At 42.2% G+C, this 576716-nt stretch overlaps 6 protein-coding genes across 15 annotated transcripts; 5 read left to right on the top strand and 1 right to left on the bottom strand.

The window, feature by feature from the left end:
• The first annotated feature begins 113434 nt into the window (after positions 1-113434).
• Positions 113435-116370, top strand: lratd1 (LRAT domain containing 1). The gene is made up of 2 exons (XM_049590377.1): positions 113435-113604; positions 114031-116370. The coding sequence occupies exon 2, from the start codon at positions 114068-114070 to the stop codon at positions 114854-114856; it is 789 nt and encodes a 262-aa protein (XP_049446334.1). The 5' UTR covers positions 113435-113604; positions 114031-114067; the 3' UTR covers positions 114857-116370.
• Positions 116371-205484: 89114 nt separating this feature from the next.
• Positions 205485-487836, bottom strand: nbas (NBAS subunit of NRZ tethering complex). The gene is made up of 53 exons (XM_049590355.1): positions 487727-487836; positions 487217-487268; positions 485131-485167; positions 481913-481990; positions 481190-481237; positions 477671-477714; positions 470207-470340; positions 468712-468845; positions 462975-463073; positions 459315-459453; positions 459154-459219; positions 457455-457583; positions 456906-456969; positions 456180-456373; positions 451236-451511; positions 442469-442594; positions 441967-442118; positions 441654-441791; positions 431076-431154; positions 424679-424783; positions 422951-423087; positions 418708-418794; positions 415697-415850; positions 410772-410957; positions 406055-406228; positions 405589-405722; positions 398944-399006; positions 396623-396745; positions 395903-396005; positions 395580-395657; positions 395292-395446; positions 387621-387733; positions 382837-382950; positions 377076-377189; positions 370508-370665; positions 369945-370028; positions 366357-366533; positions 363305-363418; positions 362010-362133; positions 353512-353588; positions 349791-349928; positions 333933-334156; positions 333422-333532; positions 318180-318430; positions 307905-308245; positions 303503-303727; positions 295306-295496; positions 288242-288331; positions 285696-285879; positions 241766-241905; positions 230351-230498; positions 227609-227743; positions 205485-206573 (listed from the first exon to the last, which is right to left on the bottom strand). Exons 1-53 carry the CDS (start codon positions 487817-487819, stop codon positions 206298-206300), a joined length of 7110 nt encoding a protein of 2369 aa, XP_049446312.1. The 5' UTR covers positions 487820-487836; the 3' UTR covers positions 205485-206297.
• Positions 487837-488078: 242 nt separating this feature from the next.
• On the top strand, positions 488079-496431 carry ddx1 (DEAD (Asp-Glu-Ala-Asp) box helicase 1). The gene is made up of 26 exons (XM_049590321.1): positions 488079-488169; positions 488291-488342; positions 488478-488541; positions 488624-488653; positions 488768-488864; positions 489158-489205; positions 489300-489383; positions 489537-489620; positions 489730-489806; positions 489898-489970; positions 490076-490152; positions 490241-490355; positions 490594-490732; positions 491011-491071; positions 491227-491325; positions 491969-492058; positions 492365-492553; positions 492675-492726; positions 492891-493037; positions 493175-493266; positions 493346-493418; positions 493567-493639; positions 494912-494954; positions 495040-495135; positions 495476-495596; positions 495769-496431. Exons 1-26 carry the CDS (start codon positions 488154-488156, stop codon positions 495897-495899), a joined length of 2223 nt encoding a protein of 740 aa, XP_049446278.1. The 5' UTR covers positions 488079-488153; the 3' UTR covers positions 495900-496431.
• Positions 496432-498178: 1747 nt separating this feature from the next.
• On the top strand, positions 498179-510387 carry LOC125897235 (uncharacterized). Of its 2 annotated transcripts, none has more exons than XM_049590409.1 (4): positions 498179-498300; positions 499722-499812; positions 500273-500394; positions 502948-510387. In XM_049590409.1, the coding sequence occupies exon 4, from the start codon at positions 502986-502988 to the stop codon at positions 509499-509501; it is 6516 nt and encodes a 2171-aa protein (XP_049446366.1). In that variant the 5' UTR covers positions 498179-498300; positions 499722-499812; positions 500273-500394; positions 502948-502985; the 3' UTR covers positions 509502-510387. The 2 variants fall into 2 exon arrangements, with proteins under 2 accessions (XP_049446366.1, XP_049446365.1); XM_049590408.1 differs by having other exon boundaries at positions 502944-510387.
• A 4853-nt stretch (positions 510388-515240) lies between these two features.
• Positions 515241-550202, top strand: LOC125897236 (uncharacterized). Of its 2 annotated transcripts, XR_007450397.1 has the most exons (3): positions 515241-515363; positions 516419-519521; positions 549906-550202. XR_007450397.1 is itself a non-coding variant. In XM_049590411.1 (2 exons), exon 2 carries the CDS (start codon positions 517069-517071, stop codon positions 519391-519393), a length of 2325 nt encoding a protein of 774 aa, XP_049446368.1. In that variant the 5' UTR covers positions 515241-515363; positions 516419-517068; the 3' UTR covers positions 519394-522288. The 2 variants fall into 2 exon arrangements, 1 of the variants encoding a protein (XP_049446368.1); XM_049590411.1 differs by lacking the exon at positions 549906-550202 and having other exon boundaries at positions 516419-522288.
• Positions 534435-570985, top strand: LOC125897234 (uncharacterized). Of its 8 annotated transcripts, none has more exons than XM_049590405.1 (4): positions 552097-552254; positions 554974-555089; positions 560797-562944; positions 567142-570985. In XM_049590405.1, the coding sequence occupies exons 3-4, from the start codon at positions 560842-560844 to the stop codon at positions 570130-570132; spliced, it is 5094 nt and encodes a 1697-aa protein (XP_049446362.1). In that variant the 5' UTR covers positions 552097-552254; positions 554974-555089; positions 560797-560841; the 3' UTR covers positions 570133-570985. The 8 variants fall into 8 exon arrangements, with proteins under 8 accessions (XP_049446364.1, XP_049446358.1, XP_049446363.1 ...); XM_049590402.1 differs by having other exon boundaries at positions 560797-563502; positions 565636-570985; XM_049590403.1 differs by having other exon boundaries at positions 560797-563945; positions 566085-570985.
• The last annotated feature ends 5731 nt before the right edge of the window (positions 570986-576716 follow it).

The raw sequence follows: 576716 nt of genomic DNA, 5'->3' as shown, positions 1-576716 counted from the left end.
TTGTGTTATAATAAAATTAAATGAAGTTCTGTAATAATAAAGTTAAATAAAGTGTTGTAATAAAGTAAATAAATAAAGTGTTAATTGTTATAATAAAATAAATCAAACCGGAACCACTGGTGCTTTTATTCTGAAGTGCCCCGCTCATCTCAGGCCAACAGTGTTGGTGTTTTTGATGTAAATTTGAGGCTCAACTGTTAACAGTTACCAGAAGGTTTAACTGTCACAGCGGTGCTGGTTAATGTGAGAACGTCTTTACTGCAAGTGGAAACGAACTAACAGCTCTCCAGGTCATATATTAAAGGGCCAGTGTGTAATATTTGGCATGGTTTATTGTCAATCTGAATCTGAATCTTCTACCCATTAATATGTTTATAGAAGTGTATAATCGCTATAAAATAAAATTCGTTTGGTTTTCGTAGCCTTATAATTATGCTTTTGTATATATATATATATATATAGGTAGATATAGATATAGCAAGGGCCTTGCTTTAGAGAGATCGCCATCTTGCGCCGCCATGTATATTACAACAGACCGAGCGGACAATCCAGCCAGCCAGAGAACACGTTTCGCGTGTATAAATAAACCAACGAAGACAGTGGAAGGAAGGAAGAAGGAGGAGGAAACAGCAGAGTGTGTTAGTAGTTCATTGATAGAGAGTAGTGAAAAGTTTTTTTAGTTATAAAGTCTGCGAATAGACCACACTTACCACGCAACAGGAGAGAATGAACCCGAACCGTCATCTGCGAGGAAAAGAAGACGCAGCCTCTCTTCTCGCCCGCTCAGCATCAAACACATGGAGTTCCTCATCTGTATGCTCCGACTCAAACAGGTATGGCTCTGGGTCTGTGTCCGCTACAAGAAACTCTTCAAAATCGTGTTCAAAGTCGTCCATTGCAGCTACTATAGTCCGGAGATATTGCTAGGCCAAATAAACAGTTGAGCTCTGTTTACAGGCTACGCTGTCAGTCAGTGTGTGGGCTGGAGATTGGTGGAGCAGAGAGGGGAGGGGGGTCCCCACTCAGTATGGTAAACGAGTATGTGTGTATGAAGTGTGTCTGTTACGCTAGAAGAGTCAGAGTTTGGGACGGAGTCTTTTACCCCCTGGAGTGTTACTGGAGTTTTTGGAGTGCTCAAATAAACTGGCCTTTTTCCCGAACGCTCCTCTGGTCTCCTGCTCGTGAGGGATTCATTACAATATTGTAACATGGTTTAGATTTCTAAATAAATATTCACCTCCTCACTAGATAGACCTACTCCTGAAAAACTTGTGCGCAAGGCTTTTTGTCCCTACGAGGCCGTCATTTACCCGACGGGAGGGGTGAGCGAGTGAGCCCTGCAATCTAGAATTTGACCACTGATGTCACTGTTTTCAACCCATTTTACACACTGGCCCTTTAATAATAATTGAAAGTCACACTGGTGCTCCATGGTCACAAAACGTGAACAAATGGTTGCAGTCTGGAGCCCTGCAGATACAAAAACACGTACCTGATGTCCAGATGTCCAGGAGAGACTGGTCCTGATAGGTGGAGGACTGCGTGTGACATACAGTATCATATTGCTGCATCATTTTTTTCTTTTCATGTCTGTGAAAGGGAGAAATGTCAAAGTGAGTCTCATGCCTGTGGCTTGAAAAAATGATCTGACACTTTATACTTCATATACATGATATAGTAATTTTACACAGCCCACATGGAACAAGCTGTGATACATCGAGTATGATCAATATCCTGCCTCCAGCATTGCTAGGGGACACTGCTATGTCATGGCAGGGGTATTGCTCAGTACCCAAGGTAGTGCAATGCCGAGAGCGAATTTGTTTGGATGAGCGGTTCTCGAGAAAGCTGCATGCAGCAATACTGGAGGCCAAACAATCTGCCCACTCCAAAGGGGCACTTTCTGAACAGGCGCTGCACTGGTGACTTCAAAGTTCCTAATTAAATCTGGAAATCTGGCTGAATAGAGTGACACTAAATCAAAGTGATCATCAGGTCAACAGATCAATACTGTGCAAATCCTCCTTGCAAACGCTCTGTCACTCACATTCTCCCCGTCTATCTCACACACACACACACACACACAAGGACTTCTTAATCTCTTTTTCACAAACTTCTGTCTCCCTCACGTTCACTCTATCTTTACCCCTCTCTTAGCGGATCAATCCAGTCAGCTTCACTGGTTCGAAAATAAACATTTGCTTAATGGAACACAAATAAAAGGGAAAGGCATGCTTTCTAATGAGTAATTGATCCTCCATTTGTCCCTTCTGTCTTTGACCTTCTTGTTTTGCTCTTGTACTCACATGGCATCCAAAGCTGTGTGCTGCATTGTTGCTCCCACTGAACCTCTGACACCTCACGCTCAGAGTGACTGAGGCCTCCCGGTGTCAGAGAGAGTTCATGGTGAAATTATTCTCATCTCAACTCTCTCTGCCTTTTCTTTTTATAACTTTTCTTTTTTCATGACTCAACATGATCGTTATCAGTTGTGTGGGTGTTATTGGGGGGAGTGTATGTGTGTTTTTCTGTGTTATTTTCCCAGAAATGGCCTCCTCGTTCCTGGAAATGAGCGCGACCAACCAAAGCAGGCACTCGAGTGCTAATCAGCTCCTGTGTGATTGGCTTTGGGTAATCGTTACAGAAAATTGCTGCGCTTTTTTTGATGAGTCAAAAACTGACATGCCCTTGAATGAGTCGCTTTAGATATGAGCGCGAGTGGTTTGTGTTTGTGTGTGCTGCAAAAAATACCCATTTTAACACAGTTTTTTAGACTTCTTTGCAGTCCTTAAATTATACTTCTGGAACGAGTGGATAATCTCCCAATGAGATGAGTTGTTGCTACTCATCTCAACACGCTTACTTTGAGAGTTTTCTCATGACTTTAAAGTGGGAATATATTGCAATCAAGATGATGCTTATACATATTTAAAGTTGATATCACTTCAGAATATCTTTTAAAAAGGTTTTTGAACTTCTTAATATAATTTTCGAGTTTAAGTAACTTTTCAATAACGACTTTTTCCCAGTGTGTATGTTTATAAGTGTGAAAGACTACTATCTCACACCCAGTGCAAAGCAGCATATAGTTCAGTCAACTGTCATTGCTACTTTAAGAACAGCGCAATTGCAGTACCCACATTGTGTACGTAGCAAATGTACTTCAGTCAGGAATACTTCAGTCAAAGAAAACTTTATTTCCATTTGCAGTATTATATTTGGTGGCATGGCTCTGTTCTGGGGCCTCTCTGCCTTTCCTCGGGCCTACGCAGAAAGCTAAAGTTCAATGTCAAAGAGAGGCCGGAAAACAGGTTAGTAAGCAGTAGACAGCAGTAGGGAGGCCAGTGAAAATGTTACAATGGTTACTTCTTTTTACTTATCTCTTACTTATTCAGTCTCTCTTTTAAACTGGGTGCAGACTAAATTGAGGCGATGTTCAAGTGCTGCTTGAGCGAAGATGGATGGTATTTGTGCTGGCGTGTCATTGTATCTGGTTTGTATAGGGGCTAAAATTAACGCATTCAGGTGTTGTATTTCAATCACTGCTGATTGCAGGCAAAGCTGGAGCCAGAACCGATAAATATCCATGACTGCTACAGAGTCATTTGATTTGGGTGTAAATGCTGATTGTAACCTTTCCTGCTACGTTAAAAAGCTAGATAATGGCGGATGTTAATTTTTTTTTCTGCAGTGGGAAAGGGGCTTTACATCCCACCGAGATTATGCACCATTTAACTAGCAAAATTGGAGTTAGACACGCCCTAAATGCACTTTAGACCATGCAATAAGAGTCCACAGCCGTGCTAGCAGCTCTTTAAGGCTGTTGTTAGTCAGAGAGGTACATCGGGCTAAATGTTAACCTGCTCAAAATGACAATGCTAACATGCTAATCAAATCATTAGCTGTGTCTTAGTTCAAGGGCTGCAGCCTTTGAAGGACGCGGCCTTCATGGTCAACATCGGCCACGTCCTTTGAAGACTGCATCAGCTAAACCGAACGGTCTGCAAAGCATTTCCTGGTTGCATCATCAGTTGTTCTCACCCCAACCCGTTAGCGTTACTGTTACACAGCAACTAGCTGCGTCTGACAAAAGAGGGAGTTAGCTAGTAAGTTAGTTAGTCCTAAATCATGGACCCAGAGATTGTTAGAATATATGTATATTTTTTATTTAATACTTGAGGAGATGATTCACTGCCGGAGACACCGCCATTTGATATATTTCAGGCTGATGGACCGTTTTCAGGTAAACTTATTAAATTATGATTAAATTATGACTGTGTGCTTATAGCTAATAGCAATGTTACAACAGTTAACCGTTAGCTAGTAAACAACTGTTAGTTAACTTAACTTAATAAATAATTATCACCAGCGCACAATGCATCTTGGGATAGGCTGAGCCACGAAGGATTCATCCGTTGCATCCTCCAAATTCTGGGAAAGAAGGCTACATTTCTCTGCCGCATTTGAATGAGCTTTCAAAATGAGACAGCCTTGGTAGCACCGATGTGACGCAATCGGTCTTCAAATGCGGCCTAGGAAGGCTGCAGCCCCTGAATTGAGACACAGCTAATATCATCCTCTTAGTTTAGCATATTGCATGCTAACATTTGCTAATTCGCACTGAACACAGAGTACACCTGAGGCTGTACTTCCATTAGTTTTTGGTACATAGTTCTAAAGTTTAGACAAACTGAGCCATTTTGAGCTGATGATGGCACTGGATGAAAAGTCAAGGGATCACCGCAGATATTATAATTCACCCTGAGGGGGACATAATTGACTGTACCAAATCTGTGCCAATACATCTAATGGAGATGAAGAAAAAGAAAAAGTTAGACTAATATTTCTAGTCTAGCTCTTTATTAAGCCCTGTATCTCACTGGAGTCAACAAAACCAGTTTACGGCTGCTTCATATGACTGGACAGCCGGTGCACAGGAACTGGTGGGTTTAAGAAACCTCTACAATCCCTACAAAAAGTCCCCACTCTGTGAGAAGTTAAGTTGAATCTCTAAAAGTATATACCTTATATATTGGTGAGCCTGCTGTGCTGCCGTTAACAAGTGCTGCCTTTCAGAGTCTTTTCCTGTCATGGCATGATGCACCATGTAATCTTCCCCTCGGACTGTTCGAGTTATTGTGATATTTGAGTGTCATGGCTGACAGAGAAGGTTGGCCTCCTCGGGGCCATGACAACTGATGTAAGATAAATCAGCTGCAAGTCAGCTGTACGCATGGGAGAGTCTGGTACATGCAGGATGCAGCTCCCTCAGCAGCAATGCTACCAGTCACTCATCATGCAAGGTTTGTTTAATGATTTCTGCTCTTTACTTCAAAGTTTTTTCATAGGAGAGAACATAAAGCTCTCTGGAAGCCTGACAAAAATGAAATAGATACTTGGATTAAGTTTGCGGATTATCTAAAATGTTTATGTCGCTCTCTGTATCTGTATGTCAGCACTTCACAGGACCTGTCTGAGCTGTGACAGCTGTCAGTTAACGGATTTTAGGTGCAATGAAGAGCGACAAGATCTGAGCAGGTGTAGGATTAATGCAGAGCAAAGCTGCAGACTTGAGACTTCAGCATGAGTCTGAAGTCACAAAATTGAGTCTAGGCCTCAACTTTAGACCTGACTCTCTAATGACTTGACTTCAAGTCATTCAACTCTTGGGTTTGATCTGATGAAGAACAGTAAAAGATAAATACAACAGCTACAAGCAGGCCTTGTGCAGCTGCACACTTTTTAGTTTCATCAATGTAAAAAAACTAAAACACAATGTAAAAAAAACTAAACATTTTAAAAGTTTAAGACACTTTCAGAACGTTCAGAAATTTAAAGACTTGTTACCTGACTTTGATTTTCCCGAAAGAACCTGGGCCTCACCCAAAAGACTTGAGCCTTGACCATGAAGATTTGAGACTAGGATTTTCACTTAAGGACTTGAGACAACCCCTGAATGTGAATGTGAGACTTGAGACTTCACTCAGACTTGCCCTATAGAACTTGAGACCTGAATGGAAGGATCTGATGTAAGACTTGGACTTGACCTAAAGGACTTAAAGGTTGAGTGTGTAGGATTTGGTGACATCTAGCAGTGTGGCTGCAGAATACAATCAAACTTCTCCAATGTGCCATTCATGTAGAATAACTACTGTGACAGATGCAAAAATGTGAATGGCCCTCTCCAGAGCCAGTGTTTGGTTTGTCTGTTCTGGTCTACTGGCATGGCAGACTTAGTGTAAGAGGACCCGCTATGTATGTAAATATAAATGACTCATTCTAAAACTAAACCTGAAAAACTTTAGATTTGACTTAGACTTGAATTAAAGGACATTAAAATTGACTTGCAAGGAATGAGAATTGACTTGGACTTTTCTCATACAACTGGAGACTTGACCTCAAAAACTTGAGACATGACTTAAAAGATTTGAGACTTGACTTTCAAGAAACAAGACTTGATTTGGACCTTCTCAAACAATTTGAGACTAGACCTGAAAGACTTGGGACTTGACTTGGACCTTGCCAAACAACTTGAGACTTGACCTGAAAGACTTGGGACTTGACTTGGACTTGAATTAAAGGACATTAAACTTAACTTGCATGACTTGAGACTTGATTTGGACCTTCTAAAACAATTTGAGACTAGACCTGAAAGACTTGGGACTTGACTTGGACCTCCTCAAACAACTTGAGACTTGACCTGAAAGACTTGGGGCTTGACTAGGACTTGAATTAAAGGACATTAAACTTAACTTGCGCGACTTGAGACTTGATTTGGACTTGTCTCAAACAACTTGAGACTTGACCTGAAAGACTTGAGACTTATCTTGCAAGACTTAAATGGAAGGACATTAAACTTGAGTTGCAAGGCTTGAGAGTTGATTTGGATTCGTCTTGAGACTTGACTTGCAAGACTTGAGACTTGACTGGACTTTGCGTTACAGGACTTGAGACGTTACCAGAAACACCTGAGACTTGACTTGGACTTGGATCAAAGGACATTAAATGTGACTTGAAACTGGACTTTCAATACATGAGCCTTGATTTGGACGTCTCAAATAACTTGAGATTTGACTTCGAAAACTTGAGACTTGACTTAAAAGGTTTGAGACTTGACTTTCAATACATGACACTTGATTTGGACCTTCTCAAACAACTTGAGACTTGACTTGAAAAACTTGGGACTTGACTCTGTCTTGTATAAAGTACATTAAACTTGACTTGAGAGACTTAAGACTTGATTTAGACTTGTCTCATACAACTTGAGACTTGACCTGGAAGACTTAAAACTTGACTTGGCTCAAATTAAAGGCCATTAAACTTAACTTGCATGACTTGAGATTTGATTTGGGCGTCTCAAACTATTTGAGACTTGACTTGAGAGAAAGAGAAAGACTTGAGACTTATCTTGCAAGACTTAAAGGGCATTAAACTTTAGTTGCAAGGCTTGAGATTTTATTTGGAAGCCTCGAGACTTGACTTGCAAGGACTTGAGACTTGACTGGACTTCGCATTAAAGGACTTCAGACTTTACCATAAACACTTGGGACTTGACTTGAACTTGAATTAAAGGACAGTAAACTTGACTTGAGACTGGACTTTCTAGACATGAGCCTTGATTTGGACGTCTCAAATAACTTGAGACTTGACCTGGAAGACTTCAGACTTATGTTGCAAGACTTAAATGACATTAAACTTGACCTGGGAGGCTTGAGATTTGACTTACACCTGTTTGGAATCAAACTTTATGTTAAAGCCACAGATAAAGTATGATAACACAGACATAAATATTCATATCTGTCTGTTTCACTGTTGAAGCTCCGATACAGACACCTTGTTGGTATTAACTACTAACTACCAGTGGAACTAATGGTAACAATTTCACAACTGTCACCTGGAAAGTGAGAATAAAGCCGCAGTCAGTCAGGGAGTGAAAAAAGATTTTATTCCAGGCTGAGTGAGGGCTAACAGAAAATTGTTTCTGAGCCGCTCTAATAGAATGAAGAATAGAGAAATATTGATCATACCGGTTGCTGAAAAATCTCCACTCTGCCATCCTCACGCTCTCATCTCACGCCTTTCTCTCCCATCTCTCCCCTCATCTTCATCCCTCTGTGTGTGTGTGTGTGTGGAGGGGGGGGGGGGGATTTTTCCATCTCCGACTGATAACAGTAACCATGTAGGGCGGGTATTGCTGGGAGAAGACGATTTCATTTCATTCTGGATCAGCCGCGGCAGCAGCGTGGTAAAAAAAAAAAAAAAAAAAAACATTCTTAAGGCCTGTGGTCGATGCCGCACTATTTTGTGAGGGAAATTGATTTATACATTTTTAACCAGACAGTGATGAAAAAACATTATGTATCAGATTTTGGAGGGCGAGGACGCCCGCTGATGCACCCCCTCATTACCCCGTCCCAGTGTGGCGTGCGTGCATGCGTGTGTGTGCGGTGGGTAATGGAGAGTAATAGCTTGCCCTGTGGAGAACTGCCCTAGCTGTCGCGGGATGATGACAGATGAAGCCTTGTGTCCCCTGATGATGATGATGACACTAATGCATTCACAGTCCGTTTCCCTCGCACTGATCTCTGCATGACGGAACCAAGGAGAGGGGAGGACGGGTACGGGAGGTGTGTGTGTGCGTGCTGCGACTGGAAACAGAGAGGGGAGGAAGAGCAAGGAGAGCGGGAGAGGTCAATAACAGCCAAACATTAGAATATTAATGGCCGCCTCTAGTCACGCTTTCTCCTCTTCTCTCCCTCCGTCTCTAACTTATCCATCTTCCTTTACATTTCACGGCTTAGCTTTCTCAGCCTAACTTCCTCTCTCTCGCACTTTTTCCTCAGTAGGGAGGGATTAGTGGTCATTAGCTGGGGACTCTCATATAATGAGGCTCATCTTCTCCCACATGAAGGACAGTTTAATAGAGAGTGAGAGCTGCGACGCCGGCCCAGGGGTGAGCACATTAACCCCGACTTGCATCCAACCTCATGGACACCCCAGAGGTGCGTGGACACTTGTACACATATGTGCACAAGCTCTTATGTTGCAGGGTAAATAATACACATGCCACCTCTGGAGGGCACGCTGATGGGAGTGCGTTCTTAAATGAAATTAGGGATGTACGACATTTTTAAAATTATGCGTTATTACGATAATTAAAATTATAGCCCATAAATGGCACCAATAATACGAAGCCAGACTGCTTTCATTGACATAACAAGGGCAGCATCTACACACCCACTGTGTCTGGTTTAGACCTAGCTTGAGAGCCGCCAATAGACCCTTAAAGGGCCGACATCACAATGATGCCATTTCGTTAGCTGGAGACAAAACAGGACTCTCCACCACAGGGCTGTAGGCTACACAGTAGTCTTAAAATGTGGTCTCGTTGTGTTATTGGGAGCCAGAATAGAAGGAGTCATGGCTCAAAACTTACATTTTCTCACATATCAGCCGCCACTGCCCATCAACAAAAACAAAGGCCTACAAACGCTAACTTTTAAGCACATTAGCTAACGTTAGCTTCGATAGCAAAACAAGCTGGAGAAGACCGTTCAGGTGTCGTCTTCCTTCCTTCCTTCCTCCGCTGGAATATTTGTTTTTACTCGTGACATTAGTAAATCAGACAAGTATGCCAGAAAGCAAGCTACATCGGTTGTGCTAACTGGGGCTAATGCTAGTGCTAACTTTGTTGATAGAAACGTACAGCCGATAGTTGGAATCAATTTTCAAAACTTACCAGGCAGACCGATTTCCTCACTCACTTTCCTTCACGCCAGGTCTTTCTTGGTCGAAGCTCATAATTTGGGGACGTAACGTCATAAAGCTCAGGGTGGCCACAAACAGCTATTATTAGCTTGTCCTCCATTTTCAGAACAACGCGGGGCAGTTGTTGACCATTGAGGTCCATCCAGATGTAGCAGAGAAGTGTGTGAAGGCTACCTGCGTTCTCCATAACCCAGACACCTGCAGTGAGGGCGAGCATCCCAGTCGCCATTGGTGAAGTGGAACCTGCATTGAATATTAGCACCAAAATAAATATCCATCTGTCTCCGGTGAGTTTTTTGCGTGTGAAAATCAATAAATATTCACTGTATCCGGCAAGTCAAATGTCGCCTGAATGAATGTTGTTTACTACAGCAAGACAGTGGCAGTTTGTTGCGTGTGAAAATCAATAAATGTTCACTGTATCCAGCAAGTCACATGTTGCCTGAATGAATGTTGTTTATTACAACGGCAGCAGCACGTCAGTGATGTCGGTGACAACAGGAAAATCTCAATGCTGATAAGCCGCCCCGACACAGCATCAAGCGAATATTTCGCTCGAGTTCAATATTTTGAATTTGCGTCATTTGCGTCGCGCCATTTGCGTTGCACCATTTGCGTCATTCGCGCTGCCGGCACAAATTCGCGTCTTTACATTGACTTTGTATGTAATCTTATCGCACGAAAAATTCGCTTTGCGCCCGGTGTGAACACACTGTGAGAGTGTGATGCTCTGGATAACCGAATGGTGCATTCAGACAGAGTTATGAATTTACGAATGGTCCAGTTTCTATCAGCGTATTTCTGAACACACCACTCACATCATCTTTATCCACTGTCTAAAACAAGCCAACAGAACTTGCTAGCTAGCGCTGGCTAATGTCTGTGGAGAATTGAACAGGAGGGTCCGATCTCCGACAGCCAAACAGGTTAGACACTACCATCTACCGGCTGCCATCCAACGGCTCGACTTTTTTGTTAAAGTTATTAATAATATCCCCAACATTGACAAGATTTTCTATAATTTATGACAGAACGCTTCACTGCCATTAACAAGGCATTCCTGAAATCCGTGTTTTCCCTGTTGTAAGTTAGGGGACGCTGTTACACATCTTGTGAAATCGAACAACACTGCTGTCATATTTTGCCTCCAGCTAATAAAGTGACATCATTGCGGCGTCAGCCCTAAAAGGGTCTTTAGTAATGTCAGTTTGATTTGGTTCAGTCAGAGCTATGGAATATTAAATCATCCATATCTTCCCACTACATCTCAGCCTTTCTTACCTTCAGGTGTACATGAAGTGCAGGTTATGCACTTCTTTTCAAAACACAGAGACGTGAATTTATCAGTTATCAGTATCGGTTGAAAAAATCCATATTGGTGCATCCCTAAATGAAATGCATAAAATTGAGACACTATGTATCTGAGCATGATCCCATGTGTAAACACACATTAATACACATTTGCACTGATTCATTTACAGACTGACAATTTGCATCAGATTCATATATTACAGAGGTTTTCACACACTCACACACACACACACACACACACGCACGCACACACACACACACACACCGACACACAAACACCCCTCAGTTGCGCGCCCTCCCACCTCCGACTGTGAAATTTGTTTCTCGATATTTCCACCGCGTCTCTCCCCCCCCGGTTCGTTCTTTTGCTGTCTGAGCCAGAGCTGTAGGTGTGTGTCAGAAGTCTTTTCAGCAGCGCCCATGCTTCCGGCTGAGAGCTCTATCTGCTGTGAGAGCTACCTCTCTGAACACGACAGATAAGGCCTCCTCAATGCCACAGCCTCTACCATAAGCCAGCGAACACACGCATAGACACACACAGGCCTGCACAACACCCACGTGCATATTCCGAACGCACGGGTAAGAGCCGGTGACACGCACAGCTGGATATAAACTGTAGACTCTACTAACAGGTGCTCAAACACGTACGCATAGCCACGGGGTTGTGACTTGCACAAACACATCCTTAATTTAAAGGAATACATGCAGTAACATTCACTCCTACTGCTGAAATCCAACATGCATCAACACAAGCATTTATAGCTGAAAACACCATGTAGGCTTCGCTCACACGGTCTGGGAACCAACGGGTGGGAGTGAGAGGAACCAGGAATACCAGATGGCAACTATGTGTGTTTGTGTGTGTGTTTGTGCAAATGTGTCTGACTTTGAAATGTAAATGGTGTGAGTGGATGCGCTGCCAGGTACATTGACAGAGAGCATGGCGGGGGAAGTGTGCCCGATGTTACTGTGTGCAATGAGCCACTTAAGTGGGTCTCTGTACATGCAGACGAATGTTTGCAGCTGGTAAAGACACAGGCGGCTTTAGATTAAAGGAGCATTATAAACAGCCACAGGCAAAGCAGCATGTCCCCCCACCCCCCCCATCCCCTCCACCCCACCCCCGAAGTGTCGAGAGCTGAATCCTGTGTGGGGTCACTGCTCGCCTGGAATCCAGGCTGGAGATCAAATTTGGCATCTGACTTTCACAAGCTGCTGGGTGTATTTTTGGTGGATGCGCCTCACAGGGCCGTGGCTTCAGCTCTGCGTGAGCCGATGGGATTGATACATCCAGCTCTGCATTACTGGAGGGTTTGAACCGTCCAACATATATATCAGTGCAGGGACTGAAACATCTAATCTAAGTGGTGTTAGGGTGGAGGCGTGCTGCCACACAAACCTGCTGCAAAAGACAATTCTCTTACCTTCAAACGGCTTATAAAAATTAGATCTAAAATTACATACACGTATATCCACTGATGAATTTAAGGCCATCATACAGAATGTGGTGACAGAGACATGTACTTGTTTTTCTTGAGGGGCCTCTATGTTTGAACAATTGTTGTTTTATTGTGGATTTTTGTATTACATGTTGTATTTTAATGTGTTCTGATTGGCTGCTACCTCAGTCAGTTCTCTCCTGTAAAGAGATTTTCAATCTCAAAGGGACTTCCTGGTTAAATAAAGGTAAAGAACATACAGAACTAATTTGCAAATTAATTGCTGCATGTATTATTTGGAAAATGAATTAGGTACTTTGAAGGAATACTTCACAACCCAAGTGACCATTTGTATATCAGTTTCTCTCCGTGTTACATTGAATTTGTGAAGAAATTTTTTCTTGTATGCCTCCGTTGAACGAAGAATCCAAAACCTGAGAAAATTCTTGTGTTAATAACCGTAAAACAACATCAAAACATCCATTTACAAATGCTCACACAACTGCTGCAGAATTATCCAAGTCTCATTTATCTAATTGTAGAGCTGCCTCCTGATAGTCGACCAAATGTTAGTCGACCAGAGAGGCCGTTAGTCAGCAAGATTTCATTGGTTGCTTAGTCACAGAAAAAAAAAACAGCCTTAGGGAGCGATCACACCGAGATGAAACGCCGGGAACACGACGGCAGTAAAACCATTGTTTTCCTATGATACGGCGTGTCTGACCGGCATTTAAGCGTCTTTTTAGACGGGCGTTTTTCTGGCGTCTTTTTAGATGCGCGTTTTTGTAGACGCTTCTTTTTAGACGCGTCTTTAGACACGCGTAGACACTGAAAAGTTAAAATATTTTCAACTTTTTTTGTGCATCAGATGGCAGTAGCTAGTGCGCATTGAATAAGCGCTTCCAGCGTTTCAAGCGTCTTTGAAGCGTCCGCGTCTCTAGCGTCTCATTTCTGTGTGATCACCCCCTTAGAGATAAGGTAAGGAGCTCGGACATCCTGAGGGAGCTCGGAGTAGAGTCGCTGCTGCACCAAAAGGGGTCAGTAGAGGTGGTTCAGGCATCTGATCAAGATGCCTCCTGGGCGCCTCCCGTTGGAGGTGTTCTGGGGACATCCCACTGGTAGGAGGCCCCGGGGCAGACCCAGAACACACTGGAGGGTAATACATATTTCACCTCCTATTTCACCACCTTTGATGGATGGATGGATGGATGGATGGATGGGTGAGATCAGGACTTTTGTCTAATAACTAACAATCTTGTTTATGTTGAGTTTTTCAATATTCATAATATTGAAAAACCACAACGACCAGGACCACAACGATGTCCTAACCTTAAAAATTAACTTAATATCAGTCTGCCTTCTCTGGCTTCTTTGCTTCTTTAACACTGTCCCCGCCACTGACGAGGTATTCCGGCAATCCATGTTTTCACTGTTCTAAGATGGGGGGACGCTGTCACACATCAATCTGCTAAAAACGAATGTAGCCACTTGAAAACCGCACGAAAATGCTGCCGCTGATGGAAAAGGTTATGGTTTAGCAAGCCGTGGACATGTTGATGGGCTCAGACTATGATAATTCGTGTTTTGATCAATATTCTGAATCTGATTTGGACAAAGAAATAAACAAGCTTGGTGGGACAAAACGGGATCTCAATGACGGTGACAGTGACACACGGACGAGACGACCACAGAGGAGAGGGAGACAACAGAACACTGAACGTGGCAACATTTCCCACTATACCTCACAGAGAATATTATTTTCTTCATCATCATTATTATTTTCATTTATACAATTCAAACTGACATAAAAAAAAACAAAAATGTAAATGTGAAATTGATTTTGTTCTTGAAAATGACATTCTTTGACAAAATGCATTTTTCTCAGCTTTTTGTCTGAAATGTTTTTTTTAATGAAAATGCACAAATTCAAGTGTTGACAAAAAAGGAACTGAATAAGAAAGAATAAAATGTTTTTTTGTGTTTCAAAAAGAAAAGCAAAAAAACCAGAAGGCCACTTCTGTAGTTTTATGTAGCCTGTATATCGAATCTGCTTTTACATCTCGAACCTTGAGACGCTTGAGGACTAAGCTCAGAAATCTGATCCCCTTTGATTTGGCCTTTGCTGACGTCGACCCCTGGTTGCCTGATTCGAACCCTGGACCTTCCGCATGGAGGACGAGTGCTCTAATCACTACACTAGGGAGGCCCCTGTTTACATATTCATAGAACAAATTATTCTTTGGGTCTTAAAAGACTAGTGAATATGATCAAAAATACTGGCGGTGGCTGGCAACTTAAAAAAAAGTACCCTAGTGGGTAAAGTGTTAACCACACACACCCTGGAGTTCAACTCTACGTCACTGATGCCTAAACATAAGTATTAAAATGACAGTCATGCTTTAATTCCCAGGAGTGTATGTGGTAGGGAAATAAATAAATGCAGATGCATTCAGTCTGAACAAGTGCTCTCGTGTTGGGCAGCTTATAGTTCTGTGAGACTGAGGATGCTGCTTTAAAGTCGCATGCATGGGTCACTGGGGGAAAAAATATTTCATCACGTTCCCATATGCAAATATGTTTCTATGTGACCCAACATTACACCGTGTCTCCTTTAACAGCCGTGCACGCCAGAGGAAACACATAAGTGAATACGAAGAATCAAAACACCCTTTACAGTACCTACAGGCGGTGAGAAAAGAGCTTAAAACTATGAATATGCATTATGGCTCATTTCAAATCCTTCATTTAAGGGGGTATACAAGGCAGAGAGGGATACAAGTGTTCATGTTTCATGTCGCAGTCAAGCAGAATTTGTTCATTTACATATAGCATGCTCTTAGATGAATAATGGAATGTAGCAGATGCCCTGAAGGAAATGAATGTTTAATGTTTACTGTATCTTATTAATTTTCCCTTTTGCTGAACACACTTGACTTGCCTGGGCCATGCTGAGTGAATCAATTTTCAAGAGGCAAAAAAGAATAAGAGAAAAACATCTTTATCTTTTACCACTATCTCATAACTAATGTAAAAACGCAGATTCCACAATGGAGGGTTACAGCACATGTCTACATGAAGTCTCTTACATGTCCTCTGTGCATCAGGCCTCACCAGTGTTGGGAAACTGTTGAGTGAAGTGAAAAGAAAAGAGATTATTCTCTTTCTTTTTGCTTTCTTTAGAGTTGACCTTGTACTATTATGTTGCTTGTTAGCCTGCTGTGTGTTCTGATAGCTCCCTTAGATGTGCATGTTGCTTGGATCAATACTGTTGAATGCGGTGGTTGCTCCCTGCCACAGAGAATCGAAGGTTACAATAATGTAACTCTAATTCTATTAGCACAGAAGGGCCCTTTACTGGACTCTATGGTGAATACTCCCCTCCATTCATGAGCATGCATTTACCCACTGAACTTTACATTAATGTAGCCAGGCGATCAAGACGTGCCTGTCTGGATACGTGTGGAGCCAATAGTATGTATGACATCAACTACCCTACACATAAAGTAGAATAATAATAATAATACATTTTATTTATAAGCACCTTTCACAATACTCAAGGTCACCTTACAGGCAGAGATAAAGAAAATAACAGCAGATTGAAAAGTCAACGAGATAAGGAATAAAGTAACATAAAAATATAAATAATAACATAACAGTGAATACAATTCTGTGTGAATAGTGGATGTGTGTGGCAAGACGGACGAGAGTCATACTAAGTAGGCTGTTAGAAAGAGGTGAGTTTTGAGGCGGGACTTGTAAGTGGAAAGTTGATGTTACGAATGTCCGCGGGGAGTTCCAGCGGCGGAGGGTGGGACAGCTGAAGGCTCTAGACCTCATGGTGGTCAGGTGGGCTGGTGTGACAGTGAGGTGGATGGAAGAGGATGACCGGAGAGTGTGGGTAGTAGGGCTGTGCCATATCATTTCGTTCACGATAACACCAACATAATTTTTTTAATATCATATGAAAAATTCATATCATGATATTTACGGTATTTCAACTTGTTGACACGTGATGTCATACTGTTACCCATGGCAACAATAAGCATGGCTGAAAGCAAAATGTGGAATGTGGAATAAACTGTAGCGTCCTGAATGTTTCACAAACTTCTCAGACTCTTTTAGTGACTTAGGGGGCGATCACACCTGCAAGGAGCGCTAGAAACGAGACGCCAGTAAAACAACTGATTCCCTATGATACGGTGTGTCGGACTGGTTTTCAAGCATTTTTTATGACGAGCGTCTTGCTGGCGTCTTTTTAGACGCGCGTTTGTAGATGCTGAAAGTTGAAATAATCTCAACTTTTGGGCGTCAGGCACCAGTAGTACCATTTTGTCATCGTCGTACTTGGCCCAGGCAGCCAATCAAATCCATGGAATCAAGCAAGAGGCGGGCTTTGCTATCACGTCAACTTCATTCATGTTTTGTTGTTGAGAGTAGCTGGTAAATTGTGTAAACAAAATGGCAATGCAGTGCGACGGCGAACGGTTCATCCTGACTGTTTATAATTACGAGGAGCTATACAATCCCTCAATACCTCAGTATAGCAATAAGCACCGGAGAGCACACGCTTGGAGCTGTGTGAGCAGCCAAGTGATTCTGTCTGGTGAGTACAATCTCTTTAAACATTATTACGACAATAAACATGCTAACGTTAGCTAGCTAGGTTAGCTTATCCACGGTTGCGCACGCACCCCCACTCTACAGCCGCTCCTCGTAAGGAGTGCTCACTGAAAGGGCGTTCCAGGCATTTCAAGCGTCTTTGAAGCGTCCACGTTTCTAGCGCCACCTGTAGGTGTGATCAGCTCCTTACTGCTCAGAGGGAACTCATTCAGCGGCTCCTCTGGCAGCAGCACAGTGTCTCTCCCTCTCCTCTCTCGCCATGCGCACACGGGAGTCGGTGTCATCAAGTGATTTTGTCATAAACCTTTGGTAATGAAAACCTACGTGACGCTCTTGGCTCAACAAAAAACTCCATATATGTGAATGTGCAATAGTTGTGGTATCATAACAGCCTGTCACAGGTTACAGTGTGATGATTACAGGAGAAATGGCAGAGCATAAAGGTCCAGGTGGGAAAAAAATGACTCGGGCAGCTACTTGACAGAGACAACTAATGAGATTGATGACATGGCCAAACGGGCAGCACGGTGGTGTGGTGGTTAGCACTCTCGACTCACAGCAAGAGGGTTGCTGGTTCGACTAGGTTAATTGATAACTCCGTAGGTGTGAATGTGAGTGTGAATGGTTGTCTGTCTCTATGTGTCAGCCCTGCGATAGTCTGGCGACCTGTCCAGGGTGTACCTTGCCTCTCGCCCGATGTCAGTTGGGATAGGCTCCAGCCCCCCCGTGACCCTCAAGAGGATGAAGCGGTTAGAAGAAGATGAAGAAGACGTGGCCAAAGGCATGTATGATGCTGAATATAATATATGAATAAACCACCACAGTGGAGAAGTAGGAGGCCCCAGCCAATCCAGGTAGTATGCAACAACACAGTTTCACTCAGAATTCGGCAGATATTGGCACTTGGGCAGTGACTTCTGGCATCAGACACTGACGAAAAAAGACGTCCTTTCATGTTGGCATGATACATGGCCAGTCGCCATTATTGTTTAACAGCGCCCGACGATGTCAGGGGATGTGCCGCTGGACAACGACGGTTGATCTTTTTTCTTAAACCCAACCATGTGCTTTTGTTGTTGAGGGAAAAAAAATGTTAATATGCGGTGTTGTACCCATGTAGTGCATTTACTTCGCAAGAGACTGTACGCAAATTGTACACTTCCTGTAAAATATGAAGTGTATTTTGAAAGAAGACAATGAATGCAACGGGCAGAATTTGACATGGCATTCCAGGACGTCAACAACCAATGCACCCAGGGTATCTTGCACATCATATGTCGATGTAGAAAGTCCATGACCTGACATCGATATATGGCAAGGTCAGAGTGAGAATGTGTTGTATGCAACTGAACTGGGCGGAGCCATGTCCTAACCTTGCTGGAGTCAAAAGACAGTTGGCAGTCACCATTACTGAAGAGTCAAAGGATAGAGGATACCGGAATAATGTTTCTATATATATTGTAGGCATTGCATGTATTTGGGTACATCCTGATTGGCAGGCTACGTTTATGCAAATGTCAGTGGGCGATGGGTGCTCATGATTGGAGGAGAGAATTACCCATAGAGTCTAGTAGAGGGCAGAGCTTGTTTGAGGCAGAACATCAGTAATCTATCTGTGCAATCCCATGCAGACAAACACCTGCCACATCTTCCTGATTAGCTGCATTATATCCTGTATAAATTAATACTTCCTGTGCCATTTCACTTTAGCTGGCTGACCACCACTGATGTTCAAATAACTACAAAAGTAGCTCGCACCATGTGGCGCCATACTGTAAATACACTCAAAGGCGGTCTGTGCTTTTGATGAAAGCTGCATTTTGATGGCGTTTCAGAGAAAATGCTATGCCTCTGCTGTCAAATGTGCTGTCTGCCAACTGCACCATCTGGAAGACCGAGAAAACGACTGGGTAGTATGGGGATAAAATAAAAAATACACTGTTATAGTAACAACATATGCAGACTGTGTCCAGAGATGATGCACAGGATAAAATTCCTCTCAAGGATTCCTGCTGTCCTGAGACACAATCCAACATCTTATCTCTTCTGCTGCAGTCTGGAATTAGTTTCACAGCATAATAAAACTCAGTTTTACTGCAACGGTTACAGAGCTTTACAAGTCATTAACTCTCATATTCAACCTTAAAATCTTCTCTTTTTTCGATTTTTTTTTTTACTGGATTGAGCTAGTTCATGTTTTTACTGTAGCTGCTGAACTTTGAGCAAATAACTTAAATCGAGGCAGAGAAAAGGCAATTCACTTTACTGGCATCATCATGAAAAATGACACCTGAAGAAACAACTTGAAAGAAGTTAATTTGCACCATGCTCCACTGGAATTAAATCAACCTATTGGCAGTTTTTTTCTCCTGTTAAAAAAAACGTATAAATTTAATGAGTAATTTTTAGAATAAATGACTTGCTGAAATAGATATTTTATAGCATATAGAACAGATTATATTCTGTTTAAAACAAGTAGTAACACACAGATTTAGACCCTAATTGCTAGAGATGTGAATCACATACAGGTGCTCTCATTCACACTGTCTGGACTTGTCTGAGACTATCTCCTTACAAGACCTCTGTCTTAGAGACATTTACAGATGTGTAACATTTTAACCGTCCCCTCTAACAGCTATTTTGATGTTGTCCAATAGAACTTCTTTTTACCCAAACAACAGGCTAATTCGGTGGTACTAAATTATACAATATCACACTCGAGGTCGTGCTGTTCAGCAAGGCTGTGATTCGGTCATAGGCATGATGCCGCAGGCTGATATTCAGTGCAACAGCACAACCTCGAGTGTCACATTTCTTTTATATAACAGTTTTACAAGCAGCATTTATTTGTTAACAGTAATAAGTGGCAACAGATGACTATTTGTTTGATGATTTAATCATCAGGCTCGTTCGAGATGAGTCAGGCCCGCACAGATTTTAACATCAGTGATCTACGCAATGCATGCTGGTTAGATAAGTGTCTGACTTCATCCCGACTTCATACTTCATACTTCCTGATGTCATACAAAAGTGGACAACAATGATCTCACGTGATTGCGGTGGCTGCAGTTTGTAGAGCCAGGCGCTGCAGTTGCTTTCCACTGACTGCAAGACCCAGGGCATGATGGGAAATGCCTGGGTCTCACCTGATCTGACAGCTGACTGGTTTAGATGTTGACTCAACAATATGATGTTTAATTAAAACTTTTGTTTTTGTTGAATTTCAGAGATTTTTTTTTTGTCTGATTTGAAGGTTTATTCTGTTAACAGAAAACATGTTGTGTGACTGATGGTGAAGTTTAGTAGTTTAGGCACCTTATTTAAACTGCTCTGGCCTAACTACTGTTGCTGCTTCCTCTGCAAGCTGCTTTGCAACCCACCTCCACCCCAGCTCCTCCTTTTCATGTTATGTCTCACTTATCAATGTCATTTCTATTTGTCATTGATGCTGCTCTGTTCTACTCCTGGGGGGTCTTTGCTGCTGCTCTCCCTGCCTTAGGCTTCCCATGTAGGCGCATGGAAGGGCAGAGAGGTTTGCTCTCTCTAACTCAGGCTCTCCTCGTTTGCGCATGGAAGGGCAGAGAGGTTTGCTCTCTCTAACTCAGGCTCTCCTCGTTTGCACGTGGAAGGGCAGAGAGGCCCCAGAACAGAGCCATACCGCCAAATATAATACTGCAAATGGAAATAAAGTCCCTCAAAAGGTACATCTTTCTTTTTCTTTCAGTCTGTTGTCTGAAATAGCACTGCTGATGCAATGTTTGTGCACTATATCGTGTTATATTTAAAACCTAAAGATAAAGTTATGAAACAACAAGCAGTAACAGAAGCAGTAAGATTTCCTTAACCAAAGGTGCGGCATTATAAAACTCCTGCGACCTCTGACATTAAATTAGTTTTACAGGAGTGGTAAGAAGGCAGTGAAAATTCAGTCCTTCTGTGTTCACTCTCTGCTGTAAAGAAAAATGCTTGCGCAGAGTCGATTTGATGTAAAGTGAGACAAAACTGCTGGGGAAAGGTCCCTTGGATGTACTCTCATCTTTCTGTTTGGGGTCACTGAATATGATCCATGTAGTGATATTGATTTTGTGATAAATCTGAAAACATCCATACAGCCTACTCTCTGGAACTGCAGCCAAGGAGGGGAAAAAAGGACTGAATTGCCTCAGTTGTTTCTTTACTCTGCTGGTTTTTTTCTGTTGTTTCAAACATATACACTAAATGGTTTTGACCTAATAAACGGAAGCAGAATTGATATTCAACCCCACCATCTTCCTTTCTCTCTCTGCCCCTAAATAGGTTACCTCTCAGGCATTCAGACACAGGGGAACACTGACTTCCCCATGAGTGTTTCCTCCTCACAACTTCCCTGCATCTGTAAAGAGAGACCAGCGTCTGTGAGAGAGGAAGTAAAAGAGGGGGTGGAGGGCCGACTGGAAGGGGTATTGTCTAGAAGTAGGTCAAAATGGCCGTTGTTGCGACTGTTTTGGCCAGAGACAAGGAGAGGGGGACGGACCAAGGGATGGAGCGAATTCGGGGGTTTTGTACTTGATGGCGAGGGCGAGGGCGGGAGAGGGAGATGACTAAGGAGAGAAATGGGACTCTAGATATAAAAAATAAAAAAAATATGTTAACAGTTATGGTACACCTGTGGCCACTGGTGAGGTAAGAGGGAGATCTATAAAGAGAAATAAAGTAAGTGAGTCAGTCATCCCCATGAGAGAGACAGAAAAGAGATGACCAGTCAAAGGATTAGATGTATTTCAATACTTTCCCGCTTTTCATTTTCAATTCAGCAAAATCTTTAGCTGATATAAGCCCTTTCCGTCTGTTTTGTGTTTTTCTGTCTCTTCGGAGAAACTGTTGACGGCGACAGAGGTCCCTCAAACTAAGTCCATACTCTAAAGCCATCCCGCTGCTGTGGCTGGAGATAAGAGCCAAGACAGAACCTTTTGAATAATAATACCGCGGGACAGTCACTCACTTCTTTGTGTGTGTGAATCTGTGGGTTGCATTGAGTGTATACAGCATGCATGCAGCTCTGTGTGCAGTAGAGAAAAGGGCATTTACTCAAATATTGTACTTAAGTACAATTTTAAGGTACTTGTTCTTTACTTGATAATTTACATTATATGCTTATGTATATTTCTTCTCCGATACATTTCAAGGGGAAAATGCTGTATTAATTACTCAACGATATGTATTTGAAAGCTGTAGTTACTACTTGCTGTTTAGATAATGATTTTACATAATCCCAGTCTTTTTGTCCCGCAATCACCTACAGCCAAGACACACCAAACCCATGGATGGGCCTACAAGGCTCAGGCCCAAATGCCCACAAAAATGACCAAAAAGTGATGCAAAGGAACTGTGATGAGAAACAAAATAACTACAAAAACAGGTAAAACAACCACAAAGAGACAAAATTACTATAAAACAAAACAAAAAACAAAACAACCCAAAAAAGATAGAATTACACAAAAATAGGCATGGGTACCGAAACCCAGTACTAAATGAGCCCTAGGGATAAATGATCAAAGACCGTATCATTGATCAGCTCCAACATTATTGGTACTTTTGAACGTTTTGGTTTAATTCGTTATCATCCTGCAGCCTCTCACCTGTGCTTTGCGCCGGGTCTGACCTCCTCCACATACACACACATCCACACAACATGGAGTTGGTGAACAGCCAAGTGGCCGTGATTAAAACGAACTGATGATTACCTCGAAAAGTACTGAAATTGACGGCAACTACGCTCGTTACAGTCAGTACAATTAAACCTTTAGTTAAAAGGCAAATACTTAAATAGAGTAAAAGACAAATACTTTATCAACGGAGTGATATTCAATATGCTCCGTCCACAGTCTCTCATCCACCGTCCCTAACGTTATGCCTTACACAAGGACAGCATGCTACTTCGGCTTATATTCGAATTGTTACTAATAAGCTAAAATGACCGCTGTCTGTATGTAGACTAAGGCCCAATCCCATTTCTACCTTGACATTTAACTTGATATTGAGTGCCCTCGTTGGCCCTGGCCCTTGCCAGATAACCCTTGATGAGGGAGGTGAGAAATATTAGGGTAGAGATCTTTCCCTAAGAAATGAGACACCACTTCATGCAAATCGCCGTGGCTGACGTGCAGGCATACGTCACGTGTAGTAGCAATGCAAGATACCGGTAGTCATTCAGGTTTGAAAATGCCGGCTCCAGCGCTTGTGTTGTGGCATGTGCTATGTTTATTCTTCTCTGTCTGATGAATCAACAGAGAAGAAATGCTGAAAACTAGGGATGTCCCGATCACATTTTTTTGCCCCCGAGTCCGAGTCCGAGTCATTTGATTTTGAGTATCTGCCGATACCGAGTCCCGATCCGACACTTTGGCAATGCAGTAAAATTTTTTACTGTAGATTAACTGTATCATCCCACTATTTTTCTGTTCTTTGTGCTCTACTAGGGATGTAACAATATCACAGTCTCACAATATTACAATACTGTACCCCAATAACAAGCCCATGACATTTATTGCAGTATTGTAAGACATGTCATGATATCAAAACCACACTGTATGATAATAGTACAGTAGCTCCACGGTATAATATTAATTCCATTATCCATTAGTCAACAACAAGAACATTTGGTCAAAAATAAAATAGCTTATCATGCCTTTCTCAATCACAAACCTCTTTCCCTTTATCCCTCCCTCACCTGCCTGTCTGCCCCGACCTCTGTAACCTGTAACTTCCGATTCCGATCGAGTCTGAAACCACGTGATCGGCTCCGATTTCCGATCACGTGATCGGATCGGGACATGCCTACTGAAAACAGGAGGCGCCTACGGCGTCTTCTAGTTCTGATGGATTTTGTTTGGGTAAGTCGATTTGTTTAAATTTTTTGATGCTGTATTCAACCAAGTTGCTGATGAGTTTACGCTAGTCCAACCATCTGTTGTTTGTATAACCTACATTCTGATTGTACAGTAATAAATTGTTTTCCAAAACTTGCCGAAGTTGCTGACTTCGCAAGGTGCTCTGGGAAATTTCATCTTCCACTTCGTTGTAAGTGTGGGTCGGGGCTCCCTTGGAATCGGGTTTTAAGTGTTGAAAACCCCTTCTACTACCTCAATTCTGTTTTGGGACACCACTAGCCTACATGTGAACATGCACAACCAAGTGCAAGTGGGTATTTCTAGGGGAAGTGTGGGTATTGGGACAGGCCCTAGCTTAGTTTGACACTTATTGTAAAATTGGACAGATACTTTGAAACTTAGCTGCTGGCTGAGACAAACAGCCCCTCCTCTCTCTACCAGTGCTAATGTTACCTGCACACAGTGAATGACATCAGCAGACAGGGAGCAGGACACAGGACAGGAGGACCGAGGACAGAAGCAAAGACTCACAGTAACTGATAAATACTTAACTTCACTCAGTATTGTGACGTCTGGAATATTATTTATAAAATGATTCTGCCGTTATAAAAATTACTGTTGCTGCTCTAGAAACAACAATTTGTTTTATTTAAAATATTCAATAATCCTCTTCTGAATGTATTCTTTTTAAATTAATATATTTTCTAAAAATCAGTTATTTGAAATGAAAAAGAACCGATAAGAGCATCGATAAAGTACCGACTTGATAAGGATTACTGATAAGATTAGTATTATCGATAAAATCTTTGCAATACCGATCCCTACATAAAACAATGCATAGTGACCACAAAGAGACAAATCAAAAAGAAGATGAAAGGCCACCACAAAGTCTGTGTGTCTTGCTCCTGTAGCAGAGAGGTGGTGGGCCTCGCTCTGTGCCCAGGGGCCCACCGTCTCATAATCGGCCCATGGCCTAACTGACATCAAAGGACTAGTGGCGATGAAGGCCGACTATTGCTTCGCCTCACACCACCTGTGTCTCTGTCCAAAAGTTACACTTGAACACACCGCAAAGACTACTGCGAATGGCCAACTAGCACATAGGTTCTGCACCTGAAATAACTCTTCATACCAGCAGGTGGCGTTAGTCTGTGTTCATCAAAAAGAAAAAAGAAACACCAGGGGATCAACAGGATGAATTCAAGATGCTAGTTAGCCAGTTAGCACATTAACAACACAACCTGGTGTTGAAAGAACAAATTACATTTACTGCATTCTAGCAAAAAATGACCTAAATAATTATGAACCCTTTCTGTTAAAGAGCTCAATGGCTAAAAAAAAAAAAAAAATCTTACCGACAGTTGACCATCACTGTGGTGTGTCAGGGTCCTTGCAGAAAGTTTCAGACGTCTATGAGTTATCAACGGTTCAACCAAAGAGACTTTTCCACTCCAGACTAATCAGATGCTTCATTTGAATAATTGAAGCCCAAAGAAGTGAAACTCTACAATATTTCACTGACACAAAACAAGGTTTGGAGAACAGTTCAAAAAATGAAAACAAATTTCTGTAGCAGAACTTGTTTTTCCCTCTTTCCTGCACCATTAATCATCTCACAACCCCTCAGATTTATCTTTTGGATAAAACTAGCTGCACCTGGACCAGCTACAACAGAAAATGCTACTTACACACTGTTGCATCAGTATTAAAGGGATAGTTTCTTATTTTCAACCAGCTGTGTATCATAACAATGTGACGAAAGAACTGTGGTAAAGTTCCCTCCATCTTACCAGTGCCCAGGTCACCCTGCTCACCTCCTCATTTTTGAATGCCCGAACACAAAGATTATAGAGATGGATCAAGAGAGAGATCCTCCCCCCTTTCTCTCAAACTCAGGACCAAATGGTAAGGTGGTGCTGATCTAATCTAAACCAAACCAAGATTCTGTTACTGTATTTCCCATTTCTCGCATAAAATGTCTTCAGAAAATTTAATGGACTGTTGAGCTGTGATATAAGGTTTTGTGAACAGGAAGTGGGCATTCTAGTTTTTGTGGGTTTCCTACCTCTTGAGCAAAAGCGAATGCTACAGTCCCTTTTCTCTGTTTTCTCTGGTCATATAGCACAATTTTAAAAGTATTTGGGTCTTTCTACTGCATAGACAGCCTAGTTTTAAGAAAAGACCATCTTCCCAGTATAGTGTAGATGACCTGACATGACATGACCAAATTTGGTTATGTGGGGAGAAGCAATTGTTCTCGCAGCTGGTAGTCTCAATAACAGGCAAACAGCAGCTTAAGTGACAGGAAACCCCTTTTAATGTGAACTCGAAGGCTTCTAGGTGTGTCAACTGATAGTGCTTGTTTGTCAGACACTATAAATTGTCCCTTTCTCGTGAGTAAACCCTCAAATGTCCTATCCTGTGTTTTGAGTTTCTTTACTTCACAACACCTGCAGTTACATATTTATAAATCTCCGTCAAGCCACCAAGTGGTCACCCGGGCTGATCGCAGCCACTCCATCAGCCTAGAGTTGGTTCGTGTTCTCATGGCAGTATTTACAAGCGGACCAGATCAAATGCCTTGCACGACAAAGCTGCTCTTGATTGGTCAGAAATTCCATGTGGGAAAAATCCAGGAAGTAAACCAAACGTTGAAGAAGAGTACACTTGCAAGATAAATGTGACACTTTCTAATGTCACAATGGAGGGACAACTACGCAGGTTGATTTTAGCGCTGCTCATCGTGGACTATATTGCTGTCATTGTTCATTTTAGTCAAAGCATACAGTTTGAAAACAAGGCGCGGCTCCAACTAGAAAACAATGTTTTGATGCATTGGATGTGCTGAATGTGCATATTAAGGCAGTACAGGAGGAGGTGCACATTAATAATCCTCCAGGACTGTAACATGCTCATGTTTAACCCAAACAATGTGTCATGTGACTGCAGTTGGTTCAGATCCAGGTCGGAACACCTTCTCACCACAAACGAACTGAGTTCCTTTGTAGGCGGACAGAGTTCACCTCTTCAAGAAGGTCTTGGTCCGGTTGTTTTGGTGCACACCTGAGTGCAGTTGCTGTGGTGACACCTGCCCTGAAGCAAAGAAATTGAGTTTGATTGAACTGAACCAAACAGGACAGGTGTGAAAACACCCCAAAACTTAGCAAGAAATCTTTGATCCATGTCATTCATAACTGAACTTCAACGGTATTACTGTATTTATCAATGGCAAAATATTAGGCTGATTGGTCCAGTAGTTTGCAAGATTAGTTGCAGACAAAGACACACACAGGCACGTACACACACAACCCAACGCATGATTCCCTCCAAGCTTAAATCTGGCGGCGATAATAACGTCACTCACGGGGAATTATTTTTCTACTTTTGTCCTTTACTTAAAGCAACTATAATCGTTACTGTTATAAGAATGGGTGTAATGGAGTGCTTTTAAATTGTTCTATTGGTATTGGTAGTCGTCTGCTAAAGTGAAGCATCTGAATACTTCTTTCCACCACTGTGAGAGGTCGCTGACTCTCCACAGACAGACAGAATTGCAGAATGCAGAGATTGAGAGCTGCAGTCTTACATATTAAACAACGCAGAAAAGGGGGAAAAAACTCTTTCAAGTTGAGAACAAGCTGCACCACTTCAAGATATAAAACCCAAAGAAATTCAGCTTTGATGCAGTAAATCTAATCTGCCTTCAATATCAACCTTCCTCCAAGAAACTCACAAATCTCTGTTACCTGAGGAAAAGTTAGCGTTCATGCCAACTCCAAAGTCTGCCGAACGGCCTCCTCGACTGTGATTCAAATTGCCTCAAGGAGACGCCATTACTGGCTGAGGGGGCCATTTGTGTGGGCTGAAATAGCTGTGCTCCTTCACTCCCTGGGTCTGTGCAGGCAGACACACACTTTACTCAAATCCTGATTAGTGGAGTGTTCTCCAGGCACAATAGCATGGTGGGATGAAACACGCTGTCCACAAGACTCATTCGAAATTAGAATTATTTAAAATTAGACCAAAAGCCTTTTTGCGCAACACGAGATTGCAGGCTGCCCTCTTTGACTGGTAATTTTCCCTTATTCTTCCAGCGGGCGTACAGTGGCTCCGCTATGAGGAGTGATTGTTTTTCAGCAGATGCAATCACTTTGTGCACGCGTCTGTGTGTGTGTGTCCACAATCATCCCAATCAAGTCATCGCAAAGTGGCCTGGGACTTAGTTTACGCTGACAGTTACCCTGATTACCCTGAGTGTGTTTCAGTGGGATATAAAGGGTTATTCAACACGTGACACATGACTCATATGTATAGGCAAGCTCTCTGTCTCTCCCACACACATTCACACCCACATGCAGCCGCTCTCGCCCCTGTTTTTCATTCCAACTCGGATATTGCACTGCTTTACAGCTTTACTCCCTCTATCACCACAATACGGTGGCATTACCTCCACTAATCTGCAGCTGCTTAACCAAATGCACACACAATCTCATACTCTAATATGGCATCGTCTGTGTTGGAGGTGTGTGAAAAGGTGCAATCTCAGCAAATCCTGCTGTAAGAACAAGAGCTCAGAGAGAATATCTTGCTTTCTGTCTATCGATCTCGCCGCCTGTCTGTCTTTTTTCTTCTTTCTTCCTGATGTCCGCAGGCTGCAAACCCATCGCAGAGTGTTGACTAGTGATGGGCGGGTCGATTCTTTTCACAGTTTCGGTTCCTCTCAGTTGATAAGTACAAATGTATCGAACCTTTTGAACCTTTGATATTTGATGCTTCTTGCACAATATGGTGTCAGTTTCTCCATGACACTCGACAGCAAGTGCTGCCCGCCCAACAAAACTTCTCTTCAATCTACCAGTCATGTTTAAGTTAACAAAGATTCATTCATTCATCTTCTAACCGCTTCATCCTCTTGGGGGTCGCGGGGGGGCTGGAGCCTATCCCAGCTACATCGGGCGAGAGGCAGGGTACACCCTGGACAGGTCGCCAGACTATCGCAGGGCTGACACATAGAGACAAACAACCATTCACACTCACATTCACACCTACGGACAATTTAGAGTTATCAATTAACCTAGTCCCCAATCTGCATGTCTTTGGACTGTGGGAGGAAGCCGGAGCGCCCAGAGAGAACCCACGCTGACACAGGGAGAACATGCAAACTCCACACGGAAGGGCTCCCACGCCCGGGATCGAACCGGCAACCCTCTTGCTGTGAGGCGAGCCACACCACCATGCCGCCAAAGTTAACAAATATCTATTTTAACACACTGATTCAGAATCCCAGTTATACGTAGGTAAGCTATGTGAGCTTAATAGGATGATAAATAATTGTCACTGACCAAAGATCTGTTGTTCCTTGGTAGCAGACGTCCCAGTCACCTCCACAGCCTTGCGCTGCATTCAAGGGTTGTCAGAATGATCTGAAAAATGACAGTAAAACTTCAATTAAAAGCCTAGTCTGAATAAAACGCCTAGCCTGGTGGAGCTACACATTTTGCCTCAATTAGACTCCTAATTTTTATGGAAGTAATATTCATATTCATATTCATTCATTGCATTTCCCAATCTCTGTTGAGCAACAGTTTTGTGTGATAAGAATTAAAAGCCTGTCCCAAACACAGGCCTGCTGATTTCAGCAATTAAACAAATAATAGCCTAGGCTATTAACTGAAGTTATACGGTAGTTTCAGATAACATATCTCACCTGATCCATTACTTTTGCTCTCTGTTACCATCGATGTGTTGTTTAAAGTGTTTGAGCAATAAAATACAACACATCTTCTTTGAGGTTTCCACGGCAGTCAAACGACAATCGGAGGGGCACCTGAATGCACCATTGGCCTTGGTTGGCAGAATTCTCATCTCAAACTCCAATTTAATCATTACTCCTTTGTTCATTTGCTGCCAGTGCTGCACTATCTTACTGCATAACAAAATGAGCAGCAGGAAATGGAGTGCAATTTTCGTAGCAGACCATTCTAGTTTAAGAGGTAAGCTGACCACTCTGATGCTACTCAAGGAGTAAAGACGAAAGTATTAAAGGAAACAGGGGTGAATATTGCTATAAAATACTGCTACAGAAAAAGGTGTAGTTTTCACTAACCTGTGTGTATCATTCATACTCCATTTGCTGGTAACAAGCCCATGCTTGTATGTAGGCAAGCCATGTAACCCCAACAGATGTTAGAGAAATGTGATGTAATTGCATCTATTTTGTTGTTATTCCTGGGCAAGCAACAGATGTCCTACTTCAAAAGAGCGGTTCATTTGGTCTCGTTCAATGAGCGTAATTGCCCAGCTGTCTGACCTCGAGCCGTATTCAGTCGCTTCTCGTTCACAAATGAGAACAGGCAAGATGAGTAGTACCATATGATACCAGCAGGCGGGTGAGTGAGAAAAGTTGGGGATTCATGAGCACTTGGACATTCGACAGGCTGACCCAGTACATACTGGACACTTAAAAGAGTCGTTCAAAAAGATTTGTTTATTCATTTTCAACGAGCGGCAACCTCCAGAGTTCACAAAAATTAAGTCAACACAGATGTGATAAAAACTGCAGTTCGTAAAACGGCCACTTGAGTCTGGTTCCAGAAGCAAGTCAATCCCACCTTAAGATGCTCAACTTTACAGCATAAATAAACATGTTTACAGCCTGGTACAAAGAACTGTTTTGGTCTCCATAGCAAATTGACCCTTCACTAAGCCTCGCCCCTTTGTGACGGTCCAACAAGCTGTCAGAGTAAGCATGGAGCCCACACTGTAACTAACTGCACTCCCTGAAGAAATCATATATTTGGAGAAATGAAAGAGTGATTCCAGAGAGAAGCAGACAGAGGGGTCTACAGTCTGTGTTTGAAGGATATATCCAGGATGTCAAACTGACTCAGCAGCAACAACAGGTTAAAAAGGCAAAGATAGTTAGAAGCTAAAGCCGAACTATAGGCTACAGATCACAGTGTAAAAGTGAACCACCACATCACTGCTGATCGTCACACAAGACAATGAATATAAAGGGAAACTTTGCTGATACTGAACCAGCTGTGTGTCATCACAGTGTGTGCAGATGAACGGTGTTTGGCTTCGCACCCAAACATGTTCATCTGCTCACACTGTGATGACACACAGCTGGCTGAATATGAGCAAAGTTTCCCTGCTTCCCTTCACTGGTTCCTGTACAGCAGGGTCGGTCTTTGTTTCACTGTTATAATCATTAAAAAGCAAAAGCAGCATGTGTATACATTCAGTAGGCTATATCTTCAGTAGCTAGCTAGCTAACCCTACACTTTTCAGGGTTTGATTTTGGTTTTGGAACAGGGAAGAAACGTATATCTTTTTCCAACCTCTCCAGGTAACGAGTATCATTAATACATGACGTGCCCCAGGCACAACATTTAGCTCTAAACCCACAAAACCAGCCTGAAAATGAAGGAAATCTGAAATGACTGCATTAGAGTCAATGGAGCACAGCTGTCTAGTTTTCGGACCCTGGTCTGAGCCGGCCTGATGCTACGTTATGATTGGCCGGTCTGCGTCTGGGGGAGGGACTTAGTGAAGGATCAATTTCAACTTATGACAACTGTACAGGGGGTGAATTCAGGGGGGCGATGGCTTCAATGCTGAACTCGAGGCTTCCAAACATAGGTCCATAAACCAATGGGTGATATCATGGTAGCTACGTCTATCATTTTAACAGTCTATGATCTTCACCCATCACTACTCTTCACTCAAGACACATTGGATGTTTTGAGCATGTGTTTGAAGTTTACATATTCTTTCCTGCTGTTCTTAGCCGTCCCTCTTTGTCCGTTACGTGTACAGGTTAAAGAGAGGACATGTGAATATCAGATTAAGCTGCACACAGCAACACACAAATATACACTCACTCATGCAGACACTCCGCAGACAAACACAGACATACAGATATAGCTCAGACTGTGCTGGCCCAAGGCAGGGACGTGTCATTTCTTATATATGTGAGTGACTAGAGGGTGCGAGGAGGACAAAAACAAGTTGCAAGCCGGAGTGGAGGAGAGAGAAGAGAAGAAGAGTGACAGGCAGTAGTTGTCTTCTGGCTGTAAGCAACAGAGAGGAGGAGGAGGGGGAGTAGAGCGGAGGGAGAGACGGCAGAGGGAGGCTCCAAGTTGTAGCTAATTAAGGCTCTCTAATAAAAAAAAAAAAAAAAAAACTCTGGACATAGCGCTGAGGAAGATGTTATTAAATCATAGCCAGTGGTGAGGGAGAGCATAAAAACATTAGTGCGCACATTCAAAGCACCGCCCAGGGCCTATTGGCTAGGGTTAGATTTAAAAAGTAACTAATATGAAAAATTAATTAGGGCTCTTGCACCGTTGGGGGGAGGGAGGGAAGGTGGTGGTATCTCTCTGTGTCTTCTTGAAAAAGGAATCCAGGAGCGAACCTCCAGGTGACCCAGCTGACAAGTAGAGAGTGCCCACATATAATGGGCCGGCTTTATTGCTAAATTTAATACCTGTGACCTGTCTTAACGGGTGCTATCCTTAGGCGGTATTATTTCAGGAAGTGCGAGTTAAAAAAATATGTGGATTCTGCCTGAATTTTAACAGCAACATTATTAAAGCGTGTATCGCAGGAAGGAACAGAGACGTATGAGAACAATGGATGAGTATAGAAATCAGAAGCCACAGTAGAGCACTAATTGTCTTATATGTTCATACAATTACAACGAAAAATGATTTTTTTTGTCAGTTACAAGTTTGGTTTAGTACACTACCAACATCGTAATAGAATTAGGAAATACAACACATCATAATTTGCCAGGAAGAAGAATATATATTTTTATTCAGACTATTTCCACCCTCGTCTCTCAAGTTTTCATCAGGATGGAGACAGGCCTCAAATATCAGACATTAAAGGGACAGTTCACCCCAAAAGCCAAAATGCATATGTTTCCTCTTATCTGTGGTGCTATTTATCAGTCTAGATGGTTTTGGTGTGAGTTGCAGAGTGTTGGAGATATCAGCCGTAGAGATGTCTGCCTTCTCTCCACTATAATGGAACTAGATGGCACTCAGCTTGTGGTGCTCAAAGTGCCAAACAACACATTTGAAAAACTCAACAGCATTGTTTCTTTCCAGAAATCATGACCTGGATACTCAAGATAATCCACAGACCTTGTTGTGAGCAGTTTCATGTAGGAACTATTTTTTCTCTACTGAACCAGCCAAGTGCCATCTAGTTCCATTATATTGGAAAGAAGGCAGACATCTCTACAACCTAAATCTCCAACACTCGGCAACTCACAATAAAAAAATCTAGATTGATAACTAGCACTACAGGTAAGAGGAAACATATGTATTTTTATATATATTATAGAAAAGAACCTAAAAAATTGGAAATTTGAATAATATGGACAATCAAAAATATCCAGCAGCACTGAGACGAGCACAAAGTAAGACCTGAGCCATTTCAAATGATCTGCCACATCTACAATCGAGTTGTTTGAAATTCTAATCTTTGATAATGTCATTAAATCAGACTGATTTTTTATACTATGGCTGGTTTGCATTGCTTTGAGCAGCAGCCATTCAATATACTGTACCTGTCAAATAACTGTTTCCAAAAATGGTTTCTGTCATTTTAGGTAGTTCTTATGACGCTGATGTGAGTTCAGGTGTTTGCTTTTCTGATAAGTTTGGTTTTAAATAGTTATTTAAAGCTAAATTCACAATAAATTGTGAAGACAATAAAGCCTCCACAAAAATAACATTTTAAGCCTTGTGTGTGATTTATCCTGGCTTCATTTGAGCAGAGGAAATCTCCGCTTGTCGCTAGGCTAATTTATACAATGTAAAATGCCATAGGCTTGTGCTAATAACGTTAGCATCTTTTATTTGTTTGGAAAACGGGTTTAGTAAAAGACAGTTGTTTTGTCAGTGAACTTTGGGAGTTGTAATGGAGCTGAATATTGTAACTTTACCTGCTAAGCTAATTTATACAATTTAAAATGCCATAGGCTTGTGCTAAAAACATTAGCATGTTGTATTTGTGGGGAAAATGTGTCCAATGTGCTTTGTCTGTGAATGCTGTAAGTTATAGTGAAGCTGATTTGTGTGCTTGTGTTTGAAGTTGTCTCCATTAAGCCATGTTTAATGTGTGTTTAATGTGTGTTTTGAATCAACTAAACTTTACAGCACTTCACAGAAACCTCTGCCGCTGACTAGTGTTTTAGAGGTGCAACTGCAGAGTGACACAGACAAACCACCGCACAAGTATAAATGCTCACAACAGTGTAGGCCATGGGCGGAGCTACACAAGTATAAATCCCGCCTTAGTAGCGGAGTCCACCATTCCTGCTCTGGGTTCAAACTGCCTTCACACATAGAAAAACCATTGGAAATGAGGCATTAATGTAATGCAGCGTTACTATCTGTCATTTTATGTCACTGTTATCAGCCTCAGTGTTTAATGTCAGGTCACTCCCTCGCAGCAATCAGGTGTCCTGTTGAAATGCTCACGAACATTAATCTCATTCCCTACCTGCTAGCTTAACAGTTGCTCAGGATGAAAGCATTAGTTAAACCACTAAAAATTAGATATCAAAACAGAATCAGAACTTTCACTCTTTTATATCTATATTTTGTATCTTTTTAAATTAAAGTTTTATTGTTTTACCCTCAGATTGTGTTGTTATTTACTTTGATCTAACCGTTCTTTTTTACTGTGATGTTTTAACGTCTCTGTACGGCACCTTGAATGTACCTCTGTGTATGAAATGTGCTTTTGCCTTACTACACATTGGCCTTCAATCCTTTTGTTTTCAGCAATGGATTGTAATGAATCGAAGAAATACTTTATTCCCCCTGACAACCACAAGTTTTCTTTCACCTCCATTCAAGAGTAAAATAAATTTGTTAAGGTGTTGAGACTGACGTACGAACAAAAAAAAGAAGTATGTGTTGAGGTGACCGTGGAAAAACAGAAGTGATTGGGTGAAAGTCAAATCGGACCGAGTATATTTAATTATTTAACACATGAGCAGGTCATAATTTATGGATTGTTTTATGAGGGAAGAGCTGAAATGAAAGGAAAATCATAGCTTTGAAAAACCAAATGACCTACATTTGTATTTACTGCCTGTCTGAGTATCAACTCGTTAAATACCTTTTCACCTACTTTTAAACTTTAGAAATACTCTGCTCACAGCATGCAAATTTAAAATTGATTCCCGTAGCTTTCACAGATAGTTTGAAGTTATCTTTAAGCAAAACCATTATTTGGGAATCATAATGCCGGCAAATAGAATATTTATTTCTGTCTCCTTGTTAAAGACCTAAACACAAAGCCATGTGAGTCAAAAGGTGTCAAAGTCGCCTCTCAGAGTCAAAAGCGCAGACGTGGGGATCCAGGAGTGCTCGCCATTAGGGGAACAAAAGAACAAAGCACAGGAGGGAATAATAGCTCTCTATTGTGCTGGAAAGAGGGGAAAAAGAAAAAGAAGTCTTTCCGCTGCTTCTCTCATCTGCGGGACTTAGCGCCACCGAGGCTGATGATCCAAAGAGCGGCTCCAGTGTGGTGGGATAAGCCGTGCCACTCGGATCCGACACCATAACACCGGAGAGGACGGGTGGAGGGAGCGGCGGTGGGGGAAGGCTGAAGGAGTGAGAGTGGCAGAAAGAGGCCGGAGGGGAGACGGAGGAAAAAAAAAGGCCTAACACTCGACAGAAATTACATTGTTCCTGACCACCGCACCCGCACACACCATCGTGCACCCTGATTATTACTTGTTGATGGTTTACTCCCAGGAAGTGCTCAGGGTGTTATTCTGGATGATGTGAAAATAGAAAACCTCTCACATGTGCATTAGTGTTTTCCATTTTCCCCCTATTCATACATTCAAAGGGAGTTTCTTTTTTTTTCTTCTTATATATATATATATATATATATATCTTGCCACAGGCGCGCTAACTGAATTATCCAAGCTTAGCTGCGAGGCATGCTTTGGTGTTTTAAAGTATGGTATAAAAACAGCACTGCCTGGTGTCATGTAATATTAAACTAAAATATAAAATGTTAGAGTCACGTTGACGGGTCTTATACAGTTAAGACTGTGATCCAGAGATCCACAATTTATTTTCTGCATAGACAACGTCAGGTGACTGGCAGTTGGCGCACATCCAAGGGTTGGATAACCATGTAACTCTCTTGGTTGAGTGATCAGTACGGAGGTTGAGTGGCTGGGCTCAAAAATATACGGCTCAGAGTCAAAAGGTACAAGCAGGAAGTCAGGGTTTTAAAATTATGGAGGTCTTAAGCTCAAAGTCCCCCAGTGCACTCCCCTTCTCACCTCAGAAAACTCTGGCAAGCCACCTTAAAGGTAGGAATTATTGGTCATCTTATTAAACAGTATTGCTAGCAAAAGTAAAAGTCAACCCTAGATTTACTCTGCTTGGTGTTTGGCCTCGCTATATTTGCATTTTTTTTTTAATGTTGTGTCTGCCTATCCGTCCATTCTCAAGCGCTTATCTGGGCCAGGTCGCAGGGGCAGCAGGCCAAGCAAAGCCCCCCAGACATCCCTCTCCCCACCAACCCTTTCCAGCTCCTCCTGGGGGACCCCAAGGCATTCCCAGGCCAGATGAGGTATGTAATCCCTCCAGCATGTTCTGGGTCTGCCCCGGGGCCTCCTACCAGTCCGACATGCCCGTAATACCTCCTTATGGGAGGCGCTCAGGAGGCATCCTGATCAGATGCCTGAACCACCTCAGCTGACCGGATAGGAGCAGCAGCTCTACTCAGAGCTCCCTCCGAATGTCCAAGCTCCTTATCCTATCTCTTTTGGTCAGTACCCAGAGCTATGACCTTAGGTGAGTGTTGGGACGTAGATGGACCAGTAAATCGAAAGCTTCACTTTGAGGCAAGGAAAATCTTGAACATATTAAAATGAGAAGGAAACTAGAAACCTACACTCTGTAGATGCAGATCTCGGCCGGGTAGCTGCATTTTGGCTGGTCCAGCTGACTGCGCCGCTCTAGACTATTCTTGTAATTCCAGCCGACATTTAAGAAGATATGATGTAAATATGAGTATGAATGTATGTTTAACAACTGAAACACAGCCACAATCTTTGATCCATGTTCTTTATGACTTAACAGTTTTCACTTTGGGCCCTATCACACATAAAGTGTTTTAGCAGCTGGAGGCACCATTTACTAATTGTTTTAAATGAGAATGAAGCTTTTCGCTCGCAGTTATTGCGTTGAAACATTCCTCATGTTTCTGTAATCTAGGCACCTGGTATTTTTGCTGGAGCGCTCTGAACTCCTCGAGTTGAAAAAACTTTAATTCAGAGCAGAAAAGCGCCCCACGTCATCTACGCTTTTTTCTTATTGTCCAATTGGATGATTTGAGAGTTGGGCCTTCTGTGGTGGTCACAACAGCAAGTTTACAATTGGTAAACAATGGAGGAGAAACTGGTGGTAGTGGTTGCTGGATACTCAGAGCTATACAACTCGACGATAGACAGCAGGTTGTCATCTTGTTCCCGAGTCATCCTAAAATATGCCTGGAAACGTCCATCATGGAGGAGAAGCTCCTGGACCAACTGGTGGTATTCCCTGTGATCCACCCTCTTTTTTAGGGTACCCACACAGATCTCTGTTTATCTGCGGCCAACAAACTATTTACTGACAGCCTCTCACCCTCAACCAGAGCTACAGCAAGTACCCTCTGCCTCAACATTTTAGGAACTAGATACTAATTACTGTTAAAAAAAAAAAAAAAAAAAAGGGTAGATTGAATACAGAGTTAGTGTAAGGAGGTGATGGGGTGGTTGCCCAGCAACAATAAAAAGGTGCAGCAAGTGGTTTTCTTTTCACTAGTGGCATTCAATTTAAAAAAAGGCAGTGCAGTGCGCCTTGAGTTTTGCAGCCTGCAAAACACTTTCTGTGTGATCGGGGCCTTAGTCTGTAAGCTACAGGACAACAAAGTAGGAAATAACAATAAACAATTATTATTATTAGACAACCATATAAACAATTTAACTACATTATCTTCTTGCTTACTTATGGCAGAAGCACAAATATCAAGTAAAAATGACCAGACCATCAAAATCCAGTCTACAATTTTGGTTAGACAAAACACTTTGCGCTCTCACCATAGCATGACACCGTATGGAAGACGAAACAAATCTCATAACATGCCTAACTTCAGTGGACCATGTCATATCCAGTATGGAATCAATCTGCAGATGCTCCAGTTCAAAATGAGACCAAACTTTTCTATGGATGTCATTTTTTACCAATGACAGAGGCCAGAGTGTGGCCTGCAAAAGATTGATAGGCTTGTTGTTTTTTAGCTAAGCCAACTTGTGGAAAACTCAAGGCTCCTACCAGTTGTTTGAGAGGAGTGAGAAGTAAACAGTCAATAACGGTATAAAGAAGTCAATAAAACAAGTTTTTCAACAATTGTGAATCACTGCAAACCTTGAGAGGTCATCTGGCTTACAGTTAAGAATGTGCACACAAAACATGAGGCTGATTGGTAGCTTGTAGGAGTAGCTGCGGACAGACAGATACACACACTAACACATACACAAACTGCATGTTCCCTCCAGGCTTTTACACCTGGTGGAGAAAATAAGAAAATACAGGCAGAGTTCTGTGAAGAAAACTACACGGCTACACAGTTGTTGCCCAATTAAAAAAGTAATCTTGAATCTTTTGTGAATTCATATTGTATTGAATAATAAAACGTAGCATCACAGAGGTTTAACTGCAGTTTCAAACATTGCTAGGACTAAAATTCTGGTGGCTAAAGGGTGAATCCTAAACCTATTTACTGATTATCATATTAAAATCAGCCAATTACTTACAGTCACCGAGCTTAAAATTCTGTATCATGTGCGCCAAAGGCCAGCTGAAGCAAAACTGATATGTAGAAATTGGATCGGCAGTTTGATTGAACTCTGTCTCACTCCCAGCTGGTCAAATACCAACGCTTGGTCAGTGGCCCTCGGCATCAGACACCGAGGCACCCTTAAGTGGCGGTGTGAGACATAATTTTTGATGCTTATAGCAACTGCCATAGCAACAGAGAAACAGAAAAGGTCTGCACAGAGCAAACGGGAAAGGAGGTGGATGGGTCAAACAGACCCTGGACTTTCACCTGGGAGACCATCGTTTGTTTCCTGTGAGAAACCAAAGTCAATCAAGTTATTTTAATGACAACGTATGCTGCTAGCATGTGTAGCATTCTACACTAGTGACTAATGCCACATGACTTATGACATTACATTTCATTTATAACAAATGTACCTATTGTAAACTCAACCATGATGTTTTATTGTTACGCTAACTACATGCTTCTGTTGCCCAAATCTGACCACATACCTCTGTTACCTAAAGCTAACCATGTGCTTTTGTTGCGCAAATCTAACCACATGCTTTAGGTGCCTTAACCATAGTCTGTATATAAAGATAAACATCATAACAGCTCCCTGAAAGTGAAGCCGAAACATTTGGACCGCCCCCTGGTGGCTGGCTGCAGTACAGGTCATAAAGCCACCTTCTCCATGTTAGTGGATGGAACATGAGCCAAATTAAAAACTCAAAGTACATATCAAATACATTTTTCCCAAAGATGGTTTCTGTCATTTAAGGTAGTTTTATTCATGCAGCTATTTGTTCAAGTGTTTGTCTTTCGAATAAGTTTAGTTTTAATTAGTTATTTAATGCTATAAAACAGGGATTTTACAACATAACTGGCAACTGTGTGAGCTAATTGGTGGGCCCGTATTTGGTGGCACTGCTCGCGATTGGTCGGATGTGTATGGGCGGGAAACTTTATACCATGGAGATCTCTACTGTGAAGACTCTGGCTCTGAATGACGTCACCAGAGCAAGATGGCAGCAGCAGCAGTTGTATCAGAGATATTTTAGCTTCACTTCTGTACAGTGGGGCTAAGTGAAGACATGTCGTCCATACAGTACATGGCCTAAACCTTATCATGTGCTTTTGTTGCCTAAATCTAAGAACATAAAGCACTTGTTTTTTTACCCACATTTTAAGTTTATTTTGAAATGTATGAAATTAATGAGCAGAGGCTGCGCATTTCCTGTGAAAATCGAAATCTATTTTGAAAAGACGCAATGCACGTAACGAGCATACATTAAGAGTGTTTTCACACCTGCCCTGTTTGGCTCGGTTCAATCAAACTCAAGTTTGTTTGCCCCCTAAGTGCGGTTAGTTTGGGCAGGTGTGAACACAGCAATCACACTCATGTGTGCACCAAAACAACCGGGCCGAGAACTTCTTGAAGAGGTGGTCTTGGTCCGGTTACAAACGAACTCTAGTGCGGTTCGTTTGTGGTAAGAACATTTTCTGACCTGGATCTGAACCAACTGCAGTCACATGACACATTGTTTGGGTTAAACATGAGCATGTCACAGTCCTGGAGGATTATTAATGTGCACCTCCTCCTGTACTGCCTTAATATGCACATTCAGCACATCCAATGCATCAAAATATTGTTTTCTAGTTGGAGCCGCGCCTCGTTTTCAAACTGTATGCTTTGACTAAAATGAACAATGACAGTCCACGATGAGCAGCGCTAAAATCAACCTGCGTAGTTGCCCCTCCATTGTGACATTAGAAAGTGTCACATTTATCTTGCAAGTGTACTCTTCTTCAACGTTTGCTTTACTTCCTGGATTTTTCCCACATGGAAATTCTGACCAATCAAGAGCAGCTTTCTCACACAAGGCATTTTTATCTGGTCCGCTTGTAAACGCTGCCGTGGAAACACGAACCAAGTCTAGGAAATTATGTACCTTGGTAACAAAATTAGTCCCTGATTCAGACCAAAGCAAGACAACTCTAGGTCTGAAAGCACCCCGACACTTCATCCCTGAGTGTCAAAAATTGACACTGGAGGGCTGCCAAGAGCGTCACAGTTTGACATGTAGGGCCACTGACCAGGCATCAGTGAGTGAGAATGTTTTGTTTAAATTGATTCGCTTCTCACTGGAGGTCATTAGGACATGGATTCAGCAGTGTGCTGCAGTGTTTTTGTTCCCAAACACAAAAACAAAGCCTTCTGAATTTTCTGTACCGTGACTGGTGCCCCTGACTGGCTTCGTCTCCACAGAAATGTCAGCTGTGGCTCATGGGTATTATAGTATTTACAGCCACTGGCCAAACTGAAACGAAAAAGCACAACTTCTCTCAAATTAAGTTGACAAAATAAAAACTGAAGGCCATGACAGACGTGTATAATATTGCTGAATGAACTGAGGAGACCTATGTCGAAGTGAAAACCAGCACTTCTTCTCGTTCCTGTAATCTATAACACGCACTCATCATTCCACCCTCCCATACATGACCAAATGAAATATCATACAGAGAAAGCTTTGGGAAAACTCTTCCCAAAAGGAGGCCGATAGACTGTATCTCTCTTTCATTTATCCTCTCATCTCTCCGGTGACTCTTCTCATTAAGCAATCGCACCACGTCTGGGTATAACAACGCTAATGGGAGCTGATGATCAATCCTAATTGGTCTCTTCAGAGCGCCTGTCCGCTGTTTGAGAATGTGACCGTTAGCTGGTGCCTCGGCACCCTAATGAACTATTCATCTAGTATCGGCGTGCCCGAAAGGTCAGCCCCCTCGTATATCACCACGGCTCCCTACGAATACACACACGGACACACCAAAAGCCAACAGATACACATTCGCGCACATTAAGACATCAGCATGAGGCCATCTGCATGAAGCACACGTTTCCTGCAGGAATATGTGCATTTTTCGCGCGCACATGCAAATCGAAACGCTTCACATTTCCCCACATCTGCACACGAGCCCCCTTAATGGTGCTGAAGTCAAATATTATATGGAGGAGAGCGTTATCTGTATTATTGATGACAGTGAGAGACATTCTGGGCACACTGTGTGCTGATAAAAGAAGGCGAGAGGTAGAGGAGAGAGGAAGGAAGCAGGGCTGCACCCACATTGTCTGGCTGACCGCGCAAACAAACATTTCTATGTGTTGGAGTGAATTGAAGCATCTGTTGAACGTTCACACTGACCAACTGTTTCGCCGAATGTGAACGTTAAGCGGCTAACGTGGGCGGGAAATGCTAATCGCAGTGGCAAAATGCTAATCTTGCCTTCCTCAAGTTGTTTTTGCCATATGCACAGAGCACACAACGGTGGCAATGAGACGTACACACTGTACAGTCACCCGTGTCCACGCAGACACACACACACACACATAGAAAAAACACAGCATGAAAGGGAAAACTGAGCAGGGCACAGTGAGCATTTAGTGTGGCCAACCACGAGAAAAATAACATCAAAGATGGAACCTGCTGATTTAGAAAAAGGGAACACAGTCACGTGTATGTGTCTAGACTCTGTGCATGTGTGTGTCAGCTGCTTCCCACAGGCTGAGGGCGAAGCTGCTTGTACTCGCTGACTGTAAGTCTGTAGTTCCGTTTACGCTCGGATGGTTAGAATAAGGATTTGGTTTAAGGGAAAGCTGTTCCCAGATCTGTGTCCATGAAGGGAGAAATCCTCCGTCTGACTTAAACCCCCTCACAGCTCTCTTTCGCTTTCTCTCTCTCTCTCTCTCTCACACACACACACGCACACACATATACACACAGAGTTCTCAGTTAATGTAATGCTTCAGTAGGATGAGCATCGGGAGCTGAGGGCATGACCAGCAAACAGGCTGCAGGTTTTCTTTTACTGCAGAGGAGGGAGGGGAAGAGAGAGAAAGAAATATTACTTGACACGGAGAGAAGGAAGGTGAGGGCATTCTTGTGACACCGTTCCTCCTCCTCCTCTCTGTCTCTCTGCCCTCGCTGTCTTTCTAATCCTCATTTTAATTTTCATCATCCTGGATGTAGCAGCCACCTCTGTAACCTCTTTCTCGCTCCTCTTCCTTCTGTCTTCCTGCCCACCCTCCTTCCCCTCCTTCTCTTCTCTCCCCCCTATCCAATCTCTACTCATCTCCGCATTTTCTTCATCATCTCCTCCTCCTCGCCAGCCTCTATCCCCGCATCAACAGCTCCTCCAACCCCCATTATCTTTCTGTCTCTCTGGCCCTCTGTGTTTGAGGTTGCAAAGAGAGTAGCGAGAAGGACTTTCCACTGAGCAGGTTCAGGTTCAGTGAGGGGCTGCTTGTGAATATGTGATCATCTGTCCTGCCTCTGCAATGGAAATACTACAGCTGTGGGTGTGCTTATACCTGCTACTTTCTGAGGACTGAAATATGAGTTTAACCAATTATGTGAGGACATTTGGGGCCGTCCTCACTTCTTCTAAGGCCTGTTTGAGGGTTTAGACTTGAGGTACTTCTCATAGTGAAAGATGCTTCCTTGGTGGGACAAGTCCTTCCAAGTTGGGTCCTACAGATGCTAGGCAAGACTCCCTTCAAGCATTTAATGAACACACATTGGAATAGGTTAGCAAGTGCCCAGGTGTGCATTATTGAACAGGTCCAGCCTTCACTGTTGGGCAGTAGCTACCTTACTAACTTCACTACAATTCTAACTAAGGTGGTGGTAGACTCACAAGTCAATCTTTAGACGCGTTTAAAAAAAACTCCCTTCGTTGCAGAACCAATAGTAAATCCGCAGGGCGGTCCTTCGGTGGCTCGCTGAACTCTTGTGCTCGTAAACATAGTCCGACTGTGTTAAAAGTTTTAAACAAAGTCGCTGTAAGTACTTCATTTCCACAATCTTCTCGGCATCCATTTTCAAGCTCTCTGTGTGTTTGTTTCCTTGCGGACAAGAAAAGGGGGAGCGCTAAGGTTGGGTCGGTATGAGAAAAAAAAAACAACAAAAAAAAAACCGGTCCGGTTTTTGTGAAAAACCGCATCAGGTCGGCAATACCGAGCAGTCTTTTGTGTGACACTGGTGCACGGAGCTGAGTCCGCGCGGTCGTAAAATCTGAGCTTTGTGCGCACAGGGCTTGCGGACATCCGTTTTTAGTCCGGGCGGACTTTCGCGGAGTCCGCTCTGCGTACGTTCTGCCATAAAATGACGTATGCGGTCCGGTCGGTCTCAAAGAAAAAAACCCAGTCCAAGACACAGTACCGAACCGAACTGGTATTACCGAGAACCGACCCAACCCTGGGGAGCGCACATTTCCGGGAGGGCATGTCCTTTTAAGAAATGCAAGAGGCATTGCTTTGTTGCCGGCCATTTTCTCCAGTGTATTAAACACACTTTAGAAAGGAGTGTCCCCAGACTATCAGAAGGTGGAGATCTCTGATTGTCTGGTGGAGAGACTAAGGCGGTGGTAACATCGCTACTTTCTGAGTCAAATAGCTTTTCAGTAGCAAAGTTAATTGATCGAGTGGCACGGTAGCATCCACGAAGGTTACAAGCTATTTCTGCTGCCCATGGAGAGGCACACTACGCAGTTTGGAGGTGAAGTGCCTTGCTCAAGGACACTTCGGCAATGCCCAGGGAGGCAAACTGGCACCTCACCAGTAACAAGTCCATGCTCCATACTTGGTCTTAATGGTGACTTGAAGCCACGACCATCTAGTTCCAAGGCCAAGTCCTTGCGGACTGAGTGACTGCCGCCCCTAAGGCCTATGACCTTGCCGCAGTGGCTGCAAGTTAAATTCCAGCCCATAGCCCTTTCTCCCTCATCACTTTAAAGCTGACCCTATTAAATAAAGGCAAAAAGCCATAAAAAAACTGCAGACAGACACAACTTCCAACAAACTTCTTTAATCTAGTGCTGCCCCAGACTAAGAATTTTCCTAGTCGACCAACAGTCATCATTTAGGGCCATTAGTCGACGAGTCGCCCGCATGTTTATGATATTAATGTAATTATTAAATGATATATTTTGGGCGGGGCAACACAATGGTTTGAGTTGAAGGTGTGAGAAAGAATAGTATCAGTAACATTGTTAACACTGTGCTACATTACAGAGAAATACAAAACCGTACTAATGAAGCTTCATTAATATAGGCCTATATTTTATCTACAAGTGCACGTCACACACTGAGCGAGCCGCCTGTTAATGACGCTGTGGACTAATGGGCATGTAGCTACTTCCATGTTTCAGATGATACGTCATGTTTGTAGTCGACCAATGAAGATGAGTTTACATATCACCTTGGGTTCGTCCTTCACCTTCTCAAAATGATCCCACACTTTGGATTTCCTGCCTGACATGTTATTAACTAGCCTGTGGAATAACCGCAGGTACCAGCCCTGGAAATTAGAGGCCGTACACATGCCGAGTCTTTAACCACCAGGAAAACATGAGGTTGGGCTTTGGGTGCTACTCTTGTGCCTTTTTTGTGCCAGCTTTCAAGAGGCAGGTTGCACCTATTTACCTGAAATGAGTGCAGAGCTGATCTTCTTCCAGGAGCTGTTTATAAGTGTGTAGGCCTATCGTCCGTGGGACAGATGTAAAGCTCTGGGTAGCCCTGCACTAACATGATCAACTTTCTGACTGAATATTTACAGAAGAAGAGAAAGATATCTGTCGGCTGTAATTGGTTTGTAACGTGACTCCTGTCTGACTGCTGAGCGTGGACACTTTCTGTGTCTGTCCTTTCAAATTAAATTCCAACATGGTCCAGTCATATAGGGTTTGATTTATTTTGACAAGGTGCAGCTAGACAGATAGAATAGAGTTTCACGACTAAGCAACAAATGACATCTTGCCGACTAATGACCTTTCTGGTCGACTACTAGGGGGGCAGCCCAACCTAAAAAATAAAAACAATAAAACACATTGCGGTACATAAAAATTTAAAAAGCATTCATGACCTTTGTAAATTTATCATATTATCACTCTAATGTTAAAATGGCCTTATATTTGGTGAAGAGTGCATTATGACTTGGAATCTCAAAGTTAAGGTCTTGGAACTTGTAAGTCTAAAGACTTGATCTACTTGTGACTTGCTAAACAATAACTTGGTCTGATTTCTGGGATTACTGGCTCATGAAAAGAACTGTTACATGTGAATTGTGGTGCATTATTTTTCATAGGTATACATACGAACAGCACAACAGAGCAGCCTGTCAGGGTATTTGTGATAGTTAAGGCTAGGGTAAGGGGCTAGAGAATGCATTATGTCAATGAGGGCCCTTACAAAGATGGAACTACATGATTGTGTGTGTGTGTGTGTGTGTGTGTGTGTGTGTGTGCGCGCACGCACAAAAGGGACAAGAAGAAGTGGAAAAAGAATTAGCCATTGTAAGCATCCTCCTGCAGGTACTTCACTACCTGCCTCAGTAATCAATACAGGGAGCGGTCAGAGTAAACACACACATGAATGACAAGTAAGGTAAAAGAAAAGCTGGCTTTACCGATATTATTTTGTCAGCGCACTCAAGGACATGCACATACATGAGGACACACAAAAAACACCTCATTCACACGTCCTCATGCGTGACCTTTTGTTTCCTTTATTCTGTCCTCTGTTTATCGATACCCACAGCACGCGCACCGTCGTGGAGCCAGCATCCCCCTCATCCCACTTTCTCTCCACTTATTAATAGTATACATGGTGTAGTGTTCGGTGCTTTGTTCTCAGTGACGGGCCTCTCAGGAGAGTGTAAATCAAATACAAATAGAGTAGATGCAATTCATAAAAGACACTTTTTCCCCCACTTTATGTGCAAGGCTTCACGTTGGTGTCTGTGTGTGTGTGTGCACTTGAATAAAATGAAGACTTTCTGAAGCCCTCAATCTTTCCGGGAGATTGAATGAGAATTACTGGAGAGAGTGAATTACTTTACAGCGCACGCTATCTGCTGCACACACACACACTCATGAGCAACAGAAAGAGACAACAGATATACAAATATTAAATCAGAAAAACACAATAACAAATGAACGCTTTGTCGTAATAAAAGTGTCTTTTCAGATGGCAGACAGCGAGACAAAAGCCAGCGGTAATGTGGTTACATACACTGCTGTCCTCTTTTTTGATAAACCTCTCTGATGACTGTGATTCACCTGTTACATACCTTCTGTCCATTTATTTTACTGCACAATACCTCTGTCTAACTGTACATATTTCAAGTTCCAAGTCTAACCTTTTCTAGTTTTAAGTCATTCAACTTGAAAATGCATTTTGCGCAACACCAAAGAACAGAAAGGCCTTAAGTGAAAAATGTCTGAAAAGAAAAGATGCTGGTCTCACTAGGACTCCAGCTTGTTGCTTGGCGATTCATACAAAAAAATGTTGTGGTTTTATGTCATGGTTATACTTTGCAACAGCTATCGACTTGTCTTGGCTTTGTTGGCCCATGCTGTGTGATGTAACTGAAAGTTGCTCTCCGAGTTTCCATGTTGGTAGAGTTATTTGTGACTATGCCACCCAGTGTCAGCTAATGCTTCTGTATATTAGCTCTTCTTTTGTTTGAATTGAAGATAATTAAAATGCCTTTACTGGCTATTATTGTGAGAATATCTGGACAAACCACTTAAAAATGTTGAAGCTTGAATAAAGTCCACAAGTCAATAATGTTTCTTTCAATTGCAAAATATGCTTTGTGAGAACTGCTTCTTGGAGGAAGTATGTTCTTATATTGTGGAGACTATCTTTATACTGCAAATACAAAATTCGTCAGGGCTTTAACGCTCCCGTGGGCAGTTTTATTTTGGCATCACTGGGCAGAGATCATATAATACATTTTGAAGATATTGTACATCAAGTGGACTAAGAGATAACTAGATTTTTTTCATCTCCTCGTGCCTTATTCAATGGCAGAGAATTCTGCAAAGAAAAGTTGCTATTCCAGTATTGGCAAAAACTGTCTACACCGCAAAGCAACCCAAAAGATGGAAGATGGACTTTTCAAAAAGACTGCCCAAAAGTGAGCATGACAATAAACTAAACAGAACATGGGTCAACATTGGCAAAGTGTTCCAGAGATGGAGAGAAACTGTTGCTAATTGTTTAGCTAGCTGAGCTAAAGGCTCACGGCTGTGGCTTCAAGTTAATGTTAATTCTACTAACATTAGCAAGAGTGTGTCCACCGCCTCACTACCAGCTGCTACAGAACACCTCGCCAGGAGGAAAGCGACAGACATACCCCAAGTATGGCTGCGGCAACCCGAATCCAGCCAGAGCAAACCCCAGCTCCTGGGGACCGAACAGCCTCAACTCTGCCGGGTCAGCAAACTTTCTGTTGCTGCCATTACACAGGTTAGAAGAAGAAGAAAGAGATATATATTCAATTTTTTTACTCTGTTGTTATACACACAGGTCCAAAATACACACACATGCACAAACAGGACCTATACATTAAATGGAGAGATGTCAGAGTGAGGGGGCTGCCACTGGACAGGCACCCCAAGCAATTGGGGTTCGGTACCTTGCTCATGGGCACCTTGGCAGTACCCAGGAGGCAAACTGCAACTCTTTAGCTACCAGTCCACACTCCATATTTGGTCCTGACTTGAATTGGAGACCCTCCAGTTCCCAACGCAAGTCTCTATGGACAGAGCTACTACTGGTGCTAGGGGGTTAGCGCTGGCCAGATTTAAGCCGCTACACCTGATGACTGAAGGCCTGTCTCTTGAGCTGCTTCCCGCTCTCCATTTGAGGAGGCAGTCCACAGTGGCAGTGAATGAGCTGTGGGCAACTCCATCCATTTTCAACCACTTATCCGAAGCCGGGTTGCAGGGGCAGCAGGCCAAGCAACATGCTCCAGACATCTCCTCTCTCCTCTCCCCAGCAACACTGTCCCACTCCTCCTGGGGCCAGATGAGATATTTATCCCTCCAGCAGGTTCTGGGTCTGCCCCGGGGCCTCCTACCAGCTGGACTCGCCCAGAACACCTCTAACAGGACGCGCCCAGGAAGCATCCTGATCAGATGCCTTAACCACCTCAACTGACCCCTTTTGACGCAAAGGAGCAGCGGCTCTCCTCCAGATGTCCGAGCTTTGGACAACTCTACGCTGAATAGGATTACATAAATCAATGTATGGGAAACACTGGGTTAATGTTTGAAGGGCGTGCATATGCTCGTGGTGGTCTAGTGGGAGGGGTTACAGCTTATGTGTATGGTGTTGCATGATTTTGGCTTTGCTTATGTAGAATAAAATAAAGCTTAATTACATCATCGCAGGGTCGTATTTAAATACTGAAAACAGCACTTTCTAAAGAGACTTTGTTGTCAGTGCTAACACAGACAAAAGAAAATGCTGTTCATTTTATAACCTTTCTGCCACTGTAGCTGTTACAATACAATTAAGAATGGATGATGTATACTTCAGATTGAATGAAATTTGATATCAGTATAATAAACACACTGCAGATTGTCCTCCTCACACTGACCTTGTAGATCAGTAAATAAAAACATGAAATGAAAAGAAGGTACTTGCAGCTATAAGGACACTTAAGCATGGATTATGGTATGGAGGAAATGGAGCATGGCGGAATCTGTTCATGCATTTAAATGGTACAAAATCATCCTTGCTCTTGCGTCATTATTCAAATTTCAAAATTTGCATTAGATTAATTAGCTTGAGGTTATTTCCTACACGTCACTATCCATTGCGTCTTTGAAATCTTGAGACCCTTCCTTTAAAAGTTGCGTTCGATCCCCCTCCCCTTACTCATTGATACAGACATAAAATTACTTTAATGTTGTCTGGTACAATTATTTGCCTTTTTATGTTCATAATTTTAATTTAAGTTCAGATTCCTGGTATTTAAATGCCCTCCAAAGTGACTTGACATTGATTCCACAAAGGTCAATTTCTGAGACAGCCTCTATACTTGCCAACGGATGATGGGGAAATACAATGCATCCACATCAATCAGTATCAGTAAATACACACTCTACTCATAAACGTCTTTGGGTGCATCAGCCGTGCTTCCAGTCAGCCATAAGAAGAGGTATCTGTCAGTAGTGGCGCTCAATTCCTTCTCATTTCAACACAGAAAACTACAAGTATTGCCACAGAGGGTCAATGTTTCTGCCTCTGCAATCATTTCAAGGTGATAATAAAAGAGGTTTGTCAATGTCATTGAAAATAAGCACATCTCAAACCAATGGGTGAACAACATGGCCTCAGAAGAAAAACAGCAATTTCATCCTCAAATCTTCTCCTGGTCTTTCCTCCTTAATGTCGACATCACTGCAGAAGAATCAGTTTGCTCTGCATGTTTAAAATTTGGTTAATTATGCTTAGGATAGCCCAAAATCCATTAACCGGTTAATTTTAAGTAAAAAAAAAACGACTTCTTTTAGTGCAGTGCTGCTCTGACTCAACTTCTGCACCTTGTTTCAGTTTCAGCTGTTCTCACTCCCAGCAAACACTGCTGCTTTGTCAGTGACATCAGCGTCAGACACTGACACACGGAGGCACCTTTCGCCCCGATATGACACGCAACCAACACAGCAGCTTTAGAGGCAGCGGGCAACAACCTCAGACATCAAATACTGCCACGCTGATGGCAGACAGATACAGTGAGGCACCCTTCATGGCATCATGACACGCACTGGTCGGCAGCAGTTTGTAACACTGCTGGCAATAACTGTGATATACTGAGCGAGAAAATCGGTAAAGAGACGGTGGAAGGGTTGGTGGATGAGACAAAAACAATCTCAAACCATGATGTTTTCTTCTAAACCTAACAACATGCTTTCATTGCCTGAACCTAAACAGTGTGTGTGTGCCTGTGAAAACAGAACTGTAATTTGAAAAGACACAATGCTGTCTATGAACATCCAGAACAGGCACAGGAGTGTACCTAACAAATCATATTTAGACATATAGGTCCACTGGCAATTGCTGGGGTATTTGACAAGTTGGGTAAAGAATGAGCTGTCTGTTTAGTGGTGGTAAAATTCAAATGGTTTTTGTTGTAAATGTCTTGCCCCTGCCCTGCGCGCCACCTGGGTCTGCGGGAGGCTAGCTAGCAGCATCGCTGACTTGGCAATTACTGCTGGTAGCCACCCTCCGTTCTACCCCCATATAGCCCTGGGGTCCGTTTCACAAAACAGGTTCAACAAACTCTGAGTCTAATCCTGAACTCTGAGTTGATCTACTCTGAGATAGGAAACTCTGAGTTTCCGGTTCCAGAACAGCTGATTTGAACCAGTTTAATCAACTCAGAGTAGTTTCACCTGGAGTTAAGCGCGTGCACCACAACTATAAAAAGCCAGCATCAATGGAGCCCCGATTCGACGAGTCACCATGGCAACGGGGAAGAGGAGCGCTGCGTTTTTCACTCCACTAGAATTAGAAATCTTAATGCGCTCATACGGAGAGTTTGCACACGTTTTCAAAAAGAAGTGCAACACCGCTGCAGCTGCAAAAGAGAGGGAGACGGTGTGGGAGAATGCATAAGTTTAAATGTCGTCCTTTGCAATCACAATAATATTACAGGGGAAAACTGCTTGAATGGTAGCCTATTAATTTATTTCATTTAGGTGCAATCCCGCGGGGGAGAAGCGCACTTGGCAGCAGCTTAGGATGAAATATAAAAACACTGTTCAAACAGGTAAGACCTCGGCATAATCTCATGGGGGTACCTGATTTTGATCATGTTTTACATTGTAAAGTAAATACTGAGTGGCTGTTTGACTGTGCAGTTGTTTTATCCCCAACATAATGCTGTTTTCACACACGTCTTCTCTCATCTATATCATGTTCTGTTAAATAATTAAGCCTATTTAAACTAACACAGACTTCTATTCAGCCAACAGAAAGAAGGCAGATGCCCGTAAAACGAGCACACTTTTCTGACTGCCCTGCATACAGTTGCTTTACTCAAGTGCTCAGCATCTCCGACATTGTACAAAAAACTTCCATTTGCAAAGAAACGCAGCGCATTTTTATACAGTCTATGAGCGCAACACACAATATCTGCTGGGATGTGAGAGCATGACTACGATTGGTAATGTTGCAAATGTAAGGACGGATTAGGTTGTGTATGTAGATGATGGACTGTGACGTGAAACGGTGCAGCTCAAAAAGATAATTGTGTGGAAATGCTCGAACATCTATGCGCGGTCTGATAACCATCTCCCGACGAACATTTAATTCTCTGCGCAGTAATACTGCACCTTCATCCACGGGATCGTTATCAAAAGGACATGTCATGTTAGTGAAAAAAGTCGCCACCTACTGTGCCTAATGGACTTCTAATATACTGACTCTGATTTTCTTAATGATTTTTTTAATGACAGATGGCAGAATTAGGCTACGCCAAAACTCACCTGCTGACTGAATGAATGAGGAAATCAAATGGAGTGTGTGGCTCTGAAAGAGGGTGGAGACAGAGAGAAACTCGAGGTTCATTGAGAAAAACCTGGTCCCGACCAGGTTAGGTTCATAGAGTCTGTTACTACGGTAACTAACCGAGAGCTTAAGTTACCTCTCTCTCTGAAACAGGCTAGAGTTACCCCTCTTTCTATGGTTTGAGTTACCTCCCTTTTTGAAACGGAAAACTCAGAGTTTCCCTCATTTCAGGGTTAACAGACTCTGAGTTTTCACTAAACCTGCTTTGTGAAACGGACCCCTGGTGAGTAAGTGGCTTCATTTTCAGCCACGAAACCCCTTTAGCTGCTAACGATCAACTCCAGCCAAGCTGACGCCGGTAACATTGCTAACAGTGCTAACATAGTTAACTGGCTCAAAGTTTAGCTGCTTACTCACCTGGGCAAGCCAGGGGGAGACCGGAGGGTGGGCATATCATTTCCACAACAATGCCATTGGGTCAGCAAGGTGTTATTAGCAATAATCACCAAATGAGCAGCACTGCTAGCTATGTTCCACCAGACTCGGTTGGTGTGCAGTGCAGTAAAATGAAGAATGGCAAAATTAACCAATAGACCTTCATGCATAACCAGTCAAAAATATTCTCTAACCATTCGATCCATCCATTCATTTTCATGCACTTATCAGTGGCCGGGTCGCGGGGGCAGCAGGCCAAGCAAAGCACCCCAGACTATCCTCCCCCCAGCAACACTTTCCAGCTCCTCCTGGGGGACACCAAGGTGTTCCCAGGCCAGATGAGATATGTAATCCCTCCAGCACATTCTGGGTCTGCTCTGAGGCCTCCTACCTCTGGGACGTGCCCAAAACACCTCTAACTGGAGGCACCAAGGAGGCATCCTGATCAGATATCCGAACCACCTCAACCAACCCCTTTCGACTCCGAGAATCGCCACCTTAACGTGGTGGAGGGGTTTGCATGTCCCTGTGAACCTGGGAGCTGTGCTGTCTGGGACTAATAGCCCCTGGTAGGGTCTCTCAAGGCAAAGTGTCTCAGGGGAGGTGCCAGACTAAGAGCGATTCAAGAGGATCTTGATGAAACAGCATATTCGGACTTTGAGAACCTCGTCTCTGGAGCCAGACCTGGGGGAAGGGCTCGCCTAGTTGGGTCCAGCCTGAAAAGATAACGGAGCCATCGCCCGGTGGGTCCACTACCTGCAGGGACAGGACTTAGGGTTTGGTGCATTGTGCTGGGCGGCAGACAGGAGTGGGGCCCCGGGCGTGCTGATCCCTGCCGTCGCCAACTGGCTCTCTAATTTCTTTCTTATTTCAAACATACAACTCAGGTAGACTGATGAATCTCAGCACAACACAATCAGAAAGCATTTTAAGGCAGGATTTAGACACTTATCAACTTTATAAATGGATCAAATTAAGATTATTTTGTCATAATGTGCTGAAAGAAATTTTCTTTGACATAGTCTTATGTGTAACTCTGTTGTTATGTTTCCTGAATATACAACACCATATATACATGTATTTTTTTCCACATACACACCCTGTACACCACTCATTACCACACAGCCCTCCCTAAGGATTTACAGTATTTCTCTGCATTGTGGCTACTTCAATTACTGTTTATTTCTCCGGTCATTTCATGGATCTTGTTATTTTCCATCATGTTGTTTTGTGCTGTCAATTAGATTCTGGTACCCGGTGCAGCTATGCCTTTGCTTGTCATCTTGAATTTGTTTTTAGATGAGATGTTTTCATGGGCCTCCCGAGGGTTTTCCCACCCCACATTTTTTTGTGTCACACGTGCAGTTTATTGATCTCTTGTTTTTGTTTTTATCATATTTTATCACAGGGGGGATTTTCTATGCCACACAGTGAAAATAAATGGAAAAGCTTTTCTCTGAGCCTGGCTGTGATGTCAACTCTTATAGCATTACCAGCTGTAATACCTCCCATTTTCTATCACTTTCCCCGTTGTCACACTTTCCGTTACGCCCTCATGATCCCCACCTATCGTTGTTCTCTTCCTCCCGGGACTTATCTGAACTGTCAATAATTTTTTGTCAGATGGGGGAAAGACAAATGCAAGCGTGCTTCAGCTGTTGCAAAATATTTCTCAAGCAATGCAGCTTGTGTGTCAACAGAGCCGCCGCTTCGTTCTCATCCCATTCTCCCTCCCTCTGTGCTCTGCTGTTTGTGTGCCGTGGTGTGTGAGTAACAAATGACGGAGGCCTTTTCGTCACTCACTCATAATTACCGCTAATAGCTGCTGCATCCACAAAACACTGTGTGTGTGAGCGCTCGTGTGAGAGACAGAGGTCCTGTTTGTGGCTGGCTGTCAGATGTAAATACAAGCTTCACCCACAGAGCCCAAATTAAAGGTCCAGTGTGTAGGATTAAGGGGACTGACTGGCAAAATGGAGGATAATAAGTATGTTTTCTGTAGTCTTTAATCACCTAAAAATAAAAACCATTTTCTTTTTGTTACCTTAGAATAAGTCCTTTATATCTACACATGGAGTGGGTCCTTATCCACAGAGTCCACTACGTTGCACTGCCGTGTTTCTACAGTACCCCAGAACGGACAAACCAAACACCGACTCTAGATGGGGACTTTCGTGTTTTCGCTTCAGCCACTGTAGTAAGCAGCCCCTCCATGTCGAGCAGTGTCAGAAAAACACTGATTTGTAACGCTAAACTGCTTAATTCAGTGTTTTCACCAGTTTATATCACCTGGTCTGTTTGACTTGGAGAGGAAGAGACCTCTATGGATAATTCGACTCCTGTAAAAACATCCTGACTGTCTGGATCAGAAAAAATGGTGAGCACACATGCAGATGCAGGGCTAGCAGCCTGTCTGCAAGGAGCCAAACAGCATTGGAGAAACACTGATTTGTGACGTGAAACCGCTTAATTCAGTGTTTTTACTGGTTAATATCACCTGGTCTGTTTGTTTTAGAACTAAAGAGACCTCTGAGGATAATTCGGCTAACGGTAAAAACCTCCTCGATGCCCAAGTTATCAGAGAAAACAGGTGCGCCCACATTAGCGGGGCTAGCAACCTGACCGGCAAGCCTAACAGCGTCAGAGAAACTCTAAAAAGAAGGTGCTTCATTCAGCGTTTTTACTGGTTTTAAGCCTCCTACAGTGGTCTTTTAAGTGTAGTGCAGCAACACTGTGCGACATGGATCTAATAAACTTGGGTATGACATCAATTAGGATGTACACAGACTATACGATGACATATAGCCCAGTATACACTGTGCGATTTTGCAGAGCCGAATGGAGCCGAATTTTGTAACGTTGCCTCTGTTAAATGTTGCTGTTGTCCCTGGCTTCAAATGAGTGGAGAATTCTGCTAGCTGCGAAGCTAATTTATACAATGTAAAATGCCATATGCTTGTGCTAAAAATGTTAGCACGTTGTATTTGTGGGGAAAATGTGTCCAGATAAAGACAAGTGTTTGTCTGTGAATGCTGTGAGTTATAGTGAAGCTGATTTGTGCACTTGTGTTTGAAATCGTCACTATTAAGCCATGATTAATGTGTGTTTAATGTGTGTTTTGAATCAACTAAACTTCACAGCACTTCACACACAGAAACCCTGCTGCCGACTAGTGTTTTGAAGGTGTAACTGTTGTGCAGCTGCATATGTTCAAACAGGAAAACAAAATCCCCGTCTGAGTGGTTTATTCTGATCATAGTCTGTTTTTATAAAACTGCTTGTGACATCTCAAATGTGGCTTTGACTCGCAACTGAAAACACGTCGCCCACTTCATATAAAATACCGTGATATATATCATGTATTGCCAGTTAGCCTGTACGTACCGAGATATGAATTTGCCATATCCTTAAACACACTCACACAAATACTGCAGTATATAGTGCCTACAAAACTATGTAATCATGTGACCTCTATGTTGTGCTCCACAGCTGGAGAGCTAATAACCCTGCAGCATCCTTGCACACTCAGTATGGGAAGCTATTGCGTCATATGTCATGGGCTGCGATTCAGTAGTGTGCTGTCATCGTACAGTCTGCACACATCAATCTTGATGTTGTTCCCTAGTTTATCAGATCTGTGTCACACAGTGTAGCTGCACTACACTTACAAGACTGCTAAAATCACAGCCTTTAGGAGGCTTTAATCACCTGGTCTGTTTGTTTTGGAGAGGAAGACACCTCTGGTCGCCACTCATGGTAAAAACCCTGCTGAACAATGAACACTGAAGGAAATCTAACCTGAAGAAGTTTCAGCTGGTGACAATCTGCAATCCTCACCACTAGATGCCACTTAATCTCCCTAAATCTTACACACTGCTCCTTCAATAGATTTCCCATGCACTGATTATGAGTAGGTGTGTGTCTCTACCTGTATGCACATGTCTGTAAGTGTATGTATGCGTGCAAAATCTGAGTGATATCAGCCTCTGATCCCAAAGCTTACCGAAAGCCTTGAAAACCTGAAACCCAGTTTCTATTTACATGAGGAAATGGGAAGATCAGCTATCTCTGCTGCTTTTCTGTTTGTGAGCGCACACATTCACAAACACACACTGTAACACTCACAACACACAACCACAGAGAACGCCGCCAAATGAAGTGACAATCCCTAGGTGAGGGGGCGATGTACAGACAGCTCAACAGATTCTAGTCAATTATTTGATATAATGAAAAATATTTATACAGCTGATGATACTCTGTACAGTTGAGGGGCAAAGAATCCAATAACTACTGTATAGGCCAGAGGATTTTCAATCTGTGTGTGTGTGTGTGTGTGTGTGTGTGCGTGTGTGCGTGTGTGCGCCTGTGAATGTGACGATAATTGGGTTTTGATTGAAACCCCTCTAACCCAAACAAAATGGTTTGCAGTTTAAAAAAAGATCAAGTGTGTGGTGTGGAAAGCACCGAGAGCACACAATCATGAGCCAGAAGCAGAGACGCAAGATGTAGAAATAACTATTTAGAAAGTTAAAGGTGAAAATAAAATAAAAAAAAAAAAACACTTTCAGTTAAAGTCTTAGTCATCCCTAAAAGAAGAGGATTTCCAGCAGCTTAAAATGGGAACTTAATGTAAAAGCATTGTCACAAGCGACTGAGTCATTAGCTGATGGAGGGGTAATGACAACAAAGCGTCGGAAAGCAAGAATGAAATGAGCTGAGACATTAGCTGCGTCAAGGCTAATGAAAACCACTATTAATACAAGGCCAAAATTGCCTGTATCATTAGCTGATGTATGACTAATGTGAAAACAGTGTTAATTCAAGACCACAATTATCCAAACTGACGCAGGGTCAGTGACGGAACTGTATTTAATACAGGGGCGTGAAGGTACCGCAAATAACAATGTCACCTGACATCTGAAATTGACTCGTGGATCCCAGTTGACAAGTCAAATGAAACACAATTAGCTGAACACTGACTAGTTAATTATGCAGTAATAAAATATCTTTGAGAATTAATGATGTAACACACCATACTGCTAAGACAAAGGCTTTTTTGGGTAACACTAGTGTCAATAGGATCAGCCCCCCAAAAATACACTCAAGATTTTGTTTTTTCTGTTGCCTCTGTAAGCACTTACTTAAAGGGATAGTGCACCCAAAAATGAAAATTCAGCCATTATCTACTCACCCATATGCCAATGGAGGCCCTGGTGAAGTTTTAGAGTCCTCACATCTCTTGCAGAGATCGGCAGGGGGAGCAGCTAGCACACCTAATGGCTGACGGCGCCCCAGACTAACGTCCATACTGCTCATCCGTAGTGATCCAAGTGTCCTGAAGCCCCGACATAAAAAGTTGTTTCAAAAAACATCATATGAATTCTGTTTTTAGCCTCACTGTAGCCTGTAGCTCTGACTGCTTCTCTGTGCTCCGTGCTCACGTGCGCGTGCTTGCGTGAGACCAGCGAAAGCATGAGCTAAACCCGTGTTTACATCACATGACACGTGCACCGCAGGGGGAGACAGCAGTAACCACAGTAGCTAAAAGATTATTTGCACTAAGGTCTTTTAGCAAAGGACAGCCCAACATGTCTGAAGACTGTGAAACTGAAGAGGAACAGCATTTCTTTGTTGAGCCGTTTTTGTTTCAGCCCGAGTATACGCATGGAACTCAGGCTACTGGACGAAGCAGCCGCCGCAGCTCATGAGCCTAACCCTCAGCCAGCCGCAGAATACCGGAGTCGAGCACTGGAAACCTGGTGGTGTGGTTGTTTCAAATGCAAAGCAATGCCAACGGATGAGGAAAGTCTTTGCTGCTCAGACTGGGAATTGGCGATGCCTGCACTTGAGAATCTGGACATCAGTATTGAGGAGACTGCTGCTCTTCAGAGATCACCGATCACCCTGAGCGCGCACACGTGAGCACGGAGCACAGAGAAGCAGTCAGAGCTACAGGCTACAGTGAGACTAAAAACAGAGTTCACATGACGTTTTTCGAAACAACTTTTTATGTCGGGGCTGCAGCACACTTGGATCACTACGGATGAGCAGTATGGAGATACTTTGTGGATTCAATTTTGTGTTCTTGGACAGTAGTCTGGGGCGCCGTCTGCCATGAGGTGTGCTAGCCGCTCCCCCCGCAGATCTCTGCAAGGGATGTGAGGACTCTAAAACTTCACCAGGGCCTCCATCGGCATATGGGTGAGTAGATAATGGCTGAATTTTCATTTTTGGGTGCACTATCCCTTTAAGCTTAATACTAATGTTAGCATGCTAACATGCTCACAATGTTGATGTGTAACGATAGCGATACACGCCTAGTATCAATTTGTCATTATATAAATTATTCATTTTCGCAAATGCACATTTCAATACAACCTTTGGTACTAAAATAATAAAATCAATTGCTTTTTTGGTCCACTAGATGGTGCTGATGGTTTTTTCCCTGGTGAAATCAGCAGAGGTCTCAGTCAGCAGCATTTGGCAGAAAGTTCATCAAATCAAAGATGGAGGCACCGGAGAAAGAAATCAGAAATGTGCTATTGGCATTTAAATCTAACGTCTGGACTTACTTTAGATTTTTTAAAATGGAAGGAAAGCAGGACGTAGATATGGCACATGGCACATACAATACTCTGGGAATACTACGAACATGAAGGTTCACCATCCAGAGATAGCCAATGACGGCCGAGCTAGCATTAAACCCGCTCCGCTGAAAAATCAACCAACACTGGACACACTCAGCTTGACACAGTCTGAGTGGGCGGAAGTTCGCTACATAGATTAGCCTCTCATTGGGCGGAACGAGCCACCCGCTGAAGTCCCGCCCTACCACCTCCGGTTGTGTAGCAGTTTTCAACCGTTTTCAACACGTCCTTTACTAACTTTTGCGGTGTTTGATCTTGCGGGGATGTAGCCATTTTTCTGCCATGGTTCGTGTCCTGTAGGTGATATTTTTGTGGGCGTGTTACACCAAAACCTGTTTCCCCCCGGCAATATTTCTGCAAGCACACCGTTGCTGTGGCACTGCCCAGAACGATTGTGATTGGTTGAAAGAAATACAAGCAGCCGGGGCGTTTTTTTCTCCAATCTTAAAGTGGCCCAGCCAGACCTTTCTTTTCTTGAAAAAGGTCTGGTGAGCGAGACTAAGCTTGACAAAACTACCATCCAACTCTGAGAGAGCGAAGAATATAACACAGTCTATCACCTACTTCATGTGCAAAGATCTGCGTCCATACAACACTGCTAAAAACTAAAGGCTTTTGCTACATGCTAAAAAAAACATGTGAACCCAGGTATGTGAATCCATCCTGACATTTTTTCACTGACAGACGTACCCAAGCTCAACAGAGAAGTGAGGAATCTTTGAGCACAGCAGGAAGGGTGGCAATTAACTTGTGACGCCTGGACTTCAAGGTCAGTGGATTCATATGGGACTAACGGCACATTATCTCTCAGGGGACTGGAGACTGCTGTCTCACGTTCTTCTAACTAGGAGTACACAAAAGTCACACCGGAGCAACAGACCTCCTGCAAAATGCAGCACATGAAGACGACGGTTCTAACATGGGTATTGCCATTCACTTATATTCACTCATATCCATTCACTTGCAGGTTACCCACAGGTACCTGGGTAGGACCCGGTAATTGTAGTTCCACTGTTTGGCCACTACAATAATTGGCTTCAAAGTTCGGCACAGTTAATGGGGGCCTGATATTAACCATTTAAGTTAGCATGCCAACAATTTACCCTTTGTTAAGTCCCACCCCTCAAACACACTGGCCAATCAGGATCAGGATCAGGATAAACTTTATTGTCCCTTGCGGGAAATTTGTTGTAGACAGTCGTGCTACAATTATAACATAGCATCGGCCAGCTGCGAAAGTGGTCCAACAGCTTTAAGGCTGTTTTTCATAGAATTTCAAGCAGTCGTTCCAGACTTTCTTCATTTTCAGGCTGCTTTTTGGATTTAGAAGTAATCATGGTTACAACGGTGTGCCTGGTCAGTAAGGGCTCCATGCTAGCTCCGACAGCTTGATGGAGTAGCCGCAGCATAACAAAGGGGCACCACTTAGCGAGGGGTCAATCAATTAGCAGTAAACACAACGTAGCCAAAAGGACATCTGATGGTATTGTCATTAGTTTGGTAGGTATTCAGTTTTAAGCCAAAGTACTGAACTTCTTTTTTCTGTCTTACAAGGGGATGTTGTTGCCACATGGACATCAGGATTCTGATTCATTCTATGAATACGATTTCTTTGCCAGTTCTTCAACTATATATGTTGAGTATTTCAGTGAAAACTTAAAAACTTTGTAAACTCCTGCTGGCACTAAATGTAAAGTCAGAGATCACCGAGTCATTAGAATTCATCCTCTGGGGAATATTAATGTCTGTACCAAATGTCATCCATTTCAGTCTGGACCACAGTTTCTGACTGATCGACACTACCGTCTCTACAGCCGGTGTATCTAAGAGACAGTGGTTAAAAATGGAAACCTAACAACACTAATCAGAAGAATCGTAGCTGCACACAAAGACTGATAGGTGTTTACATTCATGTTGTTTTATTTTAAATACTCTCAGATATCTATTCTGCATGTTTACCTCTGTCTCCCACAGCATCAGTAGCAGTCAGTTAGTTATGTGCTGACTGCTGCAGAGAAAGGTTCATTTGTTTTCATCGCCAACAAGCATGAGTGGGCGATGTGTTAATGTTAATGTCTGCACTGTGCTTTCATAAAGATACTGATATACAGCAGAGGAATAAAAAGTAATTCCAAATTTCCAAGACTTAAAGTCCATCGGAGGATTATACTGATATATATGAACTATACATAAACTATGATTTCAGTGGAGGTTTTTTTTTCAGGTTTTTAGATGAAGGTTCTTTGTGTGTATATTCCCTCCACTCAGTAGTGGAGTCTACATGATGCACAGGTATATGCTGTATACCCACTAAGAAAGCTACAGGATTTCCATACACACACTTAAAATTAAGCAATGATATGTGACAGCTATGGGTGTAAATCACCAGTTTCATCATGGAATTGATATGACGTTAATCAAGAAAGCCATAGACAGAATTGCAACCCACTAACTTATATCTGTAACCTATCGTTCTCAAATGGTACATTTCCACAAAAAAGAAAATTGCTGAAGTTATTCCATTACATAAAGCCAGAGAAAAACAACAATTCACCAACTACAGGCCAATATCATTACTATGCCAGTTCTCTAAGGTATTAAAAACCTGTTGGATCGTAGGCTGGATCATTTCATTGAAAAGTATCATTGACTCTCAGACAGTCAATACAGGTATATCTATGCTTGTCAGTCAGCAGCCCATTCAACAACAAAGAAGACGTAATGGCGGAGAGACAGAAGTGGTCAAAGCCGTAGCTTCACTTCATGCTGTTGTTAGCCTCCCTGGAGCTGCTAGCCCACTGTGGAGCTTCGGTGCATCCTCGCTCCAGGTGGATGGCGGGCGCGGCGCTGTTGTTGTTAGCCTCCCTGGAGCTGCTAGCCGACAACCCCCGTCTGTCGCGCGACAACTCTCTATTTTACGCGGCCCTTCTATTTTTGTCGCGCTACGCTCCCCTACGCGACTCTCCAGCAGATAAAAACTACATGAAATAGTGTGCTAAACGAGCACAATGTGTTTTTAAATGAATAAACCATTATCAGAGGTGATATGTGATGATTTTTTTTCCATGCATTTACCCATGTTTATCCGTGACATTGTGTAAATGTCCATGACAGATATTTGAAAGCGAGTAGATGACAAACAGAACAGTAAACTTGTAGATAACTCAAATATATGTAATAACTTAGGTGGAAAATGCTTTAACATTTCATGCAGCCTACATGCAGCCTCTCGGCTCGGCAAACAGTAAACAACCCCGCTGGCGTCTCTACGTGTCGCTTCCGTACGCAGTCAGTGGAGCCCAAATGAATACGCCCGACGCTACGCTGACGTGACGTAGGTTTGCAGCCGGTGGAGCCCGGCCATGTGGTTCTGCTCGTTAGTAATTAACTCTGACGTTGGATGTTCACTTCTTCACACAGATGAGTATTGAAAAATATTTTTAATACCCCCCCCCCACCAGGACCACACCACCACGAATAGATTCCTGTCCTGTGGGAAACACTGTTTAATAATATGTCTTATGTTTAAATGTTACCTGACCAGGGGGCCAACAGGTTGGGGGGACTGGCACAGCCAGGACCGGGACTTGAACCTCAGCCTCCCACAGCCAAGCTGTTAATTTTGACATAGAGCCACCACAACTCTTCCATAACCCAACATCACCATCCAATATCATCCCCACCATAACCACCGATTTGACAGGGACTCCAGCCCCTAAGTCACCTCATCAAACAGCCACCACTAGGGATGGGCATCAATTTTTGATTATCGATGACTGATTAAGGATTTTGATCGATCACAAATAATTTTGCTTGAAAGTCGCAGTGCTTTCCCTAATTACAATGCTACAGGCCCGGCGGGCTGCCGTGCCTAAGAGACCCCCCACCAGACCTATGCCAAAAAATCATAAACAGACAGAGGCTCTCATCGCTCTCCAAAGTCTCGGCGGCTTCCCTTGAGGCCTCTGAAAACACTACACCATTGAAAGACTGAGGTTTCGCTGAAAACTGAAGCCTGTAACCCCTGGCTGGCAACGGTTGTTAACACCCAGGGGTGAACTGTGCATGCGCGCCATTCTTCCTCTTTGGCCTGGGGGGTTGAAGCTCAAAACTGGGGCAGCTGCGCTCTCTTGTGGCGACAGTCTGCACTGCACTCTTGTTTTCTCTCTTTCTACTCGCCTATCAATTAATCAATAATTGATCGTTAATTTTTTTGATGATCGAATAATGAATTTTGATCGCTGATGGCCCAACTCGAGGGGCAGCACCAAGCATGCATTTGTAAATATCACTGCACGCAATTGGATAACACTACGACCACTCAGAACAATACATGGGGTGACGTATCCAGAGTGCTACCAGCGGAGCTAACTGGTAGATTAGACTCTTGCCGTATCCGGTCGGCAAAACAGCAAAAACATCCTTCTTGCAAAGTAAAGATTTGAGCACCGTCTTCTGTTCCTCTTAGAGAAAAAGCCAAGTCTAACTCGTTCATTGTAGCGGCCAAAGCCGTTTCAAACAACTGGTGTTCATCCGTAGCCATCTTGCAATGTTTACTGACTGATTCCGGAGATTCCGGTTGTCATCTGTTTAGCTCGCCTCTGGCCCGCCTATATCAGATACACCGATGTGATTGGTGCAGCTCGGCTCCAACGGCATGGGTAATGAGCATCATTACTGATTGCCAGAGTGACTCGCTGAGCAAATTCAAATTGTGCTCTCGCGAGAACTCTGGATTTCCAGGGTATCCTAAGCCACCACCCACTCAAAAATAAAGTTGGGCAAGCCTCTTCTCTAGCCCTCAGATCCGTTGGTCTACCCTTTGCAGGGGGACTGAACCCTCTGAGCGGGGGAACAACACTTTTCCACATCGCCATTCCTCTCCTTCCATATCACACATGAGATCAGCAGGCCCTAGTTGAAACCAAAAACCCAACCTGCCTTCACAATGCATTCAAGTGCACCTCGTTAGCTCAGTAATCTATACTCGACTGGCCATGAAGGTTGTTTAACATGGGAAAGTTTCATCTTTTGTTTGTTTTCTTATGGAAAAATACATTCGTCATTACTTTATTGTTGTTTCACAACAGCATTTTCAATAATTAGATGCTAAAACCATAAATATATTTCATTTATCTCTACATTGGCAGGTTTTAAAAATTCTATTCAAAAATCAAATCAAGTTGCAAACCCCATAACATTCTTGTTCAACAGGTCCCCTGGTACCCCTGTGATCACTCTGAAGTTGTTGTACTGCAACATTTTTTAATGATTGGATACTAAAGTCACACCCATGTACTGCTCCTACTCGCGACTGTTATTTCGACTGGTAGAAAATATGCTTGGCCGGTGGATTTTTCCCATCTACCAGTCCCCTTGGCAGATGAGTCAAAAAGTTTATTTCAGACGCTGCTGTAAAAGTTTCAGTTTGTCCATGAATAAATGCTACATTTCCTCAAGACCCAAGTAAATTTCCCACGTCTTGCTTCTCATCTTCCAGGTAAAGTGAAGCTGCTTAGCATCAACCGTGGCCCTGGAGGCAAAACAAAGTCTCCTAGTATCCTAGCTGCCTTATGAAGACCACTACGTGGCAGCTTCTCATACAAGAGGGGTTTTGAGTTTGACCATGACTTGGTCTTGACCCACTAATGAACAATTTGAAGCAATTATTGCATACCTTTTTTTTTTTTTTTTTTTTAAATCAGAACAATACTGTAGGAATAATTAAATTTGTTGGCTTTTGCATACCTTTATATTTCACTGACAACAAGAAAAAGATATGCAGTGTGCGATACATGACAATGTGAACATGAGAGAACAGTATGAAGTGGTAAAGGTGTGAAAACAGTCCAAATCTTAGTTAATCTGCTGAGCTGTAATTGTCCTTGGATCTTGTGTTGCTTAAGATAATTTGTCTCATGCTGGTAACACATACCCAGTCTTTTAAACGCCCTTGGGGAACCCTGGGTCGAACATTTTAAGAGAAGAAAAAGCAGCATCAGGATCTGAATCTAATGATTCACCCCTGGGCATATAAACTCACAGTCACTGAACAACTCAAGGTCCTCCTCAGATCAAACCACGGGGCTGATGGCTGAATTAAACCAACCCTGTTCAGTTTGCCGATGTGCTCTCCAGCATGTATTTGTGTAAGAAAAAAGCGAGGCATGATGTTCTGTTCACCAGGCTAGTCTGTAATTTCCCTGTTTTCCATGACAGGCTCTTAAACGCGTCCTCATCTGCACGCATGGGTGACCTGAGAATTAAAAGAGAAGCGAAACAGATACTTGTAATTGGGCGTAATTACTGCCAACCCATCTGACGAAGCCGGGCATTGCTTCTAGGGAGGTCAAACATATTTAAATGCAAATGGACGCCGTTTGCCAACAAAGTATAACTTTCAAGTTTAATTTCGCCTCTTGCCTTGGCTGTCTGACAAGTGACGACCTGTTTGTGTACGGAGAGATTAGGACTGTCCCTCACCGAGTGCCGTTTTTGTTCGTGTGCCTGTTCCCTTTCAGCCTCTCAGTGCCACTCTGTCATGCTCTGCTCAAAAGGCCGCACAAAATTCATAAGCCATGCTTCCCTGAGCACGTATGATGTCAGAAATTTAATGCATGCTCTCTCTCATTTCATAAGATCAACCAACATTAGAAGTTTCATCCCAGGCAGCAAATTGACAGCATTTCAAGTTACAGATGAGAGTCGCAGTCGACGGATGTCTCTCATGTAGAGACGCTGTTGGTGTGTTACAAACTGGGACAGACTTGGAGGACTATACCACATGACATCAAACTGTTTCTATAATGTTCTGCATTTGCTTTCATTCATCATTCAGATAAGACAAGACTGAACGTCTACAGCCTGTGCTTGGGCACAACAGTTATTTGAGCTTAACGGTAATGCTAGGATGGGTACACAGTCGAAACAACAATGCTAACATGCTGGTGCTTTGCAGGTGTAGTGTTTACTATGTCTTTGTTTACTGCGTTAGCATGCTAACATTTGCTAATTAACACTCTGTGTGGAGTTTGTATGTTCTCCCTGTGTCAGCATGGGTTTTCTCCAGGTACTCCAGCTTCCTCCCAAAGTCCAAAGACATGCAGGTTAACTGGTGACTCTAAATTGTCCGTAGGTGTGAATGTGAGTGTGAATGGTTGTCTGTCTCTATGTGTCAGCCCTGTGATAGTCTGGTGACCTGTCCAGGGTGAACTCTGCCTCTCGCCCAGTGTCAGCTGGGGTAGGCTCCAGCCTCCACGCAACCCCTAACAGGATAAGCGGTTGCAGAAAATGAATGAATATACCTTTTTAAACAGTAAACACACGTTTTATATTGTGATATTTTCTAGAAATTACAAACAATGTAGCCAACAGCTCGTAGAAGTTGTTAGCGATGACCATTTACCAGAAACTTTCAGTTCCCTTGAGATCTTTCTCCAGTCAGCTGCTACCTTGATTAGGTTTTGTAGTTAGGATGAGGGGGTATCGTTAAGATTTGATGTTGTCAATGTTTTTCAAACCAAGGACTCCCTAGACAGAGAAGAGAAGAGATATGGAGAACAGACCCCTTAAATATATTGTAGAAATTTGCAGTGCATATCAAACTGGAGGTTGTCAGGCAGGTGGCATATGAGCCTCAGGCTGCAGACTTGACCTGTGCTGGCTTTTTAGGTAGTTGAGAGAGGAAACTCAACTTTTACAAAGATGCGTTGTAGCAAAAAGCAAAATATGTTGGATTCATATTAATGTGTATTTTCAGACATATTCTAATTTTTTTTTTTTTTTTAAAAGTAAAAGAAAAAAGATGGCGGCTCCCCTGCAGCAACTTTGAGGAATTCCTATGGGTCCCGGACCCTCTGTTAAAGACCCACGGTATAGATAACTTGTCATTTCAATTTCACAAATCGCTCGTTCTTTGTCCATTGTGGAGCTTTCAAAGTGAGCAACAGGAATAAATACAAACAGCACATTAGACAAAAGTTAGGCTCAAAATGGCAGCACTGCGTCACACTGTGCTGTGTCACAACCATTAGAACATTCCAGAAAACAATGCAATCAAACTGACGCTCACTCATGTTGCATTCGTTTAGGACACGGTGTTAGGGCAAATGAAACAAACACAAATGACGTAATCCCTTCAAGTAATCTCCTTTAAAGACAGTAACTGTAGTCAGGATACCACCAATTCATACTGTAACAGAATACAGTCACTCATATTTTGTATTTTAAACAGGTAATGCCATTACTTGTATTCTTTTACTTACCAACCCTGAATTCAACAGCTTGGTCATTGAAACTATGCTTCAAGCAATGACCCTCTGGGTGCCCCTCTAGCATTAATTTTCAATGCTCAGGTACAGTGTGTCAAAATAAACTTACATGATCAAAGGAACCTGCACAGGAAGTTGTCATTACCAAAACTGCTTGGTTAGATTTTAAAAATTATACCACTATTATCGTGAACAAGATGATATGGCACACCCCTGGTATCCAACAACCGCTACCACCAGTTTCTCCTCTACTGTTTACCAACTGCGAACTTCTTGTTGTGACCACCACTGATGACCCGCCCCAAATTACCCGATTTTTTCAACTCAAGGAGTTCACAGCGCTTTGGCAAAAACACCAGGTGCCTAGCAACGCAAAAAGTGAGCAAAAAGCTTAATTCTCATTAAAGACACTTACAAACCTCTAGCTGCTGAAACGCTTTCTGTGTGATCAAGGCCTGAGAAGTTTTAGATGTCATTGCAAAACGCGCAGAGGCCTCTTTTCCTAAATGTTTTGGGGTGCTTTGCCTCTCCTTCCAGAGTGTGCCCCTGACAAAGAGACAACCATTGCTATCTTTAGTCATACCACTAGCACTAAAAATTCAGTAGATTTTCCCTTTGTGATTTAATACAGTACAATCCATTGCAAGATTCCCGCAATACATAGTTTTTTTGCAAAGACTATGATGATGTGTTTTGGTTGATACTGTCAGAGAGGTCTGGCCACAGACTGTAGATGAAGAAAATCTTTATACGATCTACGAGACATGCATGTATTCCTCACAGCAGCGTAACCATGACAAAAAACTGCACACATACAAACACAGAAACGTGCAAAAAGCCATCTGCTCGGAGAAGACTCTCTACTGTTGCACACCCAAACACACACACACACACACAGACTCAAACATTCTGCACCACAACCACCACACAAGACAATATCTCCTGGGATATTTGAAAGAAGCAGAGATCCATACAGAGCTGAACTTTCTGTCAGTGGGGAGCATCAGTAATGAAATTGCATATGCATACAGTAGCATAGGCCACAGACTGGCTGCTGAACTGACAGCACAACAGCTAAAATGCATGACAGGCACCACATGGCAAGGAAAATATCACAGAGAGAAGAAAATAGGATGCTGAAAGAGAGTGGGGGGAGGAGGGAGGGAGGGATGGAGGGGCAATAAAAAGACACATGATGTGGTGAAGGCGAGAGAAAGTCACTGGGACACAAAAGCGTCCCTGCACAGAAATTCAAACAGATGTGTCTAATCTCACACAGGTAAAGCAGAAACTAAACAAACAGCCACAAAGCGGGGTATTAAACATGCCAGATGTAGCCAGGCTCATAATCCCTTACATGCACACACTCACCTGTAAACATATTCATGAGGTAAACGTGGAATAACACTGTCAAGAATCCATCTAGGACTTATATTGAAAAAATCTGTCGACAAGCCAGACACGCTGGAATGTGAGTAGAAAACAATGCTGCGGCATTCATCACTTGCTTTCATTGCACATGACAGCCGGCGTGTGAAGTGGAGCCTACTGGCAAAGACCACAGTGTGACTGAGTGTTAATGGGGCCTATTGACAAGAGAAAACACGTCTGAATTTTTTCTGTAGGCTGTCATGACTTTGTTTGCTCCGAGATTAGTGCACCATTCAGCCAGGTCTTCACAGACAGGACAACACAAAAGAAAATAAAAATCCAATATTGGAGAGGCTCCCCAAAAAATGTGAAAAATCTGTCTGGCAACAAATTAAAGTTGGAGAATGCATTGATTTAACGTCTTGACTCAACAAAAGCAGCTGATCACATATAAAATCTGAACATGACACCAAAAATGTGAGAATGTGCTGCGGTGGCTTGTAAGTGTGTAACTGCTAACAGTGGCTAATAATGTTTATATGGATGAGCTCAATCAAACAAAGACATAACAAAGTAACTGTTAGTGCCATGGTGGTGCAGTGGTTAGCACTGTCACCTCACAGCAAGTGGGTTCCTGGTACAAATCTCGGGGTAGAAAGCCCTTCTCTGCAGAGTTTGCATGTTCTCCCAATGTCAGCATGGGTTTTCTCTGGGTACTCCGGCTTCCTCCCACAGTCCAAAGACATGCAGGTTAATGGGTGACGCTAAATTGGTCATAGGTGTGAATGTGAGCGTGAATGGTTGTTTGTCTCTGCTGTGGGATTTATACTTCTGCATCGTAGTCTGACGTGCACCTCCCAGAAATATAACTACATGTCACAGCGACACAGACCTCCTGTCTATTTATGTAAGCTGAAACCATTTCCCTCAGTGGAAACAAAGGTTTTATTAAACTTTAATTTCACAGATAAGAACCAATATATAAGTTCAGTTTTAAGTCTTGTGTGTGATTTATCCTGGCTTCATATGAATAGAGGAAATCTCTGCTAGTCGCTAGGCTAATTTAAACAATGTAAAATGCCATAGGCTTGTGCTAATAATGTTAGCATGTTAAATTTGTTTGGAAAACGTGTTTAGTATAAGACAGTTGTTTTGTCAGTGAACCTTGTGAGTTGCAATGGAGCCGAATTTTGTGACGTAACCTTTGTTAAATGTTGCTGTTGTCCCTGGCTTTATGAGTAAAGGAAAAGTCCACTAGCCACTAGGCTAATTTATACAATGCAAAATGCCATAGGCTTGTGCTAAAAACATTAGCATGTTGTATTTGTGGGGATAGTGTGTCCAGATAAAGACAAGTGCTTTGTCTGTGAATGCTGCGAGTTATAGTGAAGCTGATTTGTGTACTTGTGTTTGACGTTGTCTCCATTAAGCCGGCATAGGCTTAATGGAGACATTAAGACAGCATAGGCCACATGCGTAGACTATGGTGTAGAGTCTGCCACACAAATATAAAGTCCCCTTATGTGTTGGGCGATCCATCCAGGGTGTATCCCGCCTTTCGCCCAATGTCAACTGGGACAAGCCCCCGTGAACCCTAACAGGATAAATGGTTACCTAAACGGATGAATGTTTCCTCTGCCCAGTGGTGGGGTTAGTAAGAACACAACTCCTACACAACACTTGGACAAATATCCAGCAGTAACACACTAAAACATTTTTTCTTTTTGACAACAGATGTTGGCGAACACTCCATGGGCTGGATCGGCTGGGAGCTTTTAGCCAGGAGGTGTCATGATGTAAGGGTTAGATTTTAGAATGTAGAGTACCATAAGTTCTTTGTATAATATATGAAAGACATTTTATTACTAAATATAGATAACACTCAGGACTGATGTGATGTCATGAATAATGATGGCAAACTGTTCCATTCAAATAGAACATTAGCCATAATTGATATAATTGCAGGTCAAGCAAATTCACTCGTAGTACTGCACTCATAAAATAGTTATTTTTCCAAGTGTGCTCTCAAGCTCAAGTTTCTCTAATTGACACTCCACTCCACTGAAGGTTGTTTGCTGTTACTCAAACCTGCAGGAACATTGTCACTATTCTTATTTTATTTATCTAACCTTTATCAAACCAGAAAAAAACCTTGAGATTAAAAATCTCATTTTCAAGAGTGTGCTGGCCAAGACAGGCAGCAACATACACTCATCGGCCACTTTTATATGTACACCTTGCTAGTACGGGATCAGATCCCCTTTTGCAGTCAGAACTGCCTTAATTCTTCATTGCATAGATTCAACAAGGTGCTGGAAACATTCCTCAAAGATTTTGGTCCATATTGACATGATGACATCACACAGTTGCTGCAGATTTGTCGGCGGCACATCCATGATGTGAATCTCCCGTTCCACCACATCCCAAAGGTGCTCTATTGGACTGAGATCTGGTGACTGTGGAGGCCATTAGAGTTCAGTGAACTCATTGTCATGTTCAAGAAACCAGTTTGAGATGATTTGAGCTTTGTGACATGGTGCGTTATCCTGCTGGAAGTAGCCATCAGAAGATGGGTACACTGTGGTCATAAAGGGATGGACACGCTCAGCAACAATACTCAGGTAGGCTGTGGTGTTTAAACCATGCTCAGTTGGTACTAAGGGGCCCAAAGTGTGCCAAGAAAATCTCCCCCACACCATTACACCACCACCACCAGCCTGAACCGTTGATACAAGGCAGGATGGATCCATGACACCAAATTCTGACCCTACCATCTGAATGTGGCAGCAGAAATCCAGACTCATCAGACCAGGCAACGTTTTTCCAATCTTCTATTGTCCAGTTTTGGTGAGCCTGTGTGAACTGTAGCCTCAGTTTCCTGTTGTTAGCTGACAGGAGTGGCACCTGGTGTGGTCTTCTGCTGCTGTAGCCCATCTGCTTCAAGGTTGGACGTGTTGTTGGTTCAGAGATGGTCTTCTACACACCTTGGTTGTAGGGTTGTCAAAAGTATCGATACTCTGAAAAGTATCGATAATCAAACACTGTATCTGGAAACAATACTAATTTACAAAAGTATTGATACTAACAGTGCACACCACCACAACGCCTGTCGGGTGCGCGCAACGGGTCCGACGGACACGTGCTGTGCAGGCAGTGTCTGGCAGGCACAGAGCCCTCACTACAACCCGGCTTGTTGTCGTTGCTGTGCATGCATGCACACATTTCTGTTGCTGTAATATGGCCAGCGCGGCTGCAGGAGGATCAGAGCAGCCAGTTTTGGTCAAAAATGATAAAGGAAAAAGCGCTCTTTGGAAATATTTAGTGAAGTGAACACAGCACGCTGCAGGCGGCAGGTACAGTCCCTCCCGTCACTAGCAGCTGAGCAGCTGGTGTCGCCAGCATCAAACTAAAATATAACTTCTAACGTTAATGTGGGAGCTAAGCAGAAAACTTTATCAGTCATGCCCGTCTGTAACATTAATAGACAATGTTATTTTAACAGGACAACACAATTATGTGTGTCTGAAAAGTTATGTTGACTGTAAAGTCGCAGATTGAAGCTGAAAAAACGTTTGGTTTCTCCCGTAACCCCTGGTTCTCTGATCACATAGTGAGGTAGAAACAGGAGCATCCTGAGCCTAAACTACCAACTCTATTTGATCAGCAACGAAAATATGGTGCCAATTCACCAGAAGCACAGAAAATAAACAGGGCTGTAGATAAATACATTTGTATGGACAGATCTTGTTTCTGGTTGTTATTTATTTTGTTGGGATTTTTTGTTGTTATCATTGATGTTACTGTTCTGATCTTTATTTAAAAATGACATGCCTCTTAATTTTTTGCTGCTGTATCGAAAATGGTATCGAGTATTGAATATTTTCCTGGGTATCGATATCGAGTTTGAAATTTTAGTATCGTGACAACCCTACTTTAATTTTTAAGGCAGCCACCATTGTCCACAATTATTTGATAAGGCAGAACGAAACAACCTAAGCCATTTAAAAACCCTACAAATATGGTGTGGGTGCTGAGGATGCTACAGCACCCCCTTTTGACGAGTGGTGAAACAACAAAGTTTGTTAACACTTCTCAATTTTACCATGACTAGTTGAGTATCTGAACATTTGTTTTCAATTTTGAACATCATATGAGAAGGTCGTATTATCAGCGCCATTTGTCAGCTATAATTTCAATTATTGGAATAGTGTATAGTCATAAAAATGTTCCATTATCGTTTGATAATTTATTCATATATATGGTGCATCCCAACTAAGTACAGGTGAAGAGTGACAGGAAAGGAAAAGCCCTGGGTCCCAGGTTGAAATCAAACCCAGGCCACTGTGGTAAGGATACAGCCTTGGTACACAAGGCGCACTCTTTACCAGTTGAGGTTCTTTGCGCCCCGCCACTTTACTGTCAGTCTGACATCATCAAGAACCTTTTTTGGCTTTCCATGTCCCAGTTCTCCTCCTTTCTTTCCTGTCTAATAAAAGCAAAAGCCCCAAAATACTGAAATTGTTTGTTTGTGTGTGTGTGTGTGTGTGTGTGTGTGGGGGGGGGGGGGTTAACCTTATTTTATTATCTATTGTTGTTAATATTATTTCTCACTATTCCCTAAACTGTTCTTTTCTCTGCAACCAAACATCCCAGCTTCTGACAACAAGCCGTGGCCGTCAGAGCGGATTCAAAAAAGACAACAATAACTTGTACTGTATTTTAATATTTTGTTTACCACAGCAAATATTCTTCCCAACAGTCACTGCGTTAACCTTTTGCCTGAGCAGACACTGTTCAGAACTCACATGAAAAGGTTAATTGCAAAACGCCTGCTGTTTGTGTACCAGGACGCCTAATGTTTCCACAATGACTGTGCATAACACCATCAGCGCAACTATAGAGATATTTTGAAAAAGATGCTGCTGTCTTTCAGAACGCTCATGGCTTTATTGTCTGGGTAAGCCGGCATTCACCTTTTGTGCTTATTTGGTGGCATTCACTGATTGAATTCTTATTCTGCCAAGTTCTCCCTCTGCTCCTTTCACACGTTTAACAAAGGCTCCTTCACACAGAGAGAGGAAGAGAGGGGCGGAGGGATTGGATGGGGCAGAAAGGAGGAATGGAAGAAAAAGAAAAGTATAGAGAAATTGAAGGATACTGCATGACATTGCCAGAGAATTTTTTAAAAAGTATATTCAGGGAGAGTAGAAATGGGCGGAGTAGGGAAACGGACATGGGAAGCTGGCGGAGAAAGAAGGATGCTGCGAGAGGCAGGCTGAAGCAGTCAAAGCTGCAGCAAACGGCAGGCCTTTTTAGATTCAAAGCACACCGTATATCCTGAGATTATTGACTAGAAATGTCAGTGAGGGGAGAGAGCGCATTCACAAGCAAGAAGTGGGCTGAAAGAAAAAGAAAAGACGAGAGGAGAGGGAAGGAGATGCGTAAGATAGTGTATGTTAAAAGTGGAGATGCAAAGAGAGAAAGGGTGAGGGGATAGAGGGAGGGGAAAAACAAAGAGTGTAAGTGAGGAGAGGTCGGGAGAGGTAGAGTGGGGTGTACTCAGAGGTGGGAGGAGGGCAGGAAAGGAGAACCAGAGAGAAGGAGGGGTAAAAGAGGAGAGGGTGGCCAAGGGCACGAGGTGGAGGGGAGGAATTCACACGAGATTCCATCTGGAGGAAAAATATTACAGTCACATATGCTCGCATGCACAGATACCTGCAAAGCTACAGGGCGACTTGGGAAATCAGATGAGGCTCTGAGCGATGTGTGCGTGTGAATGTGTTCCTGAGAGTGTGTTCATGTGTGTCTGCATTTAGCCTTCAGCATTTCAACAGGCAAAGTAAAGCCCAAGAGGGAGCGGGAAGCGGGACTCTCCTGCTGTACCTGTGTCTGGAATAAAAATCTATTCAGGCAGTCAACTCCTGACCTCCAACTGACTGAGCAACCATTTTTACCCCCAGCTCTCAGGGAGAGGGTCGCTTCTCTGCCCTACATTTTACAACCTTCTTTGTTCGCTGTGAGGTGCAGCCACAGTTATTTTGAATAATTCCTGGCATGTTGTAAATTGAAGGCTGTATGATGGACAGTTAACATTTCGCTCTAAGGGTGCTTTCAGACCTAGAGTTGTCTTGCTTTGGTCTGAATCAGGGACTCATTTTGTTCCAAAGTTGTATAATTGCCTAGAGTTGGTTTGTGCATTTACAAGTGGACCAGATAAAATTCCTTGCACGAGAAAGCTGCTCTTGATTGGTCAGAATTTTAATGTGGGAAAAATCCAGGAAGTAAACCAAACGTTGAAGAAGAGTACACTTGCAAGATAAATGTGACACTTTCTAATGTCACAATGGAGGGACAACTACGCAGGTTGATTTTAGCGCTGCTCATCGTGGACTATATTGCTGTCATTGTTCATTTTAGTCAAACCATACAGTTTGAAAACGAGGCGCGGCTCCAACTAGAAAACAATGTTTTGATGCATTGGATGTGTTGAATGTGCATATTAAGGCAGTACAGGAGGAGGTGCACATTAACACTCTCCCCACCACTGCCGAGATGTTCCAGATTTATGACAGACCACTTCCCCACCATTGAGGAGATATTCCCGCAATTCGTGTTTTCACTGTTATAGGATAGGGGGCCCTGTTACACATTTTGTGGAATACAACAGCACTGCCATGTCCAAAAACAAAAACCAAAGAAGATTCACTGGAAACCAGAAGAAGATGTTGTTTAAAGTAGTGTAGCTGCTTGTAAACTGCACGAAAATACCAGCGGCAATGGAAACATTTAGAGTTGCATGAGCCGTGGAGATGTTGACTCTGACAATTCCTGTTCTAATCAACATTCTGAATCTGATTTGGACAAAGAAGCAGACGAGTTTGGTGGGACCAGAGTTCGTTTGTAACCAGACCGAGACCACCTGTTCAAGAAGGTCTCAGTCCGGTTTTAAGGTGCTTTCACACCTGCCCAAATGAACCGCACTCAGGGGGCAAACAAACTTGAACCGAACCAAACTGGGCAGGTGTGAAAGCACCTTAAAACGCTTGTTGATTTCACTGCCAGTCTGGTCACTGTTGCCACAAACATCTCAAGCTATTCTCTGTGTTCTTATCCTCTATTTTCTTTCTTGTGTTCTTGTACAAAAACAAACCTCTTCCCAGCTGTCTGAACATATTTGCTTGAGAAGATAAATTGTTCCTGAATTTTTGTGAGTGCAGTTTTCCTGCTAATTAGTTAAAGCACCTTTGTCCACTGTCTTAATCTCTTTCATCTGAAACATGAAAGATTCTTTATCAGTATTTAGAGCTGCTGAAATCAGTATTTTTAAATAACAATGGCTAAAGTAATACTGTTTATATCTGGTATCAGTGTGTGTCTTAGGAGACCTGATCACAAAAAGACAGCACTATATACAAGTCTACAATAACCATGACGCCACAATGTGATACGATCACTCAAACCACTTGGCGAGGTCATCTTGGACTCATTTGACCAAATATCTTTTTTAGTATAAACATTAATGCATCTTGATGTAGCCCACAAGAAGGACTACATCATCAATGCAAGACATGGTAGTTGTTTTGGTGACAGCGTGCTAACACTTTATAGCAGTGGTTCCCTACTGGTTCAGCCATGGGGTCCAGAGTTCCTCTCAAGTTCAAGTTTCACATGGTTTAATATTAAGAGTCATACTTGCATTTGGCCATGTCGTGGAGCTACCTTACTGTCTCTGTCAAGAATCTGTCAATTTATTTACAATCTTTACACATTTGCGAGTCACTTGTGGTCCATTCAGAATGAACCTGCGACCCAATTTGGAACGGGACCCACCAGCTGGGAACCACTGCTCTATAGTTTGCCTATTCTACTACAAGTTGGACAGTGTTGTACGACGGTCCACTGTTTTGCCCTATGGAAGGAGACGCGTTTAAATCTACTGACAGCGATATCACAAACTGTTCCAACACAACTGCTAGCATGACTAATGAGAATCCTAACTAATATGCTAGCAAGAGTGTGGATGTATAACTGTACATTTGACATTCTAGCGTCAGTGACATAGGCGGCATTGAAATCTGACCACAAGTAGTCAGCTGTAGAAGCATGATAGACACTGATGTGACCGGTGATGTGTATCAGCTGTCCACTTGTGTTCAGATCATTGAAATGCAAGTCTCTCTAGATGGGGTGCATTCGAAAAATATTCATTCTGAGTGTCAGAGCGCACTCTCGTACAAACTGGCCGTTTGTAAATTCGAAAGGCTGTCAGAAGGTACCGTACGGTGATTCAGAGCACAGCACTCTCAGATGGCCGGCTTTGTGGTTGGTTACTATGTCAATCTTACAAATTTCTGATGAGGTGGACATGATAACCCTTAATACACATAATGCTATTCATCCCTACAACAGGAAATACTTTTTCCCTAACCTGATATGAAGTGTGCGCTGCACATGGGAGCATTTTTGATGATCGTCTCCGTCCAGTCCTTCTGTCTTATCACATTTAACCATAGTTGTCTTCATTTTTGTTGACGGATGGTATGTGTTCAAATTAAGTTTTGAGCCATGACTCCTTCTATTCTGGCTCCCAATAATACAACAAGACAACATTTTAAGACTCCTATGTTGCCTCCAGCTCACAAACTCAGGGCTCGACAGTAAGGATTGCCCGATTGCCCGGGGCAAGTAAAACTCACAGTCGGGCATGTAAACTAACAACTCATTTGCCCGATCGGGCATGTTGCTAAAAATAGTAAAAGTTAATAACTAATTGATAAAATAAATGTATTTTAAAACGTGCTCTTCTGCTCTGATGCAGCAGTCTCTCTGCCTGAAGTCACAGGCACACGCTGTGTAACAATGTCCTGTCCACAGCCCCCACTGATATTATTTTGCGTGAGGGACACTTCATATAATAACATAACAATATACTATTTATCATGTTATGCCATCGTGTCATTTCCGTCTCTACATGGTCATGCGTTAACAATTCTCCTCTGCTCTCTGCATCGTGCACGGCGGAGTTCCGCCACACACACAGGTGAGCATGCTGTAGCGGCTCGGGCCGCATTTTCCTGACCAAACCTGATCCCGAGCCCAGTGCAGTTTGTCAGCTGACAAAGTTATTGTTATAGACACTGTGTAAATAACCAACAGACTGCTGTTACGCACAGACGAGCAGCGTAGCACGGCACTCATGCTGAGCTTGTGTTGCGTTCAGGCGTCACGTAAATACCAACTTCCAACACTTAATTAGGTCATGGCACAAAACAGCAACATGTCAAGTGACTTTTTACTTTTATTATATTCAATAAAATTGTATGTTCCTAAATCTTGAGACACCTCATATGTAAGCTAGACAGACATTTCACCTGCTCATTACTGTGCACACATGTGCTGTATGTACTTAGTCCTAAAGAGCCCTTCTGGTGCCAGTAGATACATAGCAACATCCCATTAGGCTGTGCTTTGCAAACATACAAAAAAGTTTCACGCATGTGAAAATTATTTTTCATGCGTGTGCTTCACCTCCACTGCTACAACTCCATCCTAGGGGAAACACTGCTGTGTGCGTTTTGTGCAACAGGTGGATGTGGTAGTCTACTGGTAGAGTAGAGAGAGAGCTAAGTAGTGCTGAAGTAGAGTAGAGCAGGGCAGAGAGATGGAAGCAAAATATATTAAACCCGGTGTTAATACAGCAGAACTGGAGAGAGGGGTGAAAAATAACTAGAGGTGGGCATGGCTCAAGTAGGGCGCAAAATTATAGACGCAGAACAATTGACAAATTTTTCGCTTTAAGCCCTGACACTGTCATTTTTGTGTAGGAATTAAGCTACAATACATGACATATGTTGTTTTAATTAATAAATACAGTGTAAATAAAGATTACATAACATAAAAATAACTGCAGTCTTTGTTGTTATTTGATAGCTGCTTAAATTAAACAATTTTTATAGGGCAAGTAAAAACTGACTTCGGGCAAGTAGATCTCTGACCAACTTGCCTGACCGGGCAAGTGAAAAAAAACCTTAGCGTTGAACCCTGAAACTTTTGTCTTTGTGACGTCGACCTGAAAAGGGTCTATAAGGCAAAAATATATGTCAATGTGGTTACATCTTGTTTCTGCTGCCCCCAATTGGTCAGTAGGTTATTTTTAAAGCAAGTGTGAAAATTCTCAGTCTTTTGAAAGCATTTTGGTTCTTTCAACACATTTCATTAAGATACAGAATATAATTTCCATTAAAATACACAGAACACATTGTAGGATATGTTGTTTGTGACCCAAAGAAAGTTGTTCAGTTGAAAAAACACTGATCATTAAAAGGCATGTTATCTCTCTGTGGCTGTACAGAGTTGGTCCTTTTAGGAGACTTTCTGTCCACTTCCTTCTTTGACTTTCTAATTAGCAAAACACTGTGAGACACAAAAAAGCAGCCGCACTAATTGCAGCGGCAGATCCTTGTACCTCATTATGCAACACAAACAGTAAGTCATTTAAAATCTTTTTTTGCAGGTTTTTTTTTTGTGTGTTCTTTTATTTCATTATTTTGCTCCAACCTCTGTGCATGTCACCTAATTTGTTTAACAGTATCTTTGTTATTTTGGTGCTTATTTTCTTTGCCATGTGGAGAATATGCACCAAAGACAAAAGCTGAAGAACCAGCAGTAACTAACGTCATTATTACCTGCACAAATAAAACTATGCAAATCCAACCAAAGTTTTTGTCATGTGTTGAAAGAAGGATATTTGGTATCTATGAATGCTAGATTATTTATGAATAAACATGGGAGTTCGTGCTGTTGTGTTTGAGGGTTTACAAGAGAGGGTTGATGAGGTACAGCATAGGGAGGTTAGCTGAGGAGAGAGCTCCCGTCTGGGTTAGTTGTGGTCTGCGTTGTTGTTTGCTTGCTCTGTGATTCAGCGGGTGAGAGGGAGAAGAAAGGACCAAAGACAAAGCAAAGAGGATGCAAGCGGAGTCATTATCTGAGGATGAGCTTAAGTGTTCTGAGTTTGTGCCTGAGCCAAACCAGAACTAACAAAACCCTCCCACGGAGACCAACAGCAATCCAAACCCACTGAGCAGCATTAAAGGGTGCTGAGGCACTGCCACATGGGGCATGTTTTCTTAATAAACCATGAAAACTTGTCCTGTTAGCGACCAAGCTAATGCCTTTGCTAACTGAGGACAGACATAACAACAACATTCTAAGAGGGTATAACAGATAAACTTCAGTGTGACAGTGTTGTTGGGACCCAAATGGGGAGAAGACACAAGAAATTACTGCATATTAGCAGTTTTTTTTTAAAACATGTGGAAACCTGTTACAAATAGGCAATAGACTCCTTTCCCATAGCTTGTAGAAACGAGTATGTCTCTCTACCAGTAACATCCAATGTACCAAACACACTGGAAAACAGGGCTAGTAAACAGTACAAAGCAGCATGGAAGCCAGTGAAAATATTGCTGTGGTTACTTCTTTTTAATACACTGCTCAAAAAAATAAAAGGAACGCATAATCATCACAGTGTAACTCAAAGTCAATCAAACTCCTGGGATATCAACCTGTCTAGCTAGGAAGCAATACTGATTGTGAATCAATTTTACCTGCTGTTGTGCAAATTGGACAGACAACAGGTGGAAAGGAGAGGCAATTACCAAGACAACCCCTATTTAAGAATGGTTTTGCAGGTGGTGGCCACAGACCATTTCCCTCTCTGTGTCCTTTCCAGTTGATTTTTGGCTAGTTTTGCATTTTTCCAGTGCCCTCACCATTAGTGGTATCATGAGGCGGTATCTGCAGCCCACAGAAGTTGCTCAGGTAGTGCAGCTACTCCAGGATGGCACATCCACGCGTGTAGTGATCAGAAGGTTTGCTGTGTCTCCCAGTCAAGAGCATGGAGGAGATACCAGGAGACAGGCCAGTACACCAGGAGAGGTAGAGGGCAGCAGGACCCAGCAGCAGGACCGCCATCTGCTCCTTTGTGCAAGGAGGAACAGGAGGAGCACTGCCAGAGCCTTCCAAAATGACCTGCAGCAGGCCACTCGTGTGCATGTTTCTGACCATGCTGTCAGAAACGGACTCCATGAGTGTGGCATGAGGGCCCAATGTCCACAAGTGGGGCCTATGCTCACACCTGTTATGCACAGAAACCTTGCTCACTGATTCCAATGCCTTTTATTGTTGCATTCGTTCTGAAAATTCATAATATGTGACAACATGAAAAGACCGTCTTTGCCTCTCTCCACTGGAGTTACCTATCTGGCTGTCATCACTCCCTCCCTGTCTTTCATTTGGCACTGCAGCTGCATGAAGGGGCGGAGCTATCCCCCACATGCTGTGTGCGGTTAATGTGCCACAAGGTGAAGCAATCAACGGCATAGAAGTTCACAGATGGATGAACCCGTAAACTCACTTCAAAGAGCTGGATGATGGTTCCTCCAGATAGTAACGGGAAACAGATGAACAAGAACCAGGAAGGCAGAAGCAGAGCTCTTAGTCCAGGACAGAAGTTACCGGGGAGCAAAAGATACAGGAAAATCAGGGGCAGGCCAGGTTTGTGACAAGGAAGCAGTCCGGGAACAAACGCCGGAAAGTCTTGTATTGAAAAGGCGAAGAACAATGTGGCAAGGAAAGTCTGTGACGCGGGAGTCTTTATAGTGCCAGGAGGTAATGATCCACAGGTGAGAGGCGTTAGGTTGATGAGATGGTGGTGGTGACCGGCAGGAGTGGGAAATGTGTGGGGAGGTGATAGAATGGGGGTCGGTGTGGAAACAAGGCGGGGTCAATGAAAAACTACTGACTGAGCTAAAAGGATGGCATGTATGACAGGTAAAAAGTGCCCACTGTGACAGTTTTTCCATCATGCCTCAATGGTGAAAAAAAGCATCCAAAAATGGCGAAAACTCTTCATGAATTTAAGGGGGACCGCAATTAACAATAGCTAAACTATATCCAAACATCTGTTTACAAACTCTCACATAACTCGTGCAGTGTACTCCAAGTCTCATTTATTCAGTCTTATGTCCAGTACGCATAAGCACATACAGCGAGTAGCATCAGTGACCCACTGACCAACTACGGCATGGCGTGAGGATGGAAACAGAGGGCTCGGTGGCTGCCGCAGCAAGCGAACCCGCAGCTGGTGGTCATTTTGACTTGACCAGCAGTACTTTACGTTCTAAAACCAGCTGCCAGCGATTCAACCAGCAGAGTTGCAGGCGACACCATCAGCCGGCTTGAGTGGCTCTCAGGCTGACCAGTTCACACCGCTGCAACTTTTCTCTGCAACGTTCTCAAATGGTTCCGGTTTCATCATGAATCTTTGGTCTGAACAGGGCATTAGAGGGAGCCGGTTTTAGCAAAAATTGCGTGTTTGGTAGCATAGAGCATGTGACTGGATAAATGTGACTTGGATCATACTGCATGAGTTGTGTGAGAGTTTGCAAACAATGTTTTGACATAGTTTTGCTAATGCGGCCCCCATTTACTTCAATTCATCAAGAATGCTCGCCTTTTTTTTGGATTCTTCGTTCACCGTGGAGGCATGTGAGAAAAACAAAGTTTACTACACAAATTCAATGTGTCATGGAGTTAGTATTTAATACACAAATGGACATTTTGTGGATGAAGCATTCCTTCAAAGGTCATGCTACTGTATATGACTGGACATTAAAACCCACCACTGAAGGTGAAGCATGCATGAAGCTGCTGATGCCAATCAGCTAATGTAACGCTACTTAACTGCTAACACAACACAATGCTCCCCTTTTCCTTTTGTAAGTTGGATCCAAGTTTTCAAGTAAGCAGTTTTGTTTTTTGCAATCATACATAATAAATGTTGTGAAATAAAACCTGTATTCTATCTTGGCTGATCCCGAGAGCAGCTAATGCTTCATGTTCACTGTGCCAAAACTGAAATGTGAAGCTCATGCCAAACAGTGAAAATTTAAATCTCCAGTGGACCTGTGCTCTGATGCTGGAAATTGCGTATATGAACACAAGTGAAAACAACACTGCATGATGAAGACTGAAGGCACCACGAGCCAACACAAATCTGGCTCTTGGATTTACTGCCTGTGTAGCTGTGAAAGAGGGCTTTTATTAGTGTGTGCCTCCTGACACATTACTGAGCCACTAGGGGGCTCTAGGGGAGAGATTGCACCGTAACTATCGTAACTTTACCACAGTGAAATATAGGTAATTCCCCAACACGACTGCGCCTTTCATTTATCTTTGTGTGCTTGTGTGTACAAGCATGCGTGGGTATGAACATGTTGTGCACATACAGTATGTCTGTGTGTGTGCGGTCTATGGGCCCTGCAATCCATAACAAGAATGTTCCACCTTGCCCCTGATTTGAACCCCCTACATCAAGCCTTATTGTCTCGCACTTCTCCCCTCACACACACACACACACACACACACACACACACACTAATCAGGGCTAGGCAGTCATTGTATGAGGCAAAGGTCTGCGAGGCTGTTTGATAGCAGATTAGGCTGCTGTGTCAGACAGGGGAACAGGCCACACAGCAGGCAGTCACATGCTGAATCTACACACACATACACGGACAAACACACACCCATACAGTCACAAAAGGAGAAAAACAAGTGCGAATAAATGGGCGCACAATGAGAGAAACTCAAAAAGAACATTTCTGAAGTCAGACCTCCAAGGTCAAACCCATTGTTGTTGCAAGATGGTAACACACACGGCTGAGTAAGTTAGTGGTGATTAATAAAAAACAAAGTAAGGAGTTCAGAAGGTTTTCAGGGACCAGGGTCTGGATCCGACAACACTTGACCCCAAAGTCTAGTTTGTTTAATTAATGTGAACGCTAACACACCCAGGCACAGTTACTCAATCCATGCCCAGGTCCTGTAAACGTGGGAATAGTTCGCAACAAGTGTGACAACCAACTGTGCCAAAACACAGAAGTGGGCTGTTATTTCATGCAAGTAGCCATCAGCATATAGAGCTGCAAAGGCATTTCTCAAAGCCTCTAGCATCCTCCAAAATCTGCATATGCACACAGCACATGCTGACCTCATCCTTTTGGACTGTAAGGTCATGGGTGATTAAGTCAGCCCGTTCTCATTCCCAGGTCTTCAAATAGAGACATTCTGTAACGCCCCTCTGCTTCTTATAGCAATGCACAGGTCACACTTCAGTCAAGCAGCAACCTCCGGGGCTAAAAATGAAACCAACATGGCAGTGCCAGAAACTGGTCACTTGAAGTTGGCTCAAGAAGCAACTTAAATCCCACAGACCCTGTTAAAATACCCAAATTTACAGCAGAAATAACCATGTTCACAGCCTGGTACAAACAGTTTGGGTTTCAATAGCTAATTTCGACATTCATGTCAACTGTAGAAGGGGAACATTTTTATATAACTCTTTACATTTTATTAAGGCTGAAAGCCTTTGCACACTGAGTTCGTTTTTTCGTCCGAAATTGTCGCACATCTAAAAATAAATTTGACCTCACATTATGGCAATCATGTTTGCACTCTGAGTCCGAAACTTTTGCCTGTCACTTTGAGACAGGTTAGATTTAATGCGTTTTTCACATCCGTTAGAGCCTTTAGAGACGTTTGACCAAAAATCAGTGAAGAACATGTGAAGCTCAACACCATAGTGTCAACATAAACAAATGTCAAATAGATGTTGATGCAAGTGTGATCAGGTACAGAACAATATTACATATGTGGAAGCTGTGCCGACCTCTAGCCCACCTACTAGAGTCCTTTGCAGCAGCCCAGGTTTGACTCCAACCTGCACACCTTTGCTGTGTGTCATCTCCCCCAATCTCTCCCACATGTCCTGTCTCTCTATAACTGTCCTATAAATAAAGGCAACAAAATGCCCCAAAAAATAATCTAAAAACAGCAAATGTGAAAGCTGAGTGGTGTTGGAGTGGAGGGGGGGGGGCAACCATTTTAGCGAAGAGTGCGAATCAATCGTACCTAGTATGAAAATGCCCCAATAAAAACTCACTTTTTCAGAATCAAACTGTGGCAACTGTCTTGGTACTTTCAGTCCAGAGGCATACGACTTTCACACAGCTTGCAAGGGGGTGGGAATTTGGGGAAATATGTTATCAGTAGACTTGGTAGCGGCTGGCATCAGTCATGACCAATCTTATCATCATCGCCTTTACTCCTCTGCAAAAGCTGTGCACTCTGCATTTCCTGATGAGAACAGTCTTCAGCGCAGCTGCCACAAAAGCTTCTCCCAAGGGGGATTCGATGTCCTTGTGCAAGGAGGTGCAGAATCGGCACAAGTAAATACACGCCACCTTAAATTAAATTAACTTGGCGGGAGATAACACTTTTGCTTACCCTGATGCGGTGGTCCAAGGAGAACTGTGGCACTGCAGCGAACATTTGAGTGAAAAGCAACACAGAGGCAGTGGTATCTAGCTGATGGTGAGATTGGGAGCCTTTCATGGTGCCCATACAGGATGACTGACGTGTCATCCATAAGACGGTTTTGTAAGCTTTTTAATAAAGTCTGCTCGTCTGCACTCTTCTTGATAAATCCATGATAACAGCATAAACCACAGGCTTACTCCATAAACCGTCGGCCATGTGCTGAGCACCTCGGGCATGTTCTAAGCAGGTGGGAAGTGCAAAGTACACAAATGCTTGACATCAAAATTGCACTGTGGTGCCCGTTAATAACCGACACACCCCCGCCGCGCCTGTCCTGACAGTCAAGTCAATAAAAAAACAACCACATGGAGGTAAGAACACAGCTTGTTTGTGCATCCAATCAAAACACTTCACTTCACTAAAACGCTGGCTGTATGCCAACTCGAAATGAGGGCCCCTGGTATCATCCATCTTTTGACAATAAAAGCCCAATTTTGTGATTTAAATTCATGTATGTTAATTCCTCTGTTACTCTCGGAAAGACTTGCTGACTCAAACCTCTGCCCCACTGGAGTCATTTACATATTAACGCTCATTTGAATCCATGATGGAGTTTCTTTTATGAATTTAGTTGATTGTATAAATTGATCAGAACTCATATGAAACAAAACATACTGAGGGATTGGTTAAATTTAAACACTTTCAGTTTCTTTGTATTTCATGCTATAAATTTGGCCCCATCCTGCGTTTGTTTTTGCTGCTGTGCAATTTTCATACTTGTAGCCATTGTTGAAAGAACGCAGCAAACACTGAGAGGGTAAATGAGGCTGTTGGAGAGTTCAGAGAAATATCAAACAAATGCAAACAGAACATTACAGTGAAATGTACATGTGTTAAAAATGAAATATGGGGACAACTCAAGCCCACCCGGTAGAGAGAGCCCTATAGGGTGGGGCCTTAGCAGTGGCCCAGGTTCAGCCCTTTGCTGCATGTCATCCCCCCTCTCTCCCACCTTTTGGTCTATCTATGTATTATTATAATAATTTTCAGGACATATCGCTCAGCCCTAACAGTTCCAGCACAGAGTATAAGACTCTTATTTATCTGATCGTTTTCAGTTTGTTCACATTCATGATGAATCATCCTTATGTACTAAAGTTTGTTTTGGAGTTCCGCAAGGTTCTGTGCTCAGACCAATCCTATTTACTCTATGCTTCCCTTAGGTAACATCATTAGAAATCACTCTGTAAATTTCCATTGTTATGCGGATGATACACAGCTGTATTTATTGATGAAGCCAGAAGGGTCCTAAGGACAGAGGGATGTCGTATGCTGTAAAGCCTTGTGAGGCAAATTGTGATTTGTGATATTGGGCTTTATAAATAAAATTGAATTGAATTAAGTGTTGCACAGAAAATTTATAGATTTTGCTAATTTTAAACTCTTTACCTAACGACTGGGTTGACCTCACCTGCATATTACAGACATTAGCTCATACTTTCTTGTTATCATGAGGCTAAACTATAAACATACAGTATGAAGCTGGCTCTGTGTTATTCTTCACATTACCCACATCAAATATCCATGATCACCTTGACCCGCGTGCGTAAAAGCGCACACAATTTCGTGTCCTCTCACTGCGGAAGCTGTGATTTGATGGCCCGGTACTCATTGTAACCCACTCTTATAAGACCCAATAATAATAATAATAATAAGTTACTGTGGACTATATGCCATGCCTTTTAATAAAATTACCAGAAGAGTTCGCTGAAAAACAGGTAAACAGGTCAGCCTGAATTACTCACGTGTGTCCCTGGTGAAAATTGCTGACATGCATGGGGAATACAGCTTCTACAGGCTCGCCATAGCTTACTGTCAAGACTCAGGGACCAGAATTCGGGAAAGCAGACCATCGGAATGGCAATATTTTGGTGTGGCGGCCTGTAATTGTTGGTTAAATGGCCCGTTCGGTTGGTATTCGGATAACTGGGGCTTTACTGGTATAATGCAATAGCACCACCCAGCGGTGAAACCCATGTACACGTGTACACAAAAAAAATGACCCACTCTAAATGTTTAGAGATTTTTGTACACGAACTCACCCCTATTATTTGGAAAAATATGGTAAATATAATTTTATAACAAAAACTCATTTCAATAGGCCATCTGATCCCAAAAAAGTCAGGGTACAGAGAGGACAAGACCATGAAAGCAGCAGAGAGGGGATGGACAAATGTCTGGCCAAAAATCATGAAGCAGCAGTAGGTCTGACAGGTGAAGCTGAAGGTGAGGGCTGAGGCAGAGTCATTTTTACCAAATAAAACCTGCTGTATTGGGCTCAGCTTTAAAACTACAGTGACGACACTGGTATCATATTAAACTAGAGGACCTAAGGCATCTATCCATGTCATGCTATCTTGACAGAAAGGTGGCCAAATAAAACTTGAAATTTACCCTAAATTTAAATGTTGGCAAGGGAAAAAGGAACATTGCCATCTTTAAAAACGGCGTATTTAAATATTTCTGCACACTGTGGTCCTTGAACAGTCTTTGAATTTTATAAATTGGGTTTGACTGGAAAACTGTGAGTTGACAGCCATATATTCTTTACAAAATGTCATTTCTGCATGCTGTTCTCTCCTGATTTGATCTCATAATTTAATACCTTGCAGTAGTTTCCTCAATCAATGTTTGATTTTACTTTTCTCTAATCATTCATTGGAGGGCCCAGGACACACATCTGCTTTTCAAAATAGAAAGCAAAGTCTTAACAGTACATACAAGTAAAATACATGTGTGGAAATATGATTAAGTGGATTATATTCACAGGAGGTATAGAAATGTGTTTCCTAAGGGTTGGCCTGCAGCAGCAAACTGAATTATATTCAGTCAATTTGGCAAATATAAAATCACTGACCAGACCAAAACCAATTTTCTACTCTGATTATTCCACCATATAAAAAGGTAACTTGTTCTAGATTATTTCACTCTTACCTTTGTTCCAGTGTGATCTCTTTCACTCCTGTCCACAGATCCTCACATGACCCCTGGGCTGTCAGTGGTAATATGAAGGTGGGACGTGAACAACACATTGAGCATCATGCCATGATCCTGTCCATCATCCGCCATCTTGTATAGTCCTCTCAGTCAACACCTTTCACTTATCCCGGGATACTCTGCCGTCATTCACCAGCTTTGTCTCATAACAGTGTGGGCAGTATGTGTAAATAAACTGTGGCAAGCCTCCCTCCATCTTGTCAAGGCTGTCAACCTGTTCAGCGGATTTAATCAAGCTCCTTAGCTGTGCACTGTACTTCCGCATGCCGCCACCATGGAGACAAAGAGTATAGCGGCGATTCAAGAGAAACACCCGCCCCTCTCTGTCTCTGTTAAACTCACAATAAACTGAAAACAAGGCAGTGTTAATCAAATATAAAGACATATTCTGATTCTGTCTTGCTAATTTGCCCCATTAATTGTCTCCACAAATATATTTTAGTGCACGTTTGGGCTCTAGTGCAACAATTTTTTTTATTTTTTATTTGAAGAAGCGGCCGCCATTTTGTTTCCTGTAAACAAAGGTTGACAATGCTGAGATAAAAGGTAAAACTAAACAGTATTGACAAAATATGATGTTTTCAGTATTGTATTACAGCTTATCATTTAACTCTTTCCCCACCAGGATATTATTTTTAAGTTGCCAGCCGCCACCAGCATTTTTGATCATATTCACTAAGACCCACAGAATAATTTGTTCTATGAATATGTAAACAGTTTATGAAACTGAAGAAGATACCTCCTGTTTTATACACACACAAAAAATAATTCTTTCTTATTCCATCCCTTTTTTTTTATCAACACTTGAATTTGTACATTTTTACAAAAAACATAAAAACATTTGGAACAAAAATGTGGGTTTTAGGACTCATTCCTGGGGCACCCCATTAAGTAAGTATACCACAAAACCAACATGTCACTCAGCGATTGGACCCCTTCGCTGCTTGGCTGAGTTAGCAGTTAGCTGTTTATGTCTTAGGTTAAAAGATGCTATTGCTATTATGCTGTTGCTAATTTAACACTGTAGTGCTATAGAAAGAACCAGACGAATCTCTTTCAAAACATCAGCTGTATTATTCAACTTCACAGCACGAGCATATAACGTTAGCATACATTACATGTGCTGACGTTAGCAAGCTAGCAGCGTGACATTTAATCATTATGGACAGGCTACGTGACCATCACATCATATTGAAGGCGATCAATATTGATCGCCTTCAATATGATGTGATGGTCGTCTAAAAGGCGGTGTAAAATTTGCCTGACCCATCCGGAGCTCAGGTAATTTTGGCCCCCAATCAGAGACCTGTAATTGTCGTTTTTCTGGTCATCGGAGGTCAGGCGATCAATACCTAAAACAAAACTCAAACACGTGTTGTTGTTGTTTTTAGTCACGTTGCCTGTAATGATTAAATGTCACGCTGCTAGGTTGCTAACGTCAGCACACGTAACGTATGCTAACGTTATATTACACAGTGTAACATCAGTACAACAGTAACATCATCAATCCAGCTATTCATGATGCTGTCACTGTAGAGAGTCAGTTCACAATGACAGCATAATGAACTGATGACTGACACGTCATGTGCTCTTTTTCTATTTTCTCTGGTCATGTAACGTCAAAGGTATTGTGTCTCTCTGGTGCATAGACAGTCTAGTTTAATCTAAACCAATCTCTCCAGCAGTGAAATCCTCCTTTTACAGTTTAAATCAAACAACTTTATTAACAGAGGTAACAGAAAATGTGGGGAAAACATAGTTAATGCACTCAGAAAACAGGATGATGAATGTACTTTGGTTAAAAGAGCGGAGGAGGATAATCACAGTTAAGGCTACTGATCTCTGGGCGTTAATTATTTTAACCTTTATTTATCTGGGTGAGGTTTGCTTACACACATCGACATGTGGGAGCTGCCAGCTGGAAGCAGCGAGCCGGTCTACTGAGGCATCTGATGGTTTAGTGCTGTGCTCATCGGCACTTTGCCTCTAAATATTCAGTGTTCCGCTTCCAGATTTCTGTCACTGAAAAGGGGATTATATGACTCAGGATGGCTTTTTTTTCTTTATAAGATTTTGTTATGTGACTCACTTTTATTTCACAACACACACACACACACACACATTTGTACTGTAGTGTTTATTCACCCCCTTGCCTCTTCAATGATAAACAAACAAAAATAACAAATGCATCTAGTTATATTTTCCTGACAGTCATCCTGGAATAAATTTCACATCAGTTGCATCAGGACCTTGCCAAAACAAGCTAGCGTGTCCAAGCTTGTACAAGTCTAAAATTTATGTGCGTGCATATGACTCTCGAAACAACAATTCTTCCTCCCAATCAATTTAATGTGGTCAAGACTGAGACCCCGGAACAATAGGAAAGCTAACGGCTGCGTTTTGATGGCTGTGATCATATCGCACAGCCTGCACGGTGCAGGAGAGAAAAGGCAGTCCAGACAATGACCTCTGTCTGACCTCTTTGATACTGCTCCCCTTCTCTCTCACACACGCACACACATATCCACGCTGACACACATGGTCTGGTGGTGTTGCTGATGTTGGCACATTTGTGCTCTGGGACAAGAGCTGCTTCATTGGCACTGATTACCGCTTTATCCTTCGCCTGCAAACACTAGCCAACATCACCCTGCATACCAATGGAGTACACCAACCACAGAGAGATAAAGGGGGAGAGGGAGAGAGACGGAAAAAGAAGGAGAACGAATGTGAGAATTAGAGAAGTAAAAAAATGAAACTGTGAAGTAAGCAGGCCTGGGGAAAATGGCAAAAAAAAGTATTTAACACCTTTTACTGTGTTTATTTCAATGTTTTTTTGGGTCATTTCATTGCCTTTATTGAAAGTACACTGCAAAGTACTGAGTGTCTATAAGGTGTAGGTCCCCTACAGTGTCTTTCCTTTAAAGGTTGATGTGACCGTTGAACAGTCACTTTCTTTGTCTACTGTAGTGATTCTTAACTTACTAGTCCATACCCATTGGTAGCTTTGTCACCTTCTACCTATGCCAATCCTTAATGCCTATGTGCAGTTTCACATAGATTGACCACGTCAGTAAGTAGAAAAATGTGGGACAGACAGAATGACTGACTGACAGAATGACACACTGACAGTTTCCGTGATTATGTACAGCATACCATACCATGACTGAAAAAAACCAACAACATTGGTCCACAGGGGGAGCCACAGCGATCGGTCGCATTTTAGCCATTTTTAAGCATTTTTCTGTTGTTATAGCGCCACCCAGTTGCCAATTAGAGTTAAATTTCTCCAGTCACCTTGAGGCGTCCTGTTCTACATATCTACCAAGTTTAGTAAAAATCGATATGGCGGTTAGGCCTAGATAAGAAATTAGCTCTCTAGCGCCCCCATTTTGTTTGATGGGGTCAATAATGGAGGGGTCCCCTCAGATTATGTGTGGTCATATGCCTACAAAGTTGTGTGGTGATGGGTGAAACCCTTGAGATGTTATACACCTTTATGTGATGAGCCACGCCCTCCGCAATATTCATTGCCTTATAGAAGCTCAGTTTTAGTAAGTTTTCCAACTTTTGCCAAGAGGGAACTTTAGATATTGGTCCCTAGATTATGTTCACCCAGTTTCATGCAGATCGGTCAAACTTCCTAGGAAGAGATTGATTTGAAGTGTTTTTCAAAAAATTCAAAAATCTATATAACCGGAAGTTATGGGTTCTTGAGGCAAATTTGTTCCTCATGAGGAGAGGCATCTCTGTGCAAAGTTTCATGTCTCTACGACATACGGGGCACGAGATATGCCCATTCAAAGTTTGCAATTTCAATCGGTTGCTATTGTGCCCCCCTTTGGCCAATTGGTGTAATATTGCTTCATTCGCATCCTCCCGTGACCCTCTACCACTGTGCCAAATTTCACATGGATTGACCAAATCAGTGAGGAGAAAAACGTGGAACAGACACACAGACAGAATTTTGTCAAGGTAGCCCATGGGCTAAATGTGCCCAAACTTGCCCGAACTTTACTTCCTGGATTCTTCCTGCATGGAAATCTGACCAATCAAGAGCAGTTTTCTCATACAAGGCATTTGATCTGGTCCACTTGTAAATGCCACCATAAGAACACGAACCAACTCTAGGCAATTATGCAGCTTTATAACAAAATTAGTCCCTGATAACTCTAGGTCTGAGAGCATCCCTAATTCACAGTTAAAATAGGTTGATTCTTATTACAGAGCTTCTTTATCAAAAAAATCCCAGCGGAGGATTTCCCAGACCCTCCAACAGAGGTCTGGACTAAGCCCCGATTGCCCTCAAATCCTAAAAATGCCTTTCCGTACATGTGCAAGGCTGCTGCGAGTGTCTCCTGGCCTCCTGTCATTTTGCAACAGTGGCCCAAGGGCAATGGTGGCTAAAGTAGCTAACTTTATATCTCCATTTGCTATAATGTACATAATGGTGTTAGTTCACTGACTTGATGGCTTTTCTCTTACTGTGCTGCTGCTACATTATGTTTAAGTGAGAGTGAGTGTCTCCCTAAAAGAACAAGCCAGTTCCCCCAAAACAACATCTGTTTACATCCAAGTGACAAATCCCTCCAGCAGCCAAGGCCATAGTAGGACTTTAAAATGGCAGGCTGCTGTTTGTTTGTCTTTTCAAACCAACATCGAAGGTAATTTATTTTTGTTAAAGCATGACCTCCACTGTTTCCTGACCTTAACCAAGTGTTTATTATTTTTACCATGCCGACAAAGGTCGTCTTACCTTACTGGAGTGGTTATTTTAATGTGCCTTAACCCAACTGAACCTTAAAGGGACAGTATAATCCAAATCAAAAGCACATTTTTCCTTTCTTCTCTCGAGTATAATGGAGCTAGATGGCATTCAGCTTGTGAAGCTCAATATGCAACAGCAATGTCTTTTTCCAGATATTATGACTGAGTCCCTTGTGATAAATCACAGACAGACTCCACAGACCTTATCAAAAGGCTATTGGATTTTTTCCATTGGATTTTATGCTCCTTCTCAACAATCATGGGCCAAATTCTGACGTCTCTGCATCACACAGCAGGGCAGGTAAAAGAGGTTTACCTATTGGAGGTGAGCTGTATGCAGAGATGCAGTAAGAGCCTAAAATAAAACAGATATGTAGAATAAAGGGCGGCACGGTGGTGTGGTGGTTAGCACTCTCGCCTCACAGCAAAAGGGTTGCCGGTTCGATCCCGGGTGTGGGAGCCCTTCTGTGCGGAGTTTGCATGTTCTCCCCGTGTCAGCGTGGGTTCTCTCCGGGCACTCCGGCTTCCTCCCACAGTCCAAAGACATGCAGATTGGGGACTAGGTTAACTGATAACTCTAAATTGTCCGTAGGTGTGAATGTGAGTGTGAATGGTTGTTTGTCTCTATGTGTCAGCCCTGTGATAGTCTGGCGACCTGTCCAGGGTGTACCCTGCCTCTCGCCCAGTGTCAGTTGGGATAGGCTCCAGCCTTTTCATGGTGTGTCTAAGTCATCGGTGTCATTTCTGTTTATTGATGTTGCTCTGTTCTGTTCCCGGGGGGTCTTTGCTGCTGCTCTCCCTGCCTTAGGCTTTCCATGTAGGTGCATGGAAGGGCAGGGAGGTGTGCTCTCTCTGCTTCAGGCTTTCCTTGCATGCATGTGGAGGGGCAGAGAGGTCTCAAAACAGAGCCTTGCTGCCAAATATCAAATATCAAATAAGGCCAGTTTCCACTGAAGAAGTTCCCGGTACTATCTGGGGGGCAGGAACTACTACAGGAACGTCCTCTCGCCCAGCTCTCTCAACCGCCATGTCTCCACTGAGAGGGCTGAGTAGGAGGAAGGTTCCTGTAAAGTTACCAGGCTCTGGATGTGACGTAATCGTTGCGCGACCATTTTGACCGGGGTGATGTAGGGGCATAGGGACGTAGCTGTTAGCAGTGTCTGTAATAACTCAATAACTCAATAAACGGTCCGTTTTCCAGCGGATGTCTTAGTTACAACATGATTGAGCTAACTGGAGTAGTTTCATGTTGTATCCGACAACGGGAGGCTTTTAACAGATGAAGTCCTGATGTTAGCTTTGCTGCTGCTGTTAGCTGTCCCTGTCAGCTGCAGCAACTGATGCTTTCTAGACATTGTGATTTCCCAAAACTGAATAAATACCACACATGGCAACACAAAACTGCTTTGCTAGCTAAATCATGTTGCAACTAAGATATCCGCAGGAAAAATATTTTTTTCACGGACCGTTTATTGAGTTATTGAGTTATTACAGACACTGCTAACGGCTAACAGCTAACGGTTAGCCCAGCTAATCTACAATAACCATGTTAGTAATTACAAAATGTCACATCCCGCCTTGAGTATATCCAGTTAGCACCAAGTAATCCCCAAGCCCCAGCCAAGAGTCTCTCGGGGCCGTTCTGAGTACCGACTCCAAGGCAGGGACTTGTTTAGCCCCTGTAAAAGTTCCGGAACTCTGTCCTTCAGGGGTGGATCCTGCAGTAGAGACACGCACCAACGGGCCCGGCCCCGTAAAATTACCCCTTAGTTCCTGTGGTGGAAATGGGCCTATAGCAATGGAAATAAAGTTTTCTTTGACCAACGTGGTCCTGACTGAAACAGGCTCTCAGGGCGAGAAGGGGGTTGGCTGCCATCTGCAAGATTTCACTGCTACCTGCTTGGAGTTGGGCAGCTAGCTTTTGGACCAACTCCAGAGAAGGTCCATCTCTGGTGTGGATTGGCGTGGCATGGTGCTTCTTAATTGATAATAGAAACACAAATCAGTGCAGCACAGTTTGACTCAGCCAAAAGTGACAATGGAAAAGACTGGTTAGATTATTGTAGAAAAAAAGCTGTGTGCTAAACAAACGTTTATAATACTTACGTGTATTGTTCAGCATGATATTCTCCACAAATAAAAATTGCTTTTATGATTTTTGAAGGTCAAATGCAATCACCAGAAGTGAAAACCTAACGTTAGGCTATAAACAAACTACACCACGGTTGCGAGACTTAGCACTCCTACTGTAACAAGGCTGTGAGGCCGTGCTCAGTTTGATGACGTTCTGTAGTCTCATTTAGCCACTTGTTGGCAACCACCTTTTTTAAGACACATAGAAGCTTCAAAATCCATGAATGAGGTATTTACTGATATATTTTATGTCATAGAACAAAACATCAGTCTCTAAAGCTTGTATTAACCATGGGCCTCATTTCTGGCATCTAACCAAAAACCCATTCAAATAAACCCACTGACTTCGGGACGAGGGAACCAGGAGTCCTAATTTTCTGGGTTTTATGGTGCGTTCGTTTTATACTCGGATGTCAGAAGTGGGAATGACGTCACCTCCGAGTTGACAACAGTTTTTGCATTCTAGTTGACTATGGTGGACAAGTCGGAAAAAACATGGATGCCCGCAAGAACGTTACTGTTCTACCGCTGGGCTAGCCGTAGCCACTGTTGACAACATCAGTTAATAACAACGCTCTATGTGGTATTTTGGACATACAGACAGTGTAGCAACAAATAAGATAAAATTGCTATCAACAGTATTTTAGCAGAGTGCTTACTCACTATGTATGTGACCGGCAGCCATCTTGAATTCCTAAGTCGGGGTTGATGCGGTTTCCGAGTTGGAAATCCGATCTCAGGGTGCATTCGAGTTTAAACTTCTGACTGGGATCTGGGAACTTCCAACCTCCGAGTACAAAACGAATGCACCATTAGGACTCATTCCTGGAGCGCTCTGTTTCTCAGTAGTAACATTTTAACATTTTAAATGCTGTCCTGCTGATAGGGGCAGGGCTGCCCCTGACCAAATTGGGGCCCTAAGCGAAATTTTATTTGGAGGCCCCCATCCCAAATGTATCATAGGTACAAAATGACCGTACAACAACTTGCCATTTAACTTGACAACCTTTATTGGCAATAACAAATGTACTGTAGATACAGTATGACAGTTTGACTGTATGAGTCAAATAAAATAAAAAATTCAACCTGAAATAAATAAATAAATATTAAATAAAAATAACTTCAAACTGAAATAAATAAATAAACAAATCTGAGTCACAAATAGCCATCAATTACTCATCAAAAGAAAGTAACTTCCACCACCTCAATCCCCCACTCTTGATTAAACACTGAAAATAAAATAAAAGAGGGAGACAGGTTTTTCCTATTTATTCTTATTTTGTTATATTTCTCCCTCTCCCCTCTCTGGGAGCATCCGACCTCCTGGCCCCGCACATACCCCCAAGGCTCGGGTCTCCCCCTCCGTGGAGCCCGCCCTCCCGTCCCCGCACATACTCCTGAGGCTCTTTTGGACGACATGTCGACAACTCTTCACCTGCTGCAGCTCTGCAAGTGCCTGCCAGCGCACCCCTCTGATTGTTCAGATGTCGAGTGCTGTCAATCATTGCAGTGACGCATGGGCGGTCAGGTCTCTCCTCTCCTTCCTTGAGCTGATTCTACGCGCGCCTCATGGTAGCGCATGTGCGCATCCATTGCGTATATGTGCAAATGCGTTCCCTCGCGCAAAATGTGGCCCCCCATGGAAGATGAGGCCCTACGCACAGCGCGTGTTCTGCGTTTAGGGAGGGGCGGCCCTGGATAGGGGCATCAGATTTGAAAATGTATCATTATGGAGGACGTGGACAAACAACATGTTTTCGTTTAATTTGGAGGACTTGCTGGTTTTAGCATTGATTTATTGTCATGTCAGTTATTACCATGATGGCCATTGTTCAGCAAAAGTTATACACCTAATCTCACTTTAAAGAGCTGGCTGGAGTTTAATTTCTGGGATTGGATATTTTGTGCACCATAAAGCAATGTTCTCTATCAGCACTACCTTTTTCATTCTGTGAAATTGTTTTGAGATACATATAGTTTCTATCGTGCAGCAGAATGAGGTATATTAAAGACATTTAAGAGGTGAAAAGAGGGAGCAAAACACATTAAAGATTAAAGGTTACACTTACAGTGGTTAATAAACCAAGTCTAGTGAGCAGAATCTCACCTGATTCGTGCCACCGCACCGTTCATTGAGTTACAACCTGCTGTCAACTCAGTATATAGGACGCTATGATTTTGTTAACTATGTAGGATCACACTGAGCTTTAACGCCGTTCTGTCAGACCAGTACAGAAAGATAGAATTCAGCATGTTGGCCTTTCCCTGCACACGCACACACGCACACACGCACACACACACACACACACACACACACACACAGGTCTGTGAAAGGTACAGGTCTTTTCAGAGCAGAGCGACTGTAATAAGTTAAAGATGGAGACGAGTTGAATCTGCAGAAGTTAACATTCACGGCCACATCGATGGGCTTCAGATGTGTCAGATGAGGGCCTCCTGAATGAGTCACAGTCCGCAGTCTGAGAAGAGCTGATAAGACCCGACGGAAGACCTGCTTTTCAGTGAGAGACAGATGGAGTTGGAACAAAACACACAACACACGACACACACACACACACACACACACACACACACAAAACCTGCCCATACATACTCAAGATAGAAGTAAACTGTCAGACAAAAGACGACTCGGCTGAAGTTTTCTAACAATATCACTGTGAAAACATGTCTGTCACTGTTGGTAAACAGATCTGAAATTATGCAAATACTTTATTTACTGAATCACTGACTGCTTCAGAAGAGAAAAAGGAGAATCGCTCAGCTTTAAATAATATTATAGATAAAGCACTGTAAAACCAAATATCATATTCACACCAAATGTAGGTATTGGAAGCCAATGCAACACACAAACAGCACTGACAGCTGTATAGGGGTGATTTCTTTTTTTTTATAAGTCACCTGTTAACATTTTATCAAGGCTTAAAGTTACTGATAATTGACCTTTCGCTAAGCCCCGCCCCTTCGTGATAATCTGACCAGCTGTCAGAGTAAGCATGGAGCCCACACTGTCACTAACTGCACTCCCTGAAGAAATATTATCATATATTTGGAGAAATTAAACAGTGATTCCAGAGAGAAGCAGACAGAGGGGTCTACAGTCTGTGTTTGAAGGATATATCCAGTAACACGTTTCAGAAGAAACGACTCAGATGCAAAGGAAAAGTCAAAGTTCTTTACTCAAAAATTCAAGCAGAATCCAAAGGAAGGCAATTCCAAGAGTAACATACCAAAAGTCTTCAAAGTCCAAAAAAACAGGCAAACAAAACTAGATCCACAGGGCTGGAAGGCATGAACACACTGGGAGACAATGGTAATCTGGCAGAGGGCTGGTGAAAACACATGGTATATATACACAGGTGAAGGTGATTACAAATCAGTCACAGGTGAGTGATCAAAAGGCGGGAAAAGAACAAAGACAGGAAGTAAAACTAGACATCAACCAAAAAACAACAATCCAGGATGTCAAACTGACTCAGCAGCAACAACAGGCTAAAAAGACAAAGATAGTTAGAAGCTAAAGCCGAACTATAGGCTACAGATCACAGTGTAAAAGTGAACCACCACATCACTGCTGATCGCCACACAAGACAATGAATATAAAGGGAAACTTTGCTGATATTGAACCAGCTCTGTGTCATCACAGTGTGTGCAGATGAACGGTGTTTGGCTTCGCCCCCATGCCGCTGCCAGCAACTGGACGTGAGCCGCTGGACGGGAGGTCAAACAACCTTCATCTGCACACACTGTGATGACACACAGCTGGTTGAATATGAGCAAAGCTTCCCTGCTTCCCTTCACTGGTTCCTGTACAGCAGGGTCGGTCTTTTTTTGTTATCACTGTTATAATCATTAAAAAGCAAAAGCAGCATGTGTATACATTCAGTAGGCTATATCTTCTGTAGCTAGCTAGCTAACCCTACACTTTTCAGGGTTTGATTTTGGTTTTGGAACAGGGAAGAAACATTTATCTTTTTCCAACCTCTCCAGGTAACGAGTATCATTAATACACGACGTGCCCCAGGCACAATATTTAGCTCCAAATCCACAAAACCAGCCTGAAAAATGAAGGAAATCTGAAACGACTGCATTAGAGTCAATGGAGCACAGCTGTGTTGGTGTCGGACCCTGGTCTGAGCCGGCCCAATGCTACGTTTTGATTGGTCAGTGTGCGTACAGGGGGCAGGACTTAGCAAAGGGTCTATTAAGGGCAGGCCACTTTGACTGGTTGTCTACTGATAGTGTCCTTGGCTGCTCAGTCATATCCAGCCCTCACTTCTCCACAGCGCCAGTCTCTCACTAAAATATGGTCACTTCTGGCTCCAACTACTAGGTGTTAAAGCTAATGCCAAGATGGCATTAGCTTTAACACCTAGTTCAAGGTTTTGAAACAGGAGTGGCTGACGTCCACTGTTTTTACAGTTTCTGGCTTTGATAAATTTTGTCATTTTGGCGGTTTATAAAGAAAACATGCCTTTAAACCCCACCAGCTGGATTCTAGGTTCCAAGGGTATTTAAATTAAATACAAAATACACCAATTTAAAGCTGTCTGTCCCTCCCCTAAGCCAAAATAAAAAAAACACAAATCACTCCCCAGTGCCTAGAAAATTATTTGACATGCCTCCTCCATTTTGCACCTCCCCCTCCCCGCTCATCAGTAACAAACAGTCCCTTATTGACAATAAATAACCAGACTTTCACTCTCTTACTTTAGATGGGCATTGGACAGACAAGCACAGTGCAACAGCTGAAGTCACTGCGTATCACAATGGGAGGACCGGCTGTATTTGGAGAAGCATGGAGGGAGACTTTTGGAACTGGTGTTACACAGAAAGACTTTTGCCAATCCAATCCTTCATACTGGCAAAAGGAGTGTTTCGTGAGCGAACTATGCCAACTGCCTCCCCTGTTGAATTGCACGATGTCTTGGGACAGCTTGATGCCATATGTGACTGCCTGGATATGAACCAGGGTCTTTAAGCCGGTAAAAGACTCTACTGTTTAGACATTACTGAACATCTCTATTAAAGCTGTGCCTTTCCAGAACAGCACATTTAAGCCAGAGTGCTCCCTTCCTTGATGCTCCTTTCCCAAACAAGAACCAAACCCTTGCTGCTATCACTTGAAGAAACATCCACCATCGCAAAATGTCTTTCTGCTCTAGTTTGGAAAAACAGATGAGGCTCTGACATCATTTATGGCACTTTTAACATGGTGGGAGTTTAATTGATTTCCACTAGGATTTTTGCCATTTATCTGCTATGTATGCTGCAATTTGGGCCCATGTTCAATATAGATACAGTTGGTGTCGACTCATAGTTAGGGGGCGAGTGAGGGGGTAGACAGTCTTTTCCCTGAGACTGTAACTGCTGGGAAAGTGTGTTTTTTAAACTCACATACAGTAAGAGACATTATTACATTTACTGTAGATATGATTAAATAAACTTACTATCAGTACCTTACAGTCATTAACACCATGATGTTATAGACTAGCACACTTAAGAGAATTCCATGCACATTTCAATACATTATAGCAGCATTAATGTTCCTGAACACCAATAGCACCAATACATTTTGACAATGTGTTAAAACATTGGGTTAACTCTGGGTTTTCAGTACTATGAAGCTGGCTCTGTTTTTACCTGGATAAATCACTGTGGTAACTTATGCTGAACAGCTAACCTGATCCGGAACAGGTTAACTTCAGAGAATCTGATCACAGCTTGTCAACTCCCCGAACTCTGACCAATCAGATCACTGAGGAAAGGAGTATCAATGGACAAAAGTCCGCAGTCTTGCCAGGTAACCATGGACTCACCTCCTTATTCAACCTTCCCGTAGCTCTGGTTGAGGGTGAGAGGCTGTCAGTAAATAGTTTGTTGGGCACAGGGAAACAGAGATCTGTGTGGGTACATGAGACCCTATAAAAGAGGGTGGATCATGGGGAGTAACACCAGTTGGTCCAGGGGCTTCGCCTCCATGATGGCTGTTTCCAGGCATATTTTGGGATGACTCAGGGGCAGTTTGACAACCTGCTATCTATCGTTGGGCTGTATAGCTCTGGGTATCCAGCGACCGCTACCACCAGTTTCTCCTCCATTGTTTGCCAACTGTAAACTTGTTGTCGTGACCACCACAGAAGCCTCGCCTCTCAAATCATCCGATTGGACGATGGGAAAAAAGAGATGACGTCAGGTGCTTTTCTACTTTAAGTTGGGGGTTTTCCAACTCAGGGAGCTCAGAGCGATCCGGCAAAAACGCGAGGCACGTCGCAACCCAAAATCTGCGAGCAAAAAGCTTCTTTCTTATTAAAAACAATAACAACAAGTTGCCTTCAGCTGCCAAAACACTTTCTGTGAGGTCGGGGCCAAACACTGTTAAATCCATTCCTTACATTTGCACTTTAAAGCCTTAAAACAAAAGACACTGCAAACTCTCTAAATGCAGCATATAGCTCTTATTAGAGCCCCATGCATTCATAAGGTGAAGCCAACAGTCCATTGTCTCCAGTCAGCTCAGGATTAAGTCCCCATGGTGATGAAGCATCCATCCCGCTGAGGTGTCCTTCAACAAGACACTTAACCAGGTATGAATGGAGCAAGGTGTCCCTGAAAACCAAGGAAAAAAATTTGTCAGCACTGTGGCTAAATAAACATTAAAAACTATAATTGTCATTCATCTGAATCGTGCCAGAGCAGATTTGTATACTATAATTGCTTATTATATGGTTTAACCAAGCAAACACACCGAGCTTCATTGCTCCCCGTTCCCACCACGATAAAGACTACACTCAGTTCAACAAATAACACCCCAAAGCAAAGTCTTCATTGTGATTATAGATATGATGATGATGTTGATGGCCACCATCTGCAGCACCTAAGCACCTACAGTCACAGTCACAAACAAAAGACATGCTGGAGGGTTTAATTGCTTTTACACATTGTTTCCCAACACAAGTGGCATCTGAATTTTTTTTCATTGTACATCCCAACACAGCACCAATTAAAACAATTTTTGCAGATGTGTTCATTTAAAGATAAACGAACATTCCCTCTTTTATTAAAACATTTCTTCTCCCCCCCACTCCGTTATGAATGAAACCCTTGGCAACCAAAACCTGGGGTTCTGTCGCTGACATGATATGTTGGCAGGTTTCACTCTGATACTGTGGAGAAATAAATTACTTTTGTTCCGACTGTATACACATGTGGCACTGGTGTGGATAATTGTCATCCAGCATTTACATAAATGTCATTATACACCATGACACACACACACACACAGAGGAGGTAATTGTAGAGTAATTGTTGATGCCGCTGCAACCTTTATAGACACAGGTCCTGGCTGCTCTGCTTCCTGTTCTCTTCGCCTCTTCACTTAAAGGGTAAGTTCAGTCACCTGGACCCTGTTTTTATATGTTTTAATGTCTACGTGATTAATGGGAGCAGCCATTTTTGAAATGGTTCAGCGCAGCAGCACAACAGGCTGTAATGTATGCACCCAGGGCATGTTCGCGCCGTCAATTTATGTCCAATAAAAATGCTTGTTTTTGCTTTGTTAGTGTTTGACCTTTTTGTTAAAGAGTAAGATCCTTTTTGTTTAACCAGGAACAGCCCCAAAATCCAAAATCGCCATCAGCAAACCCTCCAGACTCTATTTACATAAACATTAGTTTTAGCATGTGTAAAGCCAGACAGCCCGTTCTCACTCCATCTCATCAAATGCTGCCACTGTGTCAGTGATCTCTGCGTCACATACCAACACATGGAGGCATATTTTGTGGCGGTATGGTGGCGGCAACAGCCTAAAATCGCAAATACTACCACTGTGTCAGAGTCCTGGACAGGTCCCTTTTTGAAAACCTGCATCCGCCCATACATGTAAAGCTCAGTACCAGAACCAACCAGTTACCTGTGGTTATGTTATGTTTGTAGTTATGTTTTATTCAATGTATAAATTATGTGTATGAGTTATTGTTTGTGTACTCAAACTCTACAAGTTGTAAATGACTGAAATAAATTCACTAATTCAAATGTCTAAGTTTTGCAGTTTAAGCTTTGCGGGTTACCTGTACCCATACATGGAGCACCCTTCGCAACAGTATGAAACACACCGGCCAGGAGCAGCTCGTAATGCCACCGGCAACTACTGTGGGCTAAATAGCCTAAAGTCCGTAAGGGGAAGGGTGGAGGGGTGGTGGATGGGTCAAACAAACTCTGGACTTTCACCTCGCAGCCATATGAAACCAAAAATCAGTGGAGTCATTTTTTAACAAATCAGTGTGCTGGGATGTGTACCATGCTACAGTAGTGATGTATGTCATCTGACATTACATGACGTTAGTAACAATAATTTAGTTAACAGTTATTTTAAGTTAAACCATGATGTTTTTGTTGCTTGAACTTAATGAAATAAACCTAAAAACAAAGTATTTTACGTTAGTGGTAAATTTATTTTGAAAAAGACTGCATGCATATAATGAGCAGAAACTGTAACATCCTGTGAAAATAAAGTGTATTTTGAAAAGACACCATGCATTTAACAAGCATCAACTAACACATCGCCGTGAATGTCCAAAACTGACATAAGAGAGTACAGAACGCATCATAATTTGACGTGTATGTCCACTGACAAAACGTCATATTTGACAAGTTGGGATGAGAATGTGTGGCAGACAGAATATTTCAGAATCAGAATCAGATATACTTTATTGATCCCCGAGGGAAAATTATGATTCGTTACAGTCGCTCCGATGTAAAGAACAGAGAATTATAAGGAGTAAAAGTAAGAGTTTGAAATAAAGTGTGTCAATATAAAGCAATAAAATAAAATAAAGTAGAAATTAAATGTGCATTAAAATAAAAATAAAATGTGAATTATGCTACTGTTTGACACAAGAACTGAAGATATTAAAAATAAATAAATAAATATTAAATAGATATTATTATATCAGTAGAATAAAACGAATTAATGTAGAATTAATACATACATTCATGAGGTGAAAAATATTGCACATCAATAATAGAATATTTTCACATTTTACTGAATGAATCAAGGGTTTATTTCAACCAAACAGGGTTGATGATTGTCGGAACAGCGGGAAGATGAACTGAGATGGTTTTTGTGAGTTTAATTTAGTTTCTGTTGAGTTTGAATGAAGTGTGTTTTACGATCATAAAATGATTGTTTATTTAAATGGAGCCTGGTGTGTTTGGTGATAACAAGTTTTGGGCTGTTTCTGGTTTAACAAAAGGGATCTTGCTCTTTAATAAAAAGTTCTCTCGGTAGGGATCATTTCCATAAGAAGTCAGACACTTATAATAACAATCTGAGCCCGTCAGTGGTAAAAATTTTAGTGGATGTAAACTGACACTGCGAACGTGCCCTGAATGGTTTCATTGCTGCCAACTGCAGCACTCTTGCGTAACACTGGACAAAGTTCAAAAACAGTTGTTCCTATTCGTCACTTAGACACTAAACATGGGAAACAGGGTCCAGGTTATAAAATACTGAACATTTAATACATCACAAAAATCGTTCTTACAGCGGGCAACAACTCTCCTGCAACCATTAAAACATGGCACCTGAGCACACTAATTTAATTTAACGTGCCGTAAATCTATTCCCACTAAATAATATTCAGTTTTCTCCAGAGAGAAGACTTTATGGTGGATCGTCTCTGAGCTTTTCACTGGCTGGTGAAATTGTCAGAGCAGGAACATGGAGTGCTTCTGAAGAGAAAGAACACACTGCAGGAGATTTGATTGGTGATGACTGAAGGAGCACCGACTCACCGCTCCGCCACCACATGAACCGAACCTTTGGACTCAGACTCACCAAATATCAGTCCTACAACAGGAAATTGACTAAGGTCTGTGCTGATAATAATGCTCTCTCTATATTTTTTTTTACCTGACACTGCTCTGTAGCCAACCCTGCTCCCTGACCTCCCTGGAAAGGCACAAGCAAAAAGATTATTTTCCCCGCGGGGATCAATAAAGTCTCACAAAAAAAGCTTACATTGTATTTCCTGCTACCTTTGGTCTTTACACACACACGGAAAAAAACAGTCTTTTAATGATTTTGTGATTTAGAGAACAGAATGCAGAAACACCGCCAGCACATGTAGTGATATACAGATGGTGCTTAAAATGTTGCCATGACATGTCCTTTTCTGGGTGCTGACATCAGCGCTAACACAAAAAACACACCCATATTCTGCCTCAAAGGTTTATGACTACATGTAGAGCCATTTCTTTCCAAAAGACATTCTTTATAATACACATATATAACCAAAGCTTTCTCAGTGTACTGTAACTGTCCAGCAAAGCACGGTCAGCAGCTGAGTTTGACACGTGCAGGGGTACAGAATTAAAGGTTCCTTTGATGCCAGGTCAGGTGGTGCATTAAAGTGACTCAAACAATAGTAGGAAACTAGGATTTGCTAGAAATGGCTTTAACACACAGTCTCATACATGCACACACTGGGCTGCCCCTGACTAAAAATTTTCCTAGTCGACCAGCAGTCGTCATTTAGGGCCATTAGTTGACTAGTCGCCCGCATGTTTACGAATTTACTAGTCCACACCCATTGAGTGCACAGTTGCCCACGTACAGTTTCACATGGTGTGTGTTTGGGATACAGGTCATAGGAAATTGCAGATTAAATAGTCAACTGAACCCATGAAGAAGAGCAATGTGTTCAGAGTTTTTGAAAAACATGGGACAGACAGAATGACTCAATGACAGTTTCCGTGATTATGTACAGCATACCATACCATGACTTAGTCATACCAAAAATTAGAAAAAAAACCCCAACATTGGTCCACAGGAGGAGCCACAGCGATCGGTCGCATTTTAGCCATTGTTAAAGCTATAGTGCGTAACTTCTACAGGTCTGTAAATGTCCGTTTCACCCAAGCCACTACTAGAGGAGATGACACAATGCTGATTAAGCCAATCGGCTCCTCTAACATCTCGCTGTATTTTTCAATATATATCATTTTTAGTATGCATGTTGACCGGCGACAATCCCGCGCTGGCGCACAGGAAATGCTTCCTCATAACAAGAAGGGAGGGGGAGGAAGAGCGGAGAGTGTCATAGCAAGAGGTAGAACGCAGGTAGAAAGAGAAAGCAACAAAGAAGCGGCCGAGACACGGTTCAGAAGTGGATCCTACCACAAAGAAAAAGCCTGGATGTTCGGCTGAAGGTTTATTAGCAAAGAAGGAAAGTGACCGACGGAGAAGGTAAACAAGGATTTGCATTGGCGTCGCTTTTCCTCGGTGGAGAGACCTGAAGGAAGAAATTGGGCTGAGGACAGACACGGATGTTGCCTTGCTGCTGTTGGATAAGTAAGTGACTTGGTTTATAATTATATTATGAGTAGTATGTGTTGCTGTTACATATAGTGGACCTAGTACTTTATTATTTTCTTTAGAAATGGTGCTATGAACGTTATGTAATGTTAGCAGCCTGGTGTTCGCCACGTTGTGTAGCATTGTGTACACGGTGTGTAGCGAGTGTTACTCTGTTTACACGGTGTGTGGCGACTGACGAGTGTTACTCTGTGTACATGGAAGTGCCGTCAGCTTATTAGTTGTAATAACGCATTATCCGCTGGGAGGCGACAGAAGTTACGCGCTATAGCTTTAAGCATTTTTCTGTTGTTATAGCGCCACCCAGTTGCCAATTAGAGTTAAATTTGTGCTGTTCAACATATCTATCAAGTTTAGTAAAAATCCATATGGCAGTTAGGCCTAGATAAGAAATTAGCTCTCTAGCGCCCCCATTTTGTTTGATGGGGTCAATAATGGAGGGGTCCCCTCAGATTATGTGTGGTCATATGCCTACAAAGTTGTGTGGTGATCGGTGAAACCCTTGAGATGTTATACACCTTTATGTGATGAGCCACGCCCTCCACAATATTCATTGCCTTATAGAAGCTCAGTTTTAGTAAGTTTTCCAACTTTTGCCAAGAGGGAACTTTAGATATTGGTCCCTAGATTATGTTCACCCAGTTTCATGCAGATCGGTCAAACTTCCTAGGAAGAGATCGATTTTAAGTGTTTTTCAAAAAATTCAAAATGGCGGAAAATCTGTATAACTGAAAGTTATGGGTTCTTGAGGCAAATTTGTTCCTCATGAGGAGAGGCATCTCTGTGCAAAGTTTCATGTCTCTACGACATACGGGGCACGAGATATGCCCATTCAAAGTTTGCAATTTCAATCGGTTGCTATAGCGCCCCCTTTGGCCAATTGATGTAATATTGCTTCATTCGCATCCTCCCATGACCCTCTACCACTGTGCCAAATTTCACATGGATTGACCAAGTCAGTGAGGAGAAAAACATGGAACAGACACACACACAGAGTGTTCATCATTATATAGTTAAGATGCAAAACCATAATAATGAACCTTCATTAATATAGGCCTATATTTTATCTACAAGTGCACGTCACACACTGAGCGAGCCGCCTGTTAATGACGCTGTGGGCTAATGGGCATGTAGCTACTTCCATGTTTCAGATGATACGTCATGTTTGTAGTCGACCAATGAAGATGAGTTTACATATCACCTTGGGTTCGTCCTTCACCTTCTCAAAATGATCCCACACTTTGGATTTCCTGCCCGACATGTTATTAACTAGCCTGTGGAATAACCGCAGATACCAGCCCTGGAAATAAACCCGACTCCTGTCTGACTGCTGAGTGTGGACACTTCCTGTGTCTGTCCTTTCAAATTAAATTCCCACATGGTCCGGTCATAGAGATTTTGATTTATTTTGACAAGGCGCAGCTCCTTATAGAGTTTCATGTTTGTTTGGGTTTTTTTCTGTGACTAAACAACCAATGAAATCTTGCCGACTAATGACCTTTCTGCTCGACAAATGTTTGGTCAAATATTAGCAGGCAGCTCTAGCACGTGCAGGATCAAATGCATGATCCCCTGAAGACACTAAAATTTGAATAACTGCCTGTTTGCATTACCCATATAGCTGTTTATGGCAGGATGCAGAGACTACAATTTTAGTGCATTTTGGGGGTCATAGGTCAAATCATTGATCATTTTTAGGCATAAAAATGACCCCATGAATGCCTATTTAATAACTGCATTACCAGTTCTCTACCTATAACACATTTGGCTGGACAGTCAAAACTTGCTGAAGCCATTTCTCACAGTGTCAGTGTAGTTACTGTGGTCAGCCTTTGTGAGGGCAGTGATGGTGTCGTATAAAACGTCAGCCTGCACAGGAGACAGAGAGATCACCAGCGTCTACATACATGGATGGCTTGTTTGCATGCGAGTCAGTGAGTAAGTGAGACAGACGGACACACTGATGTTTGAACACACTTGCATAAATTTGCGGACAGCTGAACGTGTGTGTGTGTGTGTGTATGTGTGTGTCAGTCTGTTTCATCTGCATGGTATGGTGCTGCAGTGTATATGATTTAGTTAGTAATTAGGGAATAGAGACGTATCCAATTATTGGGGTTGTGAAATATCACCCTGTCTCAGTAGTTATTCCAGTACCGTCTGCACCCTGCCTTATTATTACACCAGCTGCATATATGATTAGGTGTGTGTGTGTGTGTGTGTGTGTGTGTGTGTGTGTGTATAAAAAAAAGAGAGGGAAAGAGGCGGAGGAAGAAAGAGAGAGCGAGAGAAAATACAGTACATGTGTGTGTCCAGGAAAGGCGGCGCCTACAAAGGAAACTCATTTCTGCTTATTGTAGATCATAGGTGGCAGGACCACATGCCCGCAGGAGCTGCAGCCAAAGCCATTCCTGACAGTCTCATGACACCATGTGTGTGTGTGCGTGTGTGTGTGTGTGTGTCACGGTACTACTGGTACTACTTTTCTTTTCCTGTCTGACTGCAAGTACATGGACACACACACAAACACACACACAAACGTAAGTACTACACTATACACTCTTGCACATGGATGGATTACTGAACGAGCCTACTGGGCACAGGCCCTGGGGTCCCAACATGTCAGGGACTCCTCTGGCCCTAACCTTCAAAATGTCACTCAAATTAAGATATACAGACAAGGAGGAGACACAAAACAACCACAAAGGGATGCAAAGACACACAGAATAACTACAGATGGGGCAAAGCAACCACGAAAAGCCAAACAATGGCCCTAAAGAGACATAAAACAACTACAAAAAGGAGAAAAACAACCAAAAAGTAACAGAAAATGACTCCAAGGAGACACACAACCACAAAAAGACACAACATTACCAAAATACACTTCACTTCAAGTGACCTCAAAGATATAAAAACTATTACAAAGAGACACAAAATAACTACAACATGCAAAAAACAATTAAGATAGACACAAAATTACCTCAAAGAGACACAAAACAACAATAAAATACACAAAATAACAAAAAAAAATCACAAAATCACTACAAAGAGACACAAAACCACAAAAAGGACACAAAATTAACAAAATAAACCCCAAAAAGTTACCTTGAAGAGAAACAAACAACTACAAAGAGATCAAATTAACCACAATTAGGGTAAAACAACCACAAAAAGCAACAAAATTACTTCAGAGACACACAAGATGACAAAAAAGGCAACAAATCTCCTAAATAAACCCCACAAAATTACCTCAGATACACTAAATAATTACAAAAAGGGGAAACACAAACAACAAAGAAACACAATTTTACTGCATAGAGAAACAAAACAACTACAAATGAGGTAAAATCACCACAAAAAGTGACAAAATAATATCAAAGACACAACAAAACTACAAAGAGGGAAAAGAACCAAAAAAAGACACTAAATATGGGTACCAAAAAGAGAAACAAAATGACCACAGAGACACATAATTACAAAAATAAACCCCACAAAATTACCTCAAAGAGACAAAATAATTACAAGATAATTACAAAAATGGGCAAAACAACCACAAAAAGCAAAACAAATTATTTCAAAGAGACAAAAATAAAATTTTAAACAACAGACACAACATTTACACAAAAAGAGAAAAACAACAGAAAGGAGACAAAATGGCCTCAAAGTGACACAAAACAACTACAGACACAAAATAACTATAAATGAGGCAAAATAGTCACAGAAAGCAATGAATGAATTTGAAGAGACACAACATAACTACAAAAGCGGGAAACAACCAAATACATTCACAAAATGACTCCAAAGAGACACAACAAACAACAAAAAGACACACAATTACAAAAAAAGACCTTAAAGAGACACAAAACAACCACAAAGAGACACAAAACTACAAAGAGACTCAAAATAACTACAAACACAAAACAACTACAAAGGCACACAAAACAACTACAAAGAGACACAAAACAACCACAAAGAGACACAGAATAACTACAGAGACACAAAACAACCACAAAGAGACACAAAACAACTACAAAGAGACACAGAATAACTACAAAGAGACACAAAACAACCACAAAGAGACACAGAATAACTACAAAGAGACACAAAACAACCACAAAGAGACACAGAATAACTACAAAGAGACACAAAACAACCACAAAGAGACACAAAACAACCACAAAGAGACACAGAATAACTACAAAGAGACACAAAACAACCACAAAGAGACACAAAACAACCACAAAGAGACACAAAACAACTACAAAGAGACACAAAACAACCACAAAGAGACACAGAATAACTACAGAGACACAAAACAACCACAAAGAGACACAAAACAACTACAAAGAGACACAGAATAACTACAAAGAGACACAAAACAACCACAAAGAGACACAGAATAACTACAAAGAGACACAAAACAACCACAAAGAGACACAGAATAACTACAAAGAGACACAAAACAACCACAAAGAGACACAAAACAACCACAAAGAGACACAAAACTACCACAAAGGCACACAGAATAACTACAAAGAGACACAAAACAACCACAAAGAGACACAAAACAACTACAAAGAGACACAGAATAACCACAAAGAGACACAAAACAACCACAAAGAGACACAAAACAACCACAAAGAGACACAGAATAACTACAAAGAGACACAAAACAACCACAAAGAGACACAAAACAACTACAAAGAGACAGAGAATAACTACAAAGAGACACAAAACAACTACAAAGAGACCAAGAATAACTACAAAGAGACACAAAACAACTACAAAGAGACACAGAATATCTACAACGAGACACAAAACAACTACAAAGAGACACAATACAACTACAAAGAGACACACAACAATGACAAAGAGACACAAAACAACTACAAAGAGACATAAAGCAACTACAAAGAGACACACAACAATGACAAAGAAACACAAAACAACTACAAAGAGATACAAAACAACTACAGAGACATACAACAATGACAAAGAGACACAAAACAACTACAAAGAGACATACAACAACGCCAAAGAAATACAAAACAACTACAAAGAGACATACAACAACGCCAAAGACACAACATAGTTACAGAGACACAAAAATAGCTACAAAGAGACACAAAACAACGACAAAGAAACACAAAACAACTACAAAGACACAACATAGTTACAGAAACACAAAAATAGCTACAAAGAACCCCACAGAGACTTAAAATAACAGACACAAAATAACTAAATAAATAAATAATTACAGAAAAGAAAAACAATATTACCCCGAAGATAGATGAAATAACTACAAAAACAGGGAAAACAACCAAATAGAGAAATAAAATGACAAGAGAGACAACAAAAAAGACACCTCACAAACCTCAAAAGACCCCAAAAAGACACAAAACAACTACAGAGAGATACAAAGTAACTACAACAAAGAAGTCTGTGCCCGGGGATCACTGTCTCATGATCCGGCCCTGCACCTGCAGCACATAAACTAAAAGGTGATCAATCAGACACACACTCTTGCTCTTACCAGGAGGTATCAATACATGAGGGACACACACACGACTACATGGACGACTGTTTGTGTTTGTACTTTGTGTGTGTGTGTGTAGGAGAGTGTGTAAATCCACACAATCGTATCTCACCCACTGTAAAAGCCACCATCCGCTCTGCCTGTCACCAGTGGAAACAAAGAACAGGGAGCGTTCTATGTCAGCAACTGGAGTGCTGCTATCTCCAACCATCTGGGAGAGGAAAAAGAGAGATTCTCTGAGGAGCTCTCCGGAAGCTGCCAGAAATAAAAAAAAGAAAAGAGAGAAGAAGAACAGATTTCCGATGAGGAGGTCGACAAGATAGAACACTCACTCCATGGAGAGGGGTTTGACATAAAACGTGAGATGGCTATCTGCTGTGGGCAGTGATGAAAGGAGAGAGGACACATCGGTGTGCTCAGCTTGATCATATGCAACTATATTATGTATAAACTGAATATGCATTTCAGTCACATGTTCCAGTGCAAAGTAAAATATTATGAGTGTGTATTAATCTCCCTGTAGACTCCTTTGTCTTGTTCCCACCTTGCACACAAACACACACCTGCCTCCAGCCCCTCCCTCTGTAGCCTCCACCACACACACACACACACACACACACACACACACACACTCACTGACAGATATGAGGGAGCGAGTGATGCAGTAGTGAAGCTGGTGAAGCATGTGGAAATAATTTACAAGTCACACATGGGGGACTGGAGGACAGAGTCTGCTCTGGTATTCAGGGAAGGTGGGAACACATTTGTCATGTCCTACAGCAACAGTGCGCATGCGATAAGGGCGCACTTTTGGAGCATTTTGGAGATAGCGGGAAATGTTTATAGCACATCAGAGCGCAATAAAAAAAAACTGGAGCCTCCTCTCATATGCCCGTCTTGAGATATGCAGGCTGTTATCACTGCTGGCTGTTGCCTTGAAAACTTGCCTGCGCGGACTCCGCTGATCATGTAGAGAATTCCACAGCTCTCTGACAACAAAAACCATGCCACGGTAACAGCCGCCTATCGCCGCCAGCCGCCCTGCGCGCACCGGATTGGCTCCCCCAGGTGACTGGCGTGCTCTTTCCCTTTTCCCATTGGCTTCCACATAATGGACCCGTGACTGCGCTCCAGTGAGACGCGCTGGAGGCGGAGCGCGCCGGCCGAGGCGGAGCTCTCCTTGGTACTTAAACGGAGCTGGTGCTGAAAGAAGTGAAGTACTAGCACGCACGCACGGATAGCCGGAGCGCCCGGTGCGCGGTGCGAAGAGTGTGAGACAAGTGTAAGAAGAAAGAGGGGAAGCAGAAGAAGAGAGGGAAGGAGAGCAGGGGACCGTGCCGCCCTCTGTACTCATGGACCATAAGGATATTTAACCATTTGCCCGGGGAGCGCACAGGTAGCGTCTTTTTCCTCCTCATGTTGCGCCGTGCGTAAAAGCACAGGATTTGCCTTTATTCACCATTTCCTCACTCTTTAGCAGCTGCAAGCTTCACACTATTCTTCCCTCCTTTTTTCCTTCTGCATGGGAACTGCAGGCTCTTTTACATTCCTCTGGAATTAATGATTGACTAATGGGTGTGAAGGGAGCAAGGGGCAGTGGATCATTGATTGTCTTAGTGTACTCTGTCGGCTCGATAACACGAGAGAGCCCTTGCCCCCCTGCACAGGTGACTGCTGAGAAGTGTGTTTTCTTAGCCTTTACTCATCTATTGAGCAAATGCAGGCAGGAGTTTGTGCATAATGCGCCTTGTTCTGTGATATTCTTACGCTATTGACACCCCTCTGTGTGTATCACTGTCTCCATCTCCCTCTCCCCTCTCAGACACCGCAGTCCATGCCTCTGCCTTGCCAGGTCATTGATGGGAAATCAACTGGATCGGATCACCCACCTCAACTACAGCGAGCTGCCCACGGGGGATCCGTCCGGGCTGGAGAAGGACGAGCTTCGGGTCGGCGTCGCCTACTTCTTCTCTGACGAAGAGGAGGAGGTGGACGACCGCACTCCGTCCGACTGCGGCTTCACCAAGGACCACAGCCCGGCCGAGGAGGGACCCTTCTCGGTCAGCGAGGTGGAGTACTCCGCCTTCTGCTCCCAGGAATGCATCTTCTCCAAGCTGCGGGAGAACGAGGACTTGAATGTGTACTCGGCCAAAACTTTGCTGACTATGTGCAAACCGGGGGACCTGCTGGAGCTGGTGGCCACGGCGCAAGCCCCCCACTGGGCCATCTACGAGCAGGACGACCAGGTGATTCATCTGCACAAGGGCGAGATCCGCAAGGACAGCCTGCTTGAGATCAGCAGCGGCCGCCACGGGAGGATAGTGAACAATCGGTACCGGTACCGACCGCTTCCTCCTGACCTAGTGATGCAGAACGCAGCGGGACACCTGGGCCTGAGCAGCGAGGAGATATGCTGGACCAACTCGGAAAGTTTCGCAGCTTGGTGCCGCTTTGGGAAACGGGAGTTCAAAGCTGGGGGAGAGGCGCACTCGGCGGAGCAGCAGTATTTCCTCAAAGTGCATCTGTCCGGCAGCGGGGTGCACACTCTGGTCTTTCGCAGCCTGGAGGACATGATCCGGGAGAGGAGGCGAGTGGACGCCAGTGGAATTCTCAAAGAGCTGTCTTTGGTTAACGGGGGCAAGGAGTGATCAGGGATTCCGTTTGATATCCTCTCCTCTACCCCCCTCTCCTCCTCTCCTCCTCTCTCTCTCTCCCCCTCTCCCCCGCTGCGCACGGACGCACAGTTTTGCGCACAGGCAAACGTACTCGCACACACAAGCACACACACATGCAAAAGGACCTGTTGGTTTTGGACTGTTTGTTACGGATGGACCCCCGAGCTGCTGCTGCTGCTGCTGCTGCTGCTGCGTCTGGACCACAGGCGCTCTGTGGAAATGCCATCAAAATTGCAAGAGTGTTGAAAACTGAGAGAGCGCGGCCATACAAACAGACAACGCCCCTTCAGATTCAGAATTCGTGCTGAGTGGGACACACGATTTCTGCCCCCCTCCCAAACCCCCCATTCCCCCCTCCTCCCCTTTGAACAGTGAAATCACCTTTACAGACCGCACATAGCGCACACGGCTCGGTTTGGTTTTCTCTTTAATTTCTCGGGATAATGGAAGTGGCCCCCTCTCGGCGTATAGGGCGCCTGCTGCGGCAGACCAGACGGTGAGAGATGGGGGGGTGAAAAAAGATGAAAGATAGGATCTGGGATGGCTCTCGAAAAGTCTCCCTTCTATTTTTTTACTGTTAGCTTTAAGAACCGGGACTGACCATAACACAGATCCACTAATTCATAGACCTCTGACAGTCCCCAGATGGCTACGCAGTTGCCTAAACAAAGCATTTGGCTTGTTCAAGCTCCCCCTCCTCTTTTCTTTTTGCCATAACAAGAGTATTGCCATTTCCACAATGCTGTCATCCTGCTCCACAGCACTGGATGTATGTGTAAATTGTATTCATATATATTGATTTGAACTTGAGTCCCTTATTTTTGTATTTAAGTTTAGTGGATTTAACCCTGATCTCTCTCTCTTTTGTTGTTTTTTTTTTTGGTTTAAAAATAAATGGAGGTTGAAATATGAAAAGAAGCTCTCGGGTCTGGCAGGTGTTGTTTTGGTCACACATAATTACGTACACACAAACAGCATGATCTCTCACTTTCACTCACACACACTCACACACACATGCACAAAGAGGGTTATATGAATTATTTATGTGCCAGTGCCTCCTGACCTGCCTGGAGCCAAATGGGCTTCATATATCTGCGCAGTATTTGGAGGCAGTAAAATGGTCATCTGCATCAAACCCATAAAGGCTTTATGAAAAAATCCATATGGGATGTGGGAGCTACAGTACAGAGGTGATGGGGACATGCAGTGTTTGGCCACAGGCTGTTTTTTTCGTCCATGTGTGGGTTTTAACGTCCATGAGCATGTTGATCTCCAGATTACTCCTTGTGTTTAATTACCACACATGCGGGCTTCTTACATCACATTCCACCGTGGACAAGATGTCCTCTGTATTATCACGAGGAAACACGCTGTGTTTGTTGTGGCACCTGTGTCCGTCTGCAGTGGCGTTATCTCTGGATTGATGTTTTGACTGCTTTGCTCTGAAAGTCAGACGGTGCCTTCCCGTCTCTCTCGGGGGATCTGCTGTGGTGTCGGCGAAGGTGGGATTAACCACCTCAGTTGAACTTCTCTTGTCTCCTCACGTTTGGTTAATTAAGAGTGGATTTATGGGAAGCTTCTGCCGTGATGTGTCTTTGTTCTGCCTGTGATTGTACAGTAAACGAGCTGAGGATGTTTCCAAGCCTTTCTGCTTGGATCTACACCTCTGGGTGCTTGTGGTTTTACGCTGTCGTAAATAACTGAGCTGCAGCTGGAGTGGCAGACAAAGAGTTAGCATGTGTTTGTGCAGGATACAAGCATGCGGGGTTGCACCGTGTGTGTGTTTGTCTCTGGTGGGACTTGATGTTTGTTGCGCTGACAAGCTCAATCAGACCAAGGTTGTCTCCCTGTTCTGTTTGTGGGTGTCTGAGCGTGCAGATGTTGCAGTCTCGCCCCTCAGATGCGTTTCATGTCAAAATACAGACTAATAAGCCTTCCATCTTGTAAATGTGCGTTGAGAAGATTTTCCCCAGCTATTGACCCAAATACTTTGTTCTATCGGCTTTGCTGTGAATGTATTGACACAATTCTTCTCTTGTTAACTCCCTTTTCCTCTAATTCTCTCTGGCTCCAGTTGGCTGGTGTTTTCTCCCGTCTTTGCTCCCCCCTCACCTTTTGTTTCTCATTTTCCATTTCTTTTTACTGCCGCCACAGCAAAACCACCCCAACATCAAATCCTGTTTCACTTTTATTCTGACAGTTGGCAAGAAAAATAATTGAAATCGTGTTTGGAGATGTATTAAAATGGATGTTTCAGATTTGAAATGAGAATTAAATTTGGATTTATTTATTCCAGCTATCCAAACGGGTCATTTTTGCAAACAAATGTCTATTCTGGATAAATTTAGGCAAACATCCATTTTAATCTCCTCGCTTTTTCCTGTGTTTCACCCGCTGCCGACTATTCCTGTCTGCTCAGTGCGTTTCTAACAGGCTCCATGTTAAATTGAGGTTGCCCCAGGTGGGTGATTGTGTGTGTGTGAGTGCGTCAGACATCCCCCCTGTGAGTTTGAGAAATCAGGGTACTGGGGCAGCCGGTGTTAGAGTTTGTATGTGTGTTTGTGGTCTGTGACTAATAGGCCTCGGAAAAAGATTTACGCGTGTGTGTGTGTGTGTGTGTGTGTGTGCGCTCCAGGCAGACAATGCACACCACACTGTTAGCTTGAGGAGAGGCTTCTGCCATCTGACATGACATTGTCTGTATATGTGTGTGTGTGTGTGTGTGTGTGTGTGTGTGTGTGCATCACTTTCAGCTCTATATAGTGCACTATATGTGTGTGTGTATGTGAGTGAGTGGGTGAAAGTGTGACACCTAACTACCAAAGCAGGTTGTGCCAGTCTGTTCTTACTCCTAACTCGTCAGGTGCCGCCGCTTTGTCAGTGATTTTGGCATTGGATACCGGTGCACAGAGGCACCTTTCGCGGCAGTGTGATACACTCGGGGCAATGGCTATTTCTGAGACCGCCTGCAACAACTGATGAAGAGTGTCTGGCAGGTTTGTCAGTGGATGTCACCATCAGATGCTGACCATCGAGACACTCTTCACGACAGTATGATTAGCATCGGGCAGCAGCTATTTTTGACACCACTGGCTACTACTATAATGTAAAGAGTGAGAAAGTCCATATAGGGTGGGTGGAGGTGGATGTGGATGGGTCAAACACTCTCCAGACTTTCTCCCAGGAGCCCGCTGTTAAGTTATCGGAGTTATTTCGGCCTGTGCTCATTCTGAAGTCGTTGAATACTGCTGCTTTGTTAGTGATTTCAGCATCAGATACCGGTGCATAGAGGCACCTTTTGTGGCTGTATGATACGCACCAGGCGATGGCAACAACCCAACATGTCAAATACTGTTGCTTTGTCAGTGGTTGTCGGCGTTAGACACCGATGCACTGAGACACTCTTCACAACGGTATGATACGCATCTGGCAGCGGCTATTTCTGATGCTGCCGGCTACGACTAAAGTATAAAGAGCAAGTGAGTCCGTATAGGGTTGGTGGTAGCGGATGTGGACCAGTCAAACAAACTCCGGCACCTTTTGCAGTGGTAGATAGGCTGGTGGATGGCGGCAAGTTGAAACACTGCCAATAAGGATGTAGTCAAGGGAGCTAGAAAGTCCCTGTAGGGAGGGTGTGAGGGGTGGATGCGTCCAATAAACCCTGGGCATTCACCTGGGAGCTCGGTGTTTGCTTCCTGTATGAATGTAGAGCCAAATTATGATGTTTTTTTTCTAAACCTAACCACCTGCTTTTGTTGCCTTAACTTAACCACGTGCTTTTGTTGACGTCCCGGCATTGGTAGCAGGGTCCTTGGACGTCAACAGCAGATGCAGAAGGAGACCTAGTGTGTAATATGTAGACGTGAAAGGTCACTGAGAAATTGGCGTTGGGATGAGAACCTGTTGGTTATTTTGATAAAATAGTCAGGCCCGCCATCGGGGGAGGTCAAAGAGTACAGGTGACCCCGGCCCAAGGCCATGGGGGGCCATGAAAAGGTCTTTGTTTGACCTTTAAATTGGATCAAGTACAGCAATTTCCTTACTGAGTTAAATCCCTGACAATATAGTTTATATGTATTTACATGATTTGAATTTATTTTTAATAACTTAGGGTGCTTTCAGACCTAGAGTTGTCTTGCTTTGGTCTGAATCAGGGACTGATTTTGTTCCAAAGTCATATAATTGCCTAGAGTTGGTTCGTGTTCTCACGGCAGCATTTACAAGCAGACCAGATCAAATGCCTTGTGTGAGAAAGCTGCTCTTGATTGGTCAGAATTTCCATATGGCAAAAATCCAGGAAGTAAAGCAAACGTTGAAGAAGAGTACACTTGCAAGATAAATGTGACACTTTCTAATGTCACAATGGAGGGACAACTACGCAGGTTGATTTTAGTGCTGCTCAGCGTGGACTATATTGCTGTCATTGTTCATTTTAGTCAAACCATACAGTTTGAAAACGAGGCGCGGCTCCAACTAGAAAACAATGTTTTGATGCACTGGATGTGCTGAATGTGCATATTAAGGCAGTACAGGAGGAGGCGCACATTAATAATCCTCCAGGACTGTAACATGCTCATGTTTAACCCAAACAATGTGTCATGTGACTGCAGTTGGTTCAGATCCAGGTCGGAACACATTATCACCACAAACGAACCGCACCAGAGTTCATTTGTAACCAGACCGAGATCTTCTTGAAGAGGTGGTCTCGGTCCAGCCTTTTTGGTGCGCACCTGAGTGCGATTGCTGTGTTCACACCTGCCCAAACTAACCGCAATTTGGGGGCAAACAAACTTGAGTTTGATTAAACTGAACCAAACAAGGCGGGCGTGAAAGCATCCTAAAACACATTTCAATGTGCCATCGAATGCTCCCACCCCCTGCAGGTATTGTGAAATGGTGTGGTCCATCTGACAGCAGGTGTCAGAGGCGCGATGTGGAGAACTCATACGCACCACTAATGTAAAGATGATAAGTGGACTGCTGCCTGATTAGCTAAGTCAAAGTGCCCACTTTGGGAAACGTTGTCCCTCTGCCCATGTTTCCTAACAGCTGGTCTGAGAGTAGTGTGCTTGATTGTGTAGCATGCTACACTGGTGACGTATGGTTCCTGGTTCAAACCATAGGGGCTTGAACCCAGGGTGGGGGAGCCCTTCTGTGTAGACTTTACATGTTCTCCCCGTGTCAACATGGGTTTCCTCCAGGTACTCCAGCTTCCTCCCACAGTCCGAAGACATGCAGGTTAATTGGTGACTCTAAATTGTCCGTAGGTGTGAATGTGAGTGTGAATGGTTGTCTGTCTCTATGTGTCAGCCCTGTGATAGTCTGGTGACCTGTCCAGGGTGTACACCGCCTCTCGCCCAGTGTCAGCTGGGATAGGCTCCAGCACCCCGCGACCCCTCACAGGATACGGAAAATGAACATTGTATATAATAAGCGCCATCTGAGACGCCATCCAGGAATGTCCAAAACCACCCCAGGAGGTTACTATGTTGATGTTTAGGACACACCGACAAAGCAGCAGTATGTGACGAGTTGAGATGAGAACAAATTGGCTGTTACCTTTCTATCTCTATCTATCTCCCTACATATATATACATGTACATATAGGCCACATGGTGTGTGCATGTGTATTCATGAAGGTCTGCATCTTTGTATCCCATCAGCGACACTGTGAGCGTAAATGCTGTTACTAGGGCAACTCCAGCCACTGCCATACTGTATATCCACTGAGGTCTTGTGTCTGCATGCTTGTGTGTGTGCCCATGCAAACCCTCCACGGCTTGAAGCTAGTTGTTAGCCTTAATAGCGACTCGTGTAAGACAAACATATGACAACCAAATCTCTCTCTCTCTGACTCTTTCTCTCCCTCTCCCTCTCACACCGGCTCACTGGGGAGCAGCTATTGTTCGTTTGTGCAGTGCTATGGATGTATTCAGTGCACACTGGGGTTTGTCAGAGCGTGTGTGTGTGTGTGTGCGCGCGCGTCTGTGTGTGTGTGCATCTGGACAAAGCGGATCCCAGCTAGCCTGCTGCCAGCTAAATCAGTGGTCTCAGAGGAGATGTTCTGGGGAGGAGGCAACAAGACAGAGTATCCTGTCTGCGTGATGCTTTTAAGAGGATCTCCCTCTAATCTAGACACTGGCCTGGACTCCCAGTAGACTTAAGTGTCTTGTCTTCCTCTTCCGCCGTTTTTTAAAATGGGCGCTTTATTGAACAACAACAATGACTGCACAGCTGGAAATGGAAATTAGACGGTGGTAAATGGGTTACATGCTGTTAAAGCGCTGTTAACGGTGGCTGCCTCGAAACATCTGTTGTGAAAACATGTGCATACATCACATGCAGTGTTCCTATGTTTGAGCCAGCGTCTACATACTGACATTTAAAACTGATTATAGGCTGCAACACATTTGTAATCTCAGTTACTTGGACAGCTGGCTTATCAGTGCTCTCACAGCATTGTCTGTCTTGTGCAGTGATTAAAGCTGTAATAGGTTACTGTTAATATGAAGAGTCACTCGGACAGGTGCTTGGACTGTGAATCTTTAAGCTGGGCCACAAAACTTGAATGTGGCATCCTAGTGTGTCATCACTGTTTATCAGTAAAATAACTTCTACAAAGCTCTTACACAGCATAAAGGATAGGTCTGGTAATGGTGATGGTCTGGTGGAGTATTGCCTATTGAATCAAAGCCTTAATAGCCATACGCCTTCATATATTCCTTCAACATTAAAAACACATAATCGAGCCACATCATTGCACTGCCTTACCTTTATTATAATGAACATATGCACTGTAGTTTATTGTGACTCAGTATCACATACACTGTTGTGCGTGGGGTGGTAGTTTCCCCCCTTGTTACAGGGTAACTGCACGGTTTGCAAGCTGTAATCTAAAGCATTTCCCAACTGGTGGGTCACGGTCCAAAAGTGGGTCATGGGTCCATTATGAATGGCATACATGTCAAGTTTGTAAAAAACACACTTTTTAACACAATTTTCGGTACAAAGTTTTTACTCTGAAGTCTTGTTTCCTGCCGTAGAGTGAGTGACTAACGGACAGCTACTTGACAGAGACAGCAAACTAGCATGACGACATGGCCAAACACAAGTATTATACTGAATGTATTAAACTGTGTGGACCATGAACAGTAGCTATGTTTCCATCCAAAAGTGATTCGAATCATTGGGAAATGCGCATTAAAAGAAATACGAATCCTGTGTGTTTCCATTAAATGTACGGACTTTGGTGAAAACTACAAACTCACGCGAGTTTTCCGCAGAACCGGAAACAAAACAAGTCTCGCATTTTCTTCTTCTACGTTTTCTTTACATTATCGCCTTCCCGACCCGGAGTGTGGATATCACCATGGAGAGAGGTGTGCTACGTCAGACTTAATTTGAACGTAACTGTTTCCATCCCCTGTTTTGCGAAACAACATTTTTTCGAATCAACCAAAACCTGGCTAAAGCGAGCGTAGTTTAGTTTGTGCGAATCAGGGGATTTTAATTCGAATTTTGGCGTTTCCATCATAATTTTCCAATGTGATACTTCTAGATGCGCATCTAAACAGGCTGATGGAAACATGGCTACTGACTTAGGGTGTTTACAGACCTAGAGTTGTCTTGCTTTGGTCTGAATCAGGGACTAATTTTGTTACGAAGTTGTATAATTGCCTAGAGTTGGTTCGTGTTCTCACTGCAGCATTTACAGCTGCAGTGATTGGTCGGAATTTCCATGTGGGAAAAATCCAGACCCAGGACATGGTATAGGGACTACATATGTCATCTGGCATGGGAACACCTCGGGGAGGAGCTGGAAAGCATTGCTGGGGAGAGGGACGTCTGGGATGCTTTGCTCGACCTGCTGCCCCCACACCGGATTCGGAAAAGTGGATAAAAATGAATGGATGGATGGATGGTGGAGACAAAAATGGTAAATTAAAGCTATGCTGATGCATGTGCCGCAGCAGCGCTCATACTTCATGCTAACCCTGCATAAGTCAGTGTCTCCCCAGGAAAAAAAAAGTCTGGACACGCCACTGGTCAATGGATGTTCATGATGAATGTGAGGTTCTTAGCTCAGCTGGGTTTCAGTCTACTGTACCTTGAGAGGGTCTACCATGCTCAAAAGTTGGCACTAACCTAACATTTTTAGGACAGGTGACTCTTTAACTTCACTTTTGAGTTATGACTATATCAGATGTTGTCCAGGCAAAGGAGCAAACCTGCTTGTGTGCGTGTTTTGGTCAATGAGCTTTGTGGGATCTCAAGTTTTCTCACACTTAAACTGGACCAGTTGTGCTCAACTCCAGGTTCCTGCTTGTATTTGTGGTTTCGACATGGTAACAAGATTTTATGGTCAAAAAACACACTGTCTGTGCTGGAACACCTGTATTCACCCTCTGTCTGAAACGCTCCAGTCTTCTCTGATTGGTCAAAGTTTCCGGGTCTACTGCATCTTGTTTTATTTGGAGCTGGGGAATGACCGTAACGGAGAATATCTGCACTTTCTACCATGGGAAATCACCATTTAAAGCTTCTAAACACAACCGGATATGTTCCAGCAGGAACATGATCCGAAATCAGTGAAAATTTAACAACACCAGCAACCAAGACTACACGTTTCTCTGATGTTATCATGCAGAATTCATCCAGGAGTGTAGGCCCTGGAGCAGACGACTCTATAAAGAAATTGTCACAAGCTGACATCAGCTTGTCTCAAAAGTAGAAAGAAACTGTTGGACACAGTATACAGAATGGTCTGAAGCCTGAGGCATTTGCTCACTGTATCACTTTTACATACATTTACCTCATTGTTGAAACCCTGGCATGTTTAATACGAATGTATATGACAGAAGGAAAAGCTTTATAGGTCCCCTTTAACAAGGGAAGACTGCAAAGGAAAATGAGGGGAATCCCAGCTCTATAGGGACATATGGTATAGTTAAATGTTTGAGTTGGAGTGGAGCACACAAACGTCCCCACACTGCAAACAGTAACTGTGCCCCGCCTAGCTTTAGGTACAACAGGTGGACTAACTGACATGCAAATAAACACCTCTGTTCAAACAAGATCATTTGTCTGCACCTGGCCACTGTAAATGAAGTGCTGTCTGAATTCAAATTTAGTACTCTGTCACAGCTTGGTACAAACCAGACAAAATGTTTTGGTATGAAGGTAATTTTGAGTTTCTGTGCGTTTTGCACTGCGGCTTTGTTTTGTGTTTTTTTGCACCTACAGCAAAGTGATAATTTTGTCATCAAGGGTGGATTCGCGTTTGTTTGTTTTTTTGCAAGGATTTGGGTTTTTTTGTGTGTGGCAGTGGTGGAAGAGGTATTGCAATCTTTACCTCAAATAAAAGTGGAAATACCACATTTGAAAATACATCTGTTACAATTTAAAGTCCCAAAGTACAGAGGTGTTAGCAATAACATGTTTATAAAGTATCAAAGGTAAAAGCACCCATTTACTGTCAGATGTAATGTAATGTTGAAGCTAAGGAGACATGTAACGCTGCAGAGACATACAAACCTCACCCACTACTAATACAAGACAAACCCACCAACATGACAGCTATCTGAACCCTGCTACTATGCTACATTGTAATGAATATATGAGACCAAATGTAGCATTAATCCACTTTATAATTCATAATACACGAAGATGTGATTCACTTTATAAATAACAAGTTGTAACCCTTCTAATTACCCTTATCCTAACCTTAACATCCCCCTAACATTAGCTAATCACTAACATTAGCATAATGAGATGTTGCTTTCCCATTACCCTTAACCTAACCTTAATGTTAATCCTTCATAGCTAAATAATTGTTTACTCTGGAGTAGTTTACACCTAGTTATTTAACATTAGCATAAATGTAGCCCTCCCATTAACTTTAACCAAACTTTAACCACTTCTCTTTTTCACATTAATACTTTATAGCTAGCTAATTACTAACTTAGCATTAGCATAATGAGATGTAGCCTTGCCATAAACCTTAGGCCTACCCCAACCTTACCCTCCTCTTTTAACATTAATACTTCATAGCTAGCTAACTGCTAACTTAGCATTAGTATAAGAAACAAGATACAGCCTTCCCATTACCCTTACCCTAACCTTACCACCTCTTTTAACATTAATACTTCATAGCTAGCTGATTGCTAACTAAGCATTAGCATAAGTAATAAGATGTAGCCTTCCCTTACCCTTTCCCCAACCTTAACCCCCTCTCTTTTAACATTAATTTTTCATAGCTGGCTAATCACTAATTTAGCAATTTGTTAGGGCTTCCGGGCCAAGGTGCGAAGGGGGCTTATCATGGACTGACGTGTATGTGTCTACTACTACTATAATCTGTAACAGCATACCATGTTTAAAGGTATACTATGCCAGAATGTTTTTTAATTTTTTATGATTTTTGGTGCCGTGTCCCTGATTTTTGTATCTTCCTCTTGTATGTATACTCCTTACAATCTGACACCTGGTCGCTATGTTTTTATAAAGTCCTGACCATATCTGCATGCTGTGCCAGGACCTTTAAGAAAATAGCAAAATAAGAGGAAAATAAGAAAATATGGATAAAGGCCAGGGTCTCTGTGGATAAATACATCGCCACATACTTCCAGGGCGTCTAGGGAAATGTTGCTTAGTATTCCTTCAATTAGTTGATCATTGTGCTTCTTGAGAATAACAATGGCTGTTGCATAAATGTTGTGGAGTGAAACGTGGGCTACAATATTTTCCTCTGACATGCAGTACAGTAAAGGCTCATTTATACTACCTTAACGTACGAAAATAGATCGTTTCAAATGCTGTAACTGTCACTGCTCTCATACCTCCACGTGTCCTTTATGTTGGCATTGATATATCCAATAGATGGCATTCGAGGGCAGAGTCAGGGTATGGGGTAGTTGCAGGAGGTTGTAGATGGCGATGGTCTGTTAGATAATTAAATACACCGCGACGTGGATGGAATTATTAAGTAAGTAAGTTATAAGTATTCTCACTATATTAGCAATTTGTTCTGTTCCACCATTTTTGCAATGTCTTTGTTGTGTCCTAAGGTCGTAGCTCGCTTGAACTACGCTACACTGCCCCCACAATCTCCAGTGGTACTGTCCACTTTAAACATATCTGTATGCCTTTAGAAAACATGCACAAAAAAGATGAATTTACTGCAGAGGACAGAGAGAAGGCTCTGTCTGTGCCTATATCTAACATTTTAAATGAGCATAAAGAAGCCATTAAAGTATCAAGTTGCATAAATTGAAAGTAAAGTAGCACCTAAAAAACAGTAAATATACTTAGATGCGTTCCACCACTGTGGTTGGGTGACTCCACTGAATAATCTTTAGGGAACTTATAAAACAACTGCTCTTAAAAAGCTTTATGAAGTCGATGTTATTACCAGAGCGAGCGTTATGTGTTTGGTCAGTGGCAAAAAAAACACTTTAAGGTGATAAAACCCAACAGTAGGCAACCATTATTCTCCAGCCCATAAATTTTGTGTTGTGAGGGCAGGTGCTCCAACATTTGACTGTGCTTCACTGAGTTTAGGGACTGAATGGCCTCAGGATATGTGCTCTGCCACAGCTGCACCGCTCCGTCCTCAGAGCCTCTCCACCTCCGTCAGGAGACAGTGACTGCTAAATGTCAGCAGCATATTGTCAACAGCCTCTTAAAAATATTGTAGGAGTACATTTCATTTATTTGGCTGTATGGCTTTACAAACATTTCCTCAGTGTTTACTCTGGGCACCAAAGATGAAGATATTTGATTGCTTTTGGAAGGGAAGGAAAGAATCAGCCATCATGGGAGTCAGATATGTCGAGGATGACATTTGTGAGGTGAAATCTAATTTGGACGAGACTGAAATGAAAAATTTTGACCGCAGAAGTCATTTCCCATTCCTTTGACAGCAGCAGGTGCCATTCATGGACATTTTGTAAATGTCTCATCACATTTGCTTTTAAGTCTTCCATAATCAGTGTGTTACAAAGCAGCCACCTTTCTACTGAATCACCTCCATTTATAACAGCCATAACTAATGTGCATTTAGTTTCCAGAACACATTTGTACATAATAATCAGCAATTTTGCTACAACATTAACATTAATACAAACTGAAATTTTCATGAGAACATTTTTAAAGCTTCCCTTTACTTCAAAATCAGTTTCTCTGATCTGTATCTTTGCAAAATGTGTCACTAGAGAGGTGTTTTCATATTCTTCAATTGAAAGGGACGATGTCTCTGCACTTTCCTACAATCTGAGATTCAAACGCATGTCAGGCAAGCTAGATTAAGTACTAAAGGTGTATTTATACTTGTGCATCAGATATAAAGCCAATGTCATAGCCTACGCAAGTGGCCTACTCATTTATACTTGTGTGGTTGTATGTCTGTGTCACTCTGCAGTTACACCTCCAAAAACACTAGTTGGCAGTGGGGTTTCAGTGAAGTGCTGTAAAGTTTAGTTGATTCAAAACACACATTAAACACACATTAAACATGGCTTAATAGAGACAATTTCAAACACAAGTACACAAATCAGCTTCACTATAACTGTCAGCATTCACAGACAAAGCACTTTTCCCCACAAATACAACATGCTAATGTTATTAGCACAGGGATATGGCATTTTACATTGTATAAATTAGCCTAGCAGCTAGTGAACTTTTCCCCTACTCACATGAAGCCAGGGGCAACAGCAACATTTAACAAGGGTAACTTTACAAAATTCGGCTCCACTGTAACTCACAATGTTCACTGACAAAGCAACTATCAACACGTTTTCCAAACAAATACAACATGCTAATGTTATTAGCACAAGCCTATGGCATTTTACATTAGCCTAGCGACTAGCAGAGTTTTCCTCTGCTCACATGAAGCCAGGGACAACAGCAACATTTAACAAAGCAACGTTACAAAGTTCAACTCCATTACAACTCACAAGGTTCACTGACAAAACACTTATCTTATATAGTAAACAGGTTTTCCAAACAAATATATCATGCTAATGTTATTAGGTCAAGCTTATGGCATTTTACATTGTTTAAATTAGCCTAGCGACTAGCTTAAATTTCCACTACCCATATGAAGCCAGGATGAATCATACACTAGACTTAAAATACTATTTTGTGGAGGCTTTATTGTCTTCAATTTATTGTTTCTTATCTGTGAAATTTAAGTAAATAAAACCTTTCCACTGAGGGAAATGGTTTCCGCTTACAAAAATAGACAGGAGGACTGCGTTGCCGACATGCAGTTAAATTTCTGCGGAGGTGCATGTCAGGCTACGGCGTAGGCTACAGCATTGAGCACAGTTTACTACGGAAAACACATAGGAGAAAAGACTTTGACACAATACCTGAAACCTCTGGCTCAGAGCTGTCAGAGAGCAGAGTTAGCATTAGCATAGGTCAAGTTCTGACCACAAACATGATTGAGTGAGCAATTTTTTCATTGTAAACTGTACCCTGGAGCCACCATCAACTATCTTCAAAAAACCCATCATACCAGGTATTACTGTATACACATCTTTTAAAGCTGTGTCAGCAACTGCCAGTTAGCCTGCAAGCTAACAAGCAACAGAAAAGACGCTAACTACACTTAACATTCTGATACATTTGCTAATCCTGGTTTTGCTGCACAGCAGACTGACTGTGATATGTATGGCTGAATCTCTCCGCTGTTTTCTTTAATGCAGTGTTCATTCTATGAGCGAAAGAGCAGCAGGCTACATGCCATTTTCAGTGGAAGCTAGTGACATGCAGCTACAAACTGACGCCTGACACTTGTCACAGCAGATGGGTGTGATGCACAAAAAACCAAAGTTAAGTTAGCGTCAAGTTTTCTAGCACTCCAGTTACACGGTCAGTTGATGAAATGGTTCATTACTAGCTGTGGCACTGTGTTATTTAGCTTGATTAGCTGATGCTAGCTTCTAGTGCATTGCGGAGCACATAGGGATGCAATGGGGCGGCAAAATGTGATGTCAAAATAGGTCTCAGACTGATGAAACGCAGATATATTTTTGACCAAATACAAATTTTGGGTCAGGTTCAGTCAGGGTGCAGACACACAGAAGCCTGAGAGAGTAGATCTGCTTCTGGCTCCTTTTTATGGTGAGAAACTATGTTAAAAAAGAATATTAATGCTAACAGAGTATTTTTACATACTTTAAAGCCCATCCGTGGGGACACTTTTACAAGAGAATGTGATTTGAGTTCATTATATTAACGACTATGAGTTGCTTTAGCCCCCTGCAGAGGTCAGAAGTAGTGGGGATTCATTGTCTGGTTCAAACACACTCCTGCAGGTCTATCACAGGGGTTAACCCCGGGTTTACTGGTTAGCAGACATACTGTACCCATCAGTCCACCCTGACTGTTTTACTATGTGTGGCCTCTGTCCGTTTCTTCACCCTGTAATGAGTGAGAGAAGTTGCCCTCAGGCTGCGTCCCAGTGCAATCACAGTTTGATTAATGGGAAGGACCTAACATGGTCCCATCTTTCCGTCTCTATGGTTTTAACCCTTTTTAAAAAGTCACAGGAAAAGGTTACTGTAAATGTCATTATGAGCATTTCACAACCTTCCTGGCTGCCCTGCTCGGAATAACCCGCCGCTAAATGTCACTCCCTTAACATTTTGTCATGTTATACTCCGGAGTGTTTTCCCCAGTAAAGGTTTATATCCTACCATTTCATAATGTTACTCTTTGCACCCGGAAATTTCTCTTGCATCTTTTTACAATTGCACGCTGTTGAATAATGCCCTCAGTGAATTAATTTTTCACAGGGAACTGAGATCCTTGATTTTTTTCCCCTCTCCCTCAGTCTAACGCTGCAGAAGTTCATGTGAGGATGTTGGTAATCTCTTGCTCTCTGGATAAGGACTTAAGAGTGCAGCTGGAAAACAAGCATGTGGTCATTTGACAGACAGTGTGTGGCCTGCTGAGGCTATTTAAGAGGTGAGAGGTTGGTGAATAAGCATGAAGCTCATCCAGGCCCGCAGCGCATGTGCATATTTATGACCGTGGCTTATTCCCCTGCTCAATACGGCAACAATTGTGTGACAGGGCCAGGCAATAAAAAATAATATCTCAATATGTCTGACGACATGCTGCACAGCTCAATATTTATTCACTTCCTCTGTAATGGATTTACAAAATGATTTTTGTGAAAGAACAATAATTTAGACTAACCAGCCTTTCACATTGTTAATGCTATACAGCGCAGCCTATAAATTAGTTTTTCAAAATTATTATTTTATTTATTCAACCTTTATCTGACCAGGAAGTCCCACTGAGATTGAAAATCTCTTTTACAACAGCGATCTAGCCGAGGTTGAAGCCAGTCAAAACACATTTAAAATGCAACAAATACAACATATAATACAAAAATCCACAGTAAAACTATTCAAACAAAGTGGCCTCTCAACAAAAATAAGCACATGTCTCTGTCACCACATTCTTGATGATGCCCTTAAATTCTTGCATAAATATAAGTGTTTCTAATTTTAGAACTTTTTGAAGATTAGTCCATGTCCAAGGTGCACAGTAGGAAAATGCAGTTTTCCCCAGATCTGTTAAAACCCGAGGTACATTAAAAGCAACCACTTTGCACTCCAAGAGAACTCAGACCCCTCTGAAGCGAACTGTACTGTATCTTGGGAGGTGGTCTGAGTTTGGTTCGCTTCCATTCTGTGGTGCGGTTCACTTAACTTGTGCCTTGTTAACACAAAGCGCTGCAGGTTCACTTTGCTCTTTGCCGCTGTATTTAGCCCTCTAGATCACATTGCTTTTTACGGCACCCGGCTTGTTAACACAACATCAACACGGCTACTGCTAATGGCACTTCAGACAATGTAGTGCTGCTGAGGTCAGTTCATATGGATATTTTAAGGACTTATATGAACAAGTCAGTACAGATTCTGTCAGAAAAATTCTCACATTTTTATGCTAATTGTGGCCCACACGTCTGAAAAAACAAGTCAGAATGTCAAACACATCGGCAAGAAATTTCAAACAACACACTGAGTTGAAGCAGCCGACCAGTCTTGGGAATGATGATCACAAGAGCAGACTTTGTTTAAAAAGAAACCAGAATTACTGCCCTGAGGTTCTATGTTTCTGTGCAGCAGTCAATTTTGTTTAACAGTTTACATCCATGTCTGTGAAAACATGGATGCGTCACACACAGAACACAGGGGAGCTATACAATCAGCACAGTTTCAAGGTAGACACGCAATGTCCCCCCTTCTGTTCCTGAGATATGACGGTGAGTAATGACCAAAAAAGTGTTTTTATGCAGAACATTATGACGTCACAGTGAAGGTGACCTTTGACCTTTTGGATACAAAATGTCATCACATCATTATCATATCCTACTAGATGTTTGTTGAAAGTCTTGTCATAATTAGCGCAATAATTCTTGGATTATGGCCACAAAAACATGTTCTGTGAGGTCACACTGACCTTGTACTTTGATGTGGACGTTTGTGCCAAATTTGAAAAAAATTCCCTGTAAGTGTTCCTGTGATATCTCGATTACGAGAATGAGACAGACAAGATCACATTGACCTTGACCTCTGACCACCAAAATCTAACCAGTTCATCATTGCGTACAAGTAGACGTTTGTGCCAAATTCAAAAAAATTATGAGGCCGAGACCACCTCTTCAAGAAGGTCTCAGTCTGGTTGTTTTGGTGTGCATCCAGGTTCAATTGCTGTGTTGACATCTGCCCAAACGAGCCACACTTAAGGTGATATGTAAACTCATCTTCATTGGTCAACTACAAACATGACGTATCATCTGAAACATGGAAGTAGCTACATGCCCATTAGCCCACAGCGTCATTAACAGGCGGCTCGCTCAGTGTGTGACGTGCACTTGTAGATAAAATATAGGCCTATATTAATGAAGGTTCATTAGTACGGTTTTGTATTTCTCTGTAATGTAGCACAGTGTTAACAATGTTACTGATACTATTCTTTCTCACACCTTCAACTCAAACCATTGTGTTGCCCCGCCCAAAATATATCATTTAATAATTCAATTAATATCGTAAACATGCAGGCGACTAGTCGACTAATGGCCCTAAATGATGACTATTGGTCGACTAGGAAAATGTTTACAGAGGAAACACATCTCTTCCTAGAAAAATAAAGTGTTCAGCACAGTGATGCAGGCTGAACACAGTGTAAATAAATGTGTGAGTTAATGACCGCAGCTGTAAAGTAAAATGACTGAAACCCGAGCTAATGATCAGTATTATATCCTCAGTACACAACTAGCAATCTCACTCACAATCTGTCTTTGATAGGCACTGATTACTCATCATCACACCATGTTCAGGGTTAACCTGCCAAAGAATTTTGGGCACGAATTTGCTCAAACAAACAACAGGAGACTACTCTCAAACCTCCACGAGAGAGTAACAGTTGTGTGTTTCCGGAGGTGAAGTTCAAAGACATTTCCTCCGCTGTAAATGTTGATTATAATAAAAACCTCAAGGATCAAATAAACACTAATAAACATGATGAAAGCCGGTCGTGCTCATCAGTGAGCAGCAACAGGTTTACGGATGAGGGGGTCGAGAATGAATCATAGATTGCTTGTCAATAACACTGCTGACACTCGTGACAATTAGTGTTGATGTTGTTTAACTGAGCCAAATGAGTTCTTCACTGCGGAGCAATCTGCGCACACACACACCACATATACTCACAAGGAGCTAATGAGTGCTCCTTTAACATAAAATTAATGATGGTACACCTGCCAAAAGACGTGCTCTGTCTCACACACACACACACACACACACACACACACACACACACAGAAACACTTAAACACACATCCAGCCTTAAAGTGGTCACTATTTTCACTGATGACACAAAACATCCACTGAGAAAAACACAATGATGCTTTTATATGACGTCGTATAAAATCGCTCACAAATTGCTGCCCTTTCTGGTGTTTTTCTCATCCTCTGATTCCTGCACATTCATTTCAATGCTGTCTATCACTCCTCGTCTCTTCCTGTGCTCCTCAGTCTCTCACACTCACCTCTCTGTGACCCATGCAGCGTTTCTATTCTTGCCCACCATCACACTAGACTAATGGCTGTAAACTCGGTCCATCAGGTCGAACCACTTCCAGCTCTTCTTGCTGAAACCAGAGTTATTATAGTTTTGAATTTCAATCATTAATCCATTTCCCATTCGTCTATTATTTCTGTTTTTGAATCAGTTTAGTTTAAGATAGTTTCCATTGTGGGGTGGCTTATTTTGGTTGCGTTTTTGTTTCCTTTTAGTTTCAATTTTATTAGTTTCAGTAATATTATTATTATTTTTAACCATAACATTGGGGAGCTAATTGTCAAGGTCAAGATTTAAGAATTTCAGAATATGTATTACACATTCACGTTAGAAAACATTCTCACTCCTCACTCAACAAATACTGACACTTGTTCAAAGGCCCTACACGTCAAAACCATGACTCTCTGATATCCCTCTAGCATCAGTTTTGGATGTTCAGGGACAGTGTGTCAATTTACACTTGTTACATGTATTGTGTCTTTTCAAAATTAACTCCCATTTTCACAGGACATGTACAGTTTCTGCTCATTAAATGCATACAGTCTCTTTTCAAAACAAATTTACAATATAGCAATAAATCTTTAACCCCTTTTACACTGCCAGATTTTCCGCGAATGTTGGGCCGGTTTGCCGGCAAGCTGCAAGCGTTTAGACACACAGAGCCAGATTGGCGAAATGATCCGAGGTGCCCAATTTTCTGCCTCGTAAGGGTACTCATATTGGCGGAACACTTTTTGTTTAAAAAGACAGAGGCGGCCTTCCGCAACGGGAGGGGCTGTTGAAGACGTGAGAGGAGCTGTTGATGACGCCGCACATGCGACCCACTGGCAGTGGATAAACAGGAAACAGCTGAGTAGCAAGAGGGAAAGGCAAACCTGACAGACGCTGTAAAGATGAGCAACTGGGGAGACAAGGAATTGCACACCCTCCTTGCCCTCGCAAACAAAGAGGCCATTAACCGTCTGAAAAACGGGCCAACTTACGAGAGAATCGCCGAAGGACTGACCAGCCACAGCTTCCCTCCCACGTCACTGTTTACGTCACACGCTGAGCCACACGTTTTGTTACTTGCTCACGCCCCCCATTGCCCTGAAAAAGGCACATTCTGTATAAACAAAAGTAGGTAGGCGGCATTTTGCTGCACTCCCTGATTTTGTTTTTATGCTGCCAATGCTGAAAGAAGACTGAAGGCTTTCCTACAAATTTGCACAATTCCTGTTTAAAAAGGGCTTTTGTTGTTGTCTGATGCTGAGGGCTGTTGACCAAGTGTCAGCATTTGTAAGCACCTATTCACTCCAACTGAACTGCTCGTGTGGCACATATGACAAAAGACGTTTTTAGCATCTGGGTTTACTTCTGGGGTATGTAGCCCACTGAGTATGTGCAGTACTTTGTCTCCTGCTGGCTCCATCTGTGAGTTCATGCTCAGCTCATAGACATAGTTACAGATTTTTAAATCACTTTCTTGGCTCGAGGAAAGTTTTACAAATATGAAACCTTTGTGGATCAAAAATTCATAATAGAAAGAGTCTTAATTGACCTTGTTTGTAGTTCGAGGTTTTTTATATTGGTGGTCTATGGGAAAATGCAAGGTATTTTTTTGCTACAGTGCCACGAGTGGCCACCAGGAAAAATTGTGTAATTCCAGCCGAGAGAGTCCAGTCGAGTCGCACCATGCAGTGGAAATGTTCAGACTCTCCTCTCTCCTAGGCTCCTTATCCTCGTCTGTTTGTCTGCACGCCTCCAAATAATATCCTCTGTTTTTAATATATGCATGTCTTTAGTATATCTGGAGAATCAACGGCACAGTTTTTGGCAGGCCGTGCAGGAAGAGACACCCACACGGGTGGAAATGAAAATATACAGAATAAGCACCGTATGGGGGGTGGGGGGGGGTGGGGGGGAATTGACTTAGCAACAAACTGCAATTTGCTATTTGCTGATTTATATATTGCCAGCATGACTTTAGAAACAGTATTTTCAGTTGGCACATTCAAGGCGTGTTTGCTGTAAACCAAGGAAAATAATGCTGAAAGTGCAGGCTGAATCAACACATTCACTGCTTTTTTTATGAGCAGGCACACACAGGAAACATGGGGATGGAGAGAGAGTGAAAATGGAGGGTAATACACCGGAGGAGAATCAACTTTAAGCATCACCTGTCAAGGTTACACACAAGGTCAAAAGCTGTTTGGGATTTTGTAAGGATGAACAGAAGCTGCATAGATGAAGCTGTTTGTAAACACAGTCACGCAGAAGTGTATCATAATTACACCCAACAGCATCAACACCACACAGAGTTAAACACAGAGGAAGACAAAAGGAGACAACTTGATGTTTTACCTGCCAAAGCAGCACAGAATCAAGCCTGTAATCATTTTTGGATCATGGAAATCGCTGACAGTAACAACTGTTCTGCAAAATCCAGCAAAGCAACCATAAATCACAATTGCAATATTACGGCACAATACTTAAGAGCACTCCTGCGATTTAGCATAGCGCGCTCATAAAGTTGAGGGACGTGGGTGAGACGGATTTAAACAATCATAACGTCTTCACAGGTTTTGTTGTGAAAGCAGCGAGTTAGCAGAGCAGCAGCTTTATGATGCGTTCACATGGAATCAGGCAGATGGTAGACGGCATACGGACAGTACCTTCTGGACGGCACAGAAACCAAACAAACAGCCCGATGGAATGGCAGGACGGTAAAATTAAACATTCATTCATTCATTTTCTGCAACCGCTTATCCTGTTGGGGGTCGCGGGGGGGCTGGAGCCTATCCCAGCTGACATTGGGTGAGAGGCGGGGTTCACCCTGGACAGGTCACCAGACTATCACAGGGCTGACACATAGAGACAGACAACCATTCACACTCATATTCACACCTATGGACAATTTAGAGTCACCAGTTAACCTGCATGTCTTTGGACTGTGGGAGGAAGCAGGAGTACCTGGAGAAGACCCACACTGACACAGGGAGAACATGGAAACTTAAATACAATTATTATGTGTTTATTGTTTTATACAGTTGTTTGTAATGTCCAGTAATTGTCCAGATCACCCACGTTTGGTCTGGTTGTACATTCCGTCATGGATGATGGAAAAAATTTAAACTATTTTACCTCAGAACAACATTGCTGTCCACTGTTCCTGTTGCTAGTATTCTCTGCTAACCTAAACTAATTTTACCGCCCTGCTGTCATCCACTAAAATGATATCTGGTGTGCCTTCCACTGTCTGCCGAATTCCATATGAGCTCAACATCAGGGAACATACAAATACCATGCTTTACATCTGCCCCACGGACAATATTTTTGGCTCAATACACACTTTAGATAATTATACCTGGAAGAAGATCAGCTCTGCACTCAGGAGTTCTGGAAAGTGCTATGATAAGGTGCTGCTTATGGTTCCTTAGCAACCTCAGAGGCAACCTGAATCCACGTCTGGGAAGTTGGCACAGAGTAGCGCCCAGCGGCCGACCTCATGTTTTCCTGGTGGTTAAAAACACGACACGTGTACAGTCCCTTAGTCCTCTGTCTGTATTTTCAGAGGGTGCATTCACAGTTTAGTGTAGGTCAGCCATGTTTGGCAACACTTACAGCCCAAAACACAATTACTTTAATTCCTGTATGCGTGTAAAACAGAAGAAAAGCACATTTAAGGATTTAAGGTCATGGTTACAGGTGTGTTGCACTAAATGAAAAGGTAGAAAATCACCAAAGTGATTACATTTGACCCTTTGTTTAGCCCTCCATAGAATGGTCACTGTCCAATCCTATGTTAGCAACTGTAAGTATGCACAGAGTGCCTGTCAAGCTACTAGAGCAAGGAAAATGCCAAAACGTTGTGCATATGGAACCTGAGAGTCCAACAGCTGATATCCTCAAAGCTTAGAGTGGTGTGTTTTTTGTTCTTCCGAGGCCACAAACTCAGGAGGAGGGATGACTAATACGGCTCAAAGAATGTCAGAGGCCTCACTGACAGCTGAATCCTAAAGACCAACAAATACTCCTTTGGTTTGCTCCAAGGTAAGACATTAAGTAACCTCAGCTAGCTTAGCACATCAGCAAACAAAGACGGTTGCACATTCATTATTAGTGTCTTCAGTTTTAACTTTAAGTTAGGTAATTGTGTACCACCTGAGGCTGTTTGGGCTTTAAACAAAAGGAAAAGTAGGTTAAGTTAGTTTTGCTAGCAATGGGCTAAAGATATAATAGATAATGAAAGCGTGTTAGCTTAAAATTTATTTACAATTTATTGTTTCTTATCTGTGAAATGTCAGATGTCACAATGTAAGTCTATGAGAAAAACTAATGGCATAACTTCATAGCTGTGTTCAAAACCGTCCACTCACTCACTCACTCACTCACTCTTCCCTTTTTCATGTTTACTATATAGTGCACTACATGGGGAACGACTGAACGAGATTTCAGACGCTAACTGAAATTTTCTGTTTGAAATGTCAATGGTGTGGATGTTTGGTTTTGTCAGCTACGGTTGTGTGTCTGCATTGTGAGCTGTAATAGCCGACGATAGTGCACGAGCTACAAGCTACCTGGCTCGTGCGAGCTAAGTGGCTATTGTTAGCTCGTGAGCTAACGTTACCGGCTAGCATCCTATTCATTTCTTTTCTTTTTGCGTATTAAAATAATGATTCCGGTGATTGTTTGGATGCTGCTGACCCAAGTCCTCAGGCAAAGACGGAGGTGAAAGCAAACATATCTTAGGCGTTTAAGGTGCCTTTTGTTGACTCGCCAACGTCAACTGGTAATTAGCCTAAAAAAATCTAAGCTAACATGCTAGTTGATATAAGCAAACTATTGGCTTTTGTGCCTTTCTTCTTCTCCTCTGGCAAAAGACGACCACATTGCATTGTGGTATACGGGAGCAAAATGTAGGGAACATCGTTTGTTCACTCACATTTGCTGTGCATTGTGGGTCCACTATATAGTGAATGAAATTAACCGCGGAGAATTCGAACAACACTACAAAATGGCGAACACACTATGTAGTGCACTATATCCGTGATAGGGAGCAATTTCGAACACAGCTATTGACTCACTCACTCACTCACTCACGGACAGACTTTTGGGTTTATAGGGCGGCCTCAGATTCTGCAGTCCAGCCAAACAGTCAATCACCCTGATGACATCACTATGACATCATCAGTGTTACGTTCTCTGACTTGTATAGCTCCTCCAGAGCTGATAAAACAGATATACAACTGTGTTCACATGCTCAGTAGGACTCCTCATGACTAAATATCAAATTTGTGGAGTGCTTCTTTAAAGAATCATAATACAGTGAATCAGCACCTTAAAAGTCAATTTAATATCCTATTGAGGTTCCTGACAATTTCCTTCACACACATGCACACACATAAACACGTGCAGAGAAATTAGGATGAAATAGGGAGTAAAAACTCACCTTTCCTTTCACAGAGTGCCTTTAAATCATCCATACAGGTAATGGGTTTTGAAATTGATTTTACTTTCATAGTAAAGAAAGCAATTCAGTGCTGGTTTTAACTACTGTCCTCTCCTCTAGGCGAGCTCTCCCATTCACCATTCAGCAACCAGTGGTCCAATAACAATAGTGCACGGGATCATGAGCATTCACAATATGTGTGTGCAGTTGCGTGCGTGTGTGAGTGCTGCAAATGTGTTTGTGTGTGAGCTCATCCATAAATGAGTGTATGTGCAAGACAGGGAAAAAAAGCATAATCTGCCGGTAATGGAACATGAAACCGAGCAGAAAATTGCAAAAAGAAATGACTCCTAGGGAGGGTGTCAGCTCTGATGAAATAAAGCCCTTCATGTGTGGCCTAATAAAGGCAGGCAGAGGGGCTAATGTCCTCTATAATCACACCTTTATTCTGATACACAAAAAAGGAGGGAAAAAAACACATAAACACACATGGCTGGAGCACAGCCAGGTATTCAAAAGTGGCCGGATTGTTAATTAGCAAGCATGATTTCGCTCCCTTGGGTGTCGGCTGGCTACTGCAGGTAAGAGCGGCTGCCACTGTTTCTCCGAATGGACTCAAAATAGGACGTCTGTTATTCACATTAAAACTTGACAGTAATTAAGAAAGCAACTGTTGGTAGAAATGTCTAAGCAATTAAAATTAAATAACCAAAATTGGAAAGACTTAGAAACAGGTGTTTCCTCCAATCTCTCTGTCTGATGGCCAACTTTCTCCATTTATTACAATAATTCTAATAAAGTCAGTCCAGTAAGTTCTCCACATATCGTCATAATTTAGGGACATGATTCATGTTGAGGTTTCAGAGGCAAATTACACGAAATGCAGAGACTTTGCCCAACCTCCAAGTTCAGTGACTTGATTAATTGGATTAAATCAATTCACTAAACTGAAACATTGATCTTGGATTCTGGGATCATGTTTCAATTATCTCGTTACTTCAACAATATCATGACGTGTGCTGAAAATGATGAACCGAGTTTATACTTAAAATATATAATGATCCTCATAATGTCGAAATATGAGTGAGTAATCATAAAATGGAGTGTGAGACGGACTGATGGACCGTCGTGGTGAAGAGGGAGCTGAGACAAAAGGCAAAGCTTTCGATTTACTAGTCCATCTACGTCCCAACCCTCACCTATGGTCATGAGGTCTGGGTAGTGACCGAAAGGATGAGATTCCTCTGTGGGATGGCTGGGCTGAGCCTTAGAGACAGGGTAAGGAGCTCAGACATCCAAAGGATACTCAGAGTAGAGCTGCTGCTCCTTTGCGTCAAAAGGGGTCAGTTGAGGTGGTTCAGGCATCTGATCAAGATGCCTCCTGGGCGCCTCCCATTAGAGGTGTTCCGGGCACGTCCCACTGGTAGGAGGCCCCGGGACAGACCCAGAACACACTGGAGGGATTATATATCTCGTCTGGCCTGGGAACACTTTGGGGTCCCCCACGAGGAGCTGGAAAGTGTTGCTGGGGAGAGGGACGTCTGGAATACTTTCTTCAGCCTCCTGCCTCCGGGACCCGGCCACTGATAAGGGGATGAAGATGAGTGGAATCTGGGTAATGTTTTTTTTTTAGGCTTTGTATAGAAGCAGGTAATAAGCATCTTGCTGCAAAATCCTTCAACAGGTACCCTGCTACACTGGAGATACCAACTCGGTCTCACTCCAAAGTCATCAAAATCCAGCTCTTGGTCAGCGACTTCCGGCGTTAGACACCGACGAACCAAGCCATCCATTCAAATCGGTATGATATGCTGCCAGTCGCAGTTATTGTTTAACGATGCCCAGCGGTGTCAAGGGGAAATGTAGTGGGACAACAACAAAAGTCAAGGCGGTGGAAGTCCAAGTAAAGCTAATAACTTAATCTATAGAGTTTTGTTGTTGTTAACAACAGTGGTCTATGACTTCAATTCAGTAAGAATTTTCTCCGCATTTGGATTCTTCGTTCACCATGGAGGCATGCAAGAACAATAAAGTTTCTTGCAAATTCAGCTTAACAGAGAGTAAGTCCTCGATGTACATATGGTTATTTGTGGGATGAAGTATTCCTTCTATGTTTAAAAAGTATGCAGCGGATAAACTCTTCATTTCCCTGACAACAGATAACATTTGAATCAGTTGCACTTGCATAAGCAGAAGGGAAAGGGGAAATTGCATCAGTGTTTTCCAACACCACCAAACAGATTATTGTTGATATTGAACAATGTAATTTGGTACTAATTAAAGGCAAATAAAGACAATATTTTGAGGCTGTTATTATAATTAACTTGGTTAATTGTGTTGCAATTAAAAGCAGTTGTTGATTTCCAGAGGAATCTGCTTAAACAAACTGCTCCATTTAAACCCAAGTACATATTTATTCAGCATTGTCTTTTATTGGATTACTCTTCATGTATGGGTAGGCCTCTATGTAAGACTACTGACCTCACCACCTAAGATCAGTGGTTTGATTCCAGGTCAGGGCAGGACAACACGTATCCAGTCCGGACCCTTAGGCAAGGTTCTTAATGCTGCTAGTCTACCTCAGGATGAGTGAAACCACAAACGCAAGAGTCATACCGGCTCAGACATCATCCAGGTCAACAAGGTCTATGTCAGGTGTTGAGAAACCAGGGTGACCTGATAAATGAACTATTGGAACAAGACATAGAGAGTATGGGGCTGTTGTAATGCTACTATACAAGTAACCCCAGCGAGAGGGGCTACATGCAGAGGTTGTGGGACATATGGATGCTTCGAAACCCAACATCTAGGCCAGGGTGTCAAACTCATTTTAGTTGATGGGCCACATACAGTCCGATTTGATCACAGATGGGCTGGACCAGTAAAACCATTGCATAATATATGTACTGAAGCTGCTGGTTGACAATATGTTGGACAGAGTTCAATACGTAAGACTGTATATAACTGAAATAAGTATGCTTTGCTTTTTCAGAGAAATGTATTCTGGTGAGGGTGGAAAAACCTTTGAGGCAGCATTTAACATGAAGAAAGTTGCATCACTATTTGGTGTGCAAAATCATCCAGTGGGCCTGATTGGACCCTATGGCAGGCCGGTTCTGGCACCCGGGCCGTATGTTTGACACCCCCGATCTAGGCTAACAAAGAAACAACTCCTAGCCCAGTGTTCCAACATCCACAAACAGCAAGTGCTATCACAACTAGAGACTGATGAGGTACAACAAACAACAGAAGAAGGCAGTGGTGATTGATGTCCCGAGCGACAGCAACATCAGGAAGGAGGAACACGAGAAGCTCGAGAAATACCAAGGGCTGAAAGAGGAGCTAGAAAAGATGTGGGGAGTAAAAACAACAGTGGTGCCAGTGGTGATTGGAGCACTGGAGGCTGTGACCCCCAAACTGGGAGAGTGGCTCCAGCAGATTCCAGGTACAACATCTGAAGTCTCTGTCCAGAAAACTGCAGTCCTAGGAACAGCTGCGCAGAATTCTCAAACTCTAGATAGATAGATAGATAGATAGATAGATAGATAGATAGACCCTTCACTCTGAGATCTCTCCACTTTGTGCATGTATAGGTCCTGTTTGTGCATGTGTGTGTCTTTCAGACCTGTGTGTAATTGACAAGCAAGAGTGAAAACAGTGAATTTCCCCTCAGGGGGATTAATAAAGTGAATAAACTTAAACTTAACTTAAACTTAGATAGATAGATAGATAGATAGATAGATAGATAGATAGATAGATAGATAGATAGATAGATAGATAGATCGATCAAACTGAGCATCAAAATGGGAAAGAAAGGTGATTTAAGGGACTTTGAATGTGGCATGGTTGTTGGTGCCAGACGGGCTGGTCTGAGTATTTCAGAAACTGCTGATCTACTGGGATTTTCAAAATATCCAGTGAGCTGCAGTTCTCTGAGTGAAAATGCCTCGTTGATGCCAGAGGACAGAGGAGAATGGCCAGACTGGTTCAAGATGATAGAAAGGCAACAGGAAGTCAAATAACCACTGGTTACAACCAAGGTCTGCAGAAGACCTTCTCTGAACCAACAACACGTCCAACCTTGAAGCAGATGGGCTACAGCAGCAGAAGACCACACCAGGTGCCACTCCTGTCAGCTAACAACAGGAAACTGAGGCTACAGTTCACACAGGCTCACCAAAACTGGACAATACAAGATTGGAAAAACATTGCCTGGTCTGACGAGTCTGGATTTCTGCTGCCACATTCAGATGGTAGGGTCAGAATTTGGTGTCATGGATCCATCCTGCCTTGTATCAACGGTTCAGGCTGGTGGTGGTGGTGTAATGGTGTGGGGGATATTTTCTTGGCACACTTTGGGCCCCTTAGTACCAACTGAGCACTGGGATGTGGTGGAACGGGAGATTCACGTCATGGATGTGCAGCCGACAAATCTGCAACAACTGTGTGATGTCATCATGTCAATATGGACCTAAATCTCTGAGGAATGTTTCCAGCACCTTGTTGAATCTGTGCAATGAAGAATTAAGGCAGTTCTGAAGGCCAAAGGGGATCTGACCCCATACTAGCAAGGTGTACTTAAAAAAGTGGCCATATTTCTGGGTGTTTGCTGACCTGCTGTGCGCTGACTAGACTCTTGGTTACATTTTACACTTGAGCACTGTCACTATTTTACCTGTAGCTTGCGCCAGATTCCATTGTTTTCAGGAACCTTCAAAGGAAATTATTAGGAATTTACAGACCTGTAATATGAAGCCTTACAAACAGATGTCCCTTTCCCCTGCAGCTCGGACTTGCCCTTGAAGGAAGCGCTGAAATGGAGCCAAGCAGAGAAATAAACTGAACGAGTGCCACCTGCAGATATGTCCGTTCAAAGGTTAAACGTTCGGAGCTCCGGCTACATTTGTAGCGTCTGGCATGGTTCATCAGTGTGGGGGGTACGCTGCTATTATGTGGCCCTACATGAGATCTGTGCTCTTTTAACCCTCCCTCTGTCTCCTTCTGTCTGTGGGGTGTCATTTGTGTTGATGGGGCAGCTGGAATTGACTCAGCAGGGGGGATATGATTTGACATTCCCAGTGGGGGAATTGGACAAAACTATATTCAACAGCTATCATCCACTGACCTGCCCTTGACCGCCGCTGCTCCCGTGGTTTTGCTGAACGGGTCTGTGTCAGTGAGATTGGTTGTACTGGACAGCTCCTCCGTGGATAGCCAAAAAGCTGTGCGAGCATGTGTTGGATTCTGTCAACCTACTTTGGGTAAATAAAGGTTAAAAACAAACAGCTAAAGGATTGTTTGCAACCATCTGGCGGTGGCAGTTTCTTTATAGCACCAGACGCAACTCATATCGTCCCAACGGGATCCCAGCCAGCCAGCCAGTCCTTCAATAGTGTGTGGCGGAGCATAGATAAAACCTTATTCTGATGCCCAAGAAAGAGCGAGGGAGTGAGAGAAAGAGGAGAGAAGAGGAGGAGAGGGAGTAAAATATTGATGAGAAATGTGAGGCACAAAAATAGAACGGCTCTGAATTCCCAATGAAGGGCAAAGGACGCACATACACACACACGCACACACACACATAAAGCAGGGTGTAACAATAAAGAAGATGAGTAAAACACATACACACTCATGCACTGTGGCATTTTTTGTGCAAAACCATGACTCAGCACCAAAAAAAAAAAAACCTCATCCACCTCCCAGAAGTGCTTTTCAACAGTCTAAAATAGTAACCAGCTATCCTTCCTTTCTTTTAATATAATCTATGTGGCTATCATGAAAAAAACTTTCATTATCTGCAACATGAGGTCAACTCCATGCACAGGCAACATGGCAACGCACAACAACGGGCAACTAAAGGGAACTGAAATATGCTCTCAGAGTCCTCCAAGACCTTAAGAGTGGAACCAAAGAGTGGAGCTGAAGAGCACACGAACCGCGTTTACAATCCGTTTGAAAGCATGGACACAACAGGCAGGCGCTAACAAGTAGCTGCCAGCCCATGTTCACATTCAACACTCCCACTCATCTGTTAACACTTGCTTATCTAACATCAGCAGTTGGTGTACACGTGTATGTGTGTGTCGTTTAATAAGCTGGCCTTAAAATACACTTTAACAATAATGATTTAAATTCAATTTAAATCAGAGGACAGGGAAAAAAGAATAGAAAATTAGTTTAACTTTGTTTTTTAAATGTATAACTTTATTTTTTATTCCAGTGAGGCCCACAGCGGCTCTCAGCCTTCAACACTTGTAGAGTAATTAATTTGTTTTGCAAAGGAATTACACCAACAGTGTGCGAGCGATAAGGTTTCCCCTCGAGTGTGGTCCAGAGATCACGCCGGAAGGTAATTACGACAAAGAGACATAATATCGCCCTGCAGAGAAAATGTGCATGCTCTTTACCCCCAGTCTACATGTGTGGGTTTGACTTTTAAAGATATAATGTGTAACTTTTCAGTACAGAAATGTTTAAAAACAACCTGACCAATGCTATATATATATTTTTAATTGTGTACTTACATTATCCCAAATGTTTTGAATAGGGCTGTCTGAATAACACATTAATTTTGATTGATTGATCACAGAAAAACTAATGCATAAAAATATTACCACTAATTGATTATATACAATACAACGATGCTGCTTGGGGCCATGAATGGCACATTTACGTTTAAAAAACGCCTAGATGGAACTGTTGATAGTAGCACCAGGAATTTTTGTGCCACTGAAGTACTTAAAGCCTGAAATATCACCTCATTGCAACACATTTAGCAGCGAACCCAGAATTCCAAGCTAGCACAGCCTCTAATGCTAATGCTAGCAGTCAGCCTTATCAAGCCACTGCGTTTTTTGCATTCAGCAGAGCCTTTAGAGACGTTTGACCAAGAATCAGTGAAGAAAATGTGGCGGCGGGGCACGTCCACAACAAGACAAAGGAAAGGGGCGCACAGAATCATTTCATAACTCAGACAGCTCACTTTCCACAGGTCAGATATCAATATTCACAACACTGAAGGAATCCTAACTGGGAGTAACTGACTGCAGTGTCGACATTGTTTCATCTTTTGTAATTGTATGTTCAAATAAAGACCATTTTACTGTTTGTAACGAGTATGACGTTTTATGGTGGGCGGGGCTTAGCTGGAGGCAAAACATTTCTCCGCAGACATTATCCAGCGCTACCTAGCAAGTTCTGTTGGATTGTTTTAGACAATGGAGGAAGATGATGCAAGTGGTGCATTCAGAAAGACTCATTCCAAGAATCTCAGCACACTCTGGCACAAATTGGACCATTTGTAAATTTGGAGTGCTGTCTTAAAGGCTCTCTAAGTCCTCCTAAGCTTGAAAATTTTTTGTCACACACAGCAAACATCTCCTCACAATCCGCTAGCTACATGTCCTCTGAATATGATGTGAAACAGTCCGGTCTCTGTAGGTAGCCCAGGCTCCGCAAATGGCAACAAAAACATTGTGGTCCAGGCTGCAGCGAGACCAGCGAAAGCAAGCACACACATGAACACGGTGCCCATGTCTCATGGTCTCGTGCAAGCCACTCACATGAACGCGGTGCCCAGAGAGGCAGTTAGAGCTACAGGCTACAATGAGGCTAAAAACAGAGTTGTTTTTATGGTCTTTTTATGTTGGGGCTTCAGGAGACTTGGATCACTACGGACGAGCAGTATGGAGATATTCTGTGGTTTCAATTATGTGTTTTTGTACATTTGAATCTGGGGCGCTATACGCCTCCATTAGGTGGAGTTGTGTTGCTACCTCCTCTCCCCTTGGATCTCCGCAAGTGTTATGAGGACTCTAAAACTTCACCTGAGCCTCCATCGGCATGAGGGTGAGTAGATCATGGCTGAATTTTCATGTTGGATGCACTATCCCTTGAACAGGTGTGTAAATCCAGGGTAACTAGCAGCTATCGCTCGTTCATGACAGAGTCACAGAGGACGAGGGGGGGAGGGGGGTGGGGCGAGTTAGCTCAGTTGTGTTTGATAACATTCTTGAACGTAAACAGAAGTGACGCCCAACGGTGTTTAGCGTGCCTTTAATGCACCGTTCAGTTATCCAGAGCACCGCACTCTCGGAGTGGCAGAGCGCACTCTATCTGTGGAGATGGAGCAGCAGAGCACTGAGCAGAGTGAATGTGTGATTAACTTGTTGATTAACTGTTACGACCAACAGGGCTCTCATTTTAGTGTAGAGCATCAGACTGACTTTACGAACACACCATGTCAGGTCACTCACTCTGCAGGACCACGAGTGTTACTTGAAAGTAAACACTGAGCAACGGGACCAGACTGGCCAACCCGTATGCTCTCACTCAGTGGATGGATGATGTCACAGGAAGCTTTGTGGTTGGTTACTGTGTCAATCTTACAAAGGAGGACGACACTTGAACAGTTTTGCTATCGAAGCTAACGTTAGCTAATGTGCTAAAAAGTTAGCGTTCCAGAGAAATCCAATATTCCTCTTAATCCCTCCCCAGTTTCTGATGAGGTGGACATGATAACCCTTAATACACATAACGTTATTCATCCCTACAACAGGAAATACCTTTCCCCTAACCTGATATGAAGTGTGTGCTGCACATGGGAGCATTTTGGATGATCGCCTCCGTCCAGTCCTTTGGTCTTATCACATTTAACCATAGCTGTCTTTGTTTTTGTTGACGGGCAGTGACAGCTGGTGTGTGATAAAATTTAAGTTTTGAGCCATGACTCCTTCTATTCTGGCTCCCAATAACACAACACGACATTTTAAGACTCTTATGTAGCCTACAGCCCTGTGGTGGAGAGGCAGGTTTTATAAGCTTTAAAACTGACGTCGTTGTGACGTCGGCCCTAAAAGGGTCTTTAATACCTGAAACTAATAAATTGTTTTTCTCCTTGGTTTGTTCTGGGAAAAAAATGTTATCTAAGATTCACATTACTTTTCGCATTAACATATTTGCCTCAATAACTTTTGGCTAAAGTAATGTTTATATCCTAAATAATAAATTAACTCTTTATAATAGCCTGAGCTCAAGGAAACTGTCAGAGTTACTCTCAGTAATAATCCGCTCTCAGGCTTTTTGACCTGAGAGTTAGCCAGTCTCTTTAGCAACAAAAACCCGGGCCCACACAAAGCTTTTACTGAATGAACAGTGTAGAAAACAATGAGTCACAGAAAGTCACTAGAGCTCACACACTGATACACACACACATGCACACACTGTGATGGAGCACAATTCCCATCCAGCCCCGGCCAATTGCAGTTAATTGCTTCTGCGAATGACTGATTGGGTCCGATTTTTACCACAGCAGGATCTTAGAGGAAGAGAGGATGAAGGAAGGAGGGGGAGAGAGATAAAAACAAAAACATCAACCTGTCACGGAGGGGCAATTAACAGGTTGATTAACTCCTAACCATGGCCAGACTTTCCTCTAGTGTGTCTGTGTGTGAGTGTGTGTGTTTGTCTGTGCCGTGCTCTGCAAACCCTTACTGGAGATCTTATAAAGCCTTACCGGAGTTGATAAAAGTCATGTAAAACCCCGAATTTCACCAGACCGTTTAATATCCTCTAGTCCTCTTCGTCAGACTGAACGTGTCATTCAAGCAATGAATGCTAACGAATGAGGAGTGACGGTTGCTTGTCCACACTGACAGCTGGTCCAGAAGCTTTGTGATTATTTACAGGATACTTTCTGGAGGACTGTCCATTGTTCCGAAGGCCTGTTTGTCTGGAAAAAAGCCCCACTGGACCAAGATCCCATTTCCCAGACAGCCCTTTATCCCCAAAACGAACACCCATTGCTTCCAAAGTCCCATTTCTCAGAATACACACTCCCTGGAGCTAGACAACCCAATCGCCGGAAAAATGGTTACACTGCACATTTCTGTAAACCACTGATACGTTTCATTTGTCCAAACACTGGTGAATGTGTGGTTAGGTCTAGGCACAAAAAACACTAGCTTATGGTTAGGAAAAGATCATGTTTTGGCTTAAAACACGATTGATGGCATAAAATCCGCTGGAAAAGCAGGGATGGGTTGCTGAAAAACAGCCAGGTTCGGCATCTCAAACACCATGGGGAAACGCCACGAAGAGTTGGTAAAAACACCTGGGATCAGTAGCTCAAACGCTGCTGGGAAACTGAAACTAAATGCAGGGAGAGTGTATTTTTGGAGCAACAGGACTTCAGAGCAATGGCTATTTGTTTTTTGCTGACGGGATGTCGAAGAAATGGGCTTTGGATCCAATGGGACATTTTTCGAAGAATGGGGTTTCAAAATTTTGGGTCATCGGAACAATGGCATGGCACCAGTTAGTGAGCTGCTGTAGTTGGCAAGCCTGACTCAGTCACAGTAGCGTCCCCTGGTATTTTGATCATCATTGTGTAGCATTTCATTCAGTAAAAAGTAATTGAAAAGAGAAAACAAACCTTTCTAAGCTAACAAGTTTGCTTACAGTCATTTTATGAAGTTCGGTTTGGTTGCTAACGGGACAGCAGACAAATTTGTGCCATTGACTCCTGTCTCATATCTGTCTGCAAAACATTGCTCTGTCGTGGAAGAGTTTTCACTTGGACGAAGGAGGGTAGGTAACAATGACTGATGCGACTAATAAGCTCTGATAGTTTCTCCACTTTGGACTGACCCGCTCTCTATCTCCTCAAAAATCAGCTCAACACATTCTTACTCTCAACTCATCAAATACAGAGTCTTGGTCAGTGGACCTACACATCAAATTATCTCACTCTAGGTATCCCTTCAGCGTCAGTTTTGGATGCTCACAGACAGTGTGTGTAAATTTACGCACAATACCTGAATTCATCTGCACACACTGTGGTGCCACACAGCTGGTTCAGTATCAGCAAAGTTTCCCTTTATATTCATTGTCTTGTGTGGCGATCAGCAGTGATGTGGTGGTTCACTTTTACACTGTGATCTGTAGCCTATAGTTCGGCTTTAGCTTCTAACTATCTTTGTCTTTTTAACCTGTTGTTGCTGCTGAGTCAGTTTGACATCCTGGATATATCCTTCAAACCCCTCTGACAGCTTGTCAGACCATCACGAAGGGGCGGGGCTTAGCAAAAAGTCAATTGACAAGTTTGGAATGAGACCAGGTTAACGACTGTAACAACCCCTCCCACTCTAGCTATCAGCTGTCTTACTCTGCTGTTTGTGTCTACAGATACTGAGAGCTGGCTGGTCATACGTGCCCATCTGGGCGGGGCTCCCAGAAGGCATAAAGGCACAGCCTTTCTAGTTCTAGTTCTCTAGTCACTCTCTCTCGGCCGAGCCCGCTGCATGCACCTCAGCCTTGATCCTTTCTTGCCGATGTTCAACGGCGCTAATTCACATGTCAAAGTTAACTGAACCTGAACTCTAAGTCAAGCTAACCACCTCCTGGCTCCAAACTTATGAGAGTGGTATCCATTTTTGTGTAAAACTCTCAGAAAGAAAGCAAATAAGTACATTTTCAAAAATATCACACTATTCCTTAATATGTTTTTTATGTAAGCAGCACAAGTAAAACTCAATTTATCTTCACTGTGTTGGAACGGAGACAGAAAACCCAGAGGAAGACGTCTCGAAACCTGGACAAATAAATCTAAAACTAAAGGTAAATGGAGAAAATATGTTTTGTACGTTCACATTTAGTGAGACTTTGGTCAAATATTTGATCACACCTGTAGTACAATCTCACATAGAGAAGACTTATATCCACATTTTAAAACAGCTTTGTGAATATATGTGTGGGAGTACCAGCCATCACTACTGGGTTTGCTGCATACACACATTTAAAACTCCTCCAGGGTCGTTTACCTCGAGCATGACGCAGTGTTTTTCCCAACTCAAATGGATTTCAACCTCAAACTGGTTTGCTGAGCAGTGATAGATCCTGGAATGATAGGAAGACCGGTTACCTTAGCAACCTAGCACCTTTTGGTTCCTTTATATCACTGTGAGAAAATGTTGGAAACAGAGAGAGAACGAGAGGGTAGGCAGAGCGGCTGACAGGCGGGCGGGCAGGCGGGCAGACAGACAGCAGAGACAGGCAGGCAGGTAGACAGACAGGCATGACTGCTGCATTTGTATCCCAATTAGTGTAAAGAGGAGCTCAGAACTCTGAAAGCCAGAATATGAGGCGACGTACAGTAAGAGAAAGACAAAGAGGAAATATCTAGACTGGAGAGAGGACTGAGGAGCAGACAGAGAGCTGCAGATCTCCAAATCAACTCCAGACAACCTTCAGCACAAAATGTCACAAAATATTTTTACAGATAACACACAAAGAGGCAGGATGCACACACACTGTAACAGTACATAAACAGACTGCGCACAAGACGGCAAACAACAAGCAAACAATAAGACATAATTAGAGGTGTGAAGTAACCTGCAGATGGAGACGCACAAATGTACCTGGATGATTAATGCTCAGACTCCTGTGTGAACCGAGGGAATTTTAGTATGATTGACTGAGACGTATATTAGCTACCATTCGTCACTACGTCTGTCTCCTCTTCTCTTTATTTCGTTTCTTTAAAGCTCACTCTGACAAAGGTGATTCAAAACAATGGAGTTGGAGTTCTGGAGAGTTACACATAAGGGCTGTCACTTTAAAATTCTTTTATTAAGCCTGATTCACACAGGACTGGACCTCTAGTAATTTATAATAATTGTGGATGTTGTCTGTGGTCATAATCCTGCATGAATCCACCATGTCTGTCATCTCTGCAATTTGGGACCATAATTTCTATTACTTTTTTTTTTTTTTTTTTTTTTGGCACGTTTTTTGTTCTCTCCACATTTTTCTTTCTACTTGAAGAATTATGGAGGCTGTGTCGACAATTATGAATTAAAGCTTTGACAGTATTTTGGGTGCAAATTCAGGAGGCACAGTTTTCCTACACAGCATGGAGACCCTTTTGAAAAAAAAAAGCAAATCCATCAGAGGAGCAAAATCTCACAAGATGATGAGATGTATGAAATGGCAGCATGTGGTAAGGCACATAAACATGAGAAAAAACACATTTTTGAGTAGAAAGGGACTTATTGTACTCTAGCGAGGGTTGTTCCTAAAAACCACAGTCTGTCTGACCGATGAATCACTGCTGCGAGTCGACAATTGTTTTTCTCTTTGCTAATGTATAATGGAGAAAATCAGCTACCTGTTCTGAATCATTACACTTTTACATTTTGTATTTGACACCAAAGATGGAAACATCACCTTATATGGCTTTAACATAAAGAAAGCCTGTCATTCGAGGTAGCACAGCTTCAGCAAATTAACAGAGCAAGGTTTAATGTTGTGGTAACGTGTGGTTAAGTTAAAAATCACTTGGGTGTGGTTAGGAAAACATCATGGTTGGGTCTAAAAAACAGTTTTCACTGCTGGAAATGCAGCAATGTCTTGGTAAGAAACAACCACTTTTGTGCACAGCTGGAAATGCAGCAAAGTCAATTAAATACAACCGCTTATCAGGGTGCTAACCTGGCAGGGAACACAGCAGTGTCTTAGTAAAAAACAGCAGTTTTTCGTGGTACAATAGCAGCTGGAAATGTAGCAATGTCTTTGTAAAAAAAGAACTGCTTATAATGGCAATATCCAAGCAGGAAACACAACGATGTGTCGGGAAAAACAGCAGCTTTTCGTGGCACTACACCGGCAGGAAATGCAGTGATGTCACAGCACAAAACATCTGCTTATTGTAGCGCTATCCTGACAGGGAGACAACAATGTCTCTGTAAAAAGCAGCCACTTTTTGTGGCACTTTACCAGCAGGTAAGACAGTCATGGCTTATTTTCATAACACTATCCTGGCAAGAAATGCAGTAATTTCTTGATAAAAAACAACCATTTTTCATGCTGCAACCACAGCTGGAAATGCAGCGAAGTCACTGTAAAAAACAACCGCCTTTCATGGCGCTCATCATCAGGCAGGAAACACAGCACTGTCTTGGTAAAAAACAGCAGCTTTTTGTGGCGCAATAACAGCTGGAAACGCAGGGATGTCTTGGTAAAAAATAACTGCTTTTTATGGCACTATACCAGCAGGAAATGCAGTGATGTCACGGTACAAAGTAACTGCTTATTGTGGCACAGTCCTGGCAGAAGACACAGCAGTGTCTTTGTAAAAAACAGCCGCATTTTGTGGCAGTATACCAACAGAAAAAATGGCCACTTTTTGTAGCACTATCCCAGCAAGAAACACAGTAATGTTTCTTTAGTAAACACCAGTTTTTTGTGGCACTGTGCTGGCAGGAATTGCAGCGATGTCACAGTACAAAATGATCGCTAATTGTGGTGTTATCCCAGCAGGAGACACGGCTATGTCCTAGTAAAAATAGCCACTTTTTGTTGCACTATCCCGGCAAGAAACAGTAATGTCTTGGTAAAAACAACAATTTTTCATTGTGCAATCAAAACCGGAAATACAGCGAAGTCACAGTAAAAAACAACCTCCTATAATGGCGCTAATCTGGCAGGAAACACAGCAATGTCTCGGTAAAAAAAAAAAGCTTTTCATGGCACTACACCAACAGAAAGCGCAGCAATGGCTCAATAAATAACAGACGCTTTTCTTAGCACTACCTTGGCAAGAAAAACAGCGATCTCTTGGTGAAAAAACAGCTGCTTTTTGTGGTAATATCTCGGCAGGAAATGCAGTGATGTCATGGTACAAAACAACTGCTCATTGTGGTGCTATCCTGACAGGAGACATGGCAGTGTCTCTCTAAAAAAAACAGCACTTTTTGTGGCACTGTACCAACAGAAAACACAGCCACGGCTCAATAAAGCCCACCAAGAAATGCAGTAATGTCTTGGTAAAAACAATCACTGTTAGTGGTACAATCACGACTGGAAATACAGTGAAGTCACGGTAAAAAAATACTGCCTATCATGGCACTAATCTGGCATGAAACACAGCTATGTCTTGATAAAAAATAACTGTTTTTGGTGGCACGATAACAACTGGACATGCAGCAAAGTCTTGGTAAGAAAGAAATGCTATTTGTGGTACTATCCTGGCAGGAAACAACAGTGTTTCTGTAAAAAAACAACAGCTTTTTGTGGCTGAATCACAGCTAGATGCAGCAAAGTCACAGTAAAAAACAGCCGTCTATCATGGCGATAATCTGTCAGGAAACACGATGTCTTGGTAAAAAATAGCTACTTTTTGTGGCACTAGCCTGGAAGAAACACAGCAATGTCTTGGTAAAAAAACACAACCCCTGCTAGAGAAGCAAACAAGCTGTTTGGTTTATTGTTGGTCCCAAACAGTGGTCTGCTCTGGTCCGCAGATTGGCAGGCGTCTTGCCTTAATCACACATCATCCACCACCCCCTTCACAATAACAAAGTCAGCTCATATACAGTGTTACTTTAAAAACATTAGTATTAATTGAACAAATGTAACGTATATGTTGTTTGCAAAAACGTACAATGCCGACATGCTCTTCTTGCGACTGAGCTGATTCTACAGTATACTGTTTAGTTTATTATGCTACATGAGTTGCATTAAAAACAAGTATGCATTGGTTCTTATTTATAATTTACATACATTACACGTACACACCTTCAAACACGCACTGTGGAAAGCTTGGAAGACAATAAACAAGAAGGGATGTGACCATGCCTGGAGAAACAGATGAAAATAACTAACGGAGACACAAACACATCCCTGTTTTTATTTCACATCACTTTCCCTCTTTACTTGCATATAAACCAACACACACTGACCCTCTCTCTCTGCCTCTCTGTCTCTGTTTCACACTCACACACACACACACACACACACACACACACACACACGTTTACTGAATACCCAGAGGAAGACTCCTGTCCAGCATGGCTCTCTACGCTGCTATAAATCAGACAGCTTTCACAGACTCACCGCCTGGCAAACAACTGATAGGGAAAGAAAAAGGAGCGAGGCCCAAAAGAGCAAATCCAACAATAGATGGGGTCTAATGAAACAATAGATACAAGAAAAGAGCGGGATGGAGGGAAAGGGCGCCTGATAGAAAGCCAAAGCACACAAAGTTCATCTCAGCTGTTAGACGGAGAGGACAACTCAATTTCGGAATTTACATCTATTTCCCTTGCAGTTCATTTTAACATGGCGCCTGCAGTTTCGGGCGAGAATATTATGAGCGTGTTTATCCCCAGAAAATCATGCACAGGATTTCCTGGTAAGTGCAATCATCCTCGTCGTGTTTCCTCTTGATTGAAAAGGATGCTTCAGCCATAATAATGAATATTAATCCCCCTCAAGGAAAATCTCTTTTCAGTGGAGATTCAGTGATTTGCTCAAGGACTCTTTAGTGGTGCTGGATGTCTACCAGAACTCAGGTCCTTGGTTTGAAGGATAGTCTCCCCGCTCATTACACAACACCCCCAACACCCCCCTCCCCACCACCACCACCACCACCACCCTGCTGCCTACATTGTATCGTCAGTTTTTTACAAGGGTCACTCCTCTTCTGCCTCCGGCTATGACTGCAGTGCATGTTTTACAGACTGTACTCTCCTGATGGGAATGCTGCATTTAGACTCTGCAGTGAGCAGCGCTTCTCCGGCACAGACGGAGCAGGTCTTGTAATTATGTGGATTCATATTAATCAAGGTCTAAATATGATGGGGCACTTTTAATTCTGCTCAATGCTGAAATTACACGTGGTTATTAATTTCAAGATTAAAACCGCAAGGCTGCAGTGCATTGAAAATCCGTCCTAAATCTCCCTACAGCCCCAACACTGTACACTTGCCGGTAAAGCAGATCACATTTAGACGCTCTGCTCTCCTGACATAGTGACTTCAAAGCCTTTCTTGGGAGGAGAGCTAACAGTATAATTAAATCTAGACAGACGATAGGAGAGCAAACGCCTGCTAAATGGCCATCTTATCTTCTCCGACCTGACAAACTGTCAAACCCTCTCCTCCATTTGTACATAATAGGATGGTGGAGGCAATGACAACACAATGATGGGTAATGGTGAGGAGGCGGGCGCTTAGATGTGGAAAATGTCAGAAGCGACAGTGAGGTGAGATAGATGGACGAAGACCGGGTTTGTTTAAAGCACAGCTGGAGAAGCACGAGAGAACTTTGTCCATATGCTGAACAGACTTTTACTAACAAATAATAATGTGATTATAACAATCAGTGACATGACTCAGTGATGTCATTTACAATCTAACTTTTGCTAACATAAGCCGCCTTAAACTTCTGCTCATAGCTAGTCTCGCATAGCCAGACATATCTCCACAGCGCTGTGTCAGAACTTGAGAAAGGTCTAAAAGCACAAATTGTCCCTCTGCGACAGGGTGGAAGACTCTAGATTGTTTGCATTTCTTTAAACCAATCGGAGTCATCCTGGGCACTACTAAGGCCAGGATGCAGCCATGTCGCCCTTGTTAAATTATGTCCAGCAGAAGACAAAGCGAAAGGGCTAACTGTTAGAATCACACGGCTAACTTTACCCAACAGTTATCAATGGGTTTAGCGACAAAGCTGAGCTGTTTCAGTATCGGTGTGAGTGTGTTAAGACTGTTAAACAGCTCAGTGCTGGGTGATAGCGCTGTTGATGTGTCAGCTTGTGCTACCTGGGCAGACTCAGGCTTTGGAGACAGCAGCAACAACAAGTTTGCTGATTGCGTGGGGCGTCAGGATTGCCTGATACCACACAGTATTGTCAACTCCTTAAGCCAAGTTCAGATCAAAGATTCACGATGAGGCAAAACTGTTTTAGAACGTTGCAGAGAAAAGTTGCAGTGATGTGAAGTGGCCGGTCTGAGCTCGAGTCAAGCCAGCTGATGGTGCCACCTGCAACTCAGCTGATCAAATAGCAGTGGTTGTAGAACTAGCACTTCACTACAAGGTGATTGGTTGTTGCAACAGGTGACATGCTTTACGTTCTACAACCGTTCTACAATACAAATTTCCCGGGGGGTCTTTGCTGCTGCTCTCCCTGGCTTAGGCTTTCCATGTAGTCACAAGAAAGGGCAGGGAGGTGTGCTTTATCTGCCTCAGGCTTTCCTCATTTGCCCGTAGAAGGGCAGAGAGGTGTGCTCGCTACACTAGGCTGGTTGTAGAACGTAAAGCATGTCACCTGTTGCAACAACCAATCACCTTGTAGTGAAGTGTAGTGTAGCGAGCACACCTCTCTGCCCTTCTATGTGCAGATGAGGAAAGCCTGAGGCAGAGAGAGCAAACCTCCCTGCCCTTCCATGTGCCTACATGGAAAGCCTAAGCCAGGAAGAGCAGCAGCAAAGACCCCCTGGGAAATAGAACAGAGCAGCATCAATGACAAACAGAGATGACATTGATCAGTACCCGTGACAACATACATAATTTGCAGGGTTTTAAGACTGGAGCAGAGCAAAGAGACGAACTACGATGCCAGGCAATGACATGAAAGCATGTCCTTCTTCTCCCCCTCAAGCAACCAGGTGTAGCGACACTCAACTCTTGTCTGTGCAGGAGACCAGAGAGAAAAGCTATTTTAAAAGTCTCTGTGTTCAGCTCTCAGTAGTTTTGTAGCTTCTAACTGAATCTCTGTGGTTTGGAGTTTAGTTTCTGTCCTGCGTCTCTGTTTGCATGTTCAGATATCTGCTTTATTTTACTGTTTCATGTTCGCTTTCAGCTGTACAAGTCAAGTTACCGCTGATGCAAACTCAACATTTTCTTATTTCGTGGCTTCAAAATAAAAGCTTTTACATGACAAAATAATGGGAGACTTTTATTGTGAGGAATTAATTATTGCAGAATTAGAGTAATGTAGAATGCCCTAAACCTAATAACCTTAACAGCCAGCCAATGGCAGGCTTAAAGCCACAGACAACATCCAGTGAGTCAGACTAGTTCAGACCTCGTAAGGCTGCAGCAGCATAATGAATTGAGCAATGGTGCATTTTATTGCTTCTGAATTCAGCTTTCATTTGTAAAAGGAAATGTTACGTAGCCCCTGCACACCTATGCAACGCCCACACAAGTGATTTAAATTTCTTTGCCTACAAGAACTCAAGCTCTTCTTTGTGGGTGTCTACAGGCTGTGTTTGACTGACAGTTCTCCTACTGTGTCTCAAGCCAAGTGTGCCACATCCTGTGTGTTTTTTTTATCATCATGTTCCTTGACAATGTGCCAGTAATTCTACACCATTTCCAGTCAGGCACCCACAGTACACTGTTTTTTTTATGCAGGACTACTTTAAAGGATTGTATTGATTAAGAGGGATCCATAAAGACAGTTAAGAAATGTGCCTGGTTGAAACACGGCTTCTCCTGCAATCAAAGAAACACTGAAACATTAAAGGAGGCTGTTAGGCGTGCTAAACTACTCATGTTGCAATCTCATTTACATCTTGAATTAAAATGTATTTTGGGTGGTCAAATGGCAGTGGGATAGAGCAAGTAAATGCACCTAAAACAATTTAAGGATGGACTTGATCGGATTAGCCAGACCCTCTTCAGTGGTGGTCAGGGACACATTGTGACCACATTGAACATCAGAGGAAATGCAGTTGCGTTTTCAGTCCACAAACAGCAAATATGTGGGCGAAAATGCTAAATGGCACGTGACTGTTCCAAACCTGCCAGTTAGCAGCCATTAGCCATTTAGCAACCTAAGCTACTTGCAAGAAAGCTAATGGATTTTCAAGACGCTCGTGGATGGAGTCAAGACGAGACCAGGTGTCTGCTTTCAGTTTATAGGTATTCAAGCAAAATTTGGCAATTCATATCACAGCCAAGCCATTTATGAAGGAATGACTAAGCAAATGGTTAAGGAGAGTCACAACCAATACTGGCTGCAATGTCAGTGAGCAATCAGAGCTCAACTGGACCTTAATATGGACACTGAAGACACATATTAATACTAATAAGACATGCACAGTGTTGGATTTTTTGCCAATATCCGATATGCCAACATGTAACAAATCATTTGACCAATTAGCGATACAGATATCGATATATCCACTTTTTCCCCACCTAATTTTCATGATCTTTAAGTCTCCTCTGTAGTAAAATTAACATCATATTATGCATGCATAATAATGTATGTTATGATTATTCGTTTATTGTGCATTAACTATTTTTTAGCTCAGAAGCTAACGTTAGCCATCCCACTGCTCCAGCAAGGGCTCTATTGTGATTGCATCCCTTTCAGAAGCTTTGTAAGCCAGCCTTCAACTGCTGTGTCTTTTTGGAGACTTAGGAAAACAAATTCATAATGATAAATCCCACACTGAATGTCTTTTGTCATTATTTATCTGTTTTCCAATTCAAAATAAAAGTTGGAAAATGTTTAACTTTGGGTAAAACACTGCACTTGTCACTGTCACCAACTGTCCAGTCGCAGTGAAGGGACTGGACAAATACCACAAAATACACGTTCTGAACAACAACTGCCGTTTTCAGTTTAATAATGTATACAGTTTGTGGGCTGGGGGGTTCATTAACACTTATTTTTTGCATCCAGTGCAACTTTTGGTGTTGTTGTTGTAGTATCTGAAGTTCTACATGGTATGTGACGTCCTGGGTCTGATGATCAGTTAGGGGCTCTCCTTTTTAAATTGGTCTGGAGTACTATATGTGGTCGCCTAAGGCAGAGCGGCCGTGAGAGATTTTTTCCTGTCTAGATTGTTTGATGGGTATTTCAAGAAAGATAGCTGCCTGACAGGTTTTCGCTCTTGCACTCCTTAAAGTTGCTATATTGCTAAGGTTATGCTGTAGGAAGCACCGTAGGAGGAACTGTTATTTTTGTCACAACTGCAAATATGTATGTATTAGGGCATTAACGAGTTTGATCTTTTTCAGGTCGACTTATCTGTCAATAAAGTCGAAGTCGAGTCGACAAGTCATTGACACGGCGGAGGAAAATGAAGTATCTGAAGGCCCAAACATACTCGGGCAGAATGTACGCAGAACGGACTCTGCAGAGGTCCGCGAGGACTCAAAGCGGATGTCCGCAAGCCCTGTGCACGCAAAGCTCAGATTTTATGACCGCGCGGACTCCGCTCCGCGCACCAGTGACTGCTCGGCATGTGTTTTTCACATCGCAAGCTGCGGACTGCGGACATTCCTCGCGGAGTCTGCTCCGCTTATAGTACGCCCAAGTATGTTCACTTATAAAGTATCAGTGTAAGCCAATCAGAGGGAGCGATTGCATTCCGTACACAAGCACACAGAGACAGAGAGAGAGGGGGAAAAAACACACGACTTGTCGACTCCTTCCGGGGGGTGTCGACTTGTGCCACTGACGTCGACACGTCGACAAATCGACTTTTCTGTTAATGCCCTAGTATGTATTACTCTTAATTTTCGAGACTCTGTGTAGTCTCGAAGGGGGGAAATATGTAGTATCTGAAGTTCTATGGTATGTGACGTCCTGGGTCTGATGATCAGTTAGGGGCCCAGTTTGGGGCCCAGGGTCGAGAAGGTATTTATGGCCCAGGTCAAGGATTGGTGAAGTTCATCTAGGGTGTCTCTCTGTCGCCTGTTTCATTTTGTCTCACATTTCAAAAAAACAACCAACCTATATAAGCAGGGTAGTTGGAGCTGTTATTCAGAGCAGTTCATATTGGCTTCGAACCCTCTCTCAGGCAATCCTAGGAGCTTGATTTGATGCTGTACTTCTTGTAATAAACCTTTCTATATACAAGCAAGATGGTGTCAGTGGAGTCTCCTTCATCACCTTTACATCATCGCTATTTAATAAACAACACTGTATATCCACCTTATCTGGCGTTCACTCTTAGAAGTATTTAGAAGTATCTCCACTTCAAAAAACATAAGTCTTTCATAATGTTTGGATTGCAATCCTCCATCCTTCGTTTCTCTCACTTTTTTTTCTTCTTCAGTCTCCCTGTGCGCACATGGCTCTGCAGCTTCATGCCCTTTTATTGGGATTTGCATTTGCGTTTATCTATGCTAATCAGGATCAACTGCCACGCATAGTCAAATTCGGAGAACAATGGAATACATCATGATGAGAACACAGGTGCAAACAATTCATGATCTTGAGGACTTTTCCTAAAAACAAATTTAAGAAAAAACATAGGAAGTGGCTGGTGAATGAGGCCCTATGAGAATTTGGTTGAACAAGAATATATTGACCAACCAATGGACCAACTGACCATAGTGGGGTAGCCCAACCTCAACTATCAACTTTCCTGTTGCTCTTGAAGTACAGGATTTAACTCTTCTCCAAGTTCAGAAGTGTTTTTTAATCACCATACCACATATATATGTGATGTCTATTTTGTAAGTGACAGAGCAAAACGCTTCGTCTCCCCAAATTTGTCTGAAATTGCACCGGCAAAGTGTCAGAGATGCTCAGAGAGAAATCAGCGTGATCCCAATTTGTCCGTCAACATGCTGTTTTTTCTTCCACTGCAGGAGCAAAGTATCAGAATTCATCCATGTTGTCTGAGATACAGTATCCTGCGTAATGACTTAATGGACAAAACAATTCATCCTGTAAACATCCTCCTTCAACACACACACACACACACACACACACACACACAGACGTTATCTTCAGAATTACATCTCAAAATTCAAACATCATAAAACCTTCAAATGAACTCCTAACAAGCACGGTGTGAAATTAATACTTGACATTAGATAAAACTGAACTCTTGTCCCGGAGCCACGTCAGCTTTAAGAGCGGAAAAACAATCAACATTTTGAGCACCTAATTGAATGTCACTGAAAAACCAACACTCATCAAGAGTGAAAAATTTAAGATGCTGCCAGTGTTTATATACGTCCAAACCATCAGAGTTAATTTAACACTAAAGATTTACAGCCAACGTGTGTGAGAGGGCCTGCTGTATAAAAACTGGAGGCCACTTGCTGTAAAGCAGCATATGGTCTCAACAATATCTGAATATGCAGCACATACACGCACACACACACGGCCATGGACACAAAAACACACACTTGCACGCATGGCCATGAGACCTTGGTTAATTATTCACATTGGTCAATAATGAGCCACAAATCAATTTTTAATTGTGTTTGTCTCCTGTATTAATCAGACAATCGATTCCAGGCACGTCTCCGGTGCCTGGATGAGCCTCGGCATCACAAAAGAGCTTGAGGATGAAAAAGAAAGATGGAGGGAGGACGGAGGAGGACAACAGCCACTGCAGAGGGAAAGAAAGGAGGCGAAGAAAAGCAATAAGGCAGCACAGTGTGACAAGACATGATGGTTACTCCCTATCCGAAAGACCCGAGGGATTTTGCCTTTTTTGTTTTTGCAGGCAGGTACGCTGTTACCCCTGATCTTACCAGGTCAGCAGGTATGAGTCTGTGTGTGTGAGAGAACAAACAGTATTTTGAGGGGCTGTCCTGCTCCATTTCAGTCAACAAGCTGATAGAGTAATGGAGAGATGCTGACCTGACCTACCTACTGTACATACACACTCACACACTCACACACATGCATTTATGTCCACATAATAAAAAAGGTACAAGCACACATATATAGACATGCAATGAATATATCTGCAGTCTCATGGATCAGTGACAGGGGTCTTCACCATAGGAAATAAAGTATTCAGTTCTCAGGGGTGTAAGTCAACACATTCTCACTCCGACCTTGTCACATATCGACGTTCACGTTCAGATACAATGTGAAAGGGTCCCTGGGTGTGTTGGTTGGTGATGTTCTGGGACGCCGTGTCAAGTTCTACCTGTTACATGCATTGTCTTCTTTCAAAATACACTTCTGTTTTCACAGGAGATTTACCGTTTACATACAGTCTCTTTCAAAATAAATGCACTACGTCGGTACAAGAACATGAATTGATGTTTTTTTTTTCCTCCAACAACTAACGCACATGGTTGGGTTTAGGAAAAAAGAAAAGGGTTTGGCTTTATAATCTTACGGGACGCAAACACCACTCTCCTGGGTGAAAGTCGGTGATTATTGGACCCATCCACCATTCGTCCCGCCCACCCTACTCAGACTTTCGTAGCCTTAACTTTCGTCCTTGTCCCACCACATTTCCCCCTGGCACCGCCGAGCGCTATGAAACAATAACAACGACCAGCTGCATATCAAGCCGACGTGAAAGGACAGCTTTTTTCGTCAGTGTCTGACACTGCAACTCACTGCCCAAGCCCTGGATTTTGGCGACTTCAGAGTGAGACCAGGCTGTATAAGTAGCAGCATCTCCACAGTATATGGTGGCTGCCAATTTAGGTTGTAGGTTTTGTTCAATATATAAGTTGCTGAAGCCCTCTTATAACTAACCTGTGAGTGTGTCCTCTAGGCTGCCTTCTATGACCTACAACCTAGCCCTGAGATGGTGTTAAGGAGCTGTTGGTGTTTTATGACTTTGGTCATAAAGGCCTCCTTTAGGCTAGAGTCAAAGCTGCAGGCTACTTTAAAACAAACACCTTGTTGGACTAATCATTGACATTTCTTTTTATTGGCAGACAGATTTGAAAAAGTACCTGGGATACCACTGCAGAGAGACATAGAAGGTTTGATACAGGAATGTTTGTACATTCTCAGTGAGGGTGGGAAAGAGTTGGAAATGTTCCTTACAATGAGGTCTACTATTCTATCACAATGTATCCCCATATAACGGTTTGTATGATATCTAGGGAATTAGCAGCCCATGTATGATGTCCCGTACTTAAAGTTCCTGTAGGTTTAAAACTACATACGATGTGCCTTAAACAAAACTCACTTCACTTGGTTTCACACCAGACACAGTCAATGGGCACCTGGGGAAAGTCCTGTGTTGTTTGACCTATCCACGACCCCAACTTGCCTCCTTAGGGCCGTAATATACTTGCTGCAAACAATGCAAACGCGACTGCATCATGGCTGCCACGCGTGATCTGCGTTCGTTTGACGCGTTAAATGCACATCTCAACGCAAGGTACCGCAACGCGTGAGAGAGATGCAATATTTGTATAACCGCTGGAGGCACTGGTGCAAATGCACACAGTGACCCGACCGGATAATCAGACCAGACCCTTCTTCTTCTCATGACATTCTTCACGATTTCTGGGTTATATTTCTGTTGTCTGCCCCAAGTGATGACCACCAGTATTGTGTATTTTGGCTGCATAGTGCTGCGTACACACGCGGCACATTGTGTACACATTGTGTATGTGTACGTTCAGTCAAGCAGCAAGTATATAACGGCCCTTAGGCAGACTTTTGGTCTTTATACTACTTTCTTCTTAACTCCCATCAGCGTATTGGTCTCGTGCTCACAGTCTTCCTGATTATGTGGGTTACGGATGAATTACTGGCTCATGATTAAGTGGGTTACATACGAATTGTGATGCATTACTTTTCATAGATATACATACGAGCTAGGGATGTCAACAGTTAAAGTGATAGATCAGGTTTTTGGACATGAAGTTGTGTGAAACGCTGACCATCTGTAGCTCTGATGTGACGAGCCCTGCTCTGAGAAACCGCCCGTAGCTTACCGGAGAAAAAGTAGTTCTGAAGATGTATGGGGGACACGTAACCAAAAGGTTTTATGCTACAAAAAAGTATGCATGTGTTTTGTTAGACTATTTCAATAATTTTAAAACATCCCCGCATTACGTCAGACCTTGCTATCATTTGGGACTATTTTCTGGCCAGTATCACTCCGCCGTGCAGGCCCGCAAGACAGCACGGCAACAGAAATCAATTAGACAGTTCATCACCACGCCGTGCAGGTGCGCAGGATAGCAACGGCAACGAAAACTTCATCGGCTGTTTCCAACAGAGAACCAGTAGGCTATTATTAGTGAGGAAGAAGATGTACTAGCCCTATATATACCTACTACTACAGCGCAAACACCGGCTCAGGCTCACGACACACCCTCGTCAGCTGCTGTAGGTAAACAGAGGAATACCAAAATGGTGCGAACAGCTGTGGGAATAAAGACATTACCAGCTCCCAATTCCATCGGTTTCCTGTTACAGATGTAACCCGTAGGCAACTTTGGCTTGTGTCAACTGGGATGAACCTTGCTACCAAGCTGGCGAGGGTGAAGCAACTGCGCGTATGTCAAGCTCACTTCAGCTGCCCACAGATCCCGACGGACAGAGAAAACGCAATTTCCGCACTGCTGTGCCCAAAGAGAGATATATCACCTAATACCAGTCTGTATAATGATGTCTGTAACTGATTGTCTGTAAAACAAAATGTTTGATTGAACTAATAGCCTGTTGTGTTGTGGAGAGTACATCATACACGGCCGCGTTTTACCGTAGGCATTTAGTTTATTATATTAGGCGAACTGCTAAATCCGTGACACGAGTAATCAGTCACATAGAAATGTGAATTCATATGTGATTACGACCAGTCTCTGCTTTGTTCTGGTGGTGGGTTAGCCAAAGTTGCCTACGGGTTACATCTGTAACAGGAAACCGATGGAATTGGGAGCTGGCGATGTTTTTATTCCCACAGCTGTTCGCACCATTTTGGTATTCCTCTGTTTACCTACAGCAGCTGACAAGGGTGTGTCGTGAGCCTGAGCCAGTGTTTGCGCTGTAGTAGTAGGTATATATAGGGCTAGTACATCTTCTTCCTCACTAATAATAGCCTACTGGTTCTCTGTTGGAAACAGCCGATGAAGTTTTCGTTAGCCGTTGCTATCCTGCGCACCTGCACAGCGTGGTGATGAACTGTCTAATTGATTTCTGTTGCCGTGCTGTCTTGCGGGCCTGCACGGCGGAGTGATACTGGCCAGAAAATAGTCCCAAATGATAGCAGGGTCTGACGTAATGCGGGGATGTTTTAAAATTATTGAAATAGTCTAACAAAACACATGCATACCTTTTTTGTAGCATAAAACCTTTTGGTTACGTGTTCCCCGTACATCTTCAGAACTACTTTTTCTCCGGTAAGCTACGGGCGATTTCTCAGAGCAGGGCTCGTTGAGAGTAGTGACACCGTCACATCAGAGCTACAGATGGTCAGCGTTTCACACAACTTCATGTCCAAAAACCTGAACTATCACTTTAACCACTTATCGAATGACCGCCATCAAATTGTTGACCAAGTACACATGTCAGACTGTAGGTTAATTTTCTTAAGCTACTTTTCAGTTTAGTGCCCTGCACATCACCCAGGCCTGTTGGGAGCTAGCTAGCAGTTCCACTCATGCGGTGATTAGTGCTTGGTACATTGTCCCGACCTGCATTTTGAGCACAAACCTCTTTTAACATTGTAAACTACTGTTAGCTTTGTTAGCACTGTTAGCAGTGTTAGTGGTGCTAACATAGTAAACAGTGCTAAAAGGGTTTTTGTAGCTCAAAATAAAGCCACTTGCTCCAAAGCAATGCTGTGGGGTCAGGACGGCGTTACCAGCGGTGATCACTAAATGAGCGGCACCACTAGCTAGCTCCCACCCCCACCTGTTACTGCTCACAGTGCAGTGGGGTCAAGGCTAACGTTAGCTAACCAGTGGAGACCAGAGACTTGAAGACATTTACAGTAGAAAACATTTTAATTTAATCCCCTTTAAATGGATGGTGCTTTGATTTGCAGCGCTAAAGCTCACTGAGTCAATGGAGCAGTGGACTATAAGGATTTCACCTCCTTTTCACCTGCTTTTTCTTAAACATTAACCAGTTACTGGTAAATGGGTGTTGAAATTAACCGAAACTGACATCCCTAGTATGAACAGAGCTTCTGTCATTACATGTTATGTACATGACAATGTTTCAATGATCTGTTCTGTAGTGTCAATCAAACTGAGTAATCTGAGTAGTGGGAAACCAGATATTTAAGTTTTCCCTTAAGTTTTAGTCCAGTCAAGTGTTGTAATTGTTGATATTCATGTAAATCCATTAGAGTTTGCTGGGTTCCTGTTGGTGACTCCACCCACTGTATGTAACTGTGGGTGTGTGTAACTGTAACTTCCTCTTTTTATGTCCAGTCCTCTTCCTTTCCCTTTGCTCTTTCTAATTTTATTCTTAAACACCTCTTTGTCACCACATAAGCCAGTCAAACAATATTTTATTCTTCTCTCATTACACAATCTCTCAACTTCAGAGCAAAAAATAAGATGCACCTGTCACGCTCAGTGAGAGCTAATGTTTTTTGTTTTTTTTACCACTTGACAAAACGGAGACCTGGGAGAAACAAATACACATAAAGCATGTAAAAATCCAAAGCAATGGATTAGACTTCAGCAAAACTTAAAAAAAAAAAAAAAAAAAAAAGCCAAACCAAACAGCCGGGGACCCTGATAGGAAATGTCAAGCGGCTTTTAAGGCACAAAGACAAGCCATTAAAAGAGTTGGCGTGACACGGCGTTTTAATATTCCATCTAGCATTGCACCTTTGGAAATGTCATCGCAGCATTTGAGCTTGGTGTGATGGAAAGGCACCTGCTTGATTACAGTCATCATCCTTTCAGCCAGCCAAGACTTGAGAATACATTTGCTAAAAATCCTCTTGAAAAATTAAATACACACACACACGCCTACACAAATACACACGCATTTAGATGCACACCTCGTCATCATATACTCGCACATATCAAAAACATGATTCCACGCACTGAAAATATCACAGGCATGTCTTTTTCTTTTGCTTTGATACTTTTATCTCCAACCCAGCCACAGACATACACACAAACAAACAAACACACACACACACACACACACACACACACACGCTTTTAGGCTCTTTTAAAACCCAAGTCAGACGACAAACCTCCAGTCACAAACTAACAGAGGGTAAAGCTCAGTCTCAATACACCCCTTGCCCCTGCCACTTAGCCTTCACATCTAGGAGAAGTGTGTCACGGTTCTTGTTGAGATACCGGGTTAGGGCGAGACTTTTTTCTTAGGCGCACTTCACACTGGAAGTCATTAGAAATCAACAGCAAGATGTCTGTACAAACAATGAAAGAAATACACAATTGTACTTACTTTGTTGATAAAGATTTTAAAATTACGATAACCACCGTATTGTCTTTGTTTAATGTTATTGCAATCCTTTTCTCTATTACAAGCATAACACCTAGTGGTGTGCTAATGTCTTAGTCGCTAACGAGCTAGCTAATGTTACATTGTTGTTGCTGATTTGTGCATTACAGTCCCACATTTCCATGTATTTCTGTTCGTTCGATGGCATGTGATGCCTGAAATTTCACTGAAGTCTGGCTGTGAAGTAGCTGCACTTGTTCACGCTCCTCTAAAATAAGCGCAGACTGGCAGGGTAGGAGTAGGGGTTGCTAATGTTAGCCTACAAAGCACCGCTAGTGGCCTGGTTATAAAGCAGTGTTCTTGTTAATTTGACTAATTGGTAGCGTAAAATAGGGATGTCAGCTTTATTTAATTTTCTATTTGATAACCCAACATCCATTAACTGGTAACTAAGGGGTTCATTTTTACACATACAAGAGGCCTTTCCTTTTATTTGTGCTATCAGTTTAGAGGTGGTGAAATTTCAGTGTTTTGTGATATAAATGTTTTGCCTTTTATTTAATTGTTTGTTTGCTTTGCTGACAGGTGTCCGGCTAGCTGCCATAACATCCAGAAACATAGCTAACCAGTGGAGACCATATGCTGGGCAGCGGGCACTAACATTAGCTTTGGCAGCGCTGCACTGTGCACCATATGGGCAAAGTGAGAGCTAGGTTAGCTAGCAGCACTGCTTATTCGTGATTGGCCGTTGGCAACGCTGTTCCGGTGACAGAACAAAAATACTGTGAGTGAGTAAGCAGCTTCATTTTAAGTTGCAAAACTGCGTAAGCATCGTCAACTATGATACTGCTAATGGCGCTACTAGAGCTAACTGATGCTGAAGGGTGGTTTGCAGCTCAAAATCAAGCTGCTTCCTCAAAAGGGCGACGCTGGGGGGAGACTAAAGGGTGGGAACATTGTTTCCACAGTAACACTGTTGGGTCGTGACGGCAGTACTAGCAGTAAACACCAAATGAGTGGTGGCACAGCTAACATTAGCCTCACCTGACCCTGCAGGTGCGCAGTGCAGAGTGGCCAAGGGTGGGCAGTGAGGGGAACTGCCCATTGGTTCGACAGCCCATTGGTTCGACAGCCCATTGTTCCGACCATATTAAACTCATTGCTCCGAAGCTCGTTCCGAAATCATCATGATGCCCCTGTGGTTAAGGTCTGGTTAGGTTTAGGCACAAAAACCACTTAGGGTTAGGAAAAGATCATGATGTGGGTTAAAATGAAAAAGAAAGTGGCAAACACATAAGCCGTGAGCCTGCTCCGCCTCAAGCTGGTCGCGGCGCACCATACGCCCGCCGCGAGCCGTTCAGCACCGTGGACAGTCGGACTAATGGGATGTCGAACCAATGGGCTGTTGAACCAATGACATGGACCTGGCAGTGAGCACTGTATTTCCACATGCTAACGTGGCTAGCCAACAGTCTGTCTCAGATCCAGGTGGTGAGAAGTGCAATAAACTGAAGAGTAGCAGAATTAACCTTTAGATCGACATATGTAACCAGTCAAGAATATTCTCGTTGGTTAAGAAATTAATAATCCTAGCGTAAAACTTAAGTTGTGAATGAAACATGAGTGTCCATGCTATGGCAGATAAATGGCAAACATCACTGTGATAATACAGTTATGCATTAAACCATAGTGGCATCTGTTAAATGTAAATGCCACCAACTGCTAATCAGGATCCCATTTCATAGGGGAAATATGCAAACATTACCATTGTAACTCTGTTTTGATGGGCTAAGGAACACCCAAAGACGAGAGGTAGAGGTAAAAATAAGAAATGGAATTGGGCCTAAGTGTTATCAAGGCAAACAGCATGCTGTGGCTCACTTAATGGAGAGTCCAAACAGGTTTGTAGTGGTTTCAAAGATTAAAGGGGCTTTTCAAACATGTGGCAGGACTCAAGCAGTGTGTTCTCCCAAAGAAGAAGGTTATTACAATTGACTGTAAACTATTACAGTACCTCTGTGTGTGCTGAGTCTGCCTTTGTTGCTCATAAAAACTGTCTTTGGTCCATAAATTGACAATAAAATTGCTGTTTGCTTGCATTTTGGCTTTTTATTTTCCACAATCAGAGAAATTGGTGCACAAAGTATGAGACAATCTGGGTTGTTTTTGTTTTTAGTTGCTATGGCAATGAGATGGGATGAGTAAATTGACAGAAAACTTTGACATTATTGTGTCCATTGCAGTGCTGATTGTGTCTAAAAGAGTGAGGCGTGGGCTCAATCAGGTCGTAATCAGACAAATAATCTTCATGCAGTGCCTTTTAGTGCTTTGCAAACAGACAGACAGAAAAGAGAGGGAGACTTTCACTCTGCAGGTAAGTGTGTTATTCATCACTGAGCTTTTTATTGACTATTGGAGTATCAGGAAGGGCTTCACCACAAGAAAAAAAATGTGTTTTGTTCAGGGGGATGAATTAACAAGTACACAAACCGCCGCAGATGTCAACTTAATTAGTCACCGGAGAGCTGAATTAATCTGGCTGAACTCAATTAGCGTTTCAAAACTTAATCGACACCCTATTTGCCTAAGAAACTAACACGAGAAACAGCAGATCTTTTTTTCCAATAGTCTTGCTCTCATTTTTCACCAGTATTGGATTGGATTTGTGAGAACGGTTGGGAAGAATTTGGTTTTGATCCCCAACACACCCTTTTGATTGGCTGCGGCTCCCCGTGGAACCAAGGCCCCGGCCCCGCCGCAATCAGGAGGGCCGATTCTGTTTGAGTCCATTGATTGACGGCTGGTGAAGATTACGCCTGAAATGTGAACATGCATTGATTTGCTGGGGGATGTGTTATAATTCAATGTGCCACCATGAACGTGAGCTGCAAGGGATGGACGGTCAGCAGCACCGCTGGTGGCTGAGAAAAACAAGTCATACCCATATCTATTAAGACACAATATGCAGTCGGTTTGCAGGTAATTTACAATATTAATTATACAGTCTCTGAGACAAATGTGCAGACAAAGTGATTCACAGTACTTAAAAATAGAGACCTTGAATCACGGGAATTCATTTAAAAGCAGAATAGGACATGATGATTAAGCATATTAGTGCTTTTCAACATTTTTACCAAAGTGCTGTACTGAGCATTTTGTATTCTCTTCAGAGTTGCAGCAACAGATGTCATTTTAATGAGCGTACATGAGAATATCACGATTCAGTCCATAAAAACATTCATATTATTTATACATGAGCTGTGGAGTCTAACAGGTATTTATGAGAGGCTATTACAGCCATACAAATTAATCTAACATGACCTGGGCTGTAACTACTGTAGTGACTTGGGTGCATCAAATCTGCGCTGTCCTGTATCTTCCTCTACAAGAGACGATGTTACTGCATTTTACATTAGCATGTGTTTTTTATGTTTCCCACTTGAAGAAATAAATGTAAAGCAACATAACAACCCCTAAAAAAGTGTATCACAGCATGTTGGTACACTGTGACATCACTGTTTGGTGCAGCCAGGTGCAGCAAACTCGGAACTTCCAATCAGAGAATGCAGGTAAACATTGCTTACAGTTGGGTTTTAAAGGGACAGTTCACCCCCAAATCAAAAATACATATGTTTCTTTTTACCTGTAGTGGGATTTATAAATCTAGATTGTTTTGGTGTGAGTTGCAGAGTGTTGGAGATATTGGCCGTAGAAATGTCTGCCTTCTCTCCAACATAGTGGAACTAGATGGCACTCAAAAATAGATTTGAAAAACTCAACATCAATGTCTCTTTCCAGAAATTATGACCTGGCTACTCAAGATAATCCACAGACCTTGTTGTGAGCAGTTTCATGTAGGATCTATTTTCTCTCTATCGAACCGCACCCACCAACTTTACCACCACCCAGAACCAAGAGTGCATCTACCTATGGACAAGAAGCTTGTACTCGTGACAGCACAGGATGTAAACATTAATGGCATCCTCCTCAGCTGAGCTGTAACGTTAGCTAGCTCAGTGGTGCTAGGTGAGCTAGCAGTGGCTGCACACTTGCTTCTGCTTGGTGTTACAACTGGTGGGTGTAGTTTGGTTGATGTAAGGTCGTTCCTACATAAAATTGCTCACAACAAGGTCTGTGGATTATCTTGAGTAACCAGGTCATGATTTCTGGAAAGAGACATTGTTGTTTCGTTTTTCCAAATGTACTTTTTTGGCACTTTGAGCACCACAAGCTGAGTGCCATCTAGTTCCATTATATTGGAGAGAAAGCAGACATCTCTATGGCTGATATCTCCAACACTCTGCGGGGTCATCCCTATGTTCCCCTGGTTCTATGTTCCCCACTTAACCCTGCAAAAAAGGTTCTATGTTCCCCGCTTATCCAAAAAAGGCAGGAAACATAGCAGTTGCATTAATATGTTGTTTTAACATCTCTAAACACACACAACGGAGCATAAAGGGGAGAAATTACAATCAGAAATTTACCCTTTGGGCGATCTGTGGTGGGCAATCTGGGCAATTATATCCTTTACAGAAGGTTTTTTAATCCAGCCGTTAAATGGAGTGTTTCAGTCAGTGCAGATTTCTTCGAGCAGCCAAAGACCAACTGGTAAGAAAAGAATAATTATCATGGCCAAAATAAAGATAAATAAGCTGTTAAGTGCAGCGTTTATTCTGGAACTCTGTTCAGTAAATCCACCATGATTATTTATTAGTTTTGTGATAAAAATAAATGCGTCTATGTTGTTGATCACGGATGTTGATATCACCTGTTCAGTTCGGTCCTTCGACCAATCAGATACTCAGATTCCTTCCTCTCGTTTAATGACGGTGGCAGCCAAAGACCACCTGATGGCAAGATAGTTATCTACCAGTGTTCGTAAACAAAAGAATATTGATCATGGCTGAAATAAAGATAAAGATAAATAATTATGTACAGTTAATGCGTTTCCCCGTTTGCTTATGGGTACAGGGAAACATGTATGAAACACATAGTTTACATAGTTTAGTTTATTTAAAGCAGATTTTTTTAAAAAATAAAATAAAATTTGTCATTGAAATGAGTAAGGCATTTTTAAAAATGTTTATATCTAATTATTCTTTTGTTCTATGTTTTGGAAACATAGAACCCGGGGAACATAGAACCTTTTTTGCAGGGTTAAATGGGGAACATAGAACCCAGGGAACATAGATACGCTCCCCACTCTGCAACTCACACCAAAACAATCTAGACTGATAAATAGCACTACAGGCAAGAAGGAAAATATGTATTTTTGATTTTCTGATTTCTTCCAAACTCTCAAATAACACTGCTTTATCAGTGATCCAGGTGTTAGATACCAGTGCACAAAGGCACCTTTCACAGTGGTCATCAAATACTGGCGCTATGTCAGTAGACGTCTGCATAAGATACTGATGCACAAAGGAACCCTTCACAGCATCATGAAACGCACCGGCCAGTAACAACCAACTATGAGGAGCTGGAATATTCCTAGGGTGGGTGGGAGGGAAGGGGATTGGTCCAACAAAACCCAGACTTTCACCTAGACTGTCATCAGGAGCCCGGTGTTCACTTCCTGTGTGAATACTGAGCCAAACATGACGGCGTTGTTTCTAAACATAGGCATGTCATTTTGTTGCACAAGGAAATAAGCGGTATTTGACAAGTTAAGATGAGACCATGCCAGAAGAGACGAATGAAGATTCTCAGTCATCCAGGTCATGGTAATCTTAAGTGCGACTGGTGAGGAGTCGCAGGCTTTAAACTCTGTGTGGGTGTGAGCCCTCACAGAATGAGTCGTTGACCCACCTGGCCATCATGTGTGTCCTTAGGGTTTAATGGGACCAGGTGTGAATAGGTGTTAAGTCATCTGGTGAGGGATGCCAAGACTGCATTGTAGGTGGGTGGTAAGTGGTGTCGTAGGCCACCTCCTTCACCACCCTCTGTAAGGGTTCACACCCACGCAGAGTCTAAAGCCTGCGACCCTTCACCAGGCCATTAGAATTGAAGGAACCTTTTGGATGAGAGGTGAAACATCCAGTTGCCTACGATATAGCTCTTAAGATTCATATTTGTACATGAGCTGTGACGGCCCCTGAGCTGCTGAGTTTGTCGTCCACCAGTTACTGTTTTTCCCAGTTGTTCTTGAAGGTGTCACGGGAGTGCAGCAGCTGATTGGGAGCACCTGGGCTGAGTGCCGTTGGAGAATTAAAAGCCCAGCATCAGTGTCGCTTGTGCTCTTGCTCGACTTGGACTCATCCCCTCCAGCATCCGTACGTTTTGGCCTTTGTTCAGTTTTTCTTTTGTTTGCCTTCACAACACCTTACACTACACTATTTTGCACTCATTCACATCTACACCACTGACTTACTGATTATCCACTCCATATGTAGCTCTTTTTAGTTATTTACTTTGTTACAATAAATACCTTTAGATTTAACGCCACCCACTGCGTCCTTCCCGTATCTGTCATGGCCTGGGAGCCGGGTTATGACAGACCTTGGGGCGCCACCGCTTGAGCCTGAGCAGAGGTCTAAGTAAACAGCACCTGTGAAGGTGTGCAGGGCCTTTAACCCAACCTGCTCCGAAAAAGGTCTTTTTTTAGGTGGAAACGGAAACTAATGGAAGTGACGGGGCTCGCCTTCATTTAACAGATAAACAAACTGGTGTGACTACTTAACAAGTTCACCATTAGTTCAAGAAAATCCTCGTGAGAAAATCTTGTGGAAATTTTGACCAAAACCCACATAAACATTTCTGGTTCCAACAAAATTACGTTAAATCCATTTGTTTCTGCCGTGAGTGCTCCAAGAGAGGAGGAACATGAAGAAGTCAACAACTTCTGTGAGACATTAGGATGGTGGGAGGAGATTAGTGTTACTGAAAATGACCACGGCAGCGACTGTGACACTTATGACAGCCACACCGCCTGGAGTCATGCTCAGACTTGTGGAATCAACAGGACACAGACTGACATGCTCGGTCAGCTGTGGAAGGACAGATGGAGCGCAAACACTGATGTCAGTGACGCGAGAACCAAGAGGTCCTGATGACCCAGACTTAGACACCGACGCTGACTCAGACACAGAAATGCTGACAGAATGAGTACAGGTGTGAGAGAAGAGATGTTAGAGTGGTGAGAGGACACCGGCAAAACTGAATCAACAGCAACTCTCCAGTGGCCTCAGAGACAACAAGCTAAAAGCTGTGAAGTGAAAGTGCTACAGTACTGACAGCTAAAGCTGCGCTGACTGCTGCTGGATGCTGAGCTCTTAAAGGGCAACACCTACATGTTCACACATCACACTCAGTTTCAAGCAGTTGTTAATAGAAAATACCACCTGTGATGTCATCAAGAGTATCTGTCATACTTTCTCCTTAAGTATGACACTTAAGGCTTAATATCTGCTTAGCTCAGGGACTTACACAGTTGCACAGAATTCATTAAAAGGTTTCCTTAGTTAACTAAAAGTGTTAACTTGTTTGTGTGCTTGGACTCAAGCTTGTGGAGTCCAGTCTCACTCCAAAGTTGTCAAAATCTGGCGTTTGGGCAGTGACTTGCAGCGTCAGAAACAAATGAAAAACGGTGTCCTTTAACTTTGGCATGACACACAGCTGGTTGCCATTATGCTTTCACAGCGCCCAATGGTACCAGGGGGAAACACAGCAGGACAAGGACGAAAATTAAGGCAGCGAAAGTCCGAGGAGCGGATGGGAGGGGTGGTGGATGGGTCCAACAAAAATTTCACCTGAGAGAGCAGTGTTCGCATCCCGCAAGATTCTAAAGCCAAACCTTGTTCTGTATTCCTAAACCCAACCACGTGTGTTTGTTGGTGAAGGGAAAAGAGAGTAAATTTACAGTGATGTACTGATGTAGTGTCTTTATTTTGAAAGAGACTGTATGCAAACAGTAAATTTCATGTGAAAACAGAAGTGTATTTTGAAGGAAGACAATGCATGTAACAGGCAGAACTTGACACAGCATCCCAGAACATCAACAACCAAAGCACCCAGGGTGCCTTGCATGGGGCAGCTGCCTGGCAAGGTAACATGATTTGAGCAGACATGGAGAAGGAGAGTAAAATTCTGTAACACCCACAGTTATTGTTTTCAGAAACCTTTAAGCTTCAATTCTGAGAGAACTTTAGTTTCACTGTTTTGAGTCTTCTGTTTTTAAGTCAAGCGTCTCGTGTGAGGCAGTTGTGTTTGTGGATCTCCAAATAAAAGAATAAAAGAATCAAATGTGTTGAAGTACGATAACTATTTTTTTCATAATTCCTGTCAGTCATTTTACTCACCAACTGAAATCTGGAGATGTGGCAGCACCGTTTGAAGGGTGTCCTAAAAGGTAAGAAACACAAGCAGTAAAATCTCTCAAATAAAAAAACACAACACATTCTCACTCCGACCTCGTCACATATTGATGTTAAGTCATGGACTTTCCACGTCCAGATACAACATGAAATGTACCCTGGGTGCGTTGGTTGTTGATGTTCTGGGACACCGTGTCAAGTTCTGCCTGTTACATGCATTGTCTTCTTTCAAAACACACTTCTGTTTTCACATGAAATTTACCGTTTTCATACAGTCTCTTTCAAAATAAACGTAGTACGTCAGTACTACTGTGAATTTACTTTTTTTCCTTCAATAACAAACACACATGGTTAGGTTTAGGAAAAAAGAACAGGGTTTGGCTTTATAATCTTATAGGACGCAAACACCACTCTCTCAGGTGAAAGTCCGCTCCCGCCCACCCCACTGAGACTTCCGCTGCCTTAAGTTTCATCCTTGTCCCGCTGCATTTCCCCCTGACACCACCGAGCACCGTTAAACTATAATGGCAACCAGCCACGTATCATGCTGATGTTAAAGGACGGCTGTCTTGTTTGTTTCTGAAGCTGCGTGTTACTAATGTGTTACAGTAATTATAAAGTATAATATTACTTTTCCAGTAACGATTAGTGTAACTACTTGCTAATAAAATTTCAGTAATAATATTACAGTAGGGCGGCACGGTGGTGTGGTGGTTAGCACTCTCGCCTCACAGCAAGAGGGTTGCCGGTTCGATCCCGGGTGTGGGAGCCCTTCTGTGCGGAGTTTGCATGTTCTCCCCGTGTCAGCGTGGGTTCTCTCCGGGCACTCCGGCTTCCTCCCACAGTCCAAAGACATGCAGATTGGGGACTAGGTTAATTAATAACTCTAAATTGTCCATAGGTGTGAATGTGAGCGTGAATGGTTGTCTGTCTCTATGTGTCAGCCCTGTGATAGTCTGGCGACCTGTCCAGGGTGTACCCTGCCTCTCGCCCAGTGTCAGCTGGGATAGGCTCCAGCCCCCCCGCGACCCTCAAGAGGATGAAGCGGTTAGAAGATGAATGAATGAATGAATATTACAGTAACTCCAAAACCAAACAACTCTTTACAATGTTACTTTTGTTATCACGTCACTACACTGAAATACAACATCACATCAGAGGAATTTTTAAAAAGGTTTTAATAATTGTTGTGCTGCGCATGCACGTCACAAAGCAGCAAGCTAATTGGAAATGCTTACCGTAGTGGCTGGAAATATTCCCATTAGTTTTTGTCAGGAGGAAAGACAAGAACACTGTTGCTGCAGGTAGTTGACTAACACTCTTTCCACTGTGAAAAACACGTCCCCAAACCTCTGGTCTGAAACACCTTTGCTACTTTGACCGACAACACAACAACGTGAAGCTCCAGGAAAGATTTTACTCATGGACAGCTGCAGCTACAAAGAAGTGATGAAGCTTGTGTTGGATATGTGGTGGATGAAATGTTGCTCCATGAGTGTCTCTTCGTCTTTCAGGCAGAGCCTTGGGAAAATACCGATCAAAGGCAACATAAAACCTGCCAGGTAAATAGAAGCTATCTAGCCTTAGCTAGTTGATAACCAAGACACTCACACAGAGGCACATGTCTTAATTTTGGTAAGATACGCAAATACCAGTTTTATGGAGTGTAACGGAAAAGTAATATAATGAGTAGTGTAACAAATTACTGCTGGCAGGGAGTAATAAGTAAAGTAATATTCATTCTGAAAAGAGTAATGAGTAATATATTACATTTTTAGAGTACAAAGCCTAAAACTGCTGCCTGAGCACTGGATTTCAACGGCTTGGGAGTGAGGCTGCGCTCAAAAACATGAACAGGGCGCCCAGTAGCTCAGTGGGTAGAGTGTCGCCCCATGTGCAAAGGCAGTGCCCTTGCCACAGTGGCAGTGGGCTCGATTCCAGCCTACGGCCCTTTGCTGTATGTCATCCTCCGTCTCTGCCCCTTTCACACCTAATGCTGTCCTTTTGATTAAAGGCAAAATGTCCCAAAAACATAATCTTAAATGAATAAAAACATGAACAACCCTCCAGCTTTACTCTGCTCGTTTAGAGGAGATTACAAAGTCATTACCGATCATCGAATCCCGAGATAAAGCTGGTAAATAATGTTATCGTAACCAACAGGAATGAAGGCCAAACCTTTAAAAACAAGGACGAAATATATATATATTTTCTGTCCACTACACTACGACAACATATGGATCATGGTTTCCAAAGTGTCACATGATATGATTGAGGCCTAACTGCAGTTCAGTCACGTTTAACAGCAATCATCACGATGACCCAACTAACAAGGAGACAATATTGTGTTGCTGCCTGATCCCTGAAGCTCATTTCACTGCCAGATGGATATCTTTTGGTAATTAAGCTGGTAAAAACACCCGCAGAAACCGAGGCACACACAAAGACAGACAGTGGTTTGACATGTGACGAAGATGTGAGGAAGATAGGTGAGGCTAAATACGGACGAGAGAGGAGGGTGAGGTGAGGGGGGGAGTTGTCTCGTGAGGTAACATGTTGTTACAGTACGACAACTCGCACATGAACACCTTGATTTTGCTTCTCTCTCATACCCAAACACATGCACGGCTATATCCACACGGTAGCGAATACACACACACTCACACACTCACTCACTCACACACACTTATAGCTTCTTTCTTTTCTTAATTAGCCTAAAGCCCTGGTGTCTGGTTTCAGTTCTTCTTCTCAGTGTGGTGCCAGCGCTTCTGTTAGTTAAGATTTCAGCTCAACATCCTCCACTGCTCTCATCTCTCCCTCACCCTCCCTCTCGTTCCTACTGTCTCACTGACACACACTCTTGCTCTTTCAGCTGTCGTTTTTCTCTCTCTCTCACACACACACACACACACACACACACACACACACACACACACACACACACACCCTTCTCACTTTGCCCGCATCTCCATTGCAGTTCTCGCTGTATTCCTTTCTTAATTCATCACTTCTCCTCGTCTTGCTCTGGATCATCCTCCCACTCTGCTTTTACCACGAGTGTTATCTCATCACTGGTTTTTTTTTTTTTTTTGCCTCTCCTCTTTTCATTGCCCTCTCCACACTCCCCTCTTTCTTTATCTGCCATTTCAATGGGCTTCAAAAAGCCTCGCTGCCTGCCATTGTGATTGTTGCCTCGCTGGTTTTCAGTCCATCACTCCTCCTTCTCCTCCTCCTCCTCCTCCTCCCCCCCTCAACCTCTCTGTCCTCCCTCTCTCACCCCTGTGAAAGTGAGAGCATCGCTCACTGGAGCATGCTTGATGACATCTATCCAGTGGCGGTGTGACATCCGTTTGCTGTGTGACGCATTAACGAACCCTGGAGGACGTCACGGCCTCCGAAAAGAGCATCCGATAAACGCCCTGCCACCTTTCTCCCCTTTGCAAACAGGCCACATGTAACAACACACTGACAGTTCATGCATGTATATATATATATATATATATATATGTTGGGGTTTTTTTTGACCAAATGCCCACCCTGCACATGGATGGAAGTCTGTGTCAGGGTGTTGCCATGGTTACGCCGATCTTTGCCGTTCATCACGAAGCCAGGAGTGCACCTGCTGGGAGAGAGGAGCAGGTAGCCTGGGCTGATGGGTGAGTGTTAGTGTGTGTTTGTGTGTGTGTGTGTGTGTGGGGATAAAGACAGACAGGCAGATGTTGTTGGGGGTAAGTATGACGGAGGAGGAGGTTAGTCGGAGAAGGAGACGGAGAGAAAAATCTGTTAGTGAGTGCAACCTGATCCTCTCGAGTGCCCAATTCTCTCAGTATTTTAAAGCTCTGATGTTGTTTACCCCGGCAGCAACCCTTATCATCATCAAAGCCTGTAAGTGACACTCTCCAAATGAAAGTGTTCTGCAGAACAGTCCCCCACCCCCCACCACCACCTCCTCCTCCTCCTCCTCCTTTACCATCACCATGGTAACTGATTGCCTCATTCTCCTCTGGCTTGAATCCCTCAGAAACACAAACACCTGTTGGTCCTGTTGTTGCTGCGCGCTGTCCTTGGTTAGCTTTGATTTGTCTGTCATTATGTTTGATTGTTTGGAAAAGTTTCACTTGGAGCCAAACCAGAAGCTCCTCTAGCGAACACATGACGGTGTACATACTCTATGCTACACGCTGTTAAAGCCGGGGTAGGCAGTTTTCTGGAAAAGGCTAAACAAAACACAAGAATCCTGCAGCTCTCTCCTCTCTGTCCTAAGCCACTCCCATCAGACGACACCAGGCATAAAGTACATACACACTTGATACAATCAGTGTTCCTCATCCATCGATTTATTTATCCTTATTTAATTGTAGAGTTGTGTGTAGCGCATTTGCAAATGAGACAAGAATTAGTGATGTACCCTGCAGTCCCTCCGCCTCACTCCCCACCAGTATAGAGAGGCAAAGTCCCTTTCCTTGTTCCCCCGTCCCCCATGGGCAACACATTCTCACTTTGACCTCGTCACTTACCAAAGTTTGGTCATGGACTTTCCACGTCCACATATGACGTGCAAGGTACCCTCGGTGCATTGGTTGTTGACGTACTAGGACACTGTGTCAACTTCGGCCTGTTACATGCATTGTCTGATTTTAAAATACTCTTCTGTTTTCAAAAGAAATGAACAGTTTGCATACAGTGTCTTTAAAAAACAAAACAAAAGTACTATGTTGGTACAGCACCGCAAATTGATTTTTTTTTCCCCTTCAACAACACACGTGGTTACATTTCGCCAACAAATGCATGTGGTTGAGTTTGGAAAAAAAGAACAGTTTGACTTTACAGTCACACAGGCCTCCCGGGCAAATGCTGGTGGTTGTTGGGACCTTATTTTGGAAAAACTGATAAGTATAGGCCCGTTTCCACCGCAGGAACTTCGGGGTAAATTTACGGGGCCGGGGCCGTTGGTGCGTGTCTCCACCACAGGAACCACCCCCGAAGGACAGAGTTCCGGAACTTTTACAGGGGCTAAACAAGTCCCTGCCTCGGAGTAGGTACTCAGAACGGCCCGAGAAACTTCTGGCTGGGGCTTGGGGATTACTTGGTGCTGATTGGATATACTCAAGGCAGGACGGGACGTCAACAGAAAGCAACAAAATAGCCGGCATTTTTAAAACTCAGCAGACGAGGGTTAGCTCGTTCATAGCTTCAGTAACTCAATATACGGTCCGTGAAAAAAATATTTTTTCCAGCGGATATCTTAGTTACAACATGATTGAGCTAGCAAAGCATTTTTGTGTTGCTATGTGTAGTATTTATTCAGTTTTGGGAAATCACGATGTCTAGAAAGCATCAGTTGCTGCAGCTGACAGGGACAGTTAGCAAAGGTAACATCAGGACGTCATCTGTTAAAAGCCTCCCATTGTCGGATTATGACATGAAACTACTCCAGTTAGCTCAATCATGTTGTAACTAAGACATCCGCTGGAAAAAATATTTTTTTCACGGACCATTTATTGAGTTATTGAGTTAATACAGACACCGCTAATGGCTAACAGCTAACTACGTCCCTACGTCACCCCGGTCAAAATGGTCACGCAACGATTACGTCACATCCAGAGCCCGGTAACTTTACAGGAACCTTCCTCCTACTTTGCTCTCTCAGTGGAGACACGGCAGTTGAGAGGACCGAGCAAGAGGACATTCCTGTAGTAGTTCCTGCCCCCCAAATAGTACCAGGAACTTCTTCAGTGGAAACGGGCCTTCTGTCTTCCATTTTTGGTGTTGCTTTGCTGTTTAGCAACTGTCTCTGCAGAATTCAGCGCCACTGAATCAAGCATTCACCATCTGAAGGCACATGCAAGCACATCTGCATTTGTAGAACAGTCAATAGGAACACCCTCTCTCTGAAAAAACCTGTGACTGGCAAAGTTCTCCGGTCACAAACTAGATTTAAAGCCTGAAAACAGAGCCAAGAGGAGGTGCAGAATTCTGTTTACAAAATGCATTCCCAGTCCCAGCAGAACAACGCATTGTGCCACACCGCAAAAACTGCCCAGGAATGGCCCAAAGAACATGACAAGAGCATCAACCTGATCATCTGTGCCGATACCCCACTTCCCAACACAGAGGACTCAAAGGATCCACTGCGAATGCCCTGGTGCAAAACACCACAGAACACCCCCAAAGGCCCTGTGTTCATGCCTCAACAGGCCAGAGGCCCCACCATCGATTGGACTTGGTTCTGACCTGTCCAGGCATGGACACAGGAACTCTGGGGTACTGGAATGTCCCATGGATGCTTGATCTGATTGGAATCTGGGGAATTCAGAGGCCAGGTTAAGGCCTTGAGCTTTGTGTCACATTCCTCGGATGATTCCTGGACAGTTTTGCGGTGTAGCAAGGTGCATTGTCTGGGGGGCCATCGCCATCGTTATCGGAGAGTGCTGTTGCCATGAGAGGGTGTACCTGGTCTATAACAGTGTTTGGGTGGGCGGTGTGTGTCAACAGGTATCCATACGAACAAAAGGACCCAAGGTTTCCCAGCAGAACGACATGATCAGTGTTATTCTCTTCACCTGGCAGTGATTTCACTGTTGGGGCTGATCGGTGTATAATTACAGAGAATACAGTTTTCCCTTTATATCTTGCCTTCTGAGTTGCTTTATGGTCAGAAAAACATTTGAATTTCACCCTATCTGACAGCATCACATATTCTGTATCAATTTGTTTCAACTCTTCAGTGGAGCTATATGATGTTTACACTGAGTGAAATGTTGAAACCCAAGGCTCCGTGTTTTTCATTTTATCAACTGGAAATATTCTGGATGTCTTGTGCATAATTTATAAACACTTCCCCCCAAATTCAGCCTGACACATCTGGTATCAATGTTGGGATCAACACTTGGATTAAAAAATAAGAACGGATGAGCCAAGCTTTAAATAAAATTTGGCTGCACAGCATGAGCTAATGAGGACAGAAGCAACTGTGTCACAGGGCAGGTGAAGGGGTCAAACTCTTGAGAGTGAGTTTGCTTTTGATCATTTAAACAGCCGCTGACAAAACAAGCAAACAACAAAGTCCATTTTGCAGCTGAAGTGGAGCTTTCGAACGCAACACATGCACTGCATCTGAAATCACATACGACGCACTACATACCCAATATATGAGTAAACAGTAGTATGTATCTTTTCAGGTGCACTGTGCTGTAAATACTATGCAAGTCCCTGAGACATAACCATGGTAACTCATGCCACCCTCAGCTCTACCACCATCTGCAAAAAAAATATGAACCTCTTATGTTTTTGTTTTTCATCACGTCTGTAGGAGAAACTTTACTTCGGCTGTTGTAAAACACGAACCACAGGCGAGCTCGTTAATCTCACAGGCATCTTTGTCGCCAGATAAAGCTCAAAGTAGCTAAATGCTGACATCAGCATGCAAACAAGCTGATGTTTTGCATGTATGATGTTTGTGTGTGAACCAAGCGTCATGGCAAACCATCCAAATAGTTTTTAAAATATTGAAGTCTGGACCAAAGTGGTGACTGACCGACCTCCTTGATAAAAAAGCCCAAAACAAGGCTCATTAATCATGTAAAATGGCATCCATCTGTACTGGTATCCCTACCGTTATCCTTAGTGTTTCCTAAATTGCACATCAGGCGGCAGACTCATGACTAAATTATTCTTCTCTAGAAAGGTACTCTTTACTTACTGGTGTTGAAGAGCTGCCTTGGTCACTGTCCGACATTGTCTGTTATGACATAACATTCTAACCACCAACTCTTCAAATACCAACGCGCTGTCATTGGCCCTACACGTCAAATATGATGCGCTGGCTACCTCTCCTCTCGAGTCACATGACTTGACTCGAGTCAGAAGGAGTCGCAAATATGATGACTTGAGACTTGCTTTAATTCAATATTAAAGGCACGCTAAGCACCGTTGGGCATCACTTCTGTTTACGTTCAATAGTGTTATCAAACACAACAGAGCTAGCTCGCCCCACTCACCTCGTCCTCCGGACTCTGTCATGAACGAGCGATAGCTGCTAGTTACCCTGGATTTACACACCTGTTCAAGGGATAGTGCACCCAACATGAAAATTCAGCCATTATCTACTCACCCTCATGCCGATGGAGGCTCAGGTGAAGTTTTAGAGTCCTCATAACACTTGCGGAGATCCAAGGGAAGCAGAGGTGGCAACACAACTCCACCTAATGGAGGCTGACGGCGCCCCAGATTCAAACGTCCAAAAACACATAATTGAAACTCCATACTGCTCGTCCGTAGTGATCCAAGTGTCCTGAAGCCCTGACATATAAAGTTGTTTGGAAAAACGTCATTTGAACTCTGTTTTTAGCCTCAATGTAGCCTGTAGCTCTAACTGCCTCTCTGTACACCGCGCTCACGTGTGCACTGTGAGACATGAGCACCGCTAGTAGCGGATCGCTTGCTTGACTTATAGCAGGGGATTGACTTGACTTGCTTGATTCTCACCACAACTAACTTGGGACTAGCTTGAGCCTTGAAGGTAAAGACTTGAGACTTGCTTGTGACTTGCACACGTGTGACTTTCCCCCATGTCTGTTCTCCTGCATCAATTTTGGATGTTCAGGAATGGCATGTCAAGTTACACTTGCTAAAGGCTTCATGTCTTTTTAATATAAACTTCAGTTTTCACAGGAAATGTACAGTTTCTACTTGTTACATGCATAAAAGTCTGGGCCCGTATTCACAAAGAATCCTAAGACTAAAAGTAGCTCTTAGTGACGTTATTCTAAGAAAAATCTTAGAATTCCTCGAATTTTAAGATTTTTCTTAGAATTTTCCCTTGGTAAGATAAAAGTTATTCACAAAGCATCTTAGGCCTTAAGAGAGCTCCTAAGGTGAAAAACTGTTAAGAGGAGGGAGGAGGACTTTTAAGAAGCCTAAGAGTGTCTTAAACAGAGAAGATGGCGGAAAGACAGAGAGGAAGGAGAGATATTCTCCGTATATTGAACGACAGTGATTTAATAAGACGCTACCGGCTTGATTGTACAGAGATAATGTTTGTGGTTGACCTCATCAGGGATGAGCTTACTTTTCCCACCCAGCGTAGTAACGCAATAACACCCGCTTTGGATTGCAGCACGTACCGGCGCTTCTCACACTCATCGCTTGTGTGTAAAAGGAGAGGGAACGAGGCATTGATGTGTCGGGCAATGCGCTCCCAGGTCTGCCTCTTCCCTTGTGCCGTGATCCCAGGACCGAGTTTCCCACTTAAAACTCCTTTGTTCTCCTCCACGAGCGGTGCCAGCAGCAGGCACTGCTCTTCTGTCCAGTTCGGCTTTTTTATTCTTTTTCTCTCCATTTCGTTCGTTGTTTTGGTCATTCTGCCAAATCAAACCGCTTTTTACAAGGAGGCCAGCAATCATAGTAATTGCTGACAGCTGAGTCTGCGTCCACCATTAATATCAAATACATTAAGTAGTAAAATTACCAGCATGGCGAGTAAACATAACAATAAGCAAATCAATAGGCTATAAAAATCAGAGCCTACGTTCAAACATTTTGAAGCTGTGTAACAATTTAATTTTGCTGAGTTTCATCATCATGACGTAAAATTATTTTCATGATTACACATTTCTTAATACAGTCTAAGTTCTATGATCGGTTCATTTCACTGTCCATTCATTACTAGGAGCGCATTTTTTTGTAACAACCAATCACAGCTTTTAGAAGACTGCGTCATACCAAGCAACGGGGTCAACCACACCTCTTCACTAAGATAAAAGTTTCTGTCCCCTCCTTGCTCAGAGTTGCTCTCAGAAACTTCCTGAATCACTCTTAAGCTAAGATTCCTCGCTGGGAATTTTTAGGCTAAGTTAGGAGCTCTCTGAGAGGACTCTGAGAATCTTTGTGAATACGGGCCCTGGAGTTTGTTTAACCCACCCACCTGGAGTTCCTCGCTCTTTATACTATGATAGTTGCCCAAAGCTGAAAAAATGCCACTGCTGGTGAGCCTCACACCTCCATACCTGCTGAGGGCTACTGAAAAAGTGTCTTTTTTCCAGTGTGGGTGTGAGACAGGGTTGGTGATGAACGTGTCACTGGAAACTATGCGCAATTCATGAACTGTTGGTTTAACATTAAGAGTGTTTTCACACCTGCTCTGTTTGATTTGGTTCAGTCAAACTCAAGTTCGTTTGCCCCCTAAGTGCAGTTCATTTGGGCAGGTGTGAACACAGCAATCACACTCAGGTGTGCACCAAAACAACCAGACTGAGACCTTCTTGAAGAGGTGATCTTGGTTCCGTTACAAATGAACTCTGGTGCGGTACGTTTGAGAACGTGTTCCAACCTCGAACTGAACCACATGACACATTGTTTGGGTTAAACATGAGCATGTTACAGTCCTGGAGGATTATTTATTTTTTCTAGTTGGAGCCGCGCCTCGTTTTCAAACTGTATGGTTTGACTAAAATGAACAATGACAGCAATATAGTCCACGATGAGCAGCGCTAAAATCAACCTGCGTAGTTGTCCCTCCATTGTGACATTAGAAAGTGTCACATTTATCTTGCAAGTGTACTCTTCTTCAACGTTTGGTTTACTTCCTGGATTTTTCCAACATGGAAATTCTGACCAATCAAGAGCAGCTTTCTCACACAAGGCATTTGATCTGGTCCGCTTGTAAATGCTGCCGTGAGAACACGAACCAACTCTAGGCAATTATGCAACTTCGTAACAAAGTTAGTCCCTGATTCAGACCAAAGCAAGAGATCTCTGAAAAGCACCCTAAGGTTTCAGACATACTAAAAAATAGCAACACTGATTTAGCATACTAAATAGCATATTGATTTCAGACACAGCCTTGATCTCCCTCGGCAGATGGAGTTGCTTAGTTATCATAGAACTGTAGATGTACAAATTCCTAATTATTTCTTGAAAATTCAGCTTATCAGAATCTGTTTTTCCGAGAGAAACCTTTGAGAGAAGGCCAACTAACTGTCGCACACACACACACCACACCAAGAAGTATAAATTATATCCAATTAGTCTCTGTAGACACCTGTGACACGTGCAGTCCTTACAGATTTAACAATTCATAATCGGCAAACACATTCCAAAACACACGGCCCTCCCACTCTCTCGACACTCACTGTAATCATTCTTATTCAGGAAGGTGGCAAAGGTCTCCACCTTCCGCTGGGTGCGAGGTGTGTGCGTGTTTACAGTCTGGGGTTGTCATAGGCTGTTGTCAAGGTGCTCCAACACATGAGCAGAGAAGATGACAGCTGCTGGCAAAGCAGATAATTTGCCTCATTCAACCAAAACGATCAACATCAATGAACGCCTGATTGCAGGAGAAGAGATACTAAATGCTACACACACACACACACAAATACACACAGGCAGAGTTGATATTCTGCACACATGTGGGCGGATTCTACGCACACGGAAGCATACGTGCACACGCAGGTAGCTCCCCAACACACATACACACTGCTGATGAAACTTTTACTCCACTTATTCTGAAGTATTACCCCGACATTCAACTCCTCTCCCTTCATTCCTCCCGCTCTCTCCATCCACTCCTCTCCTCCTCCATTTGATGCGTTCAAAAAAAAGAGACAGCACACTCATTTTTACAGCGGGAGCCGAGGAAAAAAAATATAAAAACATCTCCCCTGCTGCTCATATTGATTTGGTAGATCTGCTCAGTTCACGTCCTCTCTGCCTCTCCCCTGCTTCGCCTCTCGCTGCAGCTCTGTCCAGTCGTTCTGGATCCCCACTCTTGCACTTCCACCCACCCTGCTCTGTACCAGGTCTCAAACCGGCTCTCCACCTCCTCTCCAGCTCTCACTTTCATTTTCCTAAACAACTGAACAGTTTGGGAAACATATGGCAGTCAGTAACAGCTTGGAGGATATGAATGTGCGTGCGCCTGTAAAAGAAGATGGGGTGTTAATGCCGATATGTGAAATACAACCCATTACCGCCTTTTTTTTCTCCATCCTCGATGTAATAAAGCAGCTGTTATGGAAACATTTGATGCTTACAGATACACTTTTCTCAAACGTAGAAGCATTCGTGTGATGTCACAACCTCATGTTGCTCCCTTCTCTAATGCATCTTTTAATTCCATCATTATAATATTCACTCAGGCGGCGCAGAACTGCCTCCATAGAATCACTGTGAGGAATTTAAAAAAACATAACATATTGATCTATTATTAAGCGTTTCAATCAATCAGACTCTCCACCAGCTGTGGGAGTCAAAGTCACGTGTCTTCAATGCAAATCAACCCATTTCATCAGTTTCGGCGAATCAAGTGTCATTTTCCCGCTTAGTTGTGCAGTCATCGGCCTCATTCTGCCATGTTTCAACTTTTGAGAAGAACCTTATGCTGCTGGCAAAATGTTTCACTTGTTTTAAGAAATTTCGAGAGTTGAAAAGATATTTAAAGTCGGATATGACACTGAAGATGCCAAGAATTTCCGGTGATGTTAAAGGCACCATCACAGAGACTCTGAATGTTGGTCACTGGTTGCAGAAACATTATCAGGCTCATATGATCAATGTCCCTCCGTCTTTTTGCTGATGGTCTACTTCCTGGTTTTCCTTCATGGGTTCTAGTTGCAAGGCTTCTGTGAGGAAGCAGTGGGTCTGTCTTAAAGATCCCCTCCACTCAAAAATGTGACTGGATCTGTTTCTGTTTCTTATGTGCTCTAACAGGTTTCGCTATTGGTTTATCCCTCCGAGGCACACTGAAAAAGACATTTTTTTACTCACCGGCCAATCAGGAGGTAGTGGGCACCTAGCACCCTCCCCTTATATAAGCCCCTCGCCCCTGCAGCTTGACTCCCTTTTTCATTCAACCACCTTGAACTTGATCTTCCGCAAGTTTTTGTCACCCTCTGTTATCTGCTTTTTTTTTAAATTCCACTTGTCCCAAGAGTATTACCTGTGCCTCACATGAACCGCGTCCATATGTCTGTTGGACACCCTTGAGTTGCGCTTCCTCTGCCTGCTTCATCGTCATCTGGAAGAGGCCGCCTCCTGCTCCGCCGGTCTCTTGCTCCCCAGGAAGGAGCGCGAACAGTGGCTGCACTTCTCCCAACCTTCCTGCCTTCCTTCCCACAACCCGGAATCAGTGGCAGAAGGCAGTACGGCCCCACCTAAATCCCGGGTGGACTATGATGACGAGAATGACCACCAGGTCTATGACTTGGAGGACCCAATGCACCTTTTATAGGGAGGCAAAACCCCAGGCAGCTCACCTTCAGGGTGATATGCCCAGTCTGTTCGCCTGAGCTGCAGAGAGGATAGGTATCATCCTGTCATCTCAACCATCACCCTCCTCCTGAAGCCTAGACGAGGGTTTCACCGCGGGCCTTCACTCCCAGCTCAGTGGGAAGCCTTGCCAGCACACTGTGTGTCCCAAAATGGCGTCCATTTTTGCCTTCGCTCATTGTGATTGGGCTACATAAGTGTGGGAGGCTAGATTAGGTATGTAATTGATACAAAAGCCAATCACTGTCTAATACAAGAAACACATCAACAGAGGAACAGACTTCGACACACCTGAAACCTGAAACTTCCAGAGCAGAGCGGACAGTGCAGAGTTAGCATTAGCAAGAATAAAAGTTTCGACAGAAAACATGGTAAAGTGTGCAGTTTTTGCATGGTAACCGAATGAGTATGGACGCACTGCAACATCGTAGCAGATAATATTGTATGTTTCACAACCACTTGAGTTCTCACCTGAAGAGTCAATCTCCAGAGCTATGACTTGCTAGGGAATATCTTTATGGCCATTATTTTTATCATGACTGGATTGTGGGTCATTTAACTCGGGATATTTCTTGATCTTAACAGAGAGTCTCTCGTCATCCAGTCTTTGTCACATATGAGACACAGCAACAGCTACAGAGTTCTCTTCATGCATCCATGGTGAGGAGAGGAGTCGAGCTGCTATAGGAGCAGAGAAGGAGAGCTGCTATGTACAAAGCAGAATACAAGTTGGGGAAAATGCATTAAATTCCATGGTAGCGAGGCTGGAAATAGGACAGTGGTGTAAAGTGCCATGGGGTCACGCATCCAGGAGTGCCCACGCCTGTCTAGCCGCCACCATTGTGGGGTTGCACATTGAGAATAATAGGGGCGTACTTTTTGATGCATGGTGTTCGCCGCTGGTGTGTTTTGGCCTTTATTCCTGCGCCATGCCACACTTTTTTGGTTCACAGTAATCCCTGTAATATAAGTGCATTTTCTTATTTCAGAGACATAAATGTGAGAATGGGTGATTTTTAAATGAATATACCATTGAAAACATCCTTTCAGCTGTTAGCGTTTTCACTGCAGTGCTAATAGAGGTTGCGAGACTGCGCCAATGTCCTTGTTCTCTCCTGCTCTGTTATTCTCTCCCATGTGATGCAAATCCTGCAGTGCTATCTTCAGACCTTCTATTAATCGCTCTTCTTTCTCTCTTTAGTCATCATCGGCTTCGACCTTCAGTCATTTCCCATCACGCTCGCTTATCTGACCTCCCACTTCCTTCATTTTTCCTATTCTTTGTGTCCAATACTACGAGTCTCTCTTTTCAGTCTGTCTTACTCCTACAGTATCTTTTTAAAGGGTTTAGTTTGTGTGTGTGTTTTCAGTGTACTACAAGTGAAGGAGTTGCTAGACAGACAGTCACTCTGTGGAGGGCAAAGCTGCGGGTCAAAGACGGGTAAGACAGGATAGATGAAAAATAGAGAGGTAAAGGAAACAAACATGGCCTTTGAGGGTGAATGATTTCCCAGGATTCAGTCTGTTGACAAGGTAGAAGGTGTGTGAGGGATTTCCTTGAATGCAAACACTATTTTTCACTCTCTTTCTCTCCTTTCATGTTTTCTCTCCTCTTCCTCTCACGCTGCAGACTCCACAGAGGACTCGTAGGCGCAAGTTAAATGCCTTGTTTCAAAGAGATAACCTCTCTTCAGCAGAGGAGAGAGTTTTTAAGATCCCGTCTCATTCAGCCTTCCCCTGGGGGGACACAAATTCTTTCTCTCCCCTCTACCTCCCCTCCTCCTCCTCCTCCTCCTCTCACCTCCTGGATGGATTGCAATGATGGCTCACACTGCCTGCACCGAGAGCTTTGTCTGACAGATGAAAAAAAGGATGCTGACACTTGACAGGTTGTGACACTGTGTTTACCAAACCCCAGCAGTAGGGGAGGTAGACCTTAACAACATTTCCCAGAGTTGCCTGCAGTCTGTCTGTTCACAAAGCCCAAAAGAGAGTGCGATGCTTGTGAGAACAAAAAACGCCTGAAATGATGCACAAAGAGAAAAGAGGTTGTGAGAGAAAGAGCGTCGCTATTTACGCAACTCCAGCAGGTGTAAATAAAACCCTGCAATTTCCATCATTAATCTCCACTATGGATCCTGCAGTAGTGACATTCAATGTCAAGAGTAAAATGAAAAACAGTAAAGTTGAGAATTACTGCCCATTTCCATGCCTTATCTGTGTGTGTGTGTGGCTCATGATGGTATGTGAATGAAGGATGTGTTAGTAAAGAGCTCTGACAAACGCTAAATCAAGGTGACAGCCAATAAAAGTGACATTATATTTCAGGTAAATATGAGAGGGCGGTGCACGCTGAAAGGGATCTTGAAGGCTGAGATCTAAATAGACGGGAGCTCTTAAACACTCAGCGCAGCTTTGTCAGCATCAACTTTTTAGGAGTTCTTAAAAGCCTGAATATTATGCAAAACTTGATGGAGTTTCTTAAGGGAAAACATATTGGTGATTTTAATATTCAAAAGACATACGGGGTGTTAGTGTTCGTAATGAAAGCGGGCAAGGCTATTATGAAGAAAGATTTGGCAAAACCAATTTCAAACCCACGTGTGTGTCTGAACACACAAAAATGTGCCATTTAAAGGGCTGAAAACACGGATGCAGAAATGACGGCCGAGAGGACAATGAGACAGAAAATTCTGACAGATGCCACGGACAAATCTGCCTGGTTAACAACGTGTAAGAAATAACCAGATTTTAGTTTAAAATATTCAAAAACCGACATCAGGTGAGGATGTAGCAGCTTTGACGTGATAGGCGACTATCAGGCTGAGCAGAGGAACACGAACCTGCCGGACGTGTTGGCTGTCATTGATTGAGATGGATCCAATAACTGCGTTCTGAATATTTATTGTAGATAAAGGTTGCATCCAAATCCTTCCAGGGTCAGCTCCACGGCCGTATAGACACTTTTAGTAAAAAGTGTGACGTTTTTTGGTGGGCGGGGCTTAAACAATTCTCCATTGACATAAGCTAGCATGAGCTATTAAGTTTTGTTAGTTTGTTTTGTAGGAAACCGGTGGTTTGCCCTCTCTGGGTTGGGGGAGAGTTCCTGCCTCAAGCAGGGGAGTTCAAGTATCTTGGGGGTTTGTTCACGAGTGAGGGTAGAATGGAGCGTGAGATGGATCGGCGGGTCGATGCGGCTTCTGCAGTGATGCGGATGCTGCGCCAGTCCGTCGTGGTGAAGAGGGAGCTGAGCCAGAAAGCAAAGCTTTAAATTTACTGGTCCATCTACGTCCCAACCCTCACCTATGGTCATGAACTCTGGGTAGTGACTGAAAGAATGAGATTGCGGATGCAAGCGGTAGAAATGAGTTTCCTCTGTGGGGTGGCTGGGCTCAGCCTTAGAGATAGGGTGAGGAGCTCGGACATCCGGAGGGAGCTCGGAGTAGAGCCGCTGCTCCTTTGTGTCAACAGGGGTCAGTTGAGGTGGTTTGGGCATCTGATCAGGATGCCTCCTGGGCGCCTCCTGCTGGAGGTGTTCCAGGCACGTCCCACTGGTAGGAGGCCCCGGGGCAGACCCAGAACACGCTGGAGGGATTACATATCTCATCTGGCCTGGGAATGCCTTGGGGTCCCCCAGAAGGAGCTGGAAAGTGTTGCTGGGGAGAGGGATGTCTGGGGTGCTTTGCTTGGCCTGCTGCCCCCATGACCCAGCCCCGGATAAGTGGATGAAAATGGATGGATGGATAGTTTGTTTTTGACAATGGAGGAAGATGATGCGAGTGGTGCATTCAGAAATGAGGCTCTAGCGAAAGTTCAGTCAGGAAGACAATACTTCTCACCCTGCCATTCACTCCTTGCACATATGCTCCCCTCACTATCTCTCGGTGACATTGTCTGGGTAGGTCAATTGAGTCATCAGCTGATTCACAGCACAATCAACCAATAGCACAGCAACACACCTTCTTTGTTAGCCAATCATCTTACTGCTCCTCATTTTAAATATGATTCTTTCTCTGCTGCAGATGTGTGCACCCTCCACCTCCCCATCACCACCTAGTCTTTACGGATTCATCTGCATCATCAGCCTCAGAGTCATCAGCCAGCATCACCAGTGTCTGGAGTCCATGGGCAGATTTATCCTGCTGCTGCTCAGATGTCCCTCTGGTGTTCAAGCGCCAAAATCTTATTCAGCACAAATCATCTGTTAATCTGCACACTCATATTAAATTTGATCTTTACTTCATTCTTCTGTCTCTCCTTATTGAAATAGTCATTCACAGTACCAGAGCACACTCTGGCACAAACCAGGCTGTTTGTAAATTCAGAGCGCTGTCAGAATGTACCGTTCGGTTATCCAGAGCACTGCACTCTCTGAGTGGTAGAGCGCTCTCTCAACAGGAGGAGATGGAGCAGCAGAGCGCCGAGCAGAGTGAATGTGTGATCGACTTAACAGTTCGTCAATTCATATAGAAATAAAATGCTCCATTTCTTTAACCAACAGGGCTCTCATTTCAGTGTAGAGCGTCAGCCTGAGGTTACAAACGCGCCATGTCAGGTCACTCACTCTCCAGGACTGCGAGTGTTACTTTGCTAAAATAAAATCTATTCTAACTTTGAGAGATACAGAAACAGTTGTACATGGTTTTATCTCTTCATGTCTGATTATTGCAACAGCCTTTATTCCTGTCTGAATCATAAAACCTTGCTTTGATTTTTCTAAACTCAGCCTCAAGGTTTTTAACCAAAACCAAGGAGTACGACCACATCGCACCAGTTTTAGTTTCTTAATGTTGGCTCCTTGTTTGTTTAAGGATTGACTTTAAAATCGTATTGATTACTTTTAAGCCTGTAAGTCCCTTATGAACCTCTGCATAGTTTGAGATGCTTGGCCAGAGGTCCTCTGCTTGTTCCAGAGTCCAGGCTGAAGACCAAAGGGGACAGAGCTTTAGAAATCAACGACCTGCCTGAGCATATAAGGCTATCTGAGTCACTGGCTCTGTTTAAGTCTACATATTATGATTACTATTGTAATCCTAGGTATTCTTCTTCTTTCTTCTTTCTTCTGTCTTCTTCAACTTCTTAAATCTAACTCCTCCCACAGTTTTTGCTCAGTTGACACCAAACTTGCTACAGAGCATCTTCAGACTGTCCTACACAAACTATGTTTCTCAGATTTTTGATTTATCAAAAATTGAGCCTACAGTGCATCAAAATGTTTGACTGTAAACAGTACTGTAAACATATGCATGCAAATTCTTGCTAAATAAATCTTCAATGTTCATGAAATAAATGACAAAATTCTAGAGTCATGGTACATGATGTGTGGCAAATTTCAGAATTTTATCTCAAAAACTGAATTTTTGACAGCATTTTGAATTTTGCTCTAATGTGAACAATTGGAGTCAATGTAAAAATGGAAATTTTAAACATCAGTTTTTCACTTATGGAGCAAATCAGTCATTGTTAAAATAAATTACCAACATCTCCATGCTGTCTAGATGCAATATGCGTATTTTCAAATTTTTGTTTCGATAACGGAATTTTTTGCATTGGTTTGAAATCTGCTTTTCCATGCATGGACGGCTGCTAAACCTGCACGTGTGGCTTAGTCAATTTGTGAAGCTACACATGAATTGTCACTGACTAATTAGCTCAGTGAGATAGAAATTGATTTGTAGTCTCAGAGGTTGTGAGTTCAAGCCTCAGCTGATGCAAAAGGCAGATTGTGTTGCTAAATTCCTAAATGTCTTCCAATTCTTCTGCTTGTTGCTCAGAATTGCCTAAAAATGCCCGGACCCGAGCCATCGCTGCGCAGCAGCTATAATTATTATTATTATTATTACTCACTCAGTGGATGGATGATGTCACAGGAAGCTTTGTGGTTGATTTCTGTGCCAATCTTACAAAGGAGGACGACACTTGAACAGTTTCCTCCAGTTTGTCTTGCTATCGCAGCTAACGTTAGCTAATGTGCTAAAAAGTTAGCATTACAGAGAAATCCAATATTCCTCTTAATCCCTCCCCAGTTTCTGATGAGGTGGACATGATAACCCTTAATACACATAACGTTATTCATCCCTACAACAGGAAATACTTTTCCCCTAACCTGATATGAAGTGTGCGCTGCACATGTGAGCATTTTGGATGATCGCCTCCGTCCAGTCCTTTGGTCTTATCACATTTAACCATAGTTGTGGGGGCTGGTATGTGATAAAATCTAAGTTTTGAGCCATGACTCCTATTCTGGCTCCCAATAACACAACGAGACGACATTAAGACTTCTTTGTAGCCCATAGCCCTGTGGTGGAGAGGCAGGTTTTGCCTCCAGATAACAAACTGATGTCATTGTGATGTCGGCCCTAAAAAGGGTCTATAACAGAAACGTTAGCATCGGAGCTTATCAATACTGTGTTCTTTAATTTGACCCAGGGCCCGTTTAATACCAACCCTAGTTATTACTATATAAAAATATTGATTTTAGCTGCTTTAAAGAGAGCAGGGGAAACACTGTCAGGCAGTTGGTTGAGTTGAAAGTGGGAAAATAAAATCGTAAATACAGAAAGTCAACTGAAATGTTTCAAGTGACAAACTTTTCATATTTAATCTTCTCCCCTTGAATCCTTGCTGAAAGACGAATGCAAATTAACATGCTGTGCGAACATGAGAGGCTGTTTGGTACTTTAGGTGTCAAGAGTGGTCCCAGGGGTTTATGAGGGTCAACTCTGCTAATCAAGACGGGTCAAAGTGGCGTGGCATAAAAAATACTGCAGCGCTAATCCACTTGGTCCTCATCTTCAACTGTCTACTTGCCGTCAGCAATCAAATTCCAGCCTCCCCTCACGTCCTTCAGAAATTTCGACATATTTTCCTTCTTCTGAGTCACCTCAATGACTGCTCTTAGTGTGCACACATGCATAATTACTTATCTGACGAGGAGTTTTTGCTCTAACATGATGTGAGATGTACCACTTTGTCGCAGTGTGAGAAGCCAAAGGTCGGAGCCTGCTGGCACTGATTTGATCAACCTGATGACCGGGGGATGAAACAGTTCCGACTGATTACAATGAGACTTCGTGTAATCTTGTTAACTCAGCACAAAGAGTTGATTTCATGCTGGCCAGGACTCAAAACGGACTCCTGCTGTAGCTGACGGGTATGAACAAACCTGGGTCGATGACTATCTGAGACCAATCTAATTCATTTTGCAGGGTTGAGAGAACTCGCCTGACACGAGGGACTGAGCATCAGTGTATTTTCTTAAGACTGCAGTCGTCTTTATAACGTTCGCTGTCTGACACTGGCTTAGAATAGCACTAAATGGCAGGGCTATGAGTGAAGGAGTGGAAGGCTTTGAAATTGACCCATTAATCTCTACAGTATTATTTCCTCTTATGATATAATGCTGACACTTCCTTAATGCAGCCAGGCCTGCAAAAAGCCCAACTGATAGTTTTGTGTCTGGCTGTATTTTTATGTGGCTCGTCACTGACACAAGCATTGTCTCATTTCCCTCCACAGGTGGGGAGATTCATTACTCTCTTGTTTGATATATGGACCACCCACCCCATCCCCGTCTCTTATATATGTGTCTGAAACGCAGCAATATTGCTGTCAGGGTAAATACCTCCGAGCTGCGGCCCTTTATTCAATTTCTGTCCCGATACCAGCCGCTCTACTCCGGCAGCTGTTTTAAATGTTTCCTGCCAAAGTGAATTACTGTCAAATATTTCATGATATTGAAAATACTCTTATTTGCCGAACCCATCAGTATTGCAAATGACAGAGAACTTAGGCAGGCGAATACCGCTGTGCACTCATGGAACAAAAGATAAGGGGATCTCAAAGACAATGTACTGTATTTAAAAGAAGCAGTGTGTTAGATTTAGAGGGATCTACTGGCATCTAGCGGGGAGGACTGCAGATTGTGACCAGCTGAATCTTCTCCTGGTTAGAATTCCTTCAGTGTTCATTGTTCAGGGGGTTTGTACAAGGGAGCTGCATTATCCGCAGAGGTCTCCTCCTCTCCAAAACAAATGTACCAGGTGATATAAACCAGTAAAACACTAAATTAAGCAGTTTCATGTTATAAATCAGTGTTTCTCCAGTGCTGTTTGGTTCCTTGCAGACAGGCTGCTAACCCTGCACCTGCATGTGCGCTCACCTTTTTTCTAATAACTTAAAGTTTGCTCACCTTTCTTCTGATCCAGATGTTCGGGGTTTTTTTTACCATGAGCCAAATTATCCACAGAGGTCTCCTTGTCTACAAAACAAACAGACCAGGTGATTTAAACTGGTGAAAAACACTGAATAAAGCAGTTTCATGTCACAAATCAGTGTTTCCCCGGTGCTGTTTTGCTCGTCAGAGACGGGCTACTAGCTCAGCATCTGCTAATGTGTGCTCACCTTTTTTTCCTTGGTTACTTAAGATCCAGACGTTCAGGAGGTTTTTCCCACGAGCAGAATCATCCACAGTGGTCTCATCCCCTCTAAAAACAAGCAAACCTGGTCATTTAAACCATTAAAAACACTGAATAAAGCAGTTTCACATTTTAAAAAAGTCAGTGTTTTTCCGACGCAGTTCGTCACAGAGAGGCTGCTTACTGTTACCCTGGAAATCCAGAGTTCTAGCTAGAGCACAATTTGAATTTGCTCAGCGAGTCACTCAGGCAATCATTACCATACCCATGAAACCGAGCTGCACCAATCACATCGGTGTATCTGATACAGGCAGGCCAGAGGCGAGTTAAACAGATGATGACAGCGCTGCGATGACAAAGTCTGGAATCAGTCAGTAAACATTGCAAGATGGCTACGGATGAACACCAGTTGTTTGAAACGGCTTTGGCCGCTACAATGAACGAGTTAGACTTGGCTTTTTCTCTAAAAGAGGAACAGAAGACGGCGTTCGAATCTTTACTTTGCAAGAAGGATGTTTTTGCTGTTATACGGCAGCAATACGGCAAGAGTCTAATCTACCAGTTAGCTCCGCTGGTAGCTAAGCTCTGGATACGTCACCCCGTGTATTGTTCTGATTGGTCGTAGTATTATCCAATTGCGTGCAGTGATATTTTCAAATGCATCCTTGGTGCCGCCCCTTGAGTTGGGCCATTTGCATTACTCATAGCCAGACCCTAGCCTTGGACCAAGACATTCATTGCATGAATGTCTTGAAAACGAACTCCGTTTTTCGTGTGGGGGTTCCCGGTCTAGACCGATTCACGTCTCCATAAACTTTCAAATCAAACATGTAATGTACTCACCTCATAGGCACAGATGTTAGCAAGGTGTACAGGGGTTGCCGTGTGTTTGTATATCCGTTATTATTCAATAAACATGCATTTTATCTCGGGATGTCTTGAAATTTTCCTCACCCCTTCTTCGTGCCGCAATGAATGAATGCACCGGCTTTCTACTGCGCCACAGCGCCACTTTAGCGGTTGGGAGGTGTACTACCAATGTGCAATACTTCAGACGTTCATTGCAATGTACAATGAACGTCTTGGTCCAAGGCTAAGCCAGACCCTAAATCTTTCTAGATTTGGGTCTGGATTTCCAGGCTAGCTTAAGGCCAATTTCCAACAGATGCGTGTTGGTTGCGTCTGCGCTCCGGCACGGCAGTGGAGCCGATAGGATTCCATTCTAGTCAATGTGTGTGTTTCCACCAGCTGTGGCTGTGCTGTGTTCTGGCTCCGTCTCAGCTCCGGCACTCCGGAGCCCTCCGCAACAGATACGCAGGACTTCTGTTTTTGCCGGACGCCGGAGCACAACGCAGCAATTCAGCACAGAGCAGCTCGTGCGGGGCAGGAAGTCGTGCACAGAAACACATTAAAACATCCAGTTAATTTTCAAAATAAAGTACATAGTATTCACGGCGGATCATATTTCCCTGCACTACACCTTAAAAACTACATAATGGGCAGAGGCAGGCCTGAAGTCAACAGGTCAGAGGTTTTCAGACGTCATTTCACCCCGTGAACACCATGGACGAGGAGATATTAATCATGGCAGTGCACCAAGATGTCTTCCGGCGGAGCTGCACCGCACCGCACAGCAAACGCAGCCGGTGAGTATTGACGGACGGCAGAGCACGCAGCGGATAACCTGCGCTGCCTTTCCGCAACGGACACGCATCCAGTGGAAATCCGGCGTTACTGTGGTGACTGACAGCAAAACACAAATGGCTTTTTCCAGAGTCAGTGCTTGGTTTGTCCATTCTGGGCTACTGTAAAAACATGGCGATGCAATATGGTGGACTCTGTAGACATGGACCTGCTCCCTATGTAGATATAATTGGCTCATTCTAAGGTAATGAAACACAACAATTCTTATTTCCAGGCGATTATACACTAAAGAAAACATACTTATAATATTATATTCCATTTCTGCCAATATATCCCTCTAAATCCTACACACTAGACCTTTAAGTAGAAACGCAGCCATGGGGGAATTCAAAGACATTAACTTCTATGTGGTCTTTGGATGCAGCAAGAGAAAAGCACAGTCCTTTAATAAAAGCCATGCTGCAATCATTCTGAAGTTAATTCATTAAATTAAGGGATTCAGAACGGTAGGAGAAAGTTAACGAGCGAATATGGAAACATGATCTGCTTATTGCTGCCTGAACAGATTCAAATGGGCCTTGAAGCCACTGGTACCACAATTCCATAAGGTAGCCAGCGAGAACAGTTACAGTTAGTCTTCAACAAGCTGCAACTGGATGATTAATTTGCAGACATGAGTGCAGGACTATTTTTAAAGTCCTTGAAAACTTCAAGTTTTAAAGACCCTGAAACATTGTTTTTTCTCTCAGTCAGCTTCTTATGTCCTTTGAGAGATTTTCTGTATTTTTTTATTTTGTCTGCTCACTGTGTTGAAGTGGGCAGCTGGAAAATGGTGATGTCACTCTGCACCAGAGCTTAGATTGATTTGAATCAAAATGTGATGACGAATTTGAGCCATATTTGCTCATGTTGACCACTGTCGATCAAATACAATCAAACATCACCCACACAAGCCGTGTTTCCATTGTCAAGTGATCTTTAAGGCCAAGACACACCATAGCAACATCAAAGTAGTAGTGGAGTTGAAGGCCGATTGTTGCGTTGACTCACGTTGCCAAAAAAAGTTGTACCCGAATGCCTGAACAGAGCAGAGACTACAGACAGCTGCCAACTAGCATGTGTGTTCTGCGCCTGAGTGAAAGGAAGTAACTCTCCATATCAGCAGGTGGTGGTAGTCTGCATTCATCATTCAAAAAGAGCAACCAGAAGACCAAATAGGATGAATTCAAGATGCCAGTTTGCACATTAACAACACAACCTGATGTTGAAAGAACAAATAATATTTACTATGTAAGAATAACTCAAACAATTAATTTCTGCTAATGAGCTCAACGATTTCTACACAATATTTCCTAATATAACGAGTTTATTTTGATCTCACTCCCTCTTGACTTTAGCCACTTGTTGGCTTTCCTCACTTCTTGGATGAGAGGCGAAACATCTTCAAGAAACGCAAGCAAGTCCAGTTGCCTACGATATTAGCACTTAGGATCAACTGGTTTAAAGCGAATAAACTAGGCTTCACGAAACATAGTTTTATGAAAAGTTAGAAGTATAGGCTACCGTTTACGCATGGCTATAAACAGCTGGTAAACAGAGTAGGAGAAGTAAAGGTTGCAAACCAGAAACAAATCCATCCAATCTTCAAGAATTAGATTCAACTGGGCAACTTTTATTTGTTCTCCCATGTCAGCTGGTGTTGGCCATGTTTCATAACGTCCGGAGACAAAGACAAATTTATGCAATGATTCTGTAAGCTATTTTTTGTGTCATTATTATAGGTTTTTTTTGTAGTCCGTTTCCTGTTTCACTTTGTAGTCTTTCTCATGTGGTCTGTCTGTGTTTTTCCCGCCTGTGTCATTGTCTCCTCCACCATAGTAAGTTTCACCTGTCCCTCATCACCTTTCACTCCATAAGCCTAGTTCACATTACGTGATTTTCACCGCAACTTTGACATCACAGAGGATCTTGAGAGCCACCTCAGGGTGGAGATGAGTCGGCAGATAGTCTGCCACAACGAGTCCTCATGTGTGAACAAGCCTACGAGGAAGTCGCCTTCTCGTCTGTGACTGGGACTGGATATCTGGCATGCTAGAAAACTGGAGAAGTGTGACATGACTGACAAAGAGCATCAGCCAATGAGAGGTGGGATACATCCCACGTCAGCACACAGGAGGACGGAAGAAATGTGAGGAGGACAAGCCAGCAAGCAACAACAACAATGGCGGTGTCCACAGGATCAGGAGCTGTCGGGACATCCATGTTGACAAGTAAAGTTTAGTGCCCAGGAACTTATCTGGGGCTCTGTCGGCGAGGGCTTTGCACACACAGGTCGTAACGCAGTTGGCGAGACTCCCGATGACAGAAACACACATCGCCAGGTATGAACACTCAAAAGATTATGATAGTCTCCGCAACTGAAGACTGGTCGGCCAGTTGTGTAATGTGAACTCGCTTTTAGTGCATTCAGACTGTGTGTTTCCTCTTCTCTCATTCAGTCTGTCTTCGCACCTAAATGTCACGCGTTCTAGCAGTTTCTCTTCGCTTGTTCCTCGTGGTAACTTGACCCATCTTTTTTGTTTTCGAAAATCACTGCTGGATTTTTGTAAAGACTTCTTGTGTACTGTACCTTGTTTCAAGTAAAGTCCTTTTTTGATTCTACCTGCTTAAGTATGGTGTCATGCATTTGAGTCCAGTATCTATTGGTACTGTTGTTACAATTTGCTGAGCTGCCTCAACGTAAGGTGCTCTGAGGAAATATAAGTTGTTTTTTTTATCATGAAAAGTAAAAGGGAAAGGGGTGAAGCTGTGATGTGCAAATGTTGAAAATAAAGTTTGTTCACATCTTGGTTCACTTTGATTCAGACTGGGGAGCCTGCATGCTTTACTTTATAATGTGCAGAAGTATAGATGCAACTTACTTTAAACCTCAACTACAGTTCTACCTCACAGGAAGACGCCAACAGTGGAAACAGCTGATCAGTCATGTGAGTTAATGTTCCCTATGTCAGAATTTATTCAGCAAATGTGTTACCATATACCATTTATCACATCAACTTTTTCTGAGCAAAGGCAAAAATCAGCTCAACAGAGTGTAAAAACTTTTCGCGTGACTGAGGAAGTTTTATCGTGCTTCACCATTTCTGTCAAGCTTCACAGTTCAGATGAGAAGGGCCCAAATGTAAGACACCAGGCAGACAGGAAGGAGAAACAAAAGCGAGCCCTAGTAATAAAAGCTGGTACAGCATCAAAACTGACAGTCAACAAGAAACTGACAATGCAGACAGGTAAATCCAGGAACGAAGGAAAAATACAAAACTATGAACTGACCAGAGTGGACCACAGACAGGAAGACAAAGCAGGGAATGAAGCCATGAACACAGACTGCGCAGGTATGAGTAGAGAGTGATTAATTAAAGGAGTGAGATCAGGTGAGCAGGAGGAAAGGTGACTGCAGGGCTAATGGGGGACAGGTGAAACTAATCAGGGCAGACAATCAAAACTGGAAAACACACAAGGGCAGGAAGTGAAGTGATCTGATAGGAGAAGAGAGGTGGGTAATAAAATAAAACAAGAAACATTATGAATGAATGAATGAATGATGAAGCAAAGGAAAACATGACCACAGGAGCAGAGGCATTGGATCATAATAAGCTTTTGACCTTGTTATTAGTGTTATAGAGTGTAATAACAAGTAATGTGTGAGAACATACTGGAATAAGACAATAAGGCCCAATCCCAATACACCCCTTAACCCTACCACTTTCCCCTATCCCTCCGTTTTGCGTGTACGCGCATAGGGGTAGGGATGTCCCGATTCTCATTGAGGCAGAAAGGAAGGGCGGAGTGCTAGGGCTATATGGCCCTCCAAACGGAATTTTTTCAGAGGCACACTTCAAAGCGAGTGCTACAAGAAATCTCCCAGAATGCCTTGTGAATCACCGGCAAGATGGCAGGGAGGGCTTCAGAGGCAATGAAAGAAAACCATAAATGTAAGTATTTTCTTCATAACTAAAGATTTAAAGACTATGATAACCATCGGAAATGTCGTTTTTATGTATTATATACATTTGTTCTAACAAACATAACAAAAAAAAAAAAAAATCGCTAGTTGTGAGGTTTCCCCGGCAACATACTCATCGCGTCTTTTTATGACGTCACTGACGATTAATGATGACGTTTCTGGGTATGAAGGGTTGTCCCATTTCATAGGGGAATATTTCAATCCCTACCCCTTGTAACTTTGTTGCAAGGGGCAAGGGGCACTCGAAAAAGAGGGATAGGGGTAGGGGCGAAAATGAGAAATGGGATTGGGTCTAAGTCATGAACCAGACAAGATGCAGTTTTGGAGGGACTTTGCCTCAAATTTTAAATAAACCTTGTTCAAGTTTTTCCCTGCTTCATGTGAGTACTTTGAGTCTGCACAGAAAGGAACTGGAGCAAGATTAAAAAGTAGTGCGTCTATTTTGAAAGGGACTGTACATGTGTAAATTTCCTGTGAAAACAGAAGTGTACCTTGAAAGAAGACAAAGCACGTAACATGTAGTGCACCCAGGGTGCCTGTCATGTCGTATCTGCACGTGGATAGTCGATGACCGATATGAATGAGTGACTATATGATGAGGTCGGAGTGAGAATGTGTTGATTCCTTCAGTATAAGAACAAGACAAAGAGAGAACCATAAATACTGAAGGGAACATTTTAAGGAAACCTTAAGGAGAAGACTTAAGGGTGTTTTGTGCAACCAGTCTTATTTTGAGGAAACCTTAAGGACTTTAGGGAAAATCTTAACTTAAGGTGCTTTATGGTTTCTGGCTTTAAGAAAGAGTTACACATGTTCACAAATATTGATTAAACTGTCCTTGGCCGTGGAGATAACATACTGGAATTCCGAATTAAGGTGGTGTTCCCTTTCAGTGTCGGTCACTGGGATTATTTTAAGGTTATTGTTGGTTAGGTTATTGTCAATAAAATATAATAATTCTCAGCTCAGATGATTCTGTGAGTTGAAAAGCTGATAAACCCAATCACCATCCAAACCCTGCACTCCCTCCCACTGTTCATTACAGGGAGGCTTTACTTTGATAGGGCAGTTTTATTTTTTAGTGCACATACTAAAGAAAGCCGGCTGCTCTGGGGACCTGCAGTCAGCACCACTTCATTAGTTTCATCTTGAACACACCGTCTAAAAATCACACTTCTAACACTTTGACAAACAAGATAAATTAGACACTTTGATTTTCCCCTCACATTATTTTCCCTGCAGCTACCATTTCAAAAAAATATTTTGCCTGGTTGCAATTATCAGGGGGGGAAAAAAGGTAAAATTCTTTCCGTGACAGTGCAGTAGGTGAAAGCAGTGGGTTGCTCCCTATGGAGTCGTGCTTGCTGACGAGTGAAATCCCTTCACCAAAATGCTTTGTAATGGTTGTGTAACGAAACAAAAAATGCATCTGAGGGCAAAAGTGTGCGTTGGATGTTTGGGTCACAGGGCTGTAACTATGAGGGAGGGGAGCTGTAATTATAATGCAAATGTTTTGAGTGTATTCACTTACCTGTTATGTTTCTGTAGTTATTTTATGTCTCTTTTTGTTTGTTTTGTCACCTTGTAGTTATTTTGTGTCTCTTTGGGGTCATTTATGTCTTTTTGTTAGTTTTATATCTTTTTGTAGTTATTTTTGTCTCTTTGAGGTCATTATGTCTCTTAGTGTTTGTTTTATGTCTCCAAATATTTTGTGTGTCTTTGAGGTCATTTTATGTCTCTTTTTATTTGTTTTATGTTTCTGTAGTTATTTTATGCCTCTTGGGGGTCATTTTATGTTTATGTCTGTTTTATGTCACTTTGTGGCCAATATGTGGCTATTTGAAGTCATTTTGTGTCTCTTTTTGTTTGGTTTATGTCTTTTTGTAGTTATTTTGTGTCTCTCTGGGGTCATTTCATGTCTCTTTTTGTTTGTTTGATGTGTCTCTATAGTTATTTTGTCTCTTTGAGGTCATTTTGTGTCTCTTTTGTAGTTATTTTGTTTACTTGAGGGTGTTTTGTGTCTTTTTGATGGCATTTTATGTCTCTTTTTGTTGGTTTTCAGTCTCTTCGTAGTTAGTTTGGTGCTCTTTGAGGTAATTTTATGTCTCTTTTTGTTTGCTTTCTGTGTCTTTGTAGTTAGTTTGGTTATTTGAGGTTGCTTTGTGTCTCTTTGAGGCCATTTGTGTCTCATTCTGTTTGCTTAATGCTTTATAATGGTTGTGTAACAAAACAAAAAGTGCATTTGAGGGCAAGCAAAAGTGTGTGCTGGATGTTTGGGTCACAGGGCTTTAATTATGTCGAAACAATGAGAGACTGCTGTAATTATAATGCAAATGTTTTGAGTGCATTCACTGTGGGATGGAAAACAAATCTTTGTTAATAAAAAAAAGAAAAGTAAAATGTTCACAGGGTTGAATTTTAAATATCTTTAACAAAGAACAAAAAAATCTCACCTCAAAGACGTAAATGTTCCATCAGCACTTTTGTAAAGAAAGAATCCACTCATTTTGATGTCATTAGATTTTTATTCATTTCAGATCTTAAAGGTGGGACAGAATGAAACCTGTGAAACAAACCGTGCTGACAGCTTCACTGTGCTCGTAAACAAACACATACACGTTTATTCCTCATCATCATTAGCCCGACGCGGTATCGCCGGGGTGTCGGCGCTCGTATATGGTATTTGTGCATCAGTGCACACACATGAAAACACACAGCGCGGGGCAGCTGCGGGGCTAATTTGTTTAGAAGGAATTAATTAGACATTATTAGGGGGAAAACAATGGAGCAGAGGCAGGGTGTTTAACGGTGGGACGTCAAAGAGGCAAACCTGTCATGGAACAATAGGCTAATATCCACCCACTGCTTCCCGGCTACTGCTCAATTACTTTATCACACAATAGGACAAACACACACAAATAAATGCAAGCAGGAAGTGAATTTTGTGATCAGCCCTCAGTCTGAACATTCATTCATGACGGAGAGACAGCAGAGGTTGTGTCTCGGTATACGTGTGTGTGTGTCTCTAATTGAGCAGATGTTTCAGTATTAAAGGTATCCGCTCTTATACCTTCAAGGCAGACACCGCAGCTGCTGTTGACGTGTCTTCAGCTGATGAACCCAATTATAGAACAAAATGCAGAGGTCTGATATTACTTCTATTCTCGCCTCGCGCTAATTCCTTCAGATCTCAATCCAATCTAATTCCACTCCTCTCTCAACACCTTCCCACTTTGCTTCCCTAAATCTGCTTCATCACCACAGTCCGTGGCCACGCTCCAAATTCCCTTCCCGTCACACCTTGTCCCGCTCCCTCCCTCACAGCCACTTCCTGAGAACGGCCAGGGCAGAGTTGAAGGTGAACTGAGCCTGGTGGGTCCCACGGTGAGCCAGCAGCAGGGAGCCCGCCTCAGGCCCGTGGCCGGCCGCCAGCAGCTCGGCGGCTGCTTTCTCCACATCCCAGCCTCCCTCCTGCTGGTGGGACAGCATGTGGGAGCTGAGCAGGGGGTACAGGGCTGAGGAGACGCAGCCCACCAGGAGCCCCGCGTCCAGGAGCAAAGAGAGGAGTTCACTGTCGCAGGAGGAGGCCGTCTCCTGAGGGACACAGAGAGAAGGGGGGAAGTGTAAACACACATGTGTTAATGGAGTCAGGAGAAACTAACTTTCCTTTTTAAGTGTTATTGCGTTTCTTTTTTCTCCTCATTCCTGTGAATACATGCCAAGAGTAACAGCCAGGATTTTGGCAAGTGTGCAATCAGTCTCTGCCAGGTAAGCAGCTATCATTCAGCAGACCTTCTCTAAACACCCACTGGATGATAAAACACTTAATGTGGCTGCTAGATTTGGAGATTTACCAGCCGCACAGTTTTCTGTAGAAACAATGAAGTGTAGCTTCCTGCTGCAGCAGCACAACTGCAGACTGCGTGTGATTACAATGTTACACGCTTCAAGAAACCTGATGAGGTCAGAGCGTTGGGTCAAATCCTCTGTTGACCCAGCAGTGCACCACCATTCCCACGGCATGTGACCACACACACACACACACACACACACACACACACACACACACACACACACACCCTTCTCCCATAGACAAGGCAAGTTCATTTATATACAACATTTCGTCAACAATTCAAAGTGCTTTGCATGAAACATCAAAAGCATCAAGACAAAGTGAAGAAGAAAATGGAAATAAAAGTCAACCAAATCAAAATCAAAAACACAATTAAACAGCCAGAGAGTAAAAAACAAGCTCAAACATACTGACACAGGTATAAAATACAAGTTACAGTGCCGTATACGAAATGAATAAATATTTGACTTAATAAAAGGCAGCAGTAAAAATGAAAGTCTTCAGCCTTGATTTAAAAAACTTGAACTTTTATACATTAGTCTGAGTTTCTCTCTTTCACTAAACTAAAACAAATTTTTGCTCAGTTGCCTTTTTAATCATTGAAAAACACACTTCTTTCAAACACCACAGGAAATAAAACTCACTAAAACCATCTTAATTAGTCTGGATAGTCATTTAGTTATTCCACTGTTCCATGGGCAAATTATGAGACCCATCACCTCTCCTGCACAGGACTGGAAACACACAAACACTTCCGGGTTGTTTGGTTCTTTTTTATGTCTCTTTTGTAGTTATTTTGTATATTTAAGTTTGTTTTGTGTCTCTTTGAGGTCATTTTATGTTTCTTTTGTTTGTTTAATGTCTCTTCATAGTTAAGTTTTGTCAAATTTGGGTCATTTTGTGTCTCTTTTTGGTTATTTTGTCCCTTCCGTAGTTATTTTGTTTATTTGAGGACGTTTTTGTGTGTCTTTGAGGTCATTTTGTCTCTCTTTTTTTCCCGTCTCTTTGTAGTTATTTTGTGTATCTTTGAGGTCATTTTATGTCTCTTTTTTTGTTGTTTTGTCCATTTTGTAGTTATTTTGTTTATTTGATGTTGTTTTGTGTCTCTTTAAGGGTCTCTGTGGGGTCATTTTATGTATCTTTTTGTTTGTTTTATGTCTCTTTATACTTAATTTTTGTACCATTTGTATCATTTTTTTGGTCTCTTATTGGTTGTTTTGTCCCCTTTGGTAATTATTTTGTTTATTTGAAGTCATTTTTGTGTCTCTTTGGGGTCATTTTATGTCTCTTTTGTTGTTGTGTCCCTTTTGTAGTTATTTTGTATTTTTGAGGTTGTTGTGTATCTCTTTTTGTTTGATTGATGTCTCGTTATTTTTTGTCACTTTTGGCTCATTTTGTGTCTCTTTTTTTCTTTCATGTCTCTTTGTAGTGTCTCTTTGGTGGTTTTGTACCTTTTATAGTTATTTTGTTTATTTGGGGTTGTTTTGTGTCTCTTTAATGTCATTTATATCTCTTTTTGTTACTTTTATGTCTCTTTGTAGTCATTTTGTGTCTCTTTGGGGTAATTTTATGTCTCTTTTTGTTGCTGTGTCCCTTTTGTAGTTATTTAGTTTATTTGAGGTTGTTTTGTGTCTCTTTAAGGTCATTTTTATGTCTCTTTGAGGTTATTTTAAGACTCTTTGTAGTGATTTTGTGTCCCTTTGTATTTGGTTTGTCCCTTTTGTAATTATTTTGTGTCTTTTTGCATCTCTGTGTTGTCTATTTGTGCCTCTTCCTGGTTGGTTTGTGTTAGTTTGAGTGACATTTTACAGTTGAAGGCTAGCGGTTGGCCTCTGACACTTTGGGGCCCTGGGTCTATACCCGGTAGGCCTGTTCAGTAATCCATTCATGCACTTTATTCAACCATCACCAACTCTGGTTTGGTCGAAATAAAAATTTAATTCAGTTAGATGCGAAAACATGCTGATCTGCATGCTGTTTACACCCCCCACAGTCTCTGGCTCTCAGCTGTCCGCTGAGCAGTGACTCTCACTTGTTTTTCTGAGGCAGCTACAGTAACGTTACATCATGTTTCGGCAAACATGCAATTAATGGCCACAAATATTGATATTCAAAAGCTGCGGATTGCTTATTTGAAAATGTACCACAAAATGTACCTCACTGAGTTTTTGACCTGCTGCAAGTCGGTTTGTTAATATAGAAGTTAGGCTGCTACAACGGTTAAAATGGCAACTGTACACATAAAATTGCTGCTGCTCTGACAGTCCTGCTACGTTGTATTGAACAGAAATGCCTGTTCTACTCTCACTCTAATTCTACGCCCTCGCCTCCTCTCCTGCAGCTCTTTGCAGCTTTCAGAGAAACATTCTCAGTTACCAAAACACTTCTGAACACATGTTCACACAGCCATAAACAAACCTTTACGTAATGTTTTAATCCCATCTTCCGCCTCTTTACATCAATGAATTACATGCAAATTCAAACAGCTAAATGCCGCCGGGGCTGCTGTGAGTGCTTTACAGGCCACAGAGAAGTGACGCTGAGTGCTGGGGGTGGAAAGACCGTCTCTGTGACTCAGCCCATCTCTGCATCCTCTCACCTGTTTGCTGTCTCTATTATTAAGCTTGCACTTGCAAAACTATACACGCATATACACGCATTGGTACGCACACACACACACACACACACACACACACACACACAGACAACAGCGAGTCCCTGTCAGGGTATTTCTGGAGCTGAGGCAGATCAATTATAAATGTGGAGCTCATGTCTTCTCTTCTGTAGTAGAGAAGGGGAAGCAGGGACGGATGGATTTCTCTCCCTCACCTCTAAAATCTCTCATCTCCGTGCTGGCCTCGCTCCATTTCTTCCTCTTGAAGGACAATTCAGGTTTAAAAACACAAAACTGGATCACTTTAAACGCGATGATGGATATTAGTGAACCTGAACGCATCACATGAGAGCTGAGAGACATTTAACTATTATCATAGACAGTGACACCGTCCCCTCGAGGATTTGCTGATCATGTTTTTCTGCATGTAAAATAAGTTTTACCTTTTGGTAATGTGAGCAGATCTAAAAGAGAAGTCCCAAGAGTCATAGTTTCTGTTTAAGAATCCTGGATGTGGATGAATTTACAGTTCAAATACAATGAAGGTTCACAGTGGCTCTGGCACCAAAGGGAGACAGAAGCCTGACATATAACAGCTATAGCGAAACAGCATGTCATGCATGACTAATAATTTAATTTCTCCCTTCCATTGAGAGACGGGACCGGATGATTCATGACAAGCTGTGGGAGGGAGGAGGGCCAGACAGAGGAGACAGACGGAGACATTTTTGAGTCTTGAGACAGAGGTGGACGAGGAGGTCATCTGGCTATAATGAGAATTAAGGGAAAGAATAGACAAGAGAGGAGGGGAAGGGCTTCGGAGTGTGGAAGATGTATGACACAGAAAAGTTGGAGGCAGAGAGTCGGAGAGGAGAAGGGCAGACATGCACTGAAAGCATCAGATGCATCCATTTTTTAAGTGCACCAACTGTTTCCAAAGGGCCGAATGCACACTAGAACCAAGGAGAGGCACTTCAAAACAACTTAACACTTCAAACTTTTTTTTTTTTTATTTTGGAGCTTGAACAGAGGCCCAGAACAAATGCTCTATGTGGGATTTCTGGAGCTGCAGTGAACATTGACCTATTTTCAAGCTCAATATCTCACAAAGATGATTTCAAACCTTACGAATAAAGGAGCAAAGGATGATTAGGTTAGCACAGCTTGGGTCCTATTTTTCAAAGTTTTGCCCATCATGCCTGTCGGTTAAAATAATATTGTATTCAAGGCAAGAAACACAACAGTTAGATGACGAGACAGGCTGTAAACAAGACATAAAGTGCATAGCCAGATTATCTGAACAACAGTGTTCAGTGGTAAAACTAAAAGTGAGTGCATCTGTCATGTCTGTAAAAACCCTTCACTGGAAATTGTTGGCGCACAACTACAGCAAGTACTCTCGGTCAAATTTGGATCTTTACAACAGTGTGAGTGAATGGCCACTGAGTAGCAGGTGGCACCTTGTACGGTAGCCCTGTTTGGAGTCCCTAAACCTACAGCGCCGAACTTCCCATTGATAAAACAAAGTGTTTTGGCTTTCACAACTCTATTAGCTAGGCGCCTCATCTTTTTTAAGATGAGGGGCACACTCTTCCACCCTCACAAAATAGCTGGCTTAAGGAGATCCTAAACCACCTCAAACTTGAAAAGATCAGATTTTCCCCTGGAGACACTGGTAAATCCTTCGACAAGACCTGGAAGCCCTTTATGGAGTTTTTGAGTAAGGCTACCATTCACTCAGACGATAATTAGATGAGCTGATTATTTATTTATTTTTTTATTTCCCTATCTTATTACTATTATCATTTTCTGTGTGTGTCTGATGTTTGATTTAAGTATTTATTTTATTATTATCACTTTGAGTAAGGGTGGGAGGGTTATTTGGATATGGGAGAGTAGGGTATGAATTAACAGTATGGGTTCAGTTCATGCTCTGAATGTTGTAGGTTTTGTATACCAACCATAGACCAGCTCACAATGACATCTTTAATATGTCATTGTGTACTGCCCATAAATCTGGTAAAAAAAAATAATGAAAAGTTTTGTGAAAGAAAGAATCTGGGGTTGGCATAAATCTGGAAAAGGCAAAACATACAAACAAACAAACAACAAAAAGAATAAAGCAGAGTTTGAAAATAACCCCCCTCCTGCAGCTCTCTCCTCTCTGCTCTGAGCCCCTCCCACCAGACGACCACGAGCATATGCGTGTGCTTCATACAGTAACCCTGTTTTCTGTACACTGATTTATTTAATCTTGTTTCACTGTAGAGTTGCCTGCAACTCATTCGGTCAGCTCTTCCTTGCTCTGCTCTCTCTCTCTATTTACCAGACCACAAAGGAGACAAGAATTAGCTCGCCACCCCATGGTCCCTCCACCTCACTCCCCGCCACTGTGGATTGCTTTGCCAGGAGGAGAGTGGGCAGCAGCTTTGAAGATGAACCTTTGGTCAGGGCTGTAGTGGCTTGAATCCAATCAGGACAAACCCCCAGTGCTGGGTATCACAGCGGGCTGGTGGCCAGCGACAGCATCAGGTCTAACCTGTGTAACGGCAGCAACAGAAAGTTTGCTTATTTCGCAGGGAGTTGGGGCCGTCTGGTCACCCGAGGCTGGCTGGATTGAGGTTGCTGCAGCTGCTGACTGGGGGTCTGTCTCTAGAGCTGCTGCCTGCTCTCCTCCCAGTGAGGGGAAGCAGAAGGCTAGACTACTAGGCTAAACTCAAGGTGCTACTGTGACTATCTTCCGCACTCAGCCTGTGGCCTTGTGCCTATGACCGAATTACAGCTGTACTGATATTCAGTACAGCAGCACTCTCTTATCATTAGTTTGTTGAGCTTACAGGACTTGTTGTTACAATTCCTACGAGTAATCAGCACTTGCCGGGTGTCTTGTGTCTTGCTGGGAGATGGGTAATCACTTCATCGGGGTCATCAGTTGGGCACCCTCCTTCATTTGTGTTTCATTGATAGGCCCACGACACCCTTACAGAGAACTCAACAGCAACACCTGGCGTCCAGGGTGTGCCCCCCTCCGCTTTTACCCCTCGTGTTGGGCATCTTGCAGACCAGTTGGGATCCTTCCTCTTCTTCCAAAGCCAGTTGCTGCTTCACTCAGCAGCCTCGGATAGTGAACTGATGGCCTGTCCTCGATCCCCCATACTCTTCAGAAACCTGGTTGATGATGCCATAACAAATCCTTCACACCCAACCTCTACAGGGAGCACCTGGGTACGCCAGCCGTGTTGTTCTGCCTCAGCTGCTAGGTCTGAGTACTTTAGGCTTTTGTGTTTGTAAGCTTCCCCAACTGCAGCCTCCCATGGTACTGTTAGTTCCACGATGTACAAGGACTTCTGTGATTTAGACGTCCACAGTGACAAAGCTAGAATGTTGATATTTACCATTTACCAAACATTTTTACCTTGTGCTAGCATGGTAACACTAATTAGCAGTAAACACAGAGGCATCTTGGAGGTATTTGGTCATAAACTAAAGTATTGGACAACGAAAACCTGCTTAAAACCTGCTGGTGGTGCTAGATGCCGTCAAAAAAAAAAATCACTAACAATTCATACATTAATGCAAATAATCCAAATGTTGTTGAGATATTTCATTCTGAATTTAAAGACGTGGACGACAGACCGACTTTGCCATTTCCAGAGCCTTGCCGCGAGCAAGGTGGCAAATAAGGTTAAAAAAGTACTGATTTTTAAAGTGGTCTTGTGGTGCCCTTTGAAGCTGTTAGCGTGATTAAACATTGTACAAATACATTTGACTTGATTTGACCTGAAGGCGTGCTAATCACTGAAATCACCTTCTGCAGTGTTTGGCTGTAATGAGGGCTCACACCTACAGAATACACACAGCTCTGTGTGGCACATACAGAACAAGACAACCGGTCTGACCGCTCAATCACCAGTTAAAAGGATCAAACAACACATACATGTAGATAATCACATGCAGTGAGTTTGAGCCACATGGGGTGTGCACAGATTTAGAGGACATACATTCAGTCTTGTGCTACGACCAATCTGGGGACAGGAAACAGAAAAACACACATTACTTATAAATATACACTTTTTCCTGCATTTCCTGGTCCGCTGTGGAAAAGAGAAAAACACAGAACATCAGTCGAGCACAGGCCTGGTCGTCTATGCACACTGACACAAACACACACTCACACACCTCCCAGGCTATTACAGTTTGACGGTGTCAAGAGAGACAGCAGATTTGAGTCTCTGACTTGGCTGGATTGACAGTCGAGCTGAAAATAGATGTGAAGGAGCAGCAGAGAGATGGAGGGATGGAGGGGAATCTTGATATCAGAGCGCAGCAGATAACTTTATGTCCTTTTTTACAGCATGAACAGCTCTGTCACATTCCAGGCACTGTGGTTCGTCCAGCGTTCATGCCTACATCTCTGCAAGTGTGCAGTATATGGTAGACAACGGAGTGTAATCACGTTTAAATGATCACCACCTGAACATACTGTCTAGAAACTATGATCTTGTTACGTTTATATTCTTCAGTAAAGCTGCAATTACAGTCATCCATCTGCAGCTACTTGACAATACTCAGGGCTCAACACTGACTTTTAAAAGTGGTCGCCAGGCTGGTGACCAGGCAGCTTTTGGTTGCCGACACAGAAAATATAGTTAACATTTCAAGCCAGTTTTATTTTGAATATTAAAGACACAGTAGTTTAACATCAACTGTTTGTGATGTTGACCTGCCAGTTGGAACTGTTTTCTACTTCTTATGGGGATAGTTTGGATTTTTTGAAGTGGGGTTATATCAGGTACTTACCCATAGTGAGTGTCTAACATACAGTAGACGGCTCCAGTTTGGAGAGGCAGGCTTGAGTCCGACATGAGAGCTAAGCAATGTACTGCTATGAAGTGGTCAGTACCAAAATGTACTTTAGCCACCTAAAAAATCTTTAATAGTTTAAGTATACACTATATTGAGAGTATTTTCATCGCTTTATCTTCCCATTGGGCCATTAACAGCTTCAGTTTCCATTTATGCTCTCGTCAAAGCCACCAGACCCCACTGAGAAAATAAGTAATTTAGCTTACTGAGCACAGAAGCTGCTGGTCTACTGCTTCCTCGATCAGTTAGTTTGTTTGTGTTATTATGTGACTTAAGTGAATCTGAACTAACCCTTTTAAATGTCAAAGCCACACAATGACACAAACAAAATAACAGTTTGATGCACAGGTAGACCAGCAGCTCCTGTTTTTAACAATATTAAATCTGTGTTTTTTTCAATGGAGTCTGGCTTGAAGAGTGTGACATGATGGCCTCCTTTATCTCGCTGGTTATCACTGTCTGGCGTAAAGGTAAAGCAGTCAAAATACTCTCGATATAGCCTACACTTAAACTGATGTTGATTTTTTTAGGTCAGATTTATTTAGCTCGCTTAAATATGTTTTGTTGCTGAACCCTCCACAGCAATACATTGCTTAGCTTCCGTGTTGGACTCCAGCCTGCGTCTCCAAAGTAGGGTCTTGCGGACTGACATCTACTGTTTGTATCATACTGTTTATGGATAACGACACCATACAACCCCACTTCAAAAAATCTGAACTGTCCCTTTAATACTGCTAAACTTCATGAAAGCATGGTAGGTATGGGTGGTAATTCAATATTTTGATTTATCAACTTTCTGTGGAATCATGACGATATGATATAAATTGTAGAACTATCATTCTGCAAATTAAAAATGATTCAACGTACTCACTAATTAACACATTACGTCTTATTTCTTGGTTTTAAAGGCTCCATTGCAGTCAAGTGATGTAATTTTCTGAACTTCTGTTAGTTATTAAATTATGTATGGTTTGAGTTGAAGGTGTGAGAAAGAATAGTATCAGTAACATTGTTAACACTGTGCTACATTACAGAGAAATACAAAACCGTACTAATGAACCTTCATTAATATAGGCCTATATTTTATCTACAAGTGCATGTCACACACTGAGCGAGCCGCCTGTTAATGACGCTGTGGGCTAATGGGCATGTAGCTACTTCCATGTTTCAGATGATACATCATGTTTGTAGTCGACCAATGAAGATGAGTTTACATATCACCTTGGGTTCGTCCTTCACCTTCTCAAAATGATCCCACACTTTGGATTTTCTGCCCGACATGTTATTAACTAGCCTGTGGAATGACCGCAGGTACCAGCATGGACACTTCCTATGTCTTTCCTTTCACATTAAATTCCCACATGGTCCAGTCATGTAGACTATATGAGTGTTATTGATCTGCGACTATATGAGTGTTATTGATCTTCTCATCCAACTCTCAGGATAAAGAATAAGCTTATTTCTTCCTTTAATTACTGCAAAATTAATCATGCTTTTTTTTTTTTTACACAGATTAAGAGTTTGATCTCACATAAACAGCAGAATAAAGATGGACTTCTTTGACTGTTGAATGTGTTTTTGCTTCTTTTGCCACATCATGAGTTAACCTGTCATGTACACCATCCTTCGAGTCGACTACCACTAACAATCCAGTCTCCAGTACCTCTGACAAACCAGAATATCCACCCATACTGCCTCCCTCCTCCTGTGAGGCTTCCCTCCTCACCCTTCCTTCTCTTTGAGTTTCCAACTCTCCCCGGCGGTCTGTCCAGGGCCTCGCCTTTACAAACAGCTCATCGCAAATAGAATCTGACTGAGGAGGGAATACATCCGTCATGCCTTCCTTTCTTTCTCAAAGGTCAACAGCCTGGAGAACATGAAAACCTGTCCTGCGGTGTATGTATTTTTGCGCACAAGTGTGTGTGTGTCAGGTTAAAAGCCCCTCGAAATCCTCTCTAAGGGTTCAAACAACACTTTGTCTGTCTATTCAGTAGGGCGAAAACAAGAGGCATCTCCTGTCTTGTGTGCGTGTGTGCTCGCAGCTGACGTGCGCTGTGAGTGAATGAACAAACACTCAGCGTGACAAGAGAACTGACACATCAAACTGTAGCCATAAGATGTCCAACCCCCCTCTCGCTCTTGTTATTACCTTCTCATTTCTTGCTGTCTCGCCCTGTGAAAGACAGCCAAGGTTGTCTCTCCCGCTTGTCTTCAATAGCCGCTAAATGTTGTCTGATTGCTCTGGTCAATTTTTAACACCCTTGTTTTCTATTCTTGCACCGCACGTCTCTCATTTCCTGTATACGTCTTTCTCCGCCCTCTCCCTCTCCCTGAGCTAAACCAGGCTGAGAGCTTAATTGGAATTACCGTACACGTACAATGCCTAATACATAATGCATGGCCAAGCCTTCTTTTATCATTTAAATCATAAAGCTTCTTCAGAATGCCAGACAACACACAACTATCTCCTTCCTTCCTTCTCTCATCCTCTTCTCTCCCTCCTCGGGCTCTGCTTCCCATCCCTCTATCCTCGCTGTCCCCGGGCTTGAGTGGTGTACCAAACTGAGCGCGCACAAACACACACACACAAACAACACCAAACAGTCCTTGCTTACAGCACGACATGATTGAAAGTGACAGAAGAAGAGGCTGTGAAGCCAAAAAAATAAAAATTAAAGTGGGCTGTGACGCACATGAGCAAACACAAACACACAAACACGCAGTGAGCAAATCAGGGATCAACGTACTGAGTTGCGAGCAAACACAGCGAGATTACCAGGTCCAATATGGCACAAAAGCTGTAAACAAGCCCACTTAGGCGAGCAATTAGACACATAATCACTCAATCACACACTCATGCACACGCAGGCCTCTTGTCTTCACTTCACTGGGCAGATGGACAAGGTGTGTGAATCTTTGAAGAGGCCATAGAGCTGTTGGATTTCTCCGTATGCCAGTATCTGGTCCACTGCACATTTTTACCACTGAATTTTCAAAAGTTTTCCTTAATATTTCACCCCATTTCCATTACTTAATATAAGAAGTTTTAAACAGAGGCCTATTCAACAATCACTGGGTGTTACTCCAATAATTGTTGAGCCCTAAATCCCAGGTCAGACCAAAGAGCCCCCTAACGCTACTTCCAAAGCCAAGTCAGCTATTGACTCTTTTGCTGGACCACAAGTTGCTTTAACAATGCTCCGTCTATGACTAGCACATCCACTGTTAAGCATTTCCCTTCTGTGTGACGCTGCTCTGGATGCTATCAAAGTTTACGCTAATGTTAGCCGGTCTGTCCTGCTCTTCATTGGATTCAGGGAAAGTGTAGGCTACACTCCAGCAACCCCAACATAACAGTGTTCAGTTTTGAAACACATCATTTTGTACGCCGCCTAAAAGCCTGTTGTCTTAAGTTACAAGTGGAAATATACGGCTTGAAAAAACAAGCCAAGCAGGCAAACAGGATTATGTGAGAACAAAATAGCAGTCTGATCTTACTCTTTCCTTATTCTACTTATAATAGCCTACTACAAACTAGCTGTACACTGCCTGATAAGAACAATGCTGTTATGTTTTCTACATGAATCATAAACTGGTTAGGATGCTAACGTTTTATATGAAAGATTAGCTTTAGTTAGCTACATTCTTTTAGCACAATATCATAAATATAACAATCAAGTGCATATTTAAAGAACCTGTATGACACTTAAAGAGCGTATCTATGATTGAAAGTGTGGAGTTGGATTGCCTGCACACGCTTCTCAACATGAAGTTCAATAAGGTGATGGCTAGCAGCTAATGGCGCTAACTCAATAAACAGGGCTAACAACAGGAACAGTGCTGACAGGAGCTAACATTGTTATCCTTGGGGGGAACTGGAGCGTGGATGATACGCTTGAGCAATAATGCCGTCCTACCACCATGGGTTGGCTTTGCTTAGGATGCCATCACATTATAGCTTTACAAAGCATATGGTGGTTTGCTGCTATATTATGGCTGATATATGGTTGGGCACTGTTGATTTCTTCCCGTGACATATAAACTATTTTTGCTCAATAAATGTCTGCTGTCAGTCAGCCTGGTGAAGGCAGTTTGGCCAGCCGCTGTCCTCTCAGCTCCCCAGAAGCTGCTGCTGGCAGATGGCTGCTTCTGTGAAGAGAGACGCTGAATGCAGGTCGGAGTCGGTGTAAATTGAAAACTACTATCCCCGTGGCAACGATAGCAACACTAACGAATCACACTGCATGACAAAACATGACATCGTCCGCGACATAGCAAAATTCTCCAGGTGTGCCACATGAAAGGAAAGTGCCATGCCACACCTTTTTCAGTCGCAAATATGTCATTTCTGTTGAGCGACTCTCTTCAAAAGTGTCGTGTTACCAAACATAAATTAGTCTCTAATGTGCTGACTATTGCTTACAGTGACTTAAATACCTCTTTTACAGGGATCTTATTTTAAATAATTCAGCTAGAAACATTAAAAAGCTGACTGATGGAAGGGAGTAAGTTGACAGATCACATGATTCTTTTCTATGCAACCAATTGGTGAATCTCATTCAAGGCGCCCTATTTAAACTGCTCTGACCTGCCTACTGTTGCTGCTTCCTCTGCAAGCCACTTTGCAACCTGCCTCCACCCCAGCTCCTCCTTTTCATGCTGCGTCTGACTTATCAATGTCATTTCTGTTTGTCATTGATGCTGCTCTGTTCTGTTCCCGGGGGGTCTTTGCTGCTGCTCTGTCTGCCTTAGGCTTTCCATGTAGGCGCATGGAAGGGCAGAGAGGTGTGCTCTCTCTGTCTTAAGCTTTCCACATAGGCCTGAGGAAAGGCAGAGAGGCCCCAGAACAGAGCCATACTGCCAAATATAATACTGCAAATGGAAATAATGTTTTCTTTGACTAAAGTGTTCCTGACTGAACTGATAAAATCTGCTACAGTAGTCATTGATTGGCAGTCGCAAACTAGAAATAAGTCTGAGAGCCTGACTGAGAAATTCAGGTGGTAGATCTGCCATTGTTATCATAGTAAACATCTGTACCACATGGGCACTGAAAGCCTGACAGGCGTAGCAACAGTAACTTGGGGGGGTGGAGCTTAACGGCTTAACGGTCGATTAATTAAAGTTAAATCTTATGGAGGAAGAGAAAGAGCGAGTGGAAGAGTGAAAGACAAAAAGACGGCAAGGAGACACGAGGAATGCAACATTATGTTGGAGCAAACTTTGGTGTGGACTGCAGCTGTGTGTGTGTTTGTGCACACATGCAGCCGTATTTGTGTATGCTGCTGGTTGCACTGACAGCTCATTCATATTGGCAGGACAGCTCTTATCAACCCCTTATCTCTGTCTGCCATTAGTCAGGCTGGTGTTAACCCCTGGCTCCCTGCTCCACTGCTCCTCTCCGCTCCTCCATGGTCCATACATCTTTACTAGGAGGAGCAGAGCGGAATAGAAAGAGGAGGAAAGGATAGAAGGGAGGAAGCAGGAAAAGCGGGAGGCCACGTGTTCCTGCTCCCAGTGAAAACAGCTCTCTCTACTATTTCTCTGTCTCCCTTTCATGTTGTATTTCCTACTCCCACTCTTTTCTTTCTTTCCTCCTGTACTCCTACGCCCACTGCGGTCTCCTCCGCAGCAACGCAACACAGTAAATGTGGAGAAAAATAAACGCATATTACACTCACACCACAGCCAAATAGATTACTTTTTCTCATTTACTTCTCGTGTCAAGTGGTTTTCTATAACACCATTTTAATTAAAAACTAATCTTCAGAATTAATCTTTTTTTTTTGGTGATCCAGGGCCATCTCTTTTATGAAAAAACTGTGTTGATACCAGAGAAAACAATGTGCACAGTAATCTATGACATCAGATACAGAGCAGAGTGCCAGGGAACACACACCGGCGGGGGAAGTGCTTGAAGATAAGGACTGTCAATCACTCAGAGTGGCATGTCATTTTCATGTTATTTAATCAAGAGCGCTGTGCTCTGCAGTTTGCTGTTGATAAATATATGATGCATTAAGCCACAGCCAACCTCAGGCTTGTTAATGTAGACGCGAAACCGCAGGTAAATAAATAAAGAGTGACATTTAAACCTTTTGCACGGTTTTCTATGATGAATGGATTTCATCTGGTACGTCGGAGTGAAACGAGACAAAAGAGCGAACCTCAGCGAAACGCTTTAAATAATTTAACAGTCACAACAGTCAATCCACAGTTAAGCTTCCTCATTACACTCACCTGAATTCCCGTTCGACTTCACTGAACTAAAATCAATTATTTCTGGCCCCCCCCTTGATGAGATCTACTGATCTTCTAATGGCTGGCTGCTGACAGGTCCAGGCTGTTTGTCTATCTGATAAAAGGCCTCACAGTGTTGTGCTCCAGTCTCAGTTTGAATTTGGTCGTGATAGTGAAAAATGTGTGGGCAAAACAAAGGTTCGGAGGAAGAGCTTCATTATAAAGTGTCGGTCATCCAAAATGAAAAACATGTTATGTAAGTGGTAACTTTTCAGTCCAGTAGTGTTGATCTCATATGCTGAAATTGGTATCTCCACCAATACGACCTTATCAAGTGAACTGGGAATCACTGATGTGATGAAATTTAGTGTCCAGTGTTCCATACACATGTGCTGGTTTGGTTCAACTGGCACTAACTCGGCACGCTTGAATAGTTTTCCAAGCGTGTAAAAGATCTGCATCTCCACACAACAGGGGCAAAGGTGTATCTTTAATGGTATACTACCGGAATGCAGAAATACGTATAGACGAGGGTTGCCCCTTGAAAGTTGGAGATTCAAATTGTCAGTCTGAGACCCTTCAGTCTACTGAGATTGCTTTAGGTTGAGGAGTCTTCTTTTCCACACGTCAAATATTAGTATTTAACGGCCAAATCTGATTCGACTGACATAATTCTGAGCCGGGTACAGCCCCTGTGTAGACTCATACAAGCATCTCAATCATCACTCATGTATTTATCTGCAGACTCTGCCTACTGCCTGTATTTTCTTGCTATGTTCAATACATTAAATACAATCATTAGACATGACTGTTCCTGAAGCAGCATGAACTCACCGACAACAGCCTCTTCGGTTGGTCTGTTTTTAAACTCACTAGATTTTTAATGAGACAGCCCCAGCCTTACTTTACATATAAATGACTCAGCTCGAGTAGTTAGGTACACAGAGTTTAAATTTTGGGGAAAGAGAGCACTAGAAATGGATTGGTGTTGGGTTTACGTAGGATTGCTTACCAAACTTAGTACTTATCAATGCAATTGTCAGTTGCTGGGAGCACATATGGGTGAAACAGCACACCACATTCCGGCTGTGATGCAACCCCCAGAGCAGATTGCATTCTCTAGACAAAGGAGGATGGAACAAAACCGGGTGGCACCCAAAATGGACGCAGCAGTGTCAGGCTTACCCCTGAGCTGCATCTCACAGGCGTGACCACGACCTGAAACATTTATTTGGTCCATTATTTTGGACAATATGTACATAAACGCGAGGTTGATGCCTTCTAACAAGGCGCTGAATAAATACATCTACATTTTGCAAGCTCGTTGGAGCTCAGTGTGTTGTCTCTGGACAGAGCCTGAGAGCAGCACACTCTGCTCAAGTTTGTAATCCCTCTGACTCTCTTCACTTTTGCCCAGCAGCTCTTAGTGTGGACTTATTTTTTACAACTGAAGTTTAATTTTTGTTTTTACAGAGGGAGTAAAATAATAAAAAAATGGTATCATTTGCTACCAGTACAGAATTCCAAGAACTAGCACCAGAACCTGTATCTGTTCAAATGTGAACGGTAACCAACCCTATCGATCCATCCAGTACCATAACTGCTAATTCTGTTCAAGGTTGCAGGGGGACTGGACCCTATCCCAGCTAACACAGAGCAAGAGGCGGGGAACACACTGGACAGGTCACCAGACTATCAAAGTCCCTTTTTTACGTTGCCTTTGCATTTTTACACAGAACCAAACAACAGTGGCATCATTCCGCTCCAGTGTGTGATTGCAGACAGCATCCTGGCATTGTGGAATCAAAAGAGGTGCGACAGTCATGACTTTTTGGCGGCTGTGGCTCAGAGATAGAGCAGGTCGTCCACGGTGGTTCGATCCCTGGCTTCTCCAGTCCACATGTCGAAGTATCCATGGAGAAGACAATGAATCCCAAATTGCTCCCGTCCATTGGTGTGTGAGTGTGTGAGTGGTTACTGAGTAGCAGGTGGCACCTTGTATGGTAGCCTCAGGCCACCTGTGTCAATGTGTGTGTGAATGGGTGAACGTGATGTGGTAAAAGTGCTTTGAGTGGTCGGAAGACTAGATTAGTGCTATACAGGTGCAGTCCATTTAGATCTGAAATTTAACACAACAGCGTCGGCCTCCAGTGTGACATATAACATATGCGTCGGCAGCGCTTTAAAAACAATAACAATGGCATTAACATGACAATAACTATCATTTACGTCTCTGTTATATGTCAGCTGATCCCGTCCTTTGCTCGGAGGGTAAGGAGCTGTTTTCCCAGTTTGTGGACATTTTATTTTCTGTTCTTCGTCTTTGAGTTAGCTGCTAACTGCTATCAGCTGCTTTTTAAAACTCCCTGCAGTGGGTCGCACACATAGCACGTCATCAAAAAGTGACACCTGTGCTTCCCATGAGCTCTTCCTGCTGGCTACAGGTATCGTTTGGGTACAGTTACTACCTCTGTTCCTGGCTTAGAGGCGAGAAAACTCTGTTCCTCCATTCCATGTTTGTACCTTTTATACAGAACAGCGAGACGGTGTAACAGCATTTAATGCCCGCCTTGAAGAGGCAGTGTAAAATAGAGATAGTGGGAAAAAATTGATACAGCATAGTATCGCAATATTTTTGTGAGGCAATTTATCGTCACACTTATATTAATTATTTTTATTACAAATTAAACTTTTTGTAGCCTTCTAGGATAATATAATCATCTTTGTCAGTATTGCTGCAATAAAAATGACTAAAACAAAATGAAAGACTAAAAACTTTATCTTGTTAGATAAAACTGTTGATGTTGACAGAGTTTTCCTTTGGGGACATAATTTACAGTTGAAGAAAGGAAATAAATCGCAAAATATTGCAATGTATGTTACTGCAATACTCAGAATATGACAACACTTTTAAAATCGCAATAATATTGTAACTTGCGTGTCATGATAATATCGTATCGTGGGGCCTCTGGTGATTCCCACCCCTAGTGTAAAAGGGGCTATGTAAACAGACAACCATTCACACTCACATTCACACCTACAGGTAATTTAGAGTCATCAAGAGTGAATAGATCCTTTGAAACAGGTTTAAACAATCAGAAACACTGCACTTGAAAACAAATTCATTGAAAAAACACAAGATATAAACACACTTTTGGCAAACAGACGCTCCAACAGACATAGAAATGCTCACACACACACACACAAGAAGAAGAGAACCACTCAGACAAATACACACCCACATGCGTGCAGCTCCACAGCGAGCTGCGAGCCAACACATTATCAGATGTATTAGATGTAAGACGATTTCTCTCTGTCTCTGTTGATGTTATCTGCAGATGAACACTGTTCTGTGCTGCTCCGAACATGCCCCTGTTCGTTCAGCTCTTAGGTGGCACAGGCGAGATTATTTCTCAAAGCGGTGTGACACACTACCTGTCTCACTCCATTCGTACACTCCTTCTCTCTAACACTAGCTGATTTATCTTTCCTGTCGTTCCTCTCATACCATCCTCTCTTCAGCTCGGTCTTCTCCAGCTTTACATTTTCATACATTTTACTCTGTCTTTGTGATTTCCCCTCTCATCCCATTTCTCTAAACACCCATTCCCCCTCCGTTTGATTTCCTCTTCCCACATCTAAATCACACATCAGCCCCCCACCCCGCACATCCCGCCTCCCTCGGTCCTGCTGTCTTTTCTCCGTGGGATAAAAGAGGCGTGTTGCTCAGGTGTACCGATATAGGAGCTTTAACGTTTCATTTAATAGGGGCTCTGTCGCTTAATAGAGTGGCTTTCTCTTATCTGATCCAGGAACAAAGAGAGGGTCTGCTCGGTCTGAGAGGCCTACTTTGTGACAATTGCTTATCTGATGGGGAAACAGTGGAGAGCGGCCCACACAGTCTTAAACTATTACTCTCTTATCCGACTGCGGCTCCCCACAACTAGAGGACAGTTGGTGAGTGGATGAGCGTTGGCATATTTGAATGTTGAGATTCTTTTAGAGAACTTCATTCTTATCTGACGAAGAGGTTTTTGAATATTTTTGTATTTCAGTTCTTATATTCTGTTTCATACTTTTTAAATACAGTATATAGTGAACAGTCGCTGAGGCCTGCTGGAGCGTTTTTACATTATTGCCTTTTGGCGAAAGAAGCAATGATGACGTTAGATTCGAGGCGGGTGATATGGCAAAAGTCTTCCATCGCTGTAAATGAAATTTTATGTCACGATATACAATCAATGGCCACTTTATTAGGTACACCGGTCAAATGCTTGTTATGGCAAATAGCTGATCAGCCAATCACGTGGCATCCACTCAATGCATTTAGGCATGTAGACATGGTCAAGATGACATGCTGAAGTTCAAACTGAGCATCAGAATTGGGGAGAAGGGTGATTTAAGGGACTTTGAATTAGGATGGTCCCAAAAAAGAGAAAATATCCAGCGAGCAGCAGTTCTCTGGGTGAGAATGCCTTACCAGAGGCATCAGCAGCAGAAGAGCACACCAGGTGCCACTCCTGTCAGCTAACAACAGGAAACTGAGGCTACAGTTCACACAGGCTCACCAAAACTGGACAATAGAAGATTGGAAAAACGTTGCCTGGTCCGATGAGTCTGGATTTCTGCTGCCACATTCAGATGGTAGGGTCAGAATTTGGCGTCATGGATCCATCCTGCCTTGTATCAATGGTTCAGGCTGCTGGTTGTGGTGTAATGGTGTGGGGGATATTTTCTTGGCACACTTTGGGCCCCTTAGTACCAACTGAGCATGGTTTAAACACCACAGCCTACCTGAGTATTGTTGCTGACCGTGTCCATCTCTTTATGACCACAGTGTACCCATCTTCTGATGGCTACTTCCAGCAGGATAACGCACCATGTCACAAAGCTCAGATCATCTCAAACTGGTTTCTTGAACATGACAATGAGTTCACTGTACTCCAATGGCCTCCGCAGTCACCAGATCTCAATCCAATAGAGCACCTTTGGGATGTGGTGGAACGGGAGATTCACATCATGGATGTGCCGCCGACAAATCTGCAGCAACTGTGTGATGTCATTATGTCAGTATGGACCAACATCTCTGAGGAATCTTTTCAGCACCTTGTTGAATCTATGCCACCAAGAATTAAGCCAGGTCTGAAGGCAAAAGGGGTCCAACCTGGTAGTAGCAAGGTGTACCTAATAAAGTGGCCGGGGAGTGTATCGCAATACAGTAATTGTTCTGTAAATTTAATTAGGAAATGGGTTAAAATAACCACACCACAGTTCATCACATCTTTTATGTAAAACCACTGCCTTACATGCCAAACAGTAAAACTAACATTCTTTCAAAACAGGAGCTTCAAGGTTCCTGAGAACAATAAATTTCAAGTGTAACAAGTTTCTGTATTTACAACCTCACTCTCCTCCTCTATGTTGCCCAAATCATGTTACCTTGTGAGGCAGCAGGATTCGTAAGAACACAAATTCATTTGAGAATCCTGAGATCACGAAAAAATCCAGCCCTGATTTGCTACATATCCTGCTCTGAATAGCTCCCGCAGTAGACATTATATTGTCTGGTATTGTCTTGTGCTCTTCGGGCCTTTATATATGATAATTTTAAACATAACTTTTCAAGACTGAAAAACAACTCATGGCCACAACAAGACCATAACTTGTGAGGAAAGGTCACAAGTAGGTATTACTTCATCCTACAGGGTCCTGAGCCAAACAGGTTGAGAACCACTGGACTGTTTCATGAACAGAAAGGTAATCGATGACAATTCTGATAATCAATTCTGTTATTTAAGCCAGTGGCTCTCAACCAGGGGTCCGGGGACCCCCAGGGGTCCTTGAGGAGTTCCAGAGTATCCTCAGAAAAAATGGTGAATAATTTACTTTCACTATTTCATTTACTGTTCAAGTGAGCCCAACATGAGTAAAGGCCCAGACACAGCAAAAAGACATAAAAGAACTGGCTGACTGTTGCGTCGCCTCACATTGCCTGTGTCTCTGCCAAAAAGTTGCACACAAAACCGCGACAACTACAGTCAACGGCCATCCAGCATGTACGTTCTACACCTGTGTGAGAGATACACACCACCATCATCAGTCAAAAGGGGAAGGTGGAAGACCGTCATGATGCTAGTTAGCCAGTTAGCACATACCAAAACAATCCAATGTTGAAAGAACAAAGGATATTTACCGCGCGCCAGTGAGCGATAACATTAGATAAGGTTAGGGCTGCTCCCTAATAGTCGACCAAATGTTAGTCGACCAGAAACGTCATTAGTCAGCAAGATTTCATTGGTCGCTTAGTCATAGAAAAAGAAAAATGTGAAACTCTATTAGGAGCTGCGACTTGTCAAAATAAATCAAAACCTATATAAGTGGACCATGTGGGAATTTAATTTGAAAGGACAGACACAGGAAGTGTCCACGCTCAGCAGTCAGACAGGAGTCAGGTTAATTTCCAGGGCTGGTACCTGCGGTTATTCCACAGGCTAGTTAATAACATGTCGGGCAGGAAATCCAAAGTGTGGGATCATTTTGAGAAGGTGAAGGACGAACCCAAGGTGATATGTAAACTCATCTTCATTGGTTGACTACAAACATGACGTATCATCTGAAACATGGAAGTAGCTACATGCCCATTAGCCCACAGCGTCATTAACAGGCGGCTCGCTCAGTGTGTGACGTGCACTTGTAGATAAAATATAGGCCTATATTAATGAAGGTTCATTAGTACGGTTTTGTATTTCTCTATAATGTAGCACAGTGTTAACAATGTTACTGATATTATTCTTTCTCACAGCTTCAACTCAAACCATTGTGTTGCCCCGCCCAAAATATATGATCTAATAATTAAAGTAATATCATAAACATGAAGGCGACTAGTCGGCTAATGGCCTTGACTATTGTTAATTCTTAGTCGTAATTTAATTTGTGGTCTTCAGTATAAAACTATTTGAGCGTACAATATTGTGATTGTCCTGGTAAGCGTGATCATTTTAGCGACTATAATCGTGATATATAATTTTCACACAGGTCCATCTCTAGGTCACTTACTGCAGACATGTTGTTGATCTGATCCAGAGTCAGCTGCAGCAGCTCGTCGTCACCACTCTCAGCCATCAGCTTGAGCGCAGGCTGCTGGAGGCTCAGCTGGTTTTGGAGCAGCAGGGTAGTTATACGTCTGACACACTGGAGAGGAAGACAGAGAGTGATAAGGACAGGGCGGGGGAGGGTAGATGAATGGATAGATGTGTGGATGAATGGATGAAGAAAGGAGGGGGGAGGAGGAGAGATGAAAGTGGGATGAAAACAGAGGAAGGTAATCAGAATAAAAACGAGTACGGGAGAACAAAAGAGGAGAGAGGGAAGAGAGTAGGTGAGGAACAGTGAAGGTTAATTGATGTGCATATACTGTACAGACACGCAGGCACATAATACTTTTAAAAAGGTCTACACACACAAACACACACGCACACACACACCAGACACACAGTCCTGTTGCAGTCCTACCCAGTAATATATGGATATCACAATGCAATCTGACTCCCCCATGCTCTGGCGGTTTCATTCCAGCAGATTCAAATTAAAGCTGTTCAGAACAGAGTAAAAGGCCTCCTTCCACACCTCCCACCCCTCTTCCCACACTAATATTAGACAGCCAGGCAGACACTAGCCTATTCACACTGAATAGCATCAGCGCTAAACTAATATCACAGTCAGCTGGCGCTAGACATACAGAATGGCATTAGGCTTACCACTTCCATGGTGCTGTTCAGTAGGGCATGAATAGCATTAGGGGCAGTCAGATATCAAAGAGCGGCGAGTGCCTATAGTACATTGCAGAAAGCACTGAGCTGATGCTAACATGTTGCTGTAGGTTACATGCTTAATAGCTCCGGGCTCCTGTATTAAGATAGGAGGTAAAATGGTGGCACTGCGGTGAGGTTAAACTGAATTCAAACAAGCTTAGTCCTGTATCTTTTATAATAACGGTGATAGGAGACGAATCGAATATGGGCTTAAGACGGATTTTTTTCTTCGGCTCACACTATTAATTTTGACCGTTCTCACTGTGTTTAAGTGGTGGAATAAGTATTCACATCTTTTATTTAAGGAGCAATACCACAGTGTAAAAATACTCTGTTACATGTAAACGCCTGCTTTCTAAAATCTGATAAGTTAAAGGTATCAGCAACAAAATGTACTTAACAGGGGCATTTTATGTTTTTCAATCTTTTTTTTTTTTTTTTTTTACATTTACTATAACCACATATCCTATTCAGGGTTGAGGGGGGGCTGGTCCCTATCCCAACTGTCATTGGGCGATCGGCACAGTACACCCTGGACTGGTCGCCAGACTATTGCAGGGCCGACACATTAGCCCTGTTTCCACCAAACACTTTTGAGATGGTACCTTAGGAACCAAAAGTAACCCTTCAGACATGGTACCCAGACCCTAGCGTTTCCACTGCAAACAGTACTCTTAAATGTGGGCGGGGTTGTTGTCACTCACTGCTCCATCCAGCACTCACTGTATTTCCTCATCACCGGTGACACAGATGGAAGTCTGCACCTTGTTTATCGTCCACAGAACGAGGCTGCACGCTAACATTTTCAGAACAAACTCAAACAGGCTGCAGTGAGAGTCTCTCTCCATGGGATATTTAAAAATAGCAGGTTGTGCACTTAGTCCTTCTCAGGCAAGCTCAGGAGTTGTCATATTAAAATTTAAGATTTGTTGATTGATTCACGTCATCAACTCATGCACTGAGTAACATTACAAGTTAACGTTCCACCTTAAAAGTCGCCATCAGTCGGCCCAGTGAATTAAGTTATTTGTTCTCAGACTCCAGCTGCTGCAAATGGCAACAAAACATGCTGTAATTTTACACTTACAGTCCACTAATAAAACTCTCCACAGTATGAACAGTGGTTACATGAGCCTCAAAACCAGCCACAACTCAGCCCTGAGCAGAGTGACCGTCCTCTATTGACCAATCAACAGACTGCAGTGTTCACAGCTCCACCTTTTAGTACCAGATCTGTGTGCTAGGTACCCCAACAGAGGGGGGACCAAAAATGGGGACCATTGGTACCATCCACAACTTCTCACAGTGGAAACAGAAAAAAAGGTTACCGAACTGCCAGTGGAAACAGGACTTTAGTGTTTCTGAGTCTTCCACATCTGCACTCTTGGTGTCTTTGTACCGTCATTGCACTCCCTACGTTTATATAGTACATTTGTGAAATCACATGATGTCACTGACTACCTCCAGTATAGTGTACAGTAGGCATTAATCACTTAGAATGCAGCATAGATTCTTTTAAACACATAAACACAGCAGCACACTTTACTCAACACCAACAATGAAACCTTATCATGAAGCATGCATTATTGTAGATGTATCAATATGTACTTCACTTCAACTTATGACACTGCATGGACTGTTATACTAATGAGTGTGTGTATAGGCGAGAATAGGTATTCATAATGCATCATAAGCCCCATCAATCAAACTCTAGTTTAGAACTAGTCAAGAGCATCCATAAGACACTTCATTATAAGTTACATCTATAATGTTTTATGACTGTAGGTATAGAGCATCAGTACGCATTATGTGTGTTAATGAGTACAGAGCATTATAAATGCATTATAATTAACTATGGATGTCCTCATAACACATTATAGATGTGGTCCTCATAGAAAGTTTTACCGATTTATTTTTCAGATGACTGCAGAAGAAAAGGAGACACAAGCAGTCACAGACGATTATCCGAGGAGGGTTTGATATTTACCTGCACGGGAAGCTTGTGTTTGGTGTTATAGAGAGATCGCACCATGGTGACAACCTGCTGACCCAGGTCTAATTTGACCTCTGACGCCTGGCAGCGGGTCAGCAGGGCCGAGGTCAGCACCACCCAGGGGTTGCGCTCCGTCTCTGCCCTGGAGACAGAAAGACACACCTGTGAATGTGAATGTGTGTGTTTGTGTGCAGCCTTCAGCTGAGCTTCTGGGGGGAACGGAGAGAGGGGGAAATAAACTGGTGAATACAGGAGTAAACATTAAGTAGAAGAGTGTATATCTGCTGTATAAGTGAGTGTGTTTGGGGAACACTAGGTGGGAAAATACAGTAAAATTACAGTTGTTATTCAGCCAATACTTTGCACACACGTCACCGGATGCTAATCCTGTTAGACAATGACTGGGTCACAGCAGCCGACTACTGTATGCTATTATGAATAATATAAACACAAATCACATAAGAATAACAGCATCAAATCATGGGCTGACATTAGCGCAGACAGAATCATCAGGAGATTTGCGGACGATCTAATGAATTCCGACATTGACATGTAAGCGAGGAGGAAAGATGTTTGACCACTTAACTCCTGCAGTTAATATTAAACACCTACATGCTGAGTTTTCCCTCTCTCTGTGTGAACGCCAGGGGACCAGCTGCCAGCACTGACAGGCGTCACTTTGTTGACACGCTCCATTATGAGAGTCTTTGAGACCTTTACTAATGCCTCCAGAGTAACCGATTAGCTCCCGCCAAGGCCAGCAAATGCCAGCGACGTTAAGGCAATACAACCTTCATGGATCTTTATTAATATCAGTTGTAGGGAGAGGGGGGAAAAAACCTATGGGAACCATCGAATGCCTCATTATCTGTTAATTAGATCTTGGTTGACGGATGGATCCTGTTGAAATGATTAATTCTATTAAAATGATCATTAACACGGAGTCAACGCTACTGTATATTAAAGTCCCTGCTAACATTGATGTAAGTGGTTATGGAGGCTGTGGAAGTTAAATTAAAGACAAATAAAGCACATAAATAAGTGCCTCATTATAACTGCATCAAACCTTTAACCTCAGTTATAACAGCTCTGTCACTCATCTGTCAGAGAAGAGCAGCAAAGCACCACTGTAAAGACGGGAGTGTGTTTACAGTGGTTGGAAAACTGGTGTCGACACGCCAGCGCTGCTGAAAGTGACGTGTGATTTACATGACAATCACTACATTAAATATTGAACAGACAGAGAAGGAGATTGGAGATGAGAGGAGGAATCTGATATGTGCTTTGTTACACTCCGGGTGTTTTTACATGATAAAGGGTAGATGGTTACATGCTGATAAACCCTTCGTTATATGATGAGGAATTAAAAAGAAATGTAAAGTGGTTCAACGCTGATGTCAGATTAGGCTGCTGGAGTTCGTCTTAAAGGGTGAGTTCAGTATTTTTATAAACCTGGTCCCTATTTTCCCGTGTTTCTGTGTCTATGTGAGTGATGGGAAGAACAATTTTTTTAAAATGGTCCTGTGCTGAGCGACCAGGCTGCAATAAAACTGCTCCGTGCAGGTTCGCCCGTCAATTTATGTCCATTAGAAGTGTTTGTTTTTGCCACTCACAGGCTCAGATTGTTATTGTAAGTGTCTGACAACATTATGTAAAGGATCACTACTAGAGTTTGACTGATTCATTGGTTTGGCCGATAGGACTTTATATAAACTATCATCAATAGTGGCCGATAGCTGATAGCTCCACTTGTAACGTGGGTATGGCTCTAAGGCGTTTGCACAGAGTACCCCACAAGCAAATACACGGTAATGTGTGCTTTAGATAATCTGTATGATTTAAAAGTGAAGTAGTGTGTGACAGCTTTACTTCTTTATTAGGGGCATAATAAGGTTGCTGGTTATAGAACAGCATCATGTGTTTTCTCTGTTTTCATGTTTGTTTGTTTTTCCCTGCAACTAAGGGACCAATGAAATCTTGCGGACCATGACCTTTCTGGTCAACGAATGTTTGGTTGACTACCAGGGGGCAGCTCTACCTAATACACACCAAAACTAGAATTACCACCCACAATTAGCATTTGAATTCTTGGGTTATGCCCAAAAACATATTTTGTGAGGTAACAGTAGCCATGTTTCCATCAGCCTGTTTAGATGCGCATCTAGAAGTATCGCATTGGAAAATTATGAGGGAAATGCCAATATTGGAATTAAAATTCCCTGATTCACACAAACTAAAATTGGCTCGCTTTAGCCGGGTTTTGGTTGACTCGAAAAGATGTTGATTTGCAAAACGGGGGATGGAAAAAGTTATGTTCAAATTAAGTCTGACGTAGCACACCTCTCTCCATGGTGATATCCACACTCCGGGTCAGGAAGGCGGTAACGCATTTACAAGCTGGTTGCCAACCGCCAGAAAATGTAGAAGAAGAAGAATGCGAGACTTGTTTTGTTTTCGGTTCTGCGGAAAACTCGCGCGAGTTCGTAGCTTTCACCAAAGTCCGTACATTTAATGGAAACACACAGGATTCGTATTTCTTTTAATGCGCATTTCCCAATGACTCGAATCATTTTTGGATGGAAACATAGCTAGTGACCTCCACCTTTGACCACCAAGTTCTAATCCGTTCATTCTTGAGTCAAAGTGGACATTTGTGCCAAATTTGAAGAAATTCCCTTAAGGTGTTCTTGAGATATCACATTCACAACAATGAGACAAATGCAAGGTCACAATGACCTTTGACTGCCAAAGTCTAATCAGTTCATTGTTGAGTCCAAATGAGCGTCTGTGATAATTTGGAAGAAAAAAAAAACCCTCAATGTGTTCTTGAGATATTGTGTTCACGAGAATGGGATGGACAGTTGTATGGACTTGCACAAGTACGTGCGGTGGGACGGACAGACAACCACAAAATATTATGCATCCAGCAATGGCTGTTGCCAGTGTGGACGCATAAACAAATTGAAGGAGATCAGCTCTGAACGTGGGATTTCTAGTAAGAAGACTATGGTTGCTTAGCAACTTCATACACAGCCTGCTTCAGAGTTCTTAAAAGCTGGCTGTTGGAACAAGAGAAGCACCCAGCGCTTGACCTCGTGTTTCCAGGAGGCTAAAGGTGTGGCATGTGTCCCGGCTCTAGGTTTATTTTTTTTTAACCAAACCAGAGTTGGTGATTGTTGGCACAGTGGAAAACTGAACCAAGACATTTTGTGTGAGTTTTATTTTGTTTCTGTGTATTTAAATAGAGTCTGGTGGGTTTGGCGATAGCAAGTTTGGTGCTGTCTCTGGTTACACAAAAATAATCTCACTGTTTAACAAAAAGGTCTATCTCTGTGAGGATGCTTTCCCTCATGTTGTCAGGCACTAAGAATAACAATCTATACATGTCAGTGGCCAAAACAAGCACTTTTAGTGGTTGTAAATTGACGGTGTGAACATGCACTGAGTGCTTACGTTGCAGTCGTTTCACGGCTGCTGGCTGCAGCGCTCCCACTCAATACTGGACCAGTTTCAAAAACTGTTGTTCTCATTAGTCACATAGACACAAAAACATAAGAAACTAAGGTCCAGGAAAAAAAACAAAAACAAAAAAAACCTAACTTAGCCTTTAAGAAATCGAGTCAGACAAAGGAGACTCTGTGTGTTTGCAAAAGATGGTGTGTGTGATACGAGGAGCTTGCAAATGAGAAACAGAGGATAGAGGTGAAGAGAGATAGACAGCAGGGAGGACAGCGGGGCTTGTGTGTGTGACCGTCAGTAGAAAAAGCAGCACTCCATCCAGCTACCAGGGGGTGTCTTGTCCTGACAAGCTGCTTCACCTTCCGATGATGTGGCCACAGGAGCAAACAGAGTCCACTTGTGCTGCTTGGCACACTGCTGCTTCCTGTGCTTTACAGCGGGGACAAGAGGCTCTGCTGCATGCGACTGAGTGTCTGTGTGCTCGCCAAATCTGTCACAGGGTGCAGTGTGAGTCACAGTCAGCCTTCCATTCGTGCTTTGAATCATGACTCAGTTTATGCGGACGGACTAAAGGATAAGCTTTTTAAATGCAACTCAATATAGCTCCCAAAACAGCCTCTTGTAGTCTTACTGAAACAAATCTCCGCTCACACAGTAAACACACCTCCGTCCCAGCCAGGATTAAACGCTGAGTCAGCCTAATGGTTAAGGTTAACCATGTGTCTCGCACGCCCTCGAGTCTTAACAGAACATCTTAAATGAGGCATTTGAAGGTTAAGTTATTCCGAGTTTTGTGTCCCAAATAATGACTGCCGGATTCAGCAGCCATTACACATAAAACGCACCCTAAACACAGATCAGACCCAAATTTAAGGCTTCAAAGAGGCACATTATAGCACACTGTAGTTAGTGTGTGCACGCATGTTGCAGCAAATTAACTTGAGAGATGTAAATGAGGCTGACTACAGAGACGAGCAAAAACAAAACCCATAATCAGGAGCCGAGTTTGTTCTCTGCATTATGTTTGCATTTTAATGTGAAACAGTACAACGGCTCAGACTGCAGTTAAAAGAAGTGATTATAGCCGACCGTCCCAGCAGTGATAGTCTGACTACAGCTGCTCCGCACTCAAAGTCAGTGAAATCTGCGGGTGAACTTGAAGCAGCTGCGTCGTCCAAACCTAATCCTATCTCTCCTACCACTTCTCAGCTGCAAAGACTCGGGCTTTACACAAACTCTGTCCGTCACAAATACTCTGATGAAAAACAACACTTGCTCCTGGTTCTTTTCACTCTGTTTGTTACACTACAACAACTCTAAAAAACATTTCCTCTCCTATTTTTTTTTTTTTTAACTTTAATTGGTCTGTCTTTCAGTAATTTTTGAGTGATTCTGATTTCACATCCACATTAAGCAGCTTTCTGACACATCAGATCAGGCAATGGAAGATCAGCCTGAAAATAGCATGACCTGACAGCTGCTGAGTACAGAAATGAGTGTCAGACAGTTGGTGGGAAAAAACAATCTAATCTGAATCTAACAGACTTTTTCCACATTAAGACTTATTCCAGGGACCCAGAAGCCACCTCAGGAGCTCGGAGCCTTTACCTGCATTTTGACCAGAGGTACTACGCTCTAACCAGTAGTTCCCAACTGGTCCAGCTTTCTGCTTAGTCATAAGTTCAAGGTCCGCACAGTGGAATACATTTATCGTCATACTTGCGTTCGGCCATGTCCTTATGCTAGTTTGCTGTCTCTGTCAAGTAGCTATCTGTCCGTCAATCACTCTACAGCAGGAAACAGCAGTGTTTTTTTACAAACTTGACACGCTTGCAAGTCACTTGTGGTCCATTCAGAATGGGCCCATGACCCACTTCTGGACCATGACCTACCAGTTGAGAACCACTGGTCTAAACCATCATTTTCGGAACCCATCAGCTGTATTCGGAGTCTGACTTCCGGCAGACGGCGATACAGCCTCTGTGGGCACACCCCCGATGTTTTGGCATTCCGGTTTGATTTGGGCGGAGGAGGCGAATTTCTGTTTCTGACTTCCATCTATATATAAGTAAATATGCTGAACCATTGCAATGGATTCAGAGTTTGCAGTGATGGCAATTATGTTCCGCCTCCTTAGTTCACCGTACGGACTGTTTAACCTGGCAACAACTGCAGCAGGCTCAAACGTGATTGGTCATTATCTCGCGGACTACAAACAGCCTACAACCGGAAACCAGGGCTCTTCCACTCTTCATCCAGAGGCAAGATCCCCGGGGTTTGCCTACAGACTCTACATTTACTGAATGTAGAGTCTGTGACGTCACCCACTGTGACGTCACCCACTGCTTTGTGAACTTTTTTTTTTAAGCCAGAGGTGACCATATTTGTACAAGAGGGTTGAAGTGTTGGGGTAAAACCTTACACTTAAAGATAACATTTTAGCAGTAACGGAGTAATATAACACATTACCAACAGAATTTAGGTTAATATTATTAAATTTACGCTGTCAATGTAATTGTGATAAAACTAGTGCTTATGCTAATGCTAGTTTTTGCTAGCAAAAATCTGGCTTAAAACCATTAAAACAAAATGTACCTTCTGGAAAAACTGAACATCTAACTTTTATGAAGTGAAAACACACCAAAATAGTGACAGCTATGGCTACACCTGTGTTCTGAGTATTTGTGGTGACAACATGGTTGCGTGCGTAATTTAACTAACATTGTCGCCATGGAAGCACCTTAAAAAACTGACAGAACCCAATTGTCAGTCAAAGCAACCTCGCCCTTAATCGTGCATAACTTTAAGCCTTAATAATGTTTTAACAGGTGAGTTATATAAAAATTCAGCCGAGTACAGTTCTTCATAAACGTGGTAATCAGCCATAGAGACCAAAACTGTTTTTTGAACCAGGCTGTAAACATGTTTATTTCTGCTGTAAAGTTGGGCATTTCAACGCGGGGGCCCGTAGGGTTTACTTGCTCTTGGAGCCAGCCACAAGTGGCCATTTGAGAAGATTCTGCATTCTGCTTTCTAAATTAAGACCTTTGCCAACGACCCAGGAACCATTTCAGGAACTCAGAAGCTTTACCTGCATTTTGACCAAAGGAACTAAACTTAGTGCCAAAGCCCAGAGTCCTGCACCACGTCGGTACCACCGGGTAACCCACACAGAAGTAAAAAGTATACTTACAAAAATGTACTGGTAAGGGCAAGGGTAAAAATGAACTAAAAGCAGGCGGGCAGCAGGTGAAAACAAAAATAATCATGTTTGCTTGAGCTGGCCGTGTGGACGCTCAGCAGCTTGGCAAAATGACAAAACATGCAAAGAATGTTTAACGAAACATCACCACAGAGCTGAGGAAGAAGCTGCCTGATAATAACGGGAGAGTTATTTTGGTTGTGTGGAAAGATGATTACCAAAAAATCTGCTATCTTTGTGTCACTTTGCATCACATAAACGACAAATGGGAACAGACAAGGCAAGTGCTTTGCAGGTCTGAATGGGATGGTACATCACACCAAACAGTGTAACAGAAAATATGTTTAAACATGGCGCTGGGCGGGGCCGGCTTTGACTACGGGTAATGAGTTGGTTCTGGTACTGAGCTTTGCTGGAGCAGGACTGAAGTCAGGCTACACCTTTCTGCTGTCCCAGGAACAGTCACCTTCAATCATACAGTAACCAGTTCTGGGGAGAGTGTGAAAAAACAGCAAGTGTTTGCCAGTTGTTTTTGTGCAGTTATGCCATGGTCTGAAAATAACACCTGCCAAGCACCAAAGTAGCTTTTCCATTTGGTGAGTAAATCTTGGACGACTGTCTGCCACACTGACGGGTAGATGTTTGTACTGACATAGTCATAATATAAAAAAGTTTGCTAAGAGTTTCTACCGTGTTTTGGTGTAACTTACAGGTGTTGTGCTCTGCTGTCTGCTCATCTGCTCATCTGCTACCTTAACATCTTAACAAAAGGTACTGAAACAAGTGTATATGTTACTAAAAAGGGCAGAAATATTTTGCCCAGTAAAATATAAGCTTGGCAGGTGGACGTTTTCACCCACTAGTCCCTTTGGCAGGTGAGTAAAAAGGTTATTTCTGGACACTGAGTTGTGCAAATAAACACTAAACATCTGCATGTCTCCTTTGCATCCATTCAAACATCAGAGTTTCTCCGCAGTAAATACAAAGACAAATAGAGGGACTTCTAATCCGTTTTTGGTGTTATTTTTCTAATCTTCACAGTTCCTCAGATGTGTTTGAAATACAAACACAAATACACAAAAGTTTCTGATTTTAGTTCCTGATTTAGTCCCTGAGTTTAATTTTTGTGGCTCCTCAAGCATGGCAGAAGTTTTTGCCTTCTCTCACCAAGTTTGGCACCGTCTACGACATAGCAGCCGTTTTTTACACAGAGATTGTGCTGTAGGCCCACTGTGAAATCCCACCTTTGCATTTTTACACAAAACCAAATGACAGCGTCATCATGCCACTCTGGTGTGTGATTTTAGACAGCATACCGACAGTGCAGAAGCAAAAGAGGTGTGACGGGTGTGACATGTAGGGGGCCGTACACATGCTGCATTTTTTGCGCCCTCAAATTCTTTGTTTTCATTGTAGACACATGGCAGATGCGTTCAAATGCCAAAGCAAAGCCATCACGGGGTACACGCGTTCCCAAGTGCCTATTTTTCAGGGCGAGTTGGCTGCGCCCTGAGATAAACCGAGTTCAACCTTTGAAACATAGCACATGTCTTGTAACGGGGAACAACCAATCACAGCCGGCAGATATTTTTCCCTTCTTCTTCTGTAGTAAATATGGAAAAGTGCAGGGCTACCCAGAGCTTTACACCTGTCCCACAGACGATAGGCCTACACACTTATAAAGAGTAACTGGAAGAAGATCAGCTCTGCACTCAGGATTTCAGGTAAATAGGCTATGATACCATGCTTGTTAAGGTTGCTTGGCAACCTCAGACGCAACCTGCCACCACGCTCTTGAAAGCTGGCTAAAAAAAAAAAGGCATGAAATCAGCACCCAGTGCCTGACCTCACGTTCTCTAGGTGGTTAAAGACAAGGCATGTGTGGCGTCGGTATCGTAGTGGATACTGCCTCACTGCAGCAGTCGCAGGTTCGAGTCCGGCTTGCAACCTTTTGCTGCATGTCATCACCCTCTCTCTCTCTCTCCCCATTCCACACTGTCCTGTCAATTAAAGGCAAAAAGCCCAAAAAATAATCTTTAAAAAACAAACAAACAAAAAAAAAAAAAACAAGACACGGCATGTGTATGACCCCTAACACAACAGCATCAGCCTCCAGTCTGAGATATAAAATACGCATCATCAGCACTTTCCAAACAATAACAACAGTATTAACAACCATGTACTGGCCCTCCTATAGGATGGTTGATCTCGCCTTCTGCTCAGAGGCTTAGGAGCTCCCAGACCTCATTGTTTTCCCACTTTGCAGATATTTTTGGCCACTGTTCTTCGTCTTTGAGTTAGCTGCTAACTGCTACCAGATTTTTAAATCTCCTGCGGTGGGTCGCAGGCATAACACGTCGTCAAAACGTCACACCCCTGTCGCCAATGATCTCATTCCGCAGGCTATCCTGTTTATACAGCCATCGTTTCAGTGCTGTGTCTACCTCCGACGCTGCCTTAAAGGCAAGACATCTCTGTTCCCCCATTCTGTAAGTGTACCATTTATACAGAATGGCAAGGCGGCATAATAGCGTGAAATTCCTGCTTTGAAGAAGCAGTTTATGGGCAGACAAAATATTGTGTAGTCTGATCCTGTTCTAATGTTTATTTGTCACTAAAAGAGAAGTATCCCATCAGGCAGGTTGTGTTGGCCTCTAAACTGATGCATCTGTGATGAACACACATAAATCTCGCTCATCAACAAACCACCAAAGCCATCAGAGTCGTTTAATCTGATTTACACACACACTTACACATCTTTACACAGCTTTGTGCATGTCCTTGTGAGTTTCTAACAACTGCTGGAGAAGAACTCTACTTTAAATTGCTGATCGAAACTGTTTGAAACACAGTCCAATTTGATTGAGCTGGAAGGATAAACTCACAACCCTGTACTGTCTCGGCGGGCTTCAGAGTACCACTCACTTTTAATCAAGAACAATGGAGAAGGAGAAGAGCAATCACATCATTAGGCACTTATCGATAATACAGCCAACACCTTGCTGAGGCTCATAAGATGCCAGCTGGTGCAGCAAGTCCAGAGCCTGCAGCTGTGTGAGGACGCCTGTTTTCATTTCCAACTGTGAAAGTCTGTGAAGTAATAATAATATAGTGATTTGAGGAACTGTGCTCCACTCCTGCTCCCAGTGAAATGAGTATCACTGCACAGGAGTCACCCATTAAAATGTTAATGTCTTCATGTGTCCTTGATTTTGTCAATGAGCAGGTTACAGTATAAACCCTGCTTGTAGTGTCTGATTTCTCCTTCACACTTAGTTCCCAGTAAATTACTTGGTTAACCTTTCAGGTACGGCTAGTGATTTTCACTATTCACACATGCTAAATCCAGAAACATTACTGTCTTGTACCCTTTCACACATGCCAAGGCAATGCTGGAATAGCTGGAACTAAGAAGAAGGCTAACAAATTGTGGTAAAGGCCAAATCATAGTTTCTGTATCAATGTGTCCATAAGGGTGTGTGTGAGATAAATGTCGTCAAGAAGAAGAAGAAGAAGAAGAAGAAGAAGAAGAAGAAGAAGAAGAAGAATATAACACATGTTGGTTGCTTGTTTTAAAGAAAAGTTGGTTAAGGAGAGTTGCTGTTGCCCTCACTGAAATAATTAATCTTTAAAGGAAAACAAGGACAGCCAAGACAGCTGGAATAGAGAGTGGATTGGGAAATGGATAAATGTGGAAAGCAAGACCAATGGGACAAACTGTGCACGACTGGTACCGGAAGTCTGCAGCTGACCACCAACATTCCATGCAGAAATTATGTTAGAGGTTTAAAAAACACTATGGTTGCCAACTAGGCTAACTATTGACCCTTCGCTAAGTCGCGCCCTTGTATGCAGACTGGCCAATCATAACATAGCATCAGGCCGGCTCAGACCAGGGTCCGACAACAACACAGCTGTGCTCCATTGACTCTAATGCAGTCGTTTCAGATTTCCTTCATTTTTCAGGCTGGTTTTGTGGATTTGGAGCTAAATATTGTGCCTGGGGCACGTCGTGTATTAATGATACTCGTTACCTGGAGAGGTTGGAAAAAGATATACGTTTCTGCCCTGTTCCAAAACCAGACCCTGAAAAGTGTAGGGTTAGCTAGCTAGCTACAGAAGATATAGCCTACTGAATGTATACACATGCTGCTTTTGCTTTTTAATGATTATAACAGTGAAACAAAGACCGACCCTGCTGTACAGGAACCAGTGAAGGGAAGCAGGGAAACTTTGCTCATATTCAACCAGCTGTGTGTCATCACAGTGTGAGCAGATGAACATGACTTGCCCCGGAGATCCCTGCCCATCCCTGCATCATTTATCTGCACACACTGTGAGCACAGCTGGTTCAAAATCAGCAAAGTTTCCCTTTATATTCATTGTCTTGTGTGGCGATCAGCAGTGATGTGGTGGTTCACTTTTACACTGTGATCTGTAGCCTATAGTTCGGCTTTAGCTTCTAACTATCTTTGTCTTTTTAACCTGTTGTTGCTGCTGAGTCAGTTTGACATCCTGGATATATCCTTCAAACACAGACTGTAGACCCCTCTGTCTGCTTCTCTCTGGAATCACTCTTTCATTTCTCCAAATATATGATCATATTTCTTCAGGGAGTGCAGTTAGTTACAGTGTGGGCTTCATGCTTACTCTGACAGCTTAACGGATCACCACAAAGGGGCGGGGATTAGCAAAGGTCAATTGCTTTGACCTTGAAAGAAAGAGCAATGAAAAAAAACAGGTCTTACACTTCCTTTTTCATCATGGGTGGCCACGCTTGTAGAAGAAGCGTGAGCAGCTGAAAGTCCTCCCACTTCTGTGCAGCTTCCAGCAGCTCCAGGAAGAGGGCGTATCTCTTCTCCTCATTCTCCACGTCTTCTATCTCAATCTGAGAAGAAAGGGAGGAGAGACAGCAAATCAATCTGAGACCAAAAAGCACAGGCCTGCTGTGAGGCTCCAGATTTTTAAGATACCACCAGGTCATTAAACACAAAGCACAAATTAGCTGAATGAAGAGTGCTCAGTAACTAGACCATAACCATCTGTTTCTTTTAAATTCTGCTACACATGCAGTGCTGTGGATAAATGCGATGATAAATGCCAACATCAAGTGGATTTCAGTGATTTATTATGTTGGACACTTCCTCCAGACGCTCTCCAATACAAACGCGACAGAAACAAGAGAGCGGCTTTCATTGATTTCAAATGAAGCTCTCGAATTTGATGGCAAAACTTGACAACCTAACGATTGCAGCAGAGTTTGTGGTGAAGGCATTCCTGCCAAAACGCTGCCTGCATGAACCATGCAATCAGAAACACTCAATCTAGACGAGCATCAAAGCAAACTTCAGATGAGGCGCTGAGAGGACGGAACAAGGCTTCATGAGTGATGGCACATTTCACTGTTGTTTTAAAAAAACGTCACCTGTGGCCAAACTTATTCTACACCATTATGAGAAAGAGGGAGATGGAGTGGAGAGGGAGAGTGTGAGAGTGAAAAGGAATGAGGGAGGGTTAATGTGGAAAAAATGAGAGGAGGAGGAGGCGGAGGGAAAGTAATTAATTTTCTTCTCAAAGGTTGGCTTCTAGTGTGATTTAACAGTTCAGAGAGCGGCTGATTTCTGAGGGGAAAACTACAACCTGCCAAAGCATGGCTGCTGCAAAGACAGGCTCCGTCACACATGCACGCACACATTTACACACACACACACAACACATACATCACTTGCAGCCAGACTCATAAAACATAGTTCAGCCTCAGTGGTGGGATCAAATTTATAAGACTGGGTATCTATGTAAAGCCTGGCGATGATTCACCAGCATAAAGGTCTGTACACAGTCTACTTTTTAAGACACTGGGAACTGTCTGAGAATAAACCTGTAAACACCCACCTCTTCTTTAAACCTCTATTATGACAGTTTTGTAATGAAGCTGGGTAGGTACGGAGACCATCTGTGCATCAGCACTGGTGAAAATCCCGCTCCAACAAACTCATATTTAGGCTCGCAAATTAAGCTGTCCCATTAACAATAATTTAATGAAACACATTTTTAGTCAGTAAAACACTTTTCCTCAGGGAGGATAAATAGCTGCATTAAGATGCCAAAGACCACCTCAATTATTCTCATACATGATACAATATTGCCTTCAAAATGATTTTCTCTGTCAAATAAAAATCAGTAATACTGTAACAAATGGCTTGTCAGCGGCGGGCAGTGCTGACTAAATGTACAAATGCCAAAGTTGTGTGTGTGGCTGCAAGGACTGCACGCCCCGCTGCCTGCTGCATCTACAACATTGTGGTTTACTCCTGGATTACAAAGCCTTTTAACGAAACATATGCCCGAGAGATGTTTGTTGAAAACGGTGGAGAGCTGCAGGTGAGCTGTTTTACGCTGTGTAGGTCATTGTGCAGTCAAAAGCAAATAAAGCCCCACATTGCCGGTTCACTCGCAATGACCAGAGGCACACAAATGTGTGTTCATGCAACAGGTGTGACTGTTCAATGTTGATGAGGCAGAAATATAAAAAGGCACTTATTCTGGTGACTGAAATTTGCTACAAAAAGTCAGTTGGCCACAGATTCACTCCACTATTGCTGAAAGGGACAGTTCATCCAAAAATCAAAAATACATATTTGCCTTCTTACCTGTAGTGCTATTTATCAGTCTAGACTGTTTTGTTGTGAGTAGAGATGTCTGACTTCTCTTGAATATACTGAAATAAAAAAAGACGGCACTCAGCCTGTGCTCAAAGTGCCAAAAAAATACATTTGAAAAACTCAACAGCAACATCTCTATACAGATTCTAGACCTTGTTGTGAGCTGTTTCATGTAGGAAATATTTTCTCTCTACCAAACTACAACCACCAAACATATCATTGCATATCTAGCAATGGTCAAGAGGCTTGTGCACAGCCAAGACATAAACATTAATGGCATCCTCATCAGCTGAGTTGTAAGGGTAGCTGGCTAGGTGAGCTACCAGTAGAAGCACACTTCCTCCTGTGCAATGACACGGTTGGCAGGTGTAGTTTGGTAGAAAGAAAATAGTTCTGGCCCAAATGAGTTTCCTCCGTGGGGTGGCTGGGCTCAGCCTTAGAGATTGGGTAAGGAGCTCGGGCATCCAGAGGGAGCTCGGAGTAGAGCCGCTGCTCCTTTGCGTCAAAAGGGGTCAGTTGAGGTGGTTCGGGCATCTGATCAGGATGCCGCCTGGGCACCTTCTGTTGGAGGTGTTCTAGGCACGTCCCACTGGCCGGGGAACTCCTTGGGGTCCAAGCATTGCTGGGGAAAGCGATGTCTGGGGTGCTTTGCTTGGCCTGCTGCCCCCACAAAATGGCCCCGGTTAAGCAGATGAAAATGGATGGAAAATAGTTCCTACATGAAACCGCTGACAACAAGGTCTGTGGATTGTATACAACAACCTTCACTTGTGAAATGGATTGTTGCAGCAGTAGAAAGATCTATATCCTCCTTTGTTTGAAGGTCTAAGAATCTATAAAGCTTTTCGGCGCTAAGAGCAGCGGCTCTACTCCAAGCTCCCTCCAGATGTCTGAGCTCCTAACCTTATCTCTAACTGTGCATTCACACCAAAAGCTTCATGAGCTTCATAAGCGGCTGGCAGCCATTCATTTTCAATGTACGCTTGCTACTAAGGGCGTCTGGAGCCTCAGCAGCAGCGAGCAGCGCGATGCCAGCAACTGGAGCGTCACTGTGAAGTTGAGAGAAGCTCAACTTTATGCAAATGAGCAGCGACACCGCTGAAGCAGCAGCGAGCAGCAGCCAATTGCAGACGGTGAATATTCTAGGCGGGACGGTGAAAGAAAAAGAAAGAGAAGACGAAAATGGAGGAGAAGTTGATTGTGGCGGTCTCCGGTTTCCTGGAGCTATATGATGTGTCTCTGTTTATTTACAGACACATCCAGAAGAAGTCAGAGGCCTGGAAAAGGGCATCTAAAATTGTTGGTTTGTCTGGTAAGTAAAATAGGCTTGTGTCGATCCATGTAAACCAATGCATAGCACCACATCTGCAGTGCAGCTTGAAAGCCCCGCCCCTTGGCAGCCTTCTGCAAGTACTGCCAGATCTGCCAGGCAGCGTGATGCCAGCAACCTGAGCGACCGCTGGCGCTCATGGCGCTTTAGGTGTGAATGCGCAGTAAGGCTGAGCCCAGCCACCGGTCCCTTGTGTCCGCGACCTCATTCTTTCGGTCACTACCCAGAGCTCATGACCATAGATGAGGGTTGGGACATATATGGACCAGTAAATCGAAAGCTTTGCCCTCTAGGTCAGCTCCTTCTTCACCATGATGGTCCGGCACTGCGCCCCGCATTGCCACGAAAGCACAATGCCGAACCTCTGTTTCCCCCCCAGGTTAACACTGTTAGCTCTGTCAGCACTGTTGCTGTTGTTAGCGCTGTTATCAACATTAGCTGCTAGCTGCAGCTCCATGTTGAGAACCATGGTCAGGCAACCTCTGAATCATAGATATGCTCTGAATATTGTTTACAGCTCCTTTAACCAACAGTATCATTTACTAACCGGTCCGACAGTCTCTTACTTCCTTGTGTCGGCAGTGGGACTCCATATAATCCACTTCCTCTTGTCATAGTGTTACAATGGACCGACACAAGGTGCAATGGATGACTGGTAATTAAGCAGTGCTCACATCGGCTGATTTCCTTAATCAAGTACTCTGACTGATTCGGAGACATCGGTGGTGTTAAACCTCTAATTTACAAGTAAATGCACATGCAAATAAGTGGCAGCGCAGCAGATCCACGCACCGTGGGGTAGTGAAGCGCCTTATGATGGGGGATGGAGCAATAAATGATCAAAGCTGAAGCTCAGGACCCTCTGGAAATGGAGGTCATTTGGGAAACAGAAATGGAATCTTAACTACCTGTAAAAAGCCCTCGCTGCAATCTAAAGCTCTCAAATTCATCACTGAATGTAAACTGCAACCCAAAGCCTGTTCGTCATTGTTACTGCCTCACTGTGGTATGAATGCTGAATACCGAACAGCCTCCCGCTATTGAAGCATTTTCTGATGTTTACGGCCACATTTATTTATTGTTTGAAAATTCAAAGGAATACAAGACCTTGGGATTCCCTGGTAATATTTTGATTACATGTTCTCCCGACAAAACACATTGCAAGTTGCATTCAGACTCACAAACACACACCTACATCCTCTCACACGCTTGCACACACACAGACACACACACACCCATCAAAACTCACCTACAGTAGACCACAAATTAAATCGCTGCCAATTACAATGTGGCTGTGAGGCTTTTATTTTCTTAACAAGGAGGGATGGTAATTAATTATGCCTAGTGATTAAAATCAACATTTCCTCTGTGGTGTTGTACAAAGAACAGAGTGCAGGAGGGCAGGAGGGCAGACAGAGGAGGGAGGGAGTGAGGGATGAGACTGTCAGCCAATACCATAACACTTAGCAGAGGAGCGCTGGCAAATTACATCTGACATGCGCTCTCTCAGTCAATCAGTCATCATACATTCTTCGCTTTCGCATCTATCCGGCTTTCAAACACTTGCAAACTCAATCCCTATCCATCTGCCCAGTCCAAGATCAGTTAGTTAGACGGCAGGATAAATGCTAATTGCAAAGTATATTTATGAACAAAGGTTGAATGTTTGTTTGGCTCATCACCACTCTCCCAGGATAAGTTTTAAACCTTTTTTTTCAAATAACGACTGTCCAATCACAGAATATTATGTAAGCAGCCTCTGTAGGCCTGTCAAACTTTGGATTCCTCTACAAGACAAAGTGCCTACTTTTGTATTGTTGCCTTTCAATAACCAATAACACAAGGTCTGAAGTGTAACCCAATTTGCCAGTTGTCCTGCAGCTGGCTGTTCACACCAGATATGCAAGCGACTCTGCTCTGTGCTCTGTTTAAATCACATTTAAAATTCTGTGTCTCTGTCTCAATGTGTGTGTGTGTGTGTGTGTGTGTGTGATTGTGTATGTGTGTGGCTCTGCTTGCCCCCTTGCTCTCTGTTTAAAACAACAAATATCACAAAAATGCGGAAGCATGGGATGCATATTCTTATCTTTAACATAGTCAGATAATTTATATATCTAATATATCCCTTATTTTATTAAAAGTAGATTGTTAGTGTTTTCTTGCCATATTCGTTCACAGCTCACAGAAAAAAAATAGACCAGATTCTGAAACTATCCCTGCAGATCACAAGCCAGCGAGGACACTTGGTGCCACAACACGACCACTGTGAAAGGCCCAATTGGTTAACATGGGCGCTGAAAACAAGCGCTTCCACATGCAGTGTGAACTTGGCATAAGGCGTAGATTAAGCAGTATGTTTGTTTACTTTATGTAAACTGTAATTGTCAACATGACCGACTCACTACAACAGTAGCTCAAGTGTTCGTCAAGGCCATATTATAGCATATTATTAATCAACTACTGCTTGTGGTAAACATTCTGTTACATAAAAAGCCCTGTTTACAACTGTAGTACCACATCCCTGTGTCACACTGCAGACTCACTGAGCTAACGTTAGCTGACTTATCTAGCTACAGTAACTGCAGCTGATAAAACCCCCATAGTAGTAGTTGACATTTCATGGAATATACAGAAGTATCTCATTAAAAGAATACTTCACCCCCCCAAAAGACCATTTGTATATCAATTACACTGTGCTGCCTAGAATTTGTGGGAAAAACTGTTTTTCTTGCATGCTTCCGGTGAACAACGAATCCAAAAGCAGAAAATTCTTGATGAACTTAAGTGTCTGTGTTTAATGACAGCAAAACTTTATCAAAACATCTGCTTGTGTCACACAACTCGTGCAGTATAATCTAAGTATCATCTATCCTTTTTGACAGGAAATTATGCGGAGAGTGAAACTTGTCTGTGCTCTCTTCAAAGCCGGACTCTACTGACAAAAACAACAGTTTTACCTCGCTGAACACAGGAGCTGCTGGTCTAACACTGCCTTAGTCAGTAAGTGTCCTTGTGTTAATGTGTGACTTTGATCAATCTGAATTAACCCTCTCAAATACCAAAGTCACATAATAACACAAACTAGCTAATCAATCGAGGCAGTGGTAGACCAGCATCTCCTGTGTTCAGCGAGTTAAAATTATTGTATTTGTCAATGGAGTGTGGCTTTGAAGAGAACATAGAGAAGTTTCATCTTCAGTTCAGTTCTGCGTCAGATAGGGCTGTCTGTTTGGGAAGTACTGAGCATATGACTGGGTAAATGAGACTTAGATTATACTGCATGTTTCGATGTAGTGCTGCTGTTGTTACATGTGGACCCCAATGACTTCAATTCATTAAAACTTTTCTCTATTTTTGGATTCTTCTTGTACCAGAAAAATGCAAGAAAAACAATGTTTTCTTGATAAATTCAACGTAACATGGGCTGAGTAATTGATATTCAAATTGTGTGCCTTTAAATCATTATTTTTTCACTCTGTTAGTCAGGTGCTCCAGACAGTTAGGGCACCTCAGCAATGCCCAGAAGATGAACTGGCACCTCTCAAGCTACTAGCCCACACTCATCCTGATTGGTTATAAGTTTCTTTGACAGATATGAAGTTATTCCAAAGCACTGAGGAAAGAAAGTAGAAAAAAACAAACAAAACAAAAAAACAGTAGAAGCAAACAAAACAAAACAAACAAAATGAAGAAGCAAACATGGACTACGGCTACATACAAACACTTTCTATTAAAGATGGGCTGTACAAACATGAGCATAGACATGCACAAAAACACAACGGGTACAAGTAGAAAAGCAATCGCACACTCACACCGCACACATACACATACACGCATAATTCCGATCAACACAGAGATTCATGTAAGCCAGTTGCAACCTCTGATACCGAGGGGTCAGCAAATAATACGATACCACATACAGACAGTGCTGTGTGACAGAGAGCAGCGCATGCACACAGAAGCATGAAAGCAAACACACAAACAAAGAGCTGCTCGCTCTCACTGCCTGTAATTTCAAGCTTCAAAACCACTTTTTTTTTTCCCCCTCTGCTGGCATGGGAAACAGTGCTGTTAAAATTATGCCGACCACATGCTACATGCTCGCCCACTGTGACTGGAAGTAGCCATGCTTTTAGCAAAATGATACACAGGGACACGGGAGGCGAGAGAAAAGCATGGAAATGAAGTAAGCAGACGGGGAGGCTGAAGCAAATGAATCTTGACAACTAGTAGTTACCAGCAGCTACATTATCACTCTGACAACCTTTTACTTTTTAATACAGGGAAACATCAATGGGTGTGGGGGCTTGTATGAGCCTTGGTGCATGTGTAAAGTGATACTGTGGAATAGGTACTGCATTTTCCCAACTGCTGTGATTTGTTCATGAACTGGTGAGCATTATGAAATTTCATGACTCCTTTCCCCTTCAATGTAGCCTACAATATGTAATTTTCTGCAGCTAGGGGCCCTTCAATCAGAACAATGCAAAAGGCAGAGCGATGCTGTCACTGCAGTCAGTTTCTCCCTGTTATGATTTCTTCAGTGTTCATCATTCAGGAGATTTTTACAGAGAGCTGAATTACCTGCAGAGGTCTCGTCCTCTCCAAAACAAACAGACCTGGTGATTAAACTGGTAAGAACACTGAGTAAAGCAGTTTCACATTAAAAATCAGTGTTTCTCTGACGCTGTTCAGCTCGTTTCAGAGAGGCCACTAGCTCAGCACCTGCTTATATGTGCTCACCTTTTTTTTCTCTGATAACTTAAGATCCAGACATTTAGGAGGTTTTTACCAGGAGACAAATTATGTGCAGAGGTCTCCTCCTCTCCAAAACAAGCATACCCAGTGATTTAAACCAGTAAAAACACAGAATAAAGCAGTTTCACATTAAAAATCACTGTTTCTCTGAAGCTATTCAGCACAGCAGGGGCTGGAGCCGAGTTGCTAAACATCTAGTCAGCTTGTTTTCTTACTTAAAATCCCTCATTTAGTGAGTAAAAAAATGTATAGTTAAAACCAACCAAGATCTGAAATGTTCATTGTAAAAATGTAGCTTAAACTGGATCAAATGTCAATTTATATTAGCTTCTTGCAAACAACCTTGACGCATGGGAATAGAGGATATGAAGCAAGTGACAAGTGACGGCGACCAAATGACAAGGACTGTGTCTTTAATTCAAATTATAGATTTCTCTGGGTTTGGACATTGTTAGAAACATTTGGGATAATGTGCACATCCTAAAATATTGGCCTAGTCTAAGATGTGTCAATGGTTACTGTTATTTGTTTATCCAACAAAAATATTTTTGACCGGGTCTGCATGTTGGTCTATAAGTCAATTTTTCCATATTTCGATTAACTGCACTCCCACCAGCAGGGTCTGCTGGGAGCTAATGCTTGCTAGTGGTGCTGCTCATTTAGTGATTACCACTGATAACATTGTCCTGATCCGACAATGTTACTTTGAAAACATTATGACAACCCTCCAGTCTCCTCCCACGTCGCCCCAGTGAGTAAGTGACTCAGTTTTGAGTTACAAGCGCCCTTTAGCATTGTTAACTAGACCTGTGTTGTCAATGTTAGCTCCGTTAGCAACATTAGCAGTGTTAGCACGGCTATTGGTGGTAAAACAGTTCACAATGCTAAAGGGGATCTACGGCTCAAAATGAAGCCACTTGGGCTACCTGGGGGAGACCAGAGGGTGTCTACCATGTTTCCATAGCAACACATGTTACCAACAGTAATTACAAATCAGTGGCACAGCTAGCTATCTCCCACCCAACCCGGGGTGGGTGCAGTGAAGAGCGGCTAAAGCTAATGTTGAGGCTGAGCAGTTGGCACTATGTTTCCGCATGTTAATGCAGCTAGCCAGCTGTCTGTTAGCAAAACCAACAGAAAATATAATAAAAGGCAAAACATTTACATCAAAAAACATACCACCTCTAAATGGACAGTGCTTTGAAATGCAGCACTAAAACTCAGGTCCACCAGACATGTGTTATCAATGTTAGCTCTGTTAGCAACATTAGCTAACAGTGTCAGCATGGCCACTGGTGCTAAAACAGTTAACAATGCTAAAGGGGATTTGCGGCTGAAAATTAAGCTGCTTAATCACCATGCTACCTACCTCTAGAGACCAGAGGGTGTCCACCATGTTATCATAGCAACATGTGTTACCAACAGTATTCACAAAGCAGCAGCACTGCTAGCTAGCTCCCACCAAGCGGCTAAAGCTAATGTTAGCTGACCAGTAGACTAGAGGCTGGGCAGTGGGCACTATGTTTCCACATGTTAACGCAGCTAGCCAGCTATCTGTTAGCAAAAACAACAGAAAATAAAATAAAATGCAAAACATTTACATCACAAAACATTTCATTTTGCAGGTTTTTTGTTTGTTTGTTTTACTTAACAAGGAATCAGTTAGTAGAGCAGCACGGTAACACAGTGGTTAGCACTGGTGCCTCACAGCTGATTAGTTACCAGTTAATTGGTGTCAGGCTATTAAAAGCAAAATTAACTGTAACTAACATCCCTAATCTGGACATTTTCAGAATTTTTAATGCAGAAAACGTACGTAATGCATCTTACAGCAAAATGGGGTCAACATAGGATGCTTCACCGCACTGACATCGGCCTTATCTCTTTGTAAAACTGCACACTCACGCTTGTTATACTGTCTCACTTGGGATGTTTCTTTCTTTTCACCCTAAACTAAGAGGGCTGACTCAAAAGTCATCACTTCTAAAGTTTTATAAAGTTGTACAAGAGCACAGTCACACGCACGTTTCTTTAGGACAAACAGCAATTACAGAGAGCGCTGTAGTTTGTCCAAAAAAAGCTTGTGTAGTCAGACAGGGTATCTCTACACTGATTAAAAACTGCAATGCAGTCTAACCCAGCTATCAGCATATGATAATAAAACAGGGGAGAAAAAAAGAGAGGAAGTGTGTGTGTGAGTGTAAGAAAGACGGAGAGAGACGAGAGCTGCTTTGGGGCAAATCGATAGGCAGAGCAGAAAGCTGTCAGAAGCCACGTGTGCGAAAACACACACACACACACACACACACACACACACACACACAGTTCACCAAAGGATAAAAATGGAGATGAAGTAAAAAAGACTGCAGTAGCATATGTGTGTGTGGGTGTGAGTGTGTGTGTGTGTGTGTGTGTGAGAGAGAGAGAGAGAGACAGAGGGCTAGACAGATGAAAGTGGAGTCATCTATCCCTCCTGAGAATAACTGGCATGAGACTTCTTTCACTCCATTTAGAGGAAGAGACACGCGCGCACACACACACACACACACACACACACACACACACACACACACACTCTAACACCAAAACATAATAAGGACCATGCAAACAGGCACGCAGGTGTACACACACACAATCAAAAACAATCAGGTGAATGGCACTGAAACAGAGCTTCAATAAACTCCTGTGGAATAATTTCCTCCATATGTCACCGTCTTTCCTAAAGGAATAAACTCAGACTAAATAAATATTCTGACATCAAAGCGCTCCACTGTAGTCTTTCAAATTTGAACCGCTTTCAACACACAGGTGACACTTGAAGGTAATACTGTAGATAATTTTAGACACACACACGGGGTGAATGAAGAATGCCCTGCTATTAACTGAATCTTCAGGAGTGAACATTAAGGGGTGTGCATCCAGAGATGTGAGCCCCTCAGCAGGCTTTGAGGTATTTTTATTTGTTAGACAATAAGCATGTTTGCCAACAACAGAGCTCACATGCATATTCAGGGTCTACAGGGAGCTCGAGCCCTTTGCTACATCCTCTTTATTTATCTTACTTCATTCTATTTTTGAAGGTTATCTGCAAAAGAAACTACGGTGGCTTTCCTGCTATTGAAAACATGTTTTTGTCCATTTGGAACATTTCATAGGGGATTTCAGTTTAATATCAACACCTACCTTAAAGGGACCGTTCACACCTAGATCCAAAATACACAGTTTTCCTCTTACTTGTAGTAAGGCTGGGCGATATGACCTCAAATCAATATCACGATTAACTGAACAATATTACCTTGACAACAATTAATGAGCAATTTTTTTGTATGACACTTTTGGTGGGCAGGGCTTAGCTGGAGGCAAAACAATTCTCCACAGACATTAGCAAGTGTTAGCTAGCAAGTTCTGTTGGCTTGTTTCAGACTATGCAGGAAGATGATAAGAGTGGTGCATTCAGAAATACTCATGCTGAGTGCTGGAGTGCATTCTGGCACAAACTGGACTGCTGGTAAATTTGGAGCGCTGTCGAAATGTACTGTTCGGCATCCAGAGCACCGCACTCTCGGAGTGGCAGAGCGCCGAGTGGAGTGAATGTGTAGTCCCTTTTACACTGCCAGATCTTCCGCGAATTTGGGCCGTTTTGCCGGCAAGCTGCGAGCATTTAGACACACAGAGCCAGATTGGCGAGTTGATCCGAGGTGCCCAATTTTCCGCCTCGTAGGGTAGACATATTGGCGGAACCCTTTTAGTTTAAGCAGACTGAGGCGGTCTTCTGCAACGGGAGGGGCTGTTGATGACTTGTGGGAGGAGCTGTTGATGACGCCGCACGTGCGAGCCACTGGCGGTGGATAAACAGGAAACAGCTGATAGCAGGAATTAGCGAGCAGCTAGTAGCAAGAGGGAAACGCAAACCTGACAGACACTGTAAAGATGAGCAACTGGGGAGAATTGCGTGCCCTCCTTGTCCTCGCAAACATAGAGACCATTAACCGTCAGATGACGGGGACGGTGAAGGATGGCCAGCTTACGAGAGAATCGCCGAAGGACTGACCAGCCGTGGCTTCCCTCCCACGTCACTGTTTACGTCACACGCTGAGCTACATGTTTTGTTACTTGCTCACACCCCCCATTGCCCCGAAAAAGGCACATTCTGTATAAACAAAAGTAGGTAGGCGGCATTTTGCTGCACTCCCCGATTTTGTTTTTATACTGCCAATGCTGAAAAAAGACTGATTGGGCTTTCCTGCAAATTTGCCCAATTCCTATCTAAAAAGGGCTTTAGGATTACCGTAACCGTTCATTAATTCATATAGAAATATAAAGCTCCATTTCTTCGACCAACAGGGCTCTCATTTCAGTGTAGAGCGTCAGACTGAATTTACCAACGCACCATGTCAGGTCACTCACTCTCCAGGACCACAAGTGTTACTTGTATAAGTAAACACTGACCAACGGGACCAGACTGGCCGACCTATATGCTCTCACTCAGTGGATGGATGATGTCACAGGAAGCTTTGTGGTTGGTTACTGTGTCAATCTTACAAAGGAGGACGACACTTGAACAACACTACTGGACGACACTACTTTTCCCCTAACCTGATATGAAGTGTGCGCTGCGCATGTGAGCATTTTTGATGATCGCCTCCGTCCAGTCCTTTCGTCTATTCACATTTCACCATAGTTGTCTTTGTTTTTGTTGACAGGCAGTGGCAGCTGGTATGTGATAAAATTTAAGTTTTGAGCCATGACTTCTTCTATTCTGGCTCCCAATAACACAACAAGACCACATTTTAAGAATCCTATGTAGCCTACAGCCCTGTGGTGGAGAGGCAGGTTTTGCCTCCAGATAACAAAGTGATGTCATTGTGATGTGGCATGTGTACGGCCCCTTATCAAGCTCCTTAACTATTAAAATGTAGTAAAAGATTCTCAGACACTAAAGCGCACACCAAAATGATCTAGATTGATAAGAAGCACTACAGGTGAGAGGATGACATGAATTTTGATTTTGGGGTGCACTGTCCCTTTAAATGCTTCAGTGTAGGTTGCAAACAGGAACATGAATGTTCAAGGTCAAGCCTCCACAGAGCTGCTGAGTGATTACCACTCTGGTGAAAGGTGCTGACTGACATTTACTCTACTTTGTCAACATACTACTGATCCTCTCACCTCATCATAAAACACTGTCAGCTGATGGTAAATGAGAGCTGTCCGTGGTGCTGAGAGGCTCGCTGAATGAAACCGTGTTGGAGTACAGTGTGTTTCATACCATGGCTCGATGAACTCACTGTTCGTCCTTTGTTGTCCTGTCACAGCCTATTGAGGTTTGTGGCTGTCATGCCTGTAAGACCTGACAGAAATATACTGCTTTAACGGCCTTTATACACCTGGAAGTCTGAACCAAGGTTTGCATTTGATCCATTATGTGAGTGCACTAAAGAACTACATGACATACCAAGTCACTCCTGTCATCATCACCTGCGTCAGCTGCATCTCTCTATACTTGAAATTGATTGGTTTGTGGACAAGCTCTGCCATCCCCTCACAAAATAATGGAAAGATGTGAGTCTGTGACTCTTTATAAAGTCATCTCCTCTGTTACCCATGTACTCATTTTGTTATATTGTACCGTAAATCTGAACAATCTGAAACCTACACTGTATATTTACCACCACTTAACATTTTCCCTGCTCCGATCACCACCACCTATCTACTCTGAGCTCAGCTACCATCACTCTCTGTGGCTAAATCACACAAACATACTATGCAATGAGGCGCCACACTATTACTACCACTTGGCGACAGCTTGCCAATTTCCTGTAAGGTCTGAACCATCCAATAAATGTTTTCATGCCAGGAACAAACCAAACCGTGGTTCAGTTTGATCTGGAGCAAGGGTTGACGGTGTGATCTGGGGAGGTCTTGGTTCAAATTAAAGTGACCAAAGTCAGGGCGTCGGTGGCTTAGTGGTAGAGCAGGCGCCCCATGTACAAGGCTGTTGCCGCAGCGGCCCGGGTTCGACTCCAGCCTGTGGCCCTTTGCTGCATGTCACTCCCCCTCTCTCTCCCCTTTCACGCTCATCTGTCCTATCAAATAAAGGCTTAAAAATGCCCAGAAAAATATCTTTAAAAAAAAAAAGTGACCAAAGTCTCGACCAAACAAGGTAGGTGTGACGTTTAAATGGCCTAACCTGGAAATCCAGATACCCCGCCCCTAGCAAATTCGAATTTGCTCTGCACGGGGATATGGCCCCGACAAGCGTTGTCCGGTGTATCGCCATCGGACCAATCAGATCAGTCTATCTGACAGAGGCGGGCTCTGGGCGGGCGTAACATGATGATGACAGCGCTACGCCGTAGGAGTCGAAAAGTAAACAGCCAAGATGGCAGCTGCTGAAGGACTGCGTCCATTCAATTAAGCTTTGGAAGAAACGCTAAGCCAACTACACTTATATTTCTCCTTGAGAGAGGAACAGAAGACTGCCCTAGAAGCTTTCGCTTCCAGGAAGGACATTTTTGCCGTTTTGCCGACGGGATACAGCAAAAGCATAATATATCAGTTAGCCCCACTGGTCGGCAAACCAATGGGGCTAACTGCAATGAACACCTTGTTTTTTGCTCTGATTGGCTATCGTGCTATCCAATTGCGTGCGGCGACATTTAATATGCCTCAGTTAGTGCCGCTCCTTTGGTAGCAAGGGTGTATCGGTGAGGGCCAGACTCAAAATCTTTCCAGATCTGAGTCTGGATTCCCAGGCTAGGGTTGACCCCCTTTTGCCTTCACAACTGCCTCACTTCTTCGTGGCATTGATTCAACAAGGTGCTGGAAACTTTCCTCAGAGATTTTGCTTCATACTTTTAGAGTAGATGTGGCTCAGAGGTTCGGCAATTTGATCCCCAGCTCCTCCAGTCCACACGTCAATGTATCCTTGGGCAAGATACTGAACCCCAAATTGCTCCGGGTGATTGTTCTATTGGCATGTGAGAATGTATGAATGGTTACTGAGTAGCAGGTGACACCTCGTATGGTAGCCTCGGCTCCCAGGGACTAGTAAAAGACTAGAAAAGTGCTATTACACTACTAGTACAGTCCATTTACCATTTGCCAACATTGCTTACTCTGGGTTACGGCCAAGTTTGCCCAAATGACCTGGAATACTGGAATATACCTGGCGTTTGTTGGCAGCTATTCTTGGTGATTTTGTGTTTCTCACTCTGCACATGGGATTCCACTGTCTTGATTTCCATCATGTTGAGTTTGAAAAACATTTTGCATGAAATACACAGAGCCTCATATGCATTGCCCTTGAAGCTCTACCAGCCATGCCTCAAAATGTTGGTTAAATAACCAATTTTCATGAATTCGTACTTCCCCATGTCCTCCAGGGGAGAGCTAGCTCACAGGCAGTGGATCCTCTGCTCTGAGAATCCTGGCCAGAAACATAATATGAGTGTTGGTTCAGTTATCCTCTTCTAAGTAAATTAATTAAAAAAGTTACAAATTAATTTGATATTTTACAATGCAACATGATAAAAGATAATTCATAAAATCTTTGCATCTTTAATACATTTGAGAGATTGATTTAAGACATCTGAAAACCAATTAAAGCCTCATTTTTAGATTAATGACTCCGGTGCCTTTAATACATTTTAATGGCCGCAGCAACACTACAGTATGTTCACATATATAATGTATAAGTGTAATGTGTGTATTGGCAGCCCTCAGAGTTATTTTCATCCGAGCACCAATTTGTACTGCCCCCTGAGGAACCGTAGCATCATGCAATCAAGATTTAAAATGAAAAAACTGGGATCAAAGTGTCAGTCAGTTTGTGCAAATTAGGGGTCTGTTTGAAAAATTTCACCCCACTCGTAACGAGAGCCCTCCTCCAGAAGTGATTAGAGAGACGTGGGCTCAATGTCTGAGGCTGAGTCAAAACAAATAAAGAGAGCGGCCAATTTGTTACAAGAGACGGAAAAAAAAGTATTTTTTATTTCACTTTTCATTAATCTAAAATAAACTACATGCATCAGTACGTAGGAAGTGAATATTGAGTTGTTTTATCTTCCTGTCACTGACTAATTCATGACATCTATGATATGATTAAGTACATGAGTGGTTACATTTGCGGTTAAACACCAGTGTCTTGGTTTTTACACCCAATGTGTTCTGCAACACAGAAGATAGAAGAATATTGCATTTAGCAATAGTGGGTTTTTTTCATGGAAGGAAACTAGAAAGAACTTAAATAGAGACGATCTGCTTTGTTGTAAGTAGGGCTGAACAGTATATCTATAGCATATCAACACTGTGGCATAAAATCAGATATAAGACAGATAGATTTTTAAAATCGTGTTATAGTAAATGGCTTTTTTTGTCGTGGCTTTAAATGCTGCATTTGCAGGGCTGCCTCCGACTAAGAATTTTCCTAGTCGACCAATAGTCGTCATTTGCGGCCATCAGTCGACTAGTCTCCTGCATGTTGACGATATTAATGTAATTATTAGATTACATATTTTGGGCGGGGCAACACAATGGTTTGAGTTGAAGGTGTGAGAAAGAATAGTATCAGTAACATTGTTAACACTGTGCTACATTACAGAGAAATACAAAACCGCACTAATGAACCTTCATTAATATAGGCCTATATTTTATCTCCAAGTGCACGTCACACACTGAGCGAGCCGCCTGTTAATGACGCTGTGGGCTAATGGGCATGTAGCTACTTCCATATTTCAGATGATACGTCATGTTTGTAGTCGACCAATGAAGATGAGTTTACATATCACCTTGGGTTCGTCCTTCACCTTCTCAAAATGATCCCACACTTTGGATTTCCTGCCCGACATGTTATTAACTAGCCTGTGGAATAACCGCAGGTACCAGCCCTGGAAATTAGGGGCCGAACACATGCAGAGTCTTTAACCGTCGGGTGCTGGGCGCTACTCTTGTACCTTTTCTGTGCCAGCTTTCAAGAGTGCAGCGGCAGGTTGTGTCCAAAATCCTGAGTGCAGAGCTGATCTTCTTCCAGGTGCTGTTTATAAGTGTGTAGGCCCATCGTCCATGGGACAGATGTAAAGCTCTGGGTACTGGATTTTTTCTGATTGTCGGGAGTGGGGAATTTACCCCAAATATCAACACCAATAGTCAACCCCACAAAACAACTCTCAATCTCCGATAACAACTCCAAGATTTCAAGGAAATGATCACAAAAATGTGTGTTAATTATTAATTCAGTATCATTTGTTTCATCTTCAAGAGTTACAATCATTTCCACCAGGATTGAAATCACATCCTGTTTGGAGTGTGAGTGTTAATTAACATCTTCATGTTTAACCAACTACATGTGCTGAGGTGGACGTGTTACATAAATCTCAAGTGATCTATTTAACACAGCAGTCTCTGAAAGCTTGTTGCCTTGCATGAGGTTTTGAAGGAGCACAGTTCATAATTAAGACTTACAACTTCACTCTGAGTACACCGACTGAAATATTATATATTAAGTACTATGGAGAGTAAATGGCTCTTTGGCACACCACATGATGCCCAGGGTTTGACACCATTTTTAATAGTGGATGGGGCCCATCTCCACTTAATTTTTGACCGCCTTGCTAACGTTTAAGCGTTCACATTTAACGCTTCGTAAAACAGTAACTACAACCAGCAAAAGCTACATATTCAAGGCGTGAGGCAACTGTTTACTCAGTCGTCTAGTGACTAACTGCATTACAGTGGAGATGAGAACCCATCAGAGTCCATCATAGCTCAATAATTTACAGTGATTGGTCAATGACGCAACACATGGCATGCCCGCTTTGCAGTAATGAATCAGGACAACACGTTGGACTGACAACAGAAAACCAGAGTTATTTCTAGTCTGGAAATGTTGAAGACGAACAGCTCAATCACTCACAATCAGTAGGGGGATGTCTCAGGAATAAATCACAGCACTTGTGAGACACGACAATCAGTACTGCTGGTCAAGTACCGAGTTGAAGTTTGTTCAGAGTTTAATAATCATCGCTTGAACTTTTAACATCAATAACTGTCATCAGAGGTTCATTGAAGAAAGGAGTATGAAGTCACAGCTCAGCCTCCCTGACTGTCCTTACAAAACACTCTGTGGACGGACTGCCAATGGATAACACTGACAGAAAACAGGCCACAGCTAGGATGGCTACAGGCTGAAATATTTATGAACAGTAATGCATCATTGCTGGTCAATCATCTCCTCTACTGAGACATACAGTATGACAGAATCTGTTTTCTAATAAACACATCAAGTGTCTATTTTCTAAGGGGGATCAAAATTCTTGAAGGAAGACCAGGAGTCCTCAGCACTGAAAGCAGCTCTGTTGGGCTGTGCTTAATGCTGCTAAATGCTAACGTCAGCAAGCTAACATGCTAACAATTGTCCGATGAAGGTCTGAAGGACTGAAACATTAGGCGTTTCTCAATCTGCGTTCTTGCCTGTACTTGTGTTCTTGTGGACTTGTGAAACGTCATCAGTCGCAGCCCAAGTACTGTTCCAATTCGAAGTCCACATCAAGCCAAGTCCAAATGCCCGGATGTGAACTTGCTCTGCCCGTTCGATCGGGGATGCATCGGGAGGTGACTTGTGTGGACTTTTGACAGCCAGGTATCCCAGAATGCATTACTCACAGACCAGCGCCAATGGCAGCTGTCCTTGGGAGTTTGTACTCCCGAGTCGAACTTGCCAAGTCCGAACTTGGCGTACTTGGTATTGTGAAACGCCAATTGTCTTAAAACAACACAACCCAGCAATAAGCGAGACAGTGTGCAGGAGCCCTTTTCTTTGTCTTCTAGATTGCACCTCCTTCAATGCACCCGTTCTACAATCGGGTGTGCACTGATTTTTCCAAAAACATGCTCATAATTACAGTGCTAACATGCTGATGTTTAGCAGGTGAAACATTTTCCAGGTTCACAATTCTCATAAAGCTTATTGACATGCTAATTGTCTCTAGTTAGCTCTAAATAGCTGAGGTGGAAGATGGAAATTAATTCGTTTTGCAGGTATTTAAACCAAATCCTAAGTGCTATATCATTGGCAACTGGAACTAGATGAAAAATCAAATGTATCAAGTGTGTAAGCAAAGTTTCTCATCAGAATGAGGAGGAGATAATGGATGGTGAGACCTGGGGGAGATGGCTGGGCTGGTATTCCTGGTGACAAAAGCAGGTATATTTTCAAAGAGATATCCTGTAATACACGTAGATTTGGGGTGGACGCAGGGGACGCATCCCCATCAACATTTAGAAAATGGGCACTTGGACATTTTACCATAACTTGATGCAGAAAAGGCACAAATCGGTGATGAAAATTTCACAAGAATACAGGAAATGTGTAAATGTTGATGCTCTCAATTCTCTTGCAGAGGACCCCCCCAAACCCCCACCCCTTTCATGTGTGTGTGTAGGTGTGTGTCCCATCTACGCCCTTGCATCTGGCACATTTCCATCTGAGGATATGGCGACAAAACCAGCTACTTCAAGCCAAAACATGATTTTTACTAAGCAGTGGACTGCACTTGTATAGTGCTTTTCTAGCCTTCCGAACACTCAAATCACACTTCATGTAACATTCACCCATTCACACACAGATTCACACACTGGTGGCCGAGGCTACCATACATGGTGCCACCTCCTACTCAGTAACCATTCACACGCTTTCAAACACCAATGGAGCAGCAATCGGGAGCAATTTGGGGTTCGGTATCTTGCCCAAGGATACTTCGATATGGTACTCATCCCCCATTATTCTACGGCCTGCTCTACCACAGAGCCACAGCCACTCCCAAGCATAACCAGATGTTTTTTTGTGCTTAAACTTAACCACACATTAATCACAGCATTGTCACAATATAATATATAAAAGTGAAACTGAATGAAACATAAAGCTTAAACATTTTCCACTAAATATCTGTGGTTTGCAGACATGTACAACGCCAACATTTAATATGGTGCTGGGGTTTCACAATCTTGTGCCAAAGTGACAACATGGTGGTGCTGGAGAAATGGCACCAAAGTCCTTCAATCCATCCTCTGGGAACCACTGATACCTGTGCCAAATTTAATGGCAATTCATCTCAATGGTTGTTGAGATATTTCAGTTTGGACCAAAGCAGTAGACCGACCAGCCAAAAGGCCAGCATGGCAATCCATGAAGCTACGCTACTAACACAGCTTAAATCACAACCTTCTGGCCTCACATTATACAACTGTAATAGCATGCTATATCAGGCGAGCCTTTTCATACAGACAATTTAATGGCAGGTACATTTGGATGGAAACTGGAAGCCTATGGGAAAGTTCAATCCAGTATTGATCGCTTCAAAACAACCCGTAATGGAATGGAACTGATATGAAACGTTGAAGTAATTGGAAAAGGACACTTAGATTACCACTTTCCCAGGCAGAAATTACACAGGTACACGCCAACAGCCACTGTACATACACACTCATATGGTCAGAACAAACCCTACAAAAGCCCCTTTAACACACCAGTAATCACACCACGCCACACACATGCAGACCTTGAACACACATCATGTCTTCGCAGCAGATAAGAGCTGACCCTGCGACTGACTCGTTAAAGTGTGTGGTGAACAAATCATCACCTCTGTGCGTAACACTGTGGTAGACAGGTTAATGATCGGTGCTACCATCACTGTCTGTCATGACAGCTCTCTCCCTCTCACTCGTCACATCTTATTACCACTGCCAATCATGACGTGGGCGCCATCATTCCCACCTTTCAATCAAATGAGCAGATTAAATGGAGGATAGCACCTTTTTTTTTTATTAAACATCACGGCATGGAAAAGTGCTCCAGGGTCAACTTCATCATTTAAGGGTGTCAGTTTGCTAAATTAAAACGGCTATCACCTTTTCTTCAGCTAACAGTTTTCTGGAGGTTTTACAATAAAGAATGTCATGACTTGTTGTGAATTACTTGATGTTAAAATGTTGTGACTGTCGGTGCTACAAAATAAATTGTTTTTTCATCCCGGATTCTATTTCTTGCCCCAGTGACCACGGATTGTTCAAAGGTGGATGTTTGACCCACACTTCCTCCCTCCTGCCAGCACAGTAAGCAATTTTTGTGAATATTTCATCAAGGTTTCTTATTTACATTTCTGGGCCTGCTGCCCCTAAAAGGCAAAGAGCAGCAGAGGCAGAAGCTGTAAAACTGAGAAGAAAAAGGGTTTGAAGTTGTCAAGCTAACTGGAAAGCTTTATATATAGAAAGGTTTATGATGTCTTAATTTCATCCCAATTATTTTACCTCAAAAATGTGGCCACAGAATCTGCATAATACCTTAAATACGCAGATACCCCTTAATCTTTGGATAACATACACTGAATGTAAATACAGTACAAAAAAAGTGAAGCTTTCGTGTCCATTTTAAGTAGATTGCTGCAGAAAAGAAGTCAGTTCATGGACATTACACATATCTCTGTTTTGCTAGGTGTATATTTTGATATTTAATATAATCAAGGGTACTGCTCATTATTTATTAGAAGGAAGGGTGTAGTGCAAAAAATAGGCAGGCAAGCTTGGAAGGGACTTATGTTTCTTATTTTTTATTATTATAGTTTTATAAAGAAAACATGCAGGTTTGGAAGGCCATTTCTTTTTAAAAACTGCCATTTATCATCACTAGAAACTGTTAAAACAGAAATTATTGTTGGATTTTCAAATGTCTGACGGTCCTTGGACACATTTTTTTGTGACAAATGCTTCCGTCAGACATAACTAAATTTGTGCGTAATAAAGATATATTTAATCAAAATTACTTTACTAATTTATTACTTTTATATCTCCTTTAAAATGTGGCCAAAAATAAACCATTTGTACTAACCAACACAACAATAATGAAAAACCAAAGGCTTTTCTTAACACCAGGATTTCATCTTCAACTAAACTCTCAAAAATTGAAGGGTAATCTTTAAAAATCTAATAAATAATTTATAGTGGAGGGAGGTTCATGCATTTTCAAGGAGGGATTTTCACTCAGAAAAATATCAAAGAAAAATATTTGTAGCTTCGGGAAAGGTCAAAAAAAAAAAAAAGTAGTCACACCTCAGCCATCCTTTGAAATAAATAACAATCCCTAATTTATAATTTAATACATTTTAATATGGAATTTAAAGTATCCTAACAACACTAGACTGCATAGATTCCAGAGTGCAAAGCTAAGATGACAGTTATGCTACTGAAACTATGCTATGCATCAGAGTATCAGTAGCATAACTGCTAACTACGTTAGCTTTAGCAGTAGTTTGCTAAATTGTTGTTTTCTCAAGAATGATTGGATTTAGCTGCTTCCCCATTTCGTTATGAGGAATAATTAATTGAATGAACTGAGATGTTAAAACTTGTTAAAGACGCATTCTGTATAAACAAAAGTAGGCAGGCGGCATTTTGCTGCACTCCCTGATTTTGTTTTTATACTGGGCTTGAGAAAGTGGTATGTATGGCAGGTAAAGAGTGCCCACGGTGACACTAACAGCACAAACAGAGCTAACGGTGTTAGCCTTGGGAGAATGGGAGGTTGGGCGCTACACTTCCCCAACAAAGTGGTTCCGCCACCATGGGATGGGACGGTATTATCTGCGGTGACCACCGTATCAGTGCAATGCAGATCTGCAGCAATTAGCTAGCTAGTTGGATACACACACAGGAACTCACATTCTCTGCTGCTGCTGCTACACAAATGTTCTGAATGTCGCACACAGCTCCTTTAAATTACAAGCATAAAAAAAGCAGGGTAAGCCAGACACATCAAAGTGTATCATAATGTCAGAACTGTTAATTATATTTATAGGGAATGTAGTTACCAACAAAAAAACACCAAAATCTTTAAGGATGCTTAAGTGTTATCTTTGATCACAACTTACTGGGTGTTTTTTAATCTCCACAATAAAATATCTGCATCACAAGCAACACTGCACCTGACAATCCACTCAAAGCAACGCAGCAGATGAGATTGTTAGCCTTTCTGTCAAGTCAAAGATGCATTCTTTCTTCCTGAATTTGTATGAGCTGTTTATAAAACACAAGTGAACTCTTGCCCCCATCAACAAATCTGCCTGATAATCTTCTCTGTGACTTGGCAATTATCTCAGTCCTTGACCTGAGAGGGAGAGGAGGAGGGAGAGGAAGAGGGAGAGGGGGGAGAAACACGGGATGTGGGCATGTCAGTGTATCGGACTGGGAGAGCCGGTGGAGCTGTGGGATCCAGAGATCTCCGTGTCTGGCCTTTACTGAGTGCGCTCTGAATGAGCTCATCAATATTCATTGACCCGCTCTGGCTAATGTCCCCAGTGACGGGCAGAATAAAGTTGCAGAGGTCGCACACTTCACAAGGGGAGAGAGAGGCGGGGAGAGCGCGGGAGAGAATGAGCGATGCTGAGAAAGCGAGCGGCAGATGATAAGAGAGTGCAGGTTTCCGACAAAATGAGAGCAAAGGGAAGCAAACACCAAAAGGGCAAAGCCTCGGGGCCTGTGGGGGGCTGGGGAGTTTATTACGGCTTGAAAGTGAAACACATAAAACATGCAGAGGAAACATAAGCGCAAAGATAAAGACACGCACGCCCATGGAGAACAAACAAATTCACACACACACACACACACACACACACACACACACACACACACACACACCCTTGTGCATGCAGAGTAAGACATGACAAGATGAGTGCAATGACAAACAAATACAGCCTCTCTAGCCTCCCTCTGTATTTGTTATGCTTCCTCATGCTCCCTCCCTGTAGTCTGGGAGTAGATCCACGCTGTATAACATGACACCTGAGTATACACAGTGGTACACGCCTCAAGAGAGGAAGAAGAGGAAGACAAGAGATGGGGGAGCTTGAAGACAAAACACAGGAGGGGAGTGGTTAGAGAGAAAGAGCAGATCAAGGTTAGGAGGGAAGAACAAGCTTGTAGCTTGAAGCCATGTTGATACACACCTGCTTGACATGACGCCACGGCGAGAGACATCAATATCAAACGCACACACATAAACAGCCTTATATTAATATTAAAGCCAATGTGTGACAACCTCTCCTTAATTATGCATGCGTATAGGGGCTGATGAATATTCAGGATGTGTTGAAGGCCAAGGAGAGGAGAAGATGCTCAATGACGTGAGGGGAAACACATCAAAAACACTTTGCTGGACCAAGCTGCAATCCCAGGGCTTAAAAGTGAAGCAAACACTGGAGTGCCAAAAAATGCAGTTTACTAAATGGCCACTTGAGGCTGACATGATGCATCGATCTCCACAGACCCTTTCACTGTTAGTAAAAAGTATGACCTTTTTGGGTAGGCGGGGCTTAGCTGGAGGCAAAACAATTCTCCATAGACATTAGCTAGTGCTAGCTAGCAAGTTCTGTTGGCTTGTTTTAGACAATGAAGGGAGATGATGCAAGTGGTGCGTTCAGAAATACTCATTCTGAGTGTCACAAACTGGACTGTGCAGAAATCCGGAGCGCTGTCTGAATGTACCGTTCAGTTATTCAGAGCACACTCTAGGCAGTCTGTCTGGGGAGATGGAGCAGCAGAGCGTTCGTTAATTCATGTAAAAATATAACGCTTTCTTTCTTCAGCCAACAGGGCTCTCATTTTAGTGTAGAGCCTCAGATTGAATTTACGAACGCACCATGTCAGGTCACTCACTCTCCAGGACCACGAGTGTTACCTGAATAAGTAAACACTGAGCAACAGGACCAGACTGGCCGACCCGTATGCTCTCACTCAGTGGATGGATGATGTCACAGGAAGCTTTGTGGTTGGTTACTGTGCCAGTCTTACAAAGGAGGACGACACTTGAACAGTTTTGCTATCAAAGCTAACGTTAGCTAATGCGCTGAAAAGTTAGCATTACAGAGAAATCCAATATTCCTCTTAATCCCTCCCCAGTTTCTGATGAGGTGGACATGATAACCCTTAATAGACATAACATTATTCATTCCTACAACAGGAAATACTTTTCCCCTAACCTGATATGAAGTGTGTGCTGCACATGTGAGCATTTTGGATGATCGTCTCCATCCAGTCCTTTGGTCTTATCACATTTAACCGTAGTTGTCTTAGTTTTTGTTGACAGCACTGGCTGGTATGTGATAAAATTTAAGTTTTGAGTCATGACTTCTTCTATTCTGGCTCCCAATAACACAACAAGACATTTTAAGACTCCTATGTAGCCTACAGCCCTGTGGTGGAGAGGCAGGTTTTGCCTCCAGATAACAAACTGAAGTCATTGTGACAATGGCCCTAAAAGGGTCTAATGATACCTATTGTAAATGCCCAAATTTACAGCAGAAGTAAACATGCTACAGCCTGGTACAAAAAAACGGTTTGGTCTCTGTAACTTATTCCCCCCTTCATGACAACTGTACGAGGGTGAATTTTGATAGAACTCACACGTTCATATTCTATTAAGGCTTTAAGTTACACATAATTAGGGGCGAGGCCACTTAGTGTCCTTTGCTTCTCAGTCAGGTCCACTGGGATCCACCACTCGCTCCTCTACATTTTCAGCCTCTCATCCAAGTTTGGTCACATCTGGCTCCAAAAAAAAACAAGACGGCGATGGCTGAACTCGAGACTTCAAAACAGTATCCACAATCCAATTAGTGATGCCTCGGTTGCTATATGCATTACTTTACACAGTCTTGTGTGTCTTCCGCCCTATGCAGACGTCTCTATGCAGAGATGACCTTTGCGCTGAGTGTTAAAAAATTATGCTGTCTGATGTGTCTCAAAATGCTGCTTAAGGGTGCATCAGTGCCTCGGTATCTGAAGCTGAGGGTCACTGACCACGCGTCAGTATCTGACGAGTTGGGAGTAAGATCAGGTAAAAACACATTCAATTAGTTGAGGTGACTTTAATGCCTTAAATGTAACATTTAAACGACCTGCACTGCTTCAGATGTAGATGTGAGAGGATGTTGAAGTGTGGATGCACACACTCACACATGCGCTCAGGCTGAATCACACCAGTTAAAGTAAAGCCTTTACCAGGTGCTACAGAGCAGCAGTAAGCTTGCCAGAAAAGATAATGGTGCATGAGTGCCCCCTCTTCATCTCAGATTGTACCGTCTTTCTCCCTCCTTCTCATCTGGCTGTGTGCTGCCCACTCCTATCACTTCAGCTGTCCTCAGGCTCTTTTCTCCTTATTCCTCCTCTCGTCTGTCTCCCTCTCCACATCCCCTCTTTTATTGTTTATTTTAGAGCACTGCCTCCTGTCTGCTGTTTTCTGACTGAATCATCAACGATCCCACCGAGATGACAAAGTGTTGTGCTCTCCTCTCCTGGCTCCGAGTTAAAAAACGGAGCATAAATAAAGTTTGCACCAAAGGAGCCGGGAGGGAGAAATAAAAGCTGCCAAAACAAGTGGAATTATAGCTGCGGCTTGGCTATCACGGTTATGACCCCTGACCTGTTGCGTTAGAGTGTGGCCATAAGATAGCCTCCTCAACCCCATCACATTTATTATTTATCTGCTTGGAAAGAGACTTCGCTCTCTCCCTCTCTCCTCTTGTATAACCCTCTCCCTGCAGTCCAGGCTCATTCACTTTCATCAAACAAATCTCTCTCAGCTTCCCTGTCCGGCTTCTCCCCTCCACGCGGCCTTCACCTTTGCTAAGCTCTGTCACTCTTTTTTCCCACACAATCCCTGGTGGGACAGTTCCTGAAGTTCTCTTCCACTTTTCAACTTCTCAAACACTGGACCGAGACAGCCCAGCCGCCCATTTGTCAATATGTAATATGTGAGTGTGTGTTTGTGCACCACAGGGGCAAAATGGCAATGATCAGCCGCAGACAAAACACATCGCTCTGTCATCCGACAACACTCCCACTTACATTTCTGTTTGTACTCCTGTCATACGAAACAAATACTGTAGTTATGACAAAATGGCTTGCCATCCATCTTGCAGCTCGTTTTGTCTTCTCCCATTGTGATTCTTGGACGTGTGTCAGGGCTGAAGCTTATCTTCTCACTGTGGTTTTGCATACTTCAAACTGTGGCCTTAATATTTAAATACAAGGCAGGCAGGTGGGATTCATTAAAGAGTGGCAGGAGGGGAGATGCACACAGGCAGTGATATACGCATGCATACTCACAAAACTCACACATTTCAAATATTCTTTTTCTTGTAATATCTCATGTAAAACACAAACACCATGTGTTATGTGGACTGTATGCTAATGCACCCGCTCTGTCTCTCTGTGTGCATGCGTACAGACGCTCCACCTCCATTACATTGTGTCCAGAAATGCTGGTTTTCTGTAATTTTCTGCTTAATTGGTGCATACAAAATGAGAAACAACATCCTGTTTTTTGACAGAAAGAGAAACAAAGGTGGAGTGAGAAACTATAGAGGACTGACAAAGAGACCAAAAGGGACACAAGGGAAAGAGACGGGAGGACTTTGATTTAGGTGTGTTGATGTTTACTGGATGTCCGTACGACCGTAAATATTGTTGGCCATTAGGCCTGTCATGCTAATTACATCATCAGCTTAACGAGGTCAGCAAACATTATCGAGGTCATGTCCACATACCGTACAATATTGCCCGTTGTGTTTGCATTTGTTTGTTTGCATAAAAATGTCAGCAACATTACAGCCAACATGATGCCAGAATAAACAGCAAAGACTTCCCGACCATTATAAGACCTGGCTGCAGTGACCGAGCTGAATGAAGAGAAAAAACAAAACTGTGCTGAGACACTTTCTGCTGTCATTTCTGGTTATTAATGTTTCATTTATGTATTGTATATTAACATTTTTCATGTTCCAATTCCAAAATATGAGTATTATAATTATCTAGATCAAATGAATGGTTCATAATTGAGCTATTATCTGAAGCCTAATTTCTATACAAGCAATTCTGGTACTAGTTAATACTAGTTTAAAAAATCTGATCTTTGCTGAGCAACAGTTTTGTGTAAAAGGAATTAAAGGCCTGTCCAATTTTGACGCCTGCCCCAAATATAGCCCTGTTGATTTCAGTGAATGAAGCAAATACTAGCCTGGGCTATTAATTGAACTTTTATGGTATTCTGACTTCATGACAGCTTCTGAGGAAGGGTGTCACCACTTGTTTTTTGGGCATGCTGGTAAATCCAAATGAATAAATGTGTTCTTTGGTGCTCATGGTATTAGTAAAATGAACGGAACGATTAAATTGTGGCAAATCTAACTGAGCTAACAATGCGTAGCATTGTATCTGTATGTGCGATCTGAACAGCTAACTAATTTTAGCTCAAGTGGGTAGCCAACAACCTGCTTATGTGCATCCTAAGAACTTCTGTAAAAATGAACTGCTTGGTAGACCAGGTGTCTAATTGAGACAGGCCTTTATTTTGTCAGAATGTGGAGCCACACCAGGCCAGTAAAAGAGACTGGGCATTTAATTGGGACCAGGCTTTGAATTGAAGTTCTAACGTACTTCTGAAATAATTAATCGTCCACCAAAAGTAGTTATCATAACAAGCCTATTGGCTATACAAGAAAAACAGGAAAGACTGTTGAAAAGAAAGAATGAACAATTGAGTGATCTGAATAAAAGTCATGTTTCTGCATATGACATGCATAACAAAACACTCTCCTACATAGCTCTGCATGAAACCAGTCCGCAGCAAAGATGTGATGGTAAACGGACTGTATTTATACAGTACTTTTCTAGTCTTAGCGTACACTTAAAGTGCTTTATGACACAAGCCAGCACTTACCCAGTCACGCACACATTCCTATACCGGTGGCTGAGGCTACCCTGCGAGGTGCAACCTACTCATCAGATAAATATTCACATGCACTCACAGCAATTCCAGGTTCAGTATCTTGCCCAGGGACACTACAACACGAAGACTGGCAGGGGCCAGGGACTGAAACCCTGACCTTCTGATTGGCAAATGGCCGCATTGTCTCCTCTTTGTTCGAGTCAAGGAGTCAAGTTGCAGTGTACATCCATGTCTTTAAAGACACCTATATAGCTGTGGCAGTAGACCATGCTTCAAATATGGATTGCCAAGAAGCCAGAAATACTAAAATGTGGATGCTTCACAAACATCTTCAACGCAGCAGCACAGAAGATTCATACAGTCAGCACAGTTTCAAGGTGGATAGCCAAGATTAGTGTCACCAATTTAATATCTGACCAAATGTCTCTCCTTCTGTTCCTGAGTTAGTGTTGGATATATAAGGATATTAAATGTCATTGCTCCATCATTTTACTTTGTTTTATTAGACAATTGTGTGTAATTTGGTCATATATAGCACATGAGTTCCTGGGCTGCAGCCAAAAACATGTTTTCTGAGGTCACAGTGACCTTGACCTTTGACCACTAAAATCTAATCAGTTCATTCTTAAGTAGAGGTGGATGTTTGTGCCAAATTTGAGGAAATTCTCTAAAGGCCTTCTTGAGATATTAGGTTCACGAGAACGAGGATGGATGCATTGACAGAAAGAACATAAAGCCTCCAGCTACTGCGGTCGCAGGCACGCAGGCATAAAAATCCAAAGTGGGCAAGAAAAAAGTCCACGCCTCTGAGAATAAATTGGATGTGTTTGTCAAACTCAAAATCTCAATCTCGATCTAATCAAACCTTCAACAAAAATTTCGTGCAATCGCAAGAGACAAAAAAAGCACAGGGCATTTTTAAAGGTGAATCGAAAAGAAATGAAAACGTGCTTCTGGAAAGTCAAGTAAGAGCTGAGTTGGGGGTGTGGGATCTGGAGGCTGTGTAGCTGCAGACTGGAAGCTGACAGCTGAGTGCAACTACACAGCCGGCTCAGTTCATCCATATTAGATAGACGGCGCACTGCAAGGCCAAACAGCACAGCACCAAAACAGGGTGTCACAGCAAATGATCCATGACATTGACGGGAGGGGAGAGGGACTTGTAGCATGGATCAGCTATCACTGTTGATGATCTTAGATGATGACTTTTCATGCACACACGCACACACAGGGTGATTTTTCCTTGTAACCTTCCCCTATGCCCTGCAACATTTGGAGCGCACACAGGTGTGAAGACCTTGATGCAAAGGCAGGGCTACGCTCTCCCTCTTCTATCACTGTGTGTGTAGTTATGTGTGTGTGTTACAACCCTTATGTGGTCATTAATGCTTGCACTGCCATGGGATTTAGCATAAGAATTACCATATTCTCATTAAAACATCATGGCTACAGCTTTGAAGGCATTATTTTAAAGGGTAACTCTGGTGTTTTTCAATGTGGACCCTATTTTGCCACTTTTCATGGGTACTGCAATTTTCGAAACTGGTCCTGTATGATTAAGACTGCTGCAGCTGACAGCCGCTGCTATGTAACCACAGGGCATTTATGCATTGTCACCTTAACTTTATGTCAACTTGAAGTGCTTGTTTTACTTTATTAGGTACACCTTGCTAGTACGGGGTCAAATCCCGTTTTGCCCACAGAACTGCCTTAATTCTTAGTGTCACAGATTCAACAAGGTGCAGATTTGTCGGCTGCACATCCATGATGTGAATCCCCCGTTCCACCACATCCCAAAGGTGCTCTACTGGATTGAGATCTGGTGACTGTGGAGGCCATTGCAGTACAGTGAACTCATTGTCATGTTCAAGAAACCAGTTTGAGATGATTTGAGCTTTGTGACATGGTGCGTTATCCTGCTGGAAGTAGCCATCAGAAGATGGGTACACTGTGGTCATAAAGGGATGGACACGGTCAGCAACAATACTCAGGTAGGCTGTGGTGTTTAAACCATGCTCAGTTGGTACTAAGGGGCCCAAAGTGTGCCAAGAAAATCTCCCCCACACCATTACACCACCACCACCAGCCTGAACCGTTGATACAAGGCAGGATGGATCCATGACACCAAATTCTGACCCTACCATCTGAATGTGGCAGCAGAAATCCAGACTCATCAGACCAGGCAACGTTTTTCCAATCTTCTATTGTCCAGTTTTGGTGAGCCTGTGTGAACTGTAGCCTCAGTTTCCTGTTGTTAGCTGACAGGAGTGGCACCTGGTGTGGTCTTCTGCTGCTGTAGCCCATCTGCTTCAAGGTTGGACGTGTTGTTGGTTCAGAGATGGTCTTCTGCAGACCTTGGTTGTAACCAGTGGTTATTTGAGTAACTGTTGCCTTTCTATCATCTTGAACCAGTCTGGCCATTCTCCTCTGACCTCTGGCATCAACAAGGCATTTTCACCCAGAGAACTGAAGCTCACAAGATATTTTCTCTTTTTCAGACCATCCTCTGTAAACCCTAGAGATGGTTGTGTGTGAAAATCCCAGTAGATCAGCAGTTTCTGACAGACCAGCCCATCTGGCACCAACAACCATGCCACATTCCAAGTCACTTAAATCACCTTTCTTCCACGTTCTGATGCTCAGTTTGAACTTCAGCAGGTTGTTTTGACCATGTCTACATGCCTAAATGCACTTGCTGCCATGTGATTGGCTGATTAGCTATTTGCGTTCACAAGCAGTTGAACAGGTGTACCTAATAAAGTGGCCAGTGAGTGTATGTTGTATGGAGTCTGGTGGCCTTGGTGATGGCAATTTCAGGGCTGTTTCTACTTAAACTCAAAGTATCTCACTCTCAAACAAAAGGGCCTATCTCTGTAGGGATCATTTCCATAACGTCGCCAGACACTTAAAATAAAAATCTGAGCCTGTCAGTGACAAAACTAAGCACTTTAAGTGGACTTAAATTGATGGTACAAACGTGCCCCAAGTGGTTAAATTGCAGCCTGTTTTGCTTCTGCCATCTGCAGTGGTCATTCTCAATACTGGTCTACTTTAAAAAAAATATTGTTCCCATTAGTCAGTTAGACACAAAAACATGGAAAAAAGGGTCAAGGTTGAAAAATACTTCAGTTACCCTTTCACAAGTATGTATGCACACATGCAGTATAAGTAGTCGCCACCTCTTTGTCTGTGAAATGCCATAAACAAATGACCACAAGTATATTGTTATTAGTGGCATAAAGGCCAAACTCACACACACAGACAAAACAGACCCTCCAATTGTGACAGTGGTGACATTTGGGCGCCCTGCTGTTATGACTAATCATTCAAAATGAAGGCACAAAATCTATCCCCGGCTTCACCTCTCACATCCACCCTTCCTTTCCTCCAGTATCATCCCCCCACCTCCTCCCCACTACCTAAATGTCAGCATTTCAATTGGGCTCATTAATACCTCCCTTTTTAGGTGACTCTGTGTGTGTCTGTGCCTGAGCGGTGTGTTGGGATGCTGTGGGAGGGAGAAAGGATAATGTATCGGAATGGTAAGTGGCCTATTCTCTTTTTCTGTTTCAATATCATCTCTGAATCTTCCTCTCTCTCCGTGTATGTCTCCAGTCCATCATTATTTCCCTCTCCTTTCTAATTCCTTTTCTCTGTTTCCCTCTGATCCATCATCGCTGGGTGTGTGCGAGGCAGAGGCTGTGAATCATGCAGTGGCCTTTCCACTGACACGGCCTGGCCTGACCCGTTCCGGACACCACTGGGCTAAACAGCATCAATCATAATAGCATCTGTCTGGTCCTATCACAAGGCCAGCACGCTGGACTGCATGTGTGTTTGGGTGTATTATACAAAAATGCCACTGTATATGGATGAGGATGCAAAGAGAAAAACATTCAGGCAGCAGATGCAGGCAGGCGGAGGGGAGGAGGAGGCTTGGACAGCCAATGTGAAAAGAATACAAGACTTTTCAGATCCTAACAGACTGTGAGGATCTGAGGATTTCTTGACGTACTGTCAAAGAGGTGTGCGCACAAGGCAATGAGGCAAGGATGCAGGATTACACAGCAAGTGAATCAGATCTGTAGGAATACACAATTCAGCCTTGAAACACAGGCAACTGGGTTATCAGGAGACTGGTGAACAAAGACAGCTGGAGAACCGATAACCTTTGAGCCAAATCAGCTCTGATAATTACAGATACTGTACCCTGAATTCAGATTCTGTCTGGACATCCTCATGCCTCTTTCCAGTTCAGGTCCGATACTTACCATTACTTTGTATGTAGAAAATCCTCTGCTTCCTTACTGATCAAGAGTTAAAAGATTACCAGTTAACTGCAGGGAAGATTTTTGACCGGTTATGCATGTCGAGCTAGAGGTCAACTTTGCTACTCTTTAGTTTACTGCAATGCTCATTCAGTGGGTAACGCTCGTAATGCTGTCCTGACCTAACAGCAATATTGCAGAAACACTGTGACCACCATCCAGTCTCCTCACAGGGTTAGGGGTGGTAATGGATGGTAAAATGGATGGATGGTACCATGGATGGTACCATAAATGGATGGATGGTATCATGGATGGAGGGATGGATGGTACGATGGACAGATTGATGGTAAAATGGATGGATGGTTGGTATGATGGATGAACTTATGGTTGGATGGATGATTTGATGGTACGATGGATGGATGGATGGTACGATAGTACAATGGATGGTACCAAGGTACGATAGATGGATGGATGGTAAAATGGATGGATGGAAGGCATGATGGATGGATGGATGGATGGCACGATGGATGGATGGATGGATGATGCAACTGTACAATGGATGGATGGATGATACAAAGGTACGATGGATGGATGAATGGATGGATGGTACTATGGATGGATGGATGGATGGATGGTATGGTGAATGGTACAGATAGATAGGTGGACAGTAAGATGGATGGTATGATGGATGGTTGAATGGTACCATGGATGGTTGAATGGTATGATGGATGAATGGATGGATGATACAAAGGATGGATGATACAAAGGATGGATGGTACAATGGATGGATTGGTAGTATGATGGATGGTATGATAGATGAATGGATGGTACAATGGATGGATGGATGGATGAATGATACAAAGGATGGTGTGATGGATGGATGGATGGATGGATGGATGGATGGATGGATGGATGGATGGATGGTATGATAGATGAATGGATGGTACAATGGATGGATGGATGGATGGATGAATGATACAAAGGATGGTGTGATGGATGGATGGATGGATGGATGGATGGATGGATGGTATGATGGATGGATGGATTGGTAGTACCATGTCAGTAGGTAAGTGTAACCCTACTCTGCAGTTTCCCTCAGCTTTGAGGGGCTTCATATCATCTTTCAGCTCATCAGTGTGGTTTTCCGTCCTACAGCTTTGAATGCTTTGGTTCAGTCATGGTTTTACTGTGTCACTGTCAGCTGCAGCAGGCAGCTTTTAATATAAAAAAATATTGTATACTACATGCTCAGCACCAAATGGTGGGCAAACAAAGTTAGCAACTAGCTGGTGAGCACAGTGGAGCATTTAGCTGCTAAAGCACCAGGTATATTCCTCAGGAGTTAGACCAAAGAAAGAGCTAAAAGGAGAGTGACTACTTGATGGGTAGATGACTCCATATGAATGCTAATGTTGCTTTGTACATGGTGGATGTGAAAATATAAGCAACTGTTTGCTAACACCTTTACCATATCAACTTAAACTGTGATGATATGTCAGCATTGTGTTTACAGCTCATCTCAGCTGCTCCCCTGTGGCCAAAAAATCTGTTATTGCAGGTTTACATAAGGTGGTTTAAATTAGTCCCTGGTGACACTGATGCACAGGCATTAGACTAGGCTGCGAGCCCTGTTGTCAGAGATCTGAGAGCCGGCTGGCAGCTTAACAGACAAAAGTGAACAGCACCAAACAGGGACAAACATATTTATATTTTGTGTATTATTTACATAAAGTACACACTGCACCATGCTGTGACCCATCAGACAAAGTTATAATAGCAGCTCCAAGCATACAGATTGTGAGCTATTTCACTTTGACTTGATGAAATAGTTTGATATTTTGGAAATATGCTTATTAACTTTTTACTTGGTGGTACTGAGAACATCAGTAATGCTCTCATATCTGTATGGCTGGCTACAACGAGTAGCTGATTAGCTTAGCACAGAGTTTGGAAACAAGGGGAAACAAGGGAGAACAGCTAGCCTGGCTCTGTCTGACGTCAACTAAATTCACCTACCTGTATCGTATTAAACTCACTTATTACCATGTTATAATTTTCTACAGTTTTCAATCTTTGTGCTAAGCTGTGGTGGACAAAGTACTCAGTTCCTTTTCTTAAGTAAAAGTAAAAATACCATAGTGTCATAATACTCCATTACAAGTAAAAATCCTATATCGAAAATGTACAAATGTACAAAAAGTCCAAAAGTGTTACCAGCAAAATGTACTAACAGTACCCAAAATAAAAGTGGTCATTATTTAGAACGGCTCTTATTATAGATATATTATATTATTAAAGATATATAAAGTAGTGGAAAATGATACTCAAATAATACTCAAGTACAAGTTCCTCAAAATTGTACTTCAGTGCAGTACTTGAGTACAAGTGCTTAGTTATGTTCCACCACTGGTGCTAAGCTAAGCTGTAGCATTATATTTAGCATAGAGAGAATCTTCTCATCTAACTCTTGGCAACACATCAAATAAGTGACTTTTCCCAAATGTCTATGATTCCTTTAAGTGCCTCTGAGCAGAGACACAAAACTGATGTCTGAGAGGAATTTAAAAATAAATCAGTAATTGAAAAAATAATTTTCTTTCTCTGCAATGACAGATAAAAATATGTTCTTGTCTTGGCTTATAGAGTTTTTTCAGTTGACCCTATTTGCTTCTGCTCATTCTGGTCTGACAAGCTGCCAACTGCCTGGAAGGTCTCCAACCAAAGGAGTCACAGTCTGAGCTAATGTTAATAAATCCATATCAGTAGTAGTACTGTAAGTCATATCGCCTTTTGCCAACAAAACTAATCCTGTTGTATTTTGGTTTAATTGTCTTTCTGTTTGTTCCATTCGCCAGATGGTCAGCAGTCATGCTCAGGTCACTTCTGCAGGGTGAATGAAGTCAGACTCAATCATGATGGAACAACGTCACAGCAGACCAAAATCACCCCGAGGTAATCATTAAATTAGGGCTGGGCGATATGACTTATTTATATTAGTGAATATTTTCTAGGCTATATTGTGCTATAACCTTACCTACTGTAGACTACTAAACTTCTGAATAAAGTACTGTTACAATAAAGGTAAATAAAGTACTGTTGAAATAAAGTCACAGTACTGTCATAATGAAGTTAAATTAAGTTCTGTAATTATTAAGTTACATAAAGTATCGTTGAACTAAATTTAAATAAAGTACTGTTAATAAAGGTTAATAAAGTACCGTTACATAAACATGTATAAAGTACTGCTGCAATAAAGTTAAATAAGGTACTGTTATAATAATAAGTAATAAAATAAGTAATAAATAAGTAAATAAGTAATAAAAAATAATAATATAAGTTACATATAGTACTGTTGTAATAAAGTTAAACCAAGTATTGCAATTAAGTCTAATAAAGTACCGTTACATTAAAGTTACATAAAGTACTGTTACATTAAAGTTACATGAAGTACTGTTGTAATAAAGTTAAACTAAGTATTGCAATTAAGTCGAATAAAGTACTGTTATAATAAAGTTACATAAAGTACTGTTGTAATAAAGTTAAACCAAGTATTGCAATTAAGTCTAATAAAGTACTGTTATAATAAAGTTACATAAAGTACTGTTGTAATAAAGTTAAACCAAGTATTGCAATTAAGTCTAATAAAGTACTGTTATAATAAAGTTACATAAAGTACTGTTGTAATAATGTTAACCAAGTATTGCAATTAAGTCTAATAAAGTACTGTTACATTAAAGTTACATAAAGTATTGTTCCAATAAAGTTACATAAAGTACTGTTACATTAAAGTTACATAAAGTACTGTTACAATAAAGTTGCATAAAGCACTGTTCCAATAAAGTTAAATGAAGTACTGTTATAATAATGTTACATAAAGTACTCCTACAATATAGTTAAATGAAGTACTGTTATAATAATGTTACATAAAGTACTGTTGTAATAAATTTAAACTAAGTGGTGTTATAATAAAGTTAAACTAAGAACTGTTAAAGTAAAGTTGAATAAAGTATTGTTAATTAAGTTACATAACTACTGTTATAGTAAAGTTTTGGAAAATACTGCTGAATCAAATTTTAATAAAGCACTGTTACATAAAGGTAAATAAAGTACTGTTGCAATGAAGTTAAAAAGCACTGCCGCAATAAATAAACATAAAGTACTGGTAAAATAAAGTTAAATAAAGTACTGTTATAGTTAAGTTACATAAAGCACTGTTGCAATAAGGTAAAATAAGGTACTGTTACAATGAATGCACATTAAGTACTGTTGCAATAAAGTTAAATAATGTACTGTTATAATAAAGTTACATTCAGTGTTTTTTTTTAAGTTAAATACTGTTAAAATAAAGTTAAATAAAGTACTGTTGCAATTAAGTTTAAACATACTGTTATAATAAAGTTGAACCACGTATTGTTGCAATAAAGTTTAATAAAGCACTATTATAATTAGTTATAACTATTGCTATAATAAAATCAAAGCTGAACCACGGGTGCTTTTAATGTGAGGCACCCGGCGGGTCTCAGGTCAGAGGTGTTGATGTTCCTGCAGTGATCTTAAAGCCTCCTGTCAACAGTTAGATGTTAGCAGTTGGCGATGGGGTAAACCTTTACAGCGAGCCGGCAAACGTGAAGGTTTATTCACTGTGAGCAGGGAACAAATGAACAGCTCTCCAGTTTGTATATAAATATTTGACTAATATTTGCATGCCACGCTGGTGCTTTATGTTGGTAGTCTGGAGCCCTGCAGATACACACTATCGCCCAGGAGAGGGTGGTCTGGATGGACAGGAGAGTGTGTGGGACGTTTGTGCCACTAGCTTTAAAAACGGACTGATTTTAAAATAATAATACAACAAGCCATGATATATTTAGTATAATCAATATATCGCCCACCACTAATTTGCATCCCTGGCTGTATCCCACCATTTCCCCCCAAAAGACTTAATATTCATAATCTGTCATTTCAGAGCCCACAACTAATTACTTACTTTAGCCCCCTTGTTGTACTTTAAGTAATATCCACATTTCTACATCAATCTTTTGCCTGTTTTCAATGGAAGAAAAAAAGATGAATATAATGCAAGCCCAGCATAATGTCTGTCATTTATCAATGACAATTAACCAGGCTGATTTGTAGCATATTAAAAAAGACAAATGACAGCAATTTTGATTCTGAATAATGACTTGATCCATTAGAAACTTTCAAAAAGACAACCTGTAGTTTCGTCCCCTCTAATCTGCTCTCTAATTAATTAACTCTTATTCTTTCTTAGAATTACTGTTTCAACAAAAAACTTTTGAAATATTAGTTTTCTGTTTCTTAATTTGCCACAAAAATAAATAATAAAAATAAAATTAATGACTGCTGAGGTCCCGGAGGACTCTGTGAACGTGTGTTTTTTTTTCTCTTCTGATCCATTAATGACATTTTAGCATTGTTGATACTGAGGAAAGAGAACCAGCTAAGGAAAACAAGAGAGGTAGACTTTGCACATCAGAGAGAGGCAGACATACGGAGGGAGAAGGAGAAGATGAGAGATTCATTTCTAAGATCAAAGCGACGTTTTCTTCAACCTTGTTTGGTTACATCTCCTGAATTAAGACATGAAGACAGTGGGTATATACAGTGTGTGTGCATGTACGTGCATCTTAATGCATGGAAACTTGTACATTTCAGAGTGTATGGTGTGTGTGTGTGGGGGGGGGGGGTGCATATAGCTATTCTGCAGCTGCCTTTGATCACAGACGACAGCACTAATCAGACGCCTTTGTCAGAACAGCAAACAGACAACAGCGGAAAAAAAAGAGATGAGAGAAACTCCAACTTAAACATACTACTGGTATCAGTTTCACTCACAAACTGAGGCTTGACAGCACGGTTGTCATGGAAATCACAGCAGGCAGTCCGTCTGTGTGTTGGTGAATGAGTGTGTACTGTCTGTGTGTGTGTGTGTGTGTGTGTGTGTGTGTGTGTGTGCTGCACAGGAGGGCTGAGCGTGCAGTGGAAGATGGATACAGTGGTTTATACGTGTGTGTGTGCCTCTCTCTGGTAGCCATTGGGACACAGTTAGAAGGGAATTGTGCTGATTAGTTGAGGGACCGCGGAGGACAGACGGGGAAGAATACCAACTCCCTTCCTTCCTCCCTTCCCTCCTCTGTCGTCTCTGTCAGAGTCTGACTTCACTCCTCTCTCCTCCTCTGTCCCTTTCTCTTTCTGCTTCTAAGTCGACGTGATGAGGTCAGACAGGGGCACCACCACGTCTCAGGCATGGCCTCGGGGCACCAACATGTGCCAGTGCTGCTTACGGGTGGCTACCAGCCTAGCCAACATGATTACTGTGCCACTGCTTTCAGCGGGGCAACAGCCAGCAGAGACAATTAAGTGTCGCTCCAATTAGAAGGCGAAATGCAATAAATAAAAAAGAGTGAGTGCATGTGTGGTCCGACGTGTTTGGTCATGGATTTGAAATTTGAGTTTGAGCACATGTGTGGATATGAAAAATCCTTCCCACCAACAAAAACGTAGAATAATCCAAATGAAATGACATTTGGCTACAGAAACCCTGCTCACACGTTTAAAGGGCCTTTCGGTCGCCTTGGGGAGAAACAAGAGAAAGTGGCACTTCATCTGAAACGGGTCTCGCTGTAAGAGCAAAGAGACTCATTTCAGATGAAGTTGATTCATCTTTAACAAGATTAATTAACTGATCCCTTGAATGTACATTCCCTTAAGAGCGCACGTGTGTGTGTGAGTGTGTGTGTGCGCCTTGTCAGAGCCTGCCAAATGTCGGGAGTGCACCCAATTAGTTAAAGAGTACGGGCCCACACACCTGTCTACCTGCGCTGACAATGGCCCACGGCTGCACGCATACATTTACACATTAATTGACCAACTCGGGCCATTAATTAGTCAGTCAGGAAACTTAATGACTAGCCACTCAATGGTAGGTAACACCAGGGAAGGAAGGGGAGGGGGGGAGTGTGCAGGCAGAGCCGCACATACACATGTGTAAACACCCAGCATGCCTGAACCCAGACATGCTAAACACTACTGCAAATGTGCAGAAGATTTAGGAATGCTTACACACATTTCTGTGCTGGCATGTGTTTTGTATTGACATAAGTAAATGAACATATTTATCTCCAGTAATGAGGCTGAAAGATTTTGGATCTGGGCGCTTACACTTGTGAATAACCTCCTACGGTAGAGTATCCTTATATCCAGCTACACTCAGGAAAGAAACATGTTTACACAGTTTCTGATCAGTCTATGTGTGTCACATGCGTGGATTGTATGTGACGCCACTGAGGCGCCATTTTAAAGGTATAGCTACAGTGAGCAGTACAGAAAACACCATGAGTTAGTAAGTTACCCAACCCATTACAGCATCGAACTGGAGAAGCAGAGGCAAACTGAGAGAGTATCAAGCTAAGACAAACTCACCCAGTACTTGGATATTATCTATCTTGCTCGAGAAAACTTTAAATTAAGAAAATTTTATTTCCGTTTGCAGTTTTATATTTGGCGGTATGGCTCTGTTCTGGGGCCTCTCTGCCCTTCCTCACGCCTACACAGAAAGCCTCTTCCACACACCTATGTGGAAAGCCTAACCCCCAAATTCCACCAGACGCGTGTTGGTTGCATTTGCGCTCCGGAACGGCAGCAGAGCTGATACGTTTCAATTATAGTCAATGTGTGTGCTTCCACCGGCTACAGCTGCGGCTGTGCTGCGTTCCGGCTCCGTCATAGCTGCGGCGGTCCGGAGCCCTCTGCAACAGATACGCAGGACTTCTATTTTTGCCGGACGCTAGAGCACAATGCAGCAATTCAGCACGGAGCAGATCGTGCGGGGCAGGAAGTCGTGCACAGAAACAAAATAAAACATCCGGTTAATTTTCAAAATAAAATACACAGTGTTCACGATGGATCATATTTCCCTGCACTACACCTTGAAAACTAGATAACGGGCAGAGGCAGGCCTGAAGTCAACAGGTCAGAGGTTTTCAGATGTCATTTCACCCCGTTGACACCATGGACGAGAAGAAGTTAATCATGGAGGTGCACTGAGATGTCTTCCTACTGCTCCTCTGATTTTGTGGTTCTGTTTATAGAAACTACATCTTGTTATATAGCGTGATTATGTGTGAATTCACAAGATCTTGTGGATCCTCGTGACTCCCGCTGTTCGGCGGAGCTGCACCGCTCCGCTGTTACGGTCTCCGGACCTTAGTACATTTATTTTCTGTGTTTAATGTGCTGTGCATGTCATTATGGGAATTATTCGGCCAGCACTTGTCAATCATTTACGTGTGTGTCTAATTGTCTGCTCTTCTGGAGGGAATCCCCGGCAGACCACGCCTCCAGCCCGCTCTCATCTGCTGCTGTTCAGTGTTCCCTCGCTTGCTGCTCGGCCGGCCCTCTAGCTGTCGTCATCGGTTCCAGCCAATCACCGCTTCACTGGCCCCTCGTCTGAACCTTTAAAAGGTGCACGGAGTCAAGAGCAAGGGCGGCTGTGATTTAACCTGAGCAGTCTGCCTCGCTCCGTTTGTGTTTTCAGCTGCTATAATCTGTTCGTTGTTGTTGTTGTATTTGGGAATATATGGGCTTTAGGATTTAGCTTTGTAGCCTAGCCACATCTCCTTTGTACACACACGTAGATTGCTTGATGTACAGTACACTAGCTTTATGGGTGTCAGTTTGAGTGTTGTTTTGTGTGTGAGGTAAGTCATAGAGCAGACAGACAGATTTGTTTAAGTTTTGTTATTCTGGGTGGCCTTCCACCACCGTTAGTTAAGTTAGTTGGGGTGTTGATTTTGTTGGTGACAGGTCAGAGTTTTGTTTTATGGTTTGCCGTCACCCGCCGCCCTTCCCTGAGTTTGTTTAAATGTAATTCACCGCCGAGGCTCCTTCCGTGAAGCCCGATTTTCGGGTTGTGTTGCTGAGCCTGTGAGCGCGTTTTTCTTTTTGTGTGCCGCTTTTTAGAAAAGCGTAGCTTGTATTGTTTATTTTGTGAATGAATAAACGGCAGTTTGCCTTATTCACTTCATTGTTTGGTTTTATGTTGCTTCCCTTACCCCTAGACACATACTGGGTTGTAACACCGCACAGAAAACGCAGCCAGTGGGTGTTGACGGACGGCAGAGCATGCAGCGGAGCACCAGATAACCAGCGCAGCCGTTTCGCAATGAACACGCATCCAGTGGAATTCCAGCGTAAGGCGAACAGAGCACAACTCTCTGCCCTTCCATGTGCCTGCATGGAAAGCCTTAAGGAAGATAAAGCACACCTCTCTGCCCTTCCATGCACCTACATGGAAAGCCTAAGGCAGGAAGAGCAGCAGCAAAGACCCCCCTGGAACAGAACAGAGCAGCATCAATGACACACAGAAATGACATTGATAAGTCAGACACAGCATGAAAAGGAGGAGCTGGGGTGGAGGCGGTTTGCAGAGGAAGCAGCAACAGTAGGCAGCCAGAGCAGTTTAAATAGGGCGCCCTGAATGAGATTCACCAATTGGTTACATAGAAAGGAATCATGTGATCTATCAGCTGACTCCTTTCCATCAATCAGCTGCTCCATCAGTTGATTGAGCTGTTTGAGGTCAGCTGGAATGTGAGCTGAGCCTGACATCTTGTCCTGCCTGAAGTAATGCTATGCTCAATTTCTTTCATATCATATCAAATATGAATGCCTAAAGTTATTTATTTTACCATTACTTACTGTATTACTGAAGTCCTCAACTAAATTTGGCTTCAAGTTTCACTCAGCAGAACTCAGATTTAATAAATCAGCATGTGTAAACTGTGCTGTTAAGGCAGAGAAGCAGAGCATGAGTTGGGAAACATCATGTTCATTCACTTTAAAGAGCAAAAATTAATACTGAATTATGTCAAATGTTCACTGAATGAGTTAATGTCTGTTTGAGTTGTAACAAAATAATAAATCATCTTTTAGAAGGACTAGATTTGTACCATAGGCAATCAGCTCTGTTAAATTTGCTTGTAAGGCGAGCTAATGGCTAATGTGATTGGTTAAAAAGGAAAACACTTTTTCCTGAAATTCAAATACTTCCAAGGATTTCAAGGACGCCTGGGAACCCTAACTGACAAATGCATACTCAAATTAAAATGCAAAACTGCCACTGAATCCAATTTTCCAAGATCACATATTTGTCTTGCCTTTACAGACTCTATTAATACACAAAGGTCTTTGACAATTGTGACAACTGAAACACTTTCAGAAAAGTCTGTTGGGAGCAATCATGAAAAAGCATTAGTGAATTGTATTCTGAAAACTAATATTACTCTTTGATGAAGATTTAAACAGAGAGCATCAGTCATTTATGGTTCAAATAAACCACCATCATGATCTCAGCTCTTTAAACAGCAGTGTTAGCATCAGCTTTAGCAGCAACAGCAATAAACAAACATTAACTACATCTCACTGATCCCTTCAGCAGCACACCACTGTGTTTATAGCTCACAGCCCATAATGGGAATATATATGTCAACATTGACATGTTTCAAGAAGGGATGAGTGAGTAATTTATCTTTCCTCTTAACATATTCACTGCCCCATTTCTACCCTGCTCTCCTTCCACTTATCTCTTCCCTCCATCCCATCAATTTCTAGTACCTTCTCAAAATTTACGGCCCAGCATTTGATGTTATGACCTTGGAGAAAAAGAAAAGAAAAATCCAGACATCTGTAGCCTCCTTCACGTCAAGTACCAGTGTTATGTTTTCAGAGTGCTTGGAATTAAAGTTCTCAAGTAATATATACTCGACCACTCTGAAATCCACCGCCTGTAAGTGAGGGGGCCGATGAGTCACAGCTGTGTGCGTGTGTGAGTGCCGGTGTGAGTGCGTGTGTGTACGTTACCTCTCTGTCTTTGAGAACTGCCTGAGTCCTGTAGAGCAGCAGGAGGCGAACGTCGCTATCTTGGAGGCTGAAGTTGCTCTCCAGGATCTGCAGCACGTCGATCCGAGGCCGCACGGGTAGCGCGGCGTCACCGCAGAATGGATGCAACCAAGCCAGGAGGTCATCTGATGTCACGGTGTTGTCACTGAGAGAGGACAAAGAGGGGGACAGCAGTCAGACAGGCTGAGTGAGGCAGAGATAAAGAGACAGAGATAGAGAGGTAAAGGGTAGAGGTTCTTTGAAGAAGAGTGGAAGTTATCGAGTAGCTAGAAGTTTAACTTAAAGAGGACCTTTTATTCCATATTTTCCGGTTCTTAATTTTCCTCATACTGTCTGTGCTGGAAACCTGTATTCATCCTCTGTCTTGGGGTGCTTTCCCACCTGCCCTGTTCGGTTTGGTTCAATCAAACTCAAGTTCGTTTCCCCCTAAGTACGGTTCGTTTGGGCAGGTGTGAATACAGTAATCACACTCAGGTGCGCACCAAAACAACCAGACCGAGACCTTCTTGAAGAGGTGGTCTTGGTCTGGTTTCAAACAAACTTTTAACGCCTACCAAAAACACCCATTCTGCTCTGACTGAAAAATAAGACATAAAAGTTCCTTAACGGGACAGTGTGTAGCATTTTCAGTTGTTTACTGGCAAAAATCGATGACTGCATTCATAAATATGTCATCATTGGTGTATTATTAGCTCCACCAATAATCTGACTTATTCTCGTAAAAGGCGGATTTGTTTGTACATTGTGCGGGTAAGTCGTCTGGGGGGGTTCCATAACATTTCACCATCTTGAGAATACATCCACCATACAGCCCCGCCTTCGGCGTTTTCGCTGAGAGCCAGGCCAGCGCTGCGTGACTGAGAAATCGAAGAAGAGGAGCAAAAGGCACTTCACTACTACCCCGGCACCACTGCAGCATAACAAAGTCCCACTCTTTGAGCATAATGCAGGATCATGCATATGCAACATCACAGGAGACGGAACCCTCGTCGCCAAGAAAGCACAAAAGGGAATCAAGAAGGCAACGTGACCGGCGAATTCAAAAAATGAGGGTCAACATTGGGGTAGCCTTTCCCAGGTGGAGAGAGCTGCTGAAGAAGAAAGGTAATGCAATCACAGGCCAGCATGCGAGGAGAGGGATGAGGTGTGTGAGGTTGAGCCACTTGTCAGTCGTCAAAAGACAAGACGTGATTGGTTTGTTTCGATTTACACATGCCCCAACAGTCCTATGTTGTAAATACAGTCAGCATGGTGAGGAGGGGGTTTGTCAACTCGCGTCGCATGTGTCTGTTTCATCAATGTTAGCTTTCTGGTACACAGCGGCTACCGTTGTTGCAATACGCGTTTGAAACAGTGAGGTGCTAGAGTGCGCTATCCGTTTTTATGCAATATATGATTTCAACATTAGATGGGAGAAATTCCTACACACTGTGGCTTTAACAAAAATCTTCACAACTGGTAATGTTCCAGCAGAAGTATGATCCAAAACCAGGGAGAAATTAACAACATCCACAACCAAGATCACATGTTTCGCTAACGTTAGCATGTAGCTACATGTAGCAGTGTATGTAATGTTAACGTAAAGAAATGAAAAGTGAAAAGTGTAGGGTTACCTAGCTAGCTCCTGAAGATACAGCCTTCAAAGGGCGGGGCTTAGCGAAGGGTCAGCTGTGATTTGTGATATTGGGCTTTATGAATAAAATTGAATTGCACAGTACACTAGCGTATGTTTCTGAATACATTTGAGGTGAGAAAGAGGCCATTTAGTGACAGAATATTGATTCATATATGATCAGCACTGCCAAGTTTTGACAGTTTGACCGTAAGCAGTGATTGACATGACTGACACCTGTGTTAGAGACTCCACATCTCTGATCAGTTGTTCATGTGGCATGAATTTTTGAAAACGCCTCTAGAAGCACTATGAGAAGGCAGAGCAACATGATTTTCTATCTCATGTGCTTCTGTCAGGATACAGTGACAGTTTCAGCAAATATGACACAAAATTGTTCATTAAAGTTACCAACTACAGCTTTAACTGAGAAAATAATCAACAGATTACTAGATGTTGAAAATAATTCTTAGTTGCATCCTTGATCTCGACAGCAAAATCAGAGAAATTCAGAGGAAATAGCTTCATGCGTAACTACCCTGACAGGCAGCAAACGAGGAGTCATTTTGTCACACATCCATTTGTTTTACTTTGATTTGTTTGGCCGATGGTCACTAAAGAGCCGACCAGGGTGCAGCAGGTGCTTTCCAAATGTTGTCATCTACAAAAAAAAAAAAGCTACCAGGCAGGTTGGCAGGTGCCTCTTGTTGATTCAACTACCAAACACATTTCACTGGCATTTGACTCCCAGCAGGTGTTAATTTCAGGCCTTGAACAGAGCTGAGAGAGAGCGGCAGAGGAAGAGAAACATCTTTGAAGCGCATTTGATGAATGCATGACAAAACTGTGTGTTTGCATATGTGTGTGTGTGTGTGTGAGGATATAGATAACCTACCCACTCTGGACGTTGTTGTGCACAGCGGTCACCATGGCCTCCAGGACCCTGAGGGGTTGTGGGTAATTTGTCAGGGCGTCTGGGTCTCCGCTGAAAAAACAAAGCACATCGCCACAATCATCTTACATAATACGCTAATTAGGATAACATTTTCAAATTAGCACAATACAGAGGGACAACAACTGAGAAGAAAAAAGAGAAGAATCAAAGGCTTCTCTTCTCAGGGACAGTGTTAGTTAAAAACGTGTCTGGCAGCGATTAAATGTTTGAAGCCAACGCAGCTTTGTAAAAATTAACCATCATGAAATTATTTAAAGTCCTGGAGACATGGAGCGACACTAAAAAAAACATTTAAAACCCGTCACCGTCGTTACAAGCTCTGCGTGTTGGTGAAACTCACCAAAATGTGAAATAATTATACGTTAAATGTTGACTAAATGTTTCCCTTTTCAAATAAAGCAGATTCAATGTCACATAATAGTAGGTGAGCTTTAATGTGTGATCCCTCTGCAGCGTCATTAGTGCACACCCCGGTGTGGCTGTGGGTCTGCTGCAGTGTGTGTGTGTGTGTGTGTGTGTGTGTGCTGTATGTCGCAAGAGGAGGGCTATTTTTCACAGAGACAGAAAGAAAAAAAAAAGGGTGATTTCCCTCGACTCTACTCTGCTTCTGCTTTGCTGCCGGGCTCATGTGCTTACACACACACACGCACATATATACAACACATGTATACACATACAAATGATGTGGCAAAAGCTGGAAAGACGACGCAGCGTTTTCTTTACTGCATTTTACCACTTACATTTTCTCTTCAGAAGACACACAAACACAGAGCGGTTATGACAGATACAAAAGATGGCCATTAGTGTGAGGCTCAGGTATGCCTGCTGCGCCAGACTGAAGGCTTCGGGAGAGCCAAAAACAAGAGCGGCTCATTCATACCTGCCAAACACAATGCTGCGAGAGAGCCCTGCAACCATGGACACGCACAACCGCACACACACATACACAAACATACTTGAATGCATTAAGGGATATTCATATGCAAGAGCAGAGTGACACGTTCGAGAAAGAAAACCTCCAGTGAATACATAAGGCTGTGCGCACACTCACATGTCACGCACGGACACAGGCTGAGTGTGTTCGTGTGTGTGTTGGTGTGGGAGCCGAGTGAGATCTGGAGGGGAACAGCTGTATCAGGCTGCATTAATTATAAGAAGATAATGAATCAGAGAAAGAAGGGAAGCGTGCAAGAGTGTGTGTGTATCGGGGATAGTGCCCACATGTCTACTTAACGACCAATGTGCGAGTGTCTGTGCATGTGCGCGAGTATTTCCTGGCGTGCGAGCGTGTGTGCGAATGCAGGTGCCATCTATCTGCACCATGCGCCATTGAGCAGCCATAAAGAAGCGGGAAATGAGGCAGGAATATAATCAAGGCGATTGGCACTCATTTATCAAGCCAATCGGACGGCCCGATAATATCTGGCCCTGTCAGTGAAGCCGTGCTCATTGGTGTGTCAGTGTTAGCGCACCAGGTTCATAGGACAAACAATGTGGAAAAAAACAACTCTGGAAAAATAAGCCTCCAATTAACACCTGTGCATTCTGTTGTTTTTGGATGTTAAAGGTGCAGTGTGTAGGATTCAGGAGGATATATTGCCAGAGACAGAATATAATAAATGTATTTTATTTAGCGTATAATCACCTGACAGTAAGAACTGTTGTGTTTTTGTGAACTTAAAAATGAGCCGTTTATATCTACAAAGGGAGTTGGTCCTCGTCCAAGGAGTCTGCCATGCTGCATCATTTCATCACGATATGATGTCATATTGATGCGATAATTGCCAATATTACTGAGTCTGCCCCAATTCGATTTTCTATTTGATGTGATTTAGGGGCCTGCGATTGATATGAGACAATATCATCTGCCTAAGTCTGTAACAGTCTGTTACAGAAGAAGCCGCCACCCCTTTCTTTTATACTTTTGGCCATAAAAGTAAAAAACAACACATGAATAATGTCAATGATTGTAACCACTTAAGTGCAGTAAAGTCTACTTCTACCTGCCAGAGAGACTTTTCTGGAAGAAATCTTTTCATTTTACCCAAACCACCATCTTTTTCCTAAAAATAATGAAAAATCAACAATAACTGTCAAGGTTCATGGACAAAACAGTTGTTTTTTGTTCGTCACCCATTAGTAGCTTTAGCATGTTTACATTGCATAAATTAGCCAAGCTGCTAGTGGCCTTTTTGCCTCTACTTATAGCTTCATAGATTACATGTAACGTTATTATTTTTCGTACTCACTGTTGGTTTAAGTCGCTGCATCTCCCAACAGAACAGCTCGGTTGAATTTCAGCCCGAATGTACGTTTTTTTCAGCCGAACATTGTTGAAACAGAGCAGCTAATGTTGCAAAAGCAAGAAGTTAGCAGAGTGAGATGCTCGTCCATGTTTACATACACCATGTGCTCTGTCTGTTTACCTGTACTTTCTCCGAAATCCAAAATGCTGATTTATTCCCAAGTAAATAACGTTACCTTTTTCGTCTTTCTCTCGGCTGCTCGCCATCTGCCTACAAAATAAAAACGTATCCTAAAGATGACAATATGGATCGATTTTTTCACTCTGCATCAATGATACTGGATCGTCGATCACTGAATCAATATATTGATCCAGATTAGTAGATCATTATGCCCCTATTGCATTGCCATGTTTATGCAGTGGCCCCGAACCAACACTGTCTCTAGATAGGGCTGTTCACATCTTCACATTTTTCACGTCGGCCACCACGATTCGCAGCCCCTCCCTGACGAGCAGTGTTGGAAAAACCCACTTTTTTTAAATAGGAAATTGCTTTATCCACTGTTTTTACTGATTTGAATCACCTGGTGTGTTTGTTTAGGAAAGGTTATCAGAGAAAAAGGTAGGCAAACATTAGCAGGTGCTGAGCTAGCAGCCCATCCGTGATAAGCCAAACAGCATCTGAGAAACACAGTTATAAATAAGATCTCTGTTCCATTTGTTTAGGAGAGAAAGGGACCTCTATGGATAATTCAGCTCTTGGTTAAAACCTCCTGAATGCGTGGATCTTAAGTTATCAGAGAAAAAAAGGTGAGCACCCATTAGCAGGTGCTGGACTAATGGCCCATCTACAATGAGCCAAACAGCCTCGGAGAAACACTGATTTCTAACATGAAACTGCTTTGTTCAGTTTGTTTATTTTGGAGGAGGGGACCTCTTCGGAGAATTCAGCTTCAGATAAAAACCTCCTCAACAATGAACACTGAAGATCTTTACCAGGAGTTAACGCTTGGCACATGGGAGAAGTTTCAGCTGGTTGCAATCTGCAATCCTCATCGCTAGATACCATGAAATCCTACACACTGCTCCTTTAAGTCCTACAACATCCAAGTATTTTCCGTTGCCCTAAACTCTCGCAGCTCTGCAGACATGTCGGCCTGAATCATCTCTCCCTTCCTTTTGAATGCAGGTAGCAGGAAGACACCAGTAAAATGCTGTGAGTCCAACTCCCACAGGCAGCTACTGTAGATTCAATTCAACACTTGAGGCATTTGTTTTGACAGTGTTTTTCTGAGCCCAAAGTGGACCAATATACCCAATATTTCCAGATAACAACCAGCACAGATCAGGTAGTAGGTGGTGTGTTCAGGTGGTTGTCAATATTCTAGAATATACACTATAAAGTCCGCTTTTGAGTCAGATATAGCTAATTCTCTTAATCTGACTTGTTGTAAAAATACATATATTTTTACACACATATGTATGTAATCTTACCAGACAGGTTCACAGAGGTGCACGTAGACGATAACGTTTTTTGACAAGGCGCAACAGTAAATCTAAAAGAGACTCCAATAAGGAAAAAGGGAAATACATGTAGTAACCTGACAACTGGGTTTTTCTCCTGCCTTCGTTAGGTACGTCACAGCGGGAGTTATCTTGGGTAGCACACAGTGCACAAGCCTACAGCGGTGTCATATTCTTCATAACTCTCCTATTATTAAACATTTTCCGACCAACTCAGGGCGAACAGGGGGCCTGTCTGCCATCGCTGACCACACTGTGGTCAGAGGTGTAGATGTGTCAGATGTACTGTATAGTAAAATCCTGTCATCAGGATTCAAGCATTCTGCTGCCACCAAGCACCACATACACTACTACTACTACTACGACATCATCATGCCAGCAATGCCGTCAAATAAAGTGAATAACATCTCCACCAGTATGCAACACCATTTGATTTATAACCCGATGAAAAACCCGAGTGATGTCCACCAAAACTGTAGCTGCAAAGGCGACTGTAGAATTTAAAGGCAAATTCATAGACTGTATAAAATAATGGTGTTGTAGCATAAACAAGGCTCTGATATAGAGTTGAACATTTGAAGGTCTTTTAATCTTGAGAGAAAGCCTTAGATATAGTTATAGTCCAACAAACAAGCCTGGTGGTTACTGTCGGTACTTCCCGTCACTTAAGCTACTGTTTCCTGTTATTCAGACAACCAGTTCTGGGAACAATTGCTTCTTCTCACATAACTAAATTTGGTCAGAGTCATGTCAGGCCATCTGGCTAAAGTCACATCAGGTCATTTACACTGTAATGGACGCAGCTACTATGATGTCACCAACTGGTTTGTGGGCTCTGGTTTTTAAGATTTGAGTTTGGAATTTTGCCCATTGTCATCTTGGTTTTTTGGAGCTGGAAGGGGCGTATTGAGACGACAGGCTGGCGCTGTGAAGGAGTGAAGGGTGGATGTGACTGAGAAGCCAAGGACACTATTGACCAGTCAATCAAAGCAACCATGGCTTTTATGATGCATAACATAAGCCTTAATTAAACATAAATGGATGAGTCACGTAAAAAGTCACCCCCCATACAGTTGTCATGAACGACTAATTATCTATGAGCATTTTAAAATGGGGGTCCATGGGGATTGACTGGCTTCTAGAGCCAGCCTCTACTGGCCATTGGAGGAACTGCAGTTTTTAGCACTTCCACGTTGGCTTTATTTTTCAGCCCTGCATGTTGCCACTTGCCGCTGCTGCAATAACTGTGGTAACGCTGCAGCAATCCCAACAGACGAAACAAGTAACATCTGTGTCAGTACATGCAACACCATTTATAATTCATAACCTAGTGAAACGCCATTGATGTCCACAAAAATAAACACTTGCTGCAGAGGCGGGTGTAAACTCCTGAAGCAGGAGATGTGACTTTAGCTACATGATGGTGAAGACTGCTGGGAAATGCAACTGCATTGGTTTAGCAGCACAGCATTCAAGAGCATTACATTGTCACAATTTTAATCTTGTGTCCCTGTGTTAATTGATCATTTATTTCTTGTTATATGCAAAATATATGTCAAAAATCTGTTTTTTACATCGAAGTCCCTGTCATTTCGCTTTCTGTATAACAGTTTAGTTTATGACTCATCCTGCATTCAGGGCGTTTATACAATTTTATCCAGCTAAATGAAACTTTGGGCACCTAGCCAGTAAGATTGTAAATCACTAGTATCATCTCGATATGATATTATGTTGATTCTTTGGACAACAATACGATATTTGCCGATATCACAAAGCCTGCCATGATATGATTTCGATTTGATGCAATTAAGGGGCCTGTGATCAACACATACTGTATACGAGACATGATATTATAGGCCCACCTGACACAATCTGTTACACATTAATCTACCACTTTTTTGCTCTTGGTCATAAAAGATAAAAACAACACATACATAATATAAATAACTGTAACTGCTTTACTCCACTAACACATTAAACAGCATATGGATATGTTTGCCCTCAGGGCTTTCTGGCTTTAAGCACTGAAGGCTAATTTCTCCCAACAGCCATTAAACATGGATTAACAACAACACCATTTAAGTGTAAAACGTAACTTAATAATAACTGTTTAAGGTACACAGACAAAACATTATTAGCTTAAGCACACTTACGTTGCATAAATTACATGTATTATTTATACTTTTTCTAACTCACTGTTGGTTTAAGTCGCTGTATCTCCTGACAGAACAGCTCGGTTGACTTTCAGTCTACATGCATGTTTTTTCAGCGGAACATTGCTCAAACAGCGTCGCTAATGTTGCTGTGTTGAGTCGTGTTACGTCATGTTTACTACATAACAGCATGTGCTTTTACTGGTTTTTTCTTAGAAATCCAGAATATTTCCACACTGATGATTTATTAGTGAGTAATTAACGTTATCCTCATCGTCCACCTCTCAGCTGTAACTGTGCACCGCTCAAATATTTAGTATCATTGGAAAATACGCCACAGTACAAAAACCAGAGACACTCTAACTTCTGTTCCACTGGGATTTTTAAGTCAGCTTCTCTCTACAGGTCAGTGTGTGAAGGATATTTAGTCATGTAGTATATTTTTATTTTATTTATTTAACATCTAGACCAAGAAAATTGAATTATTTTAATGTTCTTGCAGTCTAAACAGGACATTTTTTTAAATTTGAATTCAGTGTTATTAAAATAAAGCTTATGTTTTCTCAATTTTAAATGTCTTATTTAGTTTAAAAAGTCAATATGTAAAACGTGTTTTGTGTGCACAGAGGTCTTGTCACCAACGTGAGGTTGCCAGGCAACCGGCGGAGACTCCAGGAAGTCACTGTGCCCAGCAGTACAACTTCTCATTACATTTCGGTTTTGTGTATGGATTACGCTGTTCCAACAACATGTTAATTATTGCGCTTCAGAGGCGCTGGTAGCTTTATTACTGAACTGAGGAGAAATCCAGGCCAAGAGTTTTTTCCCTGCTGCCAGTCTTTATGCTAAGCTAAGATAAGCTAAGCTAATCTCCTCCCGGCTCCAGCTCCGTAGTTAGGGCACAGACATGAGAGTGTTATCGATTTTCTCATCTAACCCTTGGTAAGAGAGGGAAAAAGTGTATTTTCCTGAATGCTCACTTAAAAGTGTGCAGCTGAGCTCCTGTGTGTCGCCATGCATGTTCTCAGTGGGAGGATCATGTGTGCGTGTGCTTTGTATGGAGAGAGGGACAGAGATAATACCTGAGTGCGGCCACCACTCGCTCCATGGCGTCGTGAAGCACTCTTTTAACAGACAGGTCCAGGGGTCCAACGGCCACACGCAGAAGCTCTCCAATGCGCTCCAGAGGCTCCCCATCAGTTGCCATGGTGACTGCCAGCTCATGTACTTTTGACCTCTCCGATCGGGACAAATCATAGAGTTGACTGTAACGCTGGAATACAGAGAGAGAAAGTGTGAGTGCAGAGATTTTTGACGAGATAGGGAAAATAGACGAACATAAAGGACAAGGAGCTAAAACACAACGTACAAGCTCACAGTCAGAAATATTTAGGAAAGACAACAAGAGACAAAAACATTGTGATGTAAGATGGGAATTGGGGAAAAAAAACCTGAAGTGGAGTGTCGTGTAGGAAGTGTGGAGTTTAGTGAGTGAAGTTTGTTGTTGAGTGCTTGGTTCTCTACAGATATTAACCCAGAGGGCGGAACTGACCTGAACCTGCTCACCTTCTCTACTCTCCTGCTCATCTTTGCTTGTTTTTCTGTCTTCCAATAAAAAAGGGCTGAAATCTCAACCTGGAGAGTCAGAAATGGGTCAGTGTGTATGTGTGTGTGTGTGTGTGTGTGTGTTGGGCAAGTGTGTTAAAATAGATTTTCGCTTATCTTACAATCTTTCCAGCACAATGTACCATCAAATCATGTGACTCACAAAATTTAGATGGAGGGCAGAAAGCGATAATCCATATGCTACCTGAGATGGACGTAGAGGAAAATGACAACATAAAAGTTGATGTGATCCATACAAAACTCGATGGATTTGCCCGTTGTGGACACAATGGTCGTCACAAATCACCTCATCTTCCAGACCTCCTAATGCTACTAACGACGTTTGTGAAGGTTCTCAGTCATCCAGGTCATGGTAAAGTTGGCGTAGGCAACTGGAATTGCTTCAGTTTCTTGGAGACGTTTCACCTCTCATCCAAGAGGCTTCCTCATTTCTAAAGGACTGGTACAGGGTCACAGGTTTATACCAGAACGACCATCATTGAACAGACGAGGTGGCCTACAACACCACTTATCACCCACCTACAATTCAGTTTTGAGATTCCTCCCCAGACGTCTTAACACTCTTAACCCTAACGACACACATGATGGTCAGGTGGGTCAATGACTCACATGTGACCTCAACATTTCTATAAGGGTTCACACCCACACAGAGTTTAAAGCCTGCGACTCCGTACCAGTCATTTGACTGAAGACTGAAGAAGCGTCTTGGATGAGAGATGAAACGTCTTAGAGAAACTCAAGCAAGTCCAGTTGCCTACGATATAGCACTTATGATTACTAACTTTACACAGCAAGCAAATCTCCCAAGAAGGGAGATGTTGTCACAGCATGTTTTAATTGCATCCAACTAGAGGCATGTTCAACGGCCGGGGTCCACCGGGCACGTCAGCGGCGTGACACGTCTGTAGCGTGAGTCCCGTAGCAGCTCGTCCCACTGTTAATCAATTACAGCGGCTCCACTGGCAACGGGAGCGGTGCGACAACCCCCGTCTGCTGCGCGACAACTCTCTATTTTAGGCGGCTCTTCTATTTTTGTTGCGCTACGCTCCCCTACGTGACCCTCCAGCAGATAAAAACTACATGAAATAGTGTGCTAAACAAGCACAATATGTTTTTAAATGAATAACCAATTATCAGAGGTGACGTGATGATTTTCTTCATGCATTTACCCATGTTTATCTGTGACATTGTGTAAATGTCCGTGGCGGACATTTGAAAGCGAGTAGATGACAAACAGTACAGTAAACTTGTAGATAACTCAAATATATGTAATAACTTAGGTGGGAAATGCTTTAACATTTCATGCAGCCTCTCGGCTCGGCAAACGGTAAACAACCCTGCTGGCTTCTCTACATGTCGCTTCCGTACGCAGTCAGTGGAGCCCAAATGAATACGCTGCGATGCTACGCTGACATGACGCTTACGTTTGCAGCCGGTGGAGCCCGGCCGTTACACAACACTTTAACGTTAATGTTCAACTCTAGTTGACTCTGCTCTTCCAGACTGAAGACAGAGGTTTTTGATCCACATCTGCTGCTGCTTCTCAGGCAGTTTTTTTTAACTTCTCCTCTTTACACCCCTTCTATTTATGGGACTTGACGAGGCCTTTGTTTTATGCCAATTTGATCGATTCAAACAGCCGTAAACAGTGCAATTCACAGGCTTTTCTGCATCGCTGGTAGTAGGGCTTTAAACATTAGCCAACCAAAAAGGTCATTAGTTTATGACATGATTTATGATATGACTGGACCATGTGGGAATTTAATTTGAATGGACAGACACAGCAAGTGGCCATGCTGGTACCTGCAGTTATTCCACAGGCTAGTTAATAACATGTCGGGCAGGAAATCCAAAGTGTGGGATCATTTTGCGAAGGTGAAGGACGAACCCAAGGTGATATGTAAACTCATCTTCATTGGTCGACTACAAACATGACGTATCATCTGAAACATGGAAGTAGCTACATGCCCATTAGCCCACAGCGTCATTAACAGGCGGCTCGCTCAGTGTGTGACGTGCACTTGTAGATAAAATATAGGCCTATATTAATGAAGGTTCATTAGTACGGTTTTGTATTTCTCTATAATGTAGCACAGTGTTAACAACGTTACTGATACTATTCTTTCTCACACCTTCAACTCAAACCATTGTGTTGCCCCGCCCAAAATATATACTTAAATAATTAAAGTAATATCATAAACATGCCGCGACTAGTCGACTAATGGCCCTAAATGACGACTATTGGTCAACTAGGAAATTTCTAGTAGTAGTCACTAGTTAGTAGTCTTTTCCTGCAGTTGCCTGTCCTCCATCTGGACAGTGCACCGATGTGTAATGTCATATCCAAAAAGCTATTATGTCTGTTTTTTCTCTGTAATTTCATAATAGATTTTATTCCTCCATAGGAAAAGCTCTCACCCTTTGAGCAAACATTTCACCAAGGTTCATGGCGTCAGAATATACCCTGCTCAAAACCTCTATCTTAAAAGCAGCTGCAAAGAGCTGAGGTCTGAATGTGCTTGTCATTGCTGGAACCCAGGAACGCTCTTGTTGACACTAATGGTCCCTCTTGAGCTTGAGATCCAGGACTTCTAAAGCTGGTTGATAGGGGCAACGCCACAATAAATAATGGACAAGTTTCACTGGGCAAAAAAAAAAAAAAAAAGTCTGCAGCTACTGTAGCCACAGAAGTGAAAACCTGGAGGTGTGACAGGTTGGATGCACACAGTGCTGCTGTTAATGCATAGCTACTGTAGTAATGCAGAGTTTTGTTGTCTGCCAGGGGAAAGACAACAAACGAGGACAGGTGTTGCTGTGTCAGGTATCATTTCAGTGGCTCGGGTTTCTCAAGATGGCAAACTTTTAGAAAACTGAAAGCACTAGTGTTTTAAAAAGTATCTTTGCACCCAACATATTCATCAGGAGGTGCTGGGGGAGAGCTTTCATTGATTTTCTGTCCACTCTGAGCAAAACGTTGACATTCTTGGCGTTAAGTCAAGCACAATCAGCATTGGCATTGGACGTGCACAAGGGTGCCCCTCGTCACCTCGCCTATTTTAATATTAATTGACAGGATATTCATGACAGGATATTGATATTCATATGATATATATATTAAAGTCATGGTATATGGACATCATATTTTCAAGATGATATTCATATTACGGCCATAAGCAGAATATCAAGGTCCATCTTAAGAGTGTTATGTTGGGTAACATTTAGGGAGCATCTGTGCTTTTTGTAGATAATGTTCAATGGGATCTTCGATGCACCCCGCAGCTGAGGGTGATAAATAATAATACATTGGATTTATAAAGTGATTTCCTGGACACTAGAAGACGCTTTACAGAGAACCAATGGAGCTCAGACAATAGGGGCTTTTTAGGTGATAGTGAGGAGTTTGAGGTGGATACGCTGGAGGATAGGGAGCCAGTGGAGGTTATGAAGGATGGGGGTGATGAGGTCACAGGTGTTGGAGTGTGTGAGCAGAAGAGTAGCAGAGTTCTGGATATATTGTAGTTTCTAAAGTGTTTTGGGTGATGAACCGTAGAGGAGACTGTTGCAGTAGTCCAGTCTGGAAGTGATGAATGCATACATGAGAGTCTCTGATACAGTCTGGGAGTCGAGTTTGAGACTGTAGGCAACTCTTGGAAAAAAGTAAAATTTTCTGCAATACGATATAAAGCTGGGGTATCTTTGGGTGTTATTCATGAATGAACAAGAGTTTAAAGGAAAACTTCAACCCTCAAACGACTATTTGTGTATCAATCACTCACTTTGTGTTGCCCTGCATGCTTCCAGTGGAGGACGAATCCAAAAACTGAGAAAGTTCTTGATGAAGTCATTGTGGTCCATGTTTAACAGCAGCAAAACTATATCAAAACATCAATTTACAAACTCTCGCACAACTCGTGCAGTACAATCCAAGTCTCATTTATCCAGTCGTATGCTCAGTACTTCCGATACAGACAGCCCTTTTCGACAGGGAACCTCACTAAAAGTAAAACACTTTTCAGGGTTTGATTTTGGTTTCGGAACAGGGAAGAAACGTACATCTTTTTCCAACCTCTCCAGGTAACGAGTGCCATTAATACACGACGTGCCCCAGACACAACATTTAGCTCCAAATCCACAAAACCAGCCTGAAACTTCAAAAACTTCTCCAGTTTTCTAGCATGCCAGATATCCAGTCCCAGTCGCAGACAAAAGGGGTGACTTGCTCGTAGGCTTGTGAGGATTCGTCGTGGCAGACTATCTGCTGACTCACCTTCAACCCAAGGTGGCTCTCAAGATCCTCTGTGACGTCAAAATCGCGGCGAAAATCGTGTAATGTGAACTAGGCTTTAGTGAAAGGGTCTGTCCCCAGTTTGCTTCCAGTCTTATTGTTGCATGTCATTTCCCATCCATCTCTCTTCCCATTTCCTGTCATCTCTCTACTGTTACTGAATAAAGGTGAAAAAAGGCCCCTAAAGATCATTATGTTTTTAAAACAATGGTGGTCATTTTGCATGCTACATCACTATGAAGGTTTATCATCACGGGCAAGGTTTATATACTCCACAGTATTTGATTCACTGGACATAATATCAACGGAAGACGGGGACATTCTATAATGCAGAACTGTATTAACTACTTTACAATATCCGCAGTGTGTAATTTGCTGTCCTCATGGCAGGTCAAGGCGCCTGTGGTGGATTCCTCTACGATCCACTATTATTCCCAGCAGCCGGTCACGTACACTTGATAAATGACCACAGTATAGCCAAACAGAGCCTACAGGGCTCCTTCTATCTATCTTTCTCTACCTATCTGCCCTTTCCTGGTTCTTATATCCTTTTTATCTATCTCCGAGGATATAATCGCTTCCTGCGCCAGTAGAAGGGAAGTAGAGGTTGGACTGTGTGTGTGTGTGTGTGTGTGTGTGTGTGTGTGAGTGAGTCACTTCAGCCTGCCTTGTATTGCTTGTATCTGATTTTAAACACACATAAAAAGAGGGTAAACATTATAAACTTGCACAGTGTGGGGGTCAGGAATGATCAGTTTTTATGGGTGTCTCATGGTCGCATAGCAACGCTCGACTCGGCAAATTGTAAGGTCCCCTCTCTCTGGCCCTGCGTTCATTTTGTGCACACACACGTACACACACACACACAGCCACAGGGAGGTGACAGTGGGGTAAGTCAGTGTGACTTTGCTTAATGAGATACAGTGTAGTGCACGTACTGCATATATGGCCATATGGCGGGGCTCGTTTCAAACAGCAGCCCATAGATTTACATTAATATACTGTATCCTGTATCCTTGACTGGTCCCAGTGAGGCTGGGAAGAGCTTAGTCGAGCAGAACCAACCCAGGAATATACAACACACACACACACACACACACACACACACACACACACACACACACACACACACACACACACCCAGACAAAGTACATAAAGACACGGTCTCTATGTCCAACCAAAGGTGACCCCATGAACAGGCAAGGGAACAGGATGTGGGTGATCAAGTGCACATGTGTGTGTGTCAGTGTGTCAAAGGATGTGAATAAACCACTTCAGGAGTTTTGGAGAATGGCTATTGAGTAAATATATTTGTAAATCAACAACAACAAAAACAGAAATCATGTCCCTTGTAAATGGTCATTACAGTGTGTCACAGCACAGTGTCATAAAGAAGGTGATGAGTTTCATCCAAAAAAGTAATTCTGCCCTTTCTGTTCCAAAACATAAGTTTTGATAGGGTCTGTGGATTAAAGCAGTTTAAAACTTAAGTACAGTATATAAAGTTCATCCTGCTAATGAAGCTAGATCTATTTTTGGAACGATTTAATAGGTGAGCGGGCACATATTCAACTCTTCTTGCCAAGCCTAAAAGTTTGCCAAAAAAGTTTTTCTAATTGACCTACACAAAGCCACCAAATTTAGCTGAAACAGCTAACCATTTAAAGGAATACCTTACCGTCCAAATGACCATTTGTATATTAATTACTCAGTCTGTGTTACGTTGAATTTGTGAAGAAAACTTCTTGATGATGATGGAATCCATGTTTGAAAACATATCAAAACATGTCTTTACAATCTCTCACACAACCTATGCAGTATAATCCAAGTCTCATTCATCTTGTCGTATGCTCAGTTCTTCCCAAACAGACAGCCCTTTCCAACAGAGAACTTAACAGAAAGTGAAACATGTCTATGCTCTCTTCAAAGCCGGACTCCATTGACAAAAACAGTATTTTTACCTCACTGAAAACAGGAGCTGCTGGTCTACCACTGCTGTCATTAATGAGTTTTTTTGTGCCATTCTGTGACTGTGGAGAATCTGAACTTAACTTTTAAAACACCAAAGTCACACAATAATGCAAACAAACTAATTGATCAAGACAGTGGTAGACCAGCAGCTCCTGTGTTCAACGAGGCAAAATTACTATTTTTGTCAATGGAGTCTGGCTTTGAAGAGGGTGTAGATAAGTTTCACTTTAAGGGTGCTTTCACACCTGCCCTGTTTGGTTCGGTACAATCGAACTTAAGTTTGTTTGACCCCTCAGTGCGGTTCGTTTGGGCAGGTGTGAACACAACAATCACACCAAAACAACTGGACAAAGACCTCCTTGAAGAGGTGTTCTCGGTCTGGTTACAAACGAACTCTGGTGCGGTTCGTTTGTGGTGAGAATGTGTTCCAACCTGGATCTGAACCAACTGCAGTCACATGACACATTGTTTGGGTTAAACATGAGCATGTTACAGTCCTGGAGGATTATTAATGTGCACCTCCTCCTGTACTGCCTTAATATGCACATTCAGCACATCCAATGCATCAAAACATTGTTTTCTAGTTGGAGCCGCGCCTCGTTTTCAAACTGTATGGTTTGACTAAAATGAACAATGACAGCAATATAGTCCACGATGAGCAGCACTAAAATCAACCTGCGTAGTTGTCCCTCCATTGTGACATTAGAAAGTGTCACATTTATCTTGCAAGTGTACTCTTCTTCAACGTTTGCTTTACTTCCTGGATTTTTCCCACATGGAAATTCTGACCAATCAGGAGCAGCTTTCTCACACAAGGCATTTGATCTGGTCCGCTTGTAAATGCTGCTGTGAGAACACGAACCAACTCTAGGCAATTATACAACTTTGTGACAAAATTAGTCCCTGATTCAGACCAAAGCAAGACAACTCTAGGTCTGAAAGCAGCCTAAGTTCAGCTCCTAGTTGGAAAGGGCTGTCTGTCTGGGAAGTACTGAGCATACGACTGGATAACTGAGATGAGTTGTTTGATAGTTTGTACATGGATGTTTTGAAATAGTTTTGCTGTTATTAAACGTGGTCACCTGTGACTTCAATTGATCAAGAACTTTCCCCATTGAGGTATGTCAGATATACAAAATTTTCTTCCACGTAACATGGGGTGAATACTTGATTTACAAGTGGTCATTTGGGAGGTGAAGTATTCCTTTAAGGTTTGAGCTGATGACTCGACACAGTGTATGCTAACCAGTTATCACTGCAGCGAATAGTTTGGACGTCTAGGTCCACACTTACTTGACACACCACTTTGTGAGCTCTTTTCTGCAGTCATTTCCCACACACTTCTCATCTCACTCTTAAAAAATGAAATGGCTTTAGTCTGGCAGATGGGGTTTACCTGCTGGCTGTCTTTGAGTGACAGAATGAAGGCATGGCTCAGAGTGTCCAGGTGGGCCTGTGATTGCTGCAGGTGCGTTAGAGCCTCATCATAAGTCATCCCTGCTGGGTCCGTCCCTTCCTGCTCCCTGCTACTGTCGCCTCCTCTCTTCCGGCTCTTCTCGCCCAGCTGGCGCAGGGCTTTGGTGGCTCGCTTTATCACCTCCGACCTCGCCTGGATGCTCAGCTGGAGACGGAATAGGATGGATTGAAGGAAGAGAATGAGGAGGAGGAGAGACGGGATAAGGAAAGCAAATTGGGGTGAGGGTGGGGGTCAAATTGAGTGAGAAGCGGGGAAGAGAGGTGCACAAGTTATGTATAGTAATTTCAAACTTAACATATTGAAGAGAGGCAGGTATAACCCAATATATATGCACCAAAATACCACCAGGAAGTTGAGTCGCATGTGTGTGAGGAGTGTGTGTGTGACTGAGAGAGATCATGGCTACCAGCCTGGTGTAATTGATTCTATTCAGTGGGAGCAGGTTAACCATTCATGGGGAGAAGAGAGGGCCTTTGGCTCGGGGAGGTTTGACTCTCTTGCATGGTAGCACACAGGCGCTGACGAGCCCCACACACACATTCACAGCAGGAAGACACTTAAAAATCATCACATTTCCACCTACCTCAGACACATGCTACTCATACTTCTGCATTTGCAAGATATCTTGACTCAGAGTGACAGCGCTTCTCTCTGCCAAGACAGGATGATCACTCAAACTGAGCTTCCTGACAAACCTGCACAATTTCTTTTAAGGGTAAGTGTGTATATACATTTGTGTGTGTGTGTGCATAGTCTATTGTTTTGTGCCTGTGTGGGTAGAGGATTAGACAGAAGCATTAATAACCAACATGAGTCAAAGCCTAGGACAAGGTTTGACACAAAGACTGTATAAAATAATGGACATAGCCACCGTGGTGGTTTGTGGTCTCCTGTTTTGAAGCCTCCTATTTGGGATTTTTGCTGTTGCCATCTTGCTTTTTTATCCAAATCACATAGTTTTTCTTTTCACATTGAGTAGGTACTGCAGCTGCCCTTACAAAGTGCGTACTGTTGCATGCAATTGGAACATACTGCTTTGTCAAGCATTACACTAGGGCTGCCCCCTAATCATCCACCAAACGTTAGTCAAGCAGAAAGGTCATTAGTCGGCAAGATTTCAATGGCCGCTTAGTCATAGAAAACAAACAAATAAACACAAAAAAAACGTGAAACTCTATTAGGAGCTGCACCTCATTAAAATAAATCAAAACCTTAATCTGAAAGGACAGACACACGAAGTGGTCACTCTCAGCAGTCAGACAGGAGTCACGTTACAAACCAATCACAGCCGACAGATATCTTTCCCTTCTTCTGTAAATATTCCGTCTGATAAACACGGAAAAGTTGATCATGTTAGTGCAGGGCTACCCAGAGCTTTACATCTGTCCCACAGACGATAGGCCTACACACTTATAAACAGCGTCTGAAAGAGGATCAGCTCTGCACTCAGGATTTCAGGTAAATATGTTGTGATACGGTGCTTATTAAGACGCAATCTGCTGCTGCGCTCTTGAAAGCTGGCACAGAAAAGGCACAAGAGTAGCACTCAGAGCTCGACCCCACATTTCCAGGTGGTTAAAGACACGGCATGTGTACGGCCTCTAATTCCCAGGGCTGGTACTGTACCTGCGGTTATTCCACAGGCTAGTTAATAACACGTCGGGCAGGAAATCCAAAGTGTGGGATCATTTTGAGAAGGTGAAGGACGAACCCAAGGTGATATGTAAACTCATCTTCATTGGTCGACTACAAACCATTAAAATGTACTTACTGGAAAAAGGGAACATCCAACTCAATGGAGGGTCTTTTATTGGAATCAAATGCTGAACAAAACTTTTTTAGAAGACCAAAATGTATTACCTTTCATGAAATGAAAAGAAAAGAAATAGCATCAGCAATGGCTACACCTCTACTATGTGAATCTGGTGTTATGCCATTCTTACGTTACCTAATCAACATTGCTGCCACTCGTCAACAGATGGCACCCAAATGTCACTCAAAGCGGCCCGCCCTTAATTATGTAAACATTTAGGTGAATTTCATAAAAATTTACCCCCCGTACAGTTGACAGGAACAGGGAAATTAGCTATGGAGACCAAAACCGTTTTTTTGCACCAGGCTATAAATATTTGTTGTTGCAGATATTGAGTTCAGGAAACGACGGCTATGTAAAAATCCAACTATAATATTTTTTTTTATGGTTTCTGGCTCCCATCAATGGCGCAATGTTGGCAATTCTTAAAGGAAACATGCCTTTCAAACCATAGACTGTATTAATAATGGATGTGGCCACCATGACGTCACCCAGTGGTTTGTGGACTGCCATTTTGAAGCCTTGAGTTCAGCATTTCAGATGTCACCATCTTGTTTTTTTGGAGCCAGAAGTGACCATATTTGGTCATGAGGGTGGAGCTGTGGAGGAGCGAGGGGTGGATCTGACTAGTGGACTGTGGTGACACCTTGGAAACAATCTGTCACTCAAGCAGCCCCACTCTTAAATAGGTAAGTGTAACTCTGAGCCTTAATAAAATGTAAGCTGGTATTATGAATGTTAAAATTAGCTGTAAAGACTAAAACTGTTTTTTGTACCAGGGTGTAAACATGTTTATTTCTGCTGTATGGTTGAGCATTTTGGTTGGGATTGACTTGCTTTTTGAGGCAACCTAAAGTGGCCATTAGAGGAACTGCAGTTTTGGGCACTTCAGTGTTGCCTCCAGTTTTCTTGCCGTCTGGTTTGAAAACAGGCTGGAGGTTGAGGGAGGACGCTTCCTCCAAAGAAGCTATCTAAGATTAATACTTCAGAGGGGGAGAAAAATGCCAACACTGTCTTTCTCTTTAAAATATATGTCCAGTAAGAGGTAAGAAAAGTCCCAGCCACTCATCTCAGCCCTCGGCACGAGACGGATCAATCCATTGTGGGGAGGCAACGGGGATGTGAAAGGTCAAATCCATTCCTAACACTGAGAGGGGTCAACGTTTTCCCTTTGAGGGTTCAAAAAGGAGAAAAAGAGGAGGGTGAGGGAAGAGGGAGCAGACAGCGGGTTTCTGAGAGGTAATCTGCATGTTAAAAAGCACAGTGGGAAAAGGGTGCCTGCTGGGAATTGGAGTTTAATTGGCTCTGAAGTAGAGAGGGATCAATTAGCTCTCTCTGAGTCTCGGGGAAAGCGAGGCAACATAAGACAAAAGTGAAAGAAAAGGGAAGGTCTGGAGTGGGGGGATGGCAGCGTGCCAGTGCAAAGGAAGAAAAAACAGTGGGCTACTATTGATAAGGTACGCTGAGGAACTTTAAGCCCCCTGCAAGACAATTTTTCAGAGTGCTGTAATTATGTGGCTGACATTTCTTGTGCAATTTTATAATTTCTTTTATAAATCATGACCGGTGTGCACTTTGCGGCGACACAGTGTGGATGTGCACAGAATAATGTATTTGAAATTAGGAGAGGGCTTTTGACGTTCCAAAAATTGAGCCAGGGGGGTTGGGGGGGGCGTAAGAGACGGACGGTCAGACGATGAAGAGCGTAGAGTGAGGAATGTGGCAGTTTGATAAAGTGATTTGAAATCCTTGCAATCCTTCCTTTAAGACAATATGAATCCTGTCTGGGCGGCTGCCTGGAACCAGCTACCTTCTGTGCTGCAATTACAAATTGTCAGTCTGCCCAACTCCCACCAGCTCCTGTCTGAGCCTTCATCACACTGTACTGTGTCATACTATCTTTCCTCTTCTCTGTCTCGCACAAAGTAATTCATATGAAAAAGATGGCTGGATTTCAGCAGAAATATAAAGGCACAGTTCAACCCAAAATCAAAACTACATATTTCTCCTCTTACCTGTAGTGCTGTTTATCACTCTAGATTGTTTTGGTGTGAGTTGCAGAGCATTGGAAATATCGGCCATAGAGATGTCTGCCTTCTCTCCAATATAATGGAACAAGATGACACTCAGCTTGTGGTGCTCAAGGTGGATAATGTGACATAGAGTCTTTCAGAATGGACAAAAATGTTGTGTAGTGTGAACCCAGCAGTGTAGAGTGTAGTTTGACAGAAAGAAAATAGTTCCTACATGTAAGTGCTCACAACAAGGTCTGTGGATTATCTTGAGTAACCAGGTCATGATTTCTGGAAAGAGACATTGATGTTGGGTTTTTTAAATATATTTTTTGGGCACTTTGAGCACCACAAGTTGAGTGCCATCTAGTTCCATTATATTGGAGAGAAGACAGATACTTCCAACCCTCACCAACTCCCACCACTTTTCGATTTAGGGGTGAACTGTCCCTTTAAAACACAACCATCACGATAATTTGAACAAATTTAAGCTTACATGCTCGGCTGCATCAGGCGAGAAGGTGATGCTATCCAGGAAGCGGATGGCGTCAGCAGGGACCAGCCTGTCCAGGTATTTGCCGCAGGTGTCATACGCATGGAGGAAGTCTTGGTCGCTCTGCGGGGGTCTCTTCAGCAGCTGGGGGTCTCCTTTCCAAAACAGCTTCTGCAGCCATACAGCATGGACTGCGCTGGGGGAGACTGTTGCTCCTCCACCGCCGAGTACAGGCAGACGATTAGCGAGTTTGGAGATGGACAGCACGTTCTGACTGGTCAGAACTGGCTGTAGAGTCACCAGAGGATCCAACGATTCATCAGTCAACTTCCGGTAGTTCAAACCTGCAGGAGAGACAGTTTACTATTTAGAAACATGACTTTGTTAAAGGTTCTGTTGCAACATTCAGAGCACTGACAGAGCAGCAAATCATGATTTGCTACATGAAGATATGGTGATGTCTTGAGCAGAGAATGAGGTTACACTCCCTCTTTGTGTTTTAATCTGAGCTTCTTCGTGGTTTGTTGTGGTAAGCAGGTCCACCACTTTGTGCTGCAATCATACGATGGATGGTTCCCACAAATATTGGGACGGCGCCATTGCGAAATTGTAGCACCCACCCTCCAGTTCCCCCTGGGTTAACACCATTAGCTCTGCCAGCATTGTTGTAGTTGTTTTTAGTGCTATTTATTGAGTTAGCACTGTTAGCTGCTAGCTGCCAGCACAGCAGATCACGTAGAGACAATTTATACGCTCTCCATTAAGCAAAGAGCCCCTTTAAGAATTAATACTGACATCTGTATCTGTATCCTACATTTTTACATTAAAAGAATGACAGGGTGTCTACAGGTATCAGACATTTAAATTTAATACTTTTTAGCACCCTTTCTAGATCATTTTTTAACCAAATTTAAGACTGAATTTTGGACAAATCATCTTTTGTTGTTCAAACATCGCAGACAAGTAAAAAACTGACTAGTATTTAAGTAGTCTCATGCAGAGGTAGGTTTTAATTAGTAATAATGTTATTAGTGAATAACATTAACCTACATTTTCCCATGTAAGTGCAAGTATGAAGTAAAAGGACAGTTTTAGGTTCAGTGGATGATTTGTAACATCAGAAACTTGATTCATTTTTGAAAACAAGAAATTAAAGATGGAGAAATTAAATTAGACAACGTGTTTGTGGTAATTAAGACATAAAAATTCAAACAAGACCACAAATGCAGACTTTTTATTGACTTCTAAGGCCTAATATTGTCAAACAAATTGAATTTTAGACATTTTAAAGTTGAGAGGAAATGAAAAAGCCCCCTTTTTAAGCCCCTTTAAGATCACATCCACGGCCATATTGTGCTATTTAACAATATTTGCCAAAAAAATAATATATGAATAAATTTCTTTGTGTTCTTACCAAGATTCAATCATGTTTTCTTCCTGTAGAACAAAGTATGACGTGCGCTTATTGAAGTTCTTACCCACCAATTTTAACTAACAACATTACGACATCCACCCATCAATCACTCAATCTGCAACTTAGCAAACTAACTAAATAAGCTAGCTAGCAACAGCTATATCAGTGTGTCTTCGTTTCCCTCTAAATACCGTTGTTGCGGACCCTAGGCTAGAATTTTGTATTATCTGTGACAGCTCCAGAATATTTTTTTTTACAGCGGACTACTTCAGCAACTAACTTTACATGAGGCACACGATGGACTTCATCTCTCTTCTATCCCAGTAGCATTACACCATCGGGGCCTCACTGTTTTGATCCTCCTACTTCTCAATGATCAAATCAAATTCCTCCCAACATTATATTCCCCATGCCTATGTTGCTTTACTCAGGAATACATCATGATACTGAAGCTAGATAATCCAGAAATCTCTGGACTTTCATATTTTTTTAAGGACCTGCAGACACCCTGAATAATAAATACATCCCGGCAGTGTGTTCCCTTCACCCAGCCCTCACGCTCACAGTGCACTGTGCGTACATGAGCAATAATAAAAAGCACACTTGGAGTCTCCCTCATTGTCCTTGTACATGACCTTCTGTGGCTCACGTGTCCGATGCTTTCAGAGGGGAGAAATTCAAAAGTTCAATACAGTAACATGATGAATAAAGAATATGACCTTTACATGAGGCCGGCTTTTATGTTTCACTTTACATTGTGGAATATGTCATGCAGATTCTCTTTTAAAAGGGACTGTTGTTTACTTTACTTTTGTGTGTGACTTCTTTTTTTTTTAGCATCCCTGAGTTACTGGGGAAAATGTATGACACTTCCCTCAACATAAATAACCATATTTTTTTTATAGAGTTATCACCAAAACAAACTCCTAATGTCTTAAGCAAAATGCAAATCCTCCTTACAAATCGCATCATCACACAAGCTGTGTGTGAGTGCATTACAGCCACCCACCATTAGTCCTTCCACACAAAATCAGCAACATTTAATAAGCCTACAAGCACACACACACACACACACACACACACACACACACTTCATAGCGTGCATCAGCATTAACAACATGTACATATAGCCTTATGACCATTTCTCCAAATAAACTGCAGCTTGACACACACAACAGCAGCAGCAGCACCCAGAATAATATCAGTAAATCTGCACGGTGTTCATTATTAGAGCTTAAAAAATGATCCTTTGATGATCAATTAAATCAATCAACTATTTCAAGCTTCCTGACAGAAGCTTTTGTTGCATATGTTGAGTTCGCGGACCAATGAAAATGTGGAAATCCAACGATAATTTCTGTTTTTACAGTTTCTGGCTGCAACAAATGATGCAATTTTGACGATTTTGAAAAGATGCCATGCCTTTCAAACTAAAAACTGTATGACTAATGGACGTAGTTACCTTAACGTCACCCACTAGTTTGTGGACTGCTATTTTGAAGCCTCGAGTACGGCATTTCGGCCGCTGCCATCTTGTTTTTTTGGAGCTAGTAGCGATGATATTTGGGGTGGGTGGAGCTGTGGTGACGTTTTGCGGATGCCCTGTCACTCAAGCAGCCCCGCCCTTAAATATGTGTAACTTTGGGCCTTGATAAAATGTAAACGGTTGAGTTATAAAAAAAAAAATCCCTAGCTCCCAAAACAACACCAGACAGAAAAATAATAAAGCAAATAAACCATAATGATAACCTGAGGTGAATGAAAAAGTACAACATGACATGTAAGTAAACTTGTCAGATTCCAACCATACCACTGTTAAATGTCCACTCACGGTCCATAAGATAAGTGTCAAAATAGTGTCCATATAAATATTTCCTTTGCCATCACTACGTCCACCCTCCTGCACTCATTACAATCCCAACAAGAGCTGTACTTTCTACCAACAACATGTCTCTGTATGTTTACCAGTTGTCATGAATGTCAAAATTAAGTACAGAGACCACAACTGTTTTTGTACCAGGCTGTAAACATTTTAACATGGGGGTCAATGAGGATTGACTCTTTTTGGAGCCAGCCTCGAGTGGCCATTCAATGAACTGCAGTTTTTGGCACTGCCACATTGGCTTCATTTTTCAGCGTCAGATGGGTTTCAGAGTTCACAATGTATTACTCGTGTCCTTCAGCAGCTTCACTGGCTCCCAGTTAAACACTGCACTGACTTCAAGATCTTACTCCTCCTCCATCCACAACAAAGCCCCTCTGTACCTCTCCGAACTCCTGCACATCCACACCCCCACTTTCAATTCCCACCTCAAAACTCATGTCTGTCTTACTTTATCCCTTATCTCATTGACTTTTTTAATCTGCTGTTATTTCCTCTATCTCTGCCTGTAAGGTGACCTTGAGTGTCGTGAAAGGCGCCTATAAGTGAAATGTATTATCATTACGATTTAAAATCAATACAAAATACAACTTTTAAAACTGTATGTCCCTCCCCTCAGCCAAAACAGAAAACATCAAGTCCCTCCACATTGCCTAAAAAATCATTTAACATGCCTCCCGTTTTGCTCGACCCCCGTCACCTCTCATACGTGACAAACAGTCCCTTACTTCTACTCAGAGACATTAAAACACAATGGACATCTTCAGGCACCTGTATACAGCATTAGCACGTATGTATTTACTCGCCGAGGCAGAATGAAACAGTTGCATTGTGTGAGAAGAACCAGCATTTAAGCTACAACAGTGTGTCCAACATTTCACTGTTCAGAAAGTGGCACTTTACTCCTGCCTTCACATACGTTACGTGCAAACCGTGCAGCACTACAGGATAATTACAGTGATTTGGTATGCGGAGGTTGTTCAATATTCCATTACATGGCAGAGATGCACAAAGAGAAACGCACACAGGGAGTTAAAGGTTGATGTGAACAACAAAGATAGCCTGTGTGTGTGAAAGCAGTGCCGTGTGTCTGCATGCTAAGGTGTGCTGTTTGTCTGTGGATCCATCTGTGTGCATCATATCTCCTCCCACTGCAGCGCTCTGTGTGTGTGTGTGTGTGTGTGTGTGTGTGTGTGTGTGTGTGTGTGTGTTTGTGTGTGTGACAGAGCAAGTGGCGTGCTCTTGGTCTCCAGTGCTATCAGTCAGACACATTACTGTGGCAACACCACAGCCTGTCTGGACTTTAAATATTTAACACTGCTCTGCCTGTGGGGAGGGCTCTGTCAACGCTGCTCGGAATCCCTCACGCACGCACACACACATATAAAACTCCGAGCGCGCACACACAATACTTTCAGACAGGCCCAGACGGACACTTAAGCCACAGATGAGAGTTACATGCACTTACACATGTACTCTGTCTGTCTCTACCCTGCCCCACCCACTCCTGTTTCCGCCTCCGTTTCTTCTGCACCCCGAGCAGCATCTCATCCTCTTCCTCAGGAGAGCCGCGCTCAGACAGTCACCTGGTACTGTGTCTGAAACTGTGATGAATATTGGACACACACCACCTGTCCCGACATTATCTGAATGCCTCGTAAGTGTGTGTGTCGGCTCACACGTGTCTGTTTAGGACTGCAAATGAGTCATTGGAGTTTGTGTGTGTGTGTGTGTGTGTGTGTGTGTGTGTGTCTTAATAGTTGGAGTTTAGCAGAAAGTTGGTGGCCCTGGAGACACTGGAACAGCCTGTGTGTCAATTTTGCAACAACAGTGTGAATGTGTGGGTTAAGTTTTACCCGTGTTTGAGAGTTTGTGTGTGAGACATTCAGATGGTGTTAGTTTGTAAGTGTAAATGTCACAAAGTCGGTTTATGTGCCACGAGGTGGATATTAATCCCTTTGGTGATGCATGTATATATATATATGTATATGTATGTGTGTGAGTGCTGATGTGTTGTTTCACTTTTACTGCAGTTGACAGTTTGCTAAACCCCAACAACACATTCTCAACATAAGACGTGCAAGGTACTCTACTTGTTGGTTGTTGACGTTCTGGGTCACAGTGTTCAGTTCTGACGGTGGCATGCATTGTCTTCTTTCAAAATACACTTCCTTTTTCACAAGAAATTTACCATCTACATACAGTCTCTTTAAAAAAAAAAAAAACGCACCACCTCAGTACAGCAGCGGGAATAGTAGCAGTAACAAAATCTTGGTTCATATTTCACCAACACTGCTTAGTTTTAATGTCAGTATTTTTAGCCCCTATTTTACAATACAGAAAACAGTATGGCACACCCTTACTGTTCACAAACCAATTCTCATATTACAGCCAAACAGTGCACTAATATATGTTTCTCTCTTTTTGCCGATATCCGATATTGGTTCCCACTTTGGCATACATGTCGTGCGGGGTACCTTAGAAACCGTCATTTGTAGCTGTTCATACCAATCCTCTTTGTCCCTTCTCTTCTGCCTCAATAGTTGGTGCATAGTAGGGCTGTCAAAATTGCTCAAAAATGACATTCGAATATTCCTTCTAAAAATAACGCATAGGTTCGAACCATTAATTTTTTTTTTCGCATTATGTCCACAAGAGGGCAAACTAATACAAGGAAACATACTTGTATATGTATTAATACAAGGAAACATAACTACTTGTAGGTATTTTTATTTCAACATAAACGTCTTTGAAAACATTTACATACCTACACATTAAAACACATAAAACAATTATCTATAACATTACGTTATAAACGGCCGCGGACCTCTCGTTCGCCCCCCCTCTCTGACCCATCAGGCCACACCGCCCGCGGAAGCGCTGTGAATAGCCTCGAAGCGATGCCAGTTTCCTTTTGGCGCCCATGTTAACCGATTGTGTCATCCGCACCGGCTGCGCCGCGCTGCGCAACTCCATGGCCGGCTTGCGCCCTGCAGTGATTGTTTCGGCATCTGGTCTATTTTCTGCGCGAGCCAGGAGCGAATGTGTCAAGCCGGGTGACGGAGACAACAGCTGAGAGCAGAACCGCTTGTAGACCAGCGCAGAGAAATGTGCATCTGATGTGAATGGAAGTGCTCCGGCTCGCGCGAGAATTTTGGTGCGCTGCGCTTTGCAGCACTTCCGCGGGCGGTGTGGCCTATGCAGTGCGTTCAGTGCAGCGGCCCAGGCCAACGCCCACTCGCAAAGAGGACAGCTCGGATGGTGTTTTTTTTTTCTCCACAATCGAATATCAATTTTCACATTCGAAGGTCCATTTTTTTCCAAATTCGAATTTAAATTCGAATTTAGAATATTCGTTGACAGCCCTAGTGCATAGCACTGCAAGATGGTGAGTTTGCAGAGCTTTGAGTTGAGGTGCACTCTGATCAACCTCTCACTTACTGGTTCCCATTCCAGCAGGTGAGATTATGACAACTACGCCGTGTTTGGCTATTCTCATGGCCTGGACAACCCATCTACCAAGGCGGATCTTGGATTTTGGTCTACTGGGGCCAAAATCCAAGATCCACCTTGGTAGATGGCCCTAGTAGATCCTTGATCCGATATGCCGATATGTATACTATCACCAAGCTTGAGCTGAGATGTAACTGGCAGTTTACACTGCTGCAACTTTTCTCTGCAACGTTCTAAAATGGTTTTGTTTTGTCACAAATCTTTGGTCTGAACTGGGCTTACAGGTTAAAAAGTCAGTTGCTGATCTATTGATCTGACATGTTAACTTTGTGTGAGTGAAACTAAAATGTAGCAGTGGCAGTGTGAAGTTAAAGTAAAGTGCATTTTTCTTAGTTTTTGGAGAAATGACCCAAAGGTGTGTGTATGCACTTTGTGTATGTGTGTTAAACAGAGACATGTGTCACCGGTAAAAGCTGTGGTGTTATCAGGAGCAGAGGGAGGAAGTGAGGCGTGAAAACACAGCTGACACCCGGCTGACCTTTACTGAACTTCATCCAGAAGTGACACCACCTCCAACCGTACACAACAAAGTTTGAGCACTCTAACCGGACCGCTGAACCGGTGACACGCTACAACCTGGACATGACGTCCTTGGAGAGGGTGCTGCCACAGGAATCTAAGTGGAAACAGCACCTTACTGCCACGCTGCTGCTGTTTCAGGAGCTTGGTGTGCTCGGTAGATTGACATTTAATACAGGGGTGGAATGCTTCTCTTGTTGTTAACAGGAAAATGTGAACATTTTGTTTGTTTCGATCCTGTTGCTTTTCTATTTTTGAAAGTAAAAGGATGGGTGGTGGAGAAAAAGAGGAGTCGAGTCAAAAAGCACAAGATGAGGTAGAGATAAAAGTAGTAGAGGTATGTCATGGGGCGAATGTCATTTGTCCCTTTCAGAGAAATAAGAGTTGGCACCAGATATGTGGCACAAGTTTAGGCATTCAGCTGTTGTATTTCTACATGATAATCAGTGACTTGAGGTTATCTACCAGCTAGAAGGAACGTCAACATCTGTATGTGAGTCATCAATCATGTTGAGAGGCATTATGTTCAAGCCTTCAACACTGGACTTGATTTCTTGACATAAAAAGCTTGCAGCGGATTTTCCACCAATGATTGAGGTCAATAACCCTTGGCTTAATACCAGGCTTTTTTTCTGCCTATTTTCTCTCAAACAGCATCAACTGTTTGGCACATAGGTGCTTCTGTTGAGTCTGTAGCATTAGAAATTACTTTTTCTAATCTGTGAAATTACTGAGCAAAAGCAAAATAATTCTTTATGAAACATACCTCTAGCATAGAGAAAAGGAATCAGACACAGAATCAGACATGTTCATAAGCAGGAGTAGTTACCTATGTTCTTACAAAGGTTATGTGGATCTGATTAACTGGCTGCTGAGACTGCGTAAATCAGAGCTTAGATGCGTCTATTGGTTTGAGGGGTTACATTTTGCCAAAGTATAGTACTGAAATGGCATCACTAAGGGCCCTGACACACCAAGCGTATAGTTGGCCATTGGTCAATGTCAGTAAGTGTCTGTTGCCAGCACATTCTCACTCTGACCTCGTCACATATCGACATTTGGTCTTCGACTTTCCACGTCCAGATGCAACGTGCAAAGTATCCTGGGTGTGTTGGTTGTTGACTTGGACTCTCGCCCCCTTAACTTTCGTTCTTGTTCCGCCACGTTCCCCTGATGCTGCTGAGTGCTGTTAAACTATACCAGAGATTGGCTGCGTATCATGCCGATGTTTAAGGGCAGCTTTTTTAGTCACTGTCTGGCGCCACAAGTCACTGCCCAAGCACCGGATTTAGATTACTTCAAAGTTAGACCAGGTTGCTGTCAGCCTGGTTCTGTGTATCATTGTCGGCTGTGTTTCGGCCAATTCAGCATGTTGAATTGGCGTCGCAGCCGGCAGAGCCCATTGGTGAGTCAAGTCAGTGTGACTGGCAGTTCAGCTCAGTGCACAAGACAAACCAAAGTGAGGAAAGCCAACAAACCACTGATTTTATTGTTGGCTAGCACGCATATCATTTATGTAATTAGTTCTATGAACATTGAGTTGTGTTGTTAATGTGCTAACTGGCTATTTGCATCTTGAATCCGTCCTGTCAGTTTCCCTTTCTGAATGACCAAAGCAGACTACCACCGCCAGCTGTTGTGGAAGGTTATTTTCTCTCACAAGCCACAGAATGTACATGCTAGTTGACTGCTGGCTGTAGTCTTTGCTATGTGTTCAGGTGCAACTCTGTGGTCGAGACACAGGTGACGTGAGGCGATGAACAGTCGGCCTTCGTTGCCACTAGTTCTTTAATGTTGGTTTGGTGTGTCTGGGCATAAAGACTGAGCAATGACATTCTAATGCATGCGGATAAAGGTGAATATTCTATTCTTATTTCACTTGATTTGACTGCTGCCTTTGATTATACTATTTTACTCGATAGGCTGCATAAGTAGGTTCATATTTCTGGTACAGCGGTAACCTGGTTCATTCTTATTTGAAAATAGATATTGCAATGTTTGACAAAAATATCAACAATCATGGATCCTCCTTAGCTCTGATAGATCTGTTTTTCATGACCATATCAGTGACAAGTCTTAAATGTGGCTGACCAAATGTCCCAGAGGAAGCATGTACACTGACAAGAGGATTGGTCTATGGACGGTCCCCTGCTGTGTGGAGTCCCTCAGGGATCTGTCCTTGGGCCAAACCTTTTTTCATTGCACATGCTTCCTCTGGGTGATTAGATCAGTAATTTTGAAGACGTGTCACTGTTATGCCGATGACAAACAAATCTATTTCTCTGCTAAACCCAATAACCTGAATCACCCGTTCTCCCTCCATGATTGCTTAGCCACCAACAAAGATTGGATGTCTCTTATTTTCCCTCAGTTAAATCCTGACAAAACAGAAATCCTTTGACTTCACCTCTACAGTTGATCAGTTAATTGGTCCACTTCACTCAAAAATCAACTCTACTACTTGGTATCATCTTTGGCTAGTACATGACTTTTGACCATTATGTTATGAAGCTCATCCATTCCTGTTTTCCTCAGCTAAGAAATATCCCAAAAATCTGATGTTTGTTTTCTTCTATGAATCTTAAACTATTAATCCACACTGAAGCTAAATCGTTTACACTTGATTCAAAATACAGCTAACAGGCTATCAACTAGAATGATCTATCGGTCCCACATTACACCTGCTCTTGCATTGGCTTCCTGTAAAATTTAGAATAAAGTCCAAGATCCTGTTGATTACATATAAGGTGCCACATGACCTTGCCCCCAGTTACATTTCTCATCTGCTCGTTCCTCATTCTACTTCTCAACCACTCCCATCCTCCAATCTCTGTTTTTTGTGAGAACAGGCGTATTATCTCTGCCTCTTTTCCTTCCAGTAAACCACCTACCACTCATGCAGTAGTTATGTCCCCTGCATTACAATGAGAGTGAAAAAAAACTGTCTCACCACTGGCAACAGCTCGAAGCTTCTTGAGCAGTTTGACGTGTGACTCAGGCTTGATGGTGGTGGTGACGTAAGGCTCGCAGCCTGCAGCGTCCAGTAAGGTGTAGTAGTAGAGCAGGCGGGCCTGGTCGGTTCCCTCCACAGAGGGCAGAACATACTTGGTCATGTGGCTGTAAAAGGCCTCTGGGTCACACTTCAAAGTTTCAAACAGGCCGAGGGATTCGCTCCGGGACTCAATGTCCTTGGTGGAAAGACTGGAGGAGGAAGAGGAGAAGAGAACAAACAAGAATAAAATTAGACCATGAGTGTTTGTAACTGAGTGTTTTTGACAACTGAGCCTTCCTAAGTCCCACCCTATTTTGCTCTGTGCTCCAGTAACAGTTGAGCTGAAGCCTATCCCAGCTGACACTGGGCGAGAGGCAGCGTACACCCTGGACAGGTCACCAGACTATCACAGGGCTGACACATAGAGACAGACAACCATTCACACTCACATTCACACCTACGGACAAGTTAGAGTCACCAAGTAACCTGCATGTCTTTGGACTGTGGGAGGAAGCTGGAGTACCCAGAGAAAACCCACACTGACACGGGGAGAACATGCAAACCCTGCACAGAAGGGCTCCCTCACCCTGGGGTTCGAACCCTCTTGCTGTGAGGCGACAACGCTAACCACTACTCCATCATCACCATGTTTCTTTTTGTCAAGCTTGTCCGACCTATGACTTGAGCAGGGTCAATCCCTCCAGGAATGTAATAAACCATAAACTTTTCAAGGCAATATAATCACTCAACAATAATCCAGCCTTCCCCAAATTTGAAGCTTTTACATTTGCTGTTGTAAACACCTGCTGTGTGAGATATGTCTCCTCTATGGAAAATATCCATCAGCACACAGGATGCAAGACACTTAGCAGTAAGTTTCTGGCATCCGAAACAGCGCTTTGTTTGGAAGAAAACAAATTAAGATCTAAGTTGTTCACTTAAGCTGCGATAACCACCGTGCCTGTAACAGATAAGAGGAAACAGCAATACTGACAAAAATCCAAATTTCATCAACAGGAAAATCAAAGCAGGAAGACGACCAGCTCTGGAGACTATTTGTTCGCAAAGTAGTATTTGAACACAGCAGTGCAGAGACAGCTCAGCGATCTGCAGGCTTATCACCAAAGATACAGTCCCTCAGAAAAAAAAAAAGAAAAAAAAAAAAAAGAAAAAAGATGAGGATTTCATAGATTACCACCGAGAATACTTTTAAGAACTTGGTCAGCTCTGACGTAAAAACAGTAGGGACAAAATGTGAAAGACAGAGAGACAGAATGTGATGTGGAAATGCTCGGGGAGTGGAAAACATCTGCGTGTGAAAAGTTTTTTTCAGCGATTTGTTCAAGTTGCGCCGACTTCTGTGCTGCTTTGCTTTTCAAAAACATGTTTTGCCACAGAGCTCCGAGTTGCCAGCAGCAGGTGGTCTGAAGAATGAGAGGACAAGTGAAAAGAACACAAGCAAAACACCGGAGAGAGGCGAATCAGGGAAGGAGGAAACACCTCAGAGAGACATGAACAAAGGTTAAACAAGGGAGGATGCAAAGAATGAAAAGGCAAAGCTAGTTGCTGGTAGTCACCGAGGGGCTCTGAGCAATCTGCGGCTGTCCGGGAAGTGTGTTTGTGTGAGTCTGTTTATCTGTTAGAACGGGACGACATCAAAGAGGACATTGTTTCCTTAGGGCTCTGCATCAGAGCTCGCTGGGAGGCTTTCGCTAATGAAAAAAACATAGACAGCGGCAGCAGCGTGGAGGCAGCTGACAATAAGTTCAATAATGTAAATAACACTAATCATCCTCACAACAGGGGCTCTAATAAGACCGGAGTCAACAGAGCAGCTAACTCTTTTCCTCTGTGTTTTGAGAGTGCACACACACTCGCAGGCAGCCCAGTCAAAGCCTGATGTTTGCTTATTTAATCGCTTTGGCTCCGAAGTGACTGAAAGCACCAAGGCGGGAGAACAATGGCAACATGGTGTCCAGGTAGGACTGTTTGAGGGGTGTTAAAAGTTTTCCTTGGCAAGCTCAAACAGGCAGACATACACATTCTTGTGTATGGCGGATTGCACCCGGTGTTCATGTCAGGCTCTGCTTCAGCTGAGTGTGTTACTGTAGTTCTTCAAAGCCGGGCTGTCATCTCCTCTTTGTCTTTCTTCTCTATCCAGTGACAAAAAGTGTTTAGGCGCCTCTCTTTGCTAAGGTTGTGAGCACCTCCTCTCTCTTCTCTCCGCAGCTTTCAGCATCTCTTTGTCCCCGCTGATAGTTTTATCTGTTGCACGCATGCTTTGCCACTGCTGGTGTTTCTCTCTGTACACAACACAATCCCCGCACTCGATCTCTGTTGTGTTCATGTGGCTGTAAAAATCAGGAGCTTCTCATTACAATCTTTTCTTGTTCGTTTTCAAAAGCCGCAGCAAGGAAGCGATTTAACACGGTGGAGTGTTCCTCATTCTCCCTCTCCTCACCCATCTTTGCATTACCATATTCTGTTTCTTGTCTCCTCCACCATGTCCAAACAGAAATAGGCTTCTAATATTCTTAAATTCAGAGGCATATTTTATTGCCATGGTAATCTGACAGCCAGAATCAAACTCTATGGGGGCTGTGGTGGAGCGGTGATGATTATTTAGCACGTCGTTATTGTTTGAATTTTTGCAAGCTGTAATTTTTTTATATTTTACGATCTGTGCAGCTAATTTGTTTACAAATGACTGTCCAGCAGGGGGTTTGTGAAAGTGTTTTCGTGCTGCACACAACAATGGCGCTCAGTAATTGGCTATGAAAGGCATACAGCTGGTTCACTTATTCATTGAAAGGCAATATTTCCAGCCTATTGAACACTGACACACACAAAAAACATGCAACAAGTCTTCACACACCTCCTACAAACACACACTTGATCCTTAGGAAAGAGTCATAGAGTATAAAATCACAGAATCCAGGCAAGGGGCAATATTTGGAGACGTGCAGCTGCAGACACATTCTGTTTGTAGCGTACAACACACGCCCCCACAAACTGTGGCCACCAGTAGCACAAGACAAACTTACCAATGAGACAGCTTTCTGAACCCTTCAACAATGCTACACTGCCATGAATAAATGAGCCAAATGCTGCAATAGTACACTTTATAATTCATAATATGTATTAGTACTTAATTAGTAACAAGATGTAGCCTTCCCATAACCCTTATCCTAACCACAACCACCACTCTTTTAACGTAATACTTCATAGCTACCTAATAACTAACAGCAATTTTGTCAGGAGTTGCACTTCTAGGCCAAGGAGCGAAGGGGGCTGATCAAGGACTGATGTGGAGGTTAAAGTGGGCGAGCCATGAAGCTAGAATGCCGGTCACGTAGCTGCTTCAGCTGCAGTTATACTTAATTGAATATTTCAGACTGTTCCGGTGTAGCCAGCAAATAATGGGGCCAGTATATCTTCCTTGCGGCGCTCATTTTGGCTAATCTCTATAAACAGATACCTGCACATGAAAGCAGAAGCATTTTTTAAAAAAAGCTAATAAAAAGCTAACTTGTTGGCAGATGATAGCCAGTGGGTTCAGAGACTGGATTTCGGCAACTGCATTCCACCTCTCTATACAGACTGTTTATCTGCTGTTCAAATGTGATTGGTCAACAGTACTCAGACTACAAACAGAAACCAGAACACTTGTCCCATCAACTACATTTTCTACTGTACATACAGTACAGGCCAAAAGTTTGGACACACCTTCTCATTCAATGCGTTTTCTTTATTTTCATGACTATTTACATTGTAGATTCTCACTGAAGGCATCAAAACTATGAATGAACACGTGGAGTTATGTACTTAACAAAAAAAGGTGAAATAACTGAAAACATGTTTTATATTCTAGTTTCTTCAAAATAGCCACCCTTTGCTCTGATTACTGCTTTGCACACTCTTGGCATTCTCTCCATGAGCTTCAAGAGGTAGTCACCTGAAATGGTTTTCCAACAGTCTTGAAGGAGTTCCCAGAGGTGTTTAGCACTTGTTGGCCCCTTTGCCTTCACTCTGCGGTCCAGCTCACCCCAAACCATCTCGACTGGGTTCAGGTCCGGTGACTGTGGAGGCCAGGTCATCTGCCGCAGCACTCCATCACTCTCCTTCTTGGTCAAATAGCCCTTACACAGCCTGGAGGTGTGTTTGGGGTCATTGTCCTGTTGAAAAATAAATGATCGTCCAACTAAACGCAAACCGGATGGGATGGCATGTCGCTGCAGGATGCTGTGGTAGCCATGCTGGTTCAGTGTGCCTTCAATTTTGAATAAATCCCCAACAGTGTCACCAGCAAAACACCCCACACCATCACACCTCCTCCTCCATGCTTCACAGTGGGAACCAGGCATGTGGAATCCATCCGTTCACCTTTTCTGCGTCTCACAAAGACACGGCGGTTGGAACCAAAGATCTCAAATTTGGACTCATCAGACCAAAGCACAGATTTCCACTGGTCTAATGTCCATTCCTTGTGTTTCTTGGCCCAAACAAATCTCTTCTGCTTGTTGCCTCTCCTTAGCAGTGGTTTCCTAGCAGCTATTTGACCATGAAGGCCTGATTCGCGCAGTCTCCTCTTAACAGTTGTTCTAGAGATGGGTCTGCTGCTAGAACTCTGTGTGGCATTCATCTGGTCTCTGATCTGAGCTGCTGTTAACTTGCGATGTCTGAGGCTGGTGACTCGGATGAACTTATCCTCAGAAGCAGAGGTGACTCTTGGTCTTCCTTTCCTGGGTCGGTCCTCATGTGTGCCAGTTTCGTTGTAGCGCTTGATGGTTTTTGCGACTCCACTTGGGGACACATTTAAAGTTTTTGCAATTTTCCGGACTGACTGACCTTCATTTCTTAAAGTAATGATGGCCACTCATTTTTTTTAGTTAGCTGATTGGTTCTTGCCATAATATGAATTTTAACAGTTGTCCAATAGGGCTGTCGGCTGTGTATTAACCTGACTTCTGCACAACACAACTGATGGTCCCAACCCCATTGATAAAGCAAGAAATTCCACTAATTAACCCTGATAAGGCACACCTGTGAAGTGGAAACCATTTCAGGTGACTACCTCTTGAAGCTCATGGAGAGAATGCCAAGAGTGTGCAAAGCAGTAATCAGAGCAAAGGGTGGCTATTTTGAAGAAACTAGAATATAAAACATGTTTTCAGTTATTTCACCTTTTTTTGTTAAGTACATAACTCCACGTGTTCATTCATAGTTTTGATGCCTTCAGTGAGAATCTACAATGTAAATAGTCATGAAAATAAAGAAAACGCATTGAATGAGAAGGTGTGTCCAAACTTTTGGCCTGTACTGTACATATGAAGACACCTGTTTATAAAGATAAATTACATGTAACTCAAGTTTTACATTTGAAAAAGTCACCTTCCTTCTAGCTCCAGTTTTGACCTCCACCAGTTCCTAAGGGAAATATCTGGCTTTTTAGATGCTAAATGGTGCACTACGGTTACTAGCTAATCACGAACTGTGCCCGTATGCTGTTTGGTGCTGGGCAGGTAGGTTTCTCACTGAAAACAGCGTTTTAGTGTGTCTCAAAATGGCACAAATAAGAGCAGTGAACCAAAACAGTAAAGTTGTGGATCACAAAACCAAAACAATAAGCTGAAAGTTGCTATAAAGCTCCAAAGAATTAAAGGGATCTCCATTGTTAGGTGACAGTTTTCTATAGGTTCGTCAATACAAACAACCTCTTTCATGTACATTTTGATTTATGTCACTTTAACAACATTGGGCCTCCCAACATGACAACAGATGACTTGTCAGTTTTATACAAGACTGAGTCTACAGGTTGAATATTATTCATTCATTATACAAGATTTCTATTGTTGTGCCTCTTACTTAATAACATTATTTTTGAATGTAGGTGATGCAGATGTATGGAATGATGAATTTGCTATGTTTTATAAATTTAGATATTTGTTAGATATATTGAAATATGGTAAACAATTACATTGAATTGTTTATTTTAAACTGTTTTATCACCCTATGGTTTAGATTGCTAACCACACCTGCCATCATAGAGCTGATCAGCCTATTGGTGTTCATTATGTGTAAATATAGGTGTGGTTAACACTTCTCAAACATTCTGACCCAAAGAAGATCAAAGTAGAATTGAAAAATTGACTTTATTACACTTTTCTGGCATGTAGTAAGTGTGAAGTGTTACCTTTTCTTAATTGACCCTGTCTTTTAAAAGCCTTGCACCTACATGATGTGCGTATAATTACTTTCAATCCTTTTGAGGCAAGAAAGTTTTATATGGTGCATATATAATTTCCAAAAACGAGCTTATACAAAGTGGCATGTGGCAGTTAGAAACAGCAGGTTGCATGAGGTCCTGACGGCATAAATGGACCGACTGCTTTGTTTGAGGTGTCAAAGCTGATTGCCAAAGTGCCACCTGTGTCTAAAGTAGCCCCCATTTCAATTCAGTCAGAAAGGCTGCTTTTGTATTACTAAGACCACGACTGAACCAAAGGTAATGGTGTTGTGTTTGACAGTCCAGGTCCTGCTGTCCCTTGTTTGCCCCAGTGGCTCCAGGAAGCATGCTACAGTCATGCTCCAGGTCATGGTCATGCTCCAGGCTCAGGCCTTGCAGAGTATCTGAGGACAGCACATCAATAATCCCTGAGCATCAGGACCAACAGCAGCTGAACACAAAAATGTACTATTACTAACCTTTGTGTAGCAACAGCATGATCCTCATTTCCACTGAACGCTACAAATGTTTTTTTTTTATTCTTGGCAGGAGAGCTCATTAGCATGCTGAGCACACTCACATGAACACACAGCAAGATACATGCTTGCAGAAAAGTGAGAGAAATATTTGAGTTAATTAAATGTAGAAAGTCTGGAACGGAGTGATGCAAATAACAGCGCGCACTTTTACTCAGCTAGTGGCACGTCAGCGTCCTCATGCCTATGTCAAAAAGAAGAGTCACATTTGCAGAAATTACCTGATGTTGAAAATCAACAGTCAGTCCCTTCCTAATGATTCATATTTTGCTTTAAAAAAAACCCCAAAATACAGAAGATGCATGACAGGAAAGAACAACCCCATTAAGATAAAACAGCTAAGGTGAAACCGCAGTGACAGAGGAAGGAGGGGGAACTTTGCTGTGGCAGGGGGGTGACTGCAGTTCACAATGTTCTTAAAGTATTGATATAATTTGCATGCCACAAGGTCCCTAGAAGGTTAGACGGAGCAAAGAAGAAGTGAGGTTCAAATTAAGTGGATTTTAAAAGAAGGAAGTGACTTAGTTATTCGAGGGGTCTTTGCAGGCAGTATTTGGATTCTGGCAGTGCAGGAATCACAGACAGAGAATAATTAGTCTTCTTGGGGTGTTTTATATTGATCTAGTGATGTAGTACATTATCAACCAGGAGCTGTAAAGTGCTTATCAACTGGCAGTGTTACAGACTGTTATGCCAAAGCGTTAAGACTGTGTGGTGTGTAACACTGATGATTTCTGATGAAATTAGGGATTCATTCATTCATTTTCTGTGACTGCTTATCCTGTTAGGGGTAGGGGGGGGCTGGAGCTGGAGCCTATTCCAGCTGACACAAAGGGAACTCCACACAGACGGGCTCTCCCACCTCCACTGTGGATTCAAAACCCCCCACCCTGGGCTCGAACCAGGAACCCTCTTGCTGTGAGGCAACCATACTAATCACTGCACCACCGTGCTGCTTAATTAGGTCGATTGAACGATAATCACTTAACCGCAGAGACTATTTCTAACTGATTAAGCATGTCAGGTTATGGATTAATTATGCTACTCCTCAGTTTACTGCACTGCACACCACCCAGGGCTGGTGGGAGCTAGTGTTAGCTAGGAGCACTGCTCATTCGGCTATTAATGCTTGTAACGCCATCCAAACCCAGCAGTGTGTGCAGCTGTAACAAGTTGTGCCCACCCTCTAGTCTCCCCCCAGGTTTCTAATGAGTAAGTGGCCCAAATTTAAGCCACTATCCCACTTTAGCATTGTAAACTATCACTGTCAGCTCTGTTAGCACGGTTAGCATAATCAGCACGGCTAGTGGTGCTAACACAGTTGGAAATTTAAAGGGGGGTTGCTGCTTTGCTTAATAGGAGTGCCTGGAGGTTGACCGGAGGGTGGCCACAATGTTTCGGCAGTTACTAGTGGTAGCACCACTAGCTAGCTCCCAACTGACACGGTTGGTATCGCAGTGCAGAGCGGCCAAGGCTAACGTTAGCTAACCAGTGGTGACTGGAGGATGGGCAGTGGGCATTATGTTTTCACATGCTAACGCAGCTAGCCAGCTCTCTGTGAGTAAAGTCAACAGGAAATAAAATAAAAGGCAGAACATTTACATCACATTAACATTTCCCCACCTTTAAATGGATAGCACTTTGAAATGCGGCGCTAAAGCTAAGTGAGTCAATAGAGAGCTAGACTAAAAGGAAAAGTCTCTTGTCTTTCATATTTCGCTTTTTTTTTCTACAAATGAAGTGGTTAGTTACCGGTTAATGGGGGTCGGGCTATTGAAAGTAAAATTAACCAAAACTGACGTCCCTAGAAGTAATTGTTAACTCTGCAAAAGAGGTCATGTTTTCGGCTATATGAAACTCTGTGAAAGGGTGTGGGATGGGCCAAGGACAAACCCATTAAGTTGGAGTGCATCCGAATCACAGGGGGAGGCAATACATCCATTATTTCTTCACTTTTGTTTAACTTGCTGGGCCAGAATTGCCTGCACATGGCTCTCACCTTGGATGCCACAAGCAAACATGGAGGTTCATTCATTCATTTTCCGTAACCTATCCCAACTGACATTGGGCAGGAGGTGGGGTACACCCTGGACAGGTCACCAGACTATCACAGGGCTGACACATAGAGACAGACAACCATTCACGTTCAATTTAGAGTCATCAATTAACCTGCATGTCTTTGGACTGTGGGAGGAAGCTGGCGTACCCTAAGAAAACCCACACTGACACAGAGTGAACATGCAAACATGCTCCTCCACCCAAGGGTTCGATCCAGGAACCCTCTTGCTTGGAAGTGACAATGCTAACAACAGTGCTACCACTGTACCACAAAAAATTCTGGAGGTTGCTGTGCTGCGTAGTGCCAACGTCAGCAACAGAGTTGGCAGAGCTATCAGTGTTAATGGGCGTTATCTCACACTCACCGGGGTGAACTGCAACCATGTGGTCCCACCACTGTGGGTTGAAATGATGTCATCAGCGGTAACCACTGTATTAGTGCCGCTCTCCTACACACACTCAGCCCCGGCAGTGCAGAGCGGCACACAAAGGGACTGGGGAGTTGGGCCTTGGCGGAAGTCTGCACTCTGCAAGTGCCCTTCGAGTTTTAACTTTTATTTGCCAGATGAGATCACCAGATGTGCGACTGGAAGAAGCCGGTACAGAATTCAAAGGTGTCCTCTCCGTCTCTGAGGATTCCTCATTAGGCTCAAAGCAAAACACATCTTAAGGATGAGTCAGAAGGGACGGCGCACAAAAGACTATTTATTTCTCATCATGGGTGAACACTGATCTGCAAAAAAAAGGAAAAAAAAAAGGAAAAAAAAAACCCAAAACACCAGCACAGGCGGTCAGCGGCTGCTGGCGGCAGGTAGGAACTGAAATGGGGAGCTCGCTGTTTGAAATGTCAAACGTGATGTTTGTTTGGATCAGCTTACTGTCAACTGATGTGGAACACGTTATTTGTGTGCCCTGCCTCAAGTAATCCAAGTTTTATTTATTCAACCTATATTCATCAACCAAATCCTGACATCCAGGAACAAAACGAGCTGATATTTGTGATGTTAGAGACGAGCTGCGGTGGTAAAAGTTTGAATTATTTTGTCTTGCAAGACATTTAGCGCACAAAAAAACCCACGTAATGCAGAATGCAGATAGAGTTCAGCAGAATTGGCAGGTGATTTCTGAGTAACACGTTTGTTTTTGGAAAAGTCATTTAAATGATTTAATAGCTGTCATTAAAATGTCAATAAAACTGGCTGAAATTCATGTCCCTAAAGAGCCCCCGCGTACATCTACAAAGCCCTACACGCAGAGAGAACAGCTGATGACGGTGGTGTTTAGCAGGGCATTGATTCCTCTAAAGCGTTTATTCTGTGTTAATAGGACTGTCTCAGGGACGCTCTGGCTCTATCATCCATCTCTCCTCCCTCCATCTATCTGCCCCATCTTCCCCTCCCCCCTCCTTCCCTGCACACACTGATTCACTGGGTATTTCTCTACCTAACGACCTTTCTCTACATCCTGCTTTTTGTAACACTTAATGATGAATGCTCAACAGCTCTTTCTATTCATTTGACCTGAAATACATTTATGCATTTTCCCATTTATCACCCTTTGAATACATTATTACCATATGTGCCTATACTTAAAGAGCTGCAGATCTCTACTGTGGCATTAAGTCTTTGGTAAACTTGTGTCTGAACAATTTACCCTGCAATTCTACCCATTACCAATGTAATACTTTTGTGTTAAGTTCCATAAATAAATGGAGTAATTTTGCCGTTGTGAGACAGAGTAATGTTTGATCGCTGTAATGGAAACAAATAGATTCCATCTTAATCGCTTTTGTCAAATAATTAAATCAGTGTAACTTGTTTTGTAAAAGCTACGGTTGGATTCAAATTCTAATTCATTAGTATGGTTTTCTCAGCTCCTGTGGGTTCCTCCCGCACAATGTCAGGAGGATTCGCCCCTCCCTCACTCGGGAGGCTGCCCAGGTGCTCATCCATCCGCTTGACATCTCCCACCTCCCACCTGCAACTCCCTTGTTGCTGGAGCCTCTGTGTCTGCTATCGGACCACTGAAGGTAGTCCAGAACACTGCTTCCTGTCTGGTGTTCAACCTCATAAAGTTCTACAACACCAGTCCTCCTCTCCTTTCACTACACTGGCTCCTAGTTGCTGCTAGCGTGCAGTTCAAGACACTGATTAAGGCTGGGTACCGCTTAAAAAATTACAATGCCAGTGTCCTTAAACTGATCAGTCCCTCCAGTATCTCGCAGCAAAAACACTTTGACTTTGCAGCCAATTTTGTCAAAAATCACATAAAAATTGCGGCATTTTTATTTTTTGTGGGAAATTACGGCAAATGACAAAAGGAGAAAAACATTTTTTTTATACTACTACCTCCAAAATTATTTAATTAGTTTGAAAACATGGATTCCAATAATGTTGCAAAAAATCCTGAGTGAATATTGTAGCAACCAGACAATGAGACTGTAAAACAACATGTAAGCTATATCTTCTTTAAACATAACATTTTAATAAATTCAACACATATTGTATGCATTTAGACAGTGCAAATTCTTATGTCAATACAGAGTGTTTCTCCATACTGCAATCCCATTAGCGTGATTTGATGACACGTCTGATGACACCGGAAAATGTGGAAAAATGCGGAAAAATTGCGGGACTTTTGAAAAATTGCAAGCCCCTGCAAATATTGCGGACTTTTGTTTAATTTGCGTTAATTATTGCGATTGCAAAATCACGATTTTCTGGAGGGACTGGCTAATACAGATAAAAACGGAGTTCTTCATTTGGTACACAACAGACTGTATGATTGCTGCTGCTGCTGCAGGAACGTGAGCTCCAGGGTCAGTCAGAGGTCAGTTGGTGAGTCTTACGGCAAACACACACACAGTAACAGGGCTAACTGTTAGCATCACACAGCAAACGTTACATATCGGTTATTAGCGTGTTTTAATGAGAGTCGTTTTGTTGTCAGTGTATGTTTGTTGTTTGATGGCTTGCTGTTGAATGTCTAAAAAACCTAAAAGTCTTTGGACTAATAACAACAAGCAATGTTCAAAACACGACTGAGTGTTAGTATGTGACACATTTCCTCGAACAAGACTCAAAAGACGAATAAGACAGGTATATTTTGGCATCGAAATGAAAGAGGCATTCACAAAGTCAGCTACATATTCCCTGTTTTCACCAGCTGTCGTCACAATAGCAGACATATTCAGCTAAAAGTCGTCGGTTAACAGAGTCACTCATTAATCCGAAACACTGGTTAGCATGAGCTGACACAATAGCAGCATCTGATATCCGACAACAATCCGTCAAAACCTACACTGACACCGAAACGGCTCGACTCTATTATCAAACCTGCTAATAACCACTGGGTAACATTAACTGTGTGATGCTAACAGTTAGCCCTGTAACTGTGCATGTGGCTGGACAGAATCTCACGTACTGACCCAGGCACAGAGCTCACACTCCTGCAGCAGCAGCTACAATCATACAGTCTGTGATGTGGTAAGTTGCAGATGTTCAATTGACTGTTCACCAGAAGGAAAGCAACTCCAGAGACGGCAGCAACAGAAAGTTTGCTAATACCACAAGGAGTCTGGGTGGTTCAGGATCAGGCCCCAGGCACAAATTATTTCATTGGAAACGTTTTCCTTGGTACTGGGTATTTCAGTCAATACCTCGAGAACAATGCTACTTCCTACCTTCAAGCCATGGTTAAACCCTCCATTCACAACACTGTCAATCAGAGGGCCTTGCAGCCACTCATCTCAGTCAAGGCTCTTCTCTGTTCTGGCCCTGAAGGTGACAAAACTCCCCACTGAAGTCAGGACATCAGACTCACTGCCCATCTTTTTCTAACACAGTTTTAGCTGTTTATTTGGGAGTGTTGGACTTCCAATCTTTAATGACATCTAACTCTTGATCCTTTTAAGTTTGAGTGCACTTTTTGTAAGCCGCATTCGACCAAAGTGTCTACCAATTTAATCTAAAACAATCGCAATGCATTTGGTGGACTCTTGTTATTGTCCTTAACCTAAGTCCTGGCCTCAGAGCTGGACTTGATCCCAGGGCACTGCACTGCTGCTGGCTGCTGCTACTAAACAAGATGAGTGAAAGAATGTATTTCCCTAGAAGGATCGATAAAAGTCTGAATCCCATCTCGCGCTGTGCTTCTGTCCGTGTGCGTCTCTTCCTTTAAGATTCCCCTCGTCTGCTCTATTTATATCAGTCCCTATGTCCATCCATCCGTTAAATCAATACACATATTGCAAGTGCTTTAACTCAAGATTCTAGTATGAATATTCTTCACACATTTGTCATGATCTCGAGATTTTGGTGGAAACTCACACACGCAGCAGCTGTGGTATAGGTTGTAATTTATCGTTAAGTGGACTCCATAAACCATTTCCTTATATCAGAATGAGACGGGGGACATTTATCACAGATGCACACACGTGTGCGCACAAACACACACGCCTTGGCGCACATCTGCTGAAAAGGCATTCTATTAAAACAAGGAAAGGTGCAGAGCTAGTCAGATCCCCAGCTATTAAGTCAGAGAGCAAATAAATTATGGAAATAGACTCTGACACACTGGTGTCCTCTCTTCCTCTGAAACACAACCACACACATACGCACACATAATCACAACATGTTTGATTTACTCCGGGGTGCTCTGAGTGTGCTTTTTATGTAGGCGAGTTTTGTCGTAAACTTGGAGGCAGCGGTGCTACTTAAATTCACTCATTTTCATTTTTACTTTTCAGACTTTCAAATACAGGAGGGACAAGGATATGTGCACAAACCAAACTTAATTGACACAGGAATACATAAATAGAGTGATATATGTTTCTGTATCAATACATGCATGCATTATTGGGGTATTTCAAAGTGATATGAGATAAATTATGCTTGGGAAGAGGTTATGTGACAGTGTTGTGTTGTTTGGGTGTGAGTTAGGTTACCTTCTAGGACACATTTTAGACTGAATACCAGTTAAATGGGGACAGCTTGTCCAACCTGGGACAAAATCCATGTCCCCACTTGGTAAAAAAAAAAAAAAAAAGAACTGGTGTGTTCAAATGTAATCTTGTAGTTTTTGGCGAGAAACTTGAATAAATTCAGCTGTTTGAAGGAGAAATTTGTCAGTAATACAAAAGATATTAGAGAGGTAACTGTGATACACTGTATAGTAAAAAGGCTTTTGATGCAGTTATGATTTTAAAAGTGTGTTCATGTGAAAGGAGGTTATTTTAAAGGGTGTTTCATAAATGCGTATGATTGAATTTGTGCTCCATCAAAGGCTCTCTTATAACTAAGATTTCTTTGTTTCCCTGGAACAAAAATATGGGGGGGGGGGGTGTTTATAAACTGATGATAATGTCCGGTTTTCCGTGTGTTTGTTTGTGTGTGTTAGAGTGCGGCACAGGCAGCATATTTCTGTCCGAACCCGAACCGAGCCCGACATTATTTAATGACCAAAGCACTGAGTTTGTGTCACACAGTGGTTACAGGCTATTTTACAGGCCAGGTGTGCGCTGTGGGTGCTCAGCTGCAGAGAGGGAGACCTCTGTGTTTCAGACGAGAGCGGGTGGCGGGAGGTCCGGCTTCTAGCGAGAGGAGAGGGAGAAATAAAACAAAATAAGATAAAATAGGAAAAACCTGTCTCCCTCTTTTATTTTATTTTCAGTGTTTAGTCAAGGCAGAGGCGGGCGGCTGGAGGTCCGAGACTTCCAGCAAGGGGGTAGAAGGTAGAAACAAACAGCCAATGTGTGTCTGTGTGTGTTATGTTCAGGTGTTGTCACGTAAATAACAGTGCCCAAGCAATAAACAGGATAGACAATAGGATTTTATTTATTTTTACACTACATTTTCACTGAAAGCTGACCGAATCCGACCCGAGCCCGAATACAATTTATACATTTTTGACCAAACCCGGCCCGACCCGTCGGGTACCGTTGGGCTCAGATCGCCACGCTCTAGTGTGTGTATGTGTCCCCTATTGGGGCCTATCTGGATTTCTGTCTTTGAGAGATATTATTTTGTAATATAACTGAATTTTCTATCCATGCATATAAATTTTAAATATATTAAAATTATAAGTATCTTTGAGTAATCTGCGAGTATCATTTAAGTAGGCTATGTCATGGCCGGCCGAGTGTCCTCTTTTTTGGAAATCAAAATATGGTCACCCTAAGATAGAAGAGGAATCAGAATTTCACAACTGGTGCATCCCTAGTATTTTTGAAGTTGGGGTGAACTGTCTCTTTATGGTTTGTGTGAGGGCTAGGCAAGTAGTGGTTTGGTTGGTATATGTCTCCAACAATGAATCTAAGTCGATATATAATGTCACCTAAAGCGACCTAAGCAATGTGTGTGTTTGTGTGTGTGTGTATGTACCCGCTATCTGTAAAGAGGAACTCGAGGTGAGTCATGTAGACCTCCCACAGAGGAACACTGTAGCGCTTAGCCAGAGACAGAGCGATTTTGTACACGTCGTCCTCCAGTGTCCTAAACACACACACACACACACGCACGCACGCACACACACACACACACACACACACACACACACACACACAGACACACAAACAAACACAGACACACACACACACACACACAGACACACAAACAAACACACACACACACACACACACACACACACACACACACACACACACACACACACACAGGAAGAGAGGAGGAACATAATGATCAGATTTCATCTCATTGAAGCAGTAAGAGCCATCACTCCCACTCAGACGCATATGTGGTATGAAAAGATGCAGACCAAATAAAGCAAACCCACTTTATGTTTGATTATTTCTAACCACAGTCTCCAGCAGTCAACTGAGCTCAGGGTTTAGTCACTCAGCTGAGGATACTGATGGGAAGTCTCCTCCCTACTTACTCCGTGAGGCCGAGGATGGTCTCCTTCTTGTAGTCGGAGTCGGAGCTGAAGCGCTGGACATCCACTCCGCGGCCCAGCCCCTGTAACACCTGGGCCTGGGTGAAGTCTGTCAGGCGCTCGTTGTACACATGCAGCTGGCCGATCAACTTCTGCAGCTCCTCCGGCCAATCGGAATACGCGGCCACATGCTGTGTGACCAATCGAATCAGCTCCTTTGGGTCAGCCTGTGAAAAGGAGAATAAATCTCATGTTTACACACAAACTGCTGCTGAATGTGTCATTTCATGCTGGGAGCCTCACAGGGTGAAAGGATACCAGGCGGACATGGTGCTAAAAGCCACATTTGGTAATCCTGAGAATTATTATCATACAAACTCCTCTGAATAGAAGCGAATACAAACTGGGCTTGCACATCCCGCCTGGCCCTGTGCTGCCGGGGAGTGAATGTATTGAGTTTTGATTTTAACATCTGAAATCTTTTAAATTCCTGCCAGCTCACTATTTGGTATTGTATATATTTCTACCAGTCCATTTTATTTAAACCTCCAGCATTGTTTTTAATACAATAAAAAAAATGGTTTACAAAATGTATATTGAATAAAAAAGAACAAAACAAGCCATTATTTTTTTAAAATATATGTTTTTAAAAATATATATATAAAAAATTATAACACTTATTGTTATTACAATTATTATTTTTAAGTTATTATTATTAATGTTGATGTTGTTATTATTGTTATAAGTATATTTTTAAATTATGATACAGAATTATTATATATGTTTTTAACTTTTCCAAGTAATTTCCTTGTTTGTTTTTAACTTTCTTTTTATTCTTTATTTTTTTTATTTATTTTGACAAATTTTCTGATTTTTAATTTTTAATTTACTCTTTTTTACTAATTTCTTGCTCATTTTTGGGGTAATTTAAAAGAAATCAAGCCAATGTGCTCGTGTTTCAAAGGGTTAAAGGGTACGTTTAGTATTTTTCAACCTGGACCATATTTTTTCTATGTTTTTGTTCCAAAGTGACGAATGGCAGCGAAACAGGCTGCAAAGTAAACACACGGGGCATGTTCTCATCATCAGTGTTTTCCCAGTAAAAGTGTTTGTTTTTGCCACTGACAGACTCAGATTATTATTACAAGTGTCTAATAACTTGTGGAGAGGATCCCTACTGAGGCTGACCTTCATATAAAAGAGTAAGATCCTTTTTGTTCATTAAAATAAGGACAGAGAGGGACACAGAGTTAGGGGTGTCTTTTTCAGACTTGTTGTGGGAACAGGCACTGAGAGAAATAAACTCTTGCTCATCCTGTGCAAAACTCCAGCTTATTCAGTTCAAGATTTCCTGATACTGATTTCCGTATAGGATAATTTATCACCCTGCCATCTCACACGCATGCCCCAAACTGGCTGAGTGCTGGAATCACTCATCAGGTTATATCAGCGATATCAGAGTTGGCAGTCGAGCCAGCCCCAATGATCGCCATTTTTAATATTCCCGAGGTGAAACAAGCAAATGTAATTTCATCCATGGAAACAGCAGACCACTTGGTTGCAAGATACAATGTTTTTCCTAGACCTAAAGAAGATCAGGTTCTCACAGTGGGGTTCAACAGGATCCCTTTTGTTTCAAACAGCCCCAGAACCAAACTCACCAGACTCCATTTAAAAAAACAGTAATTTTAGCGTGTATAGAGCCAGAACCTTTTCACTCTAACTGCATAAATTAAGGGTTTATTTTAACCAAACCAGAGTTGGTGATTTTTGGATCAGTGGAAAGTTGAATACAGTCTGTTTTTGTGAGCTTTATTTTGTTTCTGCTGACTTTAATTAAAGTGCGTTTTACAATAATAAAATTTCCGTTTATTTAAATCAGGGGTCTCAAACTCACGGCCCGGGGGCCAGACACGGCCCTCTAGACCATTCTATATGGCCCGCTATTTGATATCAATTCATAGTGAAATCCGGCCTTGAATGCAGCCTTGTCACGACTGAGGAAAAATGCCTGATTCTGTTTTTGACCCTTCAGCGCATCATCCTAGGACCCTTGAACGCATCACCACACCTGAAACCACGTAGAAAAAAAACCAAACATTTGGCACGCTGCTAACACTATGGCCAAAAGAAAGGTTGACGCTGAGTACAGAGTGTTTCAGGAGAAGTGGGAGACTGATTATTTCTTCATCGAGTTTAAGGGGAATGCCACCTGCACCATCTGCAATGAGAAAATTGCCGTGTTTAAAGAGTACAATCTAAAGCGGCATTATTCAACTAAACATGCAGAGCAGTATGCTAAGTACCAGGGAGATGATGAACGGACACAATGAGCTGCACAGCTAAAGAAAGGACTGTCAACGCAACAAAACTTCTTCCAGAGAGCAAAAAAGGAGTCTGATGCAGCACTTGAAGCAAGTTACATTGTCAGTGAGATGATCGTCAATCGAAATTCAATTTTTTTCAATCATTTTTTTGTGGAATACTTGAAGTGGCCCCCTTGGGACAAGACTGGATGCTCAGCGGCCCTCAGGTAAATTGAGTTTGAGATCCCTGATTTAAATGGAGTCTGGTGGGTTTGGTGACAGCGAATTTGAGGTTGTTTCTGGGTAAATGAAAAGGATCTTACTCTTTAATAAAAAGGTCTACCTCTTTAGGGATCATTTCCATTATGTTGTCAGACACTTGCAATTACAATCTGAGCCTGTAAGTGACGGAAATATGCTCTTTTAGTGGACGTGAATTGATGGTGAGAACACGCCCAGAGTGGCTACATTGCAGCCTGTTGCGTGGCTGCCGTCTCCAGCTGTCTCTCCCTCAGTAATGGACCAATTTCAGGATGAAAAATAGCAAACGTACCCTTTAAGGCTTATCATTAGACTATGTAACACTGGGCTTCAAACACCCTGCGCAGCATGCTATCAAAAACTTGACAGATCTTCAGCTGCTTTGCCGTTACAAACTAATGAGGCTATTTTCAAAAATGGCTGTAATTTTCAAAAATCGTCAGTAAGAGGTTGGAAAAGACGACTATCTCTGCCTAACTTGTCCAACTTGGATAATTTTGCTTCCAGGACGACACTGACAGCATCATCGTGCTTAAATCTGGCAACTCAGTATGTTCCTTTTTTTCCCCACACGCGCCTGGAAAATATGGGTAAACGTATCAGGAGCCATAATTGCTACTGTGATTCGGGCCTATGGGGAATTCGACGGTGGCTACACATTTATGATTGAGAATGTCAAGCGCAGGGAACGGTAGGTGATTGTTGTATCTCTCTCATCACCTCTGTTCTAATTAAATGAGCTCCTGAATTTAGATTTTTGGCATCTTGTATGCTGTCGCCCAGCAGGATGAGATGGTTTATTTGTTGATCTTATTTGCATAAGGTAATTATGGCTGCTGGAAATGTGTGCGCTTGAAAACAGAGGTGTGTGTATGTGTGCTTCTCTCTCGCTGTGTGTCTTCCTGCTATGTGGATGTGAGGGTATGCATGTGTGTGTCTTCAGATGTGGCCTTAGCGGCAGTCACGGTGGCAGATTCACGGTTCAAAAGCAGGACAGGAGGGCGGGTGAGGAGAAGAGGTAGAAAGAGGGGAATATTAAAAGTGCAGAAAGTCAGAGGGGGGCAGGAAATAAGCCAGGAGATGGGAGGAGGACAGTAATGGAGAGGAAGGAGGAGAAGAGAGGAAAAGTAGGGTGGTATTTGCTAATGCTGGCATCATTTTGGGGGAAATTTTCAGACGAGGACGAATGACACACAAAGGAGAACACAGGGAGAGGGAAGAAAGTCTGCTGGAGCTGTGATAGACAGGCTGATGTTTATAGAACTTTATTGAAATAAGGCTTTCATGACAAAATACTGTTTGCATTCTCCGTCTGTCACTTTGTCTGTCATTCATCTTGTCCTTTTGGAGATCTGGATTATATCCTCCCTTATCTCTCCAAACACTAGTGCTCCTCGCATCTCTCAAATCCCCTCCTCGCTCATTACTAAGGAATCTCCAAAAATCCGTCTTCTTTCTAATAAGTACTCTTTGCAATCCCATTTAGCCCTCAAATTAACTAAAGACAACACTCATTCCTCGTTTTCTCTTCATCTTATATAATTACTTTGCTTATTTAATTTCAAAGTATCTCAAAAAGCCACTTATGGGCTTTCTTCAAAGGGGAGGATGTATAAACTGTGTGTCAAGTATAATTTCAGAAGGTAGCGTGTGATGTTGCACAGCTGGAAGGAAGGCAGCTCTCTCCAACTCCCCCTTCAGCTATTCCATCGATGCCACGGGCTCTTTTCTCTACGCTCTCCTCCTTCCTGTGATGCTGCTTAAGAGGGAACAGTGTGAAAATAAAAAAAAGTCTACGTCTCGGTGCTCAAATCTTTTCAACCGTGCTCACTCTCTCATTTTCACTCTTAATTTCCCGTGTTATTGTATTTCAGTCACAACGCAGCACCCTTCAAAAATCCCCTTTTGCCTTTTCCCAGAGCGGCCTGGTTAAAATATGTGAAATAAAATATTAATGAAGTGACTGTTTGAGTTAGGCAGTTTTATTCTTGTGATTAGCTAAATCTAAATGTTACATCATACTGTGTTTTTCCCCCCTTTTACCACCCGCTGTTTCGCCTGCAGATGCTGGGACTTTGAAAAACTTTCACAGACTGGTATTATGAAAATTACAAAACATAAACATGTTGTGTGTGTATTGACAGTTGCTGGAACAACTTTCAGGAATCTAATGTAAATGAAATAGTGAATAAATAAATAAATAATTCAATGCTGACATTACAATTCAAATGTGTATTTTTCATTATTTTATAAATGTGTTGGCTAATGTTCTGCAAACCAAATGCTTTTGTCACATCTGATAAGCAAATAAAGGAAGAAAGTGAAGAAGATAAAGAAGATGAAGATATACTTTATAATCCCCCAGAGGACGCTGAGAGGACGCCACGATATGTCAGAACGAGGGGGCTGCCCATGGACAACTCCGAGCAGCTGGCCGTGTGGTGCCTTGTTGGGTGCACCTTGGCAGTGCCCCGGACGTGAGCTGTCACCTCTTTAGCTACAAGTTCATGCTCCATATTTAGTCCAAACGGGAACTTGATCCAACGACCCTCCCCTTCCCAACCCAAGTCCCAATGTACTGAGCGACTGCTGCCCACAATTAAGTTTCAATAAAGCGATGTGAGATTGAAAATATTTGTTAAATTTGACAAATGATTGTTATTAACTTAGCACCTAAGCTTAATTATTACTTAGCAAGAAAGCTATCACCTGTTTGTTGTTTCAAATGCTCACTGATAATGTTGGAATGCCCTCTACTGGACAGAACGTATAACAACCACATGTTGACAGTGGCATTGGCAATGCTTACGCTTATGATTAGGGTTTAAAGGAGGAAGATTGGCAGCTCTAATTGACAGATCAGGCTCAAATCACTTCAGTCATTTTGGTAATTTTCAAAAAGAATGTCCTGTTGTAGCCAAGTGGAACTATTGTATACATATACTATTGTATGCATTATTTTGTACATGTGTTGTAGAGATTCCCGAGCAGTTTCAGACAAGTAATTGGGGGGATATCCACACAGGGGATTGCTTTGTAGCAGGTGGGTAAATCATCTGTGGGATGGGATTAATTTGTTTTTGTTTTGTTTCGTTTGCAGCGAGTGAAGCATTGCCTTGGTGTTTTCCTTTGTTTCTTTTTTGGTTTTGATTTGGTTTTGCCCACCCCAGCAATCTTGATCGCCTCAGGCAAAGTTTGTAAACTCCTCTTGCACTGATGTATTTCTTAGACCCGTTAGCCCACTGTGGGGATGAGTGATGTACTGTGTTGTTGAATACAAACCAACCTGGTTCTGCCAGCATGAAGCTGATTTTAATAGTGGAACTATTCTTATAACAAATAAAGATTTCTATTTTTAACATAGCGCAGCTTCTGGGGTGTATTTACCTTAATGGTGACTGAGCCTGTTGCATGTGGCTGGAGTGTGCCACACTACTGTGAGAGCTGAAAAACCTACTGCCATGCTAACAGCTATGTGAGGCTGTAGGCAGAGCGTTGCTTTGAGAGAAATGCTAACATCAGGATGCTAACATGTTAACAATAACTACGGTAACATGGCAATGTGTAGCTAGTATAATGTTTACCATGTTTGCCATCTCAGCATGTTAACATGCTAACATTTTCTTATTAGCAGTAAGTACAAGGAACAGAAAAGGGTGATGGGAATGCAGTGCGACACAGCCGAGCCAGGTGGAAACCTTCCTCATGGCTAGACCACATGTGCCGTAAAATTTCAATTAGTAGCCGGGGCTATTATTTGCGTAAGTCACTTAACAGGCTTATATTTGGGACAGGCGTCTACATGGGACTGGACTTGAATTCCTTTTACACGGAACTGATGCCCAGCAAAGATCGGGTAATACAATCAAATTGTTTATTTATTTATGAATATTACTTGTATTAAAAGCAGGCTTTGAATAGCATATTTATTATGTGTTATGTTGTGACACTTGTTTCATGGCACCTGAGGATAACACCACTTTAATGAATGTTAGCTCAAGTGGGTAATCAACAATCCGGTTTTATACAGCTAAAGGATTTCTATAAAAATGAACTGCTTGGCATCCAGACAAGGCCACTGATTGAGACAGATCTTTATATGACAAAATGTGTAGCTACACCGGACAGACAGGGCGTTGTAGCTGCTCTCTAGCTCTCTGGACAGAGCCAGAGAGCAGCACATTATGCTCCAGTTTGTAATCCCACAGACTCTCCCTTCACTTTTTCCCAGCAGCTACGAGTTTGGACTTATTTTTTAAAAATTGATATTACATTTTTGTTATTACAGAGAGAGTGAAATACCAAAAAAAGGTACAGTTGAACCGAATTCCAGGTACTGGTACTGGTTTAAATGTGAATGATACCCAACCCTACACTGACGGAATCAACCTCTAGGGACCATAAATGCCAAAAAATGTCATGGCAACAGATCGTCAGGGCCGAATGACATTGTCAATCCCTAAAGCTTTGCTGCTAATAATACAAAAAATACAATTTCTCCCTAACTTTCCATCAGTCTGACAATCAAACAATATAATATGTCCTTGTCTAAATTCATGGTCACTGTAAAAGTTTAACAGTCGGATACAGTCCATTTGTTTTCATTTTGGTTTGGGTGTTAAAGGGTTAAATCTGTTACATTCTCTGTGTAATATTATTCAGTGTGCGTATTATCATCACATCATGAATGCCACGCACACAACCACAACCATGTTTTAACACGCCGCCTCTCTTTGTGTGGAAAGTATCACATAGAGGTTTTAGAAAAGCAGACATGCCTTCCCTCTCTGGAGTGTAAGCTAGTAATGATCTTAATGAGTTGTGTTTATGTCATGCCTAACACTTAGCTATACAGTCAGTGGCCTCATTAGCACTAATTCTGCAAATGCTGTATACAGTATGTGCACATAATTAGGAGGAATGCACGAGGGAGAGAAAGCGGGCACAGATTTTAAAGGAATAATCACTCCATAAACAGGCTCGGCTGCACCGTGGGTCATACTACAGCATGAAGGGGACTGATCACAAGCGAGACGCGAGCCTGCCAAGAAGACTGCAAAGGCATGAGCAAGAGGAGCAGGACCAACTTTGCACAGTCAATCCAGTACATCTAATCAAAGCTTCAGAAACGACATGGTCGCAAACCTTCCCAGTTAACTGCAACAGTGCATTAAGAGTGCATATTTGTCTAATAGGGCCCTTTCTGCAGCTACTCTGCTCTACAGGGCTCCCGTGGGTAAAATATAGACTGCTAATGATTGTGGTACAAGGGTGCAATTTGTACAAGTGCACAATTTGTACAAAAAGAGGAAAGCGAAGTCATTGAGTACGCAGTGCTTTTCTATGATGGGGAAGTCATTCAGACTAACTCATTATTCCAGTCAATTCAACAACAGGGAGCTGGCGCAGTGGTCCGGCACATCCAAGGTCAGCTCCCACACCCGGCAGCTTGATTCCTGTTGTGGCCATGAATTGAGAAAAAAAACATCTGCGATGACCGCAGGCAAAACAAAATGTCACTAGATGTAAGCAAAGTGCTGTTTTATCAAGTGATCTCGGTGCTATTAGGGAGAACGCTTTCATCTTTGCTCCTAATACAATTTCTGTCCGGTGAGTGCCTCAGTAAACTTTATGCTTTATTTTTCCAGTCTGAAAAATTTAACGCTGTCCACACTGTTTAGATTTCCTTCAGGTGGAATCAGTAAACAAATTCAGGTGAAAACATTCTCTCCAATTCACTGCCTCCATCTGAGTATATGGACTGAAAGTAAAACATCTAACAAGAATTTATGGGCTTTTATTACAAAGGGAAATGTCGTAATGAGACGTTCAAGGAGCTAAGCACTTTTTCTGCATGATGTTCTCTACAGTCATGCTCTGTGTGTCCACAGCACAAGTGTGTGTGTGTGTGTGTGTGTGTGTGTGTGTGTGTGTGTGTGTGTGTGTGTGCTTCAAATGCATGTCTATGTGCATGCACCCAGAGTGTGAGTAATCAATACCCAGTGAGAGAATGGCGACTGCTGGCGAAGATAAATGGTCTAGTGGAAAATCTCAATCTCTTTACTCAGCACATTGCCGTGCAGTGGCTGCACATTCACAGCAACAATTACGCCAAGCACGCACGCACAGACACACTGAAACATCAACGAGTGCAGGTAAACAGGACTTAACACTTACATAAACATGGGCTATTGTGCAATATCCTGTAAACACCACCAGCAGAACAATTACGGCAAAGAGTGCCTCTATTTGGCAAACGAGCACTTTAGTCAGTATAATGAAAACTTCCAGTGCGAGCGAGTGGAAATCAGCTCATTATGCCTTGGGGAATAATGGAAACCCAGCATCCGTGTCATTGAGCCTGGCGCTGCTCCGTCATGCCTGGGAGCAGTAATCGGATGGGAAAGTAACAGTTAAAGACCTTGAAAGTCAATAGTGGGCAGCAGAATCTTCAAGAAGGCAAAAAGCTGCATGTTGGAGTCTCCTGTAACCAGTAATGCGAGACAACTTAACAAGACTGAAAGGACGATATTTTAGTTCACTTAAAAAGCTACAAAATTAAATAATACACACAGGCAAACAGGCTGCAACACCTAAAGTATTAATGTAATGTTGTGAGAGCTGAGAGATATTAGAGTGACTCTGGCAGCACTGGCTTCTTTTTCCACCGTCTGAATAAATATGCTAAAAGTGACTGAATCAGCCTCGAGTTAATGTTCTGGGTATATATTTGGGAATATATTTAAATAGCATTTAAGGGATTAAGGTGAGGTAGGAGGAGAGGCTGGAGAAAAATAATGACAGAGTTTTAAATTAAATCAGGATCATTTTTAATTCACAACGACTTGGTTCATTTTCATAGCTGTGGCCATGGTCTCTATTGGTGTTGACACCACTGAACTCACCAATGGATTACTGAGACCTAGAGGACTTATACATGCATTAAATATAGGGGTGTCAGAATGAGGGTGCTGCCCATGGACAGGCACCCCAAGCAGTTGGGGGTTTGGTGCCTTGCCAAGAGCACCTCGGCAGTGCCCAGGAGGCAAAGTGGCACCTCTCCAGCTACCAGTCCACACTCCATATTTGGTCCTGATGGGGACTTGAGCAGACAACCCTCTGGTTCCAAACCCAAGTCCCTATGCACTAAGGCGTGCTAAAATCACACAGCTTGGGAAATAGTCTTACAGCATTTGTTTCCTCTTGAAAGTATGTTTGGCTAACCTGGAGGTTTGTTTAAAACACGTATGATTGTTTGACTATCGGTATCAGCTATCGGATTGTTAACGGCAAAAAATCCAGTACTGTGCATCCCTTTATATATATTAAATGTATCTTGTTCACAAATGATGGGAGGATTAAGCCTGAGATGAATTGGCGGTTTGGCGCAGTGTCCGCAGTGATGAGGGCGCTGTGCCAGATTGTCATGGTGAAGAGGGAGCTGAGCCAGACAGCAAAGCTTTCGATTCACTGGTCCATCTACGTCCCAACCCGCGCCTACAGTTATTAACTCTGGGTAATGACTGAAAGAATGAGGTCTTGGATACAAGTGGCCGAAATGAGTTTCCTCGGTGGAATGGCTGGGCTCAGCCTTAGAGATAGGGTAAGGAGCTCGGACATCCGAAGGGAGCTCGGAGTAGAGCCGCTGCTCCTTTGTGTCAAAAGGGGTCAGTAGAGCTGGTTCAGGCACGTCCCACTGGCAGGAGGCCCCGGAGCAGACCCAGGACACGTTGGAGGGATTACATATCTCATCTGGCCTGGGAACACCTTGTGGTCCCCAGGGAGGAGCTGGAAAGCGCTGCTGGGGAGACGGATGTCTGGAGTGCTTTGCTTGGCCTGCTGCCCCCACGACCTGGCCCGGGATAAAGTGTTTAAAATGGACGGATGGATGGATAGCCCGGGCTACTAATTTAAGTTTTATGGCAATTGCAGTAAGGAAATGACATTATGGTGAAGAGGATTGTAGCTTCTGCCTCAAACCTGTGGTGCTGCAAGCTCCATTTCATTACTGAAAATCAGTTCCTGTTACCCTGAAAATAGTTTGGCGCAAACTGTGATGTTAACTGCAAATCTTTAATTGTCTTGTGTCTTTACACTCACTTAACAAATATAGTAATGGCACGGTTGACGATAACATGTTAGGTGTAACATCTTAATAGTGAGATCTGACACGCTATCCTTTCCAAGGCAATTGAAAAAACTGAGATGGTTCCTGGTATACAGATCGCACATCTGCTCGAGTGATGTGAAGACGTGGCTGTGCTGATTGGATAAAGCAGATAAAAGCATAACTGATGCATTTGTAAATGCGTCATGTCGCTGTATACTTCTGGTATGTGATAATTAATGCAGGAGTCGGAGCAGCACATGTTTTTACACTGGGGGGATGATGCTGAGTTTTATTATATGTGACATTTATAAATGTATGTATGTACCGTATGTGTGTTTAATGTGATTTTTCTTGTATGTATTGTGCATTTTATGGGATGGCTGTTTTGTTTTTATTGTCTCAATCACATATATTCCTGCCGTACAACATGGTTTTAAAGTGAAGCACATTTAATTTAATTACTGGCTTCCTTCACCTTAAGTTTCAATGTTTTCCTTGCAGGCAGAAGCGTCAGCTCCCAAACCTTCATATCTACGGAATAGTGAGAAAACAGGCCGCTGATTGAGGCTTTAAAAACACATCAAACACCTCCGGTAAACCCTCTGAGAGTTGTGTTCCTATTTACAACTGAATGACTCCAGTGTCTTGAGTGTTTGGTGTCTTATTGCTTAGGTATGAAATTATGTGATAGTGACAAGAGAACTGAATGTGAGAGTGTGAGAGTTATTGAGACACAGTGTTACTGCTCTTCAAGTGGAGAGCGGGAAACACTCGGAGACAGCTTGACACACACACACACAGACACACACACAAATACGCCACCCGCTGTCACACAGAAACAGATCTAACACTCCATGTGCAGCCCACAGTTACACACTACGCTCAAACAAAAGCGTGCACGCAAACATTGCCACATGCACGAACATAAATAAAAAAGATAAAAACACATGCTTGTGTGTGTTACATGTTTTTCTTTCCCCCCCTTCCGATCTCATTTGCAATGCAAAGCAGGCATGTGTGAGAAATTTTGATACGCGCACCCTGTCATACATATCTGAAATTAAATATCACACGCTGTACAATGTGTGCCCTTAAAAGATAAGAGAAAGCGGGAGAGCTAAAGAAAGCACAAGAGAAATGTATAAAGTATGCAGAGTCAAGATAGCATTGTGGACGGAGAGGCCTGAGATTTGACAAGAGCGAGACAGGCCTATGGGGGGAAGAAAGAATCTGAACGATAGCAGAGAAAGCAATATAATGTGGACAGAAAGACGCAACGTGGAGACACATAAAAACAGAAATGTCATGCCAACAAAGCAGTTCATTAAACTGATGGAGGAAAAAATAGGGAGCGGAGAAGGAAACATAGGGAGCACACAGAGAAAAATCCAGGAGTACAGACGAAAAAAAGATGGTGAATGTGGAGGAAGAATCGAGGGTAGAAGGGTTGAAAGGTTTTCTCTGTCTTGCTTCTATCAGTGTTCGAGTAAAAGTTGCCACTACCTCATCAATAAGAGCTGAGTGAAGGCAAGACCTGGAACACAACGATAACAAGCACACACTCTGGTAGAGGAAAAAACTCAAAGGAAATGACAGATAAAAAAAAAGAAAGAAATGAGCTAAAAACGAAGGTACGACTGCTAAAGTGTAGAGCCGAAGAGGAAAAGCTGTATATATTTTAAGTTAATGGACTTGAACTTCACTTTAGGCAGAGGGGTTGGGGAGTGATTACTGCCATTAGGTTGCGGAGAGCATGTGCAGGGATGAGTAGTGTTGAGTATAACTTGTTGATGTGTGAGTGGGAGTGTGCAAGCGAAGTGTTGTTGTGCTCAGTCCTGACCTTGAATGTCAACTGGGACACACTTATCCACTTCTTCTGCTGGCCTCTTTCCCTCTTCCGCTCTTTTATTTCAACATTTTTACCTCCCCTCCTTCCACCTGGGCTAAAACCCACGAGAGCTGCAGTCCACTCAAGGAAAAGGTCAGAACCATTTCTTCTCTTATTCTCCACCAAGACACCCCTGCCGCCACTCTCCTCTTTTTCTTCCTCCCCGTCCCACTTATATATTCTGATCTCTTGTTCTGGTCTTGTTTTCTGAGTTTTTCTCACTTTGTAAGAAGAAAAGGAACACACAGCAATGTGACCTGTTGTGACTGCATTGTTTCAGAAACAACATGTGACATTAGCACGCCACATTATCCGACAAATGCATTTAATATGCAATTTGCACATGGTCACATTTCATATAATCCGAAGAGTCTGAGAGACAGTCAATTATTCAATATGTCTGGCTGCTATAATTAAGACATCTAAGGAAATAAAATCAATTTCACACACAGATACATGTGCAAAGTCATTCACAAACAGAAGCGCCGACACAAATTCCAGGGCTGCTTTTGGATTAAAGCATAAGTAAGTGGATTACTGTGCTGATGAGTAAAAGGATAATTACAGTTATTTTCAACCAGGGCGTTATCCCAGTTTCTTCTATTATCGTGACTGATTGTGTTCAATTTGTTTGCCTTTCGTATTCCCACTCTGCCACAGACAATGCTCTTTGAGTTTAGCATTCAAAATTCAAAAAAGTTATTAAAATGTGTTTTTTAAAATACACTAAAATAAAAATGAAATGCTTTCAGATCAATAGTTCACTTGCTTTGGTCTGAATCAGGGACTAATTTTGTTCCAAAGTTGCATAACTGCCTAAAGTTGGTTCGTGTTCTCATGGCAGCATTTACAAGCAGACCAGATCAAATGCCTTGTGTGAGAAAGCTGCTCTTGATTGGTCAGAATTTCCATGCAGGAAAAATCCAGGAAGTAAACAAAACGTTGAAGAAGAGTACACTTGCAAGATAAATGTGACACTTTCTAATGTCACAATGGAGGGACAACTACGCAGGTTGATTTTAGCGCTGCTCATCGTGGACTATATTGCTGTCATTGTTCATTTTAGTCAAACCATTCAGTTTGAAAACGAGGCGCGGCTCCAACTAGAAAACAATGTTTTGATGCACTGGATGTGCTGAATGTGCATATTAAGGCATATCTAGATCTACATTTAGCTCATCATCGTCTTGTCGGTGAAGATTCTCAGTCATCCAGGTCATGGTAATCGTAAGTGCTAATATCGTAGGCAACTGGACTTGCATCATTGTCTTGTTTTCGTCATGGAAAAAAAGGTACTTGACGAAAAATTGGCAAAATTAACACTGCTTGAAAGCTAAACTTGAAGGAAATCAGTAAGGGGTTAAACGTGTATATGGATTGTGTGCAGCTTATTAGCCATTTTAGCTTAGCTAAAATAAGCTAGTTAGAAAGTAGGTTTAACACATTTAATGTCATATCAGACGTAAAGAGATGGTAACAGATCAGGGACATTGCTGATTGCTGCTTTATCTACTGAAGGGACATTTTCAAATGGGTTAATATGGGCTGTGGGTCAACACTATGCAGATGACACACTCATTTATTCCTCTACAGAGCTGAACAAGACTGCTTCAGAATTACTGAAAAGTAGGGCTGGGACGATATGCTTATCTTGTGATATGATACTGTCAAGACGAAAGTGATGAAATGAAAAGATACATGTATTGCAATTTTTAAGTATTGCGATCATACAAGTATTACAATTTATTTCAATTTTTGTTTACGTTTATAACACTAGAGAATGGGTAAAAGTTGACGCATACAGTTCTCGAGACTGTATACTGTGAGGCATAGTTACAAAGGCAATGCACATCATGTAAGTTAGTCTCTGACTTTTAATTTAGCAGCATCATATCCTGCATTGAAAAGTGATAAATAAACTAATCACTGTTTTCATTTTTCACAGTTTTATTGCATTGAAGCACTTTGTAACCTTGTACTTTACTCATTTACATACTAAAATGTATATGGAAACCTATATATGTATATATACATATATAGGTTTCCATTCTATAATATATTACTGCTGCATTCAGCTGTCCCTGAAGTGTATCCCATACACTGATTTATTTGTGGCAGTTGTTTTAATATCAAAAATGGATGGGTAAAATTGAATTCAAATGCAGAGCTCAGCCTCTCTTTGAGAGAGAGAGACAAGGACATCGGGCTATGGACCTTAAATAATGTGATAATTCATCACTTTGTCGGCACGTATGTCGCACATCAGCCATGATAACTAGCGAGAAGAAGACTTGGCAAGACAGTTAAAATGTCACTTACAGTTTTCAGGTGATTTGAGCAGGTTGGTTGGTTGGTTGGTAGGTTGGTTGGTAGATAGTTAGACGGATAATGAAGCATTTGAAATGGATTTTGACATTGATGGCAACGATTTAAGCTTCAAAGCATTTGGGTCAGCCTTAATATTGTCCCCTGAATATCAGATGGGTTCTCTGATGTGTACGGGGTATCACTTGCTGTACCCTGCTGTTTTAATGTTATTTTGAGGCTAAATGTGGGTTTTCAGTGTTTTACTTGTACAAATATTGTTTGTTTCTGTTTGTATCTATTAAAGTGATGCTTTTATTTTAGAGGACTCATGGAAGGATAACCCCTTTGGCTATAAGAGATCCTTATAACAAACCAAATCAACACTAAAAGAGTCCTGATTCCTGAGTCCATGCTTCAGCCTCCTGTTACCTCTGTGATTCTGTAAAAACGCCATACACACCCACCTGCCTGCTTTCGCTCCGCTCCTTCCCCCAGCAACCATGTAACAGACTTAAACTCCATGGGTGGTGCAGTGTTTTGCTGCGGTGCTTCTGGCTGTGAGATGCTTTGACCAAAGAGCTAAAAAATCTGCACTGAGCCTCTCAGGTTTCAACAAACTTCTACAAAATCCATCTGCTCGAAACAGATCAATCTTTCAGGTCCACTGTTAAAGCCACAGTTCAAAACTTCTGGATGGTTTTTTTTTTGTGATGAATGCTTCCTGTTTGTTTTCTGTATCCTATTACATCTTCTTTTTTGTTGTTTTGGTCATGTTTAATTTATCTGTGGGTTTGTGTTGGAAATTTGCAGCATTTTGGGTGAAGAAAATAATTTCATGCAAAGAATTAATAACTTAAGCATCATTCATGTCAATTTCATAGTGGAAACTGCAATAAGGATGGAGACTTTGACACCTCCCACCTAAGCATAATATCCAGTACCTCCATTCATGCATCCTCCCACACACATAATTGGTATTCCATGCTAACCTGGTAGAGAGTGTGGTTTTTGTCCTTGAAGCAAGGTATGAGGAGGGAGTAGATCTGCAGGGAGTAGTAGTAGGCAGCCAGCTGGAGCGACAAGGCAGAGTGACACTGCTTCTCAAAACACCTGTTGGCATCCAGTACCTGCAGAGATGGAGAGAAGATATGAATAAAAAAGCAAGCTGCTGGTGGGGAAAAAAAAATATGAGCAAAATTCAAATAAACTCCACTTCCTTCCAAAACTTAAAAAACCCACAGTCCAGTTCACGATATCCAAAAATAAGCAGTGAAAAATCAAAACAGCTCAGATATTCAGTGAACACAGCCTGCTCACTGTGTCAAACAATGCAGAGCTCACAGTTTGTCACCACCGTCAGTCTGCTCTGAAGAGAGTTAATTAACTCTCTAGGAAACGTACAGTGATATCAACTCCGCAGCAAGTGTTTCTGTAGTTTTTGTATCACTTTTCATGCAACTTCCATGACTTCCCTACACAGAGCCACCAGATTAAAGACACACATCACCCCTGGATCAAAACACATATTTTTCCTGTAGCGCTGTTTTCAGGGTGTTGGCGTGTTGGAGATATCGGCCGTAAAGATGTCTGCTTTCTCTCCAATAAAATGAAACTAGATGTCACTCAGCTTGTGGTGCTCAAAGTACCAAAATACTACATCTAAAAAGCTCAACAGCAATGTCTCTTTCCAGAAATCATGACCCAGTTACCCATGATAATCCACGGATCTTGTTGTGAGCAGTTTCATGTAGGAACTATTTTCTTGCTATCAAACAACACCCACCAAACGTACCTCTCTGCAGAAGCTAGCTCACCTGGCACCACTGAACTAGCTAACGTTTCAGCTCAGCCAAAAAGGACACCGTTAATGTTTACATCTTGCACTGTCCCAAGCATGAGCCTCTCTTCTATGAGTAGATGCACTCTTCCTTCTGCATGGTGATACGGTTGGCAGGTGTAGTTCAGTAGAAAGAAGATAGTTCCTACTGTCTTCGCTTTAAGACAGGTGGTGATCGAGCTTTTGTGGCCAGAGCAGCTAAATTTTGGAATGCTCTATCTGCTCCCTTACGATCTGCTGACTCTGTGGTTTCTTTCAAAGCCAGGTAAAGACACACCTGTTTAGACAGACTTTTGTGTAACTTGTATGTACCAGAGCTGTACATCTTCAAATTTTGTGTATTGTTGTTGTGTAGAGTTAAATGTTCTTTTTTCTTGTGTGTGTGCTAATAGTTTTGCTAGTTGTGCACTTTTTGTCTGCCAAAGGCGCTATATAAATAAATTTTAATTGCTTGTATGAAACTACTTACAAGGTCTGTGGATTATTTTGAGTAAAAAAAAAAAAAAAAAGACATTGCTGTTGAGTTTTTTAGATATTTTTTGGTGCTTTGAGTGAGGGCTGAGTAATATCAATATTATATCGATATTGTGATATAAAACTAGATATTGTCTTAGATTTCGGATATTGTAATATTATAACTGTTGTCTCTTTTTAGGTTTTAAAGACTGCATTACATTACAGTGAGCCTATCAACCTGAAATCTTAAGTGCAGAGCTGATCTTCTTCCAGAAGCTGCTTGTAAGTGTGTGGGCCTATCGTCTGTGGGACAGATATAAAGCTCTGGGTAGCCCTGCACTAACATGATCAACTTTTCCATATTTATCAGACTGAATATTTATGATAAGTTGTATGTCGGCTGTGATTGGTTGGATTTCATCACATTTAAAATGTAAAAGTAACACACACCAAAAAGATGCTGATCACTGGCAATAGACCTGATTGTTAGGGTTGGGTTGGTTCTCGGTAATACCAATTCGGTCCAGTTCTCCGTCTTGGAACAGGTTTTATTTTTTGAGACCGACCAGACCGCATACTCAGGCAGAGCGGACGCCGCGGAGGTCCGCCTGGTAAAAGTGGACATCCGCAAGCCCTGTGCGCGCAAAGCATGACCATGCGGACTTCGCTCCGCGCACCAGTGTCACACAAAAGACTGTTCGGCATGTATTTTTCACATCGTGGGGATTTTTCACGGACATTTTTACATATAGTCCACTCCGCTTATAGTAAGCCCAAGTCTGTGAGCACCTGTGTCTACATCTTCGCCAAGCGCACAGCAAGCAGGAGAGAGAGGGGAGTGGGGGTGGGGCGGGGACTGAGCTAGGAGGTGCGAGTGCGCATGTGCCTCTACTGTAGCCTGGAGTTTGTTTAATAGTGACGGGGAGTCGATAATGGCGGACAATTTAGTCTCGACGAAATCAAGGAATGCGCCACTATGGCAACACTTTGGCTTTGAGACAGACGAAGGAGGCAACCCTTGTTTGCACTGATTGAGTAAGCTGCAAAATTTATTTGTAAGGAATAAAAAAAACAACTTGTTACTGTCACTCTGTTGTCCTATGGTTGTTTTTTTATTTTAAATGAGTCAATTGTGCCCCCAAGTGGCGAAAATCCTGTATTACCGACTTGATGCGTTTTTTTTACAAAAACCGGACCGTTTTTTTTTTTTTTTCCCCTCATACCGACGCAACCCTACTGATTGTAGAAAACAAATGTCACACACTCTGGCTCCACATGCATTTTTTATTTTGATGACGTTTCCAACTTTGAGCCTTCTTTAAGATTAACAAGCAGGTACACTGTTCTCTTATATGGACCACACCTTTGTTACACATCTGATGATGTTTAGGTGATCGTGCTACACTATGAGGTTGAGCAAATCACATGACACGTACTAATGCACTCCAAAAGTTGAACTCGGTTTATCTTAGTTGGTATTATCCATTGCACCCTGAAAAACAGGCGCTTGAGAACGCATAAGCCACAACGCCGTCGTCTATATTGTCTGGTCTATATTGGAAACAATGAATCTGAGGACACAAAAAACACAGCATGTGTACAGCCCCTTAGTCATCATATCCTCATTACTGATGATTATTTATCAAATATCTCTGTGTAATATATTTTGTGAAGGCATAAATAGTCAATCCTACAATATCGTTGCAATACTTTTATTGAGGTATTTGGTCAAATGTATTGTGCTGTTTGATTTTCTCCATATCACCCAGCCCTATTTTGTGCACCACAAGCTGAGTGCCATCTAGTTCCATTATAGTGGAGAGAAGGCAGACATCTCTATGGCCAGTATCTCCAACACTCTGCAGCTCACACCAAAATAATCTAGACTGATAAATAGCACCACAGGTAAGAGGAAAAATATGTATTTTTGATTTGGGGGTGAACTGTCCCTTTAAGACTCATGAGGGATCTAACTACCTCCACTTGAACACAAACTACTACGGTATGTTTCTCTTACTTGCACTTCATTTTCTCAGCTATCAAAACACAGTGACTGCCCCTGTGACAACAGAGACATGGTGGACTACATGTTGCTGTGTGGGAGTATTCACAGTATGTGTGAATGTTTTTTTGACTTGAGGAAGACATGACACTATGTGAGATGAGTATTGTTACTGCTATACATCATTCTGCAACTTTACTCTGGTGCCTTTAAAGTGCAACTTTCATTTGACGCACTGATGATGCAAACAGTTTAACACAGCAGCTCATGTAGAAAGGTAAGGGATCAGTAGAGGATACGGATTCACTCAGCCATTTCCCAGACTCCCACGAAAATACACGCTTCTATTACCGGAGTCTGTTTGTGTGTGTCTAAAATAAAACTCTGTGTGTGTGTGAATGTGTGTCCACCTTACCTGAGGCAGGGCCAGTAAGTAGGACAGAGCCAGCATCATGTCCCTGGGAAATGCATCGTTGGCCAGCTGCAGCAAAACTGGAAAAGGATGGAGGGATGGAGGGATGGAGAGGAGAGGGGAAAGAAAAGACTTTAACTAAAGCACTGAGGATTAACAACCAACCCTCCCCTCTTGGACGAGTTTCATCCCACGTTTGTTGAATACAGACGACAGTGGCTGTCAGAATACACCTCTCTGTGGGCGAGACAAAAGAGAGGGAAGGTAAAAATAGAGGGGAGATGAGAAGGAAAGAGGGGAGACTAAGTCAAGAAGCATCATTAAAAATCCCCCCCAGAGTTCTGGGATGCTGTCCATCTTCTCGCTGGGCTATTGTGTGCGTGTGTTTGCATATGCTGTGTACAAAATGCTTGTTGCGTGTGTGCGTGTGTACGTGTTTGGTTTCTTGCACAGGGAGTATTCATTATTCAAACAGTAAGTACATGCCCACTTCTAATAAGTGCTCTCCAGATGAGTCCAAACTTCATCTAAGTGCACTTTAAAGTCGAATCCTCTGAATGCCAAATTAGCCTCTGCATACTGACGGCGGAGACAGGCAGGGGGGTTTGATTATAAGAAATGCAAATGATCTTTAAATGGTCTGTTTGAACCACTGATCTGGTCGTACAGGTCGACTGTGAGCAGGCAGTTTTATTTATGAAGCAGATTTCTTACACAGAGGCAGCTTGGAGGTGATGCACAGACAACACAACACCACAGAGCAACTTGATTTAAAGTTAAAACAACACAATTTGAAGTTAATACAATTTAAAAGAGCAAAATAAAAACGATAAAAGAATAAAAGATGAGCATGAATAAATAAAAAAGATTTAAAATATGTCTATTAATGATAATACAGCAATAGTAAGTCCTTGGTTCTTAAAAACATTTAGTTTAAAGCGCTTGAGGATGAGGTTTTCAGTCTGGATTTAACAACTGCAGAGCCGGGGCTTTCCTCAGAATAAGCATTTTCTGAAGGTCGTACTGTCATAATGTACTTAAATTTATGTATTTAACTGTTTTGTACAAACAGAAGAAGATAAAAATGTGTGCCAATGGACACGAATCAAACTGAAACTTTAGAAACGCTGCTGCCAATTATCCTACACACTGCCAAGCTTTAACCTCACAACGAGAACCCAAACTGTTTTTACAGTCATCCAAACATTTCCTCGAGCTGTGTCGACTCCATATGCAGTTTTTATTTTCTGCAGCTGTGATGTGCTCTTCTATTTATTTTGTGGACGATGGTATGCATTAATGAGACGTGTCATGACACCAGAAATTTAGTAGCTCATATCAGTGCTAGTGAAATTCCACGATTCCTAAAACCCAATTCAACACCACAGTAAATCTCATGTACTTAAACATATACTCCTTTATTAAAAATATTTAGATTCATTATGATTTATAATTTATCACTGATCCCTGAAGACCCGCTTTGAACGGGATGTACTAGTTTATGTGGATTCAAGATTTTGATGTGTTGATGTACACACACAGGACAACTTTATTAGGTACACCATTCTAGTACCAGGTTGGACCCCTTTTGCCTTTAGAACTGCCTTAATTCTTAGTGTTATAGATTCAACAAGGTGCTGGAAACATTCCTCAGAGATTCTGGTCCATATTGATATGATGACATCACACAGTTGCTGCAGATTTGTCAGCTGCACATCCATGATGTGAATCTCCCGTTCCACCATATCCCAAAGGTGCTCTATTGGATTGAGATCTGGTGACTGTGGAGGCCATTGGAGTACAGTGAACTCATTGTCATGTTCAAGAAACCAGTTTGAGATGATTTGAGCTTTGTGACATGGTGCGTTATCCTGCTGGAAGTAGCCATCAGAAGATGGGCACACTGTGGTCATAAAGGGATGGACACAGTCAGCAACAATACTCAGGTAGGCTGTGGTGTTTAAACCATGCTCAGTTGGTACTAAGGGGCCCAAAGTGTGCCAAGAAAATCTCCCCCACACCATTACACCACCACCACCAGCCTGAACCGTTGATACAAAGCAGGATGGATCCATGACGCCAAATTCTGACCCTACCATCTGAATGTGGCAGCAGAAATCCAGACTCATCAGACCAGGCAACATTTTTCCAATCTTCTATTGTCCAGTTTTGGTGAGCCTGTGTGAACTGTAACCTCAGTTTCCTGTTGTTAGCTGACAGGAGTGGCACCTGGTGTGGTCTTCTGCTGCTGTAGCCCATCTGCTTCAAGGTTGGACGTGTTGTTGGTTCAGAGATGATCTTCTGCAGACCTTGGTTGTAACCAGTGGTTATTTGACTTCCTGTTGCCTTTCTATCATCTTGAACCAGTCTGGCCATTCTCCTCTGCTCGGTTTGAACTTCAGCAGGTCGTCTTGACCATGTCTACATGCCGAAATGTTTTGAATTGCTGCCACCTGATTAACTGATTGGCTATTTGCGGTAATGAGTTGTTGAACAGGTGTACCTAATAAAGAGGCCAGTGAGTGAATAACACACACACTGGCAGTACTTTTTAGACAATGGCCTAACACAGCAATAACAGTTCTTTACCATCTCTGTTTTATGGCGGCTGATCTCATCGTCTGCTTGGAGGGTAAGAAGCTCCCAAACCTCATTGTTTTCCCAATTTGCGAACATTTTTAGCTGCTGTTTTTCTTTGGGTTAGCTGCTAACTGCTATCAGTTACCTATTATATCTCTAATGGTGAGTCTCACACATAACACATCGTCAACATGTCACACCCGTGCCGCTCATGGTCCTGTCATGTCAGCTGTCCCATTAATATAGACATCATTTCGGCGCTGTTACTACCTCCATTCCCAGCTCAAAAGCTAGACAACTCTGTCCCTCCACTAAGCAATCGTACTCCATATACAGAACGGCGAGATGGCATAACAGCGCTATATTCCCACCTCGGACAGGCAGTCTAAAAGGAGCTATAGAGACAGACAACCATTCATGCTCACATCTTGACATCCCTGGAATCATCAAGCCCATCACACTCAAAATAAGCTTAAACATTTAGGCAGTCTATTAGTATCCATACTGACCGATCTAAACACACTTGATTTACCATTTTCCCAGAGTTTTCCAGTCCAAAACACACTTTAAACGGCTCAGAGTTAGCACGTAATATGGAACTGGGACACTGCTCATGTTGCGTGAGTGTGTGTGTGTGTGTGTGTGTGTGTGTCCCTGAGGCTGATGGGATTTGGAGTCTAGACGGAGCTTTGGGCACAGGGATGGACTTTTGTCCCAAACTGCTGGCCTCAAGGCCACAACAGACAAACACAAGGGTGCACAACCACACTGTCACTCACACACATACACACACACACAAATGCATACCATTATGATTAAAAGTAGATGAAGATCAAACACTGTAAACACACAGACTCCCGAAGTTAATCACTCACTTACTCACTCGCTCACTCAGTCAGTGTGAGGAAACAGTGGGAGAGAGCAGAGAGAGGCAGAGGCAGACAGATTCACTTTGTAGTCTCAGACCCAAGGAGAACAAAAGCCTGTGTTGGTGATAAGAGCCTGAGACAAAATGGAACAGACAGAGTGGAGAAAAGTGGAGCATGGACACTGGGGGGGAGGCGGGGGCAAAGGGAGAGACATATCCTGTAGAACAAAACGCACACTAATATTCATATGTGCACACATGGGCCCCAATACCTGAAACAGTTAGAGGTTTGGTGTGTGTATGTGCTAGCTAGGAGGGAGAGGGGGGGACGTGGAGTGATGCGCCAGCTTTAAGTGCCATAACAGCTCTCTTAAGCAGAGTGCCCACCCTCCTCCTTTTCTTGTTTTTCTTTTTCCTCTCTCCCCTCCTCTCCTACCCCCCGGGTTTCAATGAGCTACACCTCAGAATGAGCTGATTACACGCCTCTCTAAAGCTACTGATACCATCGGGACAGGAATTACCAGAGGGGTAAACACACACACGCACACACAGAATAGATAACCCTGACTTAAAAGCATACAGTATTTCTGCTTGTGAGGGAGAGAGGAAAACAGAGAGAGTGATAAAGAGACACTACGCAGACACGCACACACACACACATCTCTGCTCCTGTGTCAGCTAAATCGGGCACATTGTTAGCGGGATGGTGAGACAGTGACTTATTACTATTTCACCTGTGCAGGCAGTGTGAAAAACAACTTATTATGGCCTGGTCAACACGCGGCCAATGGCAGCGCTCCATGCTCCTTGTGTGTGTTTATGTACGTGTGTGTGTTTGTGTGTGTCTCCATCTGTGTCCCCTCGCACTCAGTGCCCATTTTCGGCACCTTACTCAGCTCAATCCCATTGAGTCACTTTCCACTTGTGTCATCATTAATTACCTCCAGCTTATCTGGGCCAGGTGAGGAATCAATATATTTATTTTCTTAAAGGCCATCTCCTAGTCTGTTTTTGAGGACAGCCGGCGTGGCGGGCCGATACGCGAGTCATTAATCGAAGGTTGTTATCGGACGCGGTGCCGTCCAAACCGCCTTTTCTCTTTCTCGACACGTCGCGCTCAGCGGCGGCTCCGACGGGAAGGTGACTTTTAAGAAGAGAGATATTCATTTGAATGACAACGGCAGGGAGAGCTTAGATTTTAGCGGAACGTGTGTGTATGCATATCGATGCATTAGTGGTCGAAGTGTGCGCCTCGTGTTCTTAAGTGTCCATGTATTAGTATTCAAACACACACACGCATGCACGGACACACACATACATTTGCTTTTTTATTTCTGTAGTGGCATTGACTTTGGCGAGCAGCTGCAATCCATCACGCGGCGTGGCCTTGATGTTTTGACTTGATGCTATCTCTCTGGTATCGCCGCGGTGACGCATCATTATTTACTGTTGCCGTGGGTATACATTAATTAATCAATGCGAGGCTATTCTTCCCATGTTGTCCCCCAGTCCGCCACATGTGAGCTCCGTGGCGAGACGGATGAGGAGAGGAGAGGGCAGGAGGAGGAGGGGAGGAGAGAACCACACTGCTCACTAAGACGGAGCATTAAGAAACAGCTCAAGTTACACAAAAACTCACTCAATCTATCCTCAACACTTAGAGAGCACTCTCTAAGTGCTTTCTTTCTCTCTTTTTTTTTTTTTACTATTTGTCAATTACAAACAAGAAGAAAAGCATTTCTAAATTCAGGGAAAGTTCACAAGCAGGCAGACGTGTGGTGAGAGGGTGCCGAATCAATGCAGCACTGGGTCAAAAAATACTCCAACTGCATTATAAAAGATTGGGATTTTTTTGTTGTGTGGACGATAAACGAGTGCAGACTTCCATCTGTGAGGAAATACAGTGAGTGACAACAACCCCACATTTAAGTGTACGGTTTGCAGTGGAAACACTAGGGTCTAGGTACCATGTCTGAAGGGTTGCTTTTGGTTCCAAAGGTACCATACCGAAAGTGTTTGGTAGAAACGGGGCTTAAGTGTGACGAATGGGGGGATGACATGCAGCAGAGGGCTGCAGACTGGACTCCAGCAGCAAAAGACATTGCCTTTGCATATGGGATGCCTGCTCTACCCACTGATCCACCTGGCGCCCCAGAGATTGTGAAATAAAGATGAATATTTAGGCCCACATTTCTCAAAACGCTAACTCACACTTCATATTTTGATCAGTCTTTCTGCCAGTGTTGTACTCCTCGAGATTGATTTTGGCTGTAAGACCACTTTTTGAACGTTCTGGTGGCGTCTTGGACTCAACCACATTTTTACTTGGTCTTGTCTCAGTCTCAGACAAAAGGACTCAGGATTTTAATTCAAGACCACAACTGCAGGGATATCACCAAAGCTGCTTTCATGGTAACTCACCACCTCCTATGAAGCAGTGGCTGCCCACATGGACGCACACAGTTTTTGCTCTGCCGCACTGAGCTCACCGTGTTGAACTTCTGGCGGTTGCTGCCTGTCTTTGTCATGCAGTGTGGGACTCGCACTGGTCTTGTCTCAGTGAGTGCGTTTACATGGACAATTTAATTCCGTTTTCATCCGCAATGAAAGTTCATTCCTATTAAAAGTGATCTTGTAAACACCCAATTCGGAATGAAAATGGCCAATGCGATAGAAAATTCAATCCGATGTAAGGGGCTGGAATATTCCGTTTCTAATTCTGAATGAAAGAATTTCTCGCACTTGTATACACTCATTCCTCTTTAAGTTCATTCCGGTATTTCTGCACATGCTCGTTTCCTTGCCCTTCTGGCGCAATGACATATATAGCACACGCGCGACTCGTTGCACTAACCAGTTTCCATTCGCCAAAGCACGGTCTTCTACCTCCCTTCTCCTGCTCAACAGATGAAGCATTAGCAGAACAAGGTTGTTGTCGTACTGCTGCTTCAAGAATATAAGCAGAACAAGCCCGAAAAAGGCACTAAGAACGGCGTCGTCAAGTATCTTGTTATCCAGAGTGAGTACTACAGTGTTTTCTTCCGGTAAACGTAAACACGTAACATCCGCCCCGCCCCCTATCCAATCAGAAACCTTCCCTGCCCCAAACCTTGCGCGGACCCGAATAAAGGCGATTAAACTGATCTCCCATGTAAACCCTCATTCGGAATGAATATTTCCCATGTAAACTACCTGGGAACACTTTAATTCTGAATGATTTCATTCAGATTTATTGCATTCTGAATGAGGAACCATCATGTAACCACACCCAGTCTGAAACACTCTGGTCTCTGCACATCAACATTGAACCTAAACATGAAACCCCATATTTGTTTTGTACATTGCCAGTTTCAATTAAATTAATTTATAAGTCTATCACATCCTCAAATAAGTTGACAACAAAGAGAAAAGGCACCCTTACATTGTGCTATTCTAATATGAGGAGAAAGCAGAAAAAGACAAATATGGAGGCGCAGATGGCTGAAAGATGCAGACAATATGGTCTGTCTGCTGCGCAGCAAAGTTCAGTTTTATTTCTATCACAGCACGGTCTCAGTGGCAACAACATGTAAAATATTACTCCGATATTATTTAAAACGATCTCACTACAGTCTATAACAGATTTTCAGAGAGCAGCCATGTGGGAAATCAGACTGTGTAGCAGTTTAAACATGCGACAGCTGACTCAAACTGAGCGTCAAATGACAGCTGAACTGGGACAAATTCAGCCTGATTATTAAAGTAGTCTGAGGCTACTAATCTGGAATTAAGGTACAGGTGGTATCGTTTATCTTTAGAGAGATAGTTTGGATCTTTTGAAGTGGGTTTGTATGAGGTACGCAAAAGCTAAGCAATGTACTGCTGTGGACAGGGGCAGCAGTAAAACCAAATTTTTTTAGGCTCCTAAAAAAAGTCCCACTTTAAAAAAAAGGTCCAGTGTGTAAGATCTGGGGGGATATACTGGCAGGAATTCAGCAGTGCAAGGTGCAGCTCCTAATAGAGTTTCACGTTTGCTTGTTTTTTGTGTGCAACTAACGCCTAGTTCACATTACACAATTTTTCCCGCGATTTTGACGTCACAGAGGATCTTGAGAGCCACCTTGGGTCGGAGGTGAGTCGGCAGATAGTCTGCCACGACGAGTCCTCAGGTGTGAACAAGCCTACGAGCAAGTCGCCCCCTCGTCTGCGACTGGGACTGGATATCTGGCATGCTAGAAAACTGAAGAAGTCTGACACGACTGACAAAGAGCATCAGCCAATGAGAGGCAGGATACGTCCCACATCAGCACGCAGGAGGACGGAGGAAATGTGAGGAGGACAAGCCGCAGGGTTGCCAGGTCTGCTTATTAGCCGCGACTTTGGGCTTGTTTTTTTTGTAAAGTCGCTTACAAATATTGGTAGTCACAGGTTGTGTTTTTTTTGGGCTTGTTTCTAAAGTGGAGTTGCTTATTTGGGCTTGCTCTCTAAACGTCGACTTTCTCTATATATATATATCTGTTGCTTCTTTTGGGCTTGTTTCCATAGCCCTGGTTGCTTGTTTCTTTCCCAAGATCTGGCAACACTGACAAGCCGGCAAGCAACAACAACAATGGCGGCATCCACAGGACCACGGGGAGCGCATTGTGTTTGGACCCAGGCTCTGGAGGCAGATATGATCAGATTCTGATGTGTCGTCTCCAAGTTAAAAAACGTAGTTTGGTGACGTCACCGGGTTATCTGGGGCTCTGTCAGCGAGGACTCGAAGAAATCTTGTGGTGTGCACACACAGGTTGTAACGTGGTTGGCGAGACTCACGATGACAGAAACACACGTCGCAAGGTATGAACACTCAAAAGATTACGATAGTCTCCCCAACGTGAAAATCTTGTGAATGTGAACGAGCCTTAGGCGACTAATGAAATCTTGCCGACTGATCTGGTCGACTAATTTGGTTGACTATGAGGGGGCAGCCCTACTGCAAAAGATCCAAAGTAACCCTTTAAGGAAATGTTCACTCTATAAGTTCTCTATCTGTGCGTGTGTAACTATGTGTTGTGTGTTTCTGCATGCTTACCCTCTGTAGCAGGAGACAATGTTTTTCCTTCAGTCTTGGCCTCGGCCAGTTTGCCCGTCCTCAGCAAAACCTCAGCAAAGTTTTCCTGAGGCACATCTTTGTAGGAGGAATACACATCTTGACTCTGGTAGAAAGAGCAAGAAGAGAAAGTGATGAATAAACACTGATCGCTGTGCTGAGGGACTCCCAACAGTCGGGAGAGCAGATCAGAAAATGACACACGGAGATGTGATTAAGGTGACTGAGCATCTTAATTCCCAAGGATCAGACAGATGAGAGAGGGAGTAAACAAATGAACTTCACAGTCAAATAAAGCCCTTTAAAGACTGCGCCTTTTGATAATTCATTTATAGGATTCTTGTACAAGTTATTTCTCAAGTGTCTTAGAGGCGAACGCCGAAGTTTGCTCGCTCGCCGGCGTCGGAGCTATCGCTTCGACACACAATGTTCCCTGTCTATCTTCGCCACTCCCGCTCTATCCATCTTTCTGTCTTGTTGTATTTGTCTCTCTTTCTCTCTCAATCAGCCTCTCCTCCCTCCCCGCTCCCTTCATTGGAACTGTTAAGGTAAAAACCAATCCCATTGATCAGCCGGCTCATAGACAGATGGACGTGGGGAGCCATTATTGGTAGATGGATGATGGAAGATGGATGAACGCTGGAGATGGAGCGGAGGAAGGGATTTGGAGAGGCCTATTAAAATGTCATGAGAAGAGATGTATCGGCCTTCTGTTTCCCCTCGCGTCCACTCTTTTAGCTATCCACATGATTTGTGTCTCTGAGTAAAAAGCCCAGTCATAGCCCAGGGCGACCATTTTCTAGGCATAAAGGTCAAACTACTCCTTTTCTTACTTTTGTTCTTTTCTACTTCCATAACTCCTTCTGTCGACATCCCTTTCTTCTGGATTTTTATGCTCTTCATCTCTCCGTTCATCTCACATATACAGAACTTCTGTTAGTGTTGTATTTTAAATCACATCTCCAATTTTATCCGCTGTTATCGCACCATCATTCTTGAGTTTATCCTCCTTTTCCTGTAAAGTACTCCCAAATTGCTTTTGGCATTAAAACTACTTAGTCTGAAATCAATATTCATTTTGTCTCAACACTGCTTTTGAAGGAATTTATAAGTCATAAGAGGAAAAAAATGAATTAAATGCCTTTAAGTCAAACACCTACTCAAGCATTTTTGCTGTAATTTAAAGAAAGAGGCCTGAGGTGAAAACAGCAGAAATAAGGACAACAGGGATGCAAAAGGAAGACAATATAATGAGGCGCTGGTCTTCAGCCACTCACCAGGTCTACATAGGGATCATCAATGAGCTCCTGATAAAAGGGGCTACAGCCTTGACGCTGCAGGTTGGAGTTCTCACACGCCCCTTCCTGACTGGTGGCTCCCGCGTCGTGACCCTGAGGAGCCATCAAAACATCATTAAACTTTCACAACATGCCCAAAGCACTGTCATCTCTCTCTGTCCCACAGCTCGCATCCTCTCCGTTTGTCTTTTTGTTTTTTGTCTTCCTCAGAAACTCGCGACCACGAGCCGCCCTCCCAAATCGCTGCTGAGACCAGAGACGCCATCAATCTCCAACCCGGCGACCATCGAGCCAGTCCAGCCGCCGGCGACTCGCCAGATATTGAAATATTCAACAGGCGGGCCAATTAATTATGCAAGAGATGAGCTCTTGAATTGTTGTTTTTGACTGAGGCCTATGAAGTCTGTGAGTGCGTGAGGTACGAGGGCAGACGTGTAACTGTGTCTTTTCTCACATACACACAGAGTCCACATACATGCTGAGAGGGACTCCCCGAAAAATTGATATTTCACTCAGATGGGCGTGGTTTTGCAGGACGCAGCAGTGCACACTTCAGCAGGCTCTGTAGCTGTCTCAGCCCTTAAGTGCACAATCATACTTTACATGACAGCCTGTGTGCACCTTTGTAAGAATGCAGAACAAAAATCCTGAATTATTTTGACTGGATAAAAATGAGAAATTGGACTCAGTATTAAAGAATGGACTGGGCTTGATGAGGCAACCTAGACTGGATAATACACGCATACAACATGAGATCAGTTTATCTGATGTGTTTTAATGTTTTCCGAACATTTGGTCTCACACCTTAATAAATGGAAACTGATAGTCAAGTCATTGTCAGCCTGTTTGGGCTGGGTGTCTGTTGATGCAAGATACGACCTTGATATCAGAATACAGACCCCCTCCGTCTGAGTAGATGTTTGTTGGTGGACATATTTTAGTCCCTCTAAATGTCTAAAATATAATATGTAGTTGTACATATTTCCCAGTATAACATTATGATGATCAATTTGAGAATCTATCAGCAGTTGGCATAGGATGATATGAAAAGTTCATGTCACAATTGTCTTGGCTAAAATAACTGATTAACAATGTCATCCCGATAATCAACAAAATAGGCTTAAAACTCTTAAAATGACACTAAAGCAAACTGGAATCACTTCACCTTGCAATTTAGTTGCATCACAGATATGACACTTTTTCGTGAACATCCTTTTTATTTAAAAAACAAACACTCTTGGAGCCTTTGACACGTGGTATTAACATGCATCTTGGGTGGTTGCATCACATGTGCACGGCACTAAACACAAGACGACCACTATCCATGATCACTCAAACCACTTCCTGAGGTGGTCCGAGACACATTTGATCTCGGATCTTTTGTAGTGTAAACACTACTGCATTCTGATGCATCCCCAACAAGGACTACATCATCAATAGAGGACATGGTGGTTATTCTGGTGCTAATGTTCTACAACTTGCCTATTTTACAATGATTTACACGAGGTGTGACCATCCATCTTTTTTACACACATCAAGGTGCTTCATCTAAAAAATATTATTACATCAGCCTTTGCCCTGAAAGAATTTAGTACAGGGTCCCAAATCTTATCAAACACAACACCTCTATCCTCGTTATAGAATCTCGGTCTCTCCAGATGTAATGTGGGAAAATCATATATGGGAACAATGTCCATCTTCCATACTCATAAAATTAACTTCTTTGTGATCACCATTCCAAATGAAACAGCCATTTTTTGGAACGTCCACCATTTTGACCTATGGAAGGAGACATGTTGAATTCTGCTGACAACGATATCTACAGCTGTACCAACACAACTACTAATGTGACTAGCAAGCATGCTAGCAAGAGCGTGGACATAATAACTGTGTGCAGGGCTTTCTGACTTTCTAGCATAAGTGACATGAGTAGTAACAGATCCTAACACAAGTGCTGGAGACAGATGATAAACACAGGTGTGAACGGCAACATGTCTCGGCTCTCCACTTGTGTTTGGATCACCAAAATTCACATTAATAACAGGTGTAAACAGGCTCTTAAAAAGCATCTTTTTCAACAATTTGAAATGGCATCATAAATATATTTGGATAGAAGATATGTTAAATTAATATCTTTTGTGTTTTTTGAGGTCGGTGCATATGCAGCTTGTTTTGCAGCATCACATTTATTGTTCAAGTTCAAGTTCAAGATATCTTTATTGTCCCCAAGGGGCAATTTGTCTTGCAGCCAGTAGTAGAACAACCCAACAGCCACTTTGGGTGCTGCTGGGCATGATATTCATGATTATCCCAATAATGGAAAGTGACCACAATCAACATATTGTGAGTGTAATTTATGGTGATGTGCAATAAATTTGTGTATCATCCCGTTGCTAATCAGCAGGCAGGTAAAGTCATTTGAAAATCTGCTGAGAAGTCTTGCCACGGTTGCAGCCATGCCAAAAAACCTCAGTGTATCTTTGTAAATCATGATCACAAAGCAATGAAACATCATCTCTGTTTGAAGTTAGAGTTGGGTGTGAGGTCTTCTGTAAGTTTAATTTTGTGGTTTAGGCAAAGATCAGATCACTAAACAACTTTTAAGGTAACAGATTTGCTATCTTATCCAAAAAGTGACGAGATGACCCAAAGTCAGATGAAAAAATTGCTCATCAGGCACGTAACAAGCTATGTATTAACGCAGGACGTGAAGCAATGCCCCTCTATAAAATATCAAGTTTTATGGAGTCCTCCTGCTGCGCAGCTCAGGAACCAGTGGAGTTAGAAACAAGCATCAGCAGTCGTTGCCGTAATCATTGGCTGCTTGATCATGCCTTTTAGAGCACACTGCTGTTCATGCATCCATAAACACACATAAGTCAAAACAACACATAAAACCACACACACTCAGACTCACGTTAGTTAGTTAGTTATTTCACTGAGTAGAAACTTTACTGCCCCTGACAAGGAAAACAGTCTTCAGCTTCACAGATCACATCAATCAAAGAGAAAACAGCTAAACTGTTCTTACATGCAGCGGCCGGAGGTAGTTGATGGAGTCCTTCCACCAGCGGTGGTCGCTGACGGCGGTCAGCACAGCCTTGGTGGTCAGTCCTGTAGTGGTCAGCACTTCCATGGTCTTGGCTGTAGTCCTGTGCAGGAGGTCCCCTGCTGTCCCCACAGGGGAGCCCACAGAGGAAGCGCCAGCCTGGGGCCAAGCAGGTGACAGCGGTGACAGGATGGACAAAAAACATGACAGCCCCGTTATTCTAGTGTGTCACCCTGGTGCCTGTGCAGCAGTAGAGTCTCTAACACTTGAAATCATCCTGCATTAGTAGCACAGGATCCTCTGAACACTTCTTTTTCCTTACAAATGAAAAAGCTGCATCAGAGGAGTCCTCTCATCGTTACATCTGTATTGTTATATTAGACCAAAGGACAAATTTGGAGCCGGGGACTCTGGAGTATCAGTGTGGTATTAGACATGGTTATGTTCTGTTCTTTATTAGGTACTTGAGAGCAGCACTTCAATAAGGGCAGGGCTCTTTGTGTTTGTGGGTTTGTTTGTGTAGAGCATAAGGGAATTACAATGTGCACAGTTCAGGCAGCAGAGAGACCTTCCAGCCCTGTGTGAGACACATACACTGAGTACCTGTACAGAAAATGTGCCAAAAGTCGTACTTTGTTGTAAAGTGCTGTCAGTCAGGATGATTACACACATAACCTTAACTCTCGTGACTACAATTCAGGGGTGAATTCTTTGACACAAACATCTGAAAAACAAAATTGCTTGTTTCTTAAAGTCTAAGGTCAACATTTTGGGAGATATGCTTATTTTCTCTCTGGTGTAAAGTTAGATGAAATAAATACCACTCTCAGATCTGTCCATCAAGTGTAAGGCGACAGCCAGTGTCAAGTTGGCTTAGATTAGCATACAAAGTGGAAGCAGGGGGAAACAGTTACCCTGGCAATGTCCAAAGGTAGTGAAATCTGCCTACCTGCACCTCTCAAACCTTTTAAAACCAATGTGTAAAAGTGTCAGTTTACTGTTTTATAGGGGTTATGCACTGGACAAATTAAACTCTAGCCAAAGTTCAGGAAGACAAAACTTTTCATGCTCAGGCTGTAAGTTTTCTCACCCTGCCATTCACTCCTCACACATATGCTTCCTCACTATCTCTAGGTGTCATTGTCTGGGTAGGTCAATTGATTCATCGGCTGATTCACAATCAACCAGTAGCACAGCGACACACCTTCTCTGTCAGCCTATCATCTTACCGCTACTCATTTTAAATACGTCTCTTCCTCTGCTGTAGTTCTTTCTTGCTGCAGTTGTGCGCGCCCTTCACCTCCCCATCACCACGTAGTCCTTACAGATTCATCAGCTTCATCTGCCTCATCAGCCTCAGAGTCATCAGCCACCACCACCACCAGTGTCTGGACTCCATGAGGGGATTTATCCTGCTGCCACTCAGATGTCCCTCGATCTCAAAATATCTCCCTCTGTTGTTCGAGCACCAAAGACTTCTTCATCTTCTAACCGCTTCATCCTCTTGAGGGTCGCGGGGGGGCTGGAGCCTATCCCAGCTACATCGGGCGAGAGGCAGGGTACGCCCTGGACAGGTCACCAGACTATCGCAGGGCTGACACATAGAGACAAACAACCATTCACGCTCACATTCACACCTACGGACAATTTAGAGTTATCAATTAACCTAGTCCCCAATCTGCATGTCGTTGGACTGTGGGAGGAAGCCGGAGTGCCCGGAGAGAACCCACGCTGACACGGGGAGAACATGCAAACTCCACACAGAAGGGCTCCACCAAAGAATTCTGTTAAATCTTAAATCAGCACAAATCATCTGTTAATTTGTATACTCATATTCTGTATTAAATAATATGTTGGATATAAACTTTTTGTCCAGCTGCCATCGTGGAAAATGGATCCCAGTCTAGCAGCTACTCAGTAGATTACCATTGTTTTTCAGGCTGGTGAGTACAGCATATCTAGCAGCCACTTGCATATTTTACTGGCATGTGGCTGGTGGTAAGTGTTACTCAAGTAAATGTAACTGAGTAAATGTAACTAGTTACTACCCACCTCTGGCTACCGCTTAACGTTACAGCACTGTGGTGAGGCCAGCAGGTCGACAGTGACTTCAGAGATGGTGAGAGACGTGTTTCATTAAGATGCTCTGGTAAGAATTGTTCATACACCTCTATCTAACTTGACTATATTTTATTGTTTAGGGCTAAAATGTTTTAGTGAAAGGGAACCTCAGTTTGTGAAGGAATACTGCATGCTGCGCGCCGTTTTAAAAACTGGCCAAAAATAACGGAGTAACACACCATTTGGTAACTGTAACTGAGTTACTAAATTTAAAAACTAATGCGTTAGAGTATCAGTTACTGCCAAAACTAAGGGCGTTACTGTAACGTACTGCCCAACACTGCAGATAACCATACCTGTAAATGCACCGTGCTAACCAAGCTAGCAGCTAGCATCAGGGTTAGCTCTTCTTGTACAAATACCGCCTCTTCTGTCTTCATAAAGCAGGCTAAAATTCCAAACTCAAAGCTTCAAAACATTCCACAAACCAATTAGTGACATCACAATTGCTACATCTATTATTTCATGCAGTATATGCTCCCAACTTATAATTAGTCTGGCACATGAACCCCCATATAATGACAAATTGTCATTTGCATACTTATGTTTTTGTTCAGGTTAAACAAACAAAACCTAATGTTTTAATTAGCGAGCTTTGGACATGTTGGTGGGTAGATTTTTTTACCTTATGATAGAGCCAACTAGCTGCTGGCTTCATAGTTGACAGGCAGACATGGCAGTGGTATCAATCTTTTCATCTGACCAAGTTTTCATCATCTTTAAAATCCACAAAATTAATGGTGCATTGTGATGCAAATTGCACTCTTGGGGTATATCTGACAGCGTGCTACCAGTTTTCATGGCATGTTGGTTACTGCACAATTGGAAAGGATTTTAAAACCAAATCCAGAAGGCCAGTGGGCCGGGGCCAAATCGTTTAGCGCCTTTCATCAATACTTTATTTGGCAGGGGATTGAGGGTCAGCGAATGAAAGGAACTCAAACACACATACACTCAAGATGTTTGTAAAAAACTCAGACACATGGATAAATAAGAAAAAGCACCTTCAGAGTGTGTGCGCACACACACACACACTCACACACACAGCCAGGACTTGAATGTACTTGAGAGAGGAGTGGGGACATCAATACAACAATAAAATGACAACAGACAGTTTCAAATGAGCACTCATCCACACACAAAGGGGATGCAATGCAAGTCATGAAACATTAACACCCACTCAAGGCATCATAAAACTGGAGGTGCTGAAGGAGGAGGAGAAGGGGAGGCATAAATAAACCAAGCGAGCTGAGCAACCTTAACACTAGATTTACACCTCATCAAATATGGAGCAATAGGAAAACACACAAACCGAACAAAAGCACAGAGACACACCCACACAGGAATGGTAACAGAGACGGAGCTACAACTCAGACAAAAAGCGAGCACATTAACATACTGTGGAGAGAAAAAAAAAAAAGCATATGGAGAATAATAACACATGCAAACCTTTACAGAGTCTGTCTCATCGGCCTCTCGCCCACTCTCAGTAATAACAGGCTCCATTTGATAGTTAACTGCCTGGTACAAAACCTAGAGGACAGAAATAGGGAGGAAGACGGAAAACAACAGATGAGACTTGTTGTATTATTTTACAACCCGCTATTTTAGCAGAGTAATCTCATTGGATACACGGATAAAATGTGGTTGGAGGTGGTATGATTAAGAGACAACAGTGTACTTTAAAAAACAAAAAAAGAAAAGAAACCAAATTGAACTAATTTGAAATTTAAAAATGTTCTGTTCAGATAGGATGTTATGCATTAACGACTCTGACTTTGGATTGTTTGTTTTGCCAGGCTTGACTCAGTATTCATATTACAATTTTACTAATTAGCAATTAGTGTTACTAATTATGGTTCCACTGTTGACTGGGTCGCTGAAATTACATGTTATGGTTGTTGGTTTATTCATCTTATTTTTTTGCATAATATTTTGCTAATTTTGAGGATAGTGACTATTGGCACAGAATACTGGTTTAGCAATACATATACTGAAGGTGAAAGAGTGACCTGAGTTTGCAGGTCACTGGAGGCAGCCAGCAGGCCGTGGATGTTGTCGGGGGGACAGTGGGTTAGAGAGAAGGCTAAAAGCTCCTGCCGGGCTTCCAGGTCTCCGTAGCCCTCACACTGACCGAGCAGACTGCACACGTCCCACGCTGGACTGTAACCTGGAGGAAGAACACATGGAAAACAAACACAGGAGGGTAAGAGACGAAGTAGGAAAAATGGATGATGTAGTTTTAAAGGAATATTTCACCCCCAAATATCAGTTTCTCACCTTGTGTTCTGCTGAATTTATTAAGAAAACATAGTTTTTCTTGCAAGCCTCTGGTGAATGGAGAATCCAAAAACTGAGAAAATTCCTAATGAACTGAAGTCATTGGGGTCCACGTTTAACAACAGCAAAACTATATCAAAACATCTGTTTATAAACTCTGACACAACTCATCCAGTATAATCCAAGTCTCATTTATCCAGTCATATGCTCAGTATTTCCCAAACAGAAAGCCATTTCTGACAGGGTACTGAACTAAAGTGAAGCTTACCTTTTCTCTCTTCAAAGTCAGACTCCATTGACAAAAACAGTAATTTTACCATGATGAACACAGGAGCTGCTGATCTACTTCTGCCTTAATCAGATTGTTAGTTGGCGTTATGTGACTTTGGTGTTTTTTTAAAGGTTCAGTTCAGATTCACCAAGTCACACAATAACATAAATTACCGATCAAAGTAGCTGTAGACCAGCAACTCCTGTGTTTAGCAAGATAAGTGTTAATGTCAATGGAGTCTGGCTTTGAAGCGAGTCGGTTCAGTTCCTCATTGGAAAGGTCTGTCTGTTTGGGAACATACGACTGTAGGGCTGCCCCTTTAAAGCCCCTTCAGACGCTCACCGATGGCCCGACTTTGGTCGACAGCCAACTGTCGGCTTGGTGTGTCAGGGCCTTTAAAGCCAGAAGCCAGAGAAGTAAGTCTCAAACTTGTGGTGTCATAGGGTATAAAGTCTGGAGCTGCGCCATAGACAATGAATGGAGGATGGATATTGTGGACCTACAGAATGTTTGTTTTCTTTTGAATTTCTTTATTCTATTGTAGTGCTCTCAGTCCTGAAACAGAGAATGTACCCTCACACTAAGAACGTTCCCCTGGCTGCTCTCAGTGTCATCAAGAAAATCTTTCCCAATTTATTGTCTGTGGAGCAGCTTCAGACTTCATACCTAATGACATCATAAATCTGAGTTTTAGCACTTTAGCTTTTGGATTCTGTGGAGAGTTGTTCATGTTGACTAATATTTTTAGACTCTCTTAGACCGCAGGAATAACATGTATGAATTTTGAAAACAGGCAAAGTTCTCTTATAAAATAAATGAGTACAAGAGATAGCAGCAACCTTCAGTAAAGGAAGCCATAAAAATATTACCCAGCGAAGGGAGATGATCGAAGGTCAAATTGTCAAATATAAAAAATAACAAATTTACTCTCCTTCACACACAAATATATATTATAAACATATATCTCATCAATTATAACTGAGAAGAAGTGGCGTTCATTTCTCATTTTTATATCAGTGTCCTTCAATCTCGGCTAATCTACCCTGAATCCTATCAGACAGAAGACCAAGGTCACACACACACACACTGTATGAAATCTAAGAACTTGCAGAGCAAAATGCAGAGGATATAATGCTGAGATATTGATGACACAATAACATGTACCCTTCCAGGCCTTTGGGATATTAATATATTTTCCTTCCCCACATATATCTTTATTGGTTTGTGCACAGAAGTTAATAACATACACAACAGGCAGTAGTGTTAACACTGTCCTGTGGTTATAAATTACAAACCCCACTCCAGCCTGCTCCCACCCATTCTCATAGAGCCCACTCCCACACACACACACACACACACACACCAGTTCAGGATGCCTCCCCCCCAACTGCCTTCCTTGGATTAATACATATTTAAGTCTAAAACACGTTGCCCCTTGAAGAAAATATCAGGCCGCCGCATTGTAATAACTGTGCTACATTTGTTCCAGCTTCATCACAGTCAAAAAGCAACACGCCGGCATGACTTCATTCCTACAAACAGATTCAATTATTCCCACTGCGTTCGCAGACAGAGAACACCGGTGCTTATCTGATTACACCTTCTCTTTCTCCCAGACACCTCTTTCTCATCCGCACTGTCTCCCGTTACTCAGCACTGTGGGAAGACTGTGTGAAATTCTATTTGTTGTAATTCTTATGTGGCGTAACACGAAGCGGGGTCAGACGAAATATCATTATCGCAGTGACCACTTTGAATCCCATCAGGGAAACTCTGAAGAGCAGGCGGTTTAGATTGGAAGATTATTGTGATATTGTAGTTCTAATTATTGTTCATGTGCACAAACAGAAGCAAAGTCGCTCCACTTCGAGTATTGGCCATTCAAGACAGGATGTAAGAAGCCCAGAGTGGATAATTCTCAAGTGTTTGAAAGCATAAGAAAACCATAGAGGGCCGTACACACATAGAACAACAGCTATAATAATAACTATAACAATAACAGTGTGAGCATCCACATTGATAAACAATAACGTTCTGTAAACAGTGGTGCTATGCATGCACTGTGCACTCCAGCTGTGGTGGCAGCTTACGAAAATGGATATTGATTGGCTGTCAGTGTTTCTATCCTTCGTGAGATCACTCTGAAAGTGATCCAAACATTCACCACTGCTGTTATTATTGATCACATGAAAAAATGTACGTGTTATGGCAGTACTGAGCATACTACTGGATAAATGAGACTTAGATTATATTGTACGAGTTGTGTAAGAGTTTGTGAACGGATGTTTTGATATATTTTATTAAATGCGGACCCCTGTGTATTGAATTTATCAGGAAGTTTTTGGATTCTTCGTTCAGTGTGAAGGCACTTGAGAAAACCAAAATTTTCTTCACAAATTCAACTCAACATGGGATGAGTAACTGATATGTGATTTGTCTTTTAGGGGGGGTGAAGTTTTCCTTTAATACTTACAAGCAATGTTCAAAGAATGAAAGCAATGACACGATGCTATACTGCGTCTTCATTATTTAACACCATTAACCTTCATCTGATTGTGCTGTGCCTTGAACAGTATGTGAGTGGATGGAGTGGATGATTGTCAGCAGCATTTCCTTGGTATGAAAAAAAACCTTCCCTAACGACTGACATACTCCCTTCTTTGAGCCAAGGACGTGAGATTGTTGTTACTTCATTGCTGACAAGCAGAGCGAAACAAGCGATGACAAAGAGCTGAACAGGGGAAAAAAAACACTTTAATAACAGTGACTCTGATGGAGCTCTGTCGTCAGGATAATAAAGGAATACTTCAACCCCCACATGACCATTTGTATATCGGTGACTCACCCAGTGTTACACTGAATTTGTTGAATTTCTCATGTGCCTCAACAGCGTACGAAGAATCCAAAAACAGAAAATTCTTGATGAATTTAAGCCACAGGGGTCCCCGATTAACAACAGGAAAACTAAATAAAAACTTCTGCTTACAAACTGTCACATAACTCATGCAGCATAATCCAAGTCTTATTTATCCAGTCCAGACAGTCCTTGTCCGACTGAGCCAGACTCCACTGACAAAAACAGTAATTTTACCTCACTGATCACAGGAGCTGCTGGTCTATCGCTAACTTGAGCTTGAGTTTTTTGTGTTATTGTGGGACTTTGATGTTTTGAAGAGTTAGCTCAGCTTCACCAAAGCTACACAAAAACACAAACTGTCTAACTGATTGAGGCAGTGGTAGACCAGGTGCTCCTGTGTTCAGCGAGGCAAAATTATTGTTTTTCTCAATAGAATCTGGCTTTGAAAAGACTGTACAGACGTTTCACTTACAGATCAGTTTTCAAGATTTTAGCAAAAATGCCTGTGTTTGGGAAGTACTGAGCATACATTCGATAAATGATACTTGTATTATACTACTGTTGTGTGAGAGTTTGTAAACAGATGCTTTGATATAGTTTTGCTGTTGGTAAATGCGGACCACTATGACAACTATGTTTTTGGATTTTTCGTTCACCAGAGTTTATTTGTTTGTTGAATTTCAGAGCTGAGTCAAAGATGACACCAAGATTTCTGGGATGGGCTCAAACATTTAATGTGAGTGGACCTAAGTGGCTAGTTGTGCTCCCTGTAGTGCTAGGGGGACCAAAAACCAATAACTTCTGTTTTATTATCATTTAACTGAAGATACTTTTTTGTCATCCAGCATTTCACATTCTGGAGGCAGTTAAGGAGGGATGAGATGGAACTGGAATCCCTCAGGTTTCGTGGAAGGTAAATATGTGTGTCATCGGCATAACAGTGAAAGAAGACGTTGTGATGGTGGAAGATGAAGCCTAAAGCAGTAAATCCCAACTGGTCAACCACAGGATCCAGATTTCTTTTTAGTCATTAGTTCAAGGTCCACACATTCAGCTCATAGACTGTATATAAAGATGGACGATGCGTCTCCACTTACCACTACTGTACAGAAGGGAAGCAAAAATATCACTGATCACAGCTGCTGAGTCTGCACAGTTGCAATCACCGCAATATCAAGTTTCCTGCCCACACACCCGTCCGACCAGTCATGAGCAGTGCCACAAAATGCGAGCCCACCGATTGGCTCAAACAGCTGTCAATCACATTAGAAAGTCCCTGTTTTATAACATTAAATAACTAATTAAAACCAAACTTATCAGAAAAACGAACACTTCAAAAAACAGCAGCGTGATGAAAACTACCTTAAATGACAGAAAACATCTAAAAAATGTATTTGATGTGTACTTTGAGTTTTTAGTTTGATCTATGTCCCATCCAGTGACATGGAGGGGACGGGATTTATGACCTATACTGCAGCCAGCCACCAGGGGTTGGTCCAGATGTTTCAGCTTCATTGTTGGAGAGCTGTCATGTAGTCCATCTTTATGGAATGTTGATGAGCTAGTTTGCTGTATCTGTCAAGTGGCTGTCTTTTAGTCACTCGCTCTACAGCAGGAAATGGCACTTCAAAATAAAAGCTCAGTGTCGGAAATTCACTGTATTTAAAGGCGCTGTATGTAAGAATGTGGCCAAAACGGTTACTGCACTCAAATTCAAAATACTGCCACGAGTCGTGTCCGCCCCCCCTCCCCTACAGATTCGAGGTTGCTGGACAGCAGCACGCTGGAGACTGATTTGTTTGCCCACGGGTGGCTGCCGTGGCAGGGCCGCGTCACCGCGTCCTTGATCTTCGGTTTTCCAGCAGATCGTTCGAGCAAGTCCGGCTTCTCTGCTGCTAACGCTGCTGCCGGGATACAGCTGAGGAGGAGCCGGCTGCTAATGCTATGTACGGGGACACTGCTAACGCTGCTGCCGGGATACAGCTGAGGAGGAGCTGGCTGCTAATGCTATGTACGGGGACACTGCTAACGCTGCTGCCGGGATACAGCTGAGGAGGAGCCAGCTGCTAATGCTATGTACGGGGATACTGCTAACACTGCTGCCGGGATACAGCTGAGGAGGAGCCGGCTGCTAATGCTATGTACCAGGACACTGCTAATGCTGCTGCCGGGATACAGCTGAGGAGGATCCGGCTGCTAATACTATGTACAGGGACACTGCTAATGCTGCTTGCCGTGCTGCTGTAGCTCAGTCGTAACTGTAACTGATGCTGAGACTCTACTGACTGTGTGACTGGTAAATGGCGGTGGGTGGCGCAACAGGCCAAAACACAAATTCAAAACATAAACATGATTTGCGGACTGTAAAAATGTTTTTTAAATGCGAATATTCTGGCTGTACAATTGTTGTCAGTGAGATCAGTATGTTATATGAACATTATTCCTTAGTCTCTGTGACATATTAGGAGGATTTTACGACTATTTGCTTTAGATTTCTTACATATAGCTCCTTTAAACATAAAGTGTGTTTTTGACAAACTTGATACGTTCAAGTCACTTGCTGTCCATTCAGAATGGACCTGCAACCCACCAGTTGAGAACCACTGGCCTAAAGGAAGCATACACAGTGCAGATAAAATGGGCCCTAAGATATACCCTTGAGGTACACCACAAGTAATAGGGGCAGAAAAGGAGGAGAGGCCACCAATCTTAACAGAGAAAGACCCATGAGATAAATCGGAGGCAAACCACTTAAGGGCCCTAGATGTCAACCAGTTCTTTAAGACGGTTTGATAAAGTACAGTGATCAACAGTACCTAAGGCAGCAATCATCACAATCTAAAGACAACATTAGGTTATCTGAGACCTTGAGAAAAACAAAGGTTTCTCCACAAAGTCAGTGCAACACAGGGTGAGTAAATGCAATACAGACAATCATTTGTAGGTGAGGTAATCCTTTAAAATTCAAACAAATTTAGCAGATAATTAAAGTTTTCTGAGAAGCTTTCCCATCAGGTTATATTATAATTGAACCAAATCAAGGGAAAGGCAGACAGGCAGGAGGGAGGGAGGTTCATATTAGCTTTTCTACATGCTTCAGTGCATTCTGATACTTCTGTCAACTGCCTGCCTGTGTACTGCCTCACAAGTTTTCCTCTGTCAAACTACATACCTGCAGCCATGAGGTCCTGACAGTGGATGTAGGAGGCCTTGAAGTCCAGATACTGGAGAGCCTGCTCTGCCAGCAGGGTCAACACTTGCCCTTTTCGCGCGTCCTTGTCATCCCCTAGATAGACAGCCAGATATTCACAGAGGCAGACATCAGCACACAGACATAAAAGTATCTTTTTAATCTTGAGAAATGTCAACATGTCAACGCTGACACACTAAACAGCAAATCTCATAATCCTGCATATCACGTACAACATCTGGCTTAATAAACCTCTTATTAAATCTCCATCTCACACACACACACATGGGCTCAAGGTTGGAACATAAGGGCGTCTAACTATATTAGCTGCACCACAGACCGAGCCTGAGACTACATATTAATCTGTGTCTGCCATAAATGAGGTTATTGCCGTGTCTGTTCATCTCAAAGAGGGAGTATGAAATATTGAAAAAAAAATATATATATATGCCATCCCGCCGTCTCGCTAAACAGGAATAAATCTCAGTTTGATATCTTACTGTTGGCCACGGTGTTAACATTCAAGTGGCGGCTCAGGACAATCTTTGATCTCTGTCTAAGTTCGGTAAACAAAGAGGGAGAGGACGGGACGATCAAAAGAGGCATAGGGAGAAATAGGACTTCTGAACAAACCTGCAGACTGCAGATCAAAGACCGCGGTCTGAGATGAAGAAATGGTGCCGGATTGGTCCATGTGAGTGTGTTTGCGTGGGTTTGTGTGCCAAGTGAGTGACAGATAGAAATGCGGTGTTTACTGCGATGAGGGAGGGTGGGGAGAGAGGTGCTGGTCAAATATTTTCAGGGTGACTGGTGAAAGGGTGTCTTCAAAAGCTGTCAAGACCTCAATATAGTGGAGGTTTGTGTGTGTTTTCTTTTAGACCACACGCTTTTATCAAGACATTCTCTGGCATTTATTTCAAGCCGATCTAAATCAGACATCTCGGGAATCCAATTGAAGCCTTTACCTGTGGTTGACGGGCCAATCAAAGGATGGGATGAAAAGGTGAGAAATGTCAGAAAAACAACAAATAGAAAATACTTGAGTCAATAAGCTCTGACTGCAAAATGAACTCCCGAGGCTCTTCGGGATCCTTCCTGAGTCAGCACATTTTAATTCTCATTTGGAATATCATGATTATTGATTCATTCAGACAAAAACAACTTTTTTTTCTTAGCTCTACCGCATAAGACGGAATGATTTACAGAGCATTTCTGTAGACCGAGGCGGGAACCGAACCCTTAGGGTTTTTAACCGGTGCGCTGGTGATACCTGCATTAAATATTCACCACAGAGCCCCGGAGCTATGCGCCCTTCAAAAGCCTCCCCCCTGCATTTATTTATTTAAAAATTTGTTTATTCCTCTTCTCATCTCCCTCTGCCTTTTTTTTCCCTCCCTGAAACCACACAGTGAGAGCTGCCTGCTGACTCAATGTGAGCGGCACAGACACCGAAATGCCACAAGGCCGGTTAGCAGGTTTCCTTTAGCTGGTGACAGGCCTCAGAGAGAGAAGACAAGCTACAAGTTAAGAGACGGAGGACAGAAGAGAGAGGAAAGCAACGCATACGGAGCGACAGACAGAGAGAGGAGCTGGTATTCTTGAAGCGACGACACATAAAACAAACATGGAGACACAGAGAGAGAGAAAGACAGGGATGTTTGTGTCATTCTGGAGCGCAAGAAGTAACAGGCTGACATCTTAAACTTTCCCACATGGCAGTTTCATGTGATGGTGATGGTGGGTAGGAGAGGTGTTTGGAGAGGTCCAAATATACAGACTAAATACTTCATGAATTTTAACTAGGAATTCAAAATGAGCCAACATCACTCACGTTTCATGTGTTGACTCATCTCTTAACGGCAGTGTGTGCTCACAGTGATACTGTTCCACAGTTTGTAATCCCAAATGGGAAATATGAAAGCTCACATGCAAGCAAACATGAAAACCCCTTATGAAAAAAAAAAAACAAAAAACTAAATATGGGAGCATCCCATTTGGAATTACCACAAGCAAAATGGTGTAAACATGTTTCTGGTCGAGAGCTCGGCTTACAGTAACTCCTACAGAAAGTGAATATGAGAGGATGGAAAGAAAGACCAAAGCAGGCGAGGAAAGACTAGAGTCGGAAGAGAGGAAAAGAGAAACACTGACTTTAAAGGTGCCGTATTATGCTCAATTTCAGATTCATACTAGTATTTTTTGGTTTAACTAGAACATGTTTACATGCCTTACATTATTCATTCTTCCTCAGATTCAGGAGGAGCAATGCGGATTCCGTCCTGGCTGTGGAACAGTGGACCAGCTCTTTACCCTTGCGAGGCTGCTGGAAGGGTTGTGGGAGAAGACTTACGACTGTGTCCCTCTTGGAGTCTTGCGGGGAGTACTGCGGGACTACGGGGTACCAGGGTCACTGCTGAGAGTCATCTGGTCCGTGTATGACCAAAGTGAGAGCTGCATCCACATACTCAGCATAAAGTCAAACACATTCTCTGCGGGTATTGGCCTCAGCCAGGGTTGTCCCTTGTCTCTGATCCTGTTTGTGATATTCATGGACAGGATGTTAAGGCGCAGTTGGGGGGAGGAAGGGGTCCCGTTTAGTGACCTCAGAATTGTATCGCTGCTTTTTGCAGATGATGTGATTCTGTTGGCTTCACCATGATCTCCAGCAGGCACTGGGGCGGTTTGAGTGTGAAGCGGTTGGGATGAGAGTCAGCACCTCCAAATCTGAGGCTGTGGTTCTCTGCTGGAAAACAGTGGATAGGCCCCTGCGGGTTGGGAGAAAGTTACTGCCGCAGGCGAGGTAGCTCAAGTATTTCGCAGTCTTGTTCACGAGTGAGAGTAGAATCGAGCGTTAGATGGATCGGTGGTTTGGTGCGGCTTCTGCAGTGATGTGGTTGCTATGCTGGACAGTAGGTGAAGAGGGAGCTGAGCCAGACGGCAAAGCTTTCAATTTATTGGTCCATCTTCGTCCCAACCCTCCCCTATGGTCATGAGCTCTGGGTAGTGACCGAAAGAATGAGATCGCGGATCATAGGCTGGGCTCAGCCTTAGAGATAGGAAAAGGAGCTCAGACATCCGGAGGGAGCTCAGAGTAGAGTCGCTGCTCCTTCGTGTCAAAAGGGGTCAGTTGAGGTGGTTCAGGCATCTGATCAGGATGCCTCCTTGGCGCCTCCCCTTAGAGATGTTCCGGGCACGTCCCACTGGTAGGAGGCCCCGGGGCAGACCCAGAACACACTTACATATCTCATTTGGCCTGGGAACATCACAGGGTCCCTCAGGAGAGGCTGGAAAGTGTTGCTTGGGAGAGGGATGTCTGGGGTGCATTGCTTGGCCTGCTGCCCTCGTGACCCAGCCCCGGATAAGCGGATGAAAATGGATGTATGGATGGATTATTTTTCTTTTGAAGGTCTGCCTGAGTATACCTGTATGTACCTCTGTCTGTCACTCTGTTTTAGTGCCTGTCTCTTTAAGCACCACTCTCAAACCAGACCAATCTAAGTCAGTGTCTGGGGTCTTTGACATCTGCGCTTATGGTGTCTCTGTACCGTCACTGCAGCTGAGGAATGACTGTAATGGCACTTTAAAAGCACTCTCTACCTTTATACAGTATAGTTGTGATATCACATGATGTCACTCATCACCTCCAGAGGCGGTTTGGCTGATCGGATCACACTGGGTTCTGGGAGCGTTTGCACCTGTACTTTCATGTGGTCAAGCACTATTCAATCACCCAAACTGCATTTAAATGCAGGGTGTAAAAGGGGTTCCTGTCAGCTTTAAAGGTGGTTTAAGGATCGATGCTTTTCTCTCAGGCAACAAGCAGAGCTTCAAAGAGGCCGAACAGTGGGCGCCTCGATTGTAGGTACAACAAACACATGAACTCTGAATTTTTTACATGGATGATGTAACATTCTCAGGACTTCTTAATATCGTCTATAAAACTTCATCAGCTTTGAAGAATGGTAACTGAGATTTGGGTTAAAATGAGGTCAGACAGATAAAGATAACAAGTATTATTTGAGGTGGTATTTATGAATGGACTGCCATTCAGAAACAACATATATCCATCTATCCTGTTCACAAATTCCTTGCAAATCTTGGTATACAGATATAAGTTCAAGGCTCAATACCATTTTTTCTTTTTACCCTTGTCCCTCATTTTCAAGTCCGCCTTTGCCCCTTGGAACAGTTACAAGAGGTAGTGGTTAAAATCTTCCCCTAATGAATGGGACAAGTCTTCAAGACATTGATATGTCATAGATGCATCTAGAATAATAATGGTATAATCACAATGACATTTTATTTATCTGATCGAGACAGAAAAGCAGGGATGCTCACAAATGTGTTCACAACTTAAGTTTCGTGCTATCCATCAGTCTAACAAGTCATCAAACATAAAAGAAAATTGCTTCATTAGCGGTGCTCTGTAGGCTAATGTGTAACATTTGCTCCTACCCTGCCCGTCTGCACTGATGTTAGAAGAGAGGTAAAAAGTGCAGCAACTTTGCTGCTGGATTTCAGTTAAATTATAGGCCACATATGCCATCAAAGGGGGGGAAGCAACATAATACATTAAAATAACATTACACAATAGCCCCATTTGCATTGCCCCTTCAAGGTGGGAATCTCACGCCATTATCCCGCCTCGTCGTTCTCTATAAAAGGTACTATCACACAACTGGGGGACAGAGTTGCCTTGCCTTTCCACCAGCAGCGGAGGTAGTAATAGCACTGAAACAATGTCTGTGGAAAAGGGACAACTGGCAGGATGGGACCATGGACAGGACGGGTGTAACGTTGTGAGAAAGTGTAATGTGTGCAACCTCCTGTTGGAAGATGTATGATAATAGCAGTTAGCAGCTAACTCAAAGAAGAACAGTGGCCAAAAATGTTCAAAAACAATGAGATCCAGGAGCTCCTTACCCTCCAAGCAGAGGATGAGATCAGCTCCCATATAACAGAGATGATAAATAATTGTTAATGCCATGTTCCCATTGTTATTGATTATGAAGTGCCAACATGTATGTTATATGTCACACTAGAGCCTGACACTATTGTGCTACATGTCTAGCCCACCAAACCTCTTCTGCGATGCCGGCATGCTGTCTAAAATCACAAACTGGAGCAGCATGATGCCGCTGTTGCTTGGTTTTGTGTAAAATGCAAAGGCCCTAAACCCTAAACATGACTGCGCAAACCGGGGGGGGTAAAGGTTAAGTAGTAGAGGCAGGGGGTGAATTGGGATTGAGCCCAAGGCCTAGAGCTGAACTGCTGACTGTCCTAACAACATGAAACTTTGGCGCAGGAAAAAAAAAGGATTAGAGAGCACAGAAAGTGACATGTCTGGGGAATGAAATTTTCTTGCTCCTTTAGGATATCTGTGTGTGCGTGCTTGTGTGTGTGTGTGTGTGTGTGTGTGTGTGTGTGTGTTCAAGTATGGATTTTTGCTTGCGAGCTGTAACGCCGCTCATGAAGATGAATTTCCCTCTTGTGTGAGAACTGTCAGTGCGCTCGCTGAAAGTACCCACGCATGCTGCTAGGACGCGTCTATGTGCCTCATGTGGGCGGTCCTTTCTCACTTAATCTCATGAGCTTTGTCATGAAACTGCCACCAAAGAAGAGTCTTGTTCAGTGAATATTTATTGAATGTTCTCCCTCGTCCCTATAATAAAACCCAAAACAAAAGAGAAGAAATGTGCTGCGATGAGGTCAGCAGCGTCTGTGTCAGTGTGTCTCTACGTACCTGCCACTCTGAGAAGCGAGGCCAGATTAAGCAGGGTAGTGGACTGCTTGTAGGCCGTGGTGCAGTGGGCGATGCACTCCTTTATGAGAGACAGACGGTCTGATCGCAGGCGCACTGGGAGGGAGAGAAGGAAGGCAGAGGAGGAGGGGTGTCAGACATGTTTTGCTAATTACTGTATTCAATCTGGAAAAGTTGCAGCTGATGATACAAATGATGCAGCGTAAATGATGGATGCAGCAGCTGTCGGGTTGCCTGCAGTATAATGACATGCAGTATAGCTTGTGAAAGTAAAGCCCAACCCTGATTATTCATTGACTGATATTAATGATGATAGATGTTCAGGGTGTTTTTTTTGTTTTGTTTTGTTTTGTTTTGTTTTGCTTTATCACATAATATAAAAATTCTGGTCATTATCAGTGTCGGTAAAATGGCAAACATAAGTAGATATCTAATTAAAAAGCCACAAAGATATTTTGATGACATTTTGAGAACATTATGAAACATCAATTAACTATTTTTGTAGTTTTTTAAGTAAAAAACTGCTTCGGATTTGCTTCTTTTCTCTTTTTCATATCACTGCAAACTGAATGTTTTTGAATTTTGGACTACTGGTCAGACGAGACAACGTGACCTTGGACTCTGAGAAACTGTGATGGTAATTTTTCACTAATTGCTGACATTTTATACACCAGATACTCAAGAAGATGTGAGTTCATTAAATAAGAATGAAAATTATCATTAGTTGCAGCCCAAAACATTAAAACCAGAATTACAGCCTCAGGGTTGTATGCGTCTGCAGTTGCAGTTACAGTGTACATCTATATCTTTGAAAAGACTGATGCTTCACACATATCTCCAATCCGGCAGCACAGCAGATCTTTACAATCAGTACAGTTTCAAGGAGGACACCCAAGATTAATGTCACCAATTCAGTATCTGGCCAAATGTCTCCCCTTCTGTTCCTGAGTTGGCCATAATATTGAGTAACGGCCAGAAAAGTGTTTTTGCATAACTTTATTGATGTCAAAGTGAAGTTGACCTTTGACTTTCTGGACATGGAAAGTCATCACTTCATCATTTTGTCCTATCAGACATTTGTGGGAAATTTTGTGAAATTATGGCTTGTTTTGTGGGGTCACAGAGACCTTGTTCTTTGACCACCAAAGTCTAATCAGTTACTAATAGAGTCCAAGTGGACGTTTGTGCCCAATTTGAAGAAATTCCCTCAACTTGTTCCTGGGATATTGTGTTCAGGAGAATGGAATGGACACAAGGTCACAGTGACTTGACTGTAGACTACCAAAATGTAATCAGTTCATTGTTGAGTCTAAGCAGACGTTTGTGCTCAATTCAAAGAAATTTCCTCAATATGTTGTTAAGATACCCCATTCGCGCAAATGGGATGGACGGACAACCCAAAACAAAAATGCCTTCAGCCACAGCGTAAGAAAACACTGACAGTTTAAGTAAATAACAATGATCATGTTGTTACAACGCAATGTTCTGCTGAGAAAACTTGGGTCCTGGCATTTATGTGGCTGCTACTTGACAAGAACCACCCTACCCCAAACACCATTGTAGACCAAGTACACCCCCCCTTGGCAACAGCACTTCCCAGTGGCAGTTATTCACTTCACCTGTCAGTGGTTTTAATGTGGTGGCTGATCCGTGTACAGTATATCAAAGTTGAATTATGTACAGTAACAGTGAGATTCAAATAAGCATGCAGCCTAAAAGAACAATAAAGTATTACAATTTTGTCTTGCATATGTATCTTTACCTGTTGATACAGAAAAGGCAACTTCATCTGATATTATCAGCCTGCAGACTTATTGGTCCAGCTCCACTTTGAAGCAAATATCAGAACCTCATCTAATCTTGTCAACCATAGTCCACTGTTACCTGTAACCCTGTACAAGGAAAACATTTTGTTTCTGTTTGATGTGGCATCCATGATTTTGTTGTTTGAGTCCAGGAATTCCACAGTGTGAATGTACTCCTGGAGATTCATTGATTATTGTTTGACATTAACAATATTTATGTACTTTGGCTGATAACTTGGTGCGTATCAATGCTTTCCCAGTAAACAGCATTGCAGTGAACTTTTCGGGAGGTCTTCAACTTTCTCACAATTTAAGTTCAAGATACAGAAACTCCCAAAAATCCATTTCCATATTTTCATTCTGAAAACGTGAGAAATAGCATGTTTAGTGCCTCCACAGGCCTCCATGCTGTCTCTGCACCCTGCTGAGGATCTTTATGGCTTGGTATCACTTTGGGCGAGGCCTAGAGGGAATTCTGGGGAGGGTGGTGTGTATGAAGCATTGCCTAAGGCGCTGTTGGGGGCTGGGTAAGATGGATTACCTATGCTCAAATCCTTTCACTTCATACTTGTGCGTGTTTATCTGTGACTGTGCCAACTTACAGGAATATGGCTTTTACTTAAGTGGAAGAGAAGGATAAGTGCATTTTATGTGGACAGTATGTGTGTCCTTGAGTCGCTGCAAAAGATTGTGAGAGGGCACCGCAGGCAATACGGAGCTATGGAGCCTGAACTTTGAAAACAGGCTTTATACAATAATCACTGGTACAATACTCACATAGCACAAAAGAGTAATATTTGAAGAGTTTTCCTTTTACTACACCTCTCTTTCATTCATTCTTGCTTCCTGTTTGTTCCCTATCACATTTCTTTCTTTTCAGACTTGCATCTGTCCTCGTCTCACGTAGTCTCACAGGAACGGTTAAGTGGTCAGTGAAAAAAAATGTGAGTAGATGGCAGGAAGTGAGGAGAAGGAGGAGTTAGGGAGCTGTTCCTGTTTCTGAGTTGACGCAATGGCCACAAAAGTGTTTTTGCAAAACATTATGAATCATTCATCATTTCATTCCATTAGACATCTGTGTGGATTTTTGTCATAATTAGCATGGAAATTCTTGACTTATGGCCAAAAATATGTTATGTGAGGTCACATCAATCTTGACCTTGACCACCAAATTCTATTCAGTTCATTGTTGAGTCCAAGTGGACATTTGTGCCAAATAGGAAGAAATTCCCTCAAAGTGATCTTGAGATATCACGTTTATAAGAATGAGACTGACAAGGTCACAGTGACGAATGTCACCACCAAAATCTAATCATTTTATTCTTGAGTCCAAGTGGACATTTGTGCCAAATTTAAAGAAATTCCATCAAGGCATTTTTGAGATTTCATGTTCAAAGGGTGCAACGGATGGGTTCACAATGTCCTTGACCTTTGACCAACAAATACTTATCAGTTCATCTTTGAGTCCAAGTCAATGTTTGTGCCAAATTTGAAAAAAATTCCCTTGATGTTTTCTTTAGGTATCACGTTCACGATAATGAGACAAAGTCACAGTGACCATGACCTTTGACCTATAACCACTAAAATCTACCAGGTTATCGTTGAGTTCGAGAGGACGTTTGTGCCAGATTTGATTTCAATTATGAATTACATTCAACTACATTACAAATTCACAGTGAAATTGACCTTTGAGATTTTGGATATAAAATCACTTAACCATTTCGTTCCATTAGACTAGACTGTGTGAAATGATGTCATAATGAGCATGAATTCTTGAGTTACGGCCAAAACATGTTTTGTGAGGCCACATTGACCTTGACCATTGACCACCAAATTCTAATCACTCTATTCTTGATTCCAAGTGGACATTTGTGCTGCGTATACAGAAATTCTCCCAAGGCATTCTTGAGATATCACGTTCACGAGAATGCAATGGACAGGGTCACAGTGACCTTGGCCGACAAAAAATGTATCGGTTCATCTTTGAGTCCAAGTGAACATTTGTGCCAAATTTAAAAAAAAAAAAAAAATCCACTAAAATCTAATCAGTTCATTGTTAGGTCCAACTGGATGTTGGTGCCAAATTTAAAGAAATTCCATCAAGGTGTTCTTGAGATGCTACATTCAGGAGAACGGTACCATGCTGTTCTCACTGGGCAGTGAAAAAATGATGCAAACAGACAGCAGAGAGTGAGGAGAAAAAGGAGTAAGGGAGCAAAAAGGAGTGGAAAAGAAGAACTAAGGAATAAGTGATGCAGAAAGAGAGGAAGACGGAAGAGGGAGAGAGCGTTGGCAGTTTATGGCTCTCTCTGTCACAGTGGTTTAAAGCTGGCAGCTCAGTTTGATGAGGGCAAAAGGGGGAAGGGAGCACGGGCCTGGGAGGCAAACAACACCTCGGTTCAGGGGTGAGGCGATGAGGGGCCAAGCTGGTTCATTCTGGCCCCACAGTTTCCTTTAACAGAGAGCCACGTCTGGAAACTGCTGCGATGGGGTGCCAATGTGGAGCCACGAAAAAGAGAAGGGAAGAGTGTGGAGGTGAATACTGATCGGTCCGGTTTACAGATGGAGCGGAAATCTAAAAAAATTACGTGTGTATGAGCCTGTGTGTGTGCATGTAGGAGAGAGCACACACGCAGAGACCAAACACTTCAATCCTAATTAGGCCATCAGGCAGATGTTGTTTGCACAACAGTTGATCCATAAATAACCATATATTTAGATATAGTGGCAAGAAGGAGTGACATACGGAGGGATGGAGGAGCTGACAGCAGGGAGGGAGACAGGCTGGATGGTACATGGGTGAGGGAGGTGGGGGACGATGTCCTTACATCCTCTACATATTTGAGTTTATATTAAGAACACTTGAATGAACAGACGCAACACAGAAACCAAATCCAAACACAATTGGGGCTAACTGAGCACATTTACTCCCCAGATACAGACGTAAACACTGTATGATACCTTGCAGTGGCAGGATGCTGACGCTGAAGTCTTCTAGCTGGCTGAGGGCGCTGATGAGGTCCAGCTCCTCCTGGATGGTCGGAGGACAGTCGGTGATCAGCTGGAGACACGCCCTGATGAAGACAACAACCAGTTAAAACAGCAACACGTGAAAATCAATCAGCTACATTAATCTGTCACATGAGTAATCAATCAGATAACCTCTGGGGACTCAGAGGAGGAAGTCCTATATGTAGATACACACCAGCTGATGTTCTTACGATGTGGTCATGAGCAGTTGCCAAGCAACCATTGGACATTCTGGGAAGTTACTGTTCATAGTCAAGAAATAGTTTGGCACATAACCCTCAAACTGCAAGTTGTCCTTTTTTAACAAACTAAATGACATGTTAATTACTTAACTAATTAATTAGCTTCAATTAGAGCCAGGCTAGCATTGTCCCCCATTTCCAGTCTTTGTGCTAAGCTAGGCTAACTGTATATAGCTAAATATCCAGCCTATTTGGCTGTTATCAGGGCTTTAAATGGCCGATATCAGTGTTGATAAGCATGCTAGTTATGGTAGGGGTCTGTCACACCCATTACTTGGTTGAAAAGACCATTATCAGCCCATTAAATGAAACTTTCTGGCATAAAGGGCTTTCTTGGTATTTTATCCCAAGTGTGAGAAAATTCAAAATGGAGGGCAGGGTGGTAGATGGGTCAAACACATGACTTTTTACCCAGGACTCTAAAGTTCAAGTCCAATGTGAAAGCAATATTCATGCCAAACTGTGGTCTTTTCCTACAGCTAACCATGTGTTTTGGCACCTCAGCTGGCAACAGCCTTCTGAACCGACCAGTAGGTGTAGCAGGCCCCTACTGACTTATATTTATGAGGATTATAACCACAGATAATGGCCATTTAATGGGCTGATAACATCCCGATCGGATGACGCATAAAGGAAAGGAAAGGCTCTCTGCCAGAAAGCAATAAATGTTGAACTATTCCTTTAATTATCAAAGAACAAGGTGAAACTAAAAGCCATTACAATCACTTACTGTTTTCCACATTGGAGGAATTAACTTTAAACTAAACACTAACAGTCACTTACATTTAATCTGATAGTTTGCAGAGAGTGATTGTAAAGCAGCAGCAACAGTTTTGATTGCATTACAAACTTCGCGGGAAGGACTAAATGAGTTTTACTTATTCAGGTACACACTTTCAAAGTTGCAGCAGAAATTGCTTATTAAATCTGAAGTTTGTGAAGTTTCCACGTCGTGACCAGAAACATGGTGAGACTGCTCGAATGGATTTATTTACAAAGTCTAGACTCATTTGACGGATCTACAACTGGGGAGTTTTCTCTTCCAACACAATCCACACTCATTACCCTTAATAGGATTATGTAGCACATCACTTAGCATATGTAACAGTACACGGAGTGTGTGAGTGTGTGTGTGTGCGCCTGCTTAAGATGCCAGTATGCTCTCTTATTTTCTTGTTTGTTTTTTTTTCATCACGTTATTATACAGCAAAGCAAAATAAGGCAAAGATTGAGAGAGGAGAGGGAAAAATAACTAAATGATTAATTTACAAATAAATAAATCCCATATAAAACAACAGCTTAGAGAGGAGCTCTGACGTGAGTGTCGGTTAAGTACAGAAGAGGAAACTTGTCCTTGGAGTGTTAAATTAAGAAACGCACACAGTTTTGTTTAACCCTTGAAGTGTGTGAAAAACCATCAGAGACGAGGAGGCGTTTCAGTATCCCTATCAGCGTAATGAAAGCAATCCAAAACATACATTCTCAAAAACAGGTTGAATCGATAGTTAACAGACTGGAGTACACACGCTCAGCAAAACACTCTCAGCAGCTTCCCACTCTTTGAGCGCGGCTAGCGTTCTTGCCAGGAACAAGAGGTTTGTCCTGGCAAACGAGAGCAGAGGAAAGGGCCGCGGATGGGCGAATGAGAGACAGAAAGAGGGCATGTTGATTATGTACTTGTGCTGTGAAGTGTCTGCAGGCGTGTGTGTGTTTGTGTGTGGAGACCGCCTTAGAAAAGATGATGGTGGGGGAAAAAAAAAAAAAATCTATTTCAGTTTCAAGAGTCACGATATGCTTTGCAGCAAGCACTCTGTAATTTGCAGATAACTACTTCCTGTTAAACACACACACACACGAGGACACAAGTTAACGTTTGTATAGCAGCTATCAATGCAACACCGTAGTAGAGACCTTGCCCTTCTTTTGACCAAGCCGAGCGGTGTGCGAGCACATCCAGCACCAGCAGCAGCACCAGCATACTGACGCAATCATTCATTCTCTTTCTTCATTTCTGTGTCATTTCCGCTCCAGCTCTCTCCTGCTCAAACAAGGCCTTGCGAGATGAGCTTTCTCAAATACGAGAGAGAAAACCAGCAACAAAATGAATCACCCCTCTTGGGCTTATTTCTGACATCTTTCCATTTTCTGTCTGCATAATGGTTGTTGAAATATGTGCCTCTTTCTAACCAGAGCACCTGCAAGTTTTAAAAAGCTACACCAAAGACATTTCAAAAAACTTGTACATATATCTAGAATAGAAATGAAAGGATAACGCTGACTCTGGCCTGAAGCTTAAACAACATAGATGACGGGGCAGAAAGTTGGAAAACACATTTCTTCACATTTGAGAGCATTAAGTTTTACTGCGACGACAATGAAAAGTAAATATTTGGCATGCTGAATTGACCTTTTCCAGTTCTGATAATGACATGTGGGTCGATCTACCTGGGACCAACTAGATGGAGAAGTACCTTATCTAACTCTGTAAGGAAGGACTGTAACTATATTTCAGTAATTATATGGATATTTCACCCCCAACTGACCATTTGTGTATCAATTATTCACTTTGAGCTAAGTTGAAATTGTTGAGTTTTTCCTCGCATGCCTCCAGTGAGCGAAGAATCCAAAAACTGGACACTCATAGGTGTCTGAGTTTAGTATACAAACTCTTACACAACTCATGTAGTATAACTTAAGTCTCATTTATCCAGTACAGCCCTTCCTGATGGGAGACTGAAATAAAAATTAAACTTATATTTGATCTCTTAAAGGAAATGGAGTCCAGTGTAGTGTTTTAATCCACAAAACTCGTTCGGGGTATCGGAGGATAACAGCTAGACGCGCGCAAGACTAGTGGATGGCTAGTGGTGGTGCTAGTTCTCAAGTCTCGTGTGAGTTGCCATGTAAACACAGCACTCTATGCTATAAAAGTGGAGTAAATTGCATCTTTTCAAGTCAGTTTTGCATCGCGCGGCTTCAGTGCACTTGGATTACAATGGACGAGCCGTTCTGACGTTTTTGAGATGCATCAGCAGAGTTTTATACCATTTTCAAAATGTGGGTTTCATGCACTTCAAGTGTAGCTGTTATTCTGGCTAGCTGTTATCCTCCGATACCCCGAACGAGTTTTGTGGATTAAAAAACTACACTGGACTTCTTGTCAGCATGAGGGTCAGTAAGTACTGTCTGTATTTTCATTCTAAAATGGCCATTTCCTTTAAAAGCCAGACTCCATTTACAAAAACACTAATTTTGTCTCACTGAACATGGGAGTTGTTGGTCTACCACTGCCTTGATCAGTTAGTTTGTTTATGTTATTGTGTGACTTTGGTGAATCTGAACTAACCCTTTAAAATACCAAAGTCACACAATAATACAAACAAACTAACTGACCGAGGCAGTAGTTGATCAGCAGCTCCTGTGTTCAGTGGGGTAAAATTACAGTTTTTGCCAAAGGAGTCTGGCTCTTTTATGTTTTGTGACTCTTTTTTATTCAAGAAACAAAGAACACAAGGTCATCATGGGTGTTACAAGGTCAAATCACAGTACATTTGTCATTTACACCCAGTGTGACACTTTACTCAACAGCGGTTATACACAGTCCATTCCTCCCAGTAGTTTGAACATTTTTCCATCTCAAGCTTTAAAATAAGTCTTTCCAAACAGTATATTTCGTTTATAATCCCCAGCCACTGGGCCAGTGTCAGAGGATCAACTTGGAACCATTTGCGAGTTATGGCTTTCCTGGTACTTGCCAAAAGTGTCTTTAATAAATATTCATCTTTGTGTGGAACAGTTTCAAATATTTTTCCTCAGCATAATGTGACAAATGAGTCAACTAAATCCATCCCAATTATCTTATGAATCTCAGCTGCAATCTCTTGTTAATATGGTTTTATTTTTGGGCATGCCCAGAAAACATGATAATAATGGAGTCTGGCTTTGAGAAGAGCATGGATAAGTTTCACTTTTAATTAATTTCCTCGTCAGAAAAGACTGTCTGTCTGACACGTACTGAGCATATGACTGATTAAATGAAACTTGGATGTACACTGCAAGAGTTGTGAGATAATTTGTAACCAGATGTTTCAGTGTAGTTTTGTTGTTATGACTTCAATATATTAAGAATTTTCTCTGTTTTTTGGATTCTTCGTTCATTGCAGGCATGTGAGAAGTTTTTATTAGAAATTAAATATAACACAGCGTGAGTGAGTGATATATAAATGGTCATTTGGGGGAGGAGGGTGAAGTATTTCTTCAACAGTTGTCAAAACCTTAAACCTGTATAGACAGATTTTTTGGCCATTTAACATATATGCTATATATTTTGGTCTCCACCCACTCCTGAAGGAAATATCTAACTCTTTAGACACTAAATGTTCCACTATGTTCACCCAGTAGTTGCTAATTTTGTCTGTCAACCAGTAAGTGCTGAGCAGGTGAATTTTTTAGAGCTTTTTTAAAATCAAGTAAAACACTAAAGCCGTGGGCTTTAAAATCAAAATAATGAGCTGAAAGACCCTAAAGCGAGAGAGGAGTGTTGGTGATAATTCTCAGTAGGTTTGTCACTATGCACTATGCTTTTCATATTACATGTATTCATTTGACTTATTGGTAATGTAAAAATATTAATAATTGCAGCTTTAGGGTCATAGTCCCTATACACAATTTCTGATATTTTTTATCTTTCATTTAATAGATTTTTTTTCTTTCTCCTTTTTATTTTATGTAATTTATGTATTATTATCTTAATTTTATTTTATTTTATTTTATTTACTGATTGATTTTTTTCACTTAATCAATTTACTTTTCTTTGTCAGCTGATCTACAAAGGCCAATTAATTTGGACTGCTTGCTGCCAGAAGTGGGGGACAGGGGGAATTGTTGAGTATTATTTTGATTGTTGTTTGTTATATATGTTAAAACAACAATAAAAAATTTATCAAAAAAAAAAAACCATTATTGTAGCTTTGACCTAACCTTTCTGTGCTTCTCTTCTGTCTGTCCTGATCACTTTAGTAGTAATAGGGGGAATCCCATGTTATTTTAGGAGGAATCTTTTTGTCCTTGTGTAAACTCTTGCCTGGCGCCACTGACCGCATCCTTTCAGGACGCCGGCAGGTGCGGTTATCCGTCCAAGTGTGTGTGTGTGTGTGTGTGTGTGTCTTTGGCATTTAGTACAGAGGATAGAATGTGTGTCTGTGGAGCAGTTATTTTAATCTAAAGGACACAGGCAGCCCGTCTGTATGGACTATTAATTTCGGAGCGACATGCACAAGTTCAGACACTACTTTCTGTCTCATGTCTCAAATTTGCAGGCAGCCAAAACACACACACTCACACTCACACACACACACACACACACACACACACACACACACACACACACACACACACACACACAGATGCACACACGCACACAGTGGGAGTGTTACAATGGATGATGTTGTCCAAGCGTGTGGAGGGGGGCCTCTGCATTAGTTACTATAAATGAATGACGACCCAATTACTGTCCCACTTCCCCACCAGGAACAGACGGTAAGGTTAGACACCCACCGGCCCCCTTCTGAGATCTGAGAGCAGCAACAGACACAAATGCACTCCCATACAAATACTTATACTTAGAATGGACCTAATCTATTGTACTATAGGAGATGAAATAAAAGCAGCCACCATTATTTTACTGCGCGTTCAGTCATGCGAGGACCAAAAAAATACATCCACCTACACAGAAATAAATGGCATTTCTCCTATATATACAATGAGCAAGGTCAACCTCTCAAAGGCAGCATACAATCACTCTGACACGGAAAAGTTGGTACAAGGTTAGCTGGATATTTTATCTGTCCTACAACTTCACCTTATTATTGCATGTCGAACACTTACCTTTACTCTGAGATTTACCAAGGTAAATGTGAAGTCGAACCCTTTCTCTGAATTAGACCCTGAAAGGGCAGCGCTATTATGTTTTTGTTTTTTTGAGGTTTTTATATCATTGTGTAATATCCCAGTCGTGATCCTTTTGTATTCATAACCGTAAATTCAATTTTTGGTGTATGTTTTAGGGGCAAAATGTCATTTTCCCAAGCCCTTCTAAAAACATTTTTATATGTGAGCTGGCATAAGTTTCTGCATGATGATGTTGTGCATATAAAACTATGTACTGTTGAGGATAGTTCAGTTTCAAAAGTCACACAATAACACAAACAAACTAAACAATCGAGGTGGTGCAAATACAAGGTACTGTGAGGTAAAATTACTGTGGAGTGGAATTCTTGAGTCTAAGTGGATGTTTGTGCCAAATTCAAGTTAAAACTCCCGCGAGGAGTTGGACTCCAAGTCAAGATAATGTGTTCACAAGAACGAGACAAACACAAGATCACAGTGACCTTGATCTTTGACCGCAAAATTCTAATCAGTTCATTATTGAGTCTAAGTGAACGTTTGTGCCAAATTTGAGATCACTCCCCCAAGGCCTTCTTAAGATAATGTGTTTACGAGAATGAGACCAATGCAAGGTCACAGTGGCATCGACCTTTGCCCGCCAAAATCTCACCAGTTCATCGTTGAAACCAATAAGACGGTTGTACCAAATTTGAGAAAATCCCTTGAGGTGATCTTGAGATATTGTGTTTACGAGAATGAGACAGACAAGGTCACAGCAACCTTGACCTGTCACCACCAAAATCAAATCAGTTAATAATTGAGTCCAAGTGGACATTTGTGCCAAGTTTGAAAAAAATCCCTTTTACGTGTTCTTGAGATATTGTGTTAACCACCAAAAACTGATCAGTTTATCATTGAATCCAAGTTAATGCCTGTTCCAAATTCAAAAATATCCCTACAGGTGATCCCTTTGAGGCATTACATTCAAGAGAATGAGACAGACAGTTTATTCTTGAGTCCAAGTAGACATTTGTGCAGAGTTTGAAGAAATTCCCTCAAAGTGTTATTAAGATATCGTGTTCATGATAATGAGATGGATGCAAGGTCACAGTGACCTTGACTTTTGACCAAAATCTCACCAGTTCATCGTTGAATCCAAGTTAACATTTATGCCTAATTCAAAAAAATTCCCTGAAGGTGATCTTGAGATATTGCGTTCATGAGAATAAGACAGACGAGGTCACAGCAACTTTGACCTATGACCACCAAAATCTAATCAGTTCATTCTTGAGTCCAAGTGGACATTTGTGCCACATTTATTGCGTTCACATGAATAGGACAGATGGAGGCTGAACAGATGGACGGATGGACAACCTGAAAACAGTGACAACCACAGCTATCGCCAGTGAAGAGGCATAAAAATCATACTAGTTCTCATAAGTAGAGAAACACCTCTCCTTATTTGCCTGCTCACCTGGCCAGGCCCATGCAGGGGTCCGTCAGCGTCGTGGATGAGTTGAAGTACTCTCTGGCAGCAGCCAACACCAACTCCAAGCTGTTGTTGTAGGCCACCTTCATAGCGTAACCTTTACCCCGGAAAGTCAAGCTGACAGGAACGTCCTGGCTGACCTGGAAACATTAACATAACATTTAAACATCAATGAGACTGCGGCGTTAGAATTCATTACAGGTGCTTGAATATTTTGAGACCATAACAGGCAGTGCAAGGGTGAAGTGGAGTCACCAGTCATGTTTAATATACCTTGGAGCAGTGCATGAGCTGCCCTGCCAGGCGCACGTTCTCCACGCGGCTGGAACACAGCAGGGACTCGACAAAGACCTGCAGCAGTCAGGGAGGAGAGGCGAAGACGTGGCATTTAAGCGAGAACTGTACAAGTCTGAATTCAGTAGTTCAGGAAACATACATATTCAAAGTGCGAATTATGGACCAGAGTGTCAGACAGGAAGCGAAATGTGCACTCAGACACCTTGTCACCTTTAATTACGGGTTTCACTTTTTTAATCAACGCATGTTTAGCACAAATCAAATTATTCCGTGTAATCTTCTTTTGCTGCTTTTTTTACCTGGTGACACGTCTCAGGTTTCAGACAGGTGTAGACATTCTGCTGCATGTCAAGCAGGTCCTGCAGTAACCCTCTCCACACCGTCTCACTCACTGGAGGGTTCCTGGACACACATACACATACATTTTGACTACATTAAAGGGATCTTGATACTGACATTTGTGTTTGTAGGGGTCATCCCTGTGTTGTGACTTTCTAAGTTCATACCTCTCGATCTCGTATTGTTACGCTGATGACAAACAAAAGTGAAACTCTGTTTGGAGCTGTGCCTTGTCAAAATCAATCAAACCCTATATGACTGGACCATGTGGGAATTTAATTTGAAAGGACAGACACAGGAAGTGGCCACGCTCAGCAGTCAGACAGGAGTCAGGTTAATTTCCAGGGCTGGTACCTGCGGTTATTCCACAGGCTAGTTAATAACATGTCAGGCAGGAAATCCAAAGTGTGGGATCATTTTGAGAAGGTGAAGGACGAACCCAAGGTGATATGTAAACTCATTTTCATTGGTCGACTACAAACATGACGTATCATCTGAAACATGGAAGTAGCTACATGCCCATTAGCCCACAGTATCATTAACAGGCGGCTCGCTCAGTGTGTGACGTGCATGTATATTTTTTGTTTTATTTTCATGCATTTTGTGAAGCAATTTGTAACCTTATTTAGATAAGTGCTACAAAAATAAAGTTATTATATCATTATTATAATCATAATTACTTGCGGCCAGTGTGGCGGCACAGCTTGACCATTAGATGATGGGCTTCTTCTTCACTGTTCTGGCTGTTCCTCACATATGAGATGGGCTTCTGCAGGCCGTGCTTCTCCAGGACCTCCGCCACGCTGTGAAGTATAGGCACAGAAACACATACATATAATCAGTTGTGTCACCATTAGTATAATCCACAGACTGTATAGTAAAGACGGACGACATAACAGCTCCCTAAAAGTGAAGCCAAAACATTTCAATTGCCCCCTGGTGGCTGGCTGCAGTATAGGTCATAAACCCCGCCCCCTCTATGTAAGTGGATGGGACATAGGTCAAGCTAAAAAAATCAAAGTAAGGATGTTTTCTGTCATTTTCGGGAAGTTCTTGCCATGCTGATGTATGTTTTGAATTTATTGAGGGATAGCCCCTTGAGATATAGCATCTCATTTTCGAGGGGGTCCTCAAGTGTTTATTTTTCTAATCAGTTATTTGATGCTACAAAAAAGTCAGACATATTGATTGACAGCTGTTAGGTCAGACGGTGGGAAATCAGTACTGTGGCGATCACTACTGGGCAGACTCTGGCTCCAAATTACATCACTACAGGATATTTTGGCTTCATTTTTGTACAGTGGGAAGAAGGGGAGAAACATTTTCCATCTCCATATACAGTCATTGATACAATCACACAAACTAAGACAAGGAAACCCGCACAGTAAAAACAGACAAATACAATTTCACGTCACATTAATCAACACACTCTTTGAGTAGAGAGAAGACAGGATGATTGGCAGCAGTTAAGTATCGCAGTAGGGAATGCAAAAAATGAAGAAACAGGGGTAAAAAAGCTTAAAAATTCAAGGGAGAGTACAAATGAGAAAGACGGGAGATGTGTACGCTCTAAGCTGTTCATTATTTTGGCAGCACAAAGTCATTTAGAAGCCACGGTGCAGATGGAGAAAGTTTGGAGCAAGACTGAAGAGCAACATGATAAACTGCACACCAACATGACGGCAACTCTTTGTAAGCGTGTTTGTCTGGGAGCATGTGAGTGCTGGCAGTCACATATGACCGAGGGAGAGAGTGTTTGCCTGCGTGTGTATGTGTGTGTGTTGGCGAGGGATTAGCATGGCACCCCCGGTCTCAACAGGGTCGTGCTGCTACAGATGTTCGCTCTCTGCTGAAACTCATTACCATAGTAAATAGGTGACTGTGTGCGGATGTGTGTGTGTGAATGTGAGACTGACAACAAGCCTTGATATTTACACGTGTGTACGTGTGGGTGTGTGTTTGCTCGAGTGTGTGAATGTGTGTGTGGGAGTGTCTGCATGTTGCCCGTGCTCATATTAATGTGCGAGTGGTAGTGGCAGCAGCTGAAAACAGCTTTTATTCTGGAGGCGCTCGGTGAGCAGACACTTCGCATTTACCGCCTGATTCATCTGGGTAAGAGTAAGAGTGTGTGTGTGTGTGTGTGTGTGTGTGTGTGTGTGTGTGTGTGTGTGTGTGAGTCACAATGCTTCAGCACAAAATATACATGAACACACTTCCCAGTTTCCCCGGGGTGCGTTTGTGCACAGTTGTGTGTGCCTGCGTGTAAATATGCGTGGATATTTGTCTGCAAAGGCCAACGCAGGCTTTTCCTGTTGCTGCTTCCTCCTCCTCATCATCATCTACATTCCCTTCAGGCTCCCCGCCCTCCCCCCTGCCTTCATCCTCATCCTCCTTCCTTCCTCCTCATCACTTCTCAGAGTTTGGAAGTTCACCCTGAGGGGAGGGGCGGAGGAGAGAGAGCGACACGTAGGTGATTTTAACCCGTAACAGAGAAAACGCCCGAGGCTGTTTGAATACCATGAGACAGACAGAGGTCCTTTGATATTGAGTGTGTGTGTGTGTGTGTGTGTGTGTGTGTGTGTGTGTGTGTGTGTGTGTGTGTGTTGACTGCACATCCATGTCTCCTCTCCTTCTCTGCGTTTTCCATCAGGCCCATAATGGGGGAGGGAAGTAATAAGCATTGCTACAAAGTGAACACTTCCCAGGCAATGTGGCACTAATCACCAAACTGATGGGCTCCTCCTCAGCACTTTAAATATCCTGCTAACGAGCGCGGCAGTGATGTTTGTATGAAGAGCTGGAGCGAATCCTTACTTTGTCCGAAACTAAAAGATATTCAATTAAAACTGCGGCAAATCCTCACACCTGCGAGCCTGAAACAAGCTTACGTTTGGAAATACAGCTTTAATCTGCACGCCCGGCTGAACTGGGTGGACAGGAGAAGATGGAGGAGAAAGGGTGAGTGACAGGTGAAAGATGGTGTGAGCATGTGTTGACGTACCTGAGGTGCTTCTCAAGTTTGTCCACCTGATCGTGGAGGGATGCGGTGATGTCCGTGTCTGGCCTGTAGGATGATAAAACACATACAGAAACAAAAGAGCTGGTTATTTTATGTTCATGTCATCAAAACGGAGAACAAAATACAACATTAAAGGGACAGTTTGGATCTTTTAAAGTGGGGTCATATGAGGAACTTATCTATAGACAGGCTGACTGGCGATACACAATATATATATCTTGGTATTTTCCATGAAATGGGCTACATATTCAGTTGCAAGTCAAAGCCACATTTGAGATGTCACACGCACTTTTCTAAAAACTGACTGTGATCAAAATAAAATGCAAAGACAGGGTTTTCTTCCCTGTTTGAAAATATGCAATTGCACAACATGTAAATGAAATTATATAAAATAAAAAGCAGGGCTGTACGTTAACGTTTTTGCACACAGCACTGGAGCTACAGAGGTTTAAAGGTTTGCAGCACAGGACACTAAACTATAACATGAGTATAAAAGTATCAAGTAGGTCTAAATCCATTTTAGTTTAGAACAATTAAAAATCTTTGTGGGCGGAGTTAAAAAGTCATTCTCCATCTGTCAGCCTTTCAAATGAATCTATTGCTGGGAAATTATTGAAATATTTGTATTTATTTAGACTATTAATCTTAATTATGCTCAGAGAATCAACAGAGAGGCAGAGGGAGGGAAGGAGCGAGAGACACTATACACGTCTTATATATGAAACGTCTGTTGTCGCCGCATTTTTTAAACACTTAGGTCACCTGCAGGCGCTGTCTCAGTGTCACACATTCGACTACAGCTACCAAGAAGAACGACAAAGCACTATGATCCAGCTCACACACAAACTAGCAGCGCAGCACTGTATTGCAAGTGTGCTGCGGTAATTTTATTCATCTCACAGACTGATTTAGCGCAGCACGTACAACAAATAGACCGACCTATCGCTGTAGACTAATGAGGAGCAGCTCTGTGTCTCTCTGAGTGTTGATGGAGAAACTGTGAGCGAGTGAGGGGGGCGGAGCTGTGTGGAGAGTGTGCACACTAGTATGTGTTATGTTATGCAACTTGACCCTTTACGGATATCAGCATATTGTAAATAGTACATATCGCCCGGCCCTACTGGAGTACCCACATGGAAGCTAAGCTAAATAGATTTTAGCTACCTAAAAAGTCCCACAGTTTAAATACACGCTATATTTAGAATATTTTCAGTCCTTTGCCTTGCAGTCAGACAGCAATTTCCAATGGGAAACCGAAGCCATAATGTTTCTCTTTTCAAAGCCAGACTCCATTGAGAAAAACAGTAATTTAACATCGCTGAACACAGGAGATGCTGGTCTGCTGCTGCCTCGATCAGCTAATTTGTTTGTGTTTTGTGTGACTTTGGCATTTAAAAGTGTGAGTTTGGATTCACCAAAGTCACACAATAACACAAACAAATTAAATTATCATGCAGCGATAGACTTGCAGCTCCTGTGTTCAGTGAGGTAAAATTACTGTTTTTGTCAATGGAGTCTGGCTGCTGTGAAGAGAGCTTAGATAAGATGAGATACGAGATAGATAATGGCTTCAGTTCTCAGTCGGTAAAGGCTGTCTGTACCAAGATAAACAGTGAAAACATTTTAAACTGTTATGTATTTTTTCAGGTGGGACTTTTTTGAGCCTAGAGTATGTTTTCCTGCTGCCCCCCCCTCCACAGCAGTACACTGCTTATATTAGCCTCTGTGGTGATACTCCAGCCTGCCTCTCCAAACTGGGGGCATGCTGACTGACATCTACTGCATATAATACCCTGAACAAGTACCTCATACAACCCCACTTCAACAGATCCGAACTGTCCCTTTCAGTAGACTTATTTTTGCATAATAAAGTGTGTGCGCAGTGTGCAAGTGCATGCCTGTGTGTATATTTATGCTAGCACTGTGTACACGGTGTGCTGTGTGCGTGGGTGTGTGTGCGGCCTACCACTGTGAGGTTGCACTGAAACCCCACTAAAAATAAAACCCCATGATGCTTTGCCTTGAGGCAAAGGATTCTGGGTCAGGCTGGCCTGTCCCCCACTAGAGTACTGACCCTGATGAAACAACCTTCCGTGTGTGCGTCAGTGTGTGTGTGTGCGTCAGGGAACGAGTGTGTCTGGTTTTTTGTGAGCGCACCATCTCTCTGTTCTCACGCACTCAAAAATCTTGACCTCTCAATCCATTTCTCTTCTCTCCTGCTCTGACCGTCTCTGCCACTCCACCTTCTGCTCTTCCTCTTTTTAATATCCTCTTCTCCCTCGTCCTGTTTCTCACCCTCCCTCCTCATCTAATCCCCTGCCCATTTCCGCATTCCCAGTCTCTCTCAGGGTGAATGCACATCACATTCTTCTGAGCAGACTTAGACCTAATTAAGCTGTCTCACACACATGAGAAAAAAAAAAATCAGAAAATTGGGTTGAAACCACTAAGTCGTGGTTTCTCTCCAAGCTTGCAAATCTGTAATATTCTACGCTGGGATGGCAATTTTGGAGATTAGCAAGTCAGAGAAATCACTCCTGGGAGAAATGTGAAGCTGAAGGCAGTGCATATACAGTAGAGCCCTGCAGCAATGCTAATCCAAACACTGCAGAAAGGAGGCCTGTCTGGAGAAGTGAAATGCTTAGTATGAAATGTGCTGATTTAGAAAGAAATACGTATGAGTATAATATACAGTAAGACCCTGTTTTGAGGAGTTAATACGCTCAAATGCTAAACTGCAGTATTAGACGACAATTAAGAGAAAGCATCATAACGGCACTGAACACTTTGATTGTGGTGCCTGTTTTGGTGGAGTGATACATATTTTTCCTCTTACCTGTAGTGCTGTTTTTAAGTCTTGACGTTTCTGGTGTGAGCTGCAGAGTGTTGGAGATATCAGCCGTAGAGATGTCTGCCTTCTCTCCAATATAATGGAACTAGATGGCACTCAGCTTGTGGTGCTCAAAGTGCCAAATAATACATTCGAAAAACTCAACAGCAATGTCTCTTTCCAGAAATCATGACCTGGTTGCTCAAGATAATCCACAGACCTTGTTGCGAGCAGTTTCATGTAGGAACTATTTTCTTTCGACCGAACTACACCTGCCAACTGTATCACACTGCGCGGACGGAAGTGTGCATCTACTGCTAGCTCACCTAGCCCCTAGGAAGTGCGCCAGGCTTTGAAAGCAATTCTTATAGTGGCCAAACAGTGGAATTACAAGTCCCGGATCCATCATGTGATGCCCTGTGGCCCAAAAAGAATTCTTTCCATTGACTTACATTTACATGTAAACAGTATCATAAAGGAACTATTTTCTTCCTACCAAACTAAAACCACTGAACGTATCACTGTGCAGAAGGAAACGTGCATCTACTCATGGACGAGAGGCTCGTGCTCATGACAGTGCAAGATGTAAAAGTTACTGGCGTCCTCCTCGGTTGAGCTGTAACGTTAGCTAGCTCAGTGGTGCTAGGTGAGCTAGCAGTAGATGCATGCTTCCTTCTGCACGGTGATACAGTTAGTGGGTGTAGTTCGGTATAAAGAAAAAAGTTACTACATGAAGCTGGTCACAACAAGGTCTGTGGATTATCTTGAGTAACCAGGTCATGATTCCTGGAAGGAGACATTGCTGTTGAGTTTTTCAAATATATTTTTGGCACTGTGAGCACCACAAGCTGAGTGCCATCTAGTTCCATTATACTGGAGAGAAGGCAGACATCTCTACAGCTGATATCTCCAACACTCTTTCATTTGGGGGTGAACTGTCCCTTTAAGAAACATAACACATGATGTATGTGATAGTGAAAGTGATACTGCCCTATCTGAGTCTGTAAATGTGGTCAGTGAGATAAACTGCACCTTTTCTCTTAAATTGAATAAGATCACTGGGAACATTTTACAGCTTGTCCACCTCTGCTCTTATGTCCACCCCCTCTTCCAAATTTGTCACCTAGAAGCTCTTTATCTATGTGAGCACTTAAAAGGAGCATGAAGCAGACGAGGACTGTGTCTGCAGTTTTTATAGGGACTATTTTTTGGTAGAAATTAGTTCTAAGGAAAAGGGGACAGAGCATTGGTCATTTTGACTTGACCAGCGGACTTCACTACGAGCTGATTGGCTGTTGAAACAGGTGATGTTCTACGTTCTAAAACCAACCACTGCTGATTTGACCAGCTGAGTTGCAGGTGACACCATAAGCCAGCTTGAGTCGAGCTCAGACAGGTCAGTTCAAACCGCTGCGACTTTTCTCTGCAACGTTCTAAAACGGTTTTGTCACGTCGCAAATCTTTGATCTGAACTGGACTTCAAATGCTCACATGATGTCGTCTCATATTGATCACAGCCTCTTGAATTCAATCGAATCAAAACTGCATTACGGCAGACGTGATCATTATCAGCAAATATCATATGGTAAAATGCTAGTTGACTGTTTTTAATAACTTTGAGCTGCAGAGCAAGACACAAAGGCACCATTAGCAGCCTGCATTAGACTTGTTCAGTTTAGCACAACAATAAACCTTGGTTGAGAGAGGCCCTGTTCCCAAGGCGCACCATAATATCTTGTTTCACTGCAGTTATCCCCTGCTGCGAGTGTGCAATGGAAAAGCATGAAATCACAGCACAGACCACCGCAGCGCAGCCAAAAAGAGAGCTACGTGAGCCAGTTGAAAAGGGCAGAAGATGCCGTTGTTGAAAAGTATGGTTACTTCATTGCAGCCAACTGTCAAGACAAAAAAAAGAGAAAAAAAGAAAGAGCGCTCCTTGTAGTAGTAATTCAATTTTCCAATTAAGGTGCGCACAGGAAGCATAATCCATCTAAGAATGAGTCTTTTTAATTATTTTAAAGTACTCAGACACTCTACAAGTCCATTTTATCAACAATTTTCTCTTTCGTACTCTTGCTTTTTACTTCTTAGTCTCTTATTACTGTATCACTCACTCTCCTTCAAATGCACTGCATACTGTACCCACACAGCCTCGTGGGAGACTTAAAGGACGGGCCCTCTTGCCATGTGAAATAAAATGTGTTACAGAAGAGGTGGGGGAGAGAGAGTGGCAGAGACAGCAATCGCAGGAGGTAGGAAATGCTGTACAGCCTGTAGCTAGGCTAACTGATGGCTCCTTGGAGTCAGAGTCGAGCATGAAAGAGAGAGAGAGAGAAGGAGGAGGGAAAGAAAAGGTGCAGAGAGAGGGAGGTGGAAACAGAGGTGGTAGTTAGGTTTATTGATGGGTCCTAGGAGAGAGGCAGAAAGGTGGAAGGAAAGTAAAGAGGTGGGAGGGGTGGAACTGATGCATTCTTGTGTATGAGGCAATGCTTGACCATTTTACCATCTTTATTATGGCTTAAATTAAAGGTTCAGTATGCAGCTTTTTACATGTATTAATTATCTTTTATTGCCAATGGATGAACAGGTTGTAACGTAACTTAAAAACCTGTGACAGCCTGTGGACTGACTTCTATGTGAAGGACTCAGTATGGACTTACTAGGAAAATCCAAAGGATGTGACATTACGCACACGTCTGAGTGCCTTGCCTCTCTTCAGCTCCGCTACAGTGCTAACAATGTGCAACAGTGGCTAACGTTAGCTAAGAAACGAAGCCAGCTAATGTCAACAAACAACTGGCACCCCTCACAACACAGAGTCCACACACTGTGTTTCAGTCACATACATTTTTCAAGGGAAGTGGGACGGCGACGGACCGCCAGGGGTCTGATCCCGGGCCGCGTTCTCGACCGCCCCATGTCCCATCCGGATCAGCAAACTTTCTGTTGCTGCCATTACACTTTCTACTAACCAAGAGCTCGCCAGCCTAGCCTATTAGCTAGTCAATGAGTTAACTGTAACCTGAGCTAAGATTAGCAAGCTTGCTGTAACTTAGCTACTCTTGATAGATCTGCTGTTGGTTTCTCTGTAAGGTTAGCCGATGAAGTAATTCGCAAACAAGCTAGTTAGGATCATGGAGTCAATGATCCAACTAAGACATAGGAACATTGGAAATAATTAAATTATTCTAAATATGGTTGTAATTCATTTTCCAGCATTCTTTCAACATGACACAGATCAGTTTCATGTTTGTCAAGTCACTGCTTTAGCCGATGCCCGGACGTTCACTCGTGGCTACATGGTGCCAGCACATGCAACAGGATGTTGACTGCAATTCATTCAACAGCCTCAGATGCCCCTTTTCCACCAACAAGGCACTGTTTAGGTTCCCACACCTAATTTTGAGCAATTCAGAGAATTTCAACTAAACATAAATTGGTTCAGAACCCAAAAAGATGGTTCTCAGCATGAAATAAAAAATTGGCAGGTTTTTCTTGACCTGAAGTGGAAACTGTGATGATATCAGTGGGGGTGTCATATTCTATAGGTAAGGCAAACTGGTGGAAACATGGGCTGGTCTATAAGATAGCACCAAGGTTCCAAAAATCCTGAATGGAGCCGGTTCAAGAACCAGAACTAATTAGGTGGAAATGGGGTAAACAAGAGGTGTACCTGATAACAAGACTTTTCCAAACTTTACAAACAGAATCTTTACATACAGAATCTTTAAATAAATCTGTTTGAGTTTGTGTGTATGTGTGTAAACATGTTTTGTGAGTGTATTTGTGTGTCTGACCCATAGCCCCTCTGCGGCAAACACTCCAGGATGTCATAACAGAGGCTGAGCTGGTCATCTCTCTCGCAGCTGTAGATGCACTCCAGGGCGACCGCCATCAGCTGGTCAGGGTCCCCGATGATCTTCTGCTGGCACTAGAGGAGAGGAGAGGTCAGTATGTGTGCATCGAGGCGTGACTGGCCCTGTAGTCTCTCTGCACGTACACACCGAGGCACTGTATCAATTTGAGTGGTTTCTTCCCTTCGAGTGTTTGTGTGTGTGTGTGTGTGTGTGTGGTGCATGTTTTCTAATAGGCAGTAGACGTGTCCTTGGCTTTGCCCTTATGGGGTCATAAATATAACATTTACAGCGCAGGGGTACAACAGTGGCCCTGACATGGCACAAACAGCCACAGACGCAGTGTGTGTGTTGTGGTTACCCAAGTGTGACGCCCCCGACACTCATGTTTGTGTGTTCTGCTACTTACGTCAGGTTTGGAGTGCTGGAAGATGATGAGGGGCAGGGTGAGGTCTCGCTGGGCCTGGTCGACCAGGTACTCTCTGAGCAGAGATTTAGCAGCGCCCTCTTTTTGTCCCTCGCAACGGTGCAAGAACGGCACCATCCACTGGAAGGAATCTTTCACATAGCGCTCCATGCTGGACTGGAGACAGAAAGACAGAAAGACAAAGTTCAGGCAGCATATTATAGGGGACCTATTATGCTTTCCTTATTGTGCGTCATAAATATAATGTTACAATGCTGGATGTTTATATTCAGTGTTTCAAATAATGAGGTAAACAAATGTGAGGCCTGAAATGTCAGGCTTCACACTATTCTGAACGCTCCCTCTCCAACAGTTTGTTACAAGCTGACATCAGCTTATGATGGATTTCTTTATACAGTCATCTGCTCCAGGCACACTACTGCAAGGGTTTGCATTACATTGCCTACACTGCTACATGTAGCTACATGCTATCACCAGGAAACATGTAATCTTGGTTGCTAACGTTGCTCATTTCTCCCAGATATCGAATCAGTTTCCCGCTGGAACATGTCTGTTTGTGTTTGGAAGCTTTTATTGGGGATTTTTCACAAGGACAAAGTGCAGCTTTACATGTTCATTGATCTCCTTCTGCAAGTGCACTGCTACATGTAGCTACATGCTAATGTCACAGAAACATGTAATCTTGGTTACTTATATTGTTAATTTCGCCCCTGTTTTGGATCATATTCCATCTGGAATATGTTGGTTTTGAAGATTTTATTGGCGACTTTTCATGTTAGAGGGTGCTGCTACTCTTTGTTACAGTCATTCGTCAGCTGCAATGATGGTGCAGAGACTCCAAGATGTGGAAGACCTGGAAATGCTGACTGATCAGAGCAGACTGGGCTTTTTTGGAGGGGGGAATTAAGAAGACAGGCTCTTAAACGGAGTATTTCCGACAGAGTGTTCTATCACAGACAGTATGAGGAAAATACAGGGTTTTTTTTACCAGCATGTAAAAATGTTCTAGTAGAACCTGAAAATGAGCACAACAGGTCCTCTTTAAGGACAACATTCATGCAGCATATTAAAATAGATATGCCTTTTAAACCCTCATAGCTATAGCATAACTGCTTATACCCTTGACACAATAACCCGGTGATACTAAACTAACAACCCCAGGGACAAATCTGGCCCATGATGAGGTCCCAGGTGGCCCACTGACCATTTCCTAATTCACAATGAAAATAAACTGATTTCCACTGGGATTTTTTTTTATATACTTCGAATGTAAATAATATGGCAGTGTGCACAAAAAAAGCATCAAAATAGAGCTTGTTTATCAAAGACAGTACCAGGAAATAGGATACCCCAGACCCCCACAGAGGTCCGGACTAAGCCCTGCATCTCTTCTAATTCTAGAAACACCACTGCGTAGATCTAATCTGCGCGGGGCTGCTGCAACTGGCTGCACCAGGTTGGCCTTTGATAAATACATTTAATCAGTCAATTAATTTATTTGAGACATGCAATCATAGGATACAGTTCCAGTACAATGTAATCTGATAAATAATATCAATGTTTGTTTATTATCCTGGCCTCCTGTCATTATGCAAAAGTGGCCCCCAGGCAAAGCAAGTTGAGTGCTATAACCCATCTTATATGATGACCATATTCTGACCAAAACCTCAGCAAATACTAGTTGGATTTTTTTTTTCCCAAGAGGTAATTTCCTGCTCTGTATTGAGACATGTTGGCAAAAATATGGAAGATAAACTTTTCTGATTTGAGGTCAGGGCTACTTTGGCCACAGCTTTATTACTTCACTTCTTCATCGTCTTTGTGCAACATTAACTTTGGAAACTGTCAGGTGATGTGTTGAAAATGAGAAATGAGATGACATTTTTCTGTAAATTCTTTTTTTTTTTTTAATTATTTATTTTTTTGTTTTTAAAATCAGCAAGCCTTCAGTCAAGTTAGCCAGAACTTAATGAATGTTGATGTAATGTGTTGCTGCCGCAGAGAAAATAAATTTTTTCTTGTTCAAATATGGATTTATGTTTTTGTATCAGCTCAAAGCACTTAAGACTGCATTTACATGAGATCGTGCCATGCAATTAAACCTGAAGTTGAACTCTAATAGCTACAGTATGTGGGCTGTGCTGTGATTTGAAGGGACGCGTGTCAAGATCGTGCAGGGCCTCGCACCCACCTTGCGACAGCTCTGACTCAGGATGTACAGATAAGAGAGCACAGAGCATTTTTTTTTTTTCCACGGGAGAAATTAGAGTCAAAAAATATTCAGATGCTAAATGCAAACCTGCACGCCCACACGCAAACATTTCACTTTGCTGTACTGTGTCTCTGATAAAGGAAGACATCAGACGCAGGCAAAGAGGGAGATTTAATCTAGGCAAGTTTGGTAAACATTCACAGTTACACACACACACGCACACACACACACACATAGAGAGCACCCAAAGGGAGTACCAGTCAAAGAGCATGTGTTAGTGCAGTCAACAACGTTTGCTGGCTGCCTGCCTGTGTGGCAGATCCTACTGGCAGTGGTCCTCACAGGCTAAAGCTGGCAGTTATTAGCTACAATTTAGAGGACAGCTCATATTATGTACTCTGAGGGGACTTGTAACTGTAGTACCTGCTGCAGACCAGCTTTCATACTGTAGCTCTCTGGCTGCTGCTGGATGGAAAGTTTGTGTTGTCAAATGTCATTTCAGGACATAAAAGAAACTGATTCACTGTGAGATTATTCTTAAAGTCATTTTCACATAATGCGCTTACTTTTTTCTCTGTTGCATAATCAAGGTTCAGTTAGCATAAATCATGTTATTTTAAGCGACAGTGAGGGACTGAAGTTACAGCACACAGGAACTTTATAATTAAATGTAACTGCAGGGCAACAAGGGCAAGTGTTCTTATTTTTCCTGACAATGAACACACTGTGAACTAGAAGAGTTTTTCGTGTCATGGACCTCTACAGTGATGCACATTAGGTCACAGACCCCCGTTTGATAAGATTTCACGACAGGGTCTGAAAAGATTTTGGTTGTTAAATATGATTAAGGTGAGAATTCTGTTGTTGTCAACAACAGTTAAGAAGATAACCCTGGAGGGAGTGAAACCTGTGATCAGAATAGTCACTCTTATTCAGGATGTCTGATATATGTCGGGCCGATAAATTATCGGACGATAATGAGACATTTTCATAATTATGCATTTTTCCGATTATTAAAATTATCTTAACAAGGCCAGTGACACAGTGGCTGGCAGTACATGTACCTTTAATCTTGGTTTGGGAGCTTCCAATAAACGCAAAGAAGAAGAACAACAATGGCAGCAAGCTGTCTAGAGGGTAAAACATGTCATGGAGTGGACGTCTTCCACAGTTCCAGAGGAAGACGACATGAATGTGCCAAAATAGCGCCTAAATAGTCTACAACCTATTTTAGCAGGCTTTCTCATTAGTTTCAATACCAATGCTGTGGCTTTGACTACCAGCTGATACACGATACCGATCCAATACCATGGTTGACCTAAAAAGCTATATACCTTTACATATAGAACAGAAAAGACTAGAGGCATCAGGCATTGATGCCTATACAGTTCTTTCCGAAGATAAAATGAAACAAGATGAAACAGATAAATGCAATGATGAACTATTTCTATTTAAGAAAAATAAACAATTGTGCAACAGCAGTTGAAATAGTGTGAAATACCTCCACACAGCAGATTCTCTCCTCCGCTCTATGACGTATGATGTAGCTCGCATCGCAATAGATTTAAAGGGAAAGGATCGCCTCAGGTATAGGTTGCATTTTCTGATAGCCGATCCATCTATTTTGATGATAACTGGGCCGATATTCAATCCAGATATCGGATTGGTGCATCCTTATTTCTCATGTTAAAATAAAACCTGCATACACACGCTAATTTTAGTGGAAAAAGCATATTAGTGACTATTCTGATCATGGGTTTCACTTCCTCAACAAGAGAACAAGACAATTCTGGTCTAATCATATTTAACAACCAAAATCTTTTCAGATAAAAGTCCCTTATATCAGTTTAGGGGTCCCTGACCCAAAAAAGGTTGAGAACCACTGATTTAGCACAATGAAAATCCTCAATCCTTACTCACACTGGGTTCATTTCTATAGTAAATTAAATAGAGGAAAATAACCATTATCCATATTTCTAGGGACCTCCCTTATGGCCCATGGGAGGTTCCTGCAACCCTGACTGAGAAACACTGAACTAGACAAAGCGACATGCTGTAAGATGCACATTTAACATAGTGGAAAGTGAAGTCAGCAATATTTTCTTTTCAGCAGAGACGGCATTGTAAAAAACATAAAATGTATTCATCTCCAAATGGGGTTTGGCCAGAACTGTGAAAATGCTTTTAAAGAAATACGTTTCAATAAATGTGAAGATGAAAACCTATTAGATTAATATAATGGCAATGACACATTTTCACTGCCATCATGTTTTGATCACATTGAGAGGGACAGTTTGATCATCTCTTATACCTACATCACTTTGGTTAAGGTAATGCTACACCAGCACATGCCCAGTGAAAACCACACCTGGCAAACACTTCAGACTTCCATCATTATTATGATGAGAAGAAAACTCATTTCAAACCAATAACTGCTTTCAAAGCACATTATGGAAGAAAATGTGACATGTAAATGAGGTCACTTACATTTTTCATGAGCAGGCGGAGCTTGTCGATGTCACTTAGCTGCTGCAAGTCTTTAAGTGTCAGACTCAATTCACATGATGTCTCATACACGAGCGTTTCCATGGTGACCAAGTCATCACACAACAGCTCCAGCCCTGGGATTTCCCGCTCCTTCGCCAGGCGCACCAGCGACAGCGCGCAGTCCACCTGAAGGACACAAAGACATGAAGAAACATGGAAAAAAGCTTTGTCTAAACATCATTGGCCAAATTCTTAATTTTTTAGGAGGCAGTTTTAGGAGAAGGCACAAAATGAAAAGTCAGGCAATCATAAAAGTTCACAAAAAAACATGAATGTGTACAAAATGCATGGAAATCCATCCAACAGCTGTCGAGACATGCTGAAGTACGCTCAGAAATATGACTCTGTATCAAAACTGTCGATCCATCTTGTAGATGTGGAGCTATTACACTGGATAACTCCAAACTTTGACCTGCTGGTAGATTAAACGTCAGGGAACCACCAAAGTCATTCATCCTCTGAAAACCATACATAAGTGTCACAAATTTCAAGGCAATCCATTCAGCAGCTGTCGAGACAATTCACTAAAAATCCAAAAATGTCAACCTTGAAGTGGCGCTAGAGGGAAGGCCAGATCACCAAAGTCAGTGGGATTCCAGCCGGCCGTTACAAGAGGAGAGCTGGACAGGTATATAAAAGGGCATCAACCCAACAGCAGGACCGGTATCTGCTCCTTTGTTTGAGGAAGAACAGGAGGAGCACTGCCAGAGCCCTACAAAATGACCTCCAGCAGGCTACTGGTGTGCATGTTTCTGACCAAACTGTCAGAAATAGACTTCATGAGGGTGGCATGAGGGCCCAACGTCCTCTAGTGGGACCTGTGCTCACAGCCCAGCACCGTGCAGCTTGATTGGCATTCACCAGAGAACACCTGAATTAGCAAGTCCGCCACTGGTGCCCCGTTCTCTTCACAGATGAGAGCAGGCTCACACTGAGCACATGTGACAGGCATGAAAGAGTCTGGAGACGCTGTGGTGAATGTTATGCTGCCTGTAACATCATCCAGCATGACCGGGTTGGTGGTGGGTCAGTGGTAGTGTGGGGAGGCATATCCTCGCTCAGACCTCCATGTCATAGCCAACAGTAGCCTGACTGCTGTTAGGTACCGGGATGAAATCCTCATAGCGATTCTTAGAATTTATGCTGGTGCAGTGGGCCCTGGGTTCCTCCTGGTGCAGTGGGCCCTGGGTTCCTCCTGGTGCAGTGGGCCCTGGGTTCGTCCTGGTGCAGGACAATGCCCGGCCTCATGTGTCCAGAGTGTGTAGGCAATTCCTGGATGACGAAGGCATTGATGCCATTGACCTAAACCCAATGGAGCACCCATGGGACATTATTTATTGGTGTAACCGACGCCACCAAGTACTGCCACAGACTGTACAGGAGCTCTCTGATGCCCTGATCCAGGTCTGGGAGGAGATCCCCCAGGACACCATCCCCTTACTCATCAGGAGCATGCCCAGACGTTGTAGGGAGTGGGGAGGGAGTCGATTTTTTACTTCAGCGTGATTTTGAATCCAGCTCTTACTGGGTCGATGATTCTGGTTTCCACTTACTGCTGTTACGTCATTTTGTTCTCAACAAATTATACAATGTACTTTAGTAAAGATTTTTCAACTTGAATAATTCGGAGAAGCTGGCACAGAACAGGACGAGGTGGAGAAATATTGTCAGTGGCCTATGCTCCTTCTTGGAGTAACAGGCCTAAGTAAGTAAGATCTGATGTGTCATTTAAGTGTTCACTTTTTTTTTTTTTTTTTTTTTAGCAGTGTAAGAAATACAGGCAGTCTCTGCTGATAAACACACCACCACACACTTCTATGGGGTCACGAGTGATGATTGAGAGGGATTACTGTTGTATGAAGCTGTACATTGTTTCCTTGAAGAAAACCCTCCATAGTAAAACCCTTAAATCTCTTTAACTGTGTTGCTGTATACACATACTTGTATCTTGCACCATGTATCTTTCCACCTTGTTACAGTCCAGTTAATCCAGTCAAGGTAAATTGTGCAGCAGGTGAATAAAGAGGCTGTTAAGAGCAAGGCGACATGTCATTGAAAAACTGTTGCCGAGGTCACTGAACTGATACGTGAACAGAAACAACATCCCAGCTAATCCCAAACTAAATAATACCAGTCAGTCATTACTAATATCCAATCATTAGCCTCTGGACAATAAAGCAGGGAAGATTTGGGCTTCCTGCTACTCCGATCGATGAAATTCCATCCAGAAGAGCAACCAATCGATATCCGACCACCTATACGCTGGCAGCGGGCCCAGCCAATCGATGCTCAGCCACCTGTGGACGCTAGCCAATCGATAACAGATGCCGCTGGGCCCTGTAGTGATGATTGCTTTCTCTCCACCTTTGAGAGAAGAAGAGCCCTCTGGCACAGCGGTTAGCGCAGCATCTCGCTGGCGCGCGAGCACACGCACGCAGATCTGCAACCTTGTCATCTTCGGCTGATCTCAACACATTTCTTGCTGAATAAATAATTGCACGCCTTCATTTGTAAAACGCGCACACTTGGAAGGAGAGAAAACCCAAATCACCTTGAGTCAGAGCCTGAGCAATTAGATACAACAAGAGAGGGAAGTCTATTGATCTAACTGTGAGTAAAGATCCTCCCTCCACCCCACCCTCCTTCCTTCTCTCTTTCCCCTGCTCTCTGGAGATACATTCCCCAGCTCACCACAGACAATTCAGATGTTAAAATCTCACACTTTTTAATTACCACCTCGTCTCCGTGCCCTCCCCTCATCGTTCTCTGCGCTGTGTAACGCAGCTTGTGTCCTCTGTCTCACTCTCTCGCCACCCCAGCAGATTTCACCGGCTCTTCAGTTTAATTTTCCAACTCAATTTGATCCTCCTTTGTCTCTCCTCCCTGTCCTATATCGGCCCTTTCTTTCAGACATGAGTCTTACATCCTCTCGTCCTTGCGCTCTTCCCACCTCTTGCAAGAACACACCATGGTTGGCCTCCGTTTGAACTCCGAGCCTGGCCCTTTGCCTTCCTCTGTATGCCTGTCTCCCATTCTCTGTCTGCTTCCTGCAGCCACCCTCTAATTTTGTGTCATTTTGTTGCCAACAGTGTTCCAAACAACACTTGTCTTTAATATCCTTTATTTCTACCCTTTCACCCCCTTATAACCTGTGATTTTCGTTCCCAGAGACAGGTCCTGCCATGAGATTGCTTTCCTTTTTTACCTCAGCATCTGTTAGCCCTGTCCTCCCCTTATTTCTGTTTGTAATACACTCTAATGTAACGCCGGATGTCACATCGGCCCAGCATTTATCTCCCTTTTTTTCCTTTCTTCTGGTTGTGCTTCCATTCTCTACGTTTTCCAACCCATCTCTCTCTCTCTCCCCTTCTGAGTCATCTTGTCAATCTTCCCATTCAGCGCCTCGCTTCCTGCGGCTCTGCGACTGGTTTAAAACACTCCAGCTTCCTCTGATGTGGCTCCTTTTAATCAAACCCCATTTTCCTCCATTAAAACGCTCTCCCAAGCATAAACACACCCAGATGAGGGATGAGAGGAGGGTGCAAACAAGAGAGAACAAATGAGATGAAAAAGTAAGGAGGGCAGGAAGAAGAAGGAAAAAAAAGACTCAGCAAAGTTGTTCCATGGTTTTTCTCTGTTGCATCTATGCGAGTGTGAAAAAGCCAGTTTGGGACGTTCCCAAGAGGCTCCTGGAGTAACGTGTGAGAGAGCATGAGGAGATCTGGTCAAATTAAAAAGGAAGGGAGCGAATGAAAGACAGAGCTGGTGTGATTCCTAGAGATTAACAAAGACTTCCTGTTACAGTCTCTTTCTGTCTCTATGAGTGGATGATGAAAGGCACCGTTCCCCAGTTGTCTTCCAAATTGAGCAATGGACCCCTAAATCCCTTCTACCCCCGCGTTCCTCACACCCAGCCTGAAATGGAGAAATGAGGGGGAAAGATGTGACTGCACCCTAGTTAGACATTTCACAAAGACAAAGAGAGCGCCGTGACAACCTTGATCCATCACTGTGAAGGAGGTAAAGAGGGGACGGAGCTGCCATGTGGATGGTGTGGGCGGAGAGAGTGGGCAGCTCCAGCGGTTACATCCCATTACTCCACTAAACAAGTCCTATCAAGTCCTATTTTTCAGTTGCAGCAACAGAACGCAGATGACAGAAGCTTTGGTTACTCGTCATTAGAAGTCCATATGGCAAATATGATAATGACTGTCACAGATAGGATCAAAGTGACCTTGACTGATAGAGGTTGGCAACATCTCTTTTGCAGCCTGGATCCAAACTTGTCACATTTTTCTGCCCCAGCCATCGAAGAGAAGCACGCAACGGCAATTATCTTCCCAGTTGCCAGACGTCTGCTGTCCTGAGTTCAAATCAAGTATAAGGAACCTGAGAAGGAGCCTTAGCAGGGTGTAAAAATGCATCACCTTAAAGGGATACTTCGCCCCAAAAATTATCATTAGTATACAAATTACTCACCCCGTGTTATATTGAATTTGTGGAGAATACTTTTTTCCCCGCATGCCTCAGCGGTGAATGAAGATTCCAAAAACTGAAGAAAATTCTTGATGAATTAAAGTCATAGGGGTCCACGTTTAACTACAGAAAAACTATATCAAAAGAACCTCTTTACAAACTCTGACACAACTCATGGAGTACAACGCAAGTTTCATTTATCCAGTTGTATGCTCAGATTGTCATTTGTGCTCCTTTAATGCTTAGCAGGATCTGAGGAAAGCCAAAACCCTTCTTGAGGAAAGCGTCTTTGTGGCAATGGATCGTCTTGTGCCTTGATTCTGCAGAGACTCAGCCCCTGCTTATTTTTTCATGCCGCCACTGGGAACATGCAAGTGAAGTGTTGGTACCTGTCTGGAGCAGGAGTCAATGTCCTTGGCTCTGCTCTGATACCAGTCAGTCAGCAGCTCGATGGAGGGCGTGGCTGTGCGGAACCTCAGCAGCTCTGGAACCTCCTCGTACAGGAAGCTGTCATCATCAAACAAGTTCTGGTCGAGCATTGTTCTGAGGAAGTCATGCAGGGAGAGTGGAGTTAAATGCATGTCTGAGTGTGTAACTGATCTATTTCGTGAAGTAGTGAGGTTAAAACAATAGATAATGAAGACAGGGGCAGCTCATCCCCATATTAAATAATACAGATTTTTCCTCTTACTGATAGGTCTATTTATTAGGGTTGTAAATCACAAGTTTCCTCACGATACGACACTTTATTGATTCTTTTGACAACAATATTGCCAATATTACAAAGTTTGCCACGATATGATTTTGATTTGCTTCAATTCAGAGGCATGAAATCGATATGAGACAATATCAGTTAATATCATCATCTTCTTTTTTTTGGCTGCTTACCATTGTCTGCCTGGCATTAGCACTGTTTGAATATTTAGGATGGAGGCTTGGACGGAAATGGTGACACAGACGTGCCATGGCCTTTCAAAACTAAATGTGTATCTTAAAGGGATAGTGCACCCAAAAATGAAAATTCAGCCATTATCTACTCACCCATATGCCAGGTGAAGTTTTAGAGTCCTCACATCACTTGCGGAGATCCCAGGGGAGAGAAGGTAGCAACACAACACCACCTAATGGAGGCTTACGGCGCCCCAGATTCAAACATCCAAAAACACATAATTGAAACCACAAAGTATCTCCATACTGCTCGTCCGTAGTGATCCAAGTGTCCTGAAGCCCCGACATAAAAAGTCGTTTGGAAAATTGTCATTTGAACTCTGTTTTTAGCCTCATTATAGCCTGTAGCTCTAACTGCTTCTCTGGGCACCGTGCTCACGTGTGCGCGTGCGAGACCAGCGAAAGCATGCGAACACACATGAAGGCAGTGCCCATGTCTCACGGTCAAGCACGCACACGTGAGCACGGTGCCCAGAGAGACAGTTAGGGCTGCAGGCCAATGACGTTTTTCCAAACAACTTTTATGTCGGGGCTTCAGGACACTTGGATCACTATGGACGAGCATTATTGAGATATTTTGTGGTTTCAATTATGTGTTTTTGGACGTTTGAATCTGGGGTGCCGTAAGCCTCCATTAGATGGAGCTGTGCTGCTACTCCCTCTCCCCTTGGATCTCTGTAAGTGATGTGAGGACTCTAAAACTCCACCTGAGCCTCCCTCGGCATATGGGTGAGTAGATAATGGCTGAATTTTTATTTTTGGGTGCACTATCCCTTTAAGGATGATATGTATCAATGTTTTCACTTTGCATCAGTAATACTTGACCGCTGATCATTGAATCAATATATCCGTCCAAACTGATGTATCGTTATATCCCTAGTATTTATCAGTCTAGATTGTTTTGGTGTGAGTTGTAGAGTGTTGGAGATATCGGCCGTAGAGATGTCTTTCTTCTTGGAACTAATGGAAAAGCAAAAGACAAGTGTTTGTCTGTGAATGCTGCGAGTTATAGTGAAGCTGATTTGTGTACTTGTGTTTGAAATTGTCTCTATAAAGCCATGTTTAATGTGTGTTTAATGTGTGTTTAGAATCAACTAAACTTTACAGCACTTCAGTGGAACGTCCGATGCCAACTAGTGTTTTGGAGGTGTAACTGCAGTAACAAAGACACACCACCGCACCAGTACAAACGCTCACAATGGCGTGGGCCATGTGCGAAGGCTCTGCATAGAGCTGACGCACAGTAAATCCAGTTTTATAGAGTCGTTGAGGTCACATATGAGACCACCTGGCCATCATGTGTATCGCTGGTGTTAGGTGGGTCCAGGTGTGAATGGGTGTTAAGCCGTCAGTGGTGTCATAGGCTACCAGTTTGAGCCATCTACGTCAAAGAACTGAAGAAGCCTCTGGGATGAGAGGTGAAACATCTTCAAGAAACACTTGCCTATGATATAACACTTAGGAATCTATACTGATAATTAGCACTAAAGGAAAGAGGTAAAACATGTAGTTTTGATTTTGGGGTGAGCTGTCCAACAATGAATTGATCCTACTAACAAGTATTGTCGGTGTAGGCAAGTCTGATACTGCTAATTCGATGAGCCACACTGTTGCATTGCAATAAACATGGACACTGTAGTTTATTTTAAGCATACCGTCCTGCAGCTGTGAATACATTTTAGAAATGAAAGTAATATATTCCTGATCTGTTATTAGAGACTTCCATTTTCAGTAGCGATGACTGGGCTGGGGGTGGAGAGCCACTAACAGGATAGGGAAGGCGGAGAGTGTTGAGAGGCAGACTAACAGTCTCCTCATGGGATTTGTTGAGCATAACAAAAAAAAAATTGAATATCACCCCCTTCAGTGTTCCAGGAGGAGGATACACAGTTAGAGCGAGAGAAGGGAGACAACGTGAGCAGAAGAAAGAAAAATAGAAAGAATGAGGATATAACACGGCAAATGAGGAAGTGTGGGTGTCATAAACACAGTACTAAACATTGCTGCTGCTGCCATCACACAATCACAGTATCAAAATTTCACCCTGCAATCCCCGGCCAAGCGCGCCACAATAGCCAAGTGATATTATGACTCTACACCAAAGAGCAATAAAACGAGCTCGCTAAATGAAATTGTAAATGAAGCTGGCCTCCCCACTGAAGCTAGCAAATGGCATAAATTGGCAGTGCAACAAGATTTGGTATTAGTTTGTTATGGTTCTGTTTCACATTTAGATAATAGGATGTCATGTTTTGTTTCCCTTAATGATGCCAGCACAAGCATCTGGCCTGTATGGAGCATGAATTTTAACAGTTCTACGCTGTGAGAGGCTTTGTAGTCATGGGTGTGGAGAGATTTTACTACGATATCAGCTGAGTGACAGTTCTGCCCAAGTTATTATGGCACTTAGTGTACAATGTGATAAGGTTTCTGTCAGGGGTGATGTGTTTACCTGCACTCCTCTGCCTCGCACCAGTCCATCTCTCTGTGTCGCTGCTCGTCCCATGGAATCAACACCAGCTCGCCGCAGTCGTCCATGCTGAGAGAGGAAAAGGAAAAGAAGAAAGAGACAAATCAGTGCAAGAAAATGTGCTAAAAAGTCACATTTAAGAGGTACAGAGACAAAAAAGGGTTGGTAGGATGAATGTCATGTGATTGTTTAAGGTCTATCTGAGTGACACCGGGAGGATATTTGGGTTGGACAGCTTTTTTAGGGTGTTGCAGTGGTTAGCATTGAGCAGGAGGGTTCCTGGTTCGAACCTTGGGGTTGGGGTGTGCAGAGTTTGCATGTTCTCCCCATGTCAGTGTGGGTTTTCTCCAGGTACTCCAGCTTCCTCCCGCAGTCCATAGACATGCAGGGTAATTGGTGGCTCTAAATTGTCCGTAGGTGTGAATGTGAGTGTGAATGTTTGTCTGTCTCTATAGCCCCTTTTACACTGCCAGATTTTCTGCGAATGTTGGGCTGTTTTGCAGGCAAGCTGCGAGCGTTTAGACACACAAAGCCGTATTGGCGAGTTGATCTGAGGTGCCCAATTTTCCACCTCGTAGGGTCGTCATATTGGTGGAACCTTTTTAGTTTAAACAGATCGAGGTGGCGTTCCGCCATGGGGGGGCTGTTGATGACTTGTGGGAGGAGCTGTTGATGACGCCGCACGTGTGACCCACTGGTGGTGGATTAACAGGAAAGAGCTGATAGCAGGGATGAGCAGCTAGTACTAGTACACTTTACACTACAGTAAAGATGAGCAACTGGAGGAATTGCACGCCCTCCTTGCCCTCGCAAACGAAGAGACCATTAACTGTCAGATGACAGAAACGGTGAAGAACGGGCCGCTTATGAGAGAACTGCCGAAGGACTGACCAGCCATGGCTTCCCTCCCACACCACTGTTTACGTCACACGCTGAGCTGCACGTTTTGCTACTTCCTCACGTCCCCCATTGCCCCGAAAAAGGCACATTCTGTATGAACAAAAGTAGGCAGGCGGCATTTTGCTGCACTCCCCGATTTTGTTTTTATACTGCCAATGCGGAAAGAAGACTGATTGGGCTTTCCTGCAAATTTGCACAATTCCTGTTTAAAAAGGGCTTATGTGTCAGCTCTGTGATAGTCTGGTGACCTCTCCAGGGTGTACAATGCCTCTTGCCTAGTGTCAGCTGGGATAGGCTCCAGCCCCCTGCGACCCCAAACAGGATAAGCGGTTACTGAAAACGAATGAATGAATGGTTGAAGTGAGGTAGAGCTGGTCGTCCACTAATCGGCAAATCAGTGGTTTGATCCCCAGCTCCTGAACCCCAAACTGCTTGTGAGTGCCCGTGAACACTTTTCAGGACCTTGTGTGGCTGCCTCAGCCACCAGTGTACAAATGTGTGTGTGTGAATAGGTGAATGTGACAGGTAGTGTAAAAGCGCTTTGAGTGGTTGGACTAGAAAGGCGCTATACAAATGCAGGTCCACGTCAAGTTTTGTTTTCCTCCAAAACAGAAAGAGGCAAAGACAGAGTGAGACACAGAGGAAGACAGGAGGAGAGAGACGCTCAAGGAAAAATATGCTTGAAAGCAAATACCAGAACAGAAACCAATGACTAGCAAGGAACCAAAATAAAACCACACCACACCCCACCAACCCACCTGTAATGGCACCTGATAAATCAGCAAAGACATTTACTGTCTCAAAACTCAACATGGTCATAAACTACAGGTAAAACTCTGGTGGAAGGCAGCAACATATGGGAAATGGAAACGGCGGAGCATAATAAGGAAAGAAACGGGCGAGGAAAAAAAAAACAAAAGCAAAGCAATAAACAATTCAAAGAACTTTGGAAAAGAGTCTGAGTCGTGCCTCGGTTGTAAATAGCCAGGACTTTTATTTTCTAAACGCCATGTTGGTACTAAGCTTTACTTCTTCCCGGTCTCCTTGAGTGTGACAGGTCTGAGGGAGATAAATAGGGAACACACAAGAAAAGAAACCAAAGTGAAGAATGACTCTGTAACCTCGCGTGTCAGCGCTGACAAGACTCAGACGCTTCGACACACACACACACTCGGAGGAGTCTATGAATGCATGCGCACATGCTCAGACACTGGGGGTGAACAGAAGCTGGTTTATATCTTATTCTTGGATTAATGCATTTCTTCTTGTTATCTATTTGTCTGTGGACAGAAAAATATGTACTGTGGCTGTAAAACTCAAGGAGATAGCGCCGGCTACAAATCATCTATAGCTTTGGTGCAGTTAAAGGCAGAGTGTGCACACACGCGCTGCAGCAGTTTTTTAACACGGCCATAAATTCTATCCAATCACAAAATACATAAGATGTGTCCGACTAGCCGGCGTGATTTATGTCAACGCGCAAAAAGCAGGAAAATTTTAACCAACGCTCCGGCACAAGTTCATCCATTCAGATTGGAGTTTTAACACCGAGATGACAGAGATCGAAAAGTCTGGGTTCCTCCTCCAAAGCGCCCACAGAAAGTCAGCCTCTTTCTTTTTCTTTTTTTGCCTGTCGTTTCCCAACTCCCTGGTCCTCTTTCCTCATTAAAGACAGCCAGGTTAGAGGGTGGAGAGTAAATATTGGTGTGAGAGCTCGGATATCGATGGGAGGAATGAATTATTCCGCGCTCACTCCCCTAATCTACTTCACGTCAGCCTGAGAGAGGCAGGGAAGTGGGGCGGGTAGGAAAATGGAGATGCAGAGCAAACTTGGAGCTGGTGTGTTCAGTTGATTTTTTATTTCCACCAGGCCAAGCGTTTCACGCTAGGGGCAAAGTTCCTCAACAAAATATCACTATTCTGCGTTCTTCCACGCGTCCCCCTTCCAGAATCCAGACTTGATCAATATTACAGGAGGATATTTTTCCCCCTCTCTCAGTGAAGCAAGAGTTTAGTATATAGTGAGCGGGGGCTCCAAACAGATGGCGTGAGCCGAATCCGTCTGCTGCAGTGGAGGAGCGACGCGCTGTTGGGAGGAGCAGTTGGTGCTCACAGGCTGGGGAAAATAGGAAACTGCCCCACAGCGGCAGAGCCATGATGGATGCTCACTGCAGAGCCACAGCCACCTGACCTCCATACAAACTCAGACATGGCTAATAAAAGGGAGCAGTGTTGCTGTGTGTGTGTGTGTGTGTGGAGACTGAAGGAACAATCATTTCTATACATGTATATGTTTTTTGGCTCATGACTCCAGGGGACTTGGGCCCTGTATTCATGTGTTTCTTTATACAAATGTATATGTTGTATATGAATAAATTAAATACAAGCACAGAGAATGGAGGGATGGAGGGAGGAGTAAAATGGAAAAAGCAAGTTAGAGGAAACAAAAAGGCAAAATGGATGGCTGGCTGCTCTCATCAGTAAATCCAGTCTGTCACCTCTATTAGTGAACCATAAAGGGGTGAGGAATGACTTCTTCGCCTCCACAACACTCCTCCATCATCTCCCTCTCACACATCCTCTCCCTGGCTCCCTCCCTCTGATCCCAAAGCAGGAATTTGGAGGTGAAAACTGGAGCAAGAGCAACCACCGCCGCGAGTATTGTATCATTTTACAGTGTTAAATTCTTTTTGCATGTCAATTAAGTTGCAATTAAGTCTTTTATTTCGCTGCAGTGTTTCCCGGTGTCAGACCGTAACGCTGTGTTTCTGTCAGTGCACTTGCACTGTGTGAGAAAGACTCCCGCTGTGTGACGGTGAGAACAAAGAAAGAAGAAGTGAGAAAGACCTCCGAGCACACATGCTCAGACAGAGGTGTGAATCCAGATTTAGGTTTTAATTTGAAATGCGGTGAGATATGCGACTTGTGCATTCCAGAGAGGTGTAAATGTTGATTTTCAGACATCAGAGAGGGCGCGTGTCCCTGAGGTAAGGCATGTATTTTCATGATTTATTTTCTAAGTTCACAAAGTGAGTTGCTGCAAAAAAGGGAATTAAGAAATAGATGGAACATTTCTACATTTCTAAATGTTCACTTAAAATCTTAACAGCCTTTATAAACTGCACTCAGGCATTTGTTTATATCAGTATCAGTATTTTCTCTTCTTTTAAAGTGTTTTCATAATCAATACAAATGTTTGTTCCCGTCAGTACATCTTAATGGATTCTTTTTTTCCCACAGTGTAGTGTGAATGATAATACTGTGTAGTTGAGTAAATATTTCACTACTGTAGACCTTGGTGACAGTGTGCATTTCTGCATCTCACCAGGCTTCAGGCAGCAGGATGGTGTACTCGTGAGGAGAGGTGGTTTCTGGGAAGTTGTTCAGGATAGCCAGCCGGTGCTGGAGGAGTTCGGCTCCGTGGTACGTGAACAGTATGTCCAGAGCCTGCACGTTGCTCTCCTGTAGGCAAACAAATGCATCATTCAACAACTGCAACCTTTTACTCCATCAGTTTTAAAATCAGCCCCTCTAGGATGTTGAGGTAGCAACTATTAACGCAAACTGAGCCAATCCACGTGAAGTTTGTCCTATCACCAAAACTTTAACTATTTGAAGTGACAAAAAATGTTTTATTGTATTGCTTTACAAAGTGTATCAATTCGCTCAGCTTCTCTCCTTGTCTTTGTTATCATGAGCCGACTGCTGCAGGAGTGTGAGCTCTGTGCACACAGTGACAGGACTAAGTGTTAGCATCATACAGCTCATATTACCCAACTTTATTGACTGGTTTAACAAGGGAGTCACGCTGTTTTGTTGTCGTTATGAGATTATTGGGATTGTTCAATGGCTCAGTGTTGGATGTTAGTCGCTGTTGCTGTGTTAGCTCTTGCTAAACAGACAGGGAGAGCGGGAGATGATTGGCTCCCCGAGACATCTTTCAGCGCCACTTTAGACCGTGTAACGGCGATCTGGTGTTGCTACCATTACACAGTAACATATAATAACTAAATTCTCATGCTTTGGTATACTGGTTTCTAGGTCTGCCCCCTGACAGACAACATTAGGCGACCAGAAAGGTCATTAGTTGGCAAGATTTCATTGGTCAAAATAAATCCAAACCTATATGACTGGACCATGTGGGAATTTAATTTGAAAGGACAGACACAGGAAGTGTCCACGCTCAGCAGTCAGACAGGAGTCACGTTAATTTCCAGGGCTAGTTAATAACATGTCAGGCAGGAAATCCAAAGTGTGGGATCATTTTGAGAAGGTGAAGGACGAACCAGGGACCTCACTCTCCGGGAACGCGAGTGTTACTTGTCCTGATATGATGTGTGCCCTGCACATGTGAGCATTTTTGATCATCACCTCCGTCCAGTCCTTTCGTCTTATCGCATTTAACCATAGTTGCCTTTGTTTTTGTTGACGGGCAGTGGCGGCTGGTATGTGATCAAATTTAAGTTTTGAGCCATGACTCCTTCTATTCTGGCTCCCAATAACACAACAAGACCACATTTTAAGACTCCTATGTCGCCTACAGCCCTGTGGTGGAGAGGCAGGTTTGGCCTCCAGCTGATAAAATGATGTCACTGAGACGTCGGCCCTAAAAGGGACAAAATTCTTATTCAGGGGCAGCCTTACTGGTGTCACAGGAAACCCCTGCAACCTTAATTATGTGATAACAGTTCTTAAAGAAAAGGTTCCAAATCAATTCCAATCTAAATCTAATTATTTGACACAAAGCAACAAATTCAAATGCAACACATTCGAGAGGAAACATGTCCAAAACCCTTCTGTAGGAAAAACAAAGAAACACACAGTTGCCAGTTTATTAGCCACACCTAGCTACAACTAATGCAGTCTAATACAACAGTCCTGTAATAAATCCTGCCTCGATGATGGTTATAGTATGGATTTACTGCAGGACTGTTGCATTAGACTGCTTTTGTTTTGTGCGTGTATATCACATTAGTGCCAAATGTGGAGATGCAGACAGCTACGACACCCAAATTAAGTAAGATGACTCGAGAACACAAGAGTGTGACATTACCCTGGCGTAGTTTCTTGCTGACAAAACGATATTTTGACTGCGGAACTTCTTGAAGAACTCTGCATCATATTTCTGCTCCGCTGCGTGAGGACCGCCAAGTATCTCCTGGAGAGTGTAAAAGCCAGAGACACAGAGAGAGACAGAGAGAGAGAGAGAGGAAGACGAATTGAGGAATACAACCGTGGTTCATAAAAAGACATTTGTGAAGCAGAAGGGTTATCTTTCCAGAGAAAATAGTGTGAGTGGGTAGAAAGTCAAACTAAAGATGAGAGGGAAAGGAGCAAGCAGAGGATGTGACTGCAGATGAATGCACGAAGACAAAGTCAACAGAAGTGCTATTTAACTTTCTAGCATACAGCTGTCTTGTCCTTTTAGTTGGAGCCATCTGAGGAGGGTATGAGAGTGTGGAAGTGTGTGTATGTCAGGAGGGAACATTTGTTGTCCTGGCCTTTGGCTTGGAGGGATTTATGTGTGTCTGTGTGTATATAATCTCTGTAGCATCGTTTATGCCAGGGTATGTGTGTGTGTGTGTGTGTCTTTGTGTCGATGTGTGTGTGTGAGTCTGAGTGTCTGATGGATAGCCTTTGAATGGGCTGTATGCAGACAGAGCCAGCCCAAGTCGGGATGATAAAAACCCTAATATCATATTCATAGACAGCCAGAGAAAATGGATTGGGGCAAAAGGAATCTGACGAGTGCTGCAGTTACCATGACAATGTCCGAATAAAGAGAGAGACGTCATTCTGTCTGAGCTGAATATGTAGCAGGGTGAAATCTCATCTCTCCTCTCCTGCACGGGAGAAAGTATGGCCCTGTTCGCCCGTGATGTATTGTGGATGAAAGAGGCGTGCGTGTTAACATTATTCATCGTAAATCTGAAATCCAGGGTGTTAAGTGGTTTCAAGTGTCAAACTTCCACTTAAAGCATGTATCTATCTAAGCTGCACTGATGCTTATATACTCTACGCCTCTTAGTATTAGAGTAAAACCAGATTTGCTAGTTACCGAACCCTTCATTCTCTTATTTGCATACTTGAAATGCCTCTCACGCAACTATCCTCCTCAACTTTTAAATATTTCTGAAGAGATTAGTGGGGTTAAGAGAGAGTATCAATAAAAGGCAGATGAGAAAAAGCCTCTGTGCTTCGGAGGGATATGAAAGGAGAAAGCATTAGGTTACCAATGAGCAAACAGGCAATGAAGGCTGTTTAACCAAAAACATTAACTTAGCATGTCTTCTGAAAACATGTAAATGGACACGTCATGATCCTTTATTTTAATAGCAGTTAATGGCACTTCAGATACACTCTCCTTCATATGAAGTCTCACAGAAGCCAGCCCAAATCTCATGAGCTCCATTTTCATAATGAGTCAGTCCAGAAAACATCCATTTAGACTCCACAGAGCCCACTGGCTCCAAACTGGACCGATCAAGACGCGATTAGAAGCAGTTTTAATAATGATGGTTAATAATGATGATTTTTTTTTTGGCAGGAACGCTTTATTTCACATCACTGGGGCCAGCTTTGGCTCAGGAGATAGAGCTGGAACCCATTAATCATGAGGTTGGCAGTTCAATCCCTGGCTCCTCATGTCCACATGTCACAGTGTATTGGCAAGAATGTGGTGATTTGATGCATATCGCAATACAGTGGTCACAATTCAATATATTCAAATCTTTCAAAGGTCCAGTGTTGCACCTCACCTTGTGATGAAGCCAACAGAGCCACATCATCTGCAAAAAGTAGAGATGCAATTCTGAGGTACCCCTCAGACCCCTTCTTACCCCCCCAGCTCGGACATCGGGAGTGAGTTCAGGGTAGAGTCGCTGCTCCTTCACATCGGAAGGGGGTCAGTTGAGGTGACCCCCAAAAAGCAGAGATGCAATGCTCAGGTCAACCCGGACCCCTTCCTCCCCTTGGCTGTGCCTTGAGGTTGTGTCCATGAATATCACAAACAGAATCAGAGACAAGGGGCAACTCTTGCGGAGGTCAACACCCGTTGAAAACTTGTTTGACTTTGTGCCAGTTATGAGGACGCAGCTCAGAAGGGTGCCTTGGCTCAGCCTTAGAGATAGGGTAAGGCACACAGACATCCGGAGGTTGCTCAGGGTAGAGCCGCTGCTCCTCCACATCGGAAAGGGGCCAGTTGAGGTGACCCCCAAAATGCAGAGATGCAATTCTGATGTCACCAAACTGGACCCCTTCCTCCCCTCGGCATCGCCTCGAGATCCTGTCCATGAATATCACGAACAGAATCAGAGACAAGGGGCAACCCTTGCGGGAGGTCAACACCCATTGAGAACTTGTTTAACTTTGTGCCAGATATGAGGACACAGCTCGGAAGAGGGGCTGGGCTCAGCCTTAGAGATAGGGTAAGGCGTGCAGACATCCGGAGGGAGCTCAGGGTAGAGCCGCTGCTCCTTCGCATCAAAAGGAGTCAGTTGAGGTGACCCCTAAAAAGCAGAGATACAATTTCGAGGTCACCAAAAACCAGACCCCTTCCTCCCCTCGGCTGTACCTCGAGATCCTGTCCATGAATGTCACGAACAGAATCAGAGACAGGGGTCAACCCTTACGGAGGCCAACACCCACTGAGAACGTGTTTGACTTTGTGCCAGGTGTGCAGACACAGCTCGGAAGGGGGGCTGGGCTCAGCCTTAGAGATAGGGTAAAGAGCTCAGACATCCAGAGGGAGCTTGGAGTAGAGGTGCTGCTCTTTGCCGTGAAAAGGATTAGTTGAGGTCGTTCGGGCATCTGATCAGGATGCCTCCTGGGCGCCTCCCGTTCGAGGTGTTCCGGGCACGGAACTGGGCACTTGTAGGAGGCCCTGGAGCAGACCCAAATCCCCGGTATTGCTGACCTTATAGTGAGTGTAATGTCATAAACAATGTACGAGCTGTGTTGCCATCAACCCATACTGACTCCTGGCTCTCATTAATGAAAACAATTTTGGGGAACATGTCAGACTGTAGTTGGCTTTAGCTTGTGGTTTAATATACTTTTTTGTTGTGTTTTTACAGAGACATTCTGGTTTTAAATCAGACTTGGGCCCAAAAATCCTGCTTGGGTTGTACTTGGACAGAAACTATGCGGGTTTATGTTGGGTCAGGCCTCATTTTTCAATCAAAGGTCTAGTTTTTAGGCTTAAAGTCTAACTTCTTTCTTTTTCCACGTGTGACTTTAGTGTAGCTGTGGCTAAACGGTTTCACACTGACAGAGGACTGAAGCTGCTGCTGACGGACTGCGCTGTAGACAGGGTGTTAAAGTAAGTAATTCTGGTGAACAGTTAAGTGACACCAGCAGATTTTTATAGCTGTCAATTCCATGGTTTGTTTTGGTTATTAAATCTAGAGCTTAAACAAGTAGCAGATCAATTGAACGGTTAATTGAAAGACAATTGAAGCTACAGTTGGTCACTTTATGAAAACAACTTTGTGTCATATCAAACTCAAACTGTCACTCTATTCTGAAAGACGCCAGAGTTGGAAATTAGCTTTTTGGTCCACCTGCTACTGTGGCTGGTGGAATCCAAAATCTACCAGTCACCCAACAGATTACCATAGTTTTTTTGGCTGGTGAGAGAAGAACATCAAGCAGCCACTTGCATATTTTACCAGCATTTGGCTGGTGGCTGGAGCTAATTTCCAACCCTGAAAGAAACACATGAGACCGTCTGTAGAAAAAAATATTCCTCCTCCTCATCTTACTGCCTCTAATGGCTTTTGCTTGAATCAGACTGTGGCGTGGCACAACAGCCAATTAGAGCCGAAGAGTCTTTAACGCAGCTGTCGATCATGTCAATCACTTCTCATAAGCTGTGGTCAAACTGTCAAACTAGGCAGCGCTGATCAAATATAAATCAAGATTCTGTTACTGTGTTGCCTAATTCTCACCTCAAATGTTTTCAGAAACATATTTTAGTGTACTGTTTAGCTGTAAAATGAGAATGTTGGTCAGACTGGTGGGTGGTGCTTGGTAGTTCCATTTAACCCATGGAAACTTGGTACAACATCACTTTACTTGTGCTGCTTTCAGATGGCTTTCGCAAGTATTTCAACCTTTGAACTCTGAGTAAATTGGGGTAATTTCTTCCAAAAACATGGGGAAAAAGGCAATTAGCAACTCGGTACTATCTTCATCTTCTAACCGCTTCATCCTCTTGAGGGTCACGGGGGGGCTGGAGCCTATCCCAGCTGACATCGGGCGAGAGGCAGGGTACACCCTGGACAGGTCACCAGACTATTGCAGGGCTGACACATAGAGACAGACAACCATTCACACTCACATTCACACCTATGGACAATTTAGAGTTATCAATTCACTTAGTCCCCAATCTGCATGTCTTTGGACTGTGGGAGGAAGCCGGAGTGCCCGGAGAGAACCCACGCTGACACGGGGAGAACATACAAACTCCGCACAGAAGGGCTCCCACACCCGGGATCGAACCGGCAACCCTTTTGCTGTGAGGCGACAATGCTAACCACCACACCACCGTGCCGCTCAACTCGGTACTATGTTTCAAATTATTATTACATATATAAAATGTTGGTAGTGAATTATTACAATTTTTAAGCACTTTTTCCAGGTCATTTCCTTGTTTGTTTGTTGTTTATTTTCTTATATTCTTTTGAATTTTCTCTTTTTACTAATTCTTTGCAAATATTTTGGGGTCATCTCTTCTTTAATTACTCATCACCTTCTTCCTGTGTTTTTGAAAGAAATCAAGCCAATTTGCTCAGGTTTCAACGGATTACTGTATCCAACATGGCAGCTGGGTCAGAAACTTATTTTACTTTATTTTACAGTTAAACAGTACACTAAATTATGTTTCTGAAAACATTTGAGGAGAGAAATAGGCAACGCAGTAACAGAATCTTGATTCATCTTTGATCAGCACTGCCTAGTCTGACCGCAAATCATGGATTGATGGACGTGACTGACAGCTGCGTTAGAGGCTCCTCGTCTCTGATTGGTTGTTTCATTCATGTGCAGTAAGGCTATTAGAAGGCAACAGAGTAGACAGCGCAGTTTGATTTATTTTCATATATTATCTGTCTCATTTAGTGCTGAGTGAATATAGTGAGAGTTTCCGCAAATATGAAAGAGTTAGTTTTAATAAAGTTACCAACTGTAGTTTGAAAGCAATTTTAATAATCTATAAATTGTAATTTTTGCCAAAAATGGCCAAAATGTGCCATCTCCTTCTTCTAAAATTAGGGATGTGCAATATATCTCAGGCCGATAAATTATCAGCTGATAATGGGACATTTTTATTATTATGCATTGTTCCGACAATAAAAATTACAGCCGATAAATAGTGCCAATAATACGAAGCTGCTTTTGTTGACTTGACAAGGGCAGCATCTGCACCCTGACACAGTGGGCGGTGGGACATGTACCTTTAAACTTGGTTTGCAGGCTGCCAATAAACACAGAGAAGAGGAACAACTTCTGGGTGTGTTAATAAAAATGCAGTGTGACAATATAAAAATTTCATACACCAGATGTAACGCGGACCTGCCGATGTTCATATGAGTCAGCTGTCAGTGTTTGTCTCTGTTAGTAGAGACTCCACTCTGCAGTGTAGTTTATACACTTTACTGACACACCAGAGAACTACACAGTAACACCTGGCTTCATCATTTCCTTCTCTCTTAATGTTAACGATAAATATAATACTGATTAAAAGTCATTTTACTTTCACATCCTTGTATTTATTTTGTTCATCTGTGGGGTAGTGTTATATGGGGGCAAGGGTATTGGTTGAAAACATCCATATCGGTGCTTCTCTATCTAAAATGTGACTATTATGTGGTTTTAATGGTCTCCTATGTCCATCTGTTGTTCGGGAAACAGTGATGGGCATTTTTCAGTATTTGCTGACATTTCAAAGACAAACAGCTGATCGAGGGAACAATCAAAAGATAAATCCATAATAAAAACGATTGTTAATTGCAGCTTTTATTAAGTCTTGTTAACTGAGACAAATTCTGATGCCCAGTACGATTTCAGGTTGTGTAATAACTATGATCAGGATTTCCAGGAGCTGATTCAGAGTACTAGACCAGGTACGGGGTCCAGATTTCTCCTTAGTCGATCCACACAGTTTAATATAGTAAGCGCCATACCTGAGTTTGGCCATGTCGTAGAGCTAGTTTATTGTCCCCGTTAAGTAGCTGTCGGTTAGTCATTCACTCTGTAGCAGGAAACAGCACTTCAAAACAAAAGCTCTATGCTGCAAATTCATTTTACTACAAAATAAAGGGTGTTTTTTACAAACCTGACACATTCAAGTCACTTGTGGTCCATTCTGACTAGACCTGCGATCCACTTTTGGACCACGACCCACCAGTTGGGAACCACTGCAATAGATAAATGATGGTGATTCTTGTTACCTCGTATGTTTCCAGCCGGTCCAGGTAGGAGAGTAGCTTCAGTCGGCTCCGGCACAGCTCCTTCTGCTCCAGAGTCAACCTAAGGGTGCAGACGCATACAGGTAAATCAATAGCATGCCTACACACATCACAATTAATATCCAAAATGCCACACTGAAAATTCAAATTTTGTCTGAATAGTGTTTTGTTGTCAAACTTCAGTCTGTACGCTGCACTAACACACTCTCCAGCTTTAAATTAACTGTAAATTGACCCTATACAGTAGACCCACAGGGGCCTATATAACAATGCTGGGGACTGGTGACTACAATACCACATAGTGCCCTCTAGACCCAATCATTTTCTGAGGGCGACAAATCAACTCCTTATGACCATGAGAACCCTTGGGTTGTTATGTATGGGATGCTAGTTGTCAATGAGGTGAGTGATTGCCCTGTGAGAATCAAATCCATTTTCAATGTCATTTAATCACGACCATAAATAAATTGGATGTCCACAAACACCAAGGCACTAGGTTATATAGGATCTACCTACAATTCAATCACCCAAGGTATGCCTGAGGGACAGGAACCGCGAGGCTGAAAACTACTGCAAGTGGTCAATTCACACATAGTCAGAGTAAAATAAAACACTTTTCTCCACATATTCACACACAATCTGAGTACCGTCCTCAAGGAAACAACCTGACCAGGTGGAGCAGTGCCCACAGCTCCCTAAAAAATTGGCCCGGATCAACCGCAGTGTGACCACAGGGGAGCTGACCCCTCCACCGCCGTCTTAATCCCTAATCCCTCATTACAGAGTGCGCTATCAGGCCTTATCAGGGTTCCTCTACACAGACTAACAGAGATTAACACTGGCTCAACACACTCTCTGGCACATCAAAGAGTGGCGGCTTAGCACTCGTACTAGTGGTAATTATTGCTTTGCTCTGCCTCTTCAGAGCAAAAGTAAAAAAAAAAATAATAAAAGTGAGGATGGAGGAGGGAGGGAAGGAGCGGAGATGAGAGATGTTAGAAAGCTAGTTTGTGGCCTGTTTGTTGTTCTCTCAGGGTTTTGAATTATGGTTCAATTATAAATTCCAACATAAACAAAGTGACCTCAGAAGAAGTAAACATGGAGACAGGACAACTCTCATTCTCAAGGTTAGATAAAACTCCTAATTCACTGCAAAACTGTTCATTAAATCAAAAATCAGATCTGTAGAAGCCCATTTTAGCCATGCTAGCCAGACAAGGTATGCTAATGACTTTGTTGATCTTCTAACTCTTCCTCTATTGCCACCAGCGGGTCAAAATTTCAGTTTGTTCAGTACTTTGGTTTGTGAACGACTGCCTAAGTATATGTCATTCCCATCCAAGTGCCAACCTCCAAAGGAAGCCAGTGTAGAGGTGCCAAAAACTGCAGTTCTTTGAATGGCCACTTGAGGCTGGCTCCAGAAGCGAGTCAATCCTCATAGACTTCTACGTTAAAAGAGCCCGGTCTCACTCCTAAGTTCACCAGATACGATGCTTGGGTAGTGACTTGCAATGTCAGACACTGATGGAAAAAGCTGTCCTTTAACATGATACGCGGCTGGTCGCTATTATGAATAAATGGCGCTCGGCAGCATCAGAGGAAACGCAACGTGACAGGAACTAAAATTAAGGTGGAAAAAGTCTGAGTAGAGTGGACAGGTGGGAGGGGTGGTGGATGAGTTCAACAAACACCGACCGTCATCCGGGAAAGTGATGTTCACGTCCTGTAAGATTATAAAGCCAGACCCTGTTGTACCATGTATTTTGATGCCTTCGATGGGGGAAAAAACGTCAGTACGTGTTGTTGTACTGATGTAGTGTGTTTATTTTGAAAGAGACTGTATGTAAACTGTAAATTTCCTGTGAAAACAGAAGTGTATTTTGAAAGAAGACAATGCATGTAAGTTGACACGGTGTCCCAGAACGTCAACAACCAACATACCCAGGGTACCTTGTACTTCATATGTGGACGTTGAAGGTCCATGACCAAACGCTGATATGTGATGAGGTCGGAGTGTGAATACATTGATTAAAATGACCAACTTAACAGCAGAAGTAAACATTTTTACAGCAGAGTACCAAAAAAAAAAAAAACAGTTTTGGGCTCTATAGCTAATTGTATCATAAATGACAACTTAACGGGGGGATTTTTATAACTTAACCATTTAAATATTATTAAGGCTTAAATGTATGCATAATTAAGGGTGTGACTGCTTTGTGTGACAGGTGGACGCCGTCTGACAAGTCACTACCAAGGCCACAATATTTGTAAGGTAATGTAACCATGGAGTATTGGTGTAACTGTAGCTGTCCCTTTTTCAGTGGGTTTTTCAGAAAACTATAACATTTTGGTTGCCTTAAAAAATTCTCCTTCAGTCTCTGGCTGTATCAAAAGACCCTCTAAGGAGTTGGGTGTTCAGTCTTTCCAACAAGTACAGTTGGTTTTAAGCCTGTTTTTTTGCTAGCAAAAATTAGCATTAGTATCATCGCAGTTAACCATAGCTGTAAATGCACCGTACCAGCCAAGCTAGAAGCTAACGATAGGTCACTTCCAAAGGTCACGTCCAAATATGATCACTTCTAGCTCCAAATTTCCAAGGTGGCAACAGCAAAAACGCAAAACTCAAAGCTCTAAAACAGGCCCCCAGGAACACTATTTAGCCTAGCTTCTAATTTTTCCCAATAGCAACTTGCCGTATTGCAGCGGGAAAAAAAAATCCCCTGTGGCCCAAAAAGCATTTTCCTCAGAAACCACCAATGTAAAAGACGTCTATAAAGCTGCTGACAAAACACCTCGAATTGCAAACAAAATCAATTATGACTCTTTTTATTGTACATTTTTTGATCAATGCAGGTTTTATATTTGTGCCGAGAAAAGTTATCTAAAAACTCTTCACATTATCACAATGTGAAGTCTACAAGTCCATCAGAAACTCACAGGAGAAACACTACTGCCCTTATTCAGGACTATGGAAGTAAACCCAGAGGCTAGAAACTTTTTTGGAGTATGAGCCAGGCAAGCAATTCCATTGGACTGAATAGGCACCATCTTGGGGTTCGGTATGTAGATGTTATTATACATCTATGCTTCAAAACGGGAGTCCAATAACCAATAGGTCACCTTGGCTACATCCATATTCTTAAACAATCTATGTTCCCATAAAATGACCAGTTTGGGCCTGAACATCAGTCACTGACTAAAAGGTCTTTTCACTTTTTCTTTTTCTCTGAGTGAGCTTCATAAACAAACACCACTGCCGCATTGTGGAAATGGCCACCAACAGGTTAGAGGTGGTCACATGCTCAATTCAGGTCCACGTCTCTTGCTTCTAAATTGCTAATCCTGCTGCTGAATTCCACTGAGGTGCAGCATAAACAGCGTGTACACATACAAATGGGAGACCTGGCGGTACACCAAAAGGGTAGCAGCAGAGTGGCTACGCCTTTGCAAAGGTTTATATTAGTTCCCTGAATTGCCCTTACAATAAACAGTGACTCAAGGGGAGAACGCAGTTAAGAGAGGGCCATGAATGAACAAAAACACTGCGACACAACTGAATGGAGATTGAAGACTGTGAGCTTTAAGATGTAATGTGTGCGCAACTTAAACTGTTACACTCCACTGCACATGCTCACTAATGTAAAGAGACGAGCCCCTGATTGCTCTAAGGTGGGTGTGTGTATCTGTGTATCAGGACTGCAGGTTATTACAATCAGATGCTATCGTGCTCCTCCATCTCTGTATAAACACTCTGAATATGACTGTACTGGACACAGGCTGAGCCGCATAAACAGACAAACACATTGGCATTCATGTACACACACAAACACACACACTCTCAGAAATGCCGCGTGTGATAAAAGCGATTATCACACAGTGTGAGCGACAAAATTGGACTGCATAAACAGGCAAAAATACTTCAGCTCATGTCTTCACATGGGCATGGATGCCACAGTAAAAGCATAAACAGCCATCTGCACTCGCACACACACACACACACACACACACACACACACACACACACACACGACCAAAGCTGGAGCAAATGAGAAAATGAGACTTCTGATTGAGGTCTGAATCTGATCTGATAAGAGCATAAACACCTTGCAGCAGGATCTTACACACACACGCGTGCACACACACACTACTGCTGCACTATTGTCCGTCTTGTCGCCATGTGCAGAGAGTCGGAGCAGGCAGCAGATATAAAGGCCCTTGGCAGATCCTGAATTATACTTTATTATGCATACACAGACTGATGAGAAAGAGGCTAAAAGATAAAACTGTCTGCATGCAGCCAAAAACAGTTCTAAAACAGACTGGAGCATGACAGTTAAGAATATGAAGCAATAACTGAGTCCTGAGGAAGTCTGTATTTTATGCGACATTACATTTCGGGATAACTGAATGCAGCGCGGGTACAACACATTGCCTACAGGGGTGAAGCTGGTAGCAACAAGAGAGGCTGGAGAACTACATTAACATCTATCACTTTATTGGATCCTTTAAACAAAATGAGTGTTTGCTGAGAAGGAAATTAACATTTTACTGAATACGATATACGATAGCAGAGATCGACTGAGTGAGTTTGACTCCAATTATTGAAAATGTGACATGAACAATCCATAGTGATCTTTAAGAGTGACTTCCAAAAGTCACTTGGAAATGTTATTAAACTATGAGGAGATCTGCACATTAAAAAAACCTTGATACTAAAAGCCTACACTGGATTCATGAACGCCACAGGAAACTCAGATTTGATCGTAGGCACATATGCATGTTCACGAATGGAACGGAATTAGCATACATCCCTGCCCATGAATAGCCAATGATCGCAATATAAGGAGCTGATAACTACTATGGATGAAGAAAAAAAGAGAGAGGAAAAAACCAAAAACATTTCCGGCACTGAGCTTGAAGTTATTTTAGGTAAGTAGTGGTGTGACAGGGACAGGTACATCAAAGGCCTTAAAGGAGGTAACGGGTGCTGTTGACTTCATGTCCTCTGTTGTAAGAACCATCTGAGAAGTTAACTAAAAATGGTTCAATATGAAACTTGATGCAAAAACACAAGGACACACAAAAAACCACAACAGGAGGCGGCTCCTCGCAGTCATGGCTCTTTGCTGCAGACGAACGCACTGCTTGCATCATCGGAGAGACCTCTCTGTCAGGGGGGAGAGCGACATGTCTCCACTGGAGCAGTTAACAGCAAACTCAGAAGGTACAGTGATGTATGTGTTATATTTCTAATCTTTTGCCATATTTTACTCACATGTTTCAAAGGCACCTTCGTATTGTGAACATTACAGAGCCCAATACAAATTAAAACTGACAAGTGCCGCTAATGTAAATGTGAGGCCGATTGCTGCCTGATTAACTTAGTCAGAACGCCTCACCTAAAATCAGGGGCTCCTAAATGAAAAGTCGGGGTACAGAGAGAACAAGAAAATGAAAAGAGCAGAGAGGTGATGGACAAATGTCTGGCAAAAAAAAAAAGGAAAAGGAAGGAAGCAGGTCTGACAGGTGAAGCTGAAGGTTTTAAAGCTACTGTGAAGACACGGGTCTCATATTTAACTAGAGAACCTAAGGGATCCGTTGGGAACCAACCGTGTTATGCTATCTTGTCGGAAAGGGGGCCAAATACCACTCCAAATTATGCTAACGTTTGGCAAGGGAAAAACAAATATTGACATTTTTCAAATTGGTGTATTTAAATATTTCTGCACACTGTGGTCTCTGAACAGTCTTGAAATTACATAAATTGGGTTTGACTGGAAAACAGAGAGTTGACAGCCGTATACTCTTTATTTAATTTCTGCACACAATTTGACACGCACAATATTTAACTAAAGTAGTCAAGATTGAATGGATACAAAAAAGAAAGAAAAACATATGGTTCACTCCTGATTAGACCTTACGATTTAATACCTTGCAGTAATTTCCTCAATCAGTGTTTGATTTTACTTTTCTCTAATCATTTACTGGAGGGCATTATTTCAGCACAGAACACACATGTGACTACCTCTGCTTTTCAAAATAAGAAAACAAGGTTTTAACAGTAGATACAAGTTCATGTAGGTACAAAATACATGTGGAAATATGATTAATTGGATTAGATTATTCACAGGAAGTATACCAATGGATAGGACACATTCACACGGGCACTATTTGGTCCGCTTTAAACGAACCCTGGTCCACTTCTACGGATAGTTCGGTTCATTTGGAGTGGTGTGAACACTCATTTGAACTCTGGAGCAGACCAAATGAGCGAGCCCTGGTCTGCTTGAAAACTGGGGGTCTCGGTTCACTTGCAAGTGAACCCTGGTGCAGTTTGCTTACAGTGGGAAATGCAAACGGACTATCCAGCGAACCAAAGAGAGGCAGTGACATAGAGCGCAGTGCATTTTGGGTAGGAAAAAAAAAAAAAAAAGCCACAAGCTCAAACTGGGAGAAGTGAGAGGACGGCGGCATGCGTATTTAATCAGTCGGCGGATCGGTATCGCATTAAGGTAAAAAAACTTTGACAGCAACATAAAGTAAAAACAGAAACTCCAAGACTGCATAAATTTGGTGTTGCTCCATTGTTTTTGTGAGGACCAAGCCAGCTGAAGGGGATGGATTTCCATTTTCAGTCCTGGCCAATCGATGACCTGGGCTTTCTTCGTCATCGTGCTTTTTTGGTCGTTTCGGGCAACACTGTCCCCACACGAGCAGCTGTTGTAACTGCGTGACGTTGTCCAGGTTTGGTCTGCTTTAAAAAGTGTAGCGTGAATGCGTACTAAGTCTCGCCTTGCTGGTAATGAACAGCGTTAATGGAAACTGATTCAGGATTTTAAGGAGATTGATTCATGGCGCACTTTTTAAACAGAATAAGTTTTAATATTTGGGCGTGGTGGAAGGTATCCAGTATTTTCAAGTCGAAAGGCTGAAATCCAAGTGAAGTCACAAGTCATTGGTTTTAATATCCAAGTCGACTTGCAAGTCTTCTTTTGATTTTGTCAAGTCAAACAGAATATTAATCGTGTCTCGCTCAGGTCGGGTTTGGACACGAAACAAAACAAGTGGCAGGTTTGGGTTGGGCTCGGTTACTACTCTTTCAGGCTCGGGTCGGGTTCGAACAAAAAGATGCTGCCCAAGCCTCGTGCTGGTGCTGCTTACGGTCCTGCACCTGGCCGCTACCTTTTTATTAAGTCCTGACCTTACCTGCACACTGTTCCCAAAGAGGTTATGAAAACAACAAACTTAGAAGAAAATAAAAAGATCCATGCAGAGTGCAGAGTCTCGGCAGATAAATACACTGCCACACACTTGTAGTGAATCATAAGTGATGATTGAGATGGATTACTATGTATGAGTCTTTACATTGTCTATAGATAAACCCTGCATAGTTTATCTTCATGAATAATCACTTTATTTCATTGACAGAACGGCGACAAAAAAAAAAAGCTTGATTGTGTCTTCCAAGCACGCACACACACACACACACACACACACAAACAACCTCAAAACACGCAGAGGGACAAAAGCTGCACTGGTTGTGACAGTCAGTAGTTAAATACAGTCCTTATCTCCACACAAGAGCATCACGCGCAGAGCACACACGGAGCATCTGTGATCGATACCGAGCCATTTCTGTAATGGTGGTGTAGTTAAAAAGAAATTAAGAGAATTATTATCTGTCTCAGACCTCGGCCGCGGGCCTCAAGGCAACATGGGCAGATCCATTAGTGAGGGGCTATGCTGCACCCAAACACACACACACACACACACACACACACACACACACACACACATATACAGTATATATAAAAAACATTTTGGGGACGCATATATGAGCTGCCTGGCAGACACTTCGACTCTGAGACACAGCAAAGAGGAAAATCAGCATTTTTAAAGAAGGTAATTCACTGACGATTTAATGTAATGTTTTGTTGTCTTCTTTTTTTTTTAATGTTTGCGAATTATCGATTTTTTCACTCCCGCTTCTATCTTTCTCTCATCCTCCATCTTTCCTTTATCTACCACGAACTACAGGTCCGCAATAAAGCTAAACAGTTTTATTACACAATAAGACAAACAGAAAGAAAATCAAACGGGCAAAGGGACAGAAAAAATTAAAGCTGGAGCTGAGCAGCGAGATAATACAGTATTCCTGCTCTTCCTCATTCAAATGCAGACCGGAGGCTCACTGGTTAAGTATCTGAGGTGAGGAGAACAATAGAGACAGCAGCACAATCCAGCTACTGAGGCTTGAAATACCTGTATGCACAATGCTTGCTTGCTAAACACAGTATGGGCATGCATTTAAATGTGCATCACTTATTTCAATGTACTTTCCTTTTCATTTTAACAGATGTGTGTGACACAAACTCATATTAAGCTTAAGAGTGTTTCATGATACATGGGTGTGTGTATTTGCATGCGTGTGCGTGTATGAGAGGTGATTAGTGATCACTAAAGGGTTTTTCATTAGTCTTTCCCTGGGCACTCAACAACAAAGGCATAAATTACCTCCAGCAGATTACCCACTAATCTCCACCAACGCTCTCTCCCTCTCGTCGCCTCACCCTCATTAATGTCCCTGCCTTTATGATCCCCTCTCTCCGGTGTGCGACCTAATCAAACAATCAGTGTTAAATTTGGCAGCCCCCTCTCTCCCATTTCCTCATTGTTTCCTTTGTGTACACCTTAAATACTGGCGCCGCCACAATCTCTCCGTTTCTTTATTTCCAACAAATCGAGCTGCAGTCGTACTGCTATCATTAGAGTTCACACCGTGAATGATAATGACTTAATTTAAGCTCTTTAAACAGGAGCCAACAACCTGCCGACTTGGCGACTCGAGTGGGTCAGCGTCAGGTTTCCCTTGGTGGGATTTTACCACCCACCTAACAACTGCTGCGGATAGTCGGGAGCTGGTGTTGAATTCTGGTGGTGCAGTCTTACAAGTTTAGTCAAAATAATACCAACAACATTCGGCAATTTAGTGACAAGACTAAGGGTGCTTCACATCTGCAGTTTGGGCCACACCAAGAAAAAACAATGATACATGGCTGCATTTTAGTTCTGGTCCAGTTCCTGTTCACGGTGCCTTTTTAGAAACGAACCAAGAGGAGCGTGAGGAGTAAACCTCACGTTTTCCAGGCACTGACAACTAGTTGACTGTACAGTTTTGGCAACTGTTAACCTACATCATCCGGAAGTTTATGCAGCACTTTAATGCTTCTGATGAGTATATTTATGTTATTTGTTAGGGCCACCCCCTAATAGTCAACCAGAAAGGTCATTGGTCGATTGATTGTTAATCACAGAAAAAAATAAACTAATAGATAAAACAAACGTGAAACTGACTGGACCATGTGTGAATTGAATTTGAAAGGACAGACACAGGAAGTGTCCACGCTCAGCAGTCAAACAGGAGTCACGTTACAAACCAATCACAGCCGACAGATATCTTTCCCTTCTTCTGTAAATATTCAGTCTGATAAATACGGAAAAGTTGATCATGTTAGTGCAGGGCTACCCAGAGCTTTACATCTGTTCCACAGATGATAGGCCTTCACACTTATAAACAGCACCTGGTAGAAGATCAGCTCTGCACTCAGGATTTCAGGTAAATACGTTATACGACGATAGGATCAGACACAACCTTCCAGCGCGCTCTTGAAAGCTGGAACAAAAAAAGGCACAAGAGGAGCACCTAGCGTCCTACCTCACGTTTTCCAGGCGGTTAAAGACGTGACATGTGTACGGCCTCTAATTTCCAGGGCTGGTACCTGCGGTTATTCCACAGGCTAGTTAATAACATGTCGGGCAGGAAATCCAAAGTGTGGGATCATTTTGAGAAGGTGAAGGACGAACCCAAGGTGATATGTAAACTCATTTTCATTGGTCGACTACAAACATGACGTATCATCTGAAACATGGAAGTAGCTACATGCCCATTAGCCACTTAGCATAATCATTACTGCTTTGCCGACAGCGTCATTAACAGAGCCACAGGAAACACAGCGATGGGTCGCTACGACACAACCAGTTTTGTTTGTTGGTCTCAAACAGTAGTCTGGTAAGTGTCTCGCCTGGGTGTCAGGCCATCCACCATCCTCTCCTCTCCCTGATGACAAGGTCATATCATGCGCTATGTCACTTTAGAAACATAAAAATGTAACATATTTGTGGTTTTGCAGAAATGTACAATGCCAACATTGTTCTTGGTGACGAGGCTGAACCAGCAGACAAACACTGTGACCAATGTCATGGCACTAACATAACTATCCCATACAGTAAAAGGATTATACGTGTAACATAAAGGCTTTGAAAACTTGCACAAGGACACTTCAGCGAGGCAGACGCATGCCAACCAAGCTCGGGCCCTCCAGCTGAAGGATTGTCTCTTTGTAACCAACAGCCATCCTTGGTGATTTTGTTCAAATAAACGCTCTAGTCTCAGTACATTCAGAACACTGGCAGCGTTTCTGCCTGCTGCGACTTCTGTCTTGATCTGCTGTCTGACTGAATAACTGAGCTGACTAACCAACAGTCTGACTGTCTGTTTACCTGCTGAAGTCGACCTTGGCCAACAGCTCTCGTCTCTTCCTGTTCTCCCTCTCCTTCCTCCTCTCCAGCTCCTCCTCGCCTGACAGGATGTCTTCGTAGGGAAGGTCGTCGAGGTCAACATCGCCTGGCATGATAAACCTGCGAGATGGCGAGGAAAATAAGCACGTACTGTAGCCAAAAGATAAATATGGATAAACAAAATGAGGCAGGCAGAATGAGCCTCAGGGTTGATGGAGAGAAGAAGGAATAAAAATCGATTGGCATTCATACTATTTATGTTCGAGGATAGCCTTGGTGTGTGTTCGCGCCCTACCTGCCCCCGTCTTCCCTGTTTCCTATGGCTATGAGGGCCTCCAGGTCAGTTCCCTTCAGGCCGTACTGCAGCAGCTCCTTGGCCGCGTCCACGTTCTCCGGGACGCGCTCCACACACTCGTGCAGCACCCACGAGCGCTTGCAGATCTTGCTCTGGGTTGGGATGATGGGGAATGGAAGGGAAGGAGAGGGAATGAGTTCAGAAGAAATGATGGGATAAAATGAGATAAAGAATTAGGATGGGAAGGGTGTGAAAATTTGCAACAAATTGGTAAAAATGATGCGTGAAATAGAGTAAGGGGGCTGTGCTGCACTTAAGCATGTGCTGTACCCCTACTCGCCCACACACACACACACACACACACACACACACACACACACTATATTTTTCTTACCAGACGTCTAATACACTCTGATAAACACTAAAAACTGATACAATTCTTTTTCTCTTCTTCATCCCTCTCATTTCCTGACATCTGTCTCTTATTCCTTCTATCTCTTACCAGATAATCTTGTATGGAGGCGATGCTGACGGTACTTTTCCTCCACTGTCTCTGGTAGACCAGGTCAGAATCCAGATTATACGCCTGAGCGAGAGACAGGGCTTCACCGTATTCTTCATTGTCAATCTGCAGGATAAACAAAAACACACAAAAACAAATGTCTAAGATCGGGAAGGATGAGACAATGTGTTTGGAAGTGATCCAGTTTGTGAAATGAAAGAGACAATCCATTTGATGTGAAGCCTGTCCCAGCTTTGAGCTGACAAAACTCTAATTAAGAAACACATTTTTAATTTTTCTGATTCTGCAGAAAACTTACAGCAACTACACATCAGTTTAATTTATTTCAAATTCTGTGAGGTACTTTTTCTGTTTTATATCCAATTATCGTCCCAAGGGTATTTTACTGATTCAATCTTCATGCACTGTGTTCCTAAACAGAATTAAATGAATATATATAAAGCAAATGTCTGGGGGGGGGGAAAAAAACACAGACAGGAGAAAAGTCCGTGGCCCAATTTTCCATCAAACTGAAGGACAAAGAATTGAAGGCTTCTGAATAAACCTGTGCAAAAAGCTATGGCACTTCCGAAATCCCGAGTATGCACTCTGAATACTCAAAGGCTGAATAGGAACAGCTCTAACGCGCAGATTTCAATCTGCGTGGCAATGTGCAATGTGACACAGTCTGGATTGGGTCTGCTACAGAGGGATAAGGAGAATGGCTGAGGGGGGGATGGAGTATTTGGGGATATTTGAAGAAAGGAAATCAAAAGCACAGAGGGAGAAAACCCAAAGGAGGAATCAGGAGCCGGATATTGGGACTTAATATCACACACAGCGACAGCGCTACTACACTGAAATAAAAAGTCAGCTGTAGGTACACATAGTAGCATGCTGACATATTCACAGTGACAATACAAACTACCATGTTTACCATCTTAGCTTAGCATTTTAGCGAGGTAAAACTTTCTACTTAGAATGATATAACTTTAGTTTTGCAGGTATTGGTCATGAACCAAAGTAGTGGAGATTTTAAAATGCTTGACCTGATAGAGGTGCTGGTATGTGAATACAAGGTATGTACAATTGTGTTTAGTTCATTCATTCATTCATTCATTCATTCATTCATTCATTCATTCATTTTCCGTAACCGCTTATCCTGTTGGGGGTCACAGGGGGAGGCTGGAGCCTATCCCAGCTGACACTGGGCGAGAGGCAGGGTACACCCTGGACAGGTCGCCAGACTATCACAGGGCTGACACATAGAGACAGACAACCATTCACGCTCACATTCACACCTACGGACAATTTAGAGTCACCAATTAACCTGCATGTCTTTGGACTCTGGGAGGAAGCCGGAGTACCCGGAGAAGACCCATGCAAACTCCGCACAGGAGGGCTCCCCCACACCAGGTTAAAACCAGCCAGGAACCCTCTTGCTGTGAGGCGACAATGCTAACCACTGCAGTGCTGTGCCGTGGGCAACAATTGTGTTTGGTGCTAACTCGAAACTGAGATGGTGAACATGATAAACATGGCGCTTCAGGGGTAACTTTGATGTTTTTTGACTTGGACCCTATTTTCCCATAATTTTGTTTCAAAGTGAATACTGGGAACAACAATTTTTGAAATTGGTCCAGTATTGAGTGAGACCGCAAAACAGGCTGCAATCTAACCAGATCACCGTCAATTTACGTCGACTAAAAATGTTTTTGCCACTGACAGGCTCAGATTGTTATTATAAGTGTCTGACAACATTATGGAAAGGATCCCTACAGAGAAAGACCTTATTGTTAAAGAGTAAGATCCTTTTTGTTTAACCAGAAACAGCCCTGAAATCACTATTGTCAAACCCACCAGACTTCATTCAAGTAAACAGAAACTAACTAAGGCTGCTTTCAGACCTAGAGTTGTCTTGCTTTGGTCTGAATCAGGGACTTATTTTGTTTCAAAGTTGCATAATTGCCTAGAGTTGGTTCGTGTTCTCACGGCAGCATTTACAAGCGGACCAGATCAAATGCCTTGTGTGAGAAAGCTGCTCTTGATTGGTCAGAATTTCCATGTGGGAAAAATCCAGGTAGTAGAAGAGTGCACTTGGAAGATAAATGTGACACTTTCTAATGTCACAATGGAGGGACAACTACGCAGGTTGATTTTAGCGCTGCTCATCGTGGACTATATTGCTGTCATTGTTCATTTTAGTCAAACCATACAGTTTGAAAACGAGGCGCGGCTCCAACTAGAAAACAATGTTTTGATGCATTGGACGTGATGCAAGTTCGTTTGTAACCGGACTGAGACCACCTCTTCAAGAAGGTGTCCGTCTGGTTGTTTTGGGATCTGGTTGAGTGTGATTGCTGTGTCCACACCTGCCCAAACGAACCGCACTTAGGGGGCAAATGAACTTGAGTTTGATTGAACCGTACCAAACATGCTCAGGGTGGTTACACTGCAGCCTGTTTCGCCACTGAAATCTGCAGCACTCACACTCAATACAGGACCAACTTCAAAAATTGCGATCCAATAAGTCACTTAGACACAAAAACATGGCTGAAAAATATCAAACGTCCCCTTTAACACATGGCTGTATTAAGGAGAACAGTCATTGTGCGAATGTTAGCATGCTAATGTTTACATTTACCTCAACTCACCCCTGTACCCAAGAGCAGCCTCACAGAGCAGCCAGCATGGCGTCAACTGTCTTGTTACCACATATTTCTCTTTGGTATATCTTGTAGTATTAATTGCTGTTGTCATCATTGTTATTATTATTAAATTAGCCTGGCATAGATGTTAATATATAATGATGCTGAAGTAGGTTTTGTGCCATATCAATGTCTCACAAAATAATATGATCCAACAACAGCATGACACCTCAGTTTATACAGGCCCACTCAGTGTGTGTGAAAGTACATGTGTGCGAGTGCACTGACTGACACACACACACACACACACTCAGTATCCATCTCTTTCTGTGTGTAGGAGTACAAAGCAACACATTAGCCAGACTGTGGTTCCTTGAGGGCAATAAGAACCCCACACAGTTAAACCTCACGTAGGAGGACATCAAAAACTGCTTCCTTCTCTCTCTGGATTCGGCTAATAAAACTGTTAGCAGCCCTGCCAGTGTGCTACTCACGCAGGCAGGGTTATGCCACAAAATGCATCATCAAACTCCTGAACACATGAAGAAGCTGACTTGAGGAAATAACCAGAAATCACTCGTTTTGGTTGAATCGCAGTCAGCCGGACCACGACCCTCACCTGAGGTGAATCTTAGAGGACAGATCAGGGCAGTCTGATTTCTGCATGTGAGTGAGTGTGAAGTGTGGAAATGTCAAACTGTTCGAGTGTAACACAAGCAATATGCAGGGCACTGACACACACAATAAACCAAATAAGCATGCTTTAGAGCCCGACCGATAGTTGGCTGGTCGATTTTAGCAGCCAATATTTGTGTCTCATAGACATGAAAAGTTTTTTTTGTTTTTTTACATGACATAATCCCAAAATTATTGCTCATATCCTCATATATTGTTCAATATCCTGCCTCCATTACATCTCTTTGTCGCAAGTGCTTGATAACCATATTTGATGGATAATTGCTTTAATTATAGATGGATAGATAGGTAGGTAGATAGATCCTCAAAAGCACCTCATTATTGCTGGAACTTGGGAGACAAAATCAAATATATAGAGAGATAGAGAGACACGCTGGGAGCCAAGCTACACTAAGCTAGCTCGTTGAAATACGGTTACCTACACCATTACCAGACCAGAAATACAAGATCCTCCAATAACATCTGGCAATTGAAGCCACTTTGGCTTTGCTGTGAAAATGACAGCAATGATGAGACAGACAAACATGTCAATTCATGTACAGCAACTAGACAAAAACAAGAAAGGATGGGTACGCTAGGTGGGCATTATGAACGTGCTTGATGTATTCGAGCCCTGTAATATTCCTTCACAAGCCCATTTCAGACAGACAAAAATTCCTGCTTTGTACTAAAAACAAAAGCCTAGATTATGATGTTAGTTTTAATACATAAAAAAAACAAGGACATTTCTCTGAGATTTGTTTATAAGTACAATACTACATTTTTTTCATTTATTTCTTTAAAGATATTTTTGGGGCATTTTTAGCCTTTAATTGATAGGACAGTCTAGTGTGAAAGGGGGAGAGAGAGAGAGAGCGAGTGACATGCAGCAAAGGGCCACAGGCTGGAGTTGAACCCGGGCCGCTGCAGCAACAGCCTTGTACATGGGGTGCCTGCTCTATCCACTAAGCCACGGACGCCCCAACAATACTACATTTTACGTTTTTTAAAAGAAGCTGTTTTTGTTTTACATGCCACTAAGGGGAAGATGGGCCACTCAGGTATAACTTTTTAAATCTTTATGATGATAGTTTTAAGAAATGAATAAATTAAAATAACATTAAAAAAAACAAAATTTAAAGAGCTTGCATTTCTACTTTTTTGCTGTATTGAAAATGTACCATACCGCAGAGTCCTGCACTGGGTTGGGTACTTGCGGGTAAGCTGTATAATGGGTAAAAATATGTATATAGGTATATAATTCATGGGTTTGGGTAGAAATAGTAAAATTGAACTTCACACAGATGGGCAGCAGATGAGATCAAAAATATATATTTTTATTTTTCAGAATAGAACAAATGAAAAAGATGTGCACTATGTGTGTAATATTTTGACATCACACCGCAATTCCTTTTATTTTGAAAGTCAGTGACACAAGTTGAACCTTTGACCCTGTTGTCACATTCGTCACCGACATGGAGGACACAAGCCTGAAACTTTGCAGCCCAAGAGTGAGGTGGCAGCCTATACGTCCAGTACAAGACACCCAAGAAGGATCATTTTGAGGTTTTATAGTAGTGGAAGGAGCATGCTAAAATGTTTCCTGACCTGGCAGCGATTGCACAGATTGTTTTTGCCATGCTGGCATCAAGCTCAGCTGGTGAAAGAGACTTTCCCTCCTCTGGATTTTTAATTCGAGGCTGGTGAATCCAGCTTAATGTGAGTGAGTGTAGCCTGTGTGTGTTTAATCACAGGTGCAGGTTGGGTCATGGGGCTTTTATTAACTGGTGTGGGCAGGTGCAGCATAATGATGGGTAACAGGTTGGTTCCAGTGCTGAGCTTTACAGGTATGGGAGAGTGCAGGTTTTCAAAAATGGACCTGTGCAGGACTCTGCGGTACCGTCACACAAATATGTCGTTTCGAACTGAAGCGAGAATTTCATGAACCCAAGAGAGGGATGGATGGATGAATGGAAAGGAAGAAAAAAAAGAAAAAACAAAAGAATATCAGTCGATGTATCTATAACGGAAATTTTTACACCATCAGTATCGACGTCAGCCCTTAATATCCAGAATGAGTTGGGCTCTGGCATGAATACACGTCTATCACACGTCCACATGCAGACAATAGACATCCTCCTCCCTTTCACTCTCACGCCTACATGTTGTACATGTGAATAAAAAAAACACAATTCCACCAGGAGAGCAGCAGCTGGGGAAGTGCCGCGGGTACCGAGTGTTACAAAGAGATAATAATGATACATTACTTTGTAACTCTCCACTGTTAGGATTGATGGCGATGACTAATGGTGTCTAATGATGATGACAATGATGAAGAAGGAAGTAGATGATGGGTCATAAAAATGACTGATGAACCATGCTGAAACTTGGGGCCGTCGAGAGGCGATACTGTGCTTTATGACGGAGCATGTTGTTGTCTGTGCTGCAATTTGTAGCGAGTGGCAACAACAGCCATATTTCTAATGCAGCAATTAGCATTTCAGAGAAACCCCTGGGACTGAGAAATAGCCTTAAAGCAGACTGAACATCTTGCCTGGTTTTCATTTCTCCTCAACAGCACTCTGGAGCCGATCCAACAAAACAATAGCACTTCACTGAGCTGGCACAGGATTTATTTAGTCAGAAACCAATTTTGCAGATCAGCCTGCTATAATTCAGTCAGTGACCAAACGGATTCATGTGACGTCCTTCAGTTGCTGCTAAATTAAGCTGCAAAAAGAATTGAAGACTTCCGTGGTGAATGTGATATCCGCCACTGAAGGGAACTGACTGATCTTAAAAATTATTACTGGCATTACAGCGTGGCACATGTGACTCATGTATCACTTTGCATAAGATAAAGGCTTCACAAAAGGGGTGGTATAATTAGGAATGGAGTGTATTTGAAATATTAAATAGGTAATATCAATTTCTTTGCCAAAATGAATTTATAACACTGTGTGAGGCGGAGAACGGCACGTCAGCTCTGGAATTGCTGTTTGGATTGCTGAGCTAAAAGAACATTCAAAACCAAACATGAAGGCATGAGCACTGACGAGAGCTTTTCTCGCCTAAGCACATAAGAATTTTGTTGTGTGCGCCGCACTGAATAAGTAAACAGCAACAGAAATGTGACTCCTCATTGTGACTCTCAGAATGAGATGAGCCACCTCATTCTGAGGCCTCCTGCTGGGTTTAACACGCTGCTACGGCAACCTGAATAGTCAAATAAAAAGTAAATTTCCAGACAGGTCACACCAATTATGTAAATGTTATGAAATATGAATACTGTGATGTGACTCCTCCACAGAGTAACCTCAGTAACCAGCCGACCAACTGGCTATTCATTCAGACCTCAAAGACTAATGCTAGCAGCTCTGCGAGGCTGATCTTTGGCACTGTGTGCACGTTAGCATGCTAATATCTGATAATTAGCACTAAACATAAAGTACAGCTGAGGCTGATGGGGATGCCATTAGTTTTGCAGGGATTTGGTCATTCACAACAGTACAGGACTAAGTCAGGTGTTGATTTATGCAGGGGAATAAACCAACAAGAGTCTGCTGATACTATCATGCTGACCTTTAACTGAAATTCAACATGGATCCTTTTTTATTAGCTGCACTCACAACTGCTGTTAAAGGGTAACCTTAGTATTTTTCAACCTGGTCCCCTTTTTTTCTCATGTTTTTGTGTCTAAGTGACTAATGGCAACAGTTTCTAAAACTGCTTAAATATTTCATGAGGCTGCTGCAGCTGTGAGCAGCAAAAGAGGCTGCAATGTAACCACTTGGGGCAATTATGCATCGTTGATTTACGTCCACTAACAGTGTTTGTTTTTGCCACCGACAGGCTCAGATTGTGATTCTAAGTGTCTGACAGCATTATGGAAAGGATCCCTACAGAGACAGACCTTTTTTGTCTCTATTTTCGGTGTCGGTTGTTTAAGAGAAAGAGCCAGAAACAGCCCCAAAATCACTATCACCAAACCCACCAGACTCCATTTAAATAAACTGTAATTTTATTATCATGAAGCACACTTCATTCAAAGTCAACAGAAACAAAACAAAACTCATAAAAGCTGTCTTGCTTCATCTTTCCACTGTTCCAACAATCGCCATCTCTAGTTTGGTTGAAATAAACCCTTAACTCACCCAGTCAGATATGAAAATATACTAAGTCTATACACGCTAAAATTAATGTTTATTTAAATGGAGTCTGGTGGGTTTGACAGTGGCAATTTTTGGGACCCCCAACTGCTGGACTTAGATTCAAATCTTCAACTTTCAGGGGCGACCCTAGTAGGAATTCTTTTCTGTTTATGAAATACACGGCCAATGATATCATAGCGCAGAGGGAAGCGTGCATCTACTCATGAACCGAGAGGCTGGAGCTTAAAAAAGCAGGATATGTGAACATTAATGGCGTCCTCCACAGCTGAGCTGTAACGTTAGCTAGCTAGATGTATGCTTCCTTTTGCAGGGTGATGTTTGTGGCATTTGTGTCACTCTGCAGTTACGCCTCCAAAGTCTCCACTAGTCAGCAGTGCGGTCTCTGTGAAGTGCTATAAAGTTTAGTTGATTCAAAACACACAAACACACATTAAACATGGCTTAATAGAGATCATTTCAAACACAAGTACACAAATCAGCTTCACTATAACTCACAGCATTCACAGACATTTTCCCCACAAATACAACTTGCTAATGTTTTTAGCACAAGCCTATGGCATTTTACATTGTATAAATTAGCCTAGCAGGTAGCAGACTTTTCCTCTACTCATATGAAGCCAGGGACAACAGCAACATTTAACAAAGGTAACGTTACAAAATTTGGCTCCATTACAACTCACAAGGTTCACCGACACCGAAAACAACTGTCTTATACTAAACACGTTTTCCAAACAAATATAACATGCTAACATTATTAGCACAAGCCTATGGCGTTTTACATTGTATAAATTAGCCTAGAGACAAGCAGAGATTTCCCCAAAACAATCGAGATTGATAAATAGCACTACAGATATGAGGGAAAAGATGTACTGTCCCTTTAAGAGACATTTTAATAAAAGTCTTTGAGATCATTACTTTAAATGCAGCCATAAAGGGGGCTCATTATGCTCCCTTAATTTGATCCAGCTCTTTCAAACAGAAAGTTTAACAAAATGAATTCAGGTTTGGGAAAAAAGTCTAAAATTCAACAGGAGGACACGAGTGATATTATCTACATCCCTCTTAATAATCTGAGCTCTCAACCTGCCATCGAAAACAGCTATGTCAAGAGGAGCACTGTGTGAGCATTTACCTGTACAGCACATCCTTGAGCCAAAACTCAAAGCTCTTGCCCTCATAAGCGACAAGCACAAGTTTGGTCCTTTGAGAGAGTCGAGTTAAGCATCAGCAGGTGCATGTGAACACTAATATTCCAATCATTTACTATCCTACCTTCCTCTGGTACAGTTCCTCCGGTGTTGTTGACCTCAGGCTGACCAGACGGTAGTTCTTGATTACGGTGCGGGGGCGTTTGCGCGGCGGGGCGAACCGCTCCATCTCCGTCACATAATACAGGCCCTGTTTGATGTAGCCAAAGTAGCGAGCTTTGGCTGAGGACTCTTCATCTGAATCAGAGTCTCCGCCATCATCGCCCTCCTCATCCTCACCGGCCCCACCGCTCAGGTTGCTCTCCAGGCGCCCACGCTTCTGAGCCAGCTTCACCTCGCACTGCGGATAATGAAAAATGTAGCGTTACAAAGGGCACTGAGGTAAACTGACAAAAGTTAAGAGGGATGGAAGCAGAGGGATTGATAAATTATAAAGCACGAGAGAGTTGATGAACAAGAGTAACAAGAACTGATTGAGACATAAGTTTGAGTTATACAGCTAACATATGTCTCGGATGTGATCATAAAGCCACAGTTACATAAAAATACATCTGTCACGTTGGACCGAATCATAAAGCCGGGGTTGCACAACAGAGGAACGCCCATTCCTGTTAGATTTACAGCCTCTGCCCAGAATGAATTTCTGATGCTGAGTGCGGACACTTCTTTGCCAGCAGGAAGTGATGAATGAAAAATGAAGCAATGAAGCTCTGTTTACATATAGCTCTGCTTAAGCTGGTAAACACAATTTAACACCCTCGTGCCAGATCAGCAGGCTGTCTAACACACAAAACAACAGCAAGGTCAAGCTGCTTGATAAGAAAAACTAAATCCAAGCTGTCCGGAGTTCTTTCTCCAACTTGTAGTGTTTTCTAGTTTTTTCATTGGCTCAGTTGGGGGAATATTATTTGCCCATTTTTCATCCTCACGCTGCAGCGAGTCTTCATATTTCGCAGAGATGGCCCTCTGGGTTTTAGCACACTGGAGAAAAAACGCTCGCCTCCAGCAGAGGGGCTCCCAGCCAGGGTTTATGAAACATTTAGCACCTGTAAAGCATTAAACGCCTTAATCAATGAGGAGCTGAGGCAGCTTCCACAGTGCTGCACTCATACACAACCCCAGCTCGTCACACACACACGGGAAGATGTGCACATGTAATCATTGTAAACACACAAGGTCACATTACTGCACATCTGTGGAGGCGTACGCGCAGCTCAGGCTCCATCCTCCATCCATACACAGCCCCATGCTCAAGGTAATTCCAACACGCACAAAACCTCAGCTTTAGATACAGCTATGCAGGCTCCCATCCCCCCCCAGCAGCTCCACGCTGAAGCAGGCTGATGAAACCTTTCCAAAAAGTTGGCAGCTGGCTGGTAAAGAAATATCTTTCTCTCCCTCTCTCTGTGCAATCAGAGAAGAAAATAAAGAAAAGGCGAAGACTGAAATGAAAGTAGAGGGTGATGTGATAGCACGGCCTTTGTTGGGGAATAAAGGAGCAGGGATACATATTTCATCATCAGATACACACACATGTACACATGCTGTTACACAGTGACACTGACAACCTGAAAAATATTGTCATAAAGGTCTGTGGGATCAAATATGTATTTGTCACTGGAGAATCACATCAGCTGGCAGGGCAAAGGATCCATCACAAATCAATGCACACATTGATTTTCCTGGACAAAAGCTCACTTTGCAGCTGGGGTGGGAATCAGAGGACTGCACTGGGACTGAGATCCTGCAGGTTCTACAGGATCCAACACAAATCTCATGGGAGCAGGCGGTTTGTAGCTCGCTACGGGTGGGAGCAGGCAGGCAAAATAAACTGCGAGTCCCGGGATTTGTCGGAATTAGTGGTGTAACGATCTATTGAAGCTGAATGATATTTATTACTTGTGATCGATGCAAGTAAATCCATATCATTATCTTTAAGATACGCCTTTACTTTGAAATTCTGTGTCACCTTCAACAGCAGCAGGGACATGATGGCAAGCAGCCAAGAAAGAGACGACGAGGATAACTTTATTTACTCTGGAATAAATCAGCTGTCTGGAAATATTTGGGATTTTGGAGAAAATACAGGTCAACAGGAAAAGCGCATGCCATATGTAAGCAATGCTGGCAGCAACATTAGCTGCTCTGTTTCAACAATGTTCAGCTGAAAAATCACGCATCCAGGCTGAAAATCAACCGAGCTGTTCTGTCAGGATGAGTAGGAATTTACTATTTGACCTCAATCCACCTGGAGTGACATCATTTTTTTGTGCTGCTTTTAGACGCCTTTTGCAAGCATTTAAACCTTTGAACCATGAGCAAATTGGTGCGATTTCTTTTTAAAAATGGGGAAAAAGGCAATGAGAAACTTGGTAAGGAATGTCATACAAATTGCAAAAATATATATGTACTAGTCCATACCCACTGAGTGCACAGTTGCTCATGTACAGTTTCACATGGTGTGTGTTTGGGATACAGGTCATAGGAAATTGCAGATTAAATAGTCAACTGAACCCATTAAGGAGAGCAATGTATTCAGGCAGAGTTTTTGTGAATTTGATAGTACAATTGCTTTATTGAAAGCACAGTAGTACCATTGCCAATAGTGGGATAGTTGAGGTAGCACATTAGTAGTTGATGTAGGACGTTGAAAGGCAGATAGTTAAAAGTCATTGCCTTATAGAAGCTCAGTTTTAGTAAGTTTTCCAACTTTTGCCAAGAGGGAACTTTAGATATTGGTCCCTAGATTATGTTCACCGAGTTTCATGCAGATCGCTCAAACTTCCTAGGAAGAGATCAATTTTAAGTGTTTTTCAAAAAATTCAAAATGGCGGAAAATCTATATAACCAGAAGTTATGGGTTCTTGAGGCAAATTTGTTCTTCAAGAGGAGAGGCATCTCTGTGCAAAGTTTCATGTCTCTACGACATACGGGGCATGAGATATGCCCATTCAAAGTTTGCAATTTCAATCGGTTGCTATAGCGCCCCCCTTTGGCCAATTGATGTAATATTGCTTCATTTGCATCCTCCCATGACCCTCTACCACTGTGCCAAATTTCACATGGATTGACCAAGTCAGTGACACACAGACAGACAAGAGTTTTTGTCATTATATAGTAAGATTCTGAGTATATATTTTTGCACTGTTTAAATATTATGCACCTAATCTTCATCACTAAGTCAAATGTAAGCTTGTAAGCTCAAAGCTACCTGGCAATAAAACATTTCTGAATCTGCTTCTACATACAGCATGTAACTACATTAACCCCCTCTCTGACCGTAACTGATTCTCATATGCTGTAGATATGTAATCAGCCCTCATCGGCCCATACAGTGCACCTTCTCCCCCTCCAGGCTGCAGGTGTGGGAGGGAGCGGACACACAAACTGCAGGAGCAGGTGGTAATGGTCAGAAATCCAGCGGGAGCGGGAAAGGAATGAGCCACACACAGAGCTCTAATGGGAATCTCTGGGCATTTAATTTACTGTGTGACCACTTAATTCATTCATTAACTCATTTATTTTCTGTAACCGCTTCTCCTGTTAGGGGTCGCAGGGCGGCGGTACTCCCTGGACAGGTCACCAGACTATCACAGGGCTGACACATAGAGACAGACAACCATTCACACTCACATTCACACCTACGGTCAATTTAGAGTCACCAATTAACCTGCATGTCTTTGGACTGTGGGAGGAAGCCGGAGTACCTGGAGGAAACCCACGCTGACACAATGGTTTCCAACCCCCCCACCAGGTACGAACCAAAAACCCTCTTGCTGTTAGATGACAGTACTAACCACTGCATCACCATGCCGCTGTGTGACTACTTGCTCCTTTTAAATCCATCCATCCATTTTCATCCGCTTATCTGGGGCCGGGTTGCAGGAGCAGCAGGCCAAGCAAAACACCCCAGATATCCCTCTGCCAAGCAACGCTTTCCAGCTCCTCCTGAGGGACCCCAAGGTGTTCCCAGACCAGACGAGATATGTAATCCCTCAAGCGTGTTCTGGGTCTGCCCCAAGGCCTTCTACCAGTGGGACGTGCCTGGAACACCTCTAACAGGAGGCATCCTGATCAGATGCCGGAACCACCTCAACTGACCCCTTTCGACGCAAAGGAGCAGTGGCTCTACTCCGGGCACCCTCTGGATGTCCAAGCTCCTCACCCTATCTCTGAGGCTGAGCCCAGCCAACCTTCTGAGGAACTCTTTCGGCCACTTGTATCCACGACCTCATTCTTTCGGTCACTACCCAGAGCTCATGACCATAGGTGAGGGTTGTGACGTAGATGGATCAGTAAATTGAAAGCCTCACCCTCCAGCTCAGCTCCCTTTTCACCACAACAGTACGGCGCAGCGCCTGCTTCACTGCTCCTTTTAAATCATAGCTCATTTGTTTCATTAAAAGACACATGAATTTACTTACATTATTTCAATACAACAGTAGTGACAAATGAAAGCCTAGCTTAGCTTCGAACGCAAACACACCTGTTTACATCCATTTTGTTTCACCATCCAGTTGGTTCAGCCGTAAACATACAGTCCAGTTTTTCCAAAATTTTTTGTAGGCGATCTTAATGCTGAGAATTTGGTTTTCAATTTCCAATAATTGACTTTTCTGCATGGAAACATCATCTTTCCAAAGACTACTGATAAATCAATGAATCAAAGAATTGATTTTTCTCCCCTACCCCTACTAAGCACCAGAAACAGTTTGCTCAAAAGCACTTCCCAATCTTTAATTATTAAAGCAAAAGAACTGACATCCGCATAGCAGACTAGTGACCTGTCCATTATGTTCCTCTGTTCTCAGCCCTGTGTGACCCTGAGCTGAACAGTCAGTTTAGAAAATGGAAGCAAGTATGAAAAATTGTCCTCTATTCTATAATGTGCCTCTGAAAGCCCTGAAGGCCAAGATCTCTGATGTATGACAAGCGCTAACTGATGCTTACATGAGTCCAGCTCTCTGTTTACTTAACCACATATGCATACAGCTATTCTGACATTTACCTCCAGGCTGAGGAAGCCCCCGTCGTGTGCCGCCGTAACTCGAGGAGAGGGCTCGAACCATTCGCAGGATTTCCCCAGCAGGTTGCGCAGCGTCCTGACGGATGAGACGGTGACGGAGCCGGAGCAGCGAGCCAGAATCAACACGATGTCGCTCCACCAGCTCACGTCCACCAACGGGTAGTACTGCTCCTTATCTGGGACAGGAAATGGACAGACATTTTGGAAATGTGATTAAACACCAGATGAGGGTGGACTGAAGCTCACAGAGATTTGAATTAAAACTTTCTGCACTTTTCGGGATCATGTCCTCTCATCCCCAGTAACTTCTCTGAATTGGTTTCCATCTCCGAGACATTTTTACACATGTGGACATCTTCATCACTTGTCATGCCTGAGATGAAAACTTGCGCAGATTATTGCTTACACAAGCTGTCACTGCTGTCACAACTGGCCCGAAACTGTCAGAAAAAGACAGTAAAGCTGCATAAACAGGCAGACACACAGACACATGCAGGCAGCTGCACGAGCACAGAGACACACACTCACAAGCGTGGACATTGAAGGAGGAAAATATCTTCTGGCTTTGGCAGACACTATATGGTTGTATGTCTAAATAACTGTATAATTCAGAGAATAAGACATGTCAAAGATCATTAAATTGTATCCAGTGTGCACTGCTGTGTCAGCAACAAAGTCGAGTCTCTTTTGCCCTTCGGGCCAAACTACCTTTTATTTTCTTCCTTCTCTCCAGCGATGTCTTCCACTCTGGGTTGATCTCTTCAAATCCTGGCTGCGGGGAGGACCGAAGGATGGAGGGACCAAAGAGGATGGGAGGGAAAGAAGAAGAAGAAGAGGGGGAGAAATTAATCTGCTAACCCTGTTTACACTTACAGCACACACACACACACACACACGCACACACACACAGTAGCTTTGCCGGCTCAGACCAGGCGATGAAGAACATACACACACGCGGCACAAATTGGCGAAACATTCTGCTAATGTAAGTTCTCTCTAAGCCACCTCGCTCAATGTCTAATAGACACACACACACACACACACACACACACACACACGTATGCAATCCCACTCGCTTCACACACACTCATACTGGGGCTAGAGAGAGATTACATTAATACATTCAGTCAAGCATCTAATGCACAAAATAATACCGACTCACAACTGCAATGCACACAGGTGTATTTAGCATACATAAAATCATGTATCACACACATACGCACACACACACACACACACGGCAGCTTAGAGGTGTACCTGTTGGTCTTGGCTCCACGTGGCCCTCTGTCTGAGAGAGGGGACGTCCCACAGAGACAAGCGACCAGAGAAGTGGATGACAGCCAGCAGGGTGCCGTCAGGGCTCAGGCTCATACGGAATACACCGTCCTGGAAATCACAAACGTACACACACTCAATGTTTGGCCAGATCCTTCCTATTAAAGGAATACTTCACCCCAAAATGACCATTTGTATTTCAGTTGCGTACCCTGTGTAACGTTGAATTCGAGAGGAAGGTTTTGTTTTACTTGCATGCCCCCGATGAAGGAAGAATCCAAAGTTGGAGACATCTCTTGATGAATTGAAGACACAGCAAAACTATATCAAAACTAGAGGTCGACCCTGGCTGATATAAAAACGAGTTTGAGCAGAAAGATGCCGAAAGCCAATTGATCGGCCGATAACACCTCACCCCCTCTGACTGAAAACAGGTCTGTAATGACATGAACGCCACGGTAAATCAGCTGTTCCCTGGGACAAAGTCTTTTTCTATATCGCCAGAAAAATGTGGGGATAATTGCTGTCTGAGAAAATTACATCTGGTGTACAGTGAAAAATTAGATTGGAAGTTTGTTGTGCATTCATGGCTGGAGCACCCTGAGTGCCTGCCCCTCCCAGTCTCGAAGTAATAATGAGTAAATAGTTGTTTCGATTATTAATTTCACACGCATTGCTAGTGGCTTGCTACTTGATTATACCAACAATGCTTGCTATAGCAAAACAGAGAAAGCACATGACGCTATTCTATAACCAGCAACCTTATCATGCCCCTAATAAAGAAGTAAAGCTGTCCTACATTAGTTCACTTGCGTTCAAATCATGCAAATTATCTAAAGGTTACTATCGGCCACTATCGGAGCCCCGTTGCACCAATAACGATAGCATATCGGCGCCAATGAATCGGCCAAACCGAAGAATCTGACAACCTCTAATCAAAACATCCATTTACAAACTCTCACACAACTCGTGCTGCTAAAAACAGACTACAGACTCTTTTCCCGTTGCTAGTAGACGCGGCAGACGAGTGTACCTTTTTGTGTGTGTGGGTTTCCTGGTGTGCCATGTTCAGCGTCACGGATAGGCCAGAAAATAGGCTAGTAAACAGTAGAAAGCAGCATGGCGGTGGTTAATCCTTTTACATATGTCTTACTCATTCAGTCTCTCTTTCTAACGCGGTGCAGACTAATCTGGGGTGATGTTTGAGTGCTGCTTGGACGAAGATGGACAGTACTTAACTCACCAGTGAAGAGGGCAAAATTAGCACATTCACCTGGATGTAGTATTTCAATCGATGCCGATCAGAGTCAGAGCTGATAAAGACTCTTTCCCATTATGTACAAAAGCCAGATATAGGCAGGTGTTAGTGGGATTTTGGTGCAGTGAAAAAAGGGACTTTGGATTATACTGCGCAAGTTGTGTGAGAGTTTGCACGCAGATGTTTTCATTTATTTTTCTCTTGTTAAACTCGGTTGCCTTTGACTTCAATTCAACAAGAATTTCCTCTGTGTTTTGATTCATCGTTCGCCAGAAGCAAGTAAGATTAAAAGAAAGTTTTCTTCAGGAACTCTACGTAACACCAGGTGAGTAATTGATAAACAAATGATCATATGAGGGGTAAAATATACCTTTAAGCTTTTAATTCTAACTGAGGGGGATGGAAATAAGAGAGCCGTGGTACCTTTTCATCTCCCTGTCTGGAGAACAGTCTGAAGCTGGGGATCTTGAAGAAACCTCTCTTCTGATTCTAACAGACACAAAGACGAGATGTCAATAATTACAGTGTGTGTTTGTTAGATACTGCATGAATAATGTGCATGAAAATGCGTATAGTCTCCTCACCGCGCTGACGTCATCCTCATAGCTGGTGACCTGCTTGTAATGTGGCGATCCAGACAGAGCCCTCCAGGCTGTGATCCCGTAGCAAGAGGCCTTGGACGTGAAGTCGTCCCCTGACTCACAGCCTCCCACCAGCAACAACCTGTCACACACACACACACACACACACACACACACACACACACACACACACACTTGTGGTTACCACCTCCATGGTTACACCCCTGACAGATCAATTTGCGACGCATAACAAGGACGGCAAATTAAGGTGACCACTGTGAGGTCATTGTTCAGCCTGGGTTCAAGCCAGGGTATCGATGAGTGTTCCCACCACTGAGGTGCCATTTAGCAAAGCAGCAGCCGACAAAGTTCTTTATCAGAGGTTAGAGTCTGCCTGGAATCAATGTTTTTAAAGACACAAACAATACCACAGTGACCACAGTGATGTGCGGCTCTCTGTTTACAGTGAGACAGAGCAGATGCGACAATGGTCAGGAACTCAGGGGGAAGGGGTGGATGAAGCAGCACTGTCCAGCTCAACACTGCCCCCTGGTGCACAGGAAGTGGACGTTTAGTGAGAGGCAGGAGCTGACAGTGAGTTTATCAACTGATGGTGAGATAAATTTGTGTCAATGTAGCAGCTCAGGGCGTCTACAAGCACCAGACACTTAAATTTAATGCTTTCTAGGAGTTTCTCAAGATTATTTTTAACCAACTTTAAGACTTTTTTATGGAAAAATAATCCCTTTTTTTCATTCAAGCACTGAAAGTAATTAAGTAGTACAGTATATATGTGGTCCTGTGCAGAGGTAGGTTTTATCAGGTTAATCTACATTTTGCCAACAGGTTAGTGCAAATATAAAGTAGGCAGTATTAGGTTCAGTGGTATGTTTAAAGGTTTGTAACATCAGATGTGTGGACTTAGACGGCAAGGAGCTTGACTCCAGTTGACAAAAGTAAGTTAAAAGATGGATAAATTAAATTATATAAAATGTTTATGGCAATTAAGACCTCACAGATTCAAATTTAAGATTATTAAATTACTTTAAAGGCCAAATATTTATAATATTTAAGGCATTTTAAGATTTTAAGGACCTGCAGATGCCCTGTATGAGCCACTTTATCTGTATACAGGGATAAAAGGTTTAATAAAAACAGATGCATATTCTGAAACATGTACAACTTGTACCGGTCGCCCTAACAATCCCTAAAAAGACAATTTTACTGAATTGGAAAGACAGAAACAACCTCTCAACACCGATACATTTCACAGATGTTGGGCTCCATTCATTAACACCACCTATCTACCCCTGTAACATACACATACACGCATACATCAAGACACATGCACACTCCTACACTCTTAACCTGGCAACTACCTCCTACTGCCAGTGACACCGATGCCCCCACCTACACAAACCTAAACATTCCTCAGCTATAGAGTAGCCAGACCTTAACATCTGCCGGACCCCTCCCACCAACCTAATACTATAACAGCTAAATATTTATCTATTCATTTACTTTATTCATTTTTTTCATTACTCCCTTTTCATCACATATTCATTACTTATTTTTCAGTTTGTATATGTATTATTATTATTAGCTATGTTTTTTACATTCATGCCTAGTTAAGCTCTAAATGTCACCATATTATCTTTTTCTGTCCTTGTGTTTGTGTATATACACCTTTTTTGTTTGTTTGCTTATTTGTTTGTTTTGTACCTGTTAAGTCACTGCTGTGTTAATTTTGCACCAAAAAAGAAAAAGACAGATGCATATATGCAGTAGGGGTTGCAGCAGTATACCATGGTATGAAAACTGATGGTTATCACACAGTCAACATTTGCTTGTCTATGCTACTGAAAAACATGCAACCACCTAGAGAATCTTACCTGTGCAAGCACCTCCCTTTTCTCCTCAACTTCCTGTCAGACTTTTTACATAACCTTCCACTTTAAAAATGGTTTCAAGTTTCAATTGTAACAAACAAAATCAATGAAACTAGTAACCATTTGTACAGCGCTCATTCTCATTTAGGTTTTCTTAGTCAAGGAAAAAATCTGCTGAGTCTGCCTGCATGGTGCTAATGTTATTATACCAGGATATTCAGCCTCAGTAACGGACTTTCGGCTCGGCTGGGAAGGTATTCCTGAAATTTAGAAAGATGTTTCAGCACTCTGTTGGTGTTTCTGCCCTTGAAATGATCATTTTACAGACGTTACAAGCACCACTGTTGACTTTCTTCATAAAATGAAGCCACGCTTTGGACCGTTTCTTCCACTTTACCATGACTCATGAACTTTTTGGAAGTTTCCAGCAGTGTAGGACACATGAGTTCAACATCACTGTTTTGCAACTGTCAGAGAAACATGTCTGCAACAATAAAACGAACTGATAAGCTCAGGGACACACGGCTCTGGATCGGACAATTTGGATCCGGGTCTCAATTCCCATCCCTAATTAAAGTTGTAGTTCTCATAATGAAAAGATCACAATGTCTAACCGCACATCTGGAAACATTTCTGAGTATTTGTAATCCCATCTGTAAAACTGTCACTGGCAAACACTTCCTTGGCGTTTCCTTGAACCTCGAGATTTTATATCTTCATTACGACGCAGGAACTTCATCTGTATGTTTGACGGTTGAAATTATTTTTTCATACCCAGCTTCTCACCTTGCCTTTTTCTTACCTCTATCCTATTCTCTCTGTTGCTGACCCAGTTTTCACACAGGGATCATTAAAGTTTCATCTCATCTATCAGTTGGCAAACACTTGACAGTAGCTGCCAAAATCCATTAAGCTGCCAAACCGAGCTTCACGGGCCAAACTAAATCTGGTTTGTGCAGACTGGGGGAGCGTGCTGGAAAACAGTAAGGTCACGGATGTGAGCCAGACATAATTAACCGAAACCTTTGAATGCCACGTGGTGAGGAGGGCCAAGGACACATTAGAGACTGCTACAGTCAATTCCTGCAGGTATTGCATTAAAGTGATTGGTTCATTTATTCCTGAGTAAGCCAATTGGCTCCACGCCATAATGTTACATCTCATGCCTGTGCAAGAATGTCTGCATAAGAGTTTTTTCTTCCCTTTTTCCCCGTGATATTTATGGCTCGTATTTCATTTTGTGCACCTACTATAAATACATGTTTTAGCTGTACGACCTGCCTGCAAAGCAACTTCTTTCATAGTAAAATAAAGTTTCAGTTAGAGTAAACTGTGGTGCAGTAACTTTACACTAACATGGGGATCAATATAATACATATTTACGAGCGTATTGACGGCATGTTGGCGTCTCCTAATATTGCCCCTAGATGTCAAATGATGAAAGCGTTTGAAATCAAATTCAGATATTTAAGCATCATGTAGCATCGTCTGCAATGGGTTTAAGGATGAAAATTGATTCAAAGGATGTCTGCAGATGTTTGAATATAAATGTACGAACAACACTCTTGATGAAACGCTGTTGTAATCGAAGCAGGCTTGGACTGTGGAGGCCACAGGAGAAAAATAAACTCGCTAAGGGTGTCAGGCGAAAGCTACAGACATTAATTACGCTGCCACTGATGCATTTAAAGTTAAATGCTGGGAAAAAAAGTATTAATTTCATAAGATATTTACTCATATCCTGACAGGGTGTTGTTTGCAACAAGTAACTTACCGGTGTCCGGGGTGGTAAACGGCCGAGGTGATGCCGTGGGAGTAGTGAGTGGAGAAACTGAAGCTGTGGTTCTCTTGGAAGTTCTGATTGGTTCCCACACTGAGAGACAGAGAGAGGGAGGGGGGACAGTCACATGACAAATCACCTGTAATTGAACTCTGGCACATGAACAATCAAAATACGAACACCCGCGTACAAAATGTTAATGGTGCGACACACAAAGCTGTTTTGGGGAAGATGACGGAGCAATTTAGATCCCAGCTGCAATTAAAATGAGACATGGCAAAATATGTAATCTAATTTAAGTGGGCAATCTAAATTAGATTGGTACTAGAGGAGATGTCGTGTAATTTGTGTGGGCACATCTCATTAGGGAAATGTTGTGTTGCAATGTAAACTGTGCCGAGATAAAGGGAGGTAAAGAAAAGAGAAGTAGGGACAGGGTTCCTGAAACTTAAAGTAAGTTAGATAAGATAAGACTTTTTTAACCTATGCACCCATTTTCATCCACTTATCTGGGGCCGGGTCGTGGGGGCAGCAGGCCAAGCAAAGCACCCCAGGCATCCCTCTCCCCAGCAACACTTTCCAGCTCTTCCTGGGGGACCCCAAGGTGTTCCCAGGTCAGATGAGATATGTAATCCCTCAAGCGTGTTCTGGGTCTGCCACAAGGCCTCCTACCAGTGGGACGTAACCGGAACACCTCTAACGGGAGGCGCCCAGGAGGCATCCTGATCAGATGCCTGAACCACCTCAACTGACCCCTTTCAATGGGAAGGAGCAGCGGCTCTACTCCGAGCTCCCTCCAGATGTCTAAGCTCCTCACCCTATCTCTAAGGCTGAGCCCAGCCACCCCACGGAGGAAACTCATTTCGGCTGCTTGTATCTGTTACCTCATTCTTTCGGTCACTACCCAAAGCTCATGACCATAGGTGAAGATTGAAAGGTAAATGGACCAGTAAATAGAGAAGTTTGCCTTCTGGCTCAGCTCCTTCTTTACCATGACGGTATGGCACAGTGCCCGCATCACTGCAGATGCTGCGCCAAACCACCAATCCACCTCACACTCCATTCTACACTCACTCGTGAACAAGACCCTGAGATACTTGAACTCCCTTGCTTGGAGCAGTAACTCTCAGTACCCAGAGCTTTACATCTGTCCCACGGACAATGGGCCTACACACTTATAAACAGCGTCTGGAAGAAGATCAGCTCTGCACTCAGGATTTCAGGTAAATAGGCTGTACGATGCTTGCTAAGGTTGAAAGTTGGCACAGAAAAGACACAAGAGTAATGCCCAGCACCCAAACTCACGTTTTCCAGGTGGTTAAAGAAGCGGCATGTGTATAGCCTCTTAATTTCCAGGGCTGGTACCTGCGGTTATTCCACAGGCTATTTAATAACATGTCGGGCAGGAAATCCAAAGTGTGGGATCATTTTGAGAAGGTGAAGGACAAACCCAAGGTGACATGTAAACTCATCTTCATTGGTCGACTACAAACATGACACATCATCTGAAACATGGAAGTAGCTACATGCCCATTGGCCCACAGCGTCATTAACAAGCGGCTCGCTCAGTGTGTGACGTGCACTTGGAGATAAAATATATTATTCATATTCATATATTAATGAAGCTTCATTAGTACGGTTTTGTATTTCTCTGTAATGTAGCAGTGTTAACAATGTTACTGATACTATTCTTTCTCACACCTTCAACTCAAACCACCAAAATATATCATTTAATAATTACATTAATATTATAAACAGGCAAGCGACTAGTCGACTGATGGCCCTAAATGATGACTATTGGTCGACTAGGAAAATTCTTAGTCTGGGGCAGCCCTACTTATTATATTAAACTCCATTTTCTCCCAAAATATCCTCCTCAGTAGCGACACATTGGACCTTTAAGGCCTTATTGTTACATTAATGAATTCAGTGCCTTTTAAGACTTTTTACGAATCTGCAGGAACCCTGGGGAAAGAAAGAGAGCACCAAACAGTTCAACATCCTCCAGACGTTTAGGTGTTTATGCCATAGTAAAGCATTTGTGTGTATGTGAGCACACACACACACACACACACACACACATACAGAAGTGCTGGCACAGTCAAAGCAAGAGAGAGAGACAGAGTAAGAGAGATGACTTACTGTCAATGCTCAGCTATAATTCTGAAATTCAAATTCAAAGTGTTTGAGCGACAATACTGGAATGCAGCCGTAAGAAGAGGAGGAGGAGTGAGTATGAGATCCATTCTGAAAATGAACCTTGAAAAACAAGCCAGCACTTTCAGAGTAAATCTGGAGCAAATGTCTCCCACATCTTAATTACCTCCTCACACACATACATGCACACACACACACACACACACACACACACACACACACACTCTGATGGCTTCAAGGGCAGCTAACACCATTTATCTGCCTGTAATAGGAAAGTAAATCAGCATTTTCCTGCGTTCTCTGCAAACATCACTGCGCACACAGAACTGAAGGGAAGTCATGTGCGGGATGTCGTCTGATCGAGATTCAACACACATGCACAATCTCATCCCGTGTCTTGGAGGGTCAGCGCGCAGAGCCTCGCTGTGACAGCAGCAATCATACAGAATGAAATGGGAAATCTCTGAAATAATACCATATTAAATAATTCTAAATTAAAAAGGGAAGGCGTGTGCAGCCATGAGGAAAGCACATACGCAGACTCCCACAGGTACGTGTGCGGAAAATCAGATGTCATTAATCAAATATTCAAAATGTGTATTTGAACCGGCAAGTAGGGGAACTGGTATGCAAAGAGAGGCATCACTCCCTTTAACGTTTACATATAGACAAGCATGCAGCATCAAATCTTACCAGCAAATAGGCTGCAATTTCCTATAGAGGTTCGAATATATATATAGAACATGCATTTAAATCAAACAATGATAAAGCAGCTGAGAAAATCTCAAGGGAGAGCTTGAAAAGGATCCATTTACGTGTGATTGCTGCTGAAACTTTGCAGTTAAAACGGTTGAAATATAGAAAAAGTTAAAGTTGTTGGTCAAATTACTGAATACAGTGGAAGTGCTGAAAGAGGTTGAAGCGGCAGCCGAAATTTGAGCACTGAAACGAGCTGAAATGTCAAAGTTTGAGTAATAAATTGAGCTGGTGATGTCAGTTTTAGTGGAAGTCCTGACAGATTTAGCACCAGTGTAAGTGTTTAAATTAAAAGATGATGTCAGCTGAAGTGTCAGCCGAAGTGTAAGGAGTTGGACAAAGTTGCATAAGAACAGTTTAAAGGTGTAATATGCAGGGATTGTCAACTACTGCTTGTAAACATTATCACCAGCAAAAGTGAACCCCAGATCTGTCTGCTTGGCATTTTGCCTTCCTATATTTGCACTTTTTTCAGCGCTGTGTGTGAGATTTTTGTAGCTTCCTCTTGGATTCATGCTGCGTATGGTCTGGCACCTTGTCGCTAACTTTCTTTAAAAGGTCCCAACCTGACCTGCACACTGTGCCCTGGTATGTCCCGACCACAGCGAATAAGAAGAAAATAAGAAAATACAAGCAGAGTGCAGAGTCTCTGCAGATGAATACACCCCCACACACTTCTAGTAGGTGGCATTGTCACCGCTTACTGGTTACTGGAACATGACGTGGGGGAGCCCTTCTGTGTGTTTGTGTTTTCTTTAGGTACTCCGGCTTCCTCCCAGAGTCCAAAGACATGCAGGTTAATTGGTGACCCTTAATTGTCCGTAGGTGTGAATGTGAGTGTGAATGGTTGTCTGTTTCTATGTGTCAGCCCTGTGATAGTCTGGTGACCTGTCCAGGGTGTACCCCGCCTCTCACCCAATGTCAACTGGGATAGGCTCCAGCACCCCTGCGACCCGCAACAGGATAAGCAGTTACTGAAATAAAAGAATGAACACTCCTCCTGGGTCGTCTATACATTGTTTGTTTGTTTTTTAAGGAAAATCCAGCACAGATTTCCTTTAAAGGTGAATGAGAGCCGAAAGGTTCAAAGTGCCAGTTGAAGTGTCAGCATTAAGAGAAATGAAATGTTGATTCTAGAGAAAGATGAACACAATCAAAATGTGAGTTAAAATGTCCATCAGAGTGGTGAAAGCAGTAACTGTCATTTAAAGCTGCAGGATCTGATTTACAGCAGCACACAGGAGGGCAGCTGTAGAAGGAAGAAAGGGAACACTAAATGTGATGTTTCTGCTTAAACATTCACAGTGACTGTACGTCGACAGATGTGTAGATCTCTGCTTGCTTTCTTGTTTTCTTGTCTTTAAAAATATGCTGGTTACTTGATTTTCGGTGAGTTTTGGAAGGAGGCAGAAAAGGGAGTGATTTGGCCAGGTTCCCACAGACTGCTAAGCCAAGCAATAATAAGAAGCCATGTGCAGTTGGCTGAAGACCATTAGGTTTCAAAATTTCAAGAAGCACATGCCAGATCTGTTTCACCTTACGCGGCAGATGGATTCTCGCAATATCACAAGATCATGTGAGAATAAGGACGAGTGTGTCAGTGGGAATGAGAGGTACTGTCCCATTCCTGCTGTGGATCATTATACGCCGTGCAGAGTTGACTGCAGAGAAGAGTCACAGCCGAGGTTCAGATAGAGCCTATACAGCCGACGACCTTGGGTTGTATGGACAGGTAAATCATTCCACAACAACACACTATGGATCACCAAAACCATCTGGACGTCAAGTTAGGATCCATGTGCCGGTCACAATTACGTAATTGACCCTTTGCTAAGTCCCGCCCCCGGACGCAGACTGGCCAACCAAAATCAAACCCTGAAAAGTGTAGGGTTAGCTAGCTGGCTACTGAAGATATAGCCTACTGAATGTATACACATGCTGCTTTTGCTTTTTAATGATTATAACAGTGAAACAAAGATCGACCCTGCTGTACAGGAACCAGTGAAGGGAAGCAGGGAACCCAGTTCATCTGCACACACTGTGGTGCCACACAGCTGGTTCAATATCAGCAGAGTTTCCCTTTATATTCATTGTCTTGTGTGGCGATCAGCAGTGATGTGGTGGTTCACTTTTACACTGTGATCTGTAGCCTATAGTTCGGCTTTAGCTTTTAACTATCTTTGTCTTTTTAACCTGTTGTTGCTGCTGAGTCAGTTTGACATCCTGGATATATCCTTCAAACACAGACTGTAGACCCCTCTGTCTGCTTCTCTCTGGAATCACTCTTTCATTTCTCCAGAAATATGATAATATTTCTTCAGGGAGTGCAGTTAGTTACAGTGTGGGCTCCATGCTTACTCTGACAGCTTGTCGGACCATCACAAAGGGGCGGGGCTTAGCGAAGGGTTGATTGCAGTGTTTTACAGAGGAAATTAGACGATGAAGGTTTGATCTAACACCACATATTCTTTTAATCGCATTAATCGTGTGCTGCTAATTTTGTCCCTTCGATGCACCCTAGTCAGGCTGCCTCAGCGGCTCTCTGCTTCGTGCCACTGCGCTTTTCATGGCCTATTTAAAAAAACTCCCAGACAGCTCAGTTTACAAGTCAAAAGTGATACGCAGTAATAAGTCTGTGTCTGTGATTAATCGCAATTACAAAAATTCATCGTTTGACAGCCCTAATTTGTTTTAATCTGAGATAATACTGGACATAAAACCACTGTGGGTTTCTAATTAAGATATTATGACTAATTAGAAGGTGCTTTGAGAACCCTGTTACTTTGAGGTGCTTCAGTGAGGCAGTTTTGTCTCTCACCTGACGAGGTAACTCTTGAGCCCGCCACCGTACGTGATAACGAGCAGCTCGGCTGACCACTGGGCGCTGGCTGTGTACTCCAGGAAGATCAGGCCTGCCACTGCACAACTGAAATCCCCAGGAAAACTCACCACCTGGTTCAAGACAAAGAGATGAGAAGGAAGAGTCAGCGGCGGAATGAAAGAGACTGATGTAAATGGCAGAGGAAATCAAAAGAAATACCAAAAAATGTATAATTATCTATCAGTTTGTGCCCCCACCAAGTTTTTACAAGGACGAACAACAAAGATACATCACATCAGCAGCAACTGTTAAAGAACATAACAGCGGAAAAAAAAGATTAAGAAAGAATGTGACGGGACGGGGAAGGCAGGGAACAAAAGATAAGAGACGCAGAAAGTGAAAGAGAGATGGGGGAGGCAGGGAAGCAAATTTTAATTTTTTTCATCCGTGCACACTTTCTGTCAAATTGACGTTTTTTTATCCTCTCCTCCAGAAATAGCAGCAAGTCACCGGTGTGTGCACTTAACAGTGACAAACAAGAGAAACAGCACAGCAGAGCAGAGCGGGGGAGGGGTGGTGCTGCAGACACACATACTGTAGATACATAACAAAGTAGAGCTGCACTAAAGGAATGAAGATCACCAAGTTGGAGAGACGAGCGTGGCTGGGGAGAAGAATGAGCATCTGCGCTTCTGACGGGGCAGATAGAGGAACGGAAGGAATGACGGGTAGAAATGGAGGAATGATAACATGTAGAGGGCATTAAAGTGACGGCGGACTTGAAACGGCAGCCCGAGGAGAGCTTCTGAGAGACAGACATGCTGGGATGAGAGGAATGCTAAAGGATGGAGGGAGAGGAGGATCTAGGGAGCAGAACATGTGTGAAAAATTTAAGAGAGGAGGTGATGGAGATGGAGAGGAAAAGAGCAAGTGGAGGAGAAGAAAGAGAGATGAGAAGAAGCAGCAGACAATGGATGAAGAAAGCAGGCATGACAGACACAGAGCAGCACAGAGGGTGTCTGACAAGGACATGGTGCTTCAAAAAAGGTGACAGGCAGCTCAAAGGGCCCAGTAAATGCGCGCTACACTGAAAGAACAGAACACGGCCCGACTGGTCTCTGGAGCCGAGACTATGGATGTCTGAATCCTCAAAACTGTGTCACTGTAAAGTTACAAATACAGTTTAATCTGCTGTAGCATATTGGCAGGTAGTTACTATAACAAGCTGCATTTACCCAATTTATATTCTCTCTGATTATCAAATTAAACAAAACAAAATCAGCATGTTCATTGGGTACGACATATCTGAACCAATCATCTGAGAAAGATACGAGCCAAGGGAATGCTGAGTTTCCATATGGTACGCCTGATCACTTTTAGTTAGTGTCAATGCATGCTCAAGAGAAAAAAAAACTTTTTAGACACAAAGAAAGCTTGAGGGGGGAATGGGGTTCTTCTGATGACGTCAAAGAGGAGGGACTGGCACTGTTACCGGCGGGATGACGAAGAGTTCGCTGCCCATGAGGTCGAAAAGCCGCACAGTGCCAGTGCTGTCGGCGTAGGCCAGCTGGGTGCAGTCGTGGCTCCACGCCACCCTCCTCCACTGGGGGTTTGGATCCTTTGGCACTGCAGCGGAAGAAAGAAAAAGAAGGCTTGAAAGCTCATACAGACAGTGAGTGAGAGAGATTCAGAGAGTCGAGGGTGTCTTATTAAAGGAGCAGTGTGCAGACTGCAACCAGCTGAAACTCCTGGTTAGGGTTCCTTTGGTGTTTATTGTTTAGGATGTTTTTACCAGAAGCCGAATTGTCAGCAAAGGTCTCTTCCTCTCCAAAACAAACAGACTCAGTGATTTAAACCGTTGAAAACACTGAATGTTTTTTTAATCTGTCATCCAAAAAAGAATAATTATGCACGGAAACTTTGCACACCAACTCCTACGAGTTTTGTTGGTCTATTTGTTGCTAAAAAGTTGCTATTCCAGACCAAATAAAGACATTTTTGCTCCCTTGCTTTTCTCCACTGGAGTTACCTCCCTGGCTGTCACCCCTCTCTGCCTGCGTCTTGCATTTGGCCGTCCTCCCTCTCTATCTCCACACTGTCACTTTGTCTGTGTTCAGTCCACATCCTCCTCGTCATCATCATCCATCTGAATATTACTACCTGACCTGTTGAGTTATGAAATGATACCATGCGCACCATTCCTCTGTATTTTTTTGTGGATGTATACGTCTCCCAACATTTTCTTTGCTACTTTTTGGTCAAACAACTCTCCAAAGGCTTTAACAGATGCAAAAAAATAAATAAAAATGCAGAAAATCAAACCTGTTCTGAGAACTTTAATGATGGACAAAAGTTCCTGAGGTCATATTCGGTTTTAAATGTGCAACAATTTTAGACAAAAAAAGGACTCAGTGTGCAAAGGCCTTAAAGCAGTTTCACAATAAAAAAAAAACAGTGTTTTCCTGACACTCTCATGACAGAGGGGTTGCCAACTACGGTGGCTGAATTGAAATGAGAATGGCCCTATCTATACCCCTTTTCAACAGTCATGGACTGGCTTGGCTTGGCTTGGTTTGGTTTGGTTTGGTTGGGCCACCCACTTGAAGGTGTGTCTTTATCTCATGATGGCTTGTCTAGATAGCAGATATCTAAAGTAAAAACAGGACGCAGGAGAGAAACTAAACTCCAAACCACAGAGATTCAATTGGAAGCTACAAAAGCACTGAGAGCTGAACATACAGAGACTTTTAAAAAGGCCTATTTCTCTGGTTTCCTGCAGACAGACGTGAGTAGAGTCTCGCAACGTACACGAGTTGTTTGAGAGGGAGAAGCAGGGTCGTCTGGGGTTGCTGCAGTTGGCAAGACGTCACCACTACCTGCTTGAGAGCGGGCGGCTTGGCTTTTGGTCCTACTCTGGAGAAGGTCCATCTCTGTCGCCGCATGACGTGACACGGTGTGTCTAAACTGACTGAAAACGCAAATAGGCGCAGCATGGCTTGACCCAGCATGGCCAAAAGTCAGAAAAGAAAAGGCCCACTAGATCTAATGTTTGGTTTGTCTGTTATGGGCTACTGTAGAAACACGGCGGTGCAACCTGGCAATCTCCCTGGACGAGGACCTGCTCCCTATGTACATATAAACGGCTCATTCTAAGGTAACGAAAACAGGGGAGGGGATTGCACACTAAAGAAAACACTGATGTTCCATTGTGTCCCTGTATCCCCCTTAAATCCGACACACTGGACCTTACAACCAGATGAGAGAACTCTCCGTGAATAATCCCTGGTGTTCTGTGGTGTGCTGATGATGAATATAGATGGGGGAAGAAGGATAAAGCTAATGCCATACATCAACACAGGGTGTCTGAGGACCTATCCAATTCACCTATGACGGATGGCTGGAGTAATACATCTCAATAATTGTCTCTTAAAGACGCACACACTTTTGGGCGCGTGCTCGCGATGGGGAGGGGGAGAGAAAGGTGGAGAGAGTAGAGGAGAGGAAGAGGGAAGGAGAACGCAGATCATAAATCCAGGCTTTACTGAAGTATAGGCTACTGTTTTACCAATCTGCTGGCTCAGCAGTGCTGTGAGTGTAACCATATCGCTGTGATGAAGCACATCCCTGCCTGCTGGCACTTTCTCAAGGCTTCGCTGTCACACGTCCCTCTGATAGAGGAGCTGGGCCAGTCTGGCAGGCCTCTGATCCTGAGTCTGTTTTGAATACCTGATTATCTGACACATTAAAACAGTATGAGGGAAATAGGGGGAGGCTTTTCTTCTGCAAACACGCTCTTGGTGTGTGGGGGTACAAGGAAGCTGAGAATATTTACTAGACACAACCTTTAGTGCAGGCTGAGATTTCTGTATCGGAGAACAGTGTGAAACATAATATGCCACCACGGGTGCTGTGTCTGCTAAGCAATAAAGTTATGAAAAGGAAGTTATGTTTTTGTTGATATCACATAACAGCGCTATTGGCGTTTATTGTATTGAATTTCTTGGCTGAGGAACACTGCTGCAACCCCTGGTGGGCAATACCGCAAACGAATGGAGGCGTCGGATATTGTATGACTAGAATTTTAAATGAAGAACAAAGGGGAGAAGTGGGAGGCGAGACAGACATCGAGAGAAAAGAGAATAAGAGAAAGAGGGGCGGGGGGAGAGGGAGAAGGAAACAATGAATCCGGCACCCACTGAGAGAAATAATAGCTCCCCAAATTTTAAGGTCTAAGTATCAGAGCGCACCTCAGGAAGTAGGCGATTTAACACACCTTTGAGACTCTCAGCTGAGGAGGAGCAGACGAGAACATGGAGCCATTATGAGAGCCATAGGTACCAGGCGTCTCCTCTGTTCTCTTCTTGTTCTTTCGCCTCTTTTGCTTCCTATTTCAATCTGTTTTTTCTATTTCACTCTCACGCTGCATCCCCTCCTATCTCGCTCCCATTATGAATTGTATACAGTGTGTTATTCTGCGGCTGAGAGGGCTCCATTTCCACATAGATGGCTTTTTTGGGGAGCTGGAAAATTGGATGCTACTGTCCTGTTTTTGTTTTTTTTTTTCCCCCCTTCCTCCTCCTCCTAGCGATGGTGGGGGCGGAAGTTGGGGAGAATTACACCCAACGACCCAATAGAAGCCTTCTATCTAAAGCCTCACGGATGCATTTATCAGAGCTCAACACTTATGAATTATGTACGGGGGTGGGAGACGACTCTTCTGTAACAGGAGCAGACAGAGAGGGAGGAGTGGGGAGGTGGAAAGTGAAAGAGACGGAGAGTGATACACAGGTGTGGATGCGCCGAACGCGTTCACGCACGAGGATGCATACGCACATGAGAGGCAGCCAATGCACGCACACGCACGCCCCTCCATTAAAAGCAAATGCTATTAAAGGCAGGATCACAGCAAAATCCATTAGGACAAATCTCCGTGAAATGAAATGAAGTAAAAGTAAAATGAAAAGGAGAGATGAAATGGAATGAAGAAGAGGAGAGAGGCTGGGCTTTACACAGGCCCAGGGGCTACTGTTATCCACACGATGAACCATTAGAACAACGGCCCACAATGACGGCTAGCTGGAGCAGAACAAATATAGTGTGAGAAGGAGACAGACAGAGAGGGGGAGGGAAAGATGACGAGAATGAGAAACGAAGACGTGAGAGGTGGAGAAATATTAACAAAATCCACACAAGTGTCATTGTGGACTTTTTGTTGTGTTTCAAAAAGAAAACACCCTCATATTCTTTTCTTTTAAACTTTTTCTGGCTTTGTTTTTGATTGTAGAACTATGAAACAATCCTGCTGAAAGTTGCAGCAGTCTAGTTGTTGCTTTGAGCCAATTCATCTGGTGTCCTCTGCTTGGATCTGTGGGGGAGACTGCTGGGCGTTGGTGCACATTGCTGTCGGCCAAAGTTTTTGTTGTTACCACTACGGGGTGTCAAAGTCAGAAACACAAAGTGGCTCTAAAGCAAAACCAACATTCATTTATTTATTTTTTTTTGGCTACCTGAGGGCGGCATAACCAGCTGTAAACACAAAATTGGCATATAATCACCTCATTAAGTAGTAATGGTGAACAGGTTAGCTAACACAGAGCAACATTAGCATTCATTTGGAGTCATGTCGCAGACTTTAAAACCTAATCCTGAGCTGAAAGACACTTAAATGCTCCACAAGCACCATCTTGGTAGGTGGTCTGAGTTCGGTTCGCTTCAAGTCCACGCTGCTGTTCACTTAACTTGTGAACACAAAGCGCTCAAATTCCACAATGCGCTCTGCCATTGTATTTAGACACTTGAAAAAACAGCCTAAACCACATTGGCCTTCAACGCTTGCAAGGACGCAGGACGAGGACTAAGTTTGGTCCACGGAAGATACTGCACGTCTCCAGATGTGGAATGCAGAATACATCAAACAACGACCGTCTACAGCACAGGAACACAAAGGTTTTCATCCAATTTTAAATTCATCTGAAAGCGCTGGGCTTCATAACCACACTGCAGTGCCATGTCAAAGTAAAAACTAAATTATGTCAATATATATTATATATAGGCTACAGTGTGAACAGACAGAAGTCTGAGGCCCCATCAGAGCTGAAGATGACCAGAAAGAGAACTGAGCCCCTTTTCTGTTGGTCCACTTTTTGGTGCACTTTAAGAGGACTGAGTTTGGTTTGCTTAAAAAAGACTATATGTGAAAACACCCAAAGTGTCACATAATCTTAGTATATATACACCTGTTTGCTGGCCCACTACGCAATGGGTACCACAAAGCAAGTGGCACCATGAAGACCAAGGAGCCCTCCAACAAATCTGGGATTAAGTTCGGGAGAAGCACAGATCAGGGTTGGGTTATAACAAAAATTCTAAAACTTTGAACATTCCCCTGAGCACCATTAAATCCATTATTACAAAATGGAAAAAATGTGGCACCACAACAAACCTGCCAAGAGAGCATAGTCCGCCGAAGCTCATGCACCAGGCAAGAAGAGCATTAACCAGAGAGACAAAAGAGAGACCAAAGATAACCCTGAAGGAGCTGGAAAGCTCCACCACAGAGACTCCACTGTCCATTTGCAGGAACACTTCAAGCCGCACACTTCACAGAGCTGGGCTTTATTGACGAGTGGACAGGGAGATCAATTTTAGTGTCATATGATCAGAGAGCCTTCGTCAATATGTCAATATGAGAGTCTCCCACGTGCCCGCTGGTGAACTCTAAACGTGTTATTTCTTTCTTTAAGCAGTGGATTTTTTCTGGCTCTCAGTGTGGAGGTGGCTTATAAACAACAGCAAGAGTGCTGGCAGAGCTCAGGCCCTGATCAGACAGAGCGTAGCTGGACCAGCTGGTGGTACTCCCCATGATGTCTCCTCTTCCTCTTGCTCAGTAGTGCTGCAGACTCTGGGGTCTTTCAGAACAGGTGTATATACTCTAAGATCATGTGACTCTTAGATTGCACACAGGTGGACTTTATTTCACTAATACTGTGACTTCTGGTAGCTCCAGGTCTTAGGTTATATTCACTCGGGATTGTAGCCAATGATTCCAGGAGAGAGAATAAGGAGGGCTGCCAGTGCTAACATTTTTTTTTCTGCTGTAAGGCCAACAAAAAGTTCAAGCTTCTGATGAGACAAAAGAGCAAAAACCGCTCTAGATTTTTTGTTGAAGCCTGCCATGATTTTTCCAGCATGCTGTGTCTTTGTTTTTAATTGTTAATAGGCAACCACCGAATCACATGTCCTAAGCTTAACTACTATCTTGCTGAAAAGCAAACTCACAAATACCTTAAAATCAGCATTAAAATGGACAGACTCAGGGCACCTGCTCTGGCTCTGACTGAGTGTAAGAGGCTGTTCCCAAATCGTACGTTGGACACAGAAACAGAGCTCTGTGGAGAAATCACGGGGAGTACCACCAGCTGGTCGAAAAGCTTTACCTAGATGGTGACTGTTTCAAAGCTCATTTTAGGAAGATTCTGGGACATTTAGAGAATCTGCAGTCAATCTCCATGCCAAATTATGCTTGTTAAAACGTTACAAAGTAAATTGAGACTACAGTTTGATCAGGTATGTCTTGCAGTTTGCCTAGGACAAAGCTGAAAGTGAGCTACAGTTAGCTTAACACAAAACCATGTGCAGTGCTCCACTAGCTTGTTGTTAGCACCACCACAGAGGGCCCTCCTTTCAAGTTATCTGATTGGACAATGGGAAAAAATGACCAAGATGTCGGGCACTTTTTCCACTCTGAGTGAAAGCTTTTTCAGCCCAAGGTGTTCAAGGCTCTCCTGCAAAAAACTCAAGGCGTATAGAGTCAGGATAACCACACATCTTCATGCACATAATTTCAAAAACTTTGCATGACTTTTCAAGGAACCATTATATATATATATATATATTTTCTTGACAAAGATTTTTATAAACATATAAAATTAAAACTCTATTCAAACATTTCGGCTAGCTGAAATTATGCGGGGAAAAAATGAGGAAACAAACGTGATGGTAAACAAAACATCACACATCAACCCATATTAGAGTTACGTTATGTCGACAGCTACAGAAACTCAATTTGCCATAATGTTACATAACATGGAAGGTTATCTACTGAAGATTACTTATTGCACGATAATGTTCTGTTGCTTTTCCAAAACTTAAATAATTCCATAACCCTTCCAGGCCTGAGAAATGTGACTTCTCCAGGTCTTCCATGACCGTGGGAGCCCTGTAGAGTGGAAAAACTTGAGACGCTCAACAACGCAAAAGCTGCGAGCACACTGGTCCATTCTCATTGAAAACCATTATAAAAAGCCGCCCCAGGCTGCTAAAATATACCCTGTCTGATCGGGGCCTTAGCTCTTTCAGCATTGCCGTTGCTAGTGCTGTTTGTGCTGTTAGCACCGTTAGCTGCTAGCTGCTAGCTCAGCCACCTCCATATTGAGAGCCATGTGCAGGCAATCTGACCCAGACTGAATCATAAGTTATGCTCTGAATGTCGCACACAATTTCTTTAAATAAAGAAACTACATCAATAACAAATACATCAATAGGCATTATTTTCAAACATCTAAGTTTTTTTTTGGTTAAAAACTTCTCTACTTGCTGAAAGTTTGGGCCTCCCCATGTTTAGAGCAATTAAATCCAGCACAGCGGGCCATTTTAATAGCTAATCAAACAATAGAGGCGATTTATTTTTATCAGCTACTACGAGGCAGCGTTTAATGAGTGGCAGTGTAGGGGATGAGGGTGATTATCTGTGTTGCTGTTCACAGTCTCCCTCACACATTCCAATTAGCCCCCGTGGTCGATAATTCTCTTTGAAACAAACTCAAAGTACATGTGCACAAACACATGCTCAGACACACAAACACAACCACAGATACTGTAAATGAAGACTACAGGTTAGAAACATGTTAGCATGTCAGTGTGCAGCTGATAAAACAGGGAGCTGAGAGGATCTTACCTTGGCACTTCCCGATGACCGAGCCAAAGTCATCTCTCACAGACCTGAGGAGAAAATACACAGAGGAGAAGTGGCATTGCACTGCGTGACACGGATACACACACCCAAGGGTGCAACCACACACACTTTCAGCCGTATACGACCTAGTATAAGGTTGGTTATAATCGCCACTGATGGCCTGCCAAATGAAGTAGCTCAATGGATCAAGCAGACAGGGCCTGGAGAGTAGGCAGTGTTTAGACAGACTCTCAAACAGAGCTCAATGGATAAGGCCTTGAGCTGACTTAACACCCACTCACACCAACAAATGCCATAAAGCAAGGCTATAAAACACTCTGTGATTAAACAACAGTGGTGCAAACAAAGGACAACGCAGGAGCTCGCAATATCAAGCTGAGGCTTAAGAGGAGAGACTTGATTGCTCTCGATTACAATGGGTCAACCCCAACACAATCCTGAGTGCAGCGAAGAACAGAGACAGGTTTTTACATAACGACGTGTGCATGTAAAAGACTTCCAATTACGCAGAGGGTCAACAGAAGAACAGTCCTCGAGAGCCGAAGCTTCATTTTCAGTTGAACTTGCCGCTTGCCTCTGGAGAGCAAGACATATTTGTATACCTGCTTCATTGCTATTGATTTTCATTTCAATTTTGTTCCATTTAAATCACCACATTGTGTCGATGGAGCACGTTGCTGAGTGAGCACATTTTCTCTGTGTACAGGGGAAATTGGATTTGTGTCTGAAAATAATTACAACCACTCAAAATGAGCACAATCATACTCATGTGTATGTATGCTTTGGTCTCTTTCTCTATCCCTCTCTCTCTCTCACACACACACACACACACACACACACACACAAATGAAACATTTGGGCAGCGCTGGTATTTTCAATTTGCTTGTGTTATTTTTAAGTTGCCTGAAGTGCTACAAAAGGTATGCTAAACAGGGGCTTTTCATGCTGTGCATTCAGAGAGCGGAAGTATGCAAAGGCAGCGAGACTTGGTTCCAGTTCTCTGACGTTACCCTTGAGAAATGAAGTTAAACCGTGGCGCAATCAAACGCAATCAATGCATCCTTAACGTTATATAAACCAATCAGCCAAAACATCAAAACCACTGACAGATGAAGTGAATAATATTGATCATCTTGTTACAATGCAGCGTTCTGCTAGGAAACCTTGCCTCCTGACATGCATGCAGACACCACCTGACACACTCTACCCACCCCAAACACTGTACCCTCCCTCGTGGCAATGGTCCCCCCAGCAGGACAATGTGCCAAGCCAAACTGCAAAAATTGTTCAGGTATGTCTCCAGGAACGTGACTAAGAGAATGTGGTCTCCAAATTCTCTTTGTCTCCAGGAACGTGACTAAAAGAATGTGGTCTCCAAATTCTCCAGATACCAATCAGATCAAGCATCCATGCAATGTCCTGGTACCCTACCTCACAACCCACAGGACCAGAACTTAGGTATGTGACTAGTGTCCGTAGATCCGTAAATATGCGGATGATGTCTTAGTGTCCTCAGTGGATAGAAACCTCATAGAAACTACCTGTAGCCATGGGGAGAGGCTAATTTTGTCCACTTTTCGCCATCCAGTAGTTTGGAATATGCACTTGGAACATTACCGGGACAAAAGCAGGACCAAAATTTTGAATGGCAACAAGTAAGTGAAGATGTTGGTCTGCCAGGTACGTAGCATATTTCGCGAAATATTTCAAAAAAGGGGTATGAACGGCTGAATGGGTCATATGCCTGCACTATTGCATCCTAAACTATTTAAACAAGTTCTTCCTAATCATACAAACTCACTAGACAATCAACACAGGCAACTGAATTGAAGATTCTAGCCTGTTAACTAGTTAGCAGCCTGTTAGCTAAGCTATCATACTGTCATATGATGTCTCCAAGATCCACAGCAAAAGTTAAATCTTTTTAATGTGCTCGAGGCAAATTCCGGACCGAAATATAACAGAGGGGAGGAGTTTTGCACACCGGATATCACAGAGATTCCCAGGACTGAATGGCCCTCTGGTCGACTTGTCTATGTACACATGCCTAAGTGGAAACGAGGTGTAAAAGAATCTGCCGCCAATGCCCTGGTGTCAGACACCACAGGACACCCCAGAGGTCCTGTATCCATGCCTTTACAGGTCAGAGACAAGTCTAATCTAAGGAGGCCCCCTTGTGGATTGGACTCAGCTTTTGGGTACCAGCACATCCCGCATGTACTCACTTGATTGGCATCTTGGAAATTTAGAGGAGGCAGTTGCGTTGCATATTTATAACACAAGACATTGAATTCAAATACTTTGCGCTCAAATGTCAACATTTGGAACTGAATCTATCGACAACACAACTAACACTACCCTTTTTTCAACTCAAGAGAGGTGGTTTAGGGTTTTAGTTACTCTTTTAAGTGCCTCCCATTGAGAGTCAATATTATACTAAAATCTAAATAGAAACTTGTTATAATACATAATGATGAAAACTTGACTATGCATGAACGTAATGTAGCTGTTTCTGAATACTTGTACTAGCACCTAATGCTAACGTGCTACAATATTGCAATGTCATGATTTAAATATGTCGGCGCTGACATCAATCAGTCAGTACGTTTACATGCACAGTCAAGTCGAGCTACAGTTATAGCTCGACTAGACCATTTAACTGGACTGCTGTCCTTGTCCCAGTATACAAGCACGGAAGGGGAATCCATTTATTGACCAAGTATGTCCGACTCTGCAACAATAGGTAGCAACATGTCCCCTTTGAGCTTGTTAGTATTGGACCTTTTTCTGGTTGACCTATTACAACACAGACCAAACAATCGACAAACAAGTTAACTGGTAGCATGGTGGACGACTTTACAGCTTTGTACATTTTGTCTGTCCAAAAGTGTACAGTTCTGGATGAAGATTTCTCCATGTTGTTATTGGCTTCTTCTTCTGTTGTGTATTTAATGCTTTCGACTTTTGGGTCAAAGCCCAGGGCGGAAACTGTGGAGCATGTGCAGAGCACCTCAGCCAGTTTGGGTCTGACTGACTGTATACATGTGGGAGGAATTCGACTCCTAGTCGCGTTATCTGGGTGTCTGTCCGACTTTGAGAAATTCTATTTAGTATGATTTCAGTCGGACTAACACATCGATTTTCTCTAATGTCATGTAACAGACTGATTGTAGTCTTTGTCAGGTTTTGGAGAGACTGTGTGAAACTCATTTTTACCTTCTACTGTTTTATGTTTTTACCGACTGGCAAGTACATGGAAGTAAGTCTCTGCTGCCTTTGCCTACTTCCAATATCAGAAAGCACAGCGTGAAGATACTTTTCAAATATTTTTACTGATTGTATTGATGCCTAGAAAGAAAACTTAATTCTTTAGATACAAGCTGACACTGCAGGTCTTTTTAAGGGAGATGTAATAAACCACCCCATTAATTAAAAGCCTCTCTATCACTCTGCACACACTGACAGAGCGCCTCAAACAGCGGGACGGAGTTCAATAATTACCTAATCTCCACACACTGGTCCTGAACCACTGCCAACAGTTTGCCATTACTGTGGAGAGAACAAGAGAACAGTCAGGAATGAACAAGAGGAAGAAAGAAATGAGAGACAACACAAAGAGAGCAGAGGGTGAGAGAAGTGGAAAAGGTGGACAAATGTCATTGTGAGCAAGATTTTAAAAGTTAGGGGATGAAATGAAGACCATCTGAGGTGATTAAGAGAGATAAGAGTGTGTGTGTGTGTGTGTGTGTGTGTGTGTGTGTGTGTGTGTGTGTGTGTATCTAACGGGGCAGTTTGGATGGGAGATAAAGTCTGGAATAAGAGCCTGCATTGGACGGCTTATAGAGAGGAGGAACAATAATAATTGGGGGCATTAAACAGAGCAAAGATAGTTTCAGAGGGAATGAAATGAGGGAGAGAGATTTAAGGGCAGACAGAAACGAAATGGAGGGATCAAGCACATCAAACTAATGGACATCCGCAGCATCATTTGACCACGCTTAACACTGTCTTACATGGTGGAATCAATAGCCAATTAAAAACAGCCTTTCTACTTGGTTCGTCTGCTGTAATGAGAACAATTAAATGATTGGTTGAGGGGGAACGAAAAGGGAGAGGAAGCTAGAGGAGAGGAAGGCTTAGTGCATGTCAGCAACAAAGTAGCCCACATTCAGGTATTGATCACAAAGTGTGTGTGTGTGTGTGTGTGTGTGTGTGTGTGTGTACCTTGCAAGTACTAGCTGCCAGTTGATCTGCTTGTTTGCCAGGCGGACAAGACCGAGAGGCAGAGACGAGCTGGAGGGGCTGAGGTTTACAGAATCACACAAACAAAGCAGTCACAAATGAACACATTAATAGTATTCGCTAAGTGTACCCACTTACTAGAAGTGCTAGAAGTGCGAGAGTTTCCATTTAAGAAGTTTTCACAAAGCTGCTGAGAAAAACTTTTACTGAGGGACTGAATGTGAGAGGAAAATATTCATCAGTAAAAAGGAGAGCCGGAATATATCTTAAAAGTTTCAATTAAATTAAGTCAAACTCTTATTTGAATGAAACGTTAAATTAAAAATTACAAATAAACTAAATTTCACTTTAAGTTAAATTGTTGAAAGTGTAATTAAATTAAATAATCAAATTAAATAACAAATCTAATTCAAGTTAATAAAAAAATTTCCAATAAATTAAAGGGACAGTTCAGCCAAAAATCAAAAGTGCATATTTTTCCTCTTACCTGTAGTGCCGTTTATGAGTCTACATTGATTTGGTGTGAGTTGCAGAGTGTTGGAGATATCAGCTGTAGAGATGTTTATCTTCTCTCCAGTATAATGGAACTAGATGGCACTCAGCTTGTGGTGCTCAAAGTGCCAGATAATACATCTAAAAAACTCAACAGCAATGTCTCTTTCCAGAAATCATGACCTGGTTATTCAAGATAATAATGTTGGGATCAGTTTCATGTAGGAACTATTTTCTTTCCACCAAACGACACCCACCAACTGTATCACCGTGCAGAAGGAAGCATGCATCTACTCATGGACAAAAGGCTCCCGCTTGTGACAGCGTGAGATGTAAGCATTAATGTCGTTGTCCTCGGCTGAGCTGTAATGTTAGCTAGCTCAGTGGTGCTAGGTGAGCTAGCAGTAGATGCACTTCCCTCTGTGCTGCGATACCACTGGTGGGTGTAGTTTGGTAGAAAGAAAATAGTTCCTACATGAAACTGCTCACAAGGTCTGTGGATTATCTTTAGTAACCAGGTCATGATTTCTGGAAAGAGACATTGCTGTTGAGTTTTACAAAATATTTTTAGCACTTTGAGCACCACAAGCTGAGTGCCATCTAGTTCCATTATATTAGAGAGAAGGCAGACATCTCTACAGCTGATATCTCCAACACTCTGCAAGTCACACCAAAACAATCTAGGTAAGAGGGAAAATATGTATTTTTGATTTTGGGGTGAACTGGAGTGACTTTAGGGTCCTGTTACAGCTGATTTTTCACAACCTATAAAGTATAAATATTTTTATATAGATTTTTTAGCACTAAATGTAACAGGGGGAAAAATTAAAAATTGGATTTTGTGGTGAACAGTCCCTTTAATTTACTGGCAATTTTGATGTACTGGAATTGGATTATTTTAATCTAACTGGATTATTTAATTACAATTTTTAATCAAACAATTTCAATAAAATTATATTTCATTTAAATCAAACCTAAATTGAATTCATTTGTAATGAAATTAAATAGAAATTACATTAAAAATTATAATAAACCAAGTTAAAGTATATTTAATTCAACTTACAATTGAATTAATTATATTTTAATAAAATTAATAAAAAATTAAATGGCCATTCAATCAGTCTTATTTATTTGTTTATTTATGTATTTATTTATTTATTTTTTAACTTGGTGATAACTTAATGTACACATTTTAAACTGTTAAACAAATTTTGATCTGAAGGGCACATTTTTGGTTCAAGGAATAATTTCCACTGACAGCTGGGATATTTCACGTTCATCAGAACTGCAAACCACCTTTTCCAGATGTACACGTATGTGGAGAGCGTGTAAACTGCCATTTCTGACGTTTCTGGATTGTTTCGATTTGTTGCTTTACTAAATTTGATTCTTACTATCTTACCTGCTTAAAAATGCTTCTAAAAGTTCATTATCATTGCATTATTGTATTGTACTATTTGGTTTTGGGCCTAGAGCAAAATCGCCAGTTGCCTCTGTTGAAAATGTAAATTTCACAGCATGCGGAGGACAGTCTGTTTACTCTCTTTGGTAATTTCTAATAAAAACCCTGATCCTTTCTCATCTCCAAAAAAGAGGGAGATCTAAGAGACGAGTATGGCTGGAGGAGTTCTTAAATATTTAACGAGGTTATTGATGGTGCTGGCTAACCACCTGCTGAGAGGATAAGCAGGCCTTGGTGCTGGAGCATTACGGAATCCACTGCTGGCCACACCGAGCCATCTGTTAACAGGTTCTAACAGATACTGTGCAGTACGAGCCGCGTGTAAACAAATACACATCTTGAGTACAAGATTGCATCTGTGAGGCTTTCAGGAAATATGGATCAACAGAGCCTGGTAGGGTCTCTGTCAGAGCGTGGTTCTATGCATGTCTGTTGCAAAGAGATATATATAAACTTTAATTTTAATCTGAATTAGGGAGAAAATAAGACACCAATGTCCTCGTATAATATCATATTTAATACACTATAGCAGGAATAAACTGTGACGCCACAGGCAGAGTCATTTCTAGGACAAAAGTGTATTTGTTTTAGCTTTAATTGTTATGTTTTATCAATTATAGCTTGTGCAAGCATGCAGCAAAATAAACCTATGTAAAGGATTTGCATTGAGGGAACTAGTTACAGCTGTTACTTACAAATATTTTGATTCCAGGTTAAATCGAAAAGCACAGGCCTGTTTATGTCAAGTGATAACCTAGCTAATGTGTCTCTAATTGAATCGAACAAGGTTACATCTGATCATTTAGAAAAGAAAGTAGGTAAGAAAGTCAGAGTGCCGGACCTATTTCCTTTTCAAATAGCTCAGCGTAAGTGCTGCCACAGTGACACAGCACTATACCCATCATTAGCATTAAAACAGAGTGATTACTGTGTACATTTTTAAGTTGTTTTGTCGCACATTAGTGCTGGTACTTAAATGATATTTCCTTCGTCTGTGCCTGAAAAATGCACTCCTATTTCTGCACTCATAAGGCGGCTAACTTAAATATAAGCTTGCCAACAGAAATTAAAAGTAATAACTGTGCTTATAATGTGATGCAGTCAAGCATTTAAACCACACACCTCTGTTCTAAAAATCACACCACTAATAAGCACCATGAATCACAGCTTCCTGTGGCATGTCAGTCCTCTGCACTGGTGCTAAAATGGTCATGTGTACCTGTCAGAATAATAATGATGAACTTACCTGTACCACAAGTAGTGCAAGATTAAGCGGAAAGGCCCTGTAAGAAATGTATCACAGACAGTAAGCCTAACAACAATAACTGTGTGATAATGCATGTCACAGCCTAAATTCAGATCAGAAACTGCAGTCAAGGACATATAGGACCTCAGTGGGGGACTCAGGCTGTCTGAGGGGCAGGGGCAATAAAAATATTAAAAAAAAAAAAAAAAGGGCACCAGTGCACAGAAAGGCGTCTAGCATTTGGGCAGCATCATGCATCATGTTTTCTCCATTTTAAAGTCTCCCTAGTGGGCATTTCATCACTTTGTCTCCACTGACAGGGCAACCTAGAGCACTGGTTCCCCACTAGGGGTCGCCAAAGGTTCATGGGGGGGTAAGAAAACTTTTTTAAAAATTTACAGGAGGCCTATGTCTCAGCATTTCATTCATTTCTGTGGAAAAAAAAAAAATCTAAATGAAATTGTTACTCTTAAAGTTTAGAGATATAAGCTTTGACAAAATCTCACAAGGTAAGGGCACAGTGAAGATCTGAAAACAAGCTGTATTCATGGAGACTTCACTCTGTGCTTAACAGCCTTGTCCTACATTAGAAAAGTACACAATTAAAACTAATAGAACAATGGCCAAGCATGAGGAAGAAGAAAAAAAAACAGATATTTTTTTAAAGAAGCCTATTATGTCTGTATGGTTGTTAAAACTTTAAAAAAAAAAACACTAACAGAGAAATGTATAAAAATGTACTTAAAATATCAGGTGAACCCATTTTTGATGCAATATTCACAGGAACTAATTTACTCAAAATTAATCCAAATCGCTTATTTTACACAAACTTCCTGCGGTTACTGCGTTCACTATTTGGGTTAATTGTTCATTTTATCAGTTGGTCTGTACTGGTATTGTTAAGCATTGAATATAATATGAAATATCAATAAAATATGTCACTTGGTCACTTGGTCAAGGGTTGTCAGTTTACTCAACAATAGAAAAGGGGTCCCCTTAGGAAGACATTTAGGAATCACTGCCCTACAGGGACCTTATTACATTTTCTCTACTGGAAAGGCACCCTAGAGGGCACTTTGTCACATTATCTCAACTGGAGGGGCACCCTATAAGGCACTATATGATGTTTTATCTGCCTTTGGGGCACTTTTGCTGATTTTTTTTAAAACATGGGGGCACCAAGGGGGCGGCCACCCCTCTGCCCACCTCTGAGAGCACCAGTGTAGAACCTGGAAATCAGTCTCTTTACCCCGATCCAGGCAAAGGACGTATAACTGCACCAAACTGCAACACCTTTCAGGGCCAGTAATAATGTTCATCAGTGATTCTGGCACCTCCTACTGTAGAATTTGGGAAAAATCTAATTTGTGGTGTGGTATTATGATTTTGATTTTAATTTAATATTAATGTCAACAAACTCTGACCAAGCAAACGTGCATATCTGATGTATCATGTACAACATAATTAGATATCTTGCATACTGAGGACTGTGATATGATTTACATCTTTTCTTTAATTCAGATTACAGTCGATATAATGATGTTGTCTTTCCTTTGACACATACAGACTAAACTCAATTTTCTAGGGATGCACAATGATATATAGGCACATCATCAGTATTGGCACTGGTATTTTGCACAATGGATGAATATTTTGTAAACTGAAAGGTTTTGTATTTCATATCTCAAATCTGTTGGTGGGCCATCACGATAAGAGTATACATGCATAATATGATGTTAATTCCACTACAGAAGAGACTTGATGATCACTAAATTAGGTAATATCGGAATCAGTTGTTGGTCGAATGAGTTGTTACATATTGGCATATCAGATATCATCCAATTTCCTGCATCCTTACTATTTTCCAGCAACTGGCAACAATACTTAGCACCAGTCCTGCACTGTTTTCTGGTGGAATTAAACTCCACCAAGACTTACTGTATATAAAGGATGATGTTTTGCACACTTATAAGCTGACTGCTAATTTTAACTGTGAACACACACCATTTGTAAAAGGTCATGGTCAGGTGTTGAATTTTTATTTTTGGCATAAGTATCACAGCTAGGCAATAAAATCAGAACCTACCTGTCACTGCTTTTGCAATCAGTGAGGTGTTGTGCTCCTTGTTCCCTCGCAACTGCAAACGTTAGAAAGTGACAGGTGAGCTTATCAGCTGTGTCATCACCACTTAAAATATGCTAACACTGAGCTTCAAATTAAAGTGCCATGGGTAATCTTTCCTCTGGTTGCCAGGGTAACTTAATTTATGCATGACAGCGCCAAAGTTACACTAACAACCACATAGTTTTATGATATAACTAGCTGAATGTAGCGAAATATAAATGCTGCTTCATGAATGGAACTTAACTGCCCAACCAAATTGATTTTGACCAAAAATGAAAACGACACCATATGTCAGTGTGAAATGAGAATATAGGGGTTTGCTAGCAGTGTGTGTTCATGCTACGTGGCTCTGAGCGGCTAACCCCATGCAACTGATAGGAGTTGACTTTCGGGGGCATTTTAATAAATAATAGTTCAACTAGAGACCCACACACTGAATTGAAAACAACTAAAAATAGACCTTTGACTAACCTGAGTGTCCGTCTCGGGCGGCCATTCAGTAATGACGAGTAAATCGTACAAAATGTTTTCATCTTCGCCTTCAATCAGGCTTTCTTCAGCCATATTTACCTACTTGAACTAGCTGTCAAGGGTCTACGGCGAGCGGCAGCGGACAAATATATCACGGGACCGCGTTTGGAAAATGTACCTAACCGCTCAATAACGGCAAATTCATGGCTTGACTTCGGCTACCATGATATAATAACAACATATAAGTATGTATTTATGTAGCGTACTCAGTAAGCGATACGTGTTGTAAAATATTTCGTTTATTTTTATAAACTAACCGTTAGTTCACTACCCGGAACCAACGGCATAAAGACTGCTTCGGTAGGCTACTAATCGAGATGCACCGAGACACGTTACTTCCGGTGAGGTTGCACTGGTAGCAGCAATCATGGCAGCGTTCTCTGGTAAGCTATTTTATAAACCTTATAATAATTACTTCGCATTCGTATTTTACTTTAAAGTACAAATGATTTTTAAAAGCTGCACGTTTGTATTGAATTATTAGATATGTTTTATGTCGAACAGAAATGGGAGTTATGCCTGAAATCGCGCAGGCTGTGGAGGAGATGGACTGGCTGTAAGTCACTGTACACACCTCAGGCCGGTGCTAAATCATGCTAGTATTGTGATAGCTGTCCATATTGGTGTTAACTATTCGTTGTTGCTGTGTCAGCAGACACTAATGTGATTTATCTCAATGACTGGATTTCAGGCTGCCTACTGACATCCAGGCAGAGTCTATTCCGCTCATTCTTGGCGGAGGGGATGTACTCATGGTACGTTTACTGCTTTGTTTGTGTTTGTGCCAGACACAACATTGGTACACTGCAAGTTTAACATCTAATGTTTTATTTCCAGGCAGCAGAAACTGGAAGTGGTAAAACAGGAGTGAGTATTTGACGGTCACTCTGATATAAAAGACACATTTAAGTCTGTAGTTTGCATTTAAACGCCAGCCCACGTCACATACCAAAGCATGACTGTAGTACCTGTCATCCTCAGGCCTTCAGCATCCCAGTGATCCAGATCGTGTATGAGACCCTGAAGGATCAGCAGGAGGGCAAGAAGGGCCGAGCTTCCATCAAGACTGGAGGAGCTAGTGAGATCACATTAGTGACTGTTTTGGTTGCAGTTAGGGCAGGGCCATATATCGATATCATATCAATATCATGATACTTGATTTACCCACATCACCCAGCCCTAGCTGCAGACTGTATGTTTAATATAGGCAAGCTAAAACATGTTCATAACATTGTACAGAACTCTCTGGTTCAATAGATGTAGCCAAGCTAGTGTCATAATTTCGCATTTATTATATTACAAAACTATTCTGAAAGCAGTGGTTTGTGATCTGCAGATGTTTAACCTGCTCTGTTTCTTTTTTCGTCTCAGTTTTCAACAACTGGCAGATGAATCCTTACGACCGCAGCACAGCTTTTGGTAAGAAGAGAAAAATAGATGTGTGTTGTTCACTTCCAGCTTTGCTCTTTGTCACCTCTCCTCATTGTCACTTTCTGTTTATTTACTTGTACAGCCATTGGTCCAGACGGACTGTGCTGCCAGAGCAGGGAGTTCAAAGAGTGGCACGGCTGTCGCTCTACAAAGGGAGTCACCAAAGGTGTGTAATGCATGCGAGTAATTTCAAACAAGATGAAGTAGTATTTCATGTTTTCACAGGGAACCCAATATTTCTTTGATAGACCTACAATGAAAGGATCGTTCATTTCTTTGCAGCTGTTACTTGTTTTTGTTCATGTCTCTCTGTGTCCAGGGAAGTACTACTATGAGGTGACCTGCCATGACCAGGGTCTGTGTCGCGTTGGCTGGTCCACCAGTCAAGCAGCCTTGGACTTGGGTATGCCCCCTCTGTTCTTCCCAATCTTCACGTGTAGAAAATGCAACAGCAAAAATAAACTGTGTAAATAGAAAAGTAATTAAATCCTAAACTCATTATTTGTTTCCAGGGACTGATAAGTATGGTTTTGGTTTTGGTGGGACTGGAAAGAAATCCAACAACAAGCAGTTTGACAGCTACGGAGAGGTAACTGTTAATTAATTAATATATATAAATATGTAAATTCTGAGGCTCATTTTCAAGCATGTTCATCATTTGTTATTTTGCCTCTTTGCAGGAGTTCACCATGCACGACACCATCGGATGCTACTTGGATCTAGACAAAGGCCAAATTTCTTTCTCCAAAAATGGTGCTGCCTCAGTAGTCAAGATTCTGATCATCATGATTATATACGACATCTGCAAACAAAAAAATACTCATGTTTCTTTCCCCATTCTGTGTTTTCTTCCTCCAGGTAATGACCTGGGTGTGGCTTTTGACATCCCTCAACATGTGAAGAATCAGCCCTTCTTTGCCTCCTGTGTGCTCAAGGTATCACATCAGCATAGTGGTAGATTACAAACAAACAAGTGCCACATTTACACCATACAAATTGCTCCTCTTGTTATCTGTCTGTCAGAACGCAGAGCTGAAGTTCAACTTTGGAGGAGATGACTTTAAAAATGCCCCTAAGAGTGGGTTTGTTGCCCTGAACAAGGCGCCAGAGGGCCACACGGCCAAATCTACTCAGACAGGTGCGTGGGTGCAACGTCATTTCAGGTGCAGCAGGAAAATTTAGCAAAATATGATTGTGAGAGCTAATGTAATGTGTAGAGGAGATAATGCATTAGTTCTTCTCACATTAAAAACCTTCCTTTGCTGGGCTTTTTTTAAACCAAGGCACCAGAGCTATATTTTCAGTTACACCACAAAGATGATGTCACTGGTATATCCCAGCGTTGAATAGCTTGTCTTTGCTCTGTGTTTATGCAGGCAGTGCCAAAGTGAGTCAAGTGAAAGCATCATCCAACGCACCCAAAGCCCTGATCATTGAGCCATCTAAAGAATTGGCCGAACAAACCCTCAACAATGTCAAGCAATTTGGGAAATTTGTGGATAACCCCAAAATCAGGTATGACTAAGCAGAGCTGGTATCGACATCAGTTGGCACGAATAATGTAGAACTATAAACGCAGTGATACTGAGCCATGTAAAAATGATCTGTCAGCATATTTAGGTACTAAAAGATTCAAGCTATTATTATCAGGATGCTTAAGTCGTTGCATGCAGCATTTACCTGCATTTTCCAGTATATATGTAGTTCTTGTTTTACACCAGCAGATGGCGCCCATGCTCAATTTTAAATGTTGATACCGGTATATTCAGTGGCATGTCGATCTGTTGGTACAGGTCCCTGCTGGTGATTGGTGGTGTGGCTGCAAAAGACCAGCTGGCTGCTCTGGAGCAGGGGGTACGTGTCTAAAAAAAAAACAACAACAACAAAACATTTAATTGAATTCATCGAAAGTTGAAAAGAAGAGTTGAAACAGTTTTTACGAACAAACATCTTTTTTCACCTTGTTCCCCTCTCCTGTTTTCTGCTCTTTTGTGTCACCTAATATTTAGATTGAAATTGTGGTGGGAACACCCGGCAGACTGGATGACCTGATATCCACTGGGAAGCTCAGTCTGTCTCAAGTCCGCTTCCTAGTCCTGGATGAGTGTGTATGTACAACACATTTTTTATTATTTTAAAAACCCCTAGGTCCTGTTACATAGGAAGCACTGCATTTCCACAGCTTATAAAGGACAATTAATAAATAAGGAAGATTTTTATAGACATAGTGCTTTTGAAAACAAAGTTTATTTCGGGATGTAACAGTTGAGAGATGTATGAAGGAGCAAGATCCAGTCAGGCCTTGTATGTACAAGCAGTATCTTGGAAGTCTGTTATGTACTTTACGAGAGTCAATGAAGGGATGCAAAGACTGGTATGAGCTGGGATCTATGGTTGGATTTAGGGTGCTTTCAGACCTGGAGTTGTCCTGCTTTGGTCTGAATCAGGGACTAATTTTGTTACAAAGGAGGTGCACATTAATAATCCTTCAGGATTGTAACATGCTCATGTTTAACCCAAACAATGTGTCATGTGACTGCAGTTGGTTCACATCCAGGTCGGAACACGTTCTCACCACAAACGAGCCGCACCAGAGTTTGTTTGTAACCACACCTAGACCACCTCTTCAAGAAGGTCTCAGTCTGTTTTTTTTTGTGCGCACCTGAGTGTGACTGCTGTGTTCACACCTGCCCAAATGAACCACACTTTTATGTTTTTAAACCATTTGTCTTTGTTCTCTGTGTCCTTCAGGATGGCCTTCTGAGTGCAGGCTATACAGACTTCATCAACAGGATCCATAACCAAATCCCTCAGGTCACTTCTGATGGCAAGAGGCTGCAGGTAACACTTCAGTTAAATTGCACGTGTAACAATAAAGACTGTGATGACAACTTGTGACCACTTTAAACAGTAATGTAAGCACAAAACAACACACTTAGATAACAGTCAGAGCAGTTGTGACACATTTCTGAATACTTTCTATATTTGGGGTGCAGATGGAGTCTATGTAAACAGTCCTCATGTGCTTTCCAGCTAGCAAAGCAAGTAGCACATAAGATGAAATATGTTGTTGCCGTAAGACATGGGAAGTAAGAGTGAACTATTTCAGTTGTATCCATGCATGTATTTCGTCATCTTCTCTTCCAGGTGATCGTTTGTTCAGCCACGCTGCATTCGTTTGACGTGAAGAAGCTGTCTGAGCGTATCATGCACTTTCCCACTTGGGTGGACCTGAAGGGAGAGGACTCTGTCCCCGAGACTGTCCACCACGTGGTAGTGCCTGTCAATCCCAAGAGCGATCGGCAGTGGGAGCGCCTGGGCAAGAACCACATCCGGGTGAGTACGTTATGTCAGGCCAAGGTCACGCTTAACCTGTATGTTGTTATTTCTCTCATTTTAGAGACAGTTTAATGTGCTGACAAAGTTTTTCTCCTTTGACATGTTTCGCTTCGGATAGACTGATGAAGTTCATGCCAAAGATAACACCAGACCAGGGGCCAATTCTGCAGGTAAGAGCCACAGGATGCAGTTTGGACCATTTGATTTTATTGCTCTACTTTTGATGTGTTAAACAGTGTCCATTTCCAATCAATGCACATCACATAAACAACAGCACAGATATTATGTAGTGGTGTTTAAGAACGAAAGAAAGATGTACATGTGTATGTTTTAGAAATGTGGTCAGAAGCCATCAAGTTGCTGAAGGGCGAGTACACAGTGAGAGCCATCACAGAGCACAAGATGGACCAGGCCATAATCTTCTGTCGCACCAAGATTGACTGTGACAACCTGGAACAGTACTTCATTCAGCAAGGAGGAGGTAGGAGACATCGGAGCCACTGAGGAAACATCCAATTGCGTACATGGACACATTGATAAAAGAATGACGATATAATCTACGTTTGACTTATTTTTCCGTGACAAATTCCTCCCTCAGTATTGGTCTCTCTTCTTCAGGTCCCGACAGTAAAGGCCACCAGTTTTCTTGCGTCTGTCTCCACGGTGATCGTAAGCCCAACGAGCGGAAAACTAACTTGGAGCGCTTCAAGGTAAAATGACAACAACTTAATGACACACTTTCACGAATTACAACCAGTCTGTTGATGTCTGAACATCTTTTGTTCTCAGAGAAAAGAAGTGCGGCACCTGATCTGCACAGATGTAGCTGCCAGGGGAATTGACATCCACGGAGTTCCTTATGGTAAAGACGTTTGAAACTAAGACCCTTACATCTCTTTTCAAATGCTGATTACCTTAGTGTTTGATACAGAAGATTACTTTGCTGTATTTCAGATTTACAAGTCCACTCTTTGCTATCAGTTCTCACAACATTCATCTTTGTTCTCCAGTGATTAATGTCACCCTGCCAGATGAGAAGCAGAACTACGTTCATCGTATCGGCAGAGTTGGAAGAGCCGAGAGGTGAGCGCTGATGTTCTTGAAAATGACTGAGTTTGTGTCTTACAGCTAAGAAAGAATTTAAAGTTACTGGGGTATAGGGTTGGAAATTAACTTTTTGTCCGCCTGCCACTGTGGCTAACAGATTCCGAAATCTAGCAGCCACTCAATAGATGACCATTGTTTTTTGGCTGATGAGTGAAGCAAATCCAGCAGCCACTTGTGTATTTGACCAACATTTGGCTGGTGGCTGGTGCTAATTTCCAACCTTGTTCTCAAGATGGCTGAGCCAGTGGCTTGCAGCTGACGGTGCTAACTCCATACACAGCACTAATAAACAGCAACAGTGCTGACAGACCAAATGGTGCTCAGGCTCATTTATGCTCCCTCTGATCCAAAAATAGATACGTCCATTTCAAACTTTGTAAATGTCATTGCCCTCATACTTCCATGCATCACTTGTGTCAGCATAGATACCTCCAATAGATGGCACCAGAGGGTGGAGTCACAAGTTTCAACCAGCAACAAACGAAGTCACGGTGGAGGAGGTTGTGAAGTTGTACCTCTAAACAGAGGCTGCGCTGTAGATGGCACATGCTACCATGCGGGCGGAGAATTCTTTCCACTGTTTTCACTATATATTATTATTTATTACCAATTTGTTCGGTTCAGCCAATATTTAAAATTCGTCATCGTTTTCTGCGGTAGTATCTTGCTTGAACTACACTACACCGTCTCTGCATTCTCCGGTGGTACTGCTCTGTTTCATCCATAACCTGTACGTTTTCAGAAATGCACTCAAATATGAACAAAATGAATGCAGAGTATGAACAGAAGGCTCCGTCTGTCTCCGTCGCTGTATCTAACGTTGAGCATAAAAGAGCCTTTATCCAAGGGGGACCAGAGGATGGGCATTATGCTTCCGCAACAACGCTGTCCTGACATCAGCAGTAACCAACGTAAGAGCGCAGTGCAAAGCAGCAGCGATAAGCTAGCCAGTGGGGAAAATGCATGCACTAACATGTACAGCCGGACCAGCTCACCAAAACAAACAACAGAGAAGCTCGGATTGTAACACACAAAGAGAGCCTGACTTCATTCTCTCCTCAGGACGCCATTACTACACCATATCTTTACATAGCAAATAGGATTTGCTGCTATATTAATGCTCCAAATGTCACATACAAAACCTCTGAAATGCCTCATGAAAATCTGATTCAACTGAAAGACAACACATAATAATATTGACTCACTGCCCAAACAGTTAACATCATCTCCTCTCCTCTTAATTTGCAGAATGGGTCTGGCCATCTCCCTGGTTGCTATGGAAAAAGAGAAGGTAGGGTGGATTAAAGAAATATGCTGTTAATTAATTTTGATTAGTTTTTGAAAACAGGTCGAATTGAATTATTCTTCACGTGCAGGTGTGGTACCACGTTTGCGCGAACCGCGGCAGAGGCTGCTACAACACCCGACTGAAGGAGGACGGAGGCTGCACCATCTGGTACAACGAGAAAGAGGTGAGCAAAGACACAGACTTAATCAAGCTGAGGCAACAAGAAAAATTTGCTTTTTGAAATAAGACTGATTCAGCAGAGGACTTTTAAGTGATTCGATAGGAAACGGATGCATCTGTCATCCTGGCAGAAACGGCACCACTGGGTTTGGAGGGTCTGTATGGTGTGTAATCTCATACATTCACAGTGAAACCCGAGTGAGCAGTAAAGTTTTGCCTCATTTCAGAAGCAGTGAAAGCTCAAACACATATACACATTTTTGACCCTGCCACAATTTGACTAATTCCACACTACCCATTGTGGACCCTCAGTAATATTTGTGCCTTTCTTCCTCTCACCACAGCTCCTGTCAGATATCGAGGAGCATCTAAAGTGCACCATCACCCAGTGTGAGCCAGACATCAAAGTACCTGTGGATGATTTCGATGGAAAGGTCACCTATGGTCAGCGCAGGGCAATGGGAGGTATGTTATACTGTGACTGATGACAGACATTTTTAGCCACACTGGCAGAATTGCTTTTACTATAAATTTTGGTATGAAAAATGTCTATAATTTGTGCGAAGATTGGCTGTTGCTTTGTCTGAACCATGTATTGCATTGAACTTGACCAACAAACCTGTTGCGCCTGCCCTAGGTGGTAATTACAAGGGCCACGTGGATGTTCTGGCCCCGACGGTTCAGGAGCTGGCTCACCTCGAGAGAGAAGCCCAATCCTCCTTCCTCCACCTGGGATACTTGCCGAACCAGCTTTTCAGAGCCTTCTGAACACACCCCAACTAGCACAACAATGTAGAACGGAACATTTTCACATGTTGCACAAACAGAATACAACGTCTCTACGCATCCAAGCAGCAGTGTGCAGTTACATTTCAACATTAAAACATTACTTGTAGATGATTTACATGGAAATGTATACCATGCTGACCTTCTCTACAGTCCGTGTCCAGGGGATAACCGGAATCCAGATTTTTCTCCTCTTAAAGTTAAGACTGTGTGCTTTGGATTTTGAAAGGTTGTCAGCCTGCCATATTTAGCCTTGTCATTAGGAGATACCTTCCTTACTTTGAGGAACACCATCTCAAAGACCTTCATGACACTGCTTGCAAGAGTATTACAGAACATAATCCTCAATTGGTAACACTAAAGCAAAACCTTATTTGTTGGATTTTATATTTTGTTTTCTGATAGATGTGGTTGGATGAAATATTTAATTTTCCTTAATGAGTCATTGGCTAAAGACTCAGTGTGTTAAAGCAGCTGGGTGTTTTCTTTTTTGAAATAAACTGTCACAGCCTGATCTGTTTGGGTTCATTTTCTTACATCTTCATCTATTATTAAAGCTTTTTTTTTGTTGCTGAATTCATTTAGTGTGCAACGGGCACATGCAGAGAAAGAGAGAGACATTTACCATGTGTGCTTACTGGAAATGAGTCCTTATGCAGCAGTGTGCAGTTACATTTCAACATTTATGCAACACTTGGAATTGATGTGAATTAAAATGTGTACTATAAGGTGGCAATTGAAACAACTGACTCAAGTGCTCGAGTCACATGACTTGGACTCGAGTCAGGCTCAAATTTGGTTACTTTAGACTCAACAAAATGAAAAACGATTTGCAACAGATTACAGGAGTTAGTCATTTTTATTAAATCAGCTTTCTTTAATGAATAAAACCCATTAGTTTGTTAACATAAATACATGTCGGCAGTAGGTTAATCCAATAAAGCCATAAAATAATCATGAATTTGTGTCCATGCGGTCACATAATATGAAGAATATAATCCTTGATATCTAATGCTAACACTAATGCAAACATAAATATTTCATTTTCCTTAAGGTGTCATTGACAAAAAGACACTCGGTCTCATTCAGGAAACATGAGCAGAACAAATGTGTGTGTGAACTGTTCGCAGAAGGAGATTTCAGTGTGTTTCAGTATTCATCAATATGTTAATAGCTCCAATCTTTTCATAGGTACGAACAAAATCTTTAAAATCTTAAAGCAGATTTAGGCTTTGGATTAGATTTCATAAAAACGTGAATGAGTTATTTAAATCGACTTAAAACTGGAAAACGCGGTTCTCTGAACAAATAAAATAAACCAGTGCGCTCCTCCTCTCCTCCTCTGCGCTCTTTGCGCACTGCAGCCCCAAACTGCATGTCAATTTTGTTTAATTTAATTATCAGAGACGCAACTTGGGAGACGCAAACATTATTTCAAATTGAGTTTTGGTTTAATAAAACCTGTGGATGTGGGAAAGCATCTGGTTTCATGTCGAACCATTTTCGTTGGATGGTTCTTACGACAGAGGACACGGAGTTAATGACACCAGTTACCTCCTTCCAGGCCTTTGATTTACCTGTCCCTGTCACATTACTACTGACAGAAGAAAATGAAATGTTTTTCTCAACCCCACTTTACCTTAAATAACTTCAGCCTCAGCATCAGACAAGTTTCTGTTTTTCTCCCTCTCTGTCATGTTTGCTTCATGTTCACAGGTCAACAGGATGCACCTGTCCATGGTAATTATCACCTCCATATATGGTGGCCACTGGGTATTAATGGGCAGGGATGTATGTGTATGCCAATTGCTGACTAGCAGGAGTATGCTGTCAATTTATTACTGATTGGCATTCATGAACACTCATATGTGCCTATGATCAAATCATGCGGTGTTCATGAATCCAGTGTAGGTTTTTACTACGAAGGATTTTTATGTGCAAATCTCCTCACCTTTCATGGACGAGACCCAATTTATTTAAGCAGCTGGGTGTTAGCCTGTTAATTTAATTGCCTGTAATTTAATGTGCACTTTCGTGTGCAGTCCTTCTTTCATTATCTTTTTTTTTTTTTTTTTTTTTTTTTTTTTTTTGGCAGCAGTAATTTTAACAGGCAGCGGGAAAATGAATATGAATAAAAGTGTTGCCTCAGTAAATCGAATCTCTAGGAACAGATATCTGCGTATGTATGGTTTTCGTCGTCGGGCCTTTCGTCAATTCTTAGACACTTTTATTTTGAAGGTCCCGTTCTCACTCCTCTTCAGCGGAAGTGCTGCGCCGCCATTGTTTTCTCGACCGTTGAGACGTTGGGCCTTCATTTTCATATGAAGACATCGTTTGGGAAACAGTGCATGGTTTTAACAACAAAGACTACAGCCTACATCAGGTACGCGAATATCTGTTCGTTACGCTCGTGGTGGAGGTTGTGCTTTTCTCAAAGTTAAATCCATGGCTGTTGTCTCTTTCCGGTGATGTGTGCGCCAAACAATGGTTCACATGCCTTTCTCTTCGTTTATTAAGTATATGCCATTAAAAGTACTAAATCTTAGTTTTAGCGGAGTCGCAGTGGAACCTATTCATGTCTTACTTCCGGTGTTGCTGTTCCGGAAATAGGTGTTTTGTAACGTTTAAGGTTACTACGTTGAGGAGAAAGTTAAAGCTAGCATCACAGCTGTTAGCATGTAACGTAGAAGTTTCAGGGCTTCAGCTGTCAAAATATATATGTGCCATCAGAAACTAGGGATGCACCGAAATGAAAATTTGTGGCCGAAGTCGAATAATATTAAACGCTTGGCCGAATACCGAATATTGTTTATTTTTTCATTAGTTTTTGCAGATGAACCTCCTCCAGATTAGTGTTGTCACGGTACCAGTACTGGGACCCACTGTGCGATATCAGTGAAAATATCATGGTTCTAAGTATCACGATACCACAGCGAAAATGAAGCAGATGTGCCTTTTGTCATTTATGAAAAGATAAATCACTTTTCTATAATACATCAATGATATTTCAATGGAATAAATTACTTATTGACTTATTCATACTTCAAAAACAGCATCAATCAGTGATGAACATAGGGGGGGATCAAAATAAAATAAATAAATAAAATAAGAATCAACCAGCCACCCTCCTCCCCTGACAGTCCCTTCATGAGTAATGAACAGTCCCTAAAGTGCGGTGAAGTTTGTGGACCGTGAACGGCTCGTTTCTCCTCTGACACGTCACATACCTGTGTTCGGCTGGTTCGGCTGTTCAGGTACTTCTGGGCAGTCCTCACACCAAGAAGAGGATATTATTGGAGCCGACTTCTCCTCGTCGGTAAGCCGATGGCCGCCGTATTTGACAGGAATACATTACTGTCTGTGTCTGTGACCCCCGTTCAACCCACAACCGGTGGGATTCGCCTTTCCTTTCTGCTGCTGGTTGAAATCTGTAGGCTGCTCGCACAGCGTGCTGAATGATTTAAGCCTATTTTGCTCGCTCAAAACTATTTTTAGTCGCAAATGTGAGTGCTTGATGGACGATCGCCACACTGCCGACATTTACTCTGCAGGTCACAGCACGCTGTTTGATTGCGTTATCAAAACACGCCGCTATTATTCGGCCTTGCTTTTGACTTATTCCATCGAATACTGAATGTGTGGTTTTTTTGCAATATATATTGAATATTCAGTGCATCCCTATCAGAAACCCTTTCTAGATTCAGTCAAAGATACTGTATAATAAAAGATTAAACATTTGGCTACTAGCTGCGCTTATGGCATGAAATGCACTGACTGCTGATCTCCTCATCCCCCATCACCCAGTGGTTTCTGGACTGGTTTTGAAGCCTTTGGCCGTGTCCACCTTTTTGGGTTTTTGGAGCTACAAGTGACCGCTAGTGTTTCTCAAAGTGAGGTAGGTAACACCGTTCATCTGCACACACTGTGATGACACAGAGCTGGTTCAATATCAGCAAAGTTTCCCTTTATATTCATTGTCTTGTGTGGCGATCAGCAGTGATGTGGTGGTTCACTTTTACACTGTGATCTGTAGCCTATAGTTCGGCTTTAGCTTCTAACTATCTTTGTCTTTTTAACCTGTTGTTGCTGTTGAGTCAGTTTGACATCCTGGATATATCCTTCAAACACAGACTGTAGACCCCTCTGTCTGCTTCTCTCTGGAATCACTCTTTCATTTCTCCAAAAGTTATGATAATATTTCTTCAGGGAGTGCAGTTAGTTACAGTGTGGGCTCCATGTTTCTGGTGGATTTACACTTGTGTGGCAGACCCTACACCGTAGCCTACACCATCATTAGAGTGCCATGCAAGTGTTGCATACACGAGTTCATGAACATTCAATCTTGTTTCTTTCAGGCTTGCACAGTACCAACTCCGTCCCATTGCCGATTGGAGTATGACCAACCAGGATGCAGACATTCAGAGTGGGCCAGACGTGTTGGAGGAACTCTGAACTGACCTAAATCATGTCTTACAAGGTATGTAGCAAACTGAAATCACACTACATTTACTGGTCTACAGTAAGAATCAGGTTAATTGTTAAGTAGGTTTTCACATTCAAGGAATTTGCCTTGGTACTTAGTTGCATAACAAACACAGGAAGAGAAAATAAAAGATAAAAAGCAAAATTTGCAAAAAGTAGACATTTAATAAGTACTAAAATAATGTGGGAAAAAATGACAATAAAAACAAGCAACGTACTATTAAATTCAATACAGTACAGTATGTCCAAACGTTTCTGTTTATCAAATTAAAGAACTGTACAGTTTGTACAGGAATGTGCAACAGTTTCCAGTATGAAGAATAGAGAATATGTGCAGTGTACAGAGATGATAGTCCAACATGTGTATTAATGTAATGGGTTTTCAACAATGTGGAGACGTTATGTGAATGTAACATTTAGTGTCCAGTTGGGCTGTTTCGATTACTGCAGTATTGCAATACCATGCCATTGACAAGCCAGATATCTATTCATAACGATTACATCATTACCCCCATCACCCAAAACTTCAGCAAAATCCTCAATTTGAATAAAGTCAATTATCAGATCAAATGAGTTGTTTTCATTAAATCAACTGTCTTTAATGAATAAAATTTGTTAGTTTTGTCAACATAAATACATGTTGGCTAGGGCTGCAACGATTAGTCGACTAATCGACTATTAAAATAATCTGTGACTATTGTTGTCGACTAATTGGTTTGAGTCATTTTTCATAGGAAAGTACTATAAAAGTACCCCACAATACTCTTATTGTAGCTTCTTATGTTCAAATATTGGCAGCTTTACACACTCTCCCATGACGGTGAACTAAGACATGTGGCGTGAGTACAAAACAAGACATTAGATGACATGATTTTTAGGGCTGTAGTCAACCAAAGACAATCTTGGTCAACTAAAGTCGCACATAATCTTCAACTAATGGATTAGTCGTGGGGAAAAAACATCTGCACGTTATTTTTACTTCTGCGGTGGTGTGTCTGTGTCACTCTGCCGTTACACCTCCAAAACGCTAGTTGGCGGTAGAGGACTGTGTTAAGTGCTGTAAAGTTTAGTTCAAATCAAACTTTATTTATATAGTTGATTCAAAACACACATTAAATATGGCTTAATAGAGACAATTTCAAACACAGTTACACAAACTGGCTTCACTATAAATCACAGAATTGACAGACAAACACTTGTCTTTATCTGGACACATTTCCCCCACCAATACAACATGCTAACGTTATTAGCACAAGTTGTTGGCATTGTATACTGTATAAATTAGCCTAGTGTCTAGCAATCTTTTCCTCTTCTCATATAAAACCAGGGACAACAGCAACATGTAACAAAGGCAACGGTACATAATTTGGCTCCATTACAACTCATAACATTCACCGACAAAGCAACCGTCTCATACTAAACACATTTTCCAAGCCAATACAACATGCTAAAGTTTTTAGTGCCAGCCTATGGCATTTTACATGGTATACATTAGCCTTGTGATGAAATTTTTCTGTTGGATGAAAACGTAAATTTTGGTAATGATTAAATGTATTGTTGTTGTTTGTTTTTTTTCCTAGTAAATTTTGATTTTTGGACTTGACAACACTCTTGAGTTGCTGAAAATGTTTGGATCACACATGTCAGAAACAACCCCATGCAGCCACTACTAAAATGTAATTCTACAGATAGTTTATTCCTAGTGATATTAGTGGAGCCGAATCTAGGGCTGGGAGAAAAGGACAAAAAATCTGTTATTTTTAGGCTGAATGGCGATACAAGATATGTATCTCGGTATTTTCTACAAAATGGGCTACATGTTCAGTAGCAAGTTGCAAGCTGATCCACAGCTAAAGTCGCCTATTATTTTTTCTGCATGTGTTTTTCCACAGTAAGACAGATAAAAAAGAAGTTTACCTGTTGGAGGTGAGGCGTTTGCAGAGGTGCAGTAAGAGTCTGTTGTCTGCAGCTCTTCATCAACTTCTCACTGTGGCTGTTTCTGATTTAACTTTTCCTCCCTAAATAATAAAGTAAATAAAGTTACGCAAATTCAGTGACGAACATATTTAATTTCTTATAGATTCTTCACAATAAAAGTCCCCTCTTATTTTGTTATCCATAAACTTTTATTGTGAAGTAGCTAAATAGGGAGTTTTCCAGCAGCAACTTCACACAACTTCTAATACGGCGGATAGTGACCATGAAACAGTAAAATAAAGCAGATATCTAAAGTAAAAACGGGACACTATTCTATTCTAATCTATATCTTGCTTGAAAATATAGTGATATATCGTAAATCATCATTATATCGCCCAGCCTGAGCCAAATCTTTATCTGCAACTGTGCAGAAAAACAATTTAAACATAATTAATAGACATGCAATAAATAGACATAGACTAACCCTGATCCTGTCGTCTAATGCCCGTCAGTCTGACAGATATTACATAATTAATACATTTACTCTGTGTATGACTCATGGATGAAATATAGTTTGTATCACATGTCCTGTTTTCTCTTCTGAACTAAAAGCCGTTTTCTTTTCAGACAGACCCCTTCAAAAGAGATCCGGGATCCACGCTGTCCAGTATGGAAGCCCCACAGAGTCACTTCATGGAAGTGACAAAGGGAAAGCAGACTGATTTCAAAAGTAAGCAGACAAAGAGGACTCTTGTAATGACAAGTAAAAGGGCAAACAAAAGGTTCAGAAGAGGACAGTCTACAGACATGGAGACAAACTCACTTTCTCATCACACTGATTTGTGTCCCATTCAAACCGCAGACAGAGATTATTGTGAGTCTTATCATCAAGGAGAGGCTTACATAAACTCAGACACTGGCAATGACTGTGTGATGAAACAAGAGGGAATGGGAACAGAGAGCAACTACACTTGTCCTCTAGGGGAGTCTGATCTAGACTCAGATGACACCACAGATTCAGGAAGTTTGGGCAATCAGGATCACAAAAGTTGTTCTCTGAGCTCTGATATTCTTAGAGAATCAGAATCAAGTTGTCCAAAAACTAGAGCACCTTTCCTCATCACCACTGACATCTCATCCAGTTCACCACCTGTAAATTCAAATGTGAACCCATTTGCAAGTCAGCCTGAGATTTCAGAGGAAACAGGAGCACAGGACAACATGTGGAAGTTGCGTGCTAACCGAGTTAAACAAATCCTCTCTGAGTTTGGTCCATTCAACTGGTCTAAGAAAGTTGGCCTTGAGTTCAATGTTGGATTTGGCCCAAAGCAAAACATCAGTGTTGACTCTTTGCATGATTTTACTCTGATGGAAATTGCTAAATTCGCCTTAGCAATGAATTCATCACAACAGAATTTCATCATGGAGATTCTTGAGTACAACTTTGACCTCTACTTTAAGAGAAAATTACAGAGAAATGATTTCAAATGTGAAATAATGGAAACAGTAAGACAGCTGAAAGGTTGTCAAGATACAGCCACATTGTCAAGAGAGATCTTTGATTCACCACATTTATTGATGGAACGTGACCAGGAAGTTCAGAGTATGAGCTGTGTCAATCCTGAACTCAGCAGTGTATCGAGAAAAGAGGAGTGTGATGTTGCTCCCATATGCCATCCTCAATCACATGCTGAAACCAAAAAACATAGGTCACAGACAATTGTGAATCCTTATCCCTTCTGCAAGGAGATAGGTCTGAAGCTACATGTTAACCAGTGTCAACAAAACAAAAAGCTGGACTTCAACAATCTGACTAATGGAGCATTGACTGAAGTGGCAAACTTTGCAGAAAAATTGTGTGGAACATTTGAGCAGATTTGTCTTGACCTTCTCAGACACAACTTGGATCTTGATTTGCAAAGTGGAGATTCTGACGTTGCAAGGAATATGCTCGACCGAATTCTTTTTGTAATGAAGCGAAAGAATCTATTAATATGTGCAAAAGCCTTCAACAAAATAAAGAACAAAACAAAAAAATCCTTGGTAAAACTTGATTGCCAGAATGATCAAAATTCAGATGCATGTAGTGTTGGTTCTCCCCAGGATGCAACCATAGACCAAAATGTAGGCAGTTCCCCTGAACCTGTAAACAAAAAAGAGCTTAATTCAATGCTGTGGAAACTGCGGGCCAATCATATTCAGCACATCCTCTCAGTACCTCATGAGGAACATTGCCCACTTTATTCTTACTCCAGATGCAAGAAATTAGGCATCGATTTCAATGTAGGATCTGGAGTAAAACAGAATCTTGATCCCAAATTACTGACCAATGGCATCATGGTTGAAATTTGCACTTTTGCCACGGCATTGCTGTCAGCCCAGAAGTATTTCATCACAGAGATACTGGAGTACAATTTTCATCTTAATTTCAACAATGAGTCGCATCGCAGTGCCTTTGCACAGCAAACGAGGGATAAAATGCAAAAAATGATTGCACATAAAGATACCCCCCAACGAAGGAAACTGCTTTTTGAACTCCCTGACATGAGATCCATACAAGGAGCTTCTTATGACAAAGCTACATATTGCCCCAAATGCTATCAAGAGAGAGAAGGCAAGCTTCGTCTGAAAAAAATTGGCCCTGGTGACGTGCATTGGCCTCATCCACATACCATGAGTAATGAAGTTTCTGCTGATACAGACTGCATAGCACAAAAGCCTGCAAAGGATCCAACCTTTACCTTCACAGCAATAGAGGAGAAAATAATGGACTGCTACCCTCTTTGCAAGAAAATAGGTTTGAGCCTCTTTGTGAAAAACGACCAACCAAAAGACAAACTTGACAGGTCTGTATTGACACTTGGGGTTATGGTTGAAATTGCTGACTTTGTCATAGAACTGTGTGCAACAAAAAGCACAATCATCCATGCACTTCTTGAACACAACTTCGGTGTTGGCATGCAGAGGCCAGACATAGATATTGCACAGCTGTTTGGCAGAGCGTTGGCACAAATGGATGGTGAGCTAGCATGGTTCAATGAAGTTTTTATTTTTCAGCCATTGTCTCACAGACAACCTGGACATACAAGTAAACTGGAAGATGCATCTGCCATGCAGATAAGTGAAAGGAAGAAAACTATCAACAAAAGAAAGCTGGCACTACAAACAAAGGAGGAAGGACCCACACTTCGAAGTTACAATGTCAGTGGAGTAAAATCAATGAGAAATGCTCAAAGCCAAGGCAACAGCTTTCCCATTTGCACTGACATAGGTTTGGATCCAGACATGACATTAAAGACAGGAGAGAAAGAAAAACTGGACTTGAAACTATTGACTAAAGATGTGTGTGACATGACACAAGAGGAAGTGGGAACACAGAGCAATTACACTTGTCCTCTAGGAGCGCCTTTCCTGATCACCACTGACCTCTCATCCAGTTCACCACCTGTAAACTCAAATGTGAGCCCATTTGCAAGTCAGCCTAATAAAACACAGACTCCTAGAAATGTACCAAAAAAATGTGACATCAAGCAAGAGGAAACAGGAGCACAGGACAACATGTGGAAGTTGCGTGCTAACCGAGTAAAACAAATCCTCTCTGAGTTTGGTCCATTCTACGGGTCTGAGAAAGTTGGCCTTGAATTTAATGTTGGATTTGGCCCAAAGCAGAACATCAGTGTTGACTCTTTACGTCGTCATGCTCTGGTGGAAGTTGCTAAATTCGCCTTAGCAATGAATTCATCCCAACAGCATTTCATCATGGAGATTCTAGAGTACAACTTTGACCTCAACATTAAGAGTGAATCGAAGAGAAATATTTTCAGATTTGAAATTATGGAAACAGTAAGACAACTGAAAGACAGTCAAGGTGCAGACAAACACCCAGGAGAGGTCTTTGATTCACCACATTTATTGATGGAATGTGACCAGGAAGTTGAGAATGTGAGCAGTGTCAATCCTGAACTCAGCAGTGTATCGAGAAAAGAGGGGTGTGATGTTGCTCCCATACGCTATCCTCAATCACATGCTGAAACTAAAGACCGTATGTCACCGACAATGGTGGATTCTTATCCCTTCTGCAAGGAAATGGGTCTGAAGCTACATGTTAACCAGCATCAACAAAACAAAAAGCTGGACTTTGACAAACTGACCAATGAAGCATTGTCTGAAGTGGCAAACTTTGCAGAAAAGTTGTGTGGAACCTTCGAACAGATTTCTCTTGACATCCTCAGACACAACTTGGATCTTGATTTGCAAAGTGGAGATTTTGACCTTGCCCGAGGTGTTCTTGCCCAAACTCCTTTTGCAATGGAACGAAAGAATCTAAACTATTTTTCAAAAGCCTTCAAGTATATAAAGAGAACGAGAAGAGATGACTTAACAAATGTGCAACTGGATTGTCTGACCAGCCCAAATTTATATGCATGTAGTGCTGGTTCTTCCCAGGCTGCAACTGTTCACCAAAATGTAGATGGTTCCCCTGAAGCTGAAAAACAAAAGGAGCTTAATTCAATGCTGTGGAAACTACGGGCCAATCATATCCAGGAAATCCTCTCAATACCTCATGAGGAACATTGCCCACTTTATTCTTACTCCAGATGCAAGAAATTAGGCATTGATTTCAATGTAGGATCTGGAGTAAAACAGAATCTTGATCCCAAATTACTGACCAATGGCATCATGATTGAAATTTGCCTTTTTGCCATAGAATTACTGTTGTCCCAGAGGTATTTCATCACAGAGATACTGGAGTACAATTTTCATCTGAATTTCAACAATGAGCTGCATCGCAGTGCCTTTGCACAGCAAACTTGTGATAAAATTGCAGTAGCACTTAGGAATAAAAGGCGCCTCACTTTTCGAATGAATATGCCTTTTAAACTCCCTGTGTTGAGGTACATACAAGATTCTACCACGTATTGCCCCAAATGCTATCAAGTCAGAAGTTACAGGCTTCATCAGGATGAATCTGACCCTGGTCACATGCATCATCCACGTTCACATACCATGACTGACACAGTCCCTGCTGATGCAAACTGCACAGCACAGAAGCTTGCACTGGATCCTTCCTGTACAATCGCTGCAGAGGAGACTATAATGGACCGCTACCCTCGCTGCAAGAAAATAGGTTTGAGCCTGTGTGTGAACAAAGACCAACCAAAAGATAAACTTGCTAAACAAGTGTTGACTCTTGGGATTATGGCTGAAGTGGATAAATTTGCCAAAGAATTGTGTGGGACAAAAAACACGATCATCCGTGCAGTCCTTGAACACAACTTCAATGTTGGCCCGCAGACATTTGACTTAAACATTTTCCAGCTGTTCCACAGAGTGCGTGAAGAAAAGGTTGGTGAGCTGGCATGGTTCAATGAAAGTTTTGTTTCACAGCCGTTTTCTTACCGACCAATTGGCCATGGTACTAAACATTACAAAAGAGTGCTGGCACTACGAGCAAAGAAGAAAAGAGCCACATTGTCAAGTCCTTATACAGGAATGACAAATTCAGAGACAGATAGTTGCAGTAAGGTACCAATAAATTATCCCCATTGCACTGAGATAGGTCGGGATCTAGATATCACATCAAAATCAGGCGAGAAAGAGAAACTTGACTTGAACTTATTGACGAGAGCTGTAGTGTGTGAGAGCCAAAGCCAACCCACACATGCAAGTAAACCTGTTGAAGCATCTGCCACGCGGACTAGCGAAAGGAAGGAAACTATTAAAAAAAGGATGCTGGCACTTCAAACTAAGGAGAAAAGACCCACGCTGCCAAGTCCTAACACAAGTGTCGTAAAATCAAAGACACGTCAACGGAGTAATAGGAAGTGTTATCCCCATTGCACAGAGATAGGTCTGGATCTAGATGTCACATCAAAATCAGGCAAGATAAAGAAACTGAACTTGGATTTATTGACGAGAGCTGTAGTGTGTGAGATCCATAAATTTGCAGTCAAGAATCCAGGAAACTACATGCCACACACACTGTTTGACATTCTTGACTATAACTTTGATCTTAGCTCACAACATCACAGGCGCTGGGAATTTTCCATAGCTACTACATCCAAAGTCCAAGCCATGGTCAAAAGCAGAAATCGAAACAGACCACATGAAGTCTTCAGGTTGCCATTTGTGTTTCCTCCCAAGACACATAATAAGAAATCAAAAAAGCATTCCAAGAAAAAAACAGACAAAAAAAAGAGAATGGGCAGAAACCATTCAGATTCCAGTGATGTTGATTTTCTTTATGGTGTCGAAACTGACGAGGTGGCTTGGTCCTTTGAGGACACTGAGTTCTCAATAGATCCTTGGTCGGCACTGCCAATGTGTGGAAGTCCAGTAAGTGAAGGTTGTGACAGTCCTCTCCAGGGAAACATACAGATCGGAGAGAAGGAGTACGATGCACAATTTGGCAATATGAATCCAGAACTGGACACTGAGACGACAGTGCCCATGAGTGGGAGTCTTGAGAGTGAAGCTTGTGGCAGTCCTGTCCAGGGAAACATACAGACAAAAGAGGAGAAGTACGATCCACAGTATGGCAATACGAAACCAGAACTGGACACTGGGACGACAGTGCTGATGAGTGGGAGTCTTGAGAGTGAAGCTTGTGGCAGTCCTGTCCAGGGAAACATACAGATAAAAGAGGAGAAGTACGATCCACAGTATGGCAATATGAAACCAGAACTGGACACTGGGACGACAGTGCTGATGAGTGGGAGTCTTGAGAGTGAAGCTTGTGGCAGTCCTCTCCAAGGAAACATACAGATAAAAGAGGAGAAGTACGATCCACAGTATGGCAATATGAAACCAGAACCAGACACTGAGGAAAAATATTGTCCACAATATGATGATGTCAAAACAGAGCCAGACACTGAAGGTGCTGAACATTCAGTCCCAGGTCAACCTACAGAACCCCTTGGATATACTTCAATGATATTATGGCCGAACTCTGAAGAACCACAAACAGAATCAGAAAATCAGTATGTCCAGTATTACATCAGGGCTGACACACAGGGACCTGCTCTATGTCCAAACACTGTGTGTAACATTAAAATTGAATTGGGCACTGAGGGTGTTAAGTATTTAGTCCCAGTTCAAGTAGCAGGATCCCAGGAAAACTCTATGGTACTGGACACATTGATTAAAGAAGAGCAAGGAAATGTGCCAGCTGACTCGCAACATTGAAAATGAAGTGGGCATCTAACAGGAATAAGATCCTTAACAATCTTAATAGTTGACACAAAATGAAGGTGTGTTTAACACTAAACAGATGATATTATCTGCCTTGTAATGACAATTTTATGTCTTGTTGGGAAGAAATGTAGACAATGGCTCATTCCAATTCTTCAGGGATGTTTACATGAAGAAGTTCACTGTTTAACTCTTCAAGAATTGCAGGCCCGAAAAGATGGAAAGATGTGACCAGAATGTTTCAGTGCAAAGTTTTGTTCTGAAAAAGGAAAAGATGGAGAGTCCTCAAGCTTTTTTTGTTTGTTCGTTTATTTTTCTTCTGTGGTCAGTTTTGGTCATTTTTAGTTTGTAGGAATTGGTATGAGGATCTTTTAAGACTGAACTCTACTTTGTGGAATGTATATCATTGTATCATAGTCATTGAAGACATTCTAGCCTGGAGACCCTAAAAGGTGAATAGATATGACAAAATGTTTCAGTGCAAAGGGCATTTTTTTAAGCTTCTTTTTAATATTTGTTTCTCAACTGTGGTCAGTTTTTGGTCTTTTTAACTTTGAAAGAATTTGTATGAGGATCTTTTGAGACTCTGGATTGTAGATTATTGTATTATAGTCGGTATTCTGGCCTGTTTTTGTAAGTACTTGTTCTCCTTTGTTTTATACATTTTTCACTTAATTGTTTATTAGTGCCTTTTCTGACCTCATATGTTTGAATTTATTTTTATGTTTTGTTTATTTTTCAGAAGGAAAAACGGCTACAATGAGAATGTAAATATATTGTAAATTACAGAGACTGTGACCATTTCTTTAACGCCTAGTCCCTTTTACTAGCCTGGTGTGGCTTCACATTTTGACAAATAAAAGCCTTTCTCAATTAGAGACCTGGTTTGGTTGCCAAGCAATTCATTTTTATTTATTTTTTTATAGAACTTCAGATACATAACAACGGGTTGTTAGCAACCTCAGATTATGTGTCTATTCCTTGTTTACCGTGTAAATTATTCATATTCTTTTAGTCTGTAAGGGTCCTCAGATTAAATAATAAAAAGTGTTCATCATAAAAATGAATCCAAGTTGTGGGGATTGTTTTAACAGGATAAAGTGTGTTGTGTTGGTACATCTGGTGCTGTAATCCTTGAGTGCTGTAACACTCTGATGAGCTGTCTGTTGGATCTAGATTGAATGAATGATTCATGATTGATATGTTATCTGAAGCCTGATTTTAAAGAAGTAATATTCATACTGGTTTAAATAAACAATTTGATTGTATTTCCCATCTTTGCAGAGCAACAGTTTTGTGTGAAAGGAATTAAAGGCCTGTCCCAAATACAAGCCTGTTGATTTCACAGAAGTTACCGATACCTATTTTGATAAAATGCCATTTTAAAGTCCTTCACTATACTCCCTGCAAGAATATTTAATCCTTGACTTGACTAGTACTCACACTTACACATAACGACATTTGTTCAATGCTGTATTTTTTTCTGAGTAATGTAGCTGAATAAAATATTTGAAAGAGTAATTGTCTAAAACGTAGTTGGTCGATTCCTGAAATTAACTGTAATAGCCTGCTCACTTTGGGTGCATTTACATAAATATTCTCCACAGAATGAGGAATAAATACATTATTTTAACAGTATGTGTGCAGCACCTCTTTTATTATTATTATTTCACAGCAGAAACTCGAACAGGCAGCATGGAAACTTTTTTATGAAAAATTGTTGCTTCAGTTTGATCAGAAAGGTTGTGAAAAACAAAAGTATCACTGTTGCCACAATTCTGGTGCATTTCTGTTTTAGTCACTGCCTATTTAACCTCAATGAACACACATGCATATGTATGCTCTTGGTCGTCGGGACCGGTCTCTTAATCCTACAGCCATAGGACGCTTTTATTTTGAAATTCCCACCCTCAGATCTGGTTTCGTCACTTCCTGCACATCCAGCGTGGCATTAAAATTGTTTTTCCCCATAGTGGAGAGGTTTTGTCTACAGATGAAGATGTCGCTTGGGAAGAAGTGCATGGTTTTAACAACGAAGAAGAAGTAGTGATGGGCAGATGAAGCTTCATGAAGCATTGAAGCTTTTCATCAAATTGGTTCACGCAAGGGCAAAGCTTCTTGATGCTTCATTTGCTCTACTAAGCCATCTCCTGGACAAAAAAAGCTATTACACATAGTGGTTTGTATATATAGATCTGAACCACTTACCGAGCCAGTCACGTGGTACAGCCAGCCAGTGAGGCTTCGGACGTCACCAATGATGTCACTCGTCTGAAACGACACAAGCCTCGATACGCGCATCGCGGAAACAGTTCCTGGTGTTGTGTGAGCCAAGCAATGGTTCGTATGTCTTCGTATAGTATGTACCATCAAAAGTACTCAATATTAGTTGTGTAGTCGCCGTGGAACCAATTCACGTGTTCTGTGTTTTGTTGATGGACCGGAAGCTTTGTAAACTGTGTGAACATGTGGAGAGAGGGAAAAAAGTTTTAAGATGGCCTCACAGCTGTTGGCTGGAAGAATTTTGTCCCCAGCGCCACACCACAAACCCTCTCTCTATTAGGGTTAGACAATGATCACGGTTAGGAATAAAATAATAAGATTGTGCTTAAGACGAACTTCTCCAAAGTATCATAGTGCATGTAAGGGTTTTGTTTGGTATTCCTACCACTAGATGAATCACTGCACTGTTTTAATACACTGCTAAAACAAAAAGTTTGCCATAATTGAAACCCCTATGTTGAAGGAATAAATGGAAGATGATGTTTAATATGGCAAAGATGGAACTGTTAGGTTTAAGATAAAGTGCACAAGTTGATCTTGGATAAATTCCAATTCATTTCGCAATTTAAAAACAAAACAAACCAAAATTCAACAATTCTGTTTTTCGTTTCAAACAAAAAACAAGAAAATAGAGCCATTTAAACTATTTTTGTTGCAGGATCAAAGCAGTCCATTTCTGGTTTATGGCAATCCCTTTTTCCTTTATTAAAAGATTTAAAAATGGTAGTCATCTGTTTTGTTGTTTGTTGTCACGTGGTGTATTTGTTTTTTGTTGCCAAACAAAAAAACAAAATGCTCATTTTGGTTTATTATTAATTTCTTTTGCCATTTCCCATTTGGAACAGACATAGTGGACAGACAGGAAGTGAAACTGAGTAAAAACAAAAAAATGTAAAGCTTTTGAAGGCACAGTTAAGAGGGCACATCAATACAGATTTCAGTACTAAGTAAGCCTATGTAACGTGTTGTTTGCAAGGTTACTGTAGGCCTCTCCCTCTCAAAAAAGTTGCCTAATTCCTGTTGAAGTTTATCTGATATGCAGCAGCCCGCACTTTTATTTCCTTCAATCACTGAACTCAGCCACATACATTTGGGACAGACGTGTCTGTGGTACGAGCTTTCCATTCCTTTTGGACAAAACACGTTCTCAGCAAATATGGGAAATACTATCAAATTGTTTATTTAAAACAGTATGAATATTACATATTTAAAAAATTAGGCCATAGAATAGCATATCAGTTATGACTCATTTATTTGATTTACAGCGAAACAAAGACGAACAGGAAAGAGAGAAAAAGATCGAGAGCATTATGAAACTCATCTTACAGCACAGCAGTATTTTAGGAAAGGTCACTATTGTTGGCAAATAGTTGTATATTACAGATACCACCACTGATTTTCTATATGAGTAAAATTTCAAGACCAGAGAACAGTACTTCAAACGGACGATTCAGACATTCTCAGTGAGTTTAGGTTTTCACTTAAGTAAAACAGCCCTACTAACAACACGTTACATATGCCTACTTAATATTGTAATCTGTGTTCATAATGTCATATGACCTGCCCTTTTGACTGAGCAATAAATAACTTAAAAAAAAAACAAACGTTTATTTTGACTTTTTTCCACTTCACTTCCGCTTCCTGTCTGTCCACTGCGCCTGTTCCAAATGAGAAATGGCCAAATGAAAATCTTAATAACCAACGTGGGCATTTTATTGATTTATTTTGGTTTTCTGTTTGCAACCAAAGACAAATAGACCACATGATTTAATTTTTTGTTTTATGTTAAAAACAAAAAAGACCCACATGACTTCAGTTTTTCATCGTAAAACAAAACTTGCCATAAAACATAAACAGACTGCTATGGATTGATTTTTTAAAAAGTTTTTATTCTGCAACAAAAAAACAGGAAAAACAGCTCTGGGTCTCATTTTTTGTTTTCGGTTTAAAACAAAAAGAATTCGAGGTTTTGGTTTGTTTTTAAATTACAAATTAATTACAAAGTATCCAATGATCCGCTGACCCTGGGGCTATGGACGTTTTTATTGGACTTTATTATTTGGAACTCAAACAAGACAATCTACAAATGTGTACCATGAGCCACAAAAATTTCACTATCCACAAGCATGTCTTTTTACATTTGTGTTGTCTAAAGTCATATCGACAAAAATACAGCGTGATTTACAAATGCACATAACTTACTCTGTAAACATGTACTTTAATTTCACATAAAAATGTTACGGGTTTTACAAATGTAAAGAGTTCCGCCACAACAAATACACACAAAGTCATATTTATGCATTTGTGGATTCTTTTTTACACATTAAACTGGTTTTTGCACATTTGTGGATCGCTTCCCGTGTTTGTGACTTCCCTCCTGTGTATTTGTGTGATTTTGTCCAAGTCCTATGGCAGCAGGATCTATAAAAACAAATGTGTGAGGTGTAGTTACTCACCACGACAGCAGGTGGGGGCATTCTGTCACATGAGATAACTGAACCAAGTCCATATGGGGCCAGATGCTTAAAACCCTGTGTGCTCACAGTTTTAGAGGTGAATCTACAAAGACAGAAAAATGCATAGTAATTTTTTTCAGCAGACTTTTAAAGCCGTGCATGTGACTGATTCTGTTATATAATTCTTGTTCTATTCATTGTGGCACTGGGCTCACAGGCCCGAGCCTCCTTTTACACCTATATTTGGCCATAAATGGATGTAGAAACACTCTCAAACATATGTTTTGCATATTGATATATGTGCTCCTCCTCCATACAGTAGACCTGTCAATGGGAGATATTGTGAAGAAAGAACAGTTTCACTGACTGTGTCATATCAGCAAGGTTCTCCGTACTACTAAACTTTCATGCGGAAACTGACTTTACAGAATGCTTCACAGAATAAAATTAAACGTTGGAGCGACAACAACATTCTTTATATTTGTTTTGATTCATGTACAATGGCGACTACATGTAAATAGATATAGTTTTGTTGTTTGCACACGGGATGGCGCACTAGAACAGGAAAACGCAGATGAAATGGGTAAAGTGCAGGTGATGAGCAGCAGGTGTGTGATGGGGAAAGCAAACAGACACAGAAGAGACACAGAAACTGTTTAGTGAAAATTTACCTGAGATGAATTATGGACACACAATATTTTACCTGTGTGAAGGTGAGCAGATGTTAAAATAACATAATAACATAACTACCCCAATTCAAACCCAGTGTAAGGAAAGTTTACACAACTTTGAAGACAGTATTTTAAATTTGTATAGAGACTAATTTCTAAAGCTTCTTTTGTGGATTTGGGTTTCCAGTGGCTTTAATACTTAATTTGTATGGTAATATTAGCATTGACATGTCCACCCAGTAACTCTTGTTGTTGTTCCTGTTTTTGGAGTGCTGCGGAACATTGCATGCATGAGTTTATGATTATTCAAACTTGTTTCATTCAGGATTGCAGAGTACCAGCACCGTCCCATCGCTGACGGAGTACGTCCAACCAGGATGCAGACATGCAGTGTGGGCCAGACATGTTGGAGGAACTGTTGGCTAACCTAAACTATGTTTTTTGAGGTATGACACATATTGAAATCCTACTACATTTACTGGTCTGCAATCAGAATCTTGTTTATTGCCAAGTATGTTTTCACATACAAGGGATTTGCTTTGGTAGTTTGGTGCATAATTTCAACACAGTGAGAGAAAATAAGAGATGAAAAGATAGTACTGCAAAAGTCACCTAATTACAGTCACCAATGAGCTCCGAGATTGCATTCCTGCCTCGTTTGCTCCTGACTCTTTACCTGCATGTGATCGGTCAATACTACTCCAACTACAGATGGAAACTAGAACGCTGTTGATACCAAAATCTTGTCTTGTTGCCTACAGATTCTTGCAGATATCAGTTTATAGCTACTACATCATTACCCGCAAAAAAGTATCTTATATAAAATCCTGAATTTGAATAAATAAATCAGATCAGATGGGTAAGTCTTGATTGTCATTGTCACAACAACAATACTAACGCATTTTATTTATAGGGGCCTTTCAAAGCACTCAAAGACAACTTACAAGACACTGTTATGAAAAAACAAGCAGCGATATATCCATAGATCTTAAATTTGAAGAATTCCATGATATACATTAAAAGTTTGTAATTAACTAGACAAAAGTAGTAGCTATAAATATTAGGTATAAAATCATCATTAGGAAGTCATCATCGGTGCAGGTCACCATATGTGTGCCACCATTAAATAAAACCAAATATGTCAGTGTGAAAAGGTGTGTTTTCAGATGGGATTTGAAAGTGGAAAGGGAGTCAATGCTGCGTATTTCATGGGGGAGAGAGTTCTAGAGGCTGGGGGCAGAATGGCTGAGGGCTGTAGAACCCATGGTAGTCCAGACCATAACCCCAGATGAATTAAATTAACAAGATAGAGACAAATATGCAAACCCTTCCCTTTTTTTTTTTTTTTTAGATTTGATAATCTAAAAAAAACTATAACTATAAAATGTCCTGTATTTTCTCTGATAGATATTACATAATTAATGCATTTAAATGGTGTAAGACTCAAGGATTAGATATAGTCTGTATCACTTGTCCTTTTTTTCTCCTGAACTAAAAACAGGATAGGAAGACATAGAAGACCAAGAAGAACAGTAGACTCCTCGCCACTGGTACCAAAATCAGCCCAGAGTTTAAAGATGAGCCGTTTTGCTTCCAGACAAACCCCTTCAAAAGAACTAAGGTATCACCACTGCAATATGGAAGCCTCACAGTATCACCTCAAGGACGTGATGAAAAGAAGGCAGTCTGATTTAAAAAGTAACCAGAAAAAGAGGGCTCTGTCAAGCTCAAGTGAAAGGGTGAACTAAAGGTGCAGAAGAGGACAGTTTGAAGACATGGAGACAAACTCACTCTCTCATCACACTGATTTGTGTACCAGTGAAAAAGCGGAGGGAGATCATTGTCACACTTTTCCACTAGGAGAGTCTGATCAAGACTCTGACAAAGTCACAAATCCAGGATACACTGGCAAACTGGATCACTTACAAAGCCCAAAAAGTTGTTCACTGAACTCTGACACTGCTGGAGACTCAGAGCCAAGTTATCTTGGTTTTTGTACGCCTTTATTCACCACCACTGAAATCTCATCCAGTTCACCAACTGTAAACTCAAATGTGAACCCACCATTTGCAAGTTAAACCTGATGACAGAGGGCTCTGTGGAGGGGAAGAGCCAAGACAGACTCCAAGAAATGCATCAAATAAACATGACATGGAGCAAGACGAAATGGGAACAGAGATCATGTGGAAGTTACGTGCTAACCGTATAAAACAAATCCTCTCCTCACCAATCACAGAGTTTGGTCAGTTCACCATGTCCAGGAGAGCAGGCCTTGACTTTAATGTTGGATTTGGCTCAAAGAAAAACAACAATGTTAACTCTTTGTCTAATTCTGTTCTGCTTGAAGTTGCTGAATTTGCCTTGGCAATGAATTCATCTCAACAGGATTTCATCATGGAGATTCTTGAGTACAACTTTGACTTTGGCCTGCAGAGTCAACACCAGAGGGATCTTTTCATATGTGAAATTATGAAAAGAGTAAGAAAACCGAGAAGTTGTGAAGATGCAGTTAAATTCTCAAAAGAGGTTTTTCAACTTCCTGGTCTGCTGCCATCAATAAATGTGAAAAATCAGAGCGTGCGCAATGTTAATATTGAGCTTAGCAGCGAATCGAGAATGGAAGAGTGTGGCACTGCTCCCAGGTGTCCTTATTCCAGTGATGAAACCAAAGAACATATTTCAGAGAAGGTTGTGGTTTCTTATCCATTCTGCAAGGAAATAGGTCTAAAACTACATGTAAACCAATGTCAACCAAACACAAAACTGAATATCACCAAACTGACCAATGGAGCAATGACTGAAGTGACAAACGTTGCAGAAAAGTTGTGTGGAACATTTGAGCAGATTTTTCTTGACCTCCTTAGACACAACTTGGATCTTGATTCACACAGTGGAGATTCTGACCTTGCCCGAGATATTCTTGCAAGAATTCCTGCTATTTTGGAGAAAAAGACTCTATCAGGTTGTGTAGAAGGTGAAAGGTACAAGCAAATGAAGCACATAAAAAATCGTTTGGTTGCATGTAGTGCTAGTTCTGCCCAGTGTGCGATCATCAACCGAAATATGGGAAATTCCTCTGACATTGAACACCAAAATCAGCTACATTTAAAACTGTGGAAACTGCGGGCCAGTCATATTCAGCAAATCCTTTCAGTGCCTCATGGAGAACATTTCCCATTTTATTCTTACTCCAGATGCAGAAAATTGGGCATTGATTTCAATGTAGGATCTGGAGTTAAACAAAATCTTGATCCCAAATTACTGATCAATGGCATTATGCTTGAATTGAATACTTTTGTCACAACACTGCTATCAGCCAAAAAATATTTCATCACAGAGATACTGGAGTATAATTTTGATCTTGATTTCAAGAATGAGCTGAATCGCAGTGCCTTTGCGCAACAAATTGTGGATAAAATTAGAGTAACTGCGAAAAGAAAATACAGCATTCCTCGAATAAACAGGCAGTTTGAACTCCCTGACACAAGGTGCATGCCAGATGCTTGTTTTTACAGAACTACATATTGTCCCAAATGCTATCAAGACAGAAATCATAGGCTTTTTCAGGACAAATCTGACCCTGGTCACAATGGTCATCCTCATCCACACATCATGCTGCACACAGTCTCTGCAGATGGAAACTGCACAGAGCAAAAGCCTCCAAAGGATCTGTACACTGGCTTCTCAACCCTAGGGAAGAACGTCATGGAAGACTACCCTCTCTGCAAGAATATAGGTTTAAACCTTTTTGTGGACAAAGACCAACCAAAAGATAAGCTTGACATACATGTATTGACACATGGGACTATTCATGAAGTGGCCAATTTTGCCAAAATGATGTGTGGAACAAAAACAAAGATAATTAACGATATCCTTGAACACAGTTTCAACATTAATATGCAGGGGCGAGCAGTATATCCATCACGAATGATCCACAGTATAACATCTGATGATGGTGAGGAGGCCTGGTTCAATGAAGTTTTTGTTATTCCACCATTTCCTCACAGACAACATGGACATGCAAGTAAACTGGATGACGCGTTTGCCATGCAGAGAAATGAAATGAAAGAAACTGTCAACAAAAGAAAGCTGGCACTGCAAACAAAGAAGGAAAGAGCCACGCTGCCCAGTCATGAAATATGTTTTCCCAAAAAACCCAGGGGAAACCCTTGGAGTCAGACAAGCCGTTTTCTCATTTGCATGGAGATAGGTTTGGATCTAGACGTGACATCAAAACCAGGAAAGAAAAAAAAACTTGACCTGAAGCTATTAACAAAAGCTATAGTGTTGGAAATATATAAATTTGCAGTCAGGAAAACCCACCATTATTTGCCACAAAGTCTGTATGCCATCCTTGACTATAACTTTGATCTTCGCTCACAACATCACAGGCACTGGGAATTTACCATGGCAACTGCATTTGAAGTCCAAAGCTTGGTCAAGCAATATCGTAAAAAAACAAGACAAAGCAGATGAGGTCTTCAAGCTGCCATTTGTGTTCGCTCCCAAGTCACCAAGGAAACCTAAGAGAAGAGGACGTTTTGGAGGTGAAGGGCAAACACAGACACCAGTTAATGTACAAAACGAATGTGACATGGACCAGGGTTCACAGAAAATGAAGTGGGCATCTATCAGAAATAACATCCTCAAAATACTTGACTCAAGAGGAAGTTGTGTTTTACACTAAACAGATGCAACTAGCTGCCTTCGTTGTTATGAAAATGTATTTCTTGTAGAGAGATGCTGTAGCTGATGACTCATTCCAATTCTTCAGGGATGTATACTTAAAAGCTCACTGTCAAACTATTATTCAAAATTTTGAGGCCGAAAAAGACGGAAAGATCTGACCAGAATGTTTCAATGCAAAGGGCTGTGAATATTATGCTTTGAAGTTTTGTACCAAAAAGGAAAAAGTGGAAATTCTAAAAGCTTTTATTTATTTATTTTTTTTTGGACATTTGTAAGAATTTATAGAAGGATATTTTGCCACTGAACTTTACTATATGGATTGCAGATAGTTTTGTAGTCATTAAAGACATTTTGGCCTGGAGGCCCAAAGAGAAGGCAAGATCTAATTAAAATGTTTGAACGTAAAGGGCAGTCAATATTGTGCTTTGAAGCTTTGTTCTAAAAAGGTTAATATGCCACAGCTGGACATTCTATAATCTTCTTTTTAATGTTTTGTTTTCCATCTATGGTCACTTTTTGTTTTTTTATCTTTGAAAGAATTTGTGTAAGGATATTTTGAGACTGAACTTTACTTTGTGGATAGATTTTATTCTGGTCTGTTTTCAAAAGTGCTTGTTCTCCATTTTTTGTCATTTTTTTTTTACTTGTTTGTTTTTACTCACCCTTTTCTGATCTCATACTAGTGATTTCTGTTTTTATGTTTTAATTTTTCAAAAGGGGCGGCACGGTGGTGTGGTGGTTAGCACTCTCGCCTCACAGCAAGAGGGTTGCCGGTTCGATCCCAGGTGTGGGAGCCCTTCTGTGTGGAGTTTGCATTTTCTCCCTGTGGCAGCGTGGGTTCTCTCCGGGCACTCCGGCTTCCTCCCACAGTCCAAAGACATGCAGATTGGGGACTAGGTTAACTGATAACTCTAAATTGTCCGTAGGTGTGAAAGTGAGCGTGAATGGTTGTCTGTCTCTATGTGTCAGCCCTGCGATAGTCTGGCGACCTGTCCAGGGTGTACCCTGCCTCTCGCCCGATGTCAGCTGGGATAGGCTCCAGCCCCCCCGCGACCCCCAAGAGGATGAAGCGGTTAGAAGATGAATGAATGAATGAATGAATGAATTTTTCAGCAGGAAAAAATAGCTTACAATGACAATGAAAATATATTGTAAATTTTAAAAACTGACCATGTCTTGAAGCTCTGATGTAAATTTGTAAAGAAGAGTGCACCTATACTTTATTCATAGTTTGTATACACTGCATAATACAGATGTACACTGCAGAAATGATAATGACCTGTATCTGGTTGGACTTGTCTAGTGGTTATTGCTACTGAAATACATTATATAAAACATTGAAAACATCCTGTCCTTTTCCGTGTGCTTCCTTTTAAGCACCATGAACTTGTACCATAAATGATAGGCTTGTGGTTTATGATTATTTGCTGAGTGTGCTGCAGATAAATCTCACTGCTCTTAGTGTTCGCTCATCACTACTTTAAGAGCATCGAGCAACACTTGTTCTATGTTAAATTGTCATATTCTCAGTTCAACCAATAGAAGTATCAGGAAAAGTAAGGTTATGACACTTGTAATACTAAAAGTGGGGTCCTGGTGCTGCTCCACACCACCACCTTTCTTGTTTCCATCAGGCACAGCAAAGACTGTCTAGCCACACAGTCCAGATTACACCTTTGTCATTAGTTTAAGGTCCACACAGTTTGATATATTCAGCATTGTACTGAAGGCTTGATGTAGAAGGTAGGGCAGCATATTGACAATGTGGTTTCTTCAGTCTACCTTAAAAATATTTGAATTCCTGCCACCTGTCACTAAACCCCAAGTGAAAGCCTTTTGTCTGTGACTCGGATGAAGAACACCTCATGTGGCTGAAAGGCAGGTCTGTCAGATGTTACATTTATATTTGAATATGTTTAAATGCACTTCGGATCCACTTTGTTTGAACTAATCTGACAGCATCCAGTCAAGTTGCAGGAGAACCATGAAGAGCGCCAGCTGGAAAAATTATCCCTAAAATAATTTTGGTCCTATACAAAAGTATGTGGTAGTCAAAAAACAAACTGCAGTGTGCAAAACTTTAAACATACTAGTTTTAACAAATAAGTACACATTTTTGAAAGCATTCATGATTTTTGTCAATGTATTTAAGAGGCTGGGTGTTTCCTTTTGTGAAATAAAAACATCTGTGTAATAACAGGTGCAATTATTCAACTACAGCAATACCCTGTGCGGTTATTTAACAGTGCAACATTCTTCACACTCTTGAATGGAGGCTATATTTATATCTTAAAGTTTCAACCACGAAATGTGATGAGGTTTTGATCCTTGTCCACTTTTGTGTCAGAATCGGCTGCAGACTAACTTGGCAGAGATGGCTGCCATCTTGTTTTTACATGGATTAGTGTATTGTGCTTTTACTACTCTTAAACATACCACCTCAAATTATCATTTGTTCCAGCCTTCATTAAGCTATTGAACAATGTTAAAAACTAGTGCATTAAATACACGGCACTTTAGCACTCAGCACTTTTTCTTGCACTTTAGACGTCTCTGTATGTTTCTGTGTTGTGATTGTTAAATGTAGTCCATGTCTGTTTTATGTGATAGAACTGTCCCTGTGATAGTGTTTTTATCTTGTCCTGTGAAGCAATGAAATGTAGCACTGTTCCCAAGATGAATTTCCCTTAGGGAACAATAAAGTTTACCTTATCTTACCTAACTACTAGATGGCACAAAAAAGTGTCCACGAACAAGGACAACAGGTCTGAGTTAAGTAGAATGAAGTATAAGGTCAAGTAAACCCAAAATATGAGAACACAAGGTCTCAGTATGTATTGTGTTGGACATGGTCGCATTCAAAACATATTCTTTTATTTCTTACTTTACAATCTAGTTTTATACATTTTATTGTAGCATAAGGCACATATTTTTATATTTTTTTTACACTTTACATACTCAGCACAGAATACATATTTTATAAATCTTAAATATTTTACATACTAGTGTTACCATTGTTACCATTACCAGAGAGACAAGTTTCTGACTTGATGTGTTTTGTCTAGCAGAAACTGCCACCACCATACTTAGTACTTATCCTTATTGTTTCTATGCCTACATTCTCTATATTTGACATCAGAGCTACTGAAATGAATCACACTTTCCCTCCAGAGATAAATAAAGTATTTGTGATTCTTGTGATTCTGATTTAAACTGTTCTAGTCTGCTTTGTTTGTGTTTATTTTATTACATTTACACCCCAGAAGGAAAAGAAAAGTCGACATCAATTATGTTTATCACTATTGCTTATTATTACTATTAATAATTCTATTGTATTTCTGTTTTAATTACTGCCAATCTAATCTCTATGAACAGGTGAAGACTTTTCTTTGTCACCCGTTATTTCTTTACTCCGGTAGTAGTCACGCTTAGACGCTTTTATTTTGAAGTCCCCGCCAGACCCGTCACCCGCCCCTCGGTTATCTTTCGTCACTTCCTGCACATTCCGCGTCGCATCGCAGTTGTTTCTTCGACAGTTGAGAGATTTTAAGCCGTTTTTTATATGTGAAGACATCGTTTGGGGGACATTATGTCGTGTTGGGAGTGAAGAAGGAATTCTCAGCGATTGTTCAGCCCACATTTGGTACGTGCACACCCGTTTATTTCGTTCTGTTTCGATCATGGCGGAGGCTGTGCTTTTCTCTGTGTTACGTGGGCTCCCTGTTCGCTCTGCATGCCTAAGTTACCCCGATATTGTGTGCGCCAAACTATTGTTCATCTTCGTATATGAAATATAAACGATCAAATGTGCTCAATTTTAGTCTGAAAGTCACAGTGGAGCCCGCTTATGCATTATTTGCTTTGATGCTGTGCTGAAAAGTAAGAAGTTCAGAATATCTCTGCCCTACCATGGCACCATTTCCAAAGAGACAACATAGAGACAAGAGACAAAGAGGCAAACTCTGCCTTGAAAAATGTAATTTAATTTCATTTAAAAAAAAACCTTCACGGGGAACCTATTTATCACTGTTTGCGTGAGGGAACTATAAGTGTGACACATCACATTATCTTACAGTATCTGGTGCCTTGATGTAATTTTAAAAAGTTTAAAATTAATTTTTGAAACATTTTGTTAATATATTTTTAACGAGTAATGGTTGGTTGTCAGTTGTTAATTGAGTCATCAAAAGCAAACATTTATTTCGTGATAGGAGTGATAACACACCTTATACATCTGGCTACATCTTTCCCACATCAAATATCCGTGATCACCTACACAGGCGTGCGTAAAAGCGCACACAATTCCGTGTCCTCTCACCGCGGATGCTGTGATTTGATGGCCCGGTACTCATTGTAGCCCACTCTTATAAGACCCAATAATATTAATAATAATATGTTACCGTGGACCTATATGCCATACCTTTTAATAAAATTACCGGAGGAGTTCGCTGAAAAGCAGGTAAACAGGTCAGCCTGAATTACTCGCGTGCGTCCCCGGTGAAAATCGCTGACATACAACATGGCTTCTACAGGCTTGCAATAGCTCACTGTCAGGACTCAGGGACCTTATAAGGTCTTATAAGAGTGGGCTACAATGAGTACCGGGCCATCAAATCACAGCATCCGTGGTGAGAGGACACGGAATTGTGTGCGCTTTTACGCACACGGGTATAGGTGATTGCGAATATTTGATGTGGGAAAGATGTAGCCAGATGCATTATCTGTTTTAGATACGTGGTTGTCTGTCCGTCCGTCCGTCCGTCCATCCGTAGCACAAGTCATGTGCGCCACTTCACCACCGACCTGTGCGTAAAAGCGCAAACTGTCCCTCCTTGAGGCAATGAATGAGGAAATAATCGCCCTGAATCAGACCAGCATTTAATACGCAAAATCGGGTCAAACCCCCCGCGGCTATTAGGTGCCAGGCGGCTATTTGCCACCGGGCGACTATTTGGAAATATACGGCATGTGACAATAATCATATGTGTATAATAACAGTAGAAGTGTGACTAATGATAACAGCAGCAGCAGGAGGCATCTAGCAGGATCACAGCAGCTCTTGTAGGCTGAAATCAAGACGATCACATTAACCAGTGCGCAATCATCAGACCTGACAATTATCACAGGAAAACAATCTTTGTTATATCGACATAACGAGATAATTAATTCGTTATCACGAGATAACAATCTTTGTTATATCGAGATAACGAAATGATAAGTCGTTATCACGACATACCAGTGCACAAAAAAAAATAAAAAATACATGGCCATTCTCGTCTTCCGTAGTCTAGACTAATCACTGCACTCTTTTACATTATTCCAGTGTTGAAGACAAAAGTAAAGCTACCATGTAATGTTAAAATCCGTTTGTCTACTGATGAAGTGTGGGCATAGATGTTGGAACTAGGGGTGTGGGGATCCCCCCCCCCACCCCCCACCCCCCCCCCCCCTTTGTCTGACTTACATTTATCTCTTTCATATCATTAATGCATAGATCTATGCTTTTGATGTGATATGCAGCCTGCCTGACTATATACAGTAGCCTTGACATCCAGGATGTTGTGTCCATCCTGCAAACCTTGCAGCCCCAAACGCACTCCATGCTGTCGGAGGTGGAGAAGCTTATTAAGCTCTGTCTGGCCCTGCCCGTATCTGTCGTGGCATCCGAGCGTTAATTCCTGTGGCATGTAGGATAACTTATATTTAATCTTTTCTGTTTGCTGTTGTGTCAGTGTTTCATTTTGCTTTATTTTTTTGTCTTTTGCACTTGGTGTGTCTTTGTGTTTACACTGCTTTGCAAAAGTCAATCAACGGACATGAAAGAAATGAAATCCATATGTTGGAGCAATAAATGTAAGATTGCATTTATTGGAGCAAAGATGGAAATGTTAAGTTAACGAGGGAGTTCACGGGATGGTAATTAATGTTAACGTTATGTAGCAGGAGGAGGTTATTATTTGTTAGTGTCATGCAAAATTGAATGTTTTGCTTTTTAGCTGCAACCAGTAGCCCTGTAGCCTGCGATCTGTCAGTTGGTTAGGTGGTTGGTCTTTCACTAAAAATTCCCCATCCTTTGGCGGCCACAGTTTTTGCCCTAGGCAACTGAAAATTGACATGGAGGTCACAGCAATTACAAATTCATGTTTGTTTTGCTCAGTCATTTTCCCAAAAATTGGGGGAAAAAAAGCAATTAATTTCCACATAAGCTAATAAGAGTGGGAAATCAGCGACCAGAGATCCAAACTGTGTACCGTTCCTGAGGGCCATACCACTATTTCATGTCATATTTTAATGTACGGGCCGTGGCTCTGAGATAGAGAGGGTCATTCACTAATCAGAAGATCAGCGGCTCGATCCCCTGCTCCTCTAGTTGGCATGTTGAAGTATCCTTGGACAAGATACTGAACCCAAAATTGCTCACAATGGCTGTTCCATTGGTGTGTGAGTGCTTGTGAAAGGTTACCAAGTAGCAGATGGCACAATGTATGTTAGCCTCAGCCACCAGTGTGAATGGGTGAATGTGACATGTAGTGTAAAAGCACTATGAGTGATCGGAAGACTAGAAAAGCGCTGTACACATTCAGTCCATTTACCTTTTAACACTGTAGGAAAATGATTGCAAGTTTACACAGGTAGTAAGACTAAGTAGGTATTATGATAACAAAGATGCTTTCCAGGAAATCGCAGTTAATGTTTCATGGCAATTTCAGACAATGTCAGATTATATAATGGGTGTTTATGGGATAGAATATTGAAAGCTAGTCTAATAGACAAACACAGTGTGTGTCCCATGAACCTATAGACTTTATAAGAATGATGGATGCTTGGCTTGAAGTTCTCCGGCACGGTGCCGGATTTCCGGCGCAGGGATATTTTTTTCTTGTGAATATTTTATTATCTTGCCGTAGCAACAGTGATTTAACCAGTCGTTTTAAAGCAAAGCAAAGTGATAGTTCCAACTGCCAATGGTGTATCACATTACTCAAGGTAAACAAGGACTTCTAGCCAATCAGAGGCAGAGTAGGGCAGGCCTTAAGTTTTCACAGTCTCTCATTCAGTCACGCCACGGACACACCGGACGCAGAACCGAAGCGCAGCGCCCAGCAGATTTTCCTTTTTTGGTGAATTGTTCATATTTCATTATTAAAAACCTTGAAATTGTCATTCTAGCTCCTTGATGTGATACTTGATTGATACTCTCAAAGTGCACCAGATTAATTCATTTAGACGTCAAATGTTCAAAATTTTCTTCCAGGGGGGCATGCCCCCAGACCCCCCTAGCGCAGAAGGCCCTCTAAAAAAATTTCAGGCACAGGATTTTTTCTTGCTTCAAGCCCTGTGGATGTGACCCGTGGCTTTTTACTTGTACTGGTAATATTAGCATTGATATGTCCACCTAGCAACAGGCATACACTCAAAATTTCTTGAGAAATTTCCTTTTCTCTTCTGTTGTTGATGTTCATATTTTGGGAGTGCCATGGAAGTCTTGCATGCACGAGTTAATGAGCATTCAAACTTGTTTCTTTCAGGCTTGCACAGTACCAACACCGTCACATTGCTGACTGGAGTACATCCAACCAGGATGCAGACATGCAGTGTGGGCCAGACATGTCGGAGGAGCCGTTTCCTAACCTAAATCATGTCTTACAAGGTGTGGAGCAAACTCACATCACACTGGTCTGTAACTAGAGTCTTGATTATTGCCAATTAGGTTTTCACATGTAAGGAGTTTGCCCTGGTACTTAGGTGCATAAGTAGAAGAAGAACAGAGAATATAGGCAATGTACAGAGATGATTTTTCAATAGATTGGCATTAATGTAACACATTAGGTGCGGTTACATGATGGCTTCTCATTCAGAATGAAATAAATCTGAATGAAATCATTCGGATTTAAAGTGTTTATAGGTAGTTTACATGGGAAATATTCATTCCGATTGAGGGTTTACACGGGAGATCAGTTTAATCGCCTTTATTTGGGTCTGTGCAAGGTTTGGGGCAGGGAAGGTTTCTGATTGGATAGGGGGCAGGGTAATGTTATGTTTACCGGAAGAAAACACTGTAGTCCACGCTCCAGATAACAAGATACTTGACGATGCCGTTCTTAGTGCCTTTTTTGGGCTTGTTTTGCTTATATTCTTGAATCAGCAGTACGACAACAACCTTGTTCTGCTTATGCTTCATCTGTTGAGGAGGAGAAGACAGAAAAACTCTTCCATTCGGGTTCTGAAAAGGAATATTCCACCCCTGTGCATTCGGTTTGAGGTGTTTACAAGGAGCATTTCTATTCGGGTAGGGCTTCCAACCCGAATGCAAAAGGAATACATGGCTCCATGTAAACGCACGTACTGTGACCAATACATGGTTTTAGTTTAGTGTTTGGTTTTAGTGTTTAATCATTTAGCCAAGGCAATGTCAGATATTGTTTAATGCCCATCACAAATACCCAGAGACCCAAAGAAATGATCTATGTTTTTGATCAGCAGTCTAAAAACCCACAGATACTTAAGTGGAGATGAAACACTGATGATTGTGGTTCATTTGAACTTTACCTTAGGCAAGATATGACACTGCAATCAAACTTCAGTGTTCATAACAAATCAACCATATGTGGTACAGCTTCACAACTTTCACCAAAATGTAGCCTCAATACTGAAAGACCTTTTGTACATTATATTGCAAATTATGAAGATCATTACTGTTTTTTTTTTGTTTTTTTGTTTTTTTTCAAAATCTGTAAAACTTCTTAAACCTATCTCCTCCCACAGTTTTTGCTAGGGATGCACTGAAATGAAAATTTGTGGCTGAAGCCGAACAAAATTAAATGCTTAGCCGAATGCCGTTGTTTAGTTTTTCATTAGTTTTTGCAGATGAACCTCCTCCAGATTAGTGTTGTCACGGTACCAAAACTGGGACCCACGGTACGATGCCAATGAAAGTATCACGGTTCTGAGTAGTATCATGATACCACAGCGAAAATGAGGCAGATGTGTCTTTTGTCATCTATAAAAAGATAAATTACTTTTCTAAATTACATCAATGATATTTCAAAGGAATAAATTACTTATTGACTTATTCATACTTCAGAAACTAAGGATAGACTGATACATCGGCCGGCCGACATATTGGGCCGATATTTGAGGGTTTTGTTTTTTTTTCCTTTTTGTTATACTTGTATCGGCATTGGCCAATACGCGCGTGGGTTCGCGGATTTATTTTTCCCTGGCATGATTTACAGACAGACATTTACATTTACAGACAAATTAAATATTTGTTTATTTTATAAAGACATTACTGGAAGATTTAAGAGCACTGAACTCTTTTTTTTATTTGAATGTATAATAATAATAATAATAATAATAATATTCTACCTGTTCTACCTCAACTTTCCATCTTGTTTTAGTAGTTTTTACTGTTCAATAAATGTTTCTTATTTTAAACTTGAGACCTGTAATATTTGTTATCATTGTGTCATTTTTTTTGATGTTAGTCATTGGCTAAGGGTGAAAAAATCGGTATCCGCATCGGCCCTAAAAAATCCATATCGGTCTAGCCCTATCAAAAACAGCATCAATAAGTGATTAACATAGGGGAGATCAAAATAAAATAAATAGATAAAATAAGTTCAGAAAAGTCCCTAAGGTGCGGTGAGGTTTGTGGACCATTGACTGCCACAAGGAGAGAAATGTGAACGGCTCGTTTCTCCTCTGACACGTCACAAACCTGTGTGCCGCCACGGCTCGGCTGTTCAGGTACTTTTGGGCAGTCGTGACACCAACGAAGAGCCGGGCTTCTTGGTCGCCGGTAAGCCGTTATCTTGCATCGCAGAGCCCTATTTGAGAGGAATAGATTTCCTGTCTGTGTCTGTCACCCCCATTCAACCCACAACCTGCAGGATTCACCCTTCGTTTCTGCTGCTGGTTGAAATCTGCCACATGCGCCTTAGTGTCGAGCGGGCGGAGGCGTTGATCCGAGGGTTGTGAGTTCAAGCCTCAACTGATGCAAAATGTACACAATGGCAACTTTCTTGTTGTCTTCCTATTCTGCCTCTTGTTGCTCAGAATTGCCTAAATTTGTCCAGCCCCAACCATTGCTGCGCTGCAGCTATAATTTAACTTTTTTTAACAAGTGTTGATATAATAGGGTTTGAGAGTTTTGATGAGATAGAAGAACCACGGTCAAAGAAAAAAATAATTGGCTATGGTTTTTGAGCCAATAAAGCTCCATTTCCACCCAACACTTTCGGTATGGTACTTTTGGAACCCAAAGTAACCCTTCAGACATGGTACCTAGACTAAAGGTCCCATTAGTGTTTCCACTGTTAACAGTATCCTAAAATATGGGTAGAGTTGTTGTCACCCACTGCTCTGTCAAGCACTCACTGTATTTTGACACAGAAGGAAGTCTGCATCTGTTTATCATCCACAGGATTAGGTTGCATGCCAACATTTTCGGAACAAAATAAAACAGGCTGCAGTGAGAGTCTCTCTCCACTGGATATTTAAACGTAGCAGGTTCGTGCATTCAGTCCTTCTCAGGCAAGCTCAGGGGTTAATGTTGCCAGAGCCCAAAGGAATGACACCAACTGAGGATTTGAATATATACAGTTTACATAACCCAGGTGAAATTAATATAAACAAATGCTTGAAGATCCACTTGTGACTTAAAGTGTATGTCATCTAAGAGAGACAATAAAAACTAAAGTAATGCTCAAAATTGTCACATTAAAATTTAAGCTGTGCTGATGGATTCATGTCGTCAACTCATGCGTTGAGTAACATTACAAGTTAACATTCCACCTTAAAAGTTGCCAGCAGTTGGCCCAGTAAATGAAATTACTGTTTCTCCGACTCCATCTCCTGCAAGAGGCAGCACAACATCCTTTCATTTTATAGTTACAGTTTACTAATAAAACTCTCCAAGGTATAAACAGTAACCTCAAAAGTAGCCACAACTCAGCCCTAAGCAGAGTGACCGTCCTCTACTGACCAATCAACAGACTGTCGTGTTCACAGCTCCACCTTTTAGTACCAGATCTGTGTGCTAGGTACCCCAACAGAGGGGTGAAAAACAACATACCGAACTAAACTGTACCGTACTGCTTGGTGGAAATGGGGCTTAAGACCAAATATAGTGGTAGGACCTGTTCCCATGGAGTCAAAACGTCAGCGGTGAAAGTGAAAAGCTGCCTGAACTTGACTTAAGTTGTAAGATGGCCTTGCCCAGCTGGTGAAAGGGGAAAATCACAATCAGGTTTTCCAGGAAAGCGAGGTGGATATCAAGTTTCATAGCTGTGTTGTATCTCGCAAAAGTTAAAATTCAAACAAACCACAGTCATAATTGTTGAGTGTTTAATCTCTTCTTTAAATTAACAAGAAAGAGACAACCCTGCAAATCCTCACAATTAAGAATCTATGAGTATCAAATGTTGTGTGTTTTACTCTGATAAATATTACATGATACATTCCAACTGTGTATGACTCACAGATGAGATATAGTGTGTCATTTGTCCTTTTTTCTCCTGAACTGAACGCAGGAAAGGAAGACATGGATGACCAAGCAGAACACTAGACCACTGTAGATGGACAACACAGACACCTGCAGGACAAAGAAGATGGACGCCAACAAAGTATGGCAGTGGCGCATTATGCATGTTAAGAAATATTCAAGACGTCCAGATCCATTCTATTTCAGCAATAGAATAGGATTGGACTTTAATGTAGCATCCAGCGCACAGAAAAAACTGGACTTACAGTTAGTGACCAATGGTGTCATACTTGAGATTTGTAACTTTGCTAAAATCGTGAACAAGAGTAAAAGGCGTTTTTTGACAAACATTTTGGAGAACAATTTTGATCTAGGCTTTGAAAATGAGCAACAGCGGATTGATTTTTCTGCTCGTATTCATTACAAAGTCAAAGAGCTGATCAGGAAACCTCCTAAAGATAAAAATGAAGTTTTCACTCTGTTTGACACATCATCTAAGACAGAACGCAACAGCAACTATGGACTGACCACTGCATCTTCAGAGCACCTGGTGGAGATGGATGAAACTGATCACAATGAGCATGAAGATGAATTCAAGTTTTCACAAGTAACATCCAAGGAATACTTGCAGACAGAAGGTTTCTCAGAAGAGATGGACGAAGCACCTGGTGATGACTTTAAACATGAGGATGAATTCAAGTGTTCACAAGTAACATCCAAAGAATACTTACAGACAGAAGGCCTCTCAGTAGAGGTGGACAAAGCACCTGGTGATGACAGTGAACATGAGGATGAATTTAAGTATTCAAAAGCACAGTCAGCAGAAGAACTACAGGAGGATTGTCTTCCCCCTTTGTTTCCTTACTGTGAAGGAATTGGTCTGAACCTTGACGTTGGGTCGAAACAAAGTCTAGATCCAGATTTGCTGACAAAGGGCGTGATGTTAGAATTAGTACACTTTACCAGGATACTGACTGCATCCTACAGCCCTATTGTTCTTGATGTGTTGGAGCACAATTTTGAACTTGATCTCAAAAGTCAACAAGGGAAAAGTCGACTTTGGTTCAAGATATCTCACCTGCTGAGAAGAAGAAATCGACTCCTCGCCACTGGTACCAAAATCAGCCGAAATTTTAAAGATGAGCAGTTTTCCTTCCAGACAAACCCCTTAAAAAGAACTAAGTTTTCAACACTGTCCAATGTGGAAGCCACACAGTATCACCTCAAGGACGTGATGAAAAGAAGACAGTCTGATTTAAAAAGTAACCAGAAAAAGAGGGCACTGTCAAGCTCAAGTGAAAGGGCGAACAAAAGACACAGAATAGGACAGTTTGAAGACATGGAGACAAACTCACTCTCTCATCACACTGATTTGTGTACCAGTGAAAAAGCGGAGGGAGATCATTGTCACACTTTCCTACTAGGAGAGTCTGATCAAGACTCTGACAAAGTCACAAATCCAGGATACACTGGCAAACTGGATCACTTACAAAGCCCAAAAAGTTGTTCACTGAACTCTGACATTGCTGGAGACTCAGAACCAAGTTATCTTGCTTATTGTACGCCTTTATTCACCACCACTGAAATCTCATCCAGTTCACCAACTGTACACTCAAATGTGAACCCACCATTTGCAAGTCAACCTGAAGAAAGAGGGCTCTGTGGAGGGGAAGAGCCATCACAAACTCCAAGAAATGCATCAAATAAACATGACATGGAGCAAGACGAAATGGGAACAGAGATCATGTGGAAGTTGCGTGCTAACCGTGTAAAACAAATCCTCTCCTCACCAAAGACAGAAAAAGATTATTGTCAATTCACCATGTCCAAGAAAGCAGGCCTTGAATTTAATGTTGGATTTGGCCTAAAGAAAACCATCAGTGTTGACTCTTTGTCTAATTCTGTTCTGCTTGAAGTTGCTAAATTTGCCTTGGCAATGAATTCATCTCAACAGGATTTCATCATGGAGATTCTTGAGTACAACTTTGACTTTGGCCTGCAGAGTCAACACCAGAGGGATCTTTTCACATGTGAAATTATGAAAAGAGTAAGAAAGCTGAGAAGTTGTGAAGATGCAGTCAGATTCTCAAAAGAGATTTTTCAACTGCCTGGACCCATGTCATCAAAAATGAATATGGCTAATCAGAGTGTGGTTGGAGTAACTCCAGAACTCAGCAGTGAATTGAGAATTAAGGAGTGTGCTGTTGTTTTGGTACGTCTGCCTCATTCACATGCCGAAACTAAACAAGTTACATCACAGAAGATTGTGGATCTTTATCCCTTCTGCAAGGAAATAGGTCTGAAACTGCATGTGAACAAAATTCAACCAAACAAAAAACTGGATATCAACAACCTGACCAATGGAGCAATGACTGAAGTGATGAACTTTGCAGAAAAGTTGTGTGGAACATTTGAGCAGATTTGTCTTGACATTCTCAGACACAACTTGGATCTCGATTTGCAAAGTGGACAATCTGATCTTGCCAGAGATATTCTTGCACAAATTCCTGCCATAATGGAGCAGAAGAATTTATCAAATTGTGCAGGCCTCGACAGGGAAATAAAAGGCACAGGAACAGATTGTTCAACAATGTTGCAACTGGATTGCCAAAACAGCGCAAATTTAGATGCAAGCAATGTTGGTCCTTCCGAGGCTGCTACCATAGACCAATATGTAGACACTTCTGCTGACATTCAACAGCAAGATGAACACAATTTAATGCTGTGGAAATTGCGGGCCACTTATATTGAGTACATTCTCTCAGTACCTCATGAAGAACATTGCCCGTTATTCTTACTCCAGATGCAAAAAATTGGCATTGATTTCAATGTAGGATCTGGAATTAAACAAAATCTGATCCCAAGTTACTGACCAATGGCATCATGGTTGAACTGACCAAGTTTGCCACAGCCTTGCTATCATCCCAAAGGCATTTCATCACAGATATACTGGAGTACAATTTTCATCTTGATTTCAAGAATGAGCTGCATCGCAGTGCATTTGCAACGCAAACTTGGTATGCAATTCAAGCAGCACGTAAAAAGTTCAACTTTAGTCGAATAAATATGCTTTTTGAACTCCCTGACCTGAGGTACATAGAAGAATCTGCCAAGAGTTGCCCCAGATGCTATCAAGTCAGAACTGACAAGCTTCATCAGGATGAATCTGACGCTGGTCACATGCATCATCCCCGTCCATATACCATGACTGACACATTCTTTGCTGATGCAAACTCCACAGCACAGAAGCCTGCAAAGGATCTGTCCTCGACTCTCTCAGCAGCAGTGGAAACAATAATTGACAGGTACTCTCGCTGCAAGAAAATAGGTCTGGACCTGTGCATAAACAAAGACCAACCAAAAGATAAAGTGGACTTGCATTTGTTGACACATGGCATTATAACTGAAGTGTTCAATTTTACCATAAAACTGTGTGGGACAAAAAATAAGATCATCAATGATGTCCTTGAGCACAACTTCAAAATTGGCATGCAGAGGCAAGATATCAATCCTGCAGCCATGTTCCTTGCAGTGCTGAAGAAGTATAAAAAATCTGCCAGTCAGGCCTGGTTAAGTGAAGTCTATGTAATTCAACACTATCCACAAAAACAATTTAGACATGCAAGTAAAGTGAAACAGGCAACATCCATGCGGAGAAGTGAATTGAAAGAAAGGTTCAAAACAGAAAGCTGGCACTACAAAGCAAGGGAAAAGTCACAGCACCAGAGAGAATGAGAACAGAGAACTACTACACTTGTCCTCTAGGAGAGTCAGATCTAGACTGGGGTGACATTACAGATTCAGGAGGTGAAGAGCAAACACAGACTCTTAGAAATGAGCCAACTGAATGTGACATGGAGCAAGAGGAAATGGGAACAGAGACTCTGTGGAAGTTGCGTGCTAACCGTGTAAAACAAATCCTCTCCTCACCGAACAGAGCGTTTGGTGAATACTCCTGGTCCAAGAGAGCAGGCCTTGAGTTCAATGTTGGATTTGGCCCAAAGCAACACATCAGTGTTGACTCTTTAACTAATTCTGTTTTGCTTGAAGTTGCTAAATTTGCCTTAGCAATGAATTCATCTCAACAGGATTTCATCATGGAGATTCTTGAGTACAACTTTGACTTTGGCCTGCAGAGTCAACACCAGAGGGATCTTTTCATATGTGAAATTATGAAAAGAGTAAGAAATTCGAGAAGTTGTGGAGATGCAGTCAGATTCTCAAAAGAGTATTTGCAACTACCTGGTTCCATGTCATCAGTAAATATGGCAAATCAGAGCATGGGCAGTGTCAATCCCGAGCTCAGCAGTGAATTGAGAGTTGAGGATTGTGATGTTGCCCCTGTGTGTCCTTCGAATGTAAATGCTAACACCAAAGAACACATTTCACAGAAGATTGTGGATCTTTATCCCTTCTGCAAGAAAATAGGTCTGAAACTGCATGTGAACAAAATTCAACCAAACAAAAAACTGGATATCAACAGCCTGACCAATGGAGCAATGACTGAAGTGATGAACTTTGCAGAAAAGTTGTGTGGAACATTTGAGCAGATTTGTCTTGACATTCTCAGACACAACTTGGATCTCGATTCGCAGAGTGGACATTCTGATCTTGCCAGAGATATTCTTGCACAAATTCCTGCCATAATGGAGCAGAAGAATTTATCAAATTGTGCAAGCCTCGACAGGGAAATAAAAGGCACAGGAACAGATTATTCAACAATGTTGCAACTGGATTGCCAAAACAGCGCAAATTTAGATGCAAGCAGTGCTGGTCCTTCCGAGGCTGCTACCATAGACCAATATGTAGACACTTCTGCTGACATTCAACAGCAAGATGAACACAATTTAATGCTGTGGAAATTGCGGGCCACTTATATTGAGTACATCCTCTCAGTACCTCATGAAGAACATTGCCCATTTTATTCTTACTCCAGATGCAAAAAAATTGGCATTGATTTCAATGTAGGATCTGGAATTAAACAAAATCTTGATCCCAAGTTACTGACCAATGGCATCATGGTTGAACTGACCAAGTTTGCCACAGCCTTGCTATCATCCCAAAGGCATTTCATCACAGATATACTGGAGTACAATTTTCATCTTGATTTCAAGAATGAGCTGCATCGCAGTGCATTTGCAACGCAAACTTGGTATGCAATTCAAGCAGCACGTAAAAAGTTCAACTTTAGTCGAATAAATATGCTTTTTGAACTCCCTGACCTGAGGTACATAGAAGAATCTACCAAGTGTTGCCCCAGATGCTATCAAGTCAGAACTGACAAGCTTCATCAGGATGAATCTGACGCTGGTCACATGCATCATCCCCGTCCACATACCATGACTGACCCATTCTTTGCTGATGCAAACTCCACAGCACAGAAGCCTGCAAAGGATCTGTCCTCGACTCTCTCAGCAGCAGTGGAAACAATAATTGACAGGTACTCTCGCTGCAAGAAAATAGGTCTGGACCTGTGTGTAGACAAAGACCAACCAAAAGATAAAGTGGACTTGCATTTGTTGACACATGGCATTATAACTGAAGTGTTCAATTTTACCATAAAACTGTGTGGGACAAAAAATAAGATCATCAATGATGTCCTTGAGCACAACTTCAAAATTGGCATGCAGAGGCAAGATATCAATCCTGCAGCCATGTTCCTTGCGGTGCTGAAGAAGTATAAGAAATCTGCCAGTCAGGCCTGGTTAAGTGAAGTCTATGTAATTCAACACTATCCACAAAAACAATTTAGACATGCAAGTAAAGTGAAACAGGCAACATCCATGCGGAGAAGTGAATTGAAAGAAAGGTTCAAAAACAGAAAGCTGGCACTACAAAGCAAGGGAAAAGTCACAGCACCAGAGAGAATGGGAACAGAGAACTACTACACTTGTCCTCTAGGAGAGTCAGATCTAGACTGGGGTGACATTACAGATTCAGGAGGTGAAGAGCAAACACAGACTCTTAGAAATGAGCCGACTGAATGTGACATGGAGCAAGAGGAAATGGGAACAGAGACTCTGTGGAAGTTGCGTGCTAACCATGTAAAACAAATCCTCTCCTCACCGAACAGAGCGTTTGGTGAATACTCCTGGTCCAAGAGAGCAGGCCTTGAGTTTAATGTTGGATTTGGCCCAAAGCAACACATCAGTGTTGACTCTTTAACTAATTCTGTTTTGCTTGAAGTTGCTAAATTTGCTCTAGCAATGAATTCATCTCAACAGGATTTCATCATGGAGATTCTTGAGTACAACTTTGACTTTGGCCTGCAGAGTCAACACCAGAGGGACCTTTTCATATGTGAAATTATGAAAAGAGTAAGAAATTCGAGAAGTTGTGAAGATGCAGTCACATTCTCAAAAGAGTATTTGCAACTACCTGGTCCCATGTCGTCAGTAAATATGGCAAATCAGAGCATGGGCAGTGTCAATCCCAACCTCAGCAGTGAATTGAGAGTTGAGGATTGTGATGTTGCCTCTGTGTGTCCTCCTAATTTAAATTCTAAAACCAAAGAACACATTTCACAGAAGATTGTGGATCTTTATCCCTTCTGCAAGAAAATAGGTCTGAAACTGCATGTGAACAAAATTCAACCAAACAAAAAACTGGATATCAACAACCTGACCAATGGAGCAATGACTGAAGTGATGAACTTTGCAGAAAAGTTGTGTGGAACATTTGAGCAGATTTGTCTTGACATTCTCAGACACAACTTGGATCTCGATTCACAAAGTGGACATTCTGATCTTGCCAGAGATATTCTTGCACAAATTCCTGCCATAATGGAGCAGAAGAATTTATCAAATTGTGCAAGCCTCGACAGGGAAATAAAAGGCACAGGAACAGATTATTCAACAATGTTGCAACTGGATTGCCAAAACAGCGCAAATTTAGATGCAAACAGTGCTGGTCCTTCCAAGGCTGCTACCATAGACCAATATGTAGACGCGTCTGCTGACATTCAACAGCAAGATGAACACAACTTAATGCTGTGGAAATTGCGGGCCAGGTATATTGAGTACATCCTCTCAGTACCTCATGAAGAACATTGCCCATTTTATTCTTACTCCAGATGCAAAAAAATTGGCATTGATTTCAATGTAGGATCTGGAATTAAACAAAATCTTGATCCCAAGTTACTGACCAATGGCATCATGGTTGAACTGAACAAGTTTGCCACAGCCTTGCTATCATCCCAAAGGTATTTCATCACAGATATACTGGAGTACAATTTTCATCTTGATTTCAAGAATGAGCTGCATCGCAGTGCATTTGCAACGCAAACTTGGTATGCAATTCAAGCAGCACGTAAAAAGTTCAACTTTAGTCAAATAAATATGCTTTTTGAACTCCCTGACCTGGGGTACATAGAAGAATCTGCCAAGTGTTGCCCCAGATGCTATCAAGTCAGAACTGACAAGCTTCATCAGGATGAATCTGACGGTGGTCACATGCATCATCCCCGTCCACATACCATGACTGACACATTCCTTGCTGATGCAAACTCCACAGCACAGAAGCCTGCAAAGGATTTGTCCTCGACTCTCTCAGCAGCAGCGGAAACAATAATTGACAGGTACTCTCGCTGCAAGAAAATAGGTCTGGACCTGTGCGTAGACAAAGACCAACCAAAAGATAAAGTGGACTTGCATTTGCTGACACACGGCATTATAACTGAAGTGTTCAATTTTACCATAAAACTGTGTGGGACAAAAAATAAGATCATCAATGATGTCCTTGAACACAACTTCAAAATTGGCATGCAGAGGCAAGATATCAATCCTGCAGCCATGTTCCTTGCAGTGCTGAAGAAGTATAAGAAATCTGCCAGTCAGGCCTGGTTAAGTGAAGTCTATGTAATTCAACAGCATCCACAAAAACAATTTAGACATGCAAGTAAAGTGAAACAGGCAACATCCATGCGGAAAAGTGAATTGAAAGAAAGGTTCAAAAACAGAAAGCTGGCACTACAAAGCAAGGGAAAAGTCACAGCACCAGAGAGAATGGGAACAGAGAACTACTACACTTGTCCTCTAGGAGAGTCAGATCTAGACTGGGGTGACATTACAGATTCAGGAGGTGAAGAGCAAACACAGACTCTTAGAAATGAGCCAACTGAATGTGACATGGAGCAAGAGGAAATGGGAACAGAGACTCTGTGGAAGTTGCGTGCTAACCGTGTAAAACAAATCCTCTCCTCACCAAACAAAGAGTTTGGTAAATTCACCTTGTCCAAGAGAGCAGGCCTTGAGTTTAATGTTGGATTTGGCCCAAAGCAACACATCAGTGTTGACTCTTTAACTAATTCTGTTTTGCTTGAAGTTGCTAAATTTGCCTTAGCAATGAATTCATCTCAACAGGATTTCATCATGGAGATTCTTGAGTACAACTTTGACTTTGGCCTGCAGAGTCAACACCAGAGGGATCTTTTCACATGTGAAATTATGAAAAGAGTAAGAAAACTGAGAAGTTGCGAAGATGCAGTCAGATTCTCAAAAGAGGTCTTTGAATTTCCTGGTCCCATGCTATCAATAAATATGCCAAGTCAGAGCATGGTCAGTGTCAATTCTGAACTCGGCATCGAATCAAGAATGGAAGAATGTAATGTTGCTCCTGTGTGTCCTTCTGATTCACACACTGAAAGCAAAGAACATATATCAGAGATGATTGTGGATCCTCATCCCTTCTGCAAGGAAATTGGTCTGAAGCTACACGTAAATAACCGTAAACAAAACACAAAACTGGATATCAACAAACTGACCAATGGAGCAATGACTGAAGTGACAAACTTTGCAGAACAATTGTGTGGAACATTTGAGCAGATTTGTCTTGACATTCTCAGACACAATTTTGATTTCGATTTGCAAAGTGGAGATACCAGAAGAATTGTTGCTGCTGTATGTGAGCAAAAGAATCTATCATCAAAACTTTCAAAACATTTGAAAATAAAGGGCACAAAAGCAACAAACCTAAATCAAGATTGCCAGAATGACCAAACTTTAGATGCAAGTGGTACTGGATATTCCCAGGCTGCAGTAATGGACGACAAGACTGAATACCCAGAAGAGTTAGATTTAAAGCTGTGGAAATTGCGGGCCAATCAAATGCAGCAAATCCTCTCAATACCTCACGGAGAACATTGCCCATTATATTCTTACCCCAGATGCAAAACATTGGGCATTGATTTCAATGTAGGATCTGGAGTAAAGCAGAATCTTGATCCCAAGTTACTGACCAATGGCATCATGGTCGAAGTGGATACTTTTGCCAACGCACTGCACTCAGCAGAAAAGTATTTCATCACAGAGATACTGGAGTATAATTTTCATCTTGATTTCAAGAGTGAGCTGCATCGCAGTGCCTTTACGCTGCAAATTTGGAAAAAAGTTTTGGGGCTAAGAAAGCACAAAAGTAGCAATCCTCGAATGAATATGCCTTTTGAACTCCCTGACATACAAGAACCTATTTCTGACAGACCTAAATATTGCCCTAAATGCTATCAAGACAGAAATGATAAGCTTCATCAGGATGAATCCAATCCCAGTGAAATGCATCATCCTCGTCCACATATAATGCTCGACACAGTTTCTGCAAATGCAAACTGCATAGAACAAAAGCCTGCAAAGGATCCTTCCCTTACCTCCTCAGCAACAGAGGAGACGATAATGGACCGCTACCCTCGCTGCAAGAAAATAGGTTTGAACCTGTGTGTGAACAAAGACCAACCGAAAGATAAACTTGACATGCATGTATTGACAAGTGGGATTATCGTTGAAGTGGCTAGTTTTGCCAAAAAATTGTGTGGGTCAAAACTTAAAACCATTTGTGCAATCATTGAAAACAACTTCAACATGAGCCTGCAGCCTGTAGATATATGGAACAAAGTGTGGCTTAGTAAAGAAAAACACAAGGATGGTGGACACGCATGGTTGGATGAAGTCTGTGTTTTTCAGCCACAAAGACAACCCAGGCATTTAAGTAAACTTGTTGAGGCATCTGCCACGCAGATCAGTGAAAGGAAGGAAACTATTAAAAAAAGAATGCTGGCACTTCAAACTAAGGAGAAAAGACCCACGCTGCCAAGTCCTAACACAAGTGTCGTAAAATCAAAGACACATCAACGGAGTAAGGGGAAATGTTTTCCCCATTGCACAGAGATAGGTCTGGATCTAGATGTCACATCAAAATCAGGCGAGAAAGAGAAGCTGGACTTGGATTTATTGACGAGAGCTGTAGTGTGTGAGATCCATAAATTTGCAGTCAAGAATCCAGGAAACTACATGCCACACACACTGTTTGACATTCTTGACTATAACTTTGATCTTAGCTCACAACATCACAGGCGCTGGGAATTTTCCATAGCTACTACATCCAAAGTCCAAGCCATGGTCAAGCAACGTGACATGAATCGAAACAGACCACATGAAGTCTTCAGGTTGCCATTTATATTTGCTCCCGGGACACATAATGAGAAACCAAAAAAGCATTCCAGGAAAGAACCAGTCAAAAAGAGAATGGGCAGAAACCATTCAGATTCCAGTGATGATGATTTTCTTAATGTTGTCGAAACTGACGAGGTGGCTTGGTCCTTTGAGGACACTGAGTTCTCAATAGATCCTTGGTCGGCACTGCCAATGTGTGGAAGTCCAGTGAGTGAAGGTTGTGACAGTCCTCTCCAGGGAAACATACAGATCGGAGAGAAGGAGTACGATGCACAGTTTGGCAATATGAATCCAGAACTGGACACTGAGACAGTAGTGCAGATGAGTGGGAGTCCAGTGAGTGAAGGTTGTGGCAGTCCTCTCCCGGGAAACGCACAGATTAAAGAGGAGTACAATCCACATCATGGTAATATAAAACCAGAACCAGACACAGAGGAAAAACATAATGATGATGTCAAGACAAAGTCAAACACTGAAGATGCTCAGCACTTAGTCCCAGATGTGGCTACAGGACTCCTTGGGTATATGCCAGTGGTAGTTTTGCCAAACTTGGTCGGACCGCAGGCGGGATTGCAAAACCAGTATGTCCAGTGTTACATCCTGGCAGAACCACAAGGACCCTCTATACGTCCTGACATTGTGAGTAACATAACACCCAGACTGAACACTGAGGGTGTTCAGTATTTAGTCCCAGTTCAAGCAGTCGGATGCCCCATGGTAACCATAGGTCCAGGCAGTGAGAGCATATTGATCAAACAAGGGCAAGAAAATGTGCCAGCTGACTTGCAGCAAGGTGAAGCTCACAGAAAATGAAGTGGGCATCTAACAGTAATGAAATCCTTAAGCCTCTAAATTATAGTTTCACACTAAACAGATGCTATTAGCTGCCTTGGTTTCTATGGAACTGTATTGAGAATGTAATTCGTGACTTATTTCAGGAATGTATACTTTAAAAAGCTCTGTTAAACTCATACTCAAGAAGTGGAGGCCTAACAGATAGCTAATGCATAAGGTTGTAAATATTCTGCTTTGAAGTTTTGTTGTAAAAAGGACAAGTTGAAAATACATTACACTTTTTAATGTTTCTTTTTCTTTTGGTCAATTGAGACTGGACATTGCTGACTTTGTGGATATCAGATAATTGTATTATAGTCATATGAGACGGTCTTGCCTTACTTTAAAAGTGCCTGTTCTGTTTGTTTTTTTTCTGATCACTTTATACATAGATTATTGTCACTTATTTTTGAAAAAGCAAGTTTGCAATGAAAATATTTTGTAAATGACACAAACTGTGGACACTCTGTGAATTTGTCATAAATTTGTAAATATGAGTGTGTCCATACTTTGTTCTTAATTAGTAAGCACAGCATTTCATGGATATACAGGATAACAGAAATCAAAATGACCTTTATCTGGATGGACTTGTCTGTTGCTCATTGCTGTTTTAGTACATTTATATAAACTTTGAAAGCATCCTCTTCTGTGTACTCATTTCAAATACTGTGAACTTGTATTATAAATGATATGGTTGTGATTTATGATCATTTGCTTGTAGAGATAGATCTCAAGTCTTTTGCATTTGCTCATCTCTACTTTAGGAGTATTAAACACCAACTGTTTTATCTTAGGGTGTTTTGACACTTGGTCCTTTTCAGTCCTCTAAATGGATACAGAGCAGTGACTCGGCATTTTTGCGCATATGGGAGCACTCCAAGAGAACTCAGACCCCTCTGAAGGGAATTGTACTTAGACCACCTCGGAAAGTGGTCTGAATATTTTAATTTTATCACATGGGGACAGAATTTGTGCTGATGACAGCGCAGAGGGTCTGGATAGCACCACTGCTCTTACATAGTTAGTAGGGATGGGTATCATTAAGATTTTAACGGTACTACTACTCTTATCAGTACTGCTTATTGATCCGGTATTTTAACGGTACTCTTATCGATACTTTTTGAGGAAGAAAAAAACAAATTAAGATCATAAATTGCTTTATTTTCTCAATTCTCATTATGCAACAAAATAGTTTTTTAACAAAACATTTTACTTTTTACAGCTTGAAATGTAAAATACATAAAATAATAGTGTTGTCACGGTACCAAAATTGGGACCCACGGTGCGATATCAGTGAAAGTATCATGGTTCTGAGTAGTATCAGGATACCACAGCAAAAATTAGGCAGATGTGCCTTTTGTCATTTATAAAAAGATAAATCACTTTTCTATAATACATCAATGATATTTCAATGGAATAAATTACTTATTGACTTATTCATACTTCAAAAACAGCATCAATAAGTGATTAACATGGGGGGATCAAAATAAAATAAAAAAATGAAATAAAAATCAACCAGCCACCCTCCTTCCCTGACAAGTAAAGAACAGTCCCTTCATAAGTAAAGAACAGTCCCTAAAGTGCGGTGAGGTTTGTGGACCGTTCCCTGCCACAAAGAGAGAAATGTGAACGGCTCATTTTGTGTTGGCTGCTAGCATAATGTTACAAACCTGGACTGGACGTAAATGAACTAGCTGTGCTAGGGCAGTCAAACCCTGTACGTCTGAATATGGTGCACTTTCACAAGGTGTTTTGACAAATTACTTGCGTTGCCGCCACGCGCTGTGTCTGCATCACCTCTTGTAATGTAAAGCCACACTTTTGACCGTTTGGCTCTCTCTGCCATTGTTATCTATCTAAAGGTAGACTACGAGCTTGAGTTGGTGTGTGCGCTGTCTTGTGTGCGTGTGTGTGTGTCTGTGTCACTGGAACAACAGCCCCGTCCCCTTCTCTCCACTCACACACAGCAGGCAGCCAGGGTGAGCGACACAGATCTCTCGTCTTCAGGGAGAATAGAGAAAATTACAATACAATGACAGATAATTGACGGAGATGGTGAGATAAATGTGCAAGATAACGTTTATCTTGTAAAAAAAAAAAAAAAAAAAATGCGACTGCTCAAGTTCCGATAGCAGAACCGTTAAGGTCAGAGCTTATCAGTACTGCGGTCTTGGAGAATGTAGCCCCGGGGCTCGTTCAATACCGGAGTTCGGTACCCATCCCTAATAGTTAGGTCAAATGCACAGGACAAGTGCAAAATCATTTCTTCTTCTACTTGGGTCCCTTTATGGTTTTGTTAGAATGACTGAGCAGAAATCTTATGCAAGCACATGACATTATTCTTCCAGTTGATTTTTAAGAAAACTACATATTTTCTTGAAAATGCCCGACATTCAAGTGTGGATTTAAAAAAAAAAACACTGAAGATGAAATAGTTTTGGGGTTGAAAATATATACATATATATATAAGGACAAAAATGTACAAGGACCCCCTCTCTCTCTCTTGAGTCTCTCCCATCAGTGGAAAGGCCTTTAAGAAGTTCCTCAGGGCTCGATCCAGCGACAGGCCGGAGAAACCTATATATTGTAAGGAAAATGCTCAACTTCAGCAAACACTGAAATGAAGAGACTCAGAGAACCACGGAGAAAAGTTACAGCCAACGGGGTTACTTTAATCGCAGAACTTTAGCATACAACAGTATACTAGTCTACACAGCAAAACAGATGGAAACAGCCCTGAACAATCACCCTTCAAGTACTTTTATACTGGGCGTCTGCTCGTTCATATACGTGTGTGTGTGTGTGTGAACACGCTTGGGTCGTATTTTCTGGGAATCCAAAGTTCTCCTGGTTTCCTACTTATTCCTAGAGCTAGACTTCGTGCGTCAGTATTTTCTATCTTTGTCTTTCTGGCAAAAACAACCGTTCCTATTGCGAAATTTGGCATATCTGTTCCAACGGTCAGGTCACCCTAACCCAGAACGTTCTCCCTCATTTAACCTCCCAAGGTTTGACTTAAGCACCAATACTCAAATTATCAAAACACCTGATGGGTCCTTTTTACTGCCAAATCTGATATTTGACCAGCTGCTTCCTAAACCTAGTGTAACTGACCTCATTTTTCACCTTTGGTATAAAATGATACATTATCTGCCTCTACATAGTCCCTCCTCTAGTATCGAATCCCACAGCAGTCCAAGTCGAAGGAAACACGATGTGGTGTTTTCTGAACCAATCACCAGGCAACCTAGGGACGAAAGAGACTGCTTCAAGGAGCCCGAGTTAGACTCTGAAGATGAGGTGCACGAGACATCCGCTGGAGTCACAGCCGCTCCAGGAAGACAGGGATAATTATACTGATAGTACTAATTCTGTTCCCCTTATTGACATGTTGCATCGTGCCTATCCTGAAGAAATGGTGTGTGAGAGCAATGGACAAGAGGCTGAACCTCGTAACAGACATGAAGGGAGCACAAATGCTAAGTATGCTGACCCCTGAACGATTGGTGCGCAGAGGAGGGAGGAAAATACCAGATTTGTTCCCAATCCCTGAGTACACGGACAATTCAAAGGACGAGGAGGAACTGTGAGAGAGAATGATGAACAATGGCTGACACTCATATTTATTTTCTGTATTCAGTTTTGTGTTTTGATTTTACAAGAGGAAAGTGTATTAGCAATTTCAACTTAGCAAGTTATGCATATCATCCAAAATGATTTCTGTGATTCTATTATATTCTAATCAGTAAGTTGCATTCTACTGTGTTATGTATTTGATCAGTCTGTTTAAGATTCATCTGTTAGGCCGCCTAACGGGAAGGGGCCGATGGGGGACTTTTCCTGGATTAAACAGCCGCCAGGTTTTTCGCCTCCATCAGTTGAATGTTGACAGATGATAAAATGTGTTCAGTGTTTGATGTAATATCATATACTCATGTCAAGTTCATATATCACCATATCGTATGTTTTCTTATGCATCATTACATTCAAGTTTAAGAGTTTCGTACACGACCATATATTCATGTTAGTAAGGAACACTGGTTATAGTTACAGTGCCATATATCCTACTCATATTCATACAAGCATAGGTGTTCATTTACCATACATTATCTCTGCGAGTAATTTACGATAAAAGGCAGATAATGTATCATTTTATACCAAAGGTGAATTAATTTGGGACTTAATTTGAGTATTTGTGCGTAAGTCAAAACTTGGGAGGATAAATGAGGGAGAAAGTTCTGTTTCTACAAATTAATTATAAAGTATCCAGTGATCCGCTGACCCTGGGGCTATGGACATTTTTATTGGACTTTATTATTTGGAACTCAAACAAGACAATTTACAAATGTGTACCATGAGCCACAAAACACCTATATTTGGCCATAAATGGATGTAGAAACACTCTCAAACATATGTTTTGCATATTGATATATGTGCTCCTCCTCCATACAGTAGACCTGTCAATGGGAGATATTGTGAAGAAAGAACAGTTTCACTGACTTTCTACAATCCTTCTTCACAGTAAAATCTCAATTATCATTACTCTGAAAAGTAGGAGGGACGATCAGTGATTCATTCAAAACTTTCATGCGGAAACTGACTTTACAGAATGCTTCACAGAATAAAATTAAACGTTGGAGCGACAACAACATTCTTTATATTTGTTTTGATTCATGTATGATGGCGACTACATGTAAATAGATATAGTTTTGTTGTTTGCACACGGGATGGCACACTAGAACAGGAAAACGCAGATGAAATGGGTAAAGTGCAGGTGATGAGCAGCAGGTGTGTGATGGGGAAAGCAAAGAGTGGTTTTGACCGTGTAAACTGTGGCAGTATGAAGAGATTGTAGAGTGTTGAAACTGAAATTGATTGAAATGGACACTGAAATTGTTCATTGGATATTTACCTGAGATGAATTATGGACACACAATATTTTACCTGTGTGAAGGTGAGCAGATGTTAAAATAACATAATAACATAACTACCCCAATTCAAACCCAGTGTGTGGAAGTTTACACAACTTTGAAGACAGTATTTTAAATTTGTATAGAGACTAATTTCTAATCCTGCCTCTTTTGCTCCAGACTTTTTACCTGTATGTGATTGGTCAATACTACTCCGACTACAAAACCAGAACGCTGTTGATACCAAAATCTTGTCTTGTTGCCTACAGGTTCTGCATGCAGATATCAGTTTATAGCTACTACATCATTACCCGCAAAAAAGTATCTTATATAAAATCCTGAATATGAATAAATAAATCAGATCAAATGGGTAAGTCTTGATTGTCATCAACACAACAACAATACTAACGCAATTTATTTGTAGGGGCCTTTCAAAGCACTCAAAGACACCTTACAAGACACCATTATAAAAAAAACAAACAGCAATATATCCATAGATCTTAAATTTAAAGAATTCCATGATATACATTAAAAGTTCATAAATGACTAGACAAAAGTAGTGGATATAAATATTAGGTATAAAATCATCATTATGAAGTCATGCAGGTCACCATATGTGTAAGTAAAGTAAAGTAAATCTTTATTTATATAGCACCTTTCACAGCTCAAAGTCACAAAGTGCTTCACAATAAATATACAAACAGTTAAATAAATAGAAAACACAGCAAGTACAAACAGCAAAAAATACAGTGCAAGATACAAGATAGAGACAAATCTGCAAACCCATTCCTTTTTTTAGATTTGATAATCTATAACTATAAAATGTCCTGTATTTTCTCTGATAGATATTACATAATTGATACATAAATGGTGTAAGACTCAAGGATTAGATATAGTCTGTATCACTTGTCCTTTTTTTCTCCTGAACTAAAAACAGGATAGGAAGACATAGAAGACCAAGAAGAACAGTAGACTCCTCGCCACTGGTACCAAAATCAGCCCAGAGTTTATAGATGAGCCATTTTGCAAATGCAAACAAACCACTTCAAAAGAACTAAGGTATCACCACTGCAATATGGAAGCCTCACAGTATCACCTCAAGGACGTGATGAAAAGAAGGCAGTCTGATTTAAAAAGTAACCAGAAAAAGAGGGCTCTGTCAAGCTCATGTGAAAGGGTGAACTAAAGGTGCAGAAGAGGACAGTTTGAAGACATGGAGACAAACTCACTCTCTCATCACACTGATTTGTGTACCAGTGAAAAAGCGGAGGGAGATCATTGTCACACTTTTCCACTAGGAGAGTCTGATCAAGACTCTGACAAAGTCACAAATCCAGGATACACTGGCAAACTGGATCACTTACAAAGCCCAAAAAGTTGTTCACTGAACTCTGACATTGCTGGAGACTCAGAGCCAAGTTATCTTGCTTATTGTACGCCTTTATTCACCACCACTGAAATCTCATCCAGTTCACCAACTGTAAACTCAAATGTGAACCCACCATTTGCAAGTCAACCTGATGAAAGAGGGCTTTGTGGAGCGGAAGAGCCAAGACAGACTCCAAGAAATGCATCAAATAAACATGACATGGAGCAAGACGAAATGGGAACAGAGATCATGTGGAAGTTACGTGCTAACCGTGTAAAACAAATCCTCTCCTCACCAATCACAGAGTTTGGTCAGTTCACCATGTCCAAGAAAGCAGGCCTTGAATTTAATGTTGGATTTGGCTATCATGGCTTTGTCAGGACAAATCTGACCCTGGTCACAATGGTCATCCTCATCCACACATCATGCTGCACACAGTCTCTGCAGATGGAAACTGCACAGAGCAAAAGCCTCCAAAGGATCTGTACACTGGCTTCTCAACCCTAGGGAAGAACGTCATGGAAGACTCCCTCTCTGCAAGAATATAGGTTTAAACCTTTTTGTGGACAAAGACCAACCAAATGATAAGCTTAACATACATGTATTGACACATGGGACTATTCATGAAGTGGCCAATTTTGCCAAAATGATGTGTGGAACAAAAACAAAGATAATTAACGATATCCTTGAACACAGTTTCAACATTAACATGTTCATTTTGGCCCTAGGAAGAGGACACTGAGTTCTTGACAGATCCTGGGACGATGGTGCAGATGAATGGGAGTCTTGAGAGTGAAACTTGTGGCAGTCCTCTCCAAGGAAACATACAGACAAAATAAGAGGAGTACGATCCACAGTATGGCAATATGAATCCAGAACTGGACACTGAGGAAAAATATTGTCCACAATATGATGATGTCAAAACAGAGCCAGACACTGAAGGTGCTGAACATTCAGTCCCAGGTGAACCTACAGAACCCCTTGGATATACTTCAATGATATTATGGCCGAACTCTGGAGAACCACAAGCAGAATCAGAAAGTCCATATGTCCAGTGTTACATCATGGCTGAAACACAAGGATCTGCTGAATGTCCAAACATAAGAACTGAATTTGACACTGAGTGTGTTCAGTATTTAGTCCCCGTTGACGCAGCAGAATCCCAAGAATACACCATAGTTATCATGGGTCAAGGCAATGAGATCACTGTGATTAAAGAAGAGCAAGAAAATGTACCAGCCGATTTGCACCATTGTAAGGTTCACAGAAAATGAAGTGGGCATCTATCAGGAATAACATCCTCAAAATACTTGACTCAAGAGGAAGTTGTGTTTTACACTAAACAGATGCTATTAGCTTCCTTTGTTGTTATGAAAATGTATTTCTTGTAGGGAGATGATGTCGTTGATGACTCATTCCAATTCTTCAGGGATGTATACTTAAAAGCTCACTGTCAAACTATTATTCAAGATTTTGAGGCCGAAAAAGACGGAAAGATCTGACCAGAATGTTTCAATGCAAAGGGCTGTGAATATTATGCTTTGAAGTTTTGTTCTAAAAAGGAAAAAGTGGAAATTCTAAAAGCTTTTTTTTTTTTTTGACATTTGTAAGAATTTATAGAAGGATATTTTCCCACTGAACTTTACTATATGGATTGCAGATAGTTTTGTAGTCATTAAAGACATTTTGGCCTGGAGGCCCAAAGAGAAGGCAAGATCTAATTAAAATGTTTGAACGTAAAGGGCAGTCAATATTGTGCTTTGAAGCTTTGTTCTAAAAAGGTTAATATGCCACAGCTGGACATTCTATAATCTTCTTTTTAATGTTTTGTTTTCCATCTATGGTCACTTTTTGTTTTTTAATCTTTGAAAGAATTTGTGTAAGGATATTTTGAGACTGAACTTTACTTTGTGGATAGATTTTATTCTGGTCTGTTTTCAAAAGTGCTTGTTCTCCATTTTTTGGAGTGCACCTATACTTTATTCATAGTTTGTATACACTGCATAATACAGATGTACACTGCAGAAATGATAATGACCTGTATCTGGTTGGACTATATTCAACCACTCCAAAATGTATATTTTTAACACATGTTGCACATACTGCATATCCTCGTGAGACCCGAACTTTTGCTCGGTATGCATTTTTAATTTCTCCTAGCTATTTGGGTTCAATGGGACTAAATAAGTATACCGGAATCGGCTGCAGACTGACTTGGCAGAGATGGCTGCCATCTTGTTTTTACATGGATTTGTGTATTGTGCTCTTACTACCACTAGATGGCACAAAGAAGTGTCCACGAACGAGGACAACAGGTCTGAGTTAAGTAGAATGAAGTATAAGGTCAAGTAAACCCAAAATATGAGAACACAAGGTCTCAGAATGTATTGTGTTGTACATGGTCGCATTCAAAATGTATTCTTTTATTTCTTACTTTACAATCTAGTTTTATACATTTTATTGTAGCATAAGGCACATATTGTTATATTTTTTTTACACTTGACATACCCAGCACCAAATACATATTTTATATTCTTAAATATTTTATATACTAGTGTTACCACTGAAGCATATTGAGCATATTTCATTTTTACATTTTTTACATACATTAATGGAAATTATTAATATAATCGAAACATGATTGACAATATAATAGAATTTCATGAAATCTATGCAACATTTAGCACTAATGTAACTGGCACTTTTTTAGGCCTCTGTACTATGTGCCACGCAGTAGAAAGACTGTGAAGTCATCTTGCATTTTATATCTTGTCAGGATGTCACAAGCACAAGTCCCTTACATGCCATTTACTCTTTGTCAGTGTGTGACAAGCTGTGAGTGCTTTACTTAATGTCCAAGGACATGACTAGATAAGATGGCCCAAACTGCTTTGTCACCCCTCTGATGATACTAGTTAAAAGATCCCTGACATTTCCTGTGAACAGGGCTCACTCTTTGCACTCAGCTCATTCTCATCTGCAGATGCTGAATTAAACTACTACAGAGAGAGACAAGTTTCTGACTTGATGTGTTTTGTCTAGCAGAAACTGCCACCACCATACTTAGTACTTATCCTTATTGTTTCTATGCCTACATTCTCTATATTTGACATCAGAGCTACTGAAATGAATCACACTTTCCCTCCAGAGATAAATAAAGTATTTGTGATTCTAATTCTGATGTAAACTGTTCTAGTCTGCTTTGTTTGTGTTTATTTTATTACATTTACACCCCAGAACGAAAAGAAAAGTCGACATCAATTATGTTTATCACTACTGCGATTTAATAATTCTATTGTATTTCTGTTTTAATTACTGCCAATCTAATCTCTATGAACAGGTGAAGACTTTTCTTTGTCACCCGTTATTTCTTTACTCCGGTAGTAGTCACGCTTAGACGCTTTTATTTTGAAGTCCCCGCCAGACCCGTCACCCGCCCCTCGGTTATCTTTCGTCACTTCCTGCACATTCCGCGTCGCATCGCCATTGTTTCTTCGACAGTTGAGAGATTTTAAGCCGTTTTTTATATGTGAAGACATCGTTTGGGGGACATTATGTCGTGTTGGGAGTGAAGAAGGAATTCTCAGCGATTGTTCAGCCCACATTTGGTACGTGCACACCCGTTTATTTCGTTCTGTTTCGATCATGGCGGAGGCTGTGCTTTTCTCTGTGTTACGTGGGCTCCCTGTTCGCTCTGCATGCCTAAGTTACCCCGATATTGTGTGCGCCAAACTATTGTTCATCTTATGATCTTCTATATGAAATATAAACGATCAAATGTGCTCAATTTTAGTCTTAAAGTCGCAGTGGAGCCCGCTTATGCATTATTTGCTTTGATGCTGTGCTGAAAATAGTGTTTCACAATGTTAAATAACATGTTCAGAGTATCTGCGCCATACCATGGCACCATTTCCTGATATTGCAAAGTATCACAGTGCATGCAAAGCCTTCTGCTTCACAACAGCCACACATTATTGTTGCGTTATTCAACTGGGCCTGCACAAAAAGTTATGAATGAAATTTTAATCTAATCAGATTGTTTTGCGTACACATTTCCAAACAAAGAGGCAAACTCTGCCTTGAAAAATGTAATTTAATTTTATTTAAAAAACCTTCACGGGGAACCTATTTGTTACTGTTTGCGTGAGGGAATTATAAGTGTGTGACACTTCACATGCAAGGCTATTCACATAGACATACGACGCCGCATTGACTGCCGCTGCCTATCGGAACCGATGGTTTGTTACAAACGGCACACATGTAGTTATGATACAGGATGCTTTCGTACATTAAAAATGCGGGATTTCATGCTTTAATATTTTCTGCAGATAGCAACAGCATGTTATTTAGGTCACAACACAGTTATTTTCTTCACCTCAACCCCAGAGTGGGATATATATATATATATGTATATATGTGTGTGTGTGTGTGTGTGTGTATGTATATATATATATATATATATGTGTATATGTGTGTGTGTGTGTGTGTGTGTATGTATATATATATATATATATATATATACACATATATATGTATGTATATATATATATATATATATGTATATATATATATATATATATATATATATATATATATATATATATATATTGGTAGATTGGCTTATGGGGTGATTTTGAAGGAGTAATCAAGTTAATCTTTTAAGTGTTATCTTCCCTCCAAAACTGGCACATTAAATTGATATTAAAACACTTAAAATTTACACCTCAGGAGTTCTTACCTGTCGGGATCCTTCGGGAAACGGTGGAAGGCCAGGTGCAGGGTGTTCCACTGATAGTTGTTGCAGTTAATTGCACTACACTGTTTTCTTTTACTTTTTTTCTCCTTTCTGCTTGACATCTTGCATGTTGTCTGGGCGCAACAGTCCAAGCTCAACAGTCCAAAATGGCGGTAGCTCCCCTAGTGGCTGTTGGCAGAAATTCAACGGAGCTTCGCCTCTTGGTATCCATGCTCTTTGTCTCAGCCTTCTCTTGAATAGCCTTGACAGTCGGCAATGACGGGAACGCCCACAAACGTCACATCCGGTTAGAGCCGAGGGGAAAACAAACCAGTCCCTGCCTTAAGCCACAATGCCGAAGAGTTGCTGTGTGCCCTTTTGCACCGCAAATAAACAAAAAAAAAAAATCACCACTTAAAGTTTTACATTTTACCAAATAATAAAACGGAACCACAAAGGAGGACAAAATGGTTTCAAGCTACCAGAAGAGAGCTTTTAGCTTTGCACAGAAACAGGCAATAGAAATGTCCTTCAGAGGGCTATATTTTATTTTATGCTTGGAGTACATTTCAGAGCCGGCACTTTTTTTCTTTCTTTCTTTCTTTTTTTTTACATATACCGTACTCGGTAAAGAACTTTAGTACTTTTGTACATGTTGCGAGGAAATCTACACAAATTACAAATGTAGTACAAAGTTCACTAGTGTTTAAACAATTAATCTAATATTCCTGATACCCCTGACATAGTCTATGATTGTTTGGAAATGGTTTACATTACATTAAACTTACCTGAAATGAAGTGCTGACTGCAGACATACACAGGTTTTGTTGTTGGGTCCCATAATCTGGCAAACTCATCCTCTCTTGTGATAGATTGAAGCCATTTTGTCCTCCTTTGTGGTTCCGTTTTATTATTTGGTCAAATGTTAAACCTTAATTGGTGATATTTTTTGTTTATTTGCGGTGCAAAAGGGCACACAGCAACTCTTCGGCATTGTGGCTAATGGCAGAGACCGGTTTGTTTTCCCCCTCGGCTCTAACCGGTTGTGACGTTTGTGGGCATTCCCGTCATTGCCGACTGTATCTATATCTGGTGCCTTGATGTAATTTTAAAAAGTTTGAAATGAATTTTTAAACATTTTGTTAATACTTTTTTAATAGGGATGCACCGAATATTCAGTAACCGAATATATTCGGATATTGCAAAAAAACACAGATTCTGTATTCGGTGAAATAAGTGAAAAGCAAGGCCGAATAATAGCGGCGTGTTTTGATAACGCAATCAAACACGACATGCCGCTGCTAAATGAATGAAGCGGGAACACTGGGATGGAATATTGAGAGCTAGTCGAATAGACAAACACAGTGTGTGTCCCATGAACCTATAGACTTCATAGGAATGATGGATGTGACCCGTGGCTTTTTACTTGTACTGGTAATATTAGCATTGATATGTCCACCTAGCAACAGGCATACACTCAAAATTTCTTGAGAAATTTCCTTTTCTCTTCTGTTGTTGAAGTTCATATTTTGGGAGTGCCATGCAAGTCTTGCATACACGAGTTAATGAGCATTCAAACTTGTTTCTTTCAGGCTTGCACAGTACCAACACGTCCCATTGCCGAGTACATCCAACCAGGATGCAGACATGCAGTGTGGGCCAGACATGTTGGAGGAGCCGTTTGCTAACCTAAATCATGTCTTACAAGGTGTGGAGCAAACTCACATCACACTGGTCTGTAACTAGAGTCTTGATTATTGCCAATTAGGTTTTCACATGTAAGGAGTTTGCCCTGGTACTTAGGTGCATAACAGTTATCACAGTAGAAGAAGAACAGAGAATATGGGCAGTGTACAGAGATGATTTTTCAAAAGATTGGCATTAATGTAACACATTGTGACCGATGCGGAGACTTAACATTAATGTCATGTTTAGTTTCAGAATCAGAAATATTCAGTGCTTTTATGCCTAGAGATGTGTTCTTCTTTTACAGAGACATACGTACTGTATCAGCAAAGCTTTTGATACCTATGGGTCAGTTAGTCTTAAATATAAGTATGCAGTACTACAGTTGTACTGTGACGAAATCAAAACACACCAGCTCCCGCGCATTGCTGCTTGAGGAATCACTCTATCTCATTTCTAAAGAAATACTTACAACTTAATTGCAACATGGTTTTAGTTTAGTGTTTGGTTTTAGTGTTTAATCATTTAGCCAAGGCAATGTCAGATATTGTTTAATGCCCATCACAAATACCCAGAGACCCAAAGAAATGATCTATGTTTTTGATCAGCAGTCTAAAAACCCACAGATACTTAAGTGGAGATGAAACACTGAACAGTATGATTGTGGTACATTTGAACTTTACCTTAGGCAAGATATGACACTGCAGTCAAACTTCAATATTTGTAACAAATCAACCATATGTGGTACAGCTTCACAACTTTCACCAAAATGTAGCCTCAATACTGAAAGACCTTTTGTACATTGTATTGCAAATTATGAAGTTCATTACTCTTTTTTTTTTTTTTTTTTTTTTTTCAAAATCTGTAAAACTTCTTAAACCTATGTCCTCCCACAGTTTTTGCTAGGGATGCACCGAAATGAAAATTTGTGGCTGAAGCCGAATAAAATTAAATGCTTGGCCGAATACCGAATGCCGTTGTTTAGTTTTTCATTAGTTTTTGCAGATGAACCCCCTCCAGATTAGTGTTGTCACGGTACCAAAACTGGGACCCACTTGCTACAGAGCATCTTCAGACTGGCTTCCACAAACTGTCCTCACAGATTTTTGATTTATCAAAAATTTAGCCTGCAGTGCATCAAAATGTTTGACTATAAACAGTACTGTAAACATATACTTGCTAAGTTCTTGCTAAATACATTTTCAATGTTCATGAAAAGAATTGACAAAATTTTCGAGTCATGGTAGATGTTTGGCAAATATCAGAATTTTATATCAAGAACTGAATTTTTGACAGCATTTTGAATTCTGCTCTCGTGAACAGTTGGAGTCAATGCAAGAATGGCATTTTAAACATCAGTTTTTCAGTTATGGAGTAAATCAATCATTGTTGGAAAAACAAATTAACATCTCCATGCTGTGTAGATGCAATATGTGTATTTTCAGGTATTTGTCTTGATAATTGAATTTATGACTGCAGTTTAAAATCTGCCTTGACAGCTGCTGTCACCCTTGTGGCTGGCTTAGTCAATTTGTGAAGCCACAGATGAGTTGTCACTTGCTAATTAGCTTAGTCAGATAGAAGATGCACCTTGGTGTCAGAGGGTTGTGAGTTCAAGCCTTAACTAATGCAAAATGTACATTGTAATGGCAACTTTCTTGTTGTCTTCCTATTCTGCCTCTTGTTACTCAGAATTGCCTAAATTTGTCCAGCCCCAACCATTGCTGCGCAGCAGCTATAATTTAACTTGTTTTTAACAAGTGTTGATGTAATAGGGTTTGAGAGTTATGATGAGATAGAAGAATCACGGACAAAGTAAAAATTAATTGGCTATGGTTTTTGAGCCAATAAAGCTCCATTTCCACCCAACACTTTCGGTATGGTACTTTTGGAACCCAAAGTAACCCTTCAGACATGATACCTAGACTAAAGGTCCAATTAGTGTTTCCACTGTTAACAGTATCCTAAAATATGGGCGGAGTTGTTGTCACCTACTGCTCCGTCAAGCACTCACTGTATTTTGACACAGAAGGAAGTCTGCATCTGTTTATCATCCACAGGATTAGGTTGCATGCCAACATTTTCAGAACAAAATAAAACATGCTGCAGTGAGAGTCTCTCTCCACTGGATATTTAAAAGTAGCAGGTTCGTGCATTCAGTCCTTCTCAGGCAAGCTCAGGAGTTTAGTGTTGCCAGAGCCCAAAGGAATGACACCAAGTGAGGATTTGAATGAATGCAGTTTACATAACCCAGTTGAAATTAATATAAACAAATGCTTGAAGATCCACTTGTGACTTAAAGTGTATGTCATCTAAGAGAGACAATAAAAACTAAAGTAATGGTCAAAATTGTCACATTGAAATTTAAGCTGCGCTGATGGATTCATGTCGTCAACTCATGCGTTGAGTAACATTACAAGTAAACATTCCACCTTACAAGTTGCCGGCAGTTGGCCCAGTAAATGAAATCACTATTTCTCTGACTCCAGCTGCTGTGAGAGGCAGCACAACATCCTTTCATTTTATAGTTACAGTTTACTAATAAAACTCTCCACAGTATGAACAGTGGTTACATGAGCCTCAAAAGCAGACACAACTCAGCCCAAAGCAGAGTGACCGTCCTCTACTGACCAATCAACAGACTGTCGTGTTCACAGCTCCACCTTTTAGTACCAGATCTGTGTGCTAGGTACCCCAACAGAGGGGTGAAAAACGACATACCAAACTAAACTGTACCGTACTGCTTGGTGGAAATGGGGCTTAAGACCAAATATAGTGGTAGGACCTGTTCCCATGGAGTCTAAATGTCAGCGGTGAAAGTGAAAAGCTGCCTGAACTTGACTTAAGTTGTAAGATGGCCTTGCCCAGCTGGTGAAACGGGAAAATCACAATCAGGTTTTCCAGGAAAGCGAGGTGGATATCAAGTTTAATAGCTGTGTCGTATCTTGCAAAAGTTAAAATTCAAACAAACCACAGTCATAATTGTTAAGTGTTTAATCTCTTCTTTAAGTTAACAAGAAGAAAGAGACAAACCTGCAAATCCTCACATTTAAGAATCTATGAGTATCAAATGTTTAGGGCTGACCCAAAAAATTTGAAGCTTTGAAGCTTTGTTCGATGGCAAGGGATTCGATTGTAGAAAAAAAATACATTCAAAGCTTCGGCGCTTTTTTCCCCGTTTTTTGGGAGGAGGCCTTGAATGCAACACTAACCCCCACCAGTCCGATACTGACAGCAAGCGCACTCAGAGCTGGCAGACATGTCCAAGAGGTCATTAGATGTGTGGTTGCACTTTAAAATATGCCCTGACTACAGATGTCACAATTATAGATTTTCTTGGTACGATTATTGTCAGAGAAATAATAATGGTTTTACGATTATCACGATTATTATGCATTCATTAATTTCACTCTATAAATGTGTAAAATCACATGAACACTCCTTATAGATCTTTAAGTTTAATTTATTTCCATGCCAACATAACAAAAATAATATAGCAACAAAGAAAAGTAACCAAAAAGTAGTGTGCGGACTCTACTTTCACTACATGCCTCTTTGTGGTCCAGCAGTCTAAGTTTTATCTAGGATGTGCGTGTCTTTTTGTTCTCTTTAAATTACAATTACACAAATAATTTGAGAGCATATCTCATGCAGTGTTAATAATAAATGAAACAGACATCGTGCTGGAAGGACAAGTCCAACATTTACTTAACACAGATGGGAGGAAGCAAAATGAGGTAATACTAATGCTGACTGTTCACTGACTGAGGACCTTGAGAAGACATTACGTCTATCTTCCACACTGCACACTGACACTGAAACAGTCTGACAGTGAGACTAAAAAAAGGATTTGAACTTCTAACAGTCGAATATATGAAATGTGCCTTTAACATGGTGTATACTGTGTCGCCTAGCAGCAACGTCATCAAGCAGCGCCTGTTATGATTTGAGTCTGTTGAGCGCACCCAGTGGTGGTCAGACGTATAACGTTACTTGTGCTCCTGCTTTTTCTTTTATCTCTCAACACAACAGTGATGGTTTTAAGTACATGTGGAAACTATTTTGTTCATGTATGAAAATGTAGTAGCTAGGGCTGGACGATTAATCGAATTTTAATCATGATTTCGATTTTGGCTTCTCACGATCATAAAAACATAATCGAAGAAAAACGATTAATGCGCTGCACGGTGCGGCGTGTATGTAAGTTCCTGTGCTGGAAAAGCACCATGAATGCACCTGTGTTATGTGCAGCAGCAGCAAGCGTGAGACGTGTGTGGATCAATAATATGTGGAGCAAGTGATTGAGAACATGGCAGAAAGGCAGCCTTTGGTTGAGAAGAAAGGTAGGACAACTTGAGTCATCTGGAAACATTTTGGCTTCAAGTTGACGGATGTCGAGCAAAAGGATTTTGTTTGCAAAGTTTGTCACGCTGTCGTGTCTGCCCCCCAAGGCAACACGAGCGGTCGGAGATGGCGTTGCGTTCAAGGTCCCCCACCCCCCCAAAAAATGGGAGAAAATAAAGGCAGAATATTCAAAAAAAAAAAAAAATTCACAATCGAATCCCTTGCCATCGAATGAAGCTTCAAAGCTTCAGATTTTTTGGGTCAGCCCTAGTATTTATTTTTATTTATTGTTTTTATTGCTATTATTATGGTAATGTACTATTATTATTTTTATTTTTATTTTTTGTTTACTTGTTATTAATTTATGTCTGGCTCTTCTTTTAAGTTATATTTAAAGTTGAGTTTTGGTGGAGTTTTGAAATCAATGAATAATCGTGTTTATTAATCGTGATTTCAATATCAATCAAAATAATCGTGATTATTATTTTTGCCATAATCGTCCAGCCCTGGTAGTAGCCGTACAACCGGGCTTGGTAAGCTTGGAGTGTTTTTAAGTTGATGTAAAAATAAACAACGTGCATTTGTGAAATCCCGCACTCGTGTGGACGTGAGTTTCTGCCTGTCATCTCACTCCAAGAGCTACACGTGCCCAAAACCATTTCAACCTCACGCTGTGTGCACACAAACTGCAAAACTATCCATCAAAAAAGTTTCTGAGACGTGCCTTAGCTTGTCATGTTGCACTGTAAGCCCAACTCGTATCATACCACTACGCCATTAATTGCAAATGACACACTAACTAATTTTTAATTCAGTGTTACATTAGATAAATTGAGATTAACGTATTTTAACCCAGTTATTGTGCATTTACCTTTACTTGCGCATGTAAAGCCGGGTGGTTGTCCTGCAGGTATTGTATCATGTTGCTCGTGTTTGATCCTTTGGCTGCGACTTTTTTGCAGCATGTTTAACAAACTGGAAAGTAGTAACTAGTAGGCCTAATATGCATTTTCCAGTTCCACCAGTCTGCTCTGAGTCTGGTGTCAGAGACACTTCTGATGCTCTGAGTTGCGCATCTGTTTGATTGTGCTGCAGTGTGCGCCGAGGGTTTAAATTTAGTGTTCAATCAAAAGTTAAACACTACTTATCACCGACCATTAGTGTTTTTTCGTTTGTGAATATTTTTATCTTAATTCTAGTGTTGGAATTGAATGCTTTGAATTAATTTCGTTCTGAGCTCTGAAGTTGAATGGATTCGAAGGTCAGCGCTACAAATGTTGTGTGTTTTACTCTGATAAATATTACATGATACATTCCAACTGTGTATGACTCACAGATGAGATATAGTGTGTCATTTGTCCTTTTTTCTCCTGACTTGAACGCAGGAAAGGAAGACATGGATGACCAAGCAGAACACTAGACCACTGTAGATGGACAACACAGACACCTGCAGGACAAAGAAGATGGACGCCAACAAAGTATGGCAGTGGCGCATTATGCATGTTAAGAAATATTCAAGACGTCCAGATCCATTCTATTTCAGCAATAGAATAGGATTGGACTTTAATGTAGCATCCAGCACACAGAAAAAACTGGACTTACAGTTAGTGACCAATGGTGTCATACTTGAGATTTGTAACTTTGCTAAAATCGTGAACAAGAGTAAAAGGCGTTTTTTGACAAATATTTTGGAGAACAATTTTGATCTAGGCTTTGAAAATGAGCAACAGCGGATTGATTTTTCTGCTCGTATTCATTACAAAGTCAAAGAGCTGATCAGGAAACCTCCTAAAGATAAAAATGAAGTTTTCACTCTGTTTGACACATCATCTAAGGCAGAACGCAACAGCAACTATGGACTGACCACTGCATCTTCAGAGCACCTGGTGGAGATGGATGAAACTGATCATAGTGAACATGAAGATGAATTCAAGTTTTCACAAGTAACATCCAAGGAATACTTGCAGACAGAAGGTTTCTCAGAAGAGATGGACGAAGCACCTGGTGATGACTTTCAACACGAGGATGAATTCAAATGTTCACAAGTAACATCCAAAGAATACTTACAGACAGAAGGCCTCTCAGTAGAGATGGACAAAGCACCTGGTGATGACAGTGAACATGAGGATGAATTCAGGTGTTCACAAGTAACACCCAAAGAACACTTAAAGACAGAAGGCCTCTCAGTAGAGATGGGCATAGCACCTGGTGATGACAGTGAACATGAGTATGAATTTAAGTATTCAAAAGCACTGTCAGCAGAAGAACTACAGGAGGATTGTCTTCCCCCTTTGTTTCCTTACTGTGAAGGAATTGGTCTGAACCTTGACGTTGGGTCGAAACAAAGTCTAGATCCAGATTTGCTGACAAAGGGCGTGATGTTAGAATTAGTACACTTTACCAGGATACTGACTGCATCCTACAGCCCTATTGTTCTTGATGTGTTGGAGCACAATTTTGAACTTGATCTCAAAAGTCAACAAGGGAAAAGTCGACTTTGGTTCAAGATATCTCAACTGCTGAGAAGAAGAAATCGACTCCTCGCCACTGGTACCAAAATTAGCCTAAATTTTAAAGATGAGCAGTTTTCCTTCCAGACAAACCCCTTAAAAAGAACTAAGTTTTCAACACTGTCCAATGTGGAAGCCTCACAGTATCACCTCAAGGACGTGATGAAAAGAAGACAGTCTGATTTAAAAAGTAACCAGAAAAAGAGGGCACTGTCAAGCTCAAGTGAAAGGAGGAACAAAAGACACAGAATAGGACAGTTTGAAGACATGGAGACAAACTCACTCTCTCATCACACTGATTTGTGTACCAGTGAAAAAGCGGAGGGAGATCATTGTCACACTTTCATACTAGGAGAGTCTGATCAAGACTCTGACAAAGTCACAAATCCAGGATACACTGGCAAACTGGATCACTTACAAAGCCCAAAAAGTTGTTCACTGAGCTCTGACATTGCTGGAGACTCAGAACCAAGTTATCTTGGTTTTTGTACGCCTTTATTCACCACCACTGAAATCTCATCCAGTTCACCAACTGTAAACTCAAATGTGAACCCACCATTTGCAAGTCAACCTGATGAAAGAGGGCTTTGTGGAGGGGAAGAGCCATCACAGACTCCAAGAAATGCATCAAATAAACATGACATGGAGCAAGACGAAATGGGAACAGAGATCATTTGGAAGTTACGTGCTAACCGTGTAAAACAAATCCTCTCCTCACCAAAGACAGAAAAAGAGTATTGTCAATTCACCATGTCCAAGAAAGCAGGCCTTGAATTTAATGTTGGATTTGGCCCAAAGAAAAACATCAGTGTTGACTCTTTGTCTAATTCTGTTCTGCTTGAAGTTGCTAAATTTGCCTTGGCAATGAATTCGTCTCAACAGGATTTCATCATGGAGATTCTTGAGTACAACTTTGACTTCGGCCTGCAGAGTCAACACCAGAGGAATCTTTTCACATGTGAAATTATGAAAAGAGTAAGAAAGCTGAGAAGTTGTGAAGATGCAGTCAGATTCTCAAAAGAGGTTTTTCAACTGCCTGGACCCATGTCATCAAAAATGAATATGGCTAATCAGAGTGTGGTTGGAGTAACTCCAGAACTCAGCAGTGAATTGAGAATTAAGGAGTGTGCTGTTGTTCTGGTACGTCTGCCTCATTCACATGCCGAAACTAAACAACTTACATCACAGAAGATTGTGGATCTTTATCCCTTCTGCAAGAAAATAGGTCTGAAACTGCATGTGAACAAAATTCAACCAAACAAAAAACTGGATATCAACAACCTGACCAATGGAGCAATGACTGAAGTGATGAACTTTGCAGAAAAGTTGTGTGGAACATTTGAGCAGATTTGTCTCGACATTCTCAGACACAACTTGGATCTTGATTTGCAAAGTGGACAATCTGATCTTGCCAGAGATATTTTTGCACGAATTCCTGCCATAATGGAGCAAAAGAATTTATCAAATTGTGCAAGCCTCGACAGGAAAATAAAAGGCACAGGAACAGATTATTCAACAATGTTGCAACTGGATTGCCAAAACAGCACAAATTTAGATGCAAGCAATGTTGGTCCTTCCGAGGTTGCTACCATAGACCAATATGTAGACACTTCTGCTGACATTCAACAGCAAGATGAACACAATTTAATGCTGTGGAAATTGCGGGCCAGGTATATTGAGTACATCCTCTCAGTACCTCATGAAGAACATTGCCCATTTTATTCTTACTCCAGATGCAAAAAAATTGGCATTGATTTCAATGTAGGATCTGGAATTAAACAAAATCTTGATCCCAAGTTACTGACCAATGGCATCATGGATGAACTGAACAAGTTTGCCACAGCCTTGGTATCATCCCAAAAGTATTTCATCACAGATATACTGGAGTACAATTTTCATCTTGATTTCAAGAATGAGCTGCATCGCAGTGCATTTGCATATCGAACTTGGTATGCAATTCAAGCAGCACGTAAAAAGTTCAACTTTAGTCGAATGAATATGGTTTTTGAACTCCCTGACCTGAGGTACATACAAGAATCTACCAATTGTTGCCCCAGATGCTATCAAGTCAGAACTGACAAGCTTCATCAGGATGAATCTGACCCTGGTCACATGCATCATCCCTGTCCACATACCATGACTGACACATTCCTTGCTGATGCAAACTCCACAGCACAGAAGCCCGCAAAGGATCTGTCCTCGACTCTCTCAGCAGCAGCGGAAACAATAATTGACAGGTACTCTCGCTGCAAGAAAATAGGTCTGGACCTGTGCGTAGACAAAGACCAACCAAAAGATAAAGTGGACTTGCATTTATTGACAAATGGCATTATAACTGAAGTGTTCAGTTTTACCATAAAACTGTGTGGGACAAAAATGAAGATCATCAGTGATGTCCTTGAACACAACTTCAAAATTGACATGCAGAGGCAAGGTGTCAATCCTGCAGCCATGTCCCTTACAGTACCGAAGTATAAAAAATCTGCCAGTCAGGCCTGGTTAAGTGAAGTCTATGTAATTCAACAGCATCCACAAAAACAATTTAGACATGCAAGTAAAGTGAAACAGGCAACATCCATGCGGAAAAGTGAATTGAAAGAAACGTTCAAAAACAGAAAGCTGGCACTACAAAGCAAGGGAAAAGTCACAGCACCAGAGAGAATGGGAACAGAGAACAACTACACTTGTCCTCTAGGAGAGTCAGATCTAGACTGGGGTGACATTACAGATTCAGGAGGTGAAGAGCAAACACAGACTCGTAGAAATGAGCAAACTGAATGTGACATGGAGCAAGAGGAAATGGGAACAGAGACTCTGTGGAAGTTGCGTGCTAACCGTGTAAAACAAATCCTCTCCTCACCGAACAGAGCGTTTGGTGAATACTCCTGGTCCAAGAAAGCAGGCCTTGAGTTCAATGTTGGATTTGGCCCAAAGCAACACATCAGTGTTGACTCTTTAACTAATTCTCTTCTGCTTGAAGTTGCTGAATTTGCCTTAGCAATGAATTCATCTCAACAGGATTTCATCATGGAGATTCTTGAGTACAACTTTGACTTTGGCCTGCAGAGTCAACACCAGAGGGATCTTTTCATATGTGAAATTATGAAAAGAGTAAGAAATTCGAGAAGTTGTGGAGATGCAGTCAGATTCTCAAAAGAGTATTTGCAACTACCTGGTCCCATGTCGTCAGTAAATATGGCAAATCAGAGCATGGGCAGTGTCAATCCTGAACTCAGCAGTGAATTGAGAGTTGAGGATTGTGATGTTGCCCCTGTGTGTCCTTCGAATGTAAATGCTAACACCAAAGAACACATTTCACAGACGATAATGGATCTTTATCCTTTCTGCAACAAAATAGGTCTGAAACTGCATGTGAACAAAAGAAAACCAAACAAAAAGCTGGATATCAGCAGACTGAGCAGTAGAGCAATGACTGAAGTGATAAACTTTGCAGAACAGTTGTGTGGAACATTTGAGCAGATTTGTCTTGACATTCTGAGACACAACTTGGATCTCGATTTGCAAAGTGGACAATCTGATCTCGCCAGAGATATTCTTGCACGAATTCCTGCCATAATGGAGCAGAAGAATCTATCAAACTGTGCAAGCCTCGACAGGGAAATAAAAGGCACAGGAACAGATTATTCAACAATGTTGCAACTGGATTGCCAGAATAGCCCAAATTTAGATGCAAGCAATGTTGGTCCTTCCGAGGCTGCTACCATAGACCAATATGTAGACACTTCTGCTGACATTCAACAGCAAGATGAACACAATTTAATGCTGTGGAAATTGCGGGCCAGTCATATTGAGTACATCCTCTCAGTACCTCACGAAGAACATTGCCCGTTTTATTCTTACTCCAGATGCAAAGAAATTGGCATTGATTTCAATGTAGGATCTGGAGTTAAACAAAATCTTGATCCCAAGTTACTGACCAATGGCATCATGGATGAACTGAACAAGTTTGCCACAGCCTTGCTATCATCCCAAAGGTATTTCATCACAGATATACTGGAGTACAATTTTCATCTTGATTTCAAGAATGAGCTGCATCGCATTGCATTTGCATATCGAACTTTGCATGTAATTCGAGCAGCACGTAGGAATAAAAAATTCACAGCTACTCGATTGAATATGGTTTTTGAACTCCCTGACCTGAGGTACATACAAGAATCTACCAATTGTTGCCCCAGATGCTATCAAGTCAGAACTGACAAGCTTCATCAGGATGAATCTGACGCTGGTCACATGCATCATCCCCGTCCACATACCATGACTGACACATTCTTTGCTGATGCAAACTCCACAGCACAGAAGCCTGCAAGGGATCTGTCCTCGACTCTCTCAGCAGCAGCGGAAACAATAATTGACAGGTACTCTCACTGCAAGAAAATTGGTCTGGACCTGTGCGTAGACAAAGACCAACCAAAAGATAAAATGGACTTGCGTTTATTGACATACGGCATTATAAATGAAGTGTCCAGTTTTACCATAAAACTGTGTGGGTCAAAATGTATCATCATCAATGATGTCCTTGAACACAACTTCAAAATCGACATGCAGAGGCAAGGTGTCAATCCTGCAGCAATGTTCCTTGCATTGCCGAGGAAGAATGAAAAATCTGCCAGTCAGGCCTGGTTAAGTGAAGTCTATGTAATTCAGCAGTATCCACAAAAACAATTTAGACATGCAAGTAAAGTGAAACAGGCAACATCCATGCGGAAAAGTGAATTGAAAGAAGCGTTCAAAAACAGAAAGAGAGAGTCAGATCTAGATGTGAACATCACAGATTCAGGGGGTGAAGAGCAAACACAGACTCTTGTGCCAAATGAATGTGACATGGAGCAAGAGGAAATGGGAACAGAGAACACCCTGTGGAAGTTGCGTGCTAACCGTATAAAACAAATCCTCTCCTCACCAAACAAACAGTTAGGTAAATTCACCATGTCCAAGAAAGCAGGCATTAAGTTCAATGTAGGATTTGGCCCAAAGCAACACATCAGTGTTGACTCTTTAACTAATTCTGTTATGCTTGAAGTTGCTAAATTTGCTCTAGCAATGAATTCATCTCAACAGGATTTCATCATGGAGATTCTTGAGTACAACTTTGACTTTGGCCTGCAGAGTCAACACCAGAGGGACCTTTTCACATGTGAAATTATGAAAAGAGTAAGAAAACTGAGAAGTTGCGAAGATGTAGTCAGATTCTCAAAAGAGGTCTTTGAACTTCCTGGTCCCATGCTGTCAATAAATATGGCAAATCAGAGCATGGACAGTGTCAATTCTGAACTCAGCATCGAATCAAGAATGGAAGAATGTGATGTTGCTCCTGTGTGTCCTTCTGATTCACACACTGAAAGCAAAGAACATATATCAGAGATGATTGTGGATCCTCATCCCTTCTGCAAGGAAATTGGTCTGAAGCTACACGTCAACAACTGTAAACAAAACACAAAACTGGATATCAACAAACTGACCAATGGAGCAATGACTGAAGTGACAAACTTTGCAGAACAATTGTGTGGAACATTTGAGCAGATTTGTCTTGACATTCTCAGACACAATTTTGATTTCGATTTGCAAAGTGGAGATACCAGAAGAATTGTTGCTGCTGTATGTGAGCAAAAGAATCTATCATCAAAACTTTCAAAACATTTGAAAATAAAGGGCACAAAAGCAACAAACCTAAATCAAGATTGCCAGAATGACCAAACTTTAGATGCAAGTGGTACTGGATATTCCCAGGCCGCAGTAATGGACGACAAGACTGAATACCCAGAAGAGTTAGATTTAAAGCTGTGGAAATTGCGGGCCAATCAAATGCAGCAAATCCTCTCAATACCTCACGGAGAACATTGCCCATTATATTCTTACCCCAGATGCAAAACATTGGGCATTGATTTCAATGTAGGATCTGGAGTAAAGCAGAATCTTGATCCCAAGTTACTGACCAATGGCATCATGGCCGAAGTGGATACATTTGCCAACGCACTGCACTCAGCAGAAAAGTATTTCATCACAGAGATACTGGAGTATAATTTTCATCTTGATTTCAAGAGTGAGCTGCATCGCAGTGCCTTTACGCTGCAAATTTGGAAAAAAGTTTTGGGGCTAAGAAAGCACAAAAGTAGCAATCCTCGAATGAATATGCCTTTTGAACTCCCTGACATACAAGAACCTATTTCTGACAGTCCTAACTATTGCCCTAAATGCTATCAAGACAGAAATGATAAGCTTCATCAGGATGAATCCAATCCCAGTGAAATGCATCATCCTCGTCCACATATAATGCTAGACACAGTTTCTGCAGATGCAAACTGCATAGAACAAAAGCCTGCAAAGGATCCTTCCCTTACCTCCTCAGCAACAGAGGAGACTATAATGGACCGCTACCCTCGCTGCAAGAAAATAGGTTTGAACCTGTGTGTGAACAAAGACCAACCGAAAGATAAACTTGACATGCATGTATTGACAAGTGGGATTATCGTTGAAGTGGCTAGTTTTGCCAAAAAATTGTGTGGGTCAAAAAATAACACCATTCGTGCAATCATTGAAAACAACTTCAACATGAGCCTGCAGCCTGTAGATATATGGAACAAAGTGTGGCTTAGTAAAGAAATACACAAGGATGGTGGACACGCATGGTTGGATGAAGCCTTTGTTTCTCAGCCACAAAGACAACCCAGGCATTTAAGTAAACCTGTTGAAGCATCTGCCACGCAGATCAGTGAAAGGAAGGAAACTATTAAAAAAAGGATGCTGGCACTTCAAACTAAGGAGGAAAGACCCACGCTGCCAAGTCCTAACACAAGTGTCGTAAAATCAAAGACACATCAACAGAGAAAAGGGAAATGTTTTCCCCATTGCACAGAGATAGGTCTGGATCTAGATGTCACATCAAAATCAGGCGAGAAAGAGAAACTGGACTTGGATTTATTGACGAGAGCTGTAGTGTGTGAGATCCATAAATTTGCAGTCAAGAATCCAGGAAACTACATGCCACACACTATGTTTGACATTCTTGACTATAACTTTGATCTTAGCTCACAACATCACAGGCGCTGGGAATTTTCCATAGCTACTACATCCAAAGTCCAAGCTATGGTCAAGCAACGTGACATGAATCGAAACAGACCACATGAAGTCTTCAAGTTGCCATTTATATTTGCTCCCGGGACACATAATGAGAAACCAAAAAAGCATTCCAGGAAAGAACCAAACAAAAAAAAGAGAATGGGCAGAAACCATTCAGATTCCAGTGATGATGATTTTCTTAATGATGTCGAAACTAATGAGGTGGCTGGGTCTTGTGAGGACACTGAGTTCTCAATAGATCCTTGGTCGGCACTGCCAATGTGTGGAAGTCCAGTGAGTGAAGGTTGTGACAGTCCTCTCCAGGGAAACATACAGATCGGAGAGAAGGAGTACGATGCACAATTTGGCAATATGAATCCAGAACTGGACACTGAGACGGCAGTGCCCATGAGTGGGAGTCTTGAGAGTAAAGCTTGTGCTAGTCCTGTCCAGGGAAACATACAGACAAAAGAGGAGAAGTACGATCCACAGTATGGCAATATGAAACCAGAACTGGACACTGGGACAATAGTGCAGATGAGTGGGAGTCCTCTCCAGGGAAACATACAGAAGAAAGAGGAGGAGTATGAGCCACATTATGGCAATATGAAATCAGAACCAGACACTGAAATGTTAGTGCCATTGAGTGGGAGTCCAGTGAGTGAAGGTTGTGGCAGTCCTCTCCCGGGAAACGCACAGATTAAAGAGGAGTACAATCCACATCATGGTAATATAAAACCAGAACCAGACACAGAGGAAAAACATAATGATGATGTCAAGACAAAGTCAAACACTGAAGATGCTCAGCACTTAGTCCCAGATGTGGCTACAGGACTCCTTGGGTATATGCCAGTGGTAGTTTTGCCAAACTTTGTCGGACCGCAGGCGGGATTGCAAAACCAGTATGTCCAGTGTTACATCCTGGCAGAACCACAAGGACCCGCTATACGTCCTGACATTGTGAGTAACATAACACCCAGACTGAACACTGAGGGTGTTCAGTATTTAGTCCCAGTTCAAGCAGTCGGATGCCCTATGGTAACCATAGGTCCAGGCAGTGAGAGCATATTGATCAAACAAGGGCAAGAAAATGTGCCAGCTGACTTGCAGCAAGGTGAAGCTCACAGAAAATGAAGTGGGCATCTAACAGTAATGAAATCCTTAAGCCTCTAAATTATAGTTTCACACTAAACAGATGCTATTAGCTGCCTTGGTTTCTATGGAACTGTATTGAGAATGTAATTCGTGACTTATTTCAGGAATGTATACTTTAAAAAGCTCTGTTAAACTCATACTCAAGAAGTGGAGGCCTAACAGATAGCTAATGCATAAGGTTGTAAATATTCTGCTTTGAAGTTTTGTTGTAAAAAGGACAAGTTGAAAATACATTACACTTTTTTATGTTTCTTTTTTTTGCAGTCAGTAGTCTGCGGTCTTTTCATTTGTAAGAATTTGTATGAGACACTGTGGCCTTTGAGAGCCAAAAAGAGCTGTCATTGCAAAGAGCTGTCAATATTGTGCTTTACCTTTTTGTGTTCTAAAAAAAATGGACAATATGAAAATTCAGAAAGTTATGAAAGTTTTTTGTTTCCTTTTCTTTTGGTCAATTGAGACTGGACATTGCTGACTTTGTGGATATCAAATCATTGTATTATAGTCATATAAGACGGTCTTGCCTTACTTTAAAAGTGCCTGTTCTGTTTTGTTTTTTTTCTGATCATTTTATACATAGATTAATGTCACTTTTATTTTTGAAAAAGGAAAAAAGTTTGCAACGAAAAGATTTTGTAAATGACACAAACTGTGGACACTCTGTGAATTTGTCATAAATTTGTAAATATGAGTGTGTCCATACTTTGTTCTTAATTAGTAAGCACAGCATTTCATGGATATACAGGATAACAGAAATCAAAATGACCTTTATCTGGATGGACTTGTCTGTTGCTCATTGCTGTTTTAGTACATTTATATAAACTTTGAAAGCATCCTCTTCTGTGTACTCATTTCAAATACTGTGAACTTGTATTATAAATGATATGGTTGTGATTTATGATCATTTGCTTATAGAGATAGATCTCAAGTCTTTTGCATTTGCTCATCTCTACTTTAGGAGTATTAAACCAACTGTTTTATCTTAGGGTGTTTTGACACTTGGTCCTTTTCAGTCCTCTAAATGGATTCAGAGCAGTGACTCGGCATTTTTGCGCATATGGGAGCACTCCAAGAGAACTCAGACCCATCTGAAGGGAATTGTACTTAGACCACCTCGGAAAGTGGTCTGAATATAGTTCGCTTCAAGTCCGCGATGCGGTTCTCTTAACCTGTGCAATGTGAACACAAAGTGCTCCAGGTTCACTTTGCTCTTTGTCATTGTATTTAGCCCTCTAGATCACATGCTGTTGCACTGGGACACTTGAAAAACATCGAGTAAACATAACAATGAGCAAATCAATATAATAAGTGGCATGTGCATGAGGTACGTTCAGACATTTTGAAGCTGTGTAACAATTAATTTAATTTTGCTGAGTTTCATCATCATGACATAAAATTATTTTCACGATTACACATTTCTTAATACAGTCTAAGTTCTATGATCGGTTGATTTCACTGTCTTACTTACTTATTTTTCTTCTTTTTTTTCTTTTTTCCTTTTTGTAACAACCAATCACAGCTTTTAGAAGACTGCGTCATACCTAGCAACAGGGTCAACCACACCTCCTCACTAAGATAAAAGTTTCTGTCCCCTCCTTGCTCAGAGTTGCTCTCAGAAACTTCCTGAATCACTCTTAAGCTAAGATTCCTTGCAAGGAATTTTTAGGCTAAGTTAGGAGCTCTCTGAGAGGACTCTGAGAATCTTTGTGAATACGGGCCCTGGACTATTAAGGTTATATGACTCTTGACTTGTGTAATACCCAAAGTGGGCTCTTGGTGGTGCTCCACACCAGCATCTTGCTTTGTGCTTCCTTCAGGGGCATCAAAGCCCGTCCAGTCTGAAGGAGACAACGGATAACTGCATCTCTTAGGAATTCAATCATCCAATAGGCCAGATGGGGAAAAAGTAATGATACAAAGTTAGCTAAACAGAATTATTTGGGTTTTATATTTGTTCCTTTTTTTTCTACAAACAGCTCAGGACAAAGCAGCTCGAACATGACCTGACAAATAAAATGTGTAGTCAAAAATAAGAGAAAAAAAATACATCCATCCCCAACCCCTATTACCTCCTGCAACCACACAAATGCAGCAACAAATTAATAAACAAATACAGTGCCCTCCAAAAGTATTGGAACAGTGAGTCCAATTCGTTTATTTTTGTTGTAGACTGAAAACATTTGGGTTTGACATCATAAGATGAATATGAGACAAGAGATCAACATTTCAGATTTTATTTCCAGGTATTTACATCTGGATCTGATACACAACTTAGAAGATAGCATTATTTGTGACAGAACACAAAATTTTTAGGTGAGCAAAAGTATTGGAACATATAAACTTAAAATAGATTGAAGTGAATGAGACTTAATATTTAGTTGCATATTCATCTTTTGATGTCAAACCCAAATATTTTCAGTCTACAACAAAAATAAAGGAATTGGCCTCACTGTTCCAATACTTTTGGAGGGCACTGTATAAAAGGGCTTAAAAAATCATATGTAGCAGAAATGGAAAAATTGGAGAAAGAAATTCTTGGGCTGGAAAAAGACTTTCAACAACATAGGGATAAGAAGACATACAGTTTATTGGTCAATAAAACACTCAAGTATAATACGTTATGCACTTATAGGGCTGAGAAAGACATTTTGAGAACGAAACAAAGGTACTATGAACTGGGGGAGAGGGCTCATAAAGTCCTATCCTGGCAATTAAAGAAAGAGAAGATTTCAAAAACAATTAACCAAATTGAAGATGAACGAGGTTGTATTACACAGAACCCAAAAGAAATAAATGAAACTTTTAAAAAGTTTTATGTTAATTTATACGAGTCGGAATCACCAGAAGATCTGTCCACGATAGATACATTCTTAAATAATATTGAGTTGTCTAAACTGAATCAGGACGACCAGAGGTATTTAGATTCATCATTTACCTCCAAAGAGATCAAAAACGCTTTATCTACACTGCAATCTAATAAATCACCAGGGGAGGATGGGTTCCCCCCCCCCCCCCGAATTTTATAAAGAGTTTAAGGATTTGCTTATACCTCTCCTTATGGATGTAATTAATCTAGCATCTAAAACACAAAGCCTCCCTGATTCATTTTCAATGGCGCTAATTACAGTGATCCATAAAAAAACAAAGACCCCTTAAAATGCTCCTCTTTCTGACCAATTTCACTCTTGAATGCGGATTATAAATTGATTTCTAAAGCTATGGCAAATAGGTTGAGTAAATTCTTACCAAAATTGATAAACCGAGACCAGGTTGGCTTTAACCAGAAGAGATCCTCTGCCAGTAACATGTGTAGGTTACTTAATGTTATTCATATGGCAACCTCCAGTACTGAACCTAGTATAGCCATTACCCTGGACGCGGAAAAGGCCTTTGATAGGCTTGAGTGGCCCTATTTATTCAAGGTTCTAGCTAAATTTGGATTTGGCTCCTATTTTATTAATTGGGTCAGAACGCTTTATAAGAAACCACAGGCCAAAATAATTACTAATGGACAAATGTCCACTGCCTTCCCCCTCAGTAGATCGAGCAGACAAGGGTGTCCCTTATCCCCTGGGCTTTTCGTTATAGCTGTTGAACCTCTGGCCGAGATAATCAGACAAGATTCAGAGATAAAGGGTGTGAAAGTGGACCAGACGATACATAAAATTAATCTTATGACAGATGATATAATCCTGTACTTAACAAAACCATTTGATTCCCTTGCTAAATTAAAAACTGTTTTGCATGCATTTGGATCTGTCTCTGGATATAAAGTCAATTACGACAAAAGTGAAATTCTCCCACTCTCATTTTGACTACACTGAATATCAGCAAAGAGGTCCATTGAAATGGTCTCCAAGCGGGATAAGATACCTTGGAATTATGGTGGATAACAACCTTAAAAATGTGTACAAACTCAACTACTTACCACTAGTTAGTCGAATAATAGAGGATTTACAGAAATGGATGAATTTACCTATTACTTTGATCGGCCGAATAAATTGCATTAAAATGAATATATTACCAAGGCTGCAGTACCTCTTTCAGTCCTTACCGATTCCAGTGCCATTCAGTTTTTTTAAAAATATGAATAAACATATTAGACAATTCATATGGAGTGGTAAGACTCCAAGGGTCTCAATGGAAAAACTGACATGGGACTATAAACTGGGGGGTCTTCGACTGCCTAACCTTGAAAAGCATTATTTGGCTGCCCAAATGTGACTTGTTTCTTTTTTATTTGAAAGGGAAAATGTCCCACCTTGGGTTTCAATTGGAATGTATGCTCTTAAAGAAAATGTTCCTGCAGACTTTATCTATAAATGGACACGTACAACCATCTCCAGAAGAACTGACAACCCTGTCTTGACACATATCATCAAAATGTGGCATGAAGTCCAGAAAAATATTGGACTATAAAATATATTTTCACCCAAAACACCATTGAAACAGAACAAACTCATACCTATGTCAGTGGATAATAAGATCCTGGAAACGTGGCACCAGAAAGTAAGTAAGATCTGGAAATATGATCTGTCCAGCAGAAACTTCTTTTGTTATTAACAGTTAAGATCATTTCTTAAATCTGCTTTGGGACCTGAAATGACTTTACCCATGCTCAGTGATCTGGAAAGACTGCTTCATGAGGGTAACGCACCTCGTCTTATTTCGAAAGTGTACTCCCTCTTAATGGATGATGCTCCAAAACCAGGTTTACATAAATCAAGGGAGAAATGGGAGTCCGACTTGGGTGTGACAATAGGTACAGAGCTCTGGGCTGAATTGTGTCAAAAAAGTCTAACTGCCACTCTTAATTCTATTCTATTATTATAATTTTCTTCATCAAACCTATCTCACGCCACAGAAATTACATAAATATAAACCTGAGATATCCATCCTGTGTTTTAGATGTAGTATATTAGAGGGTTCATTCCTACACTGCACTTGGTTATGCACAAAACTTAACACATTCTGGCATGATTTTTCTGACATCATTACAAAACTCCTAGGACTGCATCTCCCATTAGATCCTCAAACCTGCTTATTACTACAAATATTGATGCACGATTAAGAAAAGCTCAAAAGAGATTCCTCTCACTGGCCTTGTGCGTTGCCAGGAAGTGCATCGCCATCACGTCAAAGTCTGACTCCCAACTTTCTATAGGAAGATGGGTTTCAGAAATGAATAGCTGTGCTCCACTTGAAAAAATTACATATACACTCAGGAATGACTGTAATACTTTTACAGAGATGTGGCAGCCCTATTTAGCATATATGGACACATTGCCAGCTTCTATGGTGGACAGGTTGTAGTTTTTGCAAGCTCTTTGTTGTCAGTGCTTACTGTTGTCTTCCTTGCCTCTCGACTGTTGTTTTTGTTTTTTATTTTTTATTTATTCATTTTATTTATCTATTTATTTATTTTTTCTCCTCTCTCTCTCTTTCAGTTTGTGGGTGGGTTGGGGAAGGGGTTTGGAGTTGTGTGTTTATGTTTTCATGTATATCTTACTGAATTGAAAGCTGAAAATAAAATATTCTTAAAAAAACCCCCAAAAAAACAAAAACAAATTACCAACATCTCCACGCTGTCTAGATGCAATTTGTGTATTTTCAGATTTTTGTCTTAATAACTGAATTTTTGACAGCCGTTTGAAATCTGCCTTTACACACTAACAGCTGCTGTCTTGCACACAGGTGACTGGCTTAGTCAATTTGTGAAGCTACATGTGACATTTCTGTTTGCCAATTAGCCCAGCGAGATAGAGGATGGTTCTTGGTGTTGAAGACTGTGAGTTCAAGCCTCAGCTCATGCAACATTTCCATATGAGAAATCTACCCAAACTTTTCATAAAGGTCCAGTCTCATGCCAGATGTCCTCAACTGGAAACACAAGACAATAGTCCTGATGGTGGCGCTACAGCAAGCCTCTAAATTTCAAAACTATATCTATCAATTCATAACAAATCAACCATATGTGCTACTGCTTTGGAACTTTCAATTTGAAATGTGCTTTTCCATGGCATGGATGGCTACTGTCTGGCACCCTGGTGCTTGGCTTAGTCAATTTGTGAAGCCACACATGAATTGTCACTTGCCAATTAGCTCAGTGAGATAGAAGATGGACCTCAGTCTCAGAAGTTGTGAGTTCAAGCCTCAGCTAAGGCAGAACTGACATTCTAATGTGAAAGTCCTATGTTCAGGCATCATGCTGTGTGGATTACAGACTGTTAAAATAATTATGTTTTGCGGAGAGACAAGTGCTCTTTATCAACACTTTTCCCTGTTATCCCTTGTCTCTTTTCCCTGTTTATTTGGCTTAGCTATCAGTCAATATGCAGAGTCTATCCTGTAGCTACTTGTACATTTTAAAAAATGTTTTCATCTTTGTCACCATGGATAATGTTTAGCTTTAAGCTATATCAGGCCAGTTTGTTCATAATTGCTAGCAGTTAATGTTATTCTTACTTTGTTCTTGAGTTTTTTCTTTCCTTTATATATTAGTCTGATCACTTCAGCCACTCATCCACAATTTGAAGGGCATGCCATAATTATATGATGTAACTTCT

Source organism: Epinephelus fuscoguttatus, linkage group LG11 (assembly GCF_011397635.1).
Source record: "Epinephelus fuscoguttatus linkage group LG11, E.fuscoguttatus.final_Chr_v1".
Lineage (NCBI taxonomy): Eukaryota > Metazoa > Chordata > Actinopteri > Perciformes > Serranidae > Epinephelus > Epinephelus fuscoguttatus.
Note: the sequence above shows the minus strand (reverse complement) of the source record. Positions and strands in the feature narration are given on the sequence as shown.

Bases quoted from the DNA above. Each gene is read 5' to 3' on its own strand.
- lratd1 (XM_049590377.1), top strand. From the start codon at position 114,068: ATGGGAAATCAACTGGATCGGATCACCCACCTCAACTACAGCGAGCTG.
- nbas (XM_049590355.1), bottom strand. From the start codon at position 487,819: ATGGCTGAAGAAAGCCTGATTGAAGGCGAAGATGAAAACATTTTGTAC. The intron at 424,784-431,075 runs GTAACAAGAATC...TACACTCTCCAG, and splicing joins ACCGGCTGGAAACATACGAG to GAGATACTTGGCGGTCCTCA. The intron at 399,007-405,588 runs GTCAGACACACA...ATCATCCTACAG, and splicing joins TTGCCGCAGAGGGGCTATGG to GCCAGACACGGACATCACCG.
- ddx1 (XM_049590321.1), top strand. The intron at 490,356-490,593 runs GTGCGTGGGTGC...GTGTTTATGCAG, and splicing joins GGCCAAATCTACTCAGACAG to GCAGTGCCAAAGTGAGTCAA. The intron at 493,419-493,566 runs GTAAAGACGTTT...TTTGTTCTCCAG, and splicing joins CATCCACGGAGTTCCTTATG to TGATTAATGTCACCCTGCCA.
- LOC125897236 (XM_049590411.1), top strand. From the start codon at position 517,069: ATGGAGCAAGACGAAATGGGAACAGAGATCATGTGGAAGTTACGTGCT.
- LOC125897234 (XM_049590400.1), top strand. From the start codon at position 560,842: ATGGACAACACAGACACCTGCAGGACAAAGAAGATGGACGCCAACAAA.